This window comes from Mus caroli, unplaced genomic scaffold (assembly GCF_978045245.1).
Source record: "Mus caroli unplaced genomic scaffold, Mus_caroli_1 scaffold_18, whole genome shotgun sequence".
Lineage (NCBI taxonomy): Eukaryota > Metazoa > Chordata > Mammalia > Rodentia > Muridae > Mus > Mus caroli.
The window spans coordinates 12,264,856-12,841,571 of NW_028227273.1; the positions used below are offsets into that span (position 1 = coordinate 12,264,856).

Genomic DNA, 576,716 nt, shown 5'->3' on the forward strand with positions numbered 1-576,716 from the left:
CAGTTTTGTGAAAGGTGGTAGACATAGGCTAGTGCTGGGTCTAATTTCATTATTTTGCATGTGAAGAGCTCATAATGCAGCAACATATGCTGATCATGCTGTCTTTTCTCCAGTTTATCTTTTCACTTGATTAATTAAAGAAAACACTCCGTCCATGCATTTTGATTTTATAGCTTATCCCCGAATAAAACCCTCCCCTTTGTTTATAAATATAGCCTGAGAAAGAGAACTCAAGGTGAAAGGAAAGAGGAGAAAATAAAGCCTTATAAACTTCTTACTCAGGAATCCACTGAGAGCATAATTTCTGATAAGTTTCTAAGAGAACAATAAAGATAATCGAGACTTTGTGACTGGAAACCCTGAGCATATCTCATTCACAGATGGCTTACAGAGGTGATGAGCCTGTAAGAGAAATTTCTTTATGGTTACTCTCAACTGCAGTATGTGAAACCTATTATTCTTTATCTTTTTTGAGTATCTCCTAAGAAGAACTGAAGCAGGCAATGATGCATTTAAAAATTCTGGACTTCTGTACTCTCAGACACTGGAAGACTCTTTGGAGATTTATTTATGCCTCTTACCTTCGTCTTCATTAAGCAATATCTTACAGCATAGGAATTAGGAGCATCATTGTAGATAGCAGGCACCTTGATAACCATCTTTTTCAAAGGAAACAATAACGTTTTAAATAGGAAAAAAAATCTTGTATGAGTCTGATGTTAATTCTGCTGTATTAATTTATCGCACTGGCTATGTTGTTGATGCATCTGAATTTATAGGTCAGAGTTCAAGCTTTTCTTTTAGGAAATAAGAGACCCATGAGATCTGAATTTTCAAGGTAAGCATAAAAGGGAATATTCAAAATTCCCTTCATCTTCATAGAAGTATCTCTTCACTACTCATGATAAGAGTAGTAGACTTTAAATATTACAAAAAAGGACATTTCCAAAGCATGTTATAGCTTTTGATATAGATAATTATAGCTACCAATGGGTTTGTAGCCATTTTGGTGGTCATGCTCCATTTATATGCATCATGTACATATAGTAGCACCATTTTTATGAACTATTTAAAATTAACAATGTTGAAAGATGATGTCCATACCACAGATCATTGGGTTCCATTAGGTTTCAATAAAAACTAAATGAACTACATCTTCTTTGTGCAGATATTTAACATTATATATTCAGGATAAACATATTGGGTATAAAAAGAAAAAAGTCCTAGTTATATACTTTCTATATAAGGAAGTTAGACCATGGAGAAGAGACAGACAAATGTTGCTAGTTACTGTGTTCTGAACAATTATTAATTTATTTACTTAAAAAATAATTTCAGTCTTTCTCCTGCTACTCTTTATTTTCACAGAAATTCCAGGAACAAGTGACAAGCACTTCATGGCCCCTCACTCCTACTTAAACTGGTGGATTCACCTCATCTGACAGAAAGAAAATCTTATTTTCATTATTTTGTTGAGGCATAGTATGTTGTTGAGTTCTTTAATAGATGTGCATGGAAGCATATCTTTACATATTTCAATGATTTAGGTCCCCTCAATGCTCATGATCTTGTGTCAGTGAGGAGGGGTTTAACAAATTAAGAGATTAATTCCATGTCTTAGTGAAGTTGAGTGTCAATGATAATAACAGTGATTCCTCAGTGTGCTATGAGCATATATTCCGCTCCTTATTTTCCAGTAGAAAGTCTTAAATGCAAGTAAGCACTTAAGTTATATAAAAGACTTCAAAAGCAAATTATAATCTGTGCATCTAGTGGAAGGCAGTGGGTAAGACAAATAATAGCAGAAAAAAGGCAATCATATTTTCATTTGTGTGTGTGTGTGTGTGAGAGGGGGGGGAGGAGAGAGAGAGAAAGAGAGAGAGAGGGGCGCTTATTGACTTATATTTTAAAACAAAGTTTTATGGAGTTCTAAAAGACAGAACACATTTCTATGTGTGCTTAATGAGACAAGGGTCTGTTCATCATCCCAAGAGCATATGGTCAGAGTGCCATACATTATAAAAGTGTTAAGTAATTGTTGTATTGAGAAATTCATCTACTGTGTTGACCATTTGGGATACCATAAAATGAATCTTGCTATATCCCTGGCAATTATAGATCATTAACAGTTTCTCAGAGGTGGTACTCAATGGTGCTGAGACAAGTTAGCATTTAAAGGGCTCTTTCCCTGCCAAAATGGCTCCAGCATCAAATCTACTGATGGGGTAATAGCAGGCTTTATTATCTTCATCACAAGTCAGTTAGCATGTAAGCAGAATGCTAGACACCATTCTTATGCATGTGTATACTTAGCTTCATTCTCATCAGCATGATTAACTGTCTCATGTACAAATATCCAGGGCATCCAGAGGAAGAAACTATTGTCCACCATTTTCCAAACCTCATTCAGTGCACTCTAAACAGTACCTGTTTTCAAGCTGAAATTCTACACTCATTTAACAATGCCTTTCTTTCCCCCCCCCCCCAGTGTCAACCATTGTTTTTCTTCCTGTCCTTTTAAATTCTATTCTATTTTAAGCATAGGTGGGATTATGTAGTGCTTTTTTGTAATTTCTGTACTTAATGTAGTATCATCAATGTTTATTCATTTTGTAGCATGTATCAATTCTAGATTCCCAAGGCTGAAAAATATTATGTAATTTATTAAATAATATAGCAATCATAATGCATGATATATAAAACAATGGATAGTAATAAAATAAAAGTTACTATTATGTGTAGGTTTCATACTTTCTCTATTCACCCATCAGTGGGCTTTCATACACCATTTGGTTTTTCGATTGTTTTCATCAATATTGCTAGAAAGCCATAGTACTATATTTCCTCTCATTTCATCTATCCCTTTATGCATTAAATATATATTTATGATTATATATGCATATATATACATATATATATATACTTATAGTAAATCTCCAGTATGAATTATAAGTTTTTTGAGAATAGGATTCTTGCTAATCTTCTATTAATATATAAATGCATGGCATCAAATGATTTTTAGAGATATGTGGGTCTCCAATATGATTCAGTGAGTTAACAGCTTACATCTTTATACGACACAAAAACATAAACTCTATATTCTAGTCTTATAGAGAAGCTTTATAAGGAAATTATTATAAGTATGTACTTAACCAATGCTGTTTAATTGATAAGATTTTTAACCAAAGTATTTGTATTTATGGCATTGCTAGCAACAAAATTAATCAAAACCAACACATGAAATAACTTGGAATATAGAGAAAGAGGTAATTTTTAAATGACAATAATTGAATTTATTAAATTTTGCTTCTATACCAGGTTAGGGTTAAGTTAGTGTAGTTTATTATTTTATATAACTACACTTTTGCAACTAGTGATTTTTTTTAATTGAAGAAAATCCAGCAAAGAACTTTCTATTGTCTGCCAATTTGAACAATATTCGAATTCAAATGTATTCGAATTAATGTTTCTAATTCTTTAAATGCTCTCTTGGGGGAACAAACTCTATTTTGACATTTTCAGTGTGTTTACTTTTTTATTCTCCAAGCATAAATTTAGGTAAAACAAATATGGTGGGAAAGGCATTCATTCTTTTAAAATTATTTGTGAATAACTGTAAACCATTTTCGTAGGTTCTTCTGCAGAGTATGAGCTATAGCATTATCAATAATCATGAGGCTGAAGCTTCCTGCTCATTCCCCTGTTCTCCTTCTCCAGGGGCCACTGCTGTCACTGCTTTAGTGTCACCATCATGCAGCTGTCCTTCCCATGATTCCTGTAGCAGTTCCACTTCAGCTGACTCAGTAGAATTCCCAGTACTGTACTTACAATGCCATCTCACTGTTCTGATGGCTATGGAAGATTCTAGCTTGTGGTTTGAACCATAATTATCAAGCTAGGCCATTATTGAGCAACATTTAGATTACTTCATTTTCCTTTGAGTCTTCCAATTGGAAATTCAATGAATATGTTTGCATTATATCACTTTTCACATATAGCATATTTTACAGATAACATATATTTCAAGGATAATACCCTACAAATGAAGTTTCTCAAAAAGATTATACATGTCCTCATTATGATAGATATTAAGCTGAATTTTCTTAAATACATTTAGGGTTGTTAATTTCTTTTTAACAACCATGGATTTAACATCAGAAGTCCAGAAGGATGCTTCAAAATTAGAAATAAATTAAAGTAAAAGTAAGCATAAGAGAATCAGTGGCTCTGAAGCATGGAAATCTCTGTTGCTAACCGTGTTTAACCATAAGGTTAACAAAAATAGAGGATATAGTACGGGGACTTTAAAGAAGAATAGGGAGAAGCAAAACCACACTTCATGGACCAGCCCTCCAGGTCTATAGACTGGACAGAGACATCGTAAGGTGGGACACGTTGGCTCAGAGCTTTGCTGGCCCTGTCTCCACTCCCTGCTTTCCCTTTGTCATCTTTTAGATCCAGACAACTATAATGCCTTGAAGAAATTACAAATTCCGATGAACAGGATGGCTAATTAGTTTTAAATGTCAACTATTTTAGAAGGAGTGGTTCTCAGTATGACTAAGTGGTTTAAATGCTTAATGTGTCTGTCCATGAACAGGTTTAAATAAGTCAAAGGGAAGTTTATGTTGGCAGTTTTGTAAACTCAGTGTGGGAGTTCCTATGTGTCTGTATGGGAGGTGATGTCTAGTGCGTCATTAGTTCCTTGTCCTATTGCTGTAGCAAAGCACTAGATAAAAACAAAACAAAACAAAAACCTAATAGAAGGTTCACTTTGGCACATGAATTAAGCATTCTGTTTATCTTGGTGGAGAAGTCATAGCAGCAGGAACAGGAGGGATCTAGTCGCATCGCATCCATGTTCCGGATAGACACTTGTGTTCGGCTTCCTTTCTCTCTTTTGACACTGTTTGGGATCCAGCTCATGAATGATGTTATCTACAGTTTGGGCCACTCTTCTTACTTCAATGACATAATCTACATGATCACTCTTAGAAACACCTGTAAGCTTATTTCTTCAGTGCACTTAGATCCAATCAATCAATAGGAACCATCACACCCAGAAACCCTTTGGATTCCAGGAACTCTGATGAAACACTTTTAGGATCAATGTGCAGATCTTGCTCTTTCTTGCCAAGGTTGCACTCAATGCTAATTATCTCATGCTCTGGACTCCTGTGTATGTGCACGTGCATAGTGCCTCTTCTAAATGCTAGCCTGATGTCTTTATAATTATGAGTGCCTATTTTTAAACTCCTCCATCACAACGACACTGACTTTGTGATTTTATATATATATATAGTATTGTGTCTATAGCATTGCTATAGACTAGGGATGAGAGTGGTTGGTGACTAGACAATTGTCTTAGGAAGGAATTCATCCATGCTTTGGTCTAGGTCCTAGTCAGGGTGGTACTGGAAAGTGGGGTAAACAGGGGAATACCATTCAGAATGGGGTCTGCGATGGGAGGTGGCATGGATCAGAACCTGGACTCTCACCATGATGGACTTAGTTACCTTTTAATTAGTGGGACAAAATATCATGTCTAAAAGGAACTTGGGGAGGAAAGGGTTAATTTCAGCTTCCAGTTGTAGTCCATTGTGAAGGACAATCAAGACAAGGAAGGGACCTTTCACTGTTTGATCCAAAATTTGACCTCTGACTTTGATTCACTGTCTACAAATTGTTATCTACCTGAATCTATTTTACGTACTAAGTTGAAATTATTGTAGAGATAATCTTTTGTATACTATGTAAAAGCATCGTGTGTCATAACAATTTTATATTCAATAAGCTGAGGAGGGATTAGAAGGTCAGACTTCCAGCAGAGAGACTAGGGAACTCTGGGAAATAGTTAGGCAGAAGAATTCACTACCCAGATGTGAAAGCAGTTGGTTGTGTAACACTGAGAAGAGGTAACTAGCCACATGGCAGATATAGAATAATATAAATGAGTTAATTGAATTATTAGCTAGCTGAGGAACAAGCCTAGCATTAATTCATAAATAAATAAGCCTCTGTGTCATTATTCAGGAAGTGGGGTGTACATAGAAGATCCAAAACAGTTACAAATTATTTTGGCTTTTATTTAAGAAATCAGGCTTAAATATAAAATATTAAATATTATCATAGTTAAATGAGAGGACACACAGTTTAGAAACAAGCTATAATGAAATAAATCTAGACACTATTACATATTATGGTGACAAATGGTACCTAGGTTTTACTCTTAGGCTTAACTAGAAGGAAAGAGTCACGAGTCAGTCCAAAGCATTTCTTTGTGAGATCTTGATTAATTTCTCGGAATTTCAGGGCAGACTGTTAACAAAAGCCCACCGAACTACTTCATAATAATACATGTAGATCACAAGTTTACCGACAACCAAGACATCCTGCTTCTGTCTCAAAACCTGTCACTCTCTACCCTTTTTCACTTCTTGAGATTAATACAAGTTTTAAAAAGATCATTTTTGTGCTTCTCTCTTTTTAAAGTAACTGACTTTGGTCAAAAAATACTCTTGACACATTTCTCCTTTTTGAGCTTGGTGGTGATGCCAAAGTGACTTAGGCTCACAAAAATCAGCCAAGGCTCCTCTTGGTAAAATCAGAAAAGGAAGATTTTAACACTATGCATCCCTCTCGTAGGATATGCAAAAAAGCATCTTGTGTTAGAATTGAATTTCTTCCAAGTCTGATGAGATTCCAACTCCTTTTCCCTCTAAAATAGCTCTGTAATGCTCTGCTCATTTCTTGTTCTGTGATTTCTGTGACACAGGGGTTTCCTGCCCATTTTCAAATTGTAACACAAGTCATGTGACCTCATTACTGATTTTTTAGCTTTTCATAAATTAAGGTGCTTCTATTCTGGAAAAATACAGGTCCATGGTACACCAAGAATATAAAAGCAGGAAGTCTATGGAGAGCCATTTCTCCTTATGTCTCATGAGAATAAAAGGAATGGGAGAAAATAGAATCCAACTGACTTTGTTTTTGCCATAGTCTTATGTGAATGGTGATATTTTTCTACCATCGGTGGCTTGCCTAGAGAAGAATTTTAAGAGGTGCCATATAAAATAGTCATTTCATCGGGAACGGCTAGCTTATGATATAAATCAGAACAAAGCTTCAAATGGAGAAGAGCATTACTCTTCAGAATGATGAAAACGAGCTTGGTTTTATACATAATGGGAAATAGAAAAGGCTTCTCTGTCCTAGCCTTGCAGAATCTATAATTCGGCTCAAGAAAGGAGCAGCCTATCAATTGCATGGGATCAGTATTTACCCAGTGATTATTCCACAGCCTACTCTCTCTCTCTCTCTCTCTCTCTCTCTCTCTCTCTCTCTCTCTCTCTCTCTCTCTCTCTCTCTCTCTGTGTGTGTGTGTGTGTGTGCGCGAGCACTGGGGTGATGCACTTTTGAAAAAGACTAGCAAGGCAGAAATGGGAGTTACATGGATGTGATGTGGCAATCACATGATAATTTCTAGATGGGAAACATGCTATTTAAAATCTCTTATTTAATGTAATGTATTTAACTGTAATGGACAATTTTATACAAGCCCTCTGATCTACATTGGTGGCCTGCCTATAAGTTGTGCTAGTGCAGTTGTGACACAAAGCTTATGGACCTAACAAATGAGTATCTGACTGGATTTAAGACCCCCTCCATGATATAGAACCCATCTCATGAACACTGCCTAGTGGCCAAGGGTTCGATTTAAGATAGCCCAGGGACCAGAGTAAAAGCAAAATATCACTGCTCTGTCAAAGGCTTGTAGCAATAAAATGATTCTTAAGGACATCCTGCTATACTCACAGATTGACCACTTGCTCAGACATCGCCAGACAAGCTTACTGATGCAGTCAATGGGAGTAAATACAGAAACCTATACCTGGACAGTGTGTGGAGACTGAAAGAACTTGGAACTTTGAGTCCTAAATGAGATGTTTCCATTAAATCCCTTCTTCAGAGCTCAGGGGAATTTGAGTAAAAGGAAGCAGGAAGATTGTCAGAGCCAGAGGAGATGGAGGACACCAAAGAAACAAGGCCTTTTGAGCACAGCAGGGACACCACACATAGGAACTCACAGAGTCTGTGGAAGCATGCATATGGCCTGCACCAGCCTGGCCTGATGGGGTCACAGTGTTGAGAGGGGAAGTAGACACAAGTGCACCTCGCTAACCAGGAGCAATCTTTACTTGATAACTGCTCACAAAAAAACTAACAAAAGTTAGTTTTCTTCTACAGAGTCCCATTGGATATATAAAGTACACTGAAGGCCAAGTCCCATGCATAGCAGCAGATGACCAACACAAAACAAGATCACTGGAATTGTTGGTGATTCTTCATCTCTTAACATTTTGTTGGGTTTTTTTCCCCTTGTATGAGATTTTGGTCCGTGCATGTGTGTGTGTTTTCCTAGAGCTTTTACTTTGATTTTTTTCTTCTGTTTGGTTTTATTTTTATCTAATTTCTTCTTCATCATCATTATCATTACTATCATTGCTTGAAGTGCATGTTTGTTTTCCAGTGAGAGGAAGAAAAAAGGTATGGATTTGTGTGGGTGGAAAATTAGGCAAGATCTGGTAGAAGTTGAGAAAGCAGAAACCATAATCAGAATATAGTTTCAAAAAAATCTATTTTAATATAAAACAAAACAAGCAAACAATGCATGCTATTTGTAGTAGTGAACTGAATTGTATTAATCCATTAAATAACTTTCTATAACAAAAATAAAGCCAAACAAATAAAGGATAGATAAAGTCTAATTGTTATTCAAGCCTGAGCAGAAAATATGACAGGGATTGGCCTCTGCTTCATAAGTCAGTAGAAAAGGATGTGAGATATACAATCAGGTCCCTTGAGAACTGTGGCACACATAGTAATCGCAAAGCTAAATTTCCTTTTCCTCATCTTCTTCTTCTTTATCTTATTTATGTTTTCAATCATAATTTTATAAATTTCAGGAAGAACTTGGGTTGTGGAGATAGTTTCACCTGCTGCAATCTGGAGAATGGCAACTGATAGGTCAGCCTCTTTGATCCAAGATCTTGTCATAGTAAGCACTGTGGTATAGGTGTGGACTATCTATCCCCCAGTGACTGTGTGTTTTAACACTTGGTCTTTTATGTTGGTACTGTTTTGTAAGTTTATGAAACCTTTAGTTGGTGGTGCTTAGGTGGAGGAGGAGGTTTTCCTGGAAGCATCCTTGATTGCTATAATCCACCACTCCCTTTGGATCCAGTCTTTCTTCTAAGTCAATGCCATGTATCCAGTGGCTGTTGTGATTTCTGCTGCCATGGAATCTCTCACCATCATCAAGTCTCCATGGTTCCTAGGCAGCTGCTGAAAGCGTGTGTTTAATTCAGTAGTGACTACATTGAGCTTGAGAGTGCTGGTTGCTAGAACAAGCAGAAATTCAGGCTCAGAACAGACAGGGGATCATCCACAACTATGTCCATAGAGGGCTACCGATACACAGAGTACAGTAGATACACAGATGCAGATCTACGGTGTGCTGTAGACGCACAGAATGCTTCAGACATATGAAGTCCAGCAGGTATACACCATGTTGCAGATATGTGGTATGCTGTCGATACACAGAGTACCGTGGATACACAGAGTGCTGCAGATAGGTGGACTGTTTCTGTGAAAAGCTTTAGCTGCAACAGAGAAACATAACTGAATTTTTTAATTCAGGAAAGTGAGAGCATGCTTCCAGGAGAAGGAGCTTCATTTAGTTTTGTAATTAGTGCTTCAGAATATAAACGCTTCTGATATTTGATCACTTGTGCATGTTGCCAGGTCTCTACCTTGTGCATGTGGCTAAGGGCACTTAACTATTTTGAAAACAAATGTTACTACCATCTCAAAGAAATTTGGCGTAATGTGAAGCTTTTCAAATGACTTTCTATGTACTTAACTCTGGGTTTTGTTTGATACTTCCGGTGTTGCTCATTCAGTACATTTTGTTTTGTAAAAGTTTCAAAGCTAAAATTAAAGATTGCAAGAAACTAGGACATTCAAAGCATTTTGATATTCATGTTTTTCAAACCATGGTTTCTTTATTTGGAAAATGAGGCTATTTATATATCCATTTTGTGGTTTTCATAATAACAACAGGCTAGTTACTTTAATGGACTACAAAGAATAAATAATCGAAAATAATAAAATTTTACTAAAACAATACTATTGAATTAGAAAATCTGATAGCAAAATAATTTACTCACCAATTACAGATATCCCAGCCCTGAGCTGAAATTAAAAAAAAAAATGTGTGGAGAACATCATGATAAGTTCAGTGGGCCTAAGTAGAAAGACTTCTTATTACTACAGCATAGTATATTTTAAATCTATGTAATCATTTTGTAACATTATAACCAAAATCCTAGAAAGGCACAGTCATAATATTGAACAGAATCCCATTGCTCCTGCTCAAGTAAATAACTTCCAGCCCAATGTTTGTGCAGACAACCCACTTAAGTGGGATGGACCATGGGCAATCATACAAGAAATGAACATAAGAGGTAGACTCCTTAGAAAGAATGGATTTGGTGGGAGGGGAATTTTCCTAATGCCTTAACTTGTGATTGGCTGAAATTTTGAGCCAAAGTCACTCTTTGATCACATTGCATGCATTTTATTTAGTGATGGCCTTGACATTTTACATTAAAAAGCAAGAGTAGAGCATTCTGCCACACAGTGTGCTGCAAGCTGGGCAGCCTTTTGGTACAAGGTTCTCCTTCCTTAGGATAAGTTGGCCTCCTTTATCTGTCAGTGCTGTGGCTGACTTAGGAATGAGGTTTTTAATGACAAATGCAATGTTTGCATTGTGTAAGCATCACAGAAGAGGATAATTACATCTTAAATCAATAGCAGCTCTACCTTCTCAAATTTATCAAGGACTGATTTCTTATGTTTTGTTTATTTATGTTTTTGGAAAGGAAAGTTGATATGAAATGAATATGAATTACAGATTTGTACTTTCATTTAATACTAAAGCAAAATGAAACAAAGCCACAGAGCTCAGAAATGATCAACCTTTGATCAGGCTTTCTTTCCTTTTAGTGGATGAGAAATGAAAGGGAAGAGAGATGGTGATTGTTTCCATGCTATTTAGCTAGTATTGGAGCAGTGGCAACTAACAGAATTTTCTTGGTTCTTAGTGAAAAGTATAGATTATTCTTCAGGTGCTCTAAGAAATTACTAGTTGAATTGACAGCTTGTGTGGCAGGTAATGCATTCTCTTCACTGTATTATGTCTGAGTTCTTGAATATCTTTAAAATTAATTTTGTAAGTTTGTTGGACAACTCTGGTGCTAGTTATTACAGTCCTGATATGGTGAGAGTTGGGACTGTGCAAATCCCCTTCATTTCTTAAACACATTTAAACAACAACAACAACAACAACAACAACTCATGCAGAATTCTTAGAGAGCCCCTAAGGATACATACTTGGTTGCCTCTAGTTGTGATGGGAGTAAACATGTAGCCTGTAAATAGAATGAGTTTCCAAAGGACCACCTAGTACCCTAAACTCAGATTTAATATTGATTTGAGAGAGTTTGGCCTTTAAAAAAAAACCTGTAAAAATGACTTGCCATACTAACACTTCACACTGGCAATGGTCAAAATAGTATCTTTTGGAGTTAGATCTAAGTGCCTGATGCTGACCTAACTGATCCCCAGGATTCCAGGCATAACTGCAGAATTAAAAGCAACAAAAATATCTTTAGTGCAAATGGGTAAAAAAAGAGGTTATGCCTAGAATATATAGTGAAGTCATGTAACTCTACAAATGATGTAATTCCATTTCAGTTAACTGAAACATGCCAATTGTTTATAGGAAATTTGTGAAGGTGAGGATCTCACTGGAATATTACACTTTTCCTTCATCTTATTTCATTCGTATCTTGAATATTTTAGGAAACATTGTTAAGTTTCTGTCAGGACAGAGGCCAACAACATACAGAGGAAGTCACTTTACATCCAGTCTCCATGCCCATGAACGTTGAATTTCACTAAGGTACCCAAAACTCTTCTAAAACTCAGCTGGCATTACAAAACTCTCAAGAGTATACAAAGTGATCTTAAGAATGAAGAGCGATGATGCGAGATCTCATATTTCCTTACTTTAAAATCAGAAAAAGTTGAGAGTGATGAAAATCATGGGAATATCTTGAGGATAGATGCATGGAGGAGCATGATAGAATTTAGAGTTCCAGAAATACACTCCACATTCATGATCAGCAAAGATGTCAAGATCAGTCAATGAGCCAAGCAGTGGTGGAGCATGCATTTAATATCAGCACTTGAGAGGCAGAGGCTGGTGGATTTCTGAGTTTGAGGCCAGCCTGGGCTACAAAGTTCCAGGACAGAAAAACCCTGTCTCGAAAAAAAAAAAAAAAAACCAAAAAAAACAAAAATCAAAAACCAAAATCAAACCAAACCAAACCAAACCAAACCAAACCAAACCAAACCAAACCAAACCAAACCAAACCAAACCAAATCAAACCAAACCAACCAACCAACCAAACAAACAAACAAGGAAAGTTCAGCCAATGAGGAAACAGGAAACAATAATCCTTTCAATAAACAGAGATGGCACTACTGAATAATCACATGCAAGATAATAAAGTTAAGCCCTTAGCTCACACCACATGCAAAAATTCAATTATTGCATATTTAGATACAAGGTCTAAAAGCACAAGATAATAGAAGAAATCATTGCTTTCAAAATATACTCATTGTGCTAAATATGTAGAATCAGCACCTTAAATTTTGTTTAGTATAAATATTATGTTGTCTTGACATTGCCCAGTTGGTCAATTTGTTAACCGGAAGCCCTTTCAGAGAACAGTGTTAACAATTTGCTCTTTGAGACCCTTTGGCTTTCCTTCCTACATATATCATTAGCAACTAAATATATAACCCATATTTTCTTCTTCAGTTCTGTATGGGTGTTATATAAAACCTCAGGTGCCTCACATGTCTTGTTGTGAACATATGTAAGCCTACTGCTGTCTAATTCAAGATCTTCAATAGATATCTATTTGAATGATGGCTTAAAGGCAAGACTGAAAGGTTAGCATGCAGAATTTTTTTGCAATGGCAAGGAAAGGGTCTGCTTTCATTGAGCATCACTATATGTAAAGCAGCAACAGTGTTTTTCAAATAATTTCAGCTTTAGACTTCAGTTTGATGTATGGGAAATGCCTGGTTTTTGCAATATCTCAATCTAAAAGTCTTATATATGATTAATAAGTGCTTAGGTTAAACGGTGATACTGGATATTGTGTGGCCAGAGATTATGACAACTTACTGTATTCTACAGACAAGTAATTTAATTCTTTTTGACTTTGCTTCCTATGCAGCATGGAAAATTTACAGAGAAAATCTGTACTCTTAATTTAGCTGTATGAAGTTAAACAAGAACCTGTACAGACCACCTCCAATAGATAGGCATGGCCACCAGTTGACGGATGGGTCCACAAACCCATCTCAAAAATTTTACCGAGAATTGTTCCTGTCTAAAGGTAATGCAGGGCCAAAAAATGAAACAGAGACTGCCCCATCTATGGACCCATCCCATCTACAGACACTAAACCTGGACATAATGGCTGATGCCAACAAGCACTTGCTTACAGGAGCCTGGTATAGCTGTCCTCCAAGAGGCTTTACCAGAAAAATACAGAGAAAGATACTCACAGCCAACCATTGGACTGAGTCCAGGGACCCCAATGGAAGAGTTATGGGAAGAAATGAAGAAGCTGAAGGAGATTGCAACCCCATAGAAAGAACAACAATATCAACTAACTGCCCCCTGCCCCCTGAGCTTCCAGGGACTAAAGCACCAACCAAAGAATATATGAAGAGACCCATGGTTCCAGCAACATATGTAGCTGACAATTGCCTTGTCTGGCATTAATGGGATGGGAGGCCCTTTGTCCTATGGATGCTTGATGCCCCAGTGTAGGGGAATGCTAGAGTGGTGAGGCAAAATGGGTGAATAGGTGAATGAGCACCCTTGGAGCAGAGAGTGCTCCATCTAGGGACCCATCCCCTTGCAAAGGGGAAGGGGATGGGATGAGATGTGAAGAAAAGGCTGGGGAAGGGGGCAACATTTGAAATGGAAACAAATAAAATAACCAATAAAAAGTCCATCCTTTAGACCCTATGTCTCAATTCAATCAACTTTGTGTTTTCTTCTATTTTACTCTCATTGAATCCAGTGTGCATTGCTCAAGGACTCTTGGGAGTTGAATTTGCCCTGACCTACTAAAGGTCACATTATTGATGAAAGTTGACTCTCTCTCTCTCCCCCCTCTCTCTCTCAGGAATTATCAAGTACCAATAAATCGCTAGAAGAGGTAGGGTGTTATTTGCATCTTTCTCTCTCTATGGTGTGATCGTGTCTGGCTTGAGCTTGTGCAGGTCTTGCACAATGTTGTCACAGTCATTGTGGGTTCATATGTACAGTTACCCTGTTGTGGCTGGGAACACGTGTTCCTTGGTGTTGTCCCTAACTTCTGGCTCTTATAATGTTTCTTCCCCATGTTCCAAAACATCTTTGAGCCTTCGATGGGATGCTATGTATGTCACCTTTCAGGGTGAGAATTCCACAGTCTCTTATTATCTGCAGGTTGATCATGTGATGGTATATGTTTTAATTGTAATCTACCATGATCTATGCTTCCATAAATGAGAGTTGAGAGATGCGCTGAAAATGGGTATAAACAATAAATCATTAGGAGTCAGTTAAATATCATGTCCATTGAGCAATAAAATAAAATTATTGTCTTCCATTGAGCCTACAACTTATTTAACTAAAATTTTTGCCCCCATTAACAGTGTCAGCTGTGATTTCTGATGTAGAATCTCATGGTGAAGATCCAAGTAGAAGGTGTTTTGTTACTTGCATAATATTTGTGCTACTGTTGCACCATTGGGAAGATCTGATCAGAAGAGATTTTGGTTTCCCTTACAGGGATCAAAATAACTTTTTTTTTTAATATTTTTATTACATATTTTCCTCAATTACATTTCCAATACTATCCCAAAAGTCCCCCATAGCGCCCCCCACTTCCCTACCCACCCATTCCCATTCTTTTGGCCCTGGCATTCCCCTATATTGGGGCATATAAAGTTTGCAAGTCCAATGGGCCTCTCTTTCCATTGATGGCCAACTAGGCCATCTTTCGATACATATGCAGCTAGAGACAAGAGCTCCGGGGTTCTGGTTAGTACATCATGTTGTTCCAACAATAGGGTTGCAGATCCCTTTAGCTCCTTGGGTACTTTCTCTAGCTTCTCCATTGGGAGCCCTGTGATACATCCAATAGCTGACTGTGAACATCCACTCCTGTGTTTGCTAGGCCCCGGCATCGTCTCACAAGAGACAGCTATATTTGGGTCCTTTCAGCAAAATCTTGCTAGTGTATGCAATGGTGTCAGCGTTTAGAAGCTGATTATGGGACGGATCCCTGGATACAGCAGTCTCTAAATGGTCCATCCTTTCATCACAGCTACGAACTTTGTCTCTGTAACTCCTTCCCTGGGTGTTTTGTTCCCAATTCTAAGAAGGTGCACAGTGTCCACACTTTGGTCTTCATTCTTCTTGAGTTTCATGCGTTTATCAAATTGTATCTTATATCTTGGGTATCCTAAGTTTTGGGCTAATATCCACTTATCAATGAATACATATTGTGTGAGTTCTTTTGTGATTGTGTTACTTCACTCAAGATGATGCCCTCCAGGTCCATCTATTTGGCTAGGAATTTCATAAATTCATTCTTTTTAATAGCTGAGTAGTACTCCATTGTGTAAATGTACCATAATTTCTGTATCCATTCCTATGTTAAGGGACATCTGGGTTCTTTCCAGCTTCTGGCTATTATAAATAGGGCTGCTATGAACATAGTGGAGCATGTGTCCTTTTTACCGGTTGGGACATCTTCTGGATATATGCCCAGGAGAGGTATTGCTGGATCCTCCAGTAGTGCTATGTCCAATTTTCTGAGGAACCGCCAGACTGATTTCCAGAGTGGTTGTACAAGCTTGCAATCCCACCAACAATGGAGGAGTGTTCCTCTTTCTCCACATCCTCGCCAGCATCTGCTGTCACCTGAATTTTTGATCTTAGCCATTCTGACTGGTGTGAGGTGGAATCTCAGGGTTGTTTTGATTTGCATTTCCCTGATGATTAAGGATGTTGAACATTTTTTCAGGTGCTTCTCTGCCATTCGGTATTCCTCAGGTGAGAATTCTTTGTTCAGTTCTGAGCCCCATTTTTTAATGGGGTTATTTGACTTTCTGGAGTCCACCTTCTTGAGTTCTTTATATATATTGGATATTAGTCCCTTATCTGATTTAGGATAGGTGAAGATCCTTTCCCAATCTGTTGGTGGTTTTTTTGTCTTATTGATGGTGTCTTTAGCCTTGCAGAAGCTTTGTAGTTTCATGAGGTCCCACTTGTCAATTCTCAATCTTACAGCACAAGCCATTACTGTTCTATTCAGGAATTTTTCCCCTGTGCCCATATCTTCAAGGCTTTTCCCCACTTTCTCCTCTATAACTTTCAGTGTCTCTGGTTTTATGTGAAGTTCCTTGATCCACTTAGACTTGACCTTAGTACAAGGAGATAGGAATGGATCGATTCGCATTCTTCTACATGTTAACAACCAGTTGTGCCAGCACCATTTGTTGAAAATGCTGTCTTTCTTCCACTGGATGTTTTTAGCTCCCTTGTCGAAGATCAAGTGACCATAGGTGTGTGGGTTCATTTCTGGGTCTTCAATTCTATTCCATTGGTCTATTTGTCTGTCACTATACCAGTACCATGCAGTTTTTATCACAATTGCTCTGTAGTAGAGCTTTAGGTCTGGCATGGTGATTCCACCAGAGGTTCTTTTATCCTTGAGAAGAGTTTTTGCTATCCTAGGTTTTTTGTTATTCCAGATGAATTTGCAGATTGCACTTTCTAATTCGTTGAAGAATTGATTTGGAATTTTGATGGGGATTGCATTGAATCTGTAGATTGCTTTTGGCAAGATAGCCATTTTTACAATGTTGATCCTGCCAATCCATGAGCATGGGAGATCTTTCCATCTTCTGAGATCTTCTATAATTTCTTTCTTCAGAGACTTGAAGTTTTTATTATACAGATCTTTCACTTCCTTAGTTAGAGTCACGCCAAGATATTTTATATTATTTGTGAGTATTGAGAAGGGTGTTGTTTCCCTAATTTCTTTCTCAGCCTGTTTATTCTTTGTGTAGAGAAAGGCCATTGATTTGTTTGAGTTAATTTTATATCCAGCTACTTCACCGAAGCTGTTTATCAGGCTTAGGAGTTCTCTGGTGGAATTTTTAGGGTCACTTATGTATACTATCATATCATCTGCAAAAAGTGATATTTTGACTTCATCTTTTCCAATTTGTATCCCTTTGATCTCCTTTTGTTGTCGAATTGCTCTGGCTAGGACTTCAAGTACAATGTTGAATAGGTATGGAGAAAGTGGACAGCCTTGTCTAGTCCCTGATTTTAGAGGGATTGCTTCAAGCTTCTCACCATTTACTTTGATGTTGGCTACTGGTTTGCTGTAGATTGCTTTTATCATGTTTAGGTATGGGCCTTGAATTCCTGATCTTTCCAAGACTTTTATCATGAATGGGTGTTGGATCTTGTCAAATGCTTTCTCTGCATCTAACAAGATGACCATGTGGTTTTTGTGTTTGAGTTTGTTTATATACTGGATTACGTTGATGGATTTCCGTATATTGAACCATCCCTGCATCCCTGGGATGAAACCTACTTGGTCAGGATGGATGATTGTTTTGATGTGTTCTTGGATTCGGTTAGCAAGAACTTTATTGAGGATTTTTGCATCAATATTCATAAGGGATATTGGTCTGAAGTTTTCTATCTTTGTTGGGTCTTTTTGTGGTTTAGGTATCAGAGTAATTGTGGCTTCATAGAAGGAGTTGGGTAGAGTACCTTCTGTTTCTATTTTGTGGAATAGTTTGTGAAGAACTGGGATTAGATCTTCTTTGAAGGTCTGATAGAACTCTGCACTAAACCCATCTGGTCCTGGGCTTTTTTTAGTTGGGAGACTATTAATGACTGCTTCTATTTCTTTGGGGGATATAGGGCTGTTTAGATCATTAACCTGATCTTGATTCAACTTTGGTACCTGGTATCTGTCTAGGAACTTGTCCATTTCATCCAGGTTCTCCAGTTTTGTTGAGTATAGCCTTTGGTAGAAGGATCTGATGGTGTTTTGGATGTCTTCAGGATCTGTTGTTATGTCTCCTTTTTCATTTCTGATTTTGTTAATTAGGATGCTTTCCCTGTGCCCTCTAGTGAGTCTGGCTAAGGGTTTATCTATCTTGTTGATTTTCTCAAAGAACCATCTCCTTGATTGGTTGATTCTTTGAATAGTTTTTCTTGTTTCCACTTGGTTGATTTCACCCCTGAGTTTGATGATTTCCTGCCGTCTACTCCTCTTGGGTGAATTTGCTTCCTTTTGTTCTAGTGCTTTTAGGTGTGTTGTCAAACTGCTAATGTGTGCTCTCTCTAGTTTCCTTTTGGAGGCACTCAGAGCTATGAGTTTTCCTCTTAGAAATGCTTTCATTGCGTCCCATAAGTTTGGGTATGTTGTGGCTTCATTTTCATTGAACTCTAAAAAGTCCTTAATTTCTTTCTTTATTCCTTCCTTGACCAAGGTATCATTGAGAAGAGTGTTGTTCAGTTTCCACGTGAAGGTTGGCTTTCTATTATTTATTTTGTTATTGAAGATCAGCCTTAGTCCATGGTGATCTGATAGGATGCATGGGACAATTTCAATATTTTTGTATCTGTTGAGGCCTGCTTTGTGACCAATTATGTGGTCAGTTTTGGAGAAGGTACCATGAGGTGCTGAGAAGAAGGTATATCCTTTTGTTTTAGGATAGAATGTTCTGTAGATATGTGCCAGATCCATTTGATTCATAATTTCTCTTAGTTTCAATGTGTCCCTGTTTAGTTTCTGTTTCCATGATCTGTCCATTGGTGAAAGTGGTGTGTTGAAGTCTCCCACTATTATTGTATGAGGTACAATGTGTGCTTTGAGCTTTACTAAAGTTTCTTTAATGAATGTGGCTGCCTTTGTATTTGGAGCATAGATATTCAGGATTGATAGTTCCTCTTGGATGATTTTACCTTTGATGAGTATGAAGTGTCCCTCCCTGTCTTTTTTAATGACTTTGGGTTGGAAGTCAATCTTATCAGATATTAGAATGGCTACTCCAGCTTGTTTCTTCATGCCATTTGCTTGGAAAATTGTTTTCCAGCCTTTCATTCTGAGGTAGTGTCTATCCTTTTCTCTGAGATGAGTTTCCTGTAAGCAGCAAAATGTTGGGTCTTGTTTGTGTAGCCAGTTTGTTAGTCTATGTCTTTTTATCGGGGAGTTGAGTCCATTGATATTAAGAGATATTAAGGAAAAGTAATTGTTGTTTCCTGTTATTTTTGTTGTTAAAGTTGGCATTTTGTTCTTGTGGCTGTCTTCTTTTAGGTTTGTTGAGGGATTACCTTCTTGTTGTTTCTAGGGCGTGGTTCCTGTCCTTGTATTGGTATTTTTCTGTTATTATCCTTTGAAGGGCTGGATTCGTGGAGAGATAATGTGTGAATTTGGTTTTGTCGTGGAATACTTTGGTTTCTCCATCTATGTTAATTGAGAGTTTGGCTGGGTATAGTAGCCTGGGCTGGAATTTGTGTTCCTTTAGTGTCTGTATAACATCCGTCCAGGATCTTTTGGCTTTCATAGTCTCTGGTGAAAAATCTGGTGTAATTCTGATAGGCTTGCCTTTATATGTTACTTGGCCTTTTTCTCTTACTGCTTTTAGTATTCTATCTTTATTTAGAGCATTTGTTGCTCTGATTATTATGTGTCGGGAGGTATTTCTTTTCTGGTCCAGTCTATTTGGAGTTCTGTATGCTTCTTGTATGTTCATGGGCATCTCTTTCTTTAGATTTGGGAAGTTTTCTTCTATAATTTTGTTGAAGATGTTTGCTGGTCCTTTGAGTTGAAAATCTTCATTCTCATCCACTCCTATTATCCGTAGGTTTGGTCTTCTCATTGTGTCCTGTATTTCTTGGATGTTTTGAGTTAGGATCTTTTTGCATTTTATATTTTCCTTGATTGTTGTGCCGATGTTCTTCTCTATGGAATCTTCTGCACCTGAGATTCTCTCTTCCATCTCTTGTATTCTGTTGCTGATGCTCGTATCTATGGTTCCAGATTTCTTTCCTAGGGTTTCTATCTCCAGTGTTGCCTCATTTTGTGTTTTCTTTATTGTGTCTACTTCCCTTTTTAGGTCTAGTATGGTTTTGTTCATTTCCATCATCTGTTTGGATGTGCTTTCCTGTTTTTCTGTAAGGACTTCTACCTGTTTGATTATGTTATCGTGTTTTTCTTTAAGGATTTGTAACTCTTTAGCAGTGTTCTCCTGCAATTCTTTAAGGGATTTTTGTGCTTCCTCTTTATTGTCTTCTGCCTGTTTAGCAGTGTTCTCCTGCATTTCTTTAAGTGTGTTATTAAAGTCCTTCTTGATGTCCTCTATCATCATCAGGAGATATGCTTTTAAATCCGTGTCTAGCTTTTCCGGTGTGTTGGGGTGCCCTGGACTGGGCGAAGTGGGGGTGCTGGGTTCTGATGATGATGAGTGGTCTTGGTTTTTGTTAGTAAGATTATTACGTTTACCTTTCGCCATCTGGCAATCTCTGGGGTTAGTTGTTATCGTTGTCACTGTTTAAAGATTGGAGCAGAAGCTGTGTTCCACTCACCAGCAGTCTCTAAATCCTGCGGCGGGGGTCGTGGGTAGCTGATGGTACCCCGGTGCTGGTCCAGCCGGAAGAGGCCTGTGGTCCTACTCAGGCCGTTTTTCTGCTTCCCTAACTAATGCAGTCTCTGGTCCCGCGTGCAATTGGATTGGAGCAGAAGCTGTGTTCACTCTCCAGAAGTCTTAAGATCCTGTGGTGGGTGTTGTGGGTAGGTGGTGAGTGTCAGCCGACCCTGCGCCCCAGCTGCCCCGGTGCTTTTCTGACCGGAAGAAGGATGTGGCCCTATGTAGGCCGGATTTCTCTCTCCCCAACCAGAGCAGTCTCAGGTCCCGCGTGATTGGATTGGAGCAGAAGCTGTGTTCCACTCACCAGCAGTCCCAAAATCCTGCGGCGGGGGTCGTGGGTAGCTGGCGGGTGTCAGGCAACCCTGTGCTCCTGCTACCCAGGAGCTGATCCGGCCGGATGAGGCCTGTGGCCCTACTCAGGCCGGTTTCTGCTTCCCTAACTAATGCAGTCTCAGGTCCCGCTCAATTGGATTGGAGCAGAAGCTGTGTTCCACTCACCAGCAGTCCCAAAATCCTGAGGCGGGGGGTGCGGGTAGCTGGCGGGTGTCAGGCAACCCTGCGCTCCCGCTACCCCGGTGCTGATCCGGCAGGATGAGGCCTGTGGCCCTACTCAGGCCGGTTTCTGCTTCCCTAACTAATGCAGTCTCAGGTCCCGTGCAATTGGATTGGAGCAGAAGCTGTGTTCCACTCACCAGCAGTCCCAAAATCCTGCGGCGGGGGTCGCGGGTAGCTGGCGGGTGTCAGGCAACCCTGCGCTCCCGCTACCCTGGTGCTGATCCGGCAGGATGAGGCCTGTGGCCCTACTCAGGCCGGTTTCTGCTTCCCTAACTAATGCAGTCTCAGGTCCCGCGCAATTGGATTGGAGCTGAAGCTGTGTTCCACTCACCAGCAGTCCCAAAATCCTGCGGCGGGGGTCGTGGGTAGCTGGCGGGTGTCAGGCAACCCTGAGCTCCCGCTACCCTGGTGCTGATCAGGCTGGATGAGGCCTGTGGTCCTACTCAGGCCGGTTTCTGCTTCCCTAACTAATGCAGTCTCAGGTCCCGCGCAATTGGATTGGAGCAGAAGCTGTGCTCCACTCACCAGAAGTCTTAGGATCCTATGGCGGGTGTTGTGGGTAGCTGGCGAGTGTCAGCCGACCCTGCGCCCCAGCTGCCCTGGTGCTTTTCTGACCGGAAGAGGGTTGTGGCCCTATGTAGGCCGGATTTCTCTCTCCCCAACCAGAGCAGTCTCAGGTCCTGCGTGATTGGACTGGATCAGAAGCTGTGTTCCACTCACCAGCAGTCCCAAAATCCTGCGGCGGGGGTAGTGGGTAGCTGGCGGGTGTCAGGCAACCCTGGGCTCCCGCTACCCCGGTGCTGATCCGGCAGGATGAGGCCTGTGGCCCTACCAAAATAACTTTTAAATTCATCTTCAAAGGACATGGAATAAGTACATATTTAAATGACAGATATCTGATTCATATTTTATTGTAGATCTATTCATGGTATGGCAGCAGCCTAAATCTCTATTTGTGTTGAATGGATAAAGGAAAGATGTTATCTACATATAGATCTTTATTTTATATTTCTATGTACATGCAAAATGGAACATTGTTTAGCTGTATAAAGGGAATTTTGCCCATGTGATAACTTAGCTGAACCTGAAGGATATAATAAAGTAAAATCACACTTGCTGCAAACTGTTCATACATGGAACATAAGAATGTCAACCTAATGAAGCAGAAACTTATTTTGTCCACTAAGGATACATGGGGAAATGTTTACTAAAGGACACAAAGTCTCAGTTACACAGGATGAACAAGTTCTGGAAATTTATATGCTAAATGTGATTTCAATGTATAAAATTTTTTTTGTATACAAGAAATTTGCTGATAGACTAGAAGATATTAGGTACTCTAATCCCTGCCTCCCCAATAGTAGCCACCTATGGAACCATTAAATTGTATACTTTAAATACACATGGTGCTTTCAAATGATACTCATTTTTTTAAGGGAGATGTATTATACCATTATTGGGCAAACCAAAGCATTGTATAACATATTTGGGACAGGTTATTCATGTCGAGTCCTTTATAACTTGCTGTTTTACAAATGATGGAACCGTGCTGACATCGAGGTATGAGCTGAAAGAAATGTGGCTTATTTCAGAGTGAAATACCTGGCAGGGGACTCAGAGACAGTTGTCTGAGATACAAAAAAAAATTACAGTTAAAATTCATGCCTTGAGTATTAGTACTTCCATTTCTAAAGCAATTCACACCCATTTCACCCAGAGAAGATATTTGGTATACCATATATGACTTCTAGAGGTCACCTTATAGCCTAAATATATCTTTCCCACAATACATTTAAATTCAACTTGAAACAATGTTTTTCTTCTCTGCACTGAAAAGTCTTGATTTATTTTTAAATGTGCTTCCAAGTGCCCAATGATAAATGGGGCTGGCTTTCAGATGTATCTTCTCTGCTCAGTTAGATGCTACTTGTCAGAGTTTTGTATGGACCATCTTATATCACTATTCAAAAAAGCTTAGGAATATGACTTTTGCTAATTTTAGAGACATAGAAGGGAATTCTTTAAGGCAGTCTTCATGTGTACTGACACTAAAATGATAAAAACTTTGAAAGGAGAGGATGGATAATGTTCAGAAAGAGAATAAGCTGAATGAAAACATCTTACATACAGCATGAGGATTTTATTTAATATTTTATCATATAGGAGAAATGTGATATTTTTAGTGACATTACTATATACAAAATGTACTTGTGTAAAATGGTGAATATGTTAACTCCTTTGACTATTTTATCATGCATGCATACATACACAAACGTTATAAAGCATAAATGTATTGAGTTAAAAAAAAGCTTGTAAAGTAAATGACATCATACAAAGTCACCCATTTTATCAATAATTACAAAAATAAAAAATAAGCATTTGGACCTACTGCTGTGATAAATAAATATACGGCTGGTGTTTTGAGGAAACTGGGAGCTATGAGCATTTTCAACATGATAGGTTGGAAGCACCTAAAAACAGCTTTAGAAACAAACCCAATATTAGACAAGTTAATCTTTATGAAACCTAAAAAAAAAATCCTGATTTAAGAATTTTCACCATTTCTTTAAATTATTGACAAATATAAGCTACCTCCTATTTATGGTAGAGATTTGATAGATACAGTCTGACATAACATATATAACAGATAAACTCAACTTATATTAAGTGCATTAAAATAATGGCGATGATCACATGGAGAAAGGAAGATGTTTGCATAGCATTCGTTATAGAATAAGCATGTTACAAAACAAGATGGACACAGCAGGCAAGCTAACATGGAAGGCAGATCTCATGGGATCCCAGATGGAAGCAAGGAACTACAGGCAACTAAGGAATCCTGAAAATGGGACAAAATAGTCTTCCTCAGGAAGACAGACCCAATTTTTTATCCAATACTAAGCTATCTTCCCTGAAATACATACAGGCAATATTCTATTGACCCCAGATATAATATCTCATATTTATAAATAAACAATCCACAAAAGGGATATTACAATTCTAGACATACATATACCTAATTGAAATGCACTAAATTTCATAAAAGAAATACTGTTATATCTAAAACAACAAAAATCCAAATACTGGGATAGATAGTGACTTCACATTACATTCTGCATATAGATATTGTATGTCTGTAGACTATCCTAATATATACTAGCCTCTTATTATCTTTTATCCCATGACCTTGAGTCTTGGTATCTGACAGTGATCAGGTGTTTTATTGATTGTCTATAAATTGGGATTTGTCTAATGTTCTCATTACTGGGTATTAGGATTGGTGCTCTAAACAAAGAATGTCTCAGAGTTTAAGTGACTGTCTCATCTCATCATATAAGGAGGTTTGTTGGGAGTATTATGGTCCATTGTGGTCTTAGCAGGTTACGGTGGTAGAGGATTGACTAGGCTTCCCCAGCTTATGTTTTCAATGACTTCTCTGAAATACAGATCCCAAGTTCTCACCTTAGGAAGTAATTTTTTTTATCACTAAGAATGGAAAAAAATCTATATATTTTCGTTTCTATGCAGCATTTTTATAGAGACAGGAGAAAACTGGTCACATTCTCTGAAAACATGATTTCCTGGAAATGTGACCAGCTGACTAATTTCTGATTCCTTCCACATTCTTCCTGTACTTAGCACTTCAGTTCATTCTCAAAAAAAAAAAAAAAGTCTGTGAAAATCTGCTTTTAACATTACCTCTTAGAGTCCTAAAAATACTACATGAAGGAGATATTTGAATTTGAAAATATTTCATATATAAAATTTGCTAGTTTTCTTAGTTTGTATAAATTTGTTGTGAATATTTCTCCATGATGGACAAATACTAAGCTCAGAAAACCAATACTACAGCAAAATTTCAAGGTTTTTAAATCATTTGTAATATTTCTCATTAATATATTAATATCTTATTAAGATATTATTGCTTATTGAAGTCATAATGTAATAACATTTTATAGTTATAATATTAACAAAATATGGAATGTTCAGTTACAAACTACTTATTTTGGTTATGGCTTGAATAAATAGACACTTTTCATTTTTTTTATGGGAGAAGAAAATTGAATCTCTACTGAGAGCAGTTTGATACTATCTTTTAAAAAAGAAATAGTATGTCCATGACAGATGTTTAATCTATACTATCTGCATGCAAAATGCTGTAAATAAGCCAAACTCTGTGTGTGTGTGTGTGTGTGTGTGTGTGTGTGTGTGTGTGTGATGAAAAAATTACTTACCTAAACTCTTGAGACAAAAGCTAAACATTTTTTGTGTACCAGTAAGGGTGAAATCACTAAAGCCAGAACAAAAGGAAACAGTAGAATAGCCTGAAAAGATCGTATTGAGTATTAAGGATACTTCTGACTTGCTGGTAGGATTTCATCATGCCAGAATCTGCTATGTATGCTTCTGGGGGACAAAATGAGTCTTTGGTTTAATCAAGCACTAGGCTCTGTATGCTGCAATATTAACCTACTAGGCAAAATGTGCTACAACAGTGGTACAGCTGTTATAGCTTATCTAACCACATTCTGTTTGGATTTTCATGACTGATATTGTAATCCTGGTCAACAGCTCATTTGTAGAGAGGTCATAGGCCCTCATTTTAGTTTGCTAAGTGGGTATGCTGTCAAACTACCTTGGAAATAGTTATGTTTATGCCTACGAATCTTGACTGCTCTCAGCCTCACTCAGAGAAGATTCTGTTTACAGTGGATGACAGTCAATGTTGGGACTTAGACTGTCCATTGTACTGAGAATAAGAAATGGAGTGCTCACACTTACATGCTACTGAGTTCTATATTATCACCTCCCCTCACTGTCATCATCAGTGCATAGAGAACACTGAGAATGAAGTGGAGATGAAGTGAGATATGGAGGGTGGAGAGTAGGGGCCTGACATATATGCAAGAATCATGAACTCACTGCAGCTGTGGTGACCTACACGAAAATGAAGCCATCCAAAATTCTGTTGCAATAGAGTAGACAATTTCTACATCCCATCCTCTACTTAGAAGCTAATGAGTGTAGATAGTTATTGGAGGGGAGAGAATAATTGGTTTTTGAGAATGTTTTTTAAATATGCTTTGGTATGTTCCCTATGATATCAAGGATGGCCCTGGAATCATGGACACTTGGGCAATCCCAATTTGATTTAGTGCATTATTAAAAGCAAAGACATGAAATTGTGAGATGGTAGTATTGGAGGAGACAAGAAGCGGGTTAAAAGGGAGAAGAGGGAGATAGATATTGTATTTCATTGTATGTGTGTGTATGAGGTTTCCCACAACTGCTGTCTGGCCGTTTAAAGCTCCCCACACTTGTGAATAAGTAGATAAAGAACTGTTTAGTTGAGTGTAATAAAAGGTAAAGTGAATTACGATTCCTAGCAAAGGTAGACGGTAAGGAAGGTTGAGTTTATAACATGAGTCATCCTTATTGTTTCACCAACCCTTGTCATATATGTTAGTGGAAAATTACCAGGACCTATTTCAGACAAATGATCCACATCCCTCTAACCTGAAAATATTGGACTTTGGATGTTGCTCAGTGGGTTTTACTCCCAACACTGCACACTACATCAATCACAGAACAAAATTTTGGGTCATCCTATCAGGTAAAGAGCTTTTGCCATCTGAAGTTCTTGCTAAAGACAAAATGATTACAGAATAGGTGGTATAAGATGGTAGATAATATTACCTACAATCACCTTACAATTCAGGGAAATGAATATTGTCATGAGGTCCAATTTTGTTTTCTTTTGTTAAGAAAGTTTGTATATATATATATATATATATATATATATATATGAGAAGATTTATATATTTATAGATATGTAAATAATGAATAATCACTTTTTACTCCCTTAAAATCCCTTCTGTTTCTAATATCTCTAGACATCTTTGCTTAGAACTTGATGTGATGGGAGATTTCACTTCATTCTGGATCTTTATTGTATTCACTTCCCTGTGCATTTATGCCTGTAGCTGAAAGCCACATTACACAGTAATTTGACCTAAGCAACAAGATGGTGCTAAATACGCTGTCCCTGCTTTACTGTGAGGAAAAACTCATGTGAAGTGCAAGATTTAATGCCCAAACTACACTGAAACAATCATTGTATTCTGTATAAATAGAAGGGCAATTTACATATGTGAAAAATCTTTGCACAATTAATTAAAAATTAAAATGTTATGATAGCAAACCTGGGTGATTATACTGACAGTGTGAGTGATAATTTTGTGGATCAGGAATTTTATGTATGCAGTAGATAAACAAACACCCCATGTTATACTGTTCAGAGAGCTTCCATATTAAATTTATACTTACCGTTCCCTAAGAGCAGGCAGCTTAGCTCTTCTTCCCCCCTCCTTCATCTTCCACCTTTCCAGAACTAGGTCAGTGACATTTCATGAGATGAACAGAAAGCAGAAGATAATCCAGCGTTAGTATAGCTGTTTTCTGGGTCAACTTTGCTGCTTCATTTCCAATTTAACAAGACAAAGAGAAATATATTTACATAGATATTGGAAGAATAGAGAAAAGTGAAGAGTTATAGTAGGCAGGATAATTTCTAGGCCTAAAAGGAAATCTACAGGTAGGCAATATGTGAAAAATAAAATAAATGAACCACATATTTACATAAAAAGCCTAAAATTATGCATAAAAGACATAGAAGATAGTATGTTAGGTTAGAAACCAATTCTTCACATACAACAGGAAATGTGTGAACTATAAAATGTAAAATTGGCAAATTATGTTTTCATCACTATCTTACATCTGAAAAATATCTTTGAATGTTTGAAAAAGTAAGTCAAGGACTTAAAGAATACAATTGAAGTGGCATAATCAACAGAGAACTTTAGAATTTGTAACAGAAAAATCCAAATTACCAGTTACAAACTTGTAGGCTAATACCAAATATTGCTAAAGATATGAAAAAATTTGAAGCCCCATAATCTACTGGTGGAAATACAAACTCATAAATCATCTTTTCAACATTTTTTAAATTTATTGAGAACATTTTACACACACACACACACACACACACACACACATAGTTGCATGGTCAAGATTTTATAATACTTGCTATGTCACTGAGAGAAAAAATGAAAACATGTATTTGTGAAATACTGGGATACCATGTGCAGTGTAAAAATAACATAAATGATTATCACAGAGATAAATGGATAAGTATACTCTAATATACTTACATTATTTATTATCTGAAATATTTTAAGGCTGAAAAAATTCCATACCACATGTTTACTGGATGCTTTTTTCTTTAGTGTAACTATTTGAAAAGTTATGTCTCAGTTCTGGTCCACCGTGGTAGGATTTTTACCACTGGAATGACTCCAGAAAACATGATAATATCTATAGTACTGACATAGTAGCCTTTTCAAAATTATTTATTTAACATGTGCTAATAAATTCAGGAAGAACAAGGCATATGATTTCATTTTACCATTATTCCAACACCACTCTTTAAGTGTATGTGTCATGAAATAAATGATCTCTCATTCAACATGTAGCAATTTCTGTATGATGTTGACACTGTAGATTTTCCTTCTTTTTGTTTGGTGAGCTTTGGATGACCAAATCCAGAGTGTTGGCCATGATAGAGAAGATCTCTATCATTTAGGTGTATCTCCAGATTTATTTTAATTAAAATTTAAACCTACCAAACAAAATGTTTCAACATGGCAGATTCATGTGTGTGTGTGTGTGTGTTTATGTGTGTGTGTGAGTGAGTGTGTATTTGTGTGGGTGTATATGTGTATGTGTGAGTGTGTATGTGTGTATATGTATGTATGTGTGTGTGCATATGTGTGTGTCTGTGTGTGAGAGTGTGTGTCTGTGTGTGTGTCTGAGTGTGTGTAGTTTGTTCTTATTCATTTCCCAGCCACAATTTCTCTCCCTTCCTTCCTAGAAATTTGAAATAGATGTGAGCCCAATGCTCAGATCACATATATGATGTTATCTCTCTTTGAACTTAATAAGTCACACATTTCCTAGTACCCCATGGGTTTTGGATATGAATGCAGAAACACTGTTGTAGGTAGAGAGGCCACATGCAAGTTTGTATTTGAGTGCCAACATTAGTTTCTTCCTATTGAGAGCTATGTTATATGGACAGTAGAAGTCAGACCTTGAGGATATTGACCACAATAATACCCTTTTAATTAAGTATATAACTTACTTCCCTGGATTTTGCCACTCCAAGTTATATGAAACTCTTACCCCACTGGGGTATCTGGCTTTCCAGTATATCTCTCATGGAAAGGAGGAATACACCAAGTCAGCAAGTTGAAACTCTTACCCCACTGGGGTATCTGGCTTTCCAGCATATCTCTCATGGTGAGGAGGAATACACCAAATCAGCAAGTTGAAACTCTTACCCAACTGGGGTATCTGGCTTTCCAGCATATCTCTCATGGAAAGGAGGAATACACCAAGTCAGCAAGTTGAAACTCTTACCCCACTGGGGTATCTGGCTTTCCAGCATATCTCTCATGGTAAGGAGGAATATACCAAGTCAGCAAATTGAAGGTAGACAAGTGTTATGAGTTGTTAAGGAATCAAAGCCTTCCACTCCCTCACATTTGGCTGATCACAGAACTTCATTTTCAGACACAGAACAGCTAGCTGCTATTAGCTGTGAAATACAATTCTTAATTTTGATGGCTGCTTTCCAGGTGACCTCTACAGGAAGGAAAAATTCCTGTTGACTCCAAAGCTAATTTAAACTGAGAAATGTACTTGGAGTTTTAATCAGTCCAGAAACCAGGAAGTAGGGAGGTAAATGGACATAAAGAGACCATATCAAGAAATCTCCTTCTAGGGACACATACTGTGTCCAATTTACTTAAAATAATTACCTTCCTAGACCTTGTTTCCCATTGATTTTGTTTAAATATGGCAGGGTACAAAATTACCAAATTACCTAGTGTCTAATTACAATTCAGTGTGTTGAATTGTATAAACTCTGTAATCATTTAATCAGTATTCATTTTAGTTCTCAACTTGATTGCATACTTTTCGAGTGCAATGTTGGATGATATCTTGTTTTCTGTACATAATAGAATGTTATAACTTGAATTACATTAGGAGCCATTTACTAACATTCTGCCCAAGAAACAGTCAAATAATTTGTCTATTTTTAAAAACACCGTGTTGAAATGTGAGGCTGCCAGTTGAGTAGAGACTGGCACCCTCTACTTCAGACTTTGCAAAGGAGGAGAAAAGAAAGTTTGGATGGAAAATAGTTGAGCCAGCTTCAGCACATGTTATCAGAATGCAAGAAAAATAGTAATATTTTCATTAATTTACTTGTAATTACCAAGGTCCTGCTACGTACTTGGCATTTTACCAATTCCATGGGATAGAGAGAGACTGGGAGGAGACTAATAGCAAGGCAAAGGCAGTATTACGAAGCCTTTGAAGGAGGTAACATAGAACTGAGGTCTCTATTATAAGTAGACTTTGGACTGGCAAACAATGGCAATGACGTGTCCCTCTCCTTCCTGCTTTTCTTTGACAGTCATAGTAACTTACCTCTAGACAGTGTCCAAAATGATCATGGATATAGAAATTAGCATAAATCTCCTGGAAAATTGAGTTCTCAGCAAGCTATGTCTTAATGACCTGTGCTCTGCTTTTTTTTCCATGGTATCATTTATTTCTAACTTCAAAATTTCCCCACTATTCAGCATACACAATAACTAAACTCTAGCCCTCCTCCCTGTTGTTTGGTGGGAGGCTTCTCCAGCCTCTCCCAATCTTGACAGTTAGATTAGGGGCGAGTCTATAACCAGATTGTGCCCTTGTACATTGTAAATGAGTGGGTACTCAGCGGAGAGTGGGATGGATTAAGGACTGGGAGAACAGCATTGGCTTGTCTTTGCTAGAACATGCTCTCCTTTGCAAAGCTAACAGGCTCACTGTTCCTTGCCAGAATCTGATGCTAGAATGATAGTAAACATCTACCCTTAGAGCATAGATCAAGCAGATAAACTTTTGGGGAAAAGGAGAGATTTTATATTTGTTATGTCAGCAGAGGGGAATGGCAGCTATAAAGCTCCTACTTGTCATTACTGTCACGTTTCCAGCAGGTTTCAGTGATGTGATGGAGTCTGTCTCCTGGGGAGATTTGAGGTCTCGCTTGCTGTGAGATGCTTCAGTAAATGCTCCTTTTTGAAAATGCTTGCTGATCCAATAGCAAGGTCTATGAGATGGGAGCACAGAGAACCACAGGGGATCCTTAGAACTACTGTGATATGAGTGTATCTGTCTGCATGGCCACAGGATGCATAGCCATTTGAAGCATCTTGGTTATCTCTTAGACACAAATCCTGTTTCTGATTTTGAAGGCAGCTACTTGAGATAACCTGAACTTTTTGTTTTTCCTGACCAAATATAGGGCCAAGAATGTAAAGCTTGATATCCAGTCTCAAATCAATTAGCCATGCTCACTTAGGCAAGTTTCTTAACCCTTCTAGGCCTGTTTGATGTCCTGAAGTGGAACTGGGATGTCCATGTTGTATAAGGATATCAGGATCTGGGTAGTAACATGGCAAAATATAGTATGCAATAAACTGTGTGCTAACATTTTCCTCATTTGAATGGTAACTTTCAAGCTGTATGTGTCTGACAGGCACTGTGAGAGGAAGAGAATTTAATTCTGCATATTAAATGAAAAGGAGTGGGCTGAGTGTTAAGAACAGGAGTTTGAGTTATGTCTGCCTTTTGGGACAAGCCATTCAGTCAGTCATACAATTCAGTTGATATCATCTGCTGTTAGTCATCCAATGGGATTAATATATTTGGTAGAGCACTTTGTATTTTGATGCTTAATCTTTCAAATCTGTGGAAGGGCAATAGGCTTAGTTCTACTTCTTAAAAGAATCACATGAATTTAGTCCTCCTGAGGCAAAGAGCGGGGTGGGAAGAGGGAGGTTGTGGGATGGGGGACTTGTGGAGGGGTAACCAGGAAGTGGGATATTATTTGAGATGTAAACAAATGGAATGATTAATAAAAGAGAGAGAGAGAGAGAGAGAGAGAGAGAGAGAGAGAGAGAGAGAGGAGCTTTATCTCAAATAACAATTTTGACAGCAATTACAGACAAACCAATTTGAGACTGCCAAAGTGATTGAAAGACAGAGAGATAAACATATAGATTAATAACCAGGTGAGGCTTAGCCTCTTACGAATGTATTCCTGGGAGCCTGGAGCTCTCTGAAAGAGGAGAGTGGCAGCTTCCAGAAATCAAAAAGAATCAGCTGTGGTTAATAGCCTCTGGAAAACATTTCCTCTATTAATTCAAGTAGAGAACCATTCTCCAGCTCAGGTTGCAAGCCATGTGACTCATCTTGTTTGCTGTGTTTCAGTATTCAGATAAGCTTTTGCCAAACAGTGCCATTGACAGGCAGTAGGCAGCCCCTTCCTTGGTAAAATACTACACAGTTGATCCCACCGCTCTAGCTATAGAAGATTAGTAGCTGCTGCTGAAGTATTAACTGGCAATTGGAAAAGAAATTCTGATGGGGGCTAATGTCCCATTATCCTAAATGGAAGGGACTGAGCTTTGGTGTTGAGCAGTTGTTCCCATCTGATCCGTTATTTGCATTGTTCACAAAGTTTAACCTAGACATGTGTGAAATAAAATACTGTATCCAGTTAAGACTCATATATGGATACGAGATTTCTTGACGGCTCACATTTTATTGTTTTTCCAACTTCTTGGATTTTATCTCATTTCTCCCTTCCTCTCCCTCTACTCCCCTCTCCCTCTTTCTATCCTTCTCCCTCACTTCCCCTCTTCTCTTCAGTAACTACAGTCCATGGAGCCTGATATCAAGCAAGAGCTCTCTTCATCCAATACAGCGAAAATGAGAAAGATAAATAAGGTGGATTAGAATGTCAAGAACAAGAGCATATCAACAATAGCACCTCAAGCTATTTGAAGAGGATATCATGGTCACCTGACCCTGCCTTCACCCATGGAATAGCTAGTCAGGACAGTGTCACATTTACTAACTGTGCCCTCGGCAATCTTTTAAAAGATGGGGGTAGCTATTTGGGAAGAGTCACTGGGGTCACAGATTCCATTGACTTTGTCCCTTGGGATGTCAACCAGAAACTGGTTCTATAAGGAGGACATTTGTCTTCTTCCCCAGTTCCAAGACAGCGTTTCTCTTCTAAGACAATGTTTTTATGATGTTTGAGGGTTTTATGTTTAGTAACATATGAAAATGGTAGGACAAATCTGAACATCAGTTCTAATATCTGAGGCTGAGAGGAAACAACATTTCTGTCTCATGTATTCGTCCATCCTCAGATGAAGTTAATTGGAGGGATTTATGTTCTATGCATGATGTTAGGATGCGCAAGTCTGTATCTTTACAACACAACATTTTTTTCACTCAGATTTTTAGTTTGTGTGTGTGTGTGTGTTAGCGTGTGTGTGTAATGTGTGCTGTGTCTGTGCATATGTACATGAGGAAGGCTGAGATCACTGTCTGATATCTTCCTCTGTTGCGGGATATCTTCCTCCATCTTATTAAATTCTTTCACCCCATCTTATTAAATTCTTTTGAAGCAGTCTTTCACTGAACTAAGCATCTGCAGTTAGCTAGAGTGGCAGGTCAGAGAACCCCAGGACTGACCTTTCTCTCCATCCTTGTGCTGGATTTATAAGTATGCAGATCAATGCTCATGCTAACATGGCAGGCATGTTACTTATTGAGCCACCTCTCCACTTTCTGTGTTTCTGTTTCCAATTCTAGTGATAAAACTTGCTTTTTAATATATTTTCTGTAAAGTTGTTTCAAATAAGGTCTCATGTAGCTCAGGCTGGCCTTGCATTTACTATCTAGCTAGGATTACCTGAATTCCTGATTCTCCCACCTTTACTTCTTAAAAGCTGGGATTTCAGGAAGCTATTGCCACTTGATAACTTTTTTCTTTTCTTTTTTTTTCTTTTTCTTTTCTTTTTTTTTTTTTTTTAGTTTTTTTTTAGTTTTTTTTTAGTTTTTCGAGACAGGGTTTCTCTGTGTAGCCCTGGCTGTCCTGGAACTCACTCTGTAGACCAGGCAGGCCTCAAACCTGGAAATGTGCCTGCCTCTGCCTCCCAGTGCTGGAATGAAAGGCATGTGCCACCACTCCCGGCCCACTCTATAACTTTTACACTTGGTATCTATTAGGAAAAGTATGTGTTTGTCAGTTGGAGCACTAAAATCAAATTATTCGTGCTTCTTTGTGAGGGTAAAATAATTAAATTAGGCTGGTAGGGGAAGGATCTAAGTTAATACTTAGCCCTTGCCTTGTCCATTCTAATTTTCTTGTGACTGGAATGCAAAAATGCTTTACAAATCAATTGAGAATGCTTTAGGGAAAACCATTATCGTCTTCTCAAGATACTTAAACATAGTGCTAGTTGCCTTTCTGAGTCAGAGTTAAATTAATGCATAGGTGAAATTAAGTAGGTGTTGGCCATAAATAATGCACAGAAAACAATGCTAATGTACAAGGCCAAAGCACAATAGAGACCTGCTCTGGCACCCAGGACCAAGCAGAGTCCATCCCAATGGGAAACATGCATTTCCTGAGACTTTAAATACAACTTTTACCTACAAAGTTGGTATTTAAAGTTCTTTCCTTTAATCTCTGTCTTTTTGTCTCTGTCTTTGTCTATTTCTCTATCTGTCTTTCTCCCCCTAGTGTGTGTATGTGTATGTGTATCACAACATGTTTATGGTAGTAAGAGGACAAGCTAGGTTTGGGTTCTCACCATTCATTGTGTTTCAGATAGGGTCATTTCTTCTTTGCCTACTTCATGACAGACTAACTAGCCTGAGAACTGTTGAAGAATCAACTGCCTTCCACTCCAACATTGCTTTAAGAAACTCTGGGAATACAGAAGAAGATGGTACATTAGGATCCCCATTGGTTCTAAAGATCTGTGCTCAGGTTTTTATATTTGCTGATAAAGCACTCTATCCATTGTGCAATCTCCCTAGTCACATATAAGGTTTTTTTTATTATGAAAATAATTCATATTCTGTCTTTTACTTGTCTGCAAGTAAACATTATATCCCACTCTTCAGAGTTTGGAAAAAAAATATAGAAGGGAGTGAAGAAACAGTGTAAGAACTAGAGGACCACGAATACAGAAAGCATCTTGTAGATGTTGTATGTAAACTGCGTTCATGAAATATCAACAAAACAGTTGCCTAAACAATGATTGTATGTGTGTGTGTGTGTCTGTGCATGTATGTACAATAATAACAATAAATGAATTAAAATAGGAGTGAAAGGAAAATAGAGGAACTGGATGATCCAAAGAAGGAGTAAGAAAGCTATCCTAATCAAAGCTGTATGACACTGGCATAAGACAGAAACACAGGCCAGGCGTGGTGGCACACGCCTTTAATCCCAGCACTCGGGAGGCAGAGGCAGGCGGATTTCTGAGTTCGAGGCCAGCCTGGTCTACAAAGTGAGTTCCAGGACAGCCAGAGCTATACAGAGAAACACTGTCTCAAAAAAAAAAAAAAAAAAAAAAGACAGAAACACAGGCCAGTGTGAATGAATAGAAATCTTATAAACAAATCTTGACGTGCTTAGTCAAATTAATTTTCACAGAGCAGACTTTTAAGATACTGACAACAATAATTAAACACTAAATAAAGGCTTTAATGTAAGGCATGCAATTTTAAACTCCGAGAAGAAAAGAGGAAGAAAGCAGCATTCTGTTAGAGTTGGTAAGGATTATTTTGACATCACAACACAGGCAACAAAAACTTAAGTAGAGAACTTTGATTAACATACAGTGACAAGCTTCTATTCATTAAACCATCCCGCCAACACCTTGGATGGAAAGGAAGAAAATATTGGCAAGTCACATATCCGATAAAGGATTGTCTAGAATATAGAAAATTTTATTTAGTTTCACATTAATATAACATAAATAATGCACAGTATTAGCCATTTATTCAAAGAGAATGAATAAATAGTCTACTTGCATTTGAAATGTGTATCATCAAACCACCATCTAAATAACATCCCCTTTCTTATGGATGGCTACTATCAAAATACACCAACCTACAAGCCAAAAATTCAGAGTCAGTAAATAGAACCTGTTGACAAAGCTGGAGAAGGTTTGGATCTTTAGCATAGTGTTGGCAAGATCATAAAACTATGTTGTCACCACAGAAAATAATGAAAAGACTGATAAAAGTTGAAGAATATCATGATCATATCATTTATAAGTTCCATGTCTTGGTAAATAATTAAAGAACTAAAAGTAGGATTCAAAGAAATATTTTTGTCTTTTATTTATTTATTTATTTATACTCCAGATTTCATCCCCCCATTTTTACAGCAGCATTATTTGCAAGAGCCTATTAGTAGAAATTTAATTGCAGAAAACATGAATAGATTCACCATTATTCAAATGACTTAAAGGTAGGCTAATATTTAGAGTCATTTTACTGAGTCTTCTTTAGCAGAATAATATAGTATTAGTTTGTCCCCTAGAGTTCACCTCTTATCTACGCTCATGTCTGTTTTACCTCATTAACAGTGTCAGTTATATATACGTTGTAACTGATGCAATGGGCCTTAAATTCTGCTGAAAGTGGTGGGTTTCTTGCATTGTATGTGTGCCATTATTACACCAGAATATTTCATGGGTGGGTCAAAGTTGTAGGTTGCAGGGTTTGAAGCTGGGCTATGTTGCTGGTTTCTTTTTTCCTTCAGCACTGATCAGAGTATTTTGTAGTACCATCCAGAAGTAGCTGACCAATGAAAACAGCTTCAGGGTCTGCAGTGTTCTGGGTGCTTTTTACTTTCTGTTTTCCTTTTTTAAATTTGTTTTGTTTGTTTTTATTATTCATGTTTTGTTTTTCAGAAAGAGAAAGAGGAAAAAGGAAAGCCACATGAGTAGGAGGAAGGGGAGGATCTGGGAGGAGCTAGGGGAGGGGAGAGACTATAATTAAAATATATTCATAAAGCAAATTAATGAAAGAAATATGTTAACACAGTGTCCTTCTACATGTATTTCACTACAATAAAATGTAAAAAATGAAAAAAAGTCTTAACTATGTTTTAAAGTTTTAAACTACAATGAAATAATTATATGTAGTTGCCATTTAACCATATTTCAAGTGATTTATTAAACACCAATCAATTATTACATAATGAAGTTGACTGCTCTCTGTAATTTGTGTCTTGTCTTATTCACAATTCTTAGATACTGAAATCCTTCTTCATTTGTTCTTTAAAGGAAAAAAAATGTACAAAAGATGCATTTGTGCAGGGTCACATGCTATCAGGCATCTGAGTCTTATCTACCCAGTATATACCACCTAGGAGCCAATAATGGTAGGTCAGCCTGAGACCATTGCTGTGCTGTTTTGGGAGGAGCTTGAAGAAGGATCTGAACTCGGCTGCTATGACACACATCTGTCAACAGAATTCACTCCGTGCCTTGATCTTGATAGTGTAGTAAATAGCAAGAGACAACTCTAAAATCAGCACAGATAGAAGAATTAGATCACTATATCTTAGAGCCTTACAAAACGTATGATAGATATCAAATATGAGGTTATACTTTAACAATAATGTTATCATTGCAAATGTGGGCCTATTCCTTCCTTCTGGAGTGAAATTAAGTTATGCAAATCGTGCAATTTGCTTAGTTTAGCTACACATATAAAGAAATGACAGAGTTTTCATCTTGTGTACATGCTTTACGTTAATATTTCATGATAGCTGTGGGATTCTGCAATTCTCACATCCTTCAAGTAGTCTGTGTGATGTGTTTTCACGTTGCTTTAGCTCTCAATGCATATATTCAAGCCTTAGGCAAGGTTTTATCACCCGTATGAGGAATTATGTACCTGTGAAGTTAATTTGAATAGTTGTTTTTCTTAAATGAAGAAAAGCACATATCCTTTGAGAAAATGTCATATTGGCCTGAAACTACCAGCTGAGAAATTACTAGCTTCAGAAATCTGCTTTCAGAGAGTGCTGCAGAATTCACTGGGGCATGTCTCTTAAATTACTTCAGCGGTGGATTTTAGATGATGATTTGAATACACAACTACAGAAGGAATGTAATTGGGTAAATCTTGTGCTAACTTGAACATCAAAGGTCCTTATGTCTGATGAATCAATAAACATGATAATATTGAAACAGATCTACAGTATACTGAGAGATAATATGACATAACATAGTAAAAATTACAATATATTTTTTACATTTCACACATTTCTATGTATAAATGAGTCTAAATAATTTCAGAAATGTTCATATTACAACATAAAGACAATAGTTAGCTCCAGCAAGATAGTAAGAACAGAAAGGAATGAAGTTTTTATTGAATACAGTTTCATTGTTTGATATATAAAACACATTGGTTAACCTTGTGATTTTGGACTTAATGGGAAAAGGCCATAAAGTTGGAAGAGAGAAAGGAAGGATATAAGAGAGAGCTTGGAGAGAGAAAGAGAAAGAGAAAATGAGGTAAATCTGCCACAATCTCAAATATAGAAGAAAAATTCCAAAAATGATTAAGTGTGACAACACACAAATCTGGAAAAAGATACACTTTAAAATTGATTCCTTGAGAATTTTATGAAATGTATTCTTTATTACTTTTTTTTTTTACAGTCCAGTCATTACCCACTCCCAGTTGGCCCTCCCACAGTTCCTTATCCCACTCTTCCTCCCCAGTGTCTCCAAGAGGATGTACCCTTGCCCCTTGCCAGGGCTCCCCACTCCCTGGGACCTCAAGATTCTCAAGGGTTGGGTGTGTTTTCTTCCACTGAGGCCAGGCCAGGAAGTCCTCTGCTGAATATGTGTCAGGAACCTCAGACCAGCTTGTGTATGCTGCCTGTTTGATGGCTCAGTGTCTGAGAGATCTCAGGGGTCCAGGTTAGTTGAGACTGCTGGTCTTCCTATCGGCTCATCCTCCTCACCTTCTTCCAGCCTTTCCCTAATCTAACCACATAGGTCCTCAACATTAATCCATTGTTTGGGTGTAAATATCTATGTCTCTCCCAGTCAGCTGCTTCTTGGGCCTCTCAGAGGACAGCCAGGCTAGGCTCCTGTCTGTAAGCACACCATAGCATCAGTAATAATGTCTGGCCTTGGAACCTCCCCTTGAGATGAATCAATCTCAAATTGGGCTGATTGCTGGACTGCTTTTCCCTCAGTCTCTTTTCCATTTTTGTCCCTGTAGATCTTTCAGACAGGAACAATTATGCGTCAGAGTTTTTAACTTTGGGATGGCGACCCCATGCCTCCACTTGATTGCCTGTCTTCCTACTGGAGGTGTCCTCAACAAGTCCCCTTTCCCCACTGTTGGACATTTCATCTAAGGTCCCTCCATTTGAGTCATGAGAGTCTTTCACTTTCCAGGACTCTGGTACTTCCTAGAGGGTCCCCCTACCTCCTACCCTCCTAACCCCTGAGTTGGCACTGGGGGGAAATTTCATAAACAGAACTCCAGTGGCTCAGGCTCTAAGATCAAGAGTTGATAAATGAGACCTCATGAAACTGGAAAACTTCTGTAAGGCAAAGCACATAGTCAATAAGACAAATCAGAAACCTACAGATTGGGAAAAAAATCTTCACTAACCCCACATTCAATGGAGAGCTAATATTCAAAATATATAAAGAACTCAAGAAACTAACATCCCCCCCAAAAAAATATCAAACAACCAAATCTAAAAATGGGGTGTAGAGCTAAACAGAATTCACAACAGAGGAATCTTGAAGGGCTGAGCAGCACTTAAAGAAATGTTCAATGTCCTTAGTGATCAGGGAAATGCAATTAAAATGACCCTGAGATTCCACCTTACACTAATCAGAATGGCTAAGATCAAAAAGTCAGGTGGCAGCTCATGTAGGCAAGGATGTGGAGAAAGAGGAATATTCCTCCATTGCTGGAGGGACTGCAAACTGGTACAACCACTCTGGAAATCAATCTGGAGATTCCTCAGAAAATTGGAAATAGATCTACCTGAAGACCCACACTTGGGCATATTCCTACAAGATTCCCCACCATACCACAGGACACATGCTTCACTATGTTCATAGTGGCCTTACCTGTGACAGTCATAAGCTAGGAACAACCCAGATGTCCTACAATGGAAGAATGGATACAGAAAATATGGTTTATTTACACAATGGAATACTATTCAGCTGTTAAGAACAAGGACATCCTGAGTTTTGCAGGCAAATGGGTGGAACTAGAAAATATCATTCTGAGTGAGGTAACTCAGACCCCAAAGGACTTGCATGGTATGTACTCAGTAATAAGTGCATATTAGCCTAAATGTACAGAATACCTAGGATACAATCCACAGAACTCAAGAAGGTTAACAAGCAGAAGGGCCCAAGTGAGGGCCAATGTTTCAGTCCCTCTTGGGAAGGAGAAGAAAGGGATCATGGGAGAAAGAGGGAGTAAGGGACCTGGGTGAGGGATGGGACAGGTAAGGAAAAAGGGGAACATGATCAAGTATGGGTAGAACAGGACTGAAGCCCCGAGAGTCAGCAGAATGAATGGAAATGTGTTTCCATGACACTTATCCTCCCTCCTATAACTAACTCAATCCTTCTTTCCTACTGACTGAACTTGATGTTCTTTTTTTAAAGATTCACCAAGTGCAGTTTGTGCAGCTCTTATATTCTTGGGTGTGTGGCCATTCTCTGGAATGTCCTTGACTCACTAGACCTGCATTTTAAAAGAGGATTGAGCCTTTCTCTCCCTCTTACTTACTCTCCTTCTCTCAGCAGCTTTCCCCTGTCAATAGCTTCTAAGATAAGGAGAGAATTCATTGCCCAGATTCCTCCTCCATGCCCTTGTTTTGTCTGGATAAATCTTTTTCAAGACTTGTACAAATATTGTCCCAACTGAGGTGAGCACATATGTGTACCTGTCCTGTCAGGATGGTAAAATACTGTTTCCCTAGAGACACACACCTCATTTGACTCTTACAATATTTCTATTTCCTACTCTACAATGAATGATCCATGAGCCCTGTGAGTCAGAGGTATGATATAAATGTCCCCTTTAGGGGGAACAGTCCACAGCCTTCTATTATTTGCACTTTGACCGCTTTTAGTGTTCTGTGTCAATCACCATATACTCCTCCAGAGAAGCCCCTCTGATCACTGAATGATGAACTAATCTATGCATTTTAAAAAAGAACAGAGTAAAAGAATTTAGTGAGTAATGACGCTCATTTAGTGGAAAATAGGTGAATTAATATGCACAAAATGTGCACTGGGAAGCAAGTACATAGTTTGAAATGGATGTATTTAATTCAAGAGTTTATTATAATAGTCAAATCAGAGAAAACTAGAAAACACAGAATAGTTTAATACTCCACCATGCTATCATAGCCCACAAACCACAAGGGGATGTTCAATTTTTTTATGCAAATATGTTAAAGTACATCTTTAACAAATAAGAAGGACTTACACTAAATAAATGATCACTAATATTTGTCATGGAGACCCATGAAAGAAAATTAATTCAACCTTCTGGGGTGAGGACTTATAACAGTATGAAGAACCCTAACCTACAACTTAAAGCTTCTTACAGCTCTTTAGTATTGCTTAGGACTAGCCTAGAGACAAACCACAGAAACTCAGATAGACATTTGGATTGCTGAAGGAAGCATTATAGGTTCCAAGTGACATGTTCTTCCTAATGAGCACTAGAATTAGTGGCAATAAAACTTATCACATGCAAGAGAAAAAGTAAAGAGGAAGGAAGTGGGCTGAGATAGTCTCAGAGGGTCTGTCTATATCTCATTATTTTTTGATTTAGAGAAGTTGGGTTGGTTGGGTGTTGAGATATGATGCTAAAGCAGTCTCTTGGCTTTTTTATGTATAATAATGCCTTTGTCCATTTTCCTTCCAGATCTGAATGTTCCTTTCCTTGACATCTTATTAATGCATCCTTCCAGGGAGTCTTTCAGAGAAGAAAACTCACACTAAAGGAAAAAAATTCAAGCCGAGTCTAATAGACTAAACTTTCCTCAAGTTTGGCTGAAGGCTGAGAAGGAGACCTTTCAAATGCTTGCCAGTTGGCAGGAGTTTTAATGACAGGCTTTCAGGATCAAAGCACATACCCTTTAACGTTTCCTAACAGCAAACTCATTGGTGACCACTGGCATGTGAAATACTTCCATGGAAGAAACAGAAATCTGACCATCGTTGAGTATTACCAAGTGTGCTAAGTGGAGGACACATTAGTATGCCCCCTTTTACTTATAAACAAGCCATCCATTGAAAGGAAGAAGAGCTTTTGCAAACATTTAGCCATGGAATCCTTGCCCATCAGCACTTTCCATTCTCTTCATTGGTATGGAAATATTATCAAAAACTAGCAGTTAGAAAATCCACTGTGCAGACAGAACCAGCCCCAGTAAGTGTGTTTACTTCCAAAAGTCATGGTTGTCTTTTGGTTCTAGAATAGATGACTCTGAACGTAAATAGAAGACATGACAATAGAAAGTCCAAAATCCATTCTCTATTTCCCCTGTTTCTTGTCCACTGGGGTAATAGGGCAGAGGTCTAACCACTTAGTCCTGCTGGACTTTTGTTGAGTGTGAGCCAGCAAAAATCATAGCTCTAAAAAAATGAATATATTGCTTTTCTTGTAGGGTCTGATGTTTCTTTAATACAAAGAAACAAAGTCAAAAAATCTCTATTGCTATATGACAGGGTTTGACACATTTTATAGTGTGAATGAAGACACAGAGAATGTACTTTGGCCTGACATCAATCAAGCAGTTGATTATTAGGTTGAAATAAGGTTGATTAACCAGTGATTTAAACAATACATGTGAATTCTTGATACCCAATCAGATGCTACTAACTGGTCGTTAGACTACGTTCTTCTGCCTTTCATAGGTAGTGTGGCTTCAAAGACAATTACATGGAGATGACAGCTAAGTTTTCATGGGGGAGAAAACAGATGACTTCTGCAAAAGAAGCTTGGCATGTTTCCATCATAGTTTTAGGAGGTAGTTGAATCCTGTGGATTTCCTTCTCTTGTGTCAGACAGGCTATAGAACACTGCAATTTTGAAATTTCTTCAAAGTCAAAACATTGGGGAAGAGAGGCAGGAAGACAAAGATCTTGAAAAGTTTAAACTCTTTCAGTTTGAGACCTCTGTCACTGCTCTTGTCCCTTACCTCTATTATTAATGCCTTCAAATAGTGTTTTGCACCTCATATCCCAGCAATCTGAGTCTTTGTCTTCTATCTCCTACCTTTGTGGACTTTTAAAATAAGACATTGGACAATTCACATAATCTAGGGTAGTCTCTTTTAATGGTAGCTGTTACCAATCTTAGCCTGGAACCCCAAAGTCCTTTGTAGTGTTATCTAAGATATCCACAAATTCTTAGGGTTGAAACATGGGTATTTGGTGGAGAATTGCTCTAACGAGTTCATTTTAATTGCCAAATTTAATTATTAAAATATGAAGTAGATGTTTTTGGACACGTCATGTGGTACAGACTCATGTGGTACTTTGCTAAGGCAGGACCATGGGAGGACATGTGATGTTTGGAGAGAGGAGAGAGTATAAGTGGGACTCAATGGACAGTGATGGGGCAACTGCATAGCTAGACTTGCAACACTTTACTGGTCTTGGCATCTTGGCTGATCTTCACTTTATTGAGAGAGGCACAGCAAAGAACTTCTGGCACCTCAGCTGGTCTTGGGCACTTCTGCTGACTCATGCTGATTGGGTGGAGGCCTGGGGATTTCTGTTGGATCATGCAACTGCTGCTGACTCTTGTTTGGTATCCTAGCACCAGTCCTTGAACCGGACTGCTGGTGTCCTGACAAATGGAGATTGGAATTGTCCCAAAGAACTACTTCTAAATAGATCCACATCCCCTTGTCCTTTTTTAGTATTTTTGTTCCCCTACCTCTGGAGGGTGGCCTAGAAGGGTGGTTGAAGCATTTGAGAACCTTTATTAAAAGTAGGTTTTGAAAAATGTAAGCCTACAAATAGAACCTTTTATTTTCCACTTTTATTACAAGTATGTATTGTCAAATTTGCCCTACACTATCTGAAATGTGGCATAAACAGGATGACAGAGACAAGATAATTAAAGGCCCAAGATTCAATGCTTTGAGGTTCACAGGTCAAGGAGCATTTCTTACAATGCTCAGTGGTATTTCTTGTGAGGATAAATGAAGAAAGACATAGCTTGGACTTTTATAAGCTACTACTCCTGGTGGTGGTATTGACTGAATCTTGTATGACTCAGCACCAAGCCACTTTTAGGGGCAGTAATATCATAGAGCAGAAACAGCTATTTTAGAGAGGAGTAAGTACATGTATCATATTTCAGGAAATAAGCCTTCAACTTTGCTTTACTTTGCACTTAATTCATAATCTTACAGCTTTTCCAAGCACACTTCAATTCATAAGATAGTAAGTAAATTCTTCCTTTTGTCAATTGCTTTCAAGTATGATCTGACTTGTCATTTCTTATCATTATAAGCACCATTATAAAAATATACAGAAGCTGAAAATAATGTTTTATATATCTATATATATCCAATGAAATACATAATATATATGAAACATATATGAAATAAATAATATATTTGGAATATATTTATATATGAAATACATATATATATATATATGTATAGTTATATATATTTCCAGTGAAGTACATAGCACTAAATATATACAGCCCTCTAGATTCACCACCAATGTATATAGCACGGCAGTCTGAGCTTCCTAAACGACTCCTTCAAACCAGCTTTGTTTCTCTGGCTCCCTCATTCGCTAAAACATTCCATAACACTCACAGGCAAATACAGTTGCTGTCTAAACTCCTTTCAAGAGTGTGCTCTGGTTGCATCTTGAGTAAATTTATAGCCTTCTTAGTACTAACATGCAAGAGATTTATTAGTTAAAAACATTGGAGAGTATCTGTTGTATATGTGTGATAAGGGTTTCTTAACCATATGGGATATTTTATTGATATAAAATCTACACAACTGTCTCTAGGGATGTATGTGAGGTGGAGGACTTGAGGTGCACAAATAAGGGACATATTCATGCTGTATCAATCATATTAGTCAGATGTCTATTGTTGTGACAGATACCTGACAAAAATCAACTTAAGGAAAATATCATTTTCGCTCATGGTTTTAGGTGATTCATTCCTTAGATGTTTTGTTGTTTTAAGACTAAGTTGGGAGAGAAAATTAATACAGAAATGGTAGCAGAGCTCTGATTGTTTAATGGTGTCTGGAAAGAAAACAACAAAAAAGGAAGCTGGGGTCTCGTTTTCCCCTTTACTAGCAAGCAAGGCTCAAGACCCAGTTTCTTCAACTGGGCCCTAACAAGTAAAGATCCTGTCCTCTCCCAGTAGTGTCATGTGCAAGGGACTAAGCCTTCATTAAATGGGCATTCAGAGGAGATATCCTATTCCATATTTAATATCAGTATATTGTATGTACATACACACACACACACACACACACACACACACACACACACACACACACAAAACACACACATATATTAAATAACTTTGGAATTCTCTCCTCTAAAGAGAAAATATCTTAACCATTCTAATCAAAACCCAGACAGTTTACAAATCAAGAAAACAAGAAAGGACCAAACCCAAGGCATTATGAAGAAAGTCTGCAACACAAAGGGTGACAAATAACTGGTGTCATAAAGCAAGAAATCATCTTTAAGGAACAAAGAACAGATTCCCAGGAATTCTGTTGTTCTTGGTAGCTGGAGAGTTTTTAAAAGTCATTGAAACCATAAAGCAGAGAGCCCTTGCAACTCAGCAGAAGGCAAACAGGGTTTCAGAATGGAATGTTCTTTCCTGGTCTACTCTGCCTCCACATTTATCTCCACTGAAAGTACTTTGTCTCCTTCAGAAATATATTTTTACTCTCCTTAACAGCTTCCTACAGTTCTAGCCTTGTGGGTATTTGGACATGGATAAATCAGAGAGATCTTAGCGTTTAAGTGTGTATCTAGCAATCTGGGTGCCATAAATTGAAGTCCATTGTGAATCTACTTTATGATATATCATAAATGAGTGTGTTGCTTTTGTTTACCATCTCGGTTAGAATACCAGCTTTTTCCTAAAGTAGGGATTTTCTGTCACTAGTAGAGTTTGTTTGGATGTATTTTCTTATGAGCAGATGCAAAAAAAAAAGGACAGCAAAATCCTACTGCGTTTGGAAAACCTTCCCTTTGTGATCTCGGGTTCTTCTGCTCTTCCCTGTGAATATGATTTCTTGGGGGCAGATTTTCTGCGTTCCAAGTCATGTGCTGACCTTACATTAAAAACAAGGAAAACTTTTAATACACTTGTTTAATAGTCATCTCAATCTGTACCTTTAGATTGTAGAATTTTATATTAAGTACATAGTTAATCAATGTTTTATGGGAGGGTATTTTAGCTTGATTTTCCTCCATTGTAATTAAAACTGAAGACAAAGTGCTGTTTTAAAAAAAACTGCTTATCAAAATACTTGTATTGAAAGGTTAGCTCAAAATATAATTATTGCATAAAATACAACCTATGGGCAGCATCATACTACTATCTGAACTACCAGAAAAATAACTGAATTTGGTGGTTTCCATAAATTCCAAACATTGAAGATCTCAAAACTTTTAAGAGTATCTTTTCTTATTCTGTCATGAAATAATCAGTGTTCATGTACATGACAAGGAAGTCTTCTGGCTCTTTTCTCACAATATTGTATATTTTATTGCACATAAAGATTCTACATTATTTGAAACTCCTTATTTTCATAAAATCACCAGCTTGTTTACAGCTTATAAATTTTACCTACTCATGGCTTCAAATCACTGATTGTGATTCCTGTCTAGACATGCTTTAGTTAGTGAATCTTCCATGGGCATTGCTACAACAGGGTTTTCTCTTAATACCCACTGATTTTCTTTCTAGTCTCATGTTTTATTTTTTTCCTCAGAAAAACCTTATTCTCTTTAAGTAGTCTATAACAAACAGTAGATTATAACCCATAGGGCATTTAGTATATAATAAAAATTTTCTGTGTTTTGTTATTTGAAACTAAGTCTGGAAAACATTATAAACTAAATCTTACAGACAATATCGGAAACTTCACTTAACTATGTAAATTACCCCCATATAATTTTCTCTTAATATTCATTTATTGCAATCCTAGCCCTATTTACTCTGAGTATTCTAATTATATTTAAATTATGAACATTTAATTTACTTTTTCCATTAATTAATTCATTTATTCACTGTATATCTTATCCAATTTAAGTGTAATACAGAAAGAAAATGTTGTATCGGCAGCATTTACTCTTTTGTCTTAATGTGAATGCTTAAAATACCTTTTAAAATAAGTTTGGCAAAGTCTTTAATCATCACATTATATTAAACACTGGAAATTTTTCCTGACTGAGGGAAATTTGTTATTCAGTTTTTCTGTGTAGTTGAGGATGTTTGTACTGCTGATCCTACACAGCTTCTACCTCCAAGTTCTGAGACTAGAAGCACGTGGGGATGGATGCAGGATGTGCAGCAAGCACTCAGCCAATGGTAATGCTCCCCCACCCCCATCCTCTAAACATTTTTTTTTTTTTTGTATTTCTTTAGTGGATTTCTTTTTTCCTAGTATGATCAAGGCTCCAAGAAACATATTCTATATTTTATACTTTAAATCTATAAAATATGCTACTAGCTCAGAATTCCAATTTTCTAAAATATAATAGAAGTCCATATTACTGTCAAATTAACTTTAGAAACTTAATACTAGTAGAATTATCTAGAAGGAATACATTTTCTTGCTTTCTTAATCTGAGGAGCAAATTTTTCCAATTGTTTCTTGAATTCTGACTTTTCTTGATATAATTAAATCTTCTGAAATATCTAAGATTAAAGATATTAAGCAAACATTCAACCTTGTTTTAAGGAAGATGTTTTTGCCCTGAGGTTAGAAATGACATCAACAGTGCATGTCTGTTGTTTGGTGTAACTGTGATGGTTGAAGGTTTATTGATTCTGCAAGATTCTAAAGATGGATACTATTTATATGTGTGTTTGTATGTGTGCTTGATACAAAGTTTTGACAACTTTTTTGGAAAACCAGTTAGGAAGCTTATTCCTTGGAGAGGGCAAATCTCTGTCTCTTTGTATTCATTAGTGACCTGTAGTTCTCAGTCTAAGGATGGGATCCTGAGACACTTTTTTTCTTCCATGTTTGTATGTCTGTTGACATTGCCATTGTTCTGGACTTGTTTATATTTCCCTTTCTAGAAGAGACTGTTTCACATTGGGATTTTGGATGTTCTTATAATCTATCTGTCTCACCTTCTGTGATGTTTCCTTAGCCACATATATACATACATATATATATATATATATATATATATATATATATATATACACACAAATATATGAGCTGTTATATAGATATAGCCATTGGTACTGGGCTCTACAGGGCCCATTGATCTCCATGCTGTGTCCAGTTATGGTTTTCTGTGATTGTTTCCATTTGTTATTAAGAGATGTTTCTTTGATGGTGGGAGATAGCTACAATTACCTGCGTGTCTAACTATAACATTTAGGATATAGTTAGGAATTGTGCTATTCTAGCAAAATGATGGTAGTCCATTCTTTTCTAAGATCCATGACCATCCATGACCTCACTGACCCTGGAAAATAGTCTAAGTTTCACCAACATTTCTTGCTACGCTGGTCATTGTTGTGGTTGGTAATGTTATTAGTTGCTGTCTTCTCTGGATAACTTTCATAGTATTTTCTGGTACCATGAATTCCAGACTGCCATAGGATGTTTTTAGATTAGACCCAGTTCAAATAAACCAAGACCTGTGTCCTAAGTGAGTGGTGCCTTTGGAAATAAGGGTTTAAATTGAAAACTAAATGGCAACCAAGTCTAACAGACATAGTTTATATCATCTTTGGGATCACTTGGAATAACCTGAAGAATCATTCTAAATGAGTTTCCTCCTGTCTGGTACTGGGGTTTTTCCAGTTTATTGTTCTTATGGGAAGCACTGTGAGCTCTAGTGGCTCCATTTCTTTTAAGATACAGACAAGTTAACTACTTGTCCTGGCCAGAAAGCCGAAGTTTAAAGAAACAACAACAACAACCAATAAAAACCCTCAGCCAAGCATCAAACAAATAAACAAACACCTGACAATAAATGCTGATGAGATTGTAGAGAAAGAAAATATCTATTTATTGTTGGTTGGAATCCTAATTGGTGAGCTACTCTGGAAATCATCATAAAAAAATCTCCCAAAACCTGAAACTAGACTCACTGCATGAGGAAACTATACTATTCCTTGACGTGCTTAAAGGACTTGAATATCCTACTCCACAGATACTTGCTCAGACATGTTCATTGCTACCCTATGCACAATAGCTGGGGAATGGAAACCACCTACCCACCCCTCAGCAAATAAATAGATGATAAATATGCAGTACATATAAACAATAAAATACTATTCTGCTGTAAAGAAAAAAGGAAACCATGAAAATTTCAGGTAAATTTGTGAACCTAGAAAATGTTATACTTAGTGAGACAACACAGATTCAGGATGACTAAGGCTGTATCATCTGAGTTTCTTAGATCCAAATCTTCAATATGGAGTAGCTTCAGAAACCAGAGATGTCAAAAATCAAGAGACCATGGGGGATTGGATTTGAGATGGGAAAAACAAGATACAGGTGAAATGAAACAGAAAATGAAAAATGGTGAGGGGACCTCAAAATCAAAGGAGAATTGGGAGGGAAGGGATAATACCAGGTTGTTGGGTAAAGCTTCAAGGATTCTTGGTATTTTATAATTACCTGAAATGATTCAGAATTCATATAAGTATATGTGAATGCATGTATGTGTGGGCATACATATATGTATGTGGCCACACACAGATCTCTCTCTCTCTCTCTCTCTCTCTCTCTCTCTCTCTCTCTGTTTGTGTGTGTATGTGTGTTTGTGTATGTGTGTCTCCCTCTCTCCCTCTCTCTGTCTCTGGGTGAATAAATGAGTGCAGATGCCCTCAAAAGCCAGAGATTTTGGACCCTAACAGAGCAGAAATTATCAGTGAGTACTGTAAATGAAATTTGTGTCCTCTGCAAGAACAATACATGATCTTGACCATAGAGCTGTCTCTCCTTTATCTGTTTATACCTTTCACCAATCAAAAGCCAGGAAATATAGAGTTGGCTGAGATCAGCCCTCTAAGTTAGACAAATAATCTTCAGAGAATAGACAGAAAGGGGCAGATGGAGTGGAAAACCACTTGGATTATTTTGGCTAACACAAAGGTAGACTGGGCTTTTAAAAACATGAAAAGTGATTCTCTGTATCTCAGCAGCTGTCAATAGTTCCTCCATAGAATAGCTCCCACTCTAAACTAAGTTTGGGGCCTTGGAAGCCTCTCTGCCATACATATTAGAACTTCAGTTGGTTTTATCATTGTACAGAACTTGTGCAGGTAACTACAAGTGCTATAGTCGATGCTTATATCTGTAGTAACATGGATAGAAGACAGCACTTCATAGCACTCTTCCACATACTCTGGCTTTTACATTCTTTCTACCCAATATTTCTCAGTGTTGCCTGAGCTTTGGAGGTGTGGATGTTGACATAGACGACTCATCTATGACTGACCATTTAGACTGGCCGATTCTCAACACTTGGACTAGTTTATAATCTCAGAATGAATTATGACCTACCAAAACAAGAAATGCCTCTGACCAAGGTTGAGAACAGTACAGATCTATGACCATAAATATAAACATAAAGATAATATATATAAATATAATGATAGCTTGACTACATGACCACTAATGAAAGCACTAGTAGGTCTTGCTAGGGTCTCTGATATCCTCAGCCATGGGATTTTGGAAAGATTCAAGTATCAGGCATGAAATTTCTCCTGAGAGTTAGTCCTCAAATTAGACCATAGCATAGTTGGTTACCCCAACACCCATCATGCCACTATCACACTTGCCTTGATGTCAATACTGTAGTTTCACAATCTTGTACTGGATACAAACATCGATGCTGGCATTTCTCTCTCTCCCAACAACTTGCGTAGCACCTCCCAGAACTATGAAATCTAGCCAGCCAACTTGGAAGAAGTTTCCCAGTGAGTTTGAGACTAAATTTTTACTCTACTACAACTGAAGTGGATATTATCTTCTACAAGTGGTCTTAGGATTTAGTTATAATGGGCAAACACAAAGAATGACAATAGTCTGTATGTTTGGTATGATTTATGCTTCCTCCCTGACCAGTAACTCATGAGGAGTAACCAATACATGACACTGAGATTTTCATTAAATAAATGTCTTCTGTAAAAATATTGACCACTCATGCAAAATATTATTGACCAATCTCACTATCAAGTCTATGTCTGCTTTATTATTGTTGTTGTGGTCATTGATTATATAATAATAAAAATAAAATAATAATAATCAGCAGCAACAACAACAATAATGAAGCAGACATGGACTTGATAGTGAGATGGACTGGTGGGTCTTAGGGGGAGTTGGATAGATATGATGAGGTTAAACAAGTTCAAAATATACACACACACATATAGTTATGCACATATGTACACAGTCTTTATTATGCATATTAATATTTAGAAAGAAAATTTAGATTTCTTCGAACAATGAACAAGAAAGGAATTCCATCTCATATACACTGTCAGAATGCCTCTACTAACCTAATATAACAGAGTATTTTGGATTTTATTTTTGTTTGGTTTTAGCAAGAACATATTGCTCCAAAGTTTCATAGTTAAAGAACATTTTGAGATAAACTACACTAAATATAGAACAGCACTGTCAATATTAACCTATATAAGTTATTTAGAACTTATAAAAAGCACAACATATGGTGATGACATCTCAAGGCTTCATCTACTTTAAATATTACCCAAAGTAGCTAGAGTCATTTTAATGTGTAGCCTCATAAATAAATAAAATAGTCACTCTAAAAAGTGTGCCGTATTGTTTGCAGTACTGCTGGGTGACTGACATGAGTACTGTTTGACATGAAGAATGATGAGAGGTGAGGAAAACAAATAGTGGTATCGTACTGAGCTTACACAGTGGTGGAGAAGTTCATGTCCAGTAATTTTTTTAACTAGGCTTTAATATACTATACAGACAGTATCCTGTGTTGAGCATGCTTAGTTGTTAGCTTTAAAATACTGCATTCTTATCATATGAATACAAAACATCCTCTAAAATGTTGGTGTAGTGAATGAAGGCTTGGTCATCATGAGTGAATGCAGTAATTGAGAAATAACTGAATTGAGCTCTCTAAAGAAACAAAGGACTAATCTATTACTGGGAGATGATAGCACTTGAAGAGGCATTACTTAGTTGAAAGAAGTATGTTATGTGTTATAACATAACATCTCTGCTTCCTACCACCCAAGAGATGAGACTACATTACTCCATGATGCTTTATTTTACCTCAGGCCATGACAATGGAGTTAGCAAGCACACTCCGTGTGTTTTACATTAAACTAAACTGGAGCAAAGGACTAACAGTGATGGGATTGTAGAATGTGTCATGCAACTGTTAAAGGCAGGTTTAAGGGACACTTGGCTATTATAATAATGGGTTTTATTTCTCACACTGAAATAAATCTTTGAAATTATGAGCTAAAATAAGATCTTCACCTTAAGTTGTTTATCTCAAGTATTTTGGCACAGTGAGTAGCTGACTAAACATGCGTATTAAGGCCACAAGCCTCAGACATATAGTTTAGTTTTTATCTGGTGAACCATACACAGCTACAGTTTTAGTCAAATTACATTTTTAGAAAAACAATAACTTCTTAGTGAATAGTATACAAAAAGTAAGACATAGACAAGAAATTAAAAGACATTAGGAAAATAATTAGGAAAGTAGCCAATAAGAAAATATTCTATTAATACATCAAAAAAGCATGATGCGTTATCTTAATTTATTCAATAGTCATTTGTTGGTAATAATATGCTTTTATTCAGAAAACACTTCAGTGGTAAGTCAGAAAGCTTGAGATTTTGATACCTCCACAGATTTTGATTTTCTGTAGTTCTTGGAAGAAACATTTTCATAGAGACGATACATTAAACTAAACTGGAGCAAAGTGTTGGGATTGTAGAATGTGTCATGCAACTGTTGAAGGCAGGTTTAAGGGACACTTGGCTATTATAATAATGGGTTTTATTTCTCACTTTGATAATCCCATATGTTTACATTACTAAAATACCTCAATAACTTTTGTTACTGGCTTTAAGGCAACTTGGACATTTATATGTATCTTCCTCTCCAAACAATAAAATGTTGGATGGACACACTGGCAAATAGATCAATATCTCTCTAGCTAGTAGAAGCAATCAAAGGCTAAGCTCTGTGAACAGGAGAAAAAATGTACCCTGAACACGAAGGTGTTGACAGATTCTAGCAAACTTGAGGCTCATTCTATGAATTGGGGAATGTAAGGAAAAGAAGTAGGAGAACCTACCAGGAAACGTTAGTTCACAAAGACATAGAAAAACTGCAAAATAGCAGAGCATTCATAGTAGGAGTCTCCGAGGGAGCAGAGATAGTGGAATGTCTACATAATTATAAGAGTGATTTATTAGATGGGCTCAGGCAGGCTGGATATTCCTGCAATTGTTGTCAGCAGGTAAGAGCCCAGGCATCCAGTAACTGCTTATGTAGACTCCCTAGAAGGAGACAGAAGGATACCTGAGTGTTAGGTCAAAGCTCTGTATTGAACTACTGTGACTTCAGGTTCACAGGCTAGAAAATTAGCAGTCAGATAGCCAATGGAGAAGGAAGCATTCCAAATGCTCTAACCAGTGTGCATATGAGAACTCCCTTTTTGTGTGTGTCTCTGTCCCACTGTGTGCCATTCTTTTTCATGAGACTTTTTATCTTGATTCTGTTGTCTCTGTTAGGACATCTGGAAATACTCTCATAGACACCCAACAGTATGTTTACTGGCATTCTAAAGTCTCTTAGTTCAGTCAAGTCCGCAATCATGATTAACTATCATAGATGGAAAGTGTATAGTTTATTACAAGTGTAAAGAAAATTACATCACGTTTTCTAAAGGACAAAACAGATAAATTCAATATTCATGATGAATACATTTAAAACATTAGGGTGCAGAAAAGTTGTATTAATCAAGAGTGGAAGCATGTTAACAGGCAACTTGCATACACAAATTCATTATGGAAGTCATTTATTTCAATTTAAGTTTACCCAAAACATAATGCCTTACATTTGAGCCCAAATAAATAGAATAGTAAAAAACGTACACATTTAAAATTTAAAATAGCCAGAGAGATATATAATCATACCTACTACATGAAATCATAAGAAAACATTTGATCTCTTAGTCATCAAATCACCAAAGTCAATTAGAATATAGAAGATATTCAGCTACTTAGGGAATTACAGACTACCACTTTCATAAGTACATGGTATTTGCAAATCTTTAAAACACTGATCTCTGACCTGCTAAATCTCGGACCACAATGCAAAAACACCACGAAAAAGATATTAAGAATTAAAGGAGGATTAGAAATTTCAAAATGCGTGGTGGCGCACGCCTTTAATCCCAGCACTCGGGAGGCAGAGGCAGGCGGATTTCTGAGTTCGAGGCCAGCCTGGTCTACAAAGTGAGTTCCAGGACAGCCAGGGCTATACAGAGAAACCCTGTCTCGAAAAACCAAAAAAAAAAAAAAAAAGAAATTTCAAAATGTTTCTGAATAATGTATAGACAAACCAGAAGTGACCAAAAAATACTAAAGTTATATAAATAGCAATAAAAATATTTTCAACTGAATGATGCACCTGTCCATGCTTAGAGAGTAATTTATAGGCTACTACTTGTGTTTTTGTCATCGCTACAATGAATACTACAGTCTTATTAGTTTAAAACAACAAAAGTTAATTCCTTTCTTAGAGTTTAGAAATATTATCAAGATGCCAACAAGTTTTCTCATGCTTCATCTACTTGTATGGCTCTCTCTTCCATTTAAAAGAGCTTATGTCATCTGTTCGTACTCAGCCAGACAACCCAGGCGTTCTCCTGGAAGGTCAGCTGAGCACCCTCACTAAATGCAACCCGAACTCCTCTTCCTCATTAGGTTAACTTAGGCACCACTTCTGGAGATTTGATTGGGTAACTCTCTGAAGATTTTTCAGTTTGCTATCACATAACAGTCAATGCTTACAATAAAAAGGGCTAAAAGTAGTGGATTAACATTCATTTTTTGCCGGGCATGGTGGCACACACCTTTAATCCCAGCACTTGGGAGGCAGAGGCAGGCGGATTTCTGAGTTCGAGGCCAGCCTGGTCTACAAAGTGAGTTCCAGGACAACCAGGGTTATACAGAGAAACTCTGTCTCAAAAAACAAAAACAAAAAACAAAAAAACATTTATTTTTTACATAAGGCCAAAACTGAACTGAAGTTTTGTAATGTGTGACTAATAATCAACAGACAGCAAGGATAATTGATAAGACCCAAGATTAATATTAACTGAATTATATGATATATATACATATATATGTATATATATATCAAGATCAATTTGAAAACAAGGAAATTACAAAGTATTTGAAAAAACTGACTAGAAATACATAAATACTAGAAAATGAATAATAAGGTTAGATTTATACATATTTGAAAACTTAGACAAAATAGCAAACCCATGAAAATGTATCAACACTACGACAAAGTAAAAAATCCAAATAATCATTAAATAAAGATTCCTAACACTTATAATATTGCACAGTAATGGCTTTACTTGCAAGTATTTCAGAAATTTAAGGAATAAATAATTTCAATGATTAACTATTATTCTAAAGAGTAAAAATACATATCATTTGCCACTATGCTTTAAAGTGTTACTTGTGTGTGTTCTTGTTTGCACACACATGCATGCACATGTATATGCTTATGTTCAGGAACATGTAAGTATGCACACATGGAGAGAATCAGCCCTCTCCTTTCACTATGTGTATCCCAGGTATAGAATTCAGGCTGAACAGCTAGTGCCTTTGCCCAGTGAGTCATCTCACTGGCTCTAGGTAATGCATGTTATAATGCTAGCTCACATTAGTCAAAAAGATTTGTTGCTGGGCCCTACTTGGCCTTGGTTTGGGCCTTGAGGACAAACCAGAGCCTGGCTCCATTTTTGAGACCTATCATTCGCTTGAGAATGACTCAGCACAGCCTACTGACCTGAATGGGACTGCCTCTGCCTAGCTACTGCTGATGTATCAATTTCTTATAGGCCCTGTGAGATCACCCACACTGCTCATCATGTCACCCCACCCCATAATTATCTCACACCATACCCTCCACCTCCTTGCCTTCTCTATATAAACAAGTGCCTAGTTTAATAAAGTGAGTCCCTGTTTTGACAAGGCTCCTGGCCGGCCCCAGGTGTGTTTGTTTTGGGCCATCAACACTCACCATCCCTACTCAGATAGACAGGGTTCTCTCCTCTGGCCTGGACCTACCGGAAGAGAGCTGACAACTTGTCAAGGACAGAAAAGCGGGGCTTAATATAGTCAATGCAGCAGTATGTGCATATAATAAAATTACCTAAATAAACCGGTGTTGTGCCAGTAAAAAATAAAACATAGAACAGGACAGTAAATAAGCAAGAAGAACGAATAAATTATATAAAAATCACTACACATTTACTCACACCATGCACAAAACATCAGAAAATTGAAAGATAATGTAGAGACTGAAAGGGGAGGTAAAACTATTTTTAAGAAGCAGAGGTACGGCTGGGTGAGGTGTTTCATGTTTGTAATCTTTCTAAAATGTTTTAAATTTAAATAGAATTGCCTCACACCCTTTTTTTCTTTCTCTAGCCTCTTCAGCTACCTTCCTTTGATGACCCATCTGGTTCTCCTCCTTGATAGCCTCTTTTTATTTGATTATTATTGTTATATACATAAATGTATGTATGTATGTATGTATGTATGTATGTATGTGTATATATATATATGTATATATGTATGTATGTATATATGTGTGTATGTATGTATGTATGCATGCATATATGCATGTATGTGTATGCACTAATCTATAAATATATCCTGCTGAGTCTGTTTTTTTTGTGTATTCAGGACTGAGCACTCTGTACTGGATAACCAACAAGGGACTCATTCCTGGACTAGAGTAATTCTTCCCTCAGCAGACATTAGGGGTCTATCGTTCTTTGTCTAGGGGTAGGACCCCATGAAATTTTATCCCTTCCATGTTAACATATGCATTGACATTGTTATTTTTCCTGTCTTATTTGTGTAGCCCCCCTTTTAAAGAGAGGCATTCACAGTCAACTTCATTCCTGTTGTCTATCCTCCAGGGTTCCAGAAAATACTATGCAATCTGCCCAGGGAGGCAAGCACCTAACCTTGATTTTAACCTTACTACTTGGGCAGCTGCAGCCAAGGAGGATTGCCTAGGTTTGAGGTTACTCTAGGAACTACCAGACAAGTCTGAGATCTTCAGTGAGGCGTGTCTCAACTATCACCACCCAACGAGGAAAAGTATGATAACAAATACATTTGGGCTGTCTTGAAATGGATACGTCTATTTTGATTGAGGGTAGCACTCTGCATGTAGTATAGAGAGTCTAAATTGATCACTGCTTTTCTCTTCACACAAATTGCAAAAGAATTAATGGTGATATTTGTCAACTATTTGGAGGGGGCTGGACTGTGTATTATTCTCATCTAGTATACCCTTCAACATATTTACACCAAATTTATAAAGTTTAATTAAATTTTCATTGGGCATGTAGGGAATGACTCAGTTTCTGTACTGTTTATCTCTCAATGATATAAGCGAATTTTATCGTATGATGATAGATATGAACTGTGTGCTTTAAGCTAGAGTAGCATTTACCAAAACACTTAAAAATGAAAGTAATCATGATTTGAAGAGACACCATGACAAGAACATATCATACACTGAATAGAAATATGGTTAACCATCTTTACTCCTATCTAAGAATACATATTTTACCAATGGCTCTTTTATGGCTTATAAATTTACAGCAAGGACACATGCTCCACTATGTTCATCTCAGCCTTATTTATAATAGCTAGAAGCTGAAAAGAACCCAGATGTCCCTCAACAGAGGAATGGATACAGAAAATGTGGTACATTTACACAATGGAGTACTATTCAGCTATTAAAATAATGACTTCATGAAATTATTAGGAAAATGGATGGAACTAGGAAATATGATCATGCGTAACGTAACCCAGTCACAAAAGAACACACATGGCATGCACTCACTGATAAGTGGATATTAGTCCAAAAGCTCAGAATACCAAAGATACAATTCACAGACCATATAATACTCAAAAAGAAAGACCAAAGTGCGGATGCTTCAGTCCTTCTTAGTAGGAGGAACAAAAATATTTACAGGAGATAGGGGGTGGGAGGGACTTGGGAGGAAGAGAGGAGGGGGAGGGAGAAGAAGGGGGGCAGAATCAGGTATGGGAGGAGACTGGGATGATATACAGAGGGTCAGAATTTTGAACAGAGATGTGTAGCAATAGGGGATGGGGAAATTTAGGATAAACCCTAAAACATCTTTAGTTTTTGAAAAAAATTCTGCAAAAAAATTCTGTGTTGGGCTTCCTTTGATTTTTAAATAGTTTCAAAATTCATTAATTATGTATTCACTCAAAGATGGACAACACTGTCTCTAATAAGTATGAAAGATATGGAAAGTCACCAAGACATGCTCCCAAGCAAATGCTTGAGAACAGAAATACATAGGTTTCATATTTGAATGATTAGCAAAAGCCTCATTGGGTAAATAGCACTGGCAACAAACTCCTAAATACCTCTGTTCAGAAATATGATAAGGTTTGAAATGTTCACATTCCTACTGATGTACAGCAACTATTTCCATTGAAATTTAAAGCACAAAATTATAAAAGAAGTCCAAATAATGAAATAATGTACAATTTTTCTTTTCCATGTAGATGAAGTAAATAAAAGAGAAATAATTCTGATACAATGAGCTATCATTTGGAAAACATTGAAGACAAAATATTCTCCTAATGGTAGCCTGTCAATACTGCAAAAAGTAAGCTATATTTAAAAGTTTTGATTTTCTTTCTAACTTCATTATGGGAAGATCTTAACGTCAGAGATAGATAACTGAATCAAGGGATCTAAAACACAGTTACAGTCTTCAGAGTCTGGAATCTTCTGAGCAATTTTAGCTCCAGCTCTATTTTTGTTATTGAAAACAGATGTACATCTAAACATAGTTGTTTGCTTCATGCCATCAAAGATATGATAAACATAATTATGTAGTCAACCTTAATTCTTGTGTGTTCTAATTTTCACTTTATTAAAATGATTTCCAGATTCCATCCCACAGTTTATGCAAATTTGCACACACCTGTGATAAAAATGTGGCTCTGTTCAGTGTTTTAATATAAACACAATAAAAGAAATACCTAACTAGCAGAAAAGAACATTTTTTTCCCTTACAGAAAGGACAATCTTATTATTTGTCATAATTAGCAAAATTCATCACATTGAAAACACAATTCAGACTTTCATGTTCTGGGTTAGTTTTCTGTTTCTGGAACAGTATAGCACACCATTCAAAGCTCCTATTAAAGTTTATTTTTTTTTAACATGCAGAAAACTCCCTTTCTTTCCCAAATTATCTCCCCCACTTCCTCTTCTATTTCCTTCAGAAGTATTACATACTCTAATAGGCTGAGATCTGGCTTAGTTGGAACATTGTATGCCTAGCATGTAAAAGTTCTGGGTGAGTTCCCTGCCTAATAAAAACCTGCTGAGGTGGCATACCTGTGTAATCCCAACACCAGGGAGTTGAGGCAGGAGAACCAGAAATTCAGGGTAATTCTTGGCTACAGATTAAGTTAAGGCCATATTGACCTACATGAGACATGAGACCTCGTACCAAATAAATACAAAAACAAACAAACAAAAACCAAAACAAAATTAAATATTAAATACCCACCAAGATTCAATATTGATTATTATTGCAAAATAAATTGTGACTGTTAAACAGAAAAGAACATAACAATTGATATCATATATAATTTCTATAACCATGTTAACTTCTAGTGTTTTAGAATCCAGTAACCCCAATTTTCATTTTATTTATATAAATAATGCAGGAATTAGATGACAAAACATGGCCTAAAGGTTATGTTAAGGATTCAGACATAACTATTTTAAGTTTTTAAATGAATGAAAAATTTTTTATCATAGGTGAGACAATTGAATGAATAATGTTTCTAGTAGGAAAACCAGACTCTGCCGTATAGTCAAGGTTCCATATGAAATGACTCAAAATAGTATGCTTGGTGGATTTAAATTCCCTCCAATATTAGAAATGTAACCTATTTTTTGTATATTAACTTTGTAAGGTTTATGACACCAGATCTACACAGAACATACTAGAATAAAAGCTTTTAAAGTTACACTGATAACCAAGGAGAGGTACCAAAGGGAGAAGGTAATGGAGGAGGTGGATCTATAAAGGCAAGACTGGGAGCTGAGAAGGGAGGGGCCTGTAAATAAAAAATAAATTATAAGAAAAATGTCTTGAAGCTAGTGAGTTTGAGTATACCCTGGAATTCCCGAACCCACACAAAATCATCAGAAGTATTCAGTCACTTCCAGTTCATCCATCACCATGATTGATGCATCTGTATTGACTTCAAAAACTGAGTAGTGACTCTCACAGCTAGAAAGCTGGGCTATTTTACCACTCCTGTTACTGAGAGATCTGTGAAAGTGTGCAGGGATCTAGAAACATGCCACTGTGAAAGCCAAAGTATTCCATAAAAAGCAAGGCTAAATCAAACAAAAATAAAATAGAACAAACAACCCTCTATATATGGCAGGAAGAATAATAGCTGAAACTCAAGAATTGTTTGAGCAAACTTTTCTCATTTTAACAGAGGGAATCATTTTTCTAGACCACACAAATCCTTAAAATTGGAATGTTTCTGAGTGAGTAGTAAAAGTATTAATTAATAAATTAATAATTAAATATTTTGTTATTAAAGAAATAATCCATTCACTTTACATTAATCAGCCTGACACTGGATTTTCTGTTACATTTTTTACCAGTGATGTCTCAGCTCATGTCACTTTTATGATAAGGAGATGTCATCTTCCTAGTTGGTTTGAAAATGTACATTCTCTCATACCTATATATCTTCAAGTCTAGAAAGTACAGAGGAATATTAAAGACAAATAGCAAGCAGCTTTGTGTGTGTGTGTGTGTGTGTGTGTGTGTGTGTGTGTATGTGTGTGTGTCCCTGCAGAACAAACCCAGACTTCTTCCTATCCTAAGCAAGCATTCTACCTGTGAGGTAGGCGCTTTTCCAAATTTAGAAATGGCCACTTATCTACAGTAATGCAAATTGTGATTTTTATTAAAGTAAAAATAGAGGGTTACATTTACAAACTCAGAGCATCATCAAGATATGATGTTTTGAATATGAGTGGTGCTTGTAGGCTCATATATTTGAATGTTTAGTCACTCTGGAATGGAACTCCCTAATAAGAGTAGATGGTCTAGGAGGTTTGGCCTTTATGAAGGACACATATCATTCACTGGTGGGATTTGTGATTTTAAAAGCCCATGCAAGCTCTAGACTCTCTGTAGGCTTATATTTTTTTAAAAAACCTAGTTTAATAAGGGTACTTAAATATTTTAACCAACCTTCTAATCCACCACTGACCAAAAATAGTAGAAAAGAAGGTTAATAGGGCAAAAGAAGATGTGGGCCTGTTTAGAAACAGTTCTTTGGGGAAGATTCCAGTCTTCATTGCCAGGATAACAGCAGTTCAGTTCATACATATAAACAGAGGTAGCTTGAGCCACTTGCAAACACCATTCATGAATCACCAATGGCAATTTGATCCAGAGGAAACTGAGAGGTTCTGCCTATCTCCTGAGTCTGGGAAAGCAGCAAGAAGCTGACAGAACATCAGCAGAATTTCCTTGGTGTGTTTTTTTCTACAAAGTCATGACAATCAATGACTTGCAAAGAGTGGCAATGTGAATCAATACCACCCAGTGTTGTTCACTGTCTGTGAAGTTATTTTTATACCCTTTCCAAACATCAAGTGTTCTGTCAAGCATCTGCTCTAGCAAAACATCACATGCCCATACTTCCAGAAAAAGCCGACGTGTCTGCTTCAGTGAAAGCATCCTCTCCTCCCAAAAAAGAGTTTTCAGGAAAACATCACATGGCACAACAGAGCATCCAAAGAAACCAGAAATTTCCACTTCAGCTTTTTCTCCCCACCTTTGGATTGGGATGAAGCACTGGACTACTTCTCCAGCACCATGGCTACCCTGCCGACTGCTATGCTTTCTGCCATGTTGATATAGACAAAAAATAAGAATAGAGTAAGAATAATGATAGGGAACTTAGTCTGCACAGGTGAGAGTGTGCACCACAGAGGCAGACAGCTTCTGGGACAGGCGGGAGCCACAGAGCCGCTGAGGCAGCACCCTTTTGGGGCCACAGACATCCGGCACCCTCCCAGCCGGAGGACAGTGGTCCGCCCTGCACGGGAGCGCCATCTTGGATCCGGGACTCCGACGAAATTAGGAACTTAGTCTGCACAGGTGAGAGTGTGCACCACAGAAGCTGACAGCTTCTGTGACCTGCCAAAGCAACACAGCATCTGGGAAAGGCCCTGTTTTGGGCCTTCTTCTTCGGCCAGGAGGAGGTCCAAACACCAGATATCTGTACACCTTCCCTTTAAGAGGAGAGCTGGTCAGCAGAGAGTGCTCTAACCACTGAAACTCAGAGGAGAGAGCCTGTCTCCCAGGTCTGCTGATAGATGGTAATCAGAATCACCAGAAGAACAATCTCTAAACAGAGACGACTATAACAACTCCAGAGATTACCAGATGGTGAAAGGTAAACGTAAGAATCTTACTAACAGAAACCAAGACCACTCACCATCATCAGAACCTAGCACTCCCACTTCGCCCAGTCCAGGGCACCCCAACACACCTGAAAAGCTAGACTTGGATGTAAAAGCATATCTCATGATGATGGTAGAGGACATCAAGAAGGACTTTAATAACTCACTTAAAGAATTACACGAGAACATTGGTAAGAGTTACAAGTCCTTAAAGAAAAACAGGATAACACAATCAAACAGGTAGAAGTTCTTAAAGAAAAACAGGAAAACACATCCAAACAGATGATGGAAATGAACAAAACCATACTAGACCTAAAAAGGGAAGTAGACACAATAAAGTAAACCCCAAATGAGGCAACACTGGAGATAGAAACCCTAGGAAAGAAATCTGGAACCATAGATACGAGCATCAGCAACAGAATACAAGAGATGGAAGAGAGAATCTCAGGTGCAGAAGATTCCATAGAGAACATCCGCATAACAATCAAGGAAAATGTAAAACGCAAAAAGATCCTAACTCAAAACATCCAAGAAATACAGGACACAATGAGAAGACCAAACCTACAGATAATAGGAGTGGATGAGAATGAAGATTTTCAACTCAAAGGACCAGCAAACATCTTCAACAAAATTATAGAAGAAAACTTCCCAAATCTAAAGAAAGAGATGCCCATGAACATACAAGAAGCCTACAGAACTCCAAATAGACTGGACCAGAAAAGAAATACCTCCCGACACATAATAATCAGAACAACAAATGCACTAAATAAAGATAGAATACTAAAAGCAGTAAGAGAAAAAGGCCAAGTAACATATAAAGGCAAGCCTATCAGAATTACACCAGATTTTTCACCAGAGACTATGAAAGCCAGAAGATCCTGGACAGATGTTATACAGACACTAAAAGAACACAAATTCCAGCCCGGGCTACTATACCCAGCCAAACTCTCAATTAACATAGATGGAGAAACCAAAGTATTCCACGACAAAACCAAATTCACACATTATCTCTCCACGAATCCAGCCCTTCAAAGGATAATAACAGAAAAAAACCAATACAAGGACAGGAACCACGCCCTAGAAACAACAAGAAGGTAATCCCGCAACAAACCTAAAAGAAGACAGCCACAAGAACAGAATGCCAACTTTAACAACAAAAATAACAGGAAACAACAGTTACTTTTCCTTAATATCTCTTAATATCAATGGACTCAACTCCCCGATAAAAAGACATAGACTAACAAACTGGCTACACAAACAAGACCCAACATTTTGCTGCTTACAGGAAACTCATCTCAGAGAAAAAGACACTACCTCAGAATGAAAGGCTGGAAAACAATTTTCCAAGCAAATGGTATGAAGAAACAAGCTGAAGTAGCCATTCTAATATCTGATAAGATTGACTTCCAACCCAAAGTCATCAAAAAAGACAGGGAGGGGCACTTCATACTCATCAAATGTAAAATCCTCCAAGAGGAACTATCAATCCTGAATATCTATGCTCCAAATACAAAGGCAGCCACATTCATTAAAGAAACTTTAGTAAATCTCAAAGCACACATTGCACCTCATACAATAATAGTGGGAGACTTCAACACACCACTTTCACCAATGGACAGATCATGGAAACAGAAACTAAACAGGGACACAGTGAAACTAACAGAAGTTATGAATCAAATGGATCTGGCAGATATCTACAGAACATTCTATCCTAAAACAAAAGGATATACCTTCTTCTCAGCACCTCATGATACCTTCTCCAAAATTGACCACATAATTGGTCACAAAACAGGCCTCAACAGATACAAAAATATTGAAAGTGTCCCATGCATCCTATCAGATCACCATGGACTAAGGCTGATTTTCAATAACAAAATAAATAATAGAAAGCCAACATTCACGTGGAAACTGAACAACACTATTCTCAATGATACCTTGGTCAAGGAAGGAATAAAGAAAGAAAATAAGGACTTTTTAGAGTTCAATTAAAAAGAAGCCACAACATACCCAAACTTATGGGACACAATGAAAGCATTTCTAAGAGGAAAACTCATAGCTCTGAGTGCCTCCAAAAAGAAACTAGAGAGAGCACACATTAGCAGCTTGACAACACACCTAAAAGCACTAGAACAAAAGGAAGCAAATTCACCAAAGAGGAGTAGAGGCAGGAAATAATCAAACTCAGGGGCGAAATCATCCAAGTGGAAACAAGAAGAACTATTCAAAGAATCAACCAATCAAGGAGCTGGTTCTTTGAGAAAATCAACAAGATAGATAAACCCTTAGCCAGACTCACTAGAGGGCACAGGGAAAGTTTCCTAATTAACAAAATCAGAAATGAAAAAGGAGACATAACAACAGATCCTGAGGACATCCAAAACACCATCAGATCCTTCTATCAAAGGCTATACTCAACAAAACTGGAGAACCTGGATGAAATGGAGAAGTTCCTAGACAGATACCAGGTACCAAAGTTGAATCAAGATCAGGTTAATGATCTAAACAGCCCTATATCCCCCAAAGAAATAGAAGCAGTCATTAATAGTCTCCCAACCAAAAAAAGCCCAGGACCAGATGGGTTTAGTGCAGATTTCTATCAGACCTTCAAAGAAGATCTAATCCCAGTTCTTCACAAACTATTCCACAAAATAGAAACAGAAGGTACTCTACCCAACTCATTCTATGACCTAAAGCTTTACTACAGAGCAATTGTGATAAAAACTGCGTGGTACTGGTATAGTGACAGACAAGTAGACCAATGGAATAGAATTGAAGACCCAGAAATGAACCCACACACCAATGGTCACTTGATCTTTGACAAGGGAGCTAAAACCATCCAGTGGAAGAAAGACAGCATTTTCAACAAATGGTGCTGGCACAACTGGTTGTTAACATGTAGAAGAATGCGAATCGATCCATTCCTATCTCCTTTTACTAAGGTCAAGTCTAAGTGGATCAAGGAACTTGACATAAATCCAGAGACACTGAAACTTATAGAGGAGAAAGTGGGGAAAAGCCTAGAAGATATGGGCACAGGGGAAAAATTCTTGAATAGAAGAGCAATGGCTTGTGCTGTAAGATTGAGAATTGACAAGTGGGACCTCATGAAACTGCAAAGCTTCTGCAAGGCAAAAGACACCATCAATAACACACACACACACAAAAAAAACACCAACATATTGGGAAAGGATCTTTACCTATCCTAAATCAGATAAGGGACTATTATCCAATATATATAAAGAACTCAAGAAGGTGGACTCCAGAAAATCAAATAACCCCATGAAAAAATGGGGCTCAGAAATGAACAAAGAATTCTCACCTGAGGAATACTGAATGGCAGAGAAGCACCTGAAAAAATGTTCAACATCCTTAATCATCAGGGAAATGCAAATCAAAACAACCCTGTGATTCCACCTCACACCAGTCAGAATGGCTAAGATCAAAAATTCAGGTGACAGCAGATGCTGGCGAGGATGTGGAGAAAGAGGAACACTCCTCCATTGTTGGTGGGATTGCAAGCTTGTACAACCAGTCTGGAAATCAGTCTGGTGGTTCCTCAGAAAATTGGACATAGTACTACCGGAGGATCCAGCAATACCTCTCCTGGGCATATATCCAGAAGATGTCCCAACTAGTAAGAAGGACACATGCTCCACTATGTTCATAGCAGCCTTATTTATAATAGCCAGAAGCTGGAAAGAACCCAGATGCCCCTCAACAGAGGAATGGATACAGAAATTATGGTACATTTACACAATGGAGTACTACTCAGCTATTAAAAGGAATGAATTTATGAAATTCCTAGCCAAATGGATGGACCTGGAGGGCATCATCTTGAGTGAGGTAACACAATCACAAAGGAACTCACACAATATGTATTCACTGATAAGTAGATATTAGCCCAAAACTTAGGATACCCAAGATATAAGATACAATTTGCTAAACGCATGAAACTCAAGAAGAATGAAGACCAAAGTGTGGACACTATGCCCCTTCTTAGAATTGGGAACAAAACACCCATGGAAGGAGTTACAGAGACAAAGTTTCGAGCTGTGATGAAAGGATGGACCATCTAGAGACTGCCATATCCAGGGATCCATCCCATAATCAGCTTCCAAACACTGACACCATTGCATAAACTAGCAAGATTTTGCTGAAAGGACCCAAATATAGCTGTCTCTTGTGAGATTATGCCGGGGCCTAGCAAACACAGAAGTGGATGCTCACAGTCAGCTATTGGATGGATCACCGGGCTCCCATTGGAGAAGCTAGAGAAAGTACCCAAGGAGCTAAAGGGATCTGCAACCCTATAGTTGGAACAACATGATGAACTAACCAGTACCCCGGAGCTCTTGACTGTAGCTGCATATGTATCGAAAGATGGCCTAGTCGGCCATCAATGGAAAGAGAGGCCCATTGGACACACAAACTTTATATGCCCCAATATAGGGGAATGCCAGGGCCAAAAGAATGGGAATGGGTGGGTAGGGAAGTGGTAGGGGGTATGGGGGACTTTGGGGATAGCATTGGAAATGTAATTGAGGAAAATATGTAATAAAAGAAAAAAAAAGAAAAAAAAAGAATAATGATAAAGATTCTGAAATTGTACAAAGCTCCCAATTAAATGCTTTCTTTTTAACAAACTTGCCTTGGTCATGGTATCCCTTTCACAGCAATAGAATAGTTGCCAAGGCACAGGGACAACAGATTTCCCAAGTGTAAGCTTGGCATTTGTCTTTCTTTAAACACCTCTGTGTCACACAGGGGTTAGTAATGTAAACATTGAAATCTATACTTGTGAAGAATAGACTTTATCCTTCTTACTCAAATAACATCAAAATGGGTCCCATTAACTCATGAAGTCCATCAGATGAGTATGTATTGTCAAAATATATAATTATATTGGTAAAGATATATAGTTCTTATTTATTAAAACAGTTTTCAGAAGCTTAGATTATATCAACTTGACTTTTTTATACTTTATTATCATAAATTTTATAATATCAGCTCATGGGGCTTAAGGAACAGGAATATCTACAAATAAAATATAAGTTTTATTCAGTCCATGAACAAAAGTTAATAGTAATCAGAAAGGAAGTTGTTCACTGGTTTCTTCAAGTTAAACTACTGTTATATTTGCCAATGAGAAACGCATTCTATTAACATATATTGGTTTGAGTCTGCCAATCTCAGGGAAATAAAATGATTTGTATTAAGCTTGTCAGCACATTTTATAAGCAGAGTACTCGTCTCTCACGTCCACCTGACTTCATGCCTGTGGTTTTAATAGCGTTTATCTCATTGCTTCTTTGGAATATAGGGAAGGAATGTTCTTCACTTTTGGTAATATTCTTACTCTGTTTCATAATGGAAGAAATTCTTCCATTCTTCCCTTAGCTGTTCAATTACTACAGATTTCTGCTGTACAGTATTCCATATTTCTGCAAGGAAAATCATAATCAGTGTGCTCTTTGGAGAAAGTGTAGCTTAGGTGTTAAATGGCAATGGCTTCTGCATTAGGACTCTGTCACAGAGCCACACGCTTCAGTCTTCAGAGCGTTGGTTATGAGAAGTAAATTAATAAAGGCAGAGGTTTGTTAAAGTACCTAGAAATCTGCATTACAATTGTATCTCCCCCACTCTACTTCAGGCACACCTAGTGAAGACAGTGGAGTACTCTGAGTGTGTGTGTGTGTGTGTGTGTGTGTGTGTGTGTGTGTGTGGTGTACTATCTTTTGGATAAAAGAGACATACTTCTTAATTCTATGATGTTCAAGTTGAAGAGAGGATTATAGTGAAAAATATCACAGAAACAGAAATGTGACACCTGTCATTTCATGAAGGAATTATTCCAAAGTGAAAGGTGAAATGAATTATTTGAATGAATCCAACTCCTTTCATTACACATGAAATAAGACAATTTATTACAAGAAGTACCACGTCCCACTAGAGCTCAGGGCACATACATTGATATATCTACTATTCATTCACCTTTAGACACTCTGCAGAGTACATTCAATCCTCAGGGACGGTTCAGTCCTTTAAGACACATCATTTCTATATTAGATAAATGCTCAGTACAAATGAACCCTCTTATGTTTTACTTGTTTGAAAAAAAAAGACCATGTCTTATTAGATTCAGTGGAGGAGAAAACAAGGCTGTGCATACATTTCTCACATCTGCTGGGGTCATTGTGGCCATACTTGAGTTTTACCTTACATTAACTTTAGAGCCTACATTTTGGTGATTTTTTTTTGTACTGTCTCATGCAGTTCTCAAGATTTCATTAAAGGTCACAGAGGGGAGGGGTGTGGCTGAGGAACCATGTGTGCTGGAACGATGACTGCAAGGGATCTGGAACCATGTGACCAGACAGGCAGAAGAAACCGTAGAGTTGCATCAGCTCAATGCCGGGGAATCTCAAAATTGAGACCGAAAGGAGTGGAGCCCTTCTCTATGTTCTTGAACCTGCTCTGAGGCAGATAACAACAAATTTACAATGCGGGTTGCTATAGTGAAATCACTACACAATAAGGTAAATACAATGTAACTACAACATTGTTTTTAAGAGAGAGCCAACATACTAGAATATGAAGAGTGATAAACACTTCTGAATTCAGGGAACTTAACAGGTTTTTGAATTTTATTTCGGTTTAGAGACTGTTGCCTGCTCCTTGAGAATTGCAATATTTAAGTTGTGGAGAAGGATGGGGGCAGAGAGAACCTGGAAGTGACAAATAGCACTAAAGACTTGTCAGAGTTATACAGAAACCTATTACTGTACAGGCTTCTTAAAATATGTCTACATATCCATATGTGAAAATAGTTAAAATGGAGTTACCTGATAAAGGGTAGCAATGCCCCCCAACTAGCCAGCAGAGGTGAACAGACAAAAAGAAGCCAAGTTCCAGACATGAATTGAATTCTTTTAGAGTTGTTTGCTGGTGAGGTCCCAACGACCACGAAACATTGCGGGATATTGCTGGTGTTCTTGATTATCCTTCATAACTTAATATTAAAACTCTATGTTTCTATGAAGACACCATATACTTGCATCATAGAACATGCTAAAAATTGAGCTGGTACTGACCTGGAAGTTTCATCTTTACTGTCTAACTTTTCTATTTCTGGAGGTGCTGTGTATGCTTATCAGTGGTCTGACATGCCATACCCCATTCAGGCAATAGCACCAAAAATATTGGGGAAGTAAGCTACAAACTTTGATTTATTTATACCATGTTTCAGAAACTGAAGCCCACAACTAGCACTATTACTGGGTCAAGATCCTATGGCTAGGCAAATCATACTAGGAGGAGAACCTACTACTTCTAATCTGCTAAATAGGCGTAGTATTGAACCCATCGATTATGGCGTGTTTCAAATCTCATCAGAGAAGCTCTGTTTGCAATAGATGGCGATTAATACAGCAACATTTAATTAGTGAAAATGTACAGAATAAGAGGCTGTAAAGTCCAGATTTCAATGGAACATATAAAGCATATTCCTTTTTCTGAAGGAACAGGGATCATGGTGCCAAACAGGGCAATAAGAAGAGCCAGGTGTGGTAGATGGCACCCAGGAAGCAGTGGTTTCTAGACACCGCAGGGCCTCTGAGCATATGAACTCAGAGTGGATTATAACAGCACAAACCAGACTTGTACCTATACAAACCCAATCAAAACCCAGCTTGGAGATGGGGAATTGGATGGAAGTTCCACCTTTAGCTCAGGAGCTATAGGCCGTTTTTACCTTCTGGGAAGTAAAGGCCATCTTTTCCTAAGAGTGTATCCCCTAGTGACTGCCAACACTGCAGTAGGAAACCACACATCTGAGAATATTTGGAAAGAAAAAATTGGCTTTGATGAGAAAAAAAAGTAGAGAGCATGAAGGGAATTGGCAGTGATTCCTGGTGGAGTTGGGGGAAGCAGGGTGACAATAACTAAAACCTGTAGAAATTTTCCAAGAATATAAATATATGTGGTTTATTTTGAAGATTTACTTAAAATGTTTTCTGTAATTATTTTACTTTTAAGAACATAAACTGTTTTTTTTTTCAATTCTATGAATGCAAGCTTTATTATTAATGTACCTTCTCCCATAGACAGACCCCTGCCCCAACAAGGAAGTTGAAAAGTCAGAAATCCTGTGACATGCCATCTCTGCTTTGGTACCCAGAAGAGAGTCTGAGCCTCTTCAAGGCTTCCAATGCTTTGGGGAGTCCAGCGTCATTCTGAGAGCACTCCTTGGAGTTCTTCTGCCTGGAGGTCCTTCTTGTTGTACAGTAGTGACAGCACGTTATCCAACCCTTGTAGTCCATCAAAAACCATCTGTGCCTCATCTCTCTTTGACGCTGAGTGAAGAACCAGGATCTGATGACTTCTTTCCACAGTTTGAGTTCCTCAGCCAAGGCCTGCAGAGTGTCCTCCTTAGGGTGACGGTCTGTCTCGAAGTGCTTTCTTAGCTTCTGGAAATATAAATAGGCCAACTTAAAGGTTCTTCTATCCTTTAAGTACAGATAATGAATTGTCTTCATCTCAATTTCTTCCGTCATGACGGCTGCTCACTTGAGTTCCCTCCTTCAGTTTAGAACATAAACTTTTAAATATAAAAATGATGCTACATTGTTTATACAATATCTTATACTACTTCCTAAGTCAGCAATAGGTGGTAGCGTCAGACCCAAGCAGAAGGCTTCATAACACTTCCGATGTTAATGATTAATATAGAACTAAAGTCAAATTCAGGTACAGAAACATCACAGAGCTATTCCTCCACGTAAAGATGGAGGGTTAACGGATGCAGCTGATTATTACTAACAATAAATTGCTTCCCAGGCATCTAGGTCTCTGAATAGGGAGTGGAAAAATAAAAGCTTCAAAGAATAGTGTGAATGCAGTTTCCACAGAACATGGAGAATCTAGACAATCCTTGAGCTCACATACTTTACCATAATGCAGAAGTGATAGCCATTTGATGGAAATCGTGCTTAGAATTTTGTATTTTGCTCTTTTTCTGGACTAACCATGGACAGTGCAATATTCTCTAAGGGGATAAGCTTGACATCAAGCCGCACTTCCCAGGTAGGACTGTATTTTTGGGACAAACTAGGACTCTGAAGCATCTCACAGTGCTAAGATGGGAGGGCTGGGAGGCAAAGAATATTGAATGTTTTAAGTTTGTGGAAAAAAAAAGAGTTTTATACTGAACTAGCCATGAAAATATATAATGGCTTTCCCTGGTCTTGCTTAAAGACCTGTTGGGCCCTGAGTGACACCAAGTGATGTTCTTAGGGCAGGCATCATTAGGACATATTTTAGCTGAACATAAGTATCCACCTTTGCAGTGACTATAATGCTGAAGCTATGTCCATACGCATTTCAAGTTCAATAGAAGTAGTTTCCTTGGACAACTTGAGTATCATTACCCCTTTCTTCAGCCAAGAGTCTATTTTTTCTTCATATTATGACTCTAAAAGTTCTTTAAAAGGTTCTATTTTGCCTAATGAGTATTTAATTACTAGTATGAACTGTTACTTAGTGATATGAGCTAATTATGGTTGTGACTTATTTTTATAGGAAATACAGCATAAGTACTAAGGTCTAAAAATTATTTCTTTTTTAAAGTTTTGGTTCATTTAAATTGGCAGAGGGGAATAAATATATGAATAATGTAAAGAAGAAGGAATTTTCCTGATTATTGGATATTGTTGAAAAATCATTTTCAGGATCTATCTATCTATCTATCTATCTATCTATCTATCTATCTATCTATCCATCTATCTATCAGGCATCTATACTGGTTATCTGTATTTTAGGGAGATCTGAAATTGATTATGTAGACCAGGCTGGCTTTGAATGTACAGCAACTCTCTGCCTCTGTCTCCCATGTGCAAGGATTGCAGGCATGTATACAACCTGAGTATTATATTTTATTACTTTCAAGCATGTCTTGTGAAACTAAAATAATTACAAATTTACTTACTGCTATAACAACTGCCCAAGATCAACTAAAATGTTATGCAATGTGCCAGAAACACTTTTTTTTTATTTCAGTAGATTGGGTCACTGTTCTTCAATTATTAGGACATCTGATTAATGTACTGTGCAATTAATTACCCATGACTTCACAACATGGCGGCGATTCAGAAGAAATGCATGTGATACTTTCATACCATCAGAGGAGACTTTGGGGTTGAATTCTAAAATACTAGAAAACCTTGCTCTGATGGTTTCTAATATGTAATGAAATTGTTCATCATAAATGGCAGACCATTATACCATGTTGAGTTTAAGGAACACTTATATTTAACTTAAAGTGAACTTTTCAAATTATGAATTTGATTGCTAAAAAAATACAATGTGATTTTTCCTTTTCAATACTACTTCAACAGGCTTCTCTATTTACTTTCACAGTGCTGAGGGAAAAGAAGTCTGTAACTTATAGTCTTAATTTACAGTGGCTTTCCTCTTAGAAAACTGTAGAAAATGTGCTGATGGCTTTCCTGCTGTGGCATGAGGGCAATGGAAACTTTTAAGGCTGCTTGCTGTTGTTTATTTCTTCTCGAATCGGCTAAGAATTGAGTGTATATTTTTACATCACTCATATCTCTGTAAATTTTCACTTAAAAGTCAGCTTGTTATAAGGAAGTGTATCTGAAGGGTCTCAGATTACCTACAGAAAGAAAAGTCTAATAATGTATTTTTAATGGAATGAAAGGTTAGCCAGACAATCTTTCTCCTTTAAACCTATGCTTTGCATAGGCATCTTTTTTCAGAATTGGAGAGATGTGTATTATTTGAACATTATGAATTACTAAGATTTATCTCCTTCACTGTTTTAACCTTCCCAACTTTAGGGAGTATATTAATTTACTATCAATACAATAGCACATTACCATGGATTTGGTGGTTAAAGACAAAGTTCACTTATCTATTTCAGGGTTGCAGAAGGGAAAAGATAGAAATAGCTAGAGGCAAAGTGGCAGCATGGTTGTCTTACCCTTGAGGCTCCATGGAAGGCTTTCTCCTTGGGTTCTCCAGTTTCTGTGGGCTGCTTACATTCTTTGCTTGGGGTCCCTTTCTTAATTGAAAATTCAACAACATCATTCCAAATTTATCCCACTCTAGCCTCTGCTTTGAGGTCATAGTCCATTGTCTAACTATATGACTATCCTAATTTCCTTAAGAAAAACCTTAATGACTACTGAATTCACATAGATAATGTATCTCCATTTCAAAGCTCTTCATCATATTTGAACAGTCCCTTTGCCATGTGAAGTATCACATGGAGTTCAGGGCTGAAGCTGTGAACATCCTTAGGGAGAAACGTTTTTGTAGCCAAGAACTATTACCAGCATTTTTTTCAAAAGCATATCATTTCATTTCTTTCTATGTTCTAAGTTTTTAAATAGGTTGAGCCTTTACTTTTAATTTTAATTATATGTATGCATTTTATAGGATATTGCAAAGGCTCTTTTCATTCAAGTATGTGTTATATATTGAGCGTTTTCTCTATTCTAGTTTTATTTGGTTACTGTGACTAAAAACCGAAATGGAAATTTGTACTTTCTTTGAAGACTCAGTTCTGTTATGTGATGTTTTTCTGGAAACTGTCTTTTGAGGGGATGTTTTTGCTGAAGCAGACACATGGGTGGGTGTTTTGCTGAGAAAAACATGTAGCATTTTCTGAAAGCAGTCTTGAAAAAGAGAATGTGATGTTTTTGCTAGAGTGGACACTTGAGAGAACATGTGATGTTTGGAAAGGGTATAAATATAACCCAACAGACAGTGGAGGATGCTTTGTGGTATTGATTCACCTAGCCACTCTTTACTGGTCATCATTGACTGTAACTTCATAGAGAGAAATGCACCAAAGAATTTCTGGTAGTGTTTCAGCAGCTTCTTGAGATTTCTGTGGACTTGGGCTGATTGGCAGGGCCTCAAATTTCCTCTGGATTGAACTATTGTTGTTGATTCATGAATTGTATTTGCTGATACATTGAGCTACTGCTGCTGATTCCTATGAACTGAACTGCTGATATCCTGACAACACAGACTGGATTCCTTCCAAACTATTTCTAAACAGGTCCATGCCCTCCTTTGTCCTATTAATCTTTCCTTTCTACTACCTCTGGTGGGGGGTGATGGGTAGAATGGAGTTTAAAGCATCTAAATACTCTTATTAAATTAAATTTAGAAAAAAAATCAAGTCTACAAAAAAATACTATGAGCAAAAGCAAACTGAGGAAGTCATGGTAAGAATTCAAGCATAGAACCTAAAGGCAGAATTGTTTGCGTTCCTATACAACATTACTTCCAACCATGGAATAAATAGCTGTGAAGTGTAATGGGAACAATGGAGGATGCTGCCTGCTAGGCAGTGTGCTGACTGCCTCATACTAATCTATCTTTCTTAGACAATGCAGGATTAACTACCTGTAAATGGTATTATCCACTGTGCATTGAATCCCTCCTACATGGCTAGACATCAACACAATGATACAACAACAGGGATACAGGCCAAGCTGATCAGGGAAATTGCTCATCTGAGCCTCTCTGAGATGAGTCTAGGTTGTACCAAGTTAAAGGCTGAAGCTAACTAAGACATTCCTTCAATGATCCCTGACTCCGCCCTTTCTTTCCCATTCCTCTGAGACATCCTTTGTTTCTCTGCAGAGTTTTGTTTATGTTTTCAGTAAGAATACAACTTATTTTATGGAGCTTTACAAAATCTAGGATCTATGAATGAGAGAATATATATGACATTTGTCTTCCTGAGATTGGTTTAATTCTCTTAATATTATTTTCTTTACCCTAGGTATCCATCAACAGAAGAGTATATAAAAACTATGGTATATCAATCTTGTGATTCCTCAGAAAATTGGAAGTAGTTCTACCTTAAGACTCAGTAGTTCTACCTTAAGATACCACTCTTGGGCATACACCCAAAAGATGCCCTACCATAGCATAAGGACACAAGCTCCACTATGTTCATAGCAGCTTTATTTGTAATATCCAGAACCTGGAAACAAACCAGATGTCCCTCAATCAAAGAATGGATACAGAAAATGTGGTTTATTTACACAATGGAATACTATTCAGCTATTAAAAAATGAGAAAATCATGAACTTGCAGACAGATGTGTTGAATTAGAAAATATCATGAGTGAGGTAAACCAGACCCAAAAGGACATGTGTGACAGGAGCCTAGCATGGCTGTCCTCTGAGAGGTCATAGCAGCAACTGGCTGAGACAGACACAGATACTTCCACAAAACCATTGAACTGAAGTCGGAGACCCCTATGGTTGAATTAGGGGAAGAAATGAAGAAGCTAATGGCAACCCCATAGGAAGATCAGCAGTCTCAACTAACCCAGACCCCTGGGAGGTCCCAGAGACTAAGCTACCAACTAGGCAGCATATATGGGCTGGTCCAAGGTCCCCCACACATATATGGAAAAGGACTGCCTGGTTTAATCTCAGTGGGAAAAAAATGCACCTCATTCTTGAGAGACTTGAGGCCCCAGGGAAGGGGGAGGCCTGGTGGTGGGAAGCACTCTGTCATAGGCAAGGAGAAGGCAGAATGGGATGAGGAACTGTAGGAGGGGGGGAATCAAGAGGGAGGGATGCAATGCCTAGAATGTAAATAAACAAAATAATTGTTAAGATAATGGTCTATATGATGAAGGTTTTTTTTTACATTTTATTAATTAATTTTACTGTTTGATAATTTCACATGCATTTATATTTTCGTCACTATCTTTCTGTACTGACTACCTCTTATCTTCCTCCTGACCCTACCAAATCTCCCACTTGTTTTACGAGTCTATGTTTTCAAATGAATTAGTTTTATTTTTAACTTATGACCCATTTAGTTTAACCAGAACCACCTGTGGGAGCATTGGATTGGAGCTACCCATTGAAGTCTAGTGGAATCATCAGTGGATATGGAAATGAAGCCAATGACTCCTCTTTGAGCCTATAAGAAGTAAATAACTCAGCAGTGAGGAGTAGGCTCCCCTGAGCCGTCTTCTACCCATTCATGACTTAACCACTACATGTTTCTTTTTAAAGAAGGAAAGTATTTTCATTACAGCTGAATAGATGCAATTGTAATAACAATGTTATATTTTTATGTATATGTCTCGGTGATGTCCATACATGTGTGTATGTGTGCTTAAATGTGGTTAAGTACCACATTCTAACATCTTTTTATCTCCATCTGTTTTTATTTCTACCCTTCTCTTTCTAGTCCTTCTCTTCCCTTCATTATTGTACTATTTGTTTTGTCTGGGTTCCTCTGAATTTGACTGGAGCCATCCATGTGGCCTTGGAATTAGAATGATCTAATATCCCCTGTGGGTTCATCAGTGGGTACACAGGTGAAGATGATGACTTCCTTTCTTCCACAGCCCATAACAACCTCAAGTTCAGCAGTAAGGAGTAGAGTTAAATGAGTTGCTTCTCTCTCCTAGATTGACTATTGAAAAGGTGTTCCTTATGTAGTTCCCTAGCAAGTAATTATTTTTCTGTGTGAGTTTCTTGATAATATTGGTTGTATCATGCCTGCGAGGTTGGATTCCATTGTCCTTTCGCCTATCTTCAGGTTCTTATATTCTTTCACACTGATTCCTGAGCCTTACAGGCTATAAGTGACTCATTTGAAGATTCCCAGTACAAAGGACCAGGAAATATCTTCAACAAAATCATAGAAGAAAACTTCCCTAAAATAAATAAAGAGATGGCTATAAACTTACAAGAAGCTTACAGAACACCAAATATACTGGAGCAGAAAAGAAAATTCTGCCTCCACACAATGATCAAAACACTCAATGTAAAGAGCAAAGAAAGAGCATTAAAAGCTACAATGGAAAAAAAGCTAAGTATAATACAAAGGCAAACTATCAGAATCTACCTGACTTTTCAACAGAGATTCTAAAAGCCAGACAATCCTGGACAGGTATCTCTTCTAGATCCTAAGAGACCAGAGATACAAGACCATGTACAATACCCATCAAAAATCTCAATCACCATAGATGGAGAAAACAAGATATGTCATGACAAAACCAAACTTAATATCTTTCTACTAATCCAGGAATACAAGATATACTAGAAGGTAAACTCCATCACAAGGAGAATCACTACACCCAAGAAAATAAGAGATTAAATATTTGACAGCAAAACTAAAAGAAAAGAAACACATACACACACTGCCACCTCCAACATCAAAATATAACGAACTAATAGTCATTGGTTGTTAATATCTCTCAACATGAATAGACTCAATTTTCCAATAAAAAGATACAGGCTAACAGAATGGATACATAAACAGGATCCATTACTCTGCTTTATATAAGAACACACCTCAGAAACAAAGACAGATACTACCTTAGAGCAAGGGATTGGAAAAAATTTTTCCATGTAAATGGTCCCAAGAAACATGCTGGGGTAGCCATTCTAATATCCAATAAAACTGTCTTTCAACCAAATGCAATCAAAAGAGATAGTGAAGAACACTTCATATTCACCAAAGAAAAAATTCCACCAAGACGAAGTCTCAGTTTTGAACATCTATGCCTTATCTATGCAAGGGCACCCACATTTGTAAAAGAAACTTTAATAAAGCTTGAGGCACACATTGAACCCATACAATAATAGTGGGAGTTCTTCAACACCCTACTCTTACCAATGAACAGGTAAGTGAAACAGAATCTAAATGGAAACACAATAAAATTAACAAGTAATGGAGCAAATGGATATTAAACATATACAAAATATTAAAATTACAGAACAATTCACCTCAAAACAAGCAAACCTCATGGAAGCTCCCCCAAAATTGATCACATAATCAGACAAGAAAATCCTCAACCTATACAAGAAGTTTGAACTAATCCCTTGCATTCTATCAGCTCACCATGGACTAAGGGTGGATTTCAATAACAACAAAAACAACAGAAAATTCACATACTCATGGAAACTGAACAACTCTATACTCAATGATCTCTGGGTCATGGAAGAAATAAAGGAATTAAAGACTTTCTAGAATTCAATGAAAACAAAGGCACAGTATACCCAACCTTATAGGATACAATGAAAGCAGTGTTAAGAGGAAAATTCATAGCATTAGATGCCCTCATAAAGAAATTGGAGAGATTCTGTAGTAGCTACTTAACAGTACATCTGAAAGCTGTAGAACAATAAAAACAAACAAAGCAAACTCACCCAAGAGGAGTAGAGGGCAAGAAACAGTCAAACTCAGGACTAAAACCAACCAATTAGAAACAAAGGGAACAACACAAAGTATTAAAACCAAGACACGTAGGTTGTAGTGACCCTGGTATTAGGGGCATGGAGGCTAGGGTCACTTGGAGTGTGTATCAGGAACCAATGCACTTTCATTTTCATTCTACATTTCAATTTGCTGTTCCCCACTCCATGCCTCTACTGTTTGCTTTGTACTAAGTTCTTATTGGTGCAGTTTAAACACATAGCTCACATGGTATTTTTATGTCCTCTTCACTAGAAACTGTCTTTTTCGAGTTGTAAAAATACTTCTAGAGCGCAGGGTTGCCTGACACCCGCCAGCTACCCACGACCCCCGCCGCAGGATTTTGGGACTGCTGGTGAGTGGAACACAGCTTCTGCTCCAATCCAATTGCGCGGGACCTGAGACTGCATTAGTTAGGGAAGCAGAAACCGGCCTGAGTAGGGCCACAGGCCTCATCCGGCTGGATCAGCACCGGGGTAGCGGGAGCGCAGGGTTGCCTGACACCCGCCAGCTACCCACGACCCCCGCCGCAGGATTTTGGGACTGCTGGTGAGTGGAACACAGCTTCTGCTCCAGTCCAATCACGCGGGACCTGAGACTGCTCTGGTTGGGGAGAGAGAAATCCGGCCTACATAGGGCCACAACCCTCTTCCGGTCAGAAAAGCACTGGGGCAGCTGGGGCGCAGGGTTGGATGACACTCGCCAGCTACCCACAACACCCGCCACAGGATCTTAAGACTTCTGGTGAGTGGAGCACAGCTTCTGCTCCAATCCAATTGCGCGGGACCTGAGACTGCATTAGTTAGGGAAGCAGAAACCGGCCTGAGTAGGGCCACAGGCCTCATCCGGCTGGATCAGCGCCGGGGTAGCGGGAGCGCAGGGTTGCCTGACACCCGCCAGCTACCCACGACCCCCGCCGCAGGATTTTGGGACTGCTGGTGAGTGGAACACAGCTTCTGCTCCAATCCAATTGCGCGGGACCTGAGACTGCATTAGTTAGGGAAGCAGAAACCGGCCTGAGTAGGGCCACAGGCCTCATCCGGCTGGATCAGCACCGGGGTAGCGGGAGCGCAGGGTTGCCTGACACCCGCCAGCTACCCACGACCCCCGCCGCAGGATTTTGGGACTGCTGGTGAGTGGAACACAGCTTCTGCTCCAGTCCAATCACGCGGGACCTGAGACTGCTCTGGTTGGGGAGAGAGAAATCCGGCCTACATAGGGCCACAACCCTCTTCCGGTCAGAAAAGCACTGGGGCAGCTGGGGCGCAGGGTTGGATGACACTCGCCAGCTACCCACAACACCCGCCACAGGATCTTAAGACTTCTGGTGAGTGGAGCACAGCTTCTGCTCCAATCCAATTGCGCGGGACCTGAGACTGCATTAGTTAGGGAAGCAGAAACCGGCCTGAGTAGGGCCACAGGCCTCATCCGGCTGGATCAGCGCCGGGGTAGCGGGAGCGCAGGGTTGCCTGACACCCGCCAGCTACCCACGACCCCCGCCGCAGGATTTTGGGACTGCTGGTGAGTGGAACACAGCTTCTGCTCCAGTCCAATCACGCGGGACCTGAGACTGCGCTGGTTGGGGAGAGAGAAATCCGGCCTACATAGGGCCACAACACTCTTCCGGTCAAAAAAGCACCGGGGCAGCTGGGGCGCAGGGTCGGCTGACACTCACCAGCTACCCACAACACCCGCCACAGGATTTTAAGACTTCTGGAGAGTGGAACACAGCTTCTGCTCCAATCCAATAGCACGCAGGAGCAGAGACTGCATTAGTTAGGGAAGCAGAAAACCGGCCTGAGTAGGACCACAGGCCTCTTCTGGCTGGACCAGCACCGGGGTACCTTCAGCTACCCACGACCCCCGCCGCAGGATTTAGAGACTGCTGGTGAGTGGAACACAGCTTCTGCTCCAATCTTTAAACAGTGACAACGATAACAACTAACCCCAGAGATTACCAGATGGCGAAAGGTAAACGTAATAATCTTACTAACAGAAACCAAGACCACTCACCATCATCAGAACCCAGCACCCCCACTTCGCCCAGTCCAGGGCACCCCAACACACCGGAAAAGCTAGACACGGATTTAAAAGCATATCTCCTGATGATGATAGAGGACTTCAAGAAGGACTTTAATAACACACTTAAAGAAATACAGGAGAACACTGCTAAACAGGCAGAAGACAATAAAGAGGAAGCACAAAAATCCCTTAAAGAATTGCAGGAGAACACTGCTAAAGAGTTACAAATCCTTAAAGAAAAACAGGATAACATAATCAAACAGGTAGAAGTCCTTACAGAAAAACAGGAAAACACATCCAAACAGATGATGGAAATGAACAAAACCATACGAGACCTAAAAAGGGAAGTAGACACAATAAAGAAAACCCAAAATGAGGCAACACTGGAGATAGAAACCCTAGGAAAGAAATCTGGCACCATACATATGAGCATCAGCAACAGAATACAAGAGATGGAAGAGAGAATCTCAGGTGCAGAAGATTCCATAGAGAACATCGGCACAACAATCAAGGAAAATGTAAAATGCAAAAAGATCCTAACTCAAAACATCCAAGAAATACAGGACACAATGAGAAGACCAAACCTACGGATAATAGGAGTGGATGAGAATGAAGATTTTCAACTCAAAGGACCAGCAAACATCTTCAACAAAATTATAGAAGAAAACTTCCCAAATCTAAAGAAAGAGATGCCCATGAACATACAAGAAGCCTACAGAACTCCAAATAGACTGGACCAGAAAAGAAATACCTCCCAACACATAATAATCAGAACAACAAATGCTCTAAATAAAGATAGAATACTAAAAGCAGTAAGAGAAAAAGGCCAAGTAACATATAAAGGCAAGCCTATCAGAATTACACCAGATTTCTCACCAGAGACTATGAAAGCCAGAAGATCCTGGACGGATGTTATACAGACACTAAAAGAACACAAATTCCAGCCCAGGCTACTATACCCAGCCAACCTCTCAATTAACATAGATGGAGAAACCAACGTATTCCACGACAAAACCAAATTCACACATTATCTCTCCACGAATCCAGCCCTTCAAAGGATAATAACAGAAAAAAACCAATACAAGGACAGGAACCACGCCCTAGAAACAACAAGAAGGTAATCCCTCAACAAACCTAAAAGAAGACAGCCACAAGAACAAAATGTCAACTTTAACAACAAAAATAACAGGAAACAACAATTACTTTTCCTTAATATCTCTTAATATCAATGGACTCAACTCCCCGATAAAAAGACATAGACTAACAAACTGGCTACACAAACAAGACCCAACATTTTGCTGCTTACAGGAAACTCATCTCAGAGAAAAGGATAGACACTACCTCAGAATGAAAGGCTGGAAAACAATTTTCCAAGCAAATGGCATGAAGAAACAAGCTGGAGTAGCCATTCTAATATCTGATAAGATTGACTTCCAACCCAAAGTCATTAAAAAAGACAGGGAGGGACCCTTCATACTCATCAAAGGTAAAATCCTCCAAGAGGAACTATCAATCCTGAATATCTATGCTCCAAATACAAAGGCAGCCACATTCATTAAAGAAACTTTAGTAAATCTCAAAGCACACATTGCACCTCATACAATAATAGTGGGAGACTTCAACACACCACTTTCACCAATGGACAGATCATGGACACAGAAACTAAACAGGGACACAGTGAAACTAACAGAAATTATGAATCAAATGGATCTGGCAGATATCTACAGAACATTCTATCCTAAAACAAAAGGATATACCTTCTTCTCAGCACCTCAGGGTACCTTCTCCAAAATTGACCACATAATTGGTCACAAAGCAGGCCTCAACACATATAAAAATATTGAAATTGTCCCATGCATCCTATCAGATCACCATGGACTAAGGCTGATCTTCAATAACAAAATAAATAATAGAAAGCCAACCTTCACGTGGAAACTGAACAACACTCTTCTCAATGATACCTTGGTCAAGGAAGGAATAAAGAAAGAAATTAAGGACTTTTTAGAGTTCAATGAAAATGAAGCCACAACATACCCAAACTTATGGGACGCAATGAAAGCATTTCTAAGAAGAAAACTCATAGCTCTGAGTGCCTCCAAAAGGAAACTAGAGAGAGCACACATTAGCAGCTTGACAACACACCTAAAAGCACTAGAACAAAAGGAAGCAAATTCACGCAAGAGGAGTAGACGGCAGGAAATAATCAAACTCAGGGGTGAAATCAACCAAGTGGAAACAAGAAAAACTATTCAAAGAATCAACCAATCAAGGAGCTGGTTCTTTGAGAAAATCAACAAGATAGATAAACCCTTAGCCAGACTCACTAGAGGGCACAGGGAAAGCATCCTAATTAACAAAATCAGAAATGAAAAAGGAGACATAACAACAGATCCTGAAGACATCCAAAACACCATCAGATCCTTCTACCAAAGGCTATACTCAACAAAACTGGAGAACCTGGATGAAATGGAGAAGTTCCTAGACAGATACCAGGTACCAAAGTTGAATCAAGATCAGGTTAATGATCTAAACAGCCCTATATCCCCCAAAGAAATAGAAGCAGTCATTAATAGTCTCCCAACTAAAAAAAGCCCAGGACCAGATGGGTTTAGTGCAGAGTTCTATCAGACCTTCAAAGAAGATCTAATCCCAGTTCTTCACAAACTATTCCACAAAATAGAAACAGAAGGTACTCTACCCAAGTCATTCTATGAAGCCACAATTACTCTGATACCTAAACCACAAAAAGACCCAACAAAGATAGAAAACTTCAGACCAATATCCCTTATGAATATTGATGCAAAAATCCTCAATAAAGTTCTTGCTAACCGAATCCAAGAACACATCAAAACAATCATCCATCCTGACCAAGTAGGTTTCATCCCAGGGATGCAGGGATGGTTCAATATACGGAAATCCATCAACGTAATCCAGTATATAAACAAACTCAAAGACAAAAACCACATGGTCATCTCGTTAGATGCAGAAAAAGCATTTGACAAGATCCAACACACATTCATGATAAAAGTCTTGGAAAGATCAGGAATTCAAGGCCCATACCTAAACATGATAAAAGCAATCTACAGCAAACCAGTAGCCAACATCAAAGTAAATGGTGAGAAGCTTGAAGCAATCCCTCTAAAATCAGGGACTAGACAAGGCTGTCCACTTTCTCCATACCTATTCAACATTGTACTTGAAGTCCTAGCCAGAGCAATTCGACAACAAAAGGAGATCAAAGGGATACAAATTGGAAAAGATGAAGTCAAAATATCACTTTTTGCAGATGATATGATAGTATATATAAGTGACCCTAAAAATTCCACCAGAGAACTCCTAAGCCTGATAAACAGCTTCAGTGAAGTAGCTGGATATAAAATTAACTCAAACAAATCAATGGCTTTTCTCTACACAAAGAATAAACAGGCTGAGAAAGAAATTAGGGAAACAACACCCTTCTCAATAGTCACAAATAATATAAAATATCTTGGCGTGACTCTAACTAAGGAAGTGAAAGATCTGTATAATAAAAACTTCAAGTCTCTGAAGAAAGAAATTATAGAAGATCTCAGAAGATGGAAAGATCTCCCATGCTCATGGATTGGCAGGATCAACATTGTAAAAATGGCTATCTTGCCAAAAGCAATCTACAGATTCAATGCAATCCCCATCAAAATTCCAAATCAATTCTTCAACGAATTAGAAAGTGCAATCTGCAAATTCATCTGGAATAACAAAAAACCTAGGATAGCAAAAACTCTTCTCAAGGATAAAAGAACCTCTGGTGGAATCACCATGCCGGACCTAAAGCTCTACTACAGAGCAATTGTGATAAAAACTGCATGGTACTGGTATAGTGACAGACAAATAGACCAATGGAATAGAATTGAAGACCCAGAAAAGAACTCACACACCTACGGTCACTTGATCTTCGACAAGGGAGCTAAAAACATCCAGTGGAAGAAAGACAGCATTTTCAACAAATGGTGCTGGCACAACTGGTTGTTAACATGTAGAAGAATGCAAATCGATCCATTCCTCTCTCCTTGTACTAAGGTCAAGTCTAAGTGGATCAAGGAACTTCACATAAAACCAGAGACACTGAAACTTATAGAGGAGAAAGTGGGGAAAAGCCTTGAAGATATGGGCACAGGGGAAAAATTCCTGAATAGAACAGTAATGGCTTGTGCTGTAAGATTGAGAATTGACAAGTGGGACCTCATAAAACTACAAAGCTTCTGCAAGGCTAAAGACACCATCAATAAGACAAAAAAAGCACCAACAGATTGGGAAAGGATCTTCACCTATCCTAAATCAGATAAGGGACTAATATCCAATATATATAAAGAACTCAAGAAGGTGGACTCCAGAAAGTCAAATAACCCCATTAAAAAATGGGGCTCAGAACTGAACAAAGAATTCTCACCTGAGGAATACCGAATGACAGAGAAACACCTGAAAAAATGTTCAACATCCTTAATCATCAGGGAAATGCAAATCAAAACAACCCTGAGATTCCACCTCACACCAGTCAGAATGGCTAAGATCAAAAATTCAGGTGACAGCAGATGCTGGCGAGGATGTGGAGAAAGAGGAACACTCCTCCATTGTTGGTGGGATTGCAAGCTTGTACAACCACTCTGGAAATCAGTCTGGCGGTTCCTCAGAAAATTGGACATAGTACTACCGGAGGATCCAGCAATACCTCTCCTGGGCATATATCCAGAAGATGTCCCAACAGGTAAAAAGGACACATGCTCCACTATGTTCATAGCAGCCCTATTTATAATAGCCAGAAGCTGGAAAGAACCCAGATGTCCCTCAACAGAGGAATGGATACAGAAATTATGTTACATTTACACAATGGAGTACTACTCAGCTATTAAAAAGAATGAATTTATGAAATTCCTAGCCAAATGGATGGACCTGGAGGGCATCATCTTGAGTGAAGTAACACAATCACAAAAGAACTCACACAATATGTATTCATTGATAAGTGGATATTAGCCCAAAACTTAGGATACCCAAGATATAAGATACAATTTGCTAAACGCATGAAACTCAAGAAGAATGAAGACCAAAGTGTGGACACTGTGCACCTTCTTAGAATTGGGAACAAAACACCCAGGGAAGGAGTTACAGAGACAAAGTTCGTAGCTGTGATGAAAGGATGGACCATTTAGAGACTGCTGTATCCAGGGATCCGTCCCATAATCAGCTTCTAAACGCTGACACCATTGCATACACTAGCAAGATTTTGCTGAAAGGACCCAAATATAGCTGTCTCTTGTGAGACGATGCCGGGGCCTAGCAAACACAGGAGTGGATGTTCACAGTCAGCTATTGAATGTATCACAGGTCTCCCCATGGAGAAGCTAGAGAAAGTACCCAAGGAGCTAAAGGGATCTGCAACCCTATTGTTGGAACAACATGATGTACTAACCAGAACCCTGGAGCTCTTGTCTCTAGCTGCATATGTATCGAAAGATGGCCTAGTCGGCCATCACTGGAAAGAGAGGCCCATTGGACTTGCAAACTTTATATGCCCCAATATAGGGGAATGCCAGGGCCAAAAGAATGGCAATGGGTGGGTAGGGAAGTGGGAGGCGCTATGGGGGACTTTTGGGATAGCATTGGAAATGTAATTGAGGAAAATATGTAATAAAAACATTAAAAATCAAAAAAAAAAGATTTTGGGATGACATAAACAGTCCAACTGTAGCAGATGGAAGCCTTCAGTTACCTCGTCAAGTAGAAAGAAGGGACAGAAAGCATCCAAGGGGGTGCAAAGCCTCACTGTATATAACACAGGCCCTGGAGATGCATGTGCTAGGATTTCATTTAATCCACTGCATCTGTTGACCAATTGTGTGGCCTTGAGCAAATAGCCCTCTAAGCCCTGGTGCCTTAAAAATCAGGCCTTTAATATTCCTGTGAAAAAATGATCATATAGCATAATGCTGGCACCTGGTAAGCACTTGATAAAGGACAGCTGTGGGTGTTGTATCACTATCATTGAAGCACTGAGTTCTCCCTGGCTAAGTACGCTTTGCTCATAGGGGTCAAAGTATACATCCAGACAGAAGTTTAGCCTGCTGCAAGCCCAGGTTAGACCTGCACACCGTGCTGCTGCAAGCCCAGGATCTTCTTTCTTGTCCTTTTCTGCCACTGCCTTTTCTCTTTGTTTCATTTTGACAGTCTTACCATACTGCTTGGGCTTGTCTTGAACTCACTGCCTCCTGCCTCAGCCTCCCCAGTGCTGGGATTACAAGGCACACTAACTCAGTCCCTAGACGTCAACTGTGCAGCCTTCCTCTTCCTTGGTAAGGATGGTGTGAATGGTGGATAGAGAAATATTCCTTCAGAGGAATATTCGCTTTTATTTTGTTTGATTGATGTTTGTTTAGTTTCAGTGTGTGTGTGTGTGTGTGTGTGTGTGTGTGTGTGTGTGTTTGTGTGTGTGTGTATGTGTTAGTCTTTGTATGTAGTACAGGGTGTTCCCAGGCTGTGTCAGTCTGCCAGGTGCTGAAATGACAGGCATGTACTACTATTTGCAGCTGATAAATTTGGTTCTAAGCTCAGTATAAATTCCAAGTCACAAACCAGTAGTAATTCCCAAGTGCTATTACCAGAAAGGTACTTAATAAATATTTATTAAGTGATAAAAAAAATACGTCTAGTTATGTATTTCTACCTATGTGGCAGTTTAAGTTCTTTGTATTTTTATTTATTTGCATAGATGTAGCTTCATAATTTACTTTCAAGTACCTTTTTGTATAAACAACTCAGTGATGTATGATAGCCTAGTGATTACAGAGCTTTGTGAAATATTTCTTTTGATATAAATTCTAGGGTAACAATGCAGGATCAGCAATCTTGACCGAACTAAATGTCCCCAGACAAGTCTTCTTCTGCTAGCAGAACACAATTGTTCTTGGTTCACATCCTTACTGACATAAGGCATTTTCATTTCTGCTAAGTAAGAAGGTATACAGTGGCAGCTTATTACTTTAATAGTTATTCTTCTATCAATAGATTTGAGTGTTCTTACTGTAGTATTAATAATTCCCTTTTTGTGATTGCTCTATAATGTATTTATTTTTCTTTAATATATTTTTATTTGTTGAGAATTATGTACACATAAGTAGTGTAATTTGATTATCTCCAACATTACTCTGCCACCACTGTTTCCAAATGTCCCCATCATCCTGTTCACTTCTCACTCTTAGGTCAATGTTTTATAACCTACTGAGCCTAGTTCATACTACCCATGTGTTCACTTCTCACTCTTAGGTCAATGTTTTATAACCTACTGAGCCTAGATCATACTACCCATGTGTTCACTTCTCACTCTTAGGTCAATGTTTTATAACCTACTGAGCCTAGTTCATACTACCCATGTGTTCATGGTCATCCAGAACTGGGGCTGCGGAGATTCATGAGGTTTGTGTGTAGAATTGAAGTAACATTTTAAGTGTTGGGATAGGATTTCAGACATTTCTGGATGTCACATGGCTGCTGCTGATGTGTGGGCTTATTTGGAGAGCTCTAGTAACTTGTGTGTGCAGATCTCCCAGCTCGAATAGAGTCCTCTTCAGCTTATCCATGATGCCAAATCTCTTGATGAAGTTCCCTTTTTTAGAATGCATTTGATTGATGTACAGCTCCATAGAGGAAGATATCCAGCACATCTTTGAACCACCGACATTTTTAGGTTCTAAGGGATAAGAGACAGATGTGGGTTTCAGTTGCTTATTTGCTTATTGTGTGTGTGTGTGTGTGTGTGTGTGTGTGTGTGTGTGTATCAGTTCATGTAAGTGTGTTCTAGATTTCCTTGGTATATGCCCACCTGACTTTTTTTTTTTAAATCAGAAACAGAGAAAGGGTTTGGTTCAGATTTCTTTCACTAGTTTCTACCATAGCATACAAATCAAATCTCTACAATAAATCCCTTATTCTTGATTGTTAAGAGTGTTTATGTTTCTATGAACAAATTAAGAAAGATGTAGTAGCTCTTCCGGTCAGAAAAGCTCCGGGGTAGCTAGGGCACAGGGTCGGCTGACACTCGCCAGCTACCCACAACACCAGCCACAGGATCTTAAGACTTCTGGTGAGTGGAACACAGCTTCTGCTCAAATCCAATTGCGCGCGGGACCTGAGACTGCATTAGTTAGGGAAGCAGAAACCCGGCCTGAGTAGGACCACAGGCCTCTTCCGGCCGGACCAGCACCAGGGTAGCTAGAGCACAGGATCTGCTGGCACCCGCCAGCTACCCACGACCCCTGCCACAGGATTTTGAGACTGCTGGTGAGTGGAACACAGCTTCTGCTCCAATCTTTAAACAGTGACAACGACAACAACTAACCCCAGAGATTACCAGATGGCGAATGGTAAACGTAATAATCTTACTAACAGAAACCAAGACCACTCACCATCATCAGAACCCAGCACTCCCACTTCGCCCAGTCCAGGGCACCCCAACACACCAGAAAAGCTAGACACGGATCTAAAAGCATATCTCCTGATGATGGTAGAGGACTTCAAGAAGGACTTTAATAACACACTTAAAGAAATACAAAGGAACACTGGTAAACAGGTAGAAGACAGTAAAGAGGAAGCACAAAAATCCCTTAAAGAATTGCAGGAGAACACTGCTAAAGAGTTACAAATCCTTAAAGAAAAACAGGATAACATAATCAAACAGGTAGAAGTCCTTAAAGAAAAACAGGAAAACACATCCAAACAGATGATGGAAATGAACAAAACCATAGGAGACCTAAAAAGGGAAGTAGACACAATAAAGAAAACCCAAAATGAGGCAACACTGGAGATAGAAACCCTAGGAAAGAAATCTGGAACCATAGATACGAGCATCAGCAACAGAATACAAGAGATGGAAGAGAGAATCTCAGGTGCAGAAGATTCCATAGAGAACATCAGCACAACAATCAAGGAAAATGTAAAATTAAAATGATCCTAACTCAAAACATCCAGGAAATACAGGACACAATGAGAGGACCAAACCTACGGATAATAGGAGTGGATGAGAATGAAGATTTTCAACTCAACGGACCAGCAAACATCTTCAACAAAATTATAGAAGAAAACTTCCCAAATCTAAAGAAAGAGATGCCCATGAACATACAAGAAGCCTACAGAACTCCAAATAGACTGGACCAGAAAAGAAATACCTCCCGACACATAATAATCAGAACAACAAATGCTCTAAATAAAGACAGAATACTAAAAGCAGTAAGAGAAAAAGGCCAAGTAACATATAAAGGCAAGCCTATCAGAATTACACCAGATTTCTCACCAGAGACTATGAAAGCCAGAAGATCCTGGACGGATGTTATACAGACACTAAAAGAACACAAACTCCAGCCCAGGCTACTATACCCAGCCAACCTCTCAATTAACATAGATGGAGAAACCAAAGTATTCCACGACAAAACCAAATTCACACATTATCTCTCCACGAATCCAGCCCTTCAAAGGATAATAACAGAAAAAAACCAATACAAGGACAGGAACCACGCCCTAGAAACAACAAGAAGGTAATCCCTCAACAAACCTAAAAGAAGACAGCCACAAGAACAGAATGCCAACTTTAACAACAAAAATAACAGGAAACAACAATTACTTTTCCTTAATATCTCTTAATATCAATGGACTCAACTCCCCGATAAAAAGACATAGACTAACAAACTGGCTACACAAACAAGACCCAACATTTTGCTGCTTACAGGAAACTCATCTCAGAGAAAAAGATAGACACTACCTCAGAATGAAAGGCTGGAAAACAATTTTCCAAGCAAATGGTATGAAGAAACAAGCTGGAGTAGCCATTCTAATATCTGATAAGATTGACTTCCAACCCAAAATCATTAAAAAAGACAGGGAGGGACACTTCATACTCATCAAAGGTAAAATCCTCCAAGAGGAACTATCAATCCTGAATATTTATGCTCCAAATACAAAGGCAGCCACATTCATTAAAGAAACTTTAGTAAATCTCAAAGCACACATTGCACCTCATACAATAATAGTGGGAGACTTCAACACACCACTTTCACCAATGGACAGATCATGGACACAGAAACTAAACAGGGACACAGTGAAACTAACAGAAATTATGAATCAAATGGATCTGGCAGATATCTACAGAACATTCTATCCTAAAATAAAAGGATATACCTTCTTCTCAGTACCTCATGGTACCTTCTCCAAAATTGACCACATAATTGGTCACAAAACAGGCCTCAACAGATACAAAAATATTGAAATTGTCCCATGCATCCTATCAGATCACCATGGACTAAGGCTGATCTTCAATAACAAAATAAATAATAGAAAGCCAACCTTCAGTGGAAACTGAACAACACTCTTCTCAATGATACCTTGGTCAAGGAAGGAATAAAGAAAGAAATTAAGGACTTTTTAGAGTTCAATGAAAATGAAGCCACAACATACCCAAACTTATGGGACGCAATAAAAGCATTTCTAAGAAGAAAAGTCATAGCTCTGAGTGCCTCCAAAAGGAAACTAGAGAGAGCACACATTAGCAGCTTGACAACATACCTAAAAACACTAGAACAAAAGGAAGCAAATTCACCCAAGAGGAGTAGACAGCAGGAAATAATCAAACTCAGGGGCGAAACCAACCAAGTGGAAACAAGAAGAACTATTCAAAGAATCAACCAATCAAGGAGCTGGTTCTTTGAGAAAATCAACAAGATAGATGAACCCTTAGCCAGACTCACTAGAGGGCACAGGGAAAGCATCCTAATTAACAAAATCAGAAATGAAAAAGGAGACATAACAACAGATCCTGAAGACATCCAAAACACCATCAGATCCTTCTACCAAAGGCTATACTCAACAAAACTGGAGAACCTGGATGAAATGGAGAAGTTCCTAGACAGATAACAGGTACCAAAGTTGAATCAAGATCAGGTTAATGATCTAAACAGCCCTATATCCCCCAAAGAAATAGAAGCAGTCATTAATAGTCTCCCAACTAAAAAACGCCCAGGACCAGATGGGTTTAGTGCAGAGTTCTATCAGACCTTCAAAGAAGATCTAATCCCAGTTCTTCACAAACTATTCCACAAAATAGAAACAGAAGGTACTCTACCCAAGTCATTCTATGAAGCCACAATTACTCTGATACCTAAACCACAAAAAGACCCAACAAAGATAGAAAACTTCAGACCAATATCCCTTATGAATATTGATGCAAAAATCCTCAATAAAGTTCTTGCTAACCGAATCCAAGAACACATCAAAACAATCATCCATCCTGACCAAGTAGGTTTCATCCCAGGGATGCAGGGATGGTTCAATATACGGAAATCCATCAACGTAATCCAGTATATAAACAAACTCAAAGACAAAAACCACATGGTCATCTCGTTAGATGCGGAAAAAGCATTTGACAAGATCCAACACCCATTCATGATAAAAGTCTTGGAAAGATCAGGAATTCAAGGCCCATACCTAAACATGATAAAAGCAATCTACAGCAAACCAGTAGCCAATATCAAAGTAAATGGTGAGAAGCTTGAAGCAATCCCTCTAAAATCAGGGACTAGACAAGGCTGTCCACTTTCTCCATACCTATTCAACATTGTACTTGAATTCCTAGCCAGAGCAATTCGACAACAAAAGGAGATCAAAGGGATACAAATTGGAAAAGATGAAGTCAAAATATCACTTTTTGCAAATGATATGATAGTATATATAAGTGACCCTAAAAATTCCACCAGAGAACTCCTAAACCTGATAAACAGCTTCGGTGAAGTAGCTGGATATAAAATTAACTCAAACAAACCAATGGCCTTTCTCTACACAAAGAATAAACAGGCTGAGAAAGAAATTAGGGAAACAACACCCTTCTCAATAGTCACAAATAATATAAAATATCTTGGCGTGACTCTAACTAAGGAAGTGAAAGATCTGTATAATAAAAACTTCAAGTCTCTGAAGAAAGAAATAATAGAAGATCTCAGAAGATGGAAAGATCTCCCATGCTCATGGATTGGCAGGATCAACATTGTAAAAATGGCTATCTTGCCAAAAGCAATCTACAGATTCAATGCAATCCCCATCAAAATTCCAAATCAATTCTTCAACGAATTAGAAAGTGCAATCTGCAAATTCATCTGGAATAACAAAAAACCTAGGACAGCAAAAACTCTTCTCAAGGATCAAAGAACCTCTGGTGGAATCACCATGCCGGACCTAAAGCTCTACTACAGAGCAATTGTGATAAAAACTGCGTGGTACTGGTATAGTGACAGACAAATAGACCAATGGAATAGAATTGAAGACCCAGAAATGAACCCACACACCAATGGTCACTTGATCTTCGACAAGGGACCTAAAAACATCCAGTGGAAGAAAGACAGCATTTTCAACAAATGGTGCTGGTACAACTGGTTTTTAACATGTAGAAGAATGCGAATCGATCCATTCCTATCTCCTTGTACTAAGGTCAAGTCTAAGTGGATCAAGGAACTTCACATAAAACCAGAGAGACTGAAACTTATAGAGGAGAAAGTGGGGAAAAGCCTTGAAGGTATGGGCACAGGGGAAAAATTCTTGAATAGAACAGTAATGGCTTGTGCTGTAAGATCGAGAATTGACAAGTGGGACCTCATGAAACTGCAAAGCTTCTGCAAGGCTAAAGACACCATCAATAAGACAAAAAAAACACCAACAGATTGGGAAAGGATCTTCACCTATCCTAAATCATATAAGGGACTAATATCCAATATATATAAAGAACTCAAGAAGGTGGACTCCAGAAAGTCAAATAACCCCATTAAAAAATGGGGCTCAGAACTGAACAAAGAATTCTCACCTGAGGAATACCGAATGGCAGAGAAGCGCCTGAAAAAATGTTCAACATCCTTAATCATCAGGGAAATGCAAATCAAAACAACCCTGAGATTCCACCTCACACCAGTCAGAATGGCTAAGATCAAAAATTCAGGTGACAGCAGATGCTGGCGAGGATGTGGAGAAAGAGGAACACTCCTCCATTGTTGGTGGGATTGCAAGCTTGTACAACCACTCTGGAATTCAGTCTGGCGGTTCCTCAGAAAATTGGACATAGTACTACCGGAGGATCCAGCAATACCTCTCCTGGGCATATATCCAGAAGATGTCCCAACCGGTAAGAAGGACACATGCTCCACTATGTTCATAGCAGCCCTATTTATAATAGCCAGAAGCTGGAAAGAACCCAGATGCCCCTCAACAGAGGAATGGATACAGAAATTATGTTACATTTACACAATGGAGTACTACTCAGCTATTGAAAGGAATGAATTTATGAAATTCCTAGCCAAATGGATGGACCTGGAGGGCATCATCTTGAGTGAAGTAACACAATCACAAAAGAACTCACACAATATGTATTCACTGATAAGTGGATATTAGCCCAAAACTTAGGATACCCAAGATATAAGATACAATTTGCTAAACGCATGAAACTCAAGAAGAATGAAGACCAAAGTGTGGACACTGTGCCCCTTCTTAGAATTGGGAACAAAACACCCAGGGAAGGAGTTACAGAGACAAAGTTCGTAGCTGTGATGAAAGGATGGACCATTTAGAGACTGCCGTATCCAGGGATCCATCCCATAATCAGCTTCTAAACGCTGACACCATTGCATACACTAGCAAGATTTTGCTGAAAGGACCCTAATATAGCTGTCTCTCGTGAGATGATGCCGGGGCCTAGCAAACACAGGAGTGGATGTTCACAGTCAGCTATTGAATGTATCACAGGGCTCCCAATGGAGAAGCTAGAGAAAGTACCCAAGGAGCTAAAGGGATCTGCAACCCTATAGTTGGAACAACATGATGTACTAATCAGAACCCCGGAGCTCTTGTCTCTAGCTGCATATGTATCGAAAGATGGCCTAGTCGGCCATCACTGGAAAGAGAGGCCCATTGGACTTGCAAACTTTATATGCCCCAATATAGGGGAATGTCAGGGCCAAAAGAATGGGAATGGGTGGGTAGGGAAGTGGGGGGCGCTCTGGGGGACTTTTGGGATAGCATTGGAAATGTAACTGAGGAAAATATGTAATAAAAATATTAAAAATTAAAAAAAATTAAATACTTAAAAAAAAATGAAAGGTGTAGTAGATAGAGAACAGAGGCAGAAACACATACACATGCCAATCCTATCGCAGAATCATCCTTTACACATAACTTTTAGAAGGTAGAATTAGAAAAAACAGTATTTGTGAAGGCAGACAATTTGGTACAAACATGATATGCTGATGATAGTTTTCAAAGTCAAGCAAGCAATTTTATCCCCTTTCCTTCTTTTATTTAAGCAATAGGTAACTTTAGGAACTTTATAAGAAACCCATAAATGTTCATAGGTCCCCTGACATTTATCCATAGACCTTTTAAAGAACTGAAAATCCTCTCTTAGACCAAGCCACACATTTTATTTCCTGCCAGTTTGCCTGTGCTTAGTTAGCTCATTTCTTCAGAACCTGTTTTAAATGGGGATGAGATGACACATTCAACCTATGTATAGTCCAGCTGTCTCAGCTCCTCTATCCAGCACTGATCAGATGTCTTCCACATGTGTGCTGCGAGTTCTAAGGAGAACCTAGAGAGAACATAAGGACGTTCAGCAAAATCGTGTGCTCCCTAGCTGCAGTTCACAACTCAAGCTTCTGCCAATGCGTGGTTGGTGTTCTTATTGGGTACTCAAGGTGACAAAGTCTAAATTTATGGTCTGGACACTACTTTCTTGCTTTTAAAATTTAGCAGAATTTAGTGGCCCAAAGTTATAATGTCCAGTGTTCTCTGATAACTTTCTTCAGTTGCTGTTTCTGAGTTACTGCTAGAGCTAGAAATGGGAAGTTTCTATCCACATTGTACAACAAGCAGCCATAGCATGCATCTAGTTTGGTAATATTCAAGAAAATTCGGTTAGAGCATATTCAGATGTGAACTGCTGTCTTCCCAAGCCAATAGCACACACAACACGATTTATCTATATGAAGGGAAACAGAATTAATTTAAAACCTTACAGTAAATTCTTTTCTTACTATTTCTTAATGGAGACTAATCACTTTTGAGAAAAAGTGAATAAAATATAAACTCTCAACTAAAAAGAAGTCACTTAAAGATATTACCAAATTAATCATCCCAATTTTGTGTATTATCAGGGAAATAAAATGAAGTAGAGAAAGATGATGAACACCCATGTAAACATTGGAATCTCCCAAAGAAAAGATGGTCAGTACAAGCACGATTATCCTTTTCCCGAGAATTTCACAACATTAGCGTTCACTTTACTTAGCTTCCTAAGAAACTGGGAATCTATGGAAGCAGGAAAATGTTTCCCCCCCTAACAGTCTTAATTGGTTGTTCTTTTCACTGTGGACTTCTGCACCAGTCTCTACAGTAGGATCCTTAGCTCCAATAGCCTCTGAGTTCTTCACTTGTGGTATTAACCTTTCCTCTGAGATGTAGGTTATCTAAACCTCCTTATTTGTAAATATAAGGTAGATCATAAAGGGTGCTAGATAGTAAGGAAAATCTTTCTTTAGAGGTGACACAATGGCTCTGAAATTAGAAGGCTGTGGTAATTGCTGTTTCCCTGTGTAAACGCCACCAAATTGTATATTCTAAACTAGCACCTTAGGCATTGTTGTATTATGACAAGAAGACAAATCACAACAAATAAAACAAAACCTATTCATCATATTAAAAAACACCACGTAAAATGTAATTCTTACCACTGAAACTGAGCTCTAGTTTGTCTTCTGTTCCCAGCATGTCTCCTTTGTCATTTTTTAAATGTTGTAGACCACTCTTCAGATGTTATCAGTAAAATTTGCCAACCGTGTTAGTCTGGTTCTGTCAGATGTTAGGATGGAAGTCCTCTGAAAGTCATGGTCAGGAAACTCTGGATAGGTTATCCAGACCTATCCAGAAATCTTTTCTGACAATGAAACAACGCTTCTTGTATCCATTTGCTTACCATATCAACACTTTATAAATATAACTGAAGATTTTTCAGGATTGGATAAAAGTTTGGGGCTACAGTAGATCCATTTCACCCATGAGGACTCACGGTTTCATTGGGCTCCTTGGTACCACACAGAGTATGCAGAGGAGGCAGGTGATGAGGAACTGGCCACAATTGCCGCATCATTGTGCTGCTTTTGCAGGGCAAGAATGGAGAGTGAACAGAAACCCACATGGTCACTCCTGGCTGTGTCTTGAATCCTGGAACAGGTAGAAGCATTCACATTAGTTGGAGCTTCCAGGCACAATGTAGGTGTTGATTTAGTACATACTTAATTGGTTTTTCTTCCCTAACCTCAGTACTGGACAGTGCCATTGCAGAGATAACTATAGGATGCAATGTATCAACATTATCAGGCTGCAATGTGGCGAGCATCTTTGGGGCAATAGAAGTTATATCACTATGGTTGTATTACCCCTTTAAGTAGCAAATACCACTATGCATACAGCATACATTTATTTAAGCATAACATGATTAAAATATGCATGTATGATTGTGTAAGTTTGAAGTGGCTGAGTAAACAATTAGACAAGAAATTTGACTTCAAGTTTCTTGCAACTTTTTTCCTTTGTAGCCAATTTCTTGCTATGCAGTCCCAGCTGTACTTGTTATATAGTTTAAGATAGACTTACGTTTGTGGCAACCCCTCTGCTTCAGCTTCTCAAGTGTTAGCATTACAGTTCTGGGCTGCTATGTATGACCAGCAATGCTGTTTTGGCTATGTTGCATCTTTATAGTGTGAGCAATGAACTATGGTGTTAGGATTTGGGGGGCATTGATCTACTTTCCAAGTAGCCTTGAAAATTTGATTAAAATTCTTTCTCAAAAATTACACAAAACTCAAGACTTATATACATAAACATTCCTAGAAGGCATATCACAATCAACTCATAGAAAAATACCATGGAAACATTTCTGAGCAATGAAAGATCCCCCTCTTAACTTTTATTCACCCCAGTCTAGAAACCTAATGGCTGGCCCTGCACTCTTTGTTGTTTTAATTTATAAAAGGCAAGTATCAGTTTTTCTGACTTATCATTCATTTTACTCATATGCTTATTATCTTTTGTTGGGTCTGGTATGCTAAGTTCCACTAGAAAAGATATTTTCTGTTTTATCTCATACAGTATATCTGAGATGCCCTACAGCCTGTGGATATTTTGGATATTAGGGCAATGAGTCAATGAAATGGAGGTGTAGAACACAGACGTGGCCATCTCACGGGAAGGGAAGGTAATCACTGTGCTAAACACATTATATATGCACACAGATATTGTCTCCTACTAAACCCATGAAGTAGTTATCTCTCCAGAACTGAAACAGATGTATATCTTTTACAGAGCACAGGATTCAATACTTACCTTGCTAAAAGTATAGATATAGGCTCAGTGGCCCTGTTTCAAATGCTTGGGACGAGAAAAGTTTAATAGTTCATTTAGATCTTGGCATATTGACAGTGAGACATCTTAATGATGGAGTTTAAGTCAAACGTAGAATTCATTATTTTTCCACATATAACTTATCCATGCAATGTGAGGCTGATTATATATAATATTTTCAGTGTATTTATATTTTTGCTAGGACAGTTTATATGAAAATCAAACCACTATATTTTCTATGTGTATCATGTCCAGTGTTCAAAGGATTTAGAACTTTGAAACATTTTGGATTTTGGGACTGGAGGTGTTTATATACTCATACTATATTGTACTGAATGTGTTTGCTTATAAACCTTGAAATTAATGATAATCTCAGAGCTTTGGTCTTCTATTGGTATGTAGTTGTGCAGCATACTACCTGTGCAGTGAGAATTAACACTCCTTCCTAACTCATCCACCTTTCTTGGTGGGATGTGACCGATGGTGATTTTTGTTAGCCATGCATGCTATCTGAACTATTTTAAAAAGCAGATTTACTTCCAATGTTACATATCATATTTTACTGGAAAAGCCCCAACAATGAGGAAACTCTGGGGACAACAGCAGTGCCATCCTACACATTTTGAGAGTTGAGATGATAGCATGGGGAGAATAGTTTCCTTCCCTTCCCTCCCCTCTCCCCTCTCCCCTCTCCCCTCTCCCCTCTCCCCTCTCCCCTCTCCCCTCTCCCCTCTCCCCTCTCCCCTCTCCCCTCTTCCCTCTTTCCCTTCCCCTTTCTCCTTCCCCTTTCCCTTTCCTTTTCCCCTTCGCTTTCCTTTCCTTCACCTTCCTTCCTTCTTTCTTTCCTTCCTTCCTTCCTTCCTTCCTTCCTTCCTTCCTTCCTTCCTTCCTTCCTTCCTCCCTCCCTCCCTCCCTCCCTCCCTCCCTCCCTCCCTCCCTTCCTTCCTTCCTTGCTTGTATTCAATGAGTATGGTGTGTTTTTTTTCTCAGTTTAGATAAAAGTCATGATATTTGTGAGGACTGAAAACAATTATGAGGAAGAAATATAGTTAAGTAGTATAATAATAATAATAACATGATGATGATGATAACAACATACTCATTTTAAGATCTCTTTTCTCTTGTTGCTGCCATCTTCCAGGTTTTTTTCTCTACACTATCCTGAAGTCTTTGTTCTAGCAATGATGAAATCTTCACAGTCATCATTAGTTAAGATTTTAAAAATTAATTTACATGTCACACCCATTTGGCTTTATATCCAACCTAGACATTCCAACTTGAGCCTTGTTCACTATGATTTCATCAGACCATGAACTATTATGGCATTTCACAAACAGAAAGGAAGTTTTCTGTGTAAGTCCTTCACCTAATTGCCATAACACCAGCAGAAAAAAATTAAAAAACATGTCTTATGTCAGGAAAAAATGAGTAAACTGATAACATAAATTTCCAAGCTTATAAGTGTCCTTTAAAATAATGTGTTTATTTCTGAATATTCCCAGTGGGTGGCAAAATGCTCATGGGTCTATAGACGAATCTGAAGTGTAGGCAGGGAAAGGGGAGGGCAGGAAGAAGTGACTAACAATTTGCATTGGCCCCAGACTGAAGCATTCCTGGGAAGTGGGGCTTCACATCTTAAGTTCCTAATTGAATGAGGAATTTTAGCCATGAAGGTGGTGAGAAGAACATAGTAGGGATTGTTGAGGTGTTCCTCACAGGAAAATGTATTGTTCATTTTCTCGTTAAATTCTTGTCTTCAGAGCATCTTCTTCCAGCTCTTGGCACATTTCTTGAATATGAGAATATGAGAATATTAGAAACACAAGCGTTTGGTGCACACAGTCTGTTTACCCACTCAGATGGAGGTATGTGAGAGGCTAGCCCTGAGAAGTAACCACAAGCAACTCATAGGTAGAATTCATTCCCCCATATTTTACAGATAACTCTAGAACTCAGATATGAGGCAGTTGTGGCAGGCCAGTTGGCCCTCAGTTCTTAAAGGGTGGCTTTTACTTCATCAATCTCTGTTCTGCCTTTTCTACCAGTAGCATCTTCTTGCGTTTAAGCTCAGACTAAAGCAAGGGCCTCATCACATCTAGCCTGTGCCAATGCAGCATGTAAATTTACATTCTAATGTCTCTACATTGATGTTCAGGAGTCAGGTCCAATGAGAACCCATTTCCGAAATGAGAAGAGTAATTGAGAGAGGAATGCCGAGTTAACAACCACAAAGAAAAAGAGTGGGGGTTATCTACACAGAAATCTATGCGCTCTGGTTTTGTTTGGGTATTCTCATATTTGGGGTACTTAGTTTCCTCTCTCAGGACACTGGGCGTTTCCACCCTTTTCATCCTTGGTGCTTAAGGGCATCCATTCCATGCCCTGGGAGCAGGGCCATACTCTTTTCACAACCATCTCTCATCTCAGCACTTTCCTTGAGCCTTGAACATAGGTGACTCTCTGTAAATGATTGCCTGGAATAGAAGCACTTCTCAAAGCCAGTTGGCTTGAGCATCTGTTTTCTTAGCTCAAGAACAACCAGTTTGACCTTGTCACGATCTGAAGCAGCAGCCTTACAGAAACAGAAAGGAAAAAGCATTTCCTTTACTAAATGCCTGCATGCTTGGAGCTTTTAGGAAGGATTTACTGCCAGCTCTGTTCTAGTTATCTTTCCCATTTAAGATATCTTTTCTGATGTGGCCTAATGTCTAAGGTCAGAGAGGATGTGGAATAGAGCTAGAAGAAGCTACTTCGAAGCTTTTTGACATGTAAACTTGTTGGCCCAGCATCTGGCAGTGTTTGCTTCATGGCACATCTTTCAGGAAAGTTCAGGGGATGAATATGGTAAACCAGATAAACATCACTTAGCATTAGAATCCAAAGGAGGAGAAAGTGCCACTCAAAGAGTAGAGGTGTGGAAGGATGGAGGGATGGAGGGATGGAGGGATGGAGGGTGGAGAGATGGAGGGGTTTCTTTTAACTGAATCAAAAGGGAATGTGAATTGAAAGTTTTAGAAGCACAGCTTTTTCACAGATAACAAATTCATTTCAAAGTTAGAATGGACAGAAATAATGGGCTTTTCTTAGTCTTAGGACATTAAAGATCTACACATTCACATATTAAAATCCTGACTAGGGCTGGAGAGATGGCTCAGTCATTAAAGGCTAGGCTCACAACCTATGAAAATATGAAATAAAATTTCACAAATATGAAAGCCTGACAGTAACTTGCTGAGCTGCTTCTTCTGAGGATGACGTCATCTTTATCAACGTCTACAAAATCCAGCTGTTTGGTTAAAATATTTTCAATTAATCAGCAAGTTAGTTTTACTACTGCTCATCTGAGTAGATGCCCAGTACATCTCTGAGAGAGAGATTTGCAATTTCACCTTACAATAAGTATTCTTTGTCTTCAAATTTTCCTTTGTTGGCAGAGGCCAGCAATCTTCCCTTCAGCTATAGCTGAGACTACTCTGAAGGTGATAACTCCTTCTTCCTCTTCACCCCCAGGCTTCCTCGAGATGTTCAGACAGATGGCTCAAAAATTGGACTCTCAGCTGCACGTCCTTTCACCTTAAAAGACATTTCCCAGTTCGCTCACCTGAACTCAGCTCCTCTCCATAAAATATCCCCTTCTTTTTTAAAGTAAATACTTCACAGAAAAAGTAAAAGTGCTCTTGGTGCTCAGTTATAACTAGTGCCTAGAAAGCTTTTACTGATAGTTATCCCTGGTAGGAGTTGACAAGGTTTCAAAGTGTAATGGGTCTTTGTTCTGCCAACAGTTTTTGTCTCAGACAAATGTGTACTAAATTTAATTTAAAATTGATAAATTTTGTCAAAACACTTGTATTCCAGTTCCCATAAATGCACAGTAACTAATAAACTCTTGTCTTTCACGAATCCTTGGAGTCAGTTGAAACAATTCTTCAACCAGTGGAAAACTTTCTTTGTTGTACTTTTGGTTAAGCAAACTCAGGACTTTTTATTGCTTATGATGAATGTTAGCCCTGGATAAAGTGAAAATTTAAATCTTTTCTTCACCAAGAACACACGGAAGAGCCCTTGTACTTCTGAGTACACCAAGTGTTTTATCTATATCACAACAGACAAAGGCTCTTGGGGAATTTTTACCAATACATATGTATCTAAACTCCCCCAAATTATTCTCAAGAAATTCTCTAGAAACTAGGCCTGTCACTGCTTTCTAAATGCCCTGACATTTAAAATTTGGAGAGCTAGTCAAGAATAATTTGAAAGTTTAATCACCGCCTTTCTCAGACCACAGACATTTCCATTTTGTTTCTTTGTTGCCATAGCAGTCCTGGTAGCCCAGCTTATACCTATTAAATCTAAAGTAGCCACATAGCATTTAAGTCTAGAGTCCATCTCAAAATGGCCAGGAGAAGAAAGGTGCCCTGAGGGCATTTACGTTCCAAGTACATTGCAAGGCTTCACCACAAGTAACTAGCCTACTAACTGTTGCATTTGAAGGTCATGGCTATATCAAAAAACTGGAGCTGCAGAATAGGGGGAAAGTAAATATGCCATCTAAATACTTCTTCACACTCTTTTGTATTTCTCTGCGATGATTGCTCTCAGGTACATATGCCTTTTTTAGTGCATATAAAATCAAAAGAGCAGCTTGCTCCCATAGAGTCCAGGTCATTATCTTTGTAATTAGACACCTTAATTTTTACTGTTGGTCCTGTTGCTTATGTGTGTGTTCTTGGGCCAGTAGGCTTTTGTGAATCCAATTGTCTGGGGTGCAATGACATCATATCATTGTTTGAGAGAATAAGCTGGCTATGTTATGTGAATACTCGGACTAGAGGGTCCTCAGGATAGCGGTGGGTGTCTACTTTCATGAGCGAATCTGAGGAGAGCATGTGATGAGGTGGCGATCTACTGCCAGCACTTCCAGCTCTGAGCGTTGCTGCTTACTTCATCCAGCAGGATTTCAGTACTGCATGACAAATTGTTTTGATTTTTCTAAGGGAAGTCTTATGGAAACCTCATTCCAGTTCTGTTATCCAGATTGCATTATGATTATAGCTCTAAATCATTGTCCTTGCTCCTTATTTTTGTTTCATTTGTATCTTTCAAGATGATTCTCATCTAAACATGCCATGCACCACACCGGTGAAATCTAATTAGTGTATCACCTGCTCCAGCAGCGTGGGCCTTGATCTCATTACTCCTCCCTGGGAGCCATATGCCTGCCCCTAGCATCAACCTTTCCATGAGATTATTGCTGTAAAGAACTTATTTCATTTCTGTAACCACTGCTATCCCTTCGTGCAAGACATTTGTTTGAAGGAGTTTCCCAAGGTAGACATCCTTCAGTGGTTTGTCTCAACCATATGGTCTGAAGTAATACAGTTCTCTCTGCACTCCATGCTGAGTTTTGTGAAGTCACAGACACTAAGAACCACTCTAGTGTCACTCATGGCTTTGTCCTCTTCTTCTGGGGTTATCATTTTTTTTAATTATCACATTAGCAAGATAACATCATGCTTATCTTTATACTGTAGCTTGATATAATATAAGCGAAACTAAAAAATATACAGAAAATGGACAGGGAGTAAGATGAAAACAAAGGATGGATTATGTAAAAGTTGGCAATTTATTTGGGATATGGAGGCAAGAGGATCAGGAGTTCAAGATCACTGTGGACTACATAGTACATTGGGGTCAGCTTGGGCTACATAATACTATGTCCCAGCAAAGCGAATATAAACTGAATTAAATAAAATATACACAATGGGGTTGATATACATGTGAAATGGCAGAGGACTCTATAGCACACAGAAAACTATACAGGTTCAAATCATAAAAATTCTGAGTTCTAAGAAGGTGAAATAGACTCCTAAACAAGAATCTACTTGCAATTGATACCTGTTGGGAAAAGAAAAACCAGTTTTCCCCAATGGAAGTCACTGCATATATCAACCATATGTTAGGGCTGAGGCCTGGCTGTCTCAGCGAGGTAGTACCACCTGCTGATTCCGGTTTGCTATCCTGACTCTGCGAACTGGTGTATCCGTGAAGTGTTAAATTGTTTAAGAACCATCATTAAAAATAGGTTTAGGAAAAAAAAAGGAACTTTTACATGCTTGCTTTAGCAGAACATTCTCTCTCCCGTGTCTGCTTCAGGGGAACGTTCCTTCACAAGTCTGCCTTAGCTTTTCACACCTGTGTCCACCTTAACGAAATGTTCCTTCCTGTATTTGCCCAAGCAAAAAACAATATAACTGACTTTTCAAAGTACCCTTAAGTTTCCACTTTAAACAAACCTGTTTTTATTTTTATTTTAGATTTTATTTGTTTGTTTAGTGTGTGTGTGTGTATGTGAGAGAGAGGGAGGAGAGGGAAAGAAGGAAAGGGGAGAGAGAGAGAGAGAGAGAGACAGAGAGTGAGAGAGAGTCTCATAGGTATTTGTGAACCACCTAACATGACACTAGGAGCTGAACTCACTTCTTCTGCAAGAGCACCAATTGCTTTTAACTACCAAAATATTTTTTCAGCCCATGCATTTTTACATTTATGAATAGCAGGCATGTATAAGATCCATAGTTCTGGGAAGTTTGCTGTAAGGTGAGATCTCCTAGGACTGTCAGAAAGGATTCATGCAGGAAGTCTCATTATCATGGCTGCCTAAACAAGACCTAAATTAAGGAATTCTGAGAGTGGGAGAAATAGTCTGTTCCAGAGGAGATATCAACTACCAAGTGGTTAGCTCTGAAATCATATGTGGTTTTGACATGTATTTGATTTCTGATTTTTTCTTCCAGTTTTCTGAATTTCTTTGTGATTCATTTTTTAATGATAGGTTTGAGAAGATATAATTATTTTAAGTCTGATTCATTTTCTCCAGACACATTTTTTTTCTGTTTCATTTTTATATTTTCATGTAAATTGTATAAGCCAAGTATTCATCCATAAAAAATAGCCTGAAAGTATTTTGATTTAGATTTCAATAATTGCATAAATAAGTGTGGAAAGAATTGACAGAATAGTGCCTAAATCCATAAATATCAGTGTTTTATTTGATGTTTTTGGTTTGATCTTTTGTAGTTTTGTTGTCTTAAGGACTGATTGTGTCCCACTGAGATTCTTATGGTGAAGCTCCAACTCCTAATATGAGTTGAGCCCTGAGGGGCATAATTAGCAGTGTAGGTAGCTTACTGTCTGATAGGACTGATGATCTTATAAGTAGAGACACAAGAAAGCCTGACAATATTCTCATCAGCATTCACACTAAGGAAATCCCACAAGAAGACACTGAGGAGCTGCCTTCCAGAAAACAGGAAGGGAAAACTCACAATAAACTTACTGTCAAGTACCATGAGCTCTGACTTCTAGTTTTCAGATTATAAAATAATAAATCTTATATTTTGCTATCTAGTCCTGGACTGACTAAGGATTAATGGATGCATTCTACATTGCTTTTGTGAATTTTATTCCAATGGACATATAATTTTGGATAATTTTGTAAATCAATTATTATTGAACTATCCAATTATTTGCCATATATATTTTTTCATGTTTTTTTTTTGTTTTTCTTACTTTGCTTTAGTATCAGTAAACAAAAGAAATATTATTTAATAACAATATAATAAAAGCAGTTTGCCATCAATCTGCAACTTGCACAGAGCTCTCTAGATGCAACACTTCTGGACTCTACCCAATTTTAATGGCGGCAGCCTTAGAAACCTGACAAAATACTACTTAGGCCTATTCGTTGATGTAGGCTGTGCATCACAGCAGTGCATACACATGATATGCAGTATGGAGTACAAGTCCGGATGGAGAGGAGAAGATAAGTATAGGATCAGTAGGTGATCTTCCCTTGGTTATGCACCACTCACTGGGTTTGCAATTTCTTGTACACTCTCTTCCTGGGGTGAGATACAGAGCCCCAGCTTTAAGGAATGTTTGGCAATGACTCTGCTTTCGAATTGTGGACTTTAAGAATTTCTAAAGAGCATATGGCATGGGAAATTTTCTAACAACTGGTTTTGGAAAGAGAATTTAACAGGATTTGGGTACAATTTTGAAATTTCCTTAGTATGCTATCATGATGTGTACACAGAGACATGTTTGCATTTAAAAGCTTTATGCCTCTTAATTTTTTTTTCTATTACACAGCCCTCCAATACAATGACAATTAGAGGGACAGCGTTCTTTCCTTATCAGTGACATGAGTGATTTGTCAGGATTTCATACTAGTCCATCTTAGATACAAACTTCCACACATTTTTTTTATCAAAATGATTTGCTAAATTTATATAATTAATCATAGTCATGTTCTTAAGATATTTAATGGCTTCTTTGGCTACTATTGGATAATATCATTTTTCTTTATATTTGTTAAAATAGTAATATACTTGCAATGATTCTTAAAAATTCAATAAACCTGAAATAAATATCACTTGTTTATCCTCTCAATCAATTGCTACTTTTAAGTTTTGATGGTTTGACAATGATCTGTATTGCTTTATTCAATAAGTATATTTATCTCTAATTCTTTTATTTTCTTTATGAGGGTTTGTTTACTTTTGGCAATAGTGTCATTCAGACTTAAACATGTGTTTGAGCTTCTTCTGCCTTTCTGTTTTCTGCAAAAGTTCAAATAAAATTACTGTTATTTTTTCTTTACACTGTTATAAAATTGAACAGCAAAATCACTAATGTTGTCTGTGGATAATTACTTAGCAAACAACATTTATATGGATTCAAAGTTATTCATGCTTTACATTTCATCATGGGGAAGATTGGCAAATTACTTTTGTAAGTTATTTTTCCATTTTATCTAAGTTGTTAAGGACATAATAAGTTTCCTTTTCAATTAATAATGTCTTTTACTTCATACTTTTGAATAGTGTTTATTATCTCTTTTCCCTTTTGATAAATCAAGTGAAGAGTTAAATTTCTCCTTTTACAAGGAATCCATAGGAACTTGGTTACAATTTCAAAAGTGATATTTGATTTTTAGATTATTAGCTTTCCACTCATGTGTGTCTATTTGCTGTTACTCATAATTCCATTACCAACATTAACTTAAGAATCAGGTAATAGCAGATGCCTATTACATATTAAGTCACTGAATGAAAAATCTTTCTCTTGTACTTAGTAATCTTGTCAAATACAGAAATAATATAAAAAAATTGAAGTTTTATATGAATTCCCAAATCTGTTGAAAGCTGCCTTAGAAAATCAAATTTAATCTTGAACTTAGATGATTCCTTTATTGTTTGCTAGATATTTTGCCAGTAGATTCATAAAAACTGAAGCCTATGTTCTACTAAATGTTCTCTAACAGTAATAGGCAGAGGATATTCTCATCACTGAGAAGGAAATTTATTGAAAAAATAGTGCCATACTTGTTTGAATTTGGAGGCTAGAGAAAGTCTGAAAATGACTGAACCAAAATATGAAAGTATTCTAACCTGAAATTTTCAGGACTTCTTTTTTTTCTAGCTTGTTTATACTTTGATATCCAGGCTTTCTGACTGAGTTTCCAGTGATATTATTTTAGCTTTAGTCCTTAACTCTAGGCTCATATCTCTTTCTATATTAAGTTGTCTTCTTCATTTTTTCTTTCCACACCATGGTTATTGGAGATTCCTTCTTGAATTCCCATATCACCTGTATCTGTCCCTCAATTAGAACGTACCCTGTTTCTTCTTTTAATCAAAAGGCCCTTCAAACATGCCAAAAGCACCCAAATTTTCATATTTTCCCCAATACTATATTTCTAATCATATTTTCTTATGTTCTTTTGGTTTCATTAATCTTAAACGTCAAAGACTTTCTAGAATTATTCTCAATGTTAAGTACTCAACCTCATTAAATCAGGCAGAATAGATCCCTCCTTGCCAGAGTAATGTAAGGCTCCACACCTCATCCCCACCCCACCCTGACTCCAGTGGATGCCACCCTACCCCACCCCACCCCACCCCTGACCTCTAACTCCCTGGGGCCTCCAGACTCTTGAGGGTTAGGTGAATCATCTCTGATTGAACACAGAACCGGCAATCCCTTGCTGTATGTGTGTTAGGGGCCTCATATCAGCTGGTGTATGCTGTCTTTTTGGTGGTCCAATGTTTGAAAGACCTCCTGGGTCCACATTAAGACTGCTGGGCCTCCTACAGGATCGCCCTTCACCTCAGCTTCTTTCAGCCTTTAGTAATTCAACAGCAGGGGTTAGCTGTTTTTATCCATTGGTTGGGTGCAAATATCCGCATCTGGCTTTTTGAGCTGCTTGTTGTGTCATTTGGAGGGCAGTCATGCTAGGTCCCTTTTGGTGAGCTCTCCATACCCTCAGTAACAGAGTCAGGTCCTGGCAACATCCCCTTGAGCTAGGTCCCACTTTGGGTCTGTCACTGGACTTTTATTTACATTTCAAATGCTTTCCCCTTTCCTCTCTCCCCTCCCCCCCTCCCCCATCCCACCTCCTACACCCTGCTTACTAACCTACCAGTGGGTTCCTGCTTCCCTGTCCTGACATTCCCCTATACTGGGGCATCCAGCCTTCACAGGACCAAGAGCCTCTCCTCTCACTGATGTCCTACAGGCACAGTCCTCTTCTACATATGCTGCTGGAGACATGGGTCCCTCCATGTGTACTCTTTGGTTGGTGGTTTAGTTCCTGGGAGCTCCAGGGGATACTGTTGGTCCATATTGTTCCTCCTATGGGGCTACAAACTCCTGCAAATCTTTGGATCCTTTCTCTAGCTGGTCAGTTGGGGACCCTGTGTTCAGTTTAATGGATGACTGTGAGCATCCATTCTGTGCTTGTCCAGCACTGATAGAGCCTCTCAGGAGACAGCTATATCAGGCTCTTGTCAGCAAGCACTTGTTGGCATCCACTATAGTGTCTCAGTTTGGAAACTGTATATGGTATGGATCCCAGGGTGGGACAGTCTCTGGATAGCATTTCCTTCAGTGTCTGCTCCACACTTTTTCTCTCTGTCTCCTCCCATGTATATTTTGATCCCGCTTCTAAGGACCAAACTATCCAAACTTTGGTCTTCCTTCTTCTTGAGCTTACTGTTGTGGGAGAAGTGGATTCTGATGATGCCATATAGCCTTGGTTTCTGTTGGTAAGTTTCTTGTGCTTGCCTTTCACCATCTGGTTATCTCTGGAGTTAGTTTGTCTTGCTGTCCCTGGCTTGAGCTTGTCCCTCCTTTGGGCCCGTAAGCCTGTGTCAGCACTATTGGAAACCAGCTCTCCCCTGGCAAGACCCTTACACAGAGGACTATGGAACAGCCCCAGCTCCTAGATGCAGATAGTGACCAGAAGGGCCCTATCCCAGCTACTCCACCACTCCTGGCTGGCCCTGCCTTAGGCAGTCATTGAAGAGAAAAACAATCCCAACTTTTTTTTCTTATCAAACAGTCATGAGTAATCTAAACATCTCTAAACACTGAAAATTTATACTTATTTTTATTAAAAGAATGTAATATGAATTAAATTAAAATAATATCCACAATATGCATACTGTATAATAGGTATAATTCTGTGAAGGTTTTTGTTTTGGTTGTGGATAACTGCATAAAATACATTATCTTCTCAAATGTAAAATTTAATGTGAAACTTCAAAACTTTTATTTTTATAATGCCCATTTTAACTATATAGCTGTTCATTGAGTTATATAGGCTATGGATCTTATAATTTTGTTGTATGATTTTTTTTATTTATAAGATTTTAAAGATAAAGTTTGTAAAATTAAAAAAAAATAAGTTGTCAATGATTAAGAGACCTTCATGCAGCTCATTTTTGAACAAAGCTCTGGTAAAGTGTGTATGGCCAGCTGGTTTGATAATAAATTACTCCCAAATATTATACATAGTATCTATAAGAATTTATTGTTTCTTTACATTTTTGCTTTTGCTCCCATTATCAATTTATGACTTTAACATTCTTTTGACGTCAGTATGTCTGTTGTGGGGAACATGTCTTTTTAGAAAATCTAGATTATTATATTCAAAAGTGCTGAGATTTTTTTGTCCAATCTTTGCTTATTTTATAATTATTTTAAGAAAGAGAAGTGTTTATCTTGTGAATTATTGCTTTGAACTACATACACCAAACCATTCTGAGTTTGTAAGGTAATCAGCTTTTTAATAAAGGAATGAAGGGGTTAAACGGTTGTCTTGTCTAATTTAGGTGCTATTCTCCTGCAGTTTTGAACCCATTGTTCCTAGCTGCCTAACACTTCCCTGCTTGGTTGACTCACTCCCATTCATGGGTTTTGCTTGATTTCCTTCAGTTCCAAATGCTGTTCTTGAAGACTGGATAGTCTTAACATAGAATCATGTTTAGAACTATGCTGGTGGGTTGTACTATTCACATTCTCTTTTCTCATATTTCCTGTTACCCTAGTGATTCTTCTTGAACTTAGATCTGCCATCAACCCTTAAGTCTGTGTTTGAGTTTTTCTAAACAATGGAAGTAAGTCTCTGACACTTTGTGAATTCCATGGTTTCCTCAAACTTTTGTCCTCATTAAGATCCTGTTTCCAGTTGTTCCCATCCTAATTGATGCCTTTCAAGCTCTGGATGCCCCCATTCTATGCTCAGTCATCTGATCTACCCCTCCCCCTATATACTGCTGAGCAAAACCTCCTTGTTATCCATCCTCCTTTTGTCTTTAAGTAGTGATTTCAAGAATAAGTAAGCCATCTAGATAAAAATGGCTCAAGTTCTTTCAGGATAGAAGCCAGAGTAACTTTCCTAAGGAAGTAGCACAGGTGTGTGCTCACCTGTCGGCTTTCTTTGGTTTGTTTGTGCTATGGAAGGTGGAGCTGGCAATTGTACAAGTGTTAGGCTAGTGATCTTCACTTAACCATATCATGGCCCTTGGAGTTTTGGCAGCATGATGTTTCTAAAATTTTTAAACTATGTATATGGTCTGTGTTATAAATAAACATTTTATAAGCAATTTAAACTCAACATACAGAAAATAATACCAAGTTGCAATACATAGTGTCATAGCATTATATGATATTTTTATATTCTAGTTTGTCCTGCACTTTTTATTCTAATAACTTTTATAATGTGTGTTGCTACTAATCAGTGGGGTCACGGGTTCTGTGTTGCACTGTGTTAGTTAGAGTTTTGAGCTGTATAAAATGTATCATTTCTGAAGTACTTCTCAAGAACAGCTGCTGACATTATTAACTAGACATGACCTTTACATGGAGAAGTTTAAAAAAAGGTGTGAAAAAAAAACATTTCACGTGTTAGGGATTTTTTTTCAGTGATTATTTTTCCAGGGGTATTGTGTAATCCTTCTTTCATATCTCCTTTCCATACCTTTTTCCATATTTGAAATGTCAAACTGCCAGTTAGCCAATCTGAAATGTTAAAGCCATTGAAAGCAAACAAAAATGAAAAAGAGGTTGCCAAAGAGAGTGATGGTCATGGTAACAGTGTCTCTCCTTAGCTGTGACCCCTTAGAGGGACAAAAAAACAGAGGGCAGAGTTGGTTATAAAGGTTTTTGTTTAAATGGTCATAGGTTATACTTTTAAAAAGGCATTTTATGGTATCAAATAATCACAGAAAATCCAGGTAAAACAAAGCTATTCTTTCTTGCTTATGCTTTTTGTTGTTACTTTTTGAGATTGTAATTACAATATTTATCTCTTCCCTTTCAACCTTCAACATCCTCCTGTATACTCCTCCTGAATTCCTTTAATCCATGGCATCTTTCAAAAAAAATCAATTGTTATTGAATGCATATATCTACTTTTAAATACTACTTGTATGCATGTTTTTAAGGCTGACCATTTGATATACTCTCCCCTGGGGAGTAAATTCCCTCCCATTGATATATTTTTTTGTAACCAAATGCTTTTGCTAAGTCCTTTAGAAGTTATTTAATAAGCTAATATGGATTATGTGGTGATTCTGAGCCTGTCATGACACAGCCACATTCCAAAGACTATTTATAGAGATAGGACAGAACAAACACACTGTGAGGAGATGGGGGTGAGTTACAGAGATGAGGTCATCTCTGTGTTCTTTTAGCAGAATATCTGAATTTACTAGTTTCCTTACATGAAAATTAAAGTGAAAGCTAAAGAATAATGATTGTTAAAATCTTTTACAAGTTTTATCGGTTGAAGATTTGCACAGGCTGACAAATTCACCAAAGAGATTTGGAAATAAATAGTCATTGGAGAGCAGAGATGCAGGCTTTAATTCTACCAGTGGCTCCTCGTCTTCATCCTTCTTGCTCAATAGGCAGTCAGAGCTCGACAGGGTTTGGATAGAAACCTGTGTATGGCTTAGTCATCACTTCAAACTTTATGAAACCAACTTATGGTGGTTTGGGCTCAACGCCATTGACACCTAATTTGTAGCCACAAACCCTGGTTGCAAACTTCAAGTTAAAACTATGTTAATTCAAATCTTTCTGTGGTTATTTCCATTTTTTTAGCCAGACTTTGAGGTTCAGGATATAAAATTCAGATGTGCTTTCAAGTGAAAGGGTTGTAGTCACAGATGAATTTTAAGCAGTATGTATTGGAGTAAAGAACTAGGAAGATCCAGTTCCAGTTAGACAGCTTAAATATGTGGCTGAATTTCTGCAGATTGTTCTTGGATGAATTTATTTTTATTAGTTAAAAGTCATAGCAGTTACAAGCATATATTCATTTTTTTAATCCAAAAGGAAGACTTTAGTTACATATTCAAGTTCTAGAGTTGAAAAATGCTTTTTTGCATTCAAAATCTTCAACATTTTTGGTGAATAATTTCATCATATAATTTATGGTACAAATATTTCAATAAAATACAATAAGCCAGATGAACAAATTTTATCACAGACATAATTCCAGGAAAAACAACTTATGAATATCTAACTTTTTAAAATTTTTCCTTTGTTTGTTTTTAGAGTACATTATCCAAACATCTACTTGACTAATCTTAAAATTACTATTATTTGTGAATCTGCCTAAGGGGACACATGAGAAGTTGATTAAGATATATCAGCAAACTGGAAATGAATCCAATTCCCTTGTATATTTGTTACATTTCCTGTTTGTTAGTTTGTTTCTGTATTTCTTTATTTATTCTGATAAAATACCCTGACCGAAACAACTTAATGCAGAAAGTGTCACGTTTGTCTGAACTGATACTACAACATCATCATTAACTCAATCCCTCAATTACATGTCTGTGTTAAGGCTTCATATGCTGTCCCACTGTCAGTTGCAGCATGCCGTCCAGGACTTCACATTGCATGTAGTGTTTGTTTACTCTTCTGGCTCATTCCTACTGAATGATTGCAGGATTTCCTTGCTACTGACCTTGGAAGTTTGAGGAATTGCAGCCTGGTTTTATGTAGAATACCTTTCAATTGGTAATTATTTGACTTTCTGTTTTCTTAAACTGATGTTAAGTGCATTGAAGGGGAAGACAGCAAAGGAAAGGTGTTTTGATTAAGTCCTGTTTTTCATATACTATGAACATGGTTTTATAACCTTCTCTGACAAAGGAATTTCTTCAGGTCACAGCTAATAAGCAGCTTTTTGCCTGGCCAGACAATTTGTGTTTCCCTGGCTTTACAGCTGGTAAAACTATTGATCGCTTCTTTCCCTTGGCATAGCACCCTTTGATTTTATGAGAGCCAGCCCTCAAGGAAGAGGCTTCCAAGGTAATTTCTCCAAGTCTTGTTTTCAAAGCTGTTGCATCTTTAGATGTAGGATTTTACCTTCCATTTCTGGAGGCAACTGAGGGCAATATCAATAGCCTATACTGTTTTAGCTGTCTCTAGGACTCCCATGACTAGCAACATGAAGGGAGGTTTTCCATGAATGGCATCAGGTTTCTTTTACTAGAGAGTCTATGGCTCTTGGAAGATGTATTAGCCCCATGTAAACTCCATTTAAAGTATATGTGGATGTAATTCTACACACACATATTTATATGTGTATTTTAAGTGGCCTTATAAAATAATGTCTCAGCCGGGTGTGGTGGCGCACGCCTTTAATCCCAGCACTCGGGAGGCAGAGGCAGGTGGATTTCTGAGTTCAAGGCCAGCCTGGTCTACACAGTGAGTTCCAGGACAGCCAGGGCTATACAGAGAAACCCTGTCTCGAAAAACCAAAAAAAAAAAAAAAAAAAAAAAATAGGAGAGGGTTGTTCCACCTTGACTCCTACTGGCACTTGCTCCATTTGCCTCTCTTAAAAAAAAAAATGTCTCCCCATGACTTTGTCAAACATCTCCTGTGTTTTTAAATTTTTTTCCTTCCTATTTTCCTGTATTACCCTCTGTATACTCTCTTTAATAAGTATAACCATCCTTGGTTTTATCTACAATGATGCAATAATAGCGTATATATTTTGAGAAAAAATAATGGTTGTTTAATTGTGTTTAAGGCCTGCTCAGTAAAAAGGGATTCGTGCCTAGTATTAAAATCTTAGCCAACAGTCAGTGGCTGAAGAAGACAAAGATCCTAGAGTTGAAACTACTACTGCCATTTTCCCTAATCTAATATAATTTCAAACTGTATTTGAATACCCAAAATTTTGTAGTTCTGACCCATCATCAAAGAAGGTTCTTTTCTTCTGTATTTTGTAGGTGAAAGAGACTATGACAGAGATACAATATTGCTTAAAATGCAGAGAATAAATAGTGGCATGCTCAACTCCAGCTGATACATCTTCAAAGCAACCCATATGCTGAAGGCTCAGAAAAAAAACATAGAGTAGGAACCTGGGAGATTTTAAGAGCCAGGACACCTGATGAGAGATTGTGCCTTCTAGACATGACTGGGAAGCTGTATCCATGAAATCTCAGCAGTATGACACCCAAACAAAACGTGAATTTATGACCACACTTGCTGATATGCCAGCACACTGAGGAAGATAGGGCCAAGAAAAGAAATGCTAAATATGATATAAATACTATATTAATTTGTATCATTCCCCCAAATATTTAAAAATTTTAAAAGAATTATAATTTTGATGTTTTTGTTTTTAGCATTTTTGCATGTTTTATTTATTTCTTTGAGAGTTTCAATTTTCACACAAAGTATTTTCTATCATATTGAGATATCCCAACTATTCCCAGATCTACCCTTCTTCCATAAACAGATGGGGTCTGACACAGTCTGATGTGGGCAAAGGAGAGTGTCTGCTTCTACACTGCCTTCCTGTCTTTTGCCCAGTTAGTGTTGTTGAGAATGGACAAAGATGAATAGAATTCAGCCTGAGGACTTCACTCAAGGGGATGGAAGTGAAGCCCCTCCCCGACACTGAACTGATGTCACTTGTATGTCATCCAGAAAGTTCCAAATATTCTTCCAAACATTTTAGAATGCATTTTCCTGTCTAAGAGCCTAAAAAGTACCATCAAAGTACTTTTGATGCAAGTATGCATCAAAAATTCATTTGCTGACCCACTCTTTCTCTCACCAGTAGATCCGCTTCTCTTTTTTTCCATTTTAGTTGTATGTCAACTTCTAGGCTATTAAGGTTTAGGAACATTTAAAGAAAGGTTATTTAATATCAGGATGTAAACAATTCAGGAGGCTTGGGAAGTCCCTGAAACCAATCTGGTGCTCAAGCTCCTCCATTCTAAGACTCTCTGAGGATAAGAACTGCTGAAGAGACTCAGACCAGCTGATCTGGGAGACACTCTGAACTGTTAAGCTGCCTACAAGTCTTACTGAGAGCTCCAGCATTCAGCTACCTTCAGTCATTAGCCATGCTAAGTGATGAAGCTGCCTTTAAACTGTCCTTGATTCTATAAATAAGTCCTTACCCATATTCCATTCAGGACCATACTCATCAGTTAGACTTTATACATATTATTATTTTGGCATGTCACTGCTTCTCTATTTGGAGTGACTGGATGTTAGTGCTATCTCTCTCCAGAAAAACACCACACAATATCTCTTCTCTTTGTATTCTTTCTTTTTCTTACTTATAGTATTTATAACCTTGTTTAAATGAGTTTTAATTCCAAACTTTCCTGATTACACCAAAAAATATTATTTCTTCTACTATATCAGGCTATATTCCATAAAGTTATTTAAAATAATTAATTCATTTTTATATCAAATAAATAAACACTGATTATTTTTTCAAACCATCTACTTAAATCAGTTTTTGTTTGTATTGAACACATACCCATTCTGGTAATTCTATTTCTTTACATTTATCCATAGATCATCCCAAAGTCATATCAATTACTTTGTGTGTAATAATTTTTATAAAAGTTATGCTTTTGTAGCAATATTATTAGCCCATTCCCATGCTGCTAAAGATTTAACAACTTTCTGAATCTTGTCACATTTCTACATATCTTGCAGATTTAATGCCACAAACACAACCTAACTTCCTGCTTCTGCCTGACAAACAAATGAATTCTAGGCTGAAATAATGATCTTTAAGATAAAATTATTGTGTTCCCTTCTTTGAATGGTATCTGTCTATGCCCTTTCTGTCTAGACTTTAATCACCCTGCAAAGGTCAGTTCAAATTATATTGTTTAACTATCTTGTCTCTTCATTATATCTTTGGTTCAGAGCATGCTGGGGTCAGTGGACTCTGAAGAAAGAGAAACAATCTAAACCATTTGGTGTTGTCCCTAATGAGGCACAGTTCCTGGCTTCACATTCCTCTATTCTCCTCAATACATGGAACAGTGATGGACATGTGGTAGATTGCACAATAAATACTTCATGTTGATTGATTGCGAAGTTCCCATTTCTCTTTAGGGACAGCCATTGAGGCTTGGCTGCCTTCCCTCTTGCATTTGTCAGCCAGCATTAAACCTTAATTAGACCATGCATTCCAATTTTCCAATATAAGACTTTGTGGGGGGAGAAACACTTCCCAAAGTGTTTTCTCAAATTGTAACTGTATTCATCTGGCTACTTTTCAAACTTGAGAGATATTTTATTTTCCCTTGGAAACTATCCAGGCAAAGTAAAATTTAAATTTCTTTTGAAACTATAAACATATAGCAATTATGATTTTGTTGAGAATGCAGAAAACTCATTGCAACAAGGAGTTGAATAGAGAGTTGGCTTTTTATCTACCTAAAATGGGGAAACACTATTCAGAAAATTTATATTTATTTTCCTACTGTGGAAATTTTGCAGAATTATTTTTAAGGTCATATTAGAAAGACTTCCAAGGAACTGCACTGAAGGCCTCCCCATGGGGTTGGAGTGGTTTCCAAATCAATCTCATCCAGAGGACATCTTACTTAAAAGCTTTGGGAACAAACTCAAAACCTATGCTTTCCAACAAGGATGAAACTCAACAAAGGAGAGAGAAAAAGAAGTTCCAGGAAGTTGTTTCCTAACAATGCAAGCAACTTGGGATTCAGAGTTAATGGAAATTATTATTTTCATCATCAAAGTTTATTTCAGGAGAACATTTCACAGGAAGCAGAATTGCCTTAGAAAGTGCTGGAAGGTGCTGGAAAGTGCATACAAGAGGCTGAGGCCCACAAATTAATTCAATAAGCAGAGGAGAGGCACCCAACACAGCCAGCTCTGTAGGCATGGGGCTCTCATTCATTAACTTTGAAATATAACTGCTTCAGTAGAGCTGAAAAATGAACTTCTACTTATGTCACCAAAGGCTGATATAAATTATTAAAGCCAATTGGAAGGGAGACATTCTACTTCTTTGAACCATCCTCAACAGGAAGCCCCTTGAGGCAACTCAGATTTGTTACGAGACATCCCATTGACATCAGTCTTGCTTTCTGAAGGACACTTTGCTAAAACTTGTAATAAATCTCCTTCTGCATCACTGCCTGTAACTTTACAAAGACCAGTATTGCAGTGACTTAGTTAACCACGCATTCTGTCTTTACAAAAGCTAAGTACAAGAGAGCTCAAACTAGTGCAAGTATGTGTGCAAGCAGACACAATAGTTTGTATCAAACTCAGATCTTCTGGTCTCCTTATTTCCTACTTTCATGGTATATCTCTTAAGTCTCTTTCTTTAAGGACCCCTTGCATTTCTTTCTGGGAAATTTCTAAATTCAGTGACAGTTGTAGCCTTGGTTTTTGGCTGATCTTCTGAAAATTTACCTGAAGACTGCCAGGTAGTGTATAGAATTTGTTTGTAGAAGGGAAAAACTGACCATGGTTTACTGCCTCTGGGAAGCTTCCCAGATCAGTACACCTGTTTGTCATTTTCTTTCAGAGCCAAAACTTTTCAAGATTTTCCCTTTTAATTAAATAGCTGTATTTTTTTCCTTGTTGAACATAGAGATTTCACGAGGATTTTTCAACTATACACTTAGTTATATTTTACTCTCTCCTTTTAGGAAATGAAAATCATAGTGTTTAGCATACTTTTAAGTGACAACCTTGCCAAATTCATTGAGTGAATAAAATTTTCAGATTCCAAACAAAGTGTACCAGATTGACCTCTTAAGGAGAGCATGCAGACAATAGAATTTGCACTAAACAGGGTAGTCTTGAGTCATTTCAAATGTAAATAATAATTCATAATACTTATTATACACTCAATGCTTTCACATTGATATATTGGTTAATCTCACTCGACTGTTTCAAACACATTAAATTTATTACTTAACAGTGAACCATGTGAAGTCTGATTCTCAGAAATGGCCTATCCAGCTATGGAACTCTAATATTCTCTGCTTATGAGCCATTCTGGAGAAGATTTTCTTTCCTTAATTTTTCCTTCTACTGAAAAATTAATATACTTTTATATATATATGATATATAAAATATATGTATATATATATATACATATATATATGTGATGTGTAAGTGAGCTTGTTCATACATATGTGTAGGTGTGGGCATATGCCTACATCAAGTCCTGTAGAGGTCAGGAAACAATCTTTGGGTGCTGATGCCTTCCCTTCCAAATTGTTTGAGAGAGGGTCCTTTTGCAGTTGGATAAGTCAGGTGAGCTGGCCTGTGAGCTGCCAGGAGAGTATTCCTGTACAGATAGACTAGGATTAAAACTTGTATTATTGCATCTAGCTCAGTGGCTCTCAACCTTCCTAATGATGTGACCTTTTAATATAGCCCCTCCTCTTGTGATCCTCCAACCATTAAATTATATTTATTTTGCTAGTTCGTACCTGTAATTTTTCTACTGTTATGAATTGATGTAAAAATTTGGGGGAGAGAGAAATGTGTAAAGGGCTTTCAAGGCCTGGGTTGAGAACCACTGATTTAGCTTAAAACCTTTTTTAAAGGATTTATGTATTTACATGTATGTTTTGACTGAGTGTTCATATGCACACCATGTATATTCTTGATTTTTTTTCACCTTGATTTTTACCCAACCTATGGATTCAGTGTAATCTCAAAAAAATCTAGCAAAATATAGTTTTAGTATTTAAAAACTTAATCTTAAATAGTGAATAAAATTAACGATCATTCTAAGCCTATGAAAAATAATTGTGTTGCACTGCCTGTCATAAGATGTCAGACATGGGGTCTATATCCCCTGAAGCATGGATTACAGACTTGTGAGCTACCACATGATAGCTAGAACCTGAACTTGAGAACACTGCAAGAGCAACCAATGCTTTTAACTGCAAAACTATCTATCCAGCACCACTCCCCCATCTGACTTTTAATTCAGTTTCTAAGACTCTGAACCTTTCCTCTCACGTTTCCATAGTAAGTTGTGTTTATACACCAAACCACCTTTATTGCTCTTCCTCTGCTTCTTGAATAAGATCCATGGAGTCGGATTTTTGGGACAGAGAAAACTCAGTTTCCAAAGATGTGATAATTTTACGCAAGCAATTCTTTTTTTTTAAATATTTTTTATTACATATTTTCCTCAATTACATTTCCAATGCTATCCCAAAAGTCCCCCATAGAGCCCCCCACTTCCCTACCCACCCATTCCCATTCTTTTGGCCCTGGCATTCCCCTATATTGGGGCATATAAAGTTTGCAAGTCCAATGGGCCTCTCTTTCCAGTGATGGCCGAATAGGCCATCTTTCGATACATATGCAGCTAGAGACAAGAGCTCCGGGGTACTGGTTAGTTCATAATGTTGTTCCAACTATAGGGTTGCAGATCCCTTTAGCTCCTTGGGTACTTTCTCTAGCTACTCAATTGGGAGCCCTGTGATACATCCAATAGCTGACTGTAAGCATCCACTCCTGTGTTTGCTAGGCCCCTGCATAGTCTCACAAGAGACAGCTATCTTTGGGTCCTTTCAGCAAAATCTTGCTAGTGTATGCAATGGTGTCCGCGTTTAGAAGCTGATTATGGGATGGATCCCTGGATACGGCAGTCTCTAGATGGTCCATCCTTTCATCACAGCTCCAAGCTTTGTCTCTGTAACTCCTTCCATGGGTGTTTTGTTCCCAATTCTAAGAAGGGGCACAGTGTCCACATTTTGGTCTTCATTCTTCTTGAGTTTCATGCGTTTAGCAAATTGTAACTTATATCTTGGATATCCTAAGTTTTGGGCTAATATCCACTTATCAGTGAATACATATTGTGTGAGTTCCTTTGTGATTGTGTTACCTCACTCAAGATGATGCCCTCCAGGTCCATCCATTTGGCTAGGAATTTCATAAATTCATTCTTTTTAATAGCTGAGTAGTATTCCATTGTGTAGATGTACCATAATTTCTGTATCCATTCCTCTGTTGAGGGACATCTGGGTTCTTTCCAGCTTCTGGCTATTATAAATAGGGCTGCTATGAACATAGTGGAGCATGTGTCCTTCTTACCGGTTGGGACATCTTCTGGATATATGCCCAGGAGAGGTATTGCTGGATCCTCCGGTAGTACTATGTTCAATTTTCTGAGGAACCGCCAGACTGATTTCCAGAGTGGTTGTACAAGCTTGCAATCCCACCAACAATGGAGGAGTGTTCCTCTTTCTCCACATCCTCGCCAGCATCTGCTGTCACCTGAATTTTTGATCTTAGCCATTCTGACTGGTGTGAGGTGGAATCTCAGGGTTGTTTTGATTTGCATTTCCCTGATGATTAAGGATGTTGAACATTTTTTCAGGTGCTTCTCTGCCATTTGGTATTCTTCAGGTGTGAATTCTTTGTTCAGTTCTGAGCCCCATTTTTTAATGGGGTTATTAGACTTTCTGGAGTCCACCTTCTTGAGTTCCTTATATATATTGGATATTAGACCCTTATCTGATTTAGGATAGGTAAAGATCCTTTCCCAATCTGTTGGTGGTTTTTTTGTCTTATTGATGGTGTCTTTTGCCTTATGCAAGCAATTCTGTCTTGCATATAAAGGAAATGCTAGAACTTATAACTGAATACATGGTAACATAAAATAGCTTATTATAAAAATAGATTATTATATAAAAAGCAACTTCGTACTTATCTAGTGGTATCAAACAACAGATATTTACCAACTGTAAGTAATTAAGAAAATAAAAATGTTGAGAAATAATGTTGATGATATATGTGTGTATTGTATTTATAATATGATTTAAAGAAATTATTGTTGATATAAATTGTAGACCTTAGTGAAAAGATATGACATGTTCTTCAACCAAAGACTCAGTTTATTTAAGACCTTGAGTTTTACCTAACCTATGGATTCAAGAAAGTCCCAGATGCCAGGGACCCAAGAGGTTTCCAGAACCCAACAGGGATGACATTAGCCAAAATACCCAACAAAGGGGAGAGAGAACTTGTAGAGACTATATCCAGTGGATAGGCGTAGTCCCATGTTGAAGAATAGGGACACCCACCCATCTCAAAAATATAAATCCAGAATCGCTCCCGTCAAAAGGAAATGTAGGAGCAAATAGTAGAGCAGAGACTGGTGAAAAGGCCATCCAGAGACTGCCCCACCTAGGGATCCATCCCATCTGCAGACACACCAAACCCAGACACTATTGCTGATGTTAAGAAGCTCTTGCTGACAGGAGCCTTCTTTAGTTGTCCCCTGAGAGGCTGACAGAGTCTGCCCAATATAGAGGCAGATGCTTGCGGCCAACCATCCGAATGAGCACGGGGACCCCAATGGAGAAGATAGGGCAAGGACTGAAGGAGCTGAAGAGGTGGTTTGCAACCCCATAGGAGGAACAACAAAATCAACCAACCTGACCCCCACAAAGCTCACAGGGACTAAACCACCAACCAAAGAGTACACAGTGGGGGATCCATGGTGACAGCTGCATATGTAGCATCAATGGGAGGGGAGGTCCTTGGTCCTGTGGAGGATCATTGACCCGATGCAGGGGAATGCTAAGGTACTGAGGTGGAGTGGGTGGGAGGGTGGGGAAGCACTCTCATAGAAGCAGGAGGGATAGGAGGAAAGGATATGAGGTTCAACAGGGATAACATTAAAATTGTAAATAAATAAAATAACCAATTAAAAAAAGACAGTCTAGCAAAATATACTTTTAGTAATGGAAAAACCAATTTCAAATTGTAGGTAAAAATTAAAGGACCTGGACTATCCTAAATATATAAAAACTAATTGAATCATACTACCTGTCATAAAGATTTACATCAAATTTGCAATAAGGTTGTTTGGCGTTTGAATAAATATAGATCTGCTAACCTATAAAGCAGAAAGACGAATCCAGAAATGAAAAGATTGACACCCGAAACAGGATGTGAAATTAATTCAGTGTGGAAAGGTGAGTAATGTCAACGGTGCTGCTGAGAAAGCTAGACTGCCACAATCAGCCAAAGTCAGCTGAAATGGGATATTATAGTACATAGAAAATGAACTCAACATGTCTGTACAGCCAAATGTAACAATTAAAAATAGGAGTTAAGAGATGACTCTGTTTAAGAACATGTACAGAGGTTGAAGAGTTCTTGGGACTGATTCTGAGCATTTATGCTTGTACAATTCACAACTGTTTACAACTCAGCACTATCTTCTGGCCTCCTTGGGTACTTGTACTTGCATGTATGCATCCACACACAGATGCATAATTAAAAATAAAATAAAGTAAAACCAAAAATAAATGAGAGGAGGATTGGAAGTTGATGGGAAGGTTGATGTGTGGGAAGGCTTAAGAGATAACATGGTCCTCCTGCCCCCGTGATCTCCAGCTGACATAGGTCCATGACGAATGGGGATTTGGAAGCACAGTGAGTATGTACAGTGAATGATGACAACAGGACCAGTTGCCGGAAGGCAGTACAACTTTACTTATTGTGATTCGAGGTTTATATAATTTGTGAAGCTGGGGTTAGGAACATCCAGCCTGGGCAAAGGTCATTGGCTGAAGGCTTAGGGTACTGAAATGCCTCATTAGCATGGGGAAGCATTTCAGGAGTGGCTGAATGCGTTCTTAGCAGGAGAAAAGAACTTGATTCAGTCATCTAACTAAGGCCATGTGACATTCCTCAGACAGAGTGTGGAGGTTTCAAATTCCCCAATGAGTCCTCCATATTTTGAAGAGCCCCAGAAGACTATCTAGTTAATGGTAGACTTTGACCTTAATTAGCAGAGCTTTGCCACATGTGACCAGAATGTGTTATATACAAGCATGGAATTGTCAAATTATAAGTTTATTTTTAAAATGTTTTAAAAATATATATTTTGGTCCCATTTTGTAAAGATAGCTAGATAAAAGTCATAGATAGATTAAAGTATGTTACCTAGAAATTGAGTAAACATAGTACTGATAACACCCATTTTTTGCTTTTACTCCATGATTATTCACACTAGGATGAGAAAGTGACATTAGCAATGCTTATGGCCATCAATAAGGATTGGGGCCTTTCCCTTAAGGTCGATTGACTGATTATCATTTTACATTCTGTCTTGCACTTGAGATTCTTGAGAATTTCTGAGTTTTTGAGATTCTTGTGAATTTCTGAGTTTTTGCTTTCTATTTCTTCTAGAAAAAAAAGCCATTAAAATTACAAATAAAATAGTCTGTAGGAATGAGGAAGGTTGTGGGTTGACATGGCAAAGTGTTAATAACAGTAAATCTCATATTACTCTACATTTTCTACCTTTTTAAAATGCTATCGAAACACTCTGGAGTAATCAGGACAGAAAACATGTCTCTTTAAAGAATAGGCGAATTCTATCATAGAATATTGGGAACATACCAAAGACAAATCACATATTTGACAAATAGGGAAGGAATTTAGTTCTTTGGACCCAGAAGGCATCCTTTTATCCAGATTTGCCTTTTTCAAGATGAGACAAATCAACAAAAGCCAAATTAATATTGCTAACCAGGTCCCAGTAATTCATTTTAACTGAGGTGATGTCAAATTGGAATGTAGAATGCAAGTGTGTATGTGTGTGTGTGTGTGATTAGAATTTCTTTGTAACTTAGCTTATGCTCTGTGAGTACTTGAAGAAATACCAATGAAGCCCCCTACAGTGTTTACAGTGTTTATGTTTCTCCTCCTCCCATGGCCATGGATTTGGTAGTAATGGTGCCATTGTTTATGATACACACATAATGTCTAATGGCCTGTGGCAGAAACTAACTTGTTTTCATGTATGGCAGTGTTTCTATAGGTGGCAGTATAGTGACAAATGTCTTATCCTGTCTTTGATAAGGACTATCTCAGCACACCCTTAGGAAGCCCCATAATTTCTCACTTGAACAATAGAGCTATATTATCCATGCCATGAAGACACATTAAATTCACAATTATCTTAATTTATGGTGTGTTTGTAACATTTGTTATATGCCACACAATAGACTGAATGCCAGCAATAGAATGGTGAGCAGATATGGAAGCATGGACTTCACTCTTTGTTATCCTTTGCTAAAATCGATTAAAATGTAAAGAGCATAAAGCTACAGCAAAGAAAACTTGGAATGACATTCTGCTAATCTGAGATGGTGGAAATGTCTTAAAGGAAGTTGTCTCTAAACTGGGGCTCAGAGATGAGGTAAGAGGTAAAATGGGAGTTGCAGAGTGTCCAGATCAAAGGAAGAGCTCAGCAAAAGGACATAGAAATCAGAGGCAAAGGGTCTGTAAGTCAGGTGTTAGTGCTCAGCCTAACAAGGAACACACAGGAGTCATAGGACTATCAGCTTTCATAAAGATAAGTGAATTCCAGCCACAGATATTTGATCCATATAACTATCTCTATCTATCTATCTATCTATCTATCTATCTATCTATCTATCTATCTATCTATCTATCGAGCATGACATCAAACTTTTATACATCTGAAAGCAAATCTATCTTTGTTATCATTACATACCCCTTTGTAGATGTGTATTTCAGCTACAAACATTTTAAGTTTCTGTTATGCATCTTCACCTTAATATACTCTCTTCGTTTTTGGCTTCTGTTCCAGATAATACTGCATGATTAATGGAGTTCTCTGAGGCTCTGGATCATAAACATAGATACTTCCATCATTTCTTCTTGCGTCATTAGCCGCTTCTCTGAAATTGTGAGCTAAGCAGTATGTAACTTTTCATTTTATAACTCAAGTTCCTGTACTATGTAGAGAGGGTGGTCCTGACTTAACTAGCACTATTGAAGTAACAGATTGTTTAGTGAAGTCTGAGTGAATACTTAATTTCTTCAGTGTACGTAACATTAATAGTGAGTTCTGCTGTGGCAATACAATGGGCATGGGCAAATTTGTGCATTAAAACAAAGGATCAAACCGTACCACACTTAATTCATATAATTCACAGTCATCACTTTGAAACTTGGGCCAACGTAATGGTACATCCTAAAAAAAGGAATCTAAATGTGGCCTCCCTTTCTCCAGCCTGGAACCTGCTTGCTCAAGGGTGGAGCTACCTGCTCATTCGTCCTGCCACGCCTACTGCTGGAACCTGCCTTTGCTGCCTGGAGGCACACACGTGTTCGTCCTGCTACTGGACCCTGAGTTACTTGGCGGGAAGTTGGGTTCCCTCCCCCTTCCTTTATAACTGAGTGTCTGAAAATAGTAAAATTGAGCCTTGATCAGAATGTTTGTTGTCTTGGCTCCATTCTTTCTTCCGCCCCGTCTAGATTCCTCTCTTTTCAGTTCGAACTGCCATTCTCAGTTGAACCGTTCGTGTTGTGGACTGTGGGCAGGCCGCAACAATACCGTGACTAGTTCTCCAGTCAAGAATCAAGGCTGTGAAGCAGAGAATATATTTATATACAAGTGGAAATCAGGGATAAGCTATTCTCTCAGCACAAAGATTATACAGGACTCTTACATGTTTGACTTCCCTTTTACTCCATTATCCCATTTAAGAAAGATGTTACCAGACTCCATGAGGGTATCTAGAGAATGGGCTGCCTTGCCTTTTGGATTGAGGACTCTGAATGGCAGCTAATAGCCCCATTAGTTCTATTACAAAACCTTAATATTTTCACTTTGAAGAATCATTCTTGGAATATGTGAAAAATGTTGACTTTACCTTGTTGTATTTTGTATTTATGAAAAAAACTATCTTGTAGCAAAAATACTAATTTGGGGTGAAGATGAATCAAATCACTGTCCATTCTCCTGGCAAAATAGCACAATGAACATGTGTTGTTAGATAACTCCAAGCTGTTATCCACCTGAAGCTGACTTTGGCATATCCTGTCATTTATTAGGCAATAATTTGCTTGTATCTAGTCTTAACATTTATAAAGTCCTTTACTGTCATTACTGCTACTTTGTTGCTATAGAAAACCTGGGCTCAACAAATATTTGCTGTGACAAGTCAGGGAGCAATTATTTTATAGCTTTTGATCAAAGGATGAGATTGAATGTATTGAATAGATATTTATATAATCATTTAAGGAACCTGAGTTATAAAATGAAAATTTTAAATTATTCTTAATTAATGAGAAATTTTATTTATAAAACAGTGTACAGGTCTTATTAATCTCCAGCACATCAGTTTTTTGATACCACAGAGCAACTGAAATAGCAAGGCTACTATCTTATCCAATCAGTATATCTTGGTTAAATGAGCAATTGGTAGGAAGAAGTTGAGTTATAAATGAGCTAACCAAACATCTTTTTCAAGAGTGATCAAGAATTTTCTATGTAATCGCTTGAAAGTTTTCTTCTGTTTCCCATGCAGAAATTTAATCAGTCACTCGAAGTGTCAATATAATATTATATATTGCTAGAATAAATAATTGAGGATGAATGTGATTAATTCTGTATATTATAAGCTTATATACAACCAAGCAACAACCAACTGGCTATTATCTAGCAAACAACTAGATAATCTTTTAAATCATGCAAACTTTTTGAATCACCCATATTAATGATAGATAGTTGAAAAATATTAGTAATAAATATCACAAATATATATTTATCAATAATAATTTTTAAACAATAAAATGATATCTGTTTATTATTTTATAATTCTGCTATGAATATTTAATGAAATAATAGCTTAAAATTTTTTATAACTGTTAACGATGAAATAAGAATACAAATTTTACTTAAGTGAAAATGTCATGACATTTTTGACCAATAATACATTTTAAAAATGAAAAAATGGGGATGATGAAGAAAAATAAAGACTATTTTAATTAATCAATTTAATTGGTCAAATTTAAGAATACAGTTTTCAGGTTGATGCAAAGACACTTAAAACAACCACATGTTGAAATGCAAGCTATAGTTCCAATTGTTTTTAATAAGCAGAAAGAATTTTTAATCTATGTTAAATATAAATAACAGGTACAATCTTGTCTCTAAAGGCTTACTACTAAAATTCTCTAATTATATTCAACTGAATAGGTGAGGCTTCACGGGGTTAATGTGTTAACTCTTTCTATCACTTTGTTGACTGCATACAAGAATGTGACAAGGCAAGAAAGCATCTTCAATTATCAAAACTCGCAGGAAATGAACTCAATCTGCTGTCTACTCAAGTTTCTGCCTAAAACAGTGGTTCTCAGCCTTCCTAGTGCTATCATTCTTTAATAGAGTGCCTCATGCTGTAATGACCCCCAACCATAAAATTATTTTTGTTGCTACCTCATAACTGTAATTTTGCTACTCTTTTGAGTTGGAAAGGGTTTTTCGACCCCCACATGGGTTGTGACCTACAGGGAAAAACAACTAGTCTATGAGATCCCTTGGTCTTCAATGATTAATAGTATAGTGAATTCAGCTGAAGAATTGTCTATTGAAGGGAGAAATAGAAGAAAGTCACTCAGTTTGACTGATACTGAACCAATACAGTGGCAGTTTGAGTGATTTACAGATTGCTGGTTTATATTTTATTTCCACTTTATGCTACATTATACTTTCAGAAAGAAAAAAATAGTAATATATAATATGGTGGAATCACAGGCCACCAACAGAGAGGTTTGGCTTCCCTTTGACCCTTCTTTAACAAACTTTACTGTGCAGGACAGACTCTGGAAATACTGCAATGCAATTGAGTAAGATGGTTAACTACCATCAAATCTTTAATCAAAGACACCTAGCTGGTAACATTATCAACATAGACATGGAACAGAGGTGGTGTTTGGAGAAGTTCCTTCACTAGGTGATCAAATTCAAGTGCTTTAAGAGAGAAAAGATTTGTACATGAATACACAAAGTCCTCTTTTTCTTTTTTGTCAGGTAGATACTAAAACTATTGTCAAAAGAATAAGAATACAAAAGCAATTTCAACTGGGCTAGGCCTTCTGTAATCATATTACTGAAACTAAGGCCAATCTGTTTTTCCCTCAAGTAATTTTGTGGAGTTAGAATGTATGCAAGCCCATGCTGACAAAAAAAAGAGAGAAGCAATCTTGTTTGCTTCAGAAAATATTTCTAAAAAACATTCTATAAGCTTCAGCTTATGAGAGCTGCTTATATTTGTAGCACATATAATCTTTGAACAATTCCAAAACTAGAAAATCAGTTTTGCCCCCACAGTTCTTCAGTTGTTTTTTTTCTAAACAAAACAAAACAAAACAAACAACAACAACAAAAAAACAACAAAAAATAATACCAACATCTAGCCCAGCATTCCACACTGCAGTTGACTGTCCTGTGTCATTAACATCCTTAAGTTTGATGACTTCTCAGTCTTTGATGGTTCTTTATGATTTCCGTGACAACTTTGATGTGTTAATCAGTTCCTCTGTAGGATGTTCTATACTGGTAGAGCTGGGTGTTTAAAGTTAAACTGAGGATGTATAATGTGGCCAGGACGCAGCAGAAGTGTTGGGTCTTTTGCAGTGTGTCCTATCAGAAGTTATGAGATGCTGCTTTTTATTATTAGGGATGTTAAAAATGATCACATATTTTTAAATTTACTGTTTTGTTTTTGAGATTCTAATATAATTACAACTTTCTTCCCTTTCCTATTCAAATCCACCCCTACCCCCACCCCTGTATACCACTTCTTTTGGTCTTTCAAATTCATGGCCACTTTTTTTTGTAATTGCTATTGAATATATATGTATACACACAGACACACACACAATATATATATATGTATATATATAGTGTGTATATGTATATATATACACATATATATTCATTATTCATATATGTGTGTGTTGTGTGTGTGTGTGTATATATATATATATATTGTGTGTGTGTATATATGTATATATATACACATATATATTCATTATTCATATATGTGTGTGTGTGTTTGTGTGTGTGTGTATAAAATACATTTCCAAATATAGACATTTTGCTTAGTATGTGTAGTGTTACTGGTATGTATATTTTCAGGGATAGCCCTTTGGGATTGGATAACTAATTGGTGTATTCTTTCCTGGGAAGACTATTTCTCATGCTCTCATCATTTCTTATTTACCTTTATTTTATTGTTCTTTTGTATAAGATGCCTCAGCCTTATATTATCACTTTTTAACAAAATAAAATACATATATTCTCCAAAGAAAATTCATTGTTTCTTTTTCGTTGGCAAAATTCTTCAAATAAAATCCTTTTCTTTTTAAAAGATTTACTTTGTGGAGAATATGTATGTAGAATGAAATATGACTACACCAAACATTAATTTTCCTCCTCTTATCTCCCCCACTCTGAATACAATTCCCTCCTCAAATTTTTGTTTGTTTTCATAAGTCCTTGTGTCCAGTTAGTGTTGCCCGTATGTGCATAGGTGTGGAGATATCATCTGGAGCATGGACAGTCTACCAGTGGCCATGTCTTTGAAAAAATTTTTAAACTTTATGTACTCCAGCAAGTACACAGCATCTCAACCTCCTCAGTAAGAGATGGGATAGGAAGCTTATCTACCCCACATATGCCAGTGTTTGCTGGATTGATCCTGCACAGGTAAACACAGGTGCTGTGCTTTCCTCATTGCAATGGCCATGTCCTGCCCACAAGACAGCATTTCACAGCACTCCTACCATCCTTTGGCTCTTACAATCTTTCAGTTGCTCTTTTTCCATGTCCCCTAAGCCTAACTAGAGACAGGATTGGTATAGATTTCCTGTTTATTGCTGAGTACTTAGCTTCTTATTTTCATCACATTAACCACCTGTGACTCTATGTTCATTAGTTGTGATAACTTGAGTCATCTGAGAAAAGAGAAGTACAGTTGAGAAAATGTACTTTCTCGCCAGCTTGTCCTATATGCAGGTCATGGGGCATTTTCTTGGCTAGTGATTAATGTAGAAGGGTAGATGATCCTAGGTTGTAATAGAGAAAACTGCCCACGCCAGGAGGAACAAGCCAATAAGCAGTTACATTTCTCCATGGTCTCCACTTCAGTTCCTGTATCCAGGCTCCTGCCTTGAAATCCTGAATTGACCTCTCAGGATGGATTACAGCTATTATCTGACATAAGCCCCTTCATCTCCTTGTTGCTTTCAAACTTGATCTTGTATGACAGCAATAGAAAGGAAACTAAAACACTTTCCACTTCAGCCTGGATTAAAACTTCCTTCCAAACAGGAGCCTAGCATGACTGCTCTCTGAAAGACCCAACAAGCAGCTGAAAGAGTCAGATGCAGATATTTACACTCAATCAATGGGCAGAACCTGGTGACCCCTGTGGTTGAATTAGGGAGAAGCTGGAAGAAGCAGAGGAGGAGGGCAACCATATAGGAAGACCAGCAGTCTCAACTAACCTGGACCCCTGAGATTGCTCCGACACTGAGCCACCAACCAGGCAGCATACACCAGCTGATATCAGGTCCCCAACACATATACAGCAGAGGACTTCTGGGTCTGGACTCAGTCAGAGAAGATGCACCTAACTCTCAAAAGACTTGAGGACCCAGGGAGTGGGGAGGTCTAGTGAGGTGGGGGTAGTGGGTTGGGGAGTGGAGACATTATTTTGGAGATGAAGGGCAAGGAAGTGGAACAGTCAGAGAGTGGACCAGGATGGGAATAAAGACTGGACCGTAAAAAAAACAATTTAAAGAATAAAAAAAAATCAACTTGCTGTGTAGACAAAGTTGATATTAAACTCTCAGTCTTCCTGTCTATTGCCTACAAGAATGAACCACCACACCAGACTTGAGGGGAGTTCTTTGAAACTCCAAGGGCATCTTATTTAAATGTTACCCACTATCTTTTAATATTTATTTGTGATTTAATTTACCCACATTTCCTCTAGTTTATTGACATCATAAGTTACTTTTTCTTTGCTTATGGTTTATCTCCCACCATGAGTGTTTGTTAGTTATTTACATTTACTTGTTTCAAACACCTTCCTAAGGCCTGACAGAGTAGCAAGTAGCAGGTACTCCGTAAATAAATATTTTTGAGTTAAAGAATGAGATTCTGTTTTGGAAAAATAAATGAGAACTAAGTGTCATAAGTTTAATCATCACTATCCTTATATATTTCAGGAAAATACTATGAAACCAATAAGTATGACTCTTTATAAGAAAGAAATCACAGATGTGGCCTTATGTAGAGCCAGAAATTAAACAATCACTGTTTAAAAATAATTATTTACAGTCCAGTTGTTGCTCTCCCTCCTGGTCCCCCCTCGCACAGTTTCTCACCCCATTCCTCATCCTCCTGTCTCTGAGAGGATGCTCTCCTACCCCCCGGGGTTCTACCCTTCCTGGGGCCTCCAGTCTCTCGAGGAGGATTGCATACATATTCTTTCACTGAGACCAGACCAGGCAGTCCTCTGATGTATATGTGTCAGGGCCTCAGACTAGCTCATGTATGCTGCCTGGTTGGTGGATTACTGTCTGAGATCTCCCAGGTTTCCAGGCTAGTTGAGACTTCTGGTCTTTCTAAGGCGTCTCCCTCCTTTTCTGCTTCTTCCATCTTTCTCCTAATTCAACCACATAGGTCCCTGGCTTCAGTCCTATCGTTGGGTATAAGTATCTGTGCCTGTCTCAGTTAGCTGCTGGTAGGGTCTCTCAAAGGACAGCCATGCTAGGCTCCTGTCTGTATGCATATCATAGCATCAGGAATAGTGTCAGGTCTTGGAGCCTCCCCATGAGGTGGATCCCCAGTTGGGCCAGTCACTTGACCTCCTTCCTTCAGTCTCTTCTCTATTTTTGTCCCTGAAGTTCTTTTAGAGAGGAATACTTCTGGCTCAGAAATTTTGAATGTAGGTTGGTAAAACAATCACTTTTAATGTGGGACTTGAGCCATGAAACAAAATTAGTCCCATTTATAGCAGGAAAAGGGACATTGAAGAAGATAGTATCAAAGATCTTTTACCAAGCTGAGCATTTGTTATGCAGAAGTAATAAACCTGTCTTCCTTGTTAGTTTGCCTCTCCCTTCCTCCAAAGATAAAATAGTGTTAAATTTAATCATATCCAGACAGCACAGCTTTACCGCTGGGGAGATTGCTTTCCTCTGTTGGCTGAGTGCACCGCACCTTCTGATTCCCTTAGAGTGCCTTCAAGAAGGAATACTTTTCAGAGTTGTTTTCATTGCAGTTTCTGATATCTTAGGAACCGGAGCTATCTTCACTCAGCTTAATTCTCATTATTCATACTTTGGTAAAATAGTTAATCGCATTTGTTCCAATGGAATAAAACAAATGCCATATAGTATGTTTCTCATTTTTAGTGATTTTTGTTCTTTTTAAAGGAGCTATAAAATTATTATAGAAGTTACTGGGTAATACCAAGAGTTCAACTTACTTTCTACCTACACACTCTATGTTTCAACCAAATCATAGTATTTGGGGTTAAATCGCCATTTAAAAACATTTTTAACTCTTTAAAACATATTTATGTGATATGTGTGTTGGAGATTGAGAAGGAAGCTTGTCAGCGCCTGTTTGTGGAGCTCAGAAGATGACTTGTAGGAGTCAGTTTTTTCTTTCTGCCATGTGGGACCCATGAATTGAACTGAGGTGATCAGGCTTGGCAGCAGCTGCTTTTACCCATAGAATGAACTCACCAGAATATAAAATAGCTCTCATTCTTGAACATGATAATCAAGTAGTCTTTTGCCCCTTCTCTAAATTAAGAAGTTCTAAGCAGTCTTCATGGGTGTTTTTCATGTTTAGCTTTGATGGTTACCTTTCTTTCTTTCATAGTGTTCTCATTCTTTATTCTTCCATGAAAATGTTACTATCATTGCAGCACATGAAAATAATTATAATTATAGTTTAAAAAGTGATCCCATCATAGGAGAGGAGAAACACTCAGCAGCTGGAAGACACTATTTCCAAATAAAGTAAGTTTACTTAAATGTTACAATGATATTTTTTATAAGCTAAAAGTTCTACAAGGATGGCTGCAATTTAGCTTATTTATCTGATTTCTGGCACATTAATGTCCAATGAGCAGTATGGTGAAGTTCAAAAGAGGAAGAAGTTCATTATTATTAAAATAAACAATAATTACTTTCATTATATATTGGTCAATTATGCTAGAAATTATAGTGATGAATTAATAATAAAAACTCTAATTTTCATGAGCTGTGATTTTGCTTGCAATAGGTAAGGGACATACATAGTTCATGCTCACAGCAATAGCACCCATTGACTAAGGTTCCCCAACATCTTCTAAGGATATAAATAAGAAACACCAGTGTGGTAAATTTCCCAAATTTTAGACAGGTACTTCAGTGGTTTGGAGTAATTTTTGCTGTTTGTATGTGTGTTTACATGTGTTTTGTTGCGGGTATGTGTGTTTACATGTGTTTTGTTGCGGGAAATATAAAAGAAGGCAAGCATCCAGCGCTATACCCTGCTACTCTCTGCCCAAGCGATCTTGCTGGCCAGCTCTCATCTCGTGGATACTCTCTCAAAAATCTCCCTACCCAGCTCATTAAGTTCCCACTAACAAGTTGCTACCATGCCAGCCCCATGCTTCAAAATCCCGACGGCCTTTGTGGTGCACATCAGACAAACTCATGCTTTGCCACTGTACCTTTCTCTTTTGAAACCAGAGGAGCTGCCACGTGGAGGAAACTGCAACACAAACTTAGTTCAGAAACAACAGTAACTCAATCACTGGGTGCAACAACTAAAATCCTAATCTTGTAAGCCTTATTAAATCTATCTCTGGTGGCGAATCCTGATGGTTCCACCATTGAAATCAGGAGACACTAGTAATTACATCTTGCCCTCATGCTATCCCCATCCAAAAAAAAAAAAAAAAAAAAAAAAAAAAGATCTCTCTCTCTCTCTCTCTCCTGCTTCCTCTCTTCCCCTCTCCAACCCGGAAGTCCCGCCTACTTGCCCAGTGATTGGCTCCTTATTCATTAGAGAATGGTACACAAGAAATCACCTGAGTAAGTGACTCACTCCTTGTCTGTAGCCCTTCCCATTGTCCAATGGGATTAACATCAAAATGCAAACAGAACCAGGCCCATTCACAACAGTTTGCACAGCCATATGTTGGTGCTCATACACATGTATATGTGTGTGTGTGGAGGCCAGAAGTTGATGATGGGGCTTCTCCTCAACAACTCTCCACTTTATTTATAGAGGCATGGCCTCTTGCTAAATCTCCAGGTTGTCATTTTTGCTAGTCAAGCTAGCCAGTTTGTCCCAGAGCTTCAGTTTCCAGCTTCCCGTGATCTGGCGTTATACAAAGGTTGCCAAGCCCTTTTAGCTTTTATGTTGGATTATTATCTCTAAGGAAACAAACTCTTGTCCTAGTGGCTGCTTAGCAAGTACTCCATTCACTGAGCCATACTTCTGCCACCACAAGTAATTTTAAAACTTATTTCTTTTATTTTCATTTTATCTGAGATTATCTGTGAAATGCACTTGATTTTCTATGAAAGTTTTATATTTTGTTTAACTTTTTTGAAATGACTTTATGAAACAAACACTTCATACCTTTTACTTTGAGGAGCTATGAACAATAGGTATAGTTTATATTTTCAAATGTGCACACGTTATTATCACAATTCAAATATTATCACTTTTAAAAATGATATTCCATTACATATTGTTTAGAAATTATTGTTAATTGAGAGCCTACCAGTCAAAATCCTGTGTTTGAATTAATTATTTACAAAAGTAATTTTAGGTTTATTTTATTTTGTATGTATCTGTGTTTACCTGCCTGTATGTATATGTGCCATGTATGTGCCCTGTATTTGTGGGTGCCAGAATAGGATACCAGATCTCCTGAAACTGAAGTCACTGGTGATTGTGAACCAGTATCACTATCATATCACATCACTATTTGGATGCGGGGAGCCAAGCCTGGGCCCTTTGCAATTATATCAAATGTTTTTTTAATTAATCATTTTACTCCTCCACAAACCCCCATCTCACTCCCCTTCTCCCCCTTCTCCTTTGCCCCTTTGAGGGTGCTCCTCCATCCACCCCTCTAGCATCGCCTACACTGGGGAATAAAGCCTCCACAAAACCAAGGCCATTGACGTCAGTTAAGGCCATCCTCTGATACATATGTATCTAGAGTCTTGGCTCCCTCCATGTATACTCTTTGGTTGGTGATTTAGTCCCTGGGAGCTCTGGGTGAACGGTTTGCTGATTATGAGTTCTTCTTATGGGGTTGCAATCCCCTTCAACTCCTTCAGTCCTTCCCCTAGCTCTCGTATTGGGGTCCCCAGGCTCACTCTGATGGTTGGCATTTGTATTAGTCAGGCAGAGACTCTCAGCCTGCCATTCCCATACTTGCGGAACCAGAAACATACAGGTTATATACCTTCACCCTGCATAAAACCCCCTACCTGTCATGTCTCCAGGGACACACTCAGGTGCTAGGAGACTTAAATTGTTCCCTGAATTCCTTTTTCCAGCCCTTGGCTGTACACCAGAGATCTGCTGCAGTAGGAATATCCATGTTAGGCTGCCCTTCACAATACCTGCTACATCAGGAACATCAAGTGACAACCAGATGGTTAAAGGCCAGCTTAAGAACACAATTAACAGCTGGGCAGTGGTGGTGCATGCCTTTAATCCCAGCACTTGGGAGGCAGAGGCAGGTGGATTTCTGAGTTCGATGCCAGCCTGGTCTACAAAGTGAGTTCCAGGACATCCAGGGCTACACAGAGAAACCCTGTTTCAAAAAACAAAAAACAAAAAACAAAAGAACACAATCAACAAAAGTCAAGGCAATATGATACCTTCAGAGCACAGCTATCTACCCTACAACCTGAAGCCCTGGATATCCTAATGCAACCAAAGCACATGAAAATGACTTTAAATTCAATCTTATGAAGATCATAGAGGCCTATAAAGAGGAAATACAGGAAAACACAATTAAACGTGTGAAGAAAAAAAAAACTGTTCAAGACCTGAAAATGGAAAGCATAAAGTAAACATAATCCAGAGATGGAAAGTGAAGGGAGGAGAACAGGAATGACAGCCACAAGCATCGCCAACAGAAAACAAGAGATGGACAACATTATGAACTAACCAGTACCCCGGAGCTCTTGACTCTAGCTGCATATGTATCAAAAGATGGCCTAGTCGGCCATCACTGAAAAGAGACGCCCATTGGACATGCAAACTTTATATGCCCCAGTACAGGGGAACTCCAGGGCCAAAAAAATGGGAATGGGTGGGTAGGGAAGTGGGTGGGGGAGGGTATGGGGGACTTTTGGGATAGCATTGGAAATGTAATTGAGGAAAATACATAATAAAAATATTAAAAATTAAAAAAAAAGAAAACAAGAGATGGAAGAGAGAATCTCAGGCATAGAAGATATGAGAGAAGAAATTCATACAACAAAAAAAATGAAAAATCTAAAACATTCCTGAGACAAAACATCCAGGAAATCTGGGATCCGAAAAGACCTTACAGAAGAATAATAGGAATAGAAGAAAATGAAGATTCTTAGCTCCAAGTACCAAAAAACATTTTCAACAAAATCATATAAGAAAAATCCCAACATAAAGAAAGTGACACTATAAGCATACAAGAAGCTTACAGAACACCAATTACATTGGATCAGAAAAGAAAATCCTCCCACCATATAATAATCAAAACACCCAGTCTACAGAACAACAACAAAAGGATATTTAAAGTTACAAGGGGAGAAGGTCAAGTAACGTACAAAGGCAGACCTATCAGAATTATATCCTACTTTTTGACAGAGATTCTGAAAGCGTGAAAGACTTAAACAGATGTCTTGTAGTCTCTAAGAAATGACAGGCACCAACCTAGAATACTATACCCAGCAAAACCATATATGGAGAAAACACGATATTCCAGGACAATTTAAACCATTTCTATCCACAACTACAGCACTACAGAAAATACTAGAAGGAAAACTCCAAACCAAGAAGGTTAACTTTACCCCAAAAAACCACAGGAAAGAAATAATTCGATGCCAGAAAAATAAGGAAACACACACACTACGTATCTATCTTCTAGGTAGAGCATTAAGACAACAAAAGGAAATCAAAAGGATACGACTTGAAAGGGATGAAGTCAAAGTATCACCATTCACAGATAATATGATAGTATATGTAAGTGACCCCCAAAATTCTACCAGAGAATTCCTACAGCTAAAGCGGGGCAGAGGTGGCACATGCCTGTAATCCCAGTACTTGTGAGGCAGAGGCAAGCAGATTTCTGAGTAAAAAAAAACCAAAAACCAAAAACCAAAAACCAAAAACCAAAATAACTTCTTCAAAAAAGTAGCTGGATAGAAAACTAATTCAAAAAAATTAGTAGCCCTCCTTCATATATACAATAAATGAACTGAGAAAGAAATTAGTGAAATAGAAACAACACCATTTTACAATCGCCACTGGTGTACTTATAACCAAGCAAGTAAAAGACCTGTATGACAAGAACTTCAAGTCTCTGCAGCAAAAACAAACAAACAAACAAAAACAAAAACAAAACAAAACAAAACAAAACAAAACAAAACAAAAAAACCTCACAAAAACAAGGAAGATATAAGAATGTGGAAATACCTCCCAGGCTCATGGATCAGAAAGACTGAATAGTGAAAATGGCCATCTTACCAAACACAATCTACAGATTCATTACTATTCCCACCAAAATTTTAACCCAGTTATTTGCAGACCTTGAAACAATTCTCAACTTCATATAGAAAAACAAAACACCCAGGATAGCTGAATAAATAGTTTAATCCTGTACAATAAAAGAACTTCTGGAGATATCACCATTTCTGATTTCAAGCTATACTACAGATAAATAGCAATAAAACACCATGGGATTGGCATAAAAATAAATAGGTTGATCAATGCAATAGAATCGAAGTCTCAGAAGTAAATCTAGACACCTATGGATTCTTGATATGTGACAAAGAAGCCAAAACCAATGAAAAAAGGAAGATGTCTTTAACAAATAGTGGTGGTCTAACTGGATCTGTGCATGTATAAAAATCTAAATAGACCAATATCTGTCACTCTTCACAAAAATGAAGTCCAAGTGGATCAAATACCTCAACATAAAACTGGATACACTCATCCTAATAGAAGAAAAAGTTGGGAACTACATTGAACTCAATTGCACAGGAAACAAATTCCTGAACAGAACATCAATAAATAGCTCAGACACTCTGAACAAAAATTCATAAATGGAACTTCATTAAACTGAAAACCTTTTGCAAGGCTAAGGACCCCATCAATAGGGCAGAACATTAGCTCACAGAATGGGAAGACCTTCACCAACCATTCATCTAACTGACGGCTAGTTAAAGTAAAAATATATAATGAACTCCAGAAGTTAGATATCAATATACTAATTAACCCAATTAAAAATGGGGTGAAGAGTTAAACAGAGAATTCTCAATAAAGGAATCTCAAATGGTCCAGAAACACTTAAAGAAATGTTCAATTTCAGCCGGCAGGTCCGGGCTAAGAGGAAAGAACCTGGTCCAGCCAAGTGTCTCTGGGGCTGGGCTGGAGCAACATGGTGAGCGTCACGGCTTGTATCTCTTGCTGTCCAGAGAATCCAGAATAACTACCCGGAGACTGGAGTCTGTCAAAGCAGGATTTCTTTAATTGTATCAATCCTTTTGTTTATAAAGAGCTGAGGGGGGAGGGGAGTGTTGCTGAGTTGAGATGACATAGTGGGAGGGGAAGGCTGAAGAAGGGTATCAGGTGACTGACCTAGCCAGCCAAGGAAGTTATCCACATTGGCAGTAGCTAGGCAAAGACAGGCTCAAGCAGGTCGGGCTGAGGTCACTCCAGTACTAAAGTGACTGAGACAGTTTTCAAAACATGAGCAAGGCTCTGGGGCGGGGGGTGGGGTGGGGGGGTGGGGGTGGGGGGGTGTTAGGGGGGTGGTTTCCTTAAGGCCCAAACCAGGACCAAATAGGGCCCAACAATCAGGGAAATGCAAATCAAAACAAATCTGAGATTCCACCTAATGCTCCTCTTAGTGTTTAAGATCAAAATCTCAAGTGACAGAACATGCTAGCTAGGATGTGGATCCTTTGCTGGCAGGATTACAAACTGGTAAAACATTTTGGAAAACTTTTTAGAGGTTTCTCAGAAAATTGAGCATAGTACCCAGGGTGAAATTGTACCACTCCTGGACATATTCTCTGAAGATACCCTACTATACTACAGCGACATTTGCTCAACTATGTTCATAGGAGCTTTATTTCTAATAGCCAGAAGCTGGAAACAATCTAGATGCCCCTCAACTGAAAGATGGATAAAGAAAACATGGTTAAATTATTCAATAGAATACTCCTTAGTCATTAAAAACAAGGGTATTATGAATTGAGTGAACTGGAAAATATCATCCTGAATGAGGTAATTCCAGACGCAGAAAGGCACATATGCAATGTACTCACTTATAAGTAGATATTAGACACAAATTACTGAATAACCATGCTGCAATCCATAGACTCCAGGAAACTGTGTAATAAGAAGGGTGCAAGGAAGGATGAATGAATCTCACTCTGAAGGGGAAACAATATAATCACTGGAGGTGGGTGGATAGAGGAGCTGAGGGGGAGGGGTAGTATTTTCAAAGGGGATGGTGATCAGGTATGAGGAGAGTGTGGGCTTGAGGTGGCAGGGAAAATGGAAAGAGGTGGGGACATCTCTGATGACTATCTGGAGGCCTGGGATGGGGGAGAATATATGGACTCTATAGGGTGGTCCTAACTGCAATTTCTAGCAGCGGGGGGGGGGGGGGGTAGAGAGTTTAAAGTGACCACTCCTTTTGCCAGGAGGGACTTCCTGTGGAGGGATGGAGATACTAACCACTCCCAAAATCTTCAGCCCAAAATGTGTCTTGCCTCCAAGACACAATGAGATAAAGATGGAACCGAGACAATTGAGGGAACCAATGACTGCCACAACTTAAGACCCATCCATGGGAGAGAGCCAACCGTGGACACTATTAATAATGCTTTGGTATGCTTGCAGGAAGGAAATTAGCATAACTGAATCCTGAGAGGCTTCATGCAGCAGCAGATGGAAACAGATGCAGAGACTCACAGCCAAACAGCAACAGAATCTTGGGATGGGGATGTCTTATTGAAGAGTGGGAGATCAACTTGAGCAAGCTAGAGGGGTCAAAGACGCCACAGGAAGACCTGGAGAGTCAACTAACCTGGGAGCATACAGAAGCCAGTCCTAGGCCCCTACAGATTTGTAACAAATGTGCAGCTTGGTCTTCATGTGGGTCCCCTAACAAGTAGAGCAAATGCTGTCTCTTACTCTGTTGCCTATGATTGGATCCCATTCTGCTCACTAGGCTGCTTGGTTGGCCCTCATCAGGAAAGGAGGTATCTCGTCCTATGGGACTAGGAAGTGGGGCTGTGATTAGGATGTAAAGTGAATGAAAAAATAATGATTGGAAAAGAAAGATATGATTTTAAAATAAGTTGAAAACCACAGCATACTATATTACTGGAAGTAAATGTCCTACTGATCAGTGGCTCATATTTCTAAAATTCTTAGATTTCAAAATATTTTATTTAAGTTGTTATGATTCATACAGATTTTGAGACTTCTGTTTTGAACGTTGAAATCATAAAGAGTGTGTTAGGTAGGTAAAATTGTGAAGATGCTCAGGTGGCAAGACTCAGAGTATGTGGGTCTGCATACATGTGTACAATGTTGGTATTGGGAATCATTAAACCTAAATAAATGCCTGAATTGGTTAAAGTAAGTGGTATAGAAGGCCTTGTAATAAGTCTTCAAAATTCAGCATCTAATAGAGCATCAATAAAGATGGTAACTTACCGTGAAGCCAGTTCAGATATACTAGAGTTCATTTTATTTTTAATAATGAGTTATTTTTGAGTGGGACTCTTCTTTCACAGCAACAGTGCCTTAAAGGATTTGGATAAGCACAGATTTCATAAGACAGGAAAAGCAGACTCTATAAACACTTCCCATGAAGGTCACACAAATCACTTCACAACCCCAATCATCTCCTAGTTTACATTAGGATAAGAAGTTTCAGCAGAGGTCCACTAACCAATTACCCTTCTTTCTACAGCTTATACTTTTCACAGTAAGGTTACTGCTATAAAAGAAGCAGCACACAGTTTCACATGCTGATACAAGCTCTCTTGTGGATATTCAAGACAGGTGCTTAACTTACTATATGTGTAAGTAACACTCAATCCAGATTTCCTGTACCAGGAAACCTGAAGATGTAAAACAAGTGTCCAATATTTCAAAAGTATTGGTAAGGAAAGTATTTCAAAGCCCCTTTAAAATTTTTTGTGTTTTATATAGTTACCAGGAAAAAGAAGCTACAAAAAGAACATTTTTTGGACCTACTTCACTTGAAATCATTCATGTATTTGTACCATTTTGAATCTCGACATGATTTTTTGTGCAACTCCACTTTAAGTATCAGATATTTTAGGGCTGCCAGCATTGGGAGGCTGCTGCAAGTCGCCAGCTAGTCAACTAGACAGCCAAAATTTACTCTCAGCTTCCTGTGGCCCATCTTGTAAATTAATTCCTTTGTGATTTTTAAATATTGCATCTTAGTAAGGAGGGGAAATTTTACCATAGTAAATATTCAATGCAAAAATATTTGAGAGATTTGATGATTAATCTTCATTTTTCAACTTGACTGGACTTTGATTCATCTAGGAGATGCATCTAGATGCATTTGTGATGGTCTTTTCAGTAGGTTTAAGTGAGGGAAGGTACACTCTGAATGTGGGTATCGCTGCCTCCTGATTTTAGATTGAATAAAAAAGGGAAACAGGTCTAAATTCCAGAACTCACCATTGGCTTCATGCTTGTACATGCAATATGACCAGGTGCCTCGAGCTCCTGCCACTGTCCCTACATAGCCATCTTAGTAGACACCCTTGCAATGTGAATCAAAATAAATTCTTAATTCCTTAGGCCCCTCTGGTTGGATATTTTGTCATGGCAATCAGAAAAGTAAGTAACACAGTATAAGATAGATTTCATTATACTAATTGTCTCATTGATAATGTTTATACATATTTTCACTAAATTTTGAAATACTCACAATTGTATAATTTAATTTATAAGGCAATCAGTGGTAATATTGTAACATTAAAAGTTTAAAGCCTAACCTTTACATAAGGGAAATACAAAATATAGTTTCAGTCATGTTGCAAATGAACATTTGCCTGAACATATTACACCACAATGCTCTAATAAAAAATAATTAAATGAGGAGCCAACTTGTCACAAAACCAAAATATACCCAAGAGCCAATAAAACGATTTGAATGTGATTTCTTAGCAACTTGGGCATTGGCAGCTCATCTTCCTGAGTGGTGAAATCTCCAAGGCTAGGGAATCGGAGTGAAAACCGCTTTGAGGATTATCAGTGTTGAAGGCCATGTGCTGACATCTGCTCTCACTGCTCGTGGTTTTAAAAGTTATTTTCTTTCTCATTCTCTGAACTGGAATGAAAAACTCACTTGTCAGAACACCATTTATTATTTGGAAATGGAATTCTGCATAAAAGACACTTATGAAAAATTAAATAGACATTTGTCATTCTTACCATTCATCATGAATGCTCCGGGTGAAACAGGGGCATGTTCAGGAGAGAATGCACAGCCCAAACTATTAGAAATGTTGTACAAGTAAGAAACTCCTACCCCTCTGTAGAAGTACAACATTGTTTAAGTGTAGCATCAAGGAACTGTGGCCCTCTCATTCACATCTGAGTGTTTCACACTACCTATACTTTATGGGTAGCTTGGAGACAGGCATACCAATGCCAGGAAGATACAGTACATGAGAATCAATGAAATTGGTCTGTGCAAACTGATAGTCAAAATTTTTACACATTTCTCTGAATCACAATGGTCTGAAATAACCTGTCCAGGTACAGTTAAGTTTTAGTGGTAGTATTGCATGGGAAATCCTACCTTTGGGAAATATTAGGCAGTTGTCACTGAAATTTGGGAGGCTGAGAAATAATAGAATGGTCCACTTTAATTTTTTGTACTAATGATGATAATAGGTGGTAAGTGCTGCATATAAAGGTAGATGTAATATCTTCATGTTGGTATTGGCAGCTCTAAAGGCCATGATAATAAAAATGGCTATTGGTATCTATTTGGTTTCATGAAGTATGCCATATTTAATTAAATCATCACTAGGAATCATCACTTCTGTACAAAGACTTTCAAATAGCTAGCATTTTATAGACAAATTTACTAAATAAAGAGGAATGGAATATGCTTAAGCCCCTCCTTGTAAACAGCAGAAATAAGTCCACTTCTGATGGAAGAGTGACACTAAGACCGATATGTTATTATTGAAGGTTATCCTGGCTTGCTTAACTTTCTTCTTTCTTCTACATGATTGTATGGTGTTAGTAAAACATTGTGTGTATACTGAGTCACTTTTCTTGTCTTTTGGCTTCCTTCTTTGACTTTCACAATAGATTGGGGATTTACTATCCTAGGTTAAATTACTGACTTTAGGCACACAAGGGAATACACCAAATTAAGGCATACAGAGGTCCAACTGAAAGCTTTTGCATGGTCCATGTTAGGATTCTTCTTTTGGCTTCAGTTAGTACTTGTCAAAGACTGGTGTCCTGGATTCCTACTTTTTCTTTCTTTTATTCATCTGCTCCCAATGAAACCTGATGATTCAGATAAACTGGTTATCTTTCTCCATCATCAATAAGAGTAAAAGTATAATAGAGCAAGAAGGATTAATATGGTAGGGAAAGAAGGGCAGAATAGAAGAGGTAGCACACTGAAAACTCATAGATGGCTAAGGTATAAGCCCCAAGGGAGAACATATGCTATCATTCTGCTAAATGGACATACTAATGAATGGTCACCAAAGTTCCAACTAAGACGTAGTTGTAAGTATTTAAATTATTTGGTTTAAGTATTTAATGTATTTTTTTCTATTTGGGGGCATTGTTTACCATCTTGATGTCTACTAAAATGATTGCTAATCAGAATTTAGGGATAAGGCACAATGGGATAATAAGTTCATACCTATGTGCAGCAACTTTATAATTGTTCCTGTGCTCAATTACTTAACGTTCTCTATGCTTGTTTTGGTAGCTAAAATATGTATTTTTTGCATCATAATATTTGGTGGCTAACAAAGTTAACTAATTAGGTAGTGATATCTAGTCTGCTTAAACTCTACTTAGTAATTATTCATTGGAACATGCTTTTAATGATTCTATGACATTTTCAAATATAACTTCCTTTTCCCTAGAATTGTTGCATTACCTCTTATTAGAAATGCTAATCTCAAATCTCAATAACTGGGCAGCATTTTGTCATCACAATAGCAGCCTTGGATGTTTAGACATTTTAAATCCAGTCCTAGTATTGCTTAATTCTTTAAAAAATATGCACATCTAAGACAATTGCACCCAAGATACTATGCAGGCTATCTGGAATTTTCCTGTCAGTATAGCCTATACAGCCATAGTGTCTGTTGTACAGTGAATTATTTTGAGGGAATAGAATCTGGTCAGATAATTTGATGATTTTTTTCAATTTCTTAGAAAAAAATAATAAGATTGCTACCAGTATCTTTTTATTTTCTTAAATAAAAGCAGTCATGAATCAAATAGTATTGAATCATAATAATATTTTAACATTTTGTATTTAGAAGTATTTCTAAAGTGATAAATAAATTTCAAATACCTTTTTAAAATTATTGACCAAATTATAACTAACAATTCAAAAGTGTCACCTAAACATAATGCTATCAATCAATTTACCTTTTAGAAATTCTTTCACTGGATCTGTTGGTAGGAACGTGTTTTAAAATTTAAGTGTATTGTCAAGTTAGTTATTTCATGATTTTGCCTACATAAGAATTGGCATGATGTATTTATTTTAGAAATTAGTGATGCACAGATTACTAATACTTCAAATGTCTAACATGCTCTCTTTTTACATCTTAAAATGAAAGTTATGAAGTGAAAGATCCCATACACTGAATTAAACATCTTGTTTATAATTTTTTTTACCCACTCAAACTTTCTGTATATTTTATCTTATGCTCCACACTTAATAATAAATATGAGAAGTGCAATAGAAGTGAACGGAAGTCGATCAACACCTGTTTGTGACTAACCTAATACTCCCATCCTAATATCAATTTGTGTGTTCTTTGTCATGGAACAGAGGACAGGCAAGTGTCCTTGATTACTGCTAGACTTTGCCTTCTGAGCATAAGGGAACTAATGCTGGCTGAAAATGGTGACCAGGCTCCTCATTCACTGAATAGACGGGTGACTTTTATTGGTTTTCTGCAGTATGCTAGTCTTGTAGGACTGGACTGTCCACTGGTGTGGTTTTAAATGGTATTTTGCTCCTTAAATCTTTATGCATTCTGAGTAACTCTTACAGCTGGGATTATGGTTCAATATAAATATCTTGTCCTAGTTTGATCTGTTCCTTGATTTAAGGTTGAGGGAGAGATTAGTGGTGCTTTTGTTACTTTTGAAACACAAAGGTGTCACTAAGGAAACACCTTATCAGCACTAGCAGGCTCTAGGGCAGTTTTACCTTGAATAATAGTCTTGCACAACACATTGACATGTCTATAGGTGGAGTTGAGTAGTTTTTAACCTAAGCGTTATGACAGCAAATAAGACAGATTCAATGGAAGAAAAAGATGCCGATCATAATTGATCTTTCAGAACAATTGTAGATAGTAAAGCTATTACGAACTTTAAACTGTAGTCTCTAGATATATAGCTTCCAAGATTAGTGATTAAAGTTACCCAGCAGCATTTGAAGCTTGAGCACTTAGCTAGGTTTTTCTCAGTAACACCGTGGGAGATACACTGATTGGGATTTTGCTTGTATAGACTGAGATCTGAGTTGATGCTGGGGCCTTAGCAAAGGCATTTGATGGGGCAAAGTGTTTCTCAGGAAGCACTCTTCCCCATTTGTCATTAGTGTAGCTATCTTGAACCCTGCTCTCTGTACTTCATATAATCATAATGGCCTTAGGTTATGTAAACAGCCAGGCCTTATGGCCTAAAATGAACTTTTAGAACAAAATCTAGTGACTGAGCATAGGAATGAGGCACAAGGAATAGAAAACATATGTTTTCAATAACCAACAGCTTAAGTGACCAGAGTTTGTAAGTTGTTTGTTTTCTTATACTGCTCCCATCTTATCTCAGTTGTAGTATATAATTCATATTTTAGTAGGAAAATACATAATTTAACAAATTAATGAATGAATAGTGAATGAATGAATGTCATGGTGTTTTGTTAATCATTATCATAATATTAGTGAGATAATTAATATATAATTATACATTAAACTTTTTATTTTATTTATTTTATATTTATTTATTTACTTTTCGAATGTTATCCCCCTTCCCAGTTTCCCCTTCACAAACCACCTATCCTAGCATTCACCTATGCTGAGTCATCAAGATTCCACAGGACCAAGGGGCTCCCCTCCCATTGATGCTAGATCCTCTGCTCCATATGCAGCTGCAGCCATGAGTCCCTCCATGAGTACTCTTTGATTGGTGGTTTAGTCCCTGGGAGCTTTGGGAGGGGGTGTTGGTTGATATTGTTCTTTCTATGGGTTGCAAACCCCTTCTGCTCCTTTAGTCCTTCCTTTAACTCCTCAATACATAATAGATGACCCACCTATAAGACAAAGATGCTTATTTGTGTCAGGATTCTGATAGTGAGAAGGCCCATGCAGCTTGGTACTGATGCTGCCCAGGGGAGGTGGTCACCATGACTGCATTACTGAACAGCAGGAGAATGAAATTAAACCAACTGATTATAGAGGGCTTCAAAAAAATGAGAGAGTACAGTCAGAGAGGGAGGAAGAGATTACAATTTCCCTTCTGTAACTACTCTGAAAGACCGATATTAATTTGTTTCAAAGGTACTTGTTCGTGACCTGACCAACCATTCATCATGATGTCACGCTTCCTGAAGTACACTTTTCAATCTTGACACACTGGCAAGAAAGCCTTTCTCAGAAGAACAATATTCAAGCCACAACAACGAATAAAGATACTATATAATGTTATTGCTAATGAAGTTATTTGTATTATTTATTAATGGACCTCTGAAAATTTATTAAAAATTTTATTTACCTGTATACATACAATACACATTTTATTTATTTGACAATTCTAACAACTGAATCCATTGACTCATCACTAATATGAGGAAAACAGTCTTTCATCGAGCTACAATTAACTTCAGTCAGCCACAAACACAAAATGAAGGCCAGGGACAAGTTGGAAAAAAAAAAAAGAGTTCTGACTGGGGTCGGGGGCAGAAGGGAATAAGAAAGGAGGATTAGGGTAAAAATAACTAAATTTCACCATATAAGTACATGAAGCTGTGAAAAAATATTCAAAAATATGTAGTAAATGATTTTGTAGTGTAATGTGTAACTCTTTTAATGTCTATTATACTTAAGCTCATCTTTATTACATGAAAGTCAAATGCATATTAATCTCTGTATTGTAATCATATGCCCTTATTCTTATGGGACTATTCTCAAGTGTTCTGGAATTTATTTAGGTATGAATAATGATTGCTAATATGGATGGAATATGTTTGGGGGCCAAGGATTTAAGTAGTTTCACTGTTTAATCTTAATTAACTCTGAAGTATTAATTATTTTATCTTCTTCTTTTATGGTCAGGGTTCAATGTTATCGGATTTATTACAGATGATAATGCAGCTCATAAAGAATACTTCTCAGAAAGTTCTGGAAACAATCCCAGAGCTACATTGTATAAATGACTGGTAGAAGTACCTCAACTGCCACTGTCATGGCTGACTCAAGGACAGGACTCATGGCCTCCCTCAGGAGAGCTAATGGCTACTTCAGCCTTCATCTCCCATTTCTGAGTACATTTGGGCTGCTTATATACCAGAGACTGTCCTACCCATGCCGTAATCACTTGCCTGTGGTTCCACAAAAGCAGGGTGTCTTCCTTCTCACAACCCATGCTTCAGCCTGCTTTAATTTATGAAGAAAAGATGCTTGATGGAAGCTGGGTCAAGTGCAGATTTCTTTTCTATGAGTTAATTCTACAAATAGATTTTATTTCTATCCATCCAGTGTGTAGAAAACCATGCCAGGAGGATTTTGAGTGGTTCTGGGCAGGGTGCTTGAAATATTAACGGTAATAGAGAAGACATAAAATCTTTTTTTGTTATTTTATTAGATATTTTTATTTACATTTCAAATGTTATCTCGAAAGTTTCCTATACCCTCCCCCTGCACTGCTCCCCTACCCACCCACTCCCAGTTCTTGGGCCTGGTGTTCCCCTGTACTGGAGCATATAAAGTTTGCAAGACCTAGGGACCTCTATTCCCAATGATGGCCAACTAGGCCATCTTCTGCTACATATGCAGCTAGAGACAGGAGCTCGGGAGGTACTGGTTAGTTCATATTGTTGTTCCACCTATAGGGTTGCAGACCCCTTCGGTTCCTTGGGTGCTTTCTCTAGCTCCTCCATTGGTGGCCCTGTGTTCCATCCTATAGATGACTATGAGCATTCACTTCTGTATTTGCCAGGCACTGGCCTAGCCTCACTCGAGGCAGCTATATCAGGGTCCTTTCAGGAAAATCTTGCTGGCATATGCAATAATGTCTGGGTTTGGTGGCTGATTATGGGATGGATCCCCGGGTGGGGTAGTCTCTGGATGATCCATCCTTTCATCTTAGCTCCAAACTTTGTCTCTGTAACTCCTTCCACGGGTATTTTGTTCCCTATTCTAAGGAGGAATGAAGTATCCACACGTTGATCTTCCTTCGTTTTGATTTTCTTGTGTTTTACAAATTGTATCTTGGGTATTCTAAGTTTCTGGGTTAATATCCACTTATCAGTGAGTGCATATCAAGTGACTTCTTTTGTGATTGGATTACCTCACTAAGGATGATATCCTCCGATACATCCATTTGCCCAAGAATTTCATAAATTCATTGTTTTTAATAGCTGAGTAGTACTCCATTTTGTAAATGTACCATATTTTCTGTATCCATTCCTCTGTTGAGGGAAATCTGGGTTCTTTCCAGCTTCTGTCTATTATAAATAAGGCTGCTATGAACATAGTGGAGCATATGTCCTTATTACCAGTTGGAACATCTTCTGGGTATATGCCCTGGAGAGGTATTGATGGATCTTCCAGTAGCACTATGTCCAATTTTCTGAAGAACCGCCAGAATGACTTCCAGAGTGGTTGTATAAGCTTGCAATCCCACCAGCAATGGAGGAGTGTTCCTCTTTATCTACATCCTTGCCAGCATCTGCTGTCACCTGAATTTTTGATCTTACCCATTCTGACTGGTGTGAGGTAGAATCTCAAGGTTGTTTTGATTTGTATTTCTCTGATAATTAGGATGTTGAACATTTTTCTGGCTATTACAAATAAAGAAGCTATAAACATAGGTAAGCAAGTGTCCTTGTGGTAGGATGGTAGGATGGAATATCTTTTGGGTGTATGTCCAGAAGTGCTATAGCTGGGTCTTGAGGTATATTGATTCACAACCAAAAACACAAGTGATGACTCATGCTGGCAAGAATGTGGAGCAAGGGGGACACTCCACCATGGCTGAAGAGAATACAACTATAATTATCTGAAATGACTTTTTTTTGTTTGTTTGTTTGTTTTTTGTTTTTCTTGTTGTTGTTTTTTGTTTTTTCGAGACATGGTTTCTCTGCATAGCCCTGGCTGTCTTGGAACTCACTCTGTAGCCCAGGCTAGCCTCCAACTTAGAAATCTGCCTGCCTCTGCCTCACAAGTGCTGGGATTAAAGGCATGTGCTACCACTGCCCGGTTCTGAAATGACATATTGCAAATGCAGAGTAGCAAATATCTATCACAGAACAATAAAAGTGGCAATGTTTTTGGAAGATAGTTATTTTATATACCTCATCTGAAATGTTATATTTTTACTTGCCAATATTCTTTTTTCTTCAAATATGTGACTATTAATGTGCTTTCATTGTTATGGAAAATACAAATGGTGCTGGTATATGATAAATTTTTAACTTTGTATGCTGAAAATAAGGTACCTCAGAAGTGTGTGTGTGTGTGTGTGTGTGTGTGTGTGTGTGTGTGTGTGTGTAGAAACAGAAGCTCATGTAGGATTGATTGCTACCAATTTGGTAAAAATGCAATTCTAACACAAGAAAGTGGAGACAAGAAGGGAAGAGAGACAAACAGATCATTAGGAATATGGCAGCCATATTCCACCACTTGTGCTTGTCAGTAGAGATGCACAACCACAGATTCCTGTAGGCTGTATTCCACCAGGTCGTATAGAAAACCAGTGCCTTCTAATAGTGCTCAGGATAAAAGGATGGACAGAATATTGAATTTATTCACTGCTTCCTTCCATCTCCTGCCTCCACCTGGTGGATGTCTTATTCTCACAGGCAAAATTAAGTAATGATTATTTCGCAATTTTTTTTTATCACAGTCTGAAAGTAGTGAGAAGAAGCCAAAGGTTCTTGATAGCTTGTCAACAGAGTTTTAGAACCAAGCAGGCCTGCATCTAATTACTTTTAACAGTTTCTGGAATGAAACAAATGGCTAAGATGCCAGGAGAAAAAGAAAATGGCAGGAAGCAGCCTGATTTCTTTTTTCTGGTGCTAGAATGTAATCAACTGAAGGGAGAAAGAACTTGTTGCAGTTCATGATTCCAGGTTATAATCTACCATGGTGAAGAAACTATAGTTGCTGGAGATTGAAGCATCCAATCGTATCCTTAATCAGGAAGCAGAGAGCAAGTGCATGCCTGTATAGCTCATATCCTTTGTCTACCGTCCCAGATCCGAGCCCAGATAATGGTGCCACACAGAATGAAAAGGTCTTTCTATCCCAATTAATTTAATCAAGAAAGTCTTCTGCCAGCATTGCCTGAGGCCTGAATCACAAATTATTTTAATCTAACCAAGATGACGAATGAGATTAAGGATCATAAAAACTCAAGAGAACATGTAAAGAAAATGGCATTTATATTTAACTCTCACAGTTGAATATTTCATACCTTTCTGTGGTAATGAGATATTCACTTTGTTGACGAGGAAGGTAAAATTGAGTAATCCCCATAGCTATCCTGGTTGTGGCGGTCATCTAGTTTCAGATCTACTATCTGGCATTGATTTATCTATGAATTAGAACCAAGTGTTTGTCTTCCTGTCATCTTTGTCATGAAGAATTCGCTTAGGAAGATTCAAAATGGTTGCTATAAGAACAAGATTGATTTAATTAGAGAAACTGACCCAGAGAATGGAAGTTCTATTCCACCTCAGTCACGGATGTTTCAAGAAATACTTATTTGTTCAAGTTATTTTTACATCCTCTGTCAATATTTCTTAAACCTTCCCCACAAGCAGTGCATCCCTACGCTTTAGACTTAGCTACTCAGCAAGTAAAATAGAAGCAGGGAACGATATGGCGCCAATAATGGGTTCATGCCTTAGGTTGTGTTGTGTGGTTCCATCTGTTCATGCTTTCACTATAACAGTCATTAATTTCATTGCCAGAGGAGTAATTCGTGGGTAACTGCTGTTCTCAGAATGAATGGTATAGCAAGCAGAGTAAAATTCATCTTAGTTACCTAGTCTACTGGAAAGTCGATAGTTAGTAAAAATAAATGTTGGTTGTTTCAGGGTACTGAGATCCCATGATTTCTTGATTTCTGGTATGATAATAGTGGTGGAAATTTGACTGACACTATCCACTATCTACAGTGGCTTGTTACTCTGTTTGTTCCTGTTAAAACTCTGTTTCCTGGCAGGTAGTTGAAAATTCAGTTATTTGTCATAGAAGTGCAGGCTCTCAGATTCCTTAGAGCTCAGTGGTATGACATTAAAGAGAACTGTCTGCTGAGAAAGGATGGCTTTCTACTGAAATCTAATATTATGTACTTAATGTTTCTTGGTATTGTCTACAAAATACTCTATTTACATACTCTTCTGCTTCTGCACTCTCATGTCTATGGTATCATATGATGTTTGGGGTCTTACAAGAAGCACAAGTATCCATTTTGAGGGGAGATATAATGTGTTAATAATTTAATATTTTTGGTCAAAAAGAATAGGTTACCAGTACTGATTCGACTTTTTTTTTTCTATTAAAACTATCAGATGCAAAGCTAGCTTAGAATTTAAAATTTAAATTCCCCAAATTAACTTACAGAGATTCAATTAAAAGAAAAAGACACATGTTTTACATATGTTTAAATATTTGTCCCCAAGGTGGTAGCAATTGTTTAGACAGTTCTTTTGGAGGGGGCTTGCTGGAGGAAATATATCCAGCTTGTTTCTTGGGACCATTTGCTTGGAAAATTTTTTCCCATCCTTTTGCTTTGAGGGAATGTCTGTCTTTGAGGTGTTGTTTCCTGTATGCAGCAAAATTTTGGATCCTATTTATGTATCCAGTATGTTAGCCTATGTCTTTTTATTGGGGAATTGAGTCCATTGATGTTGAGAGATATCAGGGACCAATGATCATTGGTTCCTGTTATATTTGTTGTTAGAGTTGGAATTATGTTTGTGTGTTTCTCTTCTTTTGGGTTTGTTGTGAAAATATTAATCTTTTGCTGATTCTTGTGTAGTTTCCCTCCTTATGTTGGACTTTTCCTTCTATTACCCTCTGTAGGGCTGGATTAGGAGAAAGATATTGTGTAAATTTGGTTTTGTCTTGGAAATCTTTGGTTTCTCCATCTATGGTAACTGAGAATTTTGTTGGGTATAGTAGCTTGGGCTTGTGTTTTTGATCTCTTAGGGCCTATATGACATCTGCCCTGGCTCTTCTGGCTTTTATACTCTCTGGTGAGAAGTCTAGAGTAATTCTGATAAGTCTGCCTTTATATGTTACTTGACCTTTTTACCTACTGCTTTAAATATTCTTTCTTTGTTTTGTGCATTTGGTGTTTTAGTTATTATATGATGAGAGGAATTCCTTTTCTGGTCCCATCTGTTTGGTATTCTGTAGTCTTCTTGTATGTTTATGGGCATTTCTTTCTTTAGGTTAGGAAAGTTTTCTTCTATAATTTTGTTGAAGATGTTTGCTGGACCTTTGATTTGGGGATCTTCACCCTCTTCTATACCGATTATTCTCAGGTTGGGTCTTTTCATTGTACCCTGGATTTCTTGAATGTTTTGAGATAGGAACTTTTTTTCTTTTTGTATTTTCTTTGACTATTGTGTCTATGTCTTTTACTGTATCTTATGCTGCTGAGATTCTCTCTTCTATCTCTTGTATTCTGTTGGTGATGCTTGCCATGGCACTCCGGTTGAGTCAGCTTGTCAGGCAGTGATGCCTAAAAGTCACTCATGAGGCAAAGAGTTTCAAGGAAGCTCTCCTTCTGGAGTCTGGCAGTCTCTCTAACCCATACATTAATTTTCCATTCCCGCGTTAGTCTAGTGTATGGATCCACGTGCTCTCTCTTAGTATTATCCTATTATAAGTGCCTTTTAAGATTGAATTCTGACATAGCTAAAGCCTCCACCAGTGTTCCAAGATCCCAGAAGCCGCCAAGTTTAGAATCCTGTGAGAAAGCAGCAAGGAAGTTTAACCTATTCAGTAACTAAATTAAACATTACAATAGATGGAGCCAGTGGCTCAACTGGTCTGAAGAAAGAGCCTGGGAATCTCACTGAGATAGAAATCTTTAGTACAGGCTACATTCCATACCAAGAGCAAGTTGGTACACTCTCCTGACAAATGGAGATTCTCCAGATAAGATAAGAATTAGCAAGGCCTAGGAATTTAGGGGTCTGTGACATCGCATTATTCTTGAGGCTTGCCAAGAGAGGAATCCCCTGGTGCTATTAACACTAAAGTGTGAAATTCTTGCCTGTCACTAGGCTGATCCTAGGCAGGACTGCTTATCTCTATTTGTAAACATTTACTTGGTTCCTGCAATTCCTTTCGAAGTCATTCCTTTGTATCTGGTTAACTTCAATGTACCTTGCCTGATGTGACTTGCAACTCCTTGTATTCTCTGTACTATAAAAAAGTCTGATGCTCGACCTGACAATACATTCAGATTCAACACAACCTCTCCTGTGTGCATCTGTTTGTCAATTCATCCGACGCTTTGCCCACCTGCCCGAGAGACCCATTCCATGCAGACACAGGGACCCAGAGGGTCTGCGGCAGATGCTTGCATCTGTGACTCCTGTTCTCTTTCCTAATGTTTTTGTCTCTAGGTCTATCTCCTTTTGAGTTTTCTTTAACGACTCTTCTTCCATTTTTAGATTCTGGATGGTTTTGTTCAATTCCTTCTCCTGTTTGATTGTGTTCTCCTGTATTTCTTTAAGGGATTTTTGTATTTCCTTTTTAAGGGCTTCTACTTGTTTACTTGTGTTCTTCTGCCTTTCTTTAGGGGAAAACCCTCCTAGAAGTAGGGGGGGAAATAAAATAGAGGTTTTCGGTGGGGGAAAGGGGACCAGGAAAAGGGATAACATTTGAAGTGAAAATAAAGAAAATATTCAATAAAAAGTCCTCGATTATCTTCTTGAAGTGAGAGTTTAGATCAGAATTTTGTTTTAAGGGTGTGTTTGAGTATCCAGGACTTGCTGTGGTTAGAGAACTGGGTTCTGATTTTGCCAGGTCAAATTGGTTTCTGTTTCTAATTTTCTTATGCTTGCCTCTTGCCATATGGTTTTCTCTGGTGTTATCTGGCCTTCTTAGCTTTGACTGGAGCCTGTCCTTCCTTTGATCCTGGAGAGTTGAGCTGGGGGGTAGGTATGCCACTGGTGTGTGTGCTGTGTGGGAGAAGGTCTCTACTCCTGGCTGCAGTCACAGTTCGGAGCTGGAGGGACAGTGGTATCCAGCTGGGCAGTAATCTAATTCCCTGGGTTACACGGGTCCCTTTTCACCCCACCTCTGGGCTGGATTGCTGGGGAGTTGAACTGCAACTGGGGTGTGTGCTGTGAGGGATTGGGTCTAGCACTGGGTCTCCGTTCCTGGCTAGCACAGGTCTCTGAAGAAAGAAATGGAAGAAGACCACAGAAGATGGAAAGATCTCCCATGCTCATGGATTGACAGGATTAATATAGTAAAAATGGCTATCTTGCTGAAAGCAATCTACAGATTGAATGCAATCCCTATATAAAGTCCAACTCAATTTTTCAGAGTTAGAAAGAGCAATTCTCAAATTCATTTGTGATAACTAAAAACCTAGGATAGCAAAAACTATTCTCAACAATAAAAGAACTTCTGGGGGAAATCACCATTCCTGACCTCAAGCTATACTATCGAGCAATAGTGATAAAAACTGCATGGTATTGGTACAGAATTGAAGATCCAGATATGAACCCACACACCTCTGGTCACTTGATCTTTGACAAAGAAGCTAAAACCATTCAGTGGGAAAAAGACAGTATTTTTAATAAATGGTGCTGGTTCAACTGGTGGACTGCATATAGAAGAATGAAAATTGAATCATACCTATCTCCTTGCACAAAACTCAAGTCCTAGTGGATCAAGGACCGCCACCTAAAATCAAATGCGCTAAATCTAATAGAAGAGAAAGTGGGGAAGAGCCTCGAATACTTGGGCACAGGGGAAAACTTCCTGAATAGAACACCAATGGCTTATGCTCTAAGATCAAGAATTGACAAATGGGACCTCATAAAATTGCAAAGCTTCCTTAAGCAAAAGAACACTTCCAATAGGACAAAATGGCAACCCTCAGATTGGGAAAAGATCTTTACCAACCTTACATCTGATAGAGGGTTAATATCCAATATATACAAAGAACTCACCCGTCAGACTCCAGTGAACCAAATAAACCTATTAAAAAGTAGAGTCCAGAGCTAAGTAGAGAATTCTCAACTGGGGAATTTCCAATGACTGAAAAACACTTAAAGAAATGTTCAACATCCTTAGTCACCAGGGAAGTTCAAATCCAAATGACCACAAGATTCTACCTCACACCAGTCAAAATGGCTAAGATCAAAAACTTAAGTGACAACAAATGTTGGCGAGGATGTAGAGAAAGAGGAACACTCCTCCATTGTTGATGGGATTGCAAGTTGGCAAAACCATTGTGGAAATCAGTCTGGCTGTTCCTCAGAAAACTGAACATAGTATTACCAGAGGATCCAGCTACACCATTCCTGGCCATATACCCAAAGGATGCTCCAACACATAACAAGGACACATGGTCCATTATGTTCATAGAAGCCTTATTTATAATAGCCAGAACCTGGAAGCTACACAGATGTCCCTCAACAGATGAATGGATACAGAAAATATGGTACATATACACAATGGAGTACTATGCAACAATTAAAAACAATGACATGAAATTCGCAGGAAAATGGATGGAACTAGAAAATATCATCCAGAGTGAGGCAACCCAGACACAAACACACGAGATGTACTCACTACTAAGTGCATACTAACCCAAAAGCCCACAATGCATATGATACAACCTACACACCATATGGAGTGTAGAAGGAAGCAAGATCAGGGGGTGGATGCTTCAGTCCTGCGCTGAGGGGGAAACAGGATGATTGTGGCAGATGGTAGGAGAGGGAGAAAAGGGAGGGAGAAAGGAGGAGGAATAAATAAGGGTGGCATTATCAGAATCTGGAGGAGACAAGAGAGAGGGACAGAGGGTCTGGAAAGCAAATAAAAATAGGTATCAGGGGAGATGAGGAACTGGGGATAACCACTGGTGGGGTCCTAGACACTAGAGAAACATGAGGCTCCCAGGACCCAATGGGATTGACTTAGCTGTAATGTGCAGAGAAGGGGGAGATAGAACCTGTGGAGACCACCTCCAGTAGATAGGCATGGCTTCTGGTCAAGGAATGGAGGCACCCACCCATCTCAAAGTTTTTTAAATCCAGAAATGTTCCTGTCTAAAGGAAAAACAGGGACAAAAAAAAAAATGGAACAGAACCTGAAGGAAGGGCCAACTGGGGAGCAGCCTCACCTGATTCATCATGTCTGCAGACACTGGACTCAAGACTCTTGCTGTGGTCAAGAGGTGCTTGCAGAGAGGAACCAAATATGGCAGTTCCTGGGGAGGTCTGGCCAGCACCTGACCAATGCAGATGTGGATTCTTGGAGCCATCCATCAGGCTGAACTCGAGGAACCTAGTGGGAGAGCTGGCAAAAGTACTAGAGGAGAAGAGGGGAATTGTATATCTAAAGGGTTCTTTGGCTCCAGATACATATGTAACAGACGATGGCCTTGCCCAATAGCAAGGAGAGGGGAGGCCCTTGGTTCCGGGGAGGTTTGATGCCCCATAGTAGGGGGGTGCTGGAGTGGTTGGGTGGGAGAGGGTGGGTGAGTGGGTGGTAGGGGAACACTCTCAAACAGGCAAAGGGGAAGGAAGAGGGCAGATTGGGGCGGAGGGGTGGTAGAAGATTAACCAGGAAGTGGGATATCATTGGATGAGGGGGTTGGTGGAGGGGGTAACCAGGAAGTTGGAGATCATTTGCAATGTAATAGAATGGAATGATTAATAAAAATTTAAAAAAAAATAAAAGAAATGTCATCTTTCTGCTTCCTAATTGCCAGCCTTCCTGACCATGCTAGACTGCATCTTCTCTGGAAATGTAAACTAAAATAAACTATTTATTCCTCTGAATTTTTTTTTGTCATGGCATTTTACTACAGGAACAGGAAAATTATGAACACATACACACATATGCATATATATGCACTTTATATATTAAAAGTTGGTAATTAAATCTATATGCATATACAATGTGTAACATGTTTTGTTATGTGTGTCTATTCTGAAATAACTAAATGAAACTGATACAAATTATGCCATTCCATGTCTATTATTCACATGTCAAAATCTTCTAAATATACTATCATAGCCAGGAAATGGGACTGAATAGCCCAGAAACCTAGGGTAGAACCAAACACAACTCGCCAAAACAACAACAAAAAAAGACAACCAAAAAAAACAATGAAATACTTTCTAATAATATTCTACTATACTCATGTATTGGTGCCTTGTCCAGGTATCATCCACTAGCAGATGGGAGCAGATGACATTATGTGGAAAGAGAATCTAAATTGGAAGACTCCTTCAGGTCCCTCAGGGATCAGGGAACCCTGCAAAAGGTAGGGAGGAGAGATTGTAGGAGTCAGAGGGGATGAAGGACATCTAAAGAATGTGGCCCCCTGAATCCAAAGAGCAGCACTCATATTGGGTCACAGACTGAAGTAGCAAGTGCAGGACATGCATGGGTCTGCATCCAGTCCTCTGCATATATATTATGGTTGTTAGCTTGCAGTTTTTCAAGGACCACTAACATGGGGAGCAGGTGTATCTCTGAATCTTTTGCCTGATCATGGAACTCTTTCCTTCCTATTGGGCTGCCTTTCCAGCCTCAGTATGAAGGCTTTTTGCCTTGTCTTATTGTCTCTTGTTTTGTTGTGTTTGGTTTTTGTCTCTTGGAGGCCTGGTCTTTTCTACAGGAAAAGGCCAGGGGGCAGGGCGGGATCTCAGGGAGAGGAAGGGTGAAGAGGCTAGCTGGGATGAGTGGAGGGAGGGGTTGAGATACGTTGTATGACAGAAGAATCAATTTTTCAATAAATAAAAGAGCTAAAAATATAATACGTGAGCAATTTTCAAATATATATTAGTGTTATCAATAGTCATCATGCAATAAAATAGGTCTTCTGAATTTATCCTTTTAAATTATTATGCTAAATTTTTAAAGTAAATCTTAATCATAAATCAGCACTCATCATGCAGTGGGAAACAGAATGTCTGTCCAGGAGGCACTAGAAGCCTGCCAGTAGGTCGCTGTGAAGTAAAAAATTGACTTCATTTCTTTCCTACGTTGTTGGGGGGTAGAGTTTTTTAGCATAAGGTTATTTGCCTCATGTGCCACTGAATGTGAGTTTCTAGATTTCATAACAGCCCCTGGAGACATTGCAGTTTCATATTTTCTTTCCTTTTGTTCTCACACCTTGATAAAAGAACAGAGCATACTCTTTGCATATCTTTATAGAAAGGACTTTATTCTCTGGCTTCCAAATGTTAAATATCATTCTTTGGGTATTAAAATTTAATGAGCAGATTTCTAGCTTTCCTTTGGTTACAGAAAAAAAATCAGAAAGAACACTGAGTTCATGGTAACAACATTTATAAAAGTTATATAGTCTACAAAACCATAATACTCGAATCATATGGAGATGTCAAGGAAAACAATCTTTAAAAACTTGAAGCAAAGTGAACACCTCCCAAAGTCAACGTTGCTGATAAACACTGCCTTATTTGAAACCCAGTGCAGGAAGAAGAGCCTCACACTAGAAGTACAGTTAACACAGTAAATGGGATTCTGAAACTACATCTAGACTGAATTAAAAACATAAACTTTTCCAATGCACACAAAAATGGGGGCAGAGGGGGACAGAAATAGAGACAGAAAAGAAATTTACATATATTTGCAAGACACATTCCATAGCATAGAACTTACAAGGTACTGAAATTTTAGAGATGGTCGGAGAATATTGAAGATATAGTCCTTATTGGACAGGTTTCGGTAAAGGAGAATTGACCATTCTGGAATCCATTTTTTTTTTTTTGAAAAAAAAAAAAAAAACCTTTCGTTCAAAAGCAGAAAATGGTTAAGCTGCGGAACACGGGGGTGGGGGCACAAATTCATCTTTACTTTCCATCTCTCTGCTAGAGGTATAACATTCTAGTGGTCTCAGCCATTAGATGTCCTTGCCAGGAAAGAGGGGCCATTAACACTCTATAGCACAAGACATGCCACTCACAAAGGGCACTTTTTTATTGAGAAGAATGAGAAATAGGAACAATTATTGAGAAACTACCATCCCAGACTCAGAAAAGCACCTGCTTTATGGAATCCACTCATAGCCAATAGGCTTGTGAGTATGTATACCTCTGAGAGATCTGCCGGAGTAGGAAGAGCGGGGAGGCAAGACGGGCAGAACCTGTAAACAGGCGCATCTGTCTTATTTACTTCTGTTTATTCTGTGTATTGCCCCAAATTGCACAGCAATTTTAAAAAGCAAGAACTAAGAAAGAATTGTTCAAGAAGAAACAGATTACAAAATCATGTCCACATGACCCAGATGTTGAAAATCTCTAAAAAAGATAATAAAATATAATTTTACTCTATTAAAGGAGAAAGGAGAAAGGAGTCATGAATACATATGACTGCATGAGGGATTTGACCAGGTAGAATAATAAAAATATCAAATAAAGACTTCGAAATATTTTTATTAATTTTTGAGAATTTAATAAACTGTTTTGATCATATTCAACCCTGATTACTACCTCTACAATGCTTTCCAGGTACAACCCACCCTTTTACCCAGTAATTCTGTTTACTTTTAAAAAATAACCCACTGAGTCTAGTTTGTCCTATCCACATAGTCCTGGGGTGAGGCCATCCAATGAACTGTGGTCAACCTACCAGGAGTTATACTTTTAAAGTCGATAGTCTAGCCCCTCCTCTATGTACCTCTATATCTCTTCAGTTAACATTGGCAGGTTGCAAACCCTTTCTCTATTCTAGAATGTTCACAGGCTTGATCTTGTGCAGGCCTTGTCCACATACACATATCAATTATCCCCACACAGATACACTCAATAAATAAAAAATAATTGCTACAAAATCACTAGGAAAGAAAATATTCAGATCATCAGAAAACTATGGATAATATTAAAAGTTTTAATGCACATGTAATTGGACTATCATATTGAGAAGAAAGACAGAAGAGAGAAGAAATAACATTTTAAAAGAATAGTGACTAGCAACATTTAAAAACACTTACAAATAAATTGTAGATCTAACTTGATTAGGAAAAGCTTGAAAAATTTTTAGAAAAGTCCCTAGCCATCAGTTAAGAGGGGGAAAGCATGAATGAATAGGAACAACTGAAGTACAACCCTATACACACACAGAAATAAAATAAAAGATTGCCAATTTTATTGCCTATAAAGTAAGGTAAATAAGCAATTGCTTTCAAAGATTCCAATGTTCAAGGTTCAATCAGGACGAAATAGATAACAGAAATAAATTATAAGAAAAAACATTTTAGCTGTTTTTTAAATCAATGTCAATTGGTTCAACGTTGAATAAATTATTAGGAGTAGATAAAAAGAAACAGTTATGAAGTCCAAATAAAATATTCTAGGAAACAGATAAGAATGAATATCTTCCAACAAAATTTATGAGGCTTTATTGTCTGAAAACAAAAATCAGCCTTGATGGGAGAAAACCATGTAGTATACACTTGATGAATATGGCTCTCGAATAGTGTTTTCTTCAGTTAATTTAATTATTTATTGACTTTACATCCCTACCACAGCTTCCCCTCTCACTGCCATCTGAGAAGGGGAGTCCTCTCCCTTGGTATTGACTCACCCCGCAGATTAAGCTATTGCAGGACTGGTTACATCCTCCACACTGAGGCCAGACAAGGCAGCACATTTAAGAGAACAGGATCCACAGGCAGGCAACAGAGTCAGGGACAGTCCCTGCTTCAGTTGTTTGTGGAACTGCCTGCAGCCAAGCTGACCATCTGCCACATATGTGCAGGGAAGAGGGGTATAGGCCCAGCCATGCATGCTCTATGGTTGTGGTTCAGTCTCTAGGAACCAGCGGGGGTTCAGATTAGTTGACTCCATGGGTCTTCCTGTGGATTTTCTATCCTCTCCAGGTACCTAATCTTTCTGCCAGCTCTTCCACGAGAGTGCCCTCACTCCATCTAATGTTTGGCTGTGGGTCTCCGCATCTGTTTAGGTCATCTGCTGGGTGGAGCCTCTCAGAGAACAGTTATGCTAAGCTCAGAGGACAGTTATGTCTGCACACATAGCAGAGTATCATTAATAGTGTCAGGGATTGGTTCTTGCCTGTGGGTAGGTAGGTCTCAAGTTGGGCCAGTCATTGGTTGGTCTTTTCCTCAGTCTCTGCTACATCTTTGTCCCTACACTTCTTGTAGACTGAACAAATTTTGGGTCAAAGGGTTTGTAAGTGAGTTGGTGTCCTTGTCCCTCCACTGGGAGTCCTGCCTGGCCACAGGCTGTGGTCAATTCTGGCTCCATATCCCTACTTCCAGGAGTCTCAACTAGAGTCATCCTCATAGAATTCTTGGAGCCTCCTCCATAGGAGGTCTCTGGCGTGTTCTAGAGATGCCTCCTTCCCTGAAAATTTCCATGTACTCTCCCAGCCCTCTCTCCCTGGTTTTCTCCACATATGATCCCATCCCCCGATCCACTCCCCATCCCCGATCCCATACAGTTTTATCTTTCCATCCACTGCCAATGACTATTTTATTGTGTCTTCTGAATGATATTGAAGCATCCTCCATTGGGTCCTCCTTGTTAGTTATTTTCTTTGGATCTGTGTATAGGCCTGGGTAGCCTGTACTTCACAGCTAATATCTACTTACAAGTGAGTATATACCATGCATGTCTTTTTGGTTCTGAGTTACCTTACTCAGGATGATATTTTCTAGTTGTATCCATTTGTCTGAACAATTCATGATGTCCTTGTTTTTAATAGCTGAATAGTATTCTGTTGGGAGAGACCCTGTTTGAATGTTAACTGCCTTGTCAGCCATAAGTGCTTACTTACAAAGTCTTGGCCTTACTGGAAAAGTATTAGCTTAGTTGAGATTTCTGTGGGAAAAAGTTGAGACCTCTGTAGGAAAGTACTACCCCCAGTTAAGAACAAATAGCTATAGATCTTGTGGACAGGTACCTAGCAACCCATTCTGTTCTGTTTCTTCTGCTGAAATTTTTACCTAGCCAATATCTTGCTTTTGGGAACAGGTGCATTCCCCCAGAAAAAAAGCTATCCTGCATCATCCCCCTCCCCATACCCTGCTTCTGTGGGCATAAAACCTGTCTGGGAATAATAAAAATTTGACTGCTTGGTCAATCATACTTGCTCGCAGTCCTTGTGTTTCTCGCCCTTCATTCTCTCCACAGGTGGTTCCTCAGACCCTGTTTGACTGTCCTGCGGGCCAAGACAGTATTCCATTGTATAAATGAATGACATTTTCTTTATCTACTCTTTATTTGACTGACATCTGGGCTATTTCTGATTATCACGAATAAAGCTGCTATGGACATAGTGGAACAAATGTATTTGTGTTATAGTAGATTCTTTTGCGTATATGCCCAAGAGTGGTTTAGCTGGGACTTGAGGAAGGACTATTCTCAATTTTCTGAGTAACTAACAGATTGATTTCTAGAGTGGTTTTTACAAGTTTTCACTCCCAGTAGAAATGGAAGAGTCTTCTTCTTGCTACATATCCTCTTCAGCATGTGCTGTTGCTTCAATCTTAGCCATTATGACTTGTGTAATGTGGAATCTCAGAGTGAATTTGATTTGGATTTCTGATGCCTAATACCGTTGAATATTTCTTTATTTCTAAAAAAAAAACTATTTATTTTTATTCTTTAATCCTTTATTAACAGTCCAGACTTCATACCCCTCATTGTTTGCCCCTGACTGCTCCCAGTCCCATCCCTCTTCCCTCCTGTCTCCAAGAGGATGTCTCCATCCCCCCACCCCACCAGGCCTCACCATTCCCTGGGGCCTCAAGTCTCTCAAGAGTTATGTGTACCTTCTCTCAAAGAGACCAGACCATGCAGTCCTCTACTGTACATGTGTTGGGGGCCTCATATCAGTATTCTGCAATAACCAATTTAATTGCTGTTTGGAAAAAAATAACAAACATTTCACCAGGTTCTTAAGACATTTTTTTCCAAAACACTTTCATGATTCTTTCCTACAATTCTGTATTAACACAGCAACAGCTTCATAGTAGGATGTCCAAACTTTACTTGGAGATGAAGAAAGGTGAATCCACATTAATCGTTCCTTTTTGCCAAAGAATTGCTGTAGGCACATGAGTAGCAAAAATGCAGTCAACAATTGATCTAATGTAGCTGTTGTTGGCCAATAGCTTCCTGCAAAGCTATTTGTCCCTCAGCAGTTAATTTTCATCTTCCCTTGAGAATATCAAACAGAGGCTTAAATCCTCCTGTGGGGAGCTTCAAGTGAGGTCTTAGCCAATTAACATCTCCTAGAAGTTTTTGAAAATAATTTAAAGCAAACTATTATTTCTTATTTTAATTTTCTGTGCCACAATTTCTTTAGGATATAACTGCAGCCCCAAATATTGAAAAAGATGTTGCCTTTGAATCTCTTCTAGAGCAACAACTACTCCAAAATTGTAAAGTTCATTGTATAAGAGCAAAGGTTTGTAATAAAACTTCTTCAGAGGAATCAGCTAATAAAATATCCATATAATGAATAATATACACAGAAAGATTCAAATTCCTAACTTCTTGTATTGGAGCAAAGACAATTTTTTTTTTTTACATAATGTAAGCCTATTAGCTATTCCATGAGGCAAAAGTTTCCAATGATATCACTTCATGGGCTCTTTAAAATTACAAGCAAATGCTCTAAATGCAATCCTTTTACAATCATGAAGATGCAAAGGAATAGTATAAAAACAATCTTTTACATCTATAATAATTTTATACGTATATTTTGGAATGGCAGCTGGAGTATGTAAGCTGGGCTGTAATGCTCCCTTAAGGTGTGTAGTTTCATTAACCTTTCATAAATCTTGCAATAATCTTCACTTGCCTGATTCTTTCTTAATTACAAATATGGGTGAATTAAAATCTTGATCTTGTGATTGAATTGTATACTGCAGCTAATAGAAAACTGGCAGTTAAACTATAATTTTTTAGTTTCTTTTGCAATATTACAGCATAACTATAATTTTGGAAAGCAAAATCCAAATTTTAACAATAGTTGCTTCACATGATGGTGGTGGTAGAGAAATCTCAAAGAAAGTGTTCAGAAAGCTATAGGTGTGTTGGATCGACATCTACTCAGCTTAAGGACACTACCAGACCCTATCCCCAAATCACAAATCTGAGTTTTGAAGATATTTGGCCAGTAACAAGAGGTTAAAAATGGCTTTAATAAGTACTTATTCCAGTGATCTCATGTGCTTTCCCAGTAGGAATCAACTAAATGTCTGTGATAGATCATGTGAAGTGATGGAGACATGTTACACTAAAACACATACACACACACACACACACACACACTCACACACACAAACAAAAAGCCCTGTATACAAAGATATACTCATCATCATACCCCAAAACATAAACACAGAATTCCATAAAGTACTCTGTCTGGTCATTGGGCAATAATAGTATTGCTATTATTAGTTGCAGCAAAAAATAATCTCTATACTGAATATGATCTTTAGGTGAAGTACTAAGAGAATACAGTAAAGAGGATTTAAAATATATTACTGTGAATACATTGTGTGTCTGTGTGAGTGTGTGTGTATCTGTGTGTGTATATGTGTTTGTGTGTGTGTAATCCACAGATAATACAGTCCTCTCTTAAATTTTATCAAAGTTAGAGTTAACATATATAACTTTCTTATTTTAGATTTTAGTATAAGTTGTTTGTGTAACTAATACTGGCTTTTGCAGTTCCCTCAGGCTAGAAGCTGCACTCATTTTGATAATTCATTTGACAATAGCAGGAAACTTGAAATCTCTGAAGACATTTTTTTTAATTATGATGACTTGGAATGTCTGATGACTTTTTTTTCTAATGGTTCATTTCTATTAACTGTTTAAATTGGATATGGGAAAGATAAACATCCCAGGGAACCCTTGTGTTACACATAATGTGAGTTACATAGACAAACTCATTTTATCCTTTATAATCACAAACAAGTATTTCTATTACCCTCTTCACTTACTGGTTCATTGACATAATGGGATCAAGATAGTTAGGTGACAGTCTCAATTTTGAATCAATGGAATTATGCTATTCCTCCTGCAAAACTGTACTTCCTTGAAAATACAAACATAAACCACTAGTTCTCTATATTCCTATATCAGAAAAAAAAATCCCAGAGTGATTTCATGGATGCAATAGCAAAAGACTATCCCTCCTACCTCCCTTGTGTTTTTGCACCTTTATTCTGACATAGGGAAGACACCATTTGGCACAGGTCACTGCTTTAACAGATTACCCACATTCTTTAAGAAGAATATCAGTTCAACCAAACAACTTCTGAGACTTTATTGGGGCATGTTTTACTGTTCTTCTAGACCTGGATGAGTGTCATATTGCAAGACCAATGATTCTATTCTCATGACCACTGCTGTGTCTTTTTTTTTTTTTTGTAGTAAGAGAAGTTTCTTGGACATAAGAGGAAATAATGTATATATGGAACAAGGTATTCCATAAGTTCTCAGATAGCAATAATACCCAGAAAATCAAATCCATGTCCAAAATCTGTGGCTACTTTATTAGTCCAATGAACCTAAGAATAAGAAGACACTTTCTAACTGTGTACAGCTTATGTTAAGTTCCTTTACCATTAAATAAAGATTAATATGAAAAACAGTGGGAAGAAACACCAAAAAGCAATGGGTTATGTTTAAAGCACTGAGAGCAATGGGTTATGTTTAAAGCACTGAGAGCAAATGTCTGAAGGTACAGTGAGAAGTGGACAATTAGCCTTAGTCATTTATGCCTTTTGAAAGTAGCTGAGAAGAAAAGGAAAAGCAATCTAACTAGCAAGCTATATCCTCTTACTTTTTGGTTTTCTTTCAGTTCCCTTGTAGGCAGTAAGTTGGTTTTACTCTATAACCATAGTTTATAGAGTAAAATCCAGCAACAGCACAAAGATGGATGAATGAATAATTTGAATTTGTACATTTGAGTTAGAGTTCAGAAAATATCCCCTTTTTACCCATCCAGTATTTGTAATCTACTGCAGTAATAATTATCCCAAAATTCAATAAATAGTTACTGAGGGCCTATTAGGTTTTAGGTTGTACTAGGTGCTAAGCGTAAACTGATGGACAGGACAGACATCAGGACCCCCAAGAAGCTTGTGTTATATTCCTAGGTTCCATCCACACAGTCATCTTTGTTATGTATAGTTGCTAACTTAAAAGAAAATAGGCTTACTGAAATGATTATGAATGTTCTGAGAGTGATTAAAATCACCCTAAAGAATTGCTTCTTATCTGAGATCTAAATGATTACTAATAATGTTTTTCAAGATAAAATAAAAGGTGACTGTGCTGACAAATGATCCCTGGACAAGGAAATAACAGCTATTCAAAGGCCTCCAGTGGGAGGGAGAACTGAAGATACAGAGTTTGGGAGGCAGAGGTTGAAAGCAAAATACAAGGGGGTGCTTTCCAAGGAAGCAGAATCTAGGATTCTATAGGATTCTGCTTGGCAATGCAAAAGAGAAAAACTGGCTGAATGATTTTAAGAGAATATTCAATGATGAAAATTTAAGAATAAAACTTTGATAATATGTGCAGATCTGATCTTGGTAGGGGTTGAAGGTGATTCTGGGATGCTTGCTGTGGACATGGACATAGGTGGGAAACTTAATCTTCATTCAGAAGGTCAAGTACAAATGTTATCAATATATTATTTATAAAATGTAATGAACAATCTAAGACTGCCTATTAAAATATTTACTTGAATAATTTTATTTAGGACAGTAGAATTGATAATAAAATGTCTTGGTATCCCTTGATATATTGCACTAATTTTGCAAACTTTCTTAAAAGACATATAATGAAAACTTATTATAAAAAGACAAGGGTATAAATCAAAGTGAACACATAAACACAATTTTATTCTAAAGACTATAAATGTGAATTCATGACAGACTGCTTTTAAAATTTGCTTAGTCATTAATCTGTTACCTTGCCATTGACCACATTCTTTTAGTTCTCTAAACGTCTCTTAAAATAATTACTGAAGATGTCCTGTGTAAGACTGAGCCCCTGATTACCACCACTTCTTACCACTTTCATCAGCTGGGATTCTCTGCAATCACCACTTCAGACATATACTTTACTGATCAAGGCTGAGAAGAGCACCAATCTGCAGGTATGAACTGTATAAGCTAAATACTTAGAATGCATGATTTGACATTATGCACATACAGAAAAACAAATGTAATGCTTCTTTTTCTAGGTCCCAGTGACTTCCCAAATCATGAGGTTGTGACCAGGTTTACAGTACCAGCAAAAATTCCTCTTGGGAAGCTGGCCTAAGATCTTAAACATCTTGTAAGAGGAGGCAGAAAGATTTTAAGAGATACTGGGATGGGGTGAGGAAGGGTAGGTAGCAGGCAGGAGTGGGGTGAAAAGCTGCCTTCTGGACATGGCTCTAGACACATGAAACCAAAACAGTCCAAGACTGGACCCGCCATCATTCTATCATTGAAGAACACATTGCTCCCTGGGGAGCTAGAGATGGTTAATATTTACTAGAACAGAGAAGAGATGTCATATTTTTTGTGATAGTCCCAGGAAAGTTGCCTTTGCACAAGTAAATAACCATGCTCATAAATAAATGTGGTGGGCCTTTGGAAAGAAGAAAGGACATGATAGGTGGGACAAGGGGAAAAGACAGGATAATAGGGAAGAATAGCATCAGAGTACATTGTATGGATTTGTGAATGAATGAATAAAAATGAAACTATTATTTGTAAACAATTTTCTCCTGTATCCTTCCATTTTCATTTTGACTAGTCATTTTCTAGGTGAACAGAGGAGAAATTTGATGATGATAATCATTCAGTCAGATTTCTTATTATGGATTAGAAGCAAACTATTGGGCTAGTTTTCCTCTGCTCTCATCTCCTCCATTAGAAGCATTTTCTGTTCTTTTGAACCACTTCTATTAGTTTACTTTTAGCATGAGTAGAATTATTGTGTTTTCTATGATGCTCAATAGTTCTAGATGTCAGCTTTTTATTAAGCCAAAAAAGTACAAAACATTTCCTTTCCCAAATAATTCTTCCTTTGTTCTGTTCACTCAGCCCTAAATGAGGGCTTAGTGTACTTGTTTTGTAAAGAGTCAAAAAGTTATTAAACATTATGGCTATGTCCTTTGACACAACTACTCAAACCTCCCATTGTAACATGAAAGATGCCATAGATGATATGAAAAGCGATTAACACAGACTGAATCCCACAAATCTTTATTCACTAAACCAAATACTATCAAATTTCCCAGCACTAGCAGTCCAGAATAGAAGTAGAAATATGTAAAAGACATGGGAGAATAACAAATGTACACTATAAAGTTACATGAAGAATTTTTATGTATTATACAAGTAGTATAATACATACTACTTGTATAATACATAAAAATTTTGAAAGAAGGTAAAAATAAATGTAGGGTACATTTGGCCCCATGAACCTTGCTGATAATTGCTATTGTACTGGCTGGTTTTATGTGTCAACTTGGCACAGGCTGGAGTTATCACAGAGAAAGGAGCTTCAGTTGGGGAAGTGCCTCCATGAGATCTACCTGTGGGGTATTTTCTCAATTAGTGATCAAGGGGGAACGGCCCCTTGTGGGTGGGACCATCTCTAGGCTAGCAGTCTTGGGTTCTATAAGAGAGCAGGCTAAGCAAGCCAGGGGAAGCAAGCCAGTAAGGAACATCCCTCCATGGCCTCTGCATCAGCTCCTGCTTTCTCACCTGCTTGAGTTCCAGTCCTGACTTCCTTTAGTGATGAACAGCAATGTGGAAGTGTAAGCCGGATAAACCCTTTCCTCCCCAACTTGCTTCTTGGTCATGATGTTTGTGCAGGAATAGAAACCCTGACTAAGACAAATTGGTACCAGCAGAGTGGGGTATTCCTGTGACAACCTGACCATGTTTTGGGGGAGGATTGTGGAAGGACTTTGGAACTTTGGGCTAGAAGATCCATTCGTTGTTAAGAGCTCTTTCAGATGTTGTGCAGGAGCTTGGAAGATAATGTTGAGAACAGTGCAAAAGATGGAGGTCTGGCTTGTGAAATTTCAGAGGGAAAATTAAAAACTCTTTTCAGGGCCATTGCTAATTTGATTGGGAAGATTCTGTGGTTCTGGTTAGCTGGGGCTGAAGAGTCAGCTGTGATTAACATGATACCAGAACTACTAAAGTAAAACTTTGCAATACTGGGACTATTGATGCTGGTTAGCTGGAGCTAAGAAACTAGTGGTGATTAAGAAGAGACCAGCATCACTGAGGTGACATCATCTGGGAAGTGTTTTTTGAGAGCACAGAGGCTGTGGTGCAGAGATAACCTACGTTGTACCTTGTGCTACAGTGGGACTTGGTAATGTGTAAGAGTAACCCAGGTGTTACTGGTTTTGAAGGCATGAAGGGGTCACGCAGAGCAGCTGAGGCTCAGCACTGTGAGAAGCCATGGAAGGCCATTGGTGAAGGTGCAGCCTCAGTTGCAATTGATGGCCCAGGACTGAAGGGGTCATGCAAAGGAGTTGAGGCTTGGCACCATGAAGAGAGCCTATGAGAGGCTGTTGGTGAAGCCTAGTTACAGCAGAAGACAGCAGTGTTTTTGAAGATGCCAGCACCATGATTTGACTACCAAGAATAGCAGCAGCAGTGGAGTACAGGGAGGTGGAGCCTAGAAGACAACATGTGTGCTACAAAGGGCAAGGCTGGAGAAGTGACCCAAGCCCTTGGAGGAGCCCAAAAGATCATGAGTTGGATCCCAGACATGGGACAGTGGGAGTTTGATTTTGCTTTTCATTGTGACTGTGCCTGATGCTTTTCCCTCTTGAAGGAAGTATTTTAGTGGAACCCACTGTTAAGAGACCTTTAAATGTAAAAACTTTGGATTTTAAGAGAGATTGGCATTTTAAGAATTTTCAAAGACTGTGGGACTTTTAAAGTTATTTGATCTTGGGGATGAATAAGAAACTAAGGGTTGAGGGTTAATAGTGATGTGTTTGTGTGTCAAGTTGACAAGGGGTCAATTGTACTGGCTGGTTTTGTGTGTCAATTTGACACAGGCTGGAGTTATCACAGAGAAAGGAGCTTCAGTTGAGGAAATGCCTCCACAAGATCCAGCTGTAAGGCATTTTCTCAATTAGTGATCAAGGGGGAAAGGCCCCTTATGGGTGGGACCATCTCTGGGCTGGTAGTCTTGGGTCTATAAGAGAGCAGGCTGAGAAAGCCAGGGGAAGCAAGCCAGAAAAGGACATCCCTCCATGGCCTCTGCATCAGCTCCTGCTCCCTGACCTGCTTGAGTTCCAGTCTTGACTTCCTTGGTGATGAACAGCAGTATGGAACTGTAAGCTGAATAAACCCTTTCCTCCCCAACTTGCTTCTTGGTCATGATGTTTGTGCAGAAATAGAAACCCTGACTAAGACAGCTATAAACAAACTAATATTCAAATAAATATGCATACATGCATTAAATAATAAAACATTTAAAATATTATTTAATGAAATAATTAGATGGTAAAACTAGCTCCATATATAAGTACACCCAAACATACAATAGGTTGGGTCATCCCACACCAATCACCAATTAAGAAAATTTCCTATATTTTACAACTTATTTTAAATTTGTAATTTAAATTTATAATTTACTTAGATATGATTATTTATTCACAGTTCTAACATTATAGCTTTCATTACTTAAGTATTCTGTGCTGACAATTGAGTTTTGCAAAAGGAAGTGCATAGAAATAAAGATTAATACAAAAATATAAATTACTAAATCTTTGTGTTCACATGCAAGTGAAATACTTTGAGAACATTTAATACGTCACTTACATGTTAGATATTGTTGGTGCTTCTACTGCTTCTGGATGACTACATTCATAAATTAAATGTAGAATATATGAAATGTGTAGTGAATTATAGCTCAATCTTCAGTTGTCTGCATTAGAATTATTCATGCAGTAGAGTGTTTATAAATCTTCAGAGGGCAACACATCAATACTTTTCTCAGTTGACATTATCCAACTGGTTAGTTTGATATCAACCTGAGAAAAGCTATAGTCATCTGAGAGAGACCATCTAAATTGAGAAAATGCCTCTTGAAGATGGAGCTGTAGACAAGCCTGTAGGGAATTTTTGTAATTCGTGACTGATGTGGGAGAGTCCATCCCATTGTGTATTTAGGTGTACTTCTAGATGGAACTGTTTATTTTCAAATAATTTCATTAAATAACAATATTCTAGAATACTGTTTTTTTGTTTAATAGCAATAAGGGTGTTGTTACATACAATAACACCCATTTCTATCCAGGCCTTAACAGGATTGCCTTGCTTGTGTTCTGCTTCTTGAGCCTCAGCCTCTGTGATGCACACATGCCTCGGTGTGTCCTTGCAGTCATGGATGATGAGAATCCAACTTACCTGAAGATGAATAAGCTAAATCCATGTACACTGGACACCATGGGTTTGCTTTGCATACTGGCTTTTGTGGCCGCAGTTGTCTAACTCCCACAAGTCAATGGTCAGCTTCAGATGTGAGTTTATTTCATTGAAATATGATGGGAGAAGAAAAACCCAACATTAAACAAAATACCTATTTCAGAGTAGGTCTACCAAATCATCCTAGGGTGAACACGCCAGTGAGTAAGAAATCTCCAAAACTTTCAAAGTTCTTTCACCCAGTCCTCTAGTAAATTTGATCCATTCCATTTTCCTATAGCATTTTCTTGAACTCAAATAACATTAAGACAAAATAATGAAAACTCTTGTTTAGAAACTGGTTCAACGTTCTGAGGGAGAAGTAGTTACTTGGAAAACAAAACAAGCCCCTCAAATTGCTTTCAAGATCCCAGGAAATTAACTGTAGATGGATGTTTAAAACTGACTTTCAATTTAAATCATAAACAATATCAAAATCTTTTTTTTTTCTTGGAGGGAGGATTACTCTGGGTAAGGATACTTTATAAATGGTGACATTAAGTGACTTTAAAAGTCAAGTTATATGACTAAAATGGCACACAGAAGTTGTATCTGTGTTTTGTATTATGTCTCCAGTCAACTCTTGGGCATCCTTGGCACTTTGTAGCATTTAAGAGTTTTCAGTCCTTACCTCCGCTTACTTTATCATAACTTCACTCTGGAGAGTCTTCTTTGCAAAAGAGGTATGTATGAATAAATCCAATGATCAAGGCAGGACATGTCTTCTAACAGTCCTTAGGATAAAAGTACTCTCATCTTAACAAAGCATCAAAACGGAATATGAGTTTCTTTTTCAGGATACTAGAAAACTTTGCCCTTCTCTTTTCAGGAGGAACTTCTCAGTTCATATAGGGGTATGTAAAAATTACTTAATGGAATCTGAAATTAATTTAAAATTATAAAGAATAGTCAATACTTATATCTGTATGGCCATAATTTATACTTCACAACATCTCTACAATTACATCTATTATTTAAATGTCCACTTCAAAGGAGAAATGACTTAGACAGAAAAGGAATGGGACTTGTACAAATACACAGAGGACATTCAAGGAAGGCTCTAATTTGCATCATAAAAACATCAGGATGCTTGCACATGATCTACTATCCACTGTTGTGTGGAGAAAGAGAATCTAAACATCCGCAAAGTCCTCTGTTGACTGTGTGTCTATGACTGGCTGTTCAGTTCAAGGACACTGAGACAAAGTTTAATACTTCTAGATGATAAAAAGTACAGCAATTTCAAAAATTCCACTGCGGTGGGAATTAGGGTGACAAGAACCAGCAGTGAAAGTGTATGGAGAAAAGTACAGAAGAATTTCTTGGGGAACCAATTCTTTTTAAAAATATATTTATTTGTACATATGGATATACATGCCACAGCATGCATGTGAAAGTCAGTGGATCAATGGTTCTCTCCTTATATCATGTGGTTCTATGGGATCAAACTCAGGTCATAAGGCTATGCAGCAACTGTTTTTATATACTAACTCATGGGTGTCAGTGAACAATTTTTTTGTTGTTGTTGAGTTCTTATCAGATTCTGCATTTCACCAATCCCAGCCACTACAGCTCTCTTCCTCTCATGTATTTCCCCTCAACTCCAAATGAGGGGCACACTTTGGTTGAGGATTCTTCTTTGTGATACTGGTTCAAACTGAGTGTGAGTGTCCCTTATGTTTCTCTTGCACTTACAGGTATTCTGGGTCAGCGCTAACTGTAGTGTGCTGTCTGAGATGACTGTTTAGGCTTTCTTCCCATTTTTTAAAAATTAGGACTGGGAGCATCACGGTTTCACTGCCTTGTGCAACTCAGAAAACTGAGGACTGTAACCATAGAACAGACAAGTGAAGAAATGTGTGGTGGTCATGGGCTGGAACGCACAATCTTCAGTGCAGTTGTTCAACTTTCTGTGGTGACTTGTGCATCTTTAGAAGAAGATGCTTCTAATAGAATATCAACTGTGGTGTTTTTGTAAGCACAGTGCAAGGTTGGCTTATAGCCCTGGACATAGTGGTACCTGTCAATGTTTTTCATTATTGCTTTAGTAGAATTTAATTTTATTTAAAACCAAACAAACCCTGACTTAAAATGTCTATGGCCTCTTCCTCATTTCTGAATGTTATACATGTTCTTGGCAACTTCCATATTATTATTGGTGATATTCATTTTGCTAGATTGTTTTTTTTTATTTTAAGTCCAGGAATGCACTATTGAATAGTTTTCTATGACCTATTAAACTAACAAGTACCCCCAGAGCTCGTGTCTCTAGCTGCATATGTAGCAGAAGATGGCCTAGTTGGCCATCAATGGGAAGAGAGGCCCCTTGGTCTTGCAAACTTTATATGCCCCAGTACAGAGATACACCAGGGCCAAGAAATGGCAGTGAGTGGGTAGGGGAGCAGAGTGAGGGGAGGGTATAGGGGACTTTTGGGATAGCATTTGAAATGTAAATGAAGAAAATATCTAATAAAATAAAATTTAAAAAAAACAAAAACAACAACAACAAAAACCAAAACAGTTCTCATCAGATTTAAAGAGCGCACTTTGGAGCCCTGTGAGCTTGAACATACTAATTTATCTCTGACATAAATTTCTAAAGGAAAAAAAAATTTTAAAAATCATTTCATTCATTTACATCTTAAATGATATCCCAATTACCCCTCCACAAGTGCCCCTCCCATTCCACAACCTTCCTCTCATCCCTTCCCTTTACCTCTATGAGTGTGCTCCCCCGTCCACCCAGCCTCTCCTTCCCCACTCCTCCAGGAGCCAACCATCAGACAGAGCTCAGAGACTCTGGTGGGGGAGCTGGCAGAAGAACTGGAGGAGCTGAGTGGGATTGCAACCCTATAGGAAGAACAATATCAGGTGGCCAGACCACCCAGTATTCTGAAGAACTAGATCACCAACCAAGAAGTTTACTGGGAGGGATCCATGGCTCAAGATACATAGGTAGCAGAGCATCGCCTTGTCTGACATCAATGGGAGGCAAGGGGACTTGGTCCTCTGGAGGTTTGATGCCCCAGAGGACCATTCTTAATAATGGTCTGTTAGGGAAGATATTGTAAAGATTCAATATTAGCAATTATGAGATTAAGATTTGTATTTCACAGTCTCATCTTTTCTATTTCTCTTATGTCAGCTTTTAGAAAACTCCATTTGTCTCAACTCTTTGGTAAAGTAAAATATAAAGTAATTAATTAACCAAAACATTATGAACATGGTGAGTTGGATAACAGTGAAGTTTGCTTGGCAGGCCGAGAAGCCTGGGAGCACTCACGAGGCAGAGTTCCATGGAAACTCACCTCCTGGAACTTTGGCATTCTCATAACCCATATACTCATACCCTATCCCTGCGTTGGTCTGGTGTATGGATCCACGTGCTCTCTTTTAGTATTATCTTATTATAAGTGCCTTTTAAGATTGAATTCTGACAGAGCTAAGCCTTTGCCAGTGTTCCAATGTCCCAGAAAATTCTTGAAGTCGACAAACTGGGAATTCAGTAGGAATTCAGTAAGAAAGTCACCTAATCGGTAATGGTAATTAATTAAGCATTACAAAGGATGGAGCTCAGGGCTGGTCTGCAGAGTGTTTACTTGGGATAACAGCCAGCCTCATCAAAACATAGGAATACACAATTAGCCTAGTTAATAGGTGGGCTTACCATGAAAGAGCTAGGGAATCCCACTGAGATAGAAATCTTCAGTACAGGCTACATTGCATATTAGAAGCAAGTTGGTTAATTCTCCTGACAAATGGAGATTCTCCACAGACACTTAAAAGTTACACTCATACAAGAAATTATCAGGGCCCAGGAAATAGGGGGGTTGTGGTATTGCGTTATTCATGAGAGGGTCTGCTAGAGCAGAACCCCTAGTGGTGGGCTTAACAATAGACTAGCTTTACACCTGGCTCCCTTCTTAGTGGCAGTGGCCTGGTCCCTGCCTTCTTTTGATGTATACATTCCTTTTGTATTGTGTCACTGTAACTCGGTAGATGTATCTTGCCTGGTTTCTTGTTATTCTTCTGTATAAAAAGTTCGATGTTTGTCTTGACAAATTACATTCAGATTCTACACAATCTCCTGTGTGCATCTGTCTGTCATTTCTGCCGACTCTTTGCCCACCTGCAACTAGAGACCCTGTTCCACGCAGACAAAGGGACCACGAGGGTCGGGAGTTACATATTGTCTTCTAATAGCTTAAGGCCTAGAAAAAGACATGCACAGGGATGGTATGATGAATATCAGTACAGCTATGGTTTATGAGATATATATATATATATATCATAAATATATATATTTATACATGTGCAACACATACTCTCCTGATGCCCTACTAATGCCTGCCTGTCTATAGTCTAAGAAAGCATTCATTTGAGTGTTTGAATTCACCTTTTATTTATCATCAGCTTTATAAATGTAAAGCAGTTACTTTGATGAAGTTGAGACCTTATGGTCTAAGTCTGACCTTCTTTTGGCTCCATTATGACCACAGCCCACATCTACCTATGGTCATAAGTGGCATCTGCCAGTTTGTACTTCATCCTACATCATTTATTTCTGATACTTGGGGTGTCCTGGGGCTTACGTTTTTAATGTGTTATTACTATTATCCAGGTTGTTAGAATTGTTGGAAGATTTTTATTGTTATTTTTCCCCTTCATCTATTTGATCAGTTTATAAGCAGGTTTTGTAGTATACGTTTTAAATATATTTATTCTGTCTAGAACTGTAATTTTATTAAAAATAATTTTTCTAACATAGTATTGATATATATATATATATATATATATATATATATATATATCTCCAATGTAATACACCTTTACTGATAGCTCTTTAAAATGATTATTATAAAAAGAAATATAAAAATATTATTTAAGTACATTTAAGAAGAGGGTATCACCAACTTTTCTCTATTCCTACATTATTTTGAAAGAGGAGCATACATACTTCCCCAACTTCCTGCCTTACAAATATATTCATGATCATCAGATATTTAAGCTTTTCTGCTGTTCTTTATGTCAATCTGCGTTATACTTCAAACACTGTTTCTTACTGATAGGCATTAAAACTGATCTATTGATGACATTCCAAAGAGGTAAAAATAATATCTTTGCTACACCATTGCTTTTCATTTTCTTCCCCCCCCAAAATGTTTGTAATATAATTGCTGAGCTATACAATTTCTAAACCACATGTGCATATTTTTATTTATTCTTCAATAAATTTATACACAAATAGAAATATAAACAACATATCATGACCATATCTATCCATAATTTTTCCTTTCTAAGTTGCTCTAGACCTTACCATTACATTTCCCTCTCAATTTTATGCTCTCCTTAAAAAAAACACAAACAAACAAACAAAACTATGGATTCTACCTTCATTAACTACTCTTTAGATCATGGTAGGACCTCAGGAATGCATCCACTGTGTATGATGGTTGGATTGAAGTTGCCAGGTACGTGCAGGAAACCACTGTTTCAGTGAATTTGGGAGTGCAATGACTGTGTGTTGTGGGAAATATTTAAAAAAGAAAAAGGACGAGAAAGCTTCCAGCACTACTGCCAGGCACCAACAGGCCACATGTCTTCAGCTGGGTGATCTCAACTCAGCAGTTTCTCTGGGCTGGAGCTCCAGAGTTCCCTTGGTGGATCATTGCCACACCAGTCCCACACAATGACTGTCTACCCCCTGGTAGCTGTCACCCAATTGAAACAAAACTCTTGATCAGCAGACTTCCAGTGCTACTGTTGCAGCTGTCTGCCCCATGGGGCTGGCCAGCCATGTACTGGCAGGCAACGGCCAACCTATTGTTTTTTTTGTCTTGTTGGAGACTCTTACTCAGAACTCCAAAATCTCTCCACCCAACTTGGTAGGTTCCCACTGGCGTTACCACCCCAGCCAGCCCCATGCTTCAAAGCCCTCACGACCTTTTTGGTACACATCAGGCAAATCCATACTTTCTGCCGTACCTTTCTCTCTGGAACCCATTCGAGTCACCAGCGGAAGAAAAACACCACACAAACTTAGCTTAGAAACAATGGCAATTCAATCTCTGGGCTCAACAACTAAAACCTAACCTAGTAAGCCTTATTAAATCTGATTCATCTGAGGGCGGATGCTGCAGGATGTTATTCCTGTTCCAAAAGCCCCTAAATCTCTCCTCCTTCTTCTCTTCCTATGTCCTACCCGGAAGTCCCGCCTACTCGCCCAGTGATTGGCTCCTTTATTCATTAGAGCATTGGTTCACAAGAAGTCACTTGAGTACATGACTCACTTGTTATCCACAACCTCTCCCAGGACAGGGGAATTAGCATCAAAATACAAACAGCACCAGGCCCATCCACAACATTTTATAGTACTTGGTCTCACTCTGACTTTCATATTCTTTCTGCCTCATCTTCCATGATCGTCTCTGAGTTGATAGGGGATATACTCAGAATCTACACTTAGTTCCATTTATCATGGATTCTACCAATTTTGACTTGATTTCATCATTGACTATTTTGGTATTGTTGGTAGAGTTCATTTCATTTAGTGTTTTTAGGATGACTCCTATATAATATATTTTATAGATAATTGATACCATTTTTAATCTAGAAATCATTTTAAAGTTAATATGTTCCAGAGGAATATTTTTTAAATTTTGTTTTCAACTATAATCTTAGGTATTTTTTAAAACATGTTTTACTTCTGCTATATCAAAACAGAACATAAAAATGTACTTGTTCTTTGTAGTATAATTTTCCATAAGAAGCATAAACTTTATTGAAATTGTCTATAAAATATTTAAATGCATTAACTTTATAATAGCTAGTTAAATTTTTGACAAATCAGAAATTAATAAATACTTTAATTGAAGGTATTATTTTCAGATATTGACACTGAAGATAAATACTTCAAGTTGGGTTTTTGTATGAAAATATATGTAAAAAAATCATATCCAATTTTATCATGGTTGAGATTATGCTTTGACAAATTTGATCATTAAAATCCTCAAGTTTAAAGTTCTATTTTAAAAACAGGTTATATTGTTCTCTTTTAGAAAATTTTATCATCAAAATAATTCTTATTTAAACATCTAAGGAGATATATTGCTAATTATAAAAGACAGAACTGGACAATAAAAATATATTTTATCAGTTGGACAGCATAAGTGTACAGGATTGATACTTCTTCGTCAAGGCAAAGACTTAATGCTTTCCTTGGTATGTACCAAGTAGCCAGCCTGTATGCTTCCAGTTCTATTAATATGCAGACCTGTCTATCAAAAAGGACTGACAATAAGTTCCAAGATAAGACACAGTATTAAGTCATTAAGTCAAAATTGAGTCAAATTTAAGAGTCAAATTTTTGTTTTCTGGGGTATCATATTACTTAATCTCAGCAAATGAGCATATCTATATTTATAAGGTAAGAAGACCATAGCATGGACAGGTAACTGACATGTATTCTTCTGAGAAATTCATAATTTCCCCGCAACTTCCCTAGATGTACTTCACTTTTGTATTGATCAGTATTGTCTGAACACTGATATTAAATTGAAAGATTTATAGTAGTTGTTATTTGCTCATGGAAGTCTTTCAGTGTCAAAAATTTCCCAAAAGACAGGCCTGGGAGATATAGAGTTATAATGGATAGGGTTCTCATTGCCCTTTCAAGTCTGGCAATTTTTCCTGAAGATATTCTAGACCACTATTTATATTCTAGGAAGCCCTCTGTATTTCCCAGGTGTCTCATTCTCTTGCTTGAAAAATATTGCCATCCATCCCAGTTTTCATTTAGTATTTGATTGTAAGCTCTTTTTACTCTTCCCCTGGGATTTTGTTCTCATCCACCTGGCTTATTGGCTCTCTGATTTAAGAAGATTTAAGGTAATCTGTAAGTAGGGTTGTATCTCGACCCTTCAGTTCTTTTCCTTCTTTCTGCTATTCTTCTTGCTTCTGCATCCTCTATCGTTTCTTATAAAACTTTGCTGAAATTGACAGGACTTTCAGTTGTCCTATGAATGAGAGATTTCAACATTTTTACTGAGTCATCCCATGTAACTACACGACCTGTTCATAAATGAGTAAATTGTATATAATTGAAGAGTCATCTGATTCTACATTTGAAATATTATATAGTAAATATTTTCTATGCAACCACATGTCTTTCCTTTTAACCAGTTCTACCTGTTGTAATTATGAATTCTTAATTAGCAGGATTCTGATAGGGGCGAGACTTTCCAGACAAACAGATGGAATGAAGTGTTTCTTCTGTAAAGACAAAGCACATGCTTTCCTGGGGAAATTATTCTAAAGCTGATATACTCCAATTCTTCAATGTGTTTACTAATATATTCCATAGTTTTTTCCATGTTTTATGTCTCAAGTATGTGATAGTCTCAGTATTACTTCTGTCTTTGATTCCAGAGACTTGTTCCTGGAAGTTGTTCCAAAAAGATGGTTATAGTACTGTTATATATAATTCTACTTTAGATCACATGTATATTATTATATTGCCTAAAAATAAATGTACGAAGAATGCCATTGATGTAGTTATGGTATATTTGTTTTATCTGACTATATAGAGAAACCGGAGAGACATAGGAAATCAGTGAAATACTCGCTCGTGGTTTAATTTTCAGAAGTGCAGATGTGCTTGATAGGATTTAAACTTGGGGAATAAAAAAGCTGAGTAAAAGGTATAGGTCATCCTTAGCACTTAAGTGAGGGATTCTTTTCAACATTTTGATTTGATTGGTAAATATTTTATTAAAGATTTAATATTCATATGCACATATAATGCATTTGGATCAAATCCACCTCCTATTCCCTTCCCTCCAATCATTCCCCTGTCCTTCTATTTTCCCTCCAGCTGTATATGCTCTCTGTTCTTCTTTAAATTTAATACCCACAGAGTCTATTTATTGCCATCTGCCTGTGCATGTGTGCAGGAATGTCTACTGGAACATGAGTATCTACTTGTAGTCTACAGCATTGAAGAAAGAGACACTTTCCTTTAGGAACCATGAGCTGCCAGTTGCTTCTCAGATAGAAGCTGGACTTCTTGAATCCTTTCTCCATCCAGGCTAGGGTTTTGGTTGGCTTGATTGTATATAAGTATTGTGAATCCAATCCTAGCCATTGTGAGTTTGTGTGCTGAAATATCCAGAAAATACTGTTTCACTATAGACATTCCATTTGGATCTTAAAATGTTTCTGACAAGTCATCCATGATGAGCTGAGCATTGGGGCACGCACATGCGTGTGTGAGTGTGTGTGTGTGTGTGTATGTGTGTGTGTGTGTGTGTGTGTGTGTGTGAGAGAGAGAGAGAGAGAGAGAGAGAGAGAGAGAGAGAGAGAGAGAGAGAGAGATGTCCCATTTAAAGCTGAGAACTCTACAGTTCTCTTATTCTGTGCACATTGGCCAGTAGTTACTGTCTAGGGCAAAAAGATTTTTAAGTGGGGGGTTGAGAGAGACACTAATCTCTGGCTATAAAGATAAGAATTTAGGGAACAGTTTATTATTATGTCCATTCAGCAGAATAATTCTACTAGGTTCTTCCCTAGGACTTATGACTTAACCAGCCATGGGGTTTTTGGTCCAGTTAATGGTACCAAGCATGAGGTCCATCTTTTGGAATGGGCTTTAAATCCAAATAGAGGGTTGTAGCTTGGATTTTTTCAAAGCCTATTTTTGAATGCTTTAACCTTCCTTATAGCCCACCACCTATCAAAAGTAGTGGGGAAAAAGGTTATTTGAAAATGGGGGAAGTGGCCCTGTTTAGAAATGGCTGGGCAGTGGTGGCACATGCCTTTAAGTCTAGCACTTGGGAGGCAGAGGCAAGTAGATTTCTGAGTTCCAGGCTAGCCTGGACTAGAGAGTGAGTTCCAGGACAACTATGGCTATGCAGAGAAACCCTGTCTCAAAAAACAAAACAAACCAACCAACCAAACAAACAAACAAACAAACAAACAAAATGTTAATATAATATTCCTCTCAGAGAGAGAGAGAGAGAGAGAGAGAGAGAGAGAGAGAGAGAGAGAGAGAGAGAAAAAAGTTCATTTGAACAAACCCCATCTTTGTCATTGTCAGGAAATCAGCAGTTCAATTCACAGGTCAGCAGCAGCAGCAGCTTGATCCATTCACAAGCACTTCTGGGATATACCAGCAGTATAGTAGTGTTAGGATAGTAGCAGAGGTGGCACCACCTAGCAGGAACAGCTAGGCCTCAGCAGAATCAGCATGAGTCAGCAGAAGGGATTCAGACCAGCTAGGATGCCAGAAATTCTTTGCTGTGCTTTCTCAGTGAAGCAAAGATCAGTGATGACTTGAGACCAAGAAGAGTTGGAGAGCTAGTTCTTACAAGCAAGCTCCTCTCACAGCCCACTGAGTCCTAATTATACTCCCTCCAAATATCACATGTCCTCCATGTGTCTTGCCTCAGGGTGTGAGTCTGACCTAGCAAAGCTAAGTGTTTTAGGATGTGTGTATTAGGAGACAGAGATAGAAGGATTACAAGTTCAAGGCTAGCCTGGGCTCTTTGATAATAAGACTCTGCTTAAAAAATTAAGAAGCAAGTTGATACAACCTAGACCCTACTTTCCTATACTGGCTAGCTTTTATGGTTTTAGAAGGTTCTATGCACACTACCAGAAGAGAAAAGTCACCATCAGTCTTTCCCAGCTGTAAATCATAAAAGCTATCATGACTGGTCTGGCAAGATACACCTACTAGTGCAATAGTGACACAAAAGTTACTGGAATAACAAACTACCCTCTGAATTGGAAACTTGAGGGTTCTTTGAAAAGTCAGTTGTGTTGGATGGTGTTTTGCTAGGATAAATACAAGAAGGAGTGTTTTCCTGAAGTGGACACAGGTGAAAGGATGTTCTTCTAAACCAAGCATGTGAAAGGACACATGCTTAAGGATTCTTCGCCAGCAACATGCATATGTTGGTTCACCTTGCATTTTGTAGTTGAGCTCCATTTGTCAGGACTCCATAGAGAGAAGGGCATCAAAAAACTTCTGGCGGTGTGTTGCAGCCTCTTGCTGCTTCTGCATACTTGGGCTGATTGGCAGAGTGATGTCAGCTGAGACACTCATGTGGGGCTTTGCTAAGTCGGACTCATGCCCTGAGTGAGGCAAGTGAGGGTTCTATGAGCCAAATTTTCCCTTCTGGGATCCTTCTGGTTGTTGGAGCTCTTTCTTTGATCTCATGAGCTTGGAAGTTCCTGTTTCATGGTGGGCTGTCAGTTACCTTCTTTCTAGATGCTTATGTTCTTACCATGCAGCAAGGAGTAACATGTCAACTATTTCTTGTGTCTTGAATTTTCTTTGACTTCCTTTTATCCTAGGAAGAAGCTTTTGATATTTAAATGAGTCAGAATATCATATTATACTCATGCAAATAATCAAATAGCCTACTTATTTTAAGGTCAGCTGACCAATAACCTTAATTTTATTGACAAAGTATTCTTGGCATGTGGAAAATAACATGTTCTTAGTGTGGCATCTCAACCCACTTATAAATCTAGATTTGAGGATAAGGTATCTAGGGCAGCAGGCATTAAGAATTTGATTGATCACGTGTGGTTTTCCTTTTTGAGGTTAAGTAAACAATAAAGATGCCCAGGGCTGATGCCAAACGGATGGATGAAGAACTTCTGTACTAACCTTTTCCTTCCCATTTCTCCTTTTGTGTCTTTTTACATGACAACAGAGGTTGAAAATGAATGACTTAATTTCTTCTTAATCCCTGTTCTCCTTGGTGTTTTCTTTTTCTGTTAACATGTTTTGTTGATGCTCAGACAATGTAAGTACAATATTATTAGACATAATTGTCTTTTAAGTACACTTCCTTTAAATTTAACTCATGATTGTCATCTATAATAATATATGTATATATGTATATACTGTTATCATTCTTTAATCTCTCACTTACTTTTCTGTTCCTAGTCTGTCGGCATAACATCTTTTTAGCTTTTTAACTTTTATTCTTTTCCCATAATTTCCATCTAATACATAGATTTGCACTCTAATCAACCTTTGAATACAAAGACACCTTTGGACATTTGTATAATTGTACCTCAGAAATGGCTACATGGTTAAGAGCACTTCCTGCTCTTGCAGAGGACCCAAGGTAGGATCCTGGCACCTGCATATATGTTTTTCATATTACTCCAGCTCCAGATAACCTAGCACTTTTCACTGTCATACAATTGCATTCAAGAGCATGGGTGTGGGGGCATATGTGTATATATTCAAATAGAAATAAAATAAATATTTTAAAAATGCATTACTGTTTTTTGTTTTATTTGCATTTAATTTACAGGTCCAGGTTGTACCTTCTAGCTTTTGATTCATCTTTATTTGCATCCATCATGCTTAACTAAGACTTATTGCTTCATTTATATACTTATGATAAACATAATTGGGTACACTTATAAATCTGCTAACTTACATCTATGTTTTTTTTCTATTTTTATTCACTCATCTGAAACTTGACTCCTAGTTAGAAGGATAACTTTACCCTGTCACTCATTTTCAGCATGAAGGTGGTTACTTTTGGCATACAACCACTAAGGCAATGTTCCTTTGATTTCTGGTATGCAACTATGATGTATACTTAATTATTTTTATCTTGCTTTTCTGGTGATGGGGATGGAACTCCAGTCTTTGTACATTCTAGGGATTTATACATCAGGGAGGTAAACATGGGAATTGAATCTTGTTTATGAGAAAATTCTTAATCAGTTGTAATAAAAATACCTATAAATATTTCATCAATACATTTATGTTGATCTTATCTGAGAAATTATGTCTAGAGATCAGAAAACATAATGGAAAATTATGTTGAAATTAAAAACTTTTGCATATTAATAATTGTATAAAGATCTTTAGGCTCTTGGTTTCACACTGAGTTGTGAATCATACATGTCCAAATGCAACTCGTGTCCATATAAAGACACACAGAATCTCAGAAGGAATAATCGCATATAGATGTATGCTGGTGTTATTTACTCACAGAATGGTGGTTAAATATTCTGTTTCAGAGAGGGAGTTTTATATTTTATGTAGCTGGTGACTCTCACATTTGTGAAAATGTACTAAGAATCTCATTCCTTTACATTGCCTGTGTGCATACTCTATATTGGTAACGACATCAACTAAGCTCAGATTTTAAAGGTGATTCATGCCCAAGCATGAAACATTTGCAAATACCGATCTCCAGAGTTATATGGTCAAATATTTTCTTTCTAAAGAATCTTATTTATTTAACTTTTATAACAGCAGATGAACTTTAACCAAATCCATTATTCTGTATGGCAAAAATGTAGTTTTCTTTTGAGGTAATGCTTTTAATCAGTCTTTTTAAAACTACAACTGAAGCCTTGAAAGTAAGTACATGTTGCCACTTACAAACACATTTGAAACTTGTTATGTCAATTACTCCATAAATCTTATTTATTAAGATATAGTAAAAAAAATCTAATTTGAAAGTTTATTTTAATACCAGTGTGATAGTAGCACTGAAATTATTAAAAACAACATGGACTATATTGTAGGAACTTATAATTATTAGAAAATAAATATTCTGTTATGTTAAGGCAAATCTTAATAAATAGTACATTAATTCTTGTTGAGTTTTTGGATAATATACATCCTAATATCAACCTGCTCTGGGTCAAAAATACTGATGGGTTTAGAATTCTTTATACTGTTATTTTAGTTTGGTTTCTATTGTGATAAAACTCGATGCTCAACAGAAATTTGGGCAGGAAAGGGATGATGTGGCTTACAGGTAATGGTCCATAATCATGGGGAAACCCAAAGCACTTCCAGCAGGAAGACAGGACATCAAGTGAGGGATGGGGTTGTCATCCCACAGTCACACCTCTGACCCATAATTGTTCCTGTGTGAAAGAATTACATGGATGGAAATGAAGAGGAGCCTGAGGAAAAGAAGGTCCAGTGACAGGCCCAAAGTGGGATCTAGCTCAAGGGGTGGTCCCAAGGCCTGACACTATTACTGAGGCTATGGATCACTCACAAAAGGGATCTATCCTCACTGCCCTCTGAAAGACCCAACAAATAGCTGAAAGAGTCAGATGCAGATATTTGCACCCAACCAATGGACAGAAGCAGCTGACCCCTGTTGTTGAATTAGGGAAGGATGAAAGAAGCTGAGGAGAAGAGGGCGATGCTGTAGGTGAACCAGCAATCTCAATTTATCTGGACCCCGGAGATCTCTCAAACATTTGACTACCAAACAGACAGCATACACCAGCTGATATGAGGCCCCCAACACACATACAGTAGAAGACTACCAGGTCTGTGTTCATTCAGAGATGTTACACTGAACCCTCAAGAGACTGGAGGCCCCAGGGAGTTTAGAGGTCTGGTGGGGTGGGGGGTGGGGGTGGAGACATCCACGTGAAGACAGGGGTTGGGGAAGAGGTATGAGATGTGGAACAGTCAGAGGATGACTGGGGGGGGATAAAATATGGAGTGTAAGATATAAATTAATTTTAAAAACTGAATTTTTAAAACTAATAGGACCGTGCTAAGTATTTTAAATTATTAATAAATGTAGAATCCTGTAACAGAGGTTGATAAAGGAAGGGAGGGAATAAGGAAAGGAAGAGGAAGGAAGCGAGGGAAAATAAGAGAGAATATTGGACATTGGTGATATATACATACTTTATCAAACTCAAATCAAAGGAAATCACAACAGTTGACACTCATTGTGAACCACAATCAGGAACCAGAAATACCTCAGAAAACAGTTTTTCTCTATTTTATAAATGTCTATTCCTGGTTTTTCTTTTCACCCCAAAACTACATAATTAAATGACCTATTCACCATTCCAAACCCACAAAGCCTAATATCTCTTGGTGTATATTTAGATTTCATGAGCATATCATCCGGTAGTGCTGCCACAGATCATGTATGTCATTATGTTAAGCAGATCAGAGCCCAGAGGGCAGGTTCATGTGATATGTTTTCTGAAGCTGATGGAAAGAAGTTCTTAAAGAAGTAGCCATTGATGGTTTTGTCTAAATACAGTAAACAAATGAAATTTTAAATCATGTTTAAATAGATGCATTACTATATTTATATCATCGTTATGGCTTATGGCTATTGTAAAGTCTTCTAAAATTTAAACTACATAGTGTATTGAAAAAAATGATAACTGAAAACAATGTAAATTCTAGTATATAATTAGGTAAAATTGTGATACAATAAAGTATCCCAAACAACCATATTTCATTAAGAGACAGCTATAAGATGGCATCATAAAGAAAATACTTTGCTCTGTCCACAGAAATATAAAAACAAGCATTTTAATGAATTGGACCATAGGATCCCTTTTCATATATGAGTGGAAAGAATCACATAGGGGAACCAATGAGCCTTCCAGCTTCTTGCCTTGGCTTGCTCTCTAGGCTTCACTGCAGAGAGGAGATCATAATGGTTTGGACCATTAATGTTTGGGTTAGTTGAGGATACAGAAATGGAATATGAAAGAGGGAGAACTTTACAGAGAGAACTTCAAAGATCTGCATTGATGGTGAGCCCTCCTATTTTGGTTGAATTCTGAGTCTTTCAATCATTCCTAAAGACCATCAAGGCCAAGAAACATTGTCAGGAAAGCACTATACTGAACAATTCTAAGAACGCATTTTGAAGGAGTAGTTTTCTTCCCAGAGAGAAAATTTTAATAACCCGAATTCACCATTAGACTCTTGTTAATGATGTTGGCTCACTGACATGAATAAGTCATGGGTCTAACTGAACATGGCTTAGTTAGAATACTTAAAGGAATCAGAATAATTCTAAATAACTACATTTTATGCCCCAATATCCTCAAAGAGAAGAGCTGCTAAAATTGATCAAATAAGACAGACTCTACATTCACTAACCTTTATCCAGCATAATCTGCTAGACTTGTGAGTAACATCATGTTGGATTTCCCAGCTGCAGCCAAATTTCTAAACAAATAAAAGTGCGTGAATAAATTTAGATAATATTTAGATAATAAATTTAGATAATTCTGGAATAGTAAATCCAATCTGCTCAACTCAAGAAGCGCATAGCATTATGAGAAAGCGGTCATTGGCCTCTTAAGATATTGGATTTAAAGGTGATTTTTTTTTATATAAAAATGTATAACTGAAACCAAAGATGTGTGGCTGCCTGTGCTGTGTCCAGTAGCAATAGTGAAGGATGAGAAGATCTATTAAGTTTATGGCTGTAGGAGAAATGTCCAAGTGTCACCTCTGCAGAAGGATTCTCAAATAGATATGAGAATATGTATTTCCCCCATCCCCCCTATTTATTTAACATTGCCTATGTAGGGTAAAGGTAGCTTTCCCTTTTATTAGTAGTTTTCTGCATCATAAATCTACACATGGCCTCCAAGAATGGTGCGATGTTGGATTAAGTCTTCGGGAAGTGGTTTTGGAGATTCTTAGAATGGAGTGAGTTTTCTTTCTGAAAATGAGAGGGAAACACACTATTTTGTGTAATGGCTGGGGTTAATAAAATATATTTACTTCTCAGACTATGTTCACTTCCTGTGCTCATCATTTCCATTGCAGGTATTTGCTTTCCTGACTCATTGATGTTATGCTAGGCTAAGGTACATTTTCCTAAATGCTTTGGCAGTGGGGATGGTGTTTACGCCTTTAGCTGAGACCTTCAGGGGCATCACAAATCTTGGTTTGCCCTACTGGGAGCTGAAGAACCCTTAATGAGATGAATCCAGGTAACTACTGTCTCTTTGGTTTTGGATCACCAGTAAGCCCTGAGGAGCAAAATCATTAAACTGAAGACTCTTATGAAAGGTGGCATTCTGACAGCTGGCATGTAGATCAAGTGAAATGTTGATGGTGATCAATGGATGTTACAGGCACTGTGAGGCTATATATCATATATTTTTTATCACAAAATTACTAGTACATCGCCCTTCTTGTATTCTTTCTACCTTAAGTAAAGTAGATTTAGAAATTCAATTCAAATTACTTTTTTGTAGAACCTCATCATATAATCTCTATAAAGTGAGGATTACAAAGGAAAATCATGGGTAAACTCACACGTATATTGAAAAATTTGAGAGATCAATTCTTTATATGTCCTTGGATCAAGTGAACTTCCATTCATTGTCCTTGCCAAGATATTAACACATATGTATTCTTCTACTTCAGGTAAGTTTGGAAAATTTTAAGGATGTGGTTTCATCTTAAGAGGGGTCGAGAATGGTAGGGATGCCTCATAAGGTTGTGAGAAGTAGTGCATGCCAGAACATATGACAATGTGTGTGTCAACACCATTTTTATTCATTTTTATTCCTTTCAGTGGGATCTCTCATGTGCCTAAGACTTACCTTGTAGACAAGGGTGGATGGCTGGCTCACACCAGAGATATACATATTTCTGTAGTCGGTCTTTGCTACTCTGTAGATTCTTCTTTATCTCACACTTTGTCATCCAGGTTTTACCTCCTAATACTAGATATAAAATAAAGGATATAGGGGACTGAGAGACATCCAGACAGACATCCAGACAGACAGACAGACAAACACACAAACACACACACACACACACACAGAGGGAGGGAGAGAGAGAGAGAGAGAGAGAGAGAGATCCCTGAATCTAATTTCTTTCCTTTTGTTTCTTCTTTGACTACGGCTCCTAAAACTGCAACCATCCTTCCTAAAAGACCAACAACTACTGACTCAGTATATACATATATATATACATGTATATTAACTATATATATACATTCTGAAGTACTCACTATATATATTCTGAAGTATTTTATATATATATATATATATATATATATATATATATATATACATATATATTCTGAAGTATTCACAAAATTCCAAACATCACACAATTGCACAATTGCAGAAACTATCTCCAGCTGGCAATACCATGCCTTGGCTAAAACATGAGACAAATCACTGTCAGCTGCTGTGGTCAGTTGGAAGCAGCCCCATATTTCCACATTTGGGATTAAAATGAAGGAACATTCTGAAAAATAGTTCTGGGTTTTTTTTTTTAAGAAATTAAAATTCCAAAGTTGCCACTCCATGTTTCTATATCCACAGAGCTAGGATTACAAGGACATATGTCCATGCATATATTTGACACCATCTCTTTCAGTCATCACAGCTTGTTTTTTTCTGTAGCCTTACTTTTTGTTGCCATACATTTGTAGCCCTTGTTTTGTTGCCAGACCCTCAAAGTTCAGCATCACATCACTGCAGGCTGACCGTTCTCAGGGTATCTGGCAATATAAATGTGGTGAACATCTGATAACTGACATTGTTTTCAGTTTATTACAATGATACTCTTGATATCTTGGTGGTTAAGCTACAGAATTCTTTAACCATACCTGGATTTGTCATCAGAAATGGGAGATATGTAAATTCTACGTGTGAAGTTAAAGAAGATGGCAGAATTATAAGGTTAAGTGTGAAAGACATGAATTTGAATTCTTTTTTTTTTTTTTTTCTTCAAGACAGGGTTTCTCTGTGTAGTCCTGGCTGTCCTGGAACTCACTTTGTAGACCAGGCTGGCCTCAAACTCAGAAATTCTCCTGCCTCTGCCTCCCAAGTGCTGGGATTAAAGGTGTGTGCCACCACACCCAGCTTATGAATTTGAATTCTATAGGCTAGCAATAAATATCACAGCTTGAAGAAAAACTACTTGCTGATCTAAGTCTTACTAAATCCAGATGTTACAGCCCTGTACCTTGAGGTCCTGTACTGTAGGGCATTAGTGCCTATGCTGCTCAATCCAACCTTTCTTCTGAACCCATTAATTGTCCAGGATGCTGACAGGCCACAATGACAGAATGAACCAAAATGGCAGTGAATTCCTGCACATGGCAAAAGCTGTTCATGCTAGCTTGTGAGCTCATCTGGTGTAGAATTGCTACTTTCTTCACTTAGAGCCTCTCTCACAGTTCTTTTGAGTTTGAATGCACAGGCCTCTTCTTTAAGAAGGCTTCATTAAGCTACACTGTTAATTTCCATGTTTGTATCTCTAGTTTGTGATCATGACTGATACCTTTTTTTGTGTGTTTCATTAACATGTATGGAGATACTTCTGTAGTTTTTAAGATTAGAAACCAGGGAAATTCAGATCCAATAATTTCATAAATTTGAATGTGTTAAAAAATTATTACTCTTTTCTTTTTCATTTGCTATTCAGAATTGGCACAAAATGTTGATTTTGAAGCTATTTAAAGAGAGAAGTGAAAGCGAGTATAAGCTTGCCTGCATACACAAACTCAAATCAAACACAAAAAACAAGATCCAGAACCAATGATATGTATCTGGAGAAAAGCTCTTTAAAGGATTCATAATCTGAAGGGATATAAATTGTTGAGCACATCTCTCCCTTTCTGATGCCAAAATATTTCCCCTCACTATTGCAATACATAGTTATGGTTCTCAAGACCCATTCACTTCAAAAGGAAAACAAGAAGGAGCTATAGCTATCTCCCATCTTCCACAAAAAAACAAAAAAAAAAAAACCCAAAAAAACCAAAAAACACAAGAAGCATTTGTCATTTTAATTCCATTGATTTCCTTTCTGTACATCAGATGAGACTTTAATTATGCATTGCTACTGCCTCAGAAGTAATCATTTCAAATAACATGGTGGCTCATGCGAAGGAAATGATTCATCTTCTTAATGTATTTGAAACTATGGTTTGCAACTATTTTAGACACTAGATTATAATTCTGTGTTATGCAAAATATCTCCAGAGGCTAAAATTAATGTCGATAAGCAGCTTATGCAATGGGAAAAGTGAATGCTGGGCAAGGCAGAGCAAAGCAAAAAATAAAACTCTTCTTCCTGACTCTTGCGCAATCAGGAAGACTGTGCCTGGCTTGTCTTCATACTCTTCCAGAACTGCAAGGTCTTCTGTGCCTCAAAGAGAGGAGATCAAAAGCCCAAGTCCATCAGGATAACTCTCTACTTCTTTTCTTGCCACACTTCTATTTTGTGTGGTGGAAGATTTATATGTTTCTAGAAAGATTAAGAAAGACCATTTCCTGGTAACTTTTTTTTTTTTTAATTTGGTTTTGGACTCTTTGCTTGTTTATAGTGTTCAGGACAGCAAGAATCAAACATTGGAAATTAACTTCAGAAAACTATGGACCATTGACTCACAAAAGATAATAATATAAATATAAATAAATACATATGTGTGTATATATATATATATATACATATATATGCACATATATATCTATTAAATTAATTAAAGACTTAATAATCTTCACACACTTGCACTTTTATCATTCTTACCACAGCATAATCCAATCTGTATCCCATCACAGATAAAAGTTGATTTGTGAGATCTTTATGATTCAAGTAAGAGGCACTGAATGCCTATGGAAGCTTGAAACCTACAAAAGATATTGGGAGAGGGCAGGCTACAAAGGGGTTGCAGGCTCCCAGAATGTAGTTTTGGGTATAGAACCAAAGTTGACCCATGACATGTAGATTTAGTAGATTCCCCCATTAGACACTGCTACTTAAACCATCGTCCATCTTATTCAGGAAGAACAAACAATGTAGCTCATGCCCTGGATAACCAGGCTACTGATATTGGTTCCAGCAATGACCCTGAGCACAGCTCCAGCTCTTTCAGATACAGTGTCAGAGCATTTCTGCTGCCTGATGGATGGAGGTTTACATATGCTTGTTTGTGTTCCTGCAGGTGAAATAAATGATATTGAATTGACCTGTGACATGGCTATAGTCAGTCTCAACTAAAAGTTAATCTTAGAGACTTCCTATCTCCAGAGGTTGCCCTGAAGATATTGGTCTATTGCTATAAGAGCTCAAGTCATCTACTGTGTCAATTCTAGTTCCTTTCAACCTCAACCAGCAATGCTACTACCAATGCAGGCAGCTGCTCAATGATAAAATCTGAGACTCTCCAGGATTTTTAGGAAGTCACACCTATATAGAATATCTGGCTACATGGGATTGTAATCTGTACACATTTGAGTGAATTAATGTCCTAGTGTTAGTTGTTACTTACTCATTAGGGTTCATGAGACAGGGAAAACTACCAGGAGACCAGCCTGGAAACCACATCCAAACACCACTATGTTCACAAGGCTGCCAACTACTAATGCCGTTGGGGACACAGCAATGACCATGTATAACCATTGGTATCAAAGCTCTGTAATCTAGAAGGCAATCATATCATCTTGGAAACCAACAAAAATATCTTCACCTGTCTCTACACCTTTGTGCCTTTAAATGTATATGTAGTAACTAATTTAAGGTTGTGCGAATACTGAGAGTCAGGAAAAAATGAGGATGGTAAAAGAAGCTTAAAGAGCTTCAGTTATCCTGAAAATGATGAGTAATGCACAATAATGATCCTAAAACTTAATTAGATTAAAATAGCACACATTAACAACTAAATGAAAACGTAAAGTTATAAATTATTCTTTAGAAGGAAGTTAACAGAAGTTGCGGAGCTAAAGCACACATTTATGGAAGATTCCATAGCAGAACTCACTTAAGCAGAGATAACTAGTGATGTCAAAGACTAGTAATTTTATTCACCAATTGAAACAATAAACAGAAGAAAATACTTTCTAAAAAATGGAATAAATGCACAAGGGACCCAAGGGTTGCCATCAAGCATAGGAAGGTATAGACTGCTGAATATACTAAAGGAGAAAAAAGAATTTCTATTATTTATTTTACATATTAGTTACTGAAAGCTTTTCAAACTACTATGTATTTATAGACATCTAGATGCATGAAATGCAGAAAGAGTCTAAGTTACAAAAACTCATATCATTAATCATCCCAAAAAAATAGTCACATTGTAACAAGTCAAAGACAAAATATTTACATTATCAAGAGAAAATAAAACAGTCATCTAAAACATCCAACAGTCCTCAGTTAAAGCCACATGAGCAGACTTCTCAGAAGAGACCTTGCAGGATATACAAGGATTAGAGGTGACATGGAAAAAAATGCTCATAGTTGATCAAACAAACAAATCTCAGAATATTGTTACTAATACATTTTAAAAAAGACATTACCAAAGGAACACATACACATATATTTCACAAAGCCATTGGCTTTTAACCACATGGCTTGTGTTGCAAGATGAACCAAAAGTTAACTTTGAGTTAAAAGAAAGTTTCTGCAATTTAATATATATTCTAAATTGCAGCTATTTTTCCCCAAAACCTATTCCTATTGGCATGACATTGATTTGATAATATATTTTAAATGATAGTGTTTCTTCCTTGGTTACCACTAGTGACAGTATATAGCCCACACAATCTATGCCTTTTATAATTAAATATAGTATGAAAAGATAATTAGACTAAGTATCTAAATCCACAAAGATTAGCTACAACTGTACTATATATATAACATGGTAAGAACAATGAAATGACCTGAATACAAGAAGAAAGGAAAAAAGGGAAGGAGGGAGGGAGGGAGGGAGGAAGGAAGGAAGGAAGGAAGGAAGGAAGGAAGGAAGGAAGGAAGGAAGGAAGGAAGACCAATAAATATCTCTTTCTTATGATTTCCCTAATTATCAAAGAAAGGTTCACAAGTGACAATACCTTCTAAAACATTTACTTGATATTATCAACATTTCACCATCTCCTCTTTGCTGTTTTATCCATTACTCTGCTTTGGTGTCACTGAATATTATTTATAAGGGTAAACACAATGAAAAGCACTATTGTTTTTACTGGCTAATCAAAAATACAGGATGAATAGAAAGATAATTGATTAAATTAATGAACTTACAATAAATGCGTTCCTCACTAAATAAAGCCTGAATGTAATACCAAAAAAAGGTGTGTGTGTGTGTGGGGGGGGGGTTCTTCTGGAAGGAAAAATGAAAAGATAAGTTATAACTGCATGAAGAATAGGAGACCACTGGGAATGCAAATATACAGTGGGTTTCAAAATGCTCTATTATAGTTTTAGTGGTAAGTCAATATCTTTTGACTCTACTACAAAAGTTAAAATACAGGTACAGAAATTTGTTAATGGGCTACAAAAGAAAAACATGTTTTGTTATCAGTATTACAAAGTCAAAGGGTTGAGTCAGTGCTTTCCCCCTGACTTATTTAAAAGCACTTTTTAAAATAGAAAATTAGTTAACAGAGCAATGTGTCTGGTTTAGAGGTAGATTCACTTGTGTTCAAATCCAGTGGACTGTGATGTTGTCAGTGTCTTTGAAGATGTGTTTGTATTATTATTTTCAGAACAGCATTAGGTCCATAGCCAAATTACATTGAAGACACAGATATTTATTGAATTCCAGTTCTCCTTTGCACAGATTCAACTCCTGAAATTTCTCTGCAGATGATACATCCTGGCTGCTAAAACTTACAGTTTGTGTAAATGTTCACTGGTTGTGTCATATTCCCTTTAAATAAACAAGAATTTTACAATATTTATTTTAATTTATGTGAATGAGCGTATTGTTTGCATACATTTATATGCAAACATGAGTGTTTGGTATCCTCTGAGATCAGAAAGCATCAGATCCCTGGAACTGTGTTATGGATGTTTGTGAGCCACAAGGTGAGTATTGGAAACCAAACCATGTCCTCCAAAAAGCAACAACTACTCTTAACTATTAAACGAGCAATTTGTCAATCCCTTAGAAAGATGTTTTAATGCTTTCAGAGGAGAGAAAAGTAAATTCCTTAAATTTTAAAATGAGATGAAGATGACATAACACATTTAACTACTCACTGATCCATAATTGGTTAAAGCTAAAGAAACCAATGACAATTAGGACAATTACTTACTCTGTTTGACAACTTTATGGTGATACAGGATTAAGTGCATCATCTCCCATTGAGGTCAGACCAGGTAGACCTCTGCTATTTATGTGCCAGGCCTGTGTATGCTCCTGGTTGGTGGCTCAGTCTCTGGGATCTCCCTGAGTCTGGGTTAATTGAGACTGCTGGTCTACCTATGGGGTCACTCTCCATTTTAGTTTCTTCAATCCTTCCCCTAATTCAACCATAGGGGTCCCCAACTTCAGTCCAATGATTGGGTGTAAGTATCAGTTTCTGTGTCAGTCAGCTGCTGGTGGGGTTTCTCTGAGGATAGCCATGTTAGGCTTCCAACTGAAAGCACAGCATAGCATAGAATTGTCAGGCCTTGGTGCACACCTTGCCCCCATGAGATGGATCACAACAGCCCTCAGGGCTGTTGGGCTGGTCATTGGACCTCCTTTCTTTCAGTCTCTTCACCAATTTTGTCCCTGCAGTTCTTTTAGACAGGGAAAAATTCTGTGGTAAGTGTTTTGACTGGGCACGGGAGCACCATCTTGGCTTCGGGACTCCACCTAACTTAGGAACTTAGTCTGCACAGGTGAGAGCGAGCACCACAGAGGCAGACAGCTTCTGGGACAGGCAGGAGCCACAGAGCCACTGAGACAGCACCCTTTTGGGGCCACAGACATCCGGCACCCTCCCAGCCGGAGGACAGTGGTCTGCCCTGCACGGGAGCCCTCTGCCTCAGGAGCAGGGAGCTCCATCTTGGATCCAGGACTCTGCTGAACTTAGGAACTTAGTCTGCACAGGTGAGAGTGTGCACCACAGAAGCTGACAGCTTCTGTGACCTGCCAAAGCAATACAGCATCTGGGAAAGGTCCTGTTTTGGGCCTTCTTCATCGGCCAGGAGGAGGTCCAAACACCAGATATCTGTACACCTTCCCTTTAAGAGGAGAGCTTGTCAGCAGAGAGTGCTCTAACCACTGAAACTCAGAGGAGAGAGCCTGTCTCCCAGGTCTGCTGATAGATGGTAATCAGAATCACCAGAAGAACAATCTCTAAACAGAGACAACTATAACAACTCCAGAGATTACCAGATGGCGAGAGGTAAACGTAAGAATCTTACTAACAGAAACCAAGACCACTCACCATCATCAGAACCCAGCACTCCCACTTCGCCCAGTCCAGGGCACCCCAACACACCTGAAAAGCTAGACCTGGATTTAAAAGCATATCTCATGATGATGGTAGAGGACATCAAGAAGGACTTTAATAACTCACTTAAAGAATTACAGGAGAACATGGCTAAAGAGTTACAAGTCCTTAAAGAAAAACAGGATAAGCCGGGCGTGTTGGCGCACGCCTTTAATCCCAGCACTCGGGAGGCAGAGGCAGACGGATTTCTGAGTTCAAGGCCAGCCTGGTCTACAAAGTGAGTGCCAGGACAGCCAGGGCTACACAGAGAAACCCTGTCTCGAAAAAACCAAAAAAAAAAAAAAAAGAAAAACAGGATAACACAATCAAACAGGTAGAAGTCCTTAAAGAAAAACAGGAAAACACATCCAAACAGATGATGGAAATGAACAAAACCATACTAGACCTAAAAAGGGAAGTAGACACAATAAAGAAAACCCAAAATGAGGCAACACTGGTGATAGAAACCCTAGGAAAGAAATCTGGAACCATAGATGCGAGCATCAGCAACAGAATACAAGAGATGGAAGAGAGAATCTCAGGTGCAGAAGATTCCATAGAGAATATCGGCACAACAATCAAGGAAAATGGAAAATGCAAAAAGATCCTAACTCAAAACATCCAGGAAATACAGGACACAATGAGAAGACCAAACCTACGGATAATAGGAGTGGATGAGAATGAAGATTTTCAACTCAAAGGACCAGCAAATATCTTCAACAAAATTATAGAAGAAAACTTCCCAAATCTAAAGAAAGAGATGCCCATGAACATACAAGAAGCCTACAGAACTCCAAATAGACTGGACCAGAAAAGAAATACCTCCCAACACATAATAATCAGAACAACAAATGCACTAAATAAAGATAGAAAACTAAAAGCAGTAAGAGAAAAAGGCCAAGTAACATATAAAGGCAAGCCAATCAGAATTACAACAGATTTTTAACCAGAGACTATGAAAGCCAGAAGATCCTGGACAGATGTTATACAGACACTAAAAGAACACAAATTCCAGCCCGGGGTACTATACCCACCCAAACTCTCAATTAACATAGATGGAGAAACCAAAGTATTCCACTACAAAACCAAATTCACACATTATCTCTCCATGAATCCAGCCCTTCAAAGGATAATAACAGAAAAAAAAAAAAAAACCAATACAAGGACGGGAACCACGCCCTAGAAACAACAAGAAGGTAATCCCTCAACAAACCTAAAAGAAGACAGCCACAAGAACAGAATGCCAACATTAACAACAAAAATAACAGGAAACAACAATTACTTTTTCTTAATATCTCTTAATATCAATGGACTCAACTCCCCGATAAAAAGAAATAGACTAACAAACTGGCTACACAAACAAGACCCAACATTTTGCTGCTTACAGGAAACTCATCTCAGAGAAAAAGATAGACACTACCTCAGAATGAAAGGCTGGAAAACAATTTTCCAAGCAAATGGTATGAAGAAACAAGCAGGAGTAGCCATTCTAATATCTGATAAGATTGACTTCCAACCCAAAGACATCAAAAAAGACAGGTAGGGGCACTTCATACTCATCAAAGGTAAAATCCTCCAAGAGGAACTATCAATCCTCAATATCTATGCTCCAAATACAAAGGCAGCCACAATCATTAAAGAAACTTTAGTAAATCTCAAAGCACACATTGCACCTCATACAATAATAGTGGGAGACTTAAACACACCACTTTCACCAATGGACAGATCATGGAAACAGAAACTAAACAGGGACACAGTGAAACTAACAGAATTTATGAATCAAATGGATCTGGCAGATATCTACAGAACATTCTCTCCTAAAACAAAAGGATATACCTTCTTCTCAGCACCTCATGGTACCTTCTCCAAAATTGACCACATAATTGGTCACAAAACAGGTCTCAACAGATACAAAAATATTGAAATTGTCCATGCATCCTATCAGATCACCATGGACTAAGGCTGATCTTCAATAACAAAATAAATAATAGAAAGCCAACCTTCACGTGGAAACTGAACAACACTCTTCTCAATGATACCTTGGTCAAGGAAGGAATAAAGAAAGGAATTAAGGACTTTTTAGAGTTCAATGAAAATGAAGCCACAACATACCCAAACTTATGGGACGCAATGAAAGCATTTCTAAGAGGAAAACTCATAGCTCTGAGTGCCTCCAAAAAGAAACTAGAGAGAGCACACATTAGCAGCTTGACAACAAACCTAAAAGCGCTAGAACAAAAGGAAGCAAATTCACCCAAGAGGAGTAGACGGCAGGAAATAATCAAACTTAGGGGCGAAATCAACCAAGTGGAAACAAGAAGAACTATTCAAAGAATCAACCAATCAAGGAGCTGGTTCCTTGAGAAAATCAACAAGATAGATAAACCCTTAGCCAGACTCACTAGAGGGCACAGAGAAAGCATTCTAATTAACAAAGTCAGAAATGAAAAAGGAGACATAACAACAGATCCTAAAGACATCCAAAACACCATCAGATCCTTCTACCAAAGGCTATACTCAACAAAACTGGAGAACCTGGATGAAATGGAGAAGTTCCTAGACAGATACCAGGTACCAAAGTTGAATCAAGATCAGGTTAATGATCTAAACAGCCCTATATCCCCCAAAGAAATAGAAGCAGTCATTTATAGTCTCCCAACCAAAAAAAGCCCAGGATGAGATGGGTTTAGTGCAGAGTTCTATCAAACCTTCAAAGAAGATCTAATCCCAGTTCTTCACAAACTATTCCACAAAATAGAAACAGAAGGTACTCTACTCAACTCATTCTATGAAGCCACAATTACTCTGATACCTAAACCACAAAAAGACCCAACAAAGATAGAAAACTTCAGACCAATATCCCTTATGAATATTGATGCAAAAATCCTCAATAAAGTTCTTGCTAACCGAATCCAAGAACACATCAAAACAATCATCCATCCTGACCAAGTAGGTTTCATCCCAGGGATGCAGGGATGGTTCAATATACGGAAATCCATCAACGTAATCCAGTATATAAACAAACTCAAAGACAAAAACCACATGGTCATCTCGTTAGATACGGAAAAAGCATTTGACAAGATCCAACACCCATTCATGATAAAAGTCTTGGAAAGATCAGGAATTCAAGGCCCATACTTAAACATGATAAAAGCAATCTACAGCAAACCAATAGCCAATATCAAAGTAAATGGTGAGAAGCTTGAAGCAATCCCTCTAAAATCAGGGACTAGACAAGGCTGTCCACTTTCTCCATACCTATTCAACATTGTACTTGAAGTCCTAGCCAGAGCAATTCGACAACAAAAGGAGATCAAAGGGATACAAATTGGAAAATATGAAGTCAAAATATCACTTTTTGTAGATGATATGATAGTATATATAAGTGACCCTAAAATTTCCACCAAAGAACTCCTAAGCCTGATAAACAGCTTCGGTGAAGTAGCTGGATATAAAATTAACTCAAACAAATCAATGGCCTTTCTCTCCACAAAGAATAAACAGGCTGAGAAAGAAATTAGGGAAACAACACCCTTCTCAATAGTCACAAATAATATAAAATATCTTGGCGTGACTCTAACTAAGGAAGTGAAAGATCTGTATAATAAAAACTTCAAGTCTCTGAAGAAAGAAATTATAGAAGATCTCAGAAGATGGAAAGATCTCCCATGCTCATGGATTGGCAGGATCAACATTGTAAAAATGGCTATCTTGCCAAAAGCAATCTACAGATTCAGTGCAATCCCCATCAAAATTCCAACTCAATTCTTCAACGAATTAGAAAGTGCAATCTGCAAATTCATCTGGAATAACAAAAAACCTAGGATAGCAAAAACTCTTCTCAAGGATAAAAGAACCTCTGGTGGAATCACCATGCCGAACCTAAAGCTCTACTACAGAGCAATTGTGATAAAAACTGCATGGTACTGGTATAGTGACAGACAAATGGACCAATGGAATATTTTTGAAGACCCAGAAATGAACCCACACACCTATGGTCACTTGATCTTTGACAAGGGAGCTAAAACCATCCACTGGAAGAAAGACAGCATTTTCAACAAATGGTGCTGGCACAACTTGTTGTTAACATATAGAAGAATGCGAATCGATCCATTCCTATCTCCTTGTACTAAGGTCAAGTCTAAGTGGATCAAGGAACTTCACATAAAACCAGAGACACTGAAACTTATAGAGGAGAAAATGGGGAAAAGCCTTGAAGATATGGGCACAGGGGAAAAATTCTTGAATAGAACAGCAATGGCTTGTGCTGTAAGATCGATAATTGACAAATGGGACCTCATGAAACTGCAAAGCTTCTGCAAGGCAAAAGACACCATCAATAACACAAAAAAACCATCAGCAGATTGGGAAAGGATCTTTACCTATCCTAAATCAGATAAGGGACTAATATCCAATGTATATAAAGAACTCAAGAAGGTGGACTCCAGAAAGTCAAATAACTCCATTAACAAATGGGGCTCAGAACTGAACAAAGAATTCTCACCTGAGGAATACCGAATGGCAGAGAAGCACCTGAAAAAATGTTCAACATCCTTAATCATCAGGGAAATGCAAATCAAAACAACCCTGAGATTCCACCTCACACCAGTCAGAATGGCTAAGATCAAAAATTCAGGTGACAGCAGATGCTGGCGAGGATGTGGAGAAAGAGGAACACTCCTCCATTGTTGGTGGAATTGCAAGCTTGTTCAACCACTCTGGAAATCAGTCTGGTGGTTCCTCAGAAAATTGGACATAGTACTACCGGAGGATCCAGCAATACCTCTCCTGGGCATATATCCAGAAAATGTCCCAACCGGTAAGAAGGACACATGCTCCACTATGTTCATAGCAGCCCTATTTATAATAGCCAGAAGCTGGAAAGAACCCAGATGCCCCTCAACAGAGGAATGGATACAGAAATTATGGTACATTTACACAGTGGAGTACTACTCAGCTATTAAAAAGAATGAATTTATGAAATTCCTAGCCAAATGGATGGACCTGGAGGGCATCATCTTGAGTGAGGTAACACAATCACAAAGGAACTCACACAATATGTATTCACTGATATGTGGATATTAGCCCAAAACTTAGGATACCCAAGATATAAGATACATTTTGCTAAACCCATGAAACTCAAGAAGAATGAAGACCAAAGTGTGGACAATATGCCCCTTCTTGGAATTGGGAACAAAACACCCATGGAAGGAGTTACAGAGACAAAGTTTCGAGCTGTGATGAAAGGATGGACCATTTGAGACTGCCATATCCAGGGATCCATCCCATAATCAGCTTCCAAACGCTGACACCATTGCATACACTAGCAAGATTTTGCTGAAAGGACCCAAATATAGCTGTCTCTTGTGAGACTATGCCGGGGCCTAGCAAACACAGGAGTGGATGCTCACAGTCAGCTATTGGATGTATCACAGGGCTCCCAATGGAGAAGCTAGAGAAAGTACCCAAGGAGCTAAAGGGATCTGCAACCCTATAGTTGGAACAACATGATGAACTAACCAGTACCCCGGAGCTCTTGTCTCTAGCTGCATATGTATGGAAAGATGGCCTAGTGGGCCATCACTGGAAAGAGAGGCCCATTGGACTTGCAAACTTTATATGCCCCAATATAGGGGAATGCCAGGGCCAAAAGAATGGGAATGGGTGGGTAGGGACATGGGGGGCAGTATGGGGGACTTTTGGGATAGCATTGGAAATGTAATTGAGGAAAATATGTAATAAAAAATATTAAAAATTAAAAAAAAAGTGTTTTGATTGTGAGTTAGTAACCCTGTCCTTACACTTGATGCCCCATCTATTTACTAGAGGTGGACACTTGGAGTTCCCTTTCCCCAACATTAGACATTTTGGATAAGGTCACCCACAATGAGTCACGAGAGTGTCTTACCTCTGGAATACTCTAGAGGATACCTCTCACCTCTCCTTCCCTGAGGCTGCTTATTTCTATTTATTCTGTTGGCCATCTGGTCTTCTTTCCTGTTCCCTTGTCCCCCATATCTGATCATGTTCCCTTTTTCCCCTCCCTCTACCCTCTCCTACCCAGGTCCACCTTCCTTCATCCTCCTGTAATTATTTCCTTCTCACTTGTAAGTGGGGTTGAAACCTCCTCACTTGAGCATTTCTGCTTGATACACTTCTTATGCCCCTAAAGTTTTATCCTAGGTATCCTAGGTATACTGTAAGTTTTTGGTTATATCCACTTATCAGTGAGTACATACCATGCATCTACTTTTGGGTCTGAGTTACCTCACTCAGGATGATATTTTCTCATTCCAACCATTTGCCTGCAAAATTCATGATGTCCTAGTTTTTAATAGCTGAATAGTATTCGATTATGTAAATTAACCATATATTCCATATTCATTCTTCAGTTGAGGGACACCTGGGTTGTTTCCAGCTCTGGCTACTACAAATGAGGCTGGTCTAAACATGGTAGAGCATCTGTCTTTGTGTTATCGGTGGGGTGGGGTGGGTTGGTCATCTTTTGGATATATGCCAAGAGTGATATGGCCAGGTCTTTATGTAGAACTATTTCTGATTTTCTGAAAAACCACCACATTGATTTCCTGAGTGGTTAAATTAGTTTTAAATCCCACAAATAATGGAGGAGTGTTCCTCTTTCTCCACATCCTCACCAGCATCTGTTGTCACCTGAGTTTTGATCTTAGTCATTCTGACTGGTGTGAGGTGAAATCTCAGGGTTGTTTTAATTTGCATTTCCCTGATGACTCAGGATGTTCCTCGGGTGTTTCTCAGCCATTCAATATCCCTCAGTTGAGAATTCTTTGTCTAGCTTTGTACCCCATTTTTAATAGGGTTATTTAATTCTCTGGAGTCTAACTTTTGCATTTCTTTGTATATATTGGATATTAGCCCTCTACCAGATGTAGGATTGGTAAAGATTTTTTCCTAATATGTTGGTTGCCTTTTTGACCTATTGACAGTGTCCTTTTCCTTACAGATGCTTTGCAATTTTATGAGGTCCCATTTGTCAATTCTTGATCTTACAGCATAAGCCATTAGTGTTCTGTTCAGGAAAATTTCCCCTGTGCCCATGTATTCAAGGCTCTTTCCCACTTTCTGTTCTATTAGTCTTAGTGTATCTGGTTTTATGTGGAGGTCATTGATCTACTTGGACTTGAACTTTGTACAAGGAGATAAGAATGGATCAATTTGCATTCTTCTACATGCTGACCACTAGTTGAACCAGCATAATTTGTTGAAAATGCTGTATTTTCCACTGGACAGTTTTAGCTCCTCTTTCAAAGATCAAGTGACCATAGTTGTATGGGTTCAATTCTATTCCATTGATCTACATGTCCTTCTCTGTACCAATACCATGTAGGTTTTTTGATTGTTTGTTTGTTTGTTGTTGTTGTTTGTTTGTTTTCTTTTTTATCACTATTGCTCTGTAATACAGCTTGAGGTCAGGGATGGTGATTCCCCCAGAAGTTCTTTTGTTATTGAGAATAGTTTTCCCTAACCTGGGTTTTTAAAAATTATTCCAGATGAATTTTCAAATCGCTCTTTCTAACTCTATGAAGAATTGAGTTAGAAATTTGATGGGGATTGCATTGAATCTGTAGATTGCTTTTGGCAAGATGGCCATTTTTACTATACTAATCCTGTCAATTCATGTGCATGGGAGACATTTCCATCTTCTGAGATCTTCAATTTCTTTCATCAGAGACTTGAAGTTCTTGTCATACAGATCTTTTACTTCCTTAGTTAAAGTCACATCAAGGTATTTTATATTATTTGTGACTATTGTGAAGAGTGTTGTTTCCCTAATTTCTTCCTTAGCCTGTTTATCCTTTGAGTAGAATAAGGCTACTGATTTGTTTGAGTTAATTTTATGTCCAGCCACTTTGCTGAAGTTGTTTATCACCTGTAGGAGTTCTCTGATGAAATTTTTGGGGTCACTTAAGTATACTCTCATATCATCTGCAAATAGTGATATTTTGACTTCTTCCTTTCCAAATTGTATCCATTTGACCTCCTTTTGGTGTCTAATTGCTCTAAGACTTCAAGTACTATATTGAATAGGTAGGGGGAGAGAAGGCAGTCTTATCTAGTCCCTGATTTTAGTAAGATTGCTTCAAGTTTCTCTCCATTTAGTGTGATGTTGGTTACTGGTTTGCTGAATGTTGCTTTTACTATGTTTAGTTATGGGCCTTGAATTCCTGATCTTTCAAGACTTTTACCCTGAAGGTGAAGGGGTGTTGAATATTGTCAAATGCTTCCTCGGCATTTAATAAGATGATCATATGGTTTTATTATTTGAGTATATATATATATTGGATTTCATTGATGGACTTCCATATATTGAACCATCCCTGCATCCCTGGGATAAAGTCATGATGGATGATTGTTTTGATGTGTCCTTGGATTCTGTTTTATGAATTTTATTGAGTATTTTTGCATTGATATTCATAAGGGAAATTTGTCTGAAATTCTCTTTCTTTGTTGGGTCTTTGTGTGGTTTAGGTATAAACATAACTGTGGCTTCATAGAACAAATTGGACAGTGTTCTTTCTGTTTCACTTTTGTGGAATAGTTTGAAGAATATAGGTATTAGGTCTTCTTTCAAGGTCTGATAGTACTCTGTACTAAACCTGCCTGGTCCTGGGATTTTTTTGGTTGGGAGATTTTTAATGACTGCTGCTATTTTTTAGGGGTTATAGAACTGTTTAGATGGTTTATCTGAACCTTATTTAACTTTGGCACCTAGTATTTATCTAGAAAATTGTCCATTTCATCCATATTTTCCAGTATTGTTGAGTATAGGCTTTTGTAGTATGATCTGATGATTTTAAAAATTTCTTTGGTTTCTGTTGTTATGTCTCCTTTTTTCGTTTCTGATTTTGTTAATTTGGATACTGTCTCTGTGCCCTCTGGTTAGTTTGGGTAAGGGTTGATCTATCTTGTTGATTTTCACAAAGAACCAGATCTTGGTTTTGTTGATTCTTTGTATAGTTCTTTTTGTTTCTACTTGGTTGATTTCAGCCCTGAGTTTGACTATTTCCTTCCAACTACTCCTCTTGGGTGTATTTGTTTCTTTTTGTTCAAGAGCTTTCAGGTGTGCTGTTAATCTGGTAGTGTATTCTCTCTTCATTTTCTTTTTGGAGGTGCTCAGAGCTATGAGTTTTCCTCTTAGGACTGCTTTCATTGTGTTCTGTAAGTTTGAGTATGTTGTGCCTTTATTTTAATTAAACTCTAAAATGTCTTTAATTTCTTTATTTCTTCCTTGTTATCATTGAGTAGAACATTGTTCAGCTTCCATGTATATGTGGGCTTTCTATTAGTTTTTGTTATTATTTAAGACCAGTCTTAGTCCGTGGTGATCTGATAGGATGCATGGAATAATTTCAATCTTCTTGCATCTTTTGAGGCCTCTTTTGTGACTGATTAAATGGTCAGTTTTGGAGAAGGCAGGATGAGGTGCTGAGGAGAAGGTATATTATTTTGTTTTAAAGTAAAATGTTCTATAGATATATATTAAATCCATTTGGTTCATAACTTTTTAAAGTTTCACTGTATCTTTGTTTATTTTCTGTTTCAATGATCTGTCCATTGATGAGAGTGGGCTGTTAAAGTCTCCCACTATTATTGTGTGAGGGACAATGTGTATTTTGAGCTTTAGTAGAGTTTCTTTTATGAATGTTGGTTCCCTTGCATTTGGAGCACAGGTGTTCAGAATTGAGAGTTCTTCTTCTTAGATTTTTCTTTGTTGAGTATTAATTGCCTTTCCTTATCATTTTTTGATAACTTTTTGTTTAAAGTTGATTTTATTCAATATTAGAATGGCTATGGTAGCTTGTTTCTTTGGACTATTTTCCAGGAAATCTTTTCCCTTCCTTTTACTCTGAGCTAGTGTCTGTCTTTGTCACTAAGGTGTGGTTTCTTTATGCAAAAAAATTAAAAATAAATAAATAAAATAAAATAAAATTGGCTCCTGTTTACATATCCAGTCTGTTAGTCTATGTCTTTTTATTTGGAAACTGAGTTCATTGATGTTAAGAGATATTAAGGAAAAGTGACTGTTGATTCCTATTATTTTTGATGTTAGAGGTGGAGTTATGTTTATGTGGCTATCTTCTTTTCAGTTTGTTAAAAGAAGATTATTTTCTTGCTTTTTTTCTCGGGTGTAGTTTCCCTCCTTATGTTGGGGTATCTATCTATTATCCTTTGTAGATCTGAGTTTGTGGAAAGATATTGTGTTAATTTGTTTTTGTCATGCAATATCTTGAATTTTCCATCTATTTTAATTGAGAGTTTTGCTGGATATAGCTGCCTGGGATGGCATTTGTGTTCTCTTAGGGTCTGTATGATATCTGCACAGGATCTTCTGGCTTTTATAGTCTCTGGTGAGAAGTCTGGTGTAATTCTGATAGGCCTGCCTTTAAATGTTACTTGACTTTTTTACCTTACTGCTTTTAACATTCTTTCTTTGTTTTGTGCATTTGGTGTTTTGATTATTATGTGATGGCAGGAATTCTTTTTTCTGGTTAAATCTACTTGGAGTTCTTTAGGGTTCTTGTATGTTCATGGGCGTTTCTTTCTTTAGGTTAGGTACATTTTCTTCTATAATTTAGTTGAAAATATCTTCTGGCCCTTTAAGTTGAGAATCTTTGTTCTCTTCTCTACCTATTATTCTTAAGTTTGGTCTTATCATTGTGTCTTGGATTACCTGGATGTTTTGGGTTAGGAGCTTTTTGTATTTTACATTTTCTTTGATGTTGTGCCAATATTTTCTATGTTATCTTCTGCACCTGATATTCTCTCTTCTATTTCTTGTATTCTGTTGTTGATGCTTGCATCTATGAGTCTTGATCTCTTTCCTAGGTTTTCCATCTCCAGGGTTGTCTGCATTTGTGACTTCTTTATTGTTCCTATTTCCATTTTTAGATCCTGGATGGTTTTGTTCAATCCTTTAATTGTTTGGTTGTGTTTTTCTGAAATTCTTTAAGGGATTTTTTGTTTGTTTGTTTCCTCTTTAAAGGCTTCTACATGTATTCTCCTGTATTTTTTTCATGGCGTTCTTTATGTACTTCTTAAAGTCCTCTATCATCATCATGAGATGTAATTTTAGATCTAAGATTTGCTTTTCTGGTTTGGTGTTGTATCCAGAACTTGCTGTGGTGAGAGAATTGGCTTCTGATGATGTCAAGTTGTCTTGATTTCTGTTGCTTAGGTTTGTGCACTTGCCTCTCGCCATCTGGTTATCTCTGGTTTTCATTGGTCTTGCTGTCTGTCTCTGACTGTAGTTTTCCCCTTCTGTGGGCCTGTGAACCTGTGATCTTAGATGTGTCAGCACTCCTGGGAAACCAACTGTCTCCTTGGAGGGGTGGGTGCAGAGGGCTATAAAACAGCCTTAGCTCCCACGTGCAGATGGAGTCTGGAAATATCTTGTTTCCACAGTTCGATTACCTTTCCCACTCACTGCTTTCTCCTCTTGAGGGTCATGACTGGAATCTGTGTCCTTTGAGAGATGTGTGAGAGAGTTTTCACTGCCTATGGGAGAGTCTACACTTTCATACCCCGCACTGAGTGGGTTTATGTAACTACTACCTCCTCTGCCAGTTCTCTCCTCTGAGCTGTTGGAGGCCTAATTACCATTCCCTGAAGAAGAAGGAAAATCATCCTCAGGTGTGCTCTCCTCCCTGTGAAATCCAGACTCAGATGTCCTCTGGTGGGAGGAGCTGCCATTACTTGGTCCATTTGTCAGGCAGCTGCAGTTTTTGCTTGTGGCCTCTGCCTGATCTACAGGTTCGGAAGATGTAGTCCTGCTGGTACTTAGAGCTGAAGCTTGAGACTGCTGCTGCTGGTATTGTGCCAACTGCTGTCGTGTCTCCTTCAATTGTTGCTGAAGAGCTAGAATGGTGCTCTGCATACACTCTACTTCTTCCTCAAGTTGAATGATGACGTCATTCAGTTCATCCTGACTGCTTTTAAGCTCCTCACTATATTTCTTCTGTAAAGCCAAGTCTGCTTCAAGCTGTGAAATACGTCCCTGGGACAGCTGCCTTCCAAGCTCTTGGTTCTCCTGGATAAGCATTCGACACTTCGCCATTAACTTTTTGCCTGTTTGGAATTGATTGGAACGATTAAGAGAGAGCTTAAGTCATCCTTGTTAAAACTGCACTTAAACGTTGGGGCATGCTGGAACATTTATCTTCTTCTCATCTCAGACTCTGTACTGGCTATTTTTGTGTCAACTTGACACAGCTGGAGTTATCACAGAGAAAGGAGCTTCAATTGAGGAAATGCCTCCATGAGATCCAACTGTAAGGCATTTTCTCAATTAGTGATCAAGGGGGAAAGGCCCCTTGTGGGTAGGACCATCCCTGGGCTGGTAGTCTAGGTTCTATAAGAGAGCAGGCTGAGCAAGCCAGGGGAGGCAAGCCAGTAAAGAACATCCCTCCATGGCCTCTGTATCAGCTCCTGCTCCCTGACCTGTCTGAGTTCCAGTCCTGACTTCCCTTGGTGATGAACAGCAGCATGGAAGTGTAAGCCGAATAAATCCTTTCCTCCCCAACTTGCTTCTTGGTCATGATGTTTGTGCAGGAATAGAAACCCTGACTAAGACAAATTGGTACCAGGAGTGGGGTATTCCTGTGACAACCTGACCATGTTTTGGGGAGGACTGTGGAAGGACTTTGGAACTTTGGGCTTGAAGATCCATTCGTTGTTAAGAGCTCTGTCAGATGTTGTGTAGGAGCTTGGAAGATAATGTTAAGAACAGTGCAGAAGATGGAGGCCTGGCTTGTGAAATTTCAGAGGGAAAATTAAAGACTTTTTTCAGGGCCATTGCTGTTTTTATTGTGAAGTTTTTGTAGTTCTGGTTAGCTGGGGCTGAAGAATCAGCTGTGATTAACAAGATACCAGAACTACTAAAGCAAAAACTTTGCATTACTGGGACTATTGATGCTGGTTAGCTGGAGCTAAGAAATTAGCGGTGATTAAGAAGAGACCAGCATCGTTGAGGTGACATCTTCTGGGAAGTGTTTTCTGAAAGCACAAAGAGGCTGTGTTCCAGAGACAGGCAAGGTTGTACTCCTTCTGCAGTGGAACTTGGTAATGTGTAAGGGTCACCCAGGTGGTACTGGTTTTGAAGGCATGAAGGGGTCACACAGCAGCTCAGGCTCAGCACTGTGAGAGGCCATGGAAGGCCATTGGTGAAGGTGCAGCCCCAGTTGTAATTGAAGGCCCAGGACTGAAGGGGTCATGCAGTGTTTTGGAGATGCCAGTACCACAAGATGACCACCAAGAGCAGCAGCAGCAGTGGAGTACAGGCATCTGGAGCCCAGAGGACGACGTGTGTGCTACAGAGGGCATGGCTGGAGAAGTGACCCAAGCCCTTGGAGGAGCCCAGAAGATTGTGAGTTGGATCCCAGACGTTGGACGGTTGGAGATTGATTTTTGCTTTGATTGTGACTGTGCCCTGATATTTTCCCTCTTGAAGGAAGAAACTGTTTTAGTGGAGCCCACAGTTAAGAGACTTTTAATTGTAAAAAGACTTTGGATTTTAAAAGAGATGGATATTTTAAAGAGATTGAAATTTTAAGAATATGTAAAGACTGTGGAACTTTTAAAGTTATTTAGATCTTGGGGATGAATAAGAATGTAAGGGTTGAGGCTTACTAGTGATGTGTTTGTGTGTCAAGTTGACAAGGGGTCAATTGTACTGGCTATTTTTGTGTCAACTTGACACAGCTGGAGTTATCACAGAGAAAGGAGCTTCAATTGAGGAAATGCCTCCATGAGATCCAACTGTAAGGCATTTTCTCAATTAGTGATCAAGGGGGAAAGGCCCCTTGTGGGTAGGACCATCCCTGGGCTGGTAGTCTAGGTTCTATAAGAGAGCAGGCTGAGCAAGCCAGGGGAGGCAAGCCAGTAAAGAACATCCCTCCATGGCCTCTGTATCAGCTCCTGCTCCCTGACCTGTCTGAGTTCCAGTCCTGACTTCCCTTGGTGATGAACAGCAGCATGGAAGTGTAAGCCGAATAAATCCTTTCCTCCCCAACTTGCTTCTTGGTCATGATGTTTGTGCAGGAATAGAAACCCTGACTAAGACAGACTCCATTATCACCAAAGGAAAATTCAAACTGGTGACTTATAAACGAATAAAAAAAAATTCACTTCCAGGATTGGATGGAAGCATGAAGAATATAATGCCTCATTTATCTAAATGAGCAAATGAGTTTGCTAGAAATGATCACTGTACCTTTTTCAATTCACAGAACATCTCACTTGGGCCAGCCCAGAGTTCCAACACATTATTTCCCCAATCTTCTGGCAGGCACCTTGTGAGCCTGTCCCACAATATGCTCTACTGCAATATCCTGGGGCCAAATGCCAAGTCTCCTTGACTTTTATACCATCTGGAATAGTCTTTTAAGCAAGACAGCCTTTTCCTTCACTTTGAAGAGCACAGAATAATTTTTCCAAAGTGTTCATCTGCTCTCCTTAGCCCCCTAAAGTAAAATATTGAGTACAACAAAATTATCAGAGTATTCCTTGAATTAAAAAAAAAAAACAACTATTTCAAGGCACATTTAATTTAATATTAAGAATTTGATACAAAAGGCCCAATATAATAAGGGAACACATTCCCCCATTTCACACCAACGACAATGCTGTTTAACATGTGCCTGCTGAATGAGATGGGGATTTTGTTCCAGTATCCTCTGTAGGGCTGGGTTAGTAGAAAGTAGAGTCTCTGGTGAGAAGTCTGGTGTGATTCTGATAGGTCTGCCTTTATATGTTACTTTGCCTTTTCTCCTTTCATCTTTTAATATTCTTTCTTTGTTCTGTGCATTTAACGTTTTGATTATCATGTGACTGGAAGAATTTATTTTATGGTTGAATCTATTTGGTGTTCTGTAGGCTTCTTGTACATATATGTCCATCTCGTTCTTTGGGTTAGGGAAGTTTCATTCTACAATTTTGTAGAGGATGTTTTCTGGATCTTTGAGCTAGGAATCTTCACCCTCTTATATTCCTATTTTTGTTAGGTTTGATCTTTTTCATTGTATCCTGAATTTCCTGGATATTTTGGGTTAGGAGCTTTGAATTTTGAAGCGTTTTACACTTTGAATTTTGAAGTGTTTTACACTTCGAATTTTCTTTGACTGATGTGTCAATATTTTCTGTAGTATCTTCTATTCCTGAGATTCTCTCTTCTATCTCTTGTATTCTGTTGGTGATGCTTGCATCTGTAACTCCTGATCTTTTCCTAAGTTGTCCATCTTCAGGCATACATCCTTTATATTTTCTTTATTTTTTTTCTATTTCCATTTTAGTTCTTGTGCTATTTTGCTCAATTCCTTCACCTGCTTCATTATATATTACTCTATTTCTTTTCAGGATTCTATTTGTTTCTTCTTTAAGGGCTTCTACCTATTTGCCTGTATTTTCCTGTATTTCTTCAAGGGAGTTCTTTTTATCCTCCCTAAAGGCCTCTACCATCTGCATAAGAAGTGATTTTATGTCATTTTCTTGTGTTTCATGCATGTTACATATCAGGGCTTCTGTAGTTGGAGAACTGGGTTCTGATGGTGCCAGATTATATTGGGTTCTTACATTTATGATCTTGTACTTGCCTCTGCCTATCTTGTTCTCTCTGGTGTTAACTGGCCTGTGTGTCTCTAACTGAAACAAGTCTCCTTGGAGGCAGGTAGATCTCTGTGACCTGACTTAGGACTGGTTTCTTTGGAAGCAGGCAGTGTTTTCTCCGGTTAGGGTGGACTTCCTGTGTCTCTGGTTCAAACAGGCCTCCTGTGATCCTGGTTCTTGGGAACCTCCTGGGAGCCTCTCAGGCTGTAGCATTTAGGTGGTCCACTGGTCCAACCCGGGTGGCGAAGTGGACTGGAAGAAAGGTGGATTTCTGTGCCCTTGGTCACTGCAGACCTTCTGGGAAGCATGTAGGCTGTAGTGTTATGGCAGTTATCTGCCAGGCCATTGTTCTGGCCCAGTGGGGAAGTAGGACAGAAGGAAGGTGCAGCTTGGGAATAGAGGAGGAGGGGTAGATCCTACATCAACTGGCTGTGTGGTATCCTAACTGGGTGGGGATTTGAGTGAAATTCTCATCTGTGTCCTTGGTCACTGTGGACCTCCTTTGAAGCACCCAGGCTGCACTATTGGCAGGTGCCTGCCAAGCCACTGATTGATCCTTCCCTTATTATTGGAGAAAGAGCCTCAGTGTCTAGAAACTTGCCTGTTATAGTCTTTGCTGGCTATACCAAAGCTCCATCGATCTGTCTGCCCTCTCAGTGCTGGGATTACAGCTACACACTACCATGGTTGTCTTCTTTTCATGGGTTTTTCATAGTTAACTTATGGCCTTATGCTTTCCCAAGGCACTTTATCCAATGAGATATCTCTCTAACCCTGAAGTAGTATTGTGTTGTATTTTCTAACACTTATTTAGTATGTGTGAGTGTTTCTGTATGTGTGTAAATACACTCATGCTAATGTTGGTGTGGAGTTCAAAGGTAATTTGTAGAATTTCATACTCTGCTTCTATTATCAGGGTTCTGGTGATAATCAGCAGGCTTGTATAACAAATACTTTCCCCAGGAGCCATGTCTCTGGTCTCTAAAGCAGTGCTTTAAATAAAACACTTCACACTAAAGAGCCCAGCAAAGTCTTCTGTGATTTTATTATGTGATGATGGGGTATTCTATTGGGAATTTATCTTTCACAGGCTATCACAGTAGAACACAAAACTACTTACTCCTCAAATGAGGTTTCTTCTCTCATTGCAAATCTCTCTCTCTCTTTTTTTTTTAACAGAATTTAAGTTTGTTTGGGTGCTCCTGTGCACTAATTGAAGTATCATTTCTCAGACATCCATGGGTGAGGTGCTTTAATCTCATTGCTAGAAGGAGTCATTAAAATTTTTTAAATCTTTCTGATATAGAGTTATCCATTCTTCTAATGTTATATAAAGAATAAATTAATCATTTAAATAAACTCATTAAATAAGCAGACAGACCCTGCGAAACTTTATAGCTTCAGTATTCAGATTTCATAGGCTATTTTGGAAGAGAAATAATAAAGGATAAAAATATTTTGAAAATGTACAGAGTTTGTAGCTACATGGAGTTGCTATCAAGCATGAGATCCCTATATTACTCATGTATTATCTATGTAATGATTATTTAGTTATAATGATTTAATTACATTTAGTTAATAATTATTATCATATATTTAATTATTATTTAGTTATAAAGTATAACTACAGATATATTACAAAAATTCCCAGTAAAGCCTATGTTAGTAATCTTCAAATAGTTGTCTATGCATCACTACACACAGCAGTGGTTCATAGCTGAAAGCCCTGCTTATTAGCTCACACTTGACTTTCAGAAGCTTCAAAACAGGTTAGCAGTGTTCTGCCTTAAAGTCTCTTCCACAATTCCATGGAAGGTTTGGCAAATGTGTTGTGAACAGCTTAACAAGGGTAGAGGTGCTAAAGATACTTCACAACTCAACTACTGGCAAGATCCCCAGTCCTCATCACATTGACCTTTCCATAGAGCTTTACTTGTGCCTCCATGAAACGGCTGCTAAATTATCTCTGAAAGGGAGACCGCTCAATCATTGCTTGTTAGGCAAGAATGAGGGTCTGACTTTGGATTCCAAGCATGAAATAAACAAAGGAAAACAGCCCTGTGCAGTGGTGTGTTTAAGTAATCATAGCACTGATTCAGTAGAGACTGGAGATAGGAGGATCTGAAGGACTTGCTAGCCAGTTTGGTTATTCAAGTTTATAAACTCAAGGTTCAAGAGAGTTCCTACCTCAAAAACTAAGAGAGAGAAATTGTGAAAAGATACTGATCTCTGACCTACACACACACACACACACACATTATGAAGATAATGGAACTGGAAAATCGTATTAAGAAAAGTACACCAGGATCAGAAAAATATTTTCTTTTGTATATGCACTCCAGCTTTATTTGTGTGTGTGTGTGTGTAAATATATATATATATATATACATACATATATATGGAGAGAGAGAGAGAGAGAGAGAGAGAGAGAGAGAGAGAGAGAGAGAGAGAGAGAGAGAGAGAGAGAGAGAGAGAGCAGGGGATAGTTTAGGTAAAGACCAGAAAACAAGAAAGGATTTATGAGATTAAAGTTTCCCTAACATCTTCATGGTAAAATTGCTTTAGGGAGATGGCTAAGTCGTTGCTTGCTGTTCTAGCATGAGGATCTGACTTTGGATCCCTGGCACTGCAGATGTAGTGGTGTGTGATTAAGGAAGAGACATGTGAAATACAGAACACAAAGAGTGTGAAAGTAGAAGGAGAACATTAGAAGATGGGAGGGTGCCGAAGGCATGGTGAGCAGGTAGAAAGGATTGAGAAGTGTGGATGTGCCAGGGACAGGGAAATCAACCCAAAATAACTTGTATGAATGTACCACAAAATAAACAGTCATTTTTTTCTGTTAATTGAAAAAAAAACCTTTAAAATAATTCCATCCACAAATTTCAGATGTTAAGTGCATACTGTATTGTGAAATTGATCTTGCACAGAAAGGTCTTCCTTCTTCGAAACTAAAAATTTCTATCCTCTAGTCACCAGATCCCCCTCTCTCACTGCTGCTTCTCTTCAGTTTTTATAATCACTGTTGTCTCTGCCTTAAAGCTTGAGTTTATTCAACTTTGTGTGATACTGTGTGATACATGCCTTAGAGACTTCAGCTCTGTTTTCTGATCTTCCTTTGGTGAGTGGACTGTATGTCACGAAATGATGGAAATTTTTTTCTGTAAGGGAATATGACTGGAGGCAGACATGACAGTGGAGAAAGGAACTGAATACATTTACAGATATTAAAAATAAAGGTGACACAGCACACTGGCAAGGTAAAGATAGTCAAGTAGTGTTGGGAACCTTCAAGCATATGTAAATGAACGTGCATGATAACAGATGATAGGAAGAAAGAAATGGACACACATTGCACTATTGATGCAATAGCTTATCATGTGAAAAAAAGGATTACCTATGTTCATTGTAAACCCAGGAAAGAGCAAAGTTTAACTTATACGCAAACCCAGTTAATTTAAGGGGGACAATGGAAAAATGAACCATAAAACAGTTAATAAGTGATTTTTGATCAAAGTATATAAATATTCCTATTAAAAATATCAGAATTCAAGGCAAAAGGTGGGCATAACAGGTGAAAAAAAAAAAGATCTTGTGATATACCCTGTAAGTTCAAACTAAAGACAAGATAGTGATGTGTTTATAAAAAGAGAAAGGGTATAGAAATACGTTCTATGGGGGTATGGTGAGGTGTGGGGGAAGGGGGTGCCTTGGCAGAACCATGCTATGGCATCCTTTTCCCCTGAGAGATCAGTCACATAATGGTATAGCATAGAATAGAGTTTATTTATGGGGTGGGGAGGGAAGTTGAGAGAGTAGTAGGGGCAGAGAAAGGCAGAGAGAAGGAGAGAGTAGAGAAGTAGAGGCCAGCTATGACCACGTGGGGAGAGGGGGGAAGGGAATGGGGAGGGGGAGCAAGGGGGCAAGAGGATAGGGAGAGAAGCAGGAGTAAGAGAAAAGAGGGGCCAAGCAGCCCCTTTTATAGGGCCTGGTGTACCGGGCTGTTGCCAGGTAACTGTGGGGAGGAATATATTTGGCTGTTGCCAGGTAAGAGTGGAGATAGAGTCCAGACAGAATACTATCATTTCCCCATTTTGGTTTGAAAGACCCCTGAAAGGAGACCCTCACTTAAGTCTCAGGAACGTCGCACACCCTGTAGGACACTGAGACCAACCTGCTGTAATAACAAGAGGAAGTTTTATTGAATGAAAGCTCAGGCCAGCATGCTGGGGTTGAGACTCATACACCACGTAGGGAGTAGAGGAGTTTCGACCCCGGCCTGAAATTTTACAGAGCTTATAAAGGTAAAAACCACAAACCTGGGGGTAGGAAATAGGGGAAGTTCAAAACCATAAATTCACTTAACAGTTAGGTCATGTGCTACATTAAGCAACACTCCCAGGGCATTGGGACATTCCACAGAGGGCGTTGGAACATTATGATTGTTCCAGGAAAGGTATTTCTTAAAAAAATGTTCCGGGTACAATCACTCAGCAGGGGACCGGAGCCTGAGGGTGTAAAGTTTTATGTTCTTACAGGCAGCTAGTAATTTTCCACTCTTCATTCCCCACTTCTTGTAAGTAGCTCTAATCTTAGAGCGATTCTTCAGCTTCTTGTAGACCCTGGTACTGCTGCCGCAGGACCATTACCTGAACAGCACTCACCCTTTCTTTTACAAAAGCCACCAGCCTATTGAGAATACACGGCCTGAAGGTAAGTAAGAGCATAAGAATTATTAAGGGCGCAGCTAGGGTAGAGAGAAGGGTGGTAAACCATGGAGACTTATTAAACCAACTCTCAAACCATCCCTGTCTGTTTTCTCTCTCTTTTTTACGTATATCTAAGTGTTTCCTAAGCTTGGCCATAGAATCCCTGATTAGTCCCGAGTGATCAACATAAAAACAACATTCTTCCTTTAGAGCAGCACAGAGTCCTCCCTCTTTGAGGAATAACAAGTCTAGTCCCCTCCTATTTTGCAGTACTACTTCGGACAGGTAAGTTAAAGATTCTTCTAGTTTGGTTATAGACTGTTCTATGGCTCCAAGATCAGTATCCATAGCTGCACGTAATTCTTCATAATATTGGGGGGTCTGAATCAAAGCAGCAGTGCCTGTACCTACTCCAGCCGCTATTCCTAGTCCTAAAAGTACCGCCAAGGTTAAAGTGATGGGTTTTCTCTTCCAGAGGACTCAGTGATCAAACTCATCTACAAAGGAGCTATCAACATGATATAGGAGTCTAGGAACAAGTTGAACCAGAATGCAGTAATCTTTGGAACTATTAAACACAGAAGTAGACACACAAGGAGTGAGACCAGTGTTGCAGGCCCATACTGTGTCTATGGGGGGTACTAGATACTGACCATCTTCGCTAGACTGGACGTTCTGGGTCTGATTACAAAGGTGCCATCTGTCATGGGGTACCTGGCCTAAACAAAGTCCACTTCCTGAGACTGCTGCCAGAGTCAACTTTCTGTTTTTCCCCCAAGCGCATTGAGAGGGGTCCGCCGTTTTGTTATAAGCCCTGATCTGAGCAATTCCTTCATAATATGGGGGGCTTGAGGCATAGCACAGCCAACAAGACGACTAATATTGGGATTAGTACGATTTAGGACCAGGAATGCCCCTTGTATTAAGCTAAACAGACTATTTTCAGTGTCTGGGGGCATGGGAGTGGTTAGAACCCGACCTAAGTAAGGAATAAGAGCCTTAGCCGGATCATCTGATGAGGACCCAGGGATGGTAGGTCTGGGAAGCAGTAATGAAGGGCCTGGAGCAGAGGGAGGTTTTTCAACTAGAACAGGTTTAGGTCCTACAGGTTGGGCTGGGGGGCTACTGAGGCTCAGACGAACCATGACTGATGATCCTGGCTTTCCACTATAGTCATAAAAAACTAACGCCCATTGCATGCCCCTTATCCATGCCTTGATGTCATAATTTTTTCCTGTGTCTGTAAATTTGATCAGAACTCTGTTTAAATCACCAGAGCGACAGTCAACCCTTTTATACAGTTCCATTATGGCATGCTTTCCAGGCCCTGAGTTCTGGAAAGAGAACTCAGCCCTGTCAGGAACATGACCTCTAGCCCATTTCTAATCACCATCATTGGAAGTAACACAATTCCATTGGCCACAATAATGGGAGGCTGGCAATCGCTTGGGACCCTGCTCATGGAGGCAGTATTCTTCTTCTAAGTTTAGAACCAAACATGCGACAGGGTCCTCTCCCCAGGTGACTTCAGGTCCCTTTGAGGTGAACTGGACTTGAGCCTTAAGCTTGGTCAACAAGTCCCTTCCCAGTAGGGGTGCAGGGCACTCAGGAATCATGAGAAAAGAGTGAGTCACTTGATTTTTTCCTATTTCCAAAACCCGTTTAGTGGTTCAGGGGTAAAATTTACTGCCAGTGGCTCCCATCACCACAGTCTTCTTGTTTCCTAATTGTCCTAATGGCTTGGTCAAGACTGAATGTTCTGCTCCTGTGTCTACTAAGAAATTAACAGGAGTCCCCTCCACAGAGAGCATTACCCTAGGCTCGGGGAGGGGGACCGAGCCCCGACTCCCCTAATCTTCTTCAAGGGTCAGCACCTTGGGTCCTCTCTGTTTCTTTTTGGGGCAATCTCTGGCCCAATGTCCTTTCTCTTTGCAGTATGCACATTGATCATTCTCAAGCGGTGGTCTTTTTCCTCCTGGAGGTCTTCTTGCCCTGTTGCCCAGGTACCCTGACTGTCCTTTCTCTAACCTTCTTTCACCTACTACTGCGGCCAAAATCTTAGTTAAGTTCCTTTCCTGCCGGAGATCACACTGGTTCTTTCTCTCTTCTGCCTCTTTCTTTTCCCTCTCTTGCTTCTCTTCCTCTGTCTCTCTCTTATGATACACTTTCTCAGCTTCCTTTACTAAATCCTGCAAAGTATAATCCTGGAGCCCCTCCAATCTCTGTAACTTCCTCTTGATATCAGAGGCAGACTGACCAATGAAAGCCATAGCTACAGTCGCTTGCTGTCCCTCCAAGGAGGGGTCAAACGGTGTATACCTCCTGTAAGCCTCCATCAGTCACTCTAAGAAAACAGAGGGTGGCTCCACTGGACCCTGAAGAACCTCTCTTACCTTGGCCAAATTGGTGGGTCGCCATGCGGCCCCTTTGAGCCCTGCCACTAGAGTCCGGTGGTAGACCATGAGATGCTCCCTACCTTCTGCAGTGTTGAAGTCCCAGTTAGGACGGACCAAGGGGAAGGCTGCATCTACAAGGTTGGGGAGATTAGTGGGGTCCCATCTGGTCCCAGGACATTCTTCCTGGCTTCTAGCAGGACCCTCTCTCTCTCCTCCGTGGTGAAGAGGACCTGCAAGAGTTGCTGGCAATCATCCCAAGTGGGCTGATGGGAAAACATGAGGGACTCAAGGAGCCCAGCCAAGCCCGAGGGATTTTCTGAAAAGGAAGGGTGATTAGTCTTCCAGTTGTATAGATCAGCTGATGAGAAAGGCCAATACTGCAAAGGGGCAAGTTCATCGGGGCCTGACGGGGGGCCACCAACATAGGCGTGGAGGGGCAAGGTAACGGTGGAATTGGGTCCATGTCCCCACTCTGGACTGCGGCCCCTCCAACTCTGTGTCCCCACTGCGCCCCCCCCACTCTGTCTCTCTCAACAGGGGCCTGGGCAGGGGGTACGGACAGCCGTGGCAGAGGGTAAGGGGGATGCTGTGACTCTGCCCACAAAAGGTCCTCGATCTCGGGGTAGATCTTCGGGGGTGCCGAAGGACCAGCCGAAGGTTGGGCCAGCTTAGGTTTGGTTTCTGTCACCGCCACTGTCATCCCAGAAAGCCTCATGGCTCAAGACTTAACCCAAGGTGGGGGATTCTGGACCAAGTCCTGCCAGATGATGATATAGGGGACCTGGTCGGGATGTCCTCCTGTTTCCTGAAAAACAAGGCGCTTGACAGCGAAAATAAGAGGCAGGTTAAAGGCTCCCTTCGGTGGCCAACCCACCCCGAAGGTCGGCCACTCAGAGGAACAAAACGTCTGCCAGGGTCCCTTCTTGACATCTACTGACAGATTGTGGGCCCTAGTCCTTACTTCAGTCCAGTGATCAAGCGTCAAAGTCAAAGGAGTTGTCACCGTCTGTCCCATTTCGAGCTCGACAACACACACAACAAAAGCAGACACAAACGTAAGAGAAAAAAGAAACCAAAACTGACATCGACTTCGTGTCGATCAGAGGCACTGAAAAGAGTCAGTGGGCCTAGAATCAGGACACTGACACAGATCGTCAAGGAGAAGAACTATCTCTTGAATATTCTCACGGGGGTCCACCAGGCGTCCCTGGTCCTCCCCCTGTCTTCCTGGGACCTCTCCCAGGGCGAACAGACGTTGGACACCTGGATACATCTACCCTTATCCACTGTGCTCTCCCTCCTGGAGCACAGTCTCACTGAGCGTCAGCAAAACCGAAACTGCGATCGCACCAGATTTTTAAACAGAATACAGACACAGCACTGAGACAAAACAGAGAATCTTACCTCCAAGTGGGTCTAGGACCCCTGGGTGGTCGCACAAATCCCGGACAAGCCCCCCAAATGAAAGACCCCCGAAGGGAGACCCTCACTCAAGTCTTGGGAATGGGAACATCGCACACCCAGTAGGACACTGAGACCAACCTGCTGTAATCACACGAGGAAGTTTTATTGAAAGCGAGATAGAACGAAAGCTCAGGTCAGCATGCTGGGGTCGAGACTCATACAGCACGCAGGGAGTAGAGGAGTTTCGACCCCGGCCTGAAATTTTACAGAGCTTATAAAGGCAAAAACCACAAACCTGGGGGTAGGAAATAGGGGAAGTTCAAAACCATAAATTCACTTAACAGTTAGGTCATGTGCTACATTAAGCAACACTCCCAGGGCATTGGGACATTCCACAGAGGGCGTTGGAACATTATGATTGTTCCAGGAAAGGTATTTCTTAAAAAATGTTCCAGGTACAATCACTCAGCAGGGGGCCGGGGCCTGAGGGTTTAAAGTTTTATGTTCTTACAGGCAGCTGGTAATTTTCCACTCTTCAGGTTTAGTTTAAAAAGACAGAAAAGAGGTGATGGTGAGTCAGGAATAGGGTTGTCGTGATATCTGGCTGCTTCATGCTGATGTTTGGGTGACATGTCTCTGGGGAACCTAGAGGAATGGGTATGGGAAGGGTGTTTGTCCAGTCTTAGGAGAGTTGACTATTTCTTTGATGCCCAGGGCTTGTGGAGTCATCTGATGATAGGTCAGAAGGAATAGGTCCAGCATTTGTGTCTGAGAGGAGATTGGAACATCTGAAGGTTGCTTCTCTGGAGCTTTCCTGGATGTAGCACCTGGACTTGACATGATGTTGGAACACATTATTATAGGTAGAGAATTTGACTAAGTACATTTGGGAGAAAGAAAAATTTTTCTTAAGATGTACAACTGAAACCCAACGGAATCGCACCCTTTGGAAAAGGTAGTAAGTGGTAACTTTGGACAGATGAACTTATCTGGATAGAGTCTATTTGACTGTGTCAAATCTAACAGCCTCTGGCAGGACTTAAGGGGCAGGGACACACTTTTCAAGCTGAGAACCGGGAGCAGAGCTAAGGAGCAGAGGGGAAAGGGCAGCAAGTGAAAAGAAAAGGACAATTAAACAAACATTACAACATGACTCCAGCCAGTGCTGAGGCTGAAGAGGCTTCAATTTTTCCAGCCAGCTTTTAAACCATTGTAGGTACTAGCAGAGAATAGGATCAGTTCTTAGATCAAAGACGAAGTGATTAAACAAGGCAAATAACAAAGAGATCACACCAGGTAGTAATCAAAGTCCCCAAGTCACTGGGTCTGGGGGCTTGTCAGGATATCCAAGACAAAAGGGAAGTCACACCTTCTTTGGCTGTGTTAACCTTGATCCTTGCATTAGGCCAAATGTGAATATTCTTATCTGAGCCTACTTCTTCCACAGAGCCCAGTGACAAGTACTTGCCAAATTTCTACAAGTGGTACTAAGAGCTCTCCACATTTGTAGGGAATGGGAAGAGCAGCAAGTAGGGTCTCTAGCAGGAAGGAGAACCTTTGAACTAGTCTGAAGTTGCAAATGAGGGAGGGCAGAAGGGAAAGTCTAATGTTCAGAGCCCCAGTGCTGCTGAGCCAGAGAGCAGTGATCCAGGCCTGGAATTCTCAGCCTCAAGAAAGAAACTGTCTTTTGGGTATATTCCCAAGAGTCATATAGCTGAGACTTCAGGTAGATCTATTTCCAATTTTCTGAGGAACCTCCATATTGATTTCTAGAGTGGTTGTACCTAGTTTGCAATCCCACCATCCTCTCCAACATGTGTTGTCACCTGAGGTTTTGATCTTAGCCATTCTGACTGGTGTAAGGTGGACCCTCAGGGTCATTTTGATTTGCATTTCTCTGATCACTAAGGACTTTGAACATTTCTTTAGGTGCTTCTTAGTCATTCTTGAGATTCCCCAGTTGTGAATTCTTGGTTTAGTTCTATATTCCATTTTTTGATTGGGTTGTTGGTCTTTTTGGTGATTAACTTTTTGAGTTCTTTATATATTTTGGATATTAGCCCTCTATTGGATGTGGGGCTAGTGAAGATTTTTCCCAATCTGTAGGTTGCTGATTTATCTTATTGACTATGTACTTTGCCTTACAGACACTTTTCAATTTCATGAGGTCCCATATATCAATTGTTGATCTTAGAGCATGAGCCACTGGAGTTATGTTTAGGAAATTTACCCCTTTGCAAATGAGTTTAAATTTTCTCTTCTATTAGATTCAGTGTATCTGGTTTTATGTTGAGGTCCTTGATCCACTTGGACTTGAGCCTTGGGCAAGGTGACAAATATAGGTCTATTTTCATTGTTCTACATATAGACAGCCAGATAGACCAGCACCATTTGTTGAAGATGCTTTCCTTTTTCCATTGTATATTTTTGGCTTTTTTGTCAAAGATCAAGTGTTCATAGTGTGTGGTTTTATTTCTGTCCAATAGTTGTGTCAAGTATTAGATCTTGTGTTAGAGTTATCAGAAGCATCAGCTAGATAATGTAATAAACACTTGGACTGCCTAGAAGTCCTCTGAAAATCAGACAACTATCATGTCTGAATAGCAATAAGAAGGAAATTCAACTTCAATTTCTTTCAAAGACTCCTACTGTATATAATCTCACGAAGACATTAAGACCATAACTCTTTGCTGTACCTCATTCATTAGTGTTTTGTTTTGTTGATGCACAGAACTACATAACTGATTGGATCATTCACTGAATACGATCAATTTTCATTCCTGTAGGTCATGAGTTCTCTGCAGAGAGACCTGGTTCTCCACTCAGTTCAACTATCACAAAGTTGAAATAAATGGTCAGCCTGAGTGCTTGGCTGGAGAATGGAAAAAATATTTGTCTTCAATCCCCTTCTAACAGGCAGAAATTGGTTTCTTGGAATTGAAAGACTGAGTCCCTCCCAGCTAGTTCTTGACTCAGGAGCTGCTAGAGAACAAGCCTCTTAGAGGCACAGACAGTGCACAGCAAGGCTGCTTTTTGCATGTGAGTTGGGCATTGGATCTCTCTGTTATCAGTATTTATACCTATTTTACATCTCTACCAATTTGTCCTCCTAATCTTAGCTTGTAGGAACTGTATATCATAAAATAGTTTATATCACTATGTTTTGACAAATATAAAATAAATATCATGTTTCTGCTTTTTGTATTAAGAATGGTAGTCATCAATTATTTAGGAAGAGGCTACTGTAGACATTCCTATTTGAGCTCTCAATTACATATCAGGCAGAGAACACTTTCCTGTGTCACAGGTATTACTCTCTTCCTTCAGGACATATGATCACACACACACACACAGGGGGGGGGGAAGAGAGAGAGAGAGACAGACAGAGAAAGACAGAGAGAGAGAGGAGAAGGAGGAAGGGAGGGGGAGGGAGATGGGGGAAAAGGGGGAGAGAGAGGGAGAGGGAAAGGGAGAGAGAGCTCTCAGATATAATTTCTTCAGTCATTGAACACAGGCAAGACAGCAATCTATAGCACATAGAAGCCTCCCTGGTTCCCAATCTCAGTAGTGCAGTTTTCATTAAGTAATATGTTTGATGTTAATGAATCCACATTCCTGACTTGGCATGAAAAATACTGTAATTATGTAAGATTCATGATGGTTATGCTTTCAACTCCTAATAATTCTTTTCATTCCACCCTCCTAATCACATAATTATTTCACACTCAGGGATATTGATTCTTCTGAAGTCGCATCTTAAGCAGAACTTACTTTGCTTTGTGGACATAAAATCTGGGGGAAGATGAAAGAAATAACCTTATTTGCAGGAGGCAGTTGAGCTACTTAGTGACAATGTCAGCATGACAGCTTGCTGTTCTCCAGGGGGATCTTGTTGATTTCTCTAGTTGCCTTCTTTCTTTGCTCACATTCTTGCCACAGAGGACAAACAAACCTCTATGACCATTTGCTACTCTAGAGTCTATTTAAAGAGAAGTGGAGAACCTTAAATAGTGTGCAGACATGGGTGAAAGTCTTAGTGACAGTGACTGAAGTATTCATGTGTCTGCTTATGAACTCATTTTTTTTATTTTAAGACTTATTATTTTTGTTTATGTGTTTTTGCATATAAGCGTAGGACACAGAAGCATCATATCCTTCAGAGCTGCGGTTACAGGTTGATATGACTTGCTCAATGTGTTGCTTCAATCCATCTCCTGTTCTTTGTCAGAGCATCCAGTGTCTTAATGACTGAGCCATCTCTATCTAGCTTGGTTTATACATCTTTGGAGATTCAACATGTTCTTTGAGTACTTAAAAGATTTTTTTCACTCAAATACTATGCATCTATATTGCTTGTTTTTCCATTTTCCACAAAATAGACATTATTATATGAAATATATACATACAATATGATATATATATATATACATACACAATATTATTTGATATATAAGTATGGTGTGTAGTTGTGTTTGAACGTCCATATATGTGCTTGCAATAAAACTCACAATCATAGGTCAGAGGACAAGTTATAGTATCTCTGTCTTTCTACACGTGGATTCTGAGATCAAGCACATATGGTCATACCTCACAGCAAGTGTGGATGCTTTGGTCTTTCTCAGAAGGAAGAACAAAATACTCATGGTAGAAATATGGAGATGATGTGTGGAATAGAGACTGAAGGAAAGGCCATCCAGAGACTTCCCCACCTGGGCATCAATCCCACATAGTCCCCAAACACAGACACTATTGTGGATGCTAAGAAGTGTTTGCTGACATGAGTCTGATATAGCTGTCTTCAGTTCTTTCAGTCCTTTTTCTAACTCCTCCACTGGGGACCCTGTGCCCAACCTAATAGTTATCTGTGAGCATCTGCCTCTGTTAATTAAATCACTCAGAGGCATGTGATGATAGCCATAGGTCAACCTTAGTCTAGAGAGTCTTTCTATGAGGCTCCCTCCCCAATCTACTGATGTGAATTATATCAAGCTAACAGTTAAATCTACCCACAACACAAAGTGGGTTTCTTTGTTTATTTCACTATTTGAGGTGTGTTGGTTGATCTCAGGGGATGGAGGGTTAGGAGATAAACCTTTGTCTTCACCGTGCATTAAATTTTCTCCCAAATTCACCCTGTGAATACTGACAGCCTTGCTCTTTTTCACACTGTCCAAACAGTTCATGTCTGGGTATAAGTTTTGTCATCGACTTAATGCCTGTGTTCCTAAGATCCAGTCCCCACGAGCATGTCTGCTCTAGTCTTTACATTCTTTAAGAAGTGGTTTGTGAGCACTCTTAACCATGACTGTTTCGTACCTGTGGACAGTTTAAAATCTTCTTCCTTTTTAGGGACAGGCGTTTGCACTTAGCTGTCCATACCAGATTCTTATATGTTTACCAACTGTTGTCTGTGACATAGTGACTAAGACCAGACTGTGTCTTCTATACTCTCTGATGAAAACATTAGATTGGAGTTTTGATTTGCTGAGTGTAGAACTTATTGTTGACAATTTTGGCTAACTTTAGTGTTTTGCGGCTAGCAATTTTCGTGGATGCTTTATAATTATCTTTTTAAAAATAGTATTTTATACCGTTATCTGCCAACTTCTTTCTTATAACAGATTCCTTCTTGATATCATACTTGATATCACACTTCTCAAAGTAGTAAAAGGAATTTAGAGTTTTAATGTGTATTTATATGTGGGTTTCTACTTGAATCCTAATAGTTTCCCTAATAACTGATATTACTTAAATGGAACTGTTAATATAATCTGTATTTAACAGCTACGCAGAATTTTATGTAATGATAGAGAGCTCTTTGGAGAGATTGCAATCATTTTCGGTCCTAAAAATGTTTCCTATACCTGAAGCCTACATTTCACATGATCTGTGAATGCTACTGCCATTAGGTCATTTCAGAAGAACATTACTGTGATTGTGTATGATTCCTATGTTTTTTAGTGACAGTGAAATCCTGCCTTAGGTGTTGCCCTCATCAAGGACACAATTCTGCTCTGATCAAAGTCATGCATTGATTTGTCTTTCTTTTTAGAGCCTATGTTGAAGAGTTGAACTAAATGTAATATGTGATTTCCATGGTTACAATTAAGCCCAAAGTTACTGACTATGTATAATTAACATGTTTTGAATGATCTTAAGGTGGAGGAGGGGAGAAAATGAATCAAAATACATAGTTTTGAATTAGTCTTGCTCAGAGTATTTAGTATTTGCTAAAAATTTTAAAATTTAATCCATTTGGTGGATGGTTGATAAACTAGCTTAGTTGACATACAATGACCCTGCTAAATATATCGATTATATTCTTCCAATTACTGCATTATGAGATCTACCAACATGTAAAAAAATTTATTTAGTAGATCATAATTTCATTATTAGTTATTTTCTAAAATTCTACAGAAGGTGGACTGTTTTCAACAATTGTTTACTATTACAAGTAAATGAGAATATCATTTAAAGAATGATCAGATTTTGCATGTAAGGTCTTGCAACCTATGAGAAGATGCTCGTATCTGCAAATTTGATGATTTAGGTTCAAAATCAATATCTCCAGTGATATTGATTGCATTCAGTAAGTTATTTTAGTCTAATCCCTAGCCCAGTTAGCAAACAATCCAATGGGCAAATATGATATGTTGCCAGCATTTCATCTGCATCAATTCTACTAATTAGTAAGCTATTCTTTCCTGGTATACTACTCTATATCTGTTATATTTACAGGACTTTGGTATGAGTTATAGCTTGCCTTTCATTTTTATTATACATCTTAGTTCTTGGAAAGCCATTGGTTTACTCCATCCAAACATTAATGAGCTCAGCCACAAAGAAAGCAACTGAAATAAAAATTAATCATGCAAAATTCATAATCCTTTTTAAAGAATATCAGTTCCAGAAAGCAGAATAGACTATGTCCAGAGTGCAGGAGCCAAACAGGTCATTTCTGTCACCTGACAGCTTTCTTGTTTTAAAAGAATTTCCAAGGGCCCCGTTTTACAAGTTCCATTCCCCCAGTTGCAAGTACTGGTATCCATTTTTGGGAAAGTTTAAATAGTTTGCTGTGATTGAGGCAAGGTTTCAAGGCATGAATCTTTTGACCAAGTAAACTTGGAGTGTTGCCGTTCATCAACTCCTCAAACAGAGAGGATGAGGGCTAGCCAGAATTGTGGTTTCCTATTCAAATTGTGTTTTCCATTATTTGTGTAAACATTCTATTATTTCATAAGGTCCTGTTTCTTTCAAAGCAGATATTTTGGGATAGGGGCTCTGAAAAGCAAGACGTGCTCTGTTATGGTGAGCTTGCAGAGCGTCACAGCATTGAATGTGGGTGGAAGGAAGGAAGCAAATACCGCGCTTGTTGAACCACGGTTAGGGTTCCACATGGCTCCTCAACTTTGGGTATCTCTAAATAGGTGACTGAATGTTGATGAAATCTGACCTCCTTGTCCTCAAATTAGCTGTTTGCCCTTCGTTGTACATAGGTGGAAAAAGGAAAACAATCTCAGTCACCCAACTGGCAGGATTAATGATGTGGAAGTGTCAAAACCACCTTGGGCTCTGGGAAATGAACGCAGTTATAAGGTATTGGAAACTGACACAAGTGCTATAGTTTGCCTCAGGAACTTAAAGTTCTTCCTGAAGCCAGGGATACAACACATTTCTTGCAGCAATCTGCTTATGGTTCAGTTTCAGAGGTGTGAATCTCTCCTGATCCTTAATGTATAGTGTGCACATAGGGTATAGCAAGGGATGCTTAAGGAGCCCTGCCTCCTATAAAGTTACATTTACTTACTATGAATGCTTTTATTGTAAACTTGGAAAGATTCTGTATGTTTCCTTGCTATTTCAGCTGCATTGCAATGGAGTGAAACCAAGTAATTAACTGGACATATTAAACTTGCTCTGTAGCTCTGGCCACAGTGGAAATGAAGGTCACAGGTATTTATCCTCAGGGTTATATTCTAGAAGATTCAGCACCAAGAAATTCACATGCTTCTTCTCTTCCTGAAGTAGTAGCTAGGTTTGAAAACTAATTTAAATTTATTTAGTTTTTCCTTCCTTCTAAAGGTCAGAATTGAACCACAGTTGGAAATACTGACTCCATACAAAGGTCTAAGGCTGGACAAAATGGTTAAGCCCTGCATATGTAGGAAATCTGATATATTCATGTGCAATGTTAAGTACCTTGAAAATTACCTTCATTGGGTATTTGGATAAATAATGCATTCTTGTTAGTTATGTTCGTCTTGGCATGTCACAGATGTCTACAACTGATCAGTCTGAACTGTAGCATCATGCCTGTTTACCAGTCTGCCTCCATTCTCAGACCTTCTCTCTACATTATCATCCACAGGAAGAGCATCCATACATTATGTGGTTAATGGTGCATAGCTCTCACTGACCATCAGTAACAATACTCGAATTCTTTGTAATTGAATAATTTATTGAAGAAAATACTAACCCCAGGATGTTATAATTTTTATTTTGCCCCTTTTAAATATAGCACAACTCTACTAAGTAGCTTTTCAAAGAGGGGGTAAACATAGTTTTTATTTTTTGGTTAATATTTTATAGTTTCCAAACAGGCCAACTGTATTTTTATCTTAAGGGGCAATTAATAAAATTATTCATAGCAAAGAACCAAATTTTTGCCACATAGTCTTTTATTATTGATAATAAAAAATTTTTCCAAAATTTAACATGGAGAAAATATAAAAGATTTTCTTGGTTTTATATTTCTGGGAGGTTAGTTTTTATTACTTGGTTCAAGTGGAAACGTGGGGCATTGTGAACACAAAGACTCTTGATGAACACCAGTTCTATGTTGTTAGATGTTATTTGATAAAGACACTTTGGGGGAAAATTGTATTTCCATTAGCTCAGAGGCATTTCTGGCCAGTAGAAGTATTTAGTCTCTATTTGGTTACATATATATATATATATATATATATATATATATATATATATATATATATATATATATGTGTGTGTATGTGTATGTGTATGGGTATGGGTATGGGTATGGGTATGGGTATGGGTATGGGTATGGGTATGGGTATGTGTATGTGTATGTGTATATATATATATATATATATATATATATATATATATATATAATACATATATTTGTTTTTGTTTTTTCGAGACAGGGTTTCTCTGTATAGCCCTGGATGTCTTGGAACTCACTTTTTCATAGGACAGAAAATTTTTGTTAAAGGTTCATAACTCAACACAAAATTAAGTAATTAATAAGAGCACCTAAATTCCAATATTTGAAATGTAAGTTAAAACTCTTTATTGATATTAGAAGCAACTCTCACAGTAAATTTTTCTTGAACTAATGGTTAATAGATTATTACATATAATATTTATATTGACTAGTCTGTGGATGAAGATTTCATCGGGATGGGAAATTCTGACCATGTGCTAATATTGGGAGTACAATATCTCCTTTTGATGAAGCAAATGCAATTAATTGTTCTTTTGTAAAGTTGAAATGTTTTTAGGAGAAATGGAGTGCTTTCAAAATGCAGTACGTCTTGGTACCTATATATACCATATGGTGTGTTGCTGGAATTGTGCATGTTGTGTGAGCCAGTGAGGGCTGAAAAGCACCAGGGTAGTAAAACAAATCCTGCAATAAGAAGCTGTAGATGCTTGGGAGGATGTGTATTTGTTTGATTATATAATTTTTAATTAATAAGTAACAGCTAAAATTTTGACAACCATGATAAAATTAAGTTTAAAAAATTAACATTTAAAATGTAGTATAATTTGTGTTTTATTGGTTTTAAATTTAAACCTGTTATAGATAACGAATAATTATGGTATTTATAAAACTCTTGTGTCTTTCTTTAATATATACATAAAACTGAAAGTTTAAAGTTAAATGTTACAAAATAAACCTCAACTCCACATATTCTATAACCCTTTCAATGCATAAAACCCAGAGCAATTAACAATCAAACAAAATATCCCATAGTAGAAAGCATCTTTGTATTTTGTTCAGAGATCTGTTTGTCAGCAAATATCAGCATAGTTCTAGGATACCCCTCTATCATCTCCCTACACTAGGACATCAAGCCTCCACAGGACCACTGCCCTCCTCTCCTATTGATGCCAGATAAGGCCATCCTCTATATATCCATATGTACATATATATGTAGCTGGAGCCATGCATCTTTCCATGTATACTCTTTGGTTGGTGGTTTAGTCCCTGGGAGCTGTGGGTGGTCTGGGTAGTTGATACTGTTCTTCCAATGGGGTTGCAAACCTCTTTAGCTCCTTCAGTCTTTCCCCTAGCTCTTCCATTGAGGTCACCATGCTCAGTATGATGGTTGGTTATGAGTATCTGTATCTGTATTAGTCAGGTGCTGGCAGAACCTCTCAGGGGACAGCCATACCAGGATCCTGTCAGCAAAGACTTCTTGGCATCAGCAGTAGTGTCTGGGTTTTATGTCAGCATGGATTCCTAGGTGGGGTGACCTCTGGATGGCCTTTCCTTAATTCTGTGCTCTACTTTTATGGCCCTGCATTTTCTTTAGACAAAAGAAATCCTGAGTGAAATTTTTTGAGATGAGTAGCTGGCCCTATCCCTCAACTGGGGGCTGTGCCTATCTACTTGAGGTGGTATCTACAGGTTATATTTTCCCTTGTTGGGTGTTTCAACTAATGTCATTCCTTTTGGGTGTTGGGAAACTCTTGCTTCCCTGGTGTCTTGGGAATCTTAGCTCTATTCTATACCTATTATTCTTAGGTTTGGTCTTTTCATCATGTCCCAGATTTCTTGGATATTTTGAGTTAGAAACTTTTTGCATTTTGTATTGTCTTTGACTGTTGTGCCAATATCTTTTATGGTATCTTCTACTCCCAAGATTCTCTCTTCTATCTCTTGTAGTCTGTTGGTGATGCTTGCATCTGTGACTCCTGATCTCTTTCCTAGGTTTTTCATCTCCAGGATTGTCTCCATTTGTGATTTCATTATTATTTCTATTTCCATTTTTAGATCCTGGATGGCTTTTTTTTCAATTTCTTCACTTTTTTTTAATTGTGTTTTCCTGTATTTGTTTAAGGGATTTTTGTATTTCCTCTTTAAGGACTTCTACCTGTTTACCTGTGTTCTCCTGTATTTCTCTAAGGGAGTTACTTTGTCCTTCTTAAAGTTCTCTATCATATTTATGAGATGGGATTTTAGATCAGAATATTGCTTTTCAGGTGTGTTGGGGTATCCAGGGCTGGCTGTGGTGGGAGAACTGGGTTTTGATGTTTCCACGTAGCATTGGTTTCTGTTGCTTATGGTCTTGGGCTTGCCTCTCACCATCTGGTTACCTCTAGTGTTAACTGGCCTTCCTGTCTCTGACTAGAGCCTGTTCCTCCTATGAGCCTGGTTATTTGGGCTTCCTTGGGTCAGTATATCTCTGGGTGTGGGAGGAGGTCCTGAGAGCCTGATCTGTGAGCCTGGATATGTCTATACTACTTAGGGTCAAGCTGTCTCTGAGTGTGAAGGGGTTGGGAGAAGGGATGGAGCACAGGATATGTTCCCAAGTGTAGATGCACACCAGAGAGAAGGTATGTGGCCAGCATGCTGGGAGGTCCCAGGGGGTCCCAGTTAAGCCAGGTGTTAGAATGGGAGTTAGAGACCCACCTGTGAGCCTGAGAGTATCAGAACTCCTGGGAGTCAAGTTGTCTCTGGTTATAGGGGGTAGGGGTGGGAGCTGGATCACAGGACCTGCTCCCAGGAGCAGGTGGGAACCCAGTCTTTTATTTTTAATATAACATTTTGGATCTTACTTTATATGAAGCATGTTTGTATGAAGTCAAATGGAAACATAGAAGAAAACTTCCTGGTTTTACAGGAATCCAAAGCAGAGGCATCTGAGTATCTTGTCCTAAAGCATGTATCAGTGTTAGTAGGGTACTATACTAGTCTTAGGATTACAATACAATAATACAAAAATATCTCAGTATACAATGTGATAGGCTTACAATTCACAGAGTTTAGATAATAAGTGAGACTCCATTGGAGAAAGCTAATTTTTGTTTGCAAGTTCTTGTCACCTGTAGATATCTTCTTGAAGAGCAGGAGCCAGTGTATACTTTATTCTGTCACTGCATGATGACTTTGCTTTGAAACTATGCAGCCCTGAGCATGCTGTCACAGTCTCTGATGATTCATATGTGCATCAGTCCTGTTGTGTGTGGAGTGACTATGAATTAAATTTCTCTAGAATATTGGATTAAATCCACTTAGGAAAAAACATCCAAATATATAAGCACAAAATCATGTACAGAATCATGAAAGCTGCAGAATAAAATCAGCAAATTATAAGGATGGTCCTCTACTGTGCAAAATAAATATTTTTACTTAGAACTTAAGAAGTTAATCATGTCATTTAAAAATAATGATATAAAATAGGCATATACATTATGACAGATGTTGTTAGTTTGGATGCTAATCAGATATTCCTAACTTTTCTTTCTAGCCCATTTTATTTGTAGCAACAATACTATTCAATTTCAAAAGATGAATCAAGATTTACCAAAGCTATTCACTTTTATCCATTCTTCTGTGAAGATATGTGCTATCCTTTTCATTTTAATGGATAATATAAAGAAGTCAAGTTGTACCTTTAATGACATCATTAGTACTATACCTGGGCTTGTCTTAAGAATTAAACATCTGAATTGCCTCATCTGTGTGAATTCATTATTTAACTGTTATATTTTTCTACTTGTGCATGAGAGAGAGAGAGGGAGAGGGAGAGGGAAAGGGAGAGGGAGAGAATAGGTGTGTGTGTGTGTGTGTGTGTGTGTGTGTGTGTGTGTGATGCTTGTGTCATAGTGTGTATGTGTTGAAGGACAGCTTGCAAGTCCTTCCACAATCTAGATTCCAGATACCAAGCTCAGGTTGCCAGACTTGGCAGCAAGAGCCCTTTTCTGCTTACTCACGTTGCTTCCATCTTAGCTTCTCATTGCTTGAAAGGATTCTCAGCTTACATATAAAATGCAGCACAGGTCCACAGGAACTGCATGTTCGTTGCCTTTAATGATCCACATTTATAGTAATGAGAGTATGGTGGATAGGCAACTACACTCGAAGTAAGCTATACACAGGTATGGGAATGCCAGAATGAAGCTCATTGTGTTTCACACTTACTGTGTGCTAGTGAAAACAAAAGAGAAAGTACAGCACACCCTTCTCAGAGGGCGCGTGCTGATAATTGGTTAATAAAGCACACTCAAAATACAAAGCCTAGCACTAACATTGACTTGGCTTTGTGAAATGTGAGGGATTTGCTTCAACTCAAAAAAATAAATACAAGATTGATGACCTTGTTTTATCCACCACATTTTCAGAGCCCTTGGCACAATGTTTGGGAGTGAGAGTTTCTCAGCAAGTCTATGTTAGCTACTGAGTAACAATATTACACAGTAGTATGACTTCTATGTTAATCCTAAAAGTCATATGTGCTATTTGATAATATTGACACGTAATAAAACTGATGAGCAAAACAGCTAAATTATTAGATCCGGATCAGATTACTAGTAAATCTTAGTTCAGACACAGTGCCCACATCTGTCTGAACATGAATGGATAATCCTGTGCCTATGGCAATGGAAACACCTTATTCACTTAAAAATGTGCTTGGCTATATACTAATTGATTTGTTGCCTAGTGGTGTTCAGTGAAAAAGTGTTTCTCCTTCAGTGGTCCCTTAAGATATTTTGACTTTAGCAGCTCCAGTAACTCTTTCAGACTTCACTGATACCAGAAAGGAGACAGAATGATGGTTGGTTTTATTCTTTGATGCACCCCCAACACCACTCCCAGAGGAAACCCTCTGAGGAATTTTCCATAGATTTTCTTCAAGTCTTACCAGCTAAGTCACCATAACATGCCTGCTTCTAATCTCTGATAATCATGATTTTCTTGCTATTTTTATAGAGAAAGAAATTTTCTATTGCATGGCCCCCTTTTAATTTTCTAACTTCTATCCCCACATACTATAATATAACCATGCATATATAACATTTAGAAGTGAAGATGAACCAACCCCATATGAGAAAGAGCATGCAGTGTTTAATTTTGCTTATGCTTGTATGTGATAGAGTATTCCTGTGCCATGCATAATGTTCTTTGATAAAGTGGAAATGGGGAGATAAAGAAATTAGTGAGAAGAGAGGGAGGGAGGGAGGGAGAGAGAGAGAGAGAGAGAGAGAGAGAGAGAGAGAGAGAGAGAGAGAGAGAGAGAGAGAGAGAGAGAGATGAGAAGTTCACATGCTAAGGATGCTATGGCCTATTATATGAGTGTGGTAAACCAACTCATCACCTATTAATGTTGTATTTTTCAAAGATACTTGGTAACATATAAACATGCATGTCATGTCTTTAAAAACCGTGCAATTATTGGATCCATAATCAGGAAAATTCAGTGTATCTAACCATGGAGGTATTATGACTGCCAACATCAAATGTTTATGTTTAATTTGTAATAGTTTTTAAACATCATGTTTTCCTAATCACCCTTGTCTTTTTCCTTTCTTGCCCTAAACTGGATAAAAAGTTGAAAACAAGCTTCAGGTCCCACTTGCCAAGTCACCATTAACATCTGCTTCTATCCCCTAACAATCAAGATTTTCTTGGTATTACTTAGAGAAATGACTTCTCCATTTCTTGGGCCCCTTTTTAGTTTCCTGACTCCAACCTCCACATACTCTCATATAAGGACAGATATATTGCTGTACCCTACTTTGATGCATATCTGAGAAATAATATCCTCTCTAGAAAACTGCATTATGTAAGTAGCAAAATTTTTCATGCGCTCTTCCTCTATGCCAGATGATACCTGAAGTCAATTTTGAATGGGGATCTACCTGTCTTTGTAGGGTAACCATAGAGACATAACTATTAGAGAGCAATGCAATAAAAACCACTTATGAGTTAATTCTCCTTTGACAGTAGACAGGCTAGTTTATGATATACTTTTAACCTATCACTTACAAAGTGTGGTCTGAGATTTACTCAAAGTATAATTTACCTGCTCCTTGACTCTGCAGCATTCTAACTCTTCAGTGATTATAGAAATGACCCTGCTGGTAATTTCAGTGCATTAATCTTTGATCTCTGCCTGCAATACTTTTGCATATAGTCCGAGATATGTCTATATTTTAAGTCCATAATAGCTCTTTGGTTATTTTATTTTACTTTTTGTTTTACTTAGTATGATTTATAGCTGGCTTCCTTAGGACATTTCCTAGAAACAGTAGTCTTCCATCAGCAGTGTTTCTCCTTCCAAATTCATATCATATATGTTTAATTTGTCTCTCTGTCCCTCCCTTGAAGTGGCTTTTCTCCCATTGCATGGGCCCCTTTATATTTTCCTGATCTATATTCACACTTGCTCCTATACAAGTGCACATATATAACACTTTAAGCCAGATATTCTACTTAAGACATATTCTAATAGTGTAGGTATAGAGTTTATCCTCAGTGAGATGAAAAGGTAATGAAGGATGAGTTTAACCAACAGTTCTAATGTAGTATACTGTATGACTTAGTTCCTTTCTTAAGTTAACGTATTTACTAATGGAATATGTATGCCTTTGGAAATGGGGTTTGGTAAAATAAACCACAAAATTTGCAGGTAAATGAATGAAACTTGAAAAAAAATGCTGTGTGAGATCTCAGACACCTGAGAGAAATTATATGTTCTCTTTCATGTGTAGATGATGGCTTCGTGTTAAAAGTAGCATATTCATAGAAGTCAGGAAGCTGGAAGTGGGAAGGTTAAAGAGGCAAGTCATATGAAGGAGGAATGTGGACGAATGGATCAAGAAGGGTGAAGTGGTCTAAGAGGTGGGAGGATGAGGTAGAAGATAAAATATGGGATGGATAACTAATGCTAATAACTTCAGAAAAAAGTCAAGTGGAATCTTAATACAATAGAAGCTTCCTAAAATATAAGCATAGACATAAATTTATTTTTTTTTAATTTTTAATATTTTTATTACATATTTTCCTCAATTACATTTCCAATGCTATCCCAAAAGTCCCCCATAGTGCCCCCCACTTCCCTACTCACCCATTCCCATTCTTTTGGCCCTGGCATTCCCCTATATTGGGGCATATAAAGTTTGCAAGTCCAATGGGCCTCTCTTTCCATTGATGGCCGACTAGGTCATCTTTCGATACATATGCAGCTAGAGACAAGAGCTCCAGGGTTCTGGTTAGTACATCATGTTGTTCCAACAATAGGGTTGCAGATCCCTTTAGCTCCTTGGGTACTTTCTCTAGCTTCTCCATTGGGAGCCCTGTGATAAATCCAATAGCTGACTGTGAACATCCACTCCTGTGTTTGCTAGGCCCCGGCATAGTCTCACAAGAGACAGCTATATTTGGGTCCTTTCAGCAAAATCTTGCTAGTGTATGCAATGGTGTCAGCGTTTATAAGCTGATTATGGGATGGATCCCTGGATACTGCAGTCTCTAAATGGTCCATCCTTTCATCACAGCTACGAACTTTGTCTCTGTAACTCCTTCCCTGGGTGTTTTGTTCCCAATTCTAAGAAGGTGCACAGTGTCCACACTTTGGTCTTCATTCTTCTTCAGTTTCATGCGATTAGCAAATTGTATCTTATATCTTGGGTATCCTAAGTTTTGGGCTAATATCCACTTATCAGTGAATACATATAGTGTGAGTTCTTTTGTGATTGTGTTACTTCACTCAAGATGATGCCCTCCAGGTCCATCCATTTGGCTAGGAATTTCATAAATTCATTCTTTTTAATAGCCGAGTAGTACTCCATTGTGTAAATGTACCATAATTTCTGTATCCATTCCTCTGTTGAGGGACATCTGGGTTCTTTCCAGCTTCTGGCTATTATAAATAGGGCTGCTATGAACATAGTGGAGCATGTGTCCTTTTTACCGGTTGGGACATCTTCTGGATATATGCCCAGGAGAGGTATTGCTGGATCCTCCGGTAGTACTATGTCCAATTTTCTGAGGAACCGCCAGACTGATTTCCAGAGTGGTTGTACAAGCTTGCAATCCCACCAACAATGGAGGAGTGTTCCTCTTTCTCCACATCCTCGCCAGCATCTGCTGTCACCTGAATTTTTGATCTTAGCCATTCTGACTGGTGTGAGGTGGAATCTCAGGGTTGTTTTGATTTGCATTTCCCTGATGATTAAGGATGTTGAACATTTTTTCAGGTGCTTCTCTGCCATTCGGTATTCCTCAGGTGAGAATTCTTTGTTCAGTTCTGAGCCCCATTTTTAATGGGGTTATTTGACTTTCTGGAGTTCACCTTCTTGTGTTCTTTATATATATTGGATATTAGTCCCTTATCTGATTTAGGATAGGTGAAGATCCTTTCCCAATCTGTTGGTGGTTTTTTTGTCTTATTGATGGTGTCTTTAGCCTTGCAGAAGCTTTGTAGATTCATGAGGTCCCACTTGTCAATTCTCGATCTTACAGCACAAGCCATTACTGTTCTATACAGGAATTTTTCCCCTGTGCCCATATCTTCAAGGCTTTTCCCCACTTTCTCCTCTATAAGTTTCAGTGTCTCTGGTTTTATGTGAAGTTCCTTGATCCACTTAGACTTGACCTTAGTACAAGGAGATAGGAATGGATCGATTCGCATTCTTCTACATGGTAACAACCAGTTGTGCCAGCACCATTTGTTGAAAATGCTGTCTTTCTTCCACTGGATGCTTTTAGCTCCCTTGTCAAAGATCAAGTGACCGTAGGTGTGTGGGTTCATTTCTGGGTCTTCAATTCTATTCCATTGGTCTATTTGTCTTTCACTATACCAGTACCATGCAGTTTTTATCACAATTGCTCTGTAGTAGAGATTTAGGTCCTGCATGGTGATTCCACCAGAGGTTCTTTTATCCTTGAGAAGAGTTTTTGCTATCCTAGGTTTTTTGTTATTCCAGATGAATTTGCAGATTGCACTTTCTAATTCATTGAAGAATTGATTTGGAATTTTGATGGGGATTGCATTGAATCTGTAGATTGCTTTTGGCAAGATAGCCATTTTTACAATGTTGATCCTGTCAATCCATGAGCATGGGAGATCTTTCCATCTTCTGAGATCTTCTATAATTTCTTTCTTCAGAGACTTGAAGTTTTTATTATACAGATCTTTCACTTCCTTAGTTAGAGTCACCCCAAGATATTTTATATTACTTGTGACAATTGAGAAGGGTGTTGTTTCGCTAATTTTTTTCTCAGCCTGTTTATTCTTTGTGTAGAGAAAGGCCATTGATTTGTTTGAGTTAATTTTATATCCAGCTACTTCACCGAAGCTGTTTATCAGGCTTAGGAGTTCTCTGGTGGAATTTTTAGGGTCACTTATATATACTATCATATCATCTGCAAAGAGTGATATTTTGACTTCATCTTTTCCAATTTGTATCCCTTTGATCTCCTTTTGTTGTCGAATTGCTCTGGCTAGGACTTCAAGTACAATGTTGAATAGGTATGGAGAAAGTGGACAGCCTTGTCTAGTCCCTGATTTTAGAGGGATTGCTTCAAGCTTCTCACCATTTACTTTGATGTTGGCTACTGGTTTGCTGTAGATTGCTTTTATCATGTTTAGGTATGGGCCTTGAATTCCTGATCTTTCCAAGACTTTTATCATGAATGGGTGTTGGATCTTGTCAAATGCTTTTTCCCCATCTAACGAGATGACCATGTGGTTTTTGTCTTTGAGTTTGTTTATATACTGGATTACGTTGATGGATTTCCGTATATTGAACCATCCCTGCATCCCTGGGATGAAAGCTACTTAGTCATGATGGATGATTGTTTTGATGTGTTCTTGGATTCGGTTAGCAAGAACTTTATTGAGGATTTTTGCATCAATATTCAGAAGGGATATTGGTCTGAAGTTTTCTATCTTTGTTGGGTCTTTTTGTGGTTTAGGTATCAGAGTAATTGTGGCTTCATAGAATGAGTTGGGTAGAGTACCTTCTGTTTCTATTTTGTGGAATAGTTTGTGAAGAACTGGGATTAGATCTTCTTTGAAGGTCTGATAGAACTCTGCACTAAACCCATCTGGTCCTGGGCATTTTTTTAGTTGGGAGACTATTAATGACTGCTTCTATTTCTTTGGGGGATATAGGGCTGTTTAGATCATTAACCTGATCTTGATTCAATTTTGGTACCTGGTATCTGTCTAGGAACTTCTCCATTTCATCCAGGTTCTCCAGTTTTGTTGAGTATAGCCTTTGGTAGAAGGATCTGATGGTGTTTTGGATGTCTTCAGTATCTGTTGTTATGTCTCCTTTTTCATTTCTGATTTTGTTAATTAGGATGCTTTCCCTGTGCCCTCTAGTGAGTCTGGCTAAGGGTTTATCTATCTTGTTGATTTTCTGAAAGAACCAGCTCCTTGATTGGTTGATTCTTTGAATAGTTTTTCTTGTTTCCACTTGCTTGATTTCGCCCCTGAGTTTGATTATTTCCTGCCATCTACTCCTCTTGGGTGAATTTGCTTCCTTTTGTTCTAGTGCTTTTAGGTATGTTGTCAAGCTGCTAATGTGTGCTCTCTCTAGTTTCCTTTTGGAGGCACTCAGAGCTATGAGTTTTCCTCTTAGAAATGCTTTCATTGCGTCCCATAAGTTTGGGTATGTTGTGGCTTCATTTTCATTGAACTCTAAAAAGTCCTTAATTTCTTTCTTTATTCCTTCCTTGACCAAGTTATCATTGAGAAGAGTGTTGTTCAGTTTCCACGTGAAGGTTGGATTTCTATTATTTATTTTGTTATTGAAGATCAGCCTTAGTCCATGGTGATCTGATAGGATTATTGGGACAATTTCAATATTTTTGTATCTGTTGAGGCCTGTTTTGTGACCAATTATGTGGTCAATTTTGGAGAAGGTACCATGAGGTGCTGAGAAGAAGTTATATCCTTTTGTTTTAGGATAGAATGTTCTGTAGATATCTGCCAGATCCATTTGATTCATAATTTCTGTTAGTTTCACTGTGTCCCTGTTTAGTTTCTGTTTCCATGATCTGTCCATTGGTGAAAGTGGTGTGTTGAAGTCTCCCACTATTATTGTATGAGGTGCAATGTGTGCTTTGAGCTTTACTAAAGTTTCTTTAATGAATGTGGCTGCCTTTGTATTTGGAGCATAGATATTCAGGATTGATAGTTCCTCTTGGAGGATTTTACCTTTGATGAGTATGAAGTGTCCCTCCCTGTCTTTTTTAATGACTTTGGGTTGGAAGTCAATCTTATCAGATATTAGAATGGCTACTCCAGCTTTTTTCTTCATACCATTTGCTTGGAAAATTGTTTTCCAGCCTTTCATTCTGAGGTAGTGTCTATCTTTTTCTCTGAGATGAGTTTCCTGTAAGCAGCAAAATGTTGGGTCTTGTTTGTGTAGCCAGTTTGTTCGTCTATGTCTTTTTATCGGGGAGTTGAGTCCATTGATATTAAGAGATATTAAGGAAAAGTAATTGTTGTTTCCTGTTATTTTTGTTTTTAAAGTTGGCATTCTGTTCTTGTGGCTGTCTTCTTTTAGGTTTGTTGAGGGATTACCTTCTTGTTGTTTCTAGGGCGTGGTTCCTGTCCTTGTATTGGTTTTTTTTCTGTTATTATCCTTTGAAGGGCTGGATTCGTGGAGAGATAATGTGTGAATTTGGTTTTGTCGTGGAATACTTTGGTTTCTCCATCTATGTTAATTGAGAGTTTGGCTGGGTATAGTAGCCCGGGCTGGAATTTGTGTTCTTTTAGTGTCTGTATAACATCCGTCCAGGATCTTCTGGCTTTCATAGTCTCTGGTGAAAAATCTGGTGTAATTCTGATAGGCTTGCCTTTATATGTTACTTGGCCTTTTTCTCTTACTACTTTTAGTATTCTATCTTTATTTAGAGCATTTGTTGTTCTGATTATTATGTGTCGGGAGGTATTTCTTTTCTGGTCCAATCTATTTGGAGTTCTGTAGGCTTCTTGTATGTTCATGGGCATCTCTTTCTTTAGATTTGGGAAGTTTTCTTCTATAATTTTGTTGAAGATGTTTGCTGGTCCTTTGAGTTGAAAATCTTCATTCTCATCCACTCCTATTATCCATAGGTTTGGTCTTCTCATTGTGTCCTGTATTTCTTGGATGTTTTGAGTTAGGATCTTTTTGCATTTTACATTTTCCTTGATTGTTGTGCCGATGTTCTCTATGGAATCTTCTGCCCCTGAGATTCTCTCTTCCATCTCTTGTATTCTGTTGCTGATGCTCGTATCTATGGTTCCAGATTTCTTTCCCAGGGTTTCTATCTCCAGTGTTGCCTCATTTTGGGTTTTCTTTATTGTGTCTACTTCCCTTTTTAGGTCTAGTATGGTTTTGTTCATTTCCCTCATCTGTTTGGATGTGTTTTCCTGTTTTTCATTAAGGACTTCTACCTGTTTGATTAGGTTATCCTGTTTTTCTTTAAGGATTTGTAACTCTTTAGCAGTGTTCTCCTGCAATTCTTTAAGGGATTTTTGTGCTTCCTCTTTAATGTCTTCTACCTGTTTACCAGTGTTCCTTTGTATTTCTTTAAGTGTGTTATTAAAGTCCTCCTTGAAGTCCTCTACCATCATCAGGAGATATGCTTTTAGATCCATGTCTAGCTTTTCTGGTGTGTTGGGGTGCCCTGGACTGGGCGAAGTGGGAGTGCTGGGTTCTGATGATGGTGAGTGGTCTTGGTTTCTGTTAGTAAAATTATTACGTTTACCTTTCGCCATCTGGTAATCTCTGGGGTTAGTTGTTGTCGTTGTCACTGTTTAAAGATTGGAGCAGAAGCTGTGTTCCACTCACCAGCAGTCTCAAAATCCTGTGGCGGGGGTCGTGGGTAGCTGGTGGTACCCCAGTGCTGGTCCAGCCGGAAGAGGCCTGTGGTCCTACTCAGGCCGGTTTTCTGCTTCCCTAACTAATGCAGTCTCAGGTCCCGCGCGCAATTGGATTGGAGCAGAAGCTGTGTTCCACTCTCCAGAAGTCTTAAGATCCTGTGGCGGGTGTTGTGGGTAGCTGGCGAGTGTCAGCCGACCCTGCGCCCTAGCTACCCTGGTGCTTTTCTGACCGGAAGAGGCTTGTGGCCCTACGTAGGCCGGATTTCTGCCTCCCCAACCAAAGCAGTCTCAGGTCCCGAGTGATTGGACTGGAGCAGAAGCTGTGTTCCACTCACCAGCAGTCTCAAAATCCTGTGGCGGGGGTCGTGGGTAGCTGGCGGGTGTCAGCCGACCCTGTGCTCTAGCTACCCCGGTGCTGATCCAGCCAGATGAGGCCTGTGGCCCTCCTCAGGCCGGTTTCTGCTTCCCTAACTAATGCAGTCTCAGGTCCTGCGCGCAATTGGATTGGAGCAGAAGCTGTGTTCCACTCACCAGAAGTCTTAAGATCCTGTGGTGGGTGTTGTGGTTAGCTGGCGAGTGTCAGCCCACCCTGAGCCCTAGCTACCCCGGTGCTTTTCTGACCGGAAGAGGCTTGTGGCCCTATCAAGCATAGACATAAATTTAAAAGTGTAAATGTAGTTGCCTTACAATAAAGTACAATCCCTCTCCCAGAAAACATATGCTATCAAAAAAATAATGCCCAGTGTTAGTAATGGTTAATCTTGGAACTTTTGGTCAGTAGAGTCCTGTAAGCCCCTAAACTTTACAGACTTTTGTCATTGCCATCAGTTACTCCCTAGATATTTTACGTAAGCCCTTATTGTTTCAGTTTCATAAATTACCAAGTCCTCTGGGCAAAGGTGCCTTGATGCATCCTTAAAATCTTTACTTGTCCCTGTTATTTTTATTGGATATAATACTCTTATTGAATCATGCAATCTAATATTTTAGCATATTTTCTTGAGTTTTGCATAGTCCAGAAAGAAGATAAAGAAACTTTAATTGGCTTAGTTTTCCCTTGGGTAGAGAGTTGCATTGTGTTACAATATTGCTTTGGTAAATAACTTTAGGAGAGGTTGAAATCAGATGTTGTTCCTCTCTGATTTGCCTTAATGAGGAAACTGCAAATTCAGTGTCCCTAGAAAATAAGGAATGGTGAAGGTGAGATGTGGGAAGCCGTTGCAGAGTGGCAGTTGCAGAGTGGCAGTTGCAGAGTGGCAGTTGCAGAGTGGCAGTTGGCTACTGCTGGCCACCACACATACATAGGCAGTAAAGGTTCTTTTGCCAAGATGAGGTTTTGAGAATTAACCAAAGTTAACCAATCAGATGAGAGACAAGTTAACCAATCAGATGAGAGACAATTTAACCAATCTGATGAGAGAGAATGCCTCTCCTAGGCCTATATAAGCAGCACCAGTTCTGGGCTTTGGGTCACTTCGCCTCTGCAATCAAGCTCTCCCAATAAACGTGTGCGGAAGGATCCTGTTGCAGCGTCGTTCTTCCTGGCCAATCGGGCGCGCACCAGAGTGAGAAAGGAAGGACAGAAAAGAAAGAGAAAGACATTTGAGGGAGTGGGAATTATCATCATGTGTGTCATCAGCATGGTTGTCAAACTACCACAATTTATAATAGTACTCTAGGCCGGTAGTGTGCAGGTAGAGGTAGACAGGGCATAAAGACATTTTGCTTTGTTCCTGTTTTATTTTAGGCAAAATCAAGGTGGCAGTATTACTAATGGAGGAAGTGGCACATATTGGCCTTGGCACCATCCATAGCAAACAAAGAACTTATCTTCAATGAACATGTCCATGCGAAGGGTCTGTAAACAGATTCTAAGATTTCTCAAGTCCATGGTATGATGTAATTTCGCCTATATAATATAGAGCCAAAAAGCAACCAGATTTTACTTTGTTTATTTTTAATAAACTTTTTAGGTTCTGATTAAGTTTGGAGCAGAGCTAAATGTGGTAAGAGGTAAGAAAGACAGAAGGAGAAATCAGCCCAGGAAGTGACTTTACAGGCATTGATCAATGAGCCAGCTATGGGGGATGTTTCTTGCTGCAAATTTGCATGCAGCATAGACCTTATGTCTCTCTCGTGTTCTGAGTGGCATTCAGCTACAGGTCTCTGAGTATGGTTAAGCACCGTGAGGAACATCATGCCTCAGGAGAGCAGTGCGCCGTTGTCTGTTCTGTGTGGTTGGAGTGATTGGCTCCATCTGTCAAAATGCATAACCTAGACCAGAAAGGTCATCACTTACATTCCCTGTGTGGATAAGAGAAAGCAACTGAATGAAAATGTCCTTCATCAGTTTACATCGGGCGGGGGGTGGGGGGAGTAAATTCTGTGCTATAAAAGGATTTACTTCCTATGGCTTTGGGATTTGGAGAAAACTGGGCAATGGGTTCTAACAAAAATAATGCAAAAGAAACTGCCATTTGACTGACATAATAACACTCACATGTGATAGCTATGATATTGTTTCTCCACAGCCTACAGGAGAAATAAGTCATTCTTATGTATTTTATTTTTTATTTATTTCCCAGACAGGATCTCACTATATACCTCTGCCTGGTCTAGAACTCACTAGAAAGAACAGTTTAGTCTTGAACTTCCAAAAACCTTCCTGATCTGCCTATTAAGTGCTGGAATTAAAGGTGTGTGCCACCACACCTACTTACAAAAAAATAATACTGTTTTTCTTTTATTGAAATAGTTTTTTCATATAATATATTCTGGTTATAGTTGCCCTTCCTTCTACTTCACTAAGTTCCTCCCCACCTCCCCTCTAATCTGTATCCTCTGTCCCCTTTCCCCCTCATTAGAAAACAAGTAAGCATCTAAGGATTAAAATAAAATATAGTATAATATAACAAAACCAAACAAATCAGAATAGGACAGACAAACAAAAGCAGAAGGAAATGAATCCAAGTAAAGGCATGAGAAAAATTTACAGATACAAATTCACGCATTTAGGATTCCCATAAAAACACAAATTGGAAAGAAAAAAAAAACCCTCAACTTTCCTCACTGAGTACTCAACTGCACTGCAGTATACAATCTTTAAGTCCCTGGGCTAGAAAGACCCATCTCAATATCACTGCCACATTGAAAATATGTCAAATTTGATTATGTGTTTTTTAAAAGCTCACCTCTCTTCTCTGAAAAAAAAAAAATAAAAGCCTGAAACAAAACAACAATTAAGTAACTCATAAAGCCAAAAATCCAGGTACAAAATGAAACATGAAATCTTTAATCCATATAAAATCCTAAAATAGACAAGAAGCAAAGAAAAACATGCTGAAGAGTAAGGAACTGTATGGAGAAGAGTAGAGTTGACATCTAACCCATCTGAGGCTTGTTCCAAAACCACTGAGTGCTCAGAGCATAAAGTGCTTGCATCCAAATTAGAGGGTCTGAGCTTGATCCCAAAAGCCACATCACCAAGATAACAATTCTCAAGAATTCTCACGAGTTGTCCCTCATTCCTACGTAAGTAAGTATGTACAGGCACAGGCACAGGCACAGAGACAGGTATATGTACAGGGATAGACCCATAGGCACATAGGCACAGGCACAGGCACAGAGACAGGTATATGTACAGGGATAGACCCATAGGCACATAGGCACAGGTACACATATTTATTCTTCAGGTTAAATGTATTAGTTATTGGTTCATTTTAAATATTCTTTACTAGACTGTCGAGTGATATTAGTTAACTGGGGGCTCATGATTAAATTTATTTTATTTTTGTGTAAAAGAAGCACTGTTAAATTGAAAGGAATTTCTTTATATGTCCTTTCATGTTGAGAGAATAGAAGACTAGTTTGAATAGTTTTTTTTTTTTTTCCAAAAAGAAATACAGTATAGGCTAGTACATCAGCTAAGTGGAAGAATGGAATTTGTACCAATTCTGAATTAAAAACATTTCTTTAAGGAAATCTTCCTTCCTATTTGTTTCAAAGATCTGAATTGAAAATGAATTATCTCTGTGAGAAAACTCCTTTAAAGGCTGTGGGCTCCATCCTGCCACTAACAGCTTAAATGTTAATGGAAAAGCATTACAGTCAAATTCCCCACCCCTCTGTTACACTATTATCTTAGAAAATACCAACCCGACTTTCTTATGTAAGAAACAGCTGAGTATGTCTTTCTTAATACAAATTTGTGTGGCTTTTAAGTTTTAAAATTAGTTGTAAAACTTTTAGTATATGCTAACTTTTAACTTTAGTAACTGTATACTGTATGATGGCCTTTTTTCTGACCTTTGATGATTTATTTAATATTTAGTCTTCCCTGGGCCTGAAACAAAGGTTGGTTGAATTTCAAGAGTTGTGGGGCAATAGAGGAATGATGAGGTCATCATTATATTCCCCATAAAATCTGGGTGGGTGGAGACTGAGTACTGGTTACAACATTTACTGTTATCTGGGTCTATCATTGATCTGGATCTATCATTGATATTCACTAGATAACAAATGTAGTCACTGCAGCTCTTGGATTCCACTTGCCTGTTGGATGAAGGAGCTGAAATCCTGATAATAAGTGACTTACCAGATGTATGAGGCTGGTAAGTTTCAAAATCAAGTCTTGAATTCAGAAAGTATGGTTCTGAATTTGTGCTGTTCATTGACTACCTTGCACATAAATGACTTGAGCAATGGATATCATTGTCTCTGGGTTCAAAAGAAAATGAATATCATACTTACCATCAAGATGTGAAGACTAAAACATCAACATCCATAAAAGTGAGGAGTTCCAAAACAAACCGTTCTTACTGATTAGTAGAGCATTCAAATACTTTGTGTTTTGTTCTTTTTGGTTTTGGTTTGGTTTAGTTTTGGTTTCGGATTGAATGTGAATGTTACCCACAGATTCAGGTTTTGAACACTGGTCCGTCGGACTTTGAAGGCCATAGAGCATTTAAGATATATGGCCTATCTAGCAGAATTAGTTCACTAAAGGTATACTTCTTAAAGTTATCCTTGTATCTTTCTGATAGAATGTTCTCCATTCACTCTCTGTTGCCCTGGAAGGAGACATTACGACAGGTCCTTGGCCAGAGGACCTCCTTGACCTTCCACGGACATCAGCTGAAGCTCTGAGACAAAGTGAACCTTTCTCCCCTTAAGTTCTATCTGAAGGGGTTTGCAGCCCATATGAAGAACAACTATATCAAACACCCAGACCCCCCAGAGCTCCCCCAAACTAAACCACCAGCCAAAGAGTACTCATGGAGGGACCCATGGCTCCAGCCACACATGTAGCAGAGGATGACCTTGTCAGACATCAATGGAAGGAGAGGCCTTTGGTCCTGGAAGACTCTATTGGCCCAGTGTAGGGAAATGCCAGTGCAGGGAGGCTATAGTAGGTAGGTGGGGTGGGGGTGGGGGTGAGATAGAGAGTTTCAGAGGGGAAACTGGGAAAGTGAAATGTAATAAAATAATATATCCAATATTTACAAAACAGAGAAAGCAACAACAAAATGTTCTTCTGTCAGATGTTTCAATCACAGTGACATGAAAATAATTAACATACTATTTAAAGTGTGTGTGTGTGTGTATGCATGCACACAAATGGACAAGGAAAATGAAACTATAAATTTAACCAATAAAAATCTTAGCAAGCAGTATGAGGTTGTTTGTGGAAATTTTGCTCCCTGTACCTAGCAGGATACAGATGCTTGTTTTGATGGCACTGTACCTGGGATTATGTGAGAGTGTCCCAAGTTTCTGTGGCCAACAGTTTTTGATGCTTTTACAGAGATAATTATGAGCAGCTACAAACATACACTTTCTCTGTTAAAAAATAATTCCTATTTATACATACTTGTGAAACATGGTCCTTTTAGTCTATGGATAAAATCAAAGACCCTAGAATCTGAAATTCCAGTCCAGTCACTGACTCAGTATAAACTTAGGTATTGGAGTCTTTTAGTCTCTTAGAAGGGCATCTATTTCATGTCCATTGTTATGAGGCTTTAAATACAACATTTTACTGAATTCTAATCAATAGCATAAAAACTTTTATCATCCTGAGAGCTGGTGTAGCTTGCATATTATGTGTTTTCCTCATTGGTATGCTCATAAATAATGTATGGTACATTGAAATTCATTGCATGTAGCAAAGCCATTTGAAAAAAGTAAAATATGCTATCTGTATTTCTAGATTATTTGAAAAGATAAAGGTAAGTGTTCAAAAGAATACCATAAAAGAATGAGAAGGTTTGAAAAGTATTAAAACCTGTGTCAATAATTGATAGAAACACACTGCTTATATTTCATAGAGAATAGTCACTTAAGAATTGCAAAAACAAAATCATCACCAAATATTTGATGTTATGAAGAGAAGATTGATTTTATTGACAGTTTTGAAGTTTGGAATTCTAAGTGGCTTTGTCTTTTTATCTCATGCTTCTTAGCAAGGAGTAGTGCCCTTGTAAAATTAAGAGATTTTATTGAAAGAAAAGAAGCCGGAGCATGACTGGAGTCATGCAATGTATTTTGGTGGCATATCCTCAAGTGACCTGGGGTCCTCCAATTAGGACCTGCATTTTAAAAGTTCTGTATTGCTTCTTAAGATCCCCACATCAGAATTGATTTTCTAAAGAGATAGTTGGCTTGGGTGGGACCAGCCCTGGGATGTTCCCAGAAGAAGTAATTTTAGAGCGATGATAAATAAAGACTATCATCTATTGATGCACTGAAAAAGATTGTATTATTTGAGTGATTTATAAAATTAATATCAATCCCTTATTTTAAGGTATATTTTATATTTTGAATACATCAAGGGGGATAAGATAGCTATCAATGATACTCTTTGTGATATTTAAATAATCTTAAGGAGACAGAATGATAACAAATGAAAAAAATCAGAACATTAGCAATGATATCCAACGAGGAAAGATATAACAAGGCAATTGCATATGGATGTAAAAGATATTTCAAAGTAAAATATCTAGGGGTGGAATCTAAATTAAATGGCAAGTGAATCAAACATTGATAGAGAGTCTTCCCGCAAATTCCCATTTGTCTGCCTCATGAGGGGAAAATGTATCTACATATTTGTAACAACAGTAGCATGAACCTGAACCAAAAAGAAGTTTCCTATGAAAGAAGGGTACGAGCATAGCAGTGGTTCAGCAATAGAACAGTTTAAAATTATTATTATTAATTATTGATACAAGTTTCCTCCATGTAACCTTGACTGTCTTGGAACTCCCTTTGTAGACCAGGCTGGCTTTGGTCTCAGAGACCAGCCTGAATCTGCCTTCTGAGTGCTGGGACTAAAAGTATGTCTTACCACATTTAGCCTTATTTTTAAATATTTTAAGTTGGAATAGAGTCACATCAATTCACTCCTTCCCTTTTCTTACTCTATTCCTTTTCAATTATCCTTTATAAACAATCCCATGCCTCTCTCAGGTTAATAGCTTCTTTCTCTTGGTTATATTTGTTATATACACAGCGCAAACACATAAATACATGTATATAAACTCCAAACATGCATACATACATACATACATACAAGCTTATAGACATGCACACACACACATACACATGTGAATATATCTCACATATACCTACATATCCTAATTAATCTGTTTTGTTGTTTTATGTATATGATTTCAAGGCTGAACACACTTCATTGGACAACCAACAAGGAGACTCATCCTTGGGAGAAACTAACTCTCCTTCTCCCAGTAGTCAACATTTGCCTGTAATTCTTTGTCTAGGAGTAAGGAGTATGTCCATTTATATTGCTATCATTCTAGTGCTGTATATGCAACCTTTTCTATGGAATGCTATTTTCCCCCTCTTCCATGATATTCCTTGAGTTGTAGACATTGGGGCAGTGTTGTAACTCTTGTGGCTTGGTTTCTCACTCTGCTGATCTCTGCACTGTGTAGTTTCCTACAGTTGAAGTTTTCTGTGATGGTCCTCATTTGCTGTGATAGAAGCTTCTTGATAAGAAGTGGTAGCTCTCTGTGGATCTAAGGATAAGAATTATAACGTAGTGAGGAATTATTGGCTTAGCAAAGAGGAGTAGTAGACTCTTTTCTATGTTCCATTACTTCAGTTGAATTATAAAGCTGGCTAGGGTTCCATGCTTCTCTGCCTTGGTCACTTACATAGTATTTCATAGAACCATGAAAATTAGACAGCAGGGACATTCCAGCTCAAGTTATGAGTTGTGTGATGTCTTCAGCAACAGGTGCCTACCCTCAAGCTTGAGAAATAACCAAGGGATACATCGATGATAATCTATATGATTTTTGGAAGTCACTTGTACTACTATGACACACCCTTCAAAAGGTGCTTTCTTGTAGGGGTTTTGTTAGTCTATAGTTCACGTATAGTTAGTCTATTGTCAGCCTGTGTAACATAACATTCCCTTGATCTATCTATCTATCTATCTATCTATCTATCTATCTATCTATCTATCTATCTATCTATCTATGAATGCATTTATATATTTACTGTGTACAATTTTAGGTAAATATAAAATAATAAGGTTCCTTAAATCAACCTTGGTGTTATTTATCCTGTTTCTGCTGAATTAATTTCCCTGTTGGGGGTACCTTTTTATTACTCTTTTCTCCAGTTCATATCAAATACATTCTGACATTTCTTTACCCCCAACCCCTCACACGTGGTCCCTTTATACTTTGCTGGTGTCTGTGATGACTCCATGTTGTGGCTTGCTGTTTAGACTGTATTTTGTTAGCTTGCTAACTCTGTCAGCACAGAATTTAATATAATTTCAAAAGGAAGCCATAATATTTAGAACAAACAATATAAATAGAACCAAATTATATCAAATGGCAGTCATACTGCAGGGAAGGCTGTTTTGAGTGGCTATTTGTCTGAATGTCACCAGCCATCTTGCTGAGCAGCAGCATTGGTGTTGTTATTCTGTCACTTGCTTTGTTCTGTAGAACAGAGCAATGAGAAACTATGTTGATAACTTTAAAAGTGGTACTTTGGCCATGGAGAAAATCAGATACAATACATGGCTAAGTGAAAAAAAATCAGTAAAATGAAATTTGGAATAAAATAATCAGTAGGAAAGAACAGCCACTTTATCCTAAAAATCCTTTGTAAAAATGATTTATTTTATGATATTATAGAATAATTGCATCACTTATTCAGTCGCTCTTTCATCTCCAAACCCGAACTGACAATATGGCTGACAGAAGGTGGACTTGTGACCAGAAGTATGTCTAGAAATCTTTCAGGAATGAAATGAATAACAAAGGAAATAGAAGAAGAGAAAGTAAAGTATATATGACACTAAAGTCATTGTTTTATATGTCCAGATGAAATAAGTTGTTCTTTATTTACTTATTTAAAAGGCTCCAATAATTTTGTTATTTCAAAAAATTTCCAGATATTCAGAGGCAAAGTGACTTAGTAGGAAAACAAAAACACAAAAACAAAAACAAAACAAAACAAACCAAACAAACAAACAAAAAAAAAACAAAAAGACTTGCCACTAACCCCAAGGGCCTGGATTCAATCTCTGGGACCCACATGGTGGAAGGAGTGTACCAAGTTCCACAAGTTGTCTCTTTAGCTTCAGAAAATGACCTTGACAAATGTGTGTCCACACATACACAAATATGCACACAAAACTAAGTAGTTACATATATAGAATAAATACAGATCTCTAATTCTGACCTCATGAAGACACAGAAACAACATTGAACTCAGCATTAGTCAGCTCCATAGGACAGGGATATGATAAACAAGAATACACATTAATAAAATAAAAGGAAATCTGATATTAACTTGCTAGTAAAAAAAAAAAGCAGTTGATTTGAGGACATCGAAGAGTTGAATTTGAATCAAAATGAATTTGCAATTGTTTTTGAAGAAAGATAAACCGATAGCAAAATTTCACAAGTGGAGAGCTTATGCCAAAGCAAACCTGTTTCTCCTTGGACAGTATATTTGGTAAATATTAGGCAGTGAACTCTTTGTTGATGTGGGCTCATCTAAGCTTTTATTTAAAATTACATGGGTGCTTCGTTTTAGGGAATATATCCTGTAGCTGTGGGGCAAAGACATTTATGAGAAGTTGTCGCTGTGCAGTATGAGGCGGTGTGAGTCACAGGAAGAAGCCTGATGGACCACTTTGACTTGCTTCATTATTTTGATTGAAGTTGTATGAGAATGAAATAAATGGAATGGCTCCCACTACTTCTGAAAACAGAAAATAAAACATAAGAAATTTTAATGAAATTAATACTAAATTCTGGGCATTGTCTCAACAAATAAGTGCAAAGATGGAAATACACTTTTCCAGTGGGGAAATAAGTCAAATTTCTAAATTCATACAGCTATCTCTCAGTTACAGTTTGGAATGATGCTTAAAATATTTCCAAGTATTTATATAATAGTGCTTCTGAAATAGCTCAAGGTCATAAGTAAAAATAAAGTCGAAAGCAAAATGCAAATGCTTTCTGTTTGTTTATAATGGCAGCATAACCAATAACATAATAATGTGTGCTTTGAAGTTACTGTGTCTTTCCTATCAGTGCTATGGTTTGGTTTCTTCTGAATCCTAGGCTTTTTTACATGATCCAGGAAGTTACTCAGTGATGGCAGTGCTGGAGGAGCAATGGAGTTTAGCATCAATGCAACTTTAATAGCAATAAATTTAAATTGATATCTACTTGGTTTTCACAGTATTTAAACACCTCTTTCCTCAAACCTAATGCAATTCTCTGGGTTGAGAAAGGTAACCTATAGTGCATAGATTTTAGAAAAGGTATCACCAGTAGGAGCTTAGGAGAAATATAATTATCTAAACAGTGTCCCAGACTCAGGGATATGTTTCCCTCAACAATGATTTCTCATGAATACATGGGATTTTATGGAGAAAAGTAAACTTATTGCTAGAGATAGCCATTTATGTAGGTCTAAGAACAATTTGTGAAGTAATGTCCTATAGCAACAAAGAAGTAATTTTCTGCATACATTTTCAAAATTCCTTTCAGAAAGATGCTCAAATGGCCTCAACTAAAGTAATCGCCCTTAATCTTTTATAGGGAGAGCCTTTCGGTTTCTCTTTAGGTTGTGAAGGTCTTCTCAGAACTCATAATGCATAAATTATAAAAATGTTATGAAAAATTTGGAAGGGTGCCCTAGCTCATTGAAAATACACACCAGACAGAAAGGTACCCACTTAATTCCCATCCACTTACAGTGAATTTATCTAATTAACCAATAGCTGTCATATTCCTGAGGTCTCTGATCTCTGTTGTAATCTTCCAACACTCGTAAAAACACGAGTTATGCCATATCTTTACAAAGCAAGTCAAGATAGATGCCTCTAACAACAATGGCAGTGAACATAGGTATAATTCTTATGAGACACTAAAAGGCCCTAATTTGATGTTGTAGTTAATTAACTTCATATAACACACAGAATCGAATGCAATACAGTATCTTCATGTCATTATGATATTTGATAGATACTCATATATACCTTTTTACACATGCATGACTACACATTTGAGAACTAAGAAATATGAAGAACACTGACTCATGCAAGAATAGAGTCTTTTCATATGTCATCATTTCTGAAAGTCAATTGGTTCCCTTTAGCACAATGCCACAAAACAAGGGTTAAAAACATGCTTCATTTGTGTAATAGCTGTTTTTAAAGAAAACTTCTTCTTACTTAGATCAAAATTGATGGTAACTCTTTAGCCACCCTGTCCTTTGACCTCCAATAGATTCTAATGTTAGACTGGCATGCTGGCATGGATCAGTACCAGCTATACATTATAGGAATCTATGATGCAATGTAAATCATAAAATAACCAATAGATACAGTGAAGTACTGAATGTAATCACTGGCATGAGAGATGTCTAAGTCAAATGCTCAGTTGTCTTCTGCTGACATAGAAGGGTGTCATTAAACCATCTCATAGAAGACAGCTGATCCAAATAAATAAATTTTTCTGACTTCTATATCACAATGAACATTTTTGAAGAAGTCCAACCAAAAGGGTATTTTTTAATAAATGTAGAAAATAAATCAACCCATCAAAATGTCTTAAAATATCTGATATATTGAACAATATTAAATTTTAAAGTGCTTTCAGTATGCAGAAAGTATGGTGATGTATTGAAATGCATTAAGCTTTCTATAAAATATTGATAATAAAATTCTTTGGACTTCTTGAATTTCAGATGCTATGTTAAATGATTCACTAGAGGTGCAATAATTTCCTCCTCATTCATAACAATTATATGACATTTATGTCAATATTCCCAGTTAAGTGGGAAACTCAAGACACATGATTATTAAGCAACCTATTTAATATTCACATCTAGTCATGAGTGGAGGCTGGATACTAACCAAATTATAGCTTAATTAAATTAAAAGGAATTCACCCCTAATTTATTACCATTCTAAAATATATTGGATGAGATGCCTAAATAAAATAGAAAGATTAAGAAAAGGATAAATATAATGTCAGACAATAAGGAGGAGGCATAGGAGAAAAATCATTGAAAGATGGAGAATATTGGAAGGAGAGTCAACAGATGTGAACTGTATCCTGATGTATGCTAAGTCATGAGACACTTGAGCTATGGTGTAGGTATTTGGAAGAAAGATAAAATACACTTATATCACTTTAAATTCTAAAGCAGAGAGCTGATTGATGGTTGGACATGAATATGAAATACAGTATGTATGTAGACCTTGAAAGAGACTTCATGGCCTCTACTTACGAATTCAACTCCCTTTCTCACCCAGATCCAGGCCAAGAAGTCACAGCTAGAAGTATGATGGATACAACTACAGTGAGTTCCCAATGACATCCAAGGGGCCAAGGTATTTACAATAAAGAGTTGCATCTGGACCATGATTCTGGCTATTAGGGAGAAGTGGATCAAAAGTTGTCATTTAAATTAACCACCAACTCTGGACAGAAAAGAGGAGTGATTGGGTGATGTAAACAAAGAACTCAAAATTAAATTTCTAAAATACTGCCTTCTCGGAAAAAGATAACAATTATCATAATGTTATCCTTGGAATGAAAGAAGGAATTCACTGCTTTCCTACACACACAACACACAGATACTATAAAAATTATACAGGAGAGAGGCAGAATATCAATTACTTTAAATTGTTTAAAAGCCCAAAGGAAGGCCCTCACTCAGAAAACAATTGTCACTTCTATGGTACACACACACACACACACCACACACACACACACACACACACACACACACACATATATATATATATATATATATATATATATATATATATATATATATACACACACACACAATTGTGTTATATTTTATCTGTCCTTACAGCAACATAAATTAAATTAAATTTAAAATGAAGGCAACAAATACTGGTAAGTTAACAGAAGCCCAAATTCTGCTTCTGAGGTGGGTGGTTGGATTGTGGTTGTATACCTTTAATCCCAGTAATCATGCCAGCCTGGTCTACACAAAAATTCACAGAATGTAGCCAGGGCTATACAAAGAAACTCTGTCTCAACAAACAACAACAAGAACAACAACAAAAAAGAATTCTGTTCATGATAAAAGAGAATTTCCTATAGATTAAACTCCACTGTCAGCAAAGAGAGCCCCTTCATTGTCAAGGATGTATCCAAATTGCATATAACTGACTTTCCAAGAACCAGAAATCTCTATATAGATTTCTTTTTTCAGGACTCTTTTTCCCCTTCATTTCTATTTAATGCCTTTACTCTCTCCACTGAAGATCTGGGTAACTTTTTCTTCTTTTAAAAGCCAGAGAAGACATTCACTGTATCAGGATGAAAGCTTGATGCGTTTCTTTTTCTAGGAAAGTTCTGGATTTGAACTTCAAATCAATTTTATCCATGGGTATGTGGAAGGTCAGTATTCATTTGCAAGGACTGTTTAGAACCAAAGAGATTCTGCAAATTGTGAGTCACTCCCTCTAACCTAACCTTTCCTCTTTGTAAGAGTGCAGTGCATGTTGCTCTTCACTATGATAGGAATCCAACTTAATGACTAGGGTAGCATGGGAAATGGAGTTCATGGCAAGTGACCATCTTAGTAGGAGAATTACCTTCAGTCTAATATAAACTATATAAAAGAAGACTCTTTGTAAGAACTAGAATTTAATTATAAGAGCAAGACATTATCAATGCAGTTATATTAATATTTTGACATCCTTTCTAAATCAATGCTTTTATGTTGAGGAATTCTGATATTACATAGAGGAATTTCACTTGTTAAGAAGTTTGAGGTGCATAGTAACCAAAAATACAGCTAAATTAGACAGAAGATAAACTATTTTCTCCCAAAAGAACAGGTCTATATTTATACATATCATATTCAGATGTGTGTTTGTTAGTTCAATATTTCCATGGTACCATCAAATGTCAGACTTCTTCCTTCTCTCTTACCTCTTGGTAGGATCAACTATATCATTGGACTGTTTCTTCCTATGTGGCTTCTGGTTACTTTGGTGGGTCCAAATGACAACTGGATTCATAACATGAAGAATAAAGGTGGCTTTTTGGTAGAAGCACACTCCTCTTAATGTTCATACAAATGTTTCTTAAATCACTGTTGATAAAAAGGCATTATGCCAGAGCCCTTTCAGGGAGGAGAGAGTCTGAATGAATGGAAGTCTAGATCATTTTTCTATTTGGGGTGTTATTTTCTTCACAATAAAAATGTATTCTCTGCATATCAGATACTTTATACATAGAAAAAAGGCCAATGAACATAAACCTGATATATTCTATTACCAAAATGAATTTGTTTTCAATTCAAATTTCTAGTATTTGTTCATGAAAGATACACGTCACTAAGAATGTACTTCAAGACAAACATTTGGGGCTGGAGAAATGGCTCAGTGGTTAAGAGCACTGACTGCTCTTCCAGAGATCCTGAGTCCAATTCCCAGCAACCACATGGTGGCTCAAAACCATCTGTAATGGGCTCTGATGCCCTCTTCATTGTGGTAGTATTGTTCATACTGAACTCTGAAGCTAATGCTTGCTAATTTATGTCAGATATCCTGATTAAGGGATGTGATAAAATTTTGGGTTCAATTACATGATGGAATATCTTAGGTTTACTTTTGTTCTATAGAAAAGTAAACTAGATAATTTTAGCCAGTTGTAGATAAATGTCTTATAGATGTACTTATGTTTTATACTTTTACCTTGGAAACACCCTTAAAATAAAGAGTGGCCATAACTTTCAGAAGCCTAGTAAAAAGCATGTAAAAACAGAAAAAAAAAAAAAGCTTTGCCTTATCTTATATTTTAATAGCAGGGTTCAGGTTCACTCAGATCCTGTGCTTAAGCTTCCTAAGGGCAAATGATGTCTTGTTATAGTCACACTGCCAAGCACAGTACTTGTTAATAACGATTATTCTGTTAACATATGACATGCTGTTAAACTCACCGTGCTTAGAGTTGTGTTAGAATGTTAAATGTTGCCTCATCTTTCGAAAATCTTTAGCTGTCTGATTATCTCTTTTTTACAGTTAAAAACAACCCAAACACTGAAGTGTAGTTTAAAGATCCAGTGAGACTCCATTATAGAAAACTAGCATTTTCTTTGCAGGCTGAGGGCAGTTGGAGATAACTTCTTGGTAAAGATTGGAAGCTCATGTCCCACTGCTCCTCTCAGTGCTAAAGCTTAGAATTCTTAACTACATTTCTTAAGGTAAGATACTTGGCAAGAGCCATGGTAGGTTGTCCTCTCATACATCATAGGTGATTTCCCAATGCAGCTTAGTAGTTATCGTCCATTTATGTTGCTAACTTTTCCTGAGCCTCAGTATACTTTCTCCTAGAAATATACATAGATGTATCAATAAACTCATTAAATTATGACACATAGGTAATCTATTATTAGAAATTCTGAGTGATGGCATTGAACAGGGCGTGTTTTATGAGCTTTCCATATGATGCTGATATGCTGAGGTCTGGAACTCACAGGCTGACCACATTCATTGTCATTCAAAGCCCCCAAAAGACTTAACAAGCTCTTCCAGACACATGCTTTAACACTTTGTGTCTCACCACACACCACTACTGTTTTTGGGTCTTTCCTCCTAAAATCCTATATATTTTAGGTAAGGGAACTAACTGGAGTGAGCTAGACAGAGTGAGTGGACACGTGGACACTCACCCTGGAATGGCTACATATGTCTTCTTCTTCTTCTTCTTCTTCTTCTTCTTCTTCTTCTTCTTCTTCTTCTTCTTCTTCTTCTTCTTCTTCTTCTTCTTCTTCTTCTTCTTTTTCTTTTTTCTTTTTTCTTTTTTTTTGGTTTTCTGAGACACGGTTTCTCTGTATAGCTCTGGCTTACATATGTCTTCTAATTACAGTTCGGTCTGCTCATCTCCAATGAGTGTCAATTATAATTTATAGGTAAGAATAGAAATCCCATCAATTTCTGTAAATATCCTCAAACTCATGGTCTTGTAAGCAACCCTGATGAAACTCAATGGGATCCAATCAAATAACAAAGAAACATGAAGAAAAATAGGATCTACCTTGCAAGTAAACAGGAACCATATTAGCAGGAGTAGAAGGCAGGCAATGGAAAGAAATGGAGGATACGGTAAGAGTACTCAATATATATTGTACTTATTATGAAAACATCGAAATGCCACAACCCCCCAATTATCGTGTGCAATTAATATAGGATACTAAAATCTAGAAATCATATTTCCTCTTTGAGAAAATGGTTCATTGTACATACATGCTCATGGGCTCTATACATATTTTAAGTTGCATACTTTCATTGATATTTCTGCATGTTATTTTGCATACAGACTCTTATTTTTGTATTGAATTTCACTGGCAGTGATGGAGAATGTGCTGTTGTACTGTTTTATTTTCATTAAAAATATATTTTGACATCATCGGTTTTCTTACTATAGCAGCCACTCAGGGGGATATTTCAAAATATAACTTTGAGATACGATTGTGTTCTAGAACAGTGTTAAGATCGTTTTCAGAGTTTCATGAACAAATCAAACAATGCCATTAAGGAGGCTAACAAGTTGGCTCATTGGGTAAAACCTGCTTCTACATGATGCTAGAAACCAGAGTTTAATCTCTGGAATGCATGGAAATGTGGAGGGAGTAAAAATATCTTCATAAAGTTGTCTTTGAGCTTCTGTGCATGCATCTTAACATGGACACATCCACCTGCTCACTCCCACACTAATAATAAACTTTTTAAAAGGTAGCATTACTAGCAAGATGGTGGTGGTCCAAGCTTTTAATCTCAGCACTCAGGAGGCAGAGACAGGCAGTTTTCCGAGCTTGAGGTCAGCCTGGTCTACAGAGTGAGTTTTAGGACAGCCAGGGTTATACTTACAGAAACTCTGTCTTGGAAAACCAAGGTGATGATTATGATGATATAATATTAGGAACATCCATAAACACGTTCTAATTTCTTGTACTTGAATCAATACGGACAGTGGAAACCTGTAGTTTTTGCAATATGTACTGCACATTTGATGGTCACTCTTTTGGTCCTCATACCTCCTTTTGCAAGAGGACAAATATTCTCAGAGAAAAGAATGTGACTTGACCTCAGCAACACTGATGCTAAGATCTGAAACAGGAATGTGAGCAGAGATTTTTCTCTAGTAAAATCTGTGGACAACGTATTTCACTATAAAACTCCCAATACAATGGCAGTGCATTATTCTACAGGAGGTGGCGTTTAACATGCAGTAAAAAAGCAGTGAGCAGTAACTAGTGCCCTTTGCCAATACTCAGTCCACTCTCTCCATCTTATATACTTCAAGTCTCCCTGCCCAGGAAACAGTCCAGTCTACAATCAGCTCACCTTACCACCTTAACTGAACTACAACCAAGATAATCCTCTAAAGGAATGTCCAGAAGTGCATCTCTCAAGTGATTCTAGATTATGTCAAGCTGATAACCATTACAGCATCTCAAATGCTTTTTATCACATAGAACTGGTTAGCAGTTATTGTTAACACATCTATTTTTCAAAAACTTAAGAATTCCTTGATAAGTTATTTTAAATTCTTTTAGAATATATAGATGTAACTATATAGATAGATAGATAGATAGATAGATAGGTATAGATATAACTATGATTAATTTCAACTGATCTCAGTCAATTTATATATAACAGCACATTTCTTTGGATGCTTTGGTAGCTAAGAGAAAGAACCACGTGGCACTACCTAATGTCTCCAAGAGTGTTAGCAACTGTAACTGTAAGCAGTTTATGACTGGTTCATTTCTCCTTGTTGGCATGCAGGATTTAGGCTTTCATTCTAGACATGTATGACACATTTAACCTGGTAAGAACACGTCTATATTATGAAATCTAAACCTCTTTATATTCTGTCTGAGTTACCTTGTTAACCAACCAAAGCTATTCAAATGTCAACAGTATATTATTTCCTTTGAACAAGTGCAAGTGTCAATGGCTGGCCTCAGATCACACTTTCAACACTTCCTCAGATGTTCAATATCCAAATTCATGAATCTTTCAGGTGCATTTCCTATTTGTGAGATACGTGGAGGATCATTTTGTCACCATGTAACATGAGTTAATGTTTTCTAGATTTCCATATCTTTAATAAAAGTAAAAAATAATAAAAATTTTTGAGGAATGCTCAAATGAAGCTAATTTTTTCTCTTCTGTTAAAGTATCAACAATATATTAATTCTTAACAGTGATGTTCATGTAATCAGCAGAGCAATAGTTTTATATCAAACCAACATGAAAGCACAGTGGCATGCACATAAAACATCTATTTTCCAGCTGTCTATACTAGGCTTTAGGTCAGGGCATCTAAGTTGAACTTTTCTAGGTTGTGGTCTCAATATCAGGCTGGATCTAATTTGTGGGCAAGCCTCATACTTCCCAAACAATGGCTGCCTATGGTGTGTTCATCTTATGGTGCTAAACAGTAGGACACATTTGCTGTTTAATCCCATCAGCATACAGTAAGCCTCTGTTACTGTGAGCATCCAGCTAGCCAGCCTAAAGCAATGACCTGAAATGGTCTTTGTATGTAGATGTCATGAGGAATGAATGTTTGAATCTATTTCCTAAGTAATTTCATAAGATATATTCAAAACTAGCCTACCAGTGGTAGTGAGATGATAATTCGGCTGGTATTAGGGCTTGTACCAAAGCTGATCACCAGAGTTTGAACTTGAGAACCCACAATATAAGCTCTCTCTTGCTTTCACATATGTGCCATGCTATACTTTTGCACATATCATATCCAAAACCAAAACATGTGGGCAGACATACATGCAAATGTAAAAACAAAACAAAATCCAAAAATTCTAATCCATAGCCAATTAATAAAAACATGAGAAGCCTGGAAAGATGGCTTATTGACTAAAAGCACTAGCTGTTTTTTGGAGAGAACCTAATTTTGATTCCAAGCCCCACTTGGCAACTCACAAGTATCTGTAACCCTAGAACCAAGGGAACAAATATCTTCTTCTGGCATCTTCAATCAGGGTACAGCATACACTGGAGGATCATTTTGGGTACAGCATACTCAGGCATACATACACAACCAAAAGTTTTAAAATGTAGATATATAGTTTTAAGATTCTTAACCCCTCATTCACTAATGTGTAAGGAACCTATCTTATTGCCACGGATGGGGCCTCAATGGGCCCTCCTCAATCCATTCGAATCAAGGTCTCGGACAGATGGGCAGAGTCAAGTGACAAACAGACACGACAGGAGAGAGCATGTTGAATCTGAGTGTATCGTCCAAACGAACACCAGACTTTTTTTATACGGAAGAAAAAACAAGAAAAGCCAGGCTGGACACATCTGCTGAGTTACAGTGACACAAAACAAAAGGAATGTATACATCAGAAGATGGTGAGAACCAGGCTGCTGTTTACCACTAAGAAGGGAGCCAGGTATAATGCTGGTCTATTGTTGAGCCCACCACCAGGGGTTCTAGTAAATGCCTGATTGTGCTGTTCCTTTGGGCCTAGTGAAGAAGCCTGTCTCAGGGGGATTCCCTAACTCTTTCATGGTTAACCCACCTATTTGCTAGGCCATTGTGAATTCCCTTGTTTGGGTGAGACTGGCTACTGTCCTAAGTAATCACTCTGCAGACCAGCCCTGAGCTATTCCAGCTCCGTTCTTTATAATGCCTAATTAGTTTCACGGTCTCTACTAGAAGTGATTTTGAACTGAGTAGGTAACATTCTTACTGAATTCCTACTGAATTCCAAGCTCGTCAGCTTCAAGGATTTTCTAGGACATTGGAACACTGGCGAAGGCTTAGTTTGTCAAAAAATCAATCCTTAAAGGCACTTATAATAAAACAATACTGAAAGAGACCACGTGGATCCATACACCAGACTAACACGGGGATAGGGTTTGAGTATACGGGCTATGGGAATGCCCAGGTTTCAGGAGGCATAGTTTCCTTGAAACTCTTTGCCTCTTGAGTGCTTCCAAGCCTCTCGGCCTGTCAAGCAGACTTTACTGGAGTGGGCACAGCATCTTGTCACTAATGTCACACCAATAATTAAAATATTTATATGTAAAGATTCTGTCTTGTCACTAATATCACATAGATACTTGACATTGTTCATTAGAAATGCTTTCTTGTTTGGAAGAATATTTACAAATGTAGGAAGTGATTAAAGTCTCCACTTCAAGTGTCTATGGGACACAGAGTAGTTCTGTAATACCACAGTATCTTCTGATATTGTTAACATTGCATCCCACAGAGAAGTTCCTTAAGCAGGAAGGTAAATGACTCAAAATAGCTTCAGGAAGCCCCAGAGACTGATCAGAATCCCAGATTCACTAGCCCCTTCCTCTGGCAACATAAGCAATTAAAGTTTAGAATCTCTCTCAGACCAGCCAAGCTGCAAATAAGACTGACACCAGATCAACTGCCTGGATGAATCAGAATCAGACAAGTTGCCTGAAGAGGTTTAGTTCAACTGAGGCACCTGGAAAAGACACTCTCCAACCTCTTGAGTTGCCTAAAGACTGCACAGTCTGCTTCAGGTCCCCAGATCCTATGAGCTGTCAACCATGCTAGGGTGGGCTTGGGTGATGCAGTGGTCTTTGAGTCATTTCTGCTCCTGGAAGTAGCCCCTCATACATATTCCTATAAGTAACCCAAAAACATACTCATTGGTTCACCAAGTGGGACTTCTTTTAGTGTTTGTACTTTTGGTCTGTCATTGGCTCCCTATCTGGCATAAGTAGGTATGTGTAGAACATCCCCAGTGAATGTTTTGTCACATTGCCCAGGTGCCTTGTCACAGATCATGTTAACTTCTCCCTCAGGTACACGTAGGTCATGTTAAATTGATAATTAAGCAAATTGGGTCATCTGGTAATGAGTTTGTGAGTTTATTAAACATGTCCTCTAAAATATCCTCAGCACTTATGTATATACTTATAGCTTCTTAGCATTTTTAGAATAATCCTTAATTAAAGGATGTTAGTATATTAAAGGGCCCTGTTTACTAAAAATAGAATCCTGTATTATTTTTCACAATTTTTTAAAATTTGATTTTGGAAGGATAATTAATTCTGTTGATAAAAAAAATAAACACTGAAAATTTGAAAGTAATATGAGCTCTCAGATGTGCAGGAGAATTCATTTGGAAAGTGTGTTAGTTATTCTTCTATTGCGGTGAAGACACCATGACCAAGGCAATTCCTATAAGACAAAGCATTTAATTGTGGACTTGCTTACAATTTTAGAGGGTTAGTTCGTGATCATCATGGTGGGATCTAGATAGTCATAGTTCTGGAATAGTAGTTGAAATCATTACATACTGAATTGTAAACAGCAGACTTGCCTGCAGTGGGTGTTTGAAACCTCAAAGCCATCCCGAGCAACACACACTTCCTTCAACAAGGCCACACTACTCCAACAAGGCCACACCCACTAATTGTTCCAAAAACAGTTCCACCTATTGAGGCCAAGCATTCAAACATATGAAACTAGAAGGGTTACTCTGAACAAATTATCACAAGTAGACATTTAAAAGTCATGGAAACACACCTGTCTGTTCAGCATCTTAGATCCAGAATTGGTATTATGACTGCTAGAATTTGAGATTGGAAGTAAGTGAAAAAATATAGCAATGGGATTGGCTTGAAGTGCTGAATCTACTGTTGAGGATAGTCAGCGGTTCTTCTTTTTTAGTTTTTTTGTTTGCTTATTTGTTTTTGAGATTATAATTACAAAAATATTCCCTACTATTTCCCCTATCTAAACCCTTTCCTGTACCTCTTCCTAATCTCCTTCAAAGTCATGACCTATTTTTTCACCAAATGTTCTTGCATGTTGGTACATATGTACATGTGTATTCTTAAATATAATCTATACAATCTGTATAATGTTACTTGTATATGGGTATTTAGGACATATCATTTGGCACTGAACAACCAATTGGTGTGCTCTAACCTCAGCCTTTGCAGAAACTCAGTGAGCTGCTTCTATGTATCAATGTGTATTTTGGAGGGTACATAAAATAGCTCACAACCAGACCCTAAACTTTCAAGCACTGCCTTTGAATTTGTTTTGATCTCTCCTGTGGCTTTTACATGTGTTCCTGTAGATGCCAGTGATAGATTTAAAAATTAATTATCTTTATCTTTACACTGTAAATGGCTTGTATATAGTGACTGCTCTTATTGCTTCAAGAACATAATAACTTAGTGCATGATGTGTGTAAAAATAATTATGTAGTTCCCAAGTCTATCACTGTACAACTCATGAAGAGGAAACAGTAAGTACCCAAATATCTGATTTTAAAAAAATGCAAGTTCTATATACCACCTAAAGGAAGGAGAGTGGCGTTGTACTTATCCAAATTAGAAAATGTAACCGTAGAAGACAATGGAATGATGGTGACTACTGAAAAACACTAACTATAAAAAGAGGAAGCAAGGCGGGTGATAACACAGGAAAGCAGCAAAACTTCCACTTGAACCTCATACATATTCATTATTCTTTGACAAAACAGAATTTCATAAGCAATTAAAAGAGTGCCACTTAAGCCAATTTAGTAAAATAAAAATGAGAATATAAAATGTACTGAGATTGTAATTATCTTGAATGTTGATTTGTTGTTTTTGTAATAAAGGAAATGAAATGACAAATAATCAAACATCTAGTATAAGACATTATTAGAACCATGCCACACCAACCATGTTCTTCTTTAACTGGATGATAGAAAGTCAAGAATTTTATTTATAAGGCAAAGGGAAATACATGGCTACAACTCAGACAAATGCAGTAGTGAGGATTGAAGGTCTAGTTAAACAAAATAGGAACAGGATGTGTCGTTTCATCTATTAGCTTTACATTGTCTAATATTTCACTGAAACTTTATTCTAGGGTGTCTTTCTGTTTAATTTTTTACAAAGGAGTTGAATTTACTTCTTGTGAAGTATTGCCAATTGAATTTTTTCTTTTTCTTTTTCTTTATTTCTTTTCTTTTTTCTTCATTAATTTATTTACTTTACATCCCAGATTACTTGTCTTCACACACATTTATGTACCGTAAGGGGGATAATAGGAATAGAAACTTGTGTAATACAATAGAAACCAGGATAGACATTTCTAAAGAAAAACTAAAACACAACTACAATATGATCCAGTTATAGCTTTCATGGGAGTATACCCAAAGGATAATAAATCTTATAGATGGATATTCATTTGTTGCTGCAGTATTCACAATAGTCAAGATGTATGTCCAGATTAAAACTATATCAGTAGATGAATGAATATAGAATATGTGGTACATATGCACAATGGGATTAATTCTTCTCTAGAGAAAAATGAAGTTATCCCATCAACAGGGAAACAGATGGAAATTAGAATTATGTTAAACATATAAGCTAAGCTTAGGAAAACAAATATTAATATTTTCTCTGATATACAGTATCTAATTTTTAATTTGTTAAAACTTAAGGACGATTATATTAGTGTTTAAAGTAAAAAATCCTAAGAAAGGCAGCATGTATATTAACAGCTACTCAGGGGAAGAGAATGGAAAACAGAAGGAAAAGTTCAGCTTGTAATGACTTCCACTCATCAGGTCCACAGCAGATAATCAACCATGTAGTAGATTTTAATTTCTGTATACATAAATATTTGTGTTTGTATAGTAAATGAGATCGTAAGGGGTTCATGAGAGAAGGGGTTCTTGAGACAGGAGGGTAACAAAATCCAAGCAACATGGCAGCAAATGGGAGGTTACAGGTGGAAAAGATTCAGAATAGCAAGAGAGAGTGTTATGAGAAGGAAGGAAGGCAGTGTATTAATAACAATAAAGCACATATGAAAATATGGCCATGTATAAAAGCACACACCTTTAACACCAGTACTAAGGAAGGAGAGGTAGGGAGATCTCTGCAAGTTTGTGGCAAGCCAAATCTACATACTGAGTTCTAGACCAATCAAGACTTAACTGTGATACCTTGTCAAAACTAAATTTAAAAACAAAGAAATGCCTTAATGAAACTCAATATATTGTCTGCTAATTAAACACCTATATTTTTACAGAACAGACTTCCTCAAAAATGAAAGAATTATTTTGAAAATCACTGTGTTAAAATTGTATTATTCTTCTTCAGCATACAAAATGTCAGTAAGATATTGAGGTGTTCAAATTTTAATGCACAATGTTATGAGATCACATAGTTTTAAAAGTTAGAAAGACTTTGAAGGTCTCCTTCATTAATTTTCTACCATGTCTCTGAATGATGGACTGTTACATTATAAATAAACTTTACTGATTAGGACCTGTATTCTTTAGATATATACCTAAAGATTCTTCAACAACAGCTTAGTCATCAAGGTAATTATAATTTTACTTGATACAGTGACATATCTCAGAGCAGATATGCTAGATATTGTCGAGTGCTCTTTTTTCCTTTTTTTGTATTTCTATCCATTTTTATTATTGAAAATTTCATACATGTGTATATTATATTACAATTATATACTCATTTGAGCTCTCAATTGCCTATCATGCCTATTAACACACCTCATTCCTACCAGTATCTTTCCTAAAATGAATGGGTTTTCAACTTGGTTTGCAACTCAGTTGATTTACACAGGGTCATCTTTGTGGCTGTTGTATTAAAAATGTGCTTTGGAATCTGTTCGGGTCATTATTGTGTACACAATGGAAAGCAACAATTGCCTCTTCCTGAATCTATTGTTAGTCAGTCAATAGTTTAAACTGGCTTTTGTTGGGTCCATTCTTATGCAGATACATTGTTGACATCTGTGTTGGTATTTGTGATTACAATAGCTTTTTGTCTTATGCAGAACAAGACATCTCACAAACTAACCCCTTATTTCCCAACTCTTGCAATACCCTGCACTTTCTCTCCCACAGTATGCACTGATCCTTAGAAAGGATGGTAGAAATGATGCATTTAGAGTTGAGCACTCATCTATCACTTATTCTCAGCCATAAACTCTAGAACCTGTGCAGCTATAAACCTTGGATTCACAGCTGTTCACTAAAAAAAAGTGTTTTCTGCTTAAGTCTATGAGTAGCCTTTATATCAGGTATAAGCAAATGTTTAGAGGGCAGTTTTATCTGCTGCCAATTCAGCCAAACAATATTGAATTTCTCCTGCTAGGTCATGTGACCTCTGGCAACTTAAGATTTTGACCACATTTATAGTTAGAGATCTGAATTTCTTTCTGTAAAATATGTACCAAACCCAATCAGGGCACAGTTGTTTATTTTCACCGTAGTCAGTGCCTCTATGGCCTGCATGAGCACATTGTCCCTAGCACATTGGTCTCTTATATTGTAAGATTCACAGCTGGGTAAGACCATTGATTGTGAGCAGCCTGCTGCCACACAAACCGGGTACTCCTGAAAGGCAGACTGGGGCTGAAAGAGACTAGACAGAGAGAAAAGAATGAGGCCAAGACAATTTTTCTCTGATCAAAGTCCCAAAGTTTACTAAGAGTCTGTGCTTGTAAAGAGGGGAGGCCCATCCCCTGCCAATCCATTCTTGGTGCCTGGAGCCAGCCTGTAGGCAATGAGCAGGATAGGATGTGTCTCCAGAATGTCTCAAGGGTCTCTCAGCAGGTATCAGAGTCTCAGAGAAGAGCAGTGGTAGTTGACATAACAGTAGAGCCATCTAAGTAGGAAGGCTACACCCCAGGTGATCTCAAATTCAGTGGCAGCAAAAGTCTGAATCAGCCAGCTTCAAGGCTGAGGGAGGCTACAATTCCTCCTTAAATATATAATAAAAATGAGCTGGACTGGGGCATAAAATTTATTTATGCTCTATAGTCCTGCCTGGGAGTTATGGTGGCTGGCGGCCGTGCCCGGCTTGGGGGACTCAGATTTTCCCGAACTATTCTTCTTCGTCAAGGAGAATATATGCAGCTTATTTGTGTTTATTTTGTACAAACATGGCTCTGTGGTGTATTATTAATAAATCACGGCCTCTTGGCATATACCTCTGTCTTAGATTTATATAGTTCTAAAATCTGGTTGCCTGTCATTGACTGACTGGCCCTCATAGCACACCTTATTCCCAAATCAGACCAAAACCACAATATATGCTCAATGTGCTTCTTCATATTGATGAATTTCTGCCACCTGCACTTGCTAGAGGTGGAGCTGCACGCTTGCTGAAAACAGGCTGTAAGGCATCAACTGACCTGCTTGAAAAACAAAGTTGAGACAGTTGAAAAAGAGCAGGATAAAAGCTTCTTTGGGGAAGTCCAGGTACTCTATTCAGTTGTAAATTAGCAAAGATCAAGCTCAAACTCTGGCCTCCTGGTGTGGGGGAGGTTGCTTTGAGAATTTACAGAAAGACTGTAAATTCTCTTGAAGTGGAGGCTGTACTCCAAATTAACTTTTCTGGCTAAAAAAAAGATTTTTAGCCATCATCAAGGTTGGAATCATACTTACTAGAAGATTCATGGTCTGTGTCCACTTGACGAACTAATCTTTCAGGCAGCCATTGTGCTCCGTCTTCTTTTTGTGAGAAAACACAGACAGAACCTCTTCCCCAGATTAAAACAGGGTCTGGACCATTCCACATATTAGTTAATGGGTCCTGCCATTTAACCATGGCATAAGAACTGGAAGTAACTGGATGTCACTGGTGATCTGCTGCAGACTGATCTTTAATATCAGTTTGCAAAAAAATTTAAAACAAATAAGACAAAGCAAGATGTGCTTTTGGTGACCTTTGATAATTGCCCATGTTTTGTTTTTAAAAGCTAATTTTTCAGAGTGTGATGAACACGTTCAACAATTTCTTGTCCCATGGGGTTATAAGGAATTCCAGTTTTATGTTTGATACATAAAACATTCCTTACAAAATGAAATAAAATTGATGCCAGTATAGGATGGCCCATTATCTGTCTTAATGATGTTAGGTAATCCCATAGCATTAAAGGCTTGTAAACAATGATCAATTACATTTCTAGAGGCCTCTCCCATATGTAGAGAAGCAAAAAGAAATTCTGAACAAGTGTCAATACAAATATGTATATATTTTAATTTTCCAAATTCTGCATAATGAGTATTATCCATCTTTGCCAAATATGATTGGGCATAAGACCTTGTGGATTAACTCCTAAATGCAGAACTGTAGATAATTTAATACATTTAGGGCATTGTTTTACAATCATTCTTGCCTGCTCTTTAGTGATCTTATGTCGGAGACTTAAGGTATGGCTAGAGAGATGAAATTAATCATGATCATGTCTAGCCATTGTAACAGGATCTAAAATTAAGGCCTCTCCTATTAGAGCTCTGTCAATGCAATCATTACCTGCAGCTAAAGGTCCAGGAAGACCAGAATGAGCTCGTATATGACCAATATAAAACGAATGTTTTCGAGCAAGAATGATGTTTTGCAATTATGAAAACAGAGATTCTGCTGGCGTATTAAATTTAAACGTAGCACAAGTCTCCAATAAGGGAATTGATTGTGCAACATATAAACTATCAGTAAATATATTAAAAGCATTATTTACAGACTGAAAAACACTCAATACCGCTGTCAGCTCTGCTAACTGTGCTGAGAGGCCAGGAGTCTCTATGACTACTTGTTGATTATTCATAAGATATCCAGCTTGCCCTTTAGAGGAGCTGTCAGTAAAAATCAAAAGAGCATTATACAAAGGCTGTAAAGAAGTCATATTAGGAAATATCACCTCATGTACATTTAAAATTTTTATCAACCTATCTTGAGAGCAATGATTATATATAGTTCCTATAAATCCTATTTGAGCAAGCAACCAATTCGTACTGTGCTGCTTCAGCCAAATATCTTGATCTACACTATAAGGCTGAACAATGATATCTGGCTCTTTGACAAAATAAGTTAGTGCCTACTTCCTTCCAAGTATAACCATCTGAGCTACTGCTTCATAATATGGCAGGATATTATGTTTAAGAGAAATCCTCAAATGTATCCATATTAGAGGAGCCCTTTGTCACAACAGTCCTGTAGGCATATGAATCATATTAAAAATTAACAGATGTAAAGGCAAAGAGTAATCTATATAAATAACAAATTGTTCTTCAATAGCTCTTTCCACTTGTTGTAAGGACAGCAATTCTTCTGAGGTTAAAGATCTAGGGGAGGTAGGGTCAGCACTCCCTTTAAGAATATCAAATAAAGGTTTCAATTCCCCTGTAGTAAGTTTTAAATAGGGGCAAAGCCAATTAATATCACACAACAATTTTTGAAAATCATTTAAAGTTTTTAAGCTGTCCCTGCAAATAACTATCTTCTGGGGAAAAACAGCTTGATCTGTAAGTCTAAAACCCAAATAATTATGAGTATCCTGAGTCTGTACCTTCTCAGGAGCTATTTGTAGTCCTTTATCAGCTAAGGCCTGTTGTAAATCTCTATAACATAAAAGCAAGTCCTGAGGGTCTTTTCCCACCATTAAGACATCATTTATGTAATGAATGATGTAGATCATAGGTCATTGTTGTCTCACAGGCTGAATGGCTTGTGCCACAAACTTTTGACATAAGGTAGGACTATTAGCCATGCCCTGTGGAAGAACTGTCCATTGATATCTCTTCATAGGTTCCTTAAAATTAAGAGAAGGAACACTGAAAGCAAATCTTTCACAATCCTCAAGATGTAAGGGAATAGTAAAGAAACAATCCTTCAGATCTACCACAACTTTATAATATCCTTTAGGAATGGCTACTGGAGACAGAAGCCCGGGTTGTAAAGCTCCCATAGGTACCATGGTTTCATTAACCTTTCTTATATCATGTAACAATCTCCATTTACCAGATTTTTTCTTGATAACAAATATTGGAGTATTCCAAGGAGACAGATTCTACTAAATGTCCTGCCTCTAATTGCTCCTGCACTAGTGAAGAGGCGACTTCTATTTTCCCTTTAGGTAAAGACCACTGATCAAACCACAATGGAATATCATTAAGCCATTGAATTTTGTCAGCATGGGATGCAGGCAAGATAGTGGCCATTACTAAAAATACCCCAAACCTCTTGTGTTAGAGTGAGGTTTAGGACCTTCAAAAGTCGTAATACCTTGTCCTTCCTTTCCTAGCCCCTGACCAGGCAAAAATCCTTGTCTTAGCTTCTGCTTAGTCACTGCCTCATTAGGACTGCACATTATAATGCCCATCTGTGACAAGAGATCTCTTCCCCATAGGGTAACAGGCAAATTTAGCATAACATATGGCTGAATTTGTCCTGAATTTCCCTCCTTATTTCTCCAGGTTAGCACTTTAGAGCTTTGTTTTGGGTTATTGGCATAACCAATTCCTTGAAGGTGAGTAAGTGTATCAGATAAAGGCCAAGTTGAAGGCCAATCTTGTTCTCTAATAATTGTTACATCAGCACCAGTATCTATTAATCCTTCAAAGCTTTTTTCTTCAATTATCAATTTAAGGTTAGGTCTCTGATTAGTAATAGATTGAACCCAATAAACATCAGAGGAACCAAAGCCACTTTGTCCTCTCTCATTCTTAACAAATCTGGATAGTAGTGGATGCAAAGGAACTAAGATAAGTCGAGCAATTCTTTGATTAGCAGGTACAGTTATAATACCATGAGGGGAAGCAGCCATGATTTTAATTTCTCCCGCATAATCATTATCTATAATACCTGGATAAATCTGCAGATCTTTTACAATAGAACTGCTTTGTCCTAAAAGAAATCCCTAAGTTTCTGCAGGTAAAGGTCCAAAAACTCCATAGGCAGAGTTTGGGGGTTAATACTGCGTGGGTGGTGGAACAGAGGTCCAATCCTGTACTTCCTGGGGTTGCCTTGACAAGTTCAAAAACTGATTTCTTTGGCTGGGCAGCAGCTTCATGGCCCCATAAGCTGCCTGCTGTGGGTATCTCGGGGCCTGAGGCTGGCCCCTCTTCTCATTTCCTAGCAATGGACAGCCCTGAATGTCTGTCTTGCATTTACATTCCCTAGCCCAGCGGTTGCCCTTCCTGCATCAAGGACAAACTCCTGGAGCATGGCCTGCTTGCCCACTCTTGGCACCTCTATTCATAGGACAATTATTTTTAAAATGACCCAAACTTCCACACTTAAAACATGCATTATTCCCTCGTTTCTGTGCAAGCATTGCTTGCCCAGTGGTTCCTTGCAAAGCAGTGGCCAAGGCCAAACCCTGATTATCTGACGGCCCAATTTCTGCACAAAGATGGATATATCCCACTAAGTCTTCAATAACAAAGTCCTAGTTCAGGTGGGAAAACCTGAAGAATGGTAAGAGCCTGTATTATTAAGGATGCTATTGAGTCTTCCTATCAACCTTGGAAGATGACATGCTAAGCTTGGCACACTAGTTTTTGTTTAATAATCTAAGGCCTATAAAACAACTTTTCCATAAAATGCACAGTATCTCCATTCAAACCATTGGGTTGGAATGTGGACCTAGAAATGTGGAGTACAGATGATAAAAAATTAAAAAAAAAAACACCTCATAAACTTCAAGGGCCTTTGAAAGAATGGAAATCCTTTAATCTTTTTTCTTTTGCTAACATTCACTGAAAAAAAAAAGTAAGACAATAAAATTGTGAAAGTGGCAAAAATTAAAGATCATAATTTTAAAATCCTTGGGTAATAGAAAAATCTGATCAAATCAAGTGCTAACATCTAAGGTTATAATGGTCTTTTGATTTCTAGATGGGTTAATTGAAGTTTTTAATTAGACTCCTTTTTAAAAGAGATGGGACCATTTGTCCAAAAATAGTCTTTAAAGTTAAAATTAATAAATTTTGCTCCCTTGACAGTTGAGTTCACAGTCCATACAAGTGTAGGTTGCTCACTGTTGGCACTTTAAGTCTTCAAACTCAGTGTAAGTAAAGCATGTTTGTGCTCAGTTATTTCTCCTTCGTTTGTATCTGATTCAAACTGTACTTTATTTCTTTTTCAACTTTTACATAGAAAAATACTATTGGACTCAGTCTTATTTTATTTAGTAAGAGGGAAATTAGAGTCCCTCTTCCCATCAAACTATATTACTTGGTCTTAGTATTATGATATTTTTAGAGTGTATCAGACCTGGCTGGCTTGGTGTGTCAATTTGACACAAGCTAGAGTCATCAGAGAGAAAGGAGCTTCATTTGAGGAAATTCCTCTGTGAGATCAAGCTCTAAGTTATTGTCTCAGTTAGTAATCAATAGGGGAGAGCCCAGCCCATTATGTTTGGCCCTGTTAGACCTAGTGGGGAAACCCCCACCCCATTCCCAATTCAGCATGCACCCAAAAAATCATGAAGGACCATCTCTTGCTGTAATTACATGAGGATGTTTAATTACGGAGCTCCGGACCAGCATGTATCCCACACAGGAGATAATGGATGTTGGCCATGAGGCTTGAAAGCTAGGGGTTTTTATGGGGTAAGGGGCTTAGGGGTGTGGAATTCAGCATAGCGACACACTATTGGCTTATTCAAACATTAACAGAAAGAACACAGGGCATTAGGACTTTGTTCCTGTGGGCTGGGGGCTTATCTTTGTTCACATAGCAACCAGTTGATATATGACTTTGCCTGGCGCCAAGGGGCAATAGACAGAGGGGAGGTTCTGGCCAGATGGTGTTGACTTAGATAATATAGCCCTGCTGGTCCTTGCATCCTTTTTATCTTTACAGTCAAGATGTTCTTAGGAATGCCTTAACAACAGCCCTGCCCTGGCATGCCTGGGGGCTTTTCTGCTTTGTTCTCAGTCTCAGGCCAGGGCGTGGGCTCTTAAACTCACAAGTTACAATATTTTATTCTCCTTCAGCCCCATCTCTGAGCTGGTGGTCCTGAGTTCTATAAGAAAGAATGTTGAACAATTCATGAGGAGCAAATCAGTAAAAAGCACTCCTCCAAGGCCTCTGCATCAGCTCCTGCCTCCAGAATTCTGCTGTGTTTGAGTTCCTGTCCTAACTTCCTTTGGTGGTGAACAGCATCTTGGAAGTATAAGCTGAAGAAACCCTTTACTTCCCAATTTGCATTCTAGTCAAGGTGTTTCTCTTGGCAACAGAAACCCTAAGACATTATCTTTGTTTCAGCATCTGATCCTGGGCTCAGAAATGTAAAACAAATTACCTTGACTAAACATATCCAAGATTTATCTGTTTTATAGAAGATTGGTATGCAAGGAAGCACAGAAACACACAACCCCATATTCTTTGGTGGGCATATTCTTTCACATGATTATATGTCACTATCAGAGAAGGCACTATCAGAATTTCTAGGTATATGAATTTAATGTTTGGAGATTATTTATTGTTTGAAAGTAAGCTGACGAGTTGGGTTGAGGGATATTGTGTTTGGTCATGGAGAACCATCAGGATTGCTATCAGAATAAGCTTTTTACGTGTTATACTAGAACGTTTGCACTGGAGCCAGTTTCTCTTCCTGGAGACTGTGCTAGACAAAAACTGATAGCTCTTCACCTGCCTTTTAAGCTCCTCTCTTCAACTACTTACTCATCTTTCTTTAGGCTTTGTGGCAAGCAGAACACTGCTCCCCCTCATATGTGGGAATGTGCACATCCCCTAGTACAGACAAGTGCAGGTTGCTGGTGGAATGAAAGTGACTGCTAATCAGTTACCTGTAAGGAAAGGTCTCTGGTAAGTCGTCCTAGGAAATCACAAAGGTCCTCAACTATGGAAGGAAATAGAATAGCCAGACTCATTATGTGAGCATATGAGATGTTGGTCTTCCATGTAGCCAGTCATCTAAACATAGCATCAAGGCAAGTCTAGTGACAGTGGCCAACAAAGCCCTTGCTTCTGTTGTTCCCCGTTGCTTCCCTGATGTTATTTGTACAGCTAGCCAGTCGGGCTCTCATCTGGTTAGCTGTGTGACTAAAATGTCAGGAATTAAACTGAATTTCACTATTCTGGAAACATTCTCTTTCCTCATATCTGTGTGGAAAGGCCTGTACTTGCAGGAACACCGAAACATGCACAACCCACTCTGGAATTTATAATTCCCCACTTTGTTTTATTTTCTTTCCAGTACTAATAAATGCTAACATACTATATTATTTATCCATATCTTCTTGTTGGAAAATTAATGTGAGATAGAATTGGCTTATTTATTTACTGTGGATTCCTTAGTGAGTGGCTTACACATGATGAAAATTGATCAAGTAAATGAATAAATATGTTGTTCAAATTATCAAGCAACCAGGACATTAATAGTGAGCATGCTGGATATGTCTCATACTTTACAGATCTTTAAGGGTACTGCATCAGTCATTTGATTTAAAGCTTAAAGGGGTATTTGGAATGTATGTATTCTAACTTTAAATTTTTACAAATCAGGGAAATGATGCTGAGAGATGTTCCATGATTTTCTTAGTGGTGTGTTACAATAAGAAAGTGCCTGATATAGTCTAGTTAACAAAATAAAGACGTTTTCCTAGTTTATGGTTTTTACAGTTCAAAGACCTATAATAGATGCCCTGTGGTCTTGGCCTCTGGTGAAGGTGGCACCCCAATTATGAAGTGGGTGGAGAAGCAAATGGTCACATGATGAATCAGTGCAGAAAGAAAAAGAGGAACTACATCCCATGCTCACCTCCAAACTCACATGTCAAACATTCAAAGTAGCTTAGGTCACTCCTTCTTCACTCCAAATTCTTCCAATAATTTTGTATGGAGACCAAGTATGTGTGTGTAATTTTGAAGAGTTTTCATCAACATTGTAGAGTTATTCTTCAACAACAAAAGAACAGATCTCTGTTACCTTATTCACAATGCAGCTGTCTTGCTACTCTTAGTATACCATCCTGTGAGCATAACAGTCATCATTACTCCCATCAGCAGAAGTAGCTGTAACAGTCAAGGCTACCCTCTATCTTGGTCCTGCCAGCAATTCTTCACAGAAAGAGAGGATGAGATGAATCATCAAAACCTGACTTGAGAGCTCAGCTATTCCATCTTGTAGCTCCCTGCAATTGTATGCAGGTTTTCTTCAAGTGCACATGGCCTTACAATCCCAGGAGGCCATAAACTGTGGAGGGTAACTAAAGGGGGAACTCCGTACTGGGAAGTTGTCATGTATTCTGGCTTGAGACATTTCAATGACGTGGATGCTTTGGTTTTTTTTTTTCCAGATATCCCCCAAATCTGTTTCTCTGTTCTCTGCAAATAAGCCCAACAAACTCACTGGATTCCTAAGTTGGACTTCAATGGCCCATGTTTTGTTTCCTATCTGGAGTGATTAAGCATGTGATCTCATCTCCCTACTGAGAGTAAAAGAACCACCACAACATGCTGTGCTATATCATTCCTTTGTAATAGTTTGTACTCAAGGGACAATACATAATTCCAAACTTAAATATAAGAAATACAGAGGACAAGTTAATATGTTACATAATTTGTATAATTTTCACAAAATGCATTATGTAAATTAACAGAATAGTTCAAAATTGAAAGAAATATTCAATCCCTACATTTGTTCTTTAATGAACTGAATGAAAGGCCAACAAATAATCACAGAGCTAGGAATAATAGAAGGGGAGGTGAGCAGATAGGATATTTATATTTTGGAGAGATGAAGGAGATTAGGAAGATCTTTTCTATTAGATTCATTAGGCATCAGTCACTTAGAATCTTTGTAGACATAAGATATTGAAGATGTGATCACAGAGTTACTATATAAATGAAATAAATCAGGTGAGGAAAATATTTATTTTATCAAAATATAAAAAATGTGGAATAAAGAAGTAAACTTTACCAGATAACTCCTACAGCTGATAAAGAACTTTAACAAAATGCCTACATATAAAATCAACTCAAACAAATCAGTAACCATCCTTTATCCAAATGATAAATGGGCAGAGAAAGAAATTAGGGAAGCAATACCCTTCACGATAGCCACAAATAATATAAAATAATCAAGGTATAATTCTAACCAAACAAATGAAAGATCTGTATGACAAGCATTTCAAGCCTCCAGATAAAGAAATTGAAAAGACATTGGATGATGTAAGGATCTCCCATGCTCTTAGATATACTAAATCTCCTAGAAGAGTAAGTCAGAAACAGCCTTGAATGCATTGGTATAAAAAACAGTTTCCTGAAAAGAGCACTAATTACTCAGACTCTAAGAACAACAATTGACAAATGGGAACTCATGAAACTGAAAATCTGTAAGGCAAATAATATTGTAAGTAAGACAAAATGACAACTTACAGATTGGGGAAAAGTATTCACCAACCTACTTCTGACAGAGTGCTAATATCCAAATTACTTAAAGAGCTCAAGAAGTTAGACTCCAAAAAGCCAAGTAGAAAACCATATTTAAAAATGGGGTACATGGCTAGACAGATAATTCCCAACAAAGGCTGAAAAAACACTTTTAGAAATGACATCAAGAAGATCATCAAGGAAATGCAATTCAAATGAACCCTGAGATTCCACCTTACACCAATCAGGATGGTTAAGTTAAAAAACTCAAGAGACAGAACCTGCTAGGGAGGATGTGGAGAAAGGGGACACTTCTCCACTGTCGGTTGGGTTGCAAATTTGTACAACACTCTGGAAATCAATCTGGTGGTTTCTCAAAAATTGGAAATAGTTCTTCCTGAAGACCCAGCTATATTACTCATGGGCATATACCCAAAAGATGGCCCACAAGGACACGTGCTCCACTATGTTCATAGTATCTCTATTTGCAATAATTATGAACTGGAAACAACTCAGATGTCCCTCAACCAAAGAATGAGTACAGAAAATGTGGTTAATTTACACAATGGAATATTATTCAGTGCTTAAAAACAAGATTTTATGATGATTTTCACAGGCAAATGGATGGAACTACAAAATATCATCCTAAGTGAGGTAACCCAGACCCAAAATGACATATATGGTATGTACTCACTGATAAGGGGATATTATCCGTAAAATAAAGATTACTCATGATACACACCACAAACCCAAATAAGTTAAACAAGAAGGAAAATCCAAGCGAAGATGCTTGAATCACACTTAGAAAAGGGGAACAAAATTGTCATAGGAGGCAGAGAGAGGGAATGAAAATGGTAGGAGAGAAGAGGGAGAGGAATGAAGGGGCAGGATCAGGTGTTCAGAGAGACAGGATAGAGACCCAGAGGACCAAGAGAAGGAATAGAAATTTGCAGCTTCCTGGGATGGGGATTTTGGGGAATCTTTAGGAAGTTCCAGAGATTTGAGATGGGTCAGTTTCTCAGAAGTCAATGATGATGACCTTAATTAAGATCCCTAACAGTGGGGACATGGAACCTGATGAGGCCATCTCCTGTAGCCAGGCAGGAACCCCAGTAGAGGGATAAAGACATCAACCCACCCAAAAACTTTAGACCCCCAATTTGATCCATCTAAAGGAAATGCAGCCAAACCCTGGCAGAGGTCAGGGACTCTTATGGAAGAGTTGGGTGAAAGGACTGAAGGTCCTGAGGGGATGGGACCAACAGGATTCATGAAGGACTGTCACCATGCATGATCATCAGATGAAGCAAAAGAACAATACAATACAACAAAACATCACATGTCTGTCATACTAAGATAATTTAAATCTCATTATAACAGAGAAACATCTAATTAGGGTTTCTAAGTGTATTTGAACTTTATATATTATATATGAACTTTCTATGGTGTATTTTATTAGCATAATCAGTTACACAAAATGAGGATGTGTATTTTATGCAAGTTCTACAAATACTAGGGAGAGCACATAACATTTTCCAGTCACCAGGTAACAGCAGAGGGACAACAGGAAGTACTGTAGGCATTTCAGAGCCTCACACCAGGAAAACCTGACTGACTTACACGAAAGACTATGTTGCTGTTCATCACGCTCCACTACACATTTGGCCAGCTCATTTTAACTTTGATTTGTTGAGTACATGACATTCAATTTGAGCTTTCAAAGTAGTTACAAATAATTTGACAGGAGCGTGAGAGACTTCTGTTGTCAATGTGAAGATTATGATCAATGAAATAGGGAATGCAGCTTTTTAGTTTATTTTCTTTGAGTGCCTTTAACTGTGATCGGAAAAATTTATTGTTCTTCTGAAGGAAGAAAGTACTAATTGAATAGAAATATGTTAAGTTGCATATGTAACAGAAATACTGATTTAAAGACAAAAATAACTGTTTTTCTCTTTTTTATTGGATATTTTCTTTATTTACATTTCAAATGTTATTTCCTTTCCTGGTGCTCCACCCCCAGAAACCCTCTATCCTGTCTCCCCTCCCCTGCTTCTATGAGGGTGTTCCCTCTGGCATTCCCTTACACTGGGGCATCAAGCCTTCAAAGGACCAAGGGCCTCTCTTCCCATTGATGCCCAACAAGACCATCCTCTGCTACATATATGGCTGAAGCCATGGGTCCCTTCATGTGCCCTCACCAAACCCAGACACCATTGTGGATGCCAAGAAGTGCATGCTGACAGGAGCCTGATATGGCTGTATCCTAAGAAGCTTTGCCAGAGCCTGACAAGTACTGAGGCAGATACTCACAGCCAGCCATTGGGGACTGAGCACGGGGTCCCCAGTGGAGAAGTTATACAAAAAGAACTCTTTATATCATTATAGATTTTAGCCATTGCAAAGAAATAGATTAATCAATGAAAATTGATTGTCTCATAAATATGCCACGCTTATTTTTACTAAGTATATATAAAAGCTCTGCCCATTGGGAAACAATAATTTTGGTCAGTTCCTTTCTCAATTACTTGCAGAGACATCAAAGGAAAAAGCCATAAACATTTCCTTCAATGCTCCAAGGACTCTCTGGATTACTTTATTTGGGTCATAGCAATGCTGTGTGCTAAGCATTATGAAGCACTATTCATTCATGTAGTTATCAGTGAACATTGTTGTACTTACAGATGTATATACATCAGATAATATTGCCTTAGGTGAATCTTCTGAATCTACAAGTTAGGAACATGATTGGTGTAGAGAAATACTCCATTAAAAATATTATCTCTCCTAAATACATATCTCTTATAGAACTACCAAGGGAATTGAGAATACTGTCTTTTCAGCAGATTATGACTACGGCTTGGCATTCTGAGGTCACTTATGCTTTTAAATATGATTGTCACATCTCTGCCCTTCAAAACATATCTGGTTATTGCAACGTTTTTAAACAGATTGGTTGATTAGCTGATGAAACGAAATCTTTACATTGCTCAGTTGTCTGGCTCAGCAATGTATTATCAAGCAGCACAAAATAACTAGAATGTCATTCTAAAGATTAATATTGATAATTTTATCCATCATTTCCTGGCACTGTGGAAAAACAAAGCATAAAATTGAATTTTTATAAATGCAATAGGAAATCCAGGCTGACCTGATCTTCTAGATTATTCAAACTCATCCAAGTCAAGGCAAAAGCAGAGAAATCTTATACATCTGCATGTTGACACAGTCTTAGGTCAGCAGTCTGAGTAATGACTTATATGAAACAGTGCTTTGAGTTTAGAAATAAAGCATTAAGAATATACATACAGATCCATGTAGGTACTGTAAAATCATGAATTCAGGATGCCTGTGAAGAGAACACTGTGAAAATATTCCCAAGAGAGCATGGAAAGTGGGGTGTAGTCGAAGCTTCTGTTAAAGGAACTGGTTACTGAGTCAGGGATGTAGCAATTGACTGACGATGCAGCGCTGCCTCAGGAAAGGATAATACAGTCTACATAATTTAGTAAATGACTAGAGAGAGCAGAAGAAAGCTGGGTCACAGGTAGCTAAGGTTTCTGCTTAGAGGTGTTATCAATTGTCTGTGGGGGGGCGGGACAAAGGATAAACAGGAAGTGGAATTTGAGTTTCTGACTTCATAAAGGCTTCCAATTTTCACTTTGCGTCCTCATAGCATTGAATTAGAAACCCCTCTCTTTACAGCAAATCCCCAGTCATACTATTAGTATTCACAAATAAGTTTTCAGTTTTACTAAATTTAATTTCACAAGCTCAATGCAAAAATAGACTTAAGTATTGCAGTAGTAATTATTAATGAATTTAGTACAAGAAATACTGATATTAAAATTAGTAAAATAAATACATAGAGATAAACTGATTAATTCCATTCAAGACATTTTTCAACAAATCATATGAATATTAACATGTTTATACCTCTGACCCTATAATATTTTGTGGTAATATCTCTCAAATGTTTTTCATATAGTCTTTGTAATTATGGTAAAAACCCCTATACAGTTTTTAGTGAGTTAATGATATTTTAAAATATTTATATAGAAATCCAAAGATTTAAAATAGCCAAGAAAAAAATTTGATGAGCACAACTAGATACTACTAGATATCATAAAATATTCTAAAATAATATTAATGAAGCAGTGTATTATATGAGCATAAAAATTGGCATACAAATTACACAACTCAATATGGACCTCAGAAATGAATCCATTATATATTATAAATAATTATGTAGTTAATCACCTAATTAGGAGTTTAACAATTGAATCTCCATTTTAATAGTTTTTGGGAAATAAAAGTCTTTAAGTAAATGGTACTACGTCATCTGAATATTAATATGGCTAAAAGGTTAATGAAACTAATCTTAGACATCATATAAACACACACACACAAAAGAAACATAAAAAACCAAACCAACAAGCAAAACCAGTAAAACAACAAACAAACAAACAAACACCCAAATAAGCCACCCAACCAGTTCAGGTGAATGGCAGAATAAGTAGAAATATGTAAGTAAAACTTACTTAAGGTAACACATTTATTCTTGTTTCTAGGGTAGGTAAAGACTTTGTAAACAAAACAGGGAGTTAAAATGATACGGGGACAGGTTGGTGAATTGTTTTCAGTAAAACTAACATCTCCCTTCTTCTAAGAATGGCATTGAGATGGTAAATTTGAAAAGCACAAAATCAGAGAAAGCACTTATTAAATGCTTCAACAATACTCTTGTAAAGTATATATAAATAATTCACACAAATCAGAAAAAACAGAAGCTCTCACTATTTTTAAGTGGACAAAATTCCTTAAAAATATAGAGAGAATTTCAGTTGTCGGCAGATTTATTTTCACTTTTATTTCACAGTACTAGGTATTTTTAAAATTAATTTATTTTCTATACCCCATATTCCATTCCCTGCCCACCCATATACCCTCCTATTGCTCCACATCCCACATCTCCTTCTCACCTCCCATCCCCCTCATGGATGCCCCACCCCCCATTCCATCTGACCTCTAAATTGCCTGGAGCCTCCAGTCTCTTGAGAGTTAGGTACATCATCTCTGAATGAACACAGACCCAGAAGTCCTTTACTATATGTGTGTTGGGTGCCTCATATCAGCTGGTGTATGCTGTCTGTTTGGTGGTCCAGTGTTTGAGAGATCTTGGGGTTCCAGATAAATTGAGACTGCTAGTCCTCCTACAGGATTGCCCTTCTCCTAAGTTTCTTTCTGCCTTCCCAGATTCAACAATAGGGGTCAGCTGCTTCTGTCCATTGGTTGAGTGCAAATTTCTGTTTCTGACTCTTTGAGGTGTTTGTTGGGTCTTTCGAAGGGCAGTCATGATCGATCCCTTTTTGTGAGTGCTCCATAGCCTCAGTCATAATGTCAGGCCTTGGGACATTGAGCTGGATCCTACTTTGGGCCTGTCACTGAACCTTCTTTTTCTCAGGCTCCTCTCCATTTCCATACCTGTACTTCTTTCAAACAGAAACAATTATGGGTCTTCTTTCAGACAGTCACAATTATGGGTCAAAGAGGTAACTGTGGAATGACAACCCCATCCCTCACTTGATGCCCTGTCTTCCTGCTGGAGGTAGGGTCTATAAGTTCCCTTTCCCTACTTTCAGGCATTTCATCTAAGGTCCCTCCCTCTGATTCCTGAGAGTCTTTTACCTCCCATGTCTCTGGTGCATTCTGGAGGGTTCTCCAAACCTCTTATTTCCTGAGGTTGCCTGTCTCCATTCTTTCTGCTGGTCCTCAGGGCTTCAGTCCTTTTCCCTCACCAAATACTAGATCAGGTTCCCCTCTTCCTCTTTTCCCCTCTCCCCACGCCCCCCTCCCCAGTCCACTTTGCCTCCTATGTCCCTCCCTCCCTCCTCACTGTGATAGCTTTCTTCTTTCTCCCAAGTGGGGCTGAGATGTCCTCACTTTGGCAGTGAGGTAGGAGTAGGTGGGTGGGAGGGGGCACACCCTCATAGAAGCAGGTTAAGGGGGTATGGGATATGGAGTTTGCAGAAGGGAAACTGAGAAAGGGGATAACATTTAACCTGTGGGGGGGGGAAGTATTAGAAACTTAAGTGGACAATCTGAAATGTTTGATTAGATTTTATTTTAGGAATGTTTCTGATGAAAATATGATGTTCTTTGTCATACTTAACTCACCCAAGGTTGAATTCTCTATATAGGTATGATAGCATTTGTAACAACAGACTTTTTCCTCATTTGCCACCAACAATACTAGTACCAAATTACCACTGATAATTTCAAATTATAGATGTGCTGATTAAATACCATATAGCAGATGCATTAGAGGTCTAGATAACCGTCTGACACCATCCAACTAATAAAAATCCAAGATTGATGGCTCTTTATAATTCCTTCCATAGAAGATCAAATTAAAACATAGCTTTTCTGTGAGTCCTATAACTAATGAGAGGTGCAGCTCAGATCCAAACTGTCCATTCATCTTACAAAACCATGTTTTGAAGCATTGAATAGCATCATAATTAATTATAATAAAATTCCCACTTACATTTTAGTGGATTTGCCCCCACTTTCCCTAACCAGTAAAGGACAATTCAACAAATCTTACCCAAGTCTGCCTAAGACAGCACTGATCTGCTGTACATGGAGTCAGTTATGGGGTTTGTACTTACTGCAAGTATAAAAAATGTCAGACAATTCTGAAAGTTGTTTTCACTGGTGCAGCTATGCCATTGTGTAATTCAGCTACAGACTGTCAATACATATTGGAGAAGTGTCCAATTTATCAACCATTCAAACATATTTGTTACAAATCAATGATCACAAACTCATGGATGTTGAAAAGGGAACCAAGAGTCATCCAATAAGTCTGTCACTGTCTTTGATTAAGAAATCAATGATAACTAGATCATATGTGAAGTACTATTTATTTTTGTATACAGATAAAATAAAATTGCATGGATCACCAATTTCAAGCTGGTATAACCACTCTAAAAATCAGTTTAGCAGTTCCTCAGAAAATTGGGCATAGTATTACCTGAGGACCCAGCTATATCACTCCTGTGCATATACCCAGACAATGCTCCAACATGTAATAAGGACACATGCTCCAATATGTTAATAGTGGCCATATTTATAATGGCCAGAAGCTGGAAACAACCCAGATGTCCCTACTCCAACATGTAAAAAGGACACGTTCTCCACTATGTTCATAGCAGCCATACTTATAATAGCAAAAAGCTGGAAACAACCTAAATGTTCCTCAACAGAGGAATGGATACAGAAAATGTGGTACATTTACACAATGGAATACTACTCAGCTATTAAAAACAATGACTTCATGAAATTCTCAGGCAAATGAATGGATCTAGAAAATAACATCCTGAGTGAGGTAACTTAGTCGCAAAATACCACACATGATATGTACACACTGACAAGTGGATATTAGGCAAAAAGCGTGGAAGACCCATGATACAACTCATGGACCACGTGAAGCTCAAGAGAAAGGAAGACCAAAGAGTGGATGCTTCAGCACTTCTTATAAGGGGGAACAAAATAATCAAGGGAAGTAGAGGGTGGGAAGGAGTTGGGAGAAAGAGAAGAGGGAGGGGGAAAAGAGAGGAAGAATAGGTATGGTAGGAGATAGAGGAGATGTACGGAGGGTCAGGAAATTGAACACAGGTGTGTAGCAATGGGGGATGGGAAACTGGGGATAGCAACCAGAAAGTCCCAGATGCCAGGGAAGCAAGAGCCTCCCAGAACCCCACAGGGATGACATTAGCTGAAATACCCCACAAAGGGGAGGGAAAACCTGCAGAGACCATATCTAGAGGCTAGGCATGCCCACCCCACCTGGTTGAGAGATGGAGCCACCCACCCATCTCCAAATTATTAACCCATAATTGTTCCTGTATAAGAAATACAGAAACAAAGATTGGAGCGGAGACAGAAGGAAAGTTCATCTAGAGACTGCCCCACCTGGGGATCCATCCCACAAGCAGACACCAAACCCAGACAGTATTGCTGATGCCAAGAAGTGCTTGCTGACAGGAGCCTGATACAGCTGTCTTCTGAGAGGCTCTTCCAGATCCCGACCAAAACAACCTACTGTGTCTGGGAGAGCCATATCTCTCCAATTATAGGGTAACTCATTTAAATTCCTTCTATACATGTATATGTTTGTGTATATATTTAGAAAGTATTTCCAGTAATAATGTTCCAGGAAGCTTTTTCAAAGGTTTTCACTGTTACTTTTCTCTCTCCTTACCTCTCCTCTTTCCCTGATCTCCAACCTCTTAACCCATTTAACCCTTCAGTCCCATTATTTCTCTTCCCCTCTAAAAATCTATGTTTTATGCCGTTTCCCTTGAAATCCAACCCTTACACATACCTTAACTAGTTTCTAGACTTAGAATTGGCAACCAAATTTAAATATACACATTTTAAAGGTTCAGAACTAGCAACCAGATATGAGACGGAGAAAATGAGGTGCTTGTCTTTCTGGATCTCTGTCAACTCACTCAAAATGCTCTTGTAGAGCTTTACCGATTTCCTTGCAAATTCCATAATTTCATTTTTTCTTTATAGCTAAATAACAATTCACCATGTGTATTATCATATTTCCTTGTGTATTCATCAGCTGAAGGATATAAAGATCTACTTACATTTCCTGAATTCTGTGAACAAAGCACCAGTGAACATGGATGAGCAAGTAATTCCATAGCAGGCTATAGCATCCTCTGGGAATGAGTGACATCACTGGCTCATTTGGAAGATCTACTTCTAGACCTTTGAGATTTCCACATGGTTGCTCCACTTTGCACCTGCACCAACTGTGGTAAAATTTTTCCTTTTCCTCACATTCACACTAGCATTTCCTGTCATTTACCACCCACCAAAAGTAGTAGAAAAGAAAGACTAATAGGAAAAGTAGTTGTGAACCTATTTAGAAATCATTCTTTGGGGTGATTCCAATCTTCATTGTCAGCAGTCCAGTCCACTAAGCAAACATCAAACATGATTCCGTAGTAGTGGCTCAGTCCAGAAGAAACCACAATACTCCCATGATTGCCATGAGACCACAGAAGTGGCAAGAAGCAGCAGAAACACTACCTGAAGTTCTTTGGTGCATTTCTCTCTACAAAGTGAAGATCAGCAAAGAAAGCAAGGCAAACCAATGCAAGAGTATAGTCAGTGAAGACCAGCAAAGACAAGCAAAAGGTCGCCAGGAGAACCAATGCAAGAGCCTTGTCCACTGTCTGTTGGGCTATAATTATACACTTTTCAAACATCATGTGTCCTCTCAACATCTCCAGAAAAACATCACCTACCCTATCACCACACAGCTTCTAGAAAAACGTCATGTGTGTTCTCAGCAAAACATCCTCTCATAAGACAGTTTCCAGAAAAGCATCACATGACACAACTGAGGCTCCAATGAAAACAGAAAATTCTATTTCAGTTCTTTGTATATTCTATATAGAAATCTTGATTTTCCCCCCATTTTGTAGGCTACCTTTAACCTTGAATTTTGTATTCTTTGCTGCACAAGGACTTTTTCAGTTTTCGAGGTCCCACTTGTTAATTGTTGACTTCAATGTCTACATAACCAAGGACATCTTCAGAAGTTCCTTTCTATGTATATACATCGAAGTATATTTCCTATGTTCTCTTCTGAAATGTTCATGCTATCATGTGTTATGTTAAGGTATCTGATCTTTTCGAAATTGGGTTTTGTGTAGAGTAACAGGTAAATATCTAATTTCATTTTTTCATGATTTGCTGAAAATAATTTCTTTTTCCTCTAATGTGCAGTCTTGGCCTCTGTCAAAATCAGTTGGCTAGAGGTACAGAGGCTTTTATCTGAAATGTCAAATCAATTCAATTGATTAAATGGCTTATGTCTGTTTTCATGCAGCTTCCAAGGTATTTTTTTAATACTTTTCAGTATATACTGAAATAAGAAATGGTAATATTGTTTGTTTGTTTGTTGTTTTTGTTTTTTGTTTTTGCTAAGATACTGCTTGGTCTAAACCTGGTAAAATCTGGGGACTTCCTATACTACTCAATGTAGCAAGCTGTACAGGTTGCACTTCTGGTGTAGATAGAATTTATATTTGTGGCCATTCTACTTCATGATATTATTAATACTACAAAGAAACCTTCCAAACAAAATATTCATTGTAATTTTGTGAACTGTTTAAGTAGTTTTCTAGCCTGCTAGGCACCCTTTAGTGTAACTCTCTATTCACTCTGTGCTGAGTGACACCCTTTAAAAGGCACACTCCAGACTCTTGAGTTGGTACAAAGTCACAACTGCTTACGTAAACTTGGCTTCTTTGCCTTTGCCACAGAGGTTGCTGAAGAGTTAGACTTTTTTATTCCTTCTGCTTTTTAAAACTTCTGGATTTTCCTGGGTCTGATAATTTTGAAAAGTAGCTATCAGGTATTTTGTAGAAAGTCCTTCAACAGGGAAACATCTGTTTTTTTTTCCTTATGACTGAACTGGGCTTATATATTATTTATAAATTAAAAGGAGGCAGCAACGGATATATAGTTCATTTTTTATCATATTTTAATATCATATGATTTCCTCTCATACCATATCCCTATATTATATCTACAGGGAACCCAACTTACAAACTTTTTTATGAGACATAGTGTAGGCTTTCCCGTAATTTTCAGCTCATGTCTCCACCCTGGAATAGTGAGATAAGAATATTGTTGCATAATTCCCAGCTATGAGTTACGCACTTGTTTTTCACTTGGATCAGCTGACAGAAACATCGATCAGTTCTTTTTCAAAAGTGTTTGTATTTTTGTCCATGTATCTTAGAGATCAATGAACTGAGCCACTTGACTTCATCTCCAAGGCCAGGAAACCTACATCCACCGAATATGTATAAGAGAAAACTAGTTTTTGCCCCATAGTATCAAAGTGCAGGAATTTCACAAAGTCATAAAGCTCTTTTTAGGGAAAATAAGGTAATTTCTGAACTTGTTTCCCTAAGGTAAATTTGTAGGAAAGAAACAACTTCTACATTATACTTATATATGGGTCTATATAAGCATCAAGTAATATTTCCCTTTAATTCTATGTTATTGTCAAAAGTGTAAAATACATGTCTTTCAACTTCTAGTATGTCAGTGTATTTGTTGCTTCAGAATTGAACTGTACTCGTGTCCAGCATGTTCTGTTTCAGAAAAGAAAATGTATTTGCCAGTGACAAGAACATATTTCTACTGAAGAGACAGTTGGTTATAAGGCCCTAGGTTATACCTCAGCAAATGAAAAGCAAAGCAATCAAACAGGAGGACAGACAGGCCTCTGTGACCAGTCACAGCCTTCATTGCTTTCTAATTTTGCTTTCATGACTCCCACAGAGTAAATTACATTGCTCAGTCTGAAACACAGCCAGTATATATATTCACTCATTGATACTTTGTAATTCTTTCAAAAGATGCCAGGCCCAGCTCAAGTTCAAGTTTTATAGCTTCTTTGTCAACATCAGTGACAAAAATGAAGCATGGTACATTGCCATTTCTGTTTAAATGGAACTCATTCCTACGAAAAGTTGTGCTGACAGGCATAGAGTGGTAACTTGGCTGATTCATGATTTTGATCTGTAAGACTTCAGCAAGCAGCTTCTGCAGCTGACCCGCTCCTGCAGGAGCCAGTTCTCCCCCTGAGGAGTGTTCTGTTCTTTGCATAGAAAATCACATTTGTCATTGTGTTGTCTTTGTGACTTCTGGTCTCAGGGTCTGCTGTGCCTAGACACTTTCCCTGCTAATCACTGATTTTTGACTTGGTGAGATGGAAGTCCTGACAAGATGCAAATTTGACAGTAGTGGAAAAATAAAGCATATTCCAGAACAAAGAAGACACAGATCTACTGCTGGGATATTAAAGGGGTCCTAATCCATTTTATGTTTCTCTGTGTGAATGACAGAAACTAAGTAATTTATAATGAGGCAGGCATTGATCATGTTTCTGAAAGCACCAGTGTCAAGGGTCAAAGGCCACAATTAATTGAAGATCTGTTTGCTGATGGGAACTTGGTCGAATTTCAAGTCGGCACAGATCATCCCATAGGAGATAGAATTGGTTGGAATTCCAAGCTAGCTTGGAATTCTCTAATCCCTTTAACAAAATATTCATCTAATAATGGGAGGGTCATTATCGTGAGTATCTAGCTTTGATTAGTCCCCATTAGTACCTTCTTCAAATCCCCTTAGCATGTGACTTTGGATATAAATCTTCAATATGTATGTTGAAAGGGACAAATACCTAGACCATAGCAGAAAGCATGGCTTCTCTGCTCATATGAGTGAACCTCGCTTCTCCCATCTAGTTAAATATGGTACAACTCTTATCAGCTCTTAGCACTTTTCTTCCTAGGGAACTACTGACACTTAGCTGCATCTCTTGGAGCTGTTTAATTGGAAAGTGCTGTATTTACACACTTATCTCTCTCTTCCAAACACAACCATCTTCATCCTTAAGTTTCACATAACAGTATTATAATGTTAGTGATTAATATCGGAATAAACTATTTTTCATTATATTCCCTCTCAAATAGTGCATGAAACACCTTTATTTTTAACCTAAGTTTACTTTCTGTGTTCACAGAACTTTTCTCCATGATCAGTCTCAGTCCATCCATGTTTATTGTACTTTTTTCTTGCACCATATAATTCTCATCAACTCCCACATCATTCTCCCTGAAATAATTCATTTTTCCTTTTGTTTTAGTGAATCCTTCTGAAACTTCAAGTAACAAATCTTCATGTGGGTGGTATAATAATTTCCAGAAATAAGCAGTTAAAAATATTTATCAACAAGATATCTTTTGGCACCCAGGTTTTAACTTTCCTCACATTAACTTTATTCCTTGAACTTGGGCCTTCACTGACAAATATTAATAATAATTCGAACTTCCCAATGTGTCAATAGGGTGTGATTAACAGATGAATTAAATTTTACTTTTCCACTGAAACAACGATCATAGTAAATTACCCTAAAATATTTGTAATAAATTAAATATCATGGAAATATTTTTTAATATTTGGAATACTTTTATTTTGGGAATAATTTCATTTCTTATTCCCTAGAAAGTTATTTCAAGCTGATACCTTAAATAAGTGGTTCTAAATTGATGCTAGTAACAATACCAATGTGTTCTATCAATGAACAAGGGCTTTAGTTTTAAGCTACAGTATGGCTGCATAAAGCACATGAGCTCAAGCACATGAGCTATTACTTTGTTTTTGTTTGTTTGTTTGTTTGTTTTTGTTTTGGTTTTGGTTCTTCAAGACAGTGCTGGAATTAAAGGCATGTGCCACCTCCGCCTGGTGAGCTATTGCATTTTTGATTCAGTCTATTTATTAATTTATTTGGTTGCTTTCTTGTAGACTGATTGTGACATTTATTATTATTATCACAAGACGGCTGCTGCTTCTCTAAGTATTATATCCATGTCTCTGAAATAAGTAGGTAAATCACAAAGGAGAAAAATACAAGTACATACTGTAGCTGAATTAATTCCTTTTATAAAAATTTTCAGAATTACTATTTAATTACTTCCTTTTATATTTTATTATTTTTTGTTCTTCCTAATAAATACCAATGTGAATTAGAAATATCTAGGTTTTAGTTCCAATTTGTATTTTTATTAAATTTTACTAACATTTATACTTATTTGTGTATTTAGTCAAAAGTATTTTACATCCTGACTATAGCTCTCTCTCCCTCCTCTCCTTCAAGGATCATTTTCGGACCCCCAGCTCTCCCCTCCTTCCCCTCAATGAAGAGGAGACTCATGTGGGTACCAGTCCACCCTGGCACATCAAAAGTCTCCACAGAACTAGGTATATCCTCTCCCACTGAATCCAGACAAGTCAGCACAGATATGAGAAAGAGATCCACAGGCAGGCAACAGAGTCACAACCCCAGTTCCAGTTGTTGGGGGACTCACATGAAAACCAAGCGGAACATCTGCTACAAATGTGTAGGGGACCGAGGTCTAGTTGGTGCATGTTCTTTGGTTGTCAGTTCAGTCTCTGTGAGTTCCCCTTGGGCCCAGGTTAGTTGACTCTGTAGGTTTTCTTGTGGTGTCTTTCACTACTCCAGCTCCCTCAATCCTTGTCCCTACACCCTTTCCACAAGATTCCCCAAGCTCCACTTAATGTTTGTCTGTGGGTCTCTGCATCTGTTTTAATCAGTTACTGGATGCATCTTCTCAGAAGATAGTTATGCTAGACTCCTTTCTACAAGCATAGCAGCATATCATTAATAGTTTCAGAAGTTGGCGGTCTCCAACAGGTTGAGTCTCAAGGTTGGCCAGCCATTGCTTGGCTATTCCTTCAATCTCTGCTCCATCTTTATCCTTGTACATCTTGTAGGGAAGACCAATTTTGCGTAGATTTTGTAGGTGGGTTGGTGTCTTCCTCCCTCCATATGAAGTCCTGCCCAGCTACAGGAGGTGGCCACTTCAACTCCAGTCTCCAAATGCTCCACTGTTAGGAATCTCAGCTAGGTCACCCCCAAAGATTCTCAGAAGCCTCCCCATCCTAAATTCTTTCCAGAGATATCCCCCACCCACTAATTTCCATTCTCTTTCTCTATCCTACCACATTCCCAACCCTTACGCTCCTAGCTCACTCCCACCATCTACTTCAGATTTCTATTTCATTTCGTCTTCTGAATGAGATTGAAGCATGTTCCCTTTGGCTTCCCTTATTAGTTAGCTTCTTTGAGTCTGTGGATTATAGTACTTTTATCCTGTTCTTTTTTCTTTTCCTTTTTTTTTTAAATTCACACATGTATATATTTTCTTTTTTTCCAAGTATTTTTTTTAATAGATAGTTTCTTTACTTACATTTCAAATGCTATCCCAAAATTTCCCTATACCCTCCACCCACCCTGCTCACCTACTCACCCACTCCCACTTCTTGGCCCTGGTGTTCCCCTGTACTGGAGCATATAAAATTTGCAAGACCTAGGGACCTCTCTTCCCAATGATGGCCAACTAGGCCATCTTCTGCTACATATGCAGCTAGAGATATGAGCTCTGGGGGTCCTGGTTAGTTCATATTGTTGTTCCACCTATAGGGTTGCAGACCCCTTCAACTCCTTGGGTACTTTCTCTAGCTCCTCCATTGGGGGCCCTGTGTTCCATCCAATAGATGACTGTGAGAATCCACTTCTGTATTTGCTAGGCACTGGCATAGCCTCATAGGAGACAGCTATTATCAGGGTCCTTTCAGCAAAATCTTGCTGGCATATGCAATAGTGTCTGGGTTTGGTGGCTGATTATGGGATGGATCCCCAGGTAGGGTAGTCTCTGGATGGTCCATCCTTTTGTTTTAGCTCCAAACTTTGTCTCTGTAACTCCTTCCATGGGTATTTTGTTCCCTATTCTAAGGAGGCAACCTAACTTTCCTTCAACTGAATAATGGATAAAGAAATTGTGGTTCATTTACACAATTGAATACTACACAGCTTTTTAAATACAAGGACATCATGAAATTTGTAGGCAAATGAATGGAACTAAAAAATATTATCCTGAGTGAGGTAACCCAGACTCAGAAAGTAGCCACATGTTGGTCTTCCTTCTTCTTGATTTTCTTGTGTTTTGCAAATTGTATCTTGGGTATTCTAGGTTTCTGGGCTAATATCCACTTATCAGGGAGTGCATATTATGTGAGTTCTTTTGTGATTGGGTTACCTCACTCAGGATGATATCCTGTTCTTTATGGCAAATGTCCACTTACAGGTAAGTACAAACTGCACATCTTTCTGGAAGACCAAAGTGTGGATACTTCGGTCCTTCTTAGAAGGGGGAACAAAATACACATGAGAGGAGATAGAGAGACAAAGTGTGGAGCAGAGACTGAAGAAAAGACCATGCAGAGACTTCCCTACCTGGGGATCTATGCCATATATAGTTACCAAACCCAGACACTATTCTTTGTTTCTAATTTATGAAATTCACTTCTAAATATGATTATTTCCTGCCTTCTATTCTTCCTGGGTGTGTTTGCTTCTTTTTGTTTTAGAGCTTTTGAGTGTGCTTTTAAATTGTTATTATGAGTGCCCTTCAGTTTCTTTATGAAGTCTCTTAGTGCTATGAACTTTCCTCTTAGTACAGCTTTCATTGTGTCTCATAATTTTGGGTGTGCTGTATCTCATTTTCATTGAATTCTAGAAAGTCTTTAATTTTTCATATTTCTTTCCTGACCAAGTTTTCCTTGAGTAGAGAGTTGTTCAGTTTCTATGAGTTTGTAGGCTTTCTGTTGTTTCTGTTGCTGTTGAAATCTAGCTGTAGTTCATGGTAATCTGGTAAGATGCAAGGGGTTATTTCAATCTTCTTGTATCTGTTGAGGCTTGCTTTTTTGAGGCTTGCATTATGACTGATTATATGATTAATTTTGAAGAAGGTTCAGTGAGTTTCTGAGTAGGTATATTGTTTTGTGTTTGGGTAAAATATTCTATAGATATTTGTTAGGTCCTTCGAATAATAATCTCTGTTTGTTTCATTATTTCACTGTTTAATTTCTGCCTCAATTGGTTAGAGTAAGATGTTAGTCTTGCTTATTCCTGTAGTTCCTGTTCTCTAGGGTTTTTGTTTGTTTAATCTCCAGTATTGCCTCAGTATGTGTTTTCTTTATCCCTTCCGTTTCCCTTTTCAGATCTTGGACAGTTTTTTTTTTTTTTTTTGCATCCTTCACCTATTTGATTTTCTTTTCCTGTACATTTACTGTATTTATTTCCTTCCTCTTTTAATGTCTCTACCTGTTTGAATGTATTTTCCTGTATTTCCTTAAGAGATTTATTTATGTCCTCTTTAAAGGCTTCTATCATCTTTGTAAGATTGGATTTCAGCTTCTTTTCTTTACTTTCAGATTCATTAGGGTATCTTGGCTTTGTTTTAGCAGGATAGCTGGGTTTAATATGGTGGCACATTGTCCAGGGTCATGATTATTGAGTTCTTATGCTGTGCTTTAGGCATCTGGTTTTTCTTGGAGTTGACTGGATGATCCTGATGGCAACAGGAGTTCTCAGGAAGGTGGCAAGGAGCCTTGGGAAAGTCAATGAATGTCAAGGTACCCTATTCTGTTGGTGTGGCTCAGGCATACCCCACTCGGCAGGTTGTGTTTCAAGTGGACCCTACTCTTCAAGCTGTATGTGAGTCAGATCCAGTTGGGGTAGCAGGCAGATACAACAGTGATGGTGGCTGGGCAGGGTTTCAAGCTGGTTAGTTTTGGGGCTCCAAAGGCTTCCACAGGAAGGTAGGACACTTGTGGGGTCCTGCAGGGATCCTCCAGTCCAAGCAGCACGTTCAGAGCAAGAGAGTGGTGGGACCACACCCTCCACTCATGTCTGTAGACTGTCCCAGGTGGACCAGCGTGGGTGGCAGGCAGATCCAACTGGGACGGGTGGTCAGGCAGAGTTCTGAGCTTCCTAGTTTTTCTTCCCCCAGTTCTATTATTCTTAGGTTTGGTCTTTTCATAGTATCTTGGATGTTGTAGTGTTTTGTGAGAGGAAAGTTTTAGATTTAACATTCTTGGATCAATGTATCAATTTCTTCAATTTAATCTTCTGTCTGAGACTCTTCCATCTCTTGTATTCTGCTCATGATGTTTGATTCTGCAGTTTCTGTTCTTTACCCTACATTTTCCATTTCCAGGATTCCCTCAGTTTATGTTTTCTTTCTTGCTTCTATATCCCTTTTCAGGTCTTGAACAGTTTTATTAATTTTCTTCAACTGCTTGGTCCTATTTTTCCTGTATTTCTTAAAGGGATCTATTCATTGCCTCTTTAAAGGCCTCTATCATCTTGAGATTGGATTTGAGGTCATCTTCTTGTGCTTTGGTTATGTTAGAATATCCATGGATTGCTGTAGTAGGATAGGTGGGCTCTGGTGGTGTCATATTGTCCAGGCTCTTGTTGATTTTGTTTGTATGGTGTCCTTATCCATTTTGTTGCCCCTGGTGTTAGCTGGTTGTCCTCTGCCTGACAGGACTTCTCAGGGAGGCAGGCAGAGCCATGGGCCTGACAATGGAGCTCATGGAACAGCATTCCTTACCTCTGCGGTTCGTAGTGGACCCGAATGTTCCTGGAGCCCAGTAGGTCTAATCAGGAAGACAAACAAAAGGGGTTGACAATGAAGCTCACTGGACAGTGCAGGTCACTGTTTCCTGTTTTGCTCCTGGGGACCCGGAGGCCTAGGAATACCAATCTTAATATGTTATCCAGTATCCTCTACTTCCATTATAACTAAACTCTAAGTTACATTTATTGTAGAGTTGTTGATATTTACAACAGAAACGTTGGCTTGTAGAATTGTTGAGAAACTATAAAGCAACAAATCAGAGTGTGAAACATGGAAAATGACATTTTCTACTTATATTTATACTGTAAAAATAAATATTTTTATTTTGCCTGTGTAGTTTTTGCTATTAGATAGCTACTATTTCTGTAAACTAGGAGAACACTGACAAAGAGAAGAAAATACCTGTGATTTTCTTTTCAAATTCTCTTAGAATCTAGGCATCAATTACTGTTGCCAGATTAATCTAATAAGACATGTTCATGACACCATGGCTTTCCCTGAGGTTTTATCTAGCAGCACTCATATGTAATAGGACAACATTGAGATGAAGATTAATGAAATGGTTACTTAATCAAAAAATAAACAAAGAAAGAAAGAAAGAAAGAAAGAAAGAAAGAAAGAAAGAAAGAAAGAAAGAAAGAAAGAAGAAAAAACAAGCAGAGGTGTTCTTTCCAATGGATTCTCATAAAATTAATTCATGAGTACTATTTAAACATTCTTAATTTAGTACATATGCCAAATTTTTTACCTACACAATATATGATAGAATTAAAATCCATTAAGTATTCTTAGTAAATATTTGAACTACAATTAGGGATAGCAGTTTTCAGGCTAACTATGTGTTATTGAGTCTTCTGGTACATGGATACATACATACAATTATGTAGACAAAGACTGTGATGCTTCTCTGTGATCCAGATTAACAGTTAGAAAAATTGTATAGCTAATCTAAAATAAAATACTTGTACTTTTTTTTTAATAATCTCTGAATTAAATTCCACTTTTATGTATGTTTGTTTTGATAAACAAAAACTTTTTGGTAAAAGTGAATTAGATATACCAGTTCATATTTACTGGAGAGTTTGGAAAAGTTTTAATTATTCTTTTTGATGACAAATACACATTCACATGTGAAAGCCATAATTCTTAACAGTAGTTAACTTTACTTTCCTGATTGTCTGATTAAAGAGATAAAAATACTATTTCATTTTGATGTTATTAGATTTTCAGAATTTAAAATTTTAAAATGCAGAAGAAAATATGTTACTTAAGTCATATACAGCAAGTAAAATTTTTAAGGAAGCCTTTTGGGAAAATTAAATTCTGATCATTGGTATTGATGAGTACTCTCCTCTTCATAAAGTTGTGTCCTAGATGTTTATCACAAACATTACAGCTTTTGGTCATCTTATATTTTGCACAATGGTTTTCACTTTTGAAGAAGCCATACTGTTGCAAACAAATATCTCTGCTTTTTGTCATTTTATTATCAGTAGAAATTGTTTACCTATGGAAGCAAAGGTCTTCTTGAGAAAGTTAAAGCTTTCATTATGATCATGGTATTATGAGTGTATTCACATATTTATAATTGATTTTGAACAAAGTAAATTCTCTGAAATGCAACACTGCACTTCATCCATGTCAAATTCTCTACTTCCCTTACATAGTTAACATCACAACACAACACCAAAATAGAGTGATGAACAAACCAAACATATAATACCTTTGAAAACAGTTTGCTTCTATGAGTACTAACTTACAGTCACAATGTATCATTAAATTATAAATAGAAATACATTTAGGTGAAGAGAGACAGAGGGGAGGGGGGAGAGAGAGAGAGAAGTGGGAGAGTCTTTTGATGGCTACATAGACTGTCTCCATGTTTAGCTAGTGTAGCGTGTACTGTTGATATCTTGTGATTCTCATTTATATGTCATGAGTGTTGATGAAAAAGGGCTGTCTAGCACAGATGGCCCATTCTGAGATAAGGTATTTTCTCATTTTTGTGGTTATTCACAGGCTGTTCTTTGGGAGAGGGTTTATGATCTTGTTCTGGATTTTACAGTCTGTTCTGAGAGCTGGTGTCTTATGACCAAGTTTCTGGGACTTATGGTCTATTTCTGAAGTTGATGCCTTATGGCCTTTTATGAAATCAAGATGACTGGTCCTCAAAATGGAGACAAATGGGGTCTTTAAATGGGGAAAAAGGGGATTTACATTGCCCTTTGAAGGCTAAGTGAGAATTCTTGAAGCACAGAGAGTACACTTACTATGCTCCAAACCTTGGGTGGCTGAGATCATGCCATGAAGTCTGTGGGCAACAAGGTGACAGACAGTATTGAGTATGTTCTCTACAAAAGGGGGTGCTGTTTTGTTCTGTTGCTTCTATAGTGTGTGTGTGTGTGTGTGTGTGTGTGTATAACCACGGTGCATGTGTGGAGGTCATAGAACAAATTAGAGGAGTTGGTTCTCCCCATCATGTGGCTCCCATCTTTGAACTCAGATTCTCTTGTCTTCTAAAAGAACTGTTTCTAGTAGATGTGCAGGGGGTTGGGCAATACCACTGCCAAGATAATCTCTTTCTATTGATTGAATTTACTCATTGTTCTATTTGCAAAGAGGTTATTTAAAAAGCTCCTTGACCTCCCCAATGTGCTGCTCTTGCCATTGTATATTTTGCATTAGTGACATCCCACATCCAAAGGGCTTGTCACTGATTTCATAACACAACCACCTCACGTGTTCTCAAATCCTTTCCGTTTCATACTCAGGAAATACTTAAGCTAATGCGATTTGCTCAGATCCAGCTATGCTTTCTGGAAGAAAGGCAATGGAATATCTTGTTCATTTGGACACTAGCATGCACCCAGGGAATTTCAGTACCTGCTAGCTGTTTTCTCTTTATCCACTCTGCCTTGATGGATCTGATGAGTGTTGAAGCAATCTGACCTAAAAACACATCTCACAACACTTCTCTTTTTAGATGATTCTCCATTTGTACTTACAAAGTTACCATTTAATTAAATCACATGTAGAGCTGTCAGAGTCTTTAGATCAAAATGAGGAGATGCATTTTGGGGTATTTCTTTATTATTCTATCATTTCCTGTGAACATAAGGAAAATAATCAGAAAAAAATGCTACAGATTATTCAAGATCTCGTGTATTTTAGCTTCAAAAAATGTTCCACAGAGAACACGCTTTTCAGAAGTATAAAACGTAAAGAGTCAAGTTAATTTTTTTTCTCTGACATGCATTGCTTTTGACACCTGTACGAAAATGTACAGGCATATCTTCTGTCCAGGATAAAAACCAAGCTACCCTGAGATGCACAAACAAAGCGAAATTCAACAGGGAAAAACCTTGATTATATTGCCTATTGCTCCAGCTGTCTTTAGGCATCTCTTGGGATAGGAGAAATATACCATGAAAATATTCAGAGTGATAGCCGCCATAGGATACCAGCAAGTCTGAAGTAATAACCCACTTGAAGACATCTGCACTGCTCTAGAGAAATGCAAAGGTTCAATTAGTATACTGGAGTTGAAAAGGTGGGAGCTAACTGTGTACACTGTGGGAGTTTTTATGGCATAGATGGGTTCTAAGTTACTGACTTCTGCTGCAATTTCTGTTTGATTTCCACAAAGATGTATACATTCCCACAACCTGTGTTACACCAAATCCAGCTGTTAACCCTTTCAGGCTAAGTTTAGAGATAGCAATTTAAAATTTGATCTCTAGCACTTATTTCAGTAGGCTTATCATGTAGTGGTCAATTTAAGAATGTTTAGAAATAGAAACCTACAGTTTAAGGGATAAGACAGCATACTCTGGGAACATAAGATTAGTAGTTGATACTATCTGTTATTCCTTAACTGCATAACACAAGAGACACTCACTCTGTGCTTAAGAGTGTTTATATTCTCATCCTTAAAATAGAAATAGGTGTGTAGGATGACTGAGTTAGCCACATGAAGCGTTTATTGAAAGTCTCTGTGGTAGCACTAATAATTAAGCAGGTCATATAGCACTTGGGTTATATGTTTTAAATCTTATAATATGAATTACTTTGGGGGAGTAGACTCGATATGTAAAGCCTTTTTATTATAAAATATTATTTATGAGTATAATATTTTATGATATTACTAACAATATAATTGTCAAAAAAGGAAACAGGCCTCTAAATGTGACTTTTGGATTATTATATTATTATTAATATTTATTATTTATTGATTATATGGGATACATGTATGAATGATTTCTTTACTTGTTGTGTTTACCCACACATGATCCTTCATATTCATAGCAGTTTAATTATGAATCATTTTGGAAGTGATCACAAAAAATACCAGGTCTGGTTAATAGAATTCCATTGGTTAATGGACTAAGTCATCAACAGTCAGAAAGGAAGACAATAATGCTGTGACAGAGCTAACTTGTCACTAGAGCCAGGCCACACCTGACACTTCTGAACAGAAAGCTGAAAAATTATTTCTCTGACAGTGAAATAAGCCAATTCAAGCCAGATTACCTATGTGCACGTGTGTGTGTGTGTTTGTGTGTGTGAGTGTGTGTATACACTCACACACACACACACACACACACACACACACACACACACACATATATGTATATGCATGCAAGTTTATTGGGATGCTGCTGTCTGGCAGCAGAGGTCACTGGCCCCAAGAAAGGAGGCCAGTGAAGTGGCCATGGGAAGGGAGATAGAGAGGGTAGAGAGAAGAAAAAGAGAGAAGATGCATACAAAGAAAAAAAGGGGGGAAGAACAAAGAGAGGAAGAGAGAGCGAGAAGAAACCAAAATCACTGGATTGTATAAGGAAGAGCCTCTTGAAGAAGGGTAATCCAGCCCCGGGACTGGAAAGTTCAGGAATCGAGGAGGGGTATGCCACCATAGGGACTGAAGAATGTTAGGAGAACATGGAGTCCAGGTCTGCTTTGTTATGTAAAATATGCCTATCAGCCCCTTGTCCCAGAGTCTGAATGTAAATATCTGACTCATGTGCATGCTATGCAGTTATGTCTGTCCATGTTTTTACTTGTGATACCTGCCTCTTTTATTTCCAGATTCCTATAATTATAGTAACATGTTCAGTTTCGCTGGTTCCTTTTGCCTTTGGCATAGCTTCCCCCGACTGCGGAAAATGAGCTCATTAGCTCATTTATGGTTAGGCATCCTATCGAACATTGAATATCAGCTTATTCTACATCATTCTTAAGTCATTATATTAGTATGGATATTACCAAATCTGTTCCTGAAATACTTTTGGATGAGACTAATAGCCACACAGTTGGAAGACTAGAATGCCAAGTCATATACTCAAGCCGAGAGTGTGTATTTATTTTTCTTAATATTTGGAAAGCATTACAAAGATGTAGAGACTGAAATGTCCTCTTGCATTGAGAGGATGACACGCATCTTGGGAAATGTAAATGTTGTGATGTAATGTAGGGAGTATGGAATTAGCTTGGGGACCACTTGCAGAACATCATGGGTGTTCACTTCAGCTGTGATCTTTGAGATCTCAGTAATGATGTGGGAGTTTGTTTTTGTTTTATTTTATTTTATTTTATTTTATTTTTTTTAGAAATCCCAACTGAAACAAAATGTGTTTCTTCTCAAGACTAAACTATGAAATGAGTCTTTTAAATGTTTTTTTTTTTTTTTATCTGAACCCTAATTGAAGGTGCCCACTAAACTGGAAGACAATACTGTTTATCTCATTGTCTTAGTGCATGTAGTGGGAGTTTCTAACTTGCTCTAAGCCAATTGAAAAGAAAGAAAGAAAGAAAGAAAGAAAGAAAGAAAGAAAGAAAGAAAGAAAGAAAGAAAGAAAGAAACAAAGATGGAAGGAAGGAAGGAAGGAAGGAAGGAAAGAAAGAAAGAAAGAAAGAAAGAAAGAAAGAAAGAAAGAAAGAAAGAAAGAAAGAAAGAAAGAAAGGAAGAAAGAAAGAAAGTTTTCAAATAAAACCTTTTCTGAGCCTTCTGAATAAAATGATGGGTTAGGAGCTGTCTCTGTAGATTCAGTGAAGAAGCCTTCAGATGACCCCCACACAGACAGTGTATCAAATGACTGTGTAGGTGTGTCCCTGTATTTTCAATTGTTAAGTGTTGTGGCTAGCAGCTTGGGTTGCTGGCAGGAGATATGGTGTTGTCATTTTTATGGACCAGGTCCATTACCTGCTTTCTATATGTAAATATTTGTTACACCTTACACAGATCAGAAAGAGGGAAAACCAAGCAGCAGTCAGGGAGGTCACATTGCCCTCAATTTGGCCAAAAAGCAACACTAAGATATGGACAGGACTTAGTCAGACTGCGAGTCATTGGTGAACTATGCTAATTGGTTTTTTGTTTTTGTTTTTTGTTTTTGTTGTTTGTGTGTCTGAGAAATACATTCTTTGTATGAGAAAGGAATGTGGCTTTTGTAAAATAAAGAGTAAAGACCTGGGGCAGAAAGAAACTGCTGACAGGCAGACTGAGGCAGAATTGGGACAGGGAGTTCAAGGTGCTTGCTGTTTTTCCAGAGGTCCTGAGGTCAATTCCTGGTATATACATGGCATCTTGCAACTGTCTAAACTGTAGTCTAATGCAATTCAGTTCTCCCTTCTAGTGTGTGCATGCAGACAAAACACCTATAAACGTATCTAAATAAACAAATAAATTAAAAGCCAGTTAATGCAGAGGCAAAGGCAGACTGACCTCTGAGTTAAAAGGTGACCTGGTTTACAGAGCATGTTCCAGGACAGCCAGTCCACACAGAGAAATCCTGTTTGGGAAAAAAAAAATATGCTTAAGTAGAATGTGCAAAAATCCAGAGTGAACCAAACTGAAACAAAGAACTATGGGAAATGTTGGGAAATGTATAATTCATCTTCTCCAGAGAAAAATACCCCACCGAAACAGATTACCTAATATCTATTAGGAAGACTTGAGATCATATACATTCTTATAACATTGTACAGAATGAGCCAGGTATATATCTGTCAGTTACTTACATACAGCTCAAGAAAAAGAAGTCATGAATTTGAGAAGGCAGAGGAGTTCATAGGGGAGTTAGAGGGAGGGAAAGAATGGGGGAGGGTGATATAATAATACAATAATTAAAAAAATAAAATTATAAAAGTCATTAGAAATTGGATTCTTATACACCATTGTTTGTCTACTTGTCAATCTGTCCTCAAGTCCAGTATGTCTTATGTCTAACTGCAGTAAACACCAGCTGTTGGCTTCTCTCAGCTTAGTTCCTCACTAGGCAATATTCTAAGTCACTCATCAGGGTAGAAGAAAGATCTGAGCTTTCTTAGGTGGCTGCATATAACCAGTGACTTTATAACCACTCCCTCCCCTTTCTGCAGGTTTGAAGATGGTCATTTTAGTCTCTGTGTTCACTGCAGAATCTTGGCAGACATTTCTGTTGTTACAAAATAGAGAACAGCCTCTCTTTGGAAATAGCTGGCTTGTTGTAACTATGAAATCACAGTCATTTGGCTACCTGCAAAAGATTATGCCATTTTACTTTCCATATGCGTAAGGGAGCAGCTGGTGATTGTTGAGGGAGGAAGTCAGTTTTCTTCAGGCATCTATCCTCTAGTAGGCTGCCTTGCTCCATAGGGCTCCAAGGCCCTAGCCCATATCATGTAGTGCTAATTAGAGTCAATGGGATAGATGGATGGATGGATGGATGGATAGATAGATAGATAGATAGATAGATAGATAGATAGACAGACAGACAGACAGATAGATAGATAACATGAAGTTGGAAGGAGGAAAACATGGTGGGGGTATGGAAGGAATAAGAACTAAGGACCGAAGTATAGTTTTAATCAAAATATATTTTACATATGTATGAAATTCTCAAAGAATAAATCCATTAGAAAAATATGTAATTGAAAATGAAAGAAATAAAGAAAAAGAGATTGGGGAGATGAGATAAGCCTTCTCAAAAGCCTTGGTTCAAACATTGTATATGATATTTTAGTTTACACTGGTTTGGAACCAAATCTCAACCTAGTCCCAGGAAGAAATCAAAATTGATTTCAATATCTATTATTTGATAAAAAGGAAGTACTTTGAAACAAATCCCAACTGCCTATACAGTATATTCATTACCAGCAGGATACAAATGAATGTTCTTCTAAGATGGAAGGTCAATTAAATAATTACTTACATACTGCTGCTCAGTCATACTGAAATGAAAACAAATGAAGCAGGTTAACTTTATACTGAAGCTCACCAGTGGTTACAGCTTTGTATCAGTGCTTTTTAGCTATGCAGTACAAACTTTTGAAAATGTTGGGAAAGGCTCTAAGACTCAGCGGGCATCTTCCTAATGTAAGAACAACATAAATATCTATCCCCAAACTCCCGTTAACAGCTTCTCTTTTCTGGGCTGAAAACTAAGAACTAGGAAATATCTGAATTTTGTATGGGGCAATGTTTGAAGTTTAGTGAAATTTTGCCTGTCTATTTGGAAACTAGCAAATGGTACTTCATTTGCAAAACGTAGATGATTAGTCAGTAAAATATTGGAAATGAAGTATCATTAAGGGGAATTGGTTCTTTCTGAAAATCATGTGGTAAATTATCTAAAAACACTGATACCACTATAGTTACTGACAGATAATTCAGCCTGTAGAACATAAAAGATACTAGAGAAATAATTTTTAATAAGTGGACAGATTAATGAATGAATAATAAAACACTGAGCCATTGGTAAAATTATAAATATGTATTCCATAGAAATTATGATAATTCACGTGATGGATAGAAGAATTATTTAGTAAATATTGATAAGTTAATTTGTTATTTGCCTGGAGAAATACAGTGTGTGCAGTTAGAAGCAACCATCTCCAATTCATTTTTAATAAATATTTTATGTTTAACAAATGAACAAAATCACAAGCTATCAAAAAAACTGGGAGGATTATTTTGTTCATCTTTGCCACCTCAGATTAGAAGAGAAAGGTTAGTTTCTATCAAAATAGTGAAAAAATAAATTAAAGAAACTGTTAATGAGTAATTGAATCGGAGCTTATAAATAGTTGATCTAACTCGATGCTTGCTTTCTGTATTGCACACTTCCTAGGGGAGCTAAACTCATTAGCTATAGGCTCAGATTAAAATTTTATATATTCATATCCATAGAGACATAATATAAGGATTAAATCAAAAGCTAATTAAACTTGCAATCCCCCAAACACTATTTTCTATTTTCAAAAAAATCTCTAATAACCACAATTCCACAGCATTAGAATGAGATAGTGCCGGGCTTTAGAATATACTCCATTTTCAAAATGTCAAGCTAAAATCTAATTTGGCACTAATTGAAACTTTTGCCAATATTCTTCTTAGAGTAGTATGAGAAAAATTCTATAGAGATGAATTTTATAGAACTATTTTCATGGTGTTTCGGGTGACAAAAGCGTACATTTTTCAAGGAACATTAAATTATTTTGACTCTTCATTCTTTTCCTCGAGATATCATATATAACATATGACAGTGTCTAAAGGAGGAACTGTATGTACTCAGGCACTATATTCTATCACAAAAATCTTAATCATTTTTCGGGAATAAATGACAGAGTTCTGAAACATCTCTTTATGAGGTGGAGAGGTGCCATGTGTTTGATACCCTGTTCGGTTCTCTATCCCCATTAGTACACTTTCATCCCAAGTGGGGCCAGTTCTGGTTACTGACTGCTAAGATTCACACACCTCCTAAGAATCTCAACCTGGCTTGAAGTGATTGGAAATTGACTTCTTTCTCTGTCTTATTAGCTCACAATAGAAGATTAGCTTTCTGTTCATGTGGGCCCTGCATTGGCTTGGGTGGCCACCACTGATTAGACATAGTTTGGACTTCAGCTGAGCAGTTATCTCCAGGTTCTATGTTTGATTCTCTCATGGATCTTCTATTCAAATCGCTCCCTCAATAAATTACTTGTCTAACAGTTCTCATGTCCAGGCTTCACAGTTGGAGACTCTACTGGCCCTACTTAGATAATGAGTAAACAAAAATGGCCACCCTCATGAAACAGTATTTCTTTGAAGAGGAACCAAAGATAAAACAAAAAGAAACAGGTAACAAAGATGAAAAGATACAGGAACAAAAATAAAACAAAAACCCTTGTGTTACTTTTTTGGCTCTTCTAGAGGTAGTGTAGTTATTCTGCTCTAAACTCTCCAGTGGGTGCACGGCCTCCTCTATGCCTGCCCAAATGTTTTGGATTCTCAAAGGAAAGATACACATACCACCTTATTTTTAATATTCCTTAAACAGCACAATGCCTGGGAATTTCCAAACCTCCTGGGGCTAGCACACTCTCCCCTCCAATATTTTTGAATTATTACTTCTAAAATCTATATACCATCTCTAATAAACACAGACCCAGTTGGTGCCACTCTACCCCGATTTTCCTTTCTTACACTCAGTTATGTCTTATCCTCTTTAGTTCATTGGTTTTAGGAATGACCACCCTTTTCAGCACCATTTCATCACAGAAGTAAATTATAGTTCAAGAAATTAAGGCATTATCCATCTCTCTGACCACAAGATGAAAAGGCACCAGAATTTGGCCAAGCCAACCAAAAGGTTTGGCTTATGATAGGCTCTTGGAACAAGAATCCTGAGCATTTAGGCAATCAGTCATCTATCTCTTTATCCAATCATACAGTCAACAAATTGTTATGTGCCAAACCCTCTGCTGGGGCTAGAAACCAATGTATTTCTTCTGGCATAACAGAAGTGGGCTTTCCAGTGGACACATTTAATTTCCACTGCACAGTGAAAGGTAATATTCACCTAGCAATTATAACAATAATACATTTTGTAGTAGGAATAGCAGGGGATGGACAATAGCTCATAACAGAGCCATTTGTGTCAACATTCAGTTCAGAGCAGCACAGAAGTGACTTAGTTCACTGTCTGTAGTTCTAAGAAGCATCGTGACAAAGTTCAACTTGAAGAGGAAAGGATTTATTGACTTTGCCTTTTCTTTAAAGAACATCATTAAGGCAGGCCACAAGAGGTGCCTGCAGGGGTCATGGAAAAAGGCTGTAATCTATGTCTAATTTGCTCTTTCTAGCTTGGTCACCTGCATTTCTTATACAGCCCAAGTATACCTGCCCAGAAATGGCGTTGCCCACAGTGGGCTATGTCTTCCTACATCAAATACCAACTAAGGAAATACCCCACAAACATGCCTACAGGCTAAAAATAAAGAGGGGGAGGGGATAGGGGATTTTCGGAGGGGAAACTAGGAAAGGGGACAACATTTGAAATGTAAATAAAGAAAATGTCTAATAAAATATTAAAAACAAATAGAAAACAATAATATACCACACCAGAAGAAGTGGCAAAACTATGTACATGAAATTAATTGTGTTTGTGTGTGTGTGTGTGTGTGTGTGTGTGTGTGTGTGTGTGTGTGTTTTGTGAAAGTCTAGATAGCTGGACCCATCTTTGTGGTATGTTAACTCAACCCTGCACCCCCATAGCTTACACAGGTGAAACCCTTTGACATTTACAGTTGTTTTCTTTATTTTTCTTGAACTAGCCCATACTTTTGTTCTTGTGTCCTATGCAAACTAAGTCTATGGCCTTTCCTATTAGGATGACCTGATAGGAATATTTATCACATGATTCAGAGAAAGAAGAAAGGAGATTGGCCACCTTAAGGAACCTTTAAAATTAGCAGGTTAGCACTCGAGCACTGGGGTGCATTGCCAGAGGAGTCTCCGGACACCCGAAAGGACCCGCACAGGATTCCCCATGGAATCCAAAACCTCTGGTGAGTGGAACACAGCGTCTGCTCCAATCCAATCGCGTGGAACCTGAGATTGCATTAACTAGGGAAGCAGGCAACCCAGCCTGAGCTGGGGCACAAGTCCCTTCCAGTCCACTTGAACACCGGGGTGCCTTGCCAGTGGATTCTCCGGACACCCACAAGGACCCACACAGGATTCCCCACAGGATCCTAAGACTTCTGGTGAGTGGAACACAACTTCTGCCAGGAGGCAGGTTTGAACACCAGATATCTGGGTGCCTTCCCTGCAAGAGGAGAGCTTGCCTGCAGAGAATACTCTGACCACTGAAACTAAGGAGAGAGCCAGCCTCCCAGGTCTGCTGATAGAGGATAACAGAGTCACCTGAGGAACAAGCTCTAACCAGAGACAACTATAACAGCTAGCTTCAGAGATTACCAGATGGTGAAAGGCAAATGTAAGAATCCTACTAACAGAAATCAAGACCACTCACCATCATCAGAACGCAGCACTACCACCCCACCTAGTCCTGGGCACCCCCACACAACCGAAAATCTAGACCCAGATTTAAAAGCATATCTCATGATGATGGTAGAGGACATCAAGAAGGACTTTCATAACTCACTTAAAGAAATACAGGAGAGCACTGCTAAAGAGTTGCAGGTCCTTAAAGAAAAACAGGAAAACACATCTGAACAGGTAGAAGTCCTTAAAGAAAAACAGGAAAACACATCCAAACAGGTGATGGAAATGAACAAAACCATACTAGACCTAAAAAGGGAAGGAGACACAATAAAGAAAACCCAAAGTGAGGCAACACTGGAGATAGAAACCCTAGGAAAGAAATCTGGAACCATAGAGGCGAGCATCAGCAACAGAATACAAGAGATGGAAAAGAGAATCTCCTGTGCAGAAGATTCCATAGAGAACATCGGCACAACAATCAAAGAAAATACAAAATGCAAAAGGATCCTAACTCAAAACATCCAGGAAATAGAGGACACAATGAGAAGACCAAACCTACGGATTATAGGAGTTGATGAGAATGAAGATTTTCAACTTAAAGGGCCAGCAAATATCTTCAACAAAATAATAGAAGAAAACTTCCCAATCCTAAAGAAAGAGATGCCCATGATCATACAATACAAGAAGCCTACAGAACTCCAAATAGACTGGACCAGAAAAGAAATTCCTCCTGACACATAATAATCAGAACAACAAATGCACTGAATAAAGATAGAATATTAAAAGCAGTAAGGGAAAAAGGTCAAGTAACATATAAAGGCAGGCCTATCAGAATTACACCACACTTTTCACCAGAGACTATGAAAGCCAGAAGAGCCTGGACAGATGTTATACAAACACTAAGAGAACACAAATGCCAGCCCAGGCAACTATACCCGGCCAAACTCTCAATTACCATAGATGGAGAAACCAAAGTATTCCACGATAAAACCAAATTCACACATTATCTTTCCACGAATCCAGCCCTTCAAAGGATAATAACAGAAAAAAAAAAACAAGGATGGAAATCATGCCCTAGAAAAAGCAAGAAAGTAATCCCTCTACGAACCTAAAAGAAGACTGCCACAAGTACAGAATGCCAACTCTAACAACAAAATAAAAGGAAGCAACAATTACTTTTCCTTAATATCTCTTAATATCAATGGACTCAATTCCCCAATAAAAAGACATAGACTAACAGACTGGCTACACAAACAGGACCCAACATACTGCTGCTTACAGGAAACCCATCTCAGGGAAAAAGATAGACAGTACCTCAGAGTGAAAGGCTGGAAAACAATTTTCCAAGCAAATGGTCTGAAGAAACAAGCTGGAGTAGCCATTCTGATATCGAATAAAATCGACTTCCAACCCAAAGTTATCAAAAAAGACAAGGAGGGACACTTCATACTCATCAAAGGTAAAATCCTCCAAGAGGAGCTCTCAATTCTGAATATCTATGCCCCAAATGCAAGGGCAGCCACATTCATTAAAGACACTTTAGTAAAGCTCAAAGCACACATTGCACCTCACACAATAATATTGGGAGACTTCAACACACCTCTTTCATCAATGGACAGATCGTGGAAACAGAAACTAAACAGGGACACAGTGAAACTAACAGAAGTTATGAAACAAATGGACTTAACAGATATCTACAGAACATTTTATCCTAAAACAAAAGCATATGCCTTCTTCTCAGCACCTCACGGGACCTTCTCCAAAATTGACTATATAATTGGTCACAAAACAGGCCTCAACAGATACAAAAATATTGAAATTGTCCCATGTATCCTATCAGACCACCATGGACTAAGATTGATCTTCAATAACAACATAAATAATGGAAAGCCAACAGCCAACATACATGTGGAAACTGAATAAAACTCTTCTCAATGATACCTTGGTCAAGGATGGAATAAAGAAAGAAATTAAAGACTTTTTAGAGTTTAATGAAAATGAAGCCACAACGTACCCAAACCTATGGGACACAATGAAAGCATTTCTAAGAGGGAAACTCATAGTTCTGAGTGCCTCCAAAAAGAAACTAGAGAGAGCACACACTAGCAGCTTGACAACACATCTTAAAGCTCTAGAAAAAAAGGAAGAAAATTCTCCCAAGAGGAGTAGAGGACAGGAAATAATCAAACTCAGGGGTGAAATCAACCAAGTGGAAACAAGAAGAATTATTCAAAGTTTTAACCAAATGAGGAGTTGGTTCTTTGAGAAAATCAACAAGATAGATAAACCCTTAGCTAGACTCACTAGAGGGCACAGGGAAAGCATTCTAATTAACAAAATCAGAAATGAAAAGGGAGACATAACAACAGATCCTAAAGAAATCCAAAACACCATCAGATCCTTCTACAAAAGGCTATACTCAACAAAACTTGAAAACCTGGACGAAATGGACAAATTTCTGGACAGATACCAGGTACCAAAGTTAAATCAAGATCAAGTTAACGAGCTAAACAGTCCCATATACCCTAAAGAAATAGAAGCAATCATTAATGGTCTCCCAGCCAAAAAAAAGTCCAGGACCAGATGGGTTAAGTGCAGAGTTCTATCAGACCTTCAAAGAAGATCTAATTCCAGTTCTTCACAAACTATTCCACAAAATAGAAGTAGAAGGAACTCTACCCAACTCATTCTATGAAGCCACAATTACTCTGATACCTAAACCACAGAAAGATCCAACAAAGATAGAGGACTTCAGACCAATTTCCCTTATGAATATTGATGCAAAAATACTCAATACAATTCTCCCTAACCGAATAGAAGAACACATTAAAGCAATCATCCATCCTGACCAAGTAGGTTTTATTCCAGGGATGCAGGGATGGTTTAATATATGGAAATCCATCAACGTAATCCATTATATAAACAAACTCAAAGACAAAACCACATGATCATCTCGTTAGATGTGGAAAAAGCATTCGACAAGATTCAACACCCCTTCATGATAAAAGTCTTGGAAAGATCAGGAATTCAAGGCTCATACCTAAACATGATAAAAGCAATCTACAGCAAACCAGTAGCCAACATCAAAATAAATGGTGAGAAGCTTGAAGCAATCTCACTAAAATCAGGGACTAGACAAGGCTGTCCACTCTCCCCATACCTATTGAACATTGTACTAGACGTCCTAGCCAGAGCAATTCGACAACAAAAGGAGATCAAGGGGATACAAATTGGAAGAGATGAAGTCAAAATATCCCTTTTTGCAGATGATATGATAGTGTATATAAGTGACCCTAAAAATTCCACCAGAGAACTCCTAAACCTGATAAACAGCTTTGGTGCAGTAGCTGGATATAAAATTAACTCAAACAAGTCAATGGCCTTTCTCTACACAAAGAATAAACAGGCTGAGAAAGAAATTAGGGAAACAACACCCTTCTCAATAGTCACAAATAATATAAAATATCTTGGCGAGACTCTAACTAAGGAAGTGAAAGATCTGTATAATAAAAACTTCAAGTCTCTGAAGAAAGAAATTAAAGAAGATCTGAGAAGATGGAAAGATCTCCCATGCTCATGGATTGGCAGGATCAACATTGTAAAAATGGCTATCTTGCCAAAAGCAATCTACAGATTCAATGCAATCCCCATCAAAATTCCAACTCAATTCTTCAACGAATTAGAAAGAGCAATCTGCAAATTCATCTGGAATAGCAAAAAACCTAGGATAGCAAAAACTCTTCTCAAGGATAAAAGAACCTCTGGTGGAATCACCATGCCTGAACTAAAGCTTTACTACAGAGCAATTGTGATAAAAACTGCATGGTACTGGTATAGTGACAGACAAGTAGACCAATGGAATAGAATTGAAGACCCAGAAATGAACCCACACACCTATGGTCACTTGATCTTCGACAAGGGAGCTAAAACCATCCAGTGGAAGAAAGACAGCATTTTCCACAAATGGTGCTGTCACTACTGGTTGCAATCATGTAGAAGAATGCGAATTGCTCCATTCCTATCTCCTTGTACTAAGGTCAAATCTAAGTGGATCAAGGAACTTCACATAAAACTGTGCTGTAAGATCGAGAATTGACAAATGGGACCCCATGAAACTGCAAAGCTTCTGCAAGGCAAAAGACACTGTCAATAAGACAAAAAGACCACCAACAGATTGGGAAAGGATCTTTACCTATCCTAAATCAGATAGGGGACTAATTTCCAATATATATAAAGAACTCAAGAAGGTCGACTCCAGAAAATCAAATAACCCCATTAAAAATTGGGGCTCAGAACTGAACAAAGAATTCTCACCTGAGGAATACCGAATGGCAGAGAAGCACCTGAACAAATGTTCAAGATCCTTAATCATCAGGGAAATACAAATCAAAACAACCGTGAGATTCCACCTCACACCAGTCAGAATGGCTAGGATCAAAAATTCAGGTGACAGCAGATGCTGGCAAGGATGTGGAGAAAGAGGAACACTCCTCCATTGTTGGTGGGATTGCAAGCTTGTACAACCACTCTGGAAATCAGTCTGGCGGTTCCTTAGAAAATTGGACATAGTACTACCGGAGGATCCAGCAATACCTCTCCTGGGCATATATCCAGAAGATGTCCCAACTGGTAAGAAGGACACATGCTCCACTATGTTCATAGCAGCCTTATTTATAATAGCCAGAAGCTGGAAAGAACCTAGATGCCCCTCAACAGAGGAATGGATACAGAAAATGTGGTACATTTAAACAATGGAGTACTACTCAGCTATTAAAAAGAATGAATTTATGAAATTCGTAGCCAAATGGATGGACCTGGAGGGCATCATCCTGAGTATGATTCTGAGTAACACAATCACAAAGGAACTCACACAATATGTACTCACTGATAAGTAGATATTAGCCCAGAACTTAGGATACCCAAGATATAAGATACAGTTTGCTAAACACATGAAACTCAAGAAGAATGAAGACTGAAGTGTGGACGCTATGCCCCTCCTTAGAATTGGGAACAGAACACCCATGGAAGGAGTTACAGAGACAAAGTTTGGAGCTGTGACAAAAGGATGGACCATCTAGAGACTGCCATATCCAGGGATCCACCCCATAATCAGCTTCCAAATGCTGACACCATTGCATACACAAGCAAGATTTTGCTGAAAGGACCCAGATATAGCTGTCTCTTGTGAGACTATGCCGGGGCCTGGCAAACACAGAAGTGGATGCTCACAGTCAGCTAGTGGATGCATCACAGGGACCCCAATGGAGGAGCTGGAGAAAGTACCCAAGGAGCTGAAGGGATCCGCAACCCTATTGGTGGAACAACATTATGAACTAACCAGTACCACGGAGCTCTTGACTCTAGCTGCATATGTATCAAAAGATGGCCTAGTTGGCCATCACTGGAAAGATAGGCCCATTGGACATGCAAACTTTATATGCCACAGGGGAACACCAGGGCCAAAAAAATGGGAATGGGTGGGTAGGGACGTGGCTGGGAGGGTATGGGGGACTTTTGGGATAGCATTGGAAATGTAATTTAGGAAAAGATGTAATAAAAAATATTTAAAAATATTAGCAAGAGTAGCATGAATTTTAGGTACCTTTTCTACCAAGATTCCATGCCCCAAACCCATTCTACCTAACCACATCCTCTTAAGAATGTTTATTTTTATTTTCATTTATATGTATGTATGTATGTATGTATGTATGTATGTATGTATGTATGTATGTATGTCCTGGTAAATGTACACCTGTGTGTAGGTGCCCTAGTGTCCACAAGAGGGAGCTGGAGCCCGTAAAGCCAGAGTTATAGGAATCTGTGTGCTTCCAGATGTAGGTGCTAGGATCTGAGCTGAGGTCTTTTTTTTTTTTTTAATTTAATTTTACTTGTAATTCATTTTTTACACTCCATATTCCACTCCCTGCCCCTCCCCATCCACCATCTGTTTGCTCCACATCCCACACCTCCTCCCCACCCCACCCTAACTTCACATGGATGCCCCACCCCTGACCCCACCTGATGTCTTAATTCCCTGGGGTCTCCAGTCTCTTGAAGGTTAGGTGCTTCATCTCTGAATGAACACAGAACCAGAAGTCCTTTACTGTATGTGTGTTGGGGGGCTCATATCAGCTGGTGCATGCTGACTGTTTGGTGGTCCAGTGTTTGAGAGATCTTAGGGGTCCAGATTAATTGAGACTGCTGGTCCTCCTACAGGGCGCGCCCTCCTCAGCTTCTTTCAGTTTTCCCTAAAGCAATCACAAGCTGGGAGGGAGGGAGGAGGGGAATGTGGATGAGGGGGGAGGGGCAGTAGGTGGTAGAAGGGAACCTGATCTGGTATTGGGTGAGGGAAAAGGAATGAAGCCCCCAGGGCCAGCAGAAAGAATGGAAACAGGCAACCTTAGGAAATAGGAAGTTGGGGGGATACCCCAGAATGTACCCGAGACCTGGGAGGTGAGAGACTCCCAAGACTCATAGGGAGGGACCTCTGATGAAATGCTGGACAGCAGGGAGGGGGAACTTATAGAGCCCACCTCCAGCAGGAAGACAAGGTATCAAGTGGGGGATGGGTTTGCCATTCCACAGTCACACCTCTGTCCCATAGTTGTTTCTGTCCTGAAAGAATTACAGGGCTGGAAATGGAGAGAGCCTGAGAAAAAGAAGGTCCAGTGAAGGGGGATCCAGCTCAAGGAGAGGTCCCAAGTCCTGACACTATGACTGAGGCTATGGAGCACTCACAAGGGACCTATCATGACTGCCCTCCAAAAGACCCAACAAGCAGCTGAAAGAGTTAGATGCGGTTATTTGCACCCAACCAATGGACAGAAGCAGCTAATCTCTGTTGTTGAATTAGGGATGGCTGAAAGAAGCTGAGCTCGGGTCTTAATGATTTAGTGGGAAAATAATCATAACAAGTGAACACACTCTCTCCAGCCAACCAGAGTTTTCTGTCTCTAAATGTCTTAGGGTTTCCATTGTTGTGACAAAGGACCACGAGCTAACGGAACTCAGGGAGGAAACTTCTACTTCCCCTTATGCTTCCAGGTAATAATCTCTCCTTGGGGAATGTCCAGGCAAGAACTAAACTAGAAGCCACAGAGAAAGGCTGCTTCCTAGCTTGCTCTTGGCTGGTTTCTCTGTTTGCTTCCCTTTACAAGTCAGTGCCACCTGCCCCATAGTGATTGCACTTCGAGTGGGCTAATTCTCCACTATTAAGAATCAAGAGAATGCAAAGCATACTTGCTCATAGGACATTCTGCTAGAGGCATTTTTTGCAATCTAGAATTCTTCTTTCTAAATGATGCTAGATTGTGTTACACTGACAAACAACTGACTAGGTTACTCACCCTCTCGATTCTTCAGATATTCATAAGGTATATGACTTAATTAGTATTTAAAGTAGGTTTTGCATGCTAAGATATGGTATATCAGTTGACATCATAATAGAAGCAAGTGCTTAATGGAAAAAAGTCCACACCTCCCCTTTATTTGCCAAATAAAACAACAAAAAAAGAGATTGTTATGAGTTTGATAGTTTAATATATAAATTTAAATATTTTTGCAATTATTAGCAAATAAAAGTTGAATTAAAGCCTAAATACTTTTCTCAGTAGAATTTGACAAAAACACTAGAATAGTTTCGATTTCCTGGTTTTTTTTTTTTTTTTTTTTTTTTTTTGTTATAAGAATTGTATTTAAAAGGCACAACGTGTGGTGAGAAATCAGTTAAGTTCTGCATAAATCTCATTACTGGGAAGGCTTCCCATTCTCTGGTAGAAAAATAGTTTTCTGGTAGAAAAATAGAGTTTCATCTTGTTTATCTCCCCGATGGTGATAAAACCTTTGTTGTTGTGCTGATTCATGTTCTGCAGGATGCCAACGATATTATTTAAAGGAGCTTGTTCAAAGGTGTCACATTTTCACATACCGAATAAAAAGTTCTTTTTTCCAAAACATGAGATATTTCGAGACTTTGATGCTGTAAATCTACTCCCTTTGAAGGAATCATAAAGATTTACTATGTGCAGGTCTATCTCAGAGTTTTGATGTATTCTGTGATGACTCTTTTTTTCTTTCCACATAAAGGAGAAAAGTGAGAAGATTTACCTAACAAGAGCACAGAGATATTCATTTCAATAGTCCACAGTGGAATATTAGCATAATTTTTATTTCTACTTCCTTGTTTGTTTATTTGGCTGTGTTCACATTTGTGTGTACAAGTGTATTTGCTATGTGTGCCCATGTGAAGGTTACATTTAAGGTCAGGCACCCTCACACTTGCACAGCCAGCGCTTTCCCTACTCAATCTTCTTCTCAGCCTAAGAAACCTTGAAATGGTGCTAGAACCTACTGGTATCCCTGGTAGACCTTATTTTGGCACAGTTCTCCAATCCAATATTCCTGTGCATGTTCAAATGTAATCCGCTCGATATCGTCTCAGTGTTTGGGAGTTATTCTTTTGCCACCAAAGTTTCTTGTTTTTCAGAAGAATAATGTTATGTCTTTTCTTTCTTTTTTCTTCTTCTTTTTTTTTTTTTTTTTTGGCTTGGCAATTTTGTGAAGAATGAGCTTTATGACAGGACAGTCTTCATTTGAGAGGAAAAGGAGTTTGGGAGTGACCTTTAAACTTTAAATATCAGTATGCAAATTTATTGGAATGAATACGTCCTTCTTCTGACCTTTCAAATCCTAAAAACCACACAAAGCACTGGTCCACAGTAGACAGGTTGTGAGCACAATTCAAGGTAGTGAAAACTCCAAGAGATGAGAAATGTTCTGCCACAAGAAGTGGTGCAGCTGAAAGACTCCGAAAGGAGCCCCTCACTCAGGCCTCAGGACAATAGCGGACACCCAAGAACTCACGACAGACCGAGCTTGTTGCAAACCACATGAGGCTTTATTTGGAGAAAGCCAGAGCTCTGGGGACGACTCATATCCCACGCAGGGGTAGAGGAGTCGACCTCAAGGGGAAAGAGGTCCCACTTTTTATAGGCCCTCAGGGGGGGAAGGAGAAGGGGGAGAGTAGGGGATTTCCAGATTTAAACAATGTCTATTCTCAAGAAATGGGTATGGGAGGGGTACAAGGAAATAGTCTAATGAAGGTGCAGCAATGGGCACACACCTGGTCAGAACATTGGCAGACACACAGGTTCAAGGAGTGGCCAGAGCATTGTGCACCTCTATTTTTCTAAATCAGTGAAACTAGTTCTGCTAACACTGACGTCTATCTTGACAATTTCAGGGCTTCTGTGTCCTTTTACATTCTGCCAGGATCTTTCACAGCTACTGTAGGAAGGAAGCACCACTGGGGAGGGCAGGAAGTAGAGATATTGTTCCAGTAAGATCTCCCATGTCTAACCCCATGAATATAGATGCCATTAGAGTCTGGCACATTCCATTTACAGGAGTCAGATGACCTGTGTCATGGTAAGGAGTAGATGGATAGTAAGCATCTAATGCCTGTCCCAGGAGGTCGTTCCCAAGGGATGTATTTGAAGAAAACCCCTGAGATAGATTGAAGGAAGGAGAATAGGTCAAATGAGTAACAGAGAAAAAAATGAAATAAAATGTGGATGCTCTCTTCTCTGATTTCCCCAGAGAAGGGTAAGCACACACTTACTCCAGCCACAGATCCCAGGAGTCATCTCGAAGCCCTGTTAGCCATGTGCTGCCTAAGACTTGTGAATGTGTTTCCTGTTGAGGGACAGAACTCTCCAGAGAATGGGAACATTGTGAGCCACCAGGCCACATGAATAGCATAGAGAGGATACTTAGAAAAGATATATGCATAGAAAGGATCTTGTCAGGACAATCCAGGCATGCCTAGTGGAACTGTGAAGGAACAGGAAAACCAGGGCTGGAACAAAAGGGGAACAACTAGGAAGTATTTAAAAGAAAGCTCTAGCCAGGCAGTGGTAGCGCACGCCTTTAATCTCAGCACTTGGGAGGCAGAGGCAGGTGGATTTCTGAGTTCAAGGCCAGCCTGGTCTACAGAGTGAGTTCCAGGACAACCAGGGATACACAGAGAAACCCTGTCTTGAAAAAAAAAAAAACTGGGGAAATAAAAGCACTAAGGGTTAGCTAAGATTCAAGATGACTAGAGTGCAGAGTGAGATGAATGAACTGGAAAAGGCAATTCTTACTAGAAATATTTGGAAAGCCATTGTTAAGTAATAGTAAGTAAGATGGTTAATCATTTAATATGGAGTTTGGAGAGACCACTTCAGGATCCTACTATGTTACTGGATAAATTATACTGCATCTAGCAGAAACTGGTACCCAGGCAAAAGTCTTCATAGATAAAGAAAAATGATCCAACAGTGGTGGCTTTAGATTCAAGTAGGGGTTTAAAAGATAATTATCACAGGAGATAGTAGGCCTCTGTGCTTTGTTGTTTACCATATAAGAAACATCAATTGAAAATATACAAGCTGAATCATCATGCAGATTGAACATTTATCAACACTGGACACAGCCCTAGAGAGTCCACAACAAACAGCAACGACAAAGCAAGAATCAGTCTTAAGGAATCCTGAACACAGAAAAAGCTGGAATAATAGATAAAGGCAGAGAAAACTTTAGTCATTGATGTACATTGTTTATTTTGGTTAACCTGCACACAATGTGATGTACTTTATGGAACATAAAAGCCACAATTAAAGCAAACTTCTCTGGGGAAAATTAAAAATCATAAATATAAATCTCATTTTGTCTTAAATACCTTTGACTATCATCAGGATACAAGCCATCTGAAAGGAGAAGTCTCAACTGAGTGATTGGCTTATGGACGTGTCTGTGGAGATTGCCTTGTTTGTTAGTTGTAGTAGAAGGGACCAGCCTGCGTTGGACAGTAGCCATCTGTGACAGGTAGTCCTGGGGTATATAAGAAATGTACCTAAGTATGAGCCTGAGTGACAGCCAAAAGCAGCATTGGTCCATGGTTTCGGTTGAACATTCTTGCTTGAGCTTGTACCCTGACTGCCCTCAAGGATGGACTGTCACCACGGTGTATAAGCCAAGTAAATTCTTTCCTACTCCAATTTCTTTGCATCAGAGAGTTATATCACAGCAATGGAGAGGCAACTAGAAAACTTTGAAAAGAAAATATATTTGTTAAAATAAAACAATGACTTGAACCCCAGCTCAAATATTAATTAATTAATTAACTAAAGAGGAAGCATATATAATGTCGTAATGTTGAGAGGCAGCTTATTTGGGAAAATCTCTCACATGATATGAAGTCTGAGAAGTCTAATGGCCCTCCAAAAGCTGAAGATAATAACATCCTTCTTAAATGTTCAGATAAGACTCATAGGTACCCTTTTATTTTGTGTCAAAATTAATGACAAAATATTTATCAACCATTCAAATAGGCAAATATTCTTTGTTATCATTTTGTGGTAACTTTTCAAGAATGATTTTGCCCATGTTCCTATTTTTTTAGAATTAATAATTCCCTTTATATGTAGCTTATTTTACAATCAGGTAATTTTTTTGTTGCAAAGTTCAGTTCTGAGCTTTCTTCTAATAAATTAACTAATATAAATACAAGCATATGAACATCACTAATCACAAGACATATTATAAACAATTTTGAAAATTCATATGAATAATTGTTAACTGATTGCCTAATAATTCTATAATTCAATTTGAGACACAAGTCTCAAAGGCTGATATTAGCATATCTGGTTCCTATGGAGGATTTCTGGGAAAATCTATCAACTTGTTATTTCATGATTTCCTTGGGTGTCTGTGCCTTTCTTCTATTAGGTAGATGTGTCCCATTGTCCTACAACCTTTTTCTATTATAAGCCTACCTTTTGTCATGGCTGAGAATGGTTCTTCACAAGAATCCTTGTGAAGGTTGGAGGATTTATATCAGTGGTAGAAAGTGCAGTGCTCTGAGGTCAAACCCCAACCCAAACGTTAATTAATTTACTAACTGAAAAGAAAACATACATAATATCATAATGTTGAGAGGTGACTGATTTGGGAAAATCTCTTACATGACATGAAGTCTGAGAAGTCTAATATCCCTCCGAAAGCTGAAGAAATTGATAAGCCAATAACATAGTTGAGTTTATACCCAAAGCTGAAGAAGTACAGAACCTAATGGTTTAACCATTTAACCATCTGAGGTTGAAGACCTATATCATGGGAGTAGATGGCCTACTTTCTAGGGCTGAAAGGCAAGACAATCTATAGTTTAAGTGTCTGAGTATAATAGGAATGTTTTATATTTAGAAGAAAGGATTTTGCTTTCCTCTGTTATGTTTGTTTGTTTATGTTGTTGTTAAAGCCCTGTTGTGTACCAAAGTTAATGTTTACTTATAGTGATCCACTGCCTTGGGTTTTACATATTTTCAGTCCCTCTGGTACATGGACAATATTAAACTAACTTCCAATGATTCATCATTATTGATCAACACATCTCTCATTCCTTATCTAAGAAATTTCTAATTGCAACAGATTGTGATTAACCCAGGGACCCCAGATTGGGGTCCCTGGTTCAGATAATAAGTTAATTAGTGACTATAGAATACTCAGCCTTTAGGGAACATAGATAAGGATATATCTATTACATCGTCCCCAAGGGCTCAAGGATCAGTCAATCATGACTTGGCCAGTTCTGAGTAGAGATTTTTCATCCCAGTTTTTCTACGTTCTCTTTGCTATTATTAAAGACGCATTCATTGTTTTCTACTGTGGAATGTAAATGCCCAAAAGCTTCTTCAAATACTTATCTATGCTCTGATAAATGTAAGATGCAAAATTCTTTTCTTTCTTGAGAAGGGAGAAGAAAATTTTCTTTATATCTTTTGGCAAGTATATACACCAACAAAAATGTACTAATCATTAAGGCTGTTTTAAAGTAATTGTTTCTTTCCTTTCTCTATATGTTATAAATCAGATGTTAAATAGAACCTATAAAATTATTATTAGGGGAAAAGTACTCTAATTTTTTCTTTTATAAACAACTTGAATCTACCAAAATTAATTTGTTATGAAACAATAAATAATTTGGAGTTTTTCACTGGCTTGGGTACATGTGTGTTCATGTGCATGTATATATGTTTTGAGGATTTGAATTTTACACAATGAATAGATAATACAAATTTATGTCACTGTAGAAAGCTGCTGTGTTGGATCTGAAATTCCTCGATGATACAAAGCTTTCTCTTTTACTTAGATCATAACTTCTACATTTGAAGTTTTTATCTCCAGGGAACCTCAAATGTTCCACACATTGGAAAGCATCCAATAAAGATGAAATAGATAGTGATGACACATTGCACTCAGGACATGGCTTAGCACAGTGACAGTAGAACCCTGAAAGGCAGAATTGTAGCCAGAAGGTCTTTCCTTGAGTCTGTACAACCATTGAAAACCCGATTTTTATAAACTAACACATTGCTATCCATTTCTAATGTTTATTAACTGTGTATGACTTTCATAACTTTTCAATATATCACGTACATAAAATCCTAAATGTATTAAACTAACAAAAACTGACCCCTTTGGTGAAAAGAGCTGTTTTGAAGTTCAAACTCTTCTAAGCTTAATGTTATCAACTTATTTTCTTAGACATACAGAACAGGTAGCTAGAAATAAAAGAAAACACCAAAAAATTTCTTGTAGACATAACTAGTCATGGTCAAAGTAGTCAGCTTTGTAGTTACCATTATCTGATGTGTGCCTCTCATGGAAGGCTACTCTGTGGACAGTGTATGGACTTTCTTTGTGAAATTTCAATGGTAAATAACAAATGTCCAGTGGGTGTTCTTAGTATCTAATGACTAAAGTACTGAATGACTAGGCGGGTGCTTTTGAATACACATTTTACCATCACAAAACATCACTGTGCCTTGTTCTTTGTACATTTATGTCCTAGGTGCAGCAAACCTAGAACCTTGCTTTTCTAAGAATGCGTTTGCACATGGATGCCTCCCCTTCTCTATATTTTCTCATCTCAGAGTTACTTGATTGCATTTTTTCTTTGAATGTATTTTTATTCTTTTATGGATTACTATTTTCTATGATGTGTCTTTGTATATAAATATTTGAAAGTATTGATTCATCTAGTATTTATAACTGTTTTTAACATATCAGGTGCTCTTTCAATGTCAATAATGTGAGGAGTGATGTATGTCAAAGAATTTGTCTGAATATAGAGGCTGTGTATTTTAGTTGGATAACATTGGGTAAATTAATCTTTTTTTTGTTCACAAATAACTACATAGATAAATGAATTACATTAATTTATTCATTCAGAATATTGTTGGGGTCATTGTTGAATTGCCTTAATATATATTATTTAATGAATGAATGCTGCTGGCCTTACACAAGTGATTTAAATTTTAGACTTGAGAAGTTTGAAAAAACTGAAATTATATCATTAACCGTGTCTGTGCAGGAGAAATATTCTGGCACGTATAGCACACTAAAAAGTTCTATGAGCCTTTATTTACACTTCAAGGAAAGAAACTAATACACAGTCATAAAAATATAAATGATTTGCTTCTTTATATGAAGCAACATACTGGTAAAATACATAAGTTCTCAAAAAGTCATATTTTTATCTAATAGTAATTATCAGCCTGAACTATTTGACATATCATCAACTGCAGTTTTTTAAAATTCTTAACTTTTCTGAAATAAGAGTTGAAATTTAAGCTTCACAAGTATAATATATTAAAGTTTACTCAAATAAGTTTAGGAAACTTTTCAACTATGTACTGACACATTCATAAGAAAATAACTATAGTGTAGAATCAAGTAATGTCACTGGAACAGTTGGTAAACTGACATGATGGAGTACCAGGCTTTCATCCCGAGAGGCGCAAAAGTGGGTAACATAATTCATTCTCCTGAGCCAGATAGTTAGACAAGATATTCTGATATTTTATGTCATCTGGCCCTTTGATGAGTGTACCTTTTACAACATGCCATTACGTGTCATTGTAACACATTTTATGAAGGTGTGTGTATCAGGGCAGAGAATTCTAACGCTATTCTGTGAAACATGTTCATCTTGGCAGTAAGCCATCAATCTACTCTTTTTTTCAATTTAAGTACATCATGTAAGAGACAAAGAAAATTCACATCTAGGTACTGACCTTGGTAGCACATTCCAGATTCATTCACTACTTTGGACAAGTTAGTCCAATAGAGACAAACTTCCCATCCTGGCAGCCATTTTATAATTTATATGACATGCCATACACAGAATTTTATAGGATATGTTAATTTAAATATTGTTCAAAAGCTCTAGCACAACAACAACAACAACAACAACAACAAAAATATTTGAAGCCATATTGAAGTCATTTTCACTCTCTGGAGGCCTTGCAAACCAAGTACGATTTGTTCTTGGATTTGGAAATGGACTTACTTTTATAAGAATTGCCATTTCCTCCTACTGGCTCTTTCTCCATTCACAGAACAGCTATTAACAACAGGGTCCGTAGGGAGTTTGTTATCTGAATATAACAGACAGCATCATTCCTTAGAGAAGCAGGGAAAGTCAAGCAAAAGGCATCTTGCTTGCTTTCACTGTGGGGATGGAAGGATGGCAAGTGAAGAATGGTGCCCTCTGAATGGGGTGTCCTGCCAGTCTAGGTATGCACTGAGCCACATGCTGAGAAGTAAGAGACTCCTAAGACTCAGGACCAGTAAAAGAACCAACACGAAGCTAAGCTTAAATATGTCTTTCTTGGGAGTGTGGGGAATAAGTCAAAGAGTAATTTAATTTCAAATGGAAATATCAATGCATCTGTCCTTTTTTTATTTTAATTTTTTGATAGAAGAACCAGCTGATTATACAAAGCCCTCAGCGTCGATAATATTGCGGTGAATTACATGCACACAAAGGAAAGTAGCATGCTTGTCAAGCACTTGGGAATATAACACAGAGAAAAGGCAACTGAGAACTAAGTAAGATGAAACTCGTGTCTTATGGAATATAATATTCCCATGTCTAACAATGGATTTTAAAATGATATAAAGCACCTTTAAATCAAGGCTTATGAAATAAAATGCCCTTTTTTAAGTAAAAATGCTAAATCTATATCTGTGTAAGAAGTTAGAAGCAAAAACAAGTGAACACGTTTTCCTTATCACCAATAACAGAGTGAGCTTTGATTTATCACTCTAAGATTTAGTTCCTAGTTCTGAAACAGTAGAGATGGTCTTTTGGTACAGGGCTTTAATTCTAGTGACTTAACTGGCTGACCCTGCAATACTCACACATTCAAAGATTGCATGGGCTACAGAACAAGATTAAGGTCAGACAGGGCAACTCACTGTCAGCCTCTTTCAAAATTAAAAGTTCAGACCAAAAAGATGCCATACTTGTTAAGATGACTTGTGGATCTTCCAGAGGACCAAACTCAATTTCTAGGACCCATGTCCAGAGGTGCACAACTGCTTGTTGCTTCAGCATTGGGGATCTGACATCTCTTCTGACTTCAGTGAGTACCTGTGTACACGTGGAACACACACACACACACACACACACACCATATCCATGCATATAAAAATAAATTTCAAAATGAAGTTAAATTAAAAGGTAAAAGTTCCGTTGACAAAACTCAGAAGTCCAGTACTTACCCAGCATGCTTGAAAAGCTGTGTTTAATCTCCAGTATTGTAAACCATTCCAAAATATCCAAATAATTGCACAAACCATTCTACTTTCCATAAAGTCATTTTGTAATTTAATAGGTCACATACATTTGATAGACTTATTACTATGTTACCTAATAAATATCAAGTAAATGGAATTTTCTTTTCTATTTATTAGTAACGATCATATTGAAATTAAATCAAACAGATAATGTAGCTCTTATTTTTTGTAATCAATAGAACAATTTCTGACTAGGTTTTATAACTATAAACAGGTGTGATCAAGGTGGGTCTTGTCAATCATCCTTAGTATTAAGAACATTCTCAGTAATAAATATAGGCAAGCAGTGCCTCTTCTCAGCGATAGAGAACTTTCCATTCTTTGGCTTTTAACTTAAAATTTATAGTTTTTTAAAACCTCATATATGAGTACTGTATTTACCTCATTTCCACCCCTTCTTTTCTCCCCCTTCCCCAACCCTTCCTGTGTACTCCATTTCCTCTCAAAATCATGACTGCACTTCTTCTGTAACTATTATTGCTTACACACACACACACACACACACACACACACACACACACACACACTCTACTAGGCTTACTTAGTTTTCCTCTTATGCGCATGTGTTTAGGAATAATCTATTTTTATTCTTTTGCGATTAGGCATGATGACACATTCCTTTGATTCCAATATGTACCTGGGGTACAGAAGCAGATGGAACTTAGTGAATTTGCACTAGCCTGCTCTACAAAATTGATTCTAGGTCAGGTACAGTTTCAAATTAGAGTCTGTTTCAAGTAAGTAAGTAAGTAAGTAAGTAAGTAAGTAAGTAAGTAAGTAAATACACAAGCTGGTATTTCTTCATTCTTTTATCTAGTTTGATCAATTGGGAAAATATTTAAAATTAATAAGGTCACATCACCTAAGTTAGTAAGTTAGTATGTGGATAAGGTGGTAGATGTTTGCACTTCTAGAATTTGGGATGTTGAGGTAGAAAGATTTATACATTAAGTTTGATTGGAGATATATAACTGCCTGGTATGTATAAGAAAACACCATCTACTCCTATACACACTGAAAGAAAGAAAGAAAGAAAGAAAGAAAGAAAGAAAGAAAGAAAGAAAGAAAGAAAGAAGTAAAGAAGGAAAGAAAGAAAGAAAGAAAGCTATCTTGTAATGTGTTCACATTTTTAAAACGTTCTAGTTTTCAGTTAAGTTTTATACCATAACTCATGCATATTATGTTAGATTTTATTACACAAAACTAAAATTGAAACAATTTTTTTGCTCCATGTAATTTTAATGAAATAATTTTGGTAAAGGGAAATTTCCACTTTTGTAATATGTCATTTCAATGCGATTTTAATCATCTCATGCTCATTTCTAGGGAGTTAAAAGGTTAACACTAAGTGTAATGTGGTATGGACTATTTATTGCTACGATGACACTGATTATTTCTCTCTCTCTCTCTCTCTCTGTTTTCAGACAAGGTTTCTCTATGTAATCCTGCCTGTCCTGGAATTTGCTGTTTCTGCCTTCTGAGTACTGGGATGAAAGGCATGTGCCAACACATCTGGCACTCTCTATATCTTTTCTCTAAACTTTGCTTTTATTATATTATTATTATTGTTATTATTATTATTTCTCTTACATGAGCAGACTGACAGAAGTGAACTTTGCATCAATGCTAATTAATCTTCATACATTTATTAGACATGAAGGACATCACTTCAAGAACCTTTCCTATCTCACTGTGAACATGAAAGCACTTGGGAAATAGTGGCAGACTCAGCCTTAACAGAGTGTATTTCATGCTGAATACCCAAAATAGAAACGTGACCATAGTGCTTTGGTTTGTGCTAAGGATGCAACACTTCTCACTCTACTGATTGCAAACTTTCGTAGATAATAACTTTCCTCCTGCAAATCAGCTTGTCTTTATTACTTTTAGAGTTACTCAATAGAATGCAAAGACTATAATATTTTTCTTTTGAGACAGGTTTTTCCCAGGAACCCAGGCAAACCAGTAACATATGATCCTACTTCACTGAGTACTTGGATCACAAATGTTTACCACTGGGCCTGGCATACAATCAATATCATTTACAGAAGAAAAACAAATAAACAAGCAAAAAAACCAAATTAAACCAAACCAAACCCAACCCAACCCAACCCAGCCCAGCCCAACCCAACCCAACCCAGTCCAAACCAACCCAACCCAGCCCAACCCAGGCTAACCCAACCAAATCAAAGCAACCACAAAACTATCGTGATGTCTATCACTTATCTTAGCTCCCTTTTGTGTGTAGCAGGGAATCACTCAGTGAATTCTGGTTTTTACTTGTGGTTCTACCAGCACTGAACAAAGAGTGAGAGAAGTTATTTAAATTCTAATTTTTAGTATTCAATAGCTGTAAAATCGTGTTTAAAATGTTTTAAAACATGTTTTACATACCTATGTTTAAAAATGTTTAATTGTAAAGATATCAACCTAATGAATTTATTTCAGGGATTGGATTTTATAGTGCATATAGGCATATAAAACGTATGCCATATATGGAGGAAATTTGTGTAAATCATAAATGATAATTGATAGTAATGCTTCAGACAAGGTACAGAAGGAAAAAAGAGGACATTTATAAGAAGAAATTTGGTATAAGAACATTAAGAACATATTTGAAAATAAACGATCAATCATATAGCCATGTAAAATACATTATATATGCTCTGAAACAAATATATATATAATATATATATATATATATAAGATATATATATATATATATATACTATATATAAGAATAGTATATATATATATATATATACTATTCTTAAAATAGTATATATATATATATATATATATATATATATATATACTATTCTTAATTCATGATTTCAAACAGGGCAATGATCAGCAAATATTTTCTTAAAAGTCCAGATATGAAATGGTTTTGAATTTGCAATGCCTACAGTCACCAAGAAATCAACTAAGAAACAATTCTAAACCAGCCATGGATAACACACAGGGAAAGCTGCATGTGCCTATGGTCTAATAACATTTTATTTGCAAAGAAAGGTGACCACCATGCATTATGATGTGAAAGTTGCTATCATGCTTTTACTTGTTAATTTTGAGGATAGATAGATACTACAAAATTGACATTAACCACCTAAAATATGTCATTTTTTATAATCTATTATTATTTAATTAGTTAAGCAAATAATTTCTGAGTTCAGGTCTTCATTTGATACAAACCTATTTTTCCCAATAAATAAACTAAAATTTTCCAAGCACTGAATGTTGTGCAAAGGAAATTATTATGCAATAGTTTTCTGTCAGATTGAAACATTTCTCCTTGCAGGGAAGCTTTTAAAACAGGAATAGAAACTCAAAATGGCTTCAGGAAGTACCTGAAGCTGAGCAGTTTCTCTAGCTTCATTCTTTCCAAGAATAAGCAGGCCAAGCTGCTGAGAGTTCCTCACAGACAAGGACAATCTGCAATGAAGACTTTGAGACAAGATCAGCTTGCTGGGAGAAGCAGAAACCAGCACAGCTGCCTAGAAGAGGTTTAGATTGAGTGACACTGAAGTCACACTCTCCAACATGCTGTCCTGCCTGAATGCTGGGAAATCTGCTCTAGATTTGAAACCTCTGTGAACTGTTACCCTACTAAGGTGGGCTTTGATGACACACAATTTTTGAGTCATTTGCTCTTGTAAGTAACCTTTTGCTTACATTTCTATAAGTAACCCCAATAAAGCTCATTGGTTCAACAACTTGGGGTACAGTGGTATCTGTCCTTTGATATATCTGAGGTGAGTATATATTTATTGCATCTCCCCAGGAAAAATCTTGCCATGCAGCAATACCAAACACAAACAATATATTACCCCTTTCAAAAGAATTAAAACAAATGAAAAATACGTATGCTCTTTTCATGATGTCTCTATTTATGTAAAAAGAAACAGGGATGATAATAACACAGAGCAGATTTCTCCTCAAAAGATGCAGAATTTATCCTTAACCAAAGAATGAGCTCTGAGAATAGAATATTGACAAATATTAAGCAATCAGAAGTTAATATCATTTGAATATTTTGGATTTGAAGAACATTTTTTGCTACTCTTTGGAAAGTATCATTTGAAAAAAGGTCAAGACAGCCTTCCAAAAGTCAATAGATCATATGCAACGCAAGAAATCAGAACTGAAACTCCCTGGAATAGTGAGTTTGTCAACACCAAACAGTGAGTCAGACCATCCTAACTACACAGTCCCAGCTGAGACTCCTCAGAACCATAAATATCACACAAGCTGGCATAGAACAGATGAGCTTTTCAGATGGTTTGTAGAATTGTGAGAAATATTACTAATGTATTTTCCTTTGAAGCATTACATTTTGTCATGGTTTGCTATACATCCAAGACAAAATTGAGATAATGCCGCTATTCTATACCTTGGAATATATAATTCTGTATATACACATATATGTAAATATGTGTACATGTATGTTTGATATATACATATACAGCATAAATATATTCATAGCCTTTTACAAGTTTCCAGTCTTTAATGTTCCCCAGTTTTGTAACTAGAATTGAGATATTTATAAGAATGTTAATTAATGTGACTTTATATTGACATCCTTTAACTGACTTTCATCTGTTTTAAAGTGGAGAAAAGGAGACATGAAGAAATAAGTACAGCAATGAATTTTTGCCCAAAGTTGGAAAATGTAACATTTTAAAAATATGTCATGTACCATATGCCACATTGGCTTCTATTACTACAGTAATTCATAACATTTCTGCATGCCAGCACACTTAGTAGTCTGTACAATATGGTCTTCACTTCACTGGCATTTGTCATTGCTTGGTATTACATTATAACTGTTAGTAGAAAGATGGGTGTTCTGACCATTGTAAGGGCCATTAAATCCCACAGTTCATTTAGTAAGAGTTCCTTTGGTATATTAATGAAGTTCCAGAATATGTGAACCACTCTTTCTTTTTCTATGAAAAGAAAAAAAAATCTAACAACCACAAGACAATTTTTAGCTTCACAGGATATGCTAATTTTGGTCCTCTTAGATATCGAGCTAAGAACCAACATCATGAAAACAACCACAGACAAAAAGACAAGTCACTGATTTGTGCCAGAACCCTACAAGATGTAGAAGTCTGCACCTTTCAAAAGGTTGACGCTCTCTGCTGCCCCATAGGATTTACAAATGGGCTATTCTTTCTTCAGTGTCTTCATCAGTGAACCCACATTATTCCTTGACAATATCCCAAGAAGACCATCTTTTCCTATGGTTCTCCATTTTCCCGTCGTTCTTGACAGGGACCCATCTTTACACTAGGGTAAAGGAGGAGATGTAGATAGTTTACAACAATTTGAAATTCTTATAATTTTCATGTTATTTATGTAAACCTGAAGAGAACTCAGTTCTTTATGCTATATATCACAAAGAAGTACAAGTATTGATCATAAAAGACCACAATTATATGAGTGCTGTATTGAGATCTTAATGGCTTAAAACATCAGTGATTAAGATGACATAATTTTCAGATAAGGGAAGCTGGCTGGACTCACTTTGACTTATGAAACAGAGTTAAACTGCAAAGTACAACTGGATTGGATGGCTCAAAATAACATCACATACATAGTTATAGCTTTATTGGTTTCCTTGTGTGTTAACTACAAAGCCATATTCCCGGTGATGAAAGAGGTAACCCTAGGCCCTCTTTTGATCTATGTGAGAAATTCCTTATAATATATTATTCCACTGTTCAAAAGGGGCTCTAACATTGGGTGTGACCTTATAGGCTCATGAATGCTATAATGGAAGGATGTACAGTCATTCAAGAATTCATGAGCACCACCTTCAAATCACATATTAATGCTGCTTACACTGGAGAGAAGATCAAATAAAATCATCTTATATTTTTTAAAAATTATTTTATTTATTTACATTTCAAATGTTGTCCCCCTTCCTAGACTCCCTTCCATGAACTCCCCATTGCCTCTAAGAGAGTGCTCCCACACACACACCCACTCCCCACTCACTTCTATAGGATTCCCATTCTCTTGAGGCATCAAGCCTCCACAGGTCCAAGGGCCTCTATTTCTATTGATACTATATGTAGTAGACCTCTGCTACATATGTAGTGGTAGCCAAGGAACAGGCCATGGATACATTTTGTTGGTGGCTTAGTCCCTGGCAGCGCTGAGGGGTCCAGTTACTTGATACTGTTGTTCTTCCTATAGGATTGCTATCCCCTTTAGCTCCTTCAGGCTTTCCTCTAACTCTTCCATTGGTGTGCCTGGGCTCAGTGCAAAGGTTGGCTGTATTTGCAACTGTGTTAGTCTGCAAAAACATCCTGCCATCAGCAACAGTGTCAGGAATTGGTGTCTGTGGATGAGATGGATCCCAAGGTAGGAAGGTCTCTGGATGGCCTTTCCTTCAGTCTCTGATCTATTTTTGGCCCCTACAGTTTCTTTAGATAGGGAGAATTCTGGGTTAAAATTTTTGAGATGGGTGGGTTGCTCCTTCCCTCAACTGGGTGTCATGCCTATCTACTGGAAGTGGTCTCTTCAGGTTCTCTCTCCCCACGGTTAGATATTTTAGCTAATATCACCCCCACTGAGTCCTGGGAGTCTCTCACATACCTGGTATCTGGAAATTTCTAGTGGTTCCCCCTTGTCCTTCCCCCCACTGCTACTTATTTCTCTCCATTCTCCTTGCCCTCTGAACTTCTCTCCTGCCTCTTCCCATACCTGATCCTACCTACCTTTCTCTCTCTCCCTCTACTTTCCTACTCAGGTCCCTCCCTTCCTCTGCCTCCTGTGATTATTTTGTTGCCCTTTCTAAACGGGATGGAAGCAACAACACTTTGGCCTTCCTTCTGGTTAATCTTCATATGGTCTGTGAGTCCTATCATGGGTATTCAGAGCTTTTGGGTTAATATCCACTTAGTATTGAGTACATACTACAAATGTCCTTTTGGGTATGGGTTGCCCCATTCAGGATGATATCTTCTAGTTCCATCCATTTGCCTGGAAATTTTGTGAAGTCTTCATTTTTAATATCTAAGTAGTATTCCATGTGTAAATATACCACATGTTCTGTATCCAATCTTTCATTGAGGAATATATGGGTTGTTTTCAGGTTATGGCTATTATAAATAAGGTTGCTATGAACATTGTAGAGAACGTGTTGTTGTGACATGGTGGAGCATCTTTTTGGGTATATGCCCAGTAGTGGTATAGCTGTGTCTTCAGGTAGAACTATTAACAATTTTCTGAGAAATTGCCAGATTGATTTCCAAAGTGGTTATACCAGCATGCAATCCCACCAGCAATGGAGGAGTGTTTCTCTTTCTCCACATTTTTGCCAGCATTTGCTATCACCTGAATTTTTGATCTTAGGCATTCTGACTGACAGGTGTGAGGTGGAATCTCAGGATCATTTTGATTTGCATTTCCATGATGAGTAAGTATGTTGAACATTTCTTTAGGTGCTTCTCAGCCATTCAAGACTCAGTTGAGAATTCTTCCTTTAGCTCTAGAGCCCAATTTTTAAGTTGGGTTATTTGGTTTTTTGGAGGTTGGCTGCTTGAATTAGTTCTTCATATATTTTGGATAATAGTCCTCTATCAGATGGGGGTTAGTAAGGAGTTTTTCCCAATCTGTAGGTTGAAACTTTGTCCTGTTGACAGTGTCCTTTGCCTTACAGAAACCTTTCATGTTCATGAGATTCCAGTTTGGCAATTGTTGATCATAGAGTCTGAGCCATTGTTGTTCTGTTCAGGAAAATTTCCCCTTTACCAATGTGTTGAAGGCTATTTTTTTTTTTAATTTCCTCAGTTTCTGTTCTAGTCTCCCTCTTCATTTCTGATTTTTTTAATTTGTATACTGTCTCTGCGCTCTTCAGTTAGTTTGTCTAAGGGTTTATCTATCTTGTTGATTCTCTCAAAGAACCAGCTTTTGGTTTTGTTGATTCTGTGTATTGCTCTCTTTGTTTTTATTTCTCTGATTTAGGCCTGAATTTGACTCTTTCCTGCCTTCTGCTCCTCTTGGGTGTGTTTGCTTCTTTTTGTTCTAGAGATTTCAGTTGTGCTATTTAAGTTGTTTATGTAGGATCACCCCAATTTCCTTATGAAGGTACTTATTGATATGAATTTTCCTCTTAGCACTGCTTTCATTGTGTTCCATAGGTTTGGGTATGTTGTACCTTCATTTTCATTAAATTTTAGAATGTCTTTAATTGCTTTCTTCCTTCTCTAAGTTATCATTTAGTAGAGAGTTGTTCAGCTTCCTTGTATATGTGGGCTTTCTGTTGACAGACTTACTTATTCTGTGCTGATCTGATAGAATGTGTGGGATTATTTCTATCTTCTTGTATCTGTTGAAGCTTATTTTGTGTCTAATTATATGGTCAATTTGAAGCAGGTATATTCTTTTGTTTTAGGATGAAATGTTCTGTAAATATCTGTTAAATTCACTTGGTTCATAACTTTTGTTAGTTTTTCTATGTCTCTGTTTATTTTCTGTTTCCATGATCTGTTCATTGGTGAGAGTGGAGTATTGAAGTCTCCCACTACTATTATGTAAGGTTCAGTGTGTGTTTTGAGTTTTAGTAATGTTTCTTTTACAAACGGGGGTACCATCACTTTTAGGGCACAGATGCTCACAATTGAGAGTTCATCTTGGTGGACTTTTTCTTTGATGAATATGATGTGTCATTCCCCATCTTTTTAAATAACTTTTGATTGAAAATCTATTTTATTATCTATTTTATTGGATATTAGAATGGCTACTCCAGCTTGTTTCTTGGGACCATTCGCTTAGAAATATTTTCCAGTCTTTTACTCTGTGGTAATGTCTGTCTTTCTCACTGAGGTGTGTTTCCTGTAAACAGCAAAATATTGGGTACTGTTAACATATTCAGTTATTAAAGTCCAATGATAGTTGGTTCCTGTTATTTTTGTTGTATGTTTGTGTGTTCCTCTTTTTGTTGGTTGTTGTGAAATGGTTAATTTCTTCATTTTTCTTGAATTTAGTTTCCCTCCCTGTGTTGGAGTTTTTCATCTATTATCCTCTGTAAGGCTAGATTGGTGGAAAGATATTATTTAAATTTGGTTTTGTCATGGAATATCTTGCTTTCTCCATTCGTGGTGATTGAGAGTTTTGCTAGGTATAGTAGCCTAGGCTGGCATTTGTGTTCTTTTAGGGTCTGTATGATATCTGCCCAAGATCTTCAGTCTTTTAGAGTTTCTGTTGAGAAGTCTGGTGTAATTCTGATATATCTGCCTTTATATGTTACTTGGCCTTTTCCTCTTACTGCTTTTAATATTCTTTTGTTTTATTTTGTTTTGTTGTGTATTTAGTGTTTTGATTATTATGTGAAGGAAGGATTTTCTTTTCTGGTTCAATCTATTTGCTGTTCTGAAGGCTTCTTGTACTCTTGGCTTATTGTTGCATCACCAGAAATGCATGAGTTTGTTTTCTATCTCAATGATGTTGAGATAAGCTCTGTATTCCATTCTACTTACAGATTAGGAACTTCATCACAATAGTCTTTAACTTAAAGCCTGGGAAAGGTAAAGTATTTTCATTTTTATCATCTACTCATAATAATTGACAAAGAAAACTGAGTAATATTTAGTCAAATAAAAGACCTGGCAACTGCACCTTTGTTGTAAGTGATGTTAAAGTAGCATCTATATCCATTAACAATGTCAAACTATTATTCTAAGTATTTAAATAAAGGTATATGTAATATGTATACAGAAATGCAACATCAAATACTTTGCAATGCTTACTTCAGGTTCTTCTCTAAGAGTTGTACTCATATGTCTCTAGAAACACATGCCAGCCAACAAAATGAGAGGCTTTTGTAAACTAGCTTTCAAAGCAATGTCAGCACCATTGGTTCAATTTAAACATATAACATAACTTGTGACATGAAACAAATATGAGTCCAGAAACAGAATAACTTTACTGGAGACAATGTTATCTAAGATGATATTTACATACATTTAAGTACATATTTGTACCTGCTCAGACTTTACTGAACCTAACAATTGAAAACATAAAACTGCATTTGACATTTTGTTGCTTATATAAGACTCAAAATGATATGAGGCTATACACTTAGAAATACTGTCAATGGAAGTGATCCCATTTTTCACAGTCTGTGAGAATCTTTCTCTTGGAGAGAGAGTTAACTACGTTTAATCATTTTCTTCAGTCTGAGAGTTTCTTTTATATATAACCTTATAGTTTTAGAGTGCATTGTACTATAACACGAAAAGAAGGAAAAAAGGAAAAAAGGAAGGAGGGAAGTAAGGAAAAGAAAAGAAGAAAGAAGAAGAAACCAAAATCAAGACTAAAATTAAACCAAACCAAACCAAACTAAACCAAAGCAACTATAACAACAAAAACAGCAGCTATGAGACTTCTACGCTCACTGAAAAGGGGAAATGAAGTTTGTTGTTCGTTACCAATGTTACAAAATTATTTCTGCAATTAGAATATAATTGGTAAACTTCAACCTAGAAAGGCAACATGTCATGCCCGAATAAAGTTAGGCTATCTTTATTGTGTACTCTGACTTTTATACTGTCACATTGTTCTGAAAATAAAAATCTTAAAACATTTCTGTTAAATAGGGAAGTATTAACTGAGGAGGAGAGAAGAGGGAAGAGACTACAGAAAGAAGATTTAGGTAAGAAAGAAGAATAAAACACCAATGTTATTGGAAAAAGCCATAGGAAAACATTAAAAACTGAGTTCATACTGTACACACACACACACACACACACACACACACACACACACACACGCACACACGCACGCGCGCACACACACACACACACTCACACGCACGTGCGCACGCACACACACACTCACACGCACGCGCGCACACGCGCGCACACACACACACACACACTGCATCAAGGGAAACCTCCCTTTGCATTGTTGATTAGGGGGTTCCAAGGTATTCCTCAAACAGTAAGGCTATTGCCATTGCCTGTGATTGCTTTCTACAACATGAGAGTAAGACCTATAACTGAAGTTTGTTCACATATTGGACATTAAATTGGAAGGGATCAAACTGTCACTGACTTGGATTCTTCCTTCATGAGCACTAGCCCTCACAGTATTGGATGATGCTGTGAAAGCTGCCGAGGAAGAAGTAATCAATTGTACCCCTAACTGTGAAGCCTATGAACCACAAGCATTTCCGGTACGGAAAGGGACATCCAGTGGTGCAGCAGTTACATTTATAACAAACCTCTTTCTAATTGGACTAAAGAATCTACTCAAAAGAAAGGAATTCATGACTGGGACTGTGAATTTTGCCAACTGCTTATGGTTTGAGAGGTTGTAGATATTAGAGGTGAACCTACTACTGCTATTTTCTTCAATCAAAAAAGGCACAAGATACTTGATTCATAAAACATGGAGAAATCGAGCTGTTAACTGGCATACCACGATACAGGTTTCTATACTTCACAGGAAGTTGTAAAGTGTTGATACAGTTCAATAAAAATAAATCATTATTAATGTTTAGATAGAATTACTGCCACAAAATTAGAGGAAAAAAGATACGTTGCAGGAAACAATAAAAAGAACAGCAAGTTCCCACACTATGGCAGGCACTGTAGGTCCACATGGCTCCAGCCGGGTGTTCTCATCTCAGCAGACTCTTTGGCCCTGGGCTCCCTAGACATTTTCACCCTTCTCGCTAAGTTCCCTTGGCAGGTGGTTGCCATACCAGCCCCATGCAATGATCGCCCACCTAGCGGTTAGATGTCATAAAACCCAGTAATCCGGTAAAATAAAAACTCTAGAAGCTTACAGTTAATAAGTCAGACTTATGTATCAATAAATTCTCAATTCACAAGATGCACACACAACAAATTCTGAGCCAATTGATAATGATACAAGTTGCCCACCTAGATAAGTTAATTAGACAAGTTATCCCAATATTTCTATCCTTTTATGATAATCATAACTTCCTGTTGATATTTAAAACCATGTGCGATCAGGATCTTCTTCCTCTCCCTCCATATTCCTCTCTCTCTCCCCTGTCTCCTCCACCCCTGTCTCTGCAGCTCTGCATCTTCACCTCCTTTTCCCTGTCCAATCACACGTTTCTTGTTGTATAAATAAGTGAATTAATTGGACTGGGAAAATCCCACTACAAAGATATACTCAACATTTCTGTTGATAAATCAATCTTGAAAGAAATTCAGTTCTCTTATGGGAACACTGGAAGAAGGAAACAAAACAAGTGAGCTCTACAGTGTCAAGAGGAGAGAGTTGAAGTTGATGAATGTGTTTCAGATCTTGATTATGGAGACAGTTATACAAGAGCATGAAGTTGAAATGTCATCAAAGTGCGTACTTTAAAATGATCTGCCTATTGTGTGTCAATCATATTGTTATCAGGCTATTTACCTGAAATTAAATGGAAAACAATGGATTTAATTTGTCAAGGCAATATTCAGTGTTGTCGCTGTGTAAGTAATTGTATAAAATATGGTTTCATATTTCCTAAATTTTTCAAGAATTTATGCTATGCATGAGGTCCTTAAAGTAGAATGTATTACAGGGAGGATTTTCTATTATATTTTTTAAATGGATGTAATGAAATAATGCTTATTTTGCTTTTTCTGGAACAGTGATGTGAGCTGACATAAGTGACCTCGGTTTGCAATGAAATCTATTTCCAGAGCCAGAATTCAGATGTATGCAATTTGTTTGTAAGATCTTCACACTTTTCCACCCACATTATCCTATAAAGACTGAATTTTCTCTAATTATAATGTTAAAATCAATTTTAAAACCCGAGACTGCAGCTTTGTGATAGGCACTTGCTTTGAATTCACAATGCATTAGAATCAGTTCCCAGCACTGCACCGAAAAAAAAAATCCTCATGATGGCTTTAAAATATTAAATAAGCATTTATGCCCATTGAGCTTTTCTCCTACAATATCCATCTACATTAGTATGCATTTAAAGGTGTGAAGAGTCATGTGCTAGTTTCAGCAGTACACTGGTTTTGACAAGCTGTCATCCTCTTCAAAACATCTCCAGACCATTTTCAGAGCACAGTAAGACAGTCTGGTGCTCAAGTCACCTGACTAATCAAGATCTTAGCGCAATGCTGTAATTATGAACACCATTGAAACTTCACAAAAACTCTTTATCTCAATCCATTTCCGATTAGCTACACTTGAAATCCCCACAGCTCTTGTTATTAGCAGATGATATGACTATTTCTGGGTCACTGGTAAAATCCAACCCCTCTTTCCAGTATATAAACATATAACCCCACACCAGCATTTGGTTATAACCATTCACATTTTCAGAGTTGTACCATTTGAGTGTATTTTCTAAAACCTCTTCTTGATATGTGTGGTCCCAGCATATCAGGTAAGTTAATATTTCTCGTCAAACACAGTCTACGGATTTATAAGGAATCTTTTAAGTAGTATTTTCAATAAGAAGAATAGAACAGTAAAGTTCTGTCTCTAAATTATTTAAAAATTTTCTGCAGTAGACCATGCTTATACTTTAAGAATGACAAAAGAAATTCAAAAGAATAAGCGGCCACTACACACATTATTAGATTGGGTCTCAAATTCACTATATAGCACAGTATTGATGCTTATGCTTTTTATATTTGCCGACTTGTCAGCAACAAAAGATAGCATTTTAAAAATATTTTGAGAAATAGGAATACATTAAATAATACTTTCTCAGCCTGCTTTACATAAGACTTGATGCCAGAATTATGTTTTGTGACATATTTCCAGGCCTGACTGTGTATCTACTCTCCATTGTCTTGCTCATTGAATTACTCTGGAATTGTTCCTACATTACAAAAGAAGAACCACAAAGCAACGCCTTTGGAGAATATCGGTCAACACACTTATATCAGTGGGATAATATTGTTTCTTGTTGAGCCAAACTAATCTGAATTTACAAAGTGCATATTTTAAGAAAAGCTCAAAGATAATATATAATATTCTCAGTGGGTAGAAGGACCATATATAAAGACAGGTCTCATGCCCAACAGTAAGCCAACACAAAATGAGCTCGATATTTTTGTAAACCTTTGTCTCTTATTGCTTTGTTTGGGCATTTTCTTTTTGTATTACTGATCTTTTACTTATGTGTTATGGTTTCCAGTTTTGTGCTTTTGTGGGATTTGGTGTGTGTGTGTGTGTGTGTGTATGTGTTACTTTTTATTTATTTTGGTTCATTTTTTCTCATGTGTTTGTTTACATTTCTTCATGAGAAACCAAACTGCCTAAAGCAAAATTTATTACTTCTCTTAGCTAATGACAAGAAAAGCTAAGGAAAATGAGCTTTACTAAAGAGAAATGCCTATGAACTATGAATATTAGACAGGTTACTCAACCAGACCTCGCTGATGAAGCACTGTAATTAGCAGATCTGTTTAAAATGCAAGAAGTATAAAATGTGCACTTATGAAGCTGCATCAATTTTATTATAGTTTACAGTCACCAAGGGGATGCAGACATGACTAGATGTTTTGATATTTTTTTATAGTTTCTAATCTCTCTTCTAAATAAAAATATAATCAAACTAGAAAACTCAGTGTTTAAAAAAAAAAACTGAAACCAACAGAGACCTGGAAAATTTCCTTACAAACATCTTGATTCAGAGCTGGATGCCCACATGACAAGCCTTCTCTGGTTTCTTATGCACTTGGCTTTATTCATAACCTAATATAGAGTTGTTGAAAATTATTGATAACAAATTTCTCCTTAATTAAACATTATGAATTAATATCTCAGATGATAGTTCAGAAAAATCTCAGTGGTTTTTACATGTATTATACATACTTACATACATATGTATATACACTTATGAAAATACACATATACACACATACGTACATGAACATACACACATGTGCATGTATATATGGATAGAAACATACCTCCCACACATATAAAGAAATGTGCACATATGCAAACACATACTCATATATGTATAAACATATATACATACACATGCATACACACATATACATATTGTCATATATATACATGAGTTATATATATATATATATATACACCCACATTTATGCATACATACATGCAAGCATATGTATGTGCACACATACATAGATGCATACACAAACCTATATTTGCATACATATACACATGTATTTTTATATGCATACATACATACATATATAATCACATGTATAAACATACAATTCACATACATACAATCACTTGAATATACATATAGATGCATATGTGCATGCATACCTACATGGGTACATTTATATGTGAAACAAAGTTTCCTTATTTCACACCTAAGTCTGATTTGGAAGATTGAAGTTTAAATTCTAGACACAACTTCAAATTTGTTGATAATTAAATAAGTGTAGCTGTATAAAATCCTGTAATTAAAACATGAATATTTGACATTATATTTCAAGTTTTAAAAATGTAAAAATGGCACATATGAATCATTTTGAGTTGAAAAGAAACACTTCATAAGCTATGTCAAAAAGAAAGGCTGGGAAGCTGCAGACAAGAGGCAGAAAAGTCCTGAGAGAGGAGGCCTTCCTAGTGAAAAGAATCTGCCTGCCAAGTAGAACCACTGAGCATTAGTACATAACAAATGTCATGTCCTTAGAATGTAGAAATATGCCAAAAGAGACCTGTGGGAAGAAGTTGGCAACTCTAATTGTTGGAGGAAATTTGATCTAACCTCTAACAATATTTTATAGGCAAAATAGTAATATCAATATAATATGAGCAGAATCTGTAAAAACAAGTTTACACTACTAGTGGGTAGAATTCTTTCAAACTCTTCTGGTGTACTGCATGTCTATGAATAAGCTTTTTATCACATATACTATATAGTATTAAAATCATGGCATAGAATAAGTAATATCCACTATTGTCATATGTTTGATATCAACACCTAGTTACATATATCACTCAGTAATATTTCTTGACAAGGTTTAAAAATCAATTATTTGAAACTTCTCTGCCCTTTCTATAGCTTTTTAACGCTGTAGACACAGTTTTCAACATCCCTAAATCCTATTAGAAACTTGACAAAGTCAGACCCATTAACTTGGCAGAGCCTTAATAAAAGAACATTTGTTATTCCTTTCCCTGCTGCGTCTTCAGGCAAGATTCCATAAATGATGGACTATTCTATTTTCTAGTTCCCAGCTTTATTAGTTTCCAGCCAAAACTTAATCAAGATTTAAGGTCAATGAATAGAGAGTCCAGCCTGGCCCTCGGAGAGAGTGATTGCATAAGATAAATGTAACTTGAGAAGATCCTTATCAAGGCCTTTAGGGCTACGGAAAATAAATAAGAAGGAACTGCTCAAGATGTGTTTGCAACATTTCAATGATCTGGCTTGCTTGTAATTTGGAAAAGCAAACCCAGCTAGGGCCAGTCAATGCAATTACAAGTACAAAGGAAAGCTTGATTGGTTTTCTATGCATGAAAACATTAAGAAAATTAAGACTTTCCCCCTCTATCCAAGTATTCCCTGCAATTATGGATAGCAAGCTTCTTGATTTCTATAAAGCATGGAAGTGCTTTTACACGGCTACTTACTGAATTGTTGATTATTAGAAGCATGCAGGGAAACCGGCTTTATAAGCACAATTCACAATGTAGTGGGGAAGGGACCATTACTTCCCAAAACTGCTGGGTACTAATTTTCAACAAGTCATGCTGTCAATACTTGCTCTTATTTAAAAGATGGGGAAATGCTACTATTTAGTGCTTAAACTCTGCTTAGATAACCTTTTTCATTTCACTGCAATCAGCCATAACACTTAACAAGTAGAGCTGGTGTCATCAAAGAACATCCTGTCCCCATAGTGCCTTTAAAATTTGTCTGCAGATCAATGCTCTCTTCTACCGCTGAATGATAAGCTTGATTAGTATAAACTGTTCTCTAGTATCTTTAATTCAACAACATAGCTGCCTCTAAGGAGTTAATAATTGATGTCTTGGTAAAAGACAACTTTGATCCCAGTGTCAGGTTAAAACTTCTTCCCTGATTTCTTTACCACATGTGAGAGTCTGAAAGATAGAAAGGGGCATGTATTTTCTTATCCCAGTTCGACCAATACCTCACTTATCAAAGTCATTGTGTTTCAGTTGTCCTTAATTGGAGCAATGGGAGACAGGAATGGAAATGGATCCTGAAAACTGCTAATGACAGGTGTCACTCTGGAGACATCTCACCAAACTTTCCCATTACTTTGATTATCTGACCAATGTTTCAATCAAGAATTGAGTTAATTGCCTTTTATCCTTTTCCCTCAATAGACTTTCTGCAGTCCTGGCTATTTTTCTGCTGAGAACTTCATATGCTCAAGACATTCAGTAGTGAATTTCCATCTAGTCTGCTTGGCTGATTATGCACAAATGAAAAAGGAAATCTTTATCTCCGAATACCCTTAAAACTCCTGAGCACTGACCAGATCTTGGAATAAGAGTTGTTATTCTTCATTAGTATCAGAAGAGCTCAATAATTGCTCTGTTTATCTTTCTTTTTATTGCATGTTAAATTCCTGTCCATGATATTCAACTAACTAGAAATGGGACCATGAATGATACTTGGAGGTTCCCATAGAAAGCCCTGTATCTAGTCTTAAAATGGGGGAAATGATTTCCTACAACTTTTCTAGAGTACAAGTAACATACATTGTATAAATGTTTTTTCTCTAAAATTATACTCTGAAAATCTCTTATATCTTCAAAGATGATGAGTATGAAAGTCATAAGTGGTTGTTGAATGCATTGGGATTATCTCTTGGGAGTGTGATATATATTGTCATGACATTTTAATGGGCTATCATTACCATTGGCTTTTTCACAAACACAGCTTTCATGTTACATGGGCTAAACTGTGTAAATGCTATCAGTATTCAAATAAGGAGGCCTAATAGTAACATTTATTTTGCGAATTGGGCAAATACAAGGGATAGTCCTTTTATCTAGGCACTTATTTAATAGAATTCTAGTGGAGGGCTATTTTAGCTTCTAAGTTATTGGATGGATCACAGGGCCCCCAATGGAGGAGCTAGAGAAAGTATCCAAGGAGCTAAAGAGACCTGCAACCCTGTAGGTGCAACATTATGAACTAACCAGTACCCCGGAGCTCTTGACTCTAGCTGCATATGTATCAAAAGATGGCCTAGTCGGCCATCACTGGAAAGAGAGGCCCATTGGACACACAAACTTTATATGCCCCAGTACAGGGGAACGCCAGGGCCAAAAAAATGGGAATGGGTGGGTAGGGAAGTGGGGGAGAGGGTGTGGGGGACTTTTGGGATAGCATTGGAAATGTAATTGAGGAAAATATGTAATCAAAAAAATAAAAAAGAAAAGAAAAGAAAATGCTAAGGATACCAGTTTGAATTTTACTAATAATTTTAACTGTAGATTATTTATTGTGATTTTATTATCATCATTATTATTACTTTTCCTAGACTAAACAAATAGACACCATGAAAAATTGAAGAACTTGTCTTGAAAAAAATAAGAGGCTTGGTTCTGGTTAACTTGGAGGCACCTACCCTTAGGATATTATTTTTCTTTCTCACTTTCTCTCTTTTTTCTTTCTCTTTCTTTCTCTTTCACTTTCTCTCTCTTTCTTTCTCTCCTTTCACTTTCTTTCTTTCCTTCTTTCTCTCCTCCTTTCAATTTCTTTCTTTCTTTCTTTCTTTCTTTCTTCCTTCTTTCTTTTGTTCTTTCTTTCTTTCTCTCCTTTCAGTTTCTCTCTCTCTCTCTCTCTCTCTCTCTCTCTCTTTCTTCCTGCCTGAAATAATTATGTCTATTGTGTTGCCATAGTCACCTTTCCACGTTTACCCAGTTACACATTCACAGACTGAAGAATGAGATCTAGACAAGTTTTCCAAATGACTAATACATAATATTTGGTTGTTTGTTCAACCTTAGTTTCTTTCCACAGACCATGGGAGCTGTAGAAATCGTAGGCTAGTAGAGTCCTGAAGGGCACTGTGCAGAAGTCTCTCATAGGTTGCCTAATGTATTTTCCAAAACAGTTTGGTTAAAGAGTATCCAAATCATTCTTTTAGTCAGAAGAAAAACTAGTTAAAGAAAATTACTGACACCGAACACCCGAGGGCTGAGTCCAAGAAGCCTGGATTCTCCACTACACCAGTGTCATGTCACACTGAAGCTTAATTTCCATGGACTTTCCTTCTTTCAAAGTTTTGAATTCTAAATAAAACACTAAATTATTTTGCTCTGACAAAGTTCTCTGATTGAGGCTCAACTTTAATTCTAGGGTCTGATATTTAAGGGGGTGGGACCCAATCCCCACTATGTCAAGATCTCATGGTTGCTTTGTCGGGATCTGTCAGGAAAACAAGGTCAGCTGCTCATCAGGTAGCTTCTCATAGGAAGCTGCAGATGTGGCAGACAAAAGACTTTACCTAGGTCAGAAGACTCCACCCTAGGCGAGCTAGCAACTGTGGCAAACAAGGTCTGAGCCAGCCTGCTCAAGGCTAGGGGGAGGGCATAATTATCATCAATTCTATCAACATTCTTTGGGAAATATTATTGAAAGTCTAATGTGAGAATGTATCATTTTGATATTCCCCATTATTTCTACTGAAGAAAATAATTATAAGGTGATTTTGTAAATTTTCTGAATTGCTTAGTTTTTTTCTAATTGTACTATGATCAAGTTGTTCAGCAACATTTTGGTGAACATTCTGCTTCACCAAAGTGTCATCTCACATTAACATTTAATTTCCATGGACTTTACTTTGTCCTCTAGTAGCATATTAAGATTGGAGGAGACACAAGTGATCAAAGCCTGCCAATTTGACAGCACACGCGTTGGAGGCACAGATATAAGCAATCCAGTAGAAGTCACAGCATTTTCACCCTCATTTTTGAAGAATGTCATGGAAACCTTACCTGTCCATGAGGAGTTAAATACATTTTTACATAAAGATAACATCCACATACACAGGCTACATTTTGACAGTAAACTCAGCCCAGTGAAAGAATAAGTTTGGATTAATCCAGAGCAGGTCACCAAAAGCAAGTGCTAAAATAAAGCCATAAATCTGCACTGCTCAATAAAGCAGTAAGGTTAGTACATTTCCTCTGGTTGTCATTCTCTGAAGTGAAAACAGCTGTCGTATTAGAAGTATATCCAACTTCAAATACGCAGGCAGCGCCCAAACCACAAAACCACCACAGGCACAAGACCTCATCTTATTTGATTGAGACTGCATGAGAGACAAGAGTAGAATACTGCCTCAGGTTTTACAGTTTTCCACAAGCCAGGAAAATAAACTGGTTCCAGATGTGTAGATGGGGTGCACCTCTGTTTCTAGTGTTTCATGTGGATTCCTAGCTGACGATTGTTCTCACCAGAAATTAATATTTCTTTTAAACATTTTTTTTTCAAAGATAGATTGTCAGAGGTAAGTGTCAAACTCATCTCATTTCAACCTTGGCCATCATAAGACTGAACAGATGTAGCTTCCTGGGACCACAAGACGAATCTAACTTTTATGCAATTTCAAGGTGATGTCTAAGGAACTGCCACTGTAATGACCATTTGCCACAACCTTCAACAAGAAGGTATTCAAGCTAAAACTATGATAATATTTCAATCAAGTTGCATGCCATCCCTTTCTAATGTTCAACAATATTTGTCTCGTTTTTTTAGGTGTCTACTCCTAAGAGAACTGAGGTAAAATTAATTTTTATACATCTTTATCTAGGACTTTTCACTGAGATGTAAGGTGACAGTGTGAAATATAATTTAAAAGGCACACCTCCTCTCTTGTTTGAAGTATTACCTCCTAAAATGTATGATAAGTGATTGGAAATTAGTTTTAACAATGTGTATGTACGCATGTATGTGAGTATGTATGTATATGTATGTGCGTGCATGTTTGTGGTGTATATGTATATGTGCATACATTGTTGATTTTTATTGTTGTATGAAGAAAATTACATTTCAAACTTACATCTACTCATACTTGATTCTAGGTCCTTGAAAGACTCTTTAAACATTTCAGTTTTAAGTGGTTTTGTCTGTTTTGTTGTGTTGAGGGTTTAGTTTAGTTTTATTGTTGATGTTTGGCTTTGTTCTGGAGGAGTGTCACCTCTGAAAATCTCTATTTTTCCTGGAAAAAAAATTTAGCCATTGTTCTTATTTATTTTACCTCAAAAGGATTGCCATAAGGATAAGTTGTGTTAGTTTTTTATTGATACAATAAAGATGACAAGTTTATCGACTTAACTTGACTTTTCTATCTTCTATATGAAGATGTGGTCCTTCTCTCACAGACCCCCTCTCTCTTAAAAATGAGCATCTTCTATCCTTTCTCTTTTGGCCTAACAACCAGTTTGCCTCTAATAATAATTTCTATTATTGGGCCCCTCTGGATAATTTCTCAATATTAAATCAACTGACTGGTAAGCATAATTGCATATATAATCATAATTTCCTTTGATATTCAATACAACATATTTAGATATTTCAGGGGTTAGGATATAGGTAGCCTTGGTTCTTGAGAGATGAATGGAGTATTAATGTTGACCATAACTAGTCAACAAAACATCCTTAATATGATCATGTCTAGTGATAGATGAATTCTTGTTTGAAATATCGTTTAAATTCTCAGAATTTTGCTTTCTTCCTTTGACTTTGTTATATTTATGTGTTAGGTTTAGATATTTTGGTTAATAAATGATTGTTCTAGAGTTATTTCTACTGTGATAAAATACCATGACAAAGCAACATTAAGGGAGAAAGGTTTTATTTGGCTTATAATTTCAAGCTAAAGTCAATCATGGTAGGAGAATCAAGATTGTAACTTAGAGCTTTTTGTCAAATCCCCTGTCAGGGAAGAGAGAGAGAGAGAGAGAGAGAGAGAGTTAGTGCACAGAAGTTTACACATATTCAGCCGTCTTTCTATACTTATACATGCCTAGATTTTAAGTCCAGGAGTGGTGCCACTCTACTGTACTTGGTCTTCTCACATCAATTAACACAATAAAGGTAATATCACATAGTTATGCTCATAAAGTAATGTCATCTAAACATTCCTTCAGTGAGACTTTCCTCATAGGTTACCTTGGATTGTGCAAAGTGGAAAATTAAAACCATCAAAGTGATTTTATCTTTCTAGTTGAAGGTCTACTATTCTTAATAAACATTGTTGTTGTTATTATTATTATTATTATTACTATTATTATTATTATTGCCTTTATCATCATTATTATTGAGATTATCAAAAGGGTAAATAAAATGAACAATTATTTTCAATTCTGTTTGTTTGAAGGACCTTCATTTTAATATGGTTGCTGTGATTTCAATTACTATTTGGAATGTTCAATGTACTGCATGCCAAAAGGCACTATTTCATGGGAAAATGCTTGCCTCTTGGAGGCTGCTCTGGAGAGGATTTCACAGGAGTCAGTAAAAGTTATTTGATCTGAAATTCATGTGTGTGTGTGTGTGTGTGTGTGTGTGTGTGTGTGCATGATGCATGCTAGCTTAGCTTGTGAATTGAGACACCTCAATTGTCCATTTTGTACATGTTTTACAAGAAAATTTTTTCATTATCTTTTATAACTATCTGTCATGGAGGCTGAAATGCCTCCAAGAGATGTAAGAAAACTTGAACAAGGTCACACAATGAACATGTGCAATAAAGATGGAAAGAGATTAAAACTTGTTTCTGTTTGATATAATCATTTAATCGTAATTCGCTACAACAAGAACTGAAGATAACCAAGTGAATGTAGAGGCTGGAGCTTAGCTATTATGGCAAAACTGGCTCAGCTGTTAAGAGAACTTAATGCTCTCTTAGAAGACCCAGATTTGGTACCAAGCATCTGCATCAGGAGCACATAACCACCTATAACTCCAGTTCCAGAGGATTTAATGTCCTTTAGACTCCAAGGGCAACCACATATATAGTACACAAAAATCTCACAAGGACACACAGACACACGTTATTAAATCCATCTTAAATATAAATCTTCATTTGTCCTTTGAAGGAGAAAATTAAGAAATAGCAATTCAGCCGGGCGTGGTGGCGCACGCCTTTAATCCCAGCACTCGGGAGGCAGAGGCAGGCGGATTTCTGAGTTCGAGGCCAGCCTGTTCTACAAAGTGAGTGCCAGGACAGCCAAGGCTACACAGAGAAACCCTGTCTCGAAAAACCAAAAAAAAAAAAAAAGAAATAGCAATTCAGTTATGACAAATTCATTCAGGTGACATTGCATTGGTGACACTCAGGATATCTGGGATGGGCTATCATAGAGCACAATTAACCAAACGGAGGTATTTATATGGTGCTGGATCAGATAGCACAGTATAGAAAGTTTAAGGAAACAGAAAAGGAGATGTAAAATAACCAAAAATCACAAGTGAAAGTAAAATAATAAAACTTAGGCTGAGTGTGGTTATCTAGACCTAAAAAGACAGAATGTAACATGTATGAAGGATGACTGAAGAAATCTTATGAAACCCCACTAAACATATTGACAGCAGTACCCCACATTAGTGAAAGTCCTGCTCCCAGAAGACAGGGTTATTAATGAAAATCACAGTGGTAGCTACTGGCTGTCTCCCAATGAGTGATTGTACAGATGTTCCACAGAGGCACCCACAACACTGCAGGCATAAGTATAGAACATTATTAATGAGAAATGTGCATTGTTTCTGTGACAAACCTGACCATGTGGCTCAAGGGCATATAGAATCAGTTTGTGAAGAAAATGTGAGTGAGTTTGAAGCTTCATGCCCAAGAAGCCTTTCTAGTATGGTAAGAGGAGTCGAATGGGATACTTGGTTGTGTGTTTAGGAATTTGAATGGAAAAAAAAAAAACTTGTTTACAAAGCTTCACGGGAAAACAGAGACCCTATCAGAAATTTGACAAGAGGTCATTCATATTACATTCTAGCAAATAATTTAGTAATAGTCTCTTCACATCTCAAAATCCAAGTGTGATTAAATTCAAAGATCATGCCCTAATTTAGTAGCTGGAGGGAATATCAAAGGAGCATAGCATTTGGGCTGCAATCCTGATATGCTCAATGTGTGTGTGTCTAGACTTACAGGGTCAGTTCTGATTGAAACACAGAGTTTGAAGAATCTGAAAGTATCAAATGTGCTAAAGAAAGGAATACCCATGAACTTGAATCTGTGGATAGGCAGGTGTAGACAATCTGGCTGTAACTGTTAGACACCTGTGTCACTTAAAGAAATGAGGGCTTTACTACATAAGGACTTTAGGGGAGGTGTGTAGAAGGTAAGAATCCATTATTTGCAAGAGTAATCATCATAGAAAAGGCAGTCATAAATTCGAATGGGAGGAAGAAAACAGGAGGAGTTGGGGGCCAGAGAGGGATAGGTTGAAATGATGTAAATATGATACTCATAAAAGATAATCTCCAAAAAAAATTTTTTTAAATTAATTAATTCTAAATAAATGACAATTTAAAGATCACAGAACAAGAAAATTCATATTAACCAGAAAAGAATGTATTTCTTCAGGAGTTTCCTATGACTTTTACTTTGTTGGGCCATGTAGTTGTTTAAATAGACTGCCCCTCCCATAGATTTATCTGTGTGAATGCATGCTTCATAGGGAGTGGGACTATAAGAGGTGTAGCAATGTTGGAGTAGGTATGTCCTTGCTAGAGGAAGTGTGTCATGTGGTCACTGTGGTAGTCTCCTGCTGTCTGCAGATTAAGATGGAGAGCTTTCAGGTCCTTCTCTACCACCAAGACTGCCTGTGCACTGCCATGCTTCCCATCATGGTGATAATGGACTAAACCTCTGAAACTGTAAGCCAACCCATATTCAGCAAGCCAATAGCCAACATTAAATTAAATGGGGAGAAACTTAAACCAATTCCCATAAATATATCAAGGACAAGACAAGGCTGTCCACTCTCTCCATAGCTATTCAGCATAATACTTGAAGTTTTATCTAGAGCAAGAAGACATCTAAAGGAGATCAAGGAGATACAAATTGGAAAGGAAAGTATCACTATTCAGAGATGATATGATGGTATAAATAAGTAACCCCAAAATGGCTACCAGCTGATACACACCTTCAGCAAAGTGACAAGATATAAAATATAATTAAAAAAATAAGTAGCCTTCCTATATACAAATGTTAAAGAGTCTGAGAAAGAAATTAAGGACCTGCCCCTAGAGGCAAGTGTGGCTGCTTATCACCTGTACTGATCAGTAGGTGACCGAGAAGAAAGAGGCTATGCCTATGCTCAGTGCTCTAATCTATGAACATTTGGAAGGATTCGTAGCCAAGCATATCACTGAAAAGGGACACTAGTCTGACATCAGGAGGCCCAGACAAGGGAGCTGGTCTGACATAACCATTGGAATGACTGAGGTAGCAGAATAAACTCTGTTTTGTTCTTAGGACTCCATTCTAAGTTAACTTGCCCTTAGAGAGACATGACCAATGAAAAGACACAAAAACATCAGGACAGATTTCATCTTGTCCTCCAAACTCTATTTTAAAGCTGCTGTCCTTGGAGAAAGCTACTGTCTAGAAAGCTACTATCTGCTGTCCTTGAAGTGATATGGCCCCCATCCTTGGGGTCTGGGAAAGAGACCAACATTCCTTTAACCTCTCATATGATACCAAGGTTTAGAAACTCCCACCTGCAGTTTTTTTTTTTTCCTTTATAAAACTACTTCACCTAGACCTGGGGATCACTCTCCTTCCTGTTCCATCAAGAAGGTTTGTAGCCCACGCTTGAGCTTGAATAAAGACTCTCATGAGCTTGCATTGAAGTTGTGGTCCCTGATGGTCTCTTGGGAGTCTCATGAACTGGGCATAACACCTCCAGTCCAGTGCCTTGCAGGCACATAATGCATGAGCAGGGCATAACACTCCTGAGACCACTCACTTCTGAGATGACCTCAGACAGAGCACTTGGGTCACTAAGAGGAACAAGTATTGGTAGAGAAATGGAAGAGAAAGAGAAACAGAAGGATATGAAGAGAAGCAGAGCTGGAAACTCAAGGGTAGTGAGGAACAGTCTAGCTTGAGTAGCAGCTGGTGATGCCAACTAGGTCCATGGAGAGGTGATGTCTTGTGCTGCCATGGGGGCCAGGTTTGTGGCCCTGCAGTAGTAAGGATCTGTTACTACAAAGGCCAGGTGGATATCGTTGGTCTGGGTTTTTGCTCAGAGACATGATCATGTCTGAGGGATATGCAGAATTGGCCCTACCCTCACAAGGGCATCATGGGAGGGAGAACAAGCTCTGGAGGAACAAGAACAGGAGAGCTGACTCCACCCCTAGCCAGCTGCAGTACTGGGGAAGCTGGCCCCAACTATTGCAGAAGTTGCAGGTGGGACACTTGGGGTATGAGCATGGGAGAGCTGACATAACCACTCATCTCCCTTGGAGTGTCCTGGATAAAGGAGAGATATCATCCTTCCCCTTGCCCTTCAGTATCTGCAGCAGGTAGGATACCTGGGCCTGGAGTCATGAGAACAGGGGATCAGTTCTTGCCCCTCACCAACTGTAGCACTCAGGAGAACTGGCCCTGCACCTCACCCGGATAGTAGAGTAAAGCTCACCCTGGTAGTCGGGGCAAGGGACAATCCTGCCCTGTAGGTATGAGTATGAGAAAGCTAGCCCTACCACTTGTCTGTCATCTGGTGACATGGACAAGGGAGTGATTCCCAGTCCAATCCCCAATGTCTTGCCACCTCTGGCAGGAAGGAGAGGTTTTCCCAAGGTCATCAGAACAAGAATGCTGTCTCTCTTCTCCCCTGTTGCTGCACTCAGCATTGTGTAGTTTACCTGGGTAGCACAGTATAGTTAGTCCTGAATATGGGAGATGTAGGTGAGCCCCTCCAGAAGGCATGAATGTAGGAGAGCCAGACCTGCCTTATGTCTGTTATACAGTGGAGCTGGTGAGGGAAAGATGTCCTCCTCTCCTCCCTATCCACTACCATCTATTGCATTCAGGAGATATGTCCGAAGGGTCATGAGAATGGAAGAACTGGCTATGTCCTTCATCAGTTGTAATACTCAGAAGACGGGTCCTTGTATCTCACCTAGACAACAGGATAGAGCTGGCTCTGGTAGCAAGGGGCATTGCAGGAGGGCTGGCTCTGAGGGCATGAGAGGGAGAGCTATTAGGCTGTCCAGCTCAGATATCTCGCAGACCCAGTTCCAGGGATTTGAATTGGTCCACCCCAAAGTCTATATCATTGATGAATGGCCAGAGTCCATGAAGTTGGTGCTAGAAATCCAAAACTATAGGATCTCCAAGACATGACAACAACAGGATATCTATGAGGACTTACTGTGTGATGCCAGCATTGATAGACTAGTAGAAACCAGAGGCCCCCATACCAGAGGAAAAGCATCATCGCAATCAACATTTGCAAGAAAAGAAGTATGGACAAAAGGGCATACTGTGGAACACACTGCGACACAGTACAGCTTCCACACAAGATGATTTTCCTTCTGTTCTGAGGGAGGTTGCAAAGGTGGGTATGAAGGGATGTATGAGATTTGAGTGCATGGTATGAAATTTACAAGGAGTCAATAAAAAAATAAAAAGTTAAAAAAAAAAAGAAAAAGAAATGGGGGCAAACACCACCCTTCACGATAGCCACAAAAAATATAAAATATCTTACTGTAACTCTAACCAAGTAAGTAAAAGACTTGTATGACAAGAACTTCAAATCTTTAAAGAAAGAAATTGAAGATTGAAGAAGATATCAGAAGATGCAACAATCTCAGATGCTCACAGATCTGTAGGATTAACATAGTAAAAATGGCCATTCTACCAAAAGCAATCTACAGATTCAATGCAATTACCGTCAAAATTACAACACAATTCTTTACAGACCAGAAAAATAATACTTAACTTCATATGGAAAAGCAAAAAAAACAAAAAATCAGAATATTTCTGCACACTAAAATGGAGTTATCACCATCCGTGATTTCAAGATCTACTATTTTTACCAATCGTTAAAAACAAACAAGCAAACATGGAGCTGGCATTAAAACAGATTGACCAATAGAACCAGATAAAAGAATAAGAAATAAATCCACATACCTTTGAAAACTTGATTTTTGACAGAGAAGCAGCTAACACTATACAGTGGGAAAAAAGAAAGTTATAAACCATTAAAAATGATGCTGGTCTAACTGAATTTCTGCATGTAGGAAAATGCAAATAGATCCATATCTATCATGCTGCCCAAATTGAATTCCAAGTGGATCAAGGATCTCAACATAAAACCAGATACACTAGATCTGATAGAAGAGAAAATGGGGGAATAGTCTTCAACTCATTGCCATAGGAGACAACTTCCTGAACAGAACACCAACAGCTCAGGCACTAAGATCAATAATTAAAAAGTGGGTCCTCATGTTACAGAAGAACTTCTATAAGGCAGAAGACTCTACCACAGGGACAAAATGGCAGTCTACAGAATGGGAAAATATTTTCATCAACTCTACATCTGACAGAGGGCTGACATAAAAAATTTATAAAGAACACAAGAAACTAGATATCAGCAAACAAAATAACCCAATTAAAAAATGGGGTTAAGAGGTGTGACTGTGGGATAGCAACCCCATCTCTCACTTGATGTCCTGTCTTCCTGCTGGAGCTAGGCTCTATAAGTTCCCTCTCTTTACTCACGGGCATTTCATCTGAGGTCCCTCACTTTGAGTCCTAGCAGTCTCTCATCTCCCAGGTCTTTGGTGCATTCTGGAGGGTCTCCCTCAACCTCCTATCTCCTGTTTACATTCTTTCTGCTGGCCCTCAGGCTTCAGTCTTTTTCCTTCACCCAATACCAGATCAGCAACCCCCCCAGATCTTTCCCTCTGTATCCCTCCCTCTCTGACGACATATGATTGCTTTCTTCTCTCTCCCAAGTGGGACTGAGGCATCCTCACTTGGGCACTTCAGCTTGTTGAGCCTTTTGAATTCTGTGGACTGTATCTTGTGTATTCCATATGTTTTTTTTTTGTTTTTGTTTTTGTTTTTTTTTTCTAATATTCACTGATTAGTGAGTACATATCTTGCATGCCCTTTTGAGTCTGAGTTACCTCACTCAGGATGATATTTTTTAGTTCCACCCATTTGCCTGCAAAAGTCAGGATGTCCTCGTTCTTAACAGCTGAGTAGTGTTTCATTGTGTAAATGAACCACATTTTCTGTATTCATTCTTCTGTTGTGGGGCATCTAGGTTTTTTCCAGCTTCTGGCTATCACAAATAAGGCTACTATAAACATAGTGGAACATGTGCGCCTGTGGCATGGTGGGCCATCTATTGGGTATATTCCTAAGAGTGGTATAGCTGGTTCTTTAGGTAGATCTATTTCCAATTTTCTGAAGAACTTTCAGATTGATTTCCAGAGTGGTTGTGCTAGTTTGCAATCCCACCAGCAATAGAGGAGTATTCCTCTTTCTCTACATCCTTTCCAACATGTGTTGTCACCTAAGGTTTTTGTCTTAGCCATCTTACAGTAGAGGATTTCCAGGTCTATGTTCATTCAGAGATAATGCATCTAACTCTCAAGAGACTGGAGGCCCCAGGGAGTTTAGAGGTTAGATGGTGTGGAGGGTGGGGGCATCTAAGAGGAGATGGGGTGGGGTAGGGAAGAGGTATGGGATGTGGGGCAGTTGGAGGCTGGCAAGGGAGGGGTGGGGAATGGAATATGGAGTATAAAAAATGAATTACAAATAAAATTAAATTAAAAATAGGGTTCAGATCAAATAGGAATTCTAGACATAGGAATGTCTAATGGCTGAGAAGTGCTTAAAAATACTCAATATTCATAGTCATCAAATGCAAATCAAATGACTCTGAGATTTCATCTTATACTAAAATAAATTTAAAAAACCCTCAAACAACAGCTCATGCTGGCAAAGATGTAGAACAAGGAGAACAATCCTCCATTGGTAGTAAAATTGCAAACTTGTAAAACCACTTTGGAAATCAATTAGAAGATTTCTTAGAAAATTTAGAATAGGTCTACCTCAAGACTCAGCTATACCATTCCTGGGCATATACCCATAATAATCTCCAGTATACCACGAAGACACTTGCTCAACCATGTTCATAGCCACATTATTCCTAATAGCTGGAAACTAGAAGCAAACTATATGTCCCTCAACTGAAGAATGGATAAAGAAATTGTGGTTCATTTATACTAGGGAGTATTACTAGCTATTAAAAACAAAGACATCGAGCCGGGCGTGGTGGCACACGCCTTTAATCCCAGCACTTGGGAGGCAGAGGCAGGCGAATTTCTGAGTTTGAGGCCAGCCTGGTCTACAGAGTGAGTTCCAGGACAGCCAAGGCTACCCAGAGAAACCCTGTCTCGAAAACCAAAAATAAATAAATAAATAAATAAATAAATAAATAAATAAATAAATACAAAACAAAACAAAACAAAACAAACAAAAAAACCCACACAAAGACATCATGTAATTTGTAGGCAAACGGATGGAACAAGAAAAGTCATTCTGAGTGAGGTAACCCAGACCCAGAAAGACAAACATGGTGTGTACTAATGTATAAGTTGATATTACCTTTAAATTACAGAAAAACCATGTATCAAACCACAGACCCAAAGAATCTAAGTAATAAGGAGTGCCCAAGGGAAGGGAGTCTCATGAATATTACTAAGAAAAGTAAATCGATGTAACATCTGAGTGGGAGGGAGAGGACTGGTTGTGGCAGTATGTGGGAATGGAAACAGGAGGGATAAAGTGTCAAGAAGATGGAGGGAAAGAGTACTGGGAGAGATGACTGGATGTAGGATGGGGCATCTCTAGGATGCTAGAAAGCTAGGATAATGGAAAACCTCAGGAATCTATGAGAGTGACTCGATAGCTAAGATTCCTAGCAATAGGGGATACAGAGGCTGAACCAGCCTTCTTCTGTAACCAGGCAAAACTTCTAGTGGAGGGATTGGAACATCAACCAAACCACAAAAACTTAGACCCAGAGATTTTCCTGGCTGCCAGGTGTGTAGTGGTACAATATGGAGCAGAATTTGAGGGAAGGGCCAACCAGTGACTGACTTATGTCCTAAGAGGGAGTCTACCTCTGACACTATTAATGATACTTGTAGACAGGAGCCTAGTGAAACTGTCATCAGAGAGGCTTCACCCAGCAACTCATGGAGACTGATGCAGAGGCACACAGCTAAAGATTAAGTGGAGGTTGGGCAATCCTGTGGAAGAGGAGGAGGAAAGATTGAAGGAGCCAGAGGGGTCAAAGACACCTACAGAATCAACTAACCTGGGCCCACAGGCACTCATAGAGGCTGTACTGTCAACTAGAGAACGATCACTGCATGGACCTAGGCCCTCTGCCCATATGTAAAAGTCTGGTAGCTGGGTCTTCATGTGGGACTCTTAAAGGAAGCAGGGGCCATCTCTGACTACATTGGCTGCCTTTGCATCTCTTTCATCTAGCTGTGCTGCCTTATCTAGCCTCAATTGAAGAAAATGCCTAAGGCTGGTGGATATACATGGGAGGCCTCCCCTGTTCTGAGGAGAAGGGAAGGGTAGATGAATGGGGTGAAAGTGAAAGAGAGAGATTGGGAGGAGAGAAGTAAGGAGAAGGTCTGACAGGGATGTGAAGTAGATAAATAACAGTAAAAAAAAAAAACCTAAAAAATTTAGAATCTCTGAAATACAGTCTAAGGTAAATGCAAAATATAGTTGACATTTAATTTAGCATAATTTTTGGGGGGTGATAGAATTCTTCTAGCTTTAGTTTTGTTATTATTAATTTACACTAAACAGAAACATTATTCCTGCATAAAGAATATATCATTAAAAAGGGAAGGGACAATCTATGTGTTACTTTTCAACTTGAAAAATTATTAATGATTTGCAATTTATCAAACACACTGATTGTTGAATTGGCAGATAACTTTGTAGTCATAGATTCAACTTTGTGTACATTTGGATCATTTAGACATTTTTCTAGGCATACACAAGGATGCTGCTTGAGCCATATTTCCGTCCAATTATTTAAACGTATGGTACTTGATTGTGTTGACTTCATTTCAAACGACATTGATTGAAGGATAGTTACCCTGCCGTCAGTGTCTTTTGAAACGGACCTTTATGAACTTGGCCTCAACAAGTATCCTTAGCGTTTCCTGCTAATATATCTCATTGCCTCCAAGTGAGAGAGAGGGACTAGGAGAAGAGGAGGGAGGGGAAGCTGCAATCAGGATAAATGTAAGTAAATAATTAAATCAATAAAAAATGCCAGGTCACGGTTTCTCTTCACTGCATTAAGCCATTGACTAGGACACCTTGCTAGCTTCCTGATCCTCTCTTTTGGAGTAAGAATATTAATTCTGTGCATTGTAAACTTTATATCTATTTATCTACCATCTATCTACCATTTATCTACCGCCTGTCTGTCTATCTATCTATCTATCTATCTATCTATCTATCTATCTATCTATCTATCATCTATCTATCTATCTATCTATCTATCTATCTATCTATCTATCTATCTATCTATCCTCTCTCTCCTTCTCTCTGTGTGTAGCAGTCTACAGCTAGTTTTGTATTGAATCTCAAAAGGGACTTTTTATTTTTTGCAGAATATTATACCGTTAAGAGGAATTTTGATGGTGTATTGAATGTATTTTACAATGAGCCTGTTAGAAGTAGAAGAATGTTATAGTTTAGGAGTGGAACATAGGTTCTTGTGTTTAAACATCTGTGCATTTGTGGTGATGCTTTCAAAGACTGTAGAACCTTTAGGACTTGGACGTAGGTGATAAATACAGAGTCACAGGAGAAGACCTAGAAGATAAAAGGGTAGCCCATTTCTGGTCAAATTCTGTGCTTACTAGTGTGCCATATAAAAAGTAGATATCACTGAAACCAGTCAATCACTAGAGACCAAACCATTTGCTATGCCTTCTTTGTCATGATAGACTCTAACTTAATAAGCCCTAAGACAAAATGAAGCCTTTTGTACCTATAGTTGTTTCTGTATGGTATCTGGTTACACTAACAGGTAGTAGACGGAATATATGTTTTGGTCAGTGGTCTATTGCTTTGTAAAGACAACATGACTGTTGCAAATCTAATAAGAAAAAAACATTTAATTGGGGCTTGTTTACAGTTTCAGAATGAGTCCATTTTCCTTGTAGCAGGGATCATAGCACACAAACAGGCGTAGTGTTGGAGATGTAGCTGAGAAATCTACATCTAGATCAGCAGGCAACAGCAAGAGAGAATGTGTGGGCCTGTCTTGTGCTTTGAAACCTCAAAGCTGACTACACACTTCTTCCAACAAGGCCACACCTCCTAATCCTTGTAAGTAGTGCCTCTCCTGGATGACTCAAATATACAAGACTATGGGGCAATTCTTGTCCAAATCACCACAATATACATACACAAAAAACTGGAAATGGGCTGATCAAACCTTCATTGTCCTACTTAGAGGTCATATCTCTGGCAATTTAATCAGATTGGGGTACACACACCTGTATAAAAAACAAATAGCTTAAATATTTTTTGAAACAATAAAGTACTGAATTATACAGTCTTATTCCCCAGATAATTTAAATAGTTAAATTCAGTAGGCTTGCTTGAAGACAAAGGAGAGAGTATTAGAGAGAAAAATTATGGAAAGGCTGCATTTAAGGGAATTTAAAGACTGGGATAGAGATGCATTGGAGAGGAGTTCACATTCAACCAGTGTTTTCTGTTGTGTGCATCTGTTTTCATTAGCCCATAGGGACATTTGATAATAGTGAAATAGGCAGGGAGGAAAGGTTCTGATCAACTCTCAGTTCTCAGAGTCTCATTGGTTAGGTCCCTGTTCCTGCCTCCACATTCATAAACACCTGCTAAGAGAGAAGGTAGGACCTCAAAAGTGTTTCTTAGTTCTCCAGCAGCTTGAGGTTTCTGCAGATGGATTTGCTTCCTACACTGGATGGATGGATAAGTGGCCTGCTGTGCAGTGTTGTACAGGTAAGTGCTGACATTGACGTTTCTCCATATGGAAATCAAAATTGTCAGGAGATTAATCAACAGTTAGGCTCCTACAGTGGCATTTCTCTCTTGAGTGAAATTATCACTGCTGTAGTAAGCCTGTTCTAAAAAGGTGACTCATCTAATCAATATTCGAACTGTGGTCAGAATAAGCTGTGCATTTGTCCTTGATTTTCTGGGAGAATTCATTTCAACATGGAAGTCAGCATGGCTCCTCAGTGTGATTTCCTATCTCTCCTTATAAAGAGTATTGTACAGCTTTCCATTAGATTAGTTCTAGGGGAACATAACTGCTCCTGTTGACATCATAGGGTTCCTTTTATGAAACAAAGGCAAAAATAGAGCACTGCTGGTTTCCTTTTCAACTTCCTTTTTAAATTTTCACATAGAAAACTAAAGACTAAGCAATGCACAAAGTAAAGTGACCATCGCTTTGGTTCTTTATAGGACTTTGGTCTTAAAATTCACATGAAAATGCTTGCTTTAAAATTAAGGGACAATTAGTGTCTTATGAAATGGTAACTGTAAACAATACTTTAAAAAAGAACTATAGTCAGTAAAATATTCACAGTTCTCTTTAAAAGTAGGATCCCAGGTTGTTTTCATTTGACTTGTATTTAATCATGTAAGTAATTTCACTGGCAATAAAAGGGGAAAAAAAGAATTTTATCTGACCTTCAAATGTCTCTATCACAGTTTAAACTTACAAATTTACTTGTTTTGTTATTTTGTTTAATTTTCCTTTTTTTCTGCTTAGTTTGAGAATTTTGAAACTGACAGTGACTACATTGCATTTTATAAGACACAAAATGATTTATTATGTAAATACTTTTGAATATATCAGGAGTATATCATTTGCTTTCATTTAAATGGACTGAAAATTTTGGTTATAGTTTTAAAGGATGTCCTACTATAATTGAGCATTCTGCAAAAGTAGGAAGAAAACACAAGTGAGGAAGGAAAAATCAAATTAAACACACACATTTAAGCTGACAGATATGAGTGCATAATAATAATAATAATTATTAATAATATTATTATTACTACTACTACTATTACTATTATTAATACTGAAGTTCTAGCCTTAAAATTGAATGGATACTAACTTTATCAGTCAGTACATTGAGTATTTTTAAGTCATTGGAAGATTTACATTCAGATAATGTTCTTTTCTAAGATCCTAATAAATATCTTGAGCAGGAAGTTTCTGAGATTGCCTTATGTGGCTTTATTTTAGGTTTTGGTAAAAATTATTCATCAGCTAAATATTTGTTAATATTTGTAAGCATCCGGTCATCTGTCCTACCATTATGTTCAGTGATAATAAGATGATCGACTTCTTTCGGTGTTTACTATATTTTCCTAGAAAATCCTTTTCTACCATTCTGGTAATGGAAAGCTAGCAGAAAAATGTTTTCTTTAGGAAAACTAATGTATATAAGTGGTTAAGAATATACTATTTCTAAGTCCAACAAGCCATGTGTTTTCACTTCAGTAAAGAAGGTTGGTTTCCTCAGGTGTACAGAATATGTTTCATTATACTTAGCTGGAGGACATGAAGCAGGCAGGAAGTAATTCAGGGGATATAGTAGCCCCATATTGGATGAAGGCAAGAAGCATATTACCTTGTGAATTTTTTTTTATATACAACTGACCAAACAATTCACAGCCATTCTCTGGGAATATTGGGCATGGCCTGTGTCCATCATCCTAGCCAGGTTTAATAAATCTTGCTTCATGTATATATATAAATATATATACATATATATATATATATGTATATATATATATATATTTGTGTGTGTGTGTGTTTATGTGTGTGTGTATCCAATGGTCCATCTGATAGTTTATATGATAGAAATCTGTATAAAGATGTTTAGAGGTCAAAATGGAAGGAAATAGCCTATTTTCTTACTTAAAGCAGAAAGTGTATTACTGAGTGAAGACTGACTACTTGTGGGTACCTATAAATAATGTAATAAGAATTTCAGAAATTGGGCTATGCCAGGAAAAGACTGGAGTAGTAAACACTACGCTAGCTGATGTCAGATTAGACCAGTGAAACCATTTAAATAGCTCGAATAAGGTTGATGTGCAAATAAATGCTCAGTTTTTATAGTCCCGGTCTTCAATAGGGATCTAAAGACTTTCCTTTCATGTTGTCTTTCTTTCATTGACTCCAAAAAGATATGATATGATATATCCAGTTCTGTTTCCCTGGACATTATTGAGTGTATGCTGCCAGAAAGTGTAGAAGAAGCCCTTATGGAACATGCTCAGAGGTTCTCCCATTCAGTAGCAAAAGCACGTTTGAATATTGTCTTTTCTACCAGATGTTACTTTTTTTAGATTTTATTTATATCTATTATTAGTATTTTTGTGTGTGGATGATGGAGATTGGAGTGGGGTCATGTCATGTGTGTGGAGGTCAGGGAAACACTATTTGGAGTCCTACTTATTACTTTGTGTGGGATGTAGGAACTGAAGTTCAATAGTCAGACATGCAGTCAGGCAGGAAGCCACCATTACCCACTAAGCCCGTTTGCTAGACTCAGAATATTATTGTTAAAACCTATAGGGCATTTCTTTATTGATTCATCTTCACTTTGCTATTTGAACTAATGTTAAGTACATAAATGATTATTTCTCTATTGACATCATGTGCCTAATCCTATGGTTATGTTGCATCATCAAAAGCCCCCTTTAAGCTGTGTCTATTCAGAATGAGGAAACAAGCTAGTATCTAAATAATGAGTGGATAGTTTACCAGGGACTTTTAGACTGAGTTTCCAACAATGAAGCCTGAAACCATTTCTAGCTCAGCATCCTTTGAGCACATGGAGAAACATAAACCATTTTGTCATCTAGTCTGTGAGTGCATCCCCCCAGGAAGACATGGCATTCTTTGAATTAATTGTTTATCAGCATCTTTTGTGAAAGTACTGGTAAACTTTTGGTTTACAGTAAGCTCATGGCAATGCATAAGAACTGTGACAAAGACAGAACTTCTAGACTTGAAGGCCATTTACTTTGTGTATATGTGACAAACAAATATCTAATTCTCTGCATTAATCTGAGTACCTATGTCACACAATCCCACCACTCATCATAAAGATGTATAGATGAAAGTGTTTGGTAATATTTAATATTTCTCTACAGATATTGCTGGTGTGTCAAGTTAAAATGAAGCATTATTTTAAGAGGAAGAAATTGGGTAGTGCCTGTCTCTGTACTAGAAAAGAGTATTTTATGTAGTTGAATGTGCATTCAGAGATTTGGGTATTTCTAAATCTGTCCTTTTTTCTCACCAATGGCATTGAACGGCTATAAAAATTCTATTGAAGCCCAATCACAATAAGAGGAACCTGAATGATGAGGAGAGAGAGACTGGATAGATGTTTGGGAGGTTGTGTGAGAGTTATGCAAATCTGACTTTAAAACGTTGCCCTTCCTTTAAAATGTGTTTCTTTTCCCAGTTGGATAAATTAGTTCTTTTGTCCATCACAGTGTGCAAAAGCTTAAGGAGAGAAAGCATGGCCTAAGTTTGTTGACAATGAAGTCTGAAGGGAATAACTATATATAGACTATCATCACAAAAGGGACACTAAATGAAATTAATGGTTTTATCTCTAAAGAATAAAATACTAAAATTCTGTTTTCCTATAGAATACTAAAGTAAAAAGTTACTTGTTAGAACTGCACTGTAATTTCAACCATCTTTTGGAAAATTCAAATTCAAAGTCATTTAAAATTAAAATTCAAGCTGCTTACTTTTGGTGTTTGTTTGAGTTCCTCCCTTTGAAGTCAGGTGCTAATCCCATCTTTCTCAGTACTGGACCTGGGCTTCCACCTGCCTCAGTGACATTTCAAACTACATTTCAGTGGTTTTAATGGACAAAGGGCCTTGGGAAATTTTAACCTCATATGAGTCCTTGTACAAATGCTGCAGAATATAAAACAGTGTGTTGCCAATGTAATGAGAGCTCTTAGGTCTACGCTGAAAACACGCTCAGCTTGTTTTACATGCTCCTACAGCCAGATTTTCTATGTTTGTACTCAGCTTTCTGTCATTGTGAAAGATACGTGAGACTATCAGTTACAGTGTAGAGATTCTACTCTCCGTGTAGAGTTTCAGAATGCTCAGTCCATTGTTGCTGGAACCTGTGATGAGGGAGAAAACAACAGTAGAAACACTAAGCAAGGAAACATGGTTACCACATGGCCACTAGAAAACAAGAAATGGTACAGAAAGTGGTAAAGACTTCAGAGCAGTGTTCCCAATGGCCTAGTTTCCTGGCTTTAGGCCAAATGTCCTTTTTGTTTTGTTTTTGTTTGTTTTATTTTGTTTTTTTGAGACCGGGTTTTTCTGTATAGACCTGGCTGTCCTGGAACTCACTCTGTAGACCAGGCTGGCCTCAAACTCAGAAATCGGCCTGCTTCTGTCTTCCAAGTGCTGGGACTGAAGGCGTGCACCACCACTGCCCAGCCTAAAGGTTTCTTCATCTCACAATATTACCACAGGCCAAGAACCAAGCCTTCAACACGTGGGACTTTTGGGGGACATTCAAGATCCAAATTACAGTACAAGCTCAGCATAATTATATTATTTATGTTTAAAATGTTTCAATTATTTTCTGAGACTTGAGATGTCAGGCTTCTTACACCATGGTATTAGAAATGTATTTGATAGAGAGGCAAGGATTCAAATGATGACAATCAATAGTACAATTACTGCTATTTTATAACTGAGTTTTGTGATAATTTCACACATGAATAATGTACCTTTATCACTCAAATTCCTCACGTGACCCTCTTTCCAAAATCACACCTTTACTTTAACTGTTGTTCTTTTATGTGCATACAATCTATTTATTCAACTTAGAATTGTTTGTATATATATATATCCAAGATTAGCCAAATACCATTAGATATCATATATGTAGCTCATCCCTAAAGAAAGTAATTATCTCTCTCTCAGCAGCCAAAGACCACATGTGGCTCTTCATTTAGGATTAGGTGTAGGTGAACATTTCTTATTCCCATTGATGTGTCAGGTGATGTTGTCATGCTGACGTTGTTCCTGCAACCAAATTGTTGTGACTTCATGGGTTCATTTCACATTTCATGCCTAGGGTATATTTTCTAGCAAGAGGCATCCTGGGCCTCTGGCTCTTATAATATTTATGTCCCCTCTCCCAAGGTTTGCCTGGAGCTATAGTGATATATGTTACATTGCAAATGTATTGGTTGTGGTTAGACAACCCATGGTCCTTTATTCTATGTATTTTGGCCAGTTGTTGATTGCTGTAATGGTCTCCATCTGTTGCAAAAGAAGCAGTTTGGATTATGGGTGAGACATTGACTCATATGTGAGTCTAAAGATTTAAGTATTTAGAACATGGTTAGAAATTACATTGGTTTTAGAAAATGGCAGTAGTAGGCTCTCCTGATGGCCTCTAACCCCTCCAGACATAAGTAGTTTGCTAGTTTTACCAAACCAGACATGAAGTCTCTCCAACTATGTGATTCTTAAATAAAATCAAATAGCTGTTTAATCCTGAGAGAGGTCCTACTATTGCCTACCTGGGAATATATTTCCAGTCAAGCTACTGCTATGGTTTTTTAGGCTTTCCAGTAGTGTAGGTCTACTGGTTTCCTTTCTCCCTTGGTGGATTACAGATTACTTTCAGATACTGTGGGATCCAGTCCACATAGATGAGGCTTTCAGATCAGTGCTAGTTCTGTTCCTCCAAGTCCTGTGCCTGAAGTGTATGGTGTCAGAAATAAGGTCTTGCCTTCAAATTCTGGAAGTCCACAGAGGCAATGGAAGTAGCCTATATTGTTTTGACTCTACCAACCAGCAAGGTAAAGAAATTTTTCCATTGTCACTGGGTGTTTTATTAGAAATTGCAAATTTCTTGGGGATAGTGATAGAACCTGAGGGGTTAGATGAGAATGGTGGATTTTGATGGGAACACAGAAAATCCGAGCCACTGGTAGTCATTAGGGATTAGAAATGGAGCAAGGACGTCAGAAATTATATTGGTTTTGGAAAATGACAGTAATGAGTTCAGTAGTAACTGTTATAAGAGACTAAAGAAGAATTGTCCAAGTATTAGCAACTGGTAACAGGCAGCTAACTCATTTGTCCTTTGGGTATAGTATACCAGAGTTAAAGTTTTTCAGCTGGCCTAGACTCCAAATTGCTGTGCGGTAGAGATGGTCTGTGGTGACTGTGCTGGTTGGGCAAACAGCAGACCGTGACATAAGTTGCCATTAAAAACGTCTTATAAACTGCAGAAAGGTAAAGTTCCTTTACCAGTCTGCCAGCATTTCTTGGGTTCAGTATTTGTTAGACATCCATTTCCATCCATTGCCTATCTTGTTAATAGGCAATGACTATGTTGGCAACATATGACTGAATCCTTTGTTGGCAATCCACTTGTTTTATTGTTTTCTTGGTTTTGCTTTTTCTTTGTTTTGCTTTCCGTGAACAGAGCCATGATGTGGTTCTCATTGCTTGGAGTTCCTATAACAACCCATACATGGATCAGTGCTCCTCTTGTAAAATGACACCCCTTTCCTCCTTCCTGTGCCGGAAGGACAGCTGCGTGCTCTCATGTCAGCATCCATTCAGTGCTTTCAGCGAAACCACACTGATTAACATAGGATGGCCCTCAGCGTTTCAAGTGTTCTCTTTGCAGAGCAGCCTTCCTCAACTCCCACATGATGTGTGAGAGAGTGATGAGAGATTGTAGGGTAAATGAAAACACTGTCAGCCTCATATTCTCTTTCATAGACAGGATAGAAACAGAATAAAAAAAACCACCCTGATTATTTTAATAAGCATTAATTTAGCATTTAGAAAGTGAGAATTCTGCATAATTGAGCAAGTAAATAGATTTACATAAATAGGAAAACTCAATCAAAGCTGTCAGTGTGTCTATTTCCCACATCATGACCTGTGTATGGAACTCCTTGAAACACGTGAAGCAGATTATTGACAAGACACTTTGGTTACTAGAGTACTTCATTCATAATTGTTTGTTCCAAATCATCACTTAACTTCTACTTTTCTCGCTTTATTAAAAATAATTCATCATTGATGTTTTTCGGCAAATTACACCTCTTAGCACACACAGAAGTGATGCACACATATACACACAGATGTTTAGGCTACAGGGATTATTATAATGTTATGTTCCCAGCTGTGGTCTTTTGAAAAACATTACTTAAGAGAAATCCTTAAACCAATGTCCCTAAGACATGAATTATGTCTACCACCCAGACATATTAGAATAATGAGGATGGAATATAAGAGCCCTTTGCCCTTAAGAGTAACTCCAGAGGGCTTTGTAATTCTGTGTTCTCTGAAGGAAAATACCACATTGAGAAAGTTTCCAAACAATGGCATTTTGGTGTGCTTAAAATATTTATCAAGATTACAGGACTTTTGTCTACATTCTGATTATAATGTTCCAAAGATTTGTCTGTTGCTGTTTGGATTGAGTTATGTGACCCAGTCTGCTCTTCTGAGCTGCAGAGATCCTCCTGGTTCAGTTTCCCAAAGGGTCTAGGATTGTACTCATATCCTATGTTCCATGATTAGTTTAAATGGTGTTTCCTTGCCTTTTATTTTTCCGTGTACTCAGACTACACTGAGTTAGGGGAGTTATGGGCTTTTCAGAAGTATAGATCAAGAACAAAAATGTGTTCTCTAAGTTATTTTTTCCCTGGGCTGCTTATGCTCTCATTAGGTGGAGAAGAATCCCCGAGTCCTCAGGAACTGTTTGCACTGTAACGTGTAATAGCAAACCTGAACAGTGCCTTTTAGAAGGTTCATCGCTAAACTGTAAGTGATAAATTGCGTTTCCTTGTCAATTAGTTCTTGAGTTTGAGTATTTTATCTTAGACAAAAGCACTTTACTGTAGTTAAAATATGACAATTGTGTCTGAAACATTACAGTGGACCTATATAGACTGCTGTCTTATCTACCCATTTTTTCATATTTCCTTTCTTCTAGCTCATGGCTTAGTAGGAAATTTAGAAAAAATCTACAACTTAAATGGGAGAAACAGGGCTGATTCTAGCAAGCCAATCACATTAGTTCATTTGATCACATTTTCCTAAGGAGTTTGAACAAAGGCAGAAATTGAGGTTAGTAATTACTTCTTAAATTAGGTGCATGGTGACCTTGTGCAAAAACCCCTACAATTCTGAGTAAAAAAGACATATTCCACAGCCCACAGTAGACAGCGATAATTACAGAAGTAATTCTGGAGGAGAAAGAAAAGCCTCTGAGAGTTGTTGACTCCAGCTGTTCTCATGAAATGAATCAGAAACTGAGCACTGTAGACCTCTCTTAACAATGGCTTTAAAGTTACAGAGGACTGGGAAATCAAAGGTGCAGGCTTGCAGAGTAAAGCTCCAGGGCTGTTTATGATGATGTGGAGTTCCTACACCATCAAAACCACACACTTGAGAGAGAAATATCAAACAACTATTAAGAATCATAACCCTGTAATTTTTCTTGTTTCACTTTCTTAGCCTGCCTTATAAGTGAAACACATTTTATTTTAATTTTATGTATCAAATTTTCTAATTAGGCCCGGTTTCTGGTAAGTGGGGGTAAAAATGATGCTGGGATACCTGTGGTTATTGTCAGGAAGCACCAACTCCTGGGGCATTGGCGTCAGCTTGAGAGAACAGAGTATGGATAGAGTCTTAAATTACAGCAACCAGGTTTGAATCCTGGCTTCACTGTTTGTTATGTGACTTGAACATGTAAGAGTGCTAAGCCTCACTCTTTTACTTACAGTGAAATATAACACTTATAGATGTGTTATACTACTGCATTTAACAATGCCCACAAAGCCACTATATTCTGCATGTTTTAGGTTTGGCTAGTATCAGGATAGCTTAATTGAACTATTTACATAATCTACGGATGCAAGAAACCAAATCTTTTGAAAAGTATGGAAAAGACTCCCAAGGTAATGGCTAACTCAGTATCAACCTAGAAAGTTAGTCAGGGCTTGTTCCTAAGACGCAAAGAGCTTTCCCTAAGACAATCAAGAATTACTCTTTCTCCCTGTGTTGGAATGTTAGGCCTGATAGTCTGTACTGGGAATAATTCATATCCCCCTCCGTTTACTAGTTCAGTCATCATGTAGGTCAGAGAGTGAAACCTCTGAGGAATAACAACAGTGGACAGGCTGGTTTTAGATACAGGATCCAAGAGTTAAACACCACAAAGAGATGAGACTCAAAGAGGAAACACAAAGGTCTCACACTACAGGTCAGCTGGGCTATCTATGGAGTGAGAGTACATCAAAAACCTTCCCCTGCCAGACCTATGAAAGATTATAAAGAATTGGGGAGAAGAGCAAAAGTCATCTGAGCCCTTTGTTTTCTTTCTTTTCTTTTCTTTTCTTTTCTTTTCTTTTCTTTTCTTTTCTTTTCTTTTCTTTTCTTTCCTCTTTCTTTCTTTCTTTCTTTCTTTCTTTCTTTCTTTCTTTCTTTCTTTCTTTCTCTCTCTTTCCTTCCTTCCTTCCTTCCTTCCTTCCTTCCTTCCTTCCTTCTCCTCCTCCTTCCTCCTCCTCCTCCTCCTTCTTCTTCTTTTAAGTATTTTCTTTATATTTCAAATGTTATCCCCTTTCCTGGTTTCCCCTCTGAAAACTCCCTCCTCCCTTCCCCTGCTCACCACCCCACAAACTCCCTGCTTCCTGGCCCTGGCATTCCCTTATACTGGGGCATGGAACCTTCACAGGACCAAGGGCCTCTCCTCCCATTGATGACAAGGAGGTGAAGATTGGATTTGTGCTCCTTTATGCAATTATAGTTGAGATCACAAACTTGATCTTTGACTTTATGTTCCTCATGCCTTGGGAAACAAAACATCAAAACAACAATATCTGTCTTCAAGCAGGGGATACTATGTCATCTGGCTACTTATTAAAAATTCCTCACTTACTTGTCCACCTACAATTTTACCATCAATGGTCCCAGTGAGCGGGCCAGCTTTTACGCAGAAATTTCTGCACTCTGTATTAAGGCCAATGTGAAAGAACATTATGTGATCCCAAGCTGAAAGGCAAAGAGAGTTACATTGTTATTATAATCAGCATTTTGAAGCAAATGGAACTGCTTGATATTTCCCATACTGCTTGGAGACAGTTCTGCGGAAAGTTCTTCCCCCACAATGATCTCAAGAAAGGTGCAGACTTATGATTTAGAGAACAGAATGTTATTTCATCCAAAGATATGAAACACTCAAGCTTTTCTAAAATGTTTGAGATGAGTGTAAATTGTCCTCGCCCTTTGTAATTTGGGTCCCATCAGGGAAGGCATAAAGTCATTAAAAGCCACAGTTGAGTGAGCTCTGAAAAGAAAAGGAAATGAGGATTTTTACAAAAAGAAATCATAGCATGTAAGCAACTTAGGGACAGATCATCAAAAATATTAACTACTTTATTCTTTCTTTCCTTTCCTCCTTCGCTCCCTTCTTTTCCTGCAACATCAATTCTTTCCATAACACCTGATGTGGCATGGTAAGAACCGACTTTATAGGCACTGTGGCTGCCTTATAACTTCCCTTGTCTAGGAGACAGACAACACGGGGGGCAGAGGAGGGGTGGATGATCAGTGTGGACATGATGAAGAGTACTTTACTGCACTGAGAAAGCAACACCCTCTGGAAACCGGGGATCATCCCTGTGCAGTGCCTCAGAGGGTATGAAGATCTGAAACAGGAACTCTTTAGAAACTGAACTGATACTCTTTTGAGGGACACTCCTGACAATCTGTTACTACCTAAAAGGTTCAATATTTGTAAATTTATTATGTATTACTTAATCCAGAAAGGGAATTGTAAGTTGCGATTTTCATTTCTCCACAGTTACATTAAACCAAACGCATGGGCAAAGGAGGTGTGATACCAGGAGAGAAGCGTATGCTGTTACAAAGCGCCAAGTGAGTAGATGCGAGCACCATGCTAGCATATGCAAGTGTATCATTCTGCTAGGAGCTTCCAAAACACTTCATCTGAAGCACAACTCAATCATTTTCACCGAAAAGACACAAAATCGAGAAATCACAAGATAGCAAGGCTCTTTCATCCTTTGCCTTTACAGTGGGATCCTCAGAATTTGTACCTGAAAGTAGAAAACATCCTAAACGACATTCTAGAATCCTGTTAAACAAGTCAGAGACCTAGCTAGGAGTTGCGCGTCATATTTGTCATGTCGACACGGTGGCCAAATCAAACGTGTTGAAGCTTTTGGCAGAAGAGAAACAGCAGTAATCTGTCATGCGTGTTTGTGTATAAAGGATTATGCTCCTTTAATTCTCAACATGACCAACTTCAATTCCTTTTGTGGAAATCAGAGAGGTTAATAAATTAAGACAGAACAGACAGCTAGCTGATCTAGAAGGAGAAAGAAGTCCTAAGTCTTTTACCTTTCAAAATATCATAGTAATGACAAGAACAGAGCTTAACTGGACTATAGCTGGTATCTCTGTGAGATGCTAATTACTCCACTAGTTGACTGAGAACAGCATGTTTCAGACTGTGTCCAAGTTGGCTTAGACTTAAATTAACTCTATAGGTATTATATTTCTCATAACTCAACAAATAAAGCAGTATAAATTTAAAAAGTAGTATTCATAAAGCACTTACCATGCATGTCTTATGTTATATGCTTATTTAATGCATTTTACTCTAAATACAGGTAACATATAATACTCATTCAAATGTCATTAATATGCCATAAAATGTTAGAAATAGGATCAGTGGAATAATGCATTATATGTATATAGTTATGATGTAAATTAAGTGTATGAATATATAATTTTATCTATAAAATATAATCAGAATTTAAATGGTAAAATGTAACTCCTATACAAAAATATGGGTTAATTCTTTTTAGGGAAAGAAGTATAAATGATTAATCTCAGTTGGATTTCACTCATATTTAAATGACATTTTTCAGCATCTCAGGGACTGCTGTCCTGAACTTTTGTCCCTATGATGAAGTCAGTATTTGTAGGAAGAAGAGGCCAAGACTAGCTAATCTATTTACACCCACAGAGCAGGAACCAGGTGCTTATTCATGGTGCCCTCTTATGTGCTGGTCAATGGGCACTGATTGCTTGAGTGGCCTCCATTGTCTTTATCTATTTCACAGTATAGATTATATAGCTGTTATGAGCAAATCTAGATACTTAGAGTGTGGGCAGACAGAGATATCTCAAATAACCTCCACCTTAACCTTTATTGTAGATGCTTTGGAGATTGGCTGGTAATGAATTATATTTTACGGGACCTTGAAAAGTCTTGTCAGCAGCAACTGTTGCAGGATATCATCAAATATGCTGGCAGATTGCTCAGATGGACTCATGGTTATCGTACTTTATTTTGAAGAAAATCTCTTTCTCTCACAGGATTTGCATGTACCTGTGTGGCAGTTGCATGGTACTTATGGGAAGCCTGGCAGATACCCTCAATAGGGCAACACTGGCTACAAATGCTTCTACACTGCAGGCTCATTCCTTAACAATATCATGTTAAGGATAGAGGGCAAATGTTTGACTTGTGCCATCCCATCTTCCATTGCCACACGTTAGGACAGAGCAATGTCTGCATTTTGGATTCTTTTATTAAAATATATTTTAAATCAAAAGATCTGCCTTTCCATTTCTTTCACCCAGCCCTTCCTACGTCTCCTCTCTCTAATCCCATGCCCCTTCTCCACCCTTATATAATAACCTCTTATATTTTAATTATTTTTGCATGCACACACATATGCCAAAAATACAAACTCAATCTATTAAGTCTACATTTTGTTGTTTGTTTGTGTATGGCTTCAGGCTCAAACCCTTGTATTAGGTAACCAGTTATGAGCGCCTCTCTGGGAGAGGGTGTTTTCCTCTCTCTTAGCAATCCTTTTTTTGCTAGCATTTCTTTGTCTAGGGGTGAGACCCATAATTTGCTAAAGTGTTAAATACAAAATTATACAGGAAAATTCTCATAAGACAATGTTCTAGTGTATTGGCTATCTTTCTGTGGAATCCTATTTTAATGTCAGCCATTGAATTTGATCTCTTTAGTCCGTGCATAACAAAACTGGAATTTCCTCTAGAGAATAGACACTTGTGCTCTACTCACTAAAATATGAAAGAAGAACCAGGGATTAATCATTTCTTTAAATGTCAACCATTTAACATCCTACAGTGTGCATGCCGATCATGGTATTATTAACTAGTGATTATTAATCACACAGTATTAAATCATAGCAGTGTAGAAACTCTTCCAATATTGAGTATATTCTCCCTAAGCAAAATGCTAGGTCCATTTCAGTTCTGAGTAGTACCTATTTTAGAGACCATACGTTAGCATATAGAACCTAATAAATGATGTGATTTTAACTTCTTCCATTTTTTTTCAAGTTCCTCTAAAACTCTAAGGAGACAGTAAGTGTTTTCATAAATACTATTTGGATATGCTCAGAAGTTGAATAAATAAATTAAAATTACTTTTCAGTTCAGAGGTAAAAAGTTACAGGAGTCTCCATTGCCACCCTCATGTAACAAGAGAAAGATAGCTAAATCAACAAACCATGCTAGAGTTAAGCACATAAGAAAGCTGATTAAACAAAATTTAAATGAAATTTCTGGAAGTAAAATGAGTGCTTATTTGAGGTAGGGAACTTAAGTCTGTCCTTTTTATTGTAGATCAGTGAGAACAGAAAAAAATTTATATGGGAGTGAGGAGAAAATAGTCACACCCTTCATAGCTATGTATGGTTGACTTAATGGAGAGCTTCTTCAGGCTTCCTACGGATATTGCTTCCACTTGTCTTTGATTCCTTGTGGGCCCCCAAACATTAATTACAGTAGAAGAGAATGAAGACAGATAGGGTGAGGTTGGGCTTTCTAAGAGGAAGCGCCTCTGAAGTTCATAGGCTGTCCTTACCTGAAAAGATTCTGACTTACTTATTATTAAATATCTACCTAAATGTAAAAAAAAAAACTAAACAATATTCAAATTTATCTTAAAGTATTTTTAAAAGATGAGTTTTTGATAGAACTGACTTCTGGTTTCAAGGTGCTGAAAGCTACAACATCAAGAATGTTATGAAGTTGCCTAAAAATAGACATATCCATAAATGAAAAATATAGAATCCAGGTGCACAGTTATACATACATGGCTGGGTTCCAAGACTTTTCAGTGGGGGTGTGAAAGCCCTTCAATAAATCATGCTCTAAAATACAGGTATCCACATGAGAAGATCAACTTTGTCCTCTGTGCTACTTGCTATGAAGTAATTGTTTGGTTGGGCCATTTATAAGAAGATATAGCTGAGCATTGTTATTATTTTGAATTAAGGAGTGACTTTATTTTAGGTAAGACCTAACAATTACTATACATAAAATAATCCAAGTCTTTTAAATTAATGTTTGGTAAATAAAGTCATGGCAATCAACAGTGTTAAAGAATGCTGGGGTGTGGAGCATTTTAAAGAAGAGTCTAGCGCTCTACAAGGTCTATAACATATAGATCATAAGTTATCTGGGTTAGTAACCTTTCCCCTTTTTTAAAAAGGAAGACAAGTTGTATTGTAAATATAACACATCACACTCATGATAGCACCTATTCAATGCCTCAGCCAACCGCACACCCAGAGAAATGATGACTTAACCTATCTGACTTCCAGAGCAATAACCGCCCGAGAAAACTGCCTTTATAGAGGAAATCCTATGCTGAAGATAAATGAAACCTTATGTCCACAAATGGACATGTGAAACAACATTGACATTGTTGATTTAGAAATTGAGGCAAAAAAAAAAAATAGAGAGAACATTATTAAACCTACTTCAAAACTAAGAATCTTTGGCAATATGTTAATAAATAATTCCCTTTGCTTAGGTTTATAGACAAATGTAGAGAACATTAATTCTTGTTTTAGGTTGTAGTATAGAGGTATAACGTTATTTTCTTATTCTTAGACATCATGGTCTGTTGTAGCACTACAAGGTAGACTAGATGGTTTGAAGAATAGACATTAATATTATGAGCCTAAGCTGGGAATTCCAAATAAAAGACAGTGGCAGATGTGGAGTCTATTGAAGACACTTGATTCTTTGCAGATAGCTGTTTCTCCTTGAATCACGTGGAACCTACTTTTCTTTTTCTTTTTTTAGACTATGCCCTTATGAGCCTAATGTGCCTGAAGGTGTGACCAAACACCAGTCTTCTAGACCTTGAGTCCTTACACATGAGTTTGAGGAAAACACATGCTCTATTTGTGGCAGCTTTGACTCTGAACTCCAGTTGAAAGAACTTCTAGGTAACTAGCTCTTTTAGGCAAAGGCTGCCACACACCACAGGATGAATTTACTCTGCTGACAAAGTACTTCTGACTCTATTGGGACAAAATGCTTTTCCCTAACTAATCCCCCAATGACTTTTGTCTTCTTCTTTCAAAGAGAAGCAGAACAGAGTGGGAAGGCAATGAGAATGTTTTCAGAAAACGGAGACCTGGGGTCTACTGAGAAGTATAGATTCAAATAAAAGAAGTTGCTCTTGAGGTCTCCACGAGAGGATGACTGTCATGACATATTTCATCTAGAGTTCAGTCAGCAGTGTCCAGTGATTGAGAAGTAAGAATGGTCCAACTCAGGTATGGGGTAGCGTATGTGGTTACAGAGCAAGGTTGCCGATGATACTTCTTATCTTCTAATGTAGAAAGTTAAAAAATGCATGTCAGCCTGGACAGTATCAACAACCTCAGACGATAGACCTAAGACTCTGCAATCTAATAGCCAGTTGCCTTGGGGTCATTTTCTGGACAACCATGATAATAAGGAGTCAGGATGCTGAGTAAGTTTTGTGAAAATGTCCGTAAGCAGACTGGGGTTAAGAGAATGGGAATCTTCTTATCATATTTCTATACTATCTATAGCTTTAGAATATTCCCTCTATAGTTATTTCCATTCTACAAAGACACATTTAGTAGGGCATTGTCCTAGGCTTTTATTGATGTGAAGAGATACCATGATCACGGCAACTCTTAACTGAAGACTGGCTTAGAGTTTCATGGCAGGAAGCATGGCAGATATGATACTGGAGTTCAACATCCAGATCGACAGGCAGCAGGAAGTGAACTGGCTTGAGCTTCTGAAATATTAATGCCCGTCCCCTAGGGATGTGCCTCCTCCACCAAAGCCAAGTCTGTCCCACAAGACCATATCTCCTGATAGTGCCAATCCCTATGGGCCTATGGGGACAATTTTCTCTCAAAGCACCACAGGCAGCTTCATTTTTTCTTTACTGATCTTATACCTTTCTCCATCCATGCATCACCAAAAGCCAAATGATTATAGGAGAAGCATTTAATATGGGTCAAAGAAGAAGCTACATAAAGAGAGACTATATACATAGATATGCAGTGACAAATACAAAGTGACCCCAGTCTGTGTCCTGCTGGGTTTCAACTTCATTGGGATCAACCATCATAGTCATAGAAACTATGTCACATAGATAAATGTTTGTTGTATCATAGAAAATAGCTTTTCTCTGGCCTACAAACCCATCTACTCACCCAGGAGGCTGCCTATGAGCCCAACTTTGCTCTATGTAACACATATTATGTATTAAAAGTAGAGTTTTAGATTTAATTTATATTTTATTAATTTTGTAACACTTTCAATTCTTTCATCCTCTCTGATACATTGAATAATTTTAGTAAATAGGTGAAAGTTATTCTGACCTCTTGACAGGTAGAATGGGGCTATTTAAAGGTAGTTTTTGTTTGTTTGTTTGTTTGTTTGTTTGTTTTACCTTCAACTGCCTGACTTTCAACTTGTTAATTCCTAATGCCAGATTACACATACATATATGCAGGCATAGTATTTGGAAAAGGAGACTAATAGAAATGTCTAGAAACAGACAGAAATGCTCAATGAATGTACTGAAGAAGTTCAAGACATGATACTGTTTAATATCAAGCTCTGCCAAAACCATGCTATAATGGATTCTATGACTTGCTTAATTTCTGGCAATACCCCTTAGATGAAACCTGAGTGTTAATATACTTAGCACATGTTCATGGGAAGGTACCAGTTGCTCTGTTAGTTCCCCTTTGCACATCTTCCTACCTAGAACAGAGGGAGCCAACTGTTAGAATCGTCATTAGAAGTACAGAATTGCTCAAGCATTAAAAATTGGTTGGGGGGATTTTCTACTTTTTGGATCAAAACCTTTGCTGATATAATTTGCACAGGTCCATTAGCATGGTGCACAGTCTTCATTTAACCCTGGGTAATGCCTTTGTAGTGAACTTTTCCGTAAAACACAGCATCTCTAAGACTTGCTTCCATAAAGTGGTAATTTGAGGTAACTGTGTCAGCAGAAAAAAAAATGGAAAATGATTCTATTTTCCATTTGGGAAAAACTATTTCTATTGATAATGTCTCTTATAAGTTTTTGCCAGAAGACTATTTATTTTTTTAGCTTTGGTCATTTCTTACCCCTTTATATAATAGAAGGTGAATAAAATGCTATAGTCACTAAGTGTTAGTCCATTTTCATGTTTGAGTTTCCCACAATTGAAAAGAATAGAAAGTATCCACAAATGGGTGGTTTTACAGAATCAAATGATATATTGAATGGGAACTTACACTGAAACTATAAGGAAGTATTCCTGATCTAAGATTTGACTCAGGAGTCCAGATTCAAACTGTCTGCTTCAAAAATCTCACATTTCATAATAAATTCTACGAGAGTGAATAATATGCCTAATTCTATGGTAGTACTCTGGTGGATATGCCATTACGATGCTACATATTTGGGTGTGCTTATTTGGATATTGATATTTCCTGAGATCCCTAAGTCTCACTTACAGATTACAAAGTTTGCAGATAATCATGATCTCAAATGGATTCTGGACCTCAGACTCAATTTACTCCTCTTCTCAGGGCTACAGAATCAATGGATGCAGGTTTTTCAGTTTCAGAGACTCAGAAGAAAACTTCAGTCAGTTATATAAAACACATTGCTGCATGAATTTTGTGGTTATTCTCCTTTCTCTCTTCTAGATTGTCTTCTTTAACTATGTATCACCTGATGGAGCTAGCTAAACACACACACATACAGACACACACACACATACAGAGAGAGAGAGAGAGAGAGAGAGAGAGAGAGAGAGAGAGAGAGAGAGAGAGAGAGAGAGAGAGAGTTCTTGCACAGATCTTGCATATACACAGTTTATGCACTGCCTCAAGATCTTGTATTTATATGGCTTTTGTATACACACACAAATACACACAGCTTACATACACATTGGTCTGGCATCATACACACATCTTGAACACATGCAATTCTTGCTTGTGAGACATCTCTGGGTGAGAACCTGTCCTCTCTGGAAGGTAGTCACACCAAGTAGAAGGTTCAAAAATGCACTCAGTCAACAGCTAATTAATGGTACTGTAGAACATTCCAGTGGAATAAAAAGATAAAAGGAACATGGTCTCCTTCAATTTCTTACTTGACAAGTCTTGAGCATGCATAGATGCTATCTAATTTATATCATTTAGAGTAAAACAACTCCTATTTAGAGCACAGAAAATAAATGAATGTTATATTCCTGAGTGTGCTGGTTAGTTTTGTTTGTGAACTAGGGAAAAGGGAGTCTTATCTATCGGGTTGTCTGTAGGCAAGTATATATGACATTTCTTAATTGGTTATTAAATTGTGAGGGCCCAGATCCTATGTGCAGTGCCACCACTGGGTAAGATTGTTATACAAGAAAAGAGGCTGAGGTCCTGGGAGATTCTCAGATTCCAGGTCTCTGGTACTTTCTAGATGTTCCTCCCACACCCCACACCCCCCAGCCCCATATTTCTATTAATTTTTCTAGCCCTCTGTGTTTCTCTCCTGTCTCCCCCATACCTCATTCTGACGCCCATTTCCCCCCTCACTCCTCTCCCCCACCCAGGTCCCTCCTTCATTCTGCCTCCCATGATTATTTTGTTCCCTCTTCTGAGTTGGGTTGAAGCATTTCACTTGGGCTTTCCTTCTTTTACTTTTTAGGATCTGTGGTTTGAATCACGTGTATTTTGTACTTTTGGGCTAATATCCACTTATCAGTGAGTATATACCATGCGTGCCCTTTTGGGTCTGGGTTACTTCACTCAGGATGATATTTTCTAGTTCCATCCATTTGCCTCACAATTCATAATATTCTCATTTTTTTAATTAGCTAAAATGGCCAACAGTTGGATAGTCAGGACACCAGTGGTCTTTCATAAGGATGGGGATACAAACTTACCTTCAAAATGTTTGATTCAGAATTGGTTCTTGTAAAAGAAATGTAGGGAAAAAACGGAGCAGAGACTGCAGGAAAGGATGACCAGTGACTGGCCCAATTTGGGATCCATTCCATGTGTGGGTACCAAACCCTGCCACTATTACTTATGCTATGTTGTGCTTGCAGACAGGAGCCTAGTATGGCTCTCTTCCAAGAGGCTCTACCAGCAGCTGATTGAGAAAGATGCAGATATTTAAAGCCAACCATTGGTCTGAGGTCAGGGACCCCTCTGGAAGAGTTAGGGGAAGGATTGAAGGAGCTGAAGGACATGGCAACCCCATAGGAAGACCAACATATTAAGTAACCTAGACTCCTGAAAGCTCCCAGACTAAGTCATCAACCAAAGAGAATACAGGGGCTGGTCTGTGGCCTCTGGTGCATATGTGTAGCAGAGGAGTGCTATATCTGGCCTTAGTGGGAGAGAGTATGCCTAATCCTGTAGAGCTTGATGCCCCAAGGAATGGGTGCCTCCCTATTTTAGATGCAAAAGGGAGCAGGGATGGGGAAAGACTCTGGGAAGGGTTACTGGGAGCAGGAGCAACATTTGTGATATAAATAAATATTTTTTTTTAAAGCAGGCTGAGCAAACAAGGGAGAACCAGTCAGTAACCAATGCGCCTCCATGGTCTCTGCTTCAGTTCCCACTTTGAAATCCTGCCTGACTTCCTTTCATGATGAACTGTATGCTGTAATTCCCCCGAGTTGTTCTGGGTTGGGGTATTTATGACAACTACAGAAAGCCAAGTAAACACTGACTGGTAACTGCGGATATAATTGTCAAGATGAGTGTGATTAAAAAAAAGAGAGAGAGAGACATGACAGTATGGACAATGTGGGGGCAAGGATTTTTGTAAGTACTTAAACATTTGAACAGGAGGTTCTCAGTGGTGGTTGGACTCTTGTACTGATTACTAAGGGGAGCAAAAGAGGAAGGTTTGTGAGGAAAATGCTTTGATTTCTTACTTAAGCAACCCGAATTATAATGACCATGTCACAAGAATTTCACACTGAGTAGAGCTATGTGTTTAAGGGGAAATGTCACTAATTCTAACACAGCCATTTTAGTTATTTTTTTCCTGAACATAGCACATAGAAGCTTAAGTATTTCGGAAGAAAGAGGCTTAAATATTCTTGGTTTGCTTGCTTGCTTTCTGCTTGAATATTCTATTTCAGAGGGACTAGAACAATGCTTGGAAGAGAAATCTCCCCAGTTGAGATTAGAGTTAAGCAGGGTTTCAATGCTATGAACCCTTTCCTATCTCATGGATGGCAAAATTACCATGCCTGTCATGTTGTGGCATGTCACAGAGCCAGTCAACTGGCAGGGGTTTGTTCTATTTACCAAAAGCATTTGTAGCTTGAAATTGATTTGTTAACTTAATTCAGATGCTTTGAGGCGTGCTAGAAGTCAGAAGTGGAGGGGAATTTAGTACCCTAGATGATGGAATGGAAATGGGGAATTCCTCTAGGCTGGACCCTGCCACTTCTGCATGCTACCTAAGTGATCTCAGTGCCTGAGCTTCTTCTCTCAATCTGTGAAATGAGGGCAGCTGCAACAATAAAATTCCCTACTGTGCCCATCCTCTCCATGAGGCAGGAAACCAGACATGTGCAATATCTTAGAATTATGGAGCCTGAGGGCCTGAATGGGAAGCATTCTGATATCACCAACATTTCAGGAAATACTAATTGTTCTACTTGAATGAATTGTTTTGAATTAATTCAATTTTAGCTTAATATACTTCTTTTGTTATAGAAACTATAAATGGGGATTTCTTATTAATGTGTGCCTTTAATATGTGCCTTTAATATGTGTACATATTTTTAATTGTCACTTCCATAGCAAGGTACAGGCAGTAAAAGTAATAGACTCATCAGTGAAGAGAAGAGTTTAGATGACTTTTTCAGGGTAATTTCATAGCAGGTACCAACTTCATTAAAACTGCAAAACTGATCACTCTGTAGCAAATAGAACTGAGTGGTATGTTTAGTGATGTCTGAAGAAATTTGATTATCAGTGACTGCCGGTATGATGTTATTGGCATATCGTTGGTAATAGCCAGAAATGCCATAAAATTAACTGACATGTACAGCGATACTACAAACTACCAAGACTGATTGAGCCATGTGGTTCTTCGTGTAGAGGCTTCGAAATCAGTAGGAGGACCTCGGTCTTCTGTGGTGTTCCAGTCACAAATTCTGCAGAAAGCAATAAAGCATGAAAAGACAAGGCCTCATAGATTTTTGAGAATATAATTTCAGGGGAATATGTGAGATGAATATTCTAGTGTTTTGTGTAATCAATAAATGAATTCCATCTACCGGTATTAATGATAATAAACTACCTTAAGAAATGAAAAGGAAACAATGAAATCTATAAAAATGATTGTGTCTGAGTGATACAGCACACCAGAATTCATAACCATACTAAGATATGCATGTTTATCACAGACACACATATCAGATATATAAATGTACATGCAGCTACATAATACATATATATGTATATATATATATATATATATATATATATATATATATATACACACACACATATATATGTATGTATATACACACACATACATGTATACACACTCTACACACAAAGGTAAATGCCATTTTCATTCTTATTTGGTTCAGATAGCAGGCAACTCTTTGCCTAGACGGTTATTGATTTATTTATTGATTGATTGATTTATTATTGATTTATTTGAGGCTTTTGTAGTCATTGTGAGATTCTGCTAGATACTAAACAATTTATAAACTTTCAACATCAAATACGCAAGTCATTCATAATCTCTGAAATCACCAACTGTGAAATTTGCCATTTTGTGTCCTGACAGCGTTATCAACATGTCAAAATCAGGCTTTTGAGGCATCTATCAATAATCTTAAGACAGTAAATTCTTACCATAAAAACCATATGAAAGAAGAGCATAGCTTAAATATTCAAATTATAAAGTCAGATTCAGAGATTCTCTGTTCCTTATTTTATGAATAGTTTTAGAAATCATAGTTGTGGTGTGTAAAATAATATTCCATAGGAATCTAGCAGCTAAGTGCATTCACATCAGAAGTGTCCTCATATTTGCAAGGGGAAATTAGATTGTGTCTGCTAAGAATCTCAGAAGATAAAGTCATAAATTCTCACCAACATTAATACCTAAACTTGAACTGAGAAAGGACAACATTAGACACACCAAAGCAGACCGGAAAGCTCACTGGGCCCCAACACTACATAAACAACTAAAGCAACCCTGAGAAACCCTGAGAGTGGGAGAGGTACCAAATGACCAGCCCTGAAAACATGCTCAACATTATAAGTAGCATTAGACAGACTTAGTAGGTTTGGTTTATGTATTTAGGGTATATACACACACATATATATATATATTCAATATATATATACACATACATACACACACATATATAAATATACATATATGTACATACACATATATATTTATATAGATACAATTCATACACATATATATCTAGATCTACTTTACATCTCCACCTAGATTTACAGACATGCATACATACATACATACATATATACATACATACGTGTATGTAACAACAACTAATGAGAGAGGTCGTGAATTTGAAACAGAGGAAAGTGAGGCATATGAGAGTGTGATGAGGGAGAGTGGGGAAGGGGGAATGATAAAACTGTATTATACTCTCAAAATATAAAAACGAGTAAGAAAAGATTCAGTAAGTAAAAACTCAGAAGCTTCAGGAAGACTCTGAAACTGACCAATTATACTAGGTCCCAGTATCCTCAAACTTATAGAAGCAGTAAAGACTGTTGGCTCACTCTCAGGTTCGGACCAGCCAAGTTAAGTGAAAGAGACATTCTCCTCCCTGCAGAGCTTCTGGCAAGTTGTAAAGTAGGCTCCTTGACTGGCTCTATCTAATGTTACTGATTATTCAATCCCGGAGTCCGTTTTGAATGGGGCAGGTCCTGAGTATGTGGGGTGGCTTGATGTTTTGTGGGACTCCTCCCAGTGGGAGCAGGTATGTCTCTAAATCTTCTGCCTGCTTTTGGACTCTTCCTCCAATTGTATTTGCTTGTCTGTGTGTATCCTGTTTTGTCATATTTGGTTGTTATCATTGGAGGCCTGCTCTTTTCTGAAAGCAAACAGAGGCAGGGAGGTAGATATTGGTGAGAGGCAGTGGACTGTGATAAAGATGTATTATATGGGAGAAGAATCGAATGTGAGTAAATTAAACCTCTTCAAAGAGAAAACAGGAATACTAAAAATGCAATGAAAGTAAAGACTACACAGTATTTTTATAGTTAAATTGGAGAATATATTTATGGATATGTCACTAGATTTGAGTTGAATCTAGAAATTATAGTTGTATATTGAAGTAAATAATGAAGCAAAGAAAATATGATAAAATGTGTGTGGTCTGTTTTCATCCTTTGTGGTACTTCTCACAAAAGTTCCTGTCTTATATATTCACTCTTGGGTTTTGCTGTTGTTGTGTTTGTTTGTTTGTGTGTTTGTTTGTTTTCGGAAGTAATTTACCTTCACCATGCACGTCCTATTGACCTTTAATAGTTAAATTCCTTCAGGGCAGTCTATGACCTTTTGCAGCTTTCATATCCCAAGTTTATTAAAACTGTAGTACAGTGTAGATGGTCTATGAAAGTTGTTTTACATAATATGAAAGTCAGCCCACTCTTTGAAAAAATTTGTTTGTTTCACCTTTTAAAGATAGTTATAGATTTTTTTTAAATGTCTAAGCATAGTCAACACAGCAGGCAGGACCATTTTTCAGATAGGAAGCACAGAAGGGTTTTGTTGAAAAAGTGAATCAATTTGAGGAAGCATTTGTCTTTTAAAGAGTGCATGGAGGTTCTGTTTGAGCAGTCGCTCTTCTTGTCCACTGTAAATGCTTTTGTGTTCTAAAACATGATGGATAGGAATTGACAGACTAGCAAACATCAGTTGATAGTTTCTGAAATTTTCTCTTTCAGTAGTACCACATTTACTTTTCTCTCAAAGTAAATCTACAATGTGAGAGCTCCGCGAAGACAAATATTTAGGAAAATTATTTCCTGCCATTTCCTGCCAAGAACATGAATGCACCCCCAACTGGAATCCAATACACATGTATGACTTGGCTACACAAAATATCAATTGCCGTTCACACATTTCAAACTAAATTGTGAATTTGCATTAGCTGTGGGAATACAATCTCATCTTTAAATAAATTCAGAAATCTTTAAAATCTTCCTACCTATCTGGGTAAATTATTTAGTCATGTGACATAATTGTTCCACAGACAAGAGTTCTTAAAAAAACAGTCCCTACTCTATCCTACCACAGCACAGTAAGGAGGAAAAAAAATACATTTATTTGAAGGCTGAAATCAAAGAAGAATTTTATGTCTTTGAATTACAAGTGAGCTCCAGTTTTTAGAGCTGTGAAGAATATTAGTGATCATTTAAGTTTACCTGCCTTCCCTAAACAGTAAGGTTTTTGTTGTTGTTTTGTTTTGATTTGATTTTTTGATAATGTTGCTGTACCCATTCATAAAATAATTTAGTATACCTCTGTTAAATAGTAAAACCTGCAAATTCATAAAAATGTTTACCTTTAAGTGCCTTTACCAGGAGTGTGATGAAGATCTTTCTCCCAGAAACACTGAGCTGGGGAATAACATGAGCATCACCAAGCTGATGACCCTAATCTAATCATCATGCCTTGTATCCTCCTACATGCCTGCTTTTGCTCTCCTGGAGCACTCCTTCTCCTTCTTGCCCCCATCCTTCTTCCTCACTCTGATGCTTGCTCTCATATTTTGTGATATGAAAGGGCCTTCTTCGCTACATTCTACAGTGGCTTCTCATCTGTGATGGATAGGGTCAACTTGGATGAATCTAGAATCACCTGGCAAATGGACCTCTGGCTCCTGGAGGATTATCTTAATTATGGTAATCGAGGAGTGAAGGCTCAGGCCATGGGTAAATCCATTCCCTGACTGGGATCCTGGACTGCACAATTGGCAAGCAGGAGCTGGGCAGGAGCGTGCATTTGCTGTTCTTTTTTTTTGGAGAATGGATGGTAATGAGACCATTTGCTTTAAACTCCTGCGGCCTTAATGACCCACCATGTAAACTGCCTTTAAACTCTGGACTGAAATAAACCTTTATCATTTTCAATTTATTTTGTGAATATTACTCCATAACTTTTTTTTCATGGTATTTAATTTTACTTTTACCTATGTGTATTGGTGTGAGGGCGCCAGATCCTCTGGAACTCGATTTACAGACAGTTGCAAGCTGCCATGTGGGTGCAGGGAATTGAACCCAGCACCTCTAAAAGAGCAGCCAGTGCTCTTAACTGCTGAACACTCACTCTCAAAAACCCTTGTCAGGGTATTTTAAATCACAACAACCTAAAAGAACCTAAGCTAGAGACCAAGTTAGTCACCATTCTAAGTTCTGAACATTAACTATGATTTTCATGTTTTACTTACAACTGATTTCTCTTGGATATGAAAAAAGTCTACTAGGTACCTCTGCCGGGTTTGTTTTCTTAGTTTTATTCATTTATATGCTGATTTCTAGAGTATATTCAGCAAATAATAATAAACGAATATTAATAATATACCCATTGCTTACTGAATGCCTAGTACCTACTTATATCTATGATGACCATTTCATAGAACGTACTTATTATCTCTTGCTTTTTAAAACCATCTATATCTGCATTGAAATTTATAGTATCTTCAGTGAGGATTAAAAGAGGGGATTTCAAAAGAGTTAACTAACAAGACATACTAACATAGTAGTCAAACGGATTTTCTTTCTCAAATAATCCTAGTATTTTCCCATAGTTTTTGCACTTTCTTTGCTGTTTTTATCAGAAATATAAACAATAAATAGCAGTTACCTTTGTTAGAATATTAGAAAAGTAGATATGAACACACATTATTAAAGGACCTATTTGACATCAGCCAGAGACTGCTGTGTATTTCACTAATTCTTTCTGTTTTTAATTAAACATGCTTTTTCTATCCCCTCTTACTCCATTTCCTTAGCAAATCATCTACCTTGGCTACTGATAGTTTCTTAATAAGATGTTCTAATATAACACTATTTACGGTAGCATGTCATCTTTAGTAGACAACAGGTTCTGAAAAGAGAAAGAATATATAATATCTCGAGGGAGCAACACAATACTTGTATACTTAATCTAAAGCATTGTAATAGAGTTAAACACATGTATTCAGACATCACCTCCAAAAGTCACATGAAATTCAACTTAAGAGTATTTACTATTATTTTTATATTTTATTAGAATATTTGTTGACTGTTTAAGGTTAATAATTATTCCCCAATAAATTATCATATCTTTTAACTGAAGCTACACATCTCATGACAAATAGATTTTTCTTTATACGTCAGATAGACGGCTCTCATTGCTTAAACAAAACTATATTTCCATGGAAATAATTTTGGTATCTTCCATGAAATAAATGTCAAAGAGAAAGCATTCTAGCAATACTTCTCCATAGCTTTTCATTATCTTTGTATTTGAAATAGCTTTTTGCTGTAGAGTATCTGCACTCACAGAACTCCTTTCTTCAAGTAAATAAAAATCCAATTGTATTTGCTAGCCAAGGCCCATTTGTTTACAGAATACTTCCTTTAAATCCATTTCTCTGTGTGTAAAATACTAGTCTTTCTAGATAGAAGTCACTGTGGAGTATTTTAACACGGCATTCATCAAGTGTAGCAAATGACCTAACACCTCTCCTGGTCCTAGTCTACATCTGTGAGTGGCTAGTAAGGAATAATAGTTAGTTGTACCTTTATTTTTAGCATGTTAAGTCCAGTAATTGGGAGTGGGGGAGGAATAATGTTGTTCACTTAGAAGATCAAGAGACTTATGTGAAAGTGATTAATACTCTATTTGAACCTTTGTAGACTCCACTAATGTCATATCACATGCCTCCTGTCAATCAGTGATTATATCAACCTGCCTATTTTTATGTTAGTGTGTTTTGTGAACAGCTTTAATTTGGCACCAGTACCAAGCACACATAGAATGCCAGTTCATATCGATTTAAGGACTTAGAGTGGCAGCTACAGAGGTTGTGCCATATGTAATTTATACCAACATCTACAATTCACTTTATCAAGAGATTTCAGCTGGGTTTTGCTTGTTTGTTTGGTTTTTTTGTTTTGTTTTGTTTGTCTGGTTTACTCTTTAAGAGTGATAGAATGAAATCATCTACTCTATAATTTCAAAGCGTGAAATTCTAATACACAATACAATTCTGTAACCTCCTGTGACTTAGCGAAGGTTACTAGGGAGGGTGAATTTCAGATTTACGAAGATGAATTAAATAACTACAAGAAGATTCCCTTTGTCTTATTATCATACCAGACTACAGCATAGTTTCAAGATGATCGTGTGTATGTCTTTTGAGGCAGGGTCTCAATTTGTAAACTAGATTGGCTTTGAGCTTTGCATTCTCCTGCCTCTAACTCCTATATGCTTGCTTTACATCTTATTTTATTACCAGGAAGTTATAGTATAGGAAATCTCAAATGAAAACAAATTAAACTTAGTGAGAAAGAGAATGAATTCAAACGAGATTACTGAAAGGAAGAGAGCTCCTGCTGTAGGGAGCATGCACAGCTGTAGTATCTACAGGAATCTCAGAGACTACGGAGAAATGGCCTGTTGCTGGGCAGTTCATTATAGAATGTGTTATCAGTGAGTTGAGGGAAGGATGACCAAGAAAAATGTTTCCCATAAATTTGGATCAGGATGAGATTGGACCTCCCATCTCAGGGTTTTAGAAAGAGAATTTTAAATGAAGTTGCAAATCAAGTTAACCAGTTTGGTAGAGATCTATTTATAAAGATTTTAAAAAAATAGGTAGCTACTCTCTAGTGAGATAAAGAATGGTAATCATAAGATCTGTATGTGAGTTTATCACAAGTCAAAATGGAGCAACTTGAGTATTTCTTGGAATTACAGTGTAGAATGTAATATAGCTAGAATCTATCAATGTCTGAACTTGAAGTATAACCATTGGTAGTCAAATACCATCAATAGGGAGTGCCTGTTCTGAATGGTATTATAGTGTAATTGTAGCCACAATTCACAAAGAAACCAACAGTCAACATTCAAGGCTTTGTACATTGTTTCCAAATTCAATAAAATCTTAAATGAATTAGCGGCAGTGGCCTCCTGCGGTTTCTAAAAGGAAGTGTCTTAGTCACTACTTTAATTACAAATGCCTTAATTACAGAATATCAGCCACACATTTAGACATTGTATTGTGTGCTGATTGAACTGCAATAGTTTATATTTACTTGATAATTTCTGAGAAAGTAGCTTTATACTTACCACTTAATTATTGGACATATGTATATATTCTAGCATGTTACCTTTTGTCCCTTGTTAATTTGAAGAAAAGGCCCCCTGTTGAATGAGAATAATACACTTTCACATTACAAACAAATATGACATGAAAAATAAAAGATTGAAAATCTAACAGATCTGGGTTCAAAACTGGTTTTGTAAGAACTTGCTTGGTGACCATAACCAAGAGCATGCTCCCTTTTGGGTTGGAACAATATCACCCTGATGAGGTCTTCAGAGGATTAGCAACAGTATGCATTATCAAACCTCATATGCATGCATTATCTATTTTCTCAACTTCTCTGTTTGGATTTATTTGTAATACCAAAAGCAAGACTTGTGACCTTTTCATGGCATGTGTAAATGGGGAAAAGGAAAGTAATGTCCACAGTCACTGCTGACATTGGGCTGGCTGAGTTCTGCCTCAGTTTTCATAGTTTTCTGCTTTTTGTTGGTGTTGTTTATACCTATGACTATTAGAGTTTTAACCATATAGACAAAATAATCTGATGACAAGGCTTTTGTAGTCAGACCTAAGCATATAGCTTAGCATTTTTCCCAGGAAGGTTTTAGTAGAAGAAGGTTTAGCTTCTTCTCCTTACTACAATATTTAGGTCTTAGTATTTTGTCTACTTATTGACAATTTTGTATATGTATACAGAGTATGTTGATTCTATCCCCCCATTACTTCTTCTTTTTTTGTTGTTGATTCTTTTTCTTTTTAATTAGGTAATTTCATTACTTCTTTCTTATACTCCCTCAGATACCCCATATACCCAATATCCATATTATTCTATGACCCATTTGAGTCTAGTTCATGCTATCCCTGTGCTCATGGGGCCTGCCACTGAACATCGAAAACCTACCAGTGGCACCACATTAATCCCCTCCCCTATCTATGATTAAATGCTGACTGGTATCTTCTTGTGCAGATAGCTCTAGCTGCAGTGAGGTCATGCGTGCAAAGGTCATGTCTTAACCTTAAAAACAGCATTTGAAAGCAATCTTCTCCATGATTGAACTCTTATGTTTTTTCTACCCCTTATTCTACAATGTCCCCTGAGTCTCAAGGTTAACGGTGATGTAGTTGTCCCATTTTTTTGTCTGAACACTCAACAAACATCTAATTTTTTATACTCAAGTTATAAAACTCTATACTGTAATGTTTATACATATTGTGTGACTATCAGTGTCCATCACCAGTAAGAATTAACTATGTATCTTATGTGTAAATAAGTTTAGTGCTTCAAATGATCTAGTGGCATAGAAACATCTACAAGTCCAAGAGCTGGCCTACCCCCACCTGTAGTTGTGCAGCTACATACTCTCAGTGGAAGTTTTTCCTCCTGGATCATAAGATTTAGAGTAATAAGAAAATAATTGAGGGTCAGGAATCATTCCTCACAGTTAAAAAAGTACTGAATAATTTCTTGGGAGGGTGTTCAGGCCAGTTGAGCTTCCCAAAATGTGTAGGAAAACGCTTCAGAGATATAGCTTTGATGTATTGTCACCCATGATAGAGAAGAGCTTTTCATACTATAGCTGCCTTTGAATCACTCATTATCCACAAGTAAGTTCTCCCCAATACCCAATAAACATGCCCATTAAACTCACTGATTGGCTAAGCCATTGGACCTCAACCTGTGTGTTGCAAAACCTTTGAGGATCAAAGACTCTATCACAGATAATCTTCAATACTCTGTCTGTTGCTCCACAGATAAAGGTTATGGACATCCAGAGTTGCAACACTGATACAATTTTCCTACAGCACCAAGCTCATACCAACTTCCAGATTTGGGGATGCTTTCCAGCACCACTTGACAAAGTGAGCCCCACTGTAGTCATTAATTCTCTTTAGTACTCTCTTGCTATGACAAGCAACAGTTTCTCGAAGAACCCTCACTGGGGTGAGAAACAAGCCATTTGTTCACCTACACGTGTACTCTTGGTGGGTTTTGGCTGGGGGAATGAACATAAGAAAGATGTAGTAGGATTTTTTATGATTTTTATAGAGGCATTTGTCCAAGTTAACACTCCTGGTAACTATCTCAAGTCATCTAGCAAAAGCAATATGCAGAGAGCTATTCCCTCATAGGCAGTTAAGTTTATTGTTGCAGGTGTGTTGTTTATTCGTGATGCTCCATAACACCACAAAGTATTAAAACAGAATTATATGTGTATTAAATTCACATTTTATTTTCCCATGCCTTGATATCTTACAACCTCATTGAATAATCCTAATAGATATTTAATTTGCAGAGGTAGCATGAAAATCCCCTGAGAACATGACATTTGTATCAAGATGAAACAATTCAGAGACCATATATACAACTACCTCCTCTTTGGGCTTCCATAATATGTGCTATTATTCCCTTGTCCTAATTACCTTATGGACAGGTACAGACAAATAGAGACAGCTATTAATCCCCAGAGGCACCAATGGTAAAGATACTTTTATCCTCCATTTCCACATTAAAGCTTAACCCGCAGTTAACTTCATCTTTTCTCATTCCCTGTGTCCCTTCTGTTCTCATGGCTTACTATATGACCTCATGACCCTATTCTCTGGAAGCCCATTTGTAGAACAAATACCTTCATAATGGCAAATTCCTACTGATAGGTCGGCCTTTCCACGTATAAGCAAAAATACATCCTGTGATTCAAACCACTTAGCCTTTATCGCAAAGGGATTTAGAGCTTAAATTTGGAGACTGAAACAACTCACATCAGAAAACAACAAGGAAACAATCAAACACAGTGGGTAGCAAGTGTAAGCCTAGGTAGAGCTAAGCTGCAGCTAGGGAACGACCAACACTCTGAGCACTGAACTGGAACAGACCCAATGGAGAGCAAAGACAGTGAAGCTCAGAAGAGTGGGACGTCTGTGTAGAGGAGAGGAGCAGAAGGTCTGCGGAGGAGTTGATGAGTGAAGCAGTGGATCTGAAGTACTTTGTTCTGCAAAATTACTTACCTGAAGTGAGCTATTATCAGTTTCTAGCTTCAAGTTGCTTTTGTTTAATAAATTTGATCAAATAGTGGATTACGTTTGGGCCTGGATGATGTGGCCCTTTCCAAGAAAAAGGAATCTATTTAGTCAAAATTAAACTTAGCTTCTTGTTTTAATTTCTAAATAGAAAACAGAATCTTCTAAAGGAATATATAACATCTGAGGAAGCAACCTTCTGTATCTAGGCAACATCAGTGTGTGTGTGTGTGTGTGTGTGTGTGTGTGTATGTGTGTGTATATGGGGGGGGTCAGGTTATTGACATTTTAAACTAGTATTTCAAGAATACCAAAGAAAGGCCAGTTGCAAATAGAAATAGCCCACAAGCCAGGGATCCTGGAAAATTGGGATAATTACTGAAATCAATTCTAGCTTCCTAAGAACATAAAAGCTGGACACACACTGTTAAATTGCACTCTGCTTATGTGGTTTGCACACCGCTCCCACTTTTTTTCTTTCTTTTTCTTAATGCTCAGATTTTGTAAAGGCCACAGGAAATTTCCAGCAGACCATTAATGAGAAGTATTTGTGGCAGCATAAGTAGAACAAAAATTTATCATAGCTTCAAAAATCTATATATTATATTAATTTGAAATTTGTCAAATGGAATAAAAACTGCTCTATCAATTTTACAAGTGATTTTTAGGTTTAATATATATATGTGTGTGTGTGTGTGTGTGTGTGTATGTGAGAGAGAGAGAGAGAGAGAGAGAGAGAGAGAGAGAGAGAGAGAGAGAGAGAGAGAGAGAAACTGACAGACAGAGAGACAGAGACAGAGACAGAAAGACAGAGAAAGGCAGAGACAGAGAGATTTTAAAGGGATGGATGTGTGATTCTGTTTATGCTGCTTGTATTTGAAAAGTTCCATCTATATGAATAATCTCATAAATTTTCAGTAATTCTGAACTCATTACTGTCTCCCACATGGTGTGATTCACCAATCAAGGAGTTGACTTTTCAGGGACTTGGATCGCTGTAGTCATAAAGTCTGTGGGAGTGATTGCTAAAGCACCAGGAAAAAGTGACCCCCAATGTATTGGATTCACACTCAATGAACAGAAGCCTGAGACGCAGATGGTGTTTACTGCCTATGAAAAAGAACAAATGGCTCCACCGAAGGACTTGTGTTAATATGGCTTCATATTGTGAATGAAGATTCCTGGAAAGAAGCCAAACAACTCTTACAAAATACATCACTGGCTAATTAGAACTTCAATGATGCTGAAGGTCCAGAGGCTCATTACAAACTACTGAAGTTTGCATTACCCCTTAAATGACCATTTATTCTCAACTAAAGTTTGTGCTAATTTATGTAACCTAACATCCTTGTGACTACTAGGTAAGTAATTGTTACATACAGACATAAAGAAACATACTCCACGAGGCCCAAACCAAGAATATTGTCAAATTCCCTGATGTGATATATACACCTGCCTACCTAATGCTTCTACCAATATTGTTTAAAAGTGCCTTGATTTATATATTTCTTTATTATCCCTAAAATCTTGCTGAAATTATTACCATGGAGGAACATAGAACTTGGAACAGCCTAAATCTGTGTTTCTAGGACATAAAGTCACTTATTTTTGGCTCTAGAATAAACCATGTCTTAACCTACTTGAGCTCAGAGTTATGTTTCTTCTTCAAAAGTGTCTCTTTTAATCATTAGAAAACTAGGAAAAATAGTTCGACATAACCTACTGTGGCCATAGTTAGTCAATTTAATAACGAGTTGAAGCGAGAGTGAAGTTATTTCCAAATTAACTTAATTCATACTTAACGCCATCTGTATGGTAGATTGCAAGTGACACAGAAATAGTAAAAATGTTTGAACAGACATATTGAGTTTGATTCTGTTTTACCTTTTCCTAACTGAAAAATGCTATAAATCACTGCATTTCATAGGGTTTCTATTTCAGTAATCTATGCAAGGATGGGGCTGATAACTTAAGGACCTGTGAAAACTAAGTCAAAATTTATTTTAAGAATTAAATTCTTGGTTGGTCTGCTCCCATGAAGACACCATATCCCGATACATCCTAAAGGACCCACTGCACTCAGAGCAGTTGGTAAGAATTCCCCCTACTTCCCATGACCTGAGCCCCAGAGGTGCGGCTGGGAGCCAGGTAGACTCAGAATTCATAACCCACCAAGACCCCACCCTTTGAAATACCAATCCCCTTCCTTCTATCCCTTCCACCCCTTCTGCCTGGTCCTTGCTGCTGGGGTAGACATCTACTTGGTCTGCTCTCTTGAAGACTTCATATCCCCATACATCTTAGAGGAGACCTATTGCACCAAGAGCAGTTGGACCCACTGCATTCAGAGCAGTTGAGCAGTTGAGGATAAGCTAAACTTAGCGCAGTTAGACAACAGTTTGACTGCTCAACTGAAGACACAATAGTCTGAAAGCCTCCCAGGAGATCTACTGCAGCCAGAGCAACAGATCAGCAGCTTCTCTGGACCTGTGAAGAGCCCCTAGTTGGAAGGCTTCACAGGTGGTCTGAAATAGCTAGGGCCACAAGTCTACCAGGAGACCTAAAGCAACCCAGGAACAAAAGAGGCAGACTCTATACAGTCACCCAGATCAACAAACACCAGAGATATTTAGATGGCAAAAGACAAGCACAAGACCATAAGCAACAGAAGACAATATATGTAGGCATCATCGAACCCACTTCTCCCACCACGGCAAGCCCTGAACACACCAACACACTTGAAAATTGGGAATCTGTCCTAAAGTCCTATCTCATGAAGATAATAAGAGTCCTTTAAGGAGGATATCAATAACTCATTGAAAGGAATATAGGAAAACACAGGCAAACAAATGAAGGAATTGAATAAAATGATTCAAGACCTAAAAAGTGGAAGTAGAAACAATAAAGTAAGCACAAATGGAGGCAAACCTGGGAATGAAAAACCTAGGAAAGAGGTCAGGAATTACAAATGTGAGTATTACCAACAGAATATAAGAGATAGAAGAGAGAATCTCAGGTGTTGAAGATATGGTAGATGAGATTGACACAACTATCAAAGAAAATTCAAAACATAAAAAACTTCTAACCCAAAGCATCCAGGAAATTCAGGACATAATGAAAAGACCAAATCTAAGGATATTCAGGATAGAGGAGAGTGAAGATTCTCAGCTCAAAGGACCTGAAAAGGTCTTCAACAAAATCATAGAAAAAAAAAGCTTTCCCAACCTAAAGAAAAAGATAGACATAAAGGTACAAAAAGCCTATAGAACACCAAATAAATGGGACCAGAAAAGAAAATATTCTCAGCATGTAATTATCAAAACACTTAATGCACAGAGCAAACAAAGAATATTAAAAGCTGCAAGGGAAAAAGGCCAAGTAACATACAAAGGTAGACCTATCAAAATTACACCGGACTTCTCAACAGAGACTATGAAAGCCAGAAGGGCCTGGTCAGAGGTCATGCAGACTCTAAGAGAACACAAATGCCAGCCCAGGCTACTATGCAAAACTCTTAATCAACATGGATGGAGAAACCAAAATATTCCAGGACAAAACAAAATCCAAACAGTATCTATCTACCAACCCAGGCCAACATAGGATCCTCTAAGGAAACTCCAACACAAGGATGATAAATGTACCAAAGAAAGGACAAGATATTAAACATCTCCCAACAAAGTCAAAAGCAGAGAGCCACCAGCACATAAAGCTACCTACAAAAACAAACATACCAGGAACCAACAGTCATTTCTCTTTAATATCTCTCAATATTAATGTATTTCAATTCACTTATAAAAAGACATAAGCTAACAGACTAGATACACAAACAAGATCCAGCATTTTCTACATCCAAGAAACATATCTCAATGACAAAAACAGGCACTATCTCAGAGTAAAAGGATAGAAAAAGGTCTTCCGGGGAAATTGTCCCAGGTAATAAGTCCCTAATATCCAATAAAATAGACTTTCAATAAAAGTTATCAAGTGTGATAAAGAAGGACATTTCATATTCATCAAGGGGAAAATCCACCAAGAGAAAGTCTCAGTTCTGAACATCTATGCCACAAATGCAAGAGCACCCAAATTCATAAAAGAAACTTTACTAAAACTCAAAACACACATTGAACCCCACCCAATAGTATTGGGAGACTTGAACACCCTACTCTCACCAATGGACAGGTCATTGAAAAAGAAACTAAACAGAGACACAGTGAAACTAAGAGAGGTTACGAACCAAATGGATTTAACTAATATCTACAGAACGTATCACCCTAAAAAGAAAAAAAAAAGAAAAAAAATACACCTACTTCTCAGCACCTCATGGTACCTTCTCCAAACTCGACCATATAATTGTTCACAAAACAACCCTCAAAAGACACAAGAAGATTGAAATACTATCATGCATCCTATTAGATCACCATGGCCTAAGGCTGGTCTTCAATAACAGCAAGTGGGATTGAAGCATCCTCACTTGGGGTTTCCTTCTTCTTTACCTTCTTAGGGTCTGTGTATTATGGATATTCTGTAATTTTAGACTAGTGTCCACATATCAGTGAGTACACACCAATGCATGTCCTTTGGGTATGGGTTACCTCACTCAGGATGATATTTTCTATTTCCATTGATTTGACTGCAAAGTCCATGATGGTCTTGTTTTACAAATAAGGCTGCTATGTACATAGTAGAGCATGTGTTCTTGTGATGTAGAGCATCTGGGAGTGTATGACCAGGAGTGGTATAGCTGGGTCTTCAGGCAGATCTACTTCTAGTTATCTAAGGAACCATCCGATTGATTTCCAGAGTGGATATACCTGTTTGCAATCCCACCAGCACTGGTGGAGTGCCCCCTTTCTCCACCCCCTTTCAAGGATCTTCTGTCACTTGAGATTTGATCTTAACCATCGATTAGTGTAAGGTAGAATCTCAAGTTTGTTTTCTTTTGCATTTCCCTGATAATTAAGGATATTGAACATTTCTTTAAGTGCTTCTCTGTCATTTGAGATTACTCTGTTGAGAATTCTCTGTTTAGCTATGAACCTCACTTTTAACTGGGTTACTTTTTAAAGTCTAATTTCTTGAGTTTTTCTTATGTATGTTGCAGATTAGCCCTCTATCAGATGTAAGGTTAATGAAGATCTTTGACTAATTTGTAGACTGCTGTTTTGTCCTATTGATAATATCCTTTGCCTTACAGAAGCTTTTCGGTTTCAAGGGGCCCCATTTATCAGTTGTTGATCTCAGATCCTGAGCCAATAATATTCTGTTCAGGAAATTTTCTGCTATGTTTGAAGCCATTTCCTAGTTTCTCTTGTGTTAGCTTCAGTGTATCTAAACTTCAGTGTATCTGGTTTTATGTTAAGGTCCTTGATCCACTTAGACTTGAGCTTTGTGAAGGGTGATAAATATGAATTTTTGCATTCATCTACAAGCAGTTATCCAGTTAGACCAACACCGTTTGTTGAAAATGCTCTTCTTTTTTCACTGTATGTGTTTGGCTTCGGTGTTAAAAATCAAGTTTCTCTGTAACTCCTTCCATGGGTATTTTGTTCCCCATTCTAAGAAGGAACGATGTGTCCACACTTTGGTCTTCCTTCTTCGTGAGTTTCATGTGTTTTGCAAATTGTATCTTGGATATTCTAAGTTTCTGGGCTAAATCCTCCTATCAGTGAGTGCATATCATGTGTGTTATTTTGTGACTGGGTTACCTCACTCAGGATGATATCTTTCAGATCCATCCATTTGCCTAAGAATTTCATGAATTCATTGTTTTTAATAGCTGAGTAGTACTCCATTTTGTAAATGTACCACATTTTCTGTATCCATTCCTCTGTTGAGGGACATCTGGGTTCTTTCCAGCTTCTGGCTATTGTAAATAAGGGTGCTATGAACATAGTGAAGCCTGTGTCCTTATTACAAGCTGGAACACCTTCTGGGTATATGCCCAGGAGAGGAATTACTGGATCTTTCAGTAGTACTATGTCTAATTTTCCGAGGAACTGCCAGATTGATTTCCACAGCTTGCAGTCCTACCAGCAATAGAGGAGTGTCCCTCTTTCTCCACATCTTTGCCAGCATCTGCTGTCACCTGAATTTTTGATCTTAGCCATTCTGCCTGCTGTGAGGTGGAATTTCAGGGTTGTTTTGGTTTGCATTTCCCTGATGATTAAGGATGTTCAACATTTTTTCAAGTGCTTCTCAGCCATTCTGTATTCCTCAGTTGAGAATTCTTTGTTTAGCTCTGTACCCCATTTTTAATAGGGTTATTTGATTTTCTGGAGTCCATCTTCTTGAGTTCTTTATGTATATTGGATATTAGTCCCCTCTCTGATTTAGGATTGGTAAAGATCCTTTCCTAATCTGTTGCTGGCCTTTTTGTCTTATTGACAGTGTCTTTTGCCTTACAGAAGCTCTGCAATTTTATGAGGTCCCATTTGTTAATTCTGGATCTTACAGCACAAGCCATTGCTGTTCTGTTCAGGAATTTTCCCCCTGTGCCCATATCTTTGAGACTTTCCCCCACTCTTTGCCCTATAAGTTTCAGGGTCTCTGGTTTTATGTGGAGTTCCTTGATCCACTTAGACTTGATCTTAGTACAAGGAGATAAGAATGGATCAATTCGAATTCTTCTACATGATAACTGCCAGTGTGCCAGCACCAAAAGTTCGGAGCTGAGATGGAAGGAAACACCATCCAGAGACTGCCCCACTCAGGGATCCGTCCCATATACAACCACCAAACCCAGACACTATTGCATATGCTAGAAAGATTTTGCTGACAGGACCCTGATATAGCTCTCCCTATTGAGGCTATAACAGTGTCTGGCAAATACAGAAGTGGATGCTCACAGTCATCTATTGGGTGGAACACAGGGCCCCCAATGAAGGAGCTAGAGAAAGTACCCAAGGAGCTAAAGGAGTCTGCAACAGGGGCTGGTGAGATGGCTCAGTGGGTAAGAGCACCCGACTGCTCTTCCGAAGGTCCAGAGTTCAAATCCCAGCAACCATATGGTGGCTCACAACCATCCGTAATGAGATCTGATGCCTTCTTCTGGTGTGTCTGAAAACAGCTACAGTGTACTTACATATAATAAATAAATAAATCTTTAAAAACAAAAAGTCTACAACCCCAAAGGAGCAACAACAATGTGAACTAATCAGTACCCTCAGAGTTGTGTCTCGTTGCATATATAGCTGAGGATGGCCTAGTCAGCCATCAATGAGAGGAGAGGCCTTGGTCTTGTGAAGATCATATGCCCCAGTCCAGGGGAATGCCAGGGCCAGGAAGGGGAAATGGATGGGTTGAGGAGCAGGGCAGGGGAGGGTATAGGTGGCTTTGGGGATAGCATTTGAAATATAAATGAAGAAAATATCTAATAAAAATATTAGTCACAAATAATATAAAATATCTTGGCGTGACTCTAACTAAGGAAGTGAAAGATCTGTATAATAAAAACTTCAAGTCTCTGAAGAAAGAAATTATAGAAGATCTCAGAAGATGGAAAGATCTCCCATGCTCATGGATTGGCAGGATCAACATTGTAAAAATGGCTATCTTGCCAAAAGCAATCTACAGATTCAATGCAATCCCCATCAAAATTCCAAATCAATTCTTCAATGAATTAGAAAGTGCAATCTGCAAATTCATCTGGAATAACAAAAAACCTAGGATAGCAAAAACTCTTCTCAAGGATAAAAGAACCTCTGGTGGAATCACCATGCCGGACCTAAAGCTCTACTACAGAGCAATTGTGATAAAAACTGCATGGTACTGGTATAGTGACAGACAAATAGACCAATGGAATAGAATTGAAGACCCAGAAATGAACCCACACACCTATGGTCACTTGATCTTCGACAAGGGAGCTAAAAACATCCAGTGGAAGAAAGACAGCATTTTCAACAAATGGTGCTGGCACAACTGGTTGTTAACATGTAGAAGAATGCGAATCGATCCATTCCTATCTCCTTGTACTAAGGTCAAGTCTAAGTGGATCAAGGAACTTCACATAAAACCAGAGACACTGAAACTTATAGAGGAGAAAGTGGGGAAAAGCCTTGAAGATATGGGCACAGGGGAAAAATTCCTGAATAGAACAGTAATGGCTTGTGCTGTAAGATCGAGAATTGACAAGTGGGACCTCATGAAACTGCAAAGCTTCTGCAAGTCAAAAGACACCATCAATAAGACAAAAAAACCACCAACAGATTGGGAAAGGATCTTCACCTATCCTAAATCAGATAAGGGACTAATATCCAATATATATAAAGAACTCAAGAAGGTGGACTCCAGAAAGTCAAATAACCCCATTAAAAAATGGGGCTCAGAACTGAACAAAGAATTTTCACCTGAGGAATACCGAATGGCAGAGAAACACCTGAAAAAATGTTCAACATCCTTAATCATCAGGGAAATGCAAATCAAAACAACCCTGAGATTCCACCTCACACCAGTCAGAATGGCTAAGATCAAAAATTCAGGTGACAGCAGATGCTGGCGAGGATGTGGAGAAAGAGGAACACTCCTCCATTGTTGGTGGGATTGCAAGCTTGTACAACCACTCTGGAAATCAGTCTGGCGGTTCCTCAGAAAATTGGACATAGTACTACCGGAGGATCCAGCAATACCTCTCCTGGGCATATATCCAGAAGATGTCCCAACCGGTAAAAAGGACACATGCTCCACTATGTTCATAGCAGCCCTATTTATAATAGCCAGAAGCTGGAAAGAACCCAGATGTCCCTCAACAGAGGAATGGATACAGAAATTATGGTACATTTACACAATGGAGTACTACTCAGCTATTAAAAAGAATGAATTTATGAAATTCCTAGCCAAATGGATGGACCTGGAGGGCATCATCTTGAGTGAAGTAACACAATCACAAAAGAACTCACACAATATGTATTCATTGATAAGTGGATACCCAAGATATAAGATACAAAAAAACTTAGGATACCCAAGATATAAGATACAATTTGATAAACGCATGAAACTCAAGAAGAATGAAGACCAAAGTGTGGACACTGTGCCCCTTCTTAGAATTGGGAACAAAACACCCAGGGAAGGAGTTACAGAGACAAAGTTCGTAGCTGTGATGAAAGGATGGACTATTTAGAGATTGCTGTATCCAGGGATCCGTCCCATAATCAGCTTCTAAACGCTAACACCATTGCATACACTAGCAAGATTTTGCTGAAAGGACCCAAATATAGCTGTCTCTTGTGAGACGATGCCGGGGCCTAGCAAACACAGGAGTGGATGTTCACAGTCAGGTATTGGATGTATCACAGGGCTCCCAATGGAGAAGCTAGAGAAAGTACCCAAGGAGCTAAAGGGATCTGCAACCCTATTGTTGGAACAACATGATGTACTAACCAGAACCCTGGAGCTCTTGTCTCTAGCTGCATATGTATCGAAAGATGTCCTAGTCGGCCATCAATGGAAAGAGAGGCCCATTGGACTTGCAAACTTTATATGCCCCAATATAGGGGAATGCCAGGGCCAAAAGAATGGGAATGGGTGGGTAGGGAAGTGGGGGGCGCTATGGGGGACTTTTGGGATAGCATTGGAAATGTAATTGAGGAAAATATGTAATAAAAATATTAAAAATCAAAAAAAAATATTAATTAAAAAAATCAAGTGTTCAAAGGTATGTGGGTTTACTTCTGGGTCATTGGTTCTATTCTATTGATCTACCTATCTGTCTCTGTACCATGTGGTTTTTATCACTATTGTAGCAGAGCTTCTAGTCAGAGATGGTGATTCCCACAGAAGTTCTTTTATTTTTGCGAATTGCTTGGCTATCCAGTTTTGGTTTTTTGTTTGTTTGTTTTTTTGTTTGTTTGTTTTGTTCTATTTTGTTTTGTTTTTCCATATGAAATTGAGAATTTTTCTTTCCATGTCTGTGAAGAATTCTGTTGGAATTTTGATGGGGATTGCATTGAATCTGTAGGTTGCTTTTGGCAAAATGTCCATTTTTACTATGTTAATCCTGCTGATTCATGAGCAAGGGAGATTTTTCCATCTTCTGAGGTCTTCCTCCATTTCTTTCTTCAGAAACTTGAAGTTCTTGTCATGCAGATCTTTCCCTTGGTTGGTACGAGTTACACCAAGATATTTTATATTATTTGTGGCTATTGTGAAATGTGTTGTTTCCCTAATTTCTTCCTCAGCCCATTTATCATTTGTTTAAAGGAAGACTACTGATTTGTTTGAGGTAATTTATAACCAGTCTCTTTGCTGAAGTTGTTTATCAGCCATAGGAATTCTCTGGTAGAATTTTGTGTACTATCATATCATCTCCAAATAGTTATGTTTTGACTTCTTTTCCTTTCATATCCCCTTGATCTTTTTTGTTGTTTTTCTCTTATTGCTCTAGGTAGAACTTCAAATATTGAACTGAATAGATAGGTAGATAATGTACAATCTTGTCTTGTCCATGGCAGTGCTTAAAGTTTCTCTCTATTTAATTTGAGTTTGGCTGTTTGTTTGCTGTTTATTGCTATTATTATGCTAAGGTATGCCCCATGAATTCCTGACCTCTCCAAGTTTTCTAACATGAACTGGGTTCTGATGGTCTCAAATTACATAGGCTTCAGTGGCTTATTTTATTGGGCTTGCCTTTTGCCATCTGTTTGTTTCTGATGTTAACTGTCCTTGGTGTTTCAGATTGGAGTAGGCCTCCTTGGAGGCAAGTGGAGGTATGCGACCTGTGTTAAAGCAGGCCTCCTGGGAGGCAGGCAATGCTGTCTCTGATTGGAGTTGACCTGTGTCCCTGATTAGAGTAGTCCTTCTTGGTGACAGGCAGGTCTGTGAGGTGGAGGAGCAGTCAGGAAGGGTGATGGGACTCCAACAGGGCAAGACAGATCCCATGTGTGCTGTACTCTGTGGGGATCCCAACTGGCATGAGTATTGAGATGGGATTTTCCCCTGTGTCCTTGTTCAGGGCATACTTTCTGGGAGAAAGACAGGGCTGTGGTGTTGGGGAGCAGGCATGCAGATGTGTCACAGGTGCTGGTAGAAGAGCAGACTGGAAGGGCATTAGAAGAATGAAATTCTTACCTGGTTCTCAGAATAGGAATTGCACTTTAAACAACCAACTCCAAAATAAACAGCAATCTTTGGGAGGAATGGTTGGGGCTCTAACCCTTTTCTGCTCTTGCCCTAAACTAGACGAAGAGGGACTAATCTTCCTTAGCCCAGTTTTTCTCTCAATTATGCTGCTCTTATTGTCTGTCACAATGTTCATCATTGCCCCGTCTGCTTTAAGGAAAAGACTTATAATTTGTCCACACTGAAGCATATTTCTAATCAAATTCCCAGAGCCAAATATGAAAAGCCTTAAAACTTAGCACAAAACAGACTAATTGTAAATGAGAGCTACTGAATGCATTTTATGGAGCTGGACAGGGGTGAAACTCAGAAATACTTGGATGATCTGAGTTCTGAATTCCAGACATTGTACGAATAACCAGTGCTTTGATTTCCTAAAATTAAGCATTCTGGTTTATAACCAGATAAAATTAAATCCTGTAGGAAAGTTTTGTGTTCCTTTTAGAACTACAATAGACTCATGATTGCATTAAAATTCTTCCCCATGGACAGAGTTTCAAACTTAGATGTTATGATTTAGTCTGAAGAACCTTTAAATGTATTTCCTATCTGTGATGGTTGGTCTTGTCAGCGTCACAAACTCTAAAGTGACCTAGAAGTCGGTTTTGGGGGCACACCCTTAAGGGTTAGGTTAGCCTCTGGGAATCCCTGTTGGACATTGAGTTATTTGCATCAATAGAGAGAATGGCCTGCCCACACTGTATGGCTGGATTCCCAGTTGGGGTCTTGGATTGTGTCAATGAAACTATCTGCAGCATGTATTCATTGCCTCTGCTTCACAATTATGAGTGGGGTGTAGATAGGCACTCCATGTTCCTGCCATGGTAGACTGTATTCTTGACCTCTGAGCCAGAATAATTCCTTGCTTCCTTAAGCTGATTATTTTCAGAGTAAGTTGTCCCAGCAGTAGGACAGACAGTATCTAAAAGCAACTCATGCATGCACAGGGAATTTTGAAGTGCTATCCTAATCATCATCTTGTAAGATGTTAAATGGCCCTTTATTATGCTATATAACTTCTTTTATCCACTTGCATTTGCCTTTTTCAAGATGAGTGTGTCTCTTTGCATGTTATGGTACTAGACAAAAACAATTTACTTGAAGTCTGGAACCATGAACCATAGTTTCCTATTGTTCATTGTACTCCTTTTTAATATAGAAATCTCTCTTCTCTCTCTCTCTCTCTCTCTCTCTCTCTCTCTCTCTCTCTCTCTCTCTCTCTCTCTCTCTCTCTCTCTCTCTCTCTCTCTCTCTCTCTCTCTCTCTCTGCATATGTGATAACCACAAACACACTTTGGCACTTATATAAAAATTGATGGCTATTTTTCTGTACTAAAGGTAAAATAAAGTATTTGAAAATTGTGGAGATAAATGAAAAATGCCAGTGGTGTACTGTTCAATGCATCTCCCTTCTTTCTAAATGTTTGCAATAATTACTGGATTAGAAGGCGGTCTTGTGTTCCATGTAGTCTGAGGTACATGGGAGCCACATTCCTTGAAATCTAAGTTTTGTATGTAGAAAAGCTATGTGTATAAGAATGGTAAATGGCAAAGGGGCACCTGGAGACTCAAAATAAAGTACATTATAAAATTAAAAAACAATTTGCCTTGAAGTTCTGGTGTGAAGAATATGTAGTGCTGATTGTTTTATACGGTTAATAGTGCCATTTGAAATGACTACTTTTCATAGTCTAAATTCTTGCCCTCCTCTTATGGCACGGTGGAACTGATTACACAAAAATAAAACCTAATCTTCTTCCAAGTCATATGCTTTACAAATGCAGTTTCACTCCAAGCAATTACATGGAAAATTAAAGGATTTCGTTGGAAAGGAAATGGATTTAGAGGCAGTGTGAATTTCAAGACCTTCCATTTTCTTAAACAACATCTAATCAAACAGACACATAAAACCTAAAAGATCTGCATTTTTTCCCTCAAATTTCTCATTCTCTTTCTTTTAAAACAAAGTAAAAAAACAACAGTGACCTCTCAGGGCTTATTCATAACATGCTGAGATTAACAGGATCTCCCGCCTTTGTTCTGAATTACTGCTAGTTTTTAAGTAAATGTTTTGAAGTTTTCTCCAAACTTCAAAGCTTAGGGATAGCTTTGCTTAAAGGAAGTATATTCTTTAACCTATGTGTTGATCACACTTCAGAAAAGCCAGAGCATGGAAGAAGGAAAGGCACTTAATGGATGCATGAACAGGAAAAGATGTATGAATAGATACAGATGATAGGGAACCCCTGCCAAGAAGGCTTGACTCTGATAACTACTGCTAGTAAACCTAAACAAACAAGTATCTATAATTGTGTAGGATTGTATCTGCTATTCCTATTCTGTTCCACTGATCTAAATGCCACACTGCCATTGCTACTTTGCCTCTGTATATGGATTTAAATTGAGTATGGTAATATTTACAGCATTATTGTTTTGCTCAGAGATACTGTGCCCCCCCCTCTCTCTTCTATCTGTGTGTGTGTGTGTGTGTGTGTGTGTGTGTTTCTACATGAACTTTAACTTTTTTATTTCCGGTGGAGAATGGGTTTCGGATTTTTCATTAGAATTGTACATGAAGAAGTCAAATTCATATTCACCTCGAAGCTTCATTCTTTTCATTCTTACTGACTAATGTTCATGGAAGGTTCTATACTTGATGCAGAAGAAAAGAAATAACCTTTAATCCCACCCAGCTCCAAACCCTTAAATCAACAGCACAAACCCCTACTCTGACCAGTCTTGCCCACTGGTGCAATAGTATAAGAATATGACAGGGGTAACCATTTGCTTTCTGATTGTCTTTAAGCCTGCTCTGTGATATGGAATTTACACCCTGCCCTGTTAAAGGGTCCAAGAAGATATGTCTTGATAGATCCTAAGCCCTAAGGATGAATGCAATATTAAAATGACTCCTACTGACTTATAAAATCTGTAAGACTATTTCTCATCCGTCCTCAGAGAAGCTTTGTCTTGCAGTAGATGACAATTAACACAGAGACCTCTGGACAATATGCGGAGAATAAAAATGGTAGAGTACTTAGCCCTAAGCCAGATGTAACCTCCCCTCCCCAGCCTGAAACCTGTTTGCTCAGGTTTCAGTGTTAGAGAGCATGGGGTGGAGCTTGTGGCCCTGTCATCCTGCCACTCCCACTGCTGCTGCCTGCCAACTAGCTGTTCCGGACCTATCACGTGTTCACCTGGAACTTTACTCCAAGATGATTTGGCGGGAATCGGGTCCCTCCCCCTGCTTCATAACTGAGTGTCAGAAATAATAAAATTGAACCTTGATCAGAATGACTGTCTTGGTTCCGTCTCTCTCGTGCGCCGCCTAGCCCCACTCTTCTCTTCCAGATTCCAAGATGCCTTCCCAGAATAGAACCCAGACATGTGAGCCACTGGCCGGACACAACAGCCAGACATTCATATCACACATATCTATCCAGTGCTAAGGCATCTTTGTGGAAGATGGATTAGAAAAGTTATAAAAGCCAGAGTTGGTTTGACAACATCAAGGAAACAGTGTTTTCCAGAGACAAGAGACTGTGCACATAGGAACTCACTGAAAATGTACAGCATGCATGTGTGATTGGATGGAAATGTTGCCACAGATTTTTGATTTTTTCTTTTAATTGTCAAACAGGTGACTGGAATCAATTCCCACCCATATTGTTGTCTCTAGAAAACACTTAAGAACTAAGTATGAGGCTGGAGAGATGGCTCACCCCCAGAGCTCCTTGGGACTAAACCACCAACCAAAGAAAACACATGGTGGGACTCGTAGCTCTAGCTGCATATATAGCAGAGGATGGATGTCCTAGTTGGTCATCAGTGGGAGGAGAGGCCCTTGGTCCTGTGAAGGTTCTATGCCCCAGTATAGGGGAATGCCTGGGCTAGAAAGCAGGAATGGGTGGGTTGGGGAGCAGGGGGGAGGGTATAGGGGACTTTAAGGGGGAATAGGAAAGGGGATAACATTTGAAATGTAAATTAAAAAATATTTAATAAAAAAAGAAAAAAAGAACTAAGTATGACTAAATTTATTTCACAAGATAATCTAGTTCCACCAACTGAGTTTTTAAATGTAAAAATATAGGGAAAAAAATCCCTTTTTTCATTACCTGAACAAAAGCAAATATGTAGGAAAGCTTTGTAGGAGGCTAGGATTTAAGAATATTATGCAAAGCACTGAACGATTTGTACCAGATTTTGGGAAAGATCAAGTAATTCATCTATAGCCCACGTTAGTACAAAGGAACTAATGTTCACAATCAACTATTAGCAGCATACTATTTGGCTGTCTTAATGCATGGCGTTTTCTTTGCTGGATAATGAGAAGCAGCTGAAATGGTATTGTAGAGGTTCCTACATAAACCCAAAGCACTCAACAGTAATCCCAACAACTTTAAATCATGCATAGATTTTCCGATTGTAACATTTGCTTATTGGCCCTCTAGTCATCTATGATCCCTTGACCACTTGTCTTGATGACTTCTGTGGTATATGACCTAATCTTTTAGATGACTTATAATAATTAAGTCAGTTAATTTTAACTTTAAAAACATATAGAATGTACTGGAGAGATGGCCCAGCAGTTAAGAGCACTGACTGCTCTTCTAGAGGACCTGAGTTCAATTCCCAGCAACCACATGGTGGCTCACAACCATCTGTAATGGGATTTGATGCCCTCTTCTGGTGTGCCTCGAAACAGCTACAGTGTACTCTTATCTATAAAACATAAGTTAAATCTTCAAGACATATAGAACAATGTTAATAGGGTGATAGTTTTATAGTAAGGTAATTGAAACAAAACCACAATGCTTTATTTTAAATCCCAGCATGTTGTCCCTGAAGTCCTGACTTGCTCCATGATAAGACAAATCTCCTCTGTCAGCTGCCATGTGAGCCTGAGCGTTGAAAAACTGATTATTTCTAGGCAGTGGCTGGTGGAGACTTGAAATATTTTAATATACATGTAACCATTATCCAGCCAGTTGTTGCAACTATTTGCATTTGTATTAGCTCCGAATTGTTCTAAAGTGTGTAGTTGATACAAATGCCTTAAAGGAGGAGCAATTAATTTGAGATGCTGGTATCTGTTCCTGATGTAGTGATCGCGTTACTCTAAGCCTAGGGTGAAGCCTTACGTAACTGTGACAGGAAGGTAAGATGAATCAAACCTCATCACTATATTGTCCAGGAAGCTGAGAGGAAGAAAATAAGGGGACAGGGGCAAAATATTCTCTTCAAAGTTATTCAGATAAGCTACTTCTTCCAATAAGTCTCATTTTCTTTTTCTCACAGCCTATTTATTATCAACCATCAGTGGTTCATAATAAATTTTCTATTGTTGACTAAGTCTAACCTGATTTGGTCATATCTCCATAGCACCTGAGTCAAGTCAAGCCTGTCACACATAAGTTTCTATGGGGGAGAATTCACATACAAGCCTTCACAATCAAGCTTGGTTTTAACTACAGCCCCAACTGTCGCTTTGAATGTGAGGCATGTTTTACACTGAGATTAAAAACATCCAGATAAACGTCCAAATCCATGATCCACACGAATGCTTGCTAATTTATGGTTCCAAAAGTTTGTAATTCAGTTATTAGTTCTGATGATTCAGACCTCTCTGCCTTTCTTATACATCTTTTAATTTATTAGGAACTTATAATCATAAACTGTAATAATTTTGCCAAATATACATAGGTGGTTATATTGAAATCTCGGCTGTAAATGAAAGATGTAACATGAAGTTCAGATACTGAAAATGAAGAGAAGATTGAAATTTCAGCCTAGCACATTTTTCAAGTTGTATTTTTCTTTCAAACCTAAGTTTCTCAAGATATCTAGTAAGTAGATATATTCCTCTCAAATGGGTGGAAAAGTTTAAACGCCTGGATAAATACTTTCCTTTAATTACAGAAAACTCAATAATAAAGTCATTAATTCATTTTAAAAGGACTTTAATTAAAATTCATCTAAGAAAAATATAATTGTTAACATTAAAAAAAGAAATTAGTTTATGCTAAAAAATGATTTGGTTTCAACTCTTGGTAAAATCTTTTCCACAGTTAAAATTAAAGAGACATGACTGGACTTTTATTATAGTGAATAGTTAGTAGGAAGTTTTAGAGTTTAATATATTCAATTGTGATCAATTCTTTCTAATTGTATTACAGTAAGATACAGAGAAACTAGCTATGGCAGAAATAATGTATAAAAATGACAACTCTGTAGCACATTTTGAAATTTAACAGATATAAAAGTTTCAGAAAATTTTTCATTCCTTGCTTCCACAATTTATGGGATGGTATCAAAGCAGAGCATAGAGTCTCTAGTGACTATGAGTTACTCTCAAAGAATGGAAATGGACTGCAAGATAAATGTGATATGTGGAGTAGATTTAACAGATTAACCACCTAGCTGGGAGATGGGGTTTTGTTTTGATCTGCAAGTTTCTGACTAGCTTTCCAGGGTCTTAATTTATACATATTTCCTGTGGTATGAGGCAAGTTATACATCAGGAAATAAATCTGTAAAATGTGCAGTAAAAGAAAGCTTAGAGGTGTGACTGTTAGGAGAAACCGTTCCTAATCAGAGAAAGTTTCCTTAATGTTTTTCTAGTTCACTTTATAACACATAATAAATTAATGTAAAATATAGTGTAAGAAGAAATATAGACATTTAGGGAGATTGGAAAGCAATTATTCTGAATATTCATATTTTATGTGTGTATCAAATTATAGAAAGTTCCCTAAATATGCAATTTTTTTCTTGTGAGTATAAAAAAATAAAATGTTATCATCATCTTTCAAGAAATTTTATGTTAAAAGAATAATATCCTTATTGCAAATTATATTGCAAAGTATTTTTTTCTTTTCTTTTCTTTTGTTGGATATTTTTTTATTTACATTTCAAATATTATCCCCTTTCCCAGTTTTCCTTCTGGAAACCCCCTATCCAATTTCCCCTCCCTCTGTTTCTATGAAGGTGCTCCCCCACCCACTCACCCACTCCTGCCTCCCCACCCTGGCATTCCCCTACACTGGGGCATCGAGCTTTCCCAGGACTAAGGGCCTCTCCTTCCATTGATGTCTGACAAGGCCATCCTCTGCTACTTATGCGGCTGCAGCCATGGGTCCCTCTATGAAGTATTTTTAATTAGAGAAATCATTCATTATGTAAGAGATTGTTTTATGATCTAGTATTTACTTAAAAGTAATATTTTCTCATATTAAATAATAGTTTAATAATAATATAATAATACTTTAATAATAATAATAGTTTAATAATAGTTTGCTTTTGTTCTTTTCTATAAAGATGTTTACTATGTGATGGCTAGAATCACACAGGTATCATTCATACATACATAAATATGTATATATGATCATATACACATACTGTACACATACGTATTTAAAATTGAAAGTATACTTTATGGACTTGAGTCTAATATTACCAATATTAATTTTAATAGTTTATTATAATATTTTTACACTTGTAGATATACATGAAATTTGCAAGAATATTGTGACTTGCTGAAAAATCTGGAAGAACAATTGTTTTAAAAACAATCTCTAGTAACTTTTTCGGAGTATTCCAGGACTCAGAATATTTCTTGTATACCAGAAGCACAAATGGATTTGGTTTAATAATATAACATTCAGACCAGTTATAAGAATAAATATTTAAAATAACACAAAGATAAAATGAAAAATACAGATTTGTATGTTTTTTGTTTGTTTGTTTTTTGTTTTGTTGCTTTTTTAGCAAATCAAAATTCCTTTTACAAAAGCATGCCTCTAATTCAACATCATTGGCAAAGACTTACTTTTTCTTGAGGTTTAAATGTCAAAATGAGCCTTCCTTTAAATTGGCTTATTTTTCAGTCTGAAGGCTTTCTCCTGAATGAATGAATGGATGTGATTACATATTCAATCAATATAAGAATAATCTAGTATTGAAGGAAATAGAAATAAGAAACAATCAAGGCATTTGATAACAAGTCATTTGCTATATTGTTTTTAAGCAAAATAACGACTCAGTAAATGGCTGGAAAGGGTTCAGTGGACAATATGCTCAACAGGACTAGAATCTCAGGCTGTGATCTGAAAGAAGAGCTGAAATTTTGGATGAGCTACGAAAATAGCATCGCCAAGAACAACATTTTGTACCTAATCAGCATTAACCTTCTACAAATTGCAAAGTTCTACTTCTGGGAAAATTTTGTAATTTTAACATAGAGTCCTCACTTAATCTGAATGATAAGTTGTTTATCAAGATCAGCTGAAGAAGTTGCTTCAGCACAAAATATGGAGCTCTGATTAAAGAAAAGGCGAAATTTTGAACTAATAAAAACATCAGCTTTATTAGGGGAATTATTCCACACATGCTGTAGAACATTTCCATGAAGGGGAGAAACCACTGATTGCACTTAAGTTATAGACATATCATCTTTATTTACCACTCCATTTTCAGTAATGTTCCTTAGAAAATTAAACATAACTGGTTTTAATATGAAACTTTTGAATTTAGAGGTTTTGTCAAAATCCAACTTTTGATAGACTAGAGCCATGGTGTATTTTACATGCATATTTCTTCTTATCACTTATATTGCCAAAACTTTAAATAATGTTTTCAATTTACCTGGAGTATGCCCTGGTTATATGATTATATAAGAATCAAAGCAGGAAAGAAACAACGTCAAAAAAGGTGTTTGGCTAACACAGACAATTTAGAGATCTCGTGGTACAGCAGTGTAAGATGAAGGTGTGACTGATTTGTGGTAGGAAAAAAAACAATAGAAAACCTTTGCAATGAGCATCTAAACATATCAAGCATTTAAAAAAATACTAAACTCATCCATTTTATTTTACGTGATTGCTTTCCCTGCATATATGTGTGTGCATCACAAGTATACTTGTATCAGAAGAGGGCATCAAAACCCCTTACAATTTGAGTTTTGGATTGCTGTGGACCACCACCCAGATGTTGGGAACTAGGTCTGGGCTCTTTTCTCAGAACAGTATGTGCTGTTAACTGCAAAGATATATTTGTAGCCTCTAATTAATTTTTTTAAAAATTTCATTAATTCATATATTTATTTAATTTATATCTGGATCACAGCCTACCTCCCACCTCTCCTCCTAGCCCCACCCTCTCACCATCCTTCTCCAATTCCCTATCACATTCTCGTCAGAGAAGAGGAGGTCCCCACCTTGGTGCCAGCCCATCCTGGCAAACTGAGTCTCATCAGGGGTAAATGCATTCTCTCTCACCATGGTTAGACAAGGCAGCCCAGCTAGGAAAATGGAATCCAAAGGCAGGCAGCAGAGTATAATACAGAGACAGCCTCTATTCCAATTTTTGGGGGATCCACTTGATGGCCAAGCTGCATACCTGCTTAATATCTGTAGGGGATGTAGGCCCAGTCCATGCATATTCTTTGGTTGGTGGTTCAGTTTCTTTGAGGACCCCATGGGCCCAGATTATTTGCCTCTTATAGGTCTTTTTGTGGTGTGCTTGATCTCTCTAGCTGCCTCAATCCTTCTCCCGGACACTTTTCCAAGATTCTCAGAGCTCAGCCTAATGTTTGGCTGTGAATCAGCTGCCAGAAAAAGTATCCCAGAAGACAGTTGTCTGCAAGCATACCATAGTATCAATAATATCAATAATAGTGTTAGAAGTAGACTCTCTCCTATGGGTTGGGTCCCAATTTCAGCCATTTGTTGGTTGGCCATTCCCTTAATCTCTGCTCCATCTTTATCCTTTACACATCTTGTTGGCAGGGAAAATTTTGGGTCAAAGGTTTTGTTGATGGGTTAATGTCCCCCTCCATCTACTAGAAGTTCTGAGTGTGTATAGGAGATAGCTACTTAAGGTTGAATATTCCTAGATTCTAAGAGTCTCACCTAGAATAATCCACATATGCTCCCAGGAGCCTCCCCCATACCAGGTATCTAGTTTCTGAGCCATCCCTTCAAGAATTTCTCTTCTCTCTCCCAGACACCACCCCACTCTCCTCTCACCTGATCCCCACCTTCCCTCTCCTCCCCTCTGCCTGTCCAAACCAGTTCCCTCCTCCATCCACCCTAATGTTATTCTTTTTATTTCCCTTTCTGTGTGAGATTTACACATCCTCTCTTGGCCCCTCCTTGTAACTTAGCTTCGCTAGGTCTATAGATTATAGCATGAGCATAATAATATCAGTGAGTAACATACCATGAGTGTCCTTTTGGGACTGGGTTATATTTTTATACATTATTTCTGCCATAGCTGGTTTCTCTGTATCTTACTGTAATACAATTAGAAAGAATTGATCGCAATTGAATATATTAAACTCTAAAACTTCCTACTAACTATTCATTATAATAAAAGTCCAGTCATGTCTCTTTAATTTTAACTGTGGAAAAGATTTTACCAAGAGTTGACACCAAGAGTTACTTCACTCAAGATATTCTCAAGTTTCATCTGTTTGCCTGCAAATTTCATGATGTACTTGTATTTAATAGCTGAATAGGATTCCATTGTATAGATAGATGCACGTTCTTTTAATCCACTTTTTGGTTGAGGGGTATCTGGGTTATTTTCAGTTTCTGGCTATGACTAGTAAAGCCTCTATGAACATAATTGAGTAAGTGTCTCAGTGGAATATATGCCTAAGAGGGGTATAGCAGGACCTTGAGGTAGAGTTTTTCCCAGCTTTCTGAGAAACTACTAGACTGATTTTCAGAGTGGTTGTACTTCCCCTTACCCCACATCCTCACCAGCATGTGCTGTCACTTGAGTTTCTGATCTTAGCCATACAGTGGGTATAAGATGGGATGTCAGAGTCATTTTGATGTGTATTTTCTTGATTATTCAGGATGTTGAACATTTCTTTTCTTTTTTATTTCTTTTTATTTTTTAATTAATTTATTTATTCACTTCCTAATATCAGCACCCCACTCCTACCAGTACACTCTTATACAAATCTTCCCCAAACCACCTTCCACTTCTTTTGAGAAGATAATGATAAATATTTATATGAGATAAACTCAAATATAACTTAAACTCAAATATATCTTAAACTAAGGGAGAACAATTATTATCTACACACAAATCAAACACTACAGAACAGGGCTGAGAGCAGACATGAATTAAATATAAAATAGAAAAAATCAGTAAAATTTCAAGATAAATTTTAAAATATAAAAGGTGATTAAGTGTAGGTTAAAATGGGAGCCCGCATCTAGCCCACCACAGGGCTCATGGAGGTGGATGTGGGAAGTTTGACTGTGCCAGGCAGGCTTTAGGCTGTGAGAAGCCGCAGGACCCCACTCTGGGGGTGGGGAGGCATAGTCTGAGGTCCCCAAGGAACTGCCCCATTTGGCTTGGACTCTTGGACACTACAGACTCTGCTGGGTGCTACAGAAGAGCAGGCTCTGGGGTTCCTGGGCCTGCACAGAGGCCAGGGACAGCAGGTTTCTCACTCTTGGGCACTGCAGAGGTACTGGATGCTGTGGAAGAGCTGAGAATGGAGTGTGTGGGCCCACTGGCTGGCTCTGACCTGGGGGTGAAGGGAAAAGGGCAGGAGGAGGGAGCTATGGAGAGAGTCCATGGCTTGAGTGGCTCTTTAAAGGAAGACCTACCTGTTCCATCATTCCCCATGGTGCTTCCTGATGAGAAGAGACAGTCCATGGTTTTAAGGCATTTATTATCATGGCAGAGAGTTGTGATGAGTGAAACCGCACTCCCTTTTCTCAGTGCAGGCCTGAGGTGAAATGCCTTTTGCAGGGAGGAGAGTCTGGGAAGTGGAGCTAAGAGAGTAGTAGGGGCTGAGAAAGGCAGAGAGGGGGAGAAAGTAGAAAAGTAGAGGCCGGCCATGGCCACATGGAGAGAGGGGGGTAAGGAATGCGGAGAGAGGGTGAAGAAGAGGGCAAGAGTAAGAGAGTAAGAGAGGGAGGAGGGGGCAAGCAGTCCCTTTTATAGTGGGTCAGGTCTACTTGGCTGTTGCCAGGTAACTATGGAGATGGTGTCCAGATAGAATACCAGTGGCTTGGGGCATTGCCCTATGTGACTGATGGCCACAGGATTGATTATAGAGCTGAGGCTTCATGTCAGGAGCCTGGTGACTGGGGGCTTGGAAAACACCTTCCGTCCCTTGCAGGCTGCCTTTCTTGGTCCCACAATTAAGTATTAGCAAGAAAAGAAAATAAGAGACATGAATCTTAAGTGAATAGAAAATGAAAAGCACATTATAACTTACACCAGAAACAGAAATTTCAGGTCTAATATTCTCAGACTCTAATCTAATTTTCTAATCTCTTCTATAAAGAACCAGAGAACTGAGAATTAAAATAACAAAACATAAGTAAAACACCAGGATAATGGTTTTTATTTTACTTCTGGTAATATTTACAGTGAAGGTTACGGGAGAAATGCTGCCATAGCAAAATTAATCTTATTTTTAACATTCTATATAGAGGAGATAGGGGGAAATGATGCTGTTGAAAACACAGTGGGATGTGGTTTGGGTAGAAATCATGGGAAAACTGCATTCTGGGAGAAAATCATTGCTCCTTTAGAATATCATTGGGAGTATAGCGAATTCCTGTCATCACCCACGTTTACCTAATGCCCCCTCTCTATTGTGATGCCCACTTTGTGGAGAAGAGGAGCTAGAGATAGATGTCTTCTCCTTCATTCCAATATTTGTATAAAAAGAGGAGAGTGCCCTAGCCTTAAACTGATTTTGCTGAAAGGACCCTGATATAGCTGTCTCTTGTGAGGCTATGCCGGGGCCTGGCAAACACAGAAATGGATGCTCACAGTCAGCTATTGGATGGAACACAGGGCACCCAATGGAGGAGCTAGATAAAGTAACCAAGGAGCTGAAGGGGTCTGCAACCCTATAGGTGGAACAACAATATGAACTAACCAGTACCCCGGAGCTCTTGACTCTAGCTGCATATGTATCAGAAGATGGCCTAGTCAGCCATCACTGGGAAGAGAGGCCCCTTGGTCTTGCAAACTTTATATGCCTCAGTACAGGGGAATGCCAGGGCCAAGAAATTGGAGTGGGTGGGTAGAGGAGTTGGGGAGGGAGGGTATGGGGGACTTTTGGGATAGTATTGGAAATGTAAATGAAGAAAATACCTAATAAAAATGTTTAAAAATGTGCATGAACATATATATATATATATATATATATATATATATATATATATATATATATAAATAGGGAGAGGAGAAAGGGAAGGAATTGGGGGTGGGGGAAGGGGTATGGATTAGATAAAAGACAAATACCATGCTCATAATTTCATGTAATTAACAATGAGAAAATTACAAATCAAGAAAACTTTCCTGACCAATGTTCACATAATAATCTTTAATTAAATACTGTTGTGATTAAAATGTAATTAAAACCAAAGAAACCATTCACTTTCATTGTGACTTCCTGTAAAGAAAAATGGTATCTATTAAAATATCTACTAAAATATAACTATTTGGGATATGTTTTAGGTATACTTATGTTTATATTGTCAGTTTGTACCTTCTATTTTCGATACAGTGTCAGTTTTAAATGAAATCAATGTTTTTTCTATGTGCCAGGAACCAGAATTCAAATACCAGGAAATGAGATAGATAGAAGTAACCAAAAGTTCAAGCTATAACCATGCTGTACTATATTATTTAATAAATTTACAACTGTTTCTAATATAAAAATATGGAACTTCACATTTTTCAGTACATTTCAGCACAAAATTAGCCTTTCTATTAAAGATCTTATCATGGATTTTTACCTACTAGAGAATCAGATGTGGAGACATTATCTAACTTTGAACCTTTGGAGTAAATGACTTTTCCTTGTTACTAATAAAGTCTTAAACCTCATGTTCTTTATATTTTAAAGTACACTCCCACACTCAAGTTTCATAATTCTGTTGTGAAGAAACTGTTCCCAAATAGACCCACATTTCTAATTAAAATTAAATGCTTTCATGTAAATATGCAGTCAGAGTTGTACCTCTTTGTTTTGCTTTGCGACTTCTAGATTCATTCATTCAACATCCCAGGTTTCACAAAGTCCTATACTGTGAAATAACTGAACAAATATGCAAATGATAAAAAAGAAAATGATGTTTTAAAATATATATACTGAAAATTAAGTGTTTCACTTGTTTACCACCACAAGAAAGCTTTGAAATTTTAATTTGTTGGCTATTGAAAAAAAATTGATTAGTTATGGGATAGTATACAAATGTTCTTTCCCACTTGATAGCACTAAAAATAATAACTATATTTCAAAGTTATTTTAATCATATATTTGAAAGAATCATGGCATTCCCTTTAGCATTGTTGTTTTGTTAGTGTCACTTTGGGTATCTAGGGCCTTCTGTAGTTCCATATGAATTTCAGGTTGTTCTTTCTTAATGTGATAAAGAATGCAGGGGCATCTTGATTGGGACTGCAATAAATCTGTAAATGCTGTTGTCAGGATGGCAATTTTCACATTGTTGATTCTATCACCCTTAACACAGGAGATCTTTCCATTTATCCATCTTTTACTGTGTTCACTTGTATCTTTCTTGACAAGCACTATTGTTACATGTAGGACAGGACTTTACACCGAAGACTCAAGTGGAAGAGGGGCTGGAAAGATTGTGAGAGGCCAAGGATGAGATAGTGTGTTCTATATGACAGGAACTCTTACAAAGCCTCACACCCTGTAAGCCACAGTGCCATGCAATTTGTGGCTACTGAGGAAGGGAGACTCAATATTCCTGATATATTTCCCAATCCCAAGTAGTTATCCTTAAGCACATATATGTATTGGCCACATCAGGGAGACTCAGAAGGTTGTGTTTATTTACATATGTGTGCATGCACAGGTGCGTATGCATCTGACAGTCATAATTAAAAGAGAGGTTATGAATTTGAGAGGACTTCAAGGCAACATGGGAAGAGTTGAAGGGGAAGAAGGTGGTGTGAAAGTGATATGAACACATTACTAATTTGTGACATTATCAAAAGACATTTTCCAGTCACAGGAAAAAATTCATGAATAAATAGATATTTATAAATGTATTTAATTTGATATTGAAATATCAATTACAATATTCATTGAATTTTATACTATATGTAAGATTATATCAATTAAAAAGAAATTAAGAAAAAATATAAACATAAAGTTAAAGAAAAGATGTCAAATAATTCATTTCCAGTAAAGAATATAATAGGACCATTAGTCTCACAAAACTGAGATTAACATTAATTAAAGACCAGCACCATATAGAGAGTTTTTGAAACTGTTTTTACTACTTGAAGGCAAATTGTTTTAGGAATCTCATACTTTTTTTGGTTTTGGAAGTAACCTCAATAAACATAGCTAGAGAGCTCCCTGCTGATACCATAATTTTTGGATGAAATTTGGAAATTAATGCTTAGGCTGTTTGGGATTCTCCCTTGGCTAACAACTCAATCAAATGCAACACAGTCTCACCACTGGAATTCTTGCCTGACTACAGAGATGGCCAGTTCAGACTCCCTGACCCCTATGTTATGAGGAGTCCAACTAGGGTCACCCTCATAGTTTCCAGCAATTTCCTACTGCATTAGGTATCCACATCACCTCCCAAATGGCCACTTTTCCAGCAACCTCTTCCTGTGTTTTCTCTCCCTCCCAAACCCCTCCTGCTCTTGTCCCCTTCTACTGCAGTCGGCCAGTAAAATCTATTCTATTTCCCCTTCCAGACAGATCCATGTGTTCCCTCTAGATCCTTCCTCTTTACCCAATTTCTCTTGTGTCTGTGGACTGTATCTCAGTTATTTCTTATTTACCAGCTAATATCCACTTATGAGTAAATACAAACCGTGTGTATTTTTCTGAGTCAAGGTTACCTTACTCAGGATGACTTTTTTCTAGTTCCATCCAATTGCCTGCAGATTTTATGATGTCAATTTTTTTTAACAGCTGAGTTATACTCCATTGTGTAAATGGATAACATTTCCTTTATCCATTCTTCTTTTGAGAGACATCAGGCTGATATCATCAAACTAGGCTCAGAAAGTCATCAAACTGTCAGCCCCATTGCAAAGGACAAAATCTACAAAGATCTTTGAATGTAGAGAGATCGAGGTAGTATTTACATGGGAGCCTTAAACCTCATGTTTTCATCTCTTTGATGCAGGAAGTTATTCTGTATGCTACTGAAAGAGAAACATGGCTAAGAACCCAGCCACAAAATGTTTGACCTACAATGTGTCCTGCCTGCAAGAAGTGCTGGGACAATGGTGTAGCAGAACTTGTGGGGGTGGGAGTGGCCAATCAATGTCCGATATTGCTTAAGGCCCACCATTAATAAAAAAATCAATACCCACCCCAAATCTAAAGCCCAGGTAATAACCTTCTACGATTTATTAAATTGATCTAACATATAACTTTGAAATGATTTGAGGACTCTATTTCCAAGTCTTTATTCAGAAACTTCACAGGATTTAGTATAATCTTAACAGCAAATATATTTTGAATTACAGTAAAAATCAAATTAAGGGAGTATTTCAGAAAATGGTTAAATTAGTTAAAATAATAATTTTGAAAGTTGCTCTTAAAAAGTGGAACTGAAAGTTAGACCCACATAATAGTTGGAATCTTAAATATCTTGATAAATCAAATAACTAAATAAAACTAGTCCCTAAAAATTCTAAAACCAAAAATCAGTACATGGAAAAATCATATTTGCATCCACATATAGGTATAAAACTTGAAAATTGATGTCCAAATATCTGCATTTTAATATTATTGAAAAATAATTAAATATTAAACATTTCAAATACCCTTAATTAATATGTATTTTATAAAGATTACATCTTTATGTTGATCAATGCATATTAGCATACAAGTAATTTCTTGGTTCCCTCCTGCCCAATCTCACGAAATACTTTAAATTGCTATGCTATGCATAATTCTCTCTAACTCTCATGATAGTTTGTTGTTTGTCTTTAAACTTCATATATGATCAAAAGTACATATTTTAAGTGACTATTTTTAAGTTAATTCATTAATGTGATACTTAGTCATGCTGAGAATACAGCAATAATTTATCCTTATAGAAGAGAATAGTTATTTTAAAAGATTTATATTTAAATGGTACTTAAAGATATAAACATTTTGTTTTCTCCCATTGGAGATTCGATTTCATCTATGATTTATTTATTTATTTATTATTTATTTATTATTTATTATTCATTCGATTTATATTTTAATATCAGACTCCCCTCTCTCATGCAGATCTCCCAGTGCTCTTTTGTGCAGATCTTTCCCCTCTCCCCTTCTCCTCCTCTGAGAAGAGGAAGCCTTCATCAAGGCACTGCAAGACTAGACTCATCCTAACTGGCCAGACAAGGCATTCCAGTTAGAGGAATGGTATCCACAGGCAGGCAACAGATTCAGGTATAGCCCCTGCTCCAGTTTTTTGAGGACCCACATGACGATCAAGCTGTTCATCTGCTAAATAGTTCAAGGAGTCTAGGTCCAGTCTGTCCTTGCTGTTGGTTAGTGGCTCAGTCTCTGGGAGCCCTCAAGTGTTCAAGTTAGCCTGTTGACTATGCTGGTCTTCCTGTGAAGTCCCTGTTCTCTTCAGGTCCCTCAGTCCTTCTCCCAACCCTTCTGTAAAACTCCCTGAGTTCCATCTAATGTTTGGCACTGAGTCTCTGCATATCTTTCCATAGGATGCTGGGTGGAGCCTCTCAGAGGACAGTTAGGCTAGTTTTTTGTCTGCAGACATAATGGTATCATTAATAGTGTCAGGTGTGGTTCTTGATCATGGGATGGGTCTTAACTTGGTTAACAGTTCCCTCCATCTCTGCTGTATCTTTGTACCCGCACATCTTGTAGGCAGGACACATTTTGGGTCAAACGTTCTGTGAATAGGTTGATGTCTTTTTCCCTCCATTGGAACTCCCATCTGGCAACAGAAAAAGGCCACTTCTGGATTCATATTCCTTGCTGCTAAGAATCTTGGCTAGAGTGGACTCTATAGACACCCTGGGGCCTCACCTCATCCCAGGTCTCTAGCATGTCCTAGGGATTGTTCCCACCCTTGCTGATTTCCAAACTCTTTCCTACTCTCCCTGTACTTCTTCCCCTACTCTTCCACTACTCTACTCCCCTGCACATCCCCTGTCTCACCCAGTTACTTCCCTCCATCCACCTCTAATATTTATTATATTTCCTCTTCTGAGAGAGATTCAAGCATCTTCCCTGGGGTCCTCCTGGTTATTTAACTTTGCTGGGTCTCTGGATTATAGTATGTTTATCCTGTACTTCATGGCTTATATCCAGTTAAAAGTGAGTACACACCATGCATGTCCTTTTAGGTCTGGGTTACCTCACTCAGGATATTTTTTGGTTCTATCCATTTGCCTGCTTAATCCATGATTTCCTTGTTTTTAATAGTGAGTAATATTCCATTGTGTAAATGAACCACATTTTTCTATATCCATTTTTCAATTGAGGAACATATAGATTGTTTCCAGTTCCTGGCTATCACCAATAAAGCTGCTATAAACACAGTTGAGCAAGTGTCCTGAGAGATTGTGGAGCATCTTTTAAGTATATGCTCAGGAGCAGTATAGCCAGGACTTAAGGTAGAACTATTCTTAATTTTCTGAAAAACAAAAACAAAACAAAACAAAACAAACAAACAAACAAAAAGAAAGAAAACACCAAATTGATTTCCAGAGTCGTGGGACAAGTGTGTACTTCCAACAGAAATGGAGGAGTATTCCCATTGTTCCACATCTTCACCAGTCTGTTCTGTACCTTAAGATTTTGATCTTAGTCATTTTGATTGGGGTAAGATGTAATTTCATAGTCATTTTCATTTGCATTTCTTTGATGACTAAAGACATTGACCATTTCTTTAACTGTTTGTCCGCCATTAGAGCTTACTACATTGAGAATTTTCTATTTAGATTTCTGTGCTGCATTTTATTTTGGATTGGATATTTTCTTTATTTACATTTCAAATGTTTTCCTCTTTCCAGGTCTCCTCTTCAGAAACCCCCTACCCCATCCTCCTTCCCCTTCCTCTATGAAGGTGCTCCCCCATCCACCCACTCCTGTTCTCCTGCCCTGGCTTTCCCCTACACTGGGGCATTGAACAACCTCAGGCCCAAGGGCCTCTCCTCCCACTGATGTCCAACAAGGCCATCCTCTGCCACATATGTGGCCAGCACAGTGGGTCACTCCATGTGTATTCTTTTGTTGGTGGTCTTGTCCTGGGAGCTCTGGGAGGTCCAGCCTGTTGACACTGTTGCTCCCTCCACGAGGCTGCAAACCCCTTCAGCTCCTTTAGTCCCTTACCAAACTACTCCATCAGGGACCCCTGAGCTCAGTCCAATGGTTGGCTGTGAGCTTCTGCCTCTGTCTTTGTCAGGCTGTGGCAAAGACTCTCAGGAGACAGCCATATCAGGTTTCCATCAGCAAGCATATCCCTGCATCCACAATAAAGTCTGGGTTTGGGTCCCCAGGTGAGGCAGTCTCTGGATGGCCTTTCCTTTAGTCTCTACACCATATGTTGTCTCCATATTTCCTTCTGTGAGTATTTTGTTCACCCTTCTGAAAAGTACTGCAGCATCCACATTTTGGTCTTCCTTCTTCTTAGGTTTCATATGGTCTGTGAATTGAACCTTGGGTATTCCAAACTTTTGGGCTAATATCCACTTATTGGTAAATACACACCGTGTTTATTTCTTTGTGGCTGAGTCATCTCACCCAGGCTAATATTCTCAAATTCCATCCATTTGCCTGCGAATTTCATGACATCATTGCTTTCAAGATGGAAATATCTTCCATGTTCATGGATTCGCAGGATTAATATAGTAAAAATGGCTATCTTGCCAAAAGTAATCTACAGATTCAATGCAATCCCCATCAAAATTCCAACTCAATGCTTCATAGAGTAGATCAATTCTCAAATTCATTTGGAATAGCAAAAAACCCAAGATAGTGAAAACTATTCTCAACAATAAAAGAACTTCTGGGGGAATTAGGATTCCTGACCTCAACTTGAACTACAGAGCAATAGTGATAAAAACTGCATGGTATTGGTACAGTGACAGGCAGGTAGATCAATGGAATAGAATCGAAGACTCAGATTTGAACCCACACACACCTATGGTCACTTGATCTTTGACAAAGGTGCTGAAACCATACAGTCAAAAAAAGACAGCATTTTCAACAAATGGTGCTGGTTCAACTGGTGGTCAACATGTAGAACAATAAAAATTGATCCATTCTTATTTCCCTGTACAAAGCTCAAGTCCACATAGATCAAGAACTTCCACATAAAATCAGATACACTGAATCTTATAGAAAAGAAAGTAAGGGAGCCCTTGAACACATGGGCACAGGGGAAAAGTTCCTGAACCAAACACCAATGGCTTGTGCTCTAAGATCAAGAATTGATAAATGGCACCTCATAAAATTGCAAAGTTTCTATAAAGCAAAGGACACTGTCAATAGGACAAAACAGCAACCAACAGATTGGGAAAAGATCTTTACCAATTCTTCATCTGATAGACGGCAATATCCAATATATACAAAGAACTGAAGAAGTTAGACTACAGAGAACTAAATAACCTTATTAAAAATTGGGGAACAAAGCTAAACAGAGAATTTTTAACCGAGGAAACTCAAAGGGCTGAGAAACATCAAAAGAAATGTTCAACATCCTTAATTATCAGAGAAATGCAAATCAAAACAATCCCGAGATTCCACCTCACACCAGTCAGAATGGCTAAAATCAAAAACTCAGGTGACAGCAGATGCTGGTGAGGATATGCAGAAAGAGGAACGCTCTTCCATGGTTGGTGGGACTGCAAGCTGGTACAACCACTCTAGAAATCAGTTTGGTGCCTCTTCAGAAAACTGGACATAGTACTACCTAGGGACCCAGCTACACCACTCCTGGGAATATACTCAAAAGATGTTGTATACCATTTTTTAATTGGTTATTTAGATCTTTGGATATTAGCCCTCTGTCAGATGTAGGGTTGGCTAAGAACTTTTCCCAAACTGTAGGCTGTTGTTTTGTCCTATTGATGTTGTCATTTGACTTACAGAAGCTTTTTAGTTTCATGAGGTGCCATTTATTAATTAGAAATCTTAGTGATTAAGTACTTGGTGTTCTGTTTAGGAAGTCATCTCCTGTACCGATGAGTTCAAGGTTATTGCCCACTTTCTGATCTATCTGATTTAAGGTGTCTGTTTTTTTTTTTTTTTTTTTTTATTAAGATCGTTGATTTATCTGGATTAGAGTTTTGTGCAGGGTGATAAATATAGGTATATTTTCATTCTTCTACATGCAGATATTGAGTTAGACCACCACAATTTGATGAAGACACTCTCTGTTTTCCATTGTATAGTATTGCCTTCTTTGTCAAAAAACAAGAGTTAGAGCAGGTTTATTTTTGGGTCTCTGATTCAATTGCATTGATAAATGTGTCTGTTTATATACCAAAATCATTCAGTTTTTATTACTATTATTCTGGAGTACAGCTTGAAGTCAGGGATGGTGATAATCTGGAAGTTCTTTATTGTTTAATATTGTTTTAGCTATCCTGATTTATTTATTTTTCCATATGAAGGTGAAAACTGTTCTTTAAGGTCTGTAAAAAAATGTTGAAATTTTGATGGGAATGACATAATGACACTGAATCTGTGGATTTCCTTTTGGTAAGATGGCCGTCCTCACTATATTAATCCTACCTATCTATGAGCATGAATGACCTTTCCTTCCTGTTATTTTCTTCAATTTCTTACTTCAGAGACTTCAATCTTTCCTCTAACTCTCCCAATGGGGTCCGCAAACTCAATCCAATGGTTAACTATAAATATATGCATCTTTCTCAGTCAGTTGCTGGTAGAGCCTCTTAGACAACAGCCATGCTAGGCTCCTGTCTGAAAGCACAACATAGCATCAGTAATAGTGTCATGGTTTAATCCTTATCCATGGGAGGGATGGATCCCAATTTGGGCTGGTTACTGCTTCAGCCTCTACTCCTATTGTTCTCTTTGTTTCTAATTGATTGATTTCAGCTCTGAGTTTGATTATTTTCTGCTATCTACTCCTCTTGAGAGTGTGTTTGGTTCTTCTATTTTTTTTCTAGAGCTTTCAGGTATACTTTTAAGTTGTTAGTATCTATACTTCTTGAGTATGTTTGCTTCTTTTATTTTTTTTTCTAGAGCTTTCAGGTGTATAGTTAAATTGTTAGTATGAGACCTCTCCTATTTCTTTATGATGTACATAGTACTATAAACTAGAAGTACTTTTATTGTGTCCCATAAGTTTGGGTATTCTGTATCCTCATTTTCATTGAATTCTAGAAAGTCTTTAATTTCTTTCTTTGTTTCATTGTTTCTTTATTTTTTAAAAATTTCTTTTGTGACACAGTTATCATTAAGTAGAGACTTACTCAGTTTCCATGAGTATGTGGACTTTCTGTTGTTTCTGTTGTTGAGGTCCAGCTTTAATCCAATCCATGTTAATTTGATTAGATGCAAGGAGTTATTTCACTCTGTTGAGGCTTGCTTTGGAACTGATTATATGGTCAATTTTGGAGAAGCTTTCAGAGCTTCTGGGAAAAAGGTACATTGTTTTGTGTTTGGGTGAAATGTTCTATATCTATCTGTTAGGTCTATTAGAATCATAAGCTTTGTTACTTTCAATATTTGAAACTTTAGTTTCTGTCTTCATAACCTGCTTATTGGTGAAAGTTAGGTATTGAAGTCTCCCCCTATTAATGTGTGGAGTGTGATGTCTGATTTAGGCTTTAGTAATATTTCTTTTATGGAAGTGGATACCCTTGCATTTGGGGCATGGCTGTTCTGATTTGAGAAGTCCTCTGGGTGGGTTTTTTCTTTCATGAATATAAATTGTCCTTCCTCATATTTTGTATTGATTACTTTTGGTTGAGTGTTTATATTATTATATATTAGAATAGCTAGCCCTGTTGGTTTCTTGGGTCCATTTCTTCTACTGTATTTTCTATGCCTGAGATTCTCTTGTCCATCTCTTGTATTATGTTAATGATGCTTATGTCTGTAGTTTCTGTTCTCTTTCCTAGTTTTTCAATTTACAGAATTGCCTTAATTTGTGTTTTCTTTATTGCTCCTATTTCCACTTTCAGTTCTTGGACACCTTTATTCCTATTCAGGTATTTGATCATAGTTTCTTGTATTTCTTTATATTTTTTTCTTTAAGTCATTCATTTCCCCTTTGAAGGGCTCTATCATTTTTTTATCATTGGATATAAAATTCGTTGGGATATCCAATGCCTACTTAGCAGTATAGCTGGGCATTGATGGTGTCAAGTTTGCCCTACATCTTCTTGATTGTATTCTTATGGCTAGATGATCTTGATGACAGCAGGATTCCTCAGGATGTTAGTGGGAGCCATAGGCTAGACAATGGAGGTCAGGAGATGCAAATCTGCTGACTGTGCCACATGTAGACACATCTGGCACTGGATGGGTTGGGTAGTGTTCTAGGCTGGTGTTTTGAATGCCTCACACAGACCTTCTGAGGGAAGCAGAAAGTCTTAGTGTTCCCCAAGGCTCTTTCAGATGGTAAGGCCAGCACAGAGCGAAACAATGGGATTCAATGGACTGGGCACAACACATATCTGCTGGCTGTGCCCCAGGCAGACACAACTGGCAGAGATTGGTGGCTCAGTGTTTCATGCTTTTTGTTCTTGGGACTCCTCCGTTGGGAAGCAGGAAGCTCACGAGAGCCTGTAGGCTCCTCAGACCCAAAGGGTGAGACAAGAGGCAGATAATGCATCATTGCACTTATTAATGGCACACCATATGGTTCTGATAAATGTGTAGAATATAAAGTCAGGTTTACATTTCTATTCACTTCTTTGTCATTTTTCTGACTGAAAGGATCATTTAGTATACATTTCTTTTACTTATGATATGATTAGTTTATAACTGATATTTGTAATTTCAATTATGTGATTACAATGGATTAATAGATTGGTTTGCATTGATGACCTCTTTATAACAATTGTCTTTCATTGATTATGTTTGATAATTACCAAGCAAAATTTAAGAGAGAAAACCTAGTGCCTGAATACAAATATAATAGTGTACTATTCACACTATTGTATCTTCTATACTTTTTGTACAGTACAGACTAAATTTATTGCCTTAGGTGAGAAGGCTAGCAAATTGCATGCTGTTTACAAGGGAACCCTAATTTCATAAATGCATTATCCAATATATCTAAAACATTGGCAAGAAATACATCATATAATATGACAGCACATTTGACTGATAAATCCCTGAAGATTGTAGATGAAGGGATTCATAGCAAAATAAAGTGATGTTTCTTATGGACTGATATTGACTTGTCAGTATTTTAATCCACAGCTTAGAGAAATGAAAAAGAAGTCATGGCTATCAAATTTATATGTGACTGGAAACTGGAAAGGTTAATTAATGTAACAAACAAATTGTGTGAAACTGTCCATGATTCTGATGGGCTCAAGTCAACATGATGAATTTTGACAGGTGTAACCGTAAAATATGAAATCCACTTTGAATAATATATGAAGGTGGCAGTTTAAGTCAGCTTGTTAATGTGTATGTTTATGCATGACTGCCTGTATGTATGATGATAAAAGGCTCACTGGTTTTATTTACAGATAAATATCGCAATAACTCTGCAACAGGTACTAGATGCCTAACAACTTGCTTTGCATTAGAAGAAAAGTAGTTTTTTGACTATTTGACAAGGACAAAACCAACTCTTTTTTTGTCTTGACTAGATGGTACTACAATATAATATTCAATTTTAGAGACCATATTTTAATATCAACGATGTTAAACTGAGTACATTATATCAATGATTGACTTGATAATTATTTTTATTTCTTTCATTTTGGTGTGTGTGCGTGTGTGTGTATGAGTTCTTGTATAGGTTACATATGCATTATAAAATCCTCCCCTCATGTGTGTCTCTTACATGAAATTCATCTTACAAGGCATGAAGGCCAACACCTTTACCTGTTGAGCCATAATTTGTCCTCGATTCGTATTCTTTGAGCAATTATAGGTGCTCTCCCATTAGGAAACAAAAAGCAGATAATGATATCCCCTCAAATGAAATGTGGTCAGTACACTTTAACAAAATTCCACATAAAATTTCAAAAGCTGTGTCAATCCCTGGATCCATTTTCTGATACGTTGCCTCTGAAAGTCTGTCAGCATGAGCTCCAGTGTGTCTGATCTGAGAGCAAGTGGTGAGGTGTTGAATGCTGTGGCTCCCTAAAAGATGAACACAGTCAACTGAAGCAGTTGTCTTCATTAGGAAGGAAACAGTGCTAAGAGGAAAGAAAGAGAATAGCAGCTGTTTTATGGTATCTGGATGATTTCTGGGCTCGGGACTTACATGTTCATTCTATTTATCAATGATGAGAAGACAGGAACCACAGAAAAAACAGTATTTGTGAAATTAGTAATAGGAGGAATGGAAGAAAAACATTTCAATTCAATATTCAGCCTGTGCTCTCCACATGGTGTGCTAGACTAGGAGAGTGGATGTAAGCAACGGATGAATAAAACATTATCTCTTTCTTAAGGATGTTTAGGGAAGAAAGTTCTGGGCCAAAAACCAACCTTTTTTTTTTTTTCTCTCTATCTGATTTTGTGATTCATCATGCTTAAGAATGAGGATTGAAGTGTCCCATTTAGTAAAATATCACAAAGTGCAGTTTGAAGAAACTTGTCCTATGGAAAGGATATGCCAGGAACTTAAAATGCTGCACACAGTGTTTGGAATACTTTTTGGTAGTTTGGGGTGATATATGAGCCACGACTCTTCTGTATAGGGAGTAAGTCCAGTCTGTGCCGTGTTAAAGACTCATCCTTACAAGAGTCTCTGTAGTAGACAGAAACGGTCTTCTACATTTATCCCAAGGGGTGGTCCTAAGGCACCGATGACCTCAGGTGAGGGCTTATGCTGGGAGCCTCTTACTGTTAACTTTTAAAATCTCTGTAGGGCCCAGATGTATCTACAGCAATTTTATTCTGAGAAAAAAAGTGTTTGAGATTGTCAATAGGATCCAGAAGATGTGCAATCCTGGTGCAGTCTTCTTAGTATTCACTGGAATTATTTTTCTGGGAAAAGAAAATAGAAATTTTATCCAAGATGATATTGAATCTCAATATGAATAGTCCTGAATTAACCACAGATGTCTTTCCTGTCTTGTCTATAAAATTTGGAGTATTGATAGGAACTGAAAAGAATGGCTTGACATTATAGCTTAGTCACTTATCTAGTTGCTGTGATTGAATGCTCTGGCTAAAGCAATTTAGTGGGGCATCTTAAATTTGGCTAACAGATTGAGGTTATAGCTTATAATTATGGAGAAGTTACATCAGCTATCAGCAGAAGCTTGAAACAGCTCAATACATGCATCCACATCAAGGGCCATTTAACAAAGAATGTTTCCAAACAACACACTTTCATCCTATTCAGAACCCTAATCCAGAAAATGCTGCCCCTTACCATATTAGTAGGCTCTTCTGATATCAAGTGTTCAATGTTTACCTAATCTAGGTAATATTTCACTGGTGTTCCCAGAGTATTGCCGTTAAAGGGTGACTACAGATCCAATGAATTTGATAATAGAAATGTGCTATCATGCCTGACTGCCTCAAAGTCTAAGAATTGCACTAGAAGAAAGCAAGATTAATCATTCCATATGATGCATTGGCTCATTGAAAAAGTACTTCCCAATTTGAATAGTCTTGCTAAGATCCATTGACTTAATATGAAAATGTGAACTCTAGAATCATTATTCAGTGAATAGATAATATTATCAAAATGACCTTGCCATATCCTGTACTAACTAAATATGAATCTATGGATATTCTGTGTCTCTGTATATCTTTGTATTTGTAAGTAAAAACAAATGAGTTGATAGACTGTGAAACCATGATAAGGACAAGTTTCAATGAGAGAATAGTGGAGAGTTCCTATAACAACAAGAGCTTAATAGGAACTTGGAGCTCAGCATTTTCTCATCTGACTCTGAACAGCTCTATCAGAGTAAGCAGGTTCTACAATCAGTTTTTCATGAGCTCTCTAGGTGATTTTTATTGATATTCATATTTGTTAACAATGCCACGAGGTCATAAAGAGTTACAATTTTGTGTTGATCAATATAAATCAGGTTTGTTTTCTAGTCAATTACAACCAAAGGGATAGTAACCATATTTTATGTCTCTTTTATGCCTGCTAGACAAAGAGCTCAAGACTGCATTATCAACTAACAAGTGTTGATAAATTTGCCCTTTTGGATTTAAAGATAGTTTTTAATGTCTACAATTACACACACACACACACACACACACACACACACACACACACACACACACCAACCCCTCTGCTATCTATAGGTTGGACGTTTACATTCCTTTTTCACATTTGTTTGTTGAAACTCAGATCTTTGATGCATGATATTTGGCATTGAAGTGTTTGCGAATCAATTAAATGTGGATGTGGGACTCCCATTCATTTGATAAAGGGAATTTGATTTCATTAAAGGTTAATCAGTGAGTGTGATCTTTCTCTTCTACATGATGAATGTACTTATACTTATAAAAGAAATCTACCTGTGTTTTGATTGAGAGCTTTCTGGGTTTCAGAACATACTTCTTGTTTAAGGTACATAGACTATGATACTTGTTACAGACATCAAGCTAAGACATTAAGCATGTTTATCCTGTCCAAAGTTATTATCATTATTCAATGCAGCCAACTGAGAATGTAACTTTACGCAAGGTAATAATATAGGCTTTTCTAAGTTCTTTGGTAAAAACAGTAGTGTACTGTTTAGTTTTATGTCACTTTGATTCAGGCTAGAATCATTTTTGAGAAATGATAACATTGCCGTATAAGAAAAACCCTGTAGGAAATTTTCTTAGTTAGTGATTGGTGTGGGAGGTCATATCTCATTATCCGTAGTGCCATCCCAGGTTCCACAATATAGCAGGCTAAGGAAGCCATGTGAGGAAAACCAACAAGCAGCATTCGTACATGAACTTTATGTCAGCTCCTGCCTCTGGATTCCTGGTTGTTTGACTACACATTCTGACTTCCTCCAGTGATGAACCGTAATATGAAAAGATAAGCCAAATAAGCTATTTTCTCCCAAGCCTCTTTTTCTCATGTTGTTTGAATACAGCGATAGTAAGCTTAAGACAGAAACTGGCAGTAGGAGTGGTGGACAAGGCCAGCACAAGTAGACAGGAACCTCAGTCCTAGAAGCAATAACTTCCTAGTGGAAATAAATGGGCACAATAAAGATGCGTGGAAGAAGAAGGTTAGCACTGCCTTTAACACTAATAAAAACACAGTCTTCAAATATATGAGAGAGATTTGTGCATTGCCTTGTATGAGAACAAATGTGACAAGTGGGAGCATTCTTTGATTATTTGAGCACATGACAGTGGTCAGTGTAAATCACAGTTTGCAAGTGGTAAGTAGAGGAGGGAAAATTTAGGAGATAGCAAACATCACAACAGGAAAGCCTTGTGATGGTAGATGAAAATGTCTGTTTTAACTACACTGTGGTAGGAAACTACTGGAATAATCTGAACTGGTATACAGTGTTACATTCTTGTTCCTGTAGGCTGTTCATGCACTGGACTGCAAACAGGTACTGGTAATACATTCAACTGTACTTGGTGAGAGTATGGAAGGATTATTTTGAATTAGAGCAGCAGCAGCAGAGTATTTGAGATAGGTTTTACAGTGGAACTTAACAGAATCTGCGCTTAGTATCTAAATGGACAGAAAACAAAGTCTGAAGATCTTTAAAAAAAACATATTTTTAAAATTGGATACTTGGAAGGATGCCAGTCAGAAATACATTACAGCAAATATTTTTAAAATGCAGTGTAGCAAGGATATGCATAGATATTTTCTCCCCTCTTAAGCCTCAAATTACCCATTTTTGATAGCAAACAAAAGAACACCGCCCCCTAGCCTTCTCTGTATTTGTTTTAATGCCAGGTGGCTGTTTTTACTGTGTTGACTATATTTACAAATTGTAGTCTCTATGCCATTTTCAATGGCCTTTGTATTTACCCAGAAGGATGAATCCCTAATAGATTTGCTTTCATTTATATATTTAGCAAACATTAATCTAGCCCTAGGGAAGGCAAAACACTGTGAGAAATTGCTAACAAGACAGACATGGTGATGTTAATATGGAGCATGCATGAGACAAGATAACTTGATTGCACAGGATCTTTTACATTAAATTGACAACAAATTTTGCTACTCTAAGTTTTTTGTTCTGCCTGAATGAAAACTTCCACAAGACAATCTCCTAAATTTGCCTGCTCTAATCTGTAGATTGAGCATGGCTGCAGGCAATACTATGTTTGGCAAAAGAGAGAACAGTAATCAACTCTTGTGAAACCATTAAAAGGAAGTGGGTCCTGGAGATTTCCTTCAGTTGGTGAAGGACATTCAGCACAATCAGGAGGACCTAAGTTTGGTGACCTACCTTACAGAAAAATCTACATGCTGTCAAACCTACATTTGAAACCCTAGACATAGTAGAAAATTATAGCAGAGTAGAGGTCTGGGACTTCCTGGCCAACCAGCCCAGCCAATCAGGGAGCTCCAAGTTCAGTGAGAGACCATGCCTAAATAAATAAGGTAGGAAAAAGTTGAAAGAGACACTCCATGTTGACCACTGCCTTCATGTTCACACACACACACACACACACACACACACACACCCCTTCATAGATCAGGTAACTTTGTCTTGTCAACAACATAGGCGAATTCATTCCTTTTGATGAAGTCATACGAAGTGGAAATTTCTGGTTATGCCATGTGATGCAGATTTACACGGCATTTTGCTGAGGCAAAACTCATGGGAGAACAAGTAATGTTTGGGGAGAATATAAATAGGACTCATCAGACAGTGAGAGTGTGCTTGTGTGGCTAGCCTAGCAATACATTGTGGGTCTCGCATCTTTGCTGATTTTTCACTTCATTGAGAGATCTCCTGACACCCCACCTGGTTCTGGTCATTCCCAATTTGGCAGAGGCCTAGCTGTTTCTGCTGGATTGCGCCACCTGGGCTGATTGGTATACTGATGCTACTGAAGTGTACTTCTGGTTTCCTAGCAAACAGAGATTAGAATTACCCCTAAGAACTACTTCTATACAGGTCTACATATCTTTGTCCTATTTACTATCTTTCCTTCCCTACCTTTGGACAGTAGGCTAGAAAAGTAGTCAAAGCATTTGTAAAACCTTAATAAAATATATTATGAAAATTTAAGCCTATAGTCATGTGACAAAGAAAAGCATAAGCATATCGTCCATGGATAGAATGATTGATAGTTAACAAGGAGACTTGATATTTGAAAGCTTTTTGCCTTTTCCATTCTCCTTCTCCTCCTTCTCCTTCCCCTTCTCCTTCTCCTCCTTCTCCTCCTTCCTCTTCCTTCTTCCTCTTCCTTCTTCTTCTTCTTCTTCTTCTTCTTCTTCTTCTTCTTCTTCTTCTTCTTCTTCTTCTTCTTCTTCTTCTTCTTCTTCTCCCTCTCCCTCTCCTCCTCCTTCTTCTTTTTCTTCTCTTCCTCTTCCTTTTCCTCTTCCTCCTTCTTCTCTTCCACCTTCTCTTCTTTTTCTTCTCTTTCTTTTTCCTTAGTATCCAAATAAAGAATATAAGTTTCATTTAGAAAGCAAATCATCTTTAGGCATTGACTTGTTACAAACAAAATTTATTTTAAGCAACAATGTTGGTGTGTCTGATGTACTAGACTAGGTGTGTTTGATAAGGCTTTGCTTCCATATTTAAATTTTCTTTGTGATTGAAGATGCACTGGGTTTTCAAAGATACCACTAAATGACTATTATGAAGAACTATTAGTTTCCATAGCCACAGATTCTCTTATTCCCTTCCAGTACTTGAGGCTTTAATTTTAGTTTTCTTACCCTAAAGTAGGTCTTGAAAGAAATTGATGAATTGGGTGTAATTTATGCATCACTGAGATTTTCCCTTTCATTAGTTCAGAGGCCCTTTTTGATGCAGAAAGATAGAGTAAACATATTACATTTTTGAAAATTTCTTTAGGGAAAAATTACATGCACAAAGGCTATACTTATAAAGGAATGATAAGTTCCTGAAATATTACTACAAAATATATTTCTTCATATTTATTTCTTCCTCATATCCATCAATAACAAAAAACAAAACAAATGTACATAAATAAATCTTTCAGGAAAAAACACTTTTGGAAGCATGAACTAGCCAATTCTAGTGGGAAATGGCCCTGCGGGCTGCCTCAGAAAAATGATTTTAACAGTGTCAATTTAACAGTATGTTTTGGCCTTTGCCTGGGCAGCAAGTGAGCATGGGATGCCAGGCTGTCCTTCAAACACTGTGGTGACATGACTAACATGGCAGCCTCTCATGATTTTCACGATGGGATGCCAAGGGAAGCGTATGTTTATGAGTGAATCTGTTCCACAGAATTCAGGAAATCTAAAGACTCTTGTGTGGAAAGAAAGGAAAACTTTATCCAAAACATTAACTGAAAGGAGGCCTAGTAGAATCTTTTAAATAGACAAATGTGAAAATGATCTTTAGTATCCTGGAAGATAGTCTGTTTGGTTCATAAGAATAGAATACAAATTGTACAATGCATATAATTTCTAATTTTGAAAAGATCGATGCTGTATTATTTATAATATGATGCATATATGGACATATGCATGTGTATCTGTGTGTGTGTGTGTGTGTGTCTGCATTGTTACTCCAAAAATTTCAGACATGAATGTAGAGCTCAACAACTATGAGGATATTGAAGGTCCCCAGATGGAGAAGTAAAATTGGATCTACTGTGGGAAATAAAAGACAAGTTTATTTTCATATTTTGCTTTAGAAATGAAACTTCTCTCTGCTTCCCTAAATTCAATTTCAAAAGGTAATCTTGGCTTTGCTTTGGCAGATTATGCCTATCAGAGAGTTACAGTCTCTTCAAAGTTATTACTTGACAGAAGAACAGATGCCAAACATAATAAAACTCCCGACTATCTCAATTTTCTTCACAGATCAAGTGAATTAAAAAAAAAATTGAAGTTCTGCGACATATGCATCTAGAGCCATGAGTCCCTAGTTGGTCATCAATGGGAGGAGAGGGTCTTGGTCCTGTGAAAGTTCTATGCCTCAGTAAAGGGAATGCTAGGGCCAGGAAGCAGGATTGGGTGGGTTGGTGAACAGGGGGAGGAGGGAAGGGATAGGGGCTTTTCAGAGGGGAAACTAGGAAAGGGGATAACATTTGAAATGCAAATAAAGAACATATTAATTGAATAAATGACATTAAAAAGCAAAAATGAAAACAAAATAAATTGTAAATAATAAAAACAATGTGGCACAGAAAAATAAATTGAAGTTATGGATGGCATTCGGTGTGCTCTTCACATTTGAAGAGACTTGAATATCCTACCAATCACATAAACCAAATTGTATTTGAACAGTAGCAGTTTAGTAAGCCACCTCTGAAAGAAAGTCCTCCTGGACTCATCCCAGGCACACTTCTCCTTTATTGGAGTTAGCTTCACTGAGCTGCTGACTCCTTCATTGGCTGGCCAGTTTTGACTGTGTCATTCACCTTGTTCATGGGTTTGTGCTTTAGAATCCAGGGATCCAGTCTTTGAATCTATTGTGGTTTATATGGATACAGGTCATATTTTTCATCTAAAGCCACATAAGGACTGTCCATCTCCTGCAGGTAAATGTCATCTTCTTTGGCATTACCAGCCCAAAATTTAGACAAAAAGAGCCTTTTCAAATTTAAATTAGATAATCAAAGCTATTAGATTTGAGTTACAGACACTCCTCTTAGACTCATTCTACCTTGTGTATTTGATATTGTCATAAGAAGGTTAGCATCTGTATGCATGAATACCAAGTCTGAGAAAATTCCTCTTGTGCTAGTGTGGACAAGAACAATAAGAAAACATTTCAACTCACAAATATTTCAGAGAATACAGGACACTAAATATAGTACTTGTAAGGGACAGGCTGGGTCAATAGCTTTACTTTTTACCGTTCTTTTAACTTTAGAAAACAGAGAAATGTTCAGCTTTGTTGCCTTTTTAAGACATATGCACCATTTTCTCAAAAGATCTTTGAAATAGAGGCTCTGTCTAAAGTGTGCCTGCTTCTTAAAGCAAGGTGAGTAATGGAAACATGAGAACTTCCTCTTCCACCCACACAGTCCTCCAGCATCCTGAGAGGTAACAGGGATGAATTTATCACTGAGTATTCTCACAGCATCATTTTAAAACAACAGAGATTCTGAAAAGTAAAGGTTTCAATTTCAAAATATGTTCTCATGGTGCTCACTTTTTGGTGAGGGGTGCTGGCTTAACATCATCTCTTAAAGATTCATGATTCAGAACTCAAAAGAGAAAGAGGGTGCAAGAGAGGGAGAGAGAGAGGCAGGGAGAGGCTTTCAAAGAAAAACAGATTTGGGTACCAGGATTTATTCGAATATTTCAGAGACGTTTAAAAGTAACAAACCGCCCGGCGTGGTGGTGCACGCCTTTAATCCCAGCACTCGGGAGGCAGAGGCAGGCGGATTTTGAGTTCGAGGCCAGCCTGGTCTACAAAGTGAGTGCCAGGACAGCCAGGGCTACACAGAGAAACCCTGTCTCGAAAAACCAAAAAAAAAAAAAAAAAAGTAACAAACCTTTGTTTTTATCCCACCTTGAACTCTTTTGAATGGAAAGAGCCACTGGGGAAGATTGTCAACTTCTATTACTTCTTGTCCGTGTGCTTCTCAGCAACAGATGTGCCAAGAGGAAGAACTAGGACCTCATGTCAAGTTTTCCAGATGTGCAGTCACATGGTCATCGTGCTCATTCCTTTTATTTTGTTAATGTTTTTTTCCTTAATTTTTTATTATTTAAATGTATTTTATAATCAAAGGTAATAATATTGAGTATCTTGAGAATCAAATAATATGTAAAACATTTGTCCAGCTTATATTATTCATATCCTTTCATACCCTAAACTATCATTAATGAATATTTAATATTATCCATAACTGAGAATCCTATAATCTTGAATACTAAATTATTTCAAAACATACAAAATATTCTTTGGGAATTAAGCATAGTAAAAGAGCATAAAATATTAAAAATGAATCATTAAGAGATATATTCAAAAGTCTTTACATGGTATCATCTAACATAATGAGAGAGTATTTAAAGCACATTATATATCTGTGTACATTGTCTAACAATCAGTTTACTTAAAAAAATTTCTGTGTTTCTAGAAGCGAAATTATTTTATCAGTAAGTATAATCTAAATTTTTCAAAATAGCAAAAACTATTTGATGTCAAACATTAAGAAAATGCTAATTTCAAGCTCAGTGAGAAAAAATATCAATATTTCCATGGTATCTGTAGAACATGATTTTAATATGTTCAACTATTAACATTCAACAAATAGAATAATTATTTTGAGATATATTTCATTGTTATGTCTCCCTTTTCATTTCTGATTTTATTAATTTGGATACTGTCTCTGTACTCTCTGGTTAGTCTGGCTAAGGGTTTCTCTATCTTGTTGATTTTCTCAAAAAACCAGCTCTTTGTTTTGTTTTTGGTTTTTTGTTTGTGTTTGTTTGTTGTTGTTGGTTTGTTTGTTTGTTTGTTTTTTGAGTTTTTTTTTTTTTCTAGACAGGATTTCTCTTTATAGCCCTGGCTGTCCTGGACTCACTCTGTAGACCAGATTGGCCTTGAACTCAGGAATCTGGCTGCCTCTCCCTCCCAAGTGCTGGGATTAAAGGTGTGCACTACCACTGCCCAGCTTGGTTTTGTTGATTCTTAGTATAGTTCCTTTTTGTTTGTACTTGGTTGATTTCAGCCCTGAGTTTGATTATTTCCTGCTGTACATCCCTCTTGAGTGTGTTTCTTTTTGTTCTAGAGCTTTCAGGTGTGCTGTCAAGCTGCTAGTATAGGCTCTCTTCAGTTTCTTTTTGGAGGCACTTAAAGCTCTGAGTTTTCCTCTTAGCATTGCTTCCATTGTGTCCCATAAGCTTTGGTACCTTTTCCCAAATTGACCATATCACAAAACAGGCCTCAACAGAGACATGGAGACTGAAATACTCTCATGAACCCTATCAGATCACCATGGACTAAGGCTGGTCTTAAATACCAACAAAAGCAACAGAAAGCACACATACACATGGAAGCTGAACAATGCTCTACTCAGTGATAACTTGGTCAGGGAAGAAATAAAGAAATGAAAGGCTTTTTAAAATTTAATGAAAATGAAGACACATCATCATGCTCATTCCTATTGCTCCTACTAATGCCATTTTCCAGGAGATCAGCACTGACCAAGAAAGATGGGAACAATTAAATATGACATCCCTTTACCTTAACTTGTTCTCTGAAGGGAAAACTACTAAAATTCTTCAACCATTAGCAAGACTCCTAAGTTTACAAGTGTTTTTTCATTTTGCTTTTTGTTGTTTTGTTTTTTTCTTAGTATAAGAATTTTCATATTGATTTTAGTATACAAAGTGTAAAAATGTTTCTGATTATATTTCAGATGACTTTTGAGCCAAAAGCTTTAGTCAGCTTCAGGCAATTTCCTAGTATGGAGATTTTTCTGATTCTTCATTGACATTAAATACAAGGAGACCCATGCTAGTGAGGCAATTTTCAACCCATAATTATGCTCAATTATTTAAGGCTTGAGCCCTTCCCAGGTTTGAAATGCTACAATGTTTAGTGAATGTTTCTTTTTTCTTCATTAATTAATTTATTTATTCAGTTGCAGTCCCCAATCCCTATCAAATCCCTCCCCCCCCCTTATCTCCTATCCTTCTCAGAGAAGGAGAAAACCCTCTTGTATACTACCCTGCCTTGAGACATCAAGCCCCAGCAGTACTAAATGCATCCTGTCCCACTGAGGCCCATCCAGGAAGTCCAGCTACAGAAAGGGATCCAATGACATGCAACAGAGTCAGAGACAGCCCTTCTCCAATTGTTAGAAGGTAAAGCTACATATCTGCTACAAATGTGTAGGGGACCTAGATCCAGCCCCTGAATACTCTTTGGTGGACGTTTAGTCTCTGTGGGCACCCATGGGCCCAGGTTAGTTTGCTCTAAAGGTCTTCTTGTAGTGTTCGTAACATTTATGGCTTGCTCAATCCTCTCCCAAACACTTCCACATGACTCTACCTGATGTTTGGCTGTAGTTTTCTGCATCCATTTCCATCAGCTTCTAGAGAAATCCTCTTCGGAGACAGTTATGCTAGGGTCCTGTCTGCCAGCATAACAGAATATTATTAGTAGTGTCAGGGGTTAGCTTTCTCCTATAGGATGGGTTTCAAGTTGGTCCAGTCATTGGTTAGCCATACCCTCATGCTCTGTTCCATTTTTATCCCTGTGTATCGTGTAAGTAAATTTTGCATTGAAGTTTTTGTGGATGGGTTGATATTCCCCTCCCTCCAATGGAACCCATACCTGGTTATAAGAAGTAGCCACTTCAATCTCCATATCGTGAGACATATACACAGTAAATATTCATGCCATGAGTAAAATATGTAGCCTCTTGTTGATCAAGATCATTTACAAATTAATATTTCTGACTGTAGTAAAGAAAATCAAAATCTAGTTAATAAGTCCTGATATAGGTATATGTAAGGATTTATTTAAGTTCTGTATCAAATCTAAAATCATCAGTTTATCAATCTTTGGTTAAAGGAACAGGGATTCAAAGGTGTTATCTATCATTATGGAGAACATTAAAATAATTAGGAAAATGGACTTACAAGACAGTGATCAATTTATATATATATTTTTTGGCAGTTCCCTTATTTAATGTTAGTTTGAAAACTTTAGAAGCAAAAGTATAAATGCCAGGACACACAGCATAATTTATCCATTACCTTTCCTTGGATTCCATGGATAGAAAACCATGAAGTAAAGAAAATGAGAGGAAATTTCAGTACATATTTGATGTCTGTTCAACATTAAATATATTTAAATATGTGAGTTCAATAAAGGTTTACATATAATCTAGGAACATAACAATTATAAAAACATTACAATGACTGAAAAATCAACTAAAGTTCACAAAAGCATATAAGCATATTTTTCTCATTTTAATATGTAATCATTACAATTTCACAATGAAAATTCCCTTGATATGACAATATGTATAAAATGACACTACAATAGATTTTGAATAGCCATTCAAAATTAATGCAGAACGATTTTAAGTCTCAAAAGCTCAAACTCTATGTACTATGCATATATGAAAGATTTTATAGTTCATTTTATTTAACAGTATCTGAGTCCTTGACCCCAAACCACATGTATAAAGTATGTGTGTAATTTTAAAACATAATGTATCTTTCAGATATATATCAAGCCTCCCTTGTTATTTGAATAGTGTTACCTTGGAAATTGTGTTGTGTCTTTATTTTCTGAGACTAAACTCACATATTATCATCCCAGGAAATATCTGTACTAGTGGGAGTCAACTGGAATGTCTGATCCAGGCTAAAAACTTCTATCAGGAATCACTACGCCTTTGCTGTTTTCTCAAACTTTCTATCTTAAATTTCCCAGGGATAATGTGAAAGAAGACAGTAATGGCTTATAGAATCTTTCAAATACCCCCATCTACTTAGAGAACCTTGGGGATGTTGTTCTCAGTGTTTATTTTTTTGGGGGGGGATGTTATTTTTTATTAGGCAATATTTCATAATTTTTTCAGATTGTTGTTTGTATAAAGAGTTTCATCATTTTTAATTAATTATTTTTTCCTTTTCAATTGGATATTTTATTTACTTTCATTTCAACTATTATCTCCTTTCCCAGTTTCCCCTCCGCTTGTATGAGGGTCTTCCCCCACTCACCCACTCCCACCTCACTGTCCTGTCATTCCCCTACACTGGGGCTTTGAGCCTTCACAGGACCAAGTGCCTCTCCTCCCATTGATGCCCAATGAAGCCTTTCTCTGTTACATATGCACCTGGAGCCATGGGTCCCTTCATGTGTACTCTTTGGTTGGTGGTTTATTCCCTGAGAGCTCTCCGGGGGGGGGGGGTGTCTGGGTGGTTGATATTATTATTCTTCCTACTAAATGCTATGTTAAATTTTGCTACAGATTAACTTCTAGGGCCTTGAAAGAAACCTTAAAATAGAGACAATAAACAAATAAATAAATAATCAAAATTATTTCAGACATTATATAGCATTTCAGTATTACTAATGCATCTATTCATTCATATTTTACTAAAACTCTCTTCCTTTCCTGAATTTCAAACCATTGTAAATCTCAGCAGTTTGACAGTGAGATGCCCCACTGGGAACATCTTTATACTATGCTTCTCCAGCTTTTTGAATTTCTAGGACATCTAAATATATCTTTCAAATAACTGTGAACATCATAACTTATATTTTCTTCAAATACTGTTCTTATTACTTATATCCTCTTCTTTTTGACCTTGACTTATACACCCTATTTGTCATTTTAATGTTGTTTCTAAGGTCATATCAATTAAAAAATATTTATATCACTATTTTTCAAGATTTTTAAGCCATTCTCAAGTTTGTATTAATGATATATATCAAATATATTACAAAAATATATGTAAGCACAATTAATTTATTATATCATCAGATATTACACTATTTAGTTCTATATTTTCTCAAAAAACAGTTAGAATATCAATTTTGCTTATTACCTAATTCCTTTGCCCCACCAACTTCCAAAGATATTTGTTCCCTGTTTGACATGTTTATGGTCAGGAGAAGACCTGGTAAGAGATGAGCAACCTGCTATCCTAGGCAGACCTCCATTCTCCTGCTACCTCTCCTCCCACCTCCATCACATACAGATCCTGAACCATACAGTTAAACATTGCTTCACCAACCATCTTCCCTGCTCCCTGAATCTTCTGGGACACAACAGGCTGCCCTGATCAGTCTGCTATCCCCTGCAGACCTACATACTCCCATCACCTCTCTACCCACCTTCATCAGAACTGTGGCTCCTGAACCATACAGACATGATGCTCTGGAACATACAGGATACCCAAAAGAAGTCTGCCAGACCAGGACCATGGAAGCTAAGCCTCCACCCAACACTAACTACAACCTAAACATCAAGGGACTAAAGCCATCCAGATAGCTAAAGGCCCTCTAAAGAAAACAATCAACAAAAGCCAGGGGATTATGGCATTTTGAGAGCATGGCCACCTTACTACAGAAATCCCTGGATAGTCTAACAATAGAAGCACAAAAACTGACCTTAAATTCAATCATATAAAGATGATAGAGACCTTTAAAGAGGAAATGAATGAATTTTTCAAAGAAAAACAGGGAAAGCAATCAAAGAGGTAGAAATCTTTAAAGAGTAAAATATAAATATCCCTTATAGTTATGCAAGAAAATACAATTAAACACGTAAAGAAAATAAATAAAGTTGTTCAAGACCTGAAAGTGGAAATAGAGGCAATGAAGCAAATACAAACTGAGAGAATATCATAGATGGAAAGCCTAGGGAAGAGAACAGGAACAACAGATGAAAGTATCACCAACATAATACAAGAATAAAAGAGAGAGTCTCAGGTATGGAAGATAAAATAGAGGATATTGATACATCAGTCAAAGGAAATATTAAAGCTAAAAAGTTCCTGACATAAAGCATCCAAGAAAACAAGGGAATGAATCATGGAAAAACCTAACCTAAGAGTAATAGCTCCCAGCTTCAAGGTCCAACTTAAAGAAAGAGATGACTATAAACAAACAATAAGCTTAGAGAATACCATTTAGGCTGGACCAGAAAGGAAAATCTTCCTGCCATATAATAATAATCAAAACACAAAATCTACAGAACAAACAAAACAAAACAACAATATTAAAAGTAGCAAGAAAAAAGGCCAAGTAACATACAAAGGCAGACCTATCAGAATTATACCTGACATCTCAACAGAGACTCTAAAAGCTGGAAGAGTCTGGATAGATATCTTCCAACATCTAAAAAATAACAGATGTCAAACTAGACTACTATACCCAGCAAAACTCTCAATCATTGCAGATGGACAAAACAAAATATTTCAAGACAAATCCAAATGCAAACAATATCTATCCACAAATCCAGCCCTACAAAAATAATAGAAGGAAAACTCCAACCCAAGGACAATAACATCCAAGAAAATAAGTAATTCCATACCAGCCAAATAGAGGGATTCTCTCTCTCTCTCTCTGTCTCTCTCTCTCTCTATGACACACACACACACACACACATACACACACACACACACACACACACAATCACCACCACCATCAATACATCAATATCAAATTAATACAAAAAAATCAGTGGCCATTAATATATCTCAACATCAGTGGATTCAATTCCCCTATAAAATGCACATAAGTTAACAGAATGGGTGTGAAAACAGCATCAATCATTCAGATGCATACAAGAAATATACCTTTAAGCAATAAAGACAGATATTACCTCAGAATAAAGGGTTGGATTTTTTTCCAGGCAAACAGACCCAAGAAGCAACCTGGTGCACCCATTCCATTATCTAGTAAAATATGCTTTCAACCCAAATTAATCAAAAGGGACAGGGAAGAACACTTCATAATCATTAAAGGAAATATCTATGAAGATGATATCTCCATTCTGCACATCTATGCTCCAAACACAAGGGAACCTACATTTGTAAAAGAAACACTGTTAAAGCTTAAATCATGTAACGAACTCCAAACATTAATAGTAGGAGACTTAAACAGTCCACTCTCACCAATTGACAGGTCATCTAGACAAAAAATAAATAGAGAATTTATGAAACTGGCAGAAATGCTAAATCATATGTACCTAACAGATATCTATAGACTATTTCACCCAAACACAAGTGAATATAACTTCTTCTCAGCACCACATGAATTCTTCTCCAAAATTGGCCATATAGTCAATCACAAAGCAACAATCAATAGATACAAGAAAGTTGAAATAACATCCTGTATATTACCACTATGGATTAAAGCTGGAGTTCAAAAACAGAAACACAGGAAAGCCTACAGAATCATGAAAATTGAACAACTCTCTACTCAATGATCTCTGGGCTAGGGGAGAAATGAAGAATGATATTAAAGACTTTCTATAATTCAATGAAAATGAAGGCACAACATACACAAATTTGTGTGATTCAATGAAAACAGTACTATGAGGAAAGTTCATAGACTAAGTGACTCCATAAAGAAAGTAAAAAGATCCAGTACCAATAATTTCAGTGTATACATGATCCAATACCAATAATTTCAGTATATATCAAGCACACCACCAAATATGAGTAGAAGGAAGGAAATAATCAAAATCAGGGCAAAACGAATTAATTAGAAACAAAGAAAATAATACAAAAAAAATTAGAGAAACCAAGAGCTGGTTCTTTAAGAAAAATCAACAATATATACAGGCCCTTAGCCAAACTAACAAAAAAAACCAGAGAGACAGTATCAAATAAACCAAATCAGAAATGAAAGGGGAGAGATAACCATAGACACAGATAATATTCAGATGATCTTTAGGTTTTATTTCAAAAGCCTGTACTCCATGAAATTAGAATGAAATGGATGATATTCTAGATAGATACCACTTACCAAAGTAAAATAAAGATAAGATAAACTATGGAAACATCTCATAATACTCTAAAGATATACAAGTGGTCATCAGAATACTCCAAACCAAAATAAAAATAAAAAATAAAAAATTTAAATTTAAAAATTTATAAAAAATTTAAAAAGGTTCAGGCCCAGGAGGGTTTAAAGCAGAATTCTACCAGACTTTCAAAGAAGAGTTTCTACTGATATTCTTCAAACTACTGCACAAAATAAAAACAGAAGAAACACTGCCATACATATCCTATAAAGCCACAATCACCATGATACCAAAACCACAAAAGATTCAACAAAGAAAGAACTTCAGACTGTTTGCACTTACAAACATTGATGCAAAAATACTCAATACATACTCAAAAACCAAATCCAGGAACACATCAAAAATACCATCATTCATGATCAAAGTAGACTTCATGCCAATTCCATCAACATAATCAACCATATAAACATACTGAAAGAAAATAAAATCGCAGGATCATCCCACTAGATGCTGAAAAAGCCATTGATAAAATCCAACAGCCCTTTGTGTTAAAAGCATTAGAACAATCAGGGATTCAAGGCACATACCTAAACATTATCAAAGCAATATACACCAAGCTAATAGCCAACATCAAACTAAATGGAGGGAGACTTAAATCAAATTGAGTAAAATCAGAGATAAGACAAGACTGCCCACTCTCTCCCTGTCTATTCAATATTACCTCAAGTTTTAGCCAGAACAGTAAGACAACTAAAGGCAATTAGGGGATATTAATTATAAAAGAAGTAGTCAAATGCATTGCTCTTTAAGAATGATATGATACTATACATAATGGCTCCAAAATTCTACCAGAGAACTTCTACAGCTCATAAACACCATGAACAAAGTAGCTGGATACAAAATTAACTAAAAGAAATCATCCTTCATACAAATGATATACAGGCAGAGGAAAAAAATAATAGAGAAATAACACCATTTACAATAACCACAAATAACATAAAATATATTTGTGTATCTCCACACAAGCAAGTAAAAGATCTGTATGACAAGAATTTCAAGTACCTGAAGAAAGAAACTGACGAAGATGTGAAAGATGGAAAGATCTCCTATGCTTATGGATAGGTAGGATTCACAGTGAAAATGGACATCTTACCTAAAGCAATCTACAGATTCAATGCAATTCTCATCAAAATTCAAATGCAATTTTGTATAGGTTTTGAAAGAGCAATTCTTAACTTCATATGGAAAAACAAAAATGTAGGCTAGTCAAAACAATCCTTAACAATAAAAGAACTTCTGGAGGAATCACCATTACTGACCTCATGATATACTACAGAAAAATAGTGATAAAAACTACATGCTATTGGTACAGAAATAGACGCATTGATCAACAGAATCTAACTGAAAACCCAGCAATAAACCCACAAGCCTGTGGACAATTGATTTTTTTTTTTAACAAAAAAGCCAAATCCATACAATAGAAAAAAGAAAGTACATTCAACAAATGGTGCTGGTCTAACTGGATGTCTACATGTACAAGAATGACAATAGACTTATATTTATCACTCTGCACAATACTAAAGCCCAAGTAAATCAAGGACATCCACATAAATCTATATATACTAAATCTCATAGAAGAGAAAGTAAAAAATAGCCTTGAATGCATTAGTGCAAGAGACAATTCTCTGAACAGAATACCAATGGCTCAGGCTCTAAGATCAACAGTTTAGATAAATGGAATCTCGTGAAACTGAAAATATTCTATAAGGCAAAGGAATCTCTTAATAGGACAAATGGCAGTCTACAGATTGGAAAAGGATCTTCACCAAGCTTATATCTGTTAGAGTGTTAGTATACAAATTTTATTTAAAAAAAAACCCTCAAGAACTGAAGTAGAATTCTTCAGTTTCTTTGGAGACTGTTTTATCATGTGATGATTTTCTGGAATCCATTTATGAGAGGATATTTTTGCTGAAGGGGACTCATGGGAGAATGTTTTGCTAAGAACAGAGACATGGTGTTTTTCTGGAAGCAACCTGGACAAAGGGCATGTGATATTTTGCTAGAGAGCTGCTTGAGAGAACGTATGATGTTTGGAAAGGATATAAATGTGACCCAACAGACAGTGGACAATGCTGGATGATATTGGTATGCCTTACCATTTTTTGCTGGTCATTAATGGACTTTGTTGGTGCTGGTCTTCACTAATGATGCTGGGTGGTATTGGTATGCCTTGCCATTCTTTCCTGGTCATCATTGGTCATGACTTTATAGAGACAAATGCACCAAAAATTTTCTGGTGATGTTCCAGCCACTTTCTTGCTGCTTCAGCTGATTCAGGCAATTGTTAGAGACTCAAGGTTTCTTCTGAATAAACCTACCATTGCTGATTCGTGAATGGTGTTTGTGAGTGGATCAAGGTGCTCTTGCTGATTCCTGTAAACTAAACTGCTGGTGTCCTGACAACGAAAATTAGATTTTCTCGAAAGATGTGTTTCTAAACAGGTCCACATCCTCCTTTGCTCTATTAACTTTTCCTTTCCATTATCTCTGGTGGGTGTGAGCTAGAAGGAGGGGGCATGTTAAAGCATTTAACAACCCTTATAAAAGTAGGTTTTGAAATATTTAAGCCTGCCAAAAAGTTAAACACAAACAACCCAAATAACCCAATTTAAAAATGGGATATATCGCTAAACAAAGAATTCTCAACAGGCGAATCTCAAGTGGCTGAGAAACACTTTTAAAATGCTCAAAGTCTTTAGTCATCAGGGAAATGCAAATCAAAACAATTCTGAGATATCAACTTAGTTCCATCAGAATATCTAAGATCAAAAACTCCAGAGAGAGCACATGCTGGTGAGAATATGGAACAAGGGGAACACACCTCCATTGCTGGAAGGAAAACTTGTACAACCACTTTGGAAATCAATTTGGCTCTTTCTCAGAAAACTTGAGATATTTCTACCACTCCTGGGCATATACCCCAAGGTTGCTCCACCATCTAGCAAGGACACTTGCTCAACTATGTTCATAGCAACTTTATTTGTTATAGCCAGAAACTGGAAGCAACCTGCATGTCCTTCAACTGAAGAATGGATAAAGAAAATGTGGTATATTTAGACAATGGAATACTGTCCAGCTATTAAAAACAAAAACATCATGAATTTTGTAGGCAAATGGATGGAATTTGAGAATATCATTGTGAGTGAGGTAGCCCAGTCCCAAAAGGTCATGCCTCGTATGTACTCACTTATAAGTGGCTATTAGCTATAAAATAGAGGATACCCCTGCCACACTCCATAGACCCAGAGAACCTAAACAAGAAGGACCACACACAAGAAAGGAAACTTGAATCTCACTTAGGAGGGGGAATAAAATAGTCATAAAAGTAGATGGAGGGAGGGAACTGGGTGGGAGAGGAGATGAGGAGGGTACAGGATTAGGCACGGGGAAGGAGGGGAGAGATGATCAGATGGCCATTAAAATTAATGGAAATCTGCAACTGACAGGGATGGGGAAATGGGGGCACATCCAGTACATGACAGAGACCTAGGATAAGAGAGGTACCCAAGAATCAATGGGAGTGGCCTTAGATATGACTCATAGCATTGGGGATATAGAACTTGAAGAAGTCATTTCCTATACCCAGGAAAGAATCCCAGTGGAGCCATAGGGACACCAATACACCCATAAAACTTTCAATCCAAAATTTGTCAGGTCTACAACAAATGTAGGCACAGAGGATGGAGCAAGGACTGAGGGAATGGCCAACCAATAGCCAGGCCAACTTGAAACCCATCCTATGGGCAAACACCGATGTCTGACACTATTAATGATACTCTGTTATGCTTGTAAACAGGAGACTAGCATGGCTATTCTCTAAGAAGTTCCACCCAGCCTCTGTCATAGATAGATGCAGATTCCCACAGCCAATCTGGGTTGAGTTTGGAGACTCATATGAAATAATGGGGGAAGGAGTGTGGGGCAAAAATGGGGTAGAAACACCATAGGAAGACCAACAGAGTCAACTAATCTAGACCTTTGGGACTTTAAGAAACTAAACTACCAACCAAAGAACATATATGACTGGACCTAGTCTCCTGCACACATATGTAGCAGATGTGTAGTTTGGACTTCATGTGAGTTCCAAACAACTGGAGTTGGGTCTATCCCAAAAAGTGTTACTTGTATGTGGGATATGTTCTTCTAGGTGGGCTATATGGTCTGGTCTCAGTGGAAGATGATGTACCTAGTCCCACAGAGACTTGCTATGCCATGGAGAGGGGAGGATATCCAAGAAACCCCACATGCTCAGAGGAGAAGCGGGTTTAGGAGGAATGTTTGTGGGAGGGGGTACTGCAATGGGGTCAATGAGCAGGATGTAAGGTGAATAAGTAAATAAATAGATAAATAATTTGGATATTAGCCCTCTGTTGGATGAAGGGTTAATGAAGTTTTTTCCCAATCTGTAGGCTTCTATTTTGCCTTATTGACTCTGTCCTTTGCATTATAGAAACGGTTCAGTTTCATGAGGTCCCATTTATTAATTCTTGATCTTAGTGCCTGAGCCATTGATGTTCTGTTCAGTAAATTTTCTCCTGTCCCAATGCATTCAGACTGTTTTCCACTTTCTCTTTTATTTGATTGAGTATGTCTGGTTTTATTTTGAGGTCTTTGATCCATTTGGACTTCAATTTTTTGTGAAGCTATAAATATTGATCTATTTGCATTCTTATACATGCAGACATTCAGTTAGACCAGCACCATGTGTTGAAGAGGCTCTCCTTGTTCCCTTGTGTGGCTTTTACTTCTTGTCAAAAATCAAGTGTCAGTAGGTGTCTGGGTTTATTTTAGAGTCTTTGATTCCAGTTATCAATGTATCTGTTTCTATATGAATACTATGCTGTTTTTATTACTATTATTATGTAACATAGCATTAGGTCAGGAATGATGATATCTCCAGAAGTTCTTTTATCACTCAAGACCTTTTGGCTATCCTGTTTTGTCTGTCTATTTGTTTGTTTTCCATATGAATTCAAGAATTGTTATTTCAAGATCTGTGAATGTTTGCTTTAGATTTTTATTGGGGGACAGCATTGAATCTGTAATTTTAGATTAATTATGTTAATCTTCACTAACCCTATATCTAACAGAAAGCTAATATCCAAAATGTATAAAGAACTCAAGAAAAGACACACACACACACACAAACACACACACACAGCAATCAAAAATTGATGTATAGAACTAAACAGAATTCTCAACAAAGGAATCTTGAATGGTTGAGAAGCACTTTAAAAAATGTTGAACATCCTTGGTCATCAGGGAAATGCAAGTCAAAATGACTCCTATAGCCCATCCTACACCAGTCAGAATGGATAAGTTTAAAATATCAAGGGACAGAACATGGTGCGGAGAATGTGGAGAAAGAGGGACATTCCTCCATTTCTGGTGGGATTACAAACAAGTACAACCAGTCTGGAAATCAGTCAGGCAGTTCAGAAAATTGGAAATATTTATATATGAAGACCCAGCTATACCATTTGTCTTAGTTAGGGTTTTACTGCTATGAACAGATACCATGACCAAAGCAAGTCTTATAAATGACAACATTAAATTGGGGCTGGATTACAGATTTAGAAGCTCAGTCCATTTTCATCAAGGTAGGAGCATGGAAGCATCCAGGCAGGTATGGTGCATGAGGAGCTGAGAGTTCTACATCTTAATCTGAAAGCTGCTATCAGAATACTGCCTTCCAGGCAGCTAGGATGAGGATCTTAAAGACCATACCCACAATGACACACCTACTCCAACAAGGCCACATCTTCTAATAGTGCCAATGCCTGGGATGAGCATATATAAAACATCACTCCATTCCTGGGCATATACCCAAAAGATGCCCCACCATACCTCAGGGCCACAAGCTCCACTATGTTCATAGCTGCTTTATTCATGTTAGCCAGAAACTGAAAACAATCTAAAATCTCTCAACTGAAGAATGGATACAAAAAATTAGATTCATTTACACAATCGAATACTGCTCAGCTATTAAATACAAGGGCATCATGAATTTTGCATGCAAATGGATTGAACTAGAAAATATCTTCCTGAGTGAAGTAACCTAGCCCCAAAGAACATGCATTACATGTACTCACTGATAAGTGGATATTGGCCAAAAACTTGAGAATATCCATGATAAACCCCCACAGACTCAAGAAATCAAACAAGAAATAAGGCCCAAGTGAAGATGTTTAAATCACACTTAGAAGGGGGTGGCAACATAGTCTTGGGAGGCAGAGGGAGGAATGGACCTGGTTGGGAGACAGGCTAAGGGAATAGAGGGCCAGGGTCAGGCAAGGGGAGAGACAATAGAGAGGTCCAGGGGTCCAGGAGAATAAATGGAAATGGAAGCTGCCAGGGATGGTGGGTAAGTTTGAGGAATTCTCTAGAAAGTTCCAGAGACCAGTGTTGAGAGAGGAGTCAACATAGGTTATCTTGGCAGAAATGTCCAACAGTTGGAATACGGAACCTGAAGAGACCACCTTCAGTAGCCAGACAGGTCCCCCAGTAAAGAGATGAGAACATCAACCCACCTACAAAACTTTTGACCCCAAATTTGACCTGTCTAAAAGAATTGCAGGAACAAAGATGGAGCAGAGAATGAAAGAATGGGGAACCATTGACTGGCCTGCCTATTTTGAGACCCATTCCATGAGCAGGTACCAATTCTCATACTAACAATGATGCTGTGTTGTGCTTGCAAATAAGACCCTAGCATAGCAGGCCTCTGAGAAGATGCTGACTGAGAAAGATGCAAAAATCCACAGACAAACATTGGATGGAGGTTAGGGACCCATATGGAAGAGTTAGGGGAAGGATTGAAGGCCCTTAAGGAGATGGGAACACCACAGGAAGACCAACAGTGTCAACTAATCTGAACCAATAGGAATTCCCAGACACTGAGCCTCCAACCAGAGACCATACATGAGCTGGTCTTAGACACTCCAGCAGATAGGTAGCAGAGCACTGCCATTTCTGGCCTCAGTGGAAGAGGATGTACCTAATCCTGCAGAGATTGATGCATCAGGGTGGAGGATACAGGATGGGGGTGTGGGGAGCGCTGGTCTCTCAGAGGCAAAATAGAGAGGACATGGGAGAAACTACTGGAGGGGAAACTGGGAGGGGACAACTTTTGAGATATAAATAAATGAATAAATAAAGTAAATGGAGTACAAACACAGCATTTACAGCATCCTTTCCTGGTTATCTCTAGAACAATATCAGGGAAATTCTGGGAAGTATTATCAAAAGGAAGATGATATCTTATCAAATTAAAATAGTCCACCAGGTCTTATAATTAGGATAATTCAATAATTACATCATTATGCAATTAATGGTTGTAAGACATTACCAATTCTCAGAATAAGCCTAAATACATATGGTTATTTATTGCTACATAAAATTAGCTTTTTAAATTAGTGTGGAAATTGATTTTTTTTTCTCTAAAAGTTAATGAAGCACGTGGCCTGCTCTTTGGAAGGAAAAAGGGGGAGGGGGAGATAATTCACTACTCTGAAAAACTAATCTAAGTAAATCAGACACTTAAATAAAATAGTCTGGTATGTGTGTTCATATTGATTGAGGTTTAATACTGCTGCTTTGAAGATTTGTAAACTCTGGAAAATGTTTCCTGGAAAGGAGTTGGGCTACAATGACTGCTCATCAGTTGTCATCCAAGGGTAGGAATAGTGCTGCACAGCTGACTTTATATCCGGGAGGTAGAAGGGTGCGTGTGAACATACAGGAAGAAAGCTCTGGAACCTGATGAAAGGGAGAAGATTTGTAATAGCATAGAAGGAAACTCACATTCTTTATTGTTCAAGGTACTGTCCCCGCTGATCCCGGTGGCTACCAGAAATCTTTTGGGCTGTTTCCAATGGCTACAGGAAGTCTTTGGGGCAGAAGCAAAAAAAAAAAAAAACGATAACTATAAAGGAACAGAATGAGTTCCCAAGTGACATGCTTTCCTCTTTAGTACTAAAACTTAAATGCTGTTTTAAAAAATAGTTTAAGATTCTTTTGAGATTATAATATAAATCTATTATTTCCTGTTCCCTTTTCTCCCTTCCAACCATTTCATGTATGCCCCCAACCTTTACTCTCTTAAAACTTCATGGCCTCTTTTTTTTTCTTTTATTTGCACACACACATACACACACACACACACACACACACACACACACACACACACACCCCTAAAAAATAAAACGAAACAATCAAACAACCTGCTCTGCTCTGTCTGTCTAAAGTTACCAGTACGCATGTCTTCAAGTCTGACCACTTGGCATCAGAGAAGCGACTAATGAACTTTTCTCCACTGCAGACGACTTCTCCTACTATCAGCTCTCCTTACTGTCTACAGTTCTTTACCTAGAGTTGAAGCCTTGTGAGCTTCTCCGCTTCCATGTGAACATGTCCATTGGGGTTGTCTTTGTTCAATTTATATTTAGTGGCTCTGCCCTTACTTCTGCAATGATTCTGGCGTCTTAGGTGAAGGAGTTGTGTTGTGAATGTATTAGTTAGCTCTGAACTTCACAACTCCAAATTTTGATTGGTTGTAGATTTTTTAAATTCTGTCCATCTATTGTAAAAAAGATGTTTCTTTTTTATTTTTTTATTAGGTATTTTCCTCATTTACATTTCCAATGCTATCCAAAAAGTCCCCAATACACCTCCCCCCCACTCCCCTACCCACTCACTCCCACTTTTTGGCCCTGGCGTTCCCCTGTACTGGGCATATAAAGTTTGCAAGTCCAATGGGCCTCTATTTCCAGTGATGGCTGACTAGGCCATCTTTTGATACATATGCAGCTAGAGTCAAGAGCTCTGGGGTACTGGTTAGTTCATAATGTTGTTCCACCTATAGGGTTGCAGATCCCTTTAGCTCCTTGGGTACTTTCTCTAGCTCCTCCATTGGGGGCCCTGTGATCCATCCAATAGTTGACTGTGAGCATCCACTTCTGTGTTTGCTAGGCCCCGGCATTGTCTCACAAGAGACAGCTCTATCTGGGTCCTTTCTGCAAAATCTTGCTAGTGTATGCAATGGTGTCAGCATTTGGAAGCTGATTATGGGATGGATCCCTGGATATGGCAGTCTTTAGATGGTCCATCCTTTCGTCACAGCTCCAAACTTTATCTCTGTAACTCTTTCCATGGGTGTTTTGTCCCCAATTCTAAGAAGGGGCACAGTGTCCACACTTTGGTCTTCGTTCTTCTTGAGTTTCATGCGTTTAACAAATTGTATCTTATATCTTGGGTATCCTAAGTTTTTGGGCTAATATCCACTTATCAGTGAGTACATATTGTGTGAGTTCCTTGTGATTTGATAAAGGGTGAGGACTGCATTTAACTGTAGGCATAAAGACAAAGAGAAATATTTAGAACATGGGATTAAACTGGTTTAGTAAAGCCAAGGCTGCAGGTTATCCTCCAAGATCCATGACTTCACTATCCCTGATTTGGTGGCTAGTTTTTTTTTTTTCTTTTTTCAATCCCAGGCACGATTTCTTTCTTGTTTGAGAGGGTCCTAGGTCCAATTAGAAAGCTATTTGTTTTGGCCAAAACTTGTGTGCCGCTACAGCACCTTTAACATTATTTTTCCCATGGTGGTCCTTGTTGAAGTATGTCACAGCTGTGTAAGACTGTTAGCTTCTTCCATCCTTTGGGAGTTTAATTGAATTTTACTGGACCAAAACCTGAAGCAAAGGGGGAAGAAGTAAAGAAGAAGAAAGAGGAAGAACAGGAAAAGAATAAATTGACATATTGAAAAACTAATTATTATACATACATATTCAGCCAGTTTCATTCATCCTTCAGCTACTACACAGAATATTTACCTTTTCTCTATCTTAGATCTCAGTATGGTTCTTCTCTTTGCCTTAATTCTTTATTTTTGACCATAGAAGAACTTGTTCACCCATTAGCAAACTCTGCCAGCTGCTACCATTTTCTCCTCACTGGCTTTGTCCTTCAGCCCCTGCAATCTGGCTTTCCTCCCCAGCAATTTTCTACTCTGAAGACCTAATTATTAAAGCCAAAAATATGTTGAACAAAAACAACGCATCAACACTTGTACTATGCCTTATGGTCACATTCTCCACAGCTATTTACAGTACAGGAACATGAATCACCCTTCTTCTCCATTCTTAACCACACCCTCTCTGCACCTCTTCCATCAGTGATGATAAAGCCAACCTACATAAAATAAATTATCTCAATTGCCAGGAGTATTGTCCAAAATATTCTGCCAAGTTTTACATTTAAGAGGAGAAAGTCAGATCTTACAATATAGAAAATAGCCAGAAGTAAACTAAATATAATTATGATAAAGGGAAGAAAGAGACATTTGTAGTTAAACCCTGCCCCATGCACCAGATTCTACTAATCTGAATCAGTATAATGACATCACCATTTTTTATGAAAGTTTGATCTAATGAGTACTGTAGAATTTTGTGATTTATTTTCAGCCTGTTTTTAAGAATGTATTTACTTTCAAAATATCATAGAGAGCAGTGAGTTTTGGATGCAAAACTTTCAAATTACACATACATGACTGCAACATTTCTAACTACCTTCTTTTTGCTGCCTAAGTAAGCCCCTGTGTGTCAGAACAAAAAGGCCAATTTACAAGTCACACAGTTAAAAGTGAAGTGCAGACGCACCACACTTGTGAAAATATGTCCTCCAATCTTTAATAAAGACATAATAGAATTCAATGGTGATAGTTTTATGGCATTATTTGGGAGTTCTCATAAATTTCAGAATACCTAATCTACTATATTAAATAATCCTGCGATTGTAAGAATTACTGTGAACAATCGAAAGCATATGGATGCTCTATGCATATGCCTTATAGGTTTCCTTCCAAATATATAACACCAGATCATAGAACAAAAACTCATTAGTGATATAATGTTGATGAAATTTATGGACCCTCACACAGAAATGAACTAAATCGAGACAGTTCTCAGGAAAACCACACTGACAAGTATCATTATTGATCAAGTATAATTAGGTTCTCTTACATTATCATCAGTGTCTTCTCTGTACTATTGATACACTTCTCCACAGCCACCAGATACAATTGTCAACTACTGCTGGCGGCTGAGCTTCTGTCCAGGAACGAACTCATGAAGAAGAGTAGTGCATTGCCAAATGTGCAGTCCATCACAGGTACCTCTTTTCCAATGCCTATGAATGCCTATGAATATAATTAGTAAGTCCCAGGATTGAATGTAAAGCAATTCTAAAAAGCCATTCAAGATCTAGAGTGAATTGAGAAAGGGGTAAAACCCTTGCTGAAACCACATCACAGTTAAAGTTCTGCTTGTGCCTACTCTTCTGCCACCAACAGTGCTCATTAATAATGTTTCTCTGCACCAGTGCTGGCTCAAAATTGTTTGCAGGGGAACTCAACCTGATGGGTCAGAAGAGTAAGCCTGGACCTGAGGCTGTAAAGTGAGACACCAGACAAGGCATGGTCTATAGCCAAAGCTTACTCATTGAGACTCTTGGATCGTGCAAAACGTTCACGCCATGAGAATGGGAAAGCGTCTGTGTGTGGAGAGCTAGCAAGGGAAGGAATACTTCCTGGAAACAACAGATGATTTGTATTCTAAAAATTACAGTTCTATTTTTTATTTTTTTTTATTTAGATATTTTCTTTATTTACATTTTAAATGTTATCCCCTTTCCTGGTTTCCTCTCTGAAAAACCTCTATGCCATCTCCCCTCCGGCTGCTTCTATGAGGGTGTTCCCCCACCCACACAATGTGACTTTGGCTCTGGCTAGCTATATAATACCAAGCAACCTAGTGGTTGCTGATTTTTTTTTCTCTCTGCATATGAGAAAATGGTGAGTGACCTGTCACAGGAGGTCACTAACATTATTAGGTTATTTGATTACACAGGCCCCATAGCCACTTAAAATACAAATAACTTAAACATGTATAATAACAGATTCTCTTGCCCTCCATTAGTACAATGAAGCCACGGGGTAGAGTGCTAACCAGATACCCAACAGTAACATTGGTGCAGAAACTGAAGGAGTAGAATCCGTCACTAAATAAAAAGACAATGGTCTATCATAGAAATGTTGGTAAAATGCTTTGAACAGTGACAGTCACAATTTTATCAGTTCTTTAATTTTTGAGATTATCCATGCCATGGGAGCCCACATCTAAATTTATTCCTGATATTCTCCTATACTTGCAGATAGGAACCTAGCATAACTGTCCTCTGAGAGGCTTTACCCAGAAGTTGAGGAAACATGAGAGACGCACAGCTAAAAGTTAGGAAGTCTTGTGAGGGGCACAGGGGGATTAAAGGAGCCAGAGGGGTCAAGGACAATATAAGAAAACATATAGAATCAACTAATCTGAGCCCATAGGGACTCATAGAGACTGAACCACCAACCAGAGAACATGCATGGGACAGACCTAGACCTCCTACCCATATGTAACTGAGGTACAGCTTGATCTTCATTTTGGGATCCCTAACAACTGGAGCAAGGATTATCTATTATATTGCTGCCTGCGTTTAGACTTCTTTCCCTGACTGGACTGCCTTGTCAGGGCTCAATAGGATATGTGCCAATTTTTACTGCAACTTAACTTGTCAAGGCAGATTGATATCCAGAGGAGGACTCCACTTCACTGAGAAGAAAGGGAATAGGAAGGTGAAGTGAGGTGTTGCTGGAAGAAGAGTAGAAAGAGGAAGCTGCAATTGGGATGTAAAGTTAATTAATTAATTAATTAATTAAAATAAATATAATGACATCATTTTTCTTCTCTGATTTCCCTTCAAATTAACTCATATACCCTTCCTTGCTCTCTTTCAGACTCATCCTTTTTTGTCAGTTGTTGTTATATTCATATGTATGTATTTACCTAAGTACATTAATAAGTCCTGCTCAGGCTGTATAGGTCACTCATATGCATATGTTTTCAGGGCAGAACATTTGATATTGGACAACTAATTGGTGTGCTCTTTTCTGAAGAATATTATTTTTGTTGTTGCTGTGGTTCTAAGCATTCCTTAGTTGAGCAGCTTTTAATAACCACTTCCCTTTAATTTTATAAAGACCATTTCACTTAATTCTCCAAATAATTATGTAAAGCAGGTTGTACGTTTGTCTTTGAGGTCAAGCAATACCAGATGGACTAGAGGCAGAGGCAATGGATGTGACATAAGTAATGGGTGATTAGATGAAGGAGAGCCTCAAATCCGGATAAGTAGATTTGAAAGGCAGAGTTCTGGCTCTTTTTCTATTCCTTGCCCTATTATTCAATAAATACTCAATTTATTAAAAAAATCAGCATTTGATACAAATGAAAATTTCCACTACAAGCAATATTCAAAATGTAGTATTTAAGGGGGGAAGGTGAAAACCCTTACATAAAATCATCTGTATAAATTAGGGATTGAAGATTCTTGAATTATCTTTTTGTAGATTTTCTTTATCTTTATTCTGTATCTAGAAGAGACTTAATGATCACTACAACCATGAGTTGAAATCTGTGATGCTGTAAAAAGTCCTGTGTTTTTTTCTACTGAAATATCTCCTTTTCTTAAGTGGTTCTTTGTGTAAAAGGCATGGGGGAATCTTACTGACTCTCCTTGGATAGATACTGACCAGGATATTTAACTTCTTCAGCTTCTGCACTAGTGTAGCTATTGGGTAGTTTTTAAACTCTGAATCTTATGGCTTCATTATAATAATGCAGCAGGACAGAATTTGTTCTATAATGTTGTTGATGATTATGTCTTCAAAACCTACAGCACCTATATAATCAAATAACTTAATTTTAATCCCATTTAATAGAATTTCATCCTATCCTAATAACAGAAAATCTTGAGATATGCTAGGAGTTAACTCAGTTTCCTCCTTCTTCCTACTCTGTTGTCCTCTAAATAAATACCTTTATTTATTTTGAAGTAAAACACAAAACATAATCCAAATATTTTCATGGTAAATTAAAATTTTAATCTAGTCTTAAGGTTTGTAAGTTTGTGGTGTTTGCTTGCATGTTTAATAGGACCACATGGACCTGGATTTATGCTAGTAAATTTTAGCTATATGCTAATAAAAATAACATGTATACATATATATGTACATTTACATATATACAAATATCATTGAAGAATGAATTTGGGGCTTCTCTTTCTGACTCTTGTACATATGTATTTCTTATCTATCACCTTCAGTGGATTGCTTTTCCTTTTAACTTACTAATAGCATTGTCTTAGTCACAATTTCAACATGCTAATATAGCCATATTTTGATAGAGCCTACACCCTCATCATTAATTTAGGACCACTCATTTCTATGAAATAATTATTTTAGTGGGTGGTTTTCCATATGGCTTACTTCGTCCATTTACATATTCATTTGCTGTAATCTATCTTCAAAAGTCAACAAGTTTCTAAATTCCATGGAAAAGTTGCTCACTTACGTAACTCACTCTTTACAATGTTATTGAAGAGGAAGCAGTCCTCACATCTTTACCTTTTTATGTGCACTTTTAGACAGTACATGGAAGACTTTTTAATTCAGTTTATTCAATGTTTTAAACAGGTCAGCTTTTCATGGGTCAGAATATTCTTTTGAGTATATGAAAAGCAGTCTGCCTCTCTCTGTTCTGCTTCTTTCTTTTCTTCTCCCACTACCTCCGCCCTGCAAAAATGAATTTATTTCATCTATATCCTTCTAGAAGTTCTTTATGAATGGCTGAGCAAATGTGAGTGCATAGTTGCTTGATTTCTCTTTATTACATAGTTGATGGATGAATGCACACATTACTTTGCAATCGTCTCCTTAAGCATATTACGGTTTTTTGTAAAGCTTTACAAATCTCTGCACAGAAGGCTATTCATTGTCTTGTTCACTGAATAGCTAAGTATTGAGTTAATGCTCTATAATTGATTCCATTGGCTCTTTGTTAATATTAATCGATTTTCTCTGTTCTTATTTTAACAATAACAAAAAGTGAATAATTTGAAGATAGGTCACTTAATATATATGCAAATCATAAGGGACTAAATGAAAAGACAAATACTGTTTATTTTAGCAGAGATTACCATTTTTTTCCACCCTGAAGTTGGTACCATTTCATATTCCCACCACTAACTTATAAAAGCTTCCTTTTTCAGACTATGTTGGCTGCTTTTTTTCTGATTTGTTAATTGAAAAGTACTGTAATTATTAGAATCTGTAATATTGCAAATAGAAATAAATTTTTTAATTGAACAGCTATGTATTGACTACCTACATATACTGGCATTCAGGTAGACATGCATAAGTTGACATCAAATTTCAATAGTGACTTTCATTATTCTCATGGTGATTATTATAAAGAAACATAAAATATAGTGAGGTGGGAGAGTAATGAGAGCTTCATACAGTCTTATTGTCAGGGTGATATTTTGGGAAAATCTGTCAATGAAAAGGGTAACTAAACAGGTTTTTGAGGAAGATGGGTTTCAGATAAAAGGCAAACCAGAGCAAAATTCTCAACATCTGGCATTTATTATTTAATTTATCTCTCCTGTGCATATGTTTTATCTGCATTTATGTCTGTGTACTATAAGTGTCTGTGGAGACCAGAAGAGGAGATCATATCTGAGATCAGAATTACAGAGAGTTATAAAGTACTATGTGGGTGCTGAGAATTGAACTCATGTCCCCTGGATGAGGAGTCAGTGCACGTAACCACTGAGCATTCTTCCTGTCTCAGTATCTGGCATTTGGGAAGGATAACAATGAATTCAAAGCTGGAGCTTAACTGAGTGGATTAAGAGCTGTCCAACTTGTTAATGGGTTAATGAGAAGCCAGAAAAAATGAAAATTAAAGCACATTGTCTTCCCATGCTTCATAAGTGGGAAGCCTCTAAGTGATTAGACCAAAGAAAGGCACAAGCCATCATGCATACACAATTATCCCAGTTTGTTTTGTGATTGGGTCAAGCCAAGCAAGAATGGAAGCCAAGGAGGTAAAGATCATGTGAGACATGAGTCATGTATGGAAGCAGCTTGGGCAAAGGTTCGAATGGAGAAGTGGGTTGCCAGACAGTATGTAATGAAAGCTATTTGACTTCATGATATCTTAGCATTTCAAATCATAATTGCCTTAATAACTGATGGAAGCAATCCTTTCTCTAGCTTTTATTTCCACAGTCTGATGTTGTTTTTTCTATTTTTCCCATCTGAACATTAGAGCCACTGTGATTACTTGCAAAAGAGCAAACAGTCACATATTTTACTGAGATCATGTAACAGCCATAAAGCAACCTAAAATAGACATCTTTTTTTAAGGACTTGTACAGGGTATTATTTGGATTTTTTTTGAGTTCTTTGTTCTTTTTTTCATTGGGTTTTAAAAAGTATTTCTCTAAACTAGTTCTGTGTTGGATTTTTTTTTTATTTTTCACTTACGTATTTGTGTGTTCTATCTACATGTACACCTGCATGCCTGAAGAAGGCATTGAGAACTCAGAAAGAGCAGACAGTAGTTTTAATGACCAAGGCAGAGCACCAGCCCAGCCCTGTTTTTCTTTTTCAGCGTTAGAGAGCAGAATATATTTTAGCTTGTATTGTATTAGTCTCTCTACCTAATGTGCAAATAAAATATTTGTGTATTTTTCCCTAAGCAGTTTGGACATTGTCATAGTCTGGTATCTAATAGTGAAAGTAGAAGCTGTAGGAAAATTATTTCAAGTGAAACTATGTATATTCATGCTAATACAGCACAAACGCTTGCAGAATATCATACTTCTCGTTGAGAATTAATAAATGTTATGGAGGATTTCTAATGTTTTATATTGATTATTTGCATTTTGCCGTGGGAAGATGGGATGAAAATTAAATGACTGGATGATGAGGAGTGGGAAAAAAGACAGCAAAGCAAGACTAAACAAATAGCTTGGACACAGCATTCACCTCTGTCCAGAAGAGGAGCCCTGAGAGCCAATGCAGTTCACAGGACCAGTGCTCAGAGCTAATATTGCCACTGAACTTTCTGTATGATCAAATAGAGAACCAGAAAGGTCATTCACTCACCAGGAACAAAAACAAACAGCTCTGCTAACTTCCTGCATTATCTCTTCTCACACAGCTCAGTCTCCTTGATGCAGAACGCAGTCACACAGAAAGGGATGAGCTCAGGAACACTGTGGTAAGTTCTTCATTAAGAGACTGTAAAGGTCAAACAATGACAGGAAGCATTTTCACATCTTTGAGAATGATTATCTAGGGACCACATAAAGAGAAAGCCCGTTAGCTGAAGCCAAATGGAAAGGATACAACACCGGTTCCCTTAATGGCTCATATTTAACCTATGTCCTTCTCTAACCCTCATTTCTTCTTTCATTCTTCCTTCATTGCTTGCTATTATCCTCTGTTATTCCCTCATATAGTATCCTTTCTCTGATTTACCTTAAAGTACACTATACAAAAGCTATACAGTCTAATAAATAACCTTAAAGGAGTTATCATGGGATCCCACTGAAAATGCAGGTGGATCTTATTTTTTTTTCCAGAGCAAAACTATACATATGCACAAACCAAACCAAAACAAACCAAAACAAACCAAACCAAAACAAAACAAAACAAAACAAAACAAAACAAAACAAAGCCCTCCACAACAGTTATTAGAGTGTTTTACTTATTGGAGGGTCTTCTGTTGAAGGATCTTTCTGAACACATCACTTAAAATGCTCAGCATGGTACTTCTAGACCTGAGTATTTTAATTGGCTATTTTTTCCCTTTTTAACTCCAAGGAAAGATATTAATCTTATTTTCCAGGCATTGTTAGCAGAGTCTGGCATTTTTCAAATAAAGCCACAATGCTCCTGACCCTTTATCCTGGCTTTCCAGTTACCCCCTCAAAGGATCCTACCATAATTGCTCTTCCTTGGGAACACCACTCCAACCCCCTTATGAGTTTTGCTGTGCAATTAGCTGAGAGTGATGGTACCCTGCCATGAATTTCAGACTTTTATGAAGTCAGGGTTCTCTAAGACCAATTCAGTTTTATGTTCAGACTTTGAGAGATGGCAGTAGGGTTTTCATCTCTAATTCTCAGAGATTAATTGTTTTTTAAACAAGATATGAGTGTAATCTATGTAGATGTCGCTATCAAGTTTTTCACCTCTTCATAATGTCTTAGTGAGAAGTGAGGTCACAGAATGGCTGGTAGTGTGCAGTGTCATTTCCTCAGTAAGCCTGTCAACATACAGTTGTGCTTGCATTGCTTACTCAAGAGTATATTTTAATTCTAATTAACATAAAAATAAATTTGTCAAGAATTAAAGTTTGTGTTTCTTATATCATCCCTCATAAATCAAAATGTTGTTTTGCTTTTCATATTAACTATCCATCTTTTGTTCTCTCTCTCTCTGTCTCTCTCTCTGTCTCTCTCTCTGTCTCTCTCTGTCTGTCTCTCTGTCTGTCTCTCTGTCTCTCTGTCTCTGTCTCTGTCTCTCTCTCTCTCTCTCTCTCTCTCACACACACACACACACACACACACACACACACACACACTAACTAATTAGTAGGGAACTCTCTAGCTAGTATTGTATCTTTGGACACCAAATGACAGTATCAAGGCTAATAATAATTATTTTCTTATTTTTAGGGAAGAATTATTATTACTAACTTCTTAAATTTATAAAATAGATGAAGAATAAATAGATTTGAGTATCAAAATTCCAGCCATGCATCAAACAAGGAATTTTAATCACATATTTAAAAGATGTGGGATGGGGGCTATGGATGTTAGGGCCATCGATGTGCTTGTTTCAATACTGGTAGAAGCCAGTGATTCATACCTATGGAAAACAGTACCACAACACACTGCCAGTGTTCCACAGATAAACTTGTATTTGAAGGCAAAAGGACTAATTTGAAATAGGCAGTCATCTATTGTTTCACAAACTGTCACGTGGAACACTGCACATGATTTCTAAGCATAACCCTTTAATACACTTGATTTGTATTTTATAGGGTAAGCATTAGAAAAATTAAGGTATGTCTTCCAAATCAAGTAGCAAGAAGTTGAAGAGAATAATTTTCTGGTTTCTGCACACAGTTTGACTGCAGCACACAGTCTTGACCTAAAAACAGTGATGCGCACAAACAAACAAAAGAGACAATGTTACTGTGAAGCTTGATAAAGCAGAAAATGATAAATATTGAGAATACAGTGATCCTAAGGAAATAATAAAAAAAAGGACAAGATACATGTTCAAAAATAGTGTAGGAAACAGCACTGTTAATTTTCATTTTTCTACAATAAAATACCATAATGTAAGACATTTAAGGAAAGAAGGGGTCATGTGCATATAGTAGTATCTAATTAATCTACTCAAATTGATATTAGCAGTGGCAGTCCAATCACCCCAATGTTATGGGTTCTGGAATAAAAGATACATAGACATAGCCTTCATATTTTATGCCTTTTTTTCATCAACTGTTATTATTATTAAATCTTTTTTTTACAGCCCAGTCACTATCCTCCTCCTGGTCTGCCCTCTGAGCTTTCCTCATCTCATTCCTCCTCCCCTGTCTCCGAGAGGATGTCCTCATGCCCCTGCCTCCACCCCACCAACCCTCCCTACTCCCTGGGAACTCAAGCCCCTCAAGGGTTTGGTGCTTCTTCTCTCACTGAGGCCAGATCAGGCAGTCCTCTGCTGTACATGTGTCAGGGGCCTCAGACCAGCTTGTGTATGCTGCCTGGTCGATAGCTCAGTGTCTGAGAGATCTCTAGGATCCAGGTTAGCTGAGACTGCTGGTCATCTTCCTTCTCAACTTTTCCCTAATATAACCCCAGGGGCCCCCAGCTTTTGTCCATTGGTTGAGTGTAAGTACTTGCATCTGACTCTTTCAGCTGCTTGTTGGGCATTTAACAGCCCAATGCCTCTATGTGGCTAATCTACCTCCTTCCAATATTCCCAAGTTATTGCCTGCTAAAAAATGTATTTTATCTTTGTTGTCCTAAGTACGGCCAGGGAATCCTCTTGGGGTGCTCTTTCCTGGCTCCTATGGTGCATGATGGCTCTGTTATCTATCCTGCACTATCTCAGATGTAGTTTCTTTCAACTTCTACTCCTCAACATGGCAGATCTCCTTCCTCCTTCCTCCTTCCTCCTTCCTCCTTCCTCCTTCCTCCTTCCTCCTTCCTCCTTCCTCCTTCCTCCTTCCTCCTTCCTCCTTCCTCCTTCCTCCTTCTTCCTTCCTCCTTCCTTCCTCCTTCCTTCCTCCTTCCTTCCTCCTTCCTCCTTCCTCCTTCCTCCTTCCTCCTTCCTCCTTCCTCCTTCCTCATTTCTCCTTCTTCCTCCTCCATCCCTTGTCCATGAAACTCTGTCTGACAGCCCAGCCATTTGCTCTTGGCATCTTTACTTACCAATAAGAACCAACTAGGAGCAGGATCCCTTAGTCTTATGTGTGGGACACTGTAAACAAGTTTGGGGAGAACATAATTAGCATGAGAATACAAGCAGCTACATTTTCCACTCTTGTCCATGCAAAAGGCCTTTCTCTCAGATATACAATAAACATAGTTATAACGTTTATATAAACTATAAGGTATGATATATGCTAATAATGTCCAGTCTATCAAATTTGGTAATTTAGATATATTACTCTATCATCTATCCTAACTTAAAGAGTATACAATTTCATACCTGAATTGTGTTTTAATTTAACTTGTATTACAATCTGAAAACCATCCTTTCAAATCTAGATCATCTTTCTTAATGTTCAACAGTTTAAGTTTGATTATGAGACTATAACTACTCTTTAGCCCTGTACAGGTCTGAAAACAGATTAAATATTGTTTGAAAATGTAAGAAGCACAGAAACATAGCTTCTAAAAATTAGCAAAGTGTGTAGAGACAGCTGTCTTCTGGACAGTCTCCTATATTTCTAATGACGTAATTAGAGTAATTAATGACTTTAGCCTTCTGGCCCAGAACCATCTGACAGACCTTATGTGAAGCAGGAATTATGAAGCACTAGCTTATCCTGTATTGGCAGAGCTAAGATGTTGACCATCTCATATTGTGTGTCTTTAATAGAACAGTATGTTTTGTCTCTAGATATATTAGAGTGATTTTTGCCCAGTAGCTACCATGTCACAATTGAAGCAACTCTTTATGTAGGTAATGATGGTCAATATCTTCTTTGAAGTGAAAAAGTGGTACTTTCAAGAGCAGACAAATTTAATTAAAAGATCTATTTATATATACATATATATATTATATGCTGTATTTTGTGGATATCTGATGTTTTTGAAAACTTGTCTATCTATATATAGTATATCTGAAGTGTTAAACCCTGAATACTTTTTAGTTATTTACTATTTGAATAATATTAAAACATTTTATTATAATTAAATCAGAATCTAATGTTACCAGGAGTTTACTATCTGACTTTTAATTTGCATGAATTAATCATCTTAAATAGTTTGTTAATAACAATTATTAGAAGAACTGGGTCTAAGCCTTGTACTCTTGAATGAGTTGTATAGGTACAATGTCTATCTAAGAGTAACAAAATTTATTTTAAATTTGTGTCAATATACAAAAATTTATACCAAATGTCAACCTTTAACCCATCTCAATATATAAATTCTGTACCAATATAAGAAAATATAAGTTCAATTCTGTATCATTTCTAGCAATGTAAGATAATAGCTATAAAATGTTTTGTATACAAGTAAATTTAGCAACCTACCTCATACATCTAACTTTCTATACTATTACTCTACGCCTCCTTTTTTCACCACCTTTCCCTTTACCTAATAAACAAAGGATAGAGAGGAAAGCGAAGGCAGAAATCCCCAAGTCTAAATTCTCTATTTAGTTTTCTCACTGTCTAAAATTATGACCCTTTCCAAATTATCCCTTAAGATGACAACCTATCTATAATTTATAAAATTACCATAGCCAGACACCCAAACCCAAGGAATCAGGATGACAACTCTCCCCAACTTCTTCTTGTTGAATAGAGGCAATGAATATGTTGAAGGGCTAGGGAAGGGTAGGAAAAGTGGAAAAATTGGTTAGACTTAAGAAAGCTAGTTTTATAATTTGTTATCCAGTCTCTGTATACTTGGAAAGTTCAGGGCTTGACTGAAGTTTTGACTGAATCTGTCAGAAAGTCTGGATGGCCCGAATTCATCAGGAATCAGCAGTTATTCTTAAAGCAGTTTTGGAAGCAAGTCTCTGGAAACAGCATCAGGTGAGGCAGGGAGCTAGAACAGGAGATCAGTTTAGTATTTGTGAGGAACCTTGTCAGAGCTCTATATTGGTGTTATATTTTGTAATATATGAATATTATAACCAAAATTTTAGTTCTATAAAGATACTTGTATGGATTGGGTGAGGTGTGCAGATCAGTTAAGGATAAATTTTTGCTCCTTGTTTGGACAGGTGAAAGACAACTACCTTTTTAAATGAGTTAGTTTGATCAATAATCAATTGCAATAAATCTTTATTTATAATATGTTAAGGATAGCACAATAAATCTTAATGATTCTGTAACAAACAAGATTTGTTGGCTAATTGTGGTTGAAGTTTTGGCGAGAGACATTGTTATGTCTAAGCAAGTTTCAGGGATTTTCCCATGTGGAGGGATCAGCATGTCATGTTACCTGTCTTGTTTGTTGTTCTTTTTTTTTAAAGAATTATTTATGTTATTTATATGAATACACTGTAGCTGTCTTCAGACATACCAGAAAAGGGCATCAGACCCATTCACAGATGGCTGTGAGCCACCATGTGGTTGCTGGGAATTGAACTCAGGGCCTCTGGAAGAGCAGTCAGTGCTCTTAACGGCTCAGCCATCTCTCCAGGCCCTGTTTGTTCTTCTTGATTTTTTTCTTTCTAGTCTGTAGCCAATATATTCAGGGTTTCTTCAGCTATCATATCTGATCTATATCACTTTGGAAGGGGTATAAAGCCTTTCTACTTTCCTGTTAGCACAAATACAGAGGCTCTCTCCTAAAATAGCAAGTCCTTGGTTCAACAAACAAAAATCATCAGAAGTAAACATTGATTCAAATTAGCAGACTTTGTTTCTTTAAGCCTGCTCTATTTTGATCTCTCTCACAGAGGATTTGTAATACCATAACCACCAAACTTACAACTAACTGCATTTTAATAATTAAAACAATTAAATTAATTTTAAACAATTATTATTATCAGTTGAGAAAGGGCTCCTACTCCATCTCTTGTCTATCCCCACCCGTTTTCTTTTTTTGAAGTCAAGTGCCTAAATCTATTTTATCTATTTGAGACAGAGCTTGTTCCTACATAAGATTAAAGGCCTAAGTTTCTATTATTTGCCAAGACAGGGTCTTTTCCCTATTCCCTGCCCTTGTTCCTACATTTGAGATCAAAGTACTAAATTTATTTACTCATCCCTGTATACTTAAAAACAACTAAGTAATTTTTATTCACTCTTCCCTTGTATAGATATTACCATTATGTGGATATATTTAACAATATCACCTTTCTCTGTATATTAATTGAAATAATATACTTTCCTGTTTAACTTTAATTAAATTCCTACTATTTAAGCCTATTCTCAGGCTACCAATATGCCATATTGCAGGCTAAGCAATCCCAGAATTCCCATTGAGTCCATGTTCAAAGAACCCAGTTCTTAGATTTCCATTATTTCTATTCTCTTTCTTTGATTGTAGGAGGCATATAGCCTCACTCTGTGCCTTCTGAGCGGCTTGTGTCCTTCTACAGCAGTGCTCCCAGCACTTCTGAGTTCAAGCTCTCTGAGGCATCTTAAAAAAAAAGCCTTTGAGAAAGGTTCAAGCTGGATCCCGTGCCTGCTACCCAGCTTTGTCTGGGTCGGCTTGGGGGATACACCCATGTGCTAGCCTCCATCGTGAACGCCAGAAATATGTGTGCCAATTTAGCATTCCCAAACCCACATAGCTTGGGCTAAAACTGCACAGCTTTGCTAAGAACCCGATTCTCCTCATCTCCTAATCCTAAAGACATGGCACGTACATTCCATTCAGGAATCTCCTAAGTTTTAAGAGTGATATCTTGCTCCACGTTGGATGCTATCTGCAGTAGTATCTAATTACTCAATTTGATCTTGGCAGCAATGACCCATTCGTTACCTGCCCCAGTGTTCTGGGTTCTTGAATGAAAGACACACACATTGTATTTTTATATGTCATAAACCCTTCAATGACTGGGTCATTTTTTAACCTCTAAATGGCTAATGTATCTCCCTCCGATATTCCCAAGTTATTACTTACTAAAATCTATATGTTTATCTTTGTTGTTCTAGACCGAGTGAGTCATGGAGCCCCCTCGGGGCTGCACATGGTGTATCTCCCTCCTTCCTCCGCCTCAGTTACTTGCCCAGGAATGTTAAAAGTCTCACCTCTGTCTGCCCTGTCCAGACATTGGCTGTAGCCATGCATTTTTACCAATCAGAACCAACTGGGGACAGGGTTCCTTAGTCTTATTTTTTGAACACTGTAAACAGGTTCTGGGACAACATAATTAACATGAAAATACAAACAGCTACATTTGGGCAATCTAAAATTACAAACACTTTAAGATACCCACAAGGTGGGTCACACATTTCTGGCAAAAATGAGATAAATCTATATCATCAACATTTTAATTAGTGATAATAAAAACAAATGACAGCAAATTATATGGCCAACTCTGAAAAATAGGACACAACCAAAAATAATAAAAATAGAAGGAACTAATGACTGGTGTAAAGAGCTCCTATGGTCATGTGCTGATAGGATAACAGATTAATATCTAAAAAAGAAGAATTAAAAAAATGAATACTAGAATATATATTGGGTAGGTGCACCTTACAAACAATTATTAATAAAAAAGGACAATGACAATAAAAATAAATTTAAAGCATTTCTAGAGATTTGAGGAATGCAAAGAAAAATAACCTGATATTAACATTCTATTTAGTCAGCATGACTGTCATCAAAGAATGAATGCCAAAGTTAAATTACAATAGAACATAGATACAATATTACTGGGATGCATATTTATATAAACACTATGGAAATCAATATAGACTTTCCTCAAGATCAGAAAACAGAACAGCCATATAGTCTATTTTTTTTTACTTTTGCATATATATTTGAAGGATCCCTACTTATCACAACACAGAAATACCTATTTATCTATGTCTATTCTATCACTGCCCAAACAGACAACACACATACATACACACTGGTAAGCCATATACTGTTTCTTAAGCCATAAAGGACAATAAAATCACATCCCTTTCAGGGACATAAATGCTGGTCTACATTATAATATTGTGTGTTTTCTAAATAATCAGAATCTAGACTGAAAAAGAAAATAGAACATGAAGGTCAAGTAGTAACTATTTGGAAAGAAGTAGGCCAGAGAGTGTAGAGAAAATAAAGATATGATATAGAGATATGAATGAAACTCACCATTTTATACTATGAATGCATTTACAAATAGTGTGTTGAAGAATAAAACAATAAATTATATATTTATTTTGATAATATAAAAACATTATTAAAAAAACTGAGTTGTCACTAAAATTTAAGCCACTGACTAATCAAGTAGAAATTTAAATGGTATTCATATTTAGTAATAATTTGCTAACAGTTAAAAAGAAGAATGTTCTTATGTTAATAGAATTTTAAAAATGTGTAAGGTGTGTTGATGAGGAGAAACAATTATGCTGAAGGTGAGATGGCTTAGTGCATAGAGGCTGCAACATGCAAGCTAAATGAGCAAGTTCAAGCATGCATCTCACAGGAGGGAGCTGACCTTGATAGCTGTCCTCTGACCCCCACAAACACAGCACACATGTATATGAATGAATATACACACCACACACACATACACACACATGCACACATGCACACACACATGCATGCATGCACATATACACTTTAAAGAAAACACACCAATATGATTATCAATATAATTATGTGTTGTACAAAGAATATACAATTTAATGATTAATTTGGACATTCAAAATTCTCAAGTTAATGAATAAGTGTAATTTTTCTCTACTATGATTATTCACTTTAAATAACTTAAGGAAAAATTCTTTCAGATATTATACTTTGTGAAATATCTTGGTAGAATTCAGGCATGAATGCTGAAGAAAAACTGCTCTTTTTAGTATAGCTAAAACACAATGAACTTAAAAGAAACACCCAGAGACAGCAACTGGAGGCAAAACTGAAATTTACAGAGGAAAACTTAAATATCTGAAGACATCAGCCAACCTGCAAACTAGGAGGAAGCCTGTTGAAGTTATCATGAATGGTTTTAATCTCTGTCAGGTGTGTGTTGAAAATGAGGCCCTCAGTAAAACTGCAACCACTGCAAATATTCTCTGCCTTGTTGAGTTTGGGTGGAGAACAAAGTTTTCCTTTAAAAATTCTTAGTACTTACTTTGAGAATACAAATGAGCTCATTTGCTCTGAGCTCTATAAGCCAGAACACTTAATCAACACTTGAACCAGGGAAGCAAGTCTCCTGAATAATTGCTTGAATATATTCTTTTCCATAAGATAAACAAAGCAATCTCCAAGTAGATAGTGCATGGTTAACAAAGTAAAGCAGAAAGCAATTCATTCATCATGAAACACTCTCAGAAGGTGGTGTATGTCACTGAAACTGGGCAAATGCTGAATTATTCTATAATCTTTCTTGATATGAAAAAGATGTTATTAAGGTAACTGCAGGAGCGGAAGCTAAAAGCACCTAAGAAGAGAGTACATGGATATATAAATTATGACAACAAAACTTGTCCAGGTTTGGGTACTATGGTAGCGCCTCTCAGTCTTCCATGTGTTAAAATCTAGATCTCAGTTGAGGCAACAGAGGAGCCAAGGGAAAATGTCTGCAACCTCATAAAGCCTTGAAGGCTGACCCTCAGACTGACTCATGTATTGTCATAAGAGTTCAGTCACTCTTCTTGGGATGAGTTTGTTATAAGAAGAGCAATGACCCAAGAAGAGCAATGACCCAAGACCATAGCCAAGTGGGTAACTGGGCTTGCAATCCAATCACAAGGAACCGAGTTCAGACCCCAGAACACACATACATGTTGGGCAGGTGTGGCATCTCTTCTGTCTGAGCACTGAGAAGGCAGAGAGAGGAGGTCCCAAGAGCAAACCGACTTGATAGATTAGCTAAACTAACAATCTATGGCTTCAACTGAGAAACCTCACATCAAGGCATGAAGTAGAGAGTGACTGGAGACTCCAAGTGGCAACCTTGCATACTCACAAGTACATATGTGCACATTCATTCACAAACGTAGGCGATTCAAACATATATGTGCGCACACACCATGCATGCATACATCCACATCCAAAAATGTTAAACGTGGTAAATTTATTTTTAAAGTCAACAGAAACATGACAGTTTAATAATTGTGCCTGAGGATGTGGAGACTAATTTTATAAAAAACAAATGAAAAAATGAAAACAGAGCAAATTGTAGAAAAAATGTTTAATCTCAACATTAAGCCTAACTTTCTTGCAGAGAACCAAAGAAAATCACCTTTCTTTTTTTTTTCACTTTATTTTTTTATTAGGTATTTTCTTCATTTACATATCCAATGCTATCCCAAAAGTCCCCCGTACCCTCCCACCCCACTCCCCTACCCACCCAATCCCACTTCTTGGCCCTGGCGTTCCCCTATACTGAGGCATATAAAGTTTGCGTGTCCAATGGGCCTCTCTTTCCAATGATGGCCGACTAGGCCATCTTCTGATACATATGCAGCTAGAGACAGAAGTTCTGGGGGTACTGGTTAGTTCATATTGTTGTTCTGCCTATAGGGTTGCAGATCCCTTTAGCTCCTTGGTTACTTTCTCTAGCTCCTCCATTGGGGGCCCTGTGATCCATCCAATAGCTGACTGTGAGCATCCACTTCTGTGTTTGCTAGGCCCCGGCATAGTCTCACAAGAGACAGCTATATCAGGGTCCTTTCAGCAAAATCTTGCTAGTGTATGCAATGGTGTCAGCGTTTGAAGGCTGATTATGGGATAGTTGACTCTTTTTAAGAATGAGGTGATTGCTTCCCCCCTTCCCCCCTCACCTTGTTCAAATGGCAGGAGTTAGGATTAGATGGCCTCCTACCCTCCAGGTCTAATTCTGATGTGTGTGATTAGAAATCACAGCTTTTAATATGCAATTTGCAATTTCCATTGCTAAATCCAAGCTGCCCCAATTGGAAAGTGATAGCTCTTTGAACTGCTGCAGACAGCACAGAGCAAGCTTAAGCATTTTATAGGATCATCAGAATGACTGCTCTCCCTTTCTTGGTCCCTCCTTAAAGAGACAAACAAATGAACTAAAATAAAGTGTACATAAATAGGTAAATATATGCATGATCTGAAAATGTGCTTTTATTATATGCTCCAAATGTAGCACTGTTTATTTTCATGACGTATAAACATATTAGCAGCTTCTCATACCTATAGTAGTAATAAACACCCATCTTTAGCCTATTTCCTCATAGAAGCATAGATTACAAACATGGCACATATACAGTTACCACCCCCCCCCCATTTTTACTTTAAATGCATTTATTCAAAGAAACAGGAGCATGATATGATTCTTGCAAATGTCTATGGCAATTAACAAATAAAGCATACTTACTTTATTAAGAAATATCAATGCTCCTTTCCTTAGGAAGCGATGAAAAGTTGATCCTAGTAATGTGAATTTTTGTTTATTCTAAAATTTATAGGTTAAAAGCTTTAAATGCAATATATAAGAAGCCAGTGACAGGAAGTGGTTTTTCATGTGTTTAACTACAACATAAGTCTTCGTTTGTTAATGGCTTTATCTAAGGCACTTTATGGAAGGTCTCTCATCCCAAACCTGTTTCTCTCTCATCTCATTTCAGGGTGCTGTATTTTAGTACACCCATTTTATGTTAGTTCAAGGTTGCACATTCTAAGAATATGCCATACCTGAGTAACACTCTCCATCAAATTTCATTTCCAAATATCAGATGCTCCTGATGTATTTCATGAGCCAGCTTTGGTATGCTTAAGCTAGTGTATTGTAACTTTTGACTCAGAATGTCATTATCACGATCATAACCATCCAATGTTTTTATCTAATACTGAACTTATTTTATGATAAAAGAGGAAAGATAACTAGACTGAGACTAGGATATATGAAAAAGCCATATGGAAGTTTACTAATTAACAAGCTAGGAAGTGGCAGTACTAGAAGGTGTGGCCTCGGAGGAAGTATGTCGCTGTGGGAGTGGGCAATGAGATCCTCATCCTAGAAATGTGGGAGCTAGTCTTCTCTTAGAAGCCTGCAGGTGAAGATGCAGAACTCTCTGCTCCTCCTGTATCATTCTTGCCTGGATACTGCCATGTTCCTGCCTTGATGATAATGGACTAAACCTCTGAAACTGTAAACCAGCCTCAATTAAATATTGATCTTTATAAGTGATGCTTTGGTCATGGTGTATGTTCATGGCAGTAAAACCCTAGGACACTAAACAAATAATCAAAAGTACCTGATACAAAATACCTTTTTTTTTTTTTTTTTTGCTGGTGATAGAGGTTCCAGATCTACACAGTATGAAAAAACAAAAAAACAAAAATCCAGGCTCTTATGATTCTCCTTAGTTTTCTACTAGAACTGCTTCATAAATACACCCTATTGCTCATCAGCATATACTTTATTTTCAAGATATAGAGAATTCTATCTGAAACTGACCTGGAAGCTTCATGTTTGCAAATGCTATATTTAGTAAATGTACATATTTAGATTTACAATATATAAACAAAATGAAAATAACTCACCAAAATCTTTGAATCTTACATAGGCCTCACAAATACTAGCATCCTTACTATTTTCAATAATGTATAAACTTTGTTTTTCCTTTAAAAAGTTAGATGGTAATGGAGAATAAATTCCAGGTAATAAGTATCCTGATATAGGGTATAAAGCTAATTAATTGACCTTCTAACCTTAACTCTGACACTGATTTTTCATTGTCTTAATGTGATAGAGAAGTACATAAAATAATTGATATTAAAAGGGTAAAACCCAACTGGAAGGCAACTTCATAGTTTCAGAATGGTTACTCCAACCATAGAGATATACATTTGTACAGACTTTGGGTCTAGCTAATCTTTCTGGATAACATTTTATTATTTTTAAGTTCTTTATGATAAAGTTTTACTTATTTAAAAATAAATCAATTGAACTTAACACATTTCCCAAACATACAAGAGTCCATTTCTATGGCATTTCATCTTTTTATAAATAGAAAAATAACTATGTATTTTTTTATTAATACACATTTTATTTTGCTTTATATTTTTAAGATTCATCTGGTGAATCAATTATTCATTCAGCTTAATGTTATATGATATTATCATAATCATAATTCATGTTTACATTTTACTTTTTAACATGTTTTAGCTAGGTTGGTTTTTTTCCCATTCCCTGTTCCTGTTTCTTGAAAATTGGATACATTTGTTATATATTTTATTGTCAAATTTCATTCAAGAAAAGTAACAAAATGTTACATTTCTAGGAGTAAATTGTAGATATTACTTACATCCTCCCAAATAACAACAAACTTTCCTAAATGTCCTCGCTCAAGGAGAATATACCAATATGTTACATTAATAATCCACAGATATTCCCAAAGCTTTTAATATCCAAATCACTCTAAGAACAGTGTATTTGAAATTCGATAAAGCCCATGGGCATAATATTAATTTCTCCTTATTTATGTAGTTTCTTTGCTTAAAGTTAGAAATGTGTTTCATAATTGATTTACATAATAAGCTTTCCTGTTTGTGTATGTTCCTGCATTTTATTCTCTTGGGTTGTTTTCTTGTTATATTGATCACTATTAGTTTTGTGGATTCTACACACTAAGAATTTTCCAGTTGTTTGTGGTATAAACATTCTTTTTAATGAATGTTCATACATTTCAATTTAAGTTTTCTGAACACATTCAAATATTTTCTCTCCTTACTCTCTTTTTCTTGTTCTTTTTCCATTCTCTCTCATTTCTTAGTTTATTTCTTTGTTTCTTCTGAGAGGTTCAGAAACCTTGGAAATAACACTTTCCCCATCACCAAGGAAACATACTGGGCTCTTCAGAGGGAGCCCTAACAATGGGTCTTTAGTCACTGAGGACCCTGACTTAAGGGAGGGTAAATCTGGAGCTGAGTCAGCTCCTGGGATACAGGAGCAATAACAAGGCTCTAAAAGCCCTAAGCCCTAATCCAAAGAACAGCCTGGAGATAACCACAAGGATGGGAGAATATCTCAGGATGGGCATCTGTGCTGGGCAGCCTTATATGGTGTGGGTAACTCATCCTGAGGCTAAGCATTCATGACACAGAAATGCAGTCCACTGACCCCCTGAGATGAGCCAATAAGAAACTGACCCATATAGCATCCATATAACATCCCCAGCATCCACCAATGAAGTTTTAGATTAGCTAACTCTAGCTAAAATTCCCCCAGTTTCCTATAAAAAGGTCTGTACCCCTTTGTCTGGGGTTGTCATCATTTTTGTAAGTGGCTGACCTGGTGCTTTCAGATTTTACAACTTCCTTTCTTGCTTGCTTGCTTTTGTGATTCTGATGTGATCACAAGGCATAATCCATGGTAGATATTATATATATTATATTTATATATAATTATAGTTATATATATTCTTTAATATTATATTTCATTATTTATCATTTTATGAATTTATACATATTTTAAGGTTATAGAAAATTTGCTGTTATACTGCCACTTTAGTCTGCAAAAGTTTTTGAGTAAATGAAATTTAGTTTCTCTTTGGCTTTGTCAGAAGTCAATGCTAAGAGATAATGAATGGCTGGCTGTTTTGAAATGACAAAATGTTTTAATTATTTGGAAAAATGTGACTTTTAACCTACTAGAAGCTGAGTCAGTTTTTTTTCAAAAAAGTATTTCAATAATATTAACCGATAATTCAACCATGTAACTCTCTTTGAGTAACTTAGTGTTTTTAATTTTAACTTACGATTGAACATTTCTAATGTATTTCAGAAATTTTCTGCATGCTCTGTTAGTAGAGAAAATGGCCTTTTAATGATGACTGTTTTTAATTAGAGTACTTTCATTTTCTATCATTAGTCTATTGTCTTTGAAACATCATTATACAATGTTGAAAACCTAGCAGTGCAACTCACAAGCAACACCCTATTTAGGTGTAGCCTTAGAAAACATGTACTGTATAAGTACGTAATGATGAAAATTGAGCGAATTCCCATTATAAAAGCAGGATGAGGAAGCAACAATATATTTATCTCAGAAAATGATTTTGCCTCATCCAATATTTAAGCAATAAGCATACCAGAGAAAGAAATCCAGGTTTTAATTTTAGAATTCACATTCAACTGGGCATTCTAAGTTTTTTCTTTGCTAAATCTGGCAAACACAATGTGTACCCTTCCTAAGTAATCCTTTCTACACCCCACAGACCTGGGTAAACTTTAATATCGTTTCTGCCAGTCTAGATTAATTTACTTTAATGAGTCACATCCAGAGGATCCTAAAAATATTATCATTTGTATCTGTGTCTTAGCTTTTTCTTAGCCTAAGGTTTTCTTGGCTGAAAGAAAGTAGCAATGTTCTGCTATAGTCACAGATTATCAAGGGTAGCTTCCTCCTGCAGTAGATGTTAACTAATACAGAGTCCCATAATCAGACAATGTTCAAAGTGTGAGAGAGAGTCTTTGGAGCACTAGGTCTTCACCAAATCCTTGTCCTCAGGGCTCAGGTAACCCTATGGGAGAGGAGGAAGGAAGCCAGAGGAGATGGAGGAAACCTAGGAAACAAGGCCTTCTAACCGCAGTAGGGGTGACACACAGAAGAATTCAGAGATATCATGCATAGGGTATGCATGGATCTAGGCAGGATGTGGTCCTGGCATTAAGAAGGGAAGTGGAAACAAGCCCTCATCCATGACTCAGAAGCTATCTCTAGTTGACAAGTGCTTGCAAAAGAAAGATTAGTTCTCTCCAATGGAGTCTCACTGGGAATATATATCACTGCTCCATGCCTAAATGCAGATGGCCCACCAAAGACAATGTCAATGCCATTTATGGGAGTTTCTTTGTTGCATAATGCTTTATTGGGGGATTCTAGCCCCCTGTTTATTTTAGCTCACAGGTATTTTTGCATATGTGGTGTAGTTTCCTAATTTGTGATTTTATGGGCTTTGTATGCCAATGTATTTGTCTTTGCATTTTTGTGTTTCTTGTGCTTTTTTTGGCATTTTTTTTCTTTTTGCTACTTTCTTGTGTACTATTCTGATTTGTTTGTTTAGATTTTATCTTTTACTACTACTAGCTTCTTCTGTTGCTATTATTATTATTATTATTATTATTATTATTTGTTTTGTAATGAGAAAAAGAAGGGGCATAGATTTGAGTAGGTGGGGAGGTGAGGAGAATCTGAAAGGAGTTGGGAGAAGGAAAACTGTAATCAGAATAAAGCGTATGAAACGAAATTTATTTTCCCCAAAAATAATAGTTTGGTGAATTCACTAACATTAATTAATGTAATAGAACTCCATTTCTATTATTCTTGAATCAATTCATTATATTAACATTATACTAAAATATTCAGCTACTGATGTTTTATTTTTGTTGTTGTTTTATGTTCGTTTGTTTGTTGGTCTGTTTGTTCCAAGGGTCCCACTATGTAGCTCTGGTTGTCCTGAAACTCACTATGTGAAGCCTAAAAATAAAATTTGAATTTATAGTAAGTTATTTTAAAGTTCATAGGAAGTATTATACTGTCAATTTTCTTATTTATTTATTTATTTACATCCCAAATTCTGTTTCTCCTCCTGCCCTCCCCACCAGATAGTTCCACTTTTAAAAGAGATTGCATGAATTTACATTCTCCTCTTGGTGTGCCCTCTGACAGTCCCTCATCCATTTTCTCCTACCCCCTGTCTCCAAAAGGATATCACCCCATACCCCTACCAGGGCTCCCACACTCTGGAGCCTCAAGTCTCTCAAAGGTTAGGTGCATCTTCTTCCACTGAGGCCAAATCAGGCAGTCATCTTCTGTATGTGTCAAGACCTCAGACCAACTACTGTATGCTGCCTGGTTGGTGGTTCAGTGTCTGAGAGATCTCAGGGATCCAGGTTAGCTGAAACTGCAGCTATGCAGTAGGTTTTCCTATGAGGTTCTCCTTCTCCTCAACGTCTTCCAGCCTTTCTCTAATTCAACCCTAGGGGTCTTCAACTTCAGTTCATTGTTTGGGTGTAAATATGTGTCAGTCTTTGTCAAGTGATTGGCCTCTCAGAGGGCAGCTGTGTGTAGCCCACAGCAATAAAAATACTATAGCATCAGTAATAGTGTCAGGCCTTGGAGCCTCCCCTTAACATGGATCCTAATTTGGGACATTCATTGAACCACCTTTCCCCCAGTCTCTTCTCCAGTTTTGTTCCTGCAGTTCTCTTAAACAGGAACAATTCTATGTCAGAACTGAATCCCATGGATCCACTTGATGCTCTGTCTTTCTATTGGAGGTGAACTCTACAAGTTCCCTTTCCCCACTGTTGGGCATTTCATCTAAGGTCCCTCCCTTTGAGTCTTAAGAGTCTTCCACCTCCCAGGTGTCTGGTACATGCTAGGGAGTCTCCCCACCTCCCACTCATGGAGGTTGATCTATTTACAATTTTTTGAGCAAATGCCAGAGTGGTTGTACAAGTTTGCAATCCTACCAATGGAGGACTGTTTTAATTCTTCCACATCCTCACCAGCATGTGCTGTTACCTGAGTTTTTGATCTTAGTCATTCTAAGTGGTGTAAGGTAGAATCTTAGGATCATTTTCATTGGCATTTCCCTGATGGCTAAGGATGTTGAACATTTCTTTAAGTGCTTCTTGAGCATTTATGGTCCTCTGTTGAGTATTCTCCTTTTAGTTATGCACCATATTTATTGTAATTAAGTTATTTGTGGCTTTTTTTTTGAGTCTAACTTCTTGAGCTCTTTATATATTTTGAATATTGGCCCTCTATCAGATGTAGGATTAGTGAAGATCTTTTCCCAATCTGTAGGCTGATATTTTGTCCTAATAAGAATAACAGAAGCTTTTTAGTTGCAAGAGGTCCCATTTATCAATTGCTGATCTTAGAGCCTGAGCCACTGGTCTTCACTTCAGGAAATTGTCTTCCATGCCACTGTGTTTGAGGATAGTTCCCACTTTCTCCTCTGTTAGATTGAGTATATCTGGTTTTAGGTTAGGGTCCTTGATCCACTTGGACTTGAGCTTTGTGCACTGTGATACATATGGTTCAATTTGCATTCTTCTACAGGCATCTCTTGTTAAAAGTGATTCCTTTTCTCCACTGTATGATTTTGGCTTCTTTTTCAAAAATCAATTGTCCATAGGTGTGTAGGTTTCTTTCTCAGTCTCTGATTCTATTTCAAGGATCAACCTGTCTGTCTTTGTACTAATACCTTGTGATTTTTAGGACTTTTTCTCTGTAGTATAGCTTAAGTCCTCCAGAACTTTTTTCATTATTCAGAATTGATTTTATTGTTCAGAAAATATCCTGGGTTTGTTTTGTTTTGTTTTGTTTTTCATATGAAGTTCAGAATTTCTCTTTCAATGTTTGTAAAACCTTGTGTTGGAATTTTGATGGGGATTGCATTGAATCTATAGATTGAGTTTGGTAAGATGGCCATTTTCCCTGTGTTAATCCTACTGAATCTGGAGTATAGGAGATATTTCCATTTTCTGAACTCTTTTTTGATTTCTTTTTTCAGGGATTTGAAGTTCTTCTTATACAGACCTTTAACTTCCTTGGTTAGAGTTACACCAAGATATTTTATACTATTAAGAGTATTGTGGAGTAGGACCACAGGACTCTTCCGGTCTGACCAGCACCAGGGTAGCTAGAGCAGGGTTGGCTGACACCCGCCAGCTACCCACGACCCCCGCCACAGGATTTTTAGACTGCTGGTGAGTGGAACACAGCTTCTGCTCCAATCTTTAAACAGTGACAACGACAACAACTAACCCCAGAGATTACCAGATGGCGAAAGGTAAACGTAATAATCTTACTAACAGAAACCAAGACCACTCACCATCATCAGAACCCAACACTCCCACTTCGCCAGTCCAGGGCACACCAACACACCGGAAAAGCTAGACACAGATCTAAAAGCATATCTCATGATGATGGTAGAGGACTTCAAGAAGGATTTAATAACACACTTAAAGAAATACAAAGGAACACTGGTAAACAGGTAGAAGACAGTAAAGAGGAAGCACAAAAATCCTTTAAAGAATTGCAGGAGAACACTGCTAAAGAGTTACAAATCCTTAAAGAAAAACAGGATAACATAATCAAACAGGTAGAAGTCCTTACAGAAAAACAGGAAAACACATCCAAACAGATGATGGAAATGAACAAAACCATACTAGACCTAAAAAGGGAAGTAGACACAATAAAGAAAACCCAAAATGAGGCAACACTGGAGATAGAAACCTTAGGAAAGAAATCTGGAACCATAGATACGAGCATCAGCAACAGAATACAAGAGATGGAAGAGAGAATCTCAGGTGCAGAAGATTCCATAGAGAACATTGGCACAACAATCAAGGAAAATGTAAAATGCAAAAAGATCCTAACTCAAAACATTCAAGAAATACAGGACACAATGAGAAGACCAAACCTACGGATAATAGGAGTGGATGAGAATGAAGATTTTCAACTCAAAGAACCAGCAAACATCTTCAACAAAATTATAGAAGAAAACTTCCCAAATCTAAAGAAAGAGATGCCCATGAACATACAAGAAGCCTACAGAACTCCAAATAGACTGGACCAGAAAAGAAATACCTCCCAACACATAATAATCAGAACAAAAAATGCTCTAAATAAAGATAGAATACTAAAAGCAGTAAGAGAAAAAGGCCAAGTAACATATAAAGGCAAGCCTATCAGAATTACACCAGATTTCTCACCAGAGACTATGAAAGCCAGAAGATCCTGGACATATGTTATACAGACACTAAAAGAACACAAACTCCAGCCCAGGCTACTATACCCAGCCAAACTCTCAATTAATATAGATGGAGAAACCAAAGTATTCCACAACAAAACCAAATTCACACATTATCTCTCCATGAATCCAGCCCTTCAAAGGATAATAACAGAAAAAAAACCAATACAAGGACAGGAACCACGCCCTAGAAACAACAAGAAGGTAATCCCTCAACAAACCTAAAAGAAGACAGCCACAAGAACAGAATGTCAACTTTAACAACAAAAGTAACAGGAAACAACAATTACTTTTCCTTAATATCTCTTAATATCAATGGACTCAATTCCCCGATAAAAAGACATAGACTTACAAACTGGCTACACAAACAAGACCCAACATTTTGCTGCTTACAGGAAACTCATCTCAGAGAAAAAGATAGACACTACCTCAGAATGAAAGGCTGGAACACAATTTTCCAAGCAAATGGTATGAAGAAACAAGCTGGAGTAGCCATTCTAATATCTGATAAGATTGACTTCCAATGCACAGTCATTAAAAAAGACAGGGAGGGACACTTCATACTCATCAAAGGTAAAATCCTCCAAGAGGAACTATCAATCCTGAATATCTATGCTCCAAATACAAAGGCAGCCACATTCATTAAAGAAACTTTAGTAAATCTCAAAGCACACATTGCACCTCATACAATAATAGTGGGAGACTTCAACACACCACTTTCACCAATGGACAGATCATGGAAACAGAAACTAAACAGGGACACAGTGAAACTAACAGAAGTTATGAATCAAATGGATCTGGCAGATATCTACAGAACATTCTATCCTAAAACAAAAGGATATACCTTCTTTTCAGCACCTCATGGTACCTTCTCCAAAATTGACCACATAATTGGTCACAAAACAGGCCTCAACAGATACAAAAATATTGAAATTGTCCCATGCATCCTATCAGATCACCATGGACTAAGGCTGATCTTCAATAACAAAATAAATATTAGAAAGCCAACCTTCATGTGGAAACTGAACAACACTCTTCTCAATGATACCTTGGTCAAGGAAGGAATAAAGAAAGAAAATAAGGACTTTTTAAGAGTTCAATGAAAATGAAGCCACAACATACCCAAACTTATGGGACGCAATGAAAGCATTTCTAAGAGGAAAACTCATAGCTCTGAGTGCCTCCAAAAGGAAATTAGAGAGAGCACACATTAGCAGCTTGACAACATACCTAAAAGCACTAGAACAAAAGGAAGCAAATTCACCCAAGAGGAGTAGACGGCAGGAAATAATCAAACTCAGGGTCAAAATCAACCAAGTGGAAACAACAAGAACTATTCAAAGAATCAACCAATCAAGGAGCTGGTTCTTTGAGAAAATCAACAAGATAGATAAACCCTTAGCCAGACTCACTAGAGGGCAAAGGGAAAGCATCCTAATTAACAAAATCAGAAATGAAAAAGGAGACATAACAACAGATCCTGAAGACATCCAAAACACCATCAGATCCTTCTACCAAAGGCTATACTCAACAAAACTGGAGAACCTGGATGAAATGGAGAAGTTCCTAGACAGATACCAGGTACCAAAGTTGAATCAAGATCAGGTTAATGATCTAAACAGCCCTATATCCCCCAAAGAAATTGAAGCAGTCATTAATAGTCTCCCAAATAAAAAAAGCCCAGGACCAGATGGGTTTAGTGCAGAGTTCTATCAGACCTTCAAAGAAGATCTAATCCCAGTTCTTCACAAACTATTCCACAAAATAGAAACAGAAGGTACTCTACCCAACTCATTCTATGAAGCCACAATTACTCTGATACCTAAACCGCAAAAAGACCCAACAAAGATAGAAAACTTCAGACCAATATCCCTTATGAATATTGATGCAAAAATCCTCAATAAAGTTCTTGCTAACCGAATCCAAGAACACATCAAAACAATCATCCATCCTGACCAAGTAGTTTTCATCCCAAGGATGCAGGGATGTTTCAATATACGGAAATCCATCAACGTAATCCAGTATATAAACAAACTCAAAGACAAAAACCACATGGTCATCTCCTTAGATGCAGAAAAAGCATTTGACAAGATCCAACACCCATTCATGATAAAAGTCTTGGAAAGATCAGGAATTCAAGGCCCATATTAAACATGATAAAAGCAATCTACAGCAAACCAGTAGCCAACATCAAAGTAAATGGTGAGGAGCTTGAAGCAATCCCTCTAAAATCAGGGACTAGACAAGGCTGTCCACTTTCTCCATACCTATTCAACATTGTACTTGAAGTCCTAGGCAGAGCAATTCGACAACAAAAGGAGATCAAAGGGATACAAATTGGAAAAGATGAAGTCAAAATATCACTCTTTGCAGATGATATGATAGTATATATAAGTGACCCTAAAAATCCCACCAGAGAACTCCTAAGCCTGATAAACAGCTTCGGTGAAGTAGCTGGATATAAAATTAACTCAAACAAATCAATGGCCTTTCTCTACACAAAGAATAAACAGGCTGAGAAAGAAATTAGGGAAACAACACCCTTCTCAATAGTCACAAATAATATTAAATATCTTGGTGTGACTCTAACTAAGGAAGTGAAAGATCTGTATAATAAAAACTTCAAGTCTCTGAAGAAAGAAATTATAGAAGATCTCAGAAGATGGAAAGATCTCCCATGCTCATGGATTGGCAGGATCAACATTGTAAAAATGGCTATCTTGCCAAAAGCAATCTACAGATACAATGCAATCCCCATCAAAATTCCAAATCAATTTTTCAACGAATTAGAAAGTGCAATCTGCAAATTCATCTGGAATAACAAAAAAACTAGGATAGGAAAAACTCTTCTCAAGAATAAAAGAACCTCTGGTGGAATCACCATGCCGGACCTAAAGCTTTACTACAGAGCAATTGTGATAAAAACTGCATGGTACTGGTATAGTGACAGACAAATAGACCAATGGAATAGAATTGAAGACCCAGAAATGAACCCACACACCTAAGGTCACTTGATCTTTGACAAGGGAGCTAAAAACATCCAGTGGAAGAAAGACAGCATTTTCAACAAATGGTGCTGGCACAACTGGTTGTTAACATGTAGAAGAATGCGAATCGATCCATTCCTATCTCCTTGTACTAAGGTCAAGTCTAAGTGGATCAAGGAACTTCACATAAAACCAGAGACACTGAAACTTATAGAGGAGAAAGTGGGGAAAAGCCTTGAAGATATGGGCACAGGGGAAAAATTTTTGAATAGAACAGTAATGGCTTGTGCTGTAAGCTCGAGAATTGACAAGTGGGACCTCATGAAACTGCAAAGCTTCTGCAAGGCTAAAGACACCATCAATAAGACAAAAAAACCACCAACAGATTGGGAAAGGATCTTCACCTATCCTAAATCAGATAAGGGACTAATATCCAATATATATAAAGAACTCAAGAAGGTGGACTCCAGAAAGTCAAATAACCCCATTAAAAAATGGGGCTCAGAACTGAACAAAGAATTCTCACCTGAGGAATACCGAATGGCAGAGAAGCACCTGAAAATATGTTCAACATCCTTAATCATCAGGGAAATGCAAATCAAAACAACCCTGAGATTCCACCTCACACCAGTCAGAATGGCTAAGATCAAAAATTCAGGTGACAGCAGATGCTGGCGAGGATGTGGAGAAAGAGGAACACTCCTCCATGGTTGGTGGGATTGCAAGCTTGTACAACCACTCTGGAAATCAGTCTGGAGGTTCCTTAGAAAATTGGACATAGTACTTCCGGAGGATCCAGCAATACCTCTTCTAGGCATATATCCAGAAGATGTCCCAACCGGTAAAAAGGACACATGCTCCACTATGTTCATAGCAGCCCTATTTATAATAGCCAGAAGCTTGAAAGAACCCAGATGTCCCTCAACAGAGGAATGGATACAGAAATTATGGTACATTTACACAATGGAGTACTACTCAGCTATTAAAAAGAATGAATTTATGAAATTCCTATGCCCCAATATAAGGGAATGCCAGGGCCAAAAGAATGGGAATGGGTGGGTAGGGAATTGGGGGGCGCTATGGGGGACTTTTGGGATAGCATTGGAAATGTAACTGAGGAAAATATGTAATAAAAATATTAAAAATTTAAAAAAAAGTATTGTGAATGGTGTTATTTCCCCAATTTCTATCTCAGCCTGTTTCCCTTTTGTATAAAAGAAGGCTACTGATTTGTTTGAGTTAATTTTATATCTAGCCACTTTGCTGAAGTTGTTTACCAGCTGTAGGAATTTTCTGGCAGAATTTGGGGGTTCACTTATGTGTCCTATCAAATCATCAAAAAATAGCGATTCCTTGGCTTTTTTCCTTTATAGTTTGTATCCCTTTGATCTCCTTTTGTTTTCTTATTGCTCTATCTAGAACTTCCAGTACTATGTTGAATAGATAGGGAGAGAGAGGGAAGCCTTGATTTGTTCTTGCTTTTAGTGTGATTGCTTCAAGTTTCTCAACATTCAATTTGATGTTGGCTATTGGCTCTGCTGGTAAGGTCTGTCTGACATTACTAGAAAGTCCTGAGATATGTGCAAAATGGCAGTCACCCTTTGTTAGCAAGTCTTGTCCTTCTCTAACCTTGTCTGGGGAACTTGAAACTCCCACCATACCCTCTACCTGAGGAATGTCACATAATAGTGCACCTGAGATTCCTGGAATGCCCCTCCATGCTAATGAGCTATCTCAGTATCTTTGCCTTCAGCCAATGACATTTGCCTACCCTGGATATTCCTAAAAATATATAACCCTGAATGTATGCATACACTCTCACTCCTGATAAATGTATGCATACAAACTCACTCCTGATAAATCCATATGCATAAGCTAAAATCACCTCAGAAAACTGTCTCATTGAAGATTGCTGGATAAGGCCTTCACCTGAAAAAACTGTAAAGCATGAAGATCCTTAGAGAAGGCCTTCTCTGCCCACCTCAACCTTAGCCCTGGACTTCACTCCCAGCCAGACCGCAAGCCTACAGAATTCCATCCATTTTAGATTTGGCTGCATCCTGACAGTCTAGTGTGCGACAGAGTCTGAACGCCCTGACAGAGAAGAAGCAAAAGACATGAAACCACAGCTGGACTCCCAAAATACATACCATACTTCTTTGGGTTGTTTTACTCATATTTTGTTTTTATTTAAGAATGTTATACATGAGTACCATGTTTATATCATCTCCATCCTTCCTTTTCTCCTTTGAGCTCTTGTCTCTTGAGTTCATGATCTTCTCTTTTGTTATTACACACACACACACACACACACACACACACACACACTCACACACACACACACACACTCATTTGGTGATGCTTAGATTCAGATTTCAGATCAGTTTTGATTTTTTTTTCATATTTGCTAAGAGTCAAAACTTGTGTTTTCAATTAAAAACATGATTATCATCCCTGGTTGGAGAGGTTTCCTGGAGTAGGTAATGTATGCTATGCCAAGAGTATAAACAAGACCAGTGAATTAAGAAGCCAAAGAAGGAAACAACTTATCATAATCAATACAGAGTTCATTGGCTACAAAGAATGCAAAACACAATGAAACAGTCATTCTTATTACACTGGTACTTCTAAGTGTAGGTTTAATCACTTCTTACCAATATGTAAGTAATTATTATTTTCATCTTGTCAGGCTAAACAAGGTAACTTCCATTCCCATTGTAGCTGTCATTGGTTTAACTTAATTCCTGGGATCCCAATGTCATTGCTCACCGCTCAAGAGTCTGTACCGAAACACAGCAGGTAAAAGTTACCCTGAGAATGGAATGGAAATAGGTACCATGCTTATCCCTTCTAATGATTTCTATCCCAATTTCAGATAAGGTAAATTAACAATGAGAGCAAGAAATAAATATTCTAGAGATTCTACCAGAACATGTATTTCCATCACTACAAGATTAGGAATAAATTATCTAGAAGACAATATATCTACCACTAATTGGGCCCAGTAAATAATCTAGACAAACTGGTTACTTTCAGTTTTGAGGGTTTACACTATCTCCTACTGCAGGGTTCCTAGATATTCCTACCGTTATATCTCCCTAGTATCACACCAAGGATTCTACTTCTTCAGCATCTCTGCACTTGCTTGCTTTCTCTCTGGTAACCCTTGCCCTTCCTGGAGAGCTCAAATGCCTGACTCTTTCATCAGCGATTGCTCTTTATAAAAAAAAAAACACATCTCTTTACTCCTTTAAATGATGTTCTTCCGGATAATTTCTTGATGTTCATAAGCTCAATTCCAGGTTCTCCTACTGCTAGGCTTGTACTATGATATTGGTCTAGACTTTAGCCTAGTCTTCCTTTAATAAAAGTTGGCTCCCGATATTTCACATATATTTCAAAAGGAGCTCTTTTACTCCTTTTTTTTTCAATTTTAGTGTCTTGCACATTTCTATAACTATCTGACACATATTATTTAAAGATTAATTTGCGTATGACTTTCTCTATGCATGCTAAGTCCTATCAATGTCAAGAGAAGCACTTAGCACACAGTAGACCCAGTGCACTCTTACTGACTGAATAGATGGATGAAGTCAATGCATATTGTAACATGAGTATCAAGTGCTTAGCTTTCTACTGTTGAAGGGCTCTGCAGCAGCCTTAATGAATCTCCATAGAGACAAAGTTATGCACCCTATGGACTCTCTTCAGAATTTCACATTGTCTTTAGATATAACATGTATTTCCATACTTACTGCTTGATTAGTGATATATCACATCTTCTAACTCCTGAAATACTCTCTCAGTAAGCATTTACTGGATATAAGTACTGACAAATGATTAGCCACTAAATTATCTGGAAGACACTATCTCTACCACTAATTGAGTCCAGTAAATAATCTAGACAGAACTGGCCCCTTGCAGTTTTCAGAGGTCACAAACAAGCCCAGAGGGTATTACTAGAATTTTATGATCCCAACAACTGGTTTTAAATCTTTGTTCCACCAGAAATCAATTAATGCTCTGAGTGAGGTCTCTGGCCCTCTATTATTTAGTTTCCTCTTTGTCAATTAAAGGTGATAATAATAACCCATCTGTAGAATTATTTAAACTTTGGATAATTTACCAGGTTTAAAACACTTGCATATAATACAAGCATCTTGTAAACTATCAATAAATAATAACTAAATCCTGGCATAATATTATTATTGTTAGCATGCTCTGAACACATGTAATATTTCCATTTTAATGTAATTTAATGTATATTTTCAAATATAGTAATACCTCTGGAACTCCCAATAATAAAAATTTTCTATAACTTGGGGTACAGAAATGACATGAGCATAAAACAAAAGCAGGAATGAAGAGATATGGAGAGAGATAGATAGATAGATAGAGAGAGAGAGAGAGAGAGAGAGAGAGAGAGAGAACAAGATTAGAGTTGGAGAAAGGAGAGGGTAGTGGAAGACAAGGAGGGTCAGAAGGAGGAAGGAAAGGAGAGAAAAGGAGAGGGGTCCATGGGAAAGAGAGAGTATCAGAGAGAGACAGAGACAGAGAGATAGAGAGAGACAGAGAGACAGGGACAAGAGTAGGGAGAGATAGACAATGATCTTGAGGAAAGTGCCCTTGCCTGTACTGAATAAATATCCATGAGCTTGAATCCAGGTTCTTTTGTCCATCAATACATATTTCCTGATTCCAGGGCAGTGAGATGCAGTACTGCCAGTTTGAATGTGTTTAGGACCTAAATTGGTCCATAGAAATGTGTCTGTAGTTACTATTGAGTTGTTAGAGGGATAAATTTGATTTGGCATCCTGGGAAGCTCTGTTTTCCAAATTAGATCTTCTCTCTTATTTTGGGCTGCTTAAAAGGTAAAAAATCAAATAAAGCTTGCTTAATTAATTTAGGTTGGCTTAGTAGTCATATGTGCATCAGAGTGAACAAGGGCAAGCATATGAGTACTATTTATATTTCCAGGCCATCACATAGCAGAATGAAGACAGATATAATTTAATCTAAGTCAATTTGGGGGAAGTCAAACTTCATTCCTGGTTTTATCTTCCAAGTCCTAAGAAGCTGAAAGAAATAAGAACCCATTATTTAAAAGTAAACTTCTGTTTGCAAGAATGTTAAAGATTGAAAGATTGATTTTGAAATGTTGCCAGATACCTACTTTGGGGCTTCTTAATCCTTGGGCTAAGATGTCATTTCAGAAATACTAACCTAGCACACAATAGTATTAATGAATTGTCTCTGGTGGCAACTGTAACAGATATTTAAGAGTGAAAGGTAAGGACCAAAGTCAGAGTGAGTTTCTCAGAAAGAGCGAGTATCTATGGGGTGCCAGTGGTTTCTCTGCTGAGAAATTAAAGCCTTATTTCAATCAATAACAATTCTTTATTGTGTCAAGAAAATTATTTTGTCACTCTGTTTTAGGTTCTCTCATTGAATATTAGGACTATTTTGTCCTGATGGTTTAGAATCAATAATGTAATATGTGAAAGCACAATGCTGTTAAATAGTGTGGATTCAATTATCATTAAAATAAGGATATGTGAACTCTAATTTTCATTGGCACTATCACAGTACTAAGATTTACAAATGTTTGAGCATGTGTGCACCCCCAAATCCACATGTTACCAGCATGAGGGTCTTACTTGGTGATGTTTGCAAGTGTGTGGGTGGACTTGGGCTCTTCTCTTGTGACTTGGTTTAGATGCTCTTATGAGTCTGGTGGAGAGCTTCTCTCCCTCCTTGCTTTGTTCTCCATCCCTCTGTGATGGGGCTATATGTGTTCCTCTCTGTAGAAGGAATCAGACTCGAAGACAGCATCTTAGACTTGGAGATGGACTTTTGTTAAACAGTTACACTGAACAGTTACAACCCTCGGTCTTGAACATCCTAGCCGAGAAACTGTAAGAAATAAGTTTCTAGATTTTTAAATGAACTACCTTGTAATCAATGTCCTTTTATAATAGCACATGATGGATCAATACACTCTAGTAGTGTGATTGGCTCCTGAGAAAAGTAAAATTATGCCTTCATTCATGCCTTGCTGGACACATGCTCGAGGCAAGCCATGGTCTTACCAGGCAGGGATAATCTCTGCAAACACTGAGGTGCTGACCAGGTTTCAGATCAAGCTGTTGCTGAGTCTGACTTCTGGATCTGTTGACTAGGAAGACTCACCAGAATATAGGCCTTCCTAGCGATGCTCTCTTGTATTTCCACCCCAGCTTGCAAGATTATATTTTCCTCCTCATTTTCTTTTGACTCTACTCACTAAGTGTTCACCAGTCTTTCCTTCCAGAAGCATTTAGGGAGGACATGTGTGTGGGCTTCCTGCCATTGACACCCATCTGAGATGACAAAGGAAAGAAAATAAGTCATAAAGAGAACACAATAGACAGACAGGAGGGAAGACTCAGAAGGCAGAATTCCCTCTCTACTTCCTGTACATGAACTCAACTTTCTGGGGACTTGCCACTATCATTATTTCAAGTCCATAAGAACAACATCTGGGGAACTTTTCTCTCCACCTTTAGGTAAAATTTAGTAGACAGTCAGTAAGTAGCACATGACTTCGAGAGGAGAACAAAGAAGTATTTTGATGGGTTTTTTTTTTCTTAAAGTTTATTTTATTTTTAATTTATTTTTTACACTTCCTATTCCATTCCCCACCTCCCCAATCCACCCTCCATCTGCTCCACATCCTATACCTCCTCCCACCCCACCCCATCTCCATGTGGATGCCCGCCCCCCCACCCCCCACCTAACCTCTAAGTTCCCTGCAGAATCCAGTCTCTTGAGGGTTAGATGAATCATCTCTGAATAAACAGACAAGGAAGTCCTCTACTGTATGTGTATTGGGGGCCTCATATCAGCTGGTGTATTCTGTCTGTTTGGTGGGCCAGTGTTTGAGAAATCTCAGGGGTTCAGATTAATTTCTGCTGGTCCTCCTACAGAATCGCCCTTCTCCTCAGCTTCGTTCAGCCTTCCCTAATTCAACATCAGGGGCCAACTGCTTCTGTCCATTGGTTGGGTGCAAATATCTGCATCTGACTCTTTCAGCTGCTTTTTAGGTCTTTCAGGGAACAAAGAAGTATTTTGATGCTTTTGAATTTTGTTTTCCAATCAGGATGCTGATCAGGTAAACAATGTAAGAGCTTGTGATTGGGCAGAGATACCAAATCACAGAAGCCACTCCCTAGGTCTTCCATGCATCTTCCCCCAGCCTTCTCAATATCTCTTCCATGTTTGTTTTTGTTTTTGTTTGTTTGGGTTTTTTTTGTCAAGATCCTGTCCTGACTCCCCTCAATGATGAACTATAATCTGTATGATAAAATAAACTCTTTTATCCACCCCTCAGAAATAAAATAAAATCTGTTCATTGTTTTTGTCATTTTGTCCAAAGACAATGTTAGTAACCAACCAACACAAAGTCTTTTATTTGCCAAAAATGGTTAAACTGCATACAAAGTAACTCTGTTTCTTGCCTCTTATAATGGTTGATTAGAAGCATCTGATGTGGATATCTGTTATATTTTTATAACCTATGTGTGCTTGTGCCCTGGACCATGGGTATTAAAAGTGGTAAAGAACCCATTAATGTAATCACTAAAACAATTCAAGAAAATCATCCTAAAAATCCATTTCTTTAGAAATATTATTAGTACAAAAATGTTTTAGTCTGGCTTCTCCAGAGATGCAGAACTAATAAGATATGTATTCACAGGTTCATAACAAAAATTAAGATAGATAGTAGTTAAAATATTCAATTTCAGAACATAAGAAGCTCCACTATAGTGTCTCTGCAAGTAAAAGACCCAAATTCTAAGAGCATGGTTCAACCCATGTCAGAACCAGAGAAGTTAATAGCATGGCCCACAGTCTGAAGGTGACACCTTCAGAGCTATGAACATGGCTGAAGTATATCTTAGAATCTGACAGCTGGAGAAATTGTAACTTGAATTCCAAGGAAAGCAAGAGTGTCTCAACTTTTGGAAGAAGGGATAAGGGTATTCATTCTGCCCCCTTTTGCTCCATCTAGGTCCTACCTGGCAGTACCCACTAGCACTAAGACAGATCTTTCCTATTCATCTTACCAACTCAAGTATTATTCTTCTTAAGACACACCCCAATACATACATGGATAATTTCTATCATTTTTACCCAATGACAAATTACACATACTTGTCATTGTTTCTTTGAAGCATTAAAAGGAATGGATGACTGAGAAAACATAATACTTTGTTGTATATCTGGGTATTCCTGGATTCAGACATGTCCAAATCAAAAGTTAACTATTACAAGATCTGGTTATCAAGTTGTCCCTAAATTAATGTCACTAGAATTAATGTGAAACAGTCATTTAGAGCTGAGATAGTAAATAGCAGAATAGAAAATACCTAATTTATTATATTAAAAATTATCTGTAGCCACCAAAAAAAATAAATCCTCCTTGATATAATTGTCATCAAATTCTTAGGCAATACTGTAAGTGTTGATTGTTGTACAACCATCAAACAAGGAAGCAAATATTAACGCAGAGCACACTTTGTGACTCAAACTAGGATTCAGGATTGCATACACATTTCCAAGTATAATCATGCATATCATTAAAAATACTTGGACCCTATTCTACTCCTGTAAAAGCTTCCACTGTCACTCAGAATGTCTTCTCAACTCAGCAAGACCTGGCAAATATAGTGAATACTCCAAACCCATAATGTGGAGACTAAAAGATCGATTTTATGGCTGGACAACCTAAGAATACCCAATTGATCAGTCAGAGAACATATTTCCGATGGAGGATGAATGGGGTACTGCTCAGTGCTTCTCTTCCAGGCTGAGTAGGTGACTGTTTTGTACACATATATAGGACACAAGTAGTTGTGAAATAAAATCCCAATGGACATGAAAGTCCATGGTCTTGGAGTTGTCTAGAGAGGATATTGCGAATAGCACATTGTAACAGCAAGTAGACTCCCTTTTCTTACAGTAGTATTATTGCATCATTCAATATTTTCACTTAAATAATTTTGGCTTCTGTGATATTATCATGTAAATACTGCCACATTATAGCAATCTGTTCATCTGTTGAAGAGTACGCTTCACTTTCTACTTCTCTGTCATTGGTAACAATGCTGTACTGAACATGAGTGTATCAGAACAACGATTAGAAAATAAATAAATGCAGATTTATTTGGCTTCTGGGTTTACAGGTCTCAATCTTCCCACATGCATTTGATTAGATCATCTTAGTTGAGTACAGTGTAGTAGAGGAGTTTCTTTATTGCAACATAAGTGGGAAGCATAGAAACTGTAAGGCATAATGAGTAAGTGTTACTTTCAAAGATTATAGCCATAGATACCTCCTTATCTCAGGTAGACTACACCTTTACAATTCTTCAGTATGTCCAAAAGTAATGAAACAAGTTAGAGATTAAGCATGTAACATAGGTGTTTATAAGAACATTTTTACTCAAGTCATCAAATTAGTGATGTGGAACCATCTTTACTTATACTTGGCAAGTATTTATATTTCATTTTCATGATTGTCTTTCCAACTCCTTTGCTAATTTTCAAATTGTGATAGTTTTTGTACTGCTAATGACTTATGAATTCTCCTAAATATTCTGATGATACATCCGTTATTAGCTATAAATTTTGCAAATATTTTATCCCATTCTACATTCTTTTAATTATTTAGATTAAGATTTAGTTTGATTCATATACTAATTTTGCTTCACTGTTACTCTGTTCCTTAACATTACTTTATTCTGTTATTTTAAAGTGTGTTTTACTTAATCTTTGAGATTTTCATACATATATGCAATATATTTTGATCACATCCATCCCTTCACTCCTACTCACTCTTGACCTTGCCAAAGCAAATCTTCATTTCAACTTCCTGTCTTACTTAAGCCTACTAAGTTTAGTTAGTACCACCTATATGTGTATACATCTATCTAATGATGTGTGAACATCCTGTCACGGGCCAAATAACCGAAATCTTCCCTCCCAGAGAAGTCATCAACTCCCCGTACCTCTTCAGCTAGCAACATAGCTCCTTGAGCCTCTCCCCAATCTGTGGTGCAATTTTGACTGGCTTGATCTTGTGCAAGTCATGTGCAGACAGCTACAGCCATTGTGTGTTTGTACTGTTTCACAGTAGTCTTTTCTAACCTCTGTCTTCTACCATCTCTTCTAAGACATCCCCTGAGTATGGGGGAAGAAAGTTTCCTATAAAATTCCAGTGTAGCATTGATCACTCCAGTGTTGATTGTTCTCTGCATTTTAATCAATTGTCTCTGTATGAACCACAGCCCACTGCAAAAAGTCTCACTTCAAAGAGCACATGGATTAACATTTCTAACCCACAATAGTTCAATGGCCTTTTACAGAAATCTTTACTTGCCATTAAATATTGCTTGGTGTGATGGTTAGCTTTAATTTTCAACTTGGCATACTATAGAATCACTTGGGAAAATATACACAATGAGGGACAATCTAGATCATTATGATCTCTGGGTATATCTGTGGGAGACTGCCTTGAGTATGCATTCATTAACATGGGAAGATTCAGCCTGAAAGTGGATGTCACTATTCTGTGGTTTCTTTCTGCTTGTCCCTAGTTCCTGTCTCTGTGAGGATGAAGGTGAATTATAACCTAGAATTACCAGTTAAAGTGTATACCTTGTAATCTATGTTGAGTTTTCAGGACATTTTTTATGACAGCAGCAGAAATACAACTAGTTCCTTTGTCTACTATCTGGTCATCCAGATACTCTGCTACCCATTCCTGCTCTCAGATTGTAGTCTTCATGGCTCCATGACCCTTAAGGGTGTATTTTGGAGTCCAGATTTTGCTTCTCCCCAGAAAACATAATCTCAGATTACAAAGCAAAGTCAAATTTAAGAAGCCTGTTGAGGATCAGTGCTAAAAGGGAATGTGAGAGCATGTAGCAGCTTGGCAATGAAGGAACATGTTGCTGATCAGTGGTTTCTAACAGAAGGCAAAGTGCAAGACTGACAGACTTCATGCCTCAGAAGTGAAATGTAACAATGTCCTAACTGTGCACTCTTATTTGAATGGCTGCTGGTAAAAATCTACTGTCCAGAGGGCTGTTAATTATGATGAGATTAGCAGTAATACTTACATGCTTTTTCTATATATTTTCTTATGCTGTCTCACTTGATGCAGGAAATACTGTTTGTAATAGCTTATTTTTCTTATCTGGAGCAGAGAATGCATAGTGACATAAACATTAGATATCAGCCAATGTTTCTCGCTCTGAAAGAAATGTGCTGGGATTTCACATCTGAGAGACTCCTAGAAGAAAGTCTAGTGACTAGGTCATAAGTGACTACTAAGCACACTTGCTACACACTTATCATTCAGTCTTGTGTTTGACATCATTGACCTTGTAGACAAGTGGCATTGTAAGAATTCTTTACAACTATACAGAGCTCATTTTGCTCCATAATCTATTCAGGAGGCTGGAAGAGAAGGCAGCTAGTATCATTCTGAAGAGAAGGGGTTGGGTGTAGCCATACAGGACAGGAATTCAGCTACTTAAGCCAAAGAGACAAAGTGTTGCAACTTCAAGCCCAGGTTGGTCTATAATGTGAGCTCAAGGTCCTAGTGAGGAACTGTCTGAAAATGAAAATGAAATAAAGGATATGAGAATAAAAAGAGGATGAGTGTTGTCTTGCTTAGCAGAGGTAGCGCATAGAGATAGATCCCAAGATGACACAAGAGTTCTGGTCAAATTCCTTGGAGCAAATTTTCATTCATTATTTTGTCTGTGTGGTTCTGACATATAAGTATGAGTGTAGACACACACGTGTCACAGAATCCAAACAATTTTTGGAAGTGTTCCTGAAGGGGCAAAGGCCTCTGCACTTTCTCACCATTCAGAGAGCTTCCCTACCCCCTCACCCCCTACTCTTTCTCACTGCTTCCTAGAGCTCCCCATCCCTTCCCTGGCTTTTCAGAGAGGGCCCAATCTAGAGCCATAATATTGCTATCCCTGTATTCATGGTGGCATTCCATAAGGAACACACCCCAGGGTCAACAGATGCCAGTTTGAGAATAGACAAATGGCAAAATCCCTCAGTCCCCATGTCGCCAAATTGGCACACCCCCTGATAGATGACCAAGTACTTACCAATTAAGGTGGCACCTGTCCTTGGGAAAAATCGAAGACCAAAGATAAGTGCCCCGCATTTGAGCCATGAAGGAAGGGCAATTAAGCATTCCCAGACAGCTGTGACCAGTTTGTAAAAACATACTAGTTCCTGATAGCACCATAAAGTTATTTCCCAGGACAGAAGAGTCCCCCCCTCCCAGTTGCACAATTCCGCCCTGCTGCCTGAACAAATGATATTGTGTTTGAAGGATGATTTCCCTTGTCACATCCCCCTGTCACACTGAAGCCTAAAGAATCTCCGCTTAATGCTTGTATAAAAAACGCCAAGCCCCTGGATGCATCGTCACACTCCTGCCTTGCACAGTGGGAAGCGTTACAATCTGAGTCTGACGCGAATAAATAAAAAGACTTTTCTTTCACTACATCAGGTCAGCAGTTCTTAGAGTTCTCCTGGGGATCCCACCGAGACCTAGACACAACACTCCTCTTCTTCCACTGTGTAATCCAGGGATTGTCCTCAGGACATCAGACTTGTACAGCAAGTGCTCCCATTCACAGATTCATCTCACTCTCCCGACACTGATGCAAAGTGTCTTTAACACTGTGAGATCTGTGGAAAAGTAGAGGAAGTACTACATAATTTGTTGAAAGTGAACCATGGTACAACAGTGCACATGGTAGATTTTTCTGGTTCAGAGCTCCTTAATATCATGACATAATATCCATAATATCATGACATAATATCCATAATATCATGACAATTTCTATTTTAATTCTGGTCTGATGTCACATGTAAAAAAGAGAGAAATGATCTTGATGGCATTTATATACGATACCTTATGTGCAATTGAAAAAGTTTCCTTCTCAACGTGGTCAAACAAAATATATGTCTTCCTATCTGTGAAATCTTCTGAATACTGAACCATGAACTAAAGCCTCAAAGTCTGGAATGATGAAAAGATATTGCTAAATCAGTAAGCCAAATTAAGAAAAATAAAAGGTGTGTGGCAGGATTTCCCCTGTCCAGTTACATTAAAATATTAGTGCAGCAGGAGGCCCATGATTGGACAAGGGAAAGGGAGGTGGAGGGAAGAGTTGCAGGGACAGAGAGCGACTCAGAGGAAAGAGGAGGAAAAGCCAAGATGGAGGTTGATGGACAGGAAGAAGATCCTGATCCTGAGTGATTTCAAAAAGCCACAGGTAGTTATGAATATAATATAGGGATAGAATAATTGGGATAACCTATCTGATCTAGGTGGGCAGCTTGTATTACTATCACTTGGCTCTGAAATTATTGTGTGGGCATCTTGTGAATTGAGAATTTATTGATATATAAATTTGGCTTGATAATTATAAGCCTCTAGAGTTTTGTTTTACTGGGTTACTGGAAGGTGGGACTGCTGATCACAGGGGGTTATGGCAGAGAAGGAACTAGTAGTTCCAGAGACAAGTGAGCCAGAGCTGGGAACACAGCAACTGGATACTACAGGGGCAAAACCATGCCAGGGTAGAGAGTTACCACCTGTAGGGCGGTAAGCCTGCCAGTCGTTTTTAGTATTTCCTGCAACAGTGTGGCTTCCAGAGTTTCAATGATAAAATAGAACAAGAACATCAAATGTGAAATGAATTTCCTTTATTAATTTTGTTTTAAGTATGTACATGTGTTACTGCATTTATGTGCACTACATACGTGCCTGGCATCCACAGAACAAGCAGAGGACATTGAAATACTCTGAAACTAGAATAATGACAGAGTTGTGAGTCAAGGTTTGGATGCTGGGAACCAAATTTGGATCCATTGGAAGAACAGCAATTGTCATTACCATCTGAGCCACCTCTCCAGCCATATGTGTTTCCTTCTATATTGTGTTCTTTTGCTGGAATATATTCATTTAATAGTCCATAGCTATTAATTTAAGTGGGTTAACAGAAATAGGAAGATGAAAATGTGTTCTTGAAAGAATGGTGTACATATTTCATAAGTAATTATAACAAAATTGTTACACCAAAGTGATGTGGGTAATTTGAATGAAATAATTTAGTATATCCACAAATCCATAGTTCTTACATTATAATATGAGAGAGGTAGTTCCTAAGATATGACTAATATCATAAAGTAAATAAGGTATAGCCTATATGGCATTAGACATCTGACAGAAAGTACACTGAGTTTTATATCCTATGGGAGGGTTGTCATTGGTACAATAACACTGGTAGATTTCCACCATGGACATAATATGCTGCTGCTTATTAAAGAAGTAGATCATGTGTTAGTCATTCACAACATTTCCATTGATCCTTAACCATCCATTTCTTGAAAATCTATTCTAGACAGTATAGATAGTTCTAGACAACCACTCAATGAAGCATCATGGGCTAGAGAAATACAGGCTCATAGATCAAAGGTGCAGGCTTGAAGAGGCTGTTTCAAAATCAAGATGAACTAATGGCATTTGACGAAAGCTGACAAAGTTTTCCCTGTGGCTTCTACACACATATCCATGCATACCCATACATCCTCATAAACCTGCACAAGTGAGAAATTGCATACATGTTCATGAACACAAAATGTATATACATTATCATATTAAAGGATATATAAAAATTAAAATTGTTCTAAAATTGAATTTGTAACTCATTGAAGAAATGGCAGATTTTATTAGATATTATCTTTATATACATTTCAAGTGCTATCCTGAAAGTTCCTTATACCCTCCCTCCGCCCTGCTCCCCTACCCACCCACTTCTGCTTCTTGGCCCTGGCCTTCCCCTGTACTGGGGCATATAAAGTTTGCAAGACCAAGGGGCCTCTCTTCCCAGTGATGGCCCACTAGGCCATCTTCTGCTACATATACAGCTAGAGACACGAGCTCTGGGGGTACTGTTTAGTTCATATTGTTGTTCCACCTATAGGGTTGCAGACCCCTTCAGCTCCTTGGGTTCTTTCTCTAGCTCCTACATTGGGGGCTCTGTGTTCCATCTTATAGATGACTGTGAGCATCCATCTAAAATTCTTAAAGAAATGTTCATGTGATCAAATTGAAAATGACATTTAAATATATTTTATACGGGGGGGGGGAGCTCATTAAAATGCCTCAATTGTATTAGTCATAGGTGAAATGCAGTTTGAAAAGATAGTCTGCTTGTCTCACTCCTACCATATTGAGTATAACTGTTTTACTTCAAGGTTTTAAGAGAGTCAATGAGTAATAAACTATCATCTGTTCCTAGTAGGAATAATTTTAATTTGTAGCATCAAATTGTGTGTCAATTTGATAACATGTAACCAGTCATTATAAAGCAATGAAGATGAAGGAACACACAAACATGGATGGGTCTCTAATAAACTAAGAGACTAAAGTCCTTATATAATGCATATATTAAATATTTTACATGATTTTTAAAAGCAAACTATGACTCATTTATGTGAGATTGTTAGTTCATTTGTATTGTTAAACAGAGCTTGCATGATGGATAGAGGGGAACATTTATCATGATTCTGAAAGCTAGAGTTAAAGGCTCTGGAATTTGGTGTCTTCTAAGAGCTATACCCTCTGAGGCAGAGGATGCAAGGCTAAAGAACCTCCAGCAAATACCTGTTATCTGGAGGGACAGCTACTTGTACTGAAAGAGGAGTTCTCCTAGACTGATCATCTCTTAAAGTTACCTCTGCTTTTGTCTCATTGATGACAATTAAATTCTGAAGGGCACAAATTCAGTAATAGCCGAAATACAAGTAAAAATACCAAGCAAAGATGTGATAATCTTTCAAATTAGATGCATTTTAAATGAGATTTCATTGCAGGAGGTAGGGGAATTTGGGCTTCTCAAAGATTGTGAAGTCATGGGCTTGTCAGGGAACATGCCCTTTTGCTTGTCGAATGGAGAAGACTTGAGATGTTCAAGTGTAAGTTTTCCTTGTCATCAAGAAGCAGCCACGCCTTGACCAGTCCCTGCCATCTACAAGACTGCCTATGCGGTGTAAGTAGTTACATTTCCCCACATGAATAATCTTTTAATTTCTCAGAGCTGCCACGACAAAGCTTGCTAGTCACACACAAATCTGCCCATTACTCCTAATTTGCTCTTTACTAATTTTTTCCTGTATGCGAAGAACATTTTTGTAAATATTCCATTACACAGATCCTCAGCATAAAACCTCGGTACTGGGAATTCTCATTGTTTTACACCAAGGAAGCACTTTTCTTCCTTCCCCTGTTTAATTAATGCTAAAAGGACACAATCTTTGGTGGATAAGTTATCATTTATAACTTTGTGAGGAATGGGGGGACAGCTAATAGGAGTAAAATATGTTATGAAATGCTCAATGAATTAATAAAAATGTAAGAAAAGATGTATTCTTTGAGAATACCCAGATCTTCTCCAATTCCCTAGCTAACCTAATTAATGTTTGCGTTGGTTCAGAGGTTGTGGGTCAGAGTTGATTTTCATATATGAACAGAATTTCTGTCCATTTGTATATCTGGTGCCTCAACCAATACATAGGATTCATTTCCAAATTAAAACCTATAAATATCACCCTAGCATCAGAAAATGACAGTTTTGGGTTAAACAGCTAAGTTCACACGAATAACCAAAGTACCAAAAGTGACTGAGAACAAAGGAAAATGAAACTGGACAGTCAGAAAAGAAGACAGAAGTCAGATGTTAAGGAAATGGCAAATCAGGGACTAAAGCATCAATGCCCAATTTTATGTGAGCAAACAGTGACAGGAAAACTCTGTGACCACAGCATATATGCTCTATTCGCACACATTTATCAGTTTCCTGTAAGGAATACCCTTTGCTAGAAGAGAAGGAAATATCAAAATGAGATTGAATTGAGGTTAACCTCCACTGTTTCTAGGATGTGAGGTTTCTCTTTATGAATCAACCAGCACTCTTCACAGTTTCAGCTATGTCCTGAAGAGAGGGGTGGGCATCCTGGGATCTCAGTTATCAAGACAGATGTGTTTCCTCTTTCTGGACCCACCCATGACTGAGAATGTCAAGCCACTCTTCAAATTTCTTTGCATTTTTAATGGGGTTCTAACTTGACCTTCAGATGTTTCAGAGTACATGAAGCTATTTTTCTACACTTTCTAAAGCAACAGATTCATGGTTTGGGGAGTCAGAACATAGTTTATTTTTCACATACATTCACTCATACTTATTAAGCATATATATATTATTGTTGATAACAACCCTTTCAGACATGCTCAATTAATATATACTCTAAGTTTAAATGATGAATGCAATACTCTCTGTATTGTTATAAAAAAAAGGTTGTGTTAAAATACAACTACTTTAAAATAAATTTACAATGTCGCTCCAACTATGGTAATATCTTTTAGGACTCCAAATTATAGTATGTCTCCAACATTTACAAAGAATCTTCATCATATAATTTTTCCCAGAAGGTCTAGTTTGCACTGTGTAGGGAAGAATATAAAGGAAGTGATGGTTCACGGACTTGCTCTTCCTCCTCTTGACTCTTTCCTCTTTCCACCATTGCATTTGACTGCCAAAGTGATGTCCCTTTCCTTAATACAAACAGAGCTGACTAAATCAAAGGTACACCATTTCCTTACACTATTTTTTCCTGAAATGGGTTTAGTCTCCTTACAATTATAGTCCCTTGTGTGTAATGCCCTTTATCTCGTAGGAACCAGTCTGGAGGAGAAAGGACTTCAGCAGGATGAGTCAACTAGCCTTGGCTTTATCGATTTCAGTGCCTTATCATCATGAGACCATTTTTTTTTTAATTTTAAATATATTTATTACATATTTTCCTCAATTACATTTCCAGTGCTATCCCAAAAGTCCCCCATACCGCCCCCAATTCCCTACCCACCCATTCCCATTCTTTTGGCCCTGGCATTCCCCTATATTGGGGCATATAAAGTTTGCAAGTCCAATGGGCCTCTCTTTCCAATGATGGCCGACTAGGCCATCTTTCAATATATATACAGCTAGAGACAAGAGCTCCGGGGTACTGGTTAGTTCATCATGTTGTTCCAACTATAGGGTTGCAGATCCCTTTAGCTCCTTGGGTACTTTCTCTAGCTTCTCCATTAGGAGCCCTGTGATACATCCAATAGCTGACTGTGAGCATCCACTCCTGTGTTTGCTAGGCCCCGGCATCGTCTCACAAGAGACAGCTATATTTGGGTCCTTTCAGCAAAATCTTGCTAGTGTATGCAATGGTGTCAGCGTTTAGAAGCTGATTATGGGATGGATCCCTGGATATGGCAATCTCTAGACGGTCCATCCTTTCATCATAGCTCGAAACTTTGTCTCTGTAACTCCTTCCATGGGTGTTTTGTTCCCAATTCTAAGACGGGGCACAGTGTCCACACTTTGGTCTTCATTCTTCTTGAGTTTCATGCGTTTATCAAATTGTATCTTATATCTTGGGTATCCTAAGTTTTGGGCTAATATCCACTTATCAGTGAATACATATTGTGTGAGTTCCTTTGTGATTGTGTTACCTCACTAAAGATGATGCCCTCCAGGTCCATCCATATGGCTAGGAATTTCATAAATTCATTCCTTTTAATAGCTGAGTAGTACTCCATTTTGTAAATGTACCATAATTTCTGTATCCATTCCTCTGTTGAGGGACTTCTGGGTTCTTTCCAGCTTCTGGTTATTATAAATAGGGCTGCTATGAACATAGTGGAGCATGTGTCCTTCTTACCGGTTGGGACATCTTCTGGATGTATGCCCAGGAGAGGTATTGCTGGATCCTCCAGTAGTACTATGTCCAATTTTCTGAGGAACCGCCACACTGATTTCCAGAGTGGTTGTACAAGCTTGCAATCCCACCAACAATGGAGGAGTGTTCCTCTTTCTCCACATCCTCGCCAGCATCTGCTGTCACCTGAATTTTTGATCTTAGCCATTCTGACTGGTGTGAGGTGGAATCTCAGGGTTGTTTTTATTTGCATTTCCCTGATGATTAAGGATGTTGAACATTTTTTCAGGTGCTTCTCTACCATTCGGTATTCTTCAGGTGAGAATTCTTTGTTCAGTTCTGAGCCCCATTTTTTAATGGGGTTATTTGACTTTCTGGAGTTCACCTTCTTGAGTTCTTTATATATATTGGATATTAGTCCCTTATCTGATTTAGGAGAGGTAAAGATCCTTTCCCAATCTGTTGGTGGTTTTTCTGTCTTATTGATGGTGTCTTTTGCCTTGCAGAAGCTTTGCAGTTTCATGAGGTCCCACTTGTCAATTCTCGATCTTACAGCACAAGCCATTGCTGTTCTATTCAAGAATTTTTCCCCTGTGCCCATATCTTCAAGGCTTTTCCCCACTTTCTCCTCTATAAGTTTCAGTGTCTCTGGTTTTATGTGAAGTTCCTTGATCCACTTAGACTTGACCTTAGTACAAGGAGATAGGAATGGATCGATTCGCATTCTTCTACAAGAAAACAACCAGTTGTGCCAGCACCATTTGTTGAAAATGCTGTCTTTCTTCCACTGGATGTTTTTAGCTCCCTTGTCAAAGATCAAGTGACCGTAGGTGTGTGGGTTCATTTCTGGGTCTTCAATTCTATTCCCTTGGTCTATTTGTCTGTCACTATACCAGTACCATGCAGTTTTTATCACAATTGCTCTGTAGTAAAGCTTTAGGTCCGGCATGGTGATTCCACCAGAGGTTCTTTTATCCTTGAGAAGAGTTTTTGCTATCCTAGGTTTTTTGTTTTTCCAGAAGAATTTGCAGATTGCACTTTCTAATTCGTGAAGAATTGAGTTGGAATTTTGATGGGGATTGCATTGAATCTGTAGATTGCTTTTGGCAAGATAGCCATTTTTACAATATTGATCCTGCCAATCCATGAGCATGGGAGATCTTTCCATCTTCTGAGATCTTCTATAATTTCTTTCTTCAGAGACTTGAAGTTTTTATTATACAGATCTTTCACTTCCTTAGTTAGAGTCACTCCAAGATATTTTATATTATTTGTGACTATTGAGAAGGGTGTTGTTTCCCTAATTTCTTTCTCAGCCTGTTTATTCTTTGCGTAGAGAAAGGCCATTGATTTGTTTGAGTTAATTTTATATCCAGCTACATCACCGAAGCTGTTTATCAGGTTTAGGAGTTCTCTGGTGGAATTTTTAGGGTCACTTATATATACTATCATATCATCTGCAAAGAGTGATATTTTGACTTCATCTTTTCCAATTTGTATCCCTTTGATCTCCTTTTGTTGTCGAATTGCTCTGGCTAGGACTTCAAGTACAATGCTGAATAGGTATGGAGAAAGTGGACAGCCTTGTCTAGTCCCTGATTTTAGAGGGATTGCTTCAAGCTTCTCACTATTTACTTTGATGTTGGCTACTGGTTTGCTGTAGATTGCTTTTAACATGTTTAGGTATGGGCCTTGAATTCCTGATCGTTCCAAGACTTTTATCATGAATGGGTGTTGGATCTTGTCAAATGCTTTTTCCGCATCTAACTAGATGACCATGTGGTTTTTGTCTTTGAGTTTGTTTATATACTGGATTACGTTGATGGATTTCCGTATATTGAACCATCCCTGCATCCCTGGGATGAAACCTACTTGGTCAGGATGGATGATTGTTTTGATGTGTTCTTGGATTCGGTTAGCAAGAACTTTATTGAGGATTTTTGCATCAATATTCATAAGGGATATTGGTCTGAAGTTTTCTATCTTTGTTGGGTCTTTTTGTGCTTTAGGTATCAGAGTAATTGTGGCTTCATAGAATGAGTTGGGTAGAGTACCTTCTGTTTCTATTTTGTGGAATAGTTTGTGAAGAACTGGGATTAGATCTTCTTTGAAGGTCTGATAAAACTCTGCACTAAACCTATCTGGTCCAGGGCTTTTTTTGGTTGGGAGACTATTAATGACTGCTTCTATTTCTTTGGGGGATATAGGGCTGTTTAGATCATTAACCTGATATTGATTCAACTTTGGTACCTGGTATCTGTCTAGGAACTTCTCCATTTCATCCAGGTTCTCCAGTTTTGTTGAGTATAGCCTTTGGTAGAAGGATCTGATGGTGTTTTGGATGTCTTTAGGATCTGTTGTTATGTCTCCTTTTTCATTTCTGATTTTGTTAATTAGGATGTTTTCCCTGTGCCCTCTAGTGAGTCTGGCTAAGGGTTTATCTATCTTGTTGATTTTCTCAAAGAACCAGCTCCTTGATTGGTTGATTCTTTGAATAGTTCTTCTTGTTTCCACTTGGTTGATTTCACCCCTGAGTTTGATTATTTCCTGCTGTCTACTCCTCTTGGGTGAATTTGCTTCCTTTTGTTCTAGTGCTTTTAGGTGTGTTGTCAAGCTGCTAATGTGTGCTCTCTCTAGTTTCTTTTTGGAGGCACTCAGAGCTATGAGTTTTCCTCTTAGAAATGCTTTCATTGTGTCCCATAAGTTTGGGTATGTTGTGGCTTCATTTTCATTGAACTCTAAAAAGTCCTTATTTTCTTTCTTTATTCCTTCCTTGACCAAGGTATCATTGAGATTAGTGTTGTTCAGTTTCCACGTGAATGTTGGCTTTCTATTATTTATTTTATTATTGAAAATCAGCCTTAATCCATGGTGATCTGATAGCATGCATGGGACAATTTCAATATTTTTGTATCTGTTGAGGCCTGTTTTGTGACCAATTATGTGGTCAATTTTGGAGAAGGTACCATGAGGTGCTGAGAAGAAGGTATATCCTTTTGTTTTAGGATAGAATGTTCTGTAGATATCTGCCAGATCCATTTGATTCATAAGTTCTGTTAGTTTCACTGTGTCCCTGTTTAGTTTCTGTTTCCATGATCTGTCCATTGGTGAAAGTGGTGTGTTGAAGTCTCCCACTATTATTGTATGAGGTGCAATGTGTGCTTTGAGATTTACTAAAGTTTCTTTAATGAAAGTGGCTGCCTTTGTATTTGGAGCATAGATATTCAGGATTGATAGTTCCTCTTGGAGGATTTTACCTTTGATGAGTATGGTGTCCCTCCCTGTCTTTTTTAATGACTTTGGGTTGGAAGTCAATCTTATCAGATATTAGAATGGCTACTCCAGCTTGTTTCTTCATACAATTTGCTTGGAAAATTGTTTTCCAGCCTTTCATTCTGGGGTAGTGTCTATCTTTTTCACTGAGATGAGTTTCCTGTAAGCAGCAAAATGTTGGGTCTTGTTTGTGTAGCCAGTTTTTTAGTCTATATCTTTTTATCAGGGAGTTGAGTCCATTGATATTAAGAGATATTAAGGAAAAGTAATTGTTGTTTCCTGTTATTTTTGTTGTTAAAGTTGGCATTCTGTTCTTGTGGCTGTCTTCTTTTAGGTTTGTTGAGGGATTACATTTTTGTTGTTTCTAGGGCGTGGTTCCCGTCCTTGTATTGGTTTTTTTCTGTTATTATCCTTTGAAGGGCTGGATTCATGGAGAGATAATGTGTGAATTTGGTTTTGTTGTGGAATACTTTGGTTTCTCCATCTATGTTAATTGAGAGTTTGGCTGGGTATAGTAGCCTGGGCTGGAATTTGTGTTCTTTTAGTGTCTGTATAACATCTGTCCAGGATCTTCTGGCTTTCATAGTCTCTGGTGAAAAATCTGGTGTAATTCTGATAGGCTTGCCTTTATATGTTACTTGGCCTTTTTCTCTTAATGCTTTTAGTATTCTATATTTATTTAGTGTATTTGTTGTTCTGATTATTATGTGTCCGGAGGTATTTCTTTTCTGGTTCAGTCTATTTGGAGTTCTGTAGGCTTCTTGTATGTTCATGGGCATCTCTTTCTTTAGATTTGGGAGGTTTTCTTCTATAATTTTGTTGAAGATGTTTGCTGGTCCTTTCAGTTGAATATCTTCATTCTCATCCACTCCTATTATCCGTAGGTTTGGTCTTCTCATTGTGTCCTGTATTTCTTGGATGTTTTGAGTTAGGATCTTTTTGCGTTTTACATTTTCCTTGATTCTTGTGCTGATGTTCTCTATGGAATATTCTGCACCTGAGATTCTCTCTTCCATCTCTTGTATTCTGTTGCTGATGCTCGTATCTATGGTTCCAGATTTCTTTCCTAGGGTTTCTATCTCCAGTGTTGCCTCATTTTGGGTTTTCTTTATTGTGTCTACTTCCCTTTTTAGGTCTAGTATGGTTTTGTTCATTTCCATCATCTGTTTGGATGTGTTTTCCTGTTTTTCTTTAAGGACTTCTACCTGTTTGATTGTGTTATCCTGTTTTTCTTTAAGGACTTGTAACTCTTTAGCCATGTTCTCCTGTAATTCTTTAAGTGAGTTATTAAAGTTCTTCTTGATGTCCTCTACCATCATCATGATATATGCTTTTAGATCCGTGTCTAGCTTTTCCAGTGTGTTGGGGTGCCCTGGACTGGGCGAAGTGGGAGTGTTGGGTTCTGATGATGGTGAGTGGTCTTGGTTTCTGTTAGTAAGATTATTACGTTTACCTTTCGCCATCTGGTAATCTCTGGGGTTAGTTGTTATCGTTGTCACTGTTTAAAGATTGGAGCAGACTCTGTGTTCCACTCACCAGAAGTCTCAAAATCCTGTGGCGGGTGTTGTGGGTAGCTGGCGGGTGTCAGCCAACCCTGCTCTAGCTACCCTGGTGCTGGTCAGACTGGAAGAGGCTTGTGGCCCTACCCAGGCTGGATTTCTGCCTCCCCAACCAAAGCAGTCTCAGTTCCCACGTGATTGGACTAGAGCAGAATCTGTGTTCCTCTCACCAGAAGTCTCAAGATCCTGTGGCGGGTGTCTTGGGTAGCTGGCGGGTGTCAGCCGACCCTGAGCTCTAGCTACCCAGGTGCTGGTCAGACCGGAAGAGGCTTGTGGCCCTACTCAGGCCGGTTTTCTGCTTCCCTAACTAATGCAGTCTCAGGTCCCGCGTGCAATTGGATTGGAGCAGAAGCTGTATTCCACTCACCAGAAGTCTTAAGATCCTGTGGCGGGTGTTGTGGGTAGCTGGTGAGTGTCAGGCGACCCTGCGCCCTAGCTACCCCAGTGCTGGTCTGACCGGAAGAGCGAGACCATATCTTTATCCAAGAAGTTATCAATGCACTGGACCCCTTGTGTTATTGGCATGTTTACACACAAGCTTGTTTTTAAAACATTCCTGAAAGTTAATGGCACTGAGATCGATTTGTTTGTTTCCAAGATAAGAGTTGTTTTTTAATCATGATATTTTAACCCCTATAAAGAAGGGTTTGCATTAATTTAAGTTCAGAGAGTGCTTTTAAGAATATTTTTCAAGTTGTATGTTTCTTTTTTTAATCTGTCCAGTGTACCATTACCTTTGTGACTTGTAGATTCAACCACACAGAATAGAACGTACTTTCTTCTTTATTGGTTTGAAAGAAAAGCAGTAGGTTTTTTCATTGACATAATCATGAAGACTTCCTGGGTTATAATGGCTTAGAGTCTCCATCAATGTCCACATAGGCAATTGGACAATTCAATGGGTGCTAGTAGAACATTATAAAATTTTACAATTCAGAAAACTGTTACCTAAAACAACCAGATTCTTGTTTTGGTAGACATCCTTCAGTTATTGTCAAACTGTCCCTACTGTAATGCAACACTATGACTACTACCACATTTAAATGTCACACAAGGCTTCAGACAAAAGTCAGATAAGGACAAAAAACTGGGTTCATTAGGTTTTGGTTTATCATGTTTTATTAAGCCATACATTAAAGAAAGGGATAAAATGTATTGTAGTCATTTAAATTTTTGTATCTTTTTTATGTATTTAATGACAAGAACTTAAAATATTGTATTCATTGATTTTAATTTGGAAGTCTGCAGAACACTTCGCTCTGGCCGGAGTCACTGCAAGAATGTGTAGGTGCAGTGTGGTAAGTGCTTGGAGGTGTTCTTGTACCATCAAGCACATTAATTTCCCAGAAGATTTATAAGAAAATTGAGAGAATAAGATGAGAAAAAAATTTAACCAGGTCTATGCAGCAAATGTATAATTTAATGAGACATTTTTAGTTCAAATGATAGAGTGCACATGCAGTAGGGAATATGTCTTATTTTCTTTATATTTTTATTAAATAGCCAGGGGACAAAATTCAGCTAAAATGTCGTAGTGATTTCTAAAATAGCTGATCATCTGCTGGTGGCTCTTCCTACTTATATACTTTGTTTTCTTAATTCTATAAAATGTATCATTGATAATTAGTCTATTCATTTTTGTATAAAAATAGTCATACAATTAAAAATCAGACCTATTAAAATAATCCTTTTCCTTTTCTTGGAGAAATAGAAAGCTTTTTTTTTTTTTAAATTGTAGGAATCTGTAATCTTTTCTTTCCACAAATCTTCTTGACATTTTGTAGTTCATCTCAATATATAATATTTGACATGTTAAAAATAAATGCTTATGGAATTAAAAGGTATTTATGACTAACAGCTTTTTAAAACACAAATCATAATTTATTTTTAGACTGCTACAAAAGAAATAATTCAGCTGAGTTCACTAGAACTCATTAAATTATATCATAATTATTATTACTATTATTCATGTTATATTTACAATCTAGTCATTGTCCTCCTTTTCTGTTCGTCTTCCCACAATTCCTCATCCCATTCCTCCTCTCCTCTGTATCTGAGAGGATGATCCTCTGCCTACCAGACCTCTCCACTCTCTGGGACCTAAAGTGTCTTTAGGGTTAGGCACATCTTTTTGCACTGAGGCTAGACCCTGAAGTCCTCTGCTACATATGTGTCAGGGGCCTCAGACCAGTACATGCATATTGCCTGGTTGGTGGCTTAGTGTCTGTGAGTTCCCAGGGGTTCAGGTTAGATGAGACTGCTGGTCTTCCTGTGGCGTTGTCTTTTGCTTCAGCTTCTTCCATTCTTTCCCTCAATTATAAGGGTCCTAGACTTCTGTCCAATGATTGGGTGTAAGTATCTGCATCCATCTCAGTAGGCTGCTGGCTGGACCTCTCAGAGAACAGCCATGCTAGGCTCCTATCTGTAATCACATCACAGCATCTGTAATAGTGTCAGGCCTTGGTGCCTTTCCATGAGATGGATCCCAAGTTGGGTCTTCATTGGATCACCTTTCCTTCAGTCTCTTCCATTTTTGTCCCTGCAATTCTTTTAGAGAGGACAATTCTGGGTCAGAAATTTTGACTATGGGTTGGCAACCCCATTCTTCCACTTGAGACCCTGTCTGTCTACCTCCATTCATTCTGCAGGCCCTCTAGGATTCTCTCCTGTCCCCTCCCCTCATAGGTAATCCTGTTCCCTTTTCCCCTTCTACTTCCCTCTCCCACTCAGGTGCTTCCCTTCCTCTGCCTTTCCTGATTATTATTCTCTCCTTCTAAGTAGGATTGAAGGATCCCCACTTGGGTATTTCTGCTTGTTAAACTTGTTCTGTAGTTGTAAACTTGTTGTAACTTGTAGTTGTAAACAAGTTGTAAACTTGTTAAACTTGTTGCATCTTAGGTATTATGCTTTTTTTTTTACTAGTATCCACTTATTAGTGAGTACATACCATGCATGTCTGTTCAGGTCTGGGTACCTCACTCAAGATGATATTTTCTAGGCCCATCCATTTGCCTGAAAAACTCATGATGTCTTCATTTTTAATAACTGAATAATATTCAATTGTGCAAATTAACCACATTTTTGTATCCATTTTTTATTTGAGGGACATCAGGGTTGTTTCTAGCTTCTAGCTATAACAAATAAGGCCACTATGAACATTGTGGATCACATGTCCCTGTGGTATGGTGGGACATCTTTTGCATATAGGTCCAAATTGGGTCTTCAGGTAGATCTGCCACAAATTTTCTAAAAAAACACCTGATTGATTTCCAGAGTGGTTGTACCAGTTTTCAATACCACCAGTGATGAAGGAGTGTTCTTTTCTCACATCCTTCCTAGCATGTGTTGTCTCTTGAGATTTGATCTTAGCCATTCTGAAAGGTGTGAGGTGAAATCACAAGAGTCATTTTGATTTGTATTTCCCTGATGACTGAACATTTCTTCATGTACTTTTCAGCTCATTTGTGATTCCTGTGTTGTAAAATCTCTGTTGAGCTCTGTATTTCATTTTTAAATTGGGTTATTTAGTTTTTTGGAGGTTAGCTTCTTGAGTTTCTTTATATATTTTGGATATTAACCCTCTACCTGATGTGGGGATAATGAAGATTTTTTTTCCCAATCTGTAGTTTGTCCAATTTGTCCTATTGACTGCCTTTTGCCTTATAGAAACTTTTCAGTTTCATGAAGTCCCATTTATCAATTGTTGATCTTAGAGCCTGAGCCATTGGAGCTCTATTTAGAAAATTTCACCCTGTGCCAAGGATTTTAAGGCTCCTTTCCACTTTCTCTTCTATTAGATTCAGTGTATCTGGTTTTATGTTGAGATCCTTGATCAACTTAGACTTGAGTTCTATTCAAGGTGACAAATATGGATCTATTTTCATTTTTCTACATACAGTTAGACCAGCACCATTTAGGCCAGTTAGACCAGCACCACTTATTGAACATGCTTTCTTTTTCTTCATTGTATATATTTTGGCTTCTTTGTCAAAGATAAAGTGTACATAAGTATGTGGGTATATTTCTGGGTCTTTAAGTCTTTTCCATTGATTGACCTGCCTATCTCTCTGTACCAATACTATGCAGTTTTAATCACTATTGCAAGTACAGCTTGAAGACAGGAATGGTGATTGCCCCAGAAGTTCTTTTATTGTTAAGAGTTGTTTTCTGTATCCTGAGTTTTTTGCTTTTCCATATGAAATTAAGAATTGCTCTTTCTATGTCTGTGAAGAATTGTGTTGGAACTTTTTTGGGGACTGTGTTGAATCTGTAGATTACTTTTGGTAATATGGCTATTTTTACTATATTAGTCCTACCAAGCCATGAAAATAGGAGATCTTTCCACCTTCTGTGCTCTTCTTTGATTTCTTTCTTGAGAGATTTGAACTTCTTATTGTAAGATCTCTCCCTTGATTAGTAAGAGTTACACTAAGGTATTTCATACTATTTGTGGCTATTGTAATGGGTATTGCTTCCCTAATTTTTTCTTAGATTGTGTATCATTTATATAAATGAAGGCTACTGATTTGTTTGAGTTAATTTAATATCCAGCCATTTTGCTGAAATTGTTTATCAGCTATAGAAGTTTCTGGTAGAATTTTGGGGGTCACTTACATATACTATCATATCATCCACAAATAGTGATGCCTTGACTTCTTCCATTCCAATTTGTATCCCCTTGATCTTCATTTGTTTTCTTATATTTCTCTAGCTAGAACTTTGAGTACTATATTGAATAGATATGGAAAAAGTGGGCAGCCTTGCCTTGTCCCTGATTTTAGTGGGGTTCTTTCAAGTATCTCTCGATTTAATTTGGTATTGGCTGTTGGTTTGCTGTATATTTTGTTTATTATGTTTAGGTATGAGCCTTGAATTCCTGATCCTTCTAATACTTTTAACATTAATGAGTGTTGTATTTTGTCAAATGCTTTTTCAGCATCTAATGAGATGATCATTTGATTTTTTTCTTTGAGTTTGTTTATATGTGGATTACATTCATGGATTTGCAAATGAAATAAACATGAAACTTGAAGTTTAAAAGGGGAATAAAAATGCTCTCATGAATTCAAATTAAAAAAAAAGTAGTGGTCATCAACAAGTCACTATAGTCACCAATGAATATGATACATTTCCCCAGAAGCTTCAAAGTCTTGGGAATAAATTTCTCCTTTTATTGACATGTTGGTTTAATTAATACTGGGTTTACCAGTCATTATACTGTTTCCTACTATATCTGTGTTATCTTAGTCAATATATTTCCATCTTCCCAAATAATTGCAATGAAAAGACTTGAGTTTTGTGAACAGTACATGAATCTGTGGATTACTTGGTGTGTCCTGTCCTTGTTCTCCCGGATATTGCAATGAGTTCTGGAAAAATGAAAGCAATCCATGATGTGTGCTACTCAACAAAATCATAATGATGCAACTCCTCTGTGACTTAAGGGAGCAGATGCAAAAGCAAAATGCAGCAATGGAGACAGGCAAACACAGGGCAAGAGATTAAAACCAATCCAGTAATTAGCAGTTCTGTCCAGAGGCTGACACTGAGTTTCAGAATGATGTTGAGAAGAAGTTAAAGTCTGAAAAGCTTCTTGGAAATTTAAGAATTTTCTTAATGAATTTTACACATGAATATTATAGCTACATCCTTTCTCCCCTTTCTATCTCTGTATACAACATCGGCATTGCCCTAGTCTCTCTTAAATACATGATCTCTTATCTAATTATCTTGCATAAGTATATCCTACTGAATCCATTTAGGGTTACACCTATGCACATATTTAGGAGCTGACAGCTTGAGATTGGTAACCTATAGGGTTACCAATAGGGTCTTTAGAGAAATCTGGTTTTACCTCTTTTAGCACCTACTGATATGATAACTCCTTATCTGGAAGTATGGTCTTGTGATATTTTCCTTATTTAGATTGAGTATCAACTAATGTTGGAATTGGTACAGGTCATGTTTAAATGACTATCATTTTGAAATTTTATGTTTAGCTTCCCTATTATGTAAAAGGACCTGTCTAACAACAGACATCCTGGTCTTCTGGCTCTCAATCTTTCTGTTCTTTCTTGCACACTGTTCTCTGGGTGTTCAGACTAATAATTTCATTGTAGAGGTATCCACCAGGACAGGGCACACACAGTCATTTGTTCTTTACATTTTGTCAAGTTGTAGTTTTCAGTAATGTATACAGTCTACTTAAAAAAGATATTTCTTTAATGAGAGGTTGAGTACTGTACTTATTGGTGGGTATAAGAATAATTATTTGCAATACAGCTAGAAATTATACAGGTTTAGAAATGCAGTATTACTTTAGTACCCAAACCAGATATTGGCAACATAAAAGAAAACTACAGGTCAATATCATTGAATAACAGAAGTAAAATTAGTTTTTTAAAATTATAAACCAAATATAGGTATATATCAAAAAGATCACCCAACAGAATTGTCAAGTCACTTTGAATAAGTTAGAAAATTATATAAAGACATTTAAAGACACATTAAAATCTCCATAAAGTAGAGAAGAACATGAAGCAATCCTATTAATATCAGAAGTGAGTGAGATGGCCCTAATCTATACTCTTTTTCAATGTAGTACATGAAATAAAAATTGGAGTCATAAGATCAGAAAGCAAATTAACACATACACACACACACACACACACACACACACACACATACACACACACACACACACACACACACACACACACACCCCATAGTTTATTGGAACAAAATAGAAAGCCCAAACATGAATGCACTTAACTGTAGCCATCTGATATTTAACAAAGATGGTGAAAATACACACCTTCCAAAAATGGTCCTGGGACAAATACATGCCTCTAAGAAACTTCAAGAATGATACATTAGAATTTTTTTTTAGAGAACAGAGTTTATTGAAATAAAAAAATGATAAGTTGATTGTTTATATTTTCCTGTTTTAGCCAAGTACAAAACAATTTCAATATGGTTGTGTGTGGCATTGCACATTAAGTAGGTAAAATAAAAGGTGTGAATGTATATATGAATATGATAGTGTTATATGCTCTTAAAATTGCCAATATTATTGCAGTATAAAGAGAAGAGATGATGGAGGTAATAAAGTAGACCAGGGCTAAACTGTTAGAACTCAATCTTCAGTACTTAGCATTTACCTAAGACAGACAGGAAGCTAAAACAGAACTCCCTAGAATGAGAAACAGGTAAATGGTGTTTCTTTTTTAACTTACAAGGTCATAGAAGCAATATAAAAATCCATAGCAAATAGAAACTCTAAGGATGCTTTACAAATGATGGGATAAAGCATATGTCCATAGCCCACACACAACAGAACTCTAAAGATAATGAGCAATGTGATTGTCATCTTCAGAATCCTTCTTAGTACGGCATGTACAATTAAATTACTGCTTAAAGGCCAGGATGAATAATTCTTCTTTATGAAATTAAGCACAAAACTTGACAAGGAAACTGATGCCAATTATTTTTTGTGCTCTTCACATGACACTTTACATCTGAGTGTTCCTGAATCATTTCTTTTTAATACAATATACTTTGTACTTTGTATTTGAATGACATTAAGGAAGGTGTGACATTTTAGAGAACTGTCTTCTTCTTCTTACTGGTGAACAAATGGAAATGCAGGCAGGCATCAAGCGTTCATCAGCATTTTAACATGATATTAGAACTTACTCATACTGCACTTCTAGCTGAATATTTAATTCTCATCTCCCGGGTAGGAGATGAGAATTGGTGGAATGAAATGAGTATTTGCCTATAACCTGGGATGGAGCACTGGACCCCATCCTTGCTGATAGCATAGTTGATGACTTACATCTTTTTCATCTTGCTAAGAAAAAAATGATTAACATGAGTATTCCATAGAAAATGTTGAGCTCATTGCATCTCATCACTAAGTACTCAATAAATGGAAACAGCTGATGCTCACATCCTGTATGATGAACTGTTGGGTTGTATGTCACTTTGGGCCCTTAAAGGTGACTGCTAATGAAGGAGAAATGAGTTCTAAATTTGAAGGTAGTTCCTCTTCTTCATTTTGGGTAGGTTTTCTTATTTTTATATAGTTTAAATGATTCTGATAATTGTATGACCTTGAAACAGATTTCTATTTACCAAGGAGTAAAAATTTTTTAATTATTGCTTTAGAAGCATCTTGAGAGTGTAATGAATACTTAATGACCCTCATTCTGAAAGACTCAAAATCTGTGGCTACAAATGGCATTCTAGTGTACTTAATAAATTTACTTTGAAGGTCACAAATTAAGAAAGTTTGTAATGAGAACCCAATTGACAGGGTGACAATATATCCAAGAACAGCTGGAGTCCTAATAAAAATAGGATGCTGTTGATTTTTCTTTAAAAGAAATAATCCAAGTGGAAGAACAAGAACAAAATATATTCGACACTAATGTCATCATAAAGTAAGACCATGGCTCTGTAAGTGTTTGTGCCATGTCTCATGTTGACAATAGTGCTAGCTGAACAACATGATAAAGAGTCACAGTGGCAATACTATCCACCAGCAGCAACGGCAGGATTCTGCTTTACTGTATTGAAGCCAGTGAGTACAGGTAGAGACTGACACAGATTTGTTGGTCTTTACAAATAGAAATCACTGAAAGCTCAAATACCATTTCAATGTCTATACATGCAAAACCTAGTAGCTTTTCATTGTCATGTGACAAGACCCATGTCTCCATTTTTACCTGGACTGTTTTTGTTTGATTCATTTTTTTTGCTTTTGGTTTTGTTTTACATAAAACCTCTCCAATCTAGAGTCTAGAGAATAAAATGAATGATCAAAAACTGAAAGGAGCCTGCTTCATGGATCATGCTATTTCTGAATGATGAGAATTTATAACTCTGCCCACCAATTCACATTTGAGGTTGCCGTTTTATAGATATTCACAACAAAAGCTTCTGGAGACATCTTAGTTAACAGATAAGAGGAAATTAAATGAAATGTATCTAAAGTTCCAAGGCCAAGGTACTGAAAGTATCAGTGTGAAATACTTCCATGGAATCAAAGGAAAGTTTTAACTAGAAGGAAAATAACAAGATTATTTATAGATGATGTTAAAAGAACCAAGATTCTCACGACTTTCTAGTCAAATGTTAAGGTAGCTAAGCCAGTGAGACTTCATATCTATAATTTCTCTGACATTTCCAGGAGACACAAATACACAGCAATCTCCTATTTCTTTCTCTCTTAAAATCCTTCTGCCCCTTTCTTCTAGTACAAAAGGAAGACACCAATAGACCTGCTAAAGCACGGGGACTCAGAAGACTTCAACCCTAGGCAAAGAATTACAGGCAAGTAAGGAAAGCTGGGAGTGGGAGAAAGTCTTCCACAGAGAAGAACACAGCAACTGATTACCCAATAACCAAATGGTCAGCCCTGGAAAACATAAATATAAGTAACACAGTACAGACTGAAGATGTTGTATTTATGTATTCAAGAATACACAATATACATATAACAGCAATTAAAGAAAAAGAAGCCATGAATTTGACATAGCAAGGGTGGAGGTAAATGGAATGGGTTGAAGGGAAAAATAAAAGCAGAAAATGTTTTAAATATACTATAATGTCAAAGAAATTAAAATATTTCAAGATTATCATTCTGTAGGAATTTAAACTGAGGAATTTAAATATTTTCCAATAAGATATAAATTATGTGAATATAAGTTATGTGAATAATAATTGAAACTATAGAAATGATTAAATCAATATTTCTCTGATATATTTCCTCCAAACTTCTTGGTTGCCTAAATAGGCGTGATCTAAATTACCAGATGGGAAAGACTTGAGTAGATAACCAGTTGTGAATCTTGGCCTCAGGAAACCCAGTGGATCACAGGCCTGAACACTCTGGGTTCTTGTCAATGCCACAGAAAGAACAGAAAGAATTTATGAGATAACTGAGTTTGCTGGTATGAGAAGAAAAAACAAACAAACAAACAAACCCAATGCAGGCATCAAGAAGCCAAGACAGCTACTCATCTTTAAAAGAAAAAGTATTGGTCTAGGACTAATGAGATTGGTCATCTGGTAGAGATACTTGGATTCAAGCCTGAAGATCTAAGTGTTCAATCCTCAGAACCCATGTTGTAGGAGAGAATTCCTACCGAAAATTATCCTCTAAACTACACATGTGTGCATTCACACATACATTCACATTATCACATGAATGAATAAAAAAATACATATATACATACGTACATACATACATAAATTTAAAATTGAGTTTAATATAAAGCCAAAGGCTCTGAACATAGTTAGGGAAGCCTCTGTGAGCAAGAGGTAGAGACATAAGCCAAAGATGTTTATAAATAAACAAGAACATTGTGTGTGGATAAGGTCTTTCACATCAGTGAAAATGTCAAAAAAGGTCACTAGAGCAGATAGGATACATAAACAAAATTATACAGGAACAATATAAGCCTCCCAAATCCTTAACTTAGTCTCTTAAAATATGAAGAAAGCTCGGTTTTATTTGCCAAGTCCCCATCACAAAGAACTAAAAGAGGTTTGGTTTTTAAATTTTTATCACTATGATTTTTCAGATTGAGTAAGTTCCCCTAATAGAGAGCTAGCTTCAAGTTCACTTACTGACCCGATTATTGCTCCTGTTCTTGTGCCTATGCACTTCAAGTTTAGTGTAGTTTTTCTCTTTTACTTCTAAATATCATATTTGGTCCCACTTAACAACTTCCATTTTGCTGATTTTTAAACATTTATCTTTTGATTTTTTTAAAAAGGTGTTTACAATGTCTTAATCATTTTGTTTTATAGCCTTGAAGGACTCATGGATGAGTCCAAAGCATCCCCATGTAAGTTAATATTCTCCTAATATTCATATGCTAATGCATTTAAAATTGTAATTGGATATTTTGAATAGCCTGTTATGGGAATCTAGGGTCTTATTAACATCTATGCCGATTAGCAGGTGGTTTGTTGATTTAGTAGTCATTGCTGTTGACATGAGGAAGGGATATAATGCATATTGGAGCAGGTTCAACATGCACTTGTTTGATTCCCTCCATTTCTCTCCATGACTCTCAGTGTGTTTTACTCCCTAGCATTCCCTTTACTTTACCTGTGCTACAGAGGCAGGAGTATCCATTGCCACATTCTTGGTTGGATTTCTGTACCTGTTTCCAATGACTGGAATTAACTGTCAAGAAGATAAAGACAGACATAAATAATGAGTACATTTGATTTTCATGGAATCAAGGATTTGTGGAACAAAAAGAAAGGCTCCCCATTCCTAGTGTTTTGAATCCTTGAGACAGAATTTCTACTGCCTCATCAATATTATTGGATTTATTGGATGAGACAGAATGATAAAATTAGGAAGAAAGCCCAGCATATACGTAGAGTCCCCAAGAGTGTTAGGGTCACAGGTACTAGCTTCTCAAGCCATAACCTAGGGGATGTCCTAGGGGAGCCCTTGGACTTCTTTGTACCTCACTGCCCTTAGCAGATGTGCTGAACTTAGACTGAAAGAAAGCAGAAGAAATGAAATGATGGACCCAACATTTGCACTATCAGGTTTCAAATGCATGTTTAACTCCTGAACTGCTTTCTATGATTCTTTTAGAGAGTTCACTGGCTGCCTTTCTCTTGATTTTTATAGAGGAAACTGAAAAATACCTTTCTGTTTAATCAATTTCTATTGACAGGGATATTATTAGGCTGGTTACATCATTGATATCCTCCTTTACAGAATGTGGAAGTAATGATTGAGGTAAGTCAATGTTTTCCCCTTCTAAGATATTGGTACCTTTTGGATCAGGGTTCTTTCTAGTTTCCTGTCTCAACTATGCATATATTATGCTGGGACCTTCAGAATTGGCTACACAGTAAAATGAGGTTGGAATTTATAGAAAATGAAAAGAGTTTAGATATACCAGAATCTTCTTAACATATCAGAACAGATATTTTTCTAATGCCTAGACATAAAGAAAGAGAATCTAGGGGTGGTGTTTTGAATGAGAATAGCCTCCCATAGGTTCATATATTTGAATGCTTGGTCACCAGAAGATGGAATGCACTGGGATGGATTAGAATGCAGGGCCTTGTTGGAAGAGATATATTACTTAATGGGTTTGAGATTTGAGGTTTCAAAAGCTCAGACCATTCCCAATTAGCCCAGGTAGGACACCCAAACCTCTGTCCTGCTTGTGAGTCAGACGTAAGCTCTCAGCTACTGCTCCAGTGCCATGCTAGCCTTTCTGCTTCCATGTTCCATATGATGGTGGCCATAGACTCATCCTCTGAAACTGTAAACCCCAATATACTCTTTCTTCTATAAGTTTCCTTGGTCATGGTGTCTCCTCAGAGCAATAGTAATGTACCTAAGACACTAGGAATGAGATAAGGAAAAAAGAGTGTGTATAGTGAGTGACAGGGACAACTCAACTGGACAACTCAAGTACCTTTGTACCTGTCAGGCAAGTACAAAGATCTGATTTTGACCTTGGTACCCAAGTGAAATGCCAGGTTCGAAATAATAGGTATAAACCAACAATGGGGCAGCAGGCAGGCCAACAGCAAGCTTAGCCTAATTTACAGCCAAAGGTCCCCATAAGAGACCCAGTTGCTTTAAGATAGACTATTCCTGAAGAGCAGCAAAAGGGTTAATCTCTGATCTCTACATACAAAGGTGTTTACCTATCTGTACATACATGAACACACATATCTAAACTCACACTCATATAAACAAATATAGAGAATATTTTTTGACACAATCCTGTGCAAATTGATTTTATCATAATACATATATGTATATGTTATGCAACTTCTGTTGAAATGTTTATGCAGACTGCAACTTTAAGGCTGACTTTGAGTGGTCAATGCTCAAATGATTAAATATCAGTAGATAGGTTTCTTTGGTGATTTAGTAATTCCTTTCACCCCATGAAGTACAGTGACATAAGAGCATCTTTATGTTACATATCACACACTTTAACTGCAAGTTTGGTTTGTGGGCTTTGGGACCACACACCTCATAAGGCAATCACTACTTTCACCTTTGAGAGACAATGTATTTAGTCAGTTACTGGAATTCCTTATGTCTTGCTTTCCATTTAGGCATTGTTTTCCTCATTTTCCAAGCAGACAATAGGTCTGGAGAGATGGCTCAGTGGTTTGCACTCAGCACTTGTTAAGGTTTATATCTGTAAAAAGTAAGACAACTAGCCTAAAGTTCTCAGAAAATGAACCTTTCTGGCTCTTGTTTAAGCAACTGTTCTACCCTAGTCACATCGGTTCAAAGCTTTCTCTGTACCATGGGGAACACTGCTATGAAGGGAATAGGCAAAAAATCTGTTTGTAAGATGTTAATCATATCTCCAGTAGACCTTTCCTCATTTACTAGACCCTCTCTTGTTAAATGACATTGCAGTAAATATGCACAGGATTCCCCATGTTACTAAATAATAAATTGAACCAAATAGTCTTTCAACAGATTCTGATTTTTGTAGCCAGCAAGGAAAAAAATATTTTAAAATCCACTTTTGGATGTTGGAAAGAATAGCTGGAGTTAAAATCCACTGAGGATTACTTAGTATGCTCTGGAAAGTCTGAAAGTGAAGAAAAAAACCCAGGGAATAAAAACATTGGCTCCAGAAAAATAGAGAAGTGAGCAAGGTTTGGCTTTCACATTAAAAAAACAATTTTAAGATTTTTTTTAATAACTGGTGGAAATGTTTTCATCACAAAGAGAGCTAGTAACCCAAACCACTTGGCATGTATTAACATATCCTCATATTACCAGTAAAATTAAATTTAAATGTGAAATCCCCTCTATAATAAATATAAACCTTATATATTTGGCAGATTCAGAATCACATCAAAGTATTTACTCTTATAATTATAATTTTGATAATAATTCTACGTTTTTTTCTCCCATTGTAGGCAGAGAGAATTTATACACATGCTAAACCTCCAAGATGGCCCAGGGACCTCAAGAAATAGTAAGCAAACTAGGGTTCGTACATCCTTTCCAGATAAGACTATGCTTTTCCTTCTTTCTACTCACCTAATTGAAGGCTGAGGAACAGCCAAGACCCAGGAGAACTGAAATGGAAAATTGACAGTGGCCAGGAAGAAAGACTGGAAAGCTTCATGGTGACTCAGAGAATGGAACAAAATTTCTGTGGTGCTTGGAAGTTGGAAGAGTCCTTTCTTTCAGTGCCTTGTCTTTCAGTGTTTTCTTGGGGATTCCTTAGCTACCACTCTAGGATATGATAACAGTACCTGGTTGACAGAATCAAGACCAGCAGACACCATGATAGCCCTCCATTATTGTAAATGTTTTCAGGCATGCATAAGGGAGAAGATGCCACCTAGCAATAGTCCTTCAAAGTGAGCAGTCTGCTTGCACGCAAGCTGTCTTGCATCCCACCACTCATTGTAGTGATCATCCTTCCTAAGATCTTATTTATAGAAAAATGAAGTATCTAGCAGCACAGAACTTTATCCGTCTCAGAGAAGAGATGAAACTCTTATTGTTAAGCTACTGCCTTCCAAAGAGAGGTAGAGATAAATTGGTAAATAGAAGCCGAAAACCATCCTGAATAATTCAGAAAGAAGAACAACCACAATTACTCTGATACCTCAACTGCACAAAGGCCCAACAAAGAAAGAGAGCTTCAGACCAGTTTCCCTTATGAATACCAATGCAAAAACACTCAATAAAATTCTTGCAAATAGAATCCAGGAAGACATCAAAAGTATCAACCATCAAGATCAGGTAGGCTTCATCCCAGTGATGGAGGGATGGTTCAATATACAGAAATCCATCATTGTAATCCACTACAAAAAGAAAAAAAAATCATATGAGCATTTCATTAGATGCTGAGAAGGCATTTGACAAAATTCAACATTTCTTCATGGTAAAAGTCTTAGAAAGATCAGGAATTCAAGACCCATACCTAAACATAGTAAAATATACAGCAAACAAGTAGGCAATATCAAACTAAATTGGGAGAAACTTAAAGCAATACCACAAAAATCAGGGACTAGACAAGACTGCCCACTCACTCCCTATATATTCAATATAGTACTTGAAGACCTAGTCAGAGGAACTAGACAACAAAAGAAGGTCAAAGGTATACAAATTGGAAAGGAAGAAGTCAAAATATCACTCTTTGCAGATGATATGATATTATAGATAAGTGACCCCCCAAATTTCACCAAAGAACTCCTAAACCGGATAAATGACTTCAGCAAAGTGGCTGGATACAAAATTAACTCAAAACAAATCAGTAGTGCTCCTCTATTCAAAGAATAAACAGGTTGAGAAAGAAATTACGGAAATAACACCCTTCCCAATATTCAAAAATAAGAACACTAACCAAGTGTTAGTGGACACTAACCAAGCAAGTGAAAGATCTGTAAGACAAGAACTCCAAGTCTCTGAAGAAATATATTGAAGAAGATCTCAGAAGATGGAAAAATCTCCCATGCTCATGGATTGGCAGGATTAATTTAGGAAATATGGTCATCTTGCTGAAAGCAATTTATAGATTCAATGCAATTCCCATCAAAATTACAGCTAAATTCTTCATAGAGTTAGAAAGAGCTATTTGCAAATTCACTTGGAATAACCAAAAATCCAGGATAGCAAAAACTATTCTCTACAATAAAAGAACTTCTTGGAGGAAACACCAACCCAGACCTCAAGCTGTATTACAGAGCAATAGTGATTAAAACTGTATAGTATTGATACAGAGAAGTGGAGGTAGATCAATGGAATAGAATTGAAGATCCAGAAATAAACCCACACACCTATGGTTGCTTGATCTTTGAGAAAGGTGCTAAAATCATCCAATGGAAAAAAGACAGCATTTTCAACATATAGTGCTGTTTCTACTAGAGGTCAGCATGTAGAAGAAAGTAAATAGATCCATTTCTTATCTCTTTGTACAAAGCTCAGGTCCAAATGGATCAAGGACCTCCACATAAAACCAGATACACTGAAATTAATAGAAGATCCTCGAACACATGGTCATAGGAGAAAATTTTCTGAAAAGACCACCAATGACTTATGCTCTAAGGTCAACAGCAGATAAATGAGACCTCACGAAATTGCAAAGCTTCTGTAAGGAGAAGGGCACTGCCAACAGGACAAAATGGCAACCCACAGATGGGAAAAAGATCTTTAACAATATATCTATACAAAGAACTGAAGAAGATAGACTCCAGAGAATCAAATAAATGGATTAAAAAATAGGGTACAGAGGTAATCAAAGAATTCTCAACTGAGGAATATTGAATGGCAGAGAAGCACTTAAATAATTGTCCAACATCCTTAGTCATCAGGACAATGTAAATCAAAATAACCCTGAGATTCCACCTCATACCAGTCAGAATGGCTAAGATAAAAAAAAACTCAGGTGACAGCAGTAGCTGGTGAGGATATGGAGAAAGAGGAACACTCCTCCATTGCTGGTGGGATTGCAATCTGGGACAACCACTCTGAAAATACGTCTGATGGTTCCTCAGAAAATTGGACAAGTCCTACCTGAGGAGCCAGTTATACCACTCCTGTATACCCAAAAGATGCTCTAATATATAACAAAGACACATGCTCCACTCTGTTCATAGCAGCCTTATTTATAGTAGCAGAAGCTGGAAAAAAACCAGATGTCCTTCAATAGAGGAATGGATACAGAAAATGTGGTACATTTACACAATGGAATACTACTCAGTTATTAAAATCAATGACTTCATGAAATTCCTAGGCAAATGGATGGAACTAGAAAATATCATCCCTGGTGAGGTAACCCACACACAAAAGAACACACATGGTATGCACTCACTGATAAGTGGATATTAGCCCCAAATTAACAAACCACATGAAGCTCAAGAAGAAGGAAGACCAAAGTGTGGATTCTTCAGTACTTCTTAGAAGGGGAAACAAAATAATCATAGGAGGAAATTCAGAGACAAACTGTGGAGGAGAGAGTGAAGGAAAGGTCATCCAGAAGCAGTTTTGATCCATCTTCTAGCCCACCATTCAAAGGTAGGGGGAAAAAAGGATAAATAGGACAAGGGAATGTAGACCTGTTTAGAAGTAGTTCTTTGGGGGAAAATTCTAATTTCCATATTTCAGGATACCAGCAGTCAATTTCAGTAGTGTCAGAATATTAAACATGAATCAGTATCATTGGTGATATTCAGCAGAAATTGCCCAGCTTCCACAAAATTGGTGCAAGTTTCCAGGAGTGACCAGAACAAACCAGGATGCCAGGAGAAGTTCTCTGCCATAACTCTCTCAAAGAAGTGAAGATCAGTATACAAGAACTTCAAGTCTCTGAGGAAAGAAATCAAAGAAGATCTCAGAGATGGAAAGGTCACCCATGGTCATGGATTGGCAGGATTAATATAGTAAAAATGGCTATCTTTCCAATGCTATCTTTCCAATGGGGACGCAATGCAATCCCCATCAAAATTCCAACTCAATTTTTCAATGAATTAGGAAGGGCAATTGGCAAATTCATCTGGAATAACAAAAAACCTAGGATAGCAAAAACTCTTCTCAACAATAAAAGAACCTCTGGGGGAAATCACCATGCCTGACCTCAAGCTGTACTTCAGAGCAATTGTGATAAAAACTGCATGGTACTGGTACAGTGACAGATAGATTGATCAGTGGAATTGAATTGAAGACCCAGAAATGAACCCACACACCTATGGTCATTGATCTTTGACAAAGGAGCTAAAACCATCCAGTGGAAAAAGACAACATTTTCAACAAATGGTGCTGGTTCAACTGGCAGTTAGCATGTAGAAGAATGTGAATTGATCCATTCTTATCTCCTTGTACAAAGCTCAGGTCTAAGTGGATCAAGGAACTCCACATAACACGAGAGACACTAAAACTTATAGAGGAGATAGTGGGGGAAACCCTCAAAGATATAGGCACAGGGGAAAAATTCCTGAACAGAACAGCAATGGGACCCCATAAAATTGCAAAGCTTCTGTAAGGCAAAAGATACTGTCAATAAGAAAAAAGGCCACCAACAGATTGGGAAAGGATCTTTACTAATCCTAAATCTGATAGGGGACTAATATCCAATATATACAAAGAGTTCAAGAAGCTGTACTCCAGAAATTCAAATAACCCCATTAAAAATGGGGCACAGAGCTAAACAAAGAATTGTCAGCTGAGGAATATTGAATGGCTGAGAAGCACATGAAAAATGTTCAACATCCTTAATCATCAGGAAAATGCAAATCAAAACAACCCTGAGATTCCACCTCACACCAGTCAGAATGGCTAAAATAAAAAATTCAGGTGATAGCAGATGCTGGCGAGGATGTGGAGAAAGAGGAACACTCCTCCATTGTTGGTGGGATTACAAGCTTGTACAACCACTCTGGAAATCAGTCTGGTGGTTCCTCAGAAAATTGGACATAGTACTACTGGAGGATCCTGCAATACCTCTCCTGGGCATATATCCATAAGATGTTCCAATCAGTAAGAAGGAACATGCTCCACTATGTTCATAGCAGCCTTATTTATAATATCCAGAAGCTGGAAAGAACTCAGATGTCCCTGATCAGACGAATGGATACAGAAAATGTGGAACATTTACACAATGGAGCTGTTAAAACAATAAATTTATGAAATTCTTAAGCAAATGGACGGATCTGGAGGGTATCATCCAGAGTGAGGTAACCCAATCACAAAAGAACTCACATGATATGCACTCACTGATAAGTGGATATTAGCCCAGAAACTTAGAATACCCAAGATACAATTTGCAAAACACATGAAATTCAAGAAAAAGAAAGACCAAAGTGTAGATACTTCGTTCCTCCTTAGAATGGGGAACAAAATACCATGGAGGAAGTTACAGAGACAAAGTTTGGAGCTGAGATTGAAGGAAGAACCATCCAGAGACTGCCCCACCCAGGGATCCATCCTATAAACAGTCACCAAACCCAGACACTATTGCATATGCCAGCAAAATTTTGCTGACAGGAGCCTGATATAGTTTTCTCTTGTGAGGCTATGCCAGTGCCTGGCAAATACAGAAGTGGATGCTCACAGTCATCGATTGGATGGAACACAGGGCCCTTAATGGAGGAGCTAGAGAAAGTATCCAAGGAGATGAAGGGGTCTGCAACCATATAGAAGGAACAACAATCTGAACTAACAAGTACCCCCCCCCCCCCAGACTCATGTCTCTAGCTGCATATGTAGCAGAAAATTGCCTAGTCAGCCATTATTGGGAGGAGAGGCCCTTGGTCTTGTGATATTATATGCCCCAGTACAGGGGAATGCCAGGGCCAGGAAGCAGGAGTGGGTGAGTTGAGGAGCAAGGTGTTGTGAGAATATAGGGGAATTCCAGATAGCATTTGAAATGTAAATGAAGGAAATATCTAATAAAAAAAAAAAGAAGTCACGATCAGGAAACCTTGAGACCAAGGTAAGACTGCACCGCTAGCTATGCAAGCACCCTATCACTGTCAGATGTGTCCTACTATAATCTCTCCAAAGGTCACATGCCCTCCTACCGGTCTTTCCTCAGGAAAATACCCTGTGAGTCTATGTCACATGTCACAAACAGAAATTTTCACTTCAGACTGTCATCAAAATTACAAATTTAAAAGAAAAAGGATTGAGGGTCACTGTGAAATGTATATGGAAAGACTAAAAGCTTAGCATTCAACGTAAGTCTGAAGATGAGGAAAGTCCAGTCTCATACTCCATGAGCTCAAGAATTACTGTAATAATGAAGCAAGCAATTCAAAGTATTTTATCAAAAAATACTGAGGATCAATCCAATAGACAGAACATGAAGTCAGAATAGGCCCATATAAATATAGTCAACTGGTCTTTAACAAAGTAGCAAAGGCAATATTATGAGAAAAATATTTAAAATAAAAAGAAAAAGAAAAAATACACTTTCTTTTTTTTCATTTAATTTTTAATATTTTTATTACATATTTTCCTCAATTACATTTCCAATGCTATCCCAATTACATTTCCAATGCTATCCCCTCCCCCACACTTCCCTACACACCCATTCCCATTTTTTTGGCTCTGGCGTTCTCCTGTACTGGGGCAGATAAATTTTGCAAGTCCAATGGGCCTCTCTTTCCAGTGATGGCCAACTAGGCCATCTTTTGATACATATGCAGCTAGAGTCAAGAGCTCCGGGGTACTGGTTAGTTCAAAATGTTGTTCCACCTATAGGGTTGCAGATCCCTTTAGCTACTTGGGTAATTTCTCTAGCTCCTCCATTGGGAGCCCTATGATCCATCCACTAGCTGACTGTGAGCATCCACTTCTGTGTTTGCTAGGCCCCGGAATAGTCTCACAAGAGACAGCTATATCTGGGTCCTTTCAGCAAAATCTTGCTAGTGTATGCAATGGTGTCAGCGTTTGGAAGCTGATTATGGGGTGGATCCCTGAATATGGCAGTCTCTAGATGGCCCATCCTTTCATCACAGCTCCAAACTTTGTCTCTGTAACTCCTTCCATGGGTGTTTTGTTCCCAATTCTAAGAAGGGGCAAAGTGTCCACACTTTGGTCTTCATTATTCTTGAGTTTCATGCTTTTAGCAAATTGTATCTTATATCTTGGGTATCCTAAGTTTTGGGCTAATATCCACTTATCAGTGAGTACATATTGTGTGAGTTCCTTTGTGATTGTGTTACCTCGCTCAGGATGATGCCCTCCAGGTCCATCCATTTGGCTAGGAATTTCATAAATTCATTCTTTTTAATAGTTGAGTAGTACTCCATTGTATAAATGTACCACATTTTCTGTATCCATTCCTCTGTTAAGGGGCATCTGGGTTCTTTCCAGCTTCTGACTATTATAAATAAGGCTGCTATGAACATAGTGGAGCATGTTTCCTTCTTACCAGTTGGGACATCTTCTGGATATATGACCAGGAGAGGTATTGCTGGATCCTCCGGTAGTACAACAGATTGGGAAAGGATCTTTACCTATCCTAAATCAGATAGGGGACTAATATCCAATATATATAAAGAACTCAAGAAGATGGACTCCAGAAAATCAAATAGCCCCATTAAAAAATGGGGCTCAGTACTGAACAAAGAATTCTCACCTGAGGAATACCGAATGGCAGAGAAGCACCTGAAAAAATGTTCAACATCCTTAATCATCAGGAAAATGCAAATCAAAACAACCCTGAGATTCCACCTCACACCACTCAGAATGGCTAAGATCAAAAATTCAGGTGACAGCAGATGCTGGCGAGGATGTGGAGAAAGAGGAACACTCCTCCATTGTTGGTGGGATTGCAAGCTTGTACAACCACTCTGGAAATCAGTCTGGCGGTTCCTTAGAAAAATACACTTTCAATGACAGTGTGAAAATAAAATAAGTCTAGGTACAGACCTCACACCCCCATTAAATCAACAGAAAATGAATTATAAGTTAAAGAAAACACACAACACCAGAAACCCTAAAAATTATGACACAAAACACAATCTAGATGATGTGTACATGGAAATAATGTTTTTAGATGTGAACCAAGATTCATGATGCATATGGATTCAGAACCTCAACTTAGAGGGGACTGGTAATTCTAAAATACACTTAAAAAGGAAACACTCAGGTGGGAGGTTGTGATCTGCTTTCACTTAGCTTTGGAAGAATCATTTGTGTTTCAAACACTAGGCTATAAAGTCAACAAATACTTTTTTTGGGAAATCAACACAGATATTTGAGTATCAACCATGAAAGTGGCCAGCCACTTTGTGATCTCTTTGCTGAGAAACCTTCTAACAAGTATGGTTTCTTGATACATGGCCACATGGCCTTTATGAAAAATGCAACTATATAAATTTCCATGTGTAAATAAAGGCACTTTGTTTTTATTCTTTGTGAGTTTCATAACATAGTTTTTGATCAAATTCTCTCCTTTCCACTCTTCTCAGATCCAGCTCACTTCCCTACCAAGCCAATTTTATGTTCTATTATCTTGTTAAACCCTACAAGGCCAAATGGTGACGTCCAAGTAGTCTTAGATACTTAGTAGTTCTGTCAATGTTGTTTGCTTGTTTGTAATTTGCTCAGCTGTAATTCAAGACCTTTCTTACTACTATGTCATAAAGATATATTGACGTATAATGCTTCAGAATGTTACATTGCTTTGCAGTGTTTTACACATATATATTACAGGTAGGAATTATCCTTTGAAAGTAGGGTGGTGCTATAGTGTAATCTCTTTCTTTTTTTAACTTTCATATCAGATAGTCCCAGCATCATTTATTTAAGATCCCTTTTTCAATTAACCTACAGTCTATGCTTAAATTCTCTAATGTGTGATGTTAGTTTATTTAAATGTGTCCCCATTGTACTTTGTCTTAATTACTTTAGCTTTATAATTCTTGATATCTCTTGAGGAAACATTTTTTTCCTTTTAGATTTCTGAGAGTCCCTTATCTTTTAATAAATCTCTGTATTCCCAATCCATGTGTAAATTGCCTTTTAAAGAAACACTCAAAGAATTGTTTTGAATTTATTTAGATTTAGATCTGAACATTCATAAATGCAAATATTTTCAATTTTGTTCAACCATATGTTTACAGTATTAAATACTATAGTGTAATACACAACAGATCTCTCATTTGCCTAGGTATTTAAAATTTAAAAGCTGATTATAATTTTCTCCTCATAATGAGGAGCCTTTGGTATTCTCATATGTTCTCCGATGTGTTTCTAGTGTTTCCAATTTTACTTTCATGTAAAATACATTTATTAATTCCATTTTAAGGATTTTCATGTCTGGGGTATTTGAAGTGCTGTTGAATATGGTACATTGATTTCTAACATAATGTTAATCTAAGATCTTTGTGTTGATGAGCACCTCTTTGGTATTTTGGAGAGACACATGATGGGTGAAAATTTTGCAGCTTGCTAGTCCGGGAATATCCACAACACACCCACATAACACATACTCAGAGGTCAAGGCTGACAGCAAGAGGGACCTATGGGCTAGGAATATTACTGAGTCTGGAACATTCTCAAAAATTATATCTCATGAAGAATTTTAACTTTTGAGTTAAAGCTGTACAAGGATCCAGGAACACAACAATGACAAAGAGATGTACTCTTAGTGTACTGCACATTCCATCTGGATTGTAGGAGTCAACTAGAGTTAGTATAGCAAGTAGCATATGGCTGAACTATAGGGAGAATTTAACCCAATTTAAACAAACAAACAAACAAACAAACAAAAACTGGTGTTTGACAACCTCCCAAGGTATTATATTGAGGTAACTATCTCAGGATTAACTGAACATTTATGTGATAAGAGAAATTTAAAGTTATTTTAGATGTAGCAAAGCAACACAAAATTATGAGAATCCACAACCCTTGATGTCTTAGCTCCATTCTTCAAATGTAAGGTAGTTTCAGTGTGAATGGTGTAGATTCACTGATGGAAAAGGAAAATAGTGTTAGGCGAGAAGAGAGACAGGGGAGGAATCCTGGAGAACAGTTTAAAAAAAAAGATATCAGAAGTGAGGTTTCTTTCATCTCATATAGAAAGTAGTTGACTAATTCCTTCACAGGGAAAGTTATAATAAGTGGATCTCTGATGTCTGGTTTGCACATAGACATACTTACATTGTACTCTCACAAGATAATGATAAAGGATTAGGAGCTAATTCTATTCACCAAGTGAGTTGTCAAGATCTAATTATCTACAAAGTATTCACCGTCCAAATGATACCGTGCTGGGATCTAAAATATGTAAATTTAGGAGAAACAAGCATCTCCTGCATAAGATAATAGACAAACATCAGCTAAGGTAGTAGAACTTAAGAAACATAATGAAAAGGTTGAAGACATAGGCTTGATTTCTGGATTAAATAGTTTATGGTGTGTATGTATATTTTATGTAAATTATATTATATAAAATATGTTTGTAGATAAGAGAAGGAGAATAAAGTGAGAATGTAGTTCAATTTAATTAAGTTATAAGAAATGACATTTAGAAGACCACATATCAGGCTGTAAATATATGAAATGTTTGTGTAGTTATGTATTTAAGAATGTGTCAACATTAAGTCCTCAATGTAATATATTTAAGGATAAATTTCTACATTATCATTTATTAGGAAGGCTTGTGGCAATTTTTAAATTTTAATTATTTTATTTATTTACATTCCTGTCATTGCCTCCCCTCCCAGTACCTCCCCCCACAGTTCCTCATCCCATTGCTCTTCCACGTTGCCTCTGAGATGGTGCTACTCCCTAGGTCCTCCCCCTTCCCAGGGGCCTCAAGTCTCTCAAGTTAATCTTCTCCCACTGAGGTCAGACCAGGTATATATCTACTATACGCCAGGGACCTGGGATTGCCTGTGTATGCTGATTGGTGACTCAGTCTCTGGGAGCTCCCTGGAGTCTGGGTTAGTTTAGACTGCTGGACTTCCTATGGGGTCGCTCTCCCCTTCAGCTTCTTCAATCCTTCAGTGTCAGTATCTCCGTCTGTCTCATTCAGCTGCTGGAAAATTTTAGTAGGACAACCTAGCATTTTATTGTCAAATGCATAATGTGATAATTTTAACACGATTTTTGTAATTGCATTTTTCTTCACATTACTAATATTCAGACAGGAAACACAAATTGATATGTGTTGCAAAGTTTTAATTCATTTAGTTTAATAATCTAATTAAAAATCTCTTAAACTGTTGTGCCCTATAATCAGTATACTAAAGAGGTGCAAATCTGTAGGCTGGATCTCTCAGGATCCTTGATGAAAATGACTTCCCTTTCTGAAAGAGTTAGCAATCATCATGGAACCAATGCCTTGGCCCAAGTTTCATCTCTGTTGAAGCATGTTGAAAATTAAGACGATTAGGATTTATAGCGAATTATACAGACAATTAGCCCTACTTCAATTTTATTTTTAATGAATACAGTAGAATGGAATGCAGAAAGTAAGTAGTTTAACATGGCAATTGCAATAGTACATAAATATAATAAAGGACATAACAAATTAAGTGATTGTGTATAAATGAATAGCCTTTAAAATAATTTCTGTATAATCTCACTGTAATAAGATACTTTCTTTTTGAAATATGTGGTACATTATCTGTAGTTTCTCTACTACACAATGCCATGAAAGAACTCTTACAGCTGTCCAACAATTACTAGATACCGATCAAGGAAACTCTATTCACCATTTCCTGTTCTCTGTGATTCTTAGATTTGGGTACCAAATTCTACTCTCAAGGCAAATGGGTACAACATGTTTTCTTGTCTACCCCTGAATTTCTTTCCACAAGAAAATAATGTCTTTCTATCCTTACTCGCATCACTTAACATTGTGACCTCCAACTCCATCTTATGTCACAAATGTCAGGACTTCACTTTAAATGGTTGAATAGTGTTCACTTTGTGTCTGAGCCACAGTAAGCATAGAATGAAGATGACTCAGGCAGACTGATTGCATTTCTTTTGGTTACATGTCTAATAGGTAATCTATGTTAGTACTATTTTAAAATTTTTGATGATCATACATATTGTTTTTTATTATATATATAATATGTATTATAGATATAATTAATGAAGAGAGAGAGAGAGAGAGAGATACTTCTACCATCCACCCCTTTACTCATTGCACACTAATATTTTAATATTTGTCTCTATTTACCCAGTCCTGAATGATTGTTCATGCAATTGTCATTCTAACGTTTATTTCTTCTTTTTGATTAATCTATATATTCACTTCATATCCCAATCACAGACCGCCTCCTTCCTCTCTGTCCCACCCTTACAAATCCCTTCCCCAATTACCCTCTCCCCTTCTGCTCAGAGGAGAATTTCCACCTTGGGTACTACACCACCCTGGAACACCTAGTCCCAGGAGGACTAAGTACATCCTTTCCCATTGAGTCAGTTCAGGTAGGAGAGGGGATCAAATGCCAAGCAACCGAGTCAGGCACAACTCCCACTCCTATTTTTAGGGCACCAACATGAAGACAAAGTTGCAAATCTGCTGCAACTGTGAAGAGGGCCTAGGTCTAGCCCCTGCTTGCTCTTTGGTTAGTTGTTTAGCATCTGTGAGCCTCCACAGGCCCAGGTTAGTTGACTCTGTAGGACTTCTTGGGGTGTCCTTGACACCTCCTGCCCACTTAATTCTATCCCCAATTCTTTCACAAGACTCCCTGACCTCTGCCTGATGCTTGCAGGAGGCTCTCTGCATCTGTTTCCATCTGCTACTAGATGAAGGCTCTCAGGAGACAGCCATGCTAGATTCTTGTCTGCAAGCATAGAAGAGTGTTATTAGTAGTGTCAAAAGTTGGCTCTCTCACACGGGATGGGTCTCAAGTTAGGCCAGTTACTAGGTGCAATTCTCTCAGTCTCTGCTCCATTTTGATTCCTGTGCATTTGTAGATAATCCACTATACCACAAGGACCTTTGCTTAAGGATGTTCATAGCAGCTTTATTTGCAATAGCAAGAAACTGGAAACAACCTAGGTGTCCCTCAATTGAAGAATGTATTTAAGAAATGTGGTGTATCTATACAATGGAATACTATTCAGCAAACAAAGACAAGGACAGCTTGAAATATGCAGGCAAGTAGAAAATAGAACCAGAAAATATCATCCATAGAGAGATAACTTAGACCCAGAAAGGCCTGCATGGTATTTACTCACTTATACATCATAAAGTACAGGATACCTATGCTATAATCCACAGACCCAAAGAAGCTAAGTAACAAGAAAGACCCAAGGGAGGATGTGTGAATCTCACTCAGAATGAGAAATAGTCATCAGAGGTAGATGGAGAGAGGGGACTGGATGGGTGAAGGAGTAAAGAGGAGAACTGTAGTGGGTTGTCCTGATGCTATTTGTATTCTTTTTATCCTTTTTTAAAAATTAATCATTCCATTCATTTACATCTCAAATGATACTCCACTTCCAGGTTGCCCCTCCACAAGCCTCCATCCCACAACCTCCCTCTCCTACCTCCCCTTTGCCTCTATGAGGGCTCTCCTCCACCCACCCTCCCCTGTGGTAAACGACGGCACTCCAGTGCTGAAGTAAGTCTTTTTTTTTTTCTTGAAACACTGATTTCATTTTATGCATTTCAACTTTTTGTTGTTTTGTTTTATTTTGTTTTGTTTTGTTCTGTTTTTTTTTGTTGTTGTTGTTGTTTTTCGAGACAGGGTTTCTCTGTATAGCCCTGGCTGTACTTTATCATATTGTTTTCTGCTAGCAGAATTTTATACCTCAATGTAGCAAGATGTTCAAAGGACCAAATTAATGAATTCTCAATAACATTGAACTTATAGTCAATTTCTATCAGCATGATGATAGAATAGATCAGAACAGTAATGTAAAATCATTAACTTTTTATCATCCATACTTTCTTAACACATAATGTATGGTACACTTGTTTTACTTCAACTTCTTTGAGGACACTTAGCCTCATGACAATTAAACTTTGGCCAATACATGGCTTTTCTTCTGATAACATGATCTGCCTAGCCAACTAAGAATCAATCATCCATTAAATCACTCTCTGTTGCAATTTATTTAAATAGATCACATCATAGTCTTGAAAGCCTGAGCATCTTGTATAAATCTCTATAACACAACTAAAGAAAATTACAAAATTGTAAAAACTAGCATTATGCCACAGTTACTGTATCTATCAACACTTACTATTCAGTAAACATAGTCTATCTTCTCCCTAAATAATGATGCATATAATTCAGGGTATAACTTTTGAGTAAGAAAACTATCATATCTTCAATTCCAATAACATTTAATCAAAAAATATATAATTTCCAATAATAATATTTAGAGTCTTTATAATGTCATCAAAAGAATTAAAGACATTTTTACTTAGTAAGCTTTTTTGAATACGAAATACACCATTTAAATTGATATTTTGGAAATAACATTAGTTATTGAGAGCACTGTTAGTATTTACAATTGAACATGTTAATAAGCGCACATATCATAGAAAAATGAAATGATTTAAAACAACTTGTTTCAGTATGATTTGTGCCATTTATAAGTTCAATTTTTGAAACATCTTTCTATTTGTATGTATTATTTTCATTAGTCATTTCTTTCAGTGGTGGTTCATAGACAGATTTGAAAATAGCATGATATAAACACTCTCAATATTCCTAATGAGTTCTCATTATGCTGGTACCTTTACCATTTTATAATTTTGAAAGATTCACAAAATAGGACCCAGGTAGGGTAGTGTTTATCCTTAATGGAGCACTTGGGAAGCTGAATCAGGAGGAACTTCAGTTTGCGATACATGGAGAGACCCTCCTTCCACAAATGTGTGTGTGCGTGTGCGTGCGCGTGCATGTGCTTGCAAAAATTTACCCACAGAATTCCAATCTATTACGTAGAAAGGTATTTACCCCTGAACTTGATAATTATCTTTTCCACTCTTATTTATACTGTTTAGGTGAAGCATTAGTCTCTCTAATTGCTGATGAATCAAGGCTCATTGCTCTACCTTTACCTTGGGTATATTCTTTCTAACATCAAAAGAAAATTTCTCTAGAAATCTATTTTGTCTTATCAAAAGCCACTATTCATTTGGCTTCCGATGCACTATTGCCTCTGTCTCTGCTGATTATCATGTCTCAGCCAATATTCACTTTGTAGATGTATAATTTTGTTTTAAATGTTTACATTTATATGTTTCACTTAAAAATTGGTAGATGAGCCAGATGTTAAAATAGAAATACATTATCCTAGAACTTTTGAGGTGGAGACAGAAATTTTCCTGTGAGTCTGAGACCAGGCTGGGTGACAGAGTGAGTTTCTGGCCACCTTGAGTTATAGAGTCAACCTTTGGGGTTTTTGTTTGTTTGTTTTGTTTTGTTTAGTTTTAAAACTCAAATAAATAAATAAATAAATAAATAAATAAATAAATAAATATCAAAGCAAAACGGTTTCATAAAAAGAAACAATAAAAAATAACATTGTCAGCCGGGCAGTGATGGCGCATGCCTTTAATCCCAACACTTGGGAGGCAGAGGCAGGCGAATTTCTGAGTTCGAGACCAGCCTTGTCTACAAAGTGAGTTCCAGGACAGCCAGAGCTACTCAGAGAAACCCTGTCTCGAAAAACCAAAACCAAAAAACAAAAACAAAACAAAAACAAAAACAAAAAAACTACTATCAAGAAATTCTAGATGAAGTAATAAATAATGAAAGAATAAAAAGCTGATATTAGTAAGCAGTCAATAAACGTTGCTTAGAGACAAAGAATTTTAAAGATTCTGTATAGTTACTCAGTGTAACACTTTAAGAACATACCATTAAGCAAATATTTCCTTATTAGATAAATAAACATATCATTAGTAAAACACTAATCATTGATAGTAATAAAAATAAAAATACAAATGTAGTTTTAAAAAACAGGAATAATTAAATTCTGTAATGATAAAAAAAAAGTCGATTGGATACAAATTCATGTCATTATTAGAACATTGGTTTTGGCTGAAGATCTAGCTTTTAATAAAGGCAGAGTGGCTACATGAAGGCTAAGGTAGAACAATACTGAGAATTCATTTTTTCAAAAGAACACTTCTAACATCCTCTCATAACATGCTATTATCTATGTTAAATATAAATATATATGAATGTATACCAATACAGAAGTATCCAAATACCAATTCTGTCCAAGACATAAGGAAAAAGTGGGAACAAAGCTAACTTTTAAGAGGGAAAATTAAGTGCTAGAATATGGCGTGGTGGGCTGGCACAGACAGCCTGGTCCCAGTTGAGCAAAGGTCTGGAATCCTAGAGCACCAGTGGGCGGTGATTTCCACCTACATGGAACTGCAGTTTGGCCACGCCTCCTGGAAACCTGGCTCCTGTTTAGCACAGCCTCCCACAGCCGCACTGCAGAAAGGTATACAGCATCAATCACATAGTAGCTGCACCACGTCCTCCTATATGCAAATAAGGTTTCCTCAAACTCTCGGTCCAAGCCAATGGGAAGTACTGTTGTCAAACCCTGAATCTTCCTCAAAACTGTATATAAGAAATTGCAAAACACATGAAACTGAAGAAAAACGAAGACCAAAGTGTGAACACTTTGCCCCTTCTTAGAATTGGGAACAATCGCCCATGGAAGGAGTTACAGAGACAAAGTTTGGAGCTGAGACAAAAGGATGGACCATCTAGAGACTGCCATATCCAGGGATCCATCCCATAATTAGCCTCCAAACGATGACACCATTGCATACACTAGCAAGATTTTGCTGAAAGGACCCTGATATAGCTGTCTCTTGTGAGACAATGCCGGGGCCTAGCAAACACATAAGTGGATGCTCACAGTCAGCTATTGGATGGATCACAGGGCCCCCAATGGAGGAGCTAGAGAAAGTACCCAAGGAGCTAAAGGGATCTGCAACCCTATAGGTGGAACAACATTATGAACTAACCAGTACCCCGGAGCTCTTGTCTCTAGCTGCATATGTATCAAAAGATGGCCTAGTCGGCCATCACTGGAAAGAGAGGCCCATTGGACACGCAAACTTTATATGCCCCAGTACAGGAGAACGCCAGGGCCAAAAAATGGGAATGGGTGGGTAGGGAAGTAGGGGAGGAGGTATGGGGGACTTTTGGGATAGCATTGGAAATGTAATTGAGGAAAATACGTAATAATAATAAAAAAAAGAATCCTTTCTGGAAGAATTAGGTGCTAGAGAACTACTCTGTCCTCCTAGCCTTTGTCCTAAGAATATAACACTTGGGAAGAGATCTCCTCTCCCAAAGTGTCCCCCTGAGGCTCTCCCACATGCCTCACGGGCTAGTTAGCTTCTTGCTGGCCCAGCCTGACCTGACTCAGTGCAGGGTGGCAGAGAATTAAGGCAAGACAGAGACAAGGCAGAAGCAGGTAAGCGACTTCCCCTCCCTGCCCACATTCACTTCCCTTCACCAGAACCCTCGCCTGGAACCAGGCCTGGCCAGAGATTTCTGTAGAAAGCCTCCGGTACTCAGGCCCACACTAGAACAGAAGGGATTTTAAGAGGTAAATGACTTAGTACCTCTTAAATTTCATATCCTGTACACATTTGAAGAATTAAAATCTATCCATGGAACATGAAAAACAAATTTATTAATTTTTAACTATGCCTCAGCAGCTGACCCCCTTGACTTGCTGTAAGTGTTGCTGTGATTGGCTTCTGCACTTTGACTTTGTTTTTCTGTAGCATCACAAACAACTACACTCTAACTCCAGCCTTATCATGTGACTGTAACTCTTAGGAAGGCTCCTTAATGATTTCTGTCAACATGATTCTGTATTATGCTCAGTTCTTTGTCTTCGTCTATGGTTGCTCTGGGTCTGTCAGCATTATAAACACATAGTTTCATTGAGACTTCCATTGCTGGTGGTTACCACTCTCTTCTGCTTTATCACTTATATCTTTTAGGATTCTGGTCCCTTCCACATTCTTTCTATTCCTCCTGTTTTTATTACAGTATACATCAGTGTTCTAACCAAGGTCTTGTTTTTCTGTTAAATATTGATGCACTGTGAGGGAAAAGTCGAGCTGGAAGCTTGCCCTGCCCTTTACATAACTCTTAAGTTATTTCATTCACATACAAAATTTGAGCTTCTGCTAAGACAGACAAATCAATATGTCTGCTTCTCTATGCAAGCATTCCACAGATATCTCAAATAATACAAGTGAAATATTAAATTCATTATTTCCTTTCCAAGCCAACATTGTTTCATTACTGGGGCCAAGAAATTATAGATTTTTTTGTGTTCTCCTTTTTCATACACACACACACGCACGCACATGTGTGTGTGTGTGATAAATTTCTCTGGGTGGTTATTTTCTATCTAATTTATTATACTTTCTTACCATTATTTACTTTTGTGTTAATTCATGCTATCAAATCATGACTAGAAATAAGCACACATTTTCACAATGATTATCTTAACTGATTATTTGGACTAAAATCCATGGCTTTTCTAAATTATCAACAATATTGTTACTAATTAAGCTTTATAAGAGAACAAAAGGGCCTAAAATTAGTTCATCCATAACTTTTACTGTATCCATTAGAATAGAATGTTTTATCATTTATGGCCCTCTATGGCATAGCTACTGCTTGCTTTCTCAGCTTCACCTATATCTATCTCCTTATAAGAATTTTCCATCACTTTTCTATAAAATAATATGAACTCACAAGTTAATTTTATGACATTGCATTTTTCTTTCTGATCTTTTATTCCATTCATCCTTTCTCACTTTAGCATTTAGCTAATATTATACTTACAAACCAGGTTCAGATATAATATGTCTCAAATCTCCTCCCCTTTGAATTGGAAAGCCTGGTTGTATAGGATATCTTGCACTGAGTATCTCTATCATAAAATTACTTCACTTGACATTTGTAAACATTTGTCACTATAAATTTCAGCCACATGTAGGCAGAAATCACACATTACTCATTCTGTATTCTCTAGCATCCAAACAAACAAACAAACAAGCAAACAAACAAAAGAACTACCCCAAACAGAGAACTCATTCAAATTCTTTGTATATTGAAATGAAATATGGCTTTTAGGTAAATTTTATTACATACATGCTGCTAATACACTTCTGTAAACTGTGATCTAATAAACAAATGTACAATGCAGAATGAGAATGGACTAGAGGATTCACTACTTGAATTGATAATGAGGGATATCTTAATAGGATATTATTTTTGACATTTGAAAATTTGTGAATGAAATGGATTTGAAAGCTTACTGTTTCCTCCCTGCTTTATTGCTTGGATTTGTGTGTACAGTGGTGCATAAGTCCTGACTGGCACAACATCTTTTTTTTTATTAGTTATTTTCCTCATTTACATTTCCAATGCTATCCAGAAAGTCCCCAATACACTCTCCCCCCCACTCCCCTAACCACCCACTCCCACTTTTTGGCCCTGGCATTCCCCTGTACTGGGGCATATAAAGTTTGCAAGTCCAATGGGCCTCTCTTTCCAGTGATGGCCGACTAGGCCATTTTTGATACATATGCAGCTAGAGACAAGAGCTCCGGGGTACTGGTTAGTTCATAATGTTGTTCCACCTATAGGGTTGCAGATCCCTTTAACTACTTGGGTACTTTCTCTAGCTCCTCCACTGGGGGCCCTGTGATCCATCCAATAGTTGACTGTGAGCATCCACTTCTGTGTTTGCTAGGCCCCGGCATTGTCTCACAAGAGACAGCTATATCTGGGTCCTTTCAGCAAAATCTTGCTAGTGTATGTAATGGTGTCAGCATTTGAAAGCTGATTATGGAATGGATCCCTGGATATGGCAGTCTTTAGATGGTCCATCCTTTTGTCACAGCTCCAAACTTTATCTCTGTAACTCTTTCCATGGGTGTTTTGTTCCCAATTCTAAGAAGGGGCACAGTGTCCACACTTTGGTCTTCATTCTTCTTCAGTTTCATGCATTTAACAAATTGTATGTTATATCTTGGGTATCCTAAGTTGTTGGGTTAATATCCACTTATCAGTGAGTACATATTGTGTGAGTTCCTTTGTGATTGTGTTACCTCACTCAGGATGATGCCCTCCAGGTCCATCCATTTGCCTAGGAATTTCATAAATTCATTCCTTTTAATAGCTGAGTAGTACTCCATTGTGTAAATGTACCACATTTTCTGTATCCATTCCTCTGTTGAGGGGCATCTGGGTTCTTTCCAGCTTCTGGCTATTATAAATAAGGCTGCTATGAACATAGTGGAACATGTGTCCTTCTTACCAGTTGGAACATCTTCTGGATATATGCCCAGGAGAGGTATTGCTGGATCCTCTGGTAGTATTATGTCCAGTTTTCTGAGGAACTGCCAAACTGATTTCCAGAGTGGTTGTACAAGCTTGCAATCCCACCAACAATGGAGGAGTGTTCCTCTTTCTCCACATCCTCGCCAGCATCTGCTGTCACCTGAATTTTTCATCTTAGCCATTCTGACTGGTGTGAGGTGGAATCTCAGGGTTGTTTTGAGTTGCATTTCCCTGATGATTAAGGATGTTGAACATTTTTTCAGGTGCTTCTCAGCCATTCAGTATTCCTCAGGTGAGAATTCTTTGTTCAGTTCTGAGCCCCATTTTTAATGGGGTTATTTGATTTTCTGGAGTCCACCTTCTTGAGTTCTTTATATATATTGGATATTAGTCCCCTATCTGATTTAGGATAGGTAAAGATCCTTTCCCAACCTGTTGGTGGTCTTTTTGTCTTATTGACGGTGTCTTTTGCCTTGTAGAAGCTTTGCAATTTTATGAGGTCCCATTTATCGATTCTCAATCTTACAGCACAAGCCGTTGCTGTTTTATTCAGGAATTTTTCCCCTGTACCCATATCTTCAAGACTTTTCCCTACTTTCTCCTCCATAAGTTTCAGAGTCTCTGGTTTTATGTGGAGTTCCTTAATCCACTTAGATTTGACCTTAGTACAAGGAGATAGGAATGGATCAATTTGCGTTCTTCTACATGATAACCACCAGTTGCTGGCACAACATCTTGATTGGCATGATACCCTTTACTAACAGTCAAGCCTGATATTAATTCACAAACACCACATAGTCTTTCAAGATTCTGCTGGAGCTCATATGCTGTGAAGAGGTGCACTGGGTGTCTGTTGTTCTGTTCTTGTACTGTTCCCATGATGCAATGCAAGGTAACCTTGTATGAGGCCTGCACAATAATGTTATCCTTCAAAAGCATCCTTCAACTTAAACTGCTTTGATATTTTGAAGCTGAGAAAATATCTCAATGAGTCTATACCACAACATACTATAAGAGCTAAAAAGTCACTTATATAAATGCTATTCATACGCATCTTCACACCATAGCCCATGAGCTCTACCTACAAAGCTGAAAATATATACAATGAGAACCACAGAATGTCTACTGATTGGATGAAAAGTGCTCATGATCATATGGTTATCAACAGTCCTTTACTTAATGACTCAAAACTCTGAGTAGCTGCCTCTGAGAGTTCTGACCCAGGGAGAGGTGAGATACAGGGAAAACTCAAGGAAAAATGGAAGCTGATTTGTACTACAAATGTGGATGGCAATGAAAGATGCAAGAGGTGGACTGAGCAAATCAGATGCAGCCTTGTTAACTATGAGCATTCTTCTAAAACAATTTATAGGTTGTAGAAGAGTGTACACTTTTCTAAAAATCATGCAAATAGACCCATCTTGATCACATGACTATAAACAGCCAGCATTGAGTCATTGCTGAAGGTCATATTCCCTTTACATAAATATATTTGTCATTTAGCATATTCTACCTTCAAATAATGTGTTTCTGACTAGGAGACTTCACCTAGGAAGGAGCCCATCACTGGTAATGGTGACAGGCCACCATTAATAGAGCACTGAGACAACATTTTGAAAACACCAATCCAAATACAATCAAGAATTATCCTCAGCTTTCCTACTGTACAACTGCAATAATATTAACCTCATTAGGTAGTCAAGAAATTTTAGTGATATAGTGCTTATAGAGTACTTAACATAATACTTGAATTATAGCAGATAAGTAAAAAAAAATGACAACACTTAGTAGCTAAGTTGAAAAACAAAAAGGATATCTTCTGTGGTTTTATGATCTTGTGTGAGAATATTTTAAGAAAATATTGTGACAGCATGACTATAGCTCCTCATTATCGGCCAGTGGATCCCCCACTTGTTGTTCCCAACTCCACATGGTTTCCAGCTCAACTGGATGCCCAGGAAACTAAGAACCCCAACTTTGCCCCCCCCATCTTAGGATGTGTTTTCCTATCCCCTGGGCAGTGTATCAGTGCCTCCCTTGATCCCAGCACCTGGCAGTGGCAATGCAGGATGAATACAGTCAAGCATCTCTGCAATCCACTGCCCAAGTGGCAGTTCTTATACCACAGTGCCAGGGTGGAACATGTATACCATGGTATATAAGTCTAGACAGACAAAGCCATAGTTGAGTTAATACAAGAGTATGTCATAAAAATTATTAGAAAACACAGACAAAAACAAGCATATTTTGACTCCCAGACACAGAGTGGCATGTGGCTCTTATAGTGGTAAAATAAGATGTAGTTTGGCTTGCATTTTCATTATTGCCTGTCCTCTGCAGCTATTCTAAATATATTCACTTACACTGTTATAATCAGTTGTCATTGTAGCAACAGGAAGGGCCAAATCTTTCACTTAGTACACAGCCAACCTCTCATTTTTTGAAGGTTGATAATCTCTTAATCTATAATCATAGAGAATTATTCATGAACTATAAGTTAAATTGCAATTTTTACTGTACCTGTATTCTATTCAAATAAAAATATGAAGCAAAAAATATGGCAGTAAGTTAAGATTTATTGCATCTGTCTGGTAGCAGTTTAACTTTTTTTTTACAGTTTTAGATAGAAAAATCATATGGTTTTCATGTAATAAAAAAGATTTCATTAAATCTAATGAATTTGTATTGAAAATATAAAAAAATCAAATTTAGTATTTAAGAGGATTTCTTTATCTTAATAAACGTGGCTATCAGGAATTAAAACTTGCATTTGAGTTTGTCATTAAGTATGGAAAGCAGTCCCATTAAAGTTGTTAATCAATATGAGATCCTAGTGTTATTTTTATTCAGTGTTTTACAGGACATATAAGACAAACCAATAATATTATGAGACAAAATGTTGTAAAACAATTTCAAAGTTAATTTGTGCCTTATTTATTGATGCTCTGACATGTTTGAAATATCTAAAAAGCAGTAAGAGTTCAAAAAAGATGCTGTAGAAAGATCAATAACTAAAAATTAATAATGTTCTTATTTATCTCTTGAGTAATATTTACAATAGCATCCATTTCATTTCTTCCTTCTCTTAATTTCCCTTTATGCTTTATTCTGAGCATTTCAAAGCAGCCTGTCCATCAAACCTGGTTCAAGCTTGGCATTTGAAATGCTGTAAATATTTATAGAACAAGTGGCTTCCATCTAAAGAGTTCTAGCCTTTCCAGCAGCTGTGGGTCTGTTGGAATGAAAGAATTTCTGCAGTTGATTTAGTCCTGGAGCTGATGATGTGTTGTGTGTTATGACAAACAGCTTCTCAGACTGAAACAAGTGACACAGAAGGAAATAAATAAAAGTAATAGACAGATATCAAGTCTTGATGTGGTTGTTCAGTTTGAGAACAGCTTCAGAAGGGAAATAATATTGTTTCTCCCTGGTTGCTTTGTGGAGGACTCTGTTCCAGAAAGATCTTCACTATTGTGCAACAGCAGCAACAAGGCAAAAATTAAACATAAGCGAAATAGCTTCATTTACATTTTAAACTATACTTTGTGAGACTATGAAAATAATAATAATAAGTGTGCTAATGTGTAATTATAAAGATGAATGTATAAAAGCCACAAAATAAGTTAGAAATAAGGAAAGAGAAAAGCAAAGTTATAGGTAACAATCAGAGCTAGAAGGCCTACGTTGATGGATTTTCATTTATTGAACCATTCTTGAGTACCTGGGATGCAGCCTACTTGATCTTGATGGATGATGGCTTTGATGTGTTCTTGGATTCAGGTTTGTGGGTATTTTATTGAGTAGTTTTGCATCAATGTTCATAAGATAAATTGGTCTTTAAGTTGTTTCTTTGTTTAGTCTGTGTATGGTTTACATATCAGGGTGATTGTGGCCTCATAGAACAGTTTGTCATTATTTCTTCTGTTTCTGTTTTATGGAATACTTTGAAGAGCATTAGCATTAGCTCTTCTTTGAAGGTCTTGTAGAATTCTGCACTAAAACCATCTGGCCCTGGGCTGGTTTTGGTTGAGAGATGTATAATGACTGCTTCTGTTGTTTTCAGGGTTATAGGTCGTTTAAAGAGTTCCCTGATATTGATTTAACTTAGTTTAGTTGTATCTGTCTAGAAAATCATCCATTTTGTTAAGATTTTCCAGTTTTGTGGAGTACGGGCTTTTGAAATAAAACCAAATTCTTTGAATTTCCTCAGTGTCGGTTGATATGTCTCCCTTTTCATTACTGATTATGTTTGTTTAGATACTGGCTTTTTGTGTTTTGGCTAGTTGGACTAAGGGTTTCTCTATCCTGTTTATTTTCTCAAAGAACCAGTTCTTGGTTTTGTTGAGTCTTTGAACTGTTTTCTTTGTTTCTAACTATTTGAGTTCAGCCCTGATTTAGATTATTTCCTGCCTTCTACTCCTCTTTGGTGTGCTTACCTTTTTTATTCCTAGAGCATTGAGGTCTACATTTTAATTGCTTGTGTGGAAGCTTTCTAATTTTTTTATCATGGTAGTAGTTTTATGAACTTTCCTCTTAGCACTGCTTTCATTGTGTCCCATAAATTGTGCCTTCATTTTCATTGAATTCTAGGAAGTCTTTAAATTCTTTCTTTATTTCTTCCCTGACCCAGATATCAATTAAAGAGTTTTTCAATTTCCATGAGTGTGAAGACTTCCTGGTATTTCTTCTGTTGTTGAACTACAGCTATAATCCATGGTGGTCTCATAAGATACAAGGCCATATTTTGATTTTCTTGTATCTACTGAGGCTTGCTTTGTGGTTGACTACATGGTCAGTTTTGGAGAAGGATCCATGAGGTGCTGAAAAGGTATATACTTTTGTGTTTGGGTGAAATATTGTACAGGTATCTGTTAGCTTCAGTATTCCTCTGTTTAGTTTTCATCTTGGTGATAGAGTATTGAAGTTTTCTACTGTTAATATATGGTGTTCAGTGTGTGTATAAGCTTTAGCAATGCTTCTTTCACAAATGTGGGTTCCTTTGTATTTGTGACATAGATGTTCAGAATTGAATTATTATCTTGGTAGATTTATTTGTTTGGTGAGTATTAAGTGTCCTCACACCCAAACAGTGGATGGAACTTGGGGACTCTTATAGAAGAATAGAAGGAAGGAGTATAAGCCCTCAAGGAAATAGGAACTCCACAGGAAACTTACAGAGTCAACTAACCTGTGTTCTTGGGTTTCTCAGAGTCTGAACTACTAACCAAAGAACACACATGAACTAGACCAAACCTCCTCACACATATGTAGCAGAACTGCAGCTTGGTCTTCATGTGGGTCCTGAACAACTAGAATGGGGTATATCCCCAAAGCTGCTGCTTTTATGTAGGATACGTTCGTCTAGCTCGGCTGCGTTGTCTGGCTTCAGTGGGAGAGGAAGTGCCTAGCCTCAATAGAGACCTGAAGTGCCAGGGTTTGGGGGGGGGCATACCCCAGGGGATTTCACCTGCTGAGAGGAGAGGTGGTTATGGGGAGGATTGTGGAAAGGCATGACCAGGAGGGGTCAGTTAGCAGGATTTAAAGTAAATAAGTAAAACAAATTAAGTTAAATAAAACAAACAAAAAGGTAGAAGGATCAATAAGTATTGATAGCCACTTATTTGAGAACGGACGCCACTGGATGCTGGCACAGGAAGGTACCTTTGATGCCTCCTGCTCTGTTTGTCATTCTGCCTCATGTTTTTCTAATTTGGGTGCTGCATGAGAATGTTTCATAGGCAATTAATTTTCACTAGAACACTAGTGACCATGGTCACTAGGAGTGGCAGCATCAGCTTCCTAAACCCTGTGGTACCTTGAGGTTCCTGAAAGTAATGGTGCAATCTATCTCTCAAGAGAAGGAACCTCTTTGCAAGTGCATGCAAAAATAAGCCTTCATTTCACAGAAGCTGCTTGACTCCGGTGTAGAACTTCTGACAAATTTTCATTTGTGCTTCACTTCCCTACAGCAAAAGCCACTATACAATATATCAACCATGTCTCTGCATGCCCACTCTGCCAATCCCTTCTTAAGGGTGGGCAGATAACCTAGGAGAAACAATTCTTTCAGGTACAATAATGCAGTTTTTAATCCTTCAATAATTTTTTATATATTTTTATTAGGTATTTTCCTCAATTACATTTCCAATGCTATCCCAAAGTCCCCCATACCCTCCCCCTCCACTCCCCTTCCCACCCACTCCCACTTCTTGGCCCTGGCATTCCCCTGTACTGGGGCATATAAAGTTTGCATGTCCAATGGGCCTCTCTTTCCAGTGATGGCCGATTAGGCCATCTTTTGATACATATGCAGCTAGAGACAAGAGCTCCAGGGTACTGGTTAGTTCATAATGTTGTTGCACCTATAGGGTTGCAGATTCCTTTAGCTCCTTGGATACTTTCTCTAGCTCCTCCATTGGGGGCCCTGTGATCCATCCAATAGCTGACTGTGAGCATCCACTTATGTGTTTGCTAAGCCCCGGAATAGTCTCACAAGAGACAGCTATACCAGGGTCCTTTCAGCCAACTCTTGCTAGTGTATGCAATGGTATCATCATTTGGAGGCTGATTATGGGATGGCTCCCTGGATATGGCAGTCTCTAGATGGTCCATCCTTTTGTCTCAGCTCCAAACTTTGTCTCTGTAACTCCTTCCATGGGTGTTTTGTTCCCAATTCTAAGAAGGGGCAAAGTGTCCACACTTTGGTCTTCATTCTTCTTCCGTTTCATGTGTTTTGCAAATTGTATCTTATATCTCAGGTATACTAAGTTTCTGGGTTAATATCCACTTATCAGTGAGTACATATTGTTTGAGTTCTTTTGTGATTGTGTTACCTCACTTAGGATGATGCCCTCCAGGTCCATCCATTTGCCTAGGAATTTCATAAATTCATTGTTTTTAATAGCTGAGTAGTACTCCGTTGTGTAAATGTACCACATTTTCTGTATCCATTCCTCTGTTGAGGGGCATCTGGGTTCTTTCCAGCTTCTGGCTATTATAAATAAGGCTGCTATGAACATAGTGGAGCATGTTTCCTTCTTACTGGTTGGAACATCCTCTGGATATATGCCCAGGAGAGGTATTTTGGGATCCTCCGGTAGTACTATGTCCAATTTTCTGAGGAACCTCCAGACTGATTTCCAGAGTGGTTGTACAAGCTTGCAATCCCACCAACAATGGAGGAGTGTTCCTATCTCCTTGTACTAAGGTCAAATATAAGTGGATCAAGGAACTCCTTCAATGCTTTTATAAAAGAGAGAGTGAATGTGTGGTTAGGAATAGCTGAATGGCACCAGTGACATGTTATGATTGTGAAGAGTATTTGTAAGTGAGGAAACACAGTCGTGACAGGAAAGCAATGGCGAACTGTTAAATGATGGGGAAAATGTAGCAAATCTAATATGTAAAGGAATATAAGAAAGATGATATCTAAGAGTCAGAGACTCCAACAGAGTCCCTATCTCTCCAGTTTCAGATTCACTCAAGACTTTGCCATATAACCTTGACCAATAGCTCATTTATGAAATAATATCCCTGCATGTGCATGTCTCAGGGATCACAAAAAGAAATGTTCTGTTCATGACTAGGTCATTTGAACTACAGGTTTTTCTTTAATATGCCATCAGTAGAGTTGTAGTATTTCCTGTTGCCCTTTAAAATGGAGGCACAGGAGTCATTCCTGTCCATTTGGGCTGCTTCAGGCGAGTCTCTCCTATTTCCATGTAAGCTCCTTATTTAGAGAAGAAGTAGGGGTTGGACAAGGAACTGTCCTTATATAGTAACAGAGGGAGCCAGTGCCAGAGGGAGGCATCTCCAGGTGCTGCACAGTCACCTCACTGTCATGTTGATTGGCTGCTGTTTAGAATTAACAATATGTTGAACACTACCTAAGTGGTTTATTCTATACATCTTATGGTGCTATAACAGCAACGTTATATTTACCAAGACTTCAGTTTTCTAAGAAAAGTGGGCTGAGAAGACCATCCTAACCCAAAAGAGAAAAAAAATACGGTTCTGCTGCTCTGTGAACTCCTTACTCTCTCACTATATTATTGTCATATAGTATGCAGGTGAAAAGAAGACTCTAAGAGACACATTTCTCTATGCTATCCATCTCTGCCTATGGATAGGAATTGTAAAGAGTCACTGACAACCTGTTGTTATCCACAGCAATACAAGTCAAATATTCTTGAGATGGTATGAATTCACTAAGTTACTGATTCAATATTTAAAAAGCAAACTGTGTTTGTCAATCAGAGCGTATTTTAGCAGGTATGTACCACAGGTATGTGCCTGGCCACCCTTTTACCCCTTTGTTGTTACAGAGGCTTATGAGCATGCACAAGCACGCATGCCTTCTCCTCCTTGACTCCACTGCCATGTGGTTCAACAAAGTCAGAAATGAAGTCACTGACCACACTGTGTGTGTGTGTGTGTGTGTGTGTTATAATCATTAGTAACCATCAGTAAAATATGAGGCCATGAATTTGAAGGAGGGCCATATGGGAAGGTTTAGAAGAAAAATAGGGGAGGGGGAATGTTATAATTATATTATAATCTTAAAACAAAATGAGAGAGAAGAGAAAGCTAGCTGACTGTTAACAATGAGTACATTTCTCTATGTTCCTGATTGTAGATGTGATGTCATTAGCTGCTTGAAGATCCTTTAGCCCACATCACTGTCATTGCCCACAGTGATGTGCTAAAACCCGTGATTGTAGACTAGAATAAGCCCTTTATCCCCTAAGTTTCTTATTGTTGGGATATTTTATCACAGCAATATAAATAAAAACTAGGACAGCATTTCTATGGTTCGATACAATGTTAGCGAGCTTGGTGAGGTCTTACTGGATGTTACTCACAAAGAATGGGACTAATCCTCTTTTTAAACAACATAAAATCCACACTCAGCCTCTGGTATTTCTTGAATGCCTTGCTGAGGTTTGGTAACCAGGACATGTCCTTGATCATGTTAGAAATTACATAAGAATTTAATCTACATTTTAGGTTATGTCCATTATGCATGCTAATTGTTGCTGCCAGAAATATTCATAATAAGACATAGTTACTTAATATTTAAGTTTATTAATGCAGTAAGTCAAGGCAAAGTTTTTTTTAAATACATTTTTATTTATTCTTCAAAAATTTCATGCATGTATGAAATGTATTTGCATCAAATAAACCCATACTCCCTCATCATTTCCTGCTAGATCTACCCTGCAAGGTCTTCCTCAGAGCTTCATTATTCTTTGCTAATCCACTGAGTCCAATAATGCTGGCAATGTGTACACAGGTGCCTGCTCACCCACTGGAGAGTGATCAGTCTACCAAGGGGCACCTCACAGAACAAAACTGTCTGTAATTTGATTTAGAGCAAAATAAGGGATGATAAAGTGAAGGTTAAAGGCTAACCTGAGCTACAGAGTGTGTTCTAGGCCAGCTTAGACTATGTAACAAGCTCCCAGAAAGCAAACCAAAATCAAACACTGATGTCATTAGAATGAATTGAAAAAGTGAAACTTTACACATCCTTCCTTAACACTGTCTGCATTCTTTAACTTTAACCAGCCATCTGCATTCTTCTCAGGATCGGTACAGACTACCAATTTTGTTACAACAAAAGATGACAATATTTTCAAAATATTCTCTTTATATGGCTGGAGAAGGAGAACTTACCTGTGATTTCACTAAACAATAAATTCCTAGCTTATTTTCTATCTTTGTTCATTTGTTTCTTTCTTTCTTTACCTGTATATTTATTTAGTCTCTGTCTCTCTGTCTCTGTCTGTCTGTGTAGTTGTATGAGTGTAGGTGTGTGTGTGTGTGTGTGTGTGTGTAGGTATATCTGCATGTATGTGGATGTATGTGATAAAGACAAAATGTCAATGTAATATGTGTTCCCCTATTACTCTCTACCTTGGGTTTTTTTTTAATTTTTTTTTAGTTTTGTTTGTTGTGTTTGTTTGTTTGTTTTTCAGGTGAGGTTCCTCTCCCTTGGAGCTTCTCATTCCCCTGTAACGTCTGATCAGCAATGTCAAGTGTCAATTCTTCTATACATAATCCACATAACAGTTTTCATATCAATACTGATAAATCTTAAATTGCATAATAATCATGAATCAATATTTGCATGTTTTCTTTTTTTCCTCTTATCCAGTGGCTTGTTTTGTGAATTGAATTTCTTTTTCTCACAAGCATGGAGGTTGAGAAACTCAACTTAAAATCTGCAGTAGGTAATGGTTAGTTTGTTTTCTAGAGAGCCAGGTTTTCTGGTTCACAGATGATGATACGTTGTCTTCACATAGGAGAAAAAACCAGGTAGCTTCCTATGGCACGGGGCGTTTTCACGGCTTCCCTCCTGTATTAGTTAGGGTTTTACTGCTGTGAACAGACACTATGACCAAGGCAAGTCTTATAAAAAAAAACAATATTTAATTGGGGCTGGCTTACAGGTTCAGAGTTTCAGTCCATTATCATCAAGGTGGGAGCATGGCAGTATCCAGGCAGGCATGGCGCAGGAGGAGCTGAGAGTTCTATGTCTTCATCCAAAGGCTGCTAGTGGAAGACTGACTTCCAGGCTACACCCACAGTGACACACCCATTCCAACTAGGTCACACCTATTCCAACCAGGCCACACCTTCTGATGGTGCCACTCCCTGGTCCAAGGATATACAAACCATCACACCTCCCTAACCCCCATGAATCACAACCCTTCAGTCTCTCCACCACCTTAGCCCTGGGCAACTAAATTTCTTTGACTTCACTAACTTGGCTGTTATGAACATTTCAGACACGATGACTCAGAAGAGTATATTGTTTTTCTTACTGAAATCTTTTACTTGGCATAGTTAAAAAAAAAAAAAACTTTCACGTGACACATCATGGTGCACACTGGAATCACATTTCTCATGGCAAGATGATTATGTAGAAACAGCTATTTCCTTATTTGTTCATTGATTAACTATAGGGCACTTGGATTGCATCCAATTTTGCCTAGTATTAATACTGTCAGTAAATAGTAAATAGCATGAAAATTGTAAATATGATTTTGTATATTTTTATTTCAGTGTTCCCATCATTTCAAATATGCCATACTAACCTAAGTATGAACATAAAAGTATTCTTGTAAATGATATATATTTGCATCCTCTGAGTCTTTTAACAACTGCATACAAATTTAGCAATATAGGCCATTCATATTTCATAGCCCATAGTTCTGAAGGTTAGAAGGCTAAAATAAAGCTTTAATGGTTTAAAATTGGGATATTTCAATGATGGTTCTTCTGCGGATTATGACAGAAAATTTATTCACACTCTAAGAGTTCAGCAGCATTCCCTGGCCCCTTTAAATAAAATTGAAAATATAAAGCCAAAGATAAGGTTTACCATACAAATCAAATATGTTCCAAAGTACAAATAGTTAGCGAAACCCACGAAACAGATGAATTGTCTTTCAATTGTATTTCTGTTTTAACAGTGTGTGTGTGTGTGTGTGTGTGTGTGTGTGCATGAATGTTCATGGCATGTTTATGGAAGTCATTGAAGAACACACAGAAATCATAAATCATTTCTTTCCTTCTACCACCATCTGGGGCACTAGGAATGGAGTTGGATCATGAGTCTTAGTAGCAAGATCTCTGACCCTCTTGTTGGACATCTTGTTGGACCATGATGAGGAATCCTAAAGCAGAGATAAAAGCATTAAAATGTTTATGAGGCCCGGAGAGATGACTGAACAGTTAAGAGAAGAGATTACTCTTCAGCAGGATACAAGATCATATCCCAGCTGCCCAGATTGGGTGTTTTACAACCACCTACAACTTCAGTTCTAGGAGAATCTAATGCCTCTGGCCTTGTGGGCACTTGCTTTGATGTGCACATGCCCACATAAAGACCATAAATCCACACAAACATTTTAAAGTACAAATCTTAAAAAGGAATTTTTTATTAAAACGTTTTCTGTTTAGTATTTGAAAACAAATGAATAGTTTTTTTCATTCTCTAAAGCTGATTGCCTATCTGGATTGATAGGAAAACCATAGCAGTCCAATATCTCCTTTGTGAAAGACTAGAATTTTCCCCATCAACATTTTCATATTAAACACACTGGCTTAGGTAGAACCTATGAAAATCCTGTAAAAGTTCTTTTGTAGCACATACTTTCAGTCCCTTCCCTCCTCCCCAGCACTCCACTCAGTGTAATACCTGGATCTAAGGCTTTAAAGATTCATTGTCCTGTTCTTAAACTGATATAAATTATACCTTTCAAAAAATGTTTTACAGGTGGTCTACTTTAAAAAGTCAGGGGCCCACACAAGCTACTTGCTAATGTCTTCCAAATGATTAGCACTCTATTTGAAAAGAGGCAAATCACTTTTAGCTTTCTCTTTGTGAAATCACAATGACACTGAATTCCATATTCTTCAATGGTACTCCACAGTAGGAAAGAGCACTAACATTTTCATTATATTATAATCACAGGGATTGGAATGTTAACGCCAAGCATGCTCCATTCTTGTATTTGAACTGAGTTGTGCCCCTGAGGCTCTTAATTCAATGACATCTCTGTAAGGCAAATGCTTCTTTACTGAGACAATTCCCAAACTGCTCCAGCAGTTGATGGTAGAAAATGAATGATGTTTTAAAATTATTTGCATTTTCCAGCTCCCTGACTGAGCTTATTTGTTTGCTTGATTTGGAAATTCAAAAAGTCATTTTCTCTTTGTAAGCAATTTTATAATTCTGTGTTTTTCCTGTTTTTTTTTCAATTGATGAATCTCATCTACTAGAGCCACTAAAAATGTTCAATGAATTCCTTAGGGACCACTACCTGATGCAAAGTACCTCTTAAGAGGAGCTCTTGTAGTCTAGGAGAAGGGCACCAAGAGCTACAGACCATTTAAGTCAGGAATTAGCTGCAAGTGGATTGTGCACTGGCAATTACCAAGAAAGGTTTTAAATAATCCATTATGAAAAACAAACAGAGGGGATGAGGAGAGGGTGAGAGTGCTTGCTGTGCATACATGGGGTCCTAAGTTCAAATCTCCAGGTCCCACTTAAAAAAAAAACAGACATAGATGTGCCCAGCTATAGCCCCAGACTGAGGAGAGAAAAGTAGAGACAGGAAAAGTGTGATTCCTCATACTTCTCCAGCCTCCATGTACATATACACACGTGTAGCATGCTTCTGCTTATGCCACACAAATACAGCAATACATACTCAGATACACATTAAAAGCACGTATAAATTAATAAATTCTCACTGACTGTTTCTATAATTGTCAAACTTAGATTATTCATTCTTTCAAATGTACACTACCTCAAAAATATAGTTGAAAACTCAGTTACAATTACAAAAAAAAAAAAAAAAAAAGCAAAAAACACCTAACATTTTAACCTATAAAGTAAAAACAATAGTTTTCTGTAAGTGGAGGGGGGGAGGTTCCTGTTGTTTTTGTTGTTGTTGTTGCTGTTGTTTATTGGGTGGTTGGTATTTGTTGATTTTTCTTTGTTTTGCAGTTGTTTTCTGTTTTGTTTTCTGGTTTTTTCCTCTTGAACCACAAGTTGAAGTCTAAGAAGCTGTTACTTTGAAGCATCTTGAGAAGTACTTACCACAGAGAAGAGAAGCTGGCAGATCAAAGCCACTCACATCCTAACTTGGAAGCACACTTAAGGGAAAGAAGGAGACTGGAGACTCACTGTCCCTTCAGAGAGCCGCAGTGGGCAGAACATCTCCTACTAGGAGTCAGCTCTGAGAGTTCCTACCACCTCCCAGCAGTGACACCATGACTGCTCAGCTAAGACTTCTCCAGACTGGACTTTGAGAAACAAAAACCCAGTATATCTACTTGTTTCCCTACAGAAAGAGGCAGAAGGGATTCAAACAGTGACAGTGAACTGAATCCAGATTAACATGGACATATGCATCTTCACTTCAGTCCTGCCCTCAGGAACCTTCTCCATTAAACATTTCTTCCTTCTATTCCTGCAGCCCCACCAACTCGATGTCTCAATCAGTTAATTATTTATTTATCATAGATAGATCAACTCGGTTTTCATTATTCCCCTCTTTCCATTTCTAAGGATGACTGAGCTGCATTCTTGTGAACACTTTGAGTCACCCTTCCATTTTCTTATTCTAAGGATATTAAGGAAACAATACAGATGAAACTGATGGGCTTTGTGATCTATACTTTTAATCCACCAGAAAGGTAGAGTCAGGAAGGTGTTCACAAATGCAGAGTCAGTGTGGTTTATACATAGAATGCTCAGCCAACTATAACTATGTAATGAGATACTGCCTTATATTTTATTTGAAGGGGTTGCAAAAATTATCACTTGCTGCCTAAACACATTAAAGAAAATAAAAACCAGTATTCCCAAGAACAGGTTTTATAAAGTAGAGTTTAGGCTCACAAGTAAAGCTGAGGCTTGAGAGTGAGTTGGCAGGATGTCAGTCCTATCAAATCTCTCCCAACAGTAAAGCAGATAAAATTCCGTCTCCATAGGTATTCCCAAGATTGAGTCATTCAGTGAAAACATGACCTGTGATGAGGTGGGACTGAGCTTCTGTCAATCCAAGGGGACAAAGCTTGTTGGCATAATTGTTCCTCTAAAACTTCATTTGTGGCTGAATCTGACTGATTCAGTTTAGCAGCTACTTTTCAGTATTTATAATGTGTTCACAGCAGATGCAGACATGGCCCAGGTAACTTATTTACACCTCACCTGGTTTCCCCCAGTCATTAGACCCTAACTGTAGTATAGAATCAAAACCAGAAGTTTGTCAGTTGGTCAATTGTGTACATTATTTAAGGACCAATAGTATTTCTCTTTAGTAATGGCATGCAAATCTAAGTTGGCAGCCACCTCCTTTTGCTTTACAGCACTTCTTTCCACTTTCCATGGTTTCTCTATAGATAGATCTTTGTAGATTGGTTTATCCATAATTGCGGAGTTATTTGTCTCCAGCTCTTTCCAAAACTTGTTTTTGTTTGAATTTTTTTCTGTAATCTCTGTTGTTCCATTATTAGGAACTTTTATTTTTATAGTCTATATATCCTTGGTTGTTTTGGCTGAGTAATTCCCATTGTTTGTCTTGTTTCCCTAACTTTATATATCTTTTATGAAGAACATGGATTGAGTTTGTTATTGTTGATCTTGTAAATTTTTATGTTTAAGTTTTCCACTTGGTTTTTCTTTGTAATTTACATTTATTTTATAGTTTCTATTTTTAAACTTATTAAAAGGCTGTTCACAATTGCTTGTTCTTAAGTATTTTGTTATAACTATTTTTAAACATTTGTCAGATAATTACATTTTTTAAGCCACATTTGGAAATGTTTTCATTTCTCATTCATGTTCTTCATGGTTCTTGGCATGATGACTATCTGCTTCATTGGAATCTTTAAATTTAGATATTTTATTGTGAATGAATATAATGTAAATATTGTTCTTAAGCACACCATTTTTCAAATGCTGGAACAAATGAATTAGATTTCTGCCCAGTACTGCTTCAGAGCAGAAATCCAAGTCCACTAGTACATAATACCCAGGGTCAGGGGTGAGATTTTTTTGTTACTGATATGAATGGCAAGAACCTCCATAACATGAAATAAACTTGAAGAAGTGCCCGAACCACTGATCTTAAAGTAGCCTCCTCTGATAACAACATGGAACTATCTCTAGTAATCACAGACATGAACTTCCTCACTCTCAACTGGACCTTGTCAGACATCGCTGCAACAAGATGGAGTGATGCCTCTTGTTATTAGCCTCACCAGTCGTTTTCACTCACATCAGGAGTATATCATAGAACTGAAAGGACAGTCCTGGATAAAACTAGCTGTCTCTTGTGAGACTATGCCAGGGCCTAGCAAACACAGAAGTGGATGCTCACAGTCAGCTATTGGATGGATCACAGGGCCCCCAATGGAGGAGCTAGAGAAAGTAACCAAGGAGCTAAAGGGATCTGCAACCCTATAGGTGGAACAACAATATGAACTACCCAGTACTCCCCGCCCCCCCAGAGCTCGTGTCTCTAGCTGCATTATGTATCAGAAGATGGCCTAGTCGGCCATCAGTGGAAAGAGAGGCCCATTGGTGGTGCAAACTTTATCTGCCTCAGTACAGGGGAACACCAGGGCCAAGAAGTGGGAGTGGATGGGTGGGGGAGTGGGTGGGGGAGCAGGTGGGGGACTTTTGGGATAGCATTGGAAATGAAAATGAAATAAATACCTAATTAAAAAAAGCTTCTCTGTTTTGCCCAATTCTTTGATAAACATGGAGTCTAAGCTATGTACCCAACTCTTTTTGTATGAGGTACTAAAGAACAGCTTTTGGCCATGAGGTAGTTTGAGGTTTTTTTTTTTTTTTTTAGTTTGGAATTTTTTTGTTTTGTTTTGTTGGTTTTTTTTTTATAGTTTTTGGAATAAATAGAATGCTGTATGTATTTATTTATTTTATTTTTGTGGTTATGAGGCCTTTTGCTTGTTCTTTGACTAACAATAGTAGAGAGTTTGTGGTTTTGATTTTGTTTTGGTGTGTTTTCTTGACATTGCTTTTTTTTTTTTTTCAGCATGAAATAAGGTTATTGATGAAAAGGAAGCCAGTATATCCTTTGTATGACTTCTCAGTGTACAGGGTCCTCACCAAATGCCTTCTCACCAACACTCTCATGTTGGCCAGGTCTGTACTGTCTAGAAACTTCATAGTGGGAACAGAAGAGTGTGTTCTACTTCATTTTCCTCAAGGCAGAAGTTACAAATAACTTTTCAACTCTAGTAGTCAATGATGAATTTGTCAGTATCATGTTTAAAGGATATCTTTGAATGTAAAGTTAGAAAATTAGAGGAAAACCTTAAGAAATTGTTAACTGGTTACACAATCCTGCCTATCACAAGGATTTTTGGAGGGTACTCAGCATTGACTGAGAGAACTGTGGACAGCTCTATGATGATCTAATGAGGCCCTAAAACCTTCTAGTGTGGTAAATATGGCTTTTTACCAGGAGCAGCACTCCCAGATTTATTTATCCTCTTACCAGAATGTTGTCTGAGAGTGCTTTAGAGGAGATTATGAGCATCCATTTCTCTGATACTTACTGCATAAGAGTGTTTGTATTTTACACTCTTTTCTGTAGTGTCATCAGATTTCTTGCTGAAGATTAGAATTAAGATTTCAAATTCTTTATACGAGGAACTTGGACATGAAAAGTTTTTATTTCCTCCATGAAATCTACCAGGAGGCTTTTGGATCAAATAATGATTCAAAAAACATGGATGCCCGAGAAAACTGCATGCTTAAGCAGCCCATCAAGTAATACATGAGCAGGCTTCAGACACAAACTCTATTGATTAAACCCATTATCCTGTGAGCAGGTTAGTAGATGGAGCCATTCACTGTGGCATCCATGATGAAATGAATAGAAACTGTGCCTGGAGATCTGTCCCTGATTCTTCCATGGCCTTAGACAACTGTCAGCACTTTGTATCTACACTTACTTATGTATAAAGCATAAGGAATGGTGTAGTTATGTACTACAAAAAAATAAAACTAAAAAATTCCTGGACAACCTAGTTTATTGAGCACCAAAGAACTTTAGGTCTAAAAAACATAAAATAAATTATTTTTAAGCTAAAATTAGACTGTGTTTAAGAAATAGATTTAAAAAATACCTTTTAAAATTTCTTCCTTCCAAGAAGAAATGGGCCTTTCAAGGCACCTTATCTAAAATTTTCATTCAGATGTTGTGGACCATTTTAGGTCATTGCATAAATTATTTGGAAGACTTGTCAACAATGAAGTAGGGGACACCAGGGACAAGAAATAAAAGCCCTTAGAGATGAGTATGAAAACATCAAGCTGATCAGATTCCAGGAAGAAAAGGGCTTTGAGTAAGCCTGGCTTGCAGACACTGACTTTCAAGGTGGGCAGGAGAGAAAGCAGGAGTCAGAAATGAGCAGCATGGGTATAAGCCATGTCTGATTGGATGGAAAATTTTTTTGGAATATGACCATTTCTCTGGTTAGGTTAAAGGGCCACATTCAGTGTACAGAGCTCTCCAGCTGGCTGAATTCAAGATAAATTCTGTGATTCAACAGAAAGTGCCTCATTTCTTACCCAGTTGCTGATCTAACTCCTGTTTAAAATGAAATAAACTAAGAGAAAACAACAACAAAAACTACTCTTAACAGGCACCTTGGTGGCAACCTCACATTGGTGGTCTCTAAGTCTCTGCTTCTCTTTAGAGCTTGGCTTCTAATCAATCTAATCTCTCCTTTAAGCTTCCTTTCTTATAATAAAAGATCCTCTAAAAAGTCACACTATGTTTGTCCTTGAAACTCATTCTTTGAGATATACATGCATGGAGCCAGAGACGGGAACTCTGCTAAAGTTTTGTTAACTCTCAAGTTAATCCCACTTGAAATGATGTCTCCTCCATACTCAAGGATATCCATTCCCCATCCATGGAAGCATAATCTTTAAAAAGCATATCAAAAATATTTTGTTTATTGTTAGTATTTGAGTGGAGCATTGGTCTCTGTTGGTTACCAAATTCATTGTCCTTTTGCCTTCTAGAACCTTTAAAACTGGTTCATCAAAAATTTAGCACACATACGTTGTAGAGATTACAAAACCAGGGGTTGCTTTATATAAAGTCCACCAATATGCTTTGGAATTGTTTGATATAAAGTATTCCAATGTGCTTACAAGGAAAAATAAGCAAACTGCTTCTCATTCCAAGTGTGTTATCAGTCTAACATTATATGCTACTTAACATGTCATGGTCATTTTACTCCCACACTACCTTCCTTCTTGTTCAGTGTGGTTATTCTCAGTTGTAGTTGCCACCAGAAATTTCTTCATAGTTACTATTGCTTATGATATCTTATCAACTTTATTTCCATTTCTCGTTATTCTTGATTCCTCTTCTGATAGTTCGTTCATTTATACACATTTTCTGTGAGACATACATACCCTTTTCATCTTCTCTCTGAAGAATAAAGAAAGTTAAACCACAGGGAGCTTGCTTTTTATTTTTAAAAAGATAATTCACCTCTCAGAATATAAAGAAATCAAACCGTGGACTAGATTTTAGGTTTAATCAATTTCCCAGGTATGCATATTGAGCACTATTTAGAACTCACAATGATCCACCCTGAAGATATTGCTGAGTCTTCTATAGTCTTTCTTTCTTTCTTTCTTTCTTTCTTTCTTTCTTTCTTTCTTTCTTTCTTTCTTTCTTTCTTGGATTTTGTCCTTTTAATTTGTGTAACATGTAACCAAAGTTTTAAGAAGTCTGTTTTTCTGGCCCTCAATTTTCTTTTCATTTTTCTTTTTTTGAACTTGAGAATATTATCTTTTTTATTAGATAGTTTCTTGATTTACATTTCAAATGTTATTCCCTTTCCTAGTTTACCCTCTAAAAATCCCCTTTCTCCTCCCCCCTCCCCCTGCTCCCCCACCCACCCTCTCCCATTCCTGGTCCTGGCATTCCCTATAGCTGTCTCCTGTGAGGCTCTGCCAGTGCCTGGCAAATACAGAAGTGGTCCTCAATTTTCATTGCTGATTTTCTAATCTTTGTAAGAATTTGTCACTCTGAGGAAAGCAGAATATCTGTTAGGATAAGATGTAGTCTTCTTACTTCAGCAAGCATTACAAATGGCTTACCTTCTCAACTCAGGAAACCCTTCTTTTACCTAAACATCTTACCTACATTTTCTCTTAATAATTTATGTACATAGCTGTATTCCAGACAGTCTTCTCCTAACTGCCTTCAGATAAAGATGTAAAACTCTCAGCTCTTCCAGCACCATGCCTTCCTGGATGGTGAAATGCTTCCAGCTGTGATAATTGACTGAACCTTGGGGCCTTTAAGCCAGTCCCAGTTAAATGTTGTCCTTTATAAGAGCTGGCTTAGTCATGTTGTCTCTTCATAGCAAAGACACATGCTATATGGAATCCATTGATGTCTCCTAAGAGTTTTCATATTAAGGAAATTGTATGTGCTGGCATAATTATTACTAGTGAAATAATGAATAAATTGAATAAATTATGGTGTTCTTAATATTTTTCAGATTTCATGAGGTCCCACTTGTCAATTCTCGATCTTACAGCACAAGCCATTGCTGTTCTATTCAAGAATTTTTCCCCTGTGCCCATATCTTCAAGGCTTTTCCCCACTTTCTCCTCTATAAGTTTCAGTGTCTCTGGTTTTATGTGAAGTTCCTTGATCCACTTAGACTTGACCTTAGTACAAGGAGATAGGAATGGATCGATTCGCATTCTTCTACAAGAAAACAACCAGTTGTGCCAGCACCATTTGTTGAAAATGCTGTCTTTCTTCCACTGGATGGTTTTAGCTCCTTGTCGAAGATCAAGTGACCGTAGGTGTGTGGGTTCATATCTGGGTCTTCAATTCTATTCCATTGGTCTATTTGTCTGTCACTATACCAGTACCACGCCGTTTTTATCACAATTGCTCTGTAGTAAAGCTTTAGGTCCGGCATGGTGATTCCACCAGAGGTTCTCATGAAACTGCAAAGCTTCTGCAAGGCAAAAGACACCATCAATAAGACAAAAAAACCACCAACAGATTGGGAAAGTATCTTTACCTATCCTAAATCAGATAAGGGTCTAATATCCAATATATATAAGGAACTCAAGAAGGTGGACTCCAGAAAGTCAAATAACCCCATTAAAAAATGGGGCTCAGAACTGAACAAAGAATTCTCACCTGAAGAATACCGAATGGCAGAGAAGCACCTGAAAAAATGTTCAACATCCTTAATCATCAGGTAAATGCAAATCAAAACAACCCTGAGATTCCACCTCACACCAGTCAGAATGGCTAAGATCAAAAATTCAGGTGACAGCAGATGCTGGCGAGGATGTGGAGAAAGAGGAACACTCCTCCATTGTTGGTGGGATTGCAAGCTTGTACAACCACTCTGGAAATCAGTCTGGCGGTTCCTCAGAAAATTGGACATAGTACTACCGGAGGATCCAGCAATACCTCTCCTGGGCATATATCCAGAAGATGTCCCAACCGGTAAGAAGGACACATGCTCCACTATGTTCATAGCAGCCCTATTTATAATAGCCAGAAGCTGGAAAGAACCCAGATGTCCCTCAACAGAGGAATGGATACAGAAATTATGGTACATCTACACAATGGAGTACTACTCAGCTATTAAAAAGAATGAATTTATGAAATTCCTAGCCAAATGGATGGACCTGGAGGGCATCATCTTGAGTGAGGTAACACAATCACAAAGGAACTCACACAATATGTATTCACTGATAAGTGGATATTAGCCCAAAACTTAGGATATCCAAGATATAAGATACAATTTGCTAAACGCATGAAACTCAAGAAGAATGAAGACCAAAATGTGGACACTGTGCCCCTTCTTAGAATTGGGAACAAAACACCCATGGAAGGAGTTACAGAGACAAAGCTTGGAGCTGTGATGAAAGGATGGACCATCTAGAGACTGCCGTATCCAGGGATCCATCCCATAATCAGCTTTGCATACACTAGCAAGATTTTGCTGAAAGGACCCAAAGATAGCTGTCTCTTGTGAGACTATGCAGGGGCCTAGCAAACACAGGAGTGGATGCTCACAGTCAGCTATTGGACGTATCACAGGGGTCCCAATCGAGAAGCTAAAGAAAGTACCCAAGGAGCTAAAGGGATCTGCAACCCTATAGTTGGAACAACATTATGAACTAACCAGTACCCCGGAGCTCTTGTCTCTAGCTGCATATGTATCGAAAGATGGCCTATTCGGCCATCACTGGAAAGAGAGGCCCATTGGACTTGCAAACTTTATATGCCCCAATATAGGGGAATGCCAGGGCCAAAAGAATGGGAATGGGTGGGTAGGGAAGTAGGGGGCGCTATGGGGGACTTTTGGGATAGCATTGGAAATGTAATTGAGGAAAATATGTAATAAAATTATTAAAAATTAAAAAAAATATTTTCCAGATTTAATATAATTCAATAGCACTTAAGAACATCAATGAAAAAATTAAATTTGACCAATGAAAACTAAATTGTACAATGTGTCTACATGCATTAGACACAAATATCATTTCCTTCTTTGTGAAAAAATCCGTTTTACCATTGTTATGAAGTAATTTTAATTAAGCAGCTATAAAGATGTATCTATAAGAATGCATGCATGTTTTAATACACAATGTTTGTTGAAAGTATACAGTGTTCAGAAGCTATTACATAACTAACTAATCTTTTCTCAAAGAATTTGACACTTCAGTGTTTGGAGTTACCCGTGTCCAGTGAAGTACACATTAAGGAGAAAAAATAGATACATATTAGCCTCATTTAGAAATACTAGCACATAATTAAAATAAAGGCCAACGGAAAAAAGAGATCAGAAGCTCCAGGATATCAGGAGGAAACAACAGAAGAATGTGGATATTTGAATAGGGCATAGGACTTACACAAAGTAAGATTTCTCGATTAGCATTGCATCCAATTGGCTGTTCTCTTTCCCTGACTGCTAAGGCAGCCCATAAAACTGATTTCACCATAGCAAGGCAGGATGTAGTGTTAAAGTCAGTTACATCTGCAGACTGCATTACTTCAAATATCACAGCTAGGAAAGCCAGTGTGTCGTAATTACATAATTCTCTACCACATTGTAACTGATGGGTCAATAGATGAATAGAAAACCTTGGAACAATAGAAATGCAGCTGGTGTTATCTATTGTAAGATGGACTTTAAACAACTGAATAGTCTGTGTAATTAGCTATCAAAACCAATTCAAGAGAATGACAAATGTCAAATAACAATGCAAACACAACTGAAAGAATATAAACAAGAAATAACAGAGAAATCAGGCAGAGACAAAGGAAAGCCTTTTCTGCTCCATCTTTACTTATCATCAATAGAAAAGTGTCTGTTTAAAAAATGCCTCTCTCTCTCTCTCTCTCTCTCTCTCTCTCTCTCTCTCTCTCTCTCTCTCTCTCTCTCTCTCTCTCTCTCAATAGGTAGGAATGTTTTCTCTCCTGAGAATCAATTCTGCAGGGACCAAGAAATTAATCATCTAACAGCAATCCCAATAGAAGAGAACTACACAAATATAATACCACCTCCAACAACAAATCTAACAGAAAACATCAACCACTGGTCTTTAGAATTTCTCAACATCAATGGACTTAATTCTCCAATAAAAAGACATAAGCTTACAGTCTGGATTTCTAAACAGTTCCCAGGATTTTATTGCATTCAGAAAAAACATATCAGTGACAAAGACAGACATTACCTCAGACTTAAAGGCTAGAAAAAAAATTCCAAGCAAATGATCACAAGAATAGCCATTCTAATATCCAACAAAATAGATTTTCAACCAAAAGTCATAAAATAAAGATTTTTAAAAAATGAAGAGAAAGACACTTCATACTCATCAAAGAAAAAATCCATCAAGATGAACACTCAATTCTGAACATCTATGACCCCAATGCAGGGCAATCATATTTGGAAAAGAAACATTATTAAAGTTCAAAACACACATTGATCTTCACAAAACAATAGTGGAAGACTTCAACACCCCAATCTCAGCAATGGAGAGATTGTGACAAAAACTAAATACAGACAGAGTGAAACTAACAGAAGTTATGAACCAAATGGATTTAACAGATATCTACAGAACATTTCATACTAAAACAAAAGAATGTATCTACTTCTCATCACCTCAGTACATTCTCCAAGATTGACCATATAATCAGCACAAAACAGGCCTCAACAGATACAAGAAGAGTGGAATAATCCCATGTATTCTATCAGATCACCACTGACTAAGGCTAATCTTCAATAACAACAGAAACAACAGAAAACTCACATACTCATGGAAACTGAATAACTCTCTACTCAATGATAATTTGGTCAGGGGGAAAAAAAAGAAATTAAAGGCTTTCTAGAATTTAACAAAAATGAAGGCATAGCATACCCAAACTTATGGGACATAGTGAAGGCAGAGGTATGAGAAAAATTCATAGCACTGAGTACCTTCATAAAGAAATTAGAGAGATCCTACACTGGAAACTTAACAGTACACCTGAAAGTTCTAGACTAGAAAGAAGCAAATGCACTCAAGAGGATTATAAGGCAGGAAATAAACTCAGAGCTGAAATCAATCAATTAGAAACAAATAGAACAATACAAAGAATCAAGAAAACTAAGGCCTGCTTCTTTGAGAATATAAAAAAGATAGATAAACCCTTAGCCAAACTAACTTAAGGTCACAGAAACAGTGTACAAATTTACTAAATAGTAAATGAAAAGGGAGACATAACAACAGAAATTGAGGAAATTCAAAAAATCATCAGATCCTACTACAAAAGGCTACACTCAATACAACTGGAAAATCTAGATGAAATGGATGATTTTCTAGACAGATAGCAGGTACCAAAGTTAAATCAGGATCAAATAATCTAAGCAGTCCCATAACCCCTAAGGAAATAAAAGCAGTCATTAAAAGTTGCCCCTTCTTAGAATTGGGAACATAACACCCATGGAAGGAGTTACAGAGACACAGTTCGGAGCTGAGACAAAAGGTTGGACCATCTAGAGACTGCCATATCCGGGGATCCATCCCATAATCAGCCTCCAAACGCTGACATCATTGCATACACTAGCAAGATTTTGCTGAAAGGACCCAGATATAGCTGTCTCTTGTGAGACTATGCCAGGGCTTAGCAAACACAGAAGTGGATGCTCACAGTCAGCTATTGGATGGATCACAGGGCCCCCAATGGAGGAGCTAGAGAAAGTAACCAAGGAGCTAAAGGGATCTGCAACCCTATAGGTGGAACAACAATATGAACTAACCAGTACCCCCCAGAGCTCATGTCTCTAGCTGCATATGTATCAGAAGATGGCCTAGTTGGCCATCACTGGAAAGAGAGGCCCATTGGTGGTGCAAACTTTATGTGCCTCAGTACAGGGGAACGCCAGTGCCAAGAAGTGGGAGTGGGGGGTGGGGGAGTGAGTGGGGGAGCGGATGGGGGATTTTTGGGATAGCATTGGAAATGTAAATGAAATAAATACCTAATAAAAAAACAAAAACAAAAACAAAAAAAACCAAAAAAGAACAACACACACACACAAGAGTCTCCCAACTAAAAAATCTGAGGGCCAGATGAGTTTAATGCAGAATACTATCAGACCTTCAAAGAAGACCAAATACCAATACTTCTCAAACTATTCTGCAAAATACAAACAGAAGGACTAATACCTAATTCATTCTATGAAGCCACAGTTACACTGACACATAAGTCACACAAAGACCCAACAAAGAAAGAGAATACCAGAACAATGTTGCTTATGAATTTAATGCAAAAATACTCAACAAAATGCTCACAAACTGAATCCGAGAACACATCAAAATGATCATTCATCATGCTCAAGTAGGCTTCAACCCAGGGATGCAAGGATAGTTCAATATATGGAAATTCATCAACATAATCCACTATATAAACAAACTCAAAGAAAAATAATCACCTAATCACCTTATTAGATACTGAAAAAAACCTTTGACACAACACCCCTCCATGTTAAAAGTGTTGGAGACATCAGGAATTCAAGGCACATACCTAAACATAATAAAATCAATATACAGCAAACCAAGAGCTAACATCAAATTACATGGAGAGAAGAAATATGAAGCAATTACACTGAAATCAGAGACAAGACAAGGTTGCCCACTCTTTCTGTAAGAATTCCATATAGTACTCCAAGTTCTAGGTACAGCAATTAGAAAACAAAAGTTTGTCAAAATGATATAAATTGGAAAGGAAGAAGTCAAGAGATCACTATTTGTAGATGATATGATAGTATGCATAAGCAACCCAAAAACTCTTCTAGAGTCTGAAAAACAACTTCAGCAAAGAAGATTGTTATAAAATTAAATCAAAAAAATCAGTAGCCTTCCTCTATAGAATGGATGAACAGGCTGAGAAGGAAATTGGAAACAACAACCTTCATAATAGTCACAAATAATATAAACTATCTTGGCATAACTCTAAACAAGCAAGTGAAAGATCTATATGACAAGAACTTCAAGTCTCTGATGAAAGCAATGGAAGACCTCAGAAGATGGAAAGATTTACTATGCTCACAGATCAATATAATTAACATAGAAAAAATAGCCTTCTTACCAAAAGCAATCTATAGATTCAAACCAATCCCCATTAAAATTCCAACTCAATTCTTCACAGAGATAGAGCAATTTTCACCTTCATGTGGAATGATTAAAAAACAAAAACAAAAAAAAACTGGAAAGTGAAAACTATTCTCAACAATAAAAGAACTTCTGCTGGAATCACCTTCCCTGACCTCAAGCTATACTACAGAGCAATAATGATAAAAACCATGTGGTATTGTTACAGAGACAGACAGGTAGATCAATGGAATGAAACTGAAGACCCAGAAATAAACCCACACATATATAGTGTGTCCTTCCTCCAGCTTTGAGCAGGCTAAATAGACATTAAATATTTGCCACAGTTGGATTTCCACCAATCTAGGTCAAGTCTTCCACCTTGCTTCACCTGCAATTTCCTACAGGAGCAGACTGCCTGCTGAGCTTGCTTTTAACATAATCCAGCTGAAACAAAGCAACTTAATCTAGCTGGAACAAAGAATGAGTCTGTGGGCTCTACCTATATAAATACAGTGCTATATATTAAACTTTGAACCTTGATCAGAACCTTTGTCTTGGCTTCATCCTTCTCTCACCCTCCCACCTCACCCCACTCCCGTCCTTTTTCATTTCCAGCCTCTCTTTCAGGTACCTAGTTCATCCATGGCTGCTACACTGTAGTCACTTGATCTTTGACAAAGAATCCAAAACCACACAGTAGAAAAAAGAAAGCATTTTAACAAATGGTGTGGTCTAACTGGTGGTTTGCATGTAGAAGAATGCAAATTGGTCCACTTTCATCTCCTTGTACATAGCTCAAGTCCAAGTGGATCAAGGACCTCCACATAAAACCAGATACCCTGAATCTAATAGAAGAGAAAATGGAGACGAATCTGGAAAACATCTGCACAGGGGAAAATATCGTGAAGAGAACACCAATGACTCAGGCTTTAAGGTCAATTATTAACAAATAGGATCTCATGAAACTGAAAAAGCTTCTGTAAGGAAAATGACACTGTCAATAGGACAAAAGGGCAATCTACAAATTGGAAAAAGTTCTTTACCACCTCTACATCATATAAAGGACTAATATCTAATATATATATATATATATATATGGAATTCAAAGTGTTAGACTCCAGAAACCCAAATAACCCTTTTTAAAAAAATGGGATAGAGAGCTAAACAAAGAATTCTCAATTGAGGAATCTCAAATGGCTGAGAAGCGCCTAATGCAATGCTCAACATCCTTAGTCATCAGGGAAATGCAACTCAAAGCAACCATGAAATTCCACCTCACACCAGTCAGAATTGGCTAAAATAAAAAACTCAAGTGATAGCACATGTTGCTGAGAATGCAGAGAGAGAGGACACACCCCCATTCCTGGTGGGACTGCAAGCTGGTACAACCACTTTGGAAATCAATCTGGCAGTTCCTCAGAATATTGGAAATAGTTCTATCTGAAGATCCAGCTATAGCACTAGCCCCAAATAGAGGGATTGGGCGACCTATGTATCTCAGAATATTAACCCCAAATCGTCCCTGTCTAAAGGAAATGCAGAGACAAAAATGGAGCATAGGATGAAGGAAAGGCCATCCAGAAACTGCCCCACCATACAATCCATTCTATCCACAGACACCAAACCCAGACACTCTTGCTGATGTCAAGTTGTGCTTGCCTGGTATGACTGTCCACTGACTGAGTGGTTCTGTCAGCCCCTGACTAAGACAGATGCAGACATGCGCAGATAGCAATTGAACTGAGCCTAGGGACCCCAGTGGAAGAATTAGGGAAAGGGCTGAAGGAGCTGAAGTGGATTGTAACCACACAGGAAGAACAACAATATCAATTAACCAGACCCCTTAGAGCTCCCGGAGAGTATATATGTTGACTGGTCCATGGTTCCTCTACATATATAGCAGAGGACTGTACCATCCGGTGACTTGATACCTCAGAGAAGGGCAATGGTAGAGCAGTGAGGCAGGAATCTGGAGGAGCACCCTCTTAGAGGCAAACTGGAGGGGGATGGGGTTTGGGGTTCATAACAGGGAGACTAGAAGGGGGATAAATTTGCAATGTAAACAAATAAAATTATTATTATTTTTAATAGAAAGAAATGATTTCTTTTTGTGTCTCTCCATAGTGATACTTTGAATGCATTGGTGAGGTCAGGTCTCCAGATTCTTCCATTGATTAGATTAACCAAGAGTTCTTTTCTGATTCTCTTACTTCTGTGGCCTGACTGAGATAGTGCACTCTTCATTACAAGCTCTTCAGGAGGTGAAGCTCAGAGGAGAAATAATTAAGCACTCACCTACTGAGTTGACTCCTGCTGTAAAATGACTTTTTAGGTCATTAGTAACTAAGGAAAAAGAAACTTAAAAGTCGGAGACAGTCCTTTTAAATCACCATGGGAAATGTTAGAAAATGGCACTCTGATCTGTAAGTATGGAAAAAATTTTACATAGGTTCATGACTTTCATGTGATAAGACAATATTTTATTGTGTATTAGATTATATAGGACAAGAACAATGCCTGTAGTGTAAATCTATAGAACAGTTGGCTTAAGTACCTCATCCTGCTGTACTTCTGTCTCAACCTTCTCAATGCTTATATCTCAGGCTAGAACTAACTCCCAGCTAAAAAGGGGAAAAGAAATGAGTGCTCTGTCTTGCTCCCTCTCTCCTTCCTCTCTTTCCCTTCCTTCCCAATCTCTACCTCTCCATCTCCCTGGCTTCCCCCTCTCTCTTCTAAATTAAAAAAAAAAAATACAAAACAGCTAAATGTCAGCAAGGATGGCATTTAGAGTGTTACGTTATAAATGCTATAAGAAAAGCTTCAAACATCTAATACTTTTGAAAACTTTGAGATGATATCAATGTCAATGAACTCAAAGATAAGCATATAACAAAATATAAGCAACTTACAAACAAGGAAGCTAATGGAAAAACTGGCAAGAAAAAATTCTCACCTTCCAGTTCTAAAACTACATGAATTGTAAATATTGTCACCCACCGCAAATTAACACCCTGTAGAATAACAATGGTGTTAAATGTGCCCTCAAGGCCTTTGCTTGTTTCACATTAAGCCTGCAGTCCACCATACTTATTATGCTTTTAATATGCTCCATTCTTTGTATAGAAGGCAGACAAACTTTTACCATGAGTTTCATCATCAGAATTTATTTTCATGTCAAAGGTCAAACCTAGGCCATGTATTATTATGCCAAATTTATGCACTTCACCATAAAGGGAGGCAATGATGTATTATTATCCATACAAATTGAAATCTAATTTCTCATTTAATAGTTTCAAGACTATCGGGAATTTACTTAAGCTCTTTAATTCTTTTTCACACCTTTCAAAATTGAAATAATAGCTAACAGTCACATAGTAGGCCCCAAGGCAACAAGACACATTTAGTTACACAGGTCATATAGGTTGTGTGCCACAAAACAGCAAAAGGTGCCATAATGAAGTCATGATACATGTATAAAAAAACCCATATTTTCTATACTAACTCAGTTGATTTTTCTTGTAGTAACATAGATCTGCTTCACATGCAGAAACTGAGACACAGAAGTTATCTTTTCTTGTTGTGTATTTGCTGTTAAAAGGTACTAGATGTCATATACCATTTTTTCAAGTATACAATGCAATTTGATCACATTTTCTTCCACATCTCCATTCCTTCTGTTCTACTCCACCCATCACTCCCGTTCATTCCCCAGATAGTTTTCTTCCAAATTTCACATCACACATGCTTCTTTTTCCATACCTGTATAAAATCTAGGCTTCGTACATGAGAGAAGAAGTGTGGCATTCATCTTCTTGAGGTCTATCTGACTTGGTTGATTTAACACCAGCCATGTTCATTTTGCTGAAATGAATACTCATTCCCACTGGCAGCATTTCACAGTCCTGCTTTCCTTGCATTTCCTGCATCATTTCTTGTTTTCTTAGTGGCTGATAATTCTGATGAGATAGAATTTCAGTGAAATTTTAATCTGTATTTCTCTGATGGCTAGTGATTTGGAACAGTTTTGGATGTTAACTTGACTTATGTATGTAATCTTTGAGAATGCCTGTTCACTAATCCACTTACAGAATGGATATTTTGACTTATTATTATTGGGATTTTACTTCTAGTCCTTTTCATATTCTAAATATTGATCCTCTTTCTCCTGAAAAATTAGCAAGGATCTCATTCTGTATGCTCTCCCGTCACTCACTCAATTGTCTGCTTTGTGTAGCCATTTGAAATGTTATGAAATCAAATGTGTTTATTAGCAGTCTGATATTTTCAGGAGATCATTTTCTGAAAAAGCCCTACCATGATCTGTTTATATATTTTTCTCCTCCAGTAATGTCAGAGTTTCAGGTCTTACATTAAAGTCTTTGGTCCATAAGAAGCTAGTATTTGTAGAGGCAAAAGATATCTGGTTTCATTTTTTTTTAACATGTGACTATCCAATTTTCTATGTGCCATTTATCTAAAATGTACATTTTTGGCAGCCTAGCCAAAAGTCAACTGCCTATAGCTGAAATGAGAAATAAAGAAAAGACAGTCATATCTCCCATCCCAAGGGTGATGGAATGTTGTTGTGTGGGAGGAAGTAGGTCTTTGGGAGCCAGAGAATTAGAAGTAGTAGCATAAAGGGCTGTCTTCAGGATATGAAATGGCAGTGACACCTGTAATTTCCTACACAAGAGAGCTACCAAAAGAACAAAAGGAAGTCAGCATGGAGTTGACTGAAAATAAGGGGTCAATTAGCAGGAACGGAGGGGAAACAAGAGAAGGTTATGGGAAAGAAAATAAATTCATAGTATATAGAAAGGAAGTTAACAATATCAAACATTTTAAATAAAATAAAAAAGACTTTATAAAAAGACTTTATAAAAAGATTTAATCTCTTTCATAATACATACAAATAAATATAAATAAATATATGTAACACATATAAATAAATATAAATAAATATATGTATATGAAGAACAATATATATGAAGAACATAGAAAAATATAAACACATATCCATTGTTGAGAAATTCTTCAGGAATCACTTTTAAAGATACAAGAAAGCATATGCTTTGTGATGTTGGGGGAATTCCTTCCCTGCTTTGTATCTTAATGATGAGGACTGGCTCCTGCCCTTGTATTTTCCATTTCCAAATACAGATTTTGAAACTGCAGCTAAAAAAAGTTTACTATTTGATCCATGACCATCTCTCAAAAACTTTATAGAGGATTTTGCCAAGATGGTGTTTCAATGGAAACTTCTATTTTTTATTTTTTAAATGTGGAAAACCTATTCAGGAAAGTACTTCTACATGGGAGGTACTTATTCACTACATCTGCTTAAAATAGAGTCATATTTAAATGCCTCATTTTCAACTATTTACTTCAGTGTTAAATGAATTAATCTGCCTTGTATCCTAGGGACATACTTTTACCTATACATGACTTCAGTTTGAGAGAGAATTTTGCCTGCTTTACAGTCCTGACCATATTTAAGTCATTCACTGATATATACTGAAGTAAATATCCTGACTTCACAAGACAGGATAATAGAATCATCTGTTACGCAACGTTGTAATGTCAGAATGCTGCCTCAGATAGATCTACCGCAGGATTTTACACTGTCCACATTGAAACTACATGGCCATATTACCTGGATTATTAATGAATCCAACATGGCCAGATATTAATTTATGTTTTTATCTTCAGAAAGTATTTTTTCAAATGTGAAGTAAGCATCAGCAATACCTTTGATGGAGACTTGTATTTTTATCTTTCTCTTTCAGAAAAATGAAATTATCATCAGCAATGCCCAAATGATGTGCACAAGACTGATAAATAGAGCAAACAGAGCAATATCACTCAGCTATGCAGGCACATTCTTGGTTGCAAGCAGTGAACCGCCTAACTTTGCATGCATACAAACATTACACATTCTAAAAATACCAAGTAGTCACAAAACTCAAATGCTGATTGAAAAAAATCAAAGCCAGTGCAAAAAGAGAGGCCAGATACTAAATGTGTGTTTGCCAAGAGAACATCCTCATGTCCTATCCTTGAAGCCCTGCTACTCTTGAATTTTTAACTCCAGCAGTGTGGTAAAACTTGAAATGCAATAATAAAATAATTTTGATATGAGTTTCAGTCTTTTAAAGGGAGATTTGATTGGCAACACCAGAAAAATTAGTTTGAGGTCTGGATTTGGAGTGCATGACTCCATGACACCTTCCCTCCCACCAGAATTTATTTAGCTGGAGAATTCTTCTGACCAAGAAAGAGATGCGTATGACTAACTTAGTGAAGTAAGATTGTTAGCTGGACTCCATCTCTTGGAGACTTTGGTTCAAAGGGTTCAAGAATTGCAAAC

General features: G+C 37.7%; 1 non-coding gene and 2 pseudogenes across 1 annotated transcript; 1 reads left to right on the forward strand and 2 right to left on the reverse strand.

Moving 5' to 3' along the window:
- Nucleotides 1–71,614: 71,614 nt before the first annotated feature.
- LOC147000356 (homeobox protein Crxos pseudogene) lies at nt 71,615–72,031 on the reverse strand (annotated as a pseudogene).
- A 138,514-nt stretch (nt 72,032–210,545) lies between these two features.
- LOC110312315 (pre-mRNA-splicing regulator WTAP pseudogene) lies at nt 210,546–215,097 on the reverse strand (annotated as a pseudogene).
- Nucleotides 215,098–353,123: 138,026 nt separating this feature from the next.
- Nucleotides 353,124–353,252, forward strand: LOC115029795 (small nucleolar RNA SNORA17). Its single transcript, XR_003835358.1, has one exon. It is a non-coding gene; the product is annotated as a small nucleolar RNA SNORA17 (small nucleolar RNA).
- Nucleotides 353,253–576,716: the final 223,464 nt, after the last annotated feature.